The sequence below is a fragment of the Saimiri boliviensis genome, chromosome 12, assembly GCF_048565385.1.
Source record: "Saimiri boliviensis isolate mSaiBol1 chromosome 12, mSaiBol1.pri, whole genome shotgun sequence".
In the NCBI taxonomy this organism is placed as follows: domain Eukaryota; kingdom Metazoa; phylum Chordata; class Mammalia; order Primates; family Cebidae; genus Saimiri; species Saimiri boliviensis.
This window is the reverse complement of record NC_133460.1, coordinates 7,174,166-7,640,380: the sequence shown is the minus strand read 5'-3', so window position 1 is coordinate 7,640,380 and position 466,215 is coordinate 7,174,166. Positions and strand designations below refer to the sequence as shown.

The following is a 466,215-nucleotide window of genomic DNA, read 5'->3' as shown; positions in this document are numbered from 1 at the left end:
GTCCCTCAAGCTGTTTCACTAGTCAGTTTCTTTACCTGTCCACTGGAGAAAACTGTTTATGGGAAGATGCAATACCATGGACATGCCTGGCACAGACTAAGTGCTCAAAAAATGTAAAGCATTTTCATGGTAGTAGAAGCAAGACTGCCTGTGATGCTGGACATCTTTCACTGGCCTCCTCAGGTACAGTTTCTTTGCCATCCTACACTGCACCCTGGAATCAGCCTGTATGCCCTGCATCAAGATTCTCTTGCCCTCTGACTGCCAGCTGAGTCTGGTCCATGTAGAGCCTGGAGCTGAAAGCAGGGGGAGGGAGAAGGTGGAGACAGGGTTTTTATTCCAACTCCCTTTCTGAGCTCCTTGACTGAAAGTCCCAGCTCTAGTAAGATCGCCCTACACACAGCTTCTCTGCCTCCAGGTGCAGAGGTGGTAAGATCCCACTGCCACCAGCCCCAGGATATTCTGCTCTCCATAGCAGTTTCCCTACATCCTGCCTCAAAGCCCCCCATTTAAATGGCCCCAATTTAATCTGTTGTCTGCTTGATCCTGACTAATACACAGGGTATAGAACAAGGGCAGGCCTGGGAACTGGAGACCTGAATTCAAGCCTCATCTTTCGCCACCAGCTCCCTCTGTGACCCTGGGCCACATTTTTCCATTTCTAGGCCTCAAGCTTCTTCTGTAAAATGAGTGGGTTGGGGCTGGGCACAGTGGCTCATGCCTATAATCTCGACACTTTAGGAGGTCGAGGCGGGTGGATCACTTGAGATCAGGAGTTCAAAACCAGCTTGGCCAACACGGCGAAACCCAGTCTCCATTAAAAATACCAAAATTAGCTGGGCGCGGTGGCTCAAGCCTGTAATCCTAGCACTTTGGGAGGCCGAGGTGGGTGGATCACGAGGTCGAGAGATCAAGACCATCCTGGTCAACATGGTGAAACCCCATCTCTACTAAAAAAAAAAATACAAAACATTAGCTGAGCATGGTGGTGCGTGCCTGTAATCCCAGCTACTCAGGAGGTTGAGGCAGGAGAATTGCCTGAACCCAGGAGGCGGAGGTTGCGGTGAGCCGAGATCACGCCATTGCACTCCAGCCTGGGTAACAAGAGCGAAACTCCGTCTCAAAAACAAAAACAAAAACAAAAACAAAAACAAAAACAAAAATTAGCCTGGTGTGGTGGCGAGCGCCTGTAATCCAAGCTACTCAAGAGGCTGAGGCAGAAGAATCACTTAAATCCAGGAGGCAGAGCTTTCAGTGAGCCGAGATCGCACCACTGCACTCCAACCTGGGTGACAGGGCAAGACTCCAACTCAAAAAAAAAAAAAAAAAAAAGACCAGCCTGGACAACATAGTGAAACCCTGTCTCTACAAAAAATATATACATGTGTTTATGGAAAATGGAGTTTGGAAAATTATACACACACACACACACACACACACACACACACATCTGTAAATGAGTGGGTTGGACTACATGGACTACTACTGCATCTTTCATGATCCAATTATCTGCCACTTCTGGGTGCTCTGTTAAATTACAGGAGGAGGACACAGATGAGAGAATAAAAGCTCCCTAGTGAAGACGGCAGTGATGGCCAACTTGGCCACTAAGCAGCTCTCCCCACTCTCCACCCTCGTATCAGCTAATTTTTACTCAGAAGTCACCTAACTCCTTTCCAAGGACTTTCTCCTCTCAGGCCATCAGGGTACCAGATGCCTAAATGATCTCCACTCCAAAGCAACAGCCAAGTAAACCCAGGAAATTAAAAATAAATTCCTTTTCCTTTCAGTAACTTACTGCCCAGCCCTGGGTCAGCTCCAGAGGGCCCTTCCCAGGTTCCAGTATACCCAGGGGGCCAAACAGGGAAGCCACTCCATGCTGACACCAAAGCGCTCTCACAGGAAGTGATCTGTCGCTGCCCTGGGAAACGCTGGGGAGACAGCTAGCCTGCAGGGCAGAGGGAGTGACCTAACCCAGCATCCTGTCAGAAGACACGCAAAGCCCTGCATTGAGATCCCTGTCAGTGGGCAGGCTCCAAAGAGAGGCCAGGCAGGGCGTGGTAACTCACACCTGTAACCCCTGCACAGAGGTTGAGGCGGGAGAATCACTTACGAAGTTTGAGACCAGCCTGGGCAAAAGAGCAAGGCCCCTTATTTATTTACTTATTTTTTATTTTTTTGAGACGGAGTCTCCATCTGTCGCCCAGGCCGGAGTGCAATAGCACAATCTCGGCTCACCGCAACCTCCGCCTCCCAGGTTCAAGCAATTCTTCTGCCTCAGCCTCCCAAGTAGCTGGGATTACAGGCATGCGCCATCACACCCGGCTAATTTTTGTATTTTCAGTAGAGACAGGGTTTCACTATGTTGGTCAGACTGGTCTCCAACTTCTGACCTCGTGATCCACCCGGCTCAGCTTCCCAAACTCCTGGCAATACAAACGTAAGCCACCGAGTCCAGCTACTTTATTTTAGAGACTGAGTTTCACTCTTGCTGCCCAGGATAGAGTGCAGTGGTGCAATCTTGGCTCGCTGCAGCCTCCACCTCCTGGGTTCAAGCGATTCTCCTGCCTCAACCACCCGAGTAGCTGTGATCACAGGCTTGTACCTCCACACCCGGCTAATTGTGTGTTTTCAGCAGAGATGGGTTTTACCATGTTGGTCAGGCTGGTCTCAAACTCCTAACCTCAGGTGATCCACCTGCCTCAGCCTCCCAAAGTACTGGGATTACAAGCATGAGCCACGCACCTAAGTTGTTTTTTTTTTTTGTTTTTTTTTGTTTTTTTCTCTGAGACAGTCTGGCTCTGTTGCCCAAGCTGGAGTGCAGTGGCATGATCTTAGCTCACTGTAACCTCTGCTTTCCCGGTTGAAGACATTCTCCTTCGTCAGCCTCCAGGTAGCTGAGACTAGAGGGGTGCAACCACATCTGACTAACTTTTGCATTTTTAGTAGAGAGAGGGTTTCACCATGATGGGCAGGCCGGTCTGAAACTCCTGACCTCAAGTGATCTACCCACTTTGGCCTCCCAAAGTGCTGGCATTACAGGCATGAGCCACCGCACCCGGTATACCAAAGATTCTTTTTTTTTTTTTCTCACCCTGTAAACAAACGAAAATTCTTTTAAATAAGAAGTTAAACAGGAGTGGTGATGCACACGTGTAGTCCCAGCTGCTGGGAAAGCTTGGGCAGGCAGATCGCTTGAGCCTGGAAGTTTGAGGCTGCAGTGAGCTGAAATCCAGCCACTGCACTCCAGCCTGGGCAACACAGCAAGACTCCGTCTCAAAAAAGGTAAAAAAGTAAGGCCGGGTGCAGTGGCTCATGCCTGTAATCCAGCACTTTGGGAGGCCGAGGCGGGTGGATCATAATAAGGTCAAGAAATCGACACCATCCTGGCCAACATGGTGAAACCCTGTCTCTACTAAAAATACAAAATTTAGCCAGGTGTGGTGGCCCGGGCTTGTAGTCCCAGCTACTTGGGAGGCTGAGGCAGGAGAATCGCTTCAACCCCGGAGGCGGAGGTTGCAGTGAGCCGAGATAACGACACTGCACTCCAGCCTAGCAAGATCAAGACTCTGTCTCAAAAAAAAAAAAAAAAAAAAAAGATAAAAAAGTAAAAAAATAAATTAGCCAGGCATGGTGGTGCACCCTTGTAATTCCAGCTACTCAGGAGGCTGAAGCGGGAGGATCACCTGAGCCCAGGGAGTTCGAGGTTGCGATGTTTCAAAAAAGAGAAAAGGGGGGGGGGGGGGAAGGGGAAGGAAAGGAGTGGACAGAAGAGAGGCTAATGACCACTTGATCCTCTTCAGGCGTTTTCAGTTCCTAAGATGACTGATTCAGGAAACCCCAGGAGCCACAAGATTTCTAGACCCTCCCTGACCCTCCTGGTATCTGGAGTTTTCATTTGCCCTAAGGGCTGCCCTTCGATGTTCAATGACAGGAGGAGAGCGCGGTTCGTTTCTGTCGGGGAAGGGTGGTGACATTCCGGTTGGAGAATCTCCTAAAATTCTCATTTCCTGTTGGCTTCAGGTGGAAACTTCACCCCAATAACTGAGGGAAGCCGTCGGCCTTGGGTGTTGCTTCCGTGCCCTGTGTCTCCAGAACACCGCGGCCTCAATGGCAGGTCACTGGGCAAGTTCAGGGCCTTTTCGGTCCCGGTCGAGGATCTGGAGATCTCGGGGTTTCCCGGTCGTACGCCCCACTGCCCAGCGGGCGGGCCGAGCTGCGGGGTGAGACAGCAGGAGGGCACCGCAGCCCCGGCCTCGGCCTCCCGGCGCCCTCGCAGCCGCGCGGTGAAGGCCGGATAGGACAGATGTTCACTGCCCGCCCCACCCGCCGGCGGCGCCCGCAAGGCCGGGGAGCGGAGTCCGCGGCGTCAGGCGGACGCAGCTGGGAGCTGCCTCCTAGGCTGAGGGGGCAGGGCCGGCGCTGGCGGCCACCGAGCTCGCGCGCCGCTTGGCCCGGGACCCTAGAACAGTAGCCAGGGCAGGGAGCGGGCGTAAGGGCTTCCTTGGCCTCCGACTCTGGTAGGGGCCTCCCGTCCAGCCCCGCTCCGCTCCACTCCGCTCCACGGCCAACGCGCCGCCAGCCCTAAAGGTCTCCTGAACGCCGCGTTCTGGAAGCGCCACCGCGACGCGTCTTCCTATGCGCCTGCGCGGACTCCCGAAGCGCGTGGCCCGGAGTGGGCGGGGCCGAAGCTGAAGGTAAGGCGATGCGCATGCGCGGGGCCGCGGGTGAGCACCTCCCGCCGAGGGGTCGATCCGTATCTGCAGGCTCCGGTAATGTCTCCCCGTGTGCGAAAGACTAGGCCAGGTTCAGCCAGATGCCCACTTTCCCCACAGTCACGACCCTGGTCCAGAACTGCCCTGCCCCAGAGGCCTCTGTTTCCCCGCTAAGGAGAGGAGGCGCGCCGGGGAACTCTGAGGCCCTCCGAAGCCGCGACGTTTTCCCTCGGACGAGGAAAGAGTGGCCGGACCCAGCAGCGATCACCGAAGCCTCCAGCCCTGTCCCCGAACGGATACCAGGAGCTCGTCCACGCCGCGCAGGGAGTTGGGGTCTGGGTCATCCCAGCGCCTGGGGAGCCTTGTCTCCGGGATCTTAATTGATTCCCAGAGGATCCAGAGAAGGGACACTTTGGGACCTGCCTAGGCGGGCGGGGCCCCCCAGCGGAGACAGGCCGATGGGCTTTTGCTCGTGGCCGCCTGGTGAGGTTCCGGCAACGGATGGGAGCAGGGCAGCATCGAAGACAGAGACCCCCAAGCCCCCACCACGCAGCCGGCCCAGGGGCAGGTGCCCGGCCCCTGCGTGCCGTGCTCCGGTCGCCGCAGCACTGCTGCCCGCTGGATCTTCCCTGCTCAGAAACCTGCAGTGGCCTCAGACCCAGACTCCCTGAGCTTCCCCTTAAGGCCCAGTTTTCCCTAATTCACCTTGTCTCACCCTGACTGCTCCCATTCCCTATCCCCGCCACACACATAGGTCTTCCTTTGTCTGCGTCCAGCACTCTCGATCTTCCCTTGTGCTCCATCCCCCAATCTGTGATCCACCAAACCTGCTCATCCCTCAAAGTGTAGCTCAAACTCCACTCCTTCCCCAAGCTCCATAGCCCCTTAGCGTGCCTCAGTATTCTCAAAAGAGCCCTGAGGTGTCAACTGAGTCTTCGCAACAGAAATAATCCATTACATATTTAAGTAAATTTAACAATTTATATGCATTGATCAGCCTTGGAAATAATCACAGAAAGTTATTTGCTGCACCTATGTATCCCTTACTAGATGGCCACGTCCTCCAGGAGAGAGACTATATGCCTTAATATGCAGAATATCTAATATTTTTGGAATCATGGTGGGAAAAATTCAGATGTATGGAGAAAATGGAAAGATAACAAATATTTTTGCATTCTTCACAATACAAAATCACATCTTTTAGTGTATCCAAAATACATACAGTGCACAATTTGCTGTCAGCTCCAGATTACCACAAATCAACATGATGGAGTAGAAAGAATATTGGGATAAGTAGGAAATGGGGTTGTGGTGTGGTTTGTCTTGCATTAGCAGAGTGAAGTCAGGCCAAACTCAAGCAGAACTGCAGCTCTGTAGATGCAGTTTCCCCATGTTAGATTTGGGTTTAGGGATAAGAAATATCCCTGCCACCATCTAGTTTACAAGATCATGGTAAAGATCAAATATGAGATGGAGATGGAGTGAAGATTTTTTTAAAGTATTTTTTGTTCAGGAAATAATCCTCAATGAATTTTATTTATTTATTTACTTATTTTTTTGAGACTGAGTCTCGCTCTGTCGCCCAGGCTGGAGTGCAGTAGTGTGATCTTGGCTCACTGCAACCTCTGCCTCCCAGGTTCAAGCAATTCTGTCTCAGCCTCCCCAGTAGCTGGGACTACAGGCACACGCCACCACACCCAGATAATTTTTGTATTTTTAGTAGAGACGGAGTTTCACCATATTGATCAGGCTGGTCTTGCGAACTCCTGACCTCAGGTGATCCACCCACCTCGGCCTCCCAAAGTGCTGGGATTACAGGCATGGTAAGCTACCACACCCAGCCAATTTTCTAATGAAAATTACTTTTAAATATTTTAATTTGTTTTGTTTTGGTTTGAGACAGAATTTCTGTCACCCAGGCTGGAGTGCAGTGGCATGATCTCAGCTCACTGCAACCTCCAGCTTCCAGGCTTAGGCAATTCTCATGCCAGAGTAGCTGGAACCACAGGTATGTGCCACCACACCCAGCTAATTTTTGCATTTTTGGTGGAGATAGAGTTTCACCATGTTGGACGGAGTTTTGCTCATTACCCAGGCTGGAGTGCAATGGCGCGATCTCGGCTCACCGCAACCTTCGCCTCCTGGGTTCAGGCAATTCTCCTGCCTCAGCCTCCTGAGTAGCTGGGATTACAGGCACACGCCACCATGCCCAGCTGATTTTTTTGTATTTTTAGTAGAGACGGGGTTTCACCATGTCGACCAGGATGGTCTTGAACTCTCGACCTCGTGATCCACCCGCCTCGGCCTCCCAAAGTGCTGGGATTACAGGCTTGAGCCACCGCGCCCGGCTCGACTGGTCAGCATTCTTACAGACAACCTCATGTCACATCACACAGGTCTTCAGTTTCTATTTGTTTTTTAATTGAGACAGGTTCTTGTTCTGTTGCCCAGGCTGGAGTGCAGTGGTAGAATCATGGCTCACTGCAGCCTCTGCCTCCTTGGCTCAAGCAATCCAACGTGGTGGCACATGCCACCACACCCAGCCAATGTTATTGTTGTAGAGAGGAGGTCTCACTTTTTCCCAGGCTGGTCTTGAACTCCTGTCCTCAAATGATCTTCCCATCTTGACTTCTTAAAGTGTTGGGATTACAGGCATGAGCCACCTAGCCCAACCAGTTTCTGGTTTTCTTTTTTTTTTTCTTTTTTTTTTTTTTTTGAGACGGAGTTTTTCGCTCTTGTTACCCAGGCTGGAGTGCAATGGCGCGATCTCGGCTCACCGCAACCTCCGCCTCCTGGGTTCAGGCAATTCTCCTGCCTCAGCCTCCTGAGTAGCTGGGATTACAGGCACACGCCACCATGCCCAGCTAATTTTTTTGTATTTTTAGTAGAGACGGGGTTTCACCATGTTGACCAGGATGGTCTCGATCTCTTGACCTCATGATCCACCCGCCTCGGCCTCCCAAAGTGCTGGGATTACAGGCTTGAGCCACCACGCCTGGCCAGTTTCTGGTTTTCTAATGCTGCTTTTTTATTGCCTTTATCTAAAGAAAAATTACCTGAGGTGAGAGGACCACTTGAGGCCAGGAGTTTGAGACTAGCCTGGGCAAGATAACAAGACCCTGTCTCAAAAAAAAAAAAAAAAAAAAAAATTGTTTTTGAGACAGGGTCTCACTCTGTCACTCAGCCTGGAGTGTAGTGTCCCAATCTTGGCTCACTGCAACCTCTGCCTCCTGGGTCAAGCAATTCCCTTCCCTTGGCCTCCCAAAGTAGCTGGGATGACAGGTGCTCTCCACCATGCCTGGCTAATTTTTATATTTTTAATAGAGATGGGTTTTCACCATGTTGGCTAGGCTGATCTTGAACTCCTGACCTCAAGTGATAAGGCCCACCTTGGCCTCCCAAAGTGCTGGGATTACAGACATGAGCCACCACACCCAGCCAAAAAAAAATTTTTTTTTTTTTTTTAATTAGCTGGATGTGGTGATGTGCAGTTGTAGTCCCAGCTACTTGGGAAGCTGACCTGAGGCAGGAGGGTCATTGGAGGCCAGGCCTTGGAGGCTTCAGTGAGCTGTGATTGCATCACTGTACCCAGACTGGGTGACAAAGTGAGACCCTGTCTCAAAACAAAAAACCACACAGACACCTTCTTTACTCCCCAAAACCCACTTAATCCCTCTGATGGCACATGGGTGATGAGCTCCTGCGTGTCAGGCACTGTGCTAAGTACTTGGGCACCTGTTTCCCCACATGCATGGACTTTCCTTATTGTATTTTCCACACGCCTTACAAATATAACCACATGTAACTCTATGGATTCAGATGATACATCCACTTACCCTTAAAAATACTCCATTCACGGCCCCTCAATCTGACTGTTTATCCTGGTCCCTGACTGTGCTTTCTCTATTTTCTGTTTATCATGTTAATGGAACACAACGTGAAGATGATGAAGCTTGTGAAATAGCATAATTTTGAGGCAGATTCTGGCATATTACTATTACTTATGTTTATCTTTTTTATTTTTTTTTTATTTTTTGAGATGGAATTTCGCTCGTTGCCCAGGCTGGAGTGCAATGGCGCGATCTTGGCTCACCGTTACCTCCACCACCCAGGTTCAAGTGATTCTCCTGCCTCAGCTTCCCACATAGCTGGGATTACAAGCATGTGCCACCACATCTAGCTAATTTTGTATTTTTAGTAGAGATGGGGTTTCTCCATGTTGGTCAGGCTGGTCTCGAACTCCCAACCTCAAGTCATCTGCCTGCCTTAGCCTCCCAAAGTGCTGTGATTACAGGTGTCAGCCACGGCCTACTTAATATTTATCTTTAAAACAGACTTCCCTCCTTCTTCCAGGGAAGAGCTCTGGATTTCTCCCTGGAACGGGTGGAAGGAGGACACACGGTGGGGCGGGTGAACAGAGTGGCCTTAGTTGGGTCAGGTTGCTTAGTCACTCAAAGACAATGGACTGCAGACTCTCCCTTTCTCCCCAGGGCCCAGTTTTTTCCCTTTCAAAACCTGCTCTCTAACTGTGAAATGGCTCACACCTCTAATCCCAACACTTTGGGAGGCTGAGGCAGGAGGATGGAATGAGACCAGGAGTTTAAGACCAGCCTCGACAACATAGTGAAACTTCATCTCTACCAAAAAAGAAAAAAATTTTTTTAATTAGCCAGACATCGTGACACAGGCCTGTAGTCCCAGTTGCTCGGAAGGCTGAAGCAGGAGGATTGCTCCAACCCAGGAGGTCAAGGCTGCAGTGAGCTATGATCATGCTACTGCACTCCAGGTGACAGAGCGAGACCTTGTCTCAGAAAAAAATTGGGCAGATGTGGTGGCCCACGCCTGTAATCCCAGCACTTTGGGAGGCCGAGGCAGGCCAATCACTTGAGATCAGGAGTTCAAGACCAGCCTGGCCAACATGGTGAAAACCCACCTCTACCAAAAATACAAAAATGAGCCAAGCATGGTGGTGTGTGCTTATAGTCCCAGCTACTCAGGAGGCTGAGGCAGGAGAATCTCTTGAACCCAGGAAGCAGAGGTTGCAGTCAGCTGAGATGGCGGCACTGCACTCTAGCCTGGGCAACAATGTGAGATTCCATCTCAGAGAAAAAAAAAAAAAAAAAAAAAAATCAACAACAACAAAAAACCTGTTCTCGAGCAAGATGTAAAATTTATTCCAAGACCCCAGAAGTAAAACTTCAAAATTAAAGGACCTCTCCTGTGAAGAGGACACTGGCAACAGGAAAACATGGTGGGAAGGGCTCCGGGAGTCAAGGACATGTTCAGGCTTCTTTAAAGACAGGTCCAGCGCATGCCTGTAGTCCCAGTTACTTGGTAGGCTGAGGCAGGAGAATTGCTTGAACCCAGGAGGTGGAAGTTGCAGTGAGCCGAGGTCGTGCCACTGCACTCCAGCCTAGTGCCTGGTGACGGAGTGAGACTCTGTCTCAAAAAAAAAAAAAAAAAAAAAAAATACACGTCCAAGTGGGAGGCTCAAGTCCATACTTTGTGGAGGAGGAGATCACCTGATGAAGCCAAGGGGAGGCAGCAGCCTTACCATTCAGGAAACCTTTGTGCCCTCCACTGGAGCCCTTGGATATCTGAGGCAGCTGTGTGGATCCTCCGGGGAATGAGGCACTGAGGTGCTGGGGAGAGAGTTCTTTTTTTTTTTTTTTTTTTTTGAGATGGAGTCTCACTTTGTCACCAGGTTGGAATGCAATGGCACAATCTCAGCTCACTGCAATCTCTGCCTCCCGGGTTCAAGCGATTCTCCTGCCTCAGCCTCCCAAGTAACTGGGACTACAGGCACATACTACCATGCCCAGCTAATTTTTTTGTTTTGTATTTCAGTTTCACCATGTTGGCCAGGAAGCTATCAATCTCCTGACTTGTGATCCACCTGCCTCGGCCTCCCAAAATTCTGGGATTATAGGCGTCAGCCTCCACGCCGGGCCAAGAGAGCGGTTCTTTAAGTTTCAAGGGATACCAGGCAGGCCTGGGCTTCCTGGCCAGCCAAGAGAGCAACTCAGCCTCAGCCCTAAAGAAGGTCCTGGGGCATTCAGCCAACACAAGGGTGAGCAATTTCTTAATTTCCAGTCTCTGCCCAAGAAACTTACAGTGAGTTCACTCTACGAGATAAAAGGATGAAGAGATTAACCTGGCTGGAGACCATGAGAAAGCACTCGGTGTTAAAGAGAGGTCGGAACTTTATTGAGACTGATGAAATCAGAACCGAAAGAACACTGGAAAGGTTCAGCCACTGTCCAGGCACAGATCCTTCCAGACACTCCTCTTCGGGGAATCTCTGGATCCTTACGTTTCCCCCAGTTCCTAACCCCCACCCCAGAGAGTCAGAATTCTGCTCAAAGCCCCTTCCACAGAGCTCGCCAGAACCCAGATACTAAATAACTGTGCTGACTGATGGGCAGGCCTGTGAGCAGCAGAGACAAGAAAGTCTGACAGTGAGAAAGGGAAGAGAAGTCAAAGAGAGAAGGAACACAAACAGGAAAACAGATGACGGAAAGAAAAGGCCAAGGCAGCGAGAGCATGCTGATAACATAGCCTCTGAAAATATAAATATTGCATGAATGTATTAGCTTCATCCCAGCCATTTCCCCCAAAGCAGTGGAGACATCAACAGCTATGACAATGCCCACACAGTTGTGCGTTTTTTTTTGTGGCTTTTTTTCCCCCTGACTGCACAGAAAAACAGATCTGCCAAAGCAGCTCAGGGCATGGAGATGCAGGCAGGGGAGAGGTGGGAGGGCCCATCCCCCAAGAGGGCAGATAGTACAGAGATGAGGCAAGGTATTCTGGGGTTTGCAGAGGGTGGTTAATAAGAAAAGTCCAGGAGAGATTCCATCTCATCAGCCCCTATTACAGGCTCCGTGGAGGCCCCTTGCAGAACTCACTCTCTTTCCTGGTTGACTCGTTCCTTGGAAGCATTGTCCTGGGTGCTCTGGAACCTCGGGTGTTCTTGTGGAAGGTTCCAGGCCCTCCACAAAGCCAAATGCAATGGCCCCTGTGACAGCATGTACCAGAGTGATAACGATTCTGAGAACCAGGAATTCCTAACTCGAGGTTCTCCATGTAGACCCAACCTGACTGCCAACTGGCTTACCCTGCCTGACCTCAGCGTGCCTCTCCCTCTGCCTGCCTTTCCACCCTCCTTCTGGTCCAGGATGACTTCCTGGTGCTGGTGTATCCTGACTCCTGCCTTGCAGGTAAGGCCCCCAGGACAGCTTGTTCCCAAGAGAAGTGGCTGGCTCTGCACAAAGGAGCCCCTCAAGGCAACCAGGGCTGGGTCTCCTGGGCATGCATAGACTGTGCATCATGCACATTTCACCATCCAAAGGCTGCTGCTTCCCTGCGGGCCCTGTGCCTCTGCTCCCCACCAACTTCTGCGGAGTTGTGCATGCTAGCCTTGTAAGACTCTTACAACAAGTTCTCTGAGCCCTCGAGTCTCTGTGATCTCCCCCGTCTCTCTCAGACAACATACAGACATAGTCACACTCATTGGTACTGAAGGCCCTGGTTCTCCTGCAGTGTGTTCAGCGGACATCTGCATCAGGGTCAATGTTAACCCTTGGTTGCCGCCAACACAGAGTGGCTCGTGCTGGTTCTGACTCCTTGGAAACTGCTGCAAGTTTTAAGTGCTGATGCATCAGGGAATGGAGAAGAAAGGAAAGGGAAAGCTTGGTGTAGAAATCGCAAAGGAGCAACTCCGCGGCGGAGTGCTTCCACAGAGGAGTTGTGGAAACTGCCTCTTCTTAAATTGGGAGAGACTGACGGCCTAAGGAAAAGGAGCAAGGTCTCCACTGTCCTCTCTGAAACCCAATGCCTTTGGGATTTGAGTTTTCCAAGACATGCAATAGACAAAGACACACTGCAAACCAATTAACCCTCTGAGCCCTTCCACGACCTTCACTAAAGTCACTTCCAAGAGGTAAATTACCTGGATACACCGACCACTTCCCCTCTCCTGGGTCTGATAAAGGGATCAAGCTCCCCCAGCCGGCTTTGAGGAACACATCAGAGAACTGGCACTGGGGAAGGCAGATCCTCGTCCTTACCTGGGGACTCCTGTGCTTAGTTGTCTCCTGTCCTAAACCACTGTCCCACCTTGAGGAAACCAGGAGCAAGTCTTGGGGATCAGCTCAAAACCCAGGTAGAGGCTGGGTGCGGCAGCTCACGCCTGTAATTCCAGCACTTTGGGAGGCCGAGGCAGGTAGATCACTTGAGGTCAGGAGTTCGAGGCCAGCCTGGGCAACATGGTGAAACCCCATTTCTATTAAAAATGCAAAAATTAGTTGGGCGTGATGGTGCATGCCTGTAATCCCAGCTACTCGGGAGGCTGAGGCAGGAGAATCACTTGAACCAGGAAGGTGGAGGTTACAGTGAACCAAGATATACCAGTGCACTCCAGCCTGGACAACAGAGTGAGACTCCATCTCAAAAAAAAAAACAAAAAACCCAGGTATATTCAAACCCAAGAGATTATTCACGGTTGAAAGCCAACCCAAAGTTAAGAAGCAGCCGAGGGCTGGGGAACAGACACAAGCCTGCGGGCGTGGAAAGAAGCCAAAACGGACCTAACAATCTCTACAACACAGGCCTTTGCTGTTTTCCCAGCTCCCAGGGGACAAAGGAATTCCGGCTGCTTTTAGCTTATTTGACCCTCATTGATTTCAGATAAACTAGAATTTAGCTGCTCTCTTTCCTTCCAAGACAAGACCCAGGAAAAGCAGGTGGAGGCTGACTTGCCTCAATCAGGCCTCCTCATTGAAGCAACAAGACAAGCGCACTAGAATTCACAGTTTCCACTCTCCTCCTGAGACCCACGCACCTGCCCCGGTCCCTGGCCTCAATGAACTCCAAGATCTCCACTGTGTAATCATTCCTGCCAGTGTGGCTCAAAGGGTTAATAAACCTCGACTTCTCAGACAGTTAGGACACAAGCTCATTCACCAACAGGAACCCAAGAACCACTACACCACCTAGTGCTTCCTGTAGCGATTTTTTGGGGTTTCGCTACACCCTGTTTTGTCACAGTTGAGAGCACCTGGATTCTTCCCGAGCCCGAGGCTACCCAGGAGGCCCGGAAGCTCCTGAGTGATGGCCCGCTCAATCTTCTCCAGAAAGCAACCTCCCATGTAGGAGCACTGCTGAGAGAGCAGTTTGAAACTGGAAATGGGATTGATGCCGAAGAAGTCCTTGTAGGCTTCGCGGTTGGGAAGGTCAAATTTGCTGACATTGGTCTTTGCCAGGATGGTCTTGAAGATGTAGAATTTATCGGGATCTTCCACAATGTCCTTAAAGACCAGTTCTCCGTCACTGAAGAAGGTCATTTTGTCCCTGTAAGTCTGCAGGTAGCGGTCAACCAGGAGGGCGTGGATGCGGACACGGATGGCGTGCTGGCGGATGAAGGCAATCTTATTCTCCAATCTGTTCTCGATCACCTGATTCAGGTCTTCCAGGAGGGAGATCTCTTCTTGGAGGAATAGTTCACGGTGGGTGTCTGGCTTATATGCTTGGGGCCAGAAGGAACTGACGTAAACCCTTGGGGGCTCTGTGACGTTGATAAGAGGGGCCAAGCTCCAGAAGAGGGCCCCATAAACCCGCATGAGCATTTGGGTGGCCAGATTGTCAGCCTTGTTGAGGATGATCCTTATCTGGGATTCACGCCCCTTCAACTGGCGGAAGAGCATCTCCAGCTCCAGACCCACATCCAGCTTGGTTGGGTCAAAGACAACAAAGATAAGGTCTGCTCTGTCGATGAACCACTGGCACACGTCGTTGAAGGGGTAGCCTTTGGAGACAGGAATGAGAAGTCAAACTGAGTAGGCCTCCCTCAAAGCCCACACGCCTTCTTTCAAAACTAAACTTTTCTGGGGGTTCAAAGAAGGAACAGCACTAGGTTTTCTGGGTTTCTAAGTACTATTAAAAAATCAGTTGCGGCCAGGCGCGGTGGCTCAAGCCTGTAATCCCAGCACTTTGGGAGGCCGAGGCGGGTGGATCACGAGGTCAAGAGATCGAGACCATCTCGGTCAACACGGTGAAACCCCGTCTCTACTAAAAATACAAAAAATTAGCTGGGCATGGTGGCACGTGCCTATAATCCCAGCTACTCAGGAGGCTGAGGCAGGAGAATTGCCTGAACTCAGGAGGCGGAGGTTGCAGTGAGCCGAGATCGCGCCATTGCACTCCAGCCTGGGTAACAAGAGTGAAACTCCGTCTCAAAAAAAAAAAAAAAAAAAAAAATCAGTTGCATATCTCCTGCCCTTGCCAACCTTCAACCAAGAACAGCCTAATCCTTGTTTTTCTTGTTGGTTTGTTTTTTGAGGCAGGGTCTCACTCTGTCACCCAGGTTGGAGTGCAGTGGCATGATTATAGCTCACTACAGCCTCAGACTCCTGGGTTTAAGAACTCTCCCACCTCAGCCTCCCAAAGTGCTGGGATTATAGGCATGAGCCACCACACCCTGCCTGATGGTTGTTTTCATCTACTGTGAAATCCAAGTCTCTAAGAAAGCGAAATACTTGTTCAAAATGGAAATTGTCCTACTGTTTAAAAGGATCTGGGGCAATGGCAAAGATACTGAAAGAAAGAAATAGGGAATTAGAAGAACATGAAAGAGTGAATGCATGATTTAGGGGGAAGGAATGTGGACTTGGCATTAAGACGCAGACTAGAAATTGAGCTTTGCCCCTGGCCAGCTGCATATTAAATGCCTCTAAGCTCTACCCTTTTAGTTCCAAAATGACAAGAAAAACATTATCAACATCTGAGTTAACATAAAGATTACCATATTACTGTAACAGGAAAGCACCTAAAATTCCAGTCATACGGCTGGTGCCCAGTACCTTTTAATTCCTTTAGCTTCTTATTTCCTAGTTTTCTTTGCAAATAAGAAAACTGAGGAGGCAAGGACCCCCTGTCTAAAACACATTGAAATCTTTTTTTAATAATAATGTATAAAATTATCCAATGTGTAGTAAGCATACAATTTATTATAATTCACATTATTATTAATAATACTAATACTATTAAGTACTGCTAAAATTACTGCTAATATCATTAATGCAGGATCTATTTATAACCAGAATTGGAGTTGTAACCATGAACTGAGATCCACTGTCTGTCTTCCCACAACTGCCCTGTTCAGGACTCGCTGCAGACAGCCTTGCCTCATGGCAGGACTCAGTGGCCTATTCCACAGCCACACACCTGGCGAGCCTCTGGCTTCTAGTCTTGTGGCCTGGTTATCAGCTTTGTTCATTAAATCCTTTCACATTGTTGTATAACCATCACCGCCATCCCTCTTTAGAACATTTTCATCTTCCCAAACTGAAACCTCTGTACCCATTAAACTCCCCATCTCCCCTTCCCCAAAACCTCTGGTTACAACCACTCTGGTTTTTGTCTCTCTGATTTGGCCTACTCTCATGTAAGTGAAGTCAGACAGGCCCTAAGTGGCACTCCCCTGCTACCTGAGGGCAAGTAGGGCTTTGAAGAAGCCTGCTAAAGGCTCATGGGGAAGCAAGCCTGGAAAAGCAGAAACCAGGAATAGGAAGAAATCAAGGTCAGGGGTTCAACCTTGAGCAGGCCCAGGAGCCCCAGATCCAATTTAGCCAGAAGTCAAACATACTGGTACTGGGATCCGGTTAGTCCAGGTCCTTGGCTACACAGGACAGACAGGACCTCCCAAAGACAACTGAGCCCCAGCTGAACCTCTCAGAGCTTTTTGCAGAGAAGATTCGTCCCTGACTTTGGAAAATACTGGCCGTCTCCAAACCAAATCAGTCCTTGGGGAGGTAGGAGGACTAGGCACTCCAAAACCCAAATGGCATCGCGGGCATGACAAGAAGGTGAAGAATGCCTCTTCTGGCCTTGGGCAATGCAGGCCACATTTCCTCTCCCCTGCCTGCCTACCACCCACTGTCAAAAGGAGTTTTCTTTTCTTTCTTCTTTTTATTTATTTTTTTTGAGATAGAGTCTTGCCGTGTCATCAACACTGGAGTGTAGTAGCGTGGCCATGGCTCACTGTCTCTGCAGCCTTGACCTCCTGGGCTCAAGCAATCCTCCCAACTCAGTCTCCTGAGTAGCTGGGATTATAGGCATGTGCCACCATGCCCACCTAATTTTTGTATTTTTTGTAGAGGTGGGATTTTGCCATTTTGTCCAAGCTGGTCTCGAACACCTGGGCTCAAGTGATCCATCCACCTGCCTTAGCCTCCCAGAATGTTAAGATTACAGGCGTGAGCCACTGTGCCTAACCTTACTTACTTATTTTTTTATATGAGATAGGGTCTCACTCTTGCCCAGGCTGGAGTGCAGGGGCACGATTACGGCTCACTGCAGCCTCAACCTCCTGGGCTCAAGCAATCCTCCCACCTCAGCCTCCCAGGTAGCTAGGACCACAGGCACATGTCACCATGCCTGGCTAATTTTTTAATTTTGTTTTTTAGAGATGGGATCTCACTATGTTGCTCGGACTGGTCTCAAACCCCTGGCCTCAAGAGATCCTCCTTTCTTGGCCTCCCAAAGAGTTGGGATCACAGGCATGAGCCATCATACCCAGCCAAAAATAATTTTTTGAAACAGAGCTCACCCTGTTCAGAAATGAGGGCTAAATTACCTCTTTCTTGCTGCTTGCGGTTCTCGATGATGCCTGGTGTATCCACAAAAGTGACCCTCTCCAAAAGTTTGTGGGGAACCTCAATACCAATCAGCTTCTCCAGGAAATTCTGGCCAAACTTCTCCAGGGGTGAGAAGGAGCGGGCACTGTCAGCAGCCATGACGATGCCCTCGATGGTTTTCAACTTGGGCCCATGCATTAGGACCGTGAACTCAGAGGTGGTGGGTTCAGCGCCTGGGCATGCGGGGTGAGAGGACAGGGAATATGGGATCTCTGTGAAACAGACCTACTGAGAAGCATGTGTGTATGCTGGGTATCACACGGAGACTTTTGCCACAAGAATAGGATACCTTTACTAAGCTATTGGGGCTTTCTTTTAATTGTGGTAAAATATATGTAACACAAAATTTACTTTTTTTTTTTTTTTTTCTTGAGATGGAGTCTTGTTCTGTCACCCAGGCTGGAGTGCAGTGGCGCAATCTCAGCTCACTGCAGCCTCCATCTCCCAGGTTCAAGCAATTCTCCTGCCTCAGCCTCCCAAGTAGCTGGAATTACAGGCATGTGCCACCACACCCAGCTAATTTTTGTATTTTTAGTTAGACACAGGGTTTCACTGTGTTGGCCGGGCTGGCCTCAAACTTCTGACCTCAAATGATCTGCCCACCTTGGCCTCCCAAAGTGTTGGGATTATAGGCATGAGCCACTGCGCCCAGCCTAAATTTGCCATTTTAATCATTTGAAAGCATACAGTTCATAGCATTAAGTACATTCACACTGTTATGCAACCATCACCACTATCCATCTCCAGAACATTTTTACCTTCCCAAAATGAAAACTCTGTATCCATTGAACAGTAACTCCCCACTCACTCTTCCCCCAGCCCCTGGTTACAACCACTCTGGTGTCTCTCTGATGTTGCCTACTTTTATAGAATTGAAATCAGACAGTATTTGTCCTCTTGTCTGTCTTCTTTCCTTTAGTGTAACATCTTCATGGTTCAACTAGGTAGCAGATATGGGGTTTCTCTTCAGACTGGTCTCAAACTCCTGACCTCACGTGATCCACCCACCTCGGCCTCCCAAAGTGCTGGGATTATAGGTGTGAGCCACTGCGCTCAGCCAATTTTTTGTATTTTTAGTAGAGACAGGGTTTCACCATGTTGCCCAGGCTGGTCTCGAACTCCTGACCTCAAGTGATCCTCCCGCCTCAGCTTCCCAAAGTGCTGGGATTACAGGAATGATCCACTGCTCCTGGCCTTTTTCAGATTTTCTATTTTAACTCCTGCATGTGGCATAACTGCTCTTATTTATTTATTTTTTATTTTTTGAGACTGAGTCATGCTTTGTTGCCCAGGCCCGAGTGCCATGGCATGATCTCTGCTCACCACAACTTCTGCCTCCTGGGTTCATGCGATTCTCCTACCTCAGCCTCCCAAGTAGCTGGAGTTACAGGTACACACTACTATGCCGGGCTAATTTTTTGTATTTTTAGTAGATACGGGGTTTTACCATGTTGGCCAGGCTGCTCTTGAACTCTTCACCTAATGATCTGCCCGCCTTGGCCTCCCAAAGTGCTGGGATTACAGGCGTGAGCCACCGTGCCCGGCCTTACTTTTCTTTTCCTTTTTTTTTTTGAGACGGAGTCTTGCTCTGTCACCCAGGCTGGAGTGCAGTGGCATGGTCTCAGCTCACTGTAATCTCTGCCTCCCAGGTTCAAGCAGTTGTCATGTCTCAGCCTCCCGAGTGGCTGGGATTACAGGCACCTGTCACCACATCCCACTAATTTTTGTAATTTTTTAGTAGAGTCGGGTTTTTGCCACGTTGGCCAGGCTGGTCTTAAACTGATGGTCTCAAGTGATTCACCTGCCTTGGTTTCCCAAAGTTCTGGGATGATAGGCATGAGCCATCGTGCCTGACCAGTGATTTAACTTTTCATGGTGCTTTTACATATGACATTCAAATCCCAACAAGCACACAAGAAAACTAAGATTACCTGTATAGAGCTGATAGCGAGTGTTTTCCAGCCCAAGGAGGTAGTTTATCATGGTAGATTTACCAACACTCCACGGTCCCAGGAACAGCACCATCGGCTTGGAGGTAATCTCTCCATCTGTGGGCAACAGGAATTAGAAATGGAATGAAACCAACAAAATTTCACACGAGGGGTACGGCACCGTACTCCAAAGCCTCTGGCTGTCCAGCCAACTGAGTTGTGGGATTCTCTGTGGATCAGACGTGTGTAGCCCCCAGTGACACTTCTCTTACTACGTAAGTGCGATCACCCAGTAAAAAGACACAGAAGTCACTGTCTGGGCCTTGCCCAGATCCTTGGCACATCAGCCCACACCAGAAGAAGGATCTCAGTGAATTCAACAAATCATGACTCAGAGCTCACTCTAGGTGAGATCTCCTGGTTAAATCTGGAGGAGAAAAACTCATAGAAAAAGGAGGACAGAGTTTCCACAGGGAGAGAATCTGGTTGACAGAGGAGGATGGCCATGGGCCAGCCTGTATAACCTTGGGTGGCAGACTCAGACCCTGCCTGTCTCCAGCCTTTGCAGCTCTCCTCTCCTCCTACCTGGGGCTCCCAAGACTCCCAATACAGCCTAATCCTGGGCTCTAGAGCCAGTCTCTCTCTCTCTCTCTCTCTTTCTCTCTCTCTCTCTCTCTCTCTCCTCTTTTGTTTAGAATCAGGGTCTCTGTCGCCCAGGCTGAAATGCAGTGGTGCAGTTATGCCCCACTACAATTACCGGGCTCAAGCAATCCTCCCACTTCTGCCTCCCGCCTCCCAAGCAGTAGCTAGGACTACACCATGATGCCCAGCTAAATTTTAAATTTTTTTGTACAGCCGGGGTCTTGCTACGTTGCTCAGACTGGTCTCAAACTAAAGGGCTCAACTGATCCACCCGCCTCGGCCTCCCAAAGTGCTGGGATTACAGGTGTGAGCCACCGAGCCCAGCCCCCATCTTTTTTTTTTTTTTTTTTTAAACAGAGAGTGATGCAGTATGCTTCCTCTTCTTCATCTTGCTTTCAGATACTCTGGTCTTCCTTCTCTAAGGCTAAAGCTCCATCTTACCCGGGTGGTGTCTTATAAATGTCAGGCACACGTACAATGGCTGAAAGCAATACCATGGCCCTGCTCTATCTGTCCCTGCCTGTGAATACACAGAAGACACATCTCTGTGGATGTCAGGCCATGGCTGGGGGCCAGGAAGGGATAGGGAGGCTGAGAGGTGACAGGAATCCACAGTTACAACCACAGAGACGTCACAGTTTCTAAACACTGGCCCAGGTGATGCCAAGGAGAGCCCTGGATGTTCCCCACTCATAGAAACAAGCCACAAACAGGGCCCATTGCGGCGCTGCGGTTTCGGCTCCTCACAGCAGGGGGCACCGCTGGCCTATGCAGGAGGTGGGAGGGGAGCCTGGGACAGGTTACAAGGAAGCTGGCCAGAGACTAGGATTTAAGAGTCAAGCCCAGAAGGTGAGCACAGGGGCCAGGAAACGGGCCCTCCCTGCAGAGCACCATGCCCTGGGGATGTGGGAGCTCCTGGCCCCTGCTGCTATCCACACAAGTTTCCAAGCTTCTGGGTCTTAGGGCCCAGTGAGAAAGAAAAAACCACTGGTCTTTCTCTGTAACCTCACACCAATCTCCATGTATCCGCTGCAAAGACGGAGGGGATAACTGGCTCCTAGGCTACAAAAAACTATACAGGTAGCTGTGGAACGGAGTATTCCCTGCTTCCAGCTGTGCAATCCTGGGCAACCCAGCACGTCTCTGGGCCTGAGGTTCTCCTCTGTAGAGCAGGAAGAATACAGACCCTATGATACCCTGGCCATTGACAGCCATCCAGAGCATCAAATGAGATCATACAGAAACAGCCAGATTAACACAGGGAAACATCTGTAATATCATTCACAAAACAATAAGACACCATTGCTACATTTTTTAAAGATGAGTAGCATTTTTAAATGGCATTGCTGTTGGGAAACAAGGACTCTCATCTACTGTTACTGTGAGTACAAACTGGTATCACGGAAGGCAATTTAGCAACAACTAGCAAAATGTGTAATTCCAGTGTTCCAATTTATTTATTTATTTATTATATTTGTTTGGAGTGCACTGGTGCAATCTGTTTACTGCAATCTCTGCCTTCCGGGCTCAAATGATCCTCCTGCCTCAGCCTGCTGAGTAGCTGGGACCACAAGCGCATGCCACCACACCCAGGTATTTTTTCTGAGATGGGGTCTCACTCTGTAATCCAGGCTAGAGCTCACTGCAACCTCTACCTCCCTAGTTCAAGCAATTCTTGTGCCTCAGCCTCCCAGCCTATAGCTGGGATCATAGCCATCTACCACCATGCCCAGCTAATTTTTGTATTTTTAGCAGAGATGGGGTTTCACCATGTTGGCCAGGCTGGTCTCAAACTCCTCAAGTGATCTGCCTGCCTCAGCCTCTCAAAGTGCTGAGACTACAGGTGTGAGCCACCGTGCCCAGTCATAGGATTGTTTTTAAAAGTGCTATGGATGGCCGGGCGCGGTGGCTCAAGCCTGTAATCCCAGCACTTTGGGAGGCCGAGGCGGGTGGATCACGAGGTCAAGAGATCGAGACCATCTTGGTCAACATGGTGAAACCCCGTCTCTACTAAAAATACAAAAAATTAGCTGGGCATGGTGGCACGTGCCTGTAATCCCAGCTACTCAGGAGGCTGAGGCAGGAGAATTGCCTGAACCCAGGAGGCGGAGGTTGCAGTGAGCCGAGATTGCGCCATTGCACTCCAGCCTGGGTAACAAGAGTGAAACTCTGTCTCAAAAAAAAAAAAAAAAAAAAAAAGTGCTATGGATGGAGGACTCTGAAACTATGTATTCTAGTATTGCTCAAATAAGCAAATGCATTATAGATAATGGGAGTCAGGGTTATTACTGTTCCCAGAAAGTTACAAATATGGAAAAGGAAAAGCTAAAATTAATCCTGTGGCATTACATTGTAATTGGAGGGTTTTTATATAGATGATGGATACAGATATTGGCATATGCAGCATATAAATTGGCATATGCATTATATAAATTACAGACATGAGCCACCATGCCCAGCCAAATTTTTGGTTTTTGTTTGTTTTTTGAGATTGAGTCTTGCTCTGTTGCCCAAGCTGGAGTGCAGTGGTGTGATCTCAGCTCACTGCAACCTCTGACTCCCAGGTTCAAGTGATTCTCCTGCCTCAGCTTCCTGAGTAGCTGGGATTACAGGCACACACCACCACACCTAGCTAATTTTTGTATTTTTAGTAGAGATGGGGTTTCATCATGTTGGCCAGGCTGGTCTCGAACTCCTAACCTCTTGATCCACCCGCCTCAGGCTCCAAAGTACCAGGATTATAGGCCTGAGCCACTGCGCCTGGCCCTAATTTCTGTATTTTTTGTAGAGACAGTGTCCTACTATGTGGCCCAGGCTGATCTCAAACTCCTGGGCTCAACCATCCTCCTGCCTCAGGCTTCCAAAGTGCCAGGATTACAGGCATGAGCCACCAGGAGGGTGCTGGTTTTCCAGAGCATGGCGTGACCACCAGGAGGGTGCTGGTTTTCCAGAGCATGGCGTGACCACCAGGAGGGTGCTGGTTTTCCAGAGCATGGCGTGACCATGCAGGAGGGTGCTGGTTTTCCAGAGCATGGCGTGACCATGCAGGAGAAAAGCACACAGCCATCAGAGGGAAGGAGGGAGGTCTCCACACACACAGCCCGCATAACAGGATCCCATGTTCATACAATCAAAAAGGACATCCTTCTATGCACTCACACATGCAGAGGAAAGGCCTGGAAGTCTTCACAAGAAACTAAAACGGAGGTTTTCTCTGGGAATCGAATTAAATAAGGTGGAGATCAAGAATGGAATTTGTATTTTTTGATGCATGCTATTCTGCACTATTTGCATGTTTTGCAACAAGTGTGTCTTATTTTTATTATTTTGAAAACCAATATTGCAAAGAATCGAGGCCCAAGGGAAGCAGATGGAGAAGGGCAATAGGAGGAGTGGAAGGAATGGGCGATCAGAGGGCTCAGGCACCACCGGTGAGTAGATGGGGGGCACCTGTGGGCTCTGGAGCACAGGTGCTCCAGAGGGATCCAAATCAGCATTATCACCCTTGAAGACTCAAATATACACGACTGAAATATAAAGGCTTAAAACCAAAATGCTATCTGGTAAAGCATTGCACCCTGCTGGTGAAAGGGTAGTTCCTGTGACAGAAGTGTCATCCTTTCCAACTCCCGGGGGGAGCCCAGACCCAGAACCACAGGTCCTCGAACACATCACAAACGAGCTCCTGAACCTGTGTGGGCACCAGGGGAGTCCAGTCTGGTGAGTGGTCCAGACCCACTGACAGGCCTGCACCGTACACGTGCTCTCATGCTGTACTTGTGATCTCATGCCCTACCCGTGATCTCGCGCCCTACCCGTGATCTCGCGCCCTACCCGTGGTCTTGCGCCCTACCCGTGATCTCGTGCCCTACCTGTGATCTCATGCTGCCGGAGCTCATTGTACTTGTAGGACTGCTCCAGGGGCTTGATGGATGAGTGGTAGATCTTCCGAAGCCTCTGCAGCACCGCTGAGACAGAGAGGGCGGAGGGAAGAACATCAGGCAGGTAAGATCCAGGCAGCCTCTCCACTGTGGAGGGGTCTCACCATCCAGGGCAGCTCCAGCCCTGCTTGGTGGGGAGCAGGCGCCATCTGCAGCCTGGCAACCATGCAATGTATTTGCAGTTGGGGAGCTGGCCCACATCTCAACCCACAGAAACCTTCAAACCAAAAGGCATTCTCCTACTCACCCCCAAAGCCTCCTGAGCTGTTTGGTTATTTTATTTTTTTAGAGACAGGATCTCACTCTGTCACCCAGGGTGGAGTGCAGTGGTGTAATCATAGCTCACTGCAGCCTCTAACTCCTGGGCTCAAGCAACCCTCCCACCTCAGCCTCCCAAAGTGTTGGGATTACAGGCATAAGATACTGCAGCTAGGCATTTTTTTTTTTTTTTTTTTTTTTTGAGTTGGAGTTTCACTCTGTTGTCCAGGCTGGAGTTCGGTGGCACGACCTCAGCTCACTGCTACCTCTACCTCCCAAGTTCAAGCAATTCTCCTGCCTCAGCCTCCTGAGTAGCTGGGATTATAGGTATGCGCCACCACTCCCAGCTAATTTTTGTATTTTTAGTAGAGACAGGGTTTCACCATGTTGGTCAGGCTGGTCTCGAACTCCTGACCTCATGATCTGCCTACCTCGGCCTCCCAAAGTGCTGGGAATACAGGCGTGAACCACCACGCTGGACAGTGACCTGTTTTTTTAAAACCTCTCTCCTCCTTCCTCACCTGCATAGTGTGTCTGAAACCCTGCCTTGCCCTGCAGCCTACTACGAGCCCTTTCTTTGGTGGATGAGAATTCCATCTTTGCGGCCCACCTCTGTGTGTATTCCGAGGCATAGAAGGCAAGGAGGCCCAGCACCGAGTAGGCCTGCAGAACGGCACCCTGGCCCTGGCCTGTCACTGACCTCCCAGACACTCCTGAAAAGGGTCACATAACCCAAATGGCCTCTTTCTGGGAGGAAGAGGAGGAACCAATAGGAATGCCTGTGGGGTGGCGAGTCAGGCTAGCGAGACTCTACCCCTCAATCCACCACCCTCGAGCTGTGTGTCAGGAGCAAATTGCTGCTAGCCTGAGCTCCAGTTACGTGGCTCATTGATTAAGAGAAGAAAAACCCTGCTGCAATCCTTAGGTTTCAAAGATAAAATGATATACCACATGCAACAGCTTTATAAGCTGTCACAGAAGAAGGAGATGGGTCTGTGTTAAGTATCCTCCCCTGCACAGCAGGGGGCCACACTGGATTCACCCACACTGGCCCGCTGCTTGGACAGCCCTTCCTCGTCTCTGCCCACCTGGAGCCTCCAGCCGTGGACCCTGCTCACAGAGCCTCCTGAAGAAGGCTCCCACCTTCAGGGCTCTCCTCTTCCCCAAGGTCCCGTCTGGCCTCCGGGATAAAGCCCTGGCACGCCCTGGCTCTCCAAAGCCTCCAGGGGTCTGCCTGGCCCCTGGTAGCCTGGACGTGTCTCCCTCCCCTGGTTACCAGAGTAGTCGTCAGATGGCTTGTCCTCATTCAGCATGAGGGTCTTCTCGATGTGGGAGCGGTCCCTCAATGGGGCTTCTTCATTCGCATCCTCCGCCTCTTCTGCAGAGAGAAACAAGACAGCCAAGTGAGGGCAAAGCTAATAGCCAGCTGAGCTCTGAGCGCCGGCACTGTGGACAAGGGCTGGGCCCCAAGCAAGAGCTCAGCGGGGTCTTGCCAAGTTACACTGGACTGAGCTCTGCCTTTAGGAAGGAATTTGATAATCCACCCTATGAAGCTCCATGGGCAATGTATTCACATTTGGGGAGAGGGTCCACATCTCAACCTGCAGAAACCTTATCTATTCATTTCATATATTCAACCAATAGGCACTGAACACCTTTGCCACACCAGGCACTGAGTGTCATGCTGGGAATACAGTGGTGCCCACCACAGGCACAGCTCCTGCCCTTAGGCAGTTGCTTAGTCCAGTGGAGTCAGAGATAATCGTCTTCAAAGCAACGCTGGGGTGGCTCACACCTGTAATCCTAACACTTTAGGAGGCCGAAATGGGTGGATTACTTGAGCCCAGAAGTTTGAGATCAGCCTAGGCAAGATAGCAAGACCCCATCTTTATAAAAACACAGTTTAAGTTAGCCAGGCAGTGGCACACACCCATAGTCTCAGCTCAGGAAGCTGAGACAGGAGGATCCTCTGAGCTCAGGATGCCAAGCTGCAGTGAGCCATGATCACCTCACTGCACTCCAGCCTGGGTCACAGAGTGAGACCCTGTCTCAAAAAATTAAAACATCAAACATCTCAGGAGGCTTTGGGGGTAGGTAGATGTGGGGTGCCTGTCACAGGCTCCCAGGTATAGGGAGCTAGGATATCACAGCTGCTTCTTCCCAGGCTGCCTGCATGGAGGATTTTAGGCGATTACAAGAGGGGTGGACTCAGGCCTATGGGGCAGAAGGAGGCCAGCTCCACGAGGGGAGATGCAAAGAAGAGTCAATATGCCTCATGCAGCACCTCATGATAATGACTCTTTAAACCAGTCCCAGGTAGCCCCAGCCCCAGACCCAGAATAGGGAGCTGGCTGACTGCAGCACATACCCACCCTTATGGAGAATACCAGTCCTGATAGATAGCATATAAGTAGTATGTAGATATATAAATTGACTGGGTGTGGCAGCTCACGCCTGTAATCCCAGCACTATGGGAGACAAAGGCAGGAGGATGCTGCTTTAGGTGGGCATTTGAGAGACAATAGCAGTCACGGACTGAGTTCTCATCCCAGGATCCTGAGCCCCTCCGTCCTGGTTCTGCAACACTTCCTACAGCCTAGTCTTCAAGGGAGACTAGCCTCCCAAGGAATCACCAGGGCAGTTCCCAACCCACCCCCATCCATTCCTTGCACTTCCCTCCACCTGCCAGCCACAGGGCACCGATCACGCCACTAGCTCCTTTAGGCTGAGGCACTGGCATGTGCTACAGCACATCAGGGACCCTAAGGGGAGGTTCTGGGGAATCTGACTCAGAAGTACCGGGGCCCCTCCGGCCCCTCCAGACTGGAAGCCAGTGGCCAATGCATAGCCTGAAGGCACCTCCCTAGACCAGGACTCTGGAAAGGGACTGCTACCCTCTGCCACTTTTTCCTGTCCCTGCCTGTCTCCTACACACAAGACTTGCTGGGAGAATGCAGCTGCCCAAGGGACGGGGTTGCTCTTAGGGAAGTAATTCCTACCCTGGGCAGCAATGATGGGATTCCCCCTCCCCTGATGTCCCTCCTCAGGCTCCTCTGCCTTCAAGTCCGGAATCTCGCTGCCTGCAGGCTCTGTATTCAATTCCTCCGAGCCAGGCTGGGCCCCTCTGTCCCTCTGGCTTGAAGTTCCTGCGGCTTCCTGGGGCTCCCCGGCTTCCCGGGACTCCTGGGCTTCCTGGGGCACCCTGGCCTCCTGAGGCTCCCTGGCCTTCTGGGGCTCCTCTGCTTCCTGGGGCTCCCCGGCCTCCTTGGAGGTATGCTCTGCTTCTTCTGAGCTAGCTCCACCACCGCTGTCCTCTTCGGACTCCTCTTCGGAGGGAACGCCTCCTTCTTCCTCGCTTCCACCTCCATCACCACTTTCCTCTTCAGAGGAGGCCTCATCTGCGTCCTCCTCGGTCATCACTGGGACCTGCTTCTCAGTGTCCTCTGCCTCGGCGCTCTGGGTGCCCCCAGACTCCGCATTGGCTCCTGCAGCTGGGTTGGGCTCCCCCTGGTCCTCGGGGCCCTTCCTGGCTTGTGTGTCAATATCCAACTCAGACTCTCCCCCAACAGTCGCAACATCAGGGGCTCCCTCTGGCACTGCAGGCTTCTGGCCAGGCCCAGGGCTAACTTCGGCCTCTGTGTTCAGTGAGTGGACCCCATCACCCTCTGAGCAAGGAGAGGCTCCCTCCGCCTCCGGCTCTGCTATCCCTGCCACTGCACCCTGCACAGGGCCATCCCCTGGGACCTCCTGGGCTGCATCAGGGAGTTCACAGGCCCCAGCCTGTCCTCCTGCCTCTCCACCGGCAGCTCCCTCCATGAGGAGCCCAAGCCCAGGCTCCTCTCCTAGCCCCTCTCCAGAACTGGGCTCCGGCCGCTCCTCTTCCACAGGCCCCTCGGGCCCTCCTGGAGGGAGGGCACTTGCTGCTGGTGGGCCGTTCTTTTCGTCCCCAGGCCCTGCAGCATCCCTGTTGTCCCTTTCCCGGGGTAGAGGTGACTCTGTGGCTGAGGCATTGGAGAGGCTGGCTTCAGGATCAGAGCCCGGGCCGGCAGCAGATGCAGGGGTCTTCTTGGGGCTCTCGGACTCCCTGCCATCTGGGTAGTGGAGCAGATTCTTATCTTGAGGAGCTGTGTCTGCATACAGACCCCTTTCTTTCTCCTCTAGACTTGCATCTCCGGCAGAGAAATGATTCTCCAACAAATTGCCAACATCTTCTGTGCCACCCGATGTGGAGACTTGCAGTTCTAAATGATTAGAACATGATTGGTCAGTTTCACAGGGTTGGCACTGGCTTTTTTTCTTAAGAGTCTACATCAACCTAGTTCCCGTCTTCTGGGATGTGGTGTTGGCCTGGTGTGCAGTATTATTACTACCAACCTGGGTCTTCAGGACCACCTCGTGCGTAGCAAGCAGGTGTTATTCTGCCTCCCTCCCAAGATGTGGAAACTGTGGATCAGTAAGTTAAAGGACCAACCCGCTGTCTATCACTAAGGAAGTGATCAGCTGTGCTAACCCGAGAACCCCTGTGACCCTGGCCCTGACCTTCAGGCTTCCTGGCTTGGTCCTGATGACTGTATATGAAGGGAAACTTGGGTGAGCCCCAGTCCTTCCTCAACCTTGCTCATGGGCATATGCAGCCAGGCTCAACCTTGGGGATGCTGCCAAGATGGGACAAATGCTTGTGCATCCCACCTCATGTCAGTTCCTACAGTCATTAACCAGCATGCTTTTAATACTGCTAACAGCGAAGGAGTGAAAACAGGTGTTTGCAGGCTGGATAATCTTAGGTTACACGGCACAGTGCTTAGGGGATTACTTGTGGCTCTCAACCTTATTAAGTCACACATCTAACCCTGTCCCAGTAAGGGCAGGCATTTGCTGGCCTCCCTACCTTAGATTGGGTGCATGGCCTGAGAAGGAGATATCCAAAACAGGGCAGGCCTGGGCTTCCCAAAGGCCCCGGCCAACCCCTTCCAAGGGGATCCCTTTGTAAGGGACTGAAGCTTCACCCAGAAAGCGGAGGGCTCAGGAAGAGAGAAAAGCAGGGGCTTCATCTGTGCCAGAGACCTCTGTCAAGGGTCAAGTTTAATGTTTGGAAAATGGGGTCAGAAAAGTCAGAGCATGGTGGCTCATGCCCGTAATCCCAACACTTTGGGAGACTGAGGCGGGTGGACCACCAGAGGTCAGGGGTTTGAGACCAGCTTGGCCAACCTGGTAAAACCCCATCTCTACTAGAAATACAAAAAATTAGGCCAGGCGCCGTGGCTCACGCCTGTAATCCCAGCACTTTGGAAGGCCGAGGTGGGAGGATCATGAGGTCAAAAGATCAAGACTATCCTGACCAACACGGTGAAACCCTGTCTCTACTAAAAATACAAACAAAATTAGCCAGGCGTGGTGGCACATGTCTGTGGTCCCAGCTCCTTGGGAGGCTGAGGCAGAAGAATCACTTGTACCCAGGAGGCAGAGGTTGCAGTGAGCTAATATTGCGCCACTGCACTCCAGCCTGGTGACAGAGCAAGACTCTTTCTCAAAAAAACAAAACAAAACAAAACAAAAACAAAAAAAATTAGCCGGGCTAGGCCGGGCGCGGTGGCTCACACCTGTAATCCCAGCACTTTGGGAGGCCGAGGCAGGTGGATCACGAGGTCAAGATATCGAGACCATCCTGGTCAACACGGTGAAACCCAGTCTCTACGAAAAATACAAAAAATTAGCTGGGCATGGTGACACGTGCCTGTAATCCCAGCTACTCAGGAGGCTGAGGCAGGAGAATTGCCTGAACCCAGGAGGCGGAGGTTGCAGTGAGCCGAGATCGCGCCATTGCACTCCAGCCTGGGTAACGAGAGCGAAACTCTATCTCGGGGAAAAAAAAAAAAAAAATTAGCCAGGCGTGGTGGCACACACCTGTAATCCCAGCTACTCAGGAGACTGAGGCAGGAGAATCGCTTGTATCCAGGAGGTGGAGGTTGCAGTGAGCTGAGATCGCACAACTGCATTCTAGCCTGGCCAACAGAGCTAGACTCTGTCTCGAAAAAAAGAAAGAAAAGAAAATGGGGCAAGAGAGGGTTAAGCCCACCCCTCTGCTCCCTGCCCCCAGGCTAGGGTCTGTGTAGGGGGGACATTGCAGGCTCATGGAGATGAGGGGACCACAGGCATCCTGCCTTGGGGCAGCTGAGGCAACCTCCATTCTCCCTTGACTCTCAAGGCCTCTCTCCGAGGAAGAGCACCCCACCTGTCTGCCGAACAGACACCCCCTCTCTCAGACTACCACTTGCTACTCCCATCTCTCCCTCCCACAAAGAAAAGCAACTTCTTGGGGTACCTGTTCTCCCTCAGGGTGCCCATCCTTGATCTCCAAAAGCTGGGCAGCCTCCAGGGATCATAAGCAAGTATTTTCTCATAGTTCCAATAGACAGCCAACCTGCTGTCAAACCCAGAAAGATATGAAGCTTGGTACCTTTGATTAGGGAGGAGCCCCGTGGATTGAAGCCGACAACCTTTCCCCCAGCACTTTCATATGCATGGCCATTTAACCTTTATGACTGTCAGAAAGATTTTACGGCTGAATTAGTGAAAGTCCACACATCTCTGCTCTGCCCCAGATACGTCACCACTAAGTGGCTAATGGGTGACTGGAACCCAGAACTGCACAGTCTCTGTCCAGGCTTCCATGCCATGCTGTACTTAGTGAAGCACAGGAGACCCCTTCCTGCTGGTACCTCAGCCCCTGCCTGCAAGCACCTTCTCTCCAGACTTATGCTCCGTACTACTCTTGGCTCCTGAGCTGCAGGAACCAAATTTAATTCTGCGTTCCCAGGGCCTGGGGCCCTGCCTAACCCACAGAAAGTGCTGGAAGAGATCCACAGTTAGATTTGGGTACCAATAAGAATTCTTGGTCCCTTAGTGAGGGGCAGACAAGACAGGGAGCTGAGTGTTGCTCATTTTAATTTTCTTTCATCACCACTTACATACCTTTAAGTCCTGATTCCTTCACCTACATCTCTCTCTCTGCCTTCTACCTCTGCAGAAAAACCTGTGGTGGGAACTTGGTTTAATTCAAGGAGACTGGCTGTCCTCTGAGCAACAGGATGTGTGTAATGTATATGAGATATATCTGTATGCACACATCTGAGAGGCAGCCTGCCAGGCAATGCTTAAGCACTTTATATATAAAACAGTATCTTCATCATACTGAATTTTCTTAATCTTACTTGTTTTTATAAAATGAGTATTCTTTTTATTTTTTTTTCCTTTAGTGTCCTTACTCATAAAATGAGTATTATCCATCTTTTTTTTTTTTTTTCTCCTGCCTCAGCCTCCCGAGTAACTGCATTACAGGCGTGTGCCACCACACCTGGCTAATTTTTGTATTTTTAGTAGAGAGAGCATTTCACCATGTTGGCCAGGGTGATCTCGAACTCCTGACCTCAAGTGAACTGCCTGCCTCAGCCTCCCCAAAGTGCTGGGATTATAGACGAGAGCCACTGTGCCCAGCCTCATATCCCTGTTTTTACAGATGAGAAGACTGGACCAGAGACACTGAGGCCCTTGTCCAATGTCACATAGCTAGTAACTGGCTTGGGTCATGTGACAGTGTGGCTTCAGAGCCACAGTAACCCCTGGGAGTCTGTTAGAGATGCAGACTTTCAAGCCCCAGCCCAGACCCACTGAATCAGAATCCGAATTTTAGCAAAATGGCCGGGTGATTCATGGGCACATTATAGTCTGAGAAGTGCTTGTCTACACTGGTCTCAACCAGTGATTCTCAGCACTGGCTGCATATTGAAATCACCTGCTACTTGGCCCCATATTTCCCTTTCTCTGCGGTTTTGATTTAAATAATCCAGGGTATTGCATCAGCACCAGGATTTTTTTAAAAAAAGAAATTCTTAGGTAACACACAAAGTTCCAAACAACTGCAACCACCAAATCAAATCATCCTGACCCCAGGCTTCAGCTTCCAGGCCCTCCCCATTGTGAAGATGCCCATTGTGGGCTCCCAAGTTGGGGTGGGTCTCCTAGGGCCTGGCATTTGCCTTTGGAACAGCAGTGGTCAGGGTGTCTCCTCTGGGAATCCAGCCCTTTCCATGGGCCCCTGTTGCCCTTCAATGATGATGGTGTTGACAGTGATGATGAGGATCATGATGATGATGATAAGGGTGATGATGATGGCAATGATGACGATGGTGGTGATGACGACGGTGGTGATGATACCGAGCTGAATGAACTCTAGGTCTGATGTCCTATAACATTTCTGACATTCCCGAAAGCCCTTTTTCCCTTATAAAGGTGAGAGGGCTGCACAGTCCCAAGGTGGATGAAGACTCCAGACGTTGGGGGTTCACCATGACCATGACCTTCACACTGCTGTGTGTTTCCACTCTTGAGTCCTGGGCAAGAAGCGAGGCGTGTACATGTACATTTACATTCAAGCTCTTCCCTGGTTTTCACAATTTAGGGCCAAGCTTCCCCTGACTAAACAATTTGGAGTGAAAAGGACTGAGGATGATGGCTTCTTGCACTGTGGCCTTCCTTCCCAGGCTAAAAATAACTGCTCAAACAGAAAGTCCTTCCATGAAACAAGCTGTCCCACTGGGCCCCCAGACCTCAGTCCCTGGGCAGCAGTTGTTCCACTGGACCTGGTTCTCCTCTTGGAGGCGCAGACAGAGGTGTGGGAGCCTCCAATTACACTCACTTCAATCCTGTGACATCTCACTTCAATCCTGGGAAATTATGGCCTGTGTCTTTCCCGCCTCTCCTGCTTCTTGCCTAAGCCCCCTATTGGCCCCGGAGCACGGAGGCCACAGAGGACCCAGGACATCCTGGAGAGGTGAATCCCCAGTAAGATGAGTCTTGGTCTATCCCGGGACATGAAGTGCCGCACTGTATGTGCTGCTGCCAGGGCGGCCGCCCCAGCTCCGGCCAGGCCAGGCCCAGGACTGACGTCAGGGCACAGGAATAGCAGGCCCCAACTCTGCCCAGAGACCATGGGAAGGCCCCAGCCCCACTCACACCCAGGCCAAGCATGACACACACCAATCCTGCTTCTCCCACCAGCCTGTCTGCCAGCAGCCTTTCTCGGGGGGCCAGCCTTCCAGCGGCTCCCACCAGCCCCACAGCCTCAGGGCAGCCCCAGGGGCCCAGTCCCTCTCTCCTCTTTCCACCACCAACCAAACGCCCTGATTTTGTTTCTTAAGCTCTGATCCCGTTCCAAAGCACTTTTTTCTTTCTTTTTTTCTTTTTTGAGATCGAGTCTCACTCTGTTGCCCAGGCTGGAGTGCAATGGCATGATCCTGGCTTACTGCAATCTCCACCTCCCAGGTTCAAGTGATTCTCCTGCCTCAGCTTCCCAAGAAGCTGGGAGTACAGGTGCCCACTACCACACTCAGCTAATTTTTGTATTCTTAGTAGAGATGGTGTTTCACCAAGTTGGCCAGACTGGTCTCGAACTCCTAACCTCAGGTGATCCACCTACCTGGGCCTCCCAAAGTGCTGGGATTACAGGCATGAGCCACCGCATCCGGCCCAAAGCACTTTTACACGGACTCAGTGGACTGTGGAGTTGCCAAGGGTTCTCGTGAGTCCAACTGTAAAGCAGGAAGCTCTGGCCAGAGGCCTTCAGAGACTCACCCAAGATGAGGGCAGGGTGGGACACAGCCCAAGTCTATCACCCTTAGTCTGGAGTTCTTTCTACTCCCACGGGAGTTCACAAACCATGTCTCATGAAGTGCTAGGGTTCCACAGAAGTGACTCAGGGGTAAGGGAAGATCAAACAGCCGGGACAGCCACCCTCTTTGTCCTTCCTGCCCTCCTTGAATCTGTCTGCCCCACTGCCTACAGGGGCAAGACTGGAGGGAGACTGACAAGCCCTGCTCCTTTACTCTCCTTGTTTCTTCCCTCAAAATATTAGTATCCGCCTCGAGCCTTCTCCCCATTATTTTCTCCAACATCCTAAGACATCCTGCTTACAGCATTTTTTTTTCTTTTTCTTTTTTTGAGACAGGTCTTGCTGTCGCCCAAGCTGGAGTTCAGTGGCATGACAGCTCACTGCAGCCTCCACCTCCTGGGCTCAAGGGATCCTCTCACCTCAGCCCCCAAAATAGCTGGAACTCCAGGAGTGTGCCACCACATCCAGCTGATTTTTTTTTTCACTTTTTTGTAGAGATGGGGTCTTGCTATGTTGCCCAGGCTGGTCTCAAACTCCTGGCCTCAAGCGATCCTCCCACTTCAGCCTCCCAAAGCGCTGGAATTACAGGTGTGAGCCACCTTACACTTTCACTCTGCCAGTCCGCATATGCCAGGCTCTGAGCTGGGTCATCTCCTGCCCTCACGTAGGACTCCATCTTTCCAAGGTAGCTTCCTGTGCTTATTCTTCTTTGATGCTCCTAGCAGCCCTCAGAGGCAGAAAAAGCAAGGGTTGTTAACCTCTCTTGAAATGAAGAGGTAGACACATGAAAGTCAAGTTGTTTGCCTGACAAGTCATTCCAGGGATGGGCTGGAACTCAGGCCAAGAGATGGGGCAAAGCTCCCTGGGAGTGACCATGACCTGCTGAGCTGTTCAAGCACAGATACCCAGCTTCTGGGGCTGGGTCAATGTGTATCTGTGTATTTCACAAGGGGATTCTCCAGAACACCAGCATTTCAGACCCTCTGCATTAGCCATCCTTAGTACCAAGGGCCAGGAAGCTCTATCTTGAAGTTGAGACTACAGATGGAGAGAATAGAGGTCAGGACCTGTTTTTGAGCCATCTCTAGGTGTTGAATGTATTCAATGCCTTCGTGGAATCAAATGTTGATTTTATTCCAGCCCGTCCAAGTCTCCTTAGCACATGTTTCTAACAAGAACCTGCTAAGGTAATTCTTCCACATGACTTCTCATCCATTTGAACTAGAGCTAGAAAGTCCAAAGTCATGAGTAAGTAAAATACCTCTGACCATTAGTCATACACAGTTATTCAATTGAGTCATTAGTCATAAAATCCCCGGGGTGGGGGCGGGAGGGGCGCGGATAGGAATCATTCTCCAAATCTCTGCCTGGACACATGTGTCCCAGAGAGGGAGGCGCATTGGCTGGGCACAGTGGCTCACACCTGTAATCCCAGCACTTTGGGAGGCCAAGGCGAGTGGATCAAGAGGTCCGGAGTTCAAGACCAGCCTGACCAATAGGTGGTCTTGAACCCCATCTCTACTAAAAATAGAAAAATTAGCCAGGCATAGTGGAGCGCACCTGTATTCCCAGCTACTCAGAAAGCTGAGGCAGGAGAATCGCTTGAACCCAGGAGGTGGAGGTTACAGTGAGCTGAGATCATGCCACTGCACTCCAGTCTGAACAACAGAGCGAGACTCTGTCTCAAAAAAAAAAGAGAGAAAGAGGGAGAGGGAGGAGCACCAACCATGGCATAGAAATGAAAACCCACGTCTTGCCCCCATCTGTCCATTCTTGCTTCTTCCCTCAAAATATTAGTATATTCCTCGAGCCTTCTCCTCAAACCCATGTCTTGCACCTATCTGTCCCCCACCCCACGTTTTGGTCCTCATTGGCTGTATCTCAAGTGCAGCAGGAACAATTCAGAAAACAGAGTTCACACTGCAGAGCAGGCAGCCTGCCCCCCTCCTTATTCTACATCTTGTCTCTGAACACTCGTGGACCAGGCAAACGTGGGCCAGCAGCCTCTTCTGGTGTCCTGTTTTTCCTTGACCTTATTCTGCTGGTCCTACTGGGTGAACGTTCACTGCTCAGGACCCCTTGTTCTTCCACTTTTTTCTCTTTTTCCAACAATATGTTTTTCCATGAAGGCCTACCACTTTTTTTTTTTTTTTGAGATGGAGTCTCGCTCTGTCACCCAGGCTGGAGTGCAGTGGTGCGACCTCAGCTTACTGCAACCTCTGCCTCCCGGGTTCAAGCCATTCTCCCGCCTCGGTCTCCCAAGTAGCTGGGATTACAGGTGCCTGCCACCACGCCTGGTTAAGTTTTATACTTTTAGTAGTTATGGGGTTTTGCCATGTTGGCCAGGCTGGTCTTGAACTACTAACCTCAGGTGATCCACCCACCTCAGCCTCCCAAAGCGTTGGGATCACAGGCGGGAGTCACTGCGCCCAACCTCTTCCATTTCTTAGATAAAGTATTAGACAACTTTGCAGAAGGCTGTTGCCCATAAGAACCTGAGAAGGGAGGTTCTGGCTGGAGGAAGGCTTGCGTGCATCCTCCCAGGACCCTCGAGGTCCTCTTCTGTCATTCTCTCGGACTTTCCCTCCTCCCCTCGTATGGGCAGCCAGAGTGCAGGCCCTGAGGCGGCCATTCTTGGAAGGTTTCTTTGGCTTCCTGGCCATGCTCCTAAAGTCAAGGGCTAATCCCACTGGGACAGCTTGTCCCTGGCTGGACTCTAGCCCTGAAACTGATTCATCCAGGGAATAGGATACAAGGACAAAAGTATGCCAGGGTACAACGACAAAGGTAGCAATCAGAGAGGACCCTGGGATTTGGGGATCCAGAGGGATCCTTTCATAGACCAAGTAGCTTGATTTCACTCATGAATGAAAACCTAATACCCTGATAGGTGCTTGTCCCAAGGCCACAGGGCTAGTTAAAGTAGTTGGCAGTGGTCTGCTTCTAGAACTCAGCTATCTATGGACGCTCTCCCAGCACTGGGCCGGCTGATGAGAATGGCTAAGTCTGCCCTAGGGCAGTGATTTCTTACCCCACCTTCTTCCACTCTTTAAAAAGGATTGTTTTAGTCCAGGCACAGTGACTCCAAGAGCCGTGGCTGACACCTATAATCCCAGCACATTGGGAGGCCAAGGTGAGAGGAGCCCTAGAGCCCAGGAGTTTGAAACCAGCATGGTTAATGAAGCAGGACAGCATCTTTACAAAAAAATTTTAAAATTAGCTTGGCATGGTGGCATGTGCCTGCGCTCCCAGCTACTGGGGAGGCTGTGGTTGGCAGACCCCTTGAGCTCAGGAGTTGGAAGTTGCAGTGAGCTTTGATCACAACACTATACTCCAGCCTAGGCAACAGAGGGAGACCCTGTCTCAAAAAAAAAAAAAAAAAAAAAGGATTAAGACTTCAACACAATTGTTTTTAACTAATAAAGTCTAGAGAATTGACAGAATAACTTGAGTTCCCATCCCACCTCCAATTCCTGGGACTTCTTGGTTTGGAAGATAGAAAGAAATTACCAGAAATCCCACAACCATCATACATATGCATGCTTGTCATTGATGCCTGGAGGACTCATGAGTATAAATGACTATTCACTTTTATTTTATTTATTTTTTTGATACGGAGTCTCACTCTGCTACCCAGGCTGGAGTGCAGTGGTGCAATCTCGGCTCACTGCAACCTCCGACTCACAGGCTCAAGAGATTCTCCTGCCTCGGGTCCCTGAGTAGCCAGGATTACAGGTGCAACACCATGCCCAGCTAATTTTGTATTTCTAGTAGAGACAGGTTTTCATCATGTTGGTCAGGATGGTCTTGAACTCCTGACCTCGTGATCCACCCGCCTCAGCCCCGACAAAGTGCTGGGATTATAGGTGTGACCCACCATGCCCAGCCCACCTTTATTTTATGCATTTATTTTTTGAGACAGCGTCTCTGTCACCCAGGCTGGAGTACAGTGGTGCAATCTGGGCTCACTGCAACCTTTGCCTCCCAGATGAAAGCAATTCTCCAGCCCCAGCCTCCTTAGTAGCTGGGACCACAGGCGTGCGCAACCACACTTGGCTAATTTTTCTATTTTTTGTAGAGAGGGGTTTTCACCATGTCGACCAGGCTGGTCTCAAACTCCGGACCTCAAATGATCCACCCACCTCAGCCTCCCAAAGTGCTGGTATTACAGGCACGAGCCACGGCGCCCAGCCGTTATTCACTTTTAAAAGAGAAATACCTCAGAAAGAGCAAACATTACATCCTAACCCCTCAGTGTGAGTCAGTTACCAGCAGGATGCTCTACAGAGCACTCAGTTTTTCCAGAGATCAGCTATGCCTACAGTGAAGAGAAATCCATGCAGGAGGCCTTGGGCCTGCTTCCTCCCTTCAGAAGAGCCAAGCTTGGAAGGAGAGAGAAAGGAAGGAGCAGGGATGCAGGCTGAGTTCTGAGACAGACTGGGGCAGGTGGCTGGCTTTCCCCCACCTCCCAGCCCAAAGAAATTGAATCTCCCTGGGATCTGTGGGGAGGAGGTGCTGGTCTAATTTTTGGACACCAGACAGGAAGAGACTCACTGAAAGCTAAGGGAGCATGGCTCCCCCAGTTCTCGATCTAACAGGTTTCCTAAAGGGGTCCAGGAGTCCAGGCCCACCCCATTCCCAACCCAGGGAAGCTGGAGGGAATCTGCTTGGGAAACATGGGAGCTTGGAAAGTAGATGTAACACCTTCCCCAGCCTGGGCCAGGCCCACAGTTATGCCTTTTCTTTCCTCCTGGGGGCTGAGGCTCCAGCCTCCTGGATAGAAGCTGGTCTCTCTGAATGCACCTGGAAGTCGGGAGAGCTGGGTTCTGCCTCTTACTCCCTTTTTCTTTTTTTACAGACCCTGTCCCTTAGAATCAGGGTCTTGTTGTGTCACCCGGACTGGAGTGCAGCAGTGCGATAAAGGCTCACTGCAGCCTCTAATTCCAGGGCTCCAGTGATTGTCCTACTTCAGCCTCCAGAGTAGCCAGGACTACAGGCACACACCACCATGCCCGGCTAATTGTTTCATTTTTTGTAGAGACGGGGTCTCACTATGTTGCCCAGACTGGTCTCAAACTTCTGGGCTCAAGCAATCCTCCAACCTCAGCCTCTCAAAGTGCTGGAATTATAAGCATGAGCCATTGGCCCGACCCCTGCTGTCTTACTACCCAGCAACATTACCTTGAGTTGCTCCTTACTCCCTCTGCACGCAACTTTATTAGCCCATAAAATGCAGATAACAATACCCACTTTTCCAGCCCTGTCAGAGAGTTTTAGACATCAGGTGGTGCTCAGAAGCATTTCAACAAATGTCAACTATGAGCATCATTCTTTCCTAGAAGAGCAAAGATACTATGCCAAATCCCAAATCCGCTGAGTGGGCCAAAGCAGAGCCAGCTTCGGACAAGAGCCCAGCCAGAGGGCCCTTCACACGGTTCCTTTTGCCGTCTGGGTCTAGGGGCTCAGTCAGGGTACCCAGAGAGGTTCTTCTGCCTGGGATTCCTCCAGGGCTGCCAGAAGCAGCTGAGGCAAGGAGCTGCAGGGCACCTCGGGGGTGAGCCCTATGCTCTCCGTGAAGTTCTGGCTGGACAGGGAACAGGAAAGGGCAAGAGCTGTCAACACTCCCAGGGGCCAGGAGCTAGTTCTGCTGATCTCAAAGTTAACCCCTGCGGTACCTGACTCCAGCCTCAGTAAGCCTTGATTCACCAGCAACATCTGAGGCCACACGTAGCCTCTCCCTTCCCACCACATCCCATCCCTTCTGTCCAGTCACTGAAGTAAGGTGATGCTGCACTTCACCCCAACACAAATGCACACTCAGGGGAAATTGAAACAGACCCATTCTAAGGGCCACGTCTTGCTGAGAATGGGAGGGAGGTTCTTTCTGAAGGCAAAGGGCTGGTAAGGGCCCTTCAAAGCTCTCTGAAATGGCAATACTGTCAGAGGGAGGTCATTAGCAGTGCCGTGTGGCCTCCTCATCCTCATGTTAAGTGAGCTCTGGGAATGAGATAATCAGCCCTTCAGAAACTACTCGGGCCTGGAGAATACGGCCAGGGCTGAGCCGCAGGGATGGGGCAGGAGCAGTTCTGGCCTCCAACACAGTGGTGCTTTGCTCCTCCGCACAAGTGAAATCACAGCTGATGTCTCCACGGCTTTCAAGAGCCTCGCACAGTGGCCCGCTAGACGATGCAGGTCCCTGCTCTGTCACCAGCAGCTCTGTCCCCGTTAGCAGAGCAGGTGAGAGGAAATGCCACTCAGAGTGCCAGAAAATGGGGTACACAGCCCCTGACCAGCTCAGCTAGGGAGGTGTCCTCAGCCTGGGCCAGTGGTTCCCAAGTCTACACAGAGTTGCTTCAGGAAGAAGGACAGGCTTCCGGCAGAAATGTACATACACAAATTTCCTGGTCCGTATACCTGAGCTCATAGACCCTTCTGGAAAAACCGCTGCCCAGACACCAAAAGGCCAGGTTTTTCCATCTTCTTTCCCAGAGGGTATCACCCAATCCATGACAGATGGGTTCCACCACTGGGTCCTAGCATTCATGGCCCCAGGTCTCATATTATTTATCCTTATGGTTATTTTTGCATTCAAGGCTTCTAGAACTAGAAAGAAACTTAGAAACTAACTAGTCCGACTCTCTAACAAGCCCAACTCTTTCTTTTCACAGATGAGGAAACCAATACCCAGAGAGGAAAAAGGAGCCTGCCAGAAATGACCAAGTGAGCTGGGACAAAGCTAGGACTAAAGATAAGGCCCTCACGCCCAGCCTGTATGGAGATTTCAGGAAGGACCCAGGGTGAGGGTTACGCTCCCTGCATTCACCATTAAGTCTGTGGTATTCCTGGTGTCACCAGAGGAATGCAGGAATGGTTGTCATCACCACCAAGAGACAAAGGACAGTTGGTTCTATGAGGGCTGTATGAGATCAGCTCTTAGCTATCTAAGTTTAAGACAGCAGAGGCCAGAAGATGGGACCAGAAGAACATTCCAGAGTCTGGGTCATTGGAGAAAGGAAGACCCTCCCACCCCACCTTGCTGCTCCATGAACAGTACAAACTCTGGAAGCCTCCCAAGCAAATCTGTCCATTACCCTGAATGTTCACTCCAGAGCTTGGGATGTCCCAGGCAACAGCATTCAGAACACCCAGCCACTCTAAGGGGAACCATCCTAGAAATCTCATGTCTAGGCCAGGTATAGAGGCTTATGCCTATAATCCCAGCACTCTGGGAGGCCAAGGCAGAATGATTACTTGAGCACAGCTCAAGACCAGCCTGGCCAACATAGCAAAAACCTATCTGTACTAAAATACAAAAAAAAAAAAAAGGTGTGGTGGCACACACCTGTAATCCCACCTACTCGGGAGGCTGAGGCAGGAGAATTACTTGAACCCAGGAGGCGGAGGCTGCAATGAGCCAAGATCGCACCGCCGCATTCCAGCCTAGGTGGCAGAAGGAGACACCACTTCAAAAAAAAAAAAAGGCCGGGTACAGTGGCTCAAGCCTGTAATCCCAGCACTTTGGGAGGCCAAGGCGGACGGATCACAAGGTCAAGAGATTGAGACCATCCTGGTCAACATGGTGAAACCTCGTCTCTATTAAAAATACAAAAAATTAGCTGGGCATGGTGGGGCGTGCCTGTAATCCCAGCTACTCGGGAGGCTGAGGCAGGAGAATTGCCTGAACCCAGGAGGCAGAAGTTGCGGTGAGCCGAGATCGCGCCATTGCACTCCAGCCTGGGTAACAAGAGCGAAACTCTGTCTCAAAAAAAAAAGACATCTCATGTCCTCATGTCTTCCTTGGGAGTAGCCTTGCTAGAGCCTCTGATTCACAACCCCAGACACATGGGGATGCACTTTCCTGGGTGAGCTGAAGGCTCCATCCCGCCCCTCAGGCCAGGCCTCTAAGGCCTCCCCATCTCTGGACACCCCACCCCAGGAAGAAATCATCGTTCGACTCAACAGCAGCTTTCCTGGTGAACTTCATGTCACCAAGAGCCTGGGCTCTTTGCATCTGTCTCATCTAGTCAAATACTGAAATCACTTTGGGAGGTGGAGGCAGGAGGATCACTTGAGCCCAGCAGTTCGAGACCAGCCTGGGCAATGTAGTGGGACCCTAGATATACTAAAAAAAAAAAAAAAAAAAAAAAAATTAGCTGGGCCTGGTGGTATGCAACCGTAGTCCCAGCTACTCAGGAGACTGAGGCAGGAGAGTATCTTGAGCCCAGGAGTTCAAAGCTGCAGTGAGCTATGGTTGCGCCACTGAACTTCAGCCTGTTCCAAAAAAAAAACACCCACAAATACTGAAACTACATGAAGCCCTCATCTCCGAGGACCGTGGGCTAGTCCATTCTTTTCTTTTCCCTCAGCAGCCTTGTGGCCACATAGTAAGCCGGGCTGTCTACTCCCTAGTTCCCACGGGACTCCCCTGGAGAGAGGAAGGCTGAAGCCACGGCAGGGCTAGAGCAAGTGTGCATTCCATGCTTGCTGTCCCCGGGCTAACCCTCCCTGATCAACACTGAGAGCCACATGCAGCCACCTCCAGCTCACATCTAAGGAGCTCACTGGGCCTGCCCAAAGGGTCCGGCTCAGCCCTGGCCAAACAAGGCCCAGATCCCTGCACAGACACCTGAATGTGGTTTTCTATTTGTTCTCTGGAGCTGCCGTGACAAAGCACCACAAACTTACTGGCGTAAAACAATGAAAATATGTTTGCTCACAGTCCTGGAGGCCAGAAGTCTCAAATCAAAGGGCCACCTCCTTCTGAAATCCACAGCAGAGACTCCTTCATTGCCTCTCTAACTTCTGGTGTTTTCCAGCAACCTTTGGCTTGTGGCTGCGTCACTGCAGTCTCTGTTTCGTCACAAGGCTTTCTCAGTGTGTCTGAATCTTTCCTCTTCCCATAAGGACACCTTCATATTGGATTTACGGCCAGCCCCACTCCAGCATGACCTCATCTCAACTAATGACATCTGCAACCACCCTACTTCCAAATAAGTTCACATTCTGAGGTTCTGGGGTTAGGATTTTGCATCCTTTTAGGGGATGCAATCCAACCCGTAATGGGTCTCCCCATAGCCCACCTGCCTAACCCACTGCCACTCCCCTTCCCCCGGCCTGGCCCCTGGCTAATCCCGGCTCATACTTCAGATCTCAGCTTTGAGGTCCATCCCCTGGGAGGTCTCCCCTGACCCCTCCTCTGCTCTGTGTCCCTGCAGCACCTGTCACCTATGTGACATCACCCTATGTAATGGCCTTTTTAAGACAGGGTCTCACTCTTGTCACCCAGGCTAGAGTGCAGTGGCATGATCTTGGCTTTCTACAACCTCTGCCTCCTGGGTTCAAGTCATTCTCCTGCTTCAGCCTCCTGAGTAGCTGGAACTACAAGTGTGCACCACCACACTCGGCTCATTTTTCTATTTTTGGTAGAGATGGGGGTTTTGCCATGTTACCCAGGCTGGTCTCAAACTCCTGACCTCAAGGTGATCCACCCACCTCAGCCTCCCAAAGTGCTGGGATTACAGGCATGAGCCACTACACCCAGCTCTTTTTTTATTCTTTTAACCTGTGTCCATAGATGAGCAGTTCCTGGAGGCTGATGCCTGTGGCTTGTACTAGGGACTATTGCAGGTGTCCAGCTGGGGCCTGGCAGATATGCCCCCACCATAAGTACCCCCCCACCATAAGTACCCCCCCACCATAAGTACTCCCCCACCATAAGTGTCCCCCCCACCATAAGGGCCTGATAGATATCCCCCTTCCACAGGGCTGCACTGAGACCACCTGACAGTAATGAGCCTTGTTCCTGGCCAGCACTGCTCAAAATGTGGCTCAAGGGCTGTTTGCAGAAGGGCCACAGAAGAGCTTGGTTAAAAGTACGATTCCTGGCCGGGCACAGTGGCTCACGCCTATAATCCCAGCACTTTGGGAGACTGAGGTGGGTGGATCACTTTAGGTGAGGAATTCAAGACCAGCCTGGCCAACATGGTAAAACGCCATCTCTACTAAAAATACAAAAATTTAGCTGGGCGTGGTGGCACACACCTGTAATCCCAGCTACTAAGGCAGGTGAGGCAGGAGAATCACCGAACCTGTGAGGCGGAGGTTGCAGTAAGCCAAGATCCTGCCACTGCACTCCAGCCTAGGCGACAGAGCCAGACTTTCTCTCAAAAAAAAAAAAAAAAGTACAATTCCTAACATTTGGGGCTGGACAACTGAAAAAAAAAGAAAGAAAAATACAATTCCTAAGCCTGTTCTCGGGCCTTTGCATCACAGGGGCCTCAGGTATCTACCTTTTTTTTGTTGTTTTTTAAGGGACAGAATCTTGCTCTGTCACCTAAGCTGGAGTGCAGTGGTACAATCATGGCTCACTGCAGCCCCAAACTCCAGGACTCAAATGATCTTCCCACTTCAGCCTCCCGAGCAGTGGGACTACAGGTGTGTGCCATTGTATCTGGCTAGGTTTTTTAATGTTTTTTGTAAACACAGGATCTTACTTGCTGCCCAGGCTGGTCTCAAACTCCTGGGCTCAAGTGATCCTCCCACTTAAGCCTCCCATAGCGCTGCAATTACAGAGAGATGAGCCACCACATCCAGCCAGGAATCAGCATTTTAAACAAGCTCCCAGAAGATTCTTACACACCCTAATATCTCAGAACCACCATCCTTGGACTTTGATTATGGGAGTAAATCTAAGACCATCTTCCCAGAGACCTACGGGTTACAAAGGGTGGAACCTGCCTATATGAGGCTGCACCAGTCCTGGCCCTGGGACTCCCTTCCCAGCTATAATCCACTTCCAAGGCCATCAGCCCTAAGCCCATTGTGGGTGGGGACATAACTGGCCCTGCTCCCCACCAGATGCTATTCCTGGGAGGAGAATGCAGAGGGAGGAGCAGCTGGCAGTTGGGGGCCCTGGCAGAAAATGCCATGGATGGAACTCTGGTGGTCAGGCAGAGCTGCCCAGAGAAGACAATAATGGAAAAGCCCTGGGAACCCCAGGCCTCTAGAGGAGAGAGAAGAAGGGAGGAGGGAAAGGGGAGTGGGAAGAACAGCGTCAGGAGCCCACGTATTCTCCCCTAACCAGCAGTAAGACCTCAAGCAAGTATTTAAACATTTCTGGGCATGTTTCATTAGTAATAAAACAGAAGAGAAAAATACCCACCTCCCTACCCATCAGGCTTGCAGTGCTTTATTCCACTACTATGGATGGAGTGCGTATCAACTGTCACAGTGAGAGGAATTCTGAAAGCTGGAGGGTACTAGAATGTACAAGATATTTCTAATATTAAGATAAGGTGAGGCAAGGCAAAGTGGTTCAGGCCTGTAATCCCAGCACTTTGAGAGGCTGAGGCAGGAGGATTGCTTGAGCTCAGGAGTTCGAGACCAACCCGGGCAACATGGTGAACCCTCATCTCTATAAAAATTTTGCAGCGTGATTCATAACAGCCAAAAGGTGAAAGCAGCCCGGCTGTCCACCAGTAGATAAACGGATAAACAGAACATGGTCTATCCACACAATGGAATATTTCCCAGCCACGGAAAGGAATGAAGCACTGTCACCTGCTACAACGTGGGTGAACCGGGAAGGCATGGGACTAAGTGGAAGAAGCCGGACACTAAGACCACATATTGTGTGATTCCATTTATATGAAAGTCCAGAATAGGCATATCCATAGAGACAGAAAGCAGATTGCTGGTTGCTGGGGAGTGGGAAGGAATGGATGGTGGGGGAGAACTGGGGAGCAAGTGCTAAGGGGCCCAGAGTTTCTTTTCGAGGTGATGAAAAATGTCCTAAAATGGACTGTGTTGATGACTGCATATATTTGTGAATATACTGAAATCTACTTTATTGTATGTTTTAAATGAGGAAATTACATGATACATGAATTATATCTCAATAACCTGTTTACAAAAGTAATAAAGAGCGTGGTGGCTCACCCCTGGGATTACAAATCCCAGCACTTGTTGAGGCTGAGGTGAGAGGATGGCTTGAGGCCAGGAGGTCAATATCAGCCCGGGCAACATAGGGACACCTCGTCTCTACAAAAATACAAAAAAATGAGCTGGGTGTGGTGGCGTGCACCTGTAGTGCCAGCTACTCGAGAGGCTGAGGTGGGAGGACTGCCTGAGCCCGGGAGGTTGAGACTCCAGTAAGCCCTGACTGCACCAATGCACTCCAGCTTAGGCGACACAGTGAGACCCTGTCTCAAAATAACAACAATAATAATGTCTCTTTGATTGTTTTCTTTCTTCAAAACCTAATTAAACCCATTGTCTACCTTCAAAATATACCTCCAATTTAATCATTTCTTACCACCCCGTCCCTGCCGGCTCCCTGGCCCAGCCACTAGCATCTCCCACCTGGACTGTTGATGTCACCCCTTGCTGAGCTGCCTGCTTCTGTCCCCCATCCCCTGTATGTTCCCCACACAGTGACAGAGTGCTCCACACACTCCCTCCAGTGGCTCCCACCTCATGCAAAGAAGAGGCCAATATCCTATGGTGACCCAGGAGCCCGTGTCCTCTGGCCCTGCTTTGCCTGTGACCCCATCTCTCCCATGTGCCCCCTCATCTACTGTGTCCAACCACTCCAGATTTGCTCTTGAGGGCCCCTCCTGTCCCCTGTGCTTGCTTTGCTTTCTGCTGAGAATGTTCATGCTTCCCAGACAACCATCTGGCTCACTCCTTCCTCTTCTAAGTCTGCTCCAATGTCACCTGTTCCATAAGGCCTTTCCTGGCCACATATTAAATTATTGAATATTGTCTCCTAGTCAGTCTTCCCCATCTTCCATCCCTAGTTTTTCTCCATTGCATCTACCACCTTCTAATAATCTACATAACTTACTCAGTTTTCTGTCTGTCAGGGATTTTGTAGCCGCAGCACCTAGGGCAGCCAGTGGATAGACAGATGGATGGATGGATGAATGGAAGGATGGATGAATGAACAGATGAATGGATGGATGGGTAGATGGATGAATGGAAAGATAGATGGATGGATGGATGGATGAATGGAAGGTCAGATAGATGGAAGGATGGATGGATGGGTAAATAAACGGTGGACAGATGGATGGATGGGTACATGAAAGGATGAATAAAACGGGTGAATGGACAGATGGATAGATGGAAGGAAGGATGAATGGAAGGACAGATGGATGAATGAATGTGTGGATAAATGAATGGAAGGATGAAGAAAGGAAATATGGATGGACAGATGAATGGAAGGATGGATGGGTGGATGGATGAATGGAAGACAGATTGATGGGTGGGTGGATGGATGAATGGAATAATGGATGGATGGATAGGTAGATGAATGGAAAGATGAATGGAAGGATACATGGATGGATGAATGGATGGATGGATAGATGGGTGGATGGATAGGTGAGTGGATGGATGGGTGGAAGGATAAATGAATGGATAGATGAATAGATGGATGGGTGAATGGGTAGATGGATGGATGAACAGATAGATGGGTGGATGAATAGGTGGGTGGGTGTATGAGTGGGTGGACTGATGAATGGAAGGATGGGTGAATGGAAGGAAGGATGAATAGTAGATGAATGGAAAGGGAGATAGATGAATAGATGGATGGATGAATAAATGGGTGGATGTGTAGATGGATGGATGAATGGATGGGTAGATGGGTGGGTGGATGAAAAATGTATGGATACCTGAGGGATGGATGGGTGGATCCATGGATAAATGGGTGGATAGATGAATGGGCAAATGGCAGGATGGATAGGTGGATGGCTGGACAGACAGATGAATTAATGGCTGGATGGAGGGATGGGTGGACAGACAGATGAATGGAGAGATAGATGGATGGATCGGTGGACTGATGGATGGAAGTATGGAAGTGTGGGTGGGTGGATGAATGAATGATGAGTGGATGAGTGGATGAACAGACAGATGCGATGAATGGGTGGATAGATGAGTGGATCAATGGATGGGTGGATGACAGATGGATGGGTAGATGGATGGAATGGTAGACAGATGGGTGGATGGAAGGATGGATGAATGGATGGATCCATGGTGGTGGTAGCAAAATTGAAGACCTTCCTTCAACCCCGCTTGGGTTCCAAGAGACAAGAGAGGACCCAGATTCAGAATCAGAGAAGTACTTGCCTAGGAGTAGTGTGTCCTCAGGCCATGTCACCTAATCTCTCCAGGCCTGTTTCTCATTAAAAGTCCCCAGAGGAGCCGCTTTCCACACCTTTCATCATGTGACAGCCACATGAACTGAACTGCTGAGTTGCAGGACCTCCTCTTAAAGACCTAAGATCTTATTGGAGGGAAAAGCAAGCAGGCAGAAGATGGAACTAACTTCAGGGCAGCTCCTGAGCAGGAATGTGAACTCAAAGGGCTTAGCAGAGGAGTCCACTAGGAAGTGAGGTCATTTGGGGTGAGATACTGCAGGAACCCGGCCAGGTGTGTGGGGACAGTGGCTGTGGTTAAAAGAGTGGGACACAGCCAAAGAAGAGCCTGGGATGCTGGTCTAAGAAGGGCAACCTGGGCTTCCTGGGCCAGGCCTCCCTGACCATTGGTGGCCACTTTTGAAAAGGCCACCAGTCTCCTCACCCCATTCCCCTCCAGAACTGGGCTGAGCCACAGCCACCAGCTTCAGGGGCTGCCCAAATACCCCAGACTCTGAGTTTGGGATTCCTACCACCTGCCATGAGAAGACACAGCCTTCTAGTTGGGGACCCTGTATTCTAGAAGGGACGAGGTCATAAGAAAGTGAATTTCTCAGGCCAGGTGTGGTGGCTCATGCCTGTAATCCCAGCACTTTGGGAGGCCGAGGCGGGTGGATCACGAGGTCAAGAGATCGAGACCATCCTGGTCAACATGGTGAAACTCTGTCTCTACTAAAAATACAAAAAATTAGCTGAGCATGGTGGCGCATGCCTGTAATCCCAGCTACTCAGGAGGCTGAGGCAGGAGAATTGCCTGAACCCAGGAGGCGGAGGTTGCGGTGAGCCGAGATCATGCCATTGCACTCCAGCCTGGGTAACAAGAGCAAAAACTTCGTCTCAAAATAAGAAGAAAAAAAAAAAGAAAGTGAATTTCTCAGCAACATTCAAGAAGGTTCCACACACGCACTCACTTATGTATTCACTGCAGCATTACAACAGCAAAGACACAGAATCAACATAGGTACACATCAACGGTGGACTGGATCAAGAAAATGTGATACATCCACACCACGGAATACCACACAGCCATTTTAAAAAATCATGTTATTTGCAGGAAAATCAATGCAGCTGGAGGCCATTATCCCAAGCAAATTAAGGAAGAAACAGAAAACCAAAGACTGCATATTCTCACTTATAAGTGGGAGCTAAGCACTGGATACACATTGACATAAAGAGGGGAACAGAAGACACTGGGGACTACTAGAGGGGAACTGAGAGGGGGGACAAGGGTTGACAAACTACCTACTTGCTACTATGTTCACTATTTGGTTGACAGGATCATCAAAAGCCCAAACCTCAGCATCACGCATTTTAAGTATGTAAAAAACCTGCACATGTACTGCCCTAAATCTAAAATAAAGTTCACTCAGAAGTTCTTTCTCTGAGGAGCTTCTGCAGAAAGAGGTGCTTCCACATCCTGCACCATCTCCCACTTGGGGGCTGTGCCCAGGGCCAAGACTGTGAGGGGCTGCATGCTGGGGGCTTGTGCAGAAGAGCTGGGCCTCAGGTCACAAAGCAAGCTGGTCTAGGGCTTCTGGCTTCTTGGTCCCTTACTCTTTTCATCACAGGGGCAGCCAGGACCCAGACCTCCATCCCTTTGTCCCCTCTACTTCACCCTGCATCAGAGGCACATGCCCTAGGAGCTGGGCAATTCTGGTCAATTCTTCCCACCTGGGCAGCCACCCTCCTCCCTATCACCACTGCTAGGCTGGGCAGCTGCCTCTTGGGATTCGCTGCCCTGGCCAGCTGTCCATCCGTTCATTCAACACGCTTGCCCAGGTGTGTCTATAGAGAACCAGATTAGCCAGTGGGGCAACACATGGGCTGTGGAACCAAGAGGACCAAGGAAACAAGTACCCCTTCTACCCAGTGGATGACTATCCCCTAGGAGAAATCCCCCCCAAAATTAGTGTCTCCCTAAAATTCACATCCACCTATAACCTAAGAACACGACCTTCTATGGAAACAGGGTCTTTGCAAATGTAATCAATTAACATAAGATCATACTGGATTAGGGTGAGTCCTGAACCCAATGTCTTCAACATCCTTAGATGATGAGGAGAGGACACAGGGACACACAGACAGGGGAGAAGGCCACATGATGACAGGGGCAGAGAGTGCAGTGATGAAGCTACCACTCAAAGAATGCCAGGAATTTCTAGCAACCACTGGATGCTGGAAGAGGCAAGAAAGGATCCCCTGCTTTTGTTTCTTGAGACAGAGTTTAGCTCTTGTTGCCCAGGCTGGAATGCAATGGCTCGATCTTGGCTCACTGTAACCTCCGCCTCCTGGTTTCAAGTGATTCTCCTCCTTCAGCCACCTGAGTAGCTGAGATTACAGGCATTCGCCAATATGCCCAGCTAATTTTGTATTTTTAGTAGAGATGGGGTTTCTCCACATGGTCAGGCTAGTCTCGAACTCCCAACCTCAGGGGATCCGCCCCTCTTGGCCTCCCAAGGTGCTGGGATTATAGGTGTGAGCAACCATGCCCAACCAGGATCCCCCTTAGACCTTTCAAAAGGAATATGGCCCTGCCAACACCTTAATTTCAGACTTTTGGCCTCCAGAATTGTGAGACAATAAATTTCTGTGGTTTTGGCCAGGCACAGTGGCTCACACCTGTAATCCCAGCACTTTGGGAGGCCGAGGTAGGACTGCTTGAGCCCAGATGTTCAAGACTAGCCTGGGGAACATGGCAAGAGCCCTGTCTCCACAAAAAATACGAAAATTAGCTGGGTATGGTGGTGCATGCCTATAGTCTCAGCTACCCAAGAGGCTGAGGTAGGAGGATCACTTGAGCCTGGGAGGCACAGATTGCAGTAAGCAGAGCTCACACCACTGCACTCCAGCCTGGGCAAAAGAGTAAGACCCTGTATTTGAAGAAAAAAAAAAAAAAAAAAACCTGCTGTGGTTTTAAGCCACTAAGTTTGTGGCAACCTGTTACTATAGTCCAGGAGGATCATACAGGAACCAGTAACTAAGCCTGGCGCTGTGAAATCTTCCCGACACCATTTAACACCGAGCCGATTGTTTTCACCATCCCCACGGCCCCAGGCCCTGTCGTCACCATCCTGGGGCCCACATGCTCTGAAACCCAGCTTGAACCCCCTTCCATGAAGCATCCCCCAAACAACGCTCCCCCTTTCTCTGCACTCTCAGGCTGCTTATTTTTAGCTGCTGATTACGTCTACCTTATATGGTTCTCTACTCATGTCATGAGCAGGGACTGTCTCCCCTCCTAGTCTGTAAGCTCTTTGAGGACAGAGAATCCCAAGGATATTAACAGTCCTGAGCAGGGGCGGCATGTTGACGGATTCCCCTGGTTGGTCAAGTTTCATGATATTTCAGGAAACTGGAGGCAAATGTCAAGTCGTCGTATGCTTACAACAGTGATAACCTGTCATTCTTGTCACATTTCTTTTAACCTTATAAAGTATCTGATATCAAAAAATATTTTAAGCATCTGATAGCCATTTTCTTGTTACAGTGATGAAACAGCCCCATGCTGGAAATAGGGCAAGTATCGTTATCCCCATTTGATGGGTGAAGAAACAGACGCAGAGACGGTCAAGGGCTTGGTGGCTGATTTGTGACAAAATCAACATTTGCTGTGCTCCCAAGTCCTGGTGCTCCCGCTGGGCCCCACCCCAGGCCAGCTGCTCTGCCTCTGTGTAGGCAGTCCCAGGTGAGGAGGGACTTGGTGGAGTGCCCTCCAGATTAACTACCAATTCAGAAAGTAAACAAAGGCAGGAAAGGAGGTGGACTGGTGTCTTGGGAGGCCGAGGCCAGGATGATTTCCCCAGTGTAGGGTGAGTATTTGACACTTCTCCAGTTCTTTTCCAGATTCTTCCCAGGTCCTAGAAAGCAATCCTGGTCTCATGCCAGGCCCAGTGGCTGACACCTGTAACCCCAACACTTTGGGAAGCCGAGGTGGGCAGATCATGAGGTAAAGAGATCAAGACCATCCCTGCCAACATGGTGAAACCTCATCACTCCTAAAAATACAAAAATTAGCCGGACTGGTGGTGCACACCTGTAGTCCCAGCTACTCAGGAGGCTGAGGCAGGAGAATCACTTGAACCCAGGAGGCAGAGGTTGCAGTGAACCGAGATCGTGCCACTGCATTCCAGCCTGGGCGACACAGTGAGACTCCATCTGGTCTCTTGACCACCTTGGGTAAGTGCAGGAAAAATAAGTATTCATCTACTACTTGACACTAAGCAATCAACAAATTGGCTAGAGGCCTCTCTGGTAGCCACAGGGGCATAGTTGGTCACATCAGGCCCTAAATGCTGTGTAAACTGGATGGCCATCAGTGACATGTCTCCCAAAAGAATGGGTTGATCAAGTTAGAATAATTTTTTTTTTTTTTTTTTTTTTTTGAGACGGAGTTTCGCTCTTGTTACCCAGGCTGGAGTGCAATGGCGCGATCTCGGCTCACCGCAACCTCCGCCTCCCGGGTTCAGGCAATTCTCCTGCCTCAGCCTCCTGAGTAGCTGGGATTACAGGCACGTGCCACCATGCCCAGCTAATTTTTTTGTATTTTTAGTAGAGACGGGGTTTCACCATGTTGACCAGGATGGTCTCGATCTCTTGACCTCGTGATCCACCCGCCTCGGCCTCCCAAAGTGCTGGGATTACAGGCTTGAGGCACCGCGCCCGGCGTTAATTTTTTTTTTTAATTTGCAACAGAGTCTTGCTCTGTCACCCAGACTGGAGTGCAGTGCCACAATCACAGTTCACTGTAGCTGTGACCTCCCAGCTCAAGAAATCTACCTGCTCCAGCCTCCCAAGCACCTGGGGCCACATGCATGTGCCATTATGCCTCACTAATTTTTGTATTTTTTACAGAGATGAGGTTTCTCCACACTGCCCAAGCTACTGTCACACTCCTGGGGTCAAGCGATCTACCCACCTCAAACTCTCAAAGCGCTAGGATTGCAGAGAAGAGCCACTGTGCCTGGCATAGGGGAAATTCTATAGGAGAAAACTGAGCTGGCCTAGATCCTAACCAAATGATCACCTGAAGGAGGACCAGGGGCTGCAGTTCTGGCAGCAATCCAGTGGTGGGGAGAGGATGGGGGCTTCCGAACCCCAGGGCTCTCCCCTGAGCTCCCAGCACAAGCCACTTCCTACAAGCCAGAACTCCAGGCCAGACTTTGCCTGCACCTGTTTGAGCTCAGAGTGCGGTCCCTGCTCTAGAGGCATCCAAAAATATCTGAGAGGGAGGGGAAAAGGGAGGGACCAGCTGGAAGAAAACAGGCTAGAGTCTTCGGAGGGCTGAGAGAAAGAGCCACTTGGCTCAGCATTCAAGGTTCTTCCCATCTGGCCCCAACTCATCAGGGTGGCCTCATCTCCCCTGAACGTGAGCCCCACATTCTAGCCAGAGCTGGCCTCATCCTGTTCCAGACAGTGCCGTCCTCTGAGCTTCCTCACCTCCTGGCTTTGGTTGCCATCTTCAGATGTCTCTGCCTGCACAAATCACCTGCTCATTCATTAGACATTGTTGACTGCCTTGAATGAGCCAAGTGTCATGCTACACTGTTAGTGATGAAATACAAGCAAATTAAACAAAGGCACAGCTCCCATCCTCCCGAAGCTGACTGTCCAGTGATCATCCCCTCCTTGCAAGTTGGGCTGAAACACTGTCCCTCTGCACAGCCAACCTTCCCAACCATCTCCTGAACTCCAACCAGAGAGAGAGTTGGCTGCCAAGGGTGTTAGTTACATTTTTTTTTCAGTGTGTGTCATCTCCCCAAATAGAAGGTCGGCTCCTGAGGGCAGAGACACAACCCGTCCCCGCCTGCACAGTGCAGCTGGCCAGGACCTCACAGGGCTGACAAGGGGCTGAGAGCTGGGCCTCACAGGGAGGGACCCACAGCTGCCTCACCTCTCCCTGCTCTCATCAAATGCCCCACTCTCTGCTACCTCCAGCCCCTGAGGCATCTGAGATTGTGCCATACCCTCATGCTTCTACCTGATCCTTTCATGCCCTCATCCCCAACCTCAGTATATCCTGCTTTTCCAACCTAAAAGGGACTCCCAAGGAATTCTGCCTCTCTCATTTCTTCAGGACTTGGTGACCAATCCCTCCTCTCCTGCCAGGACTAGTCACAGCCTGCACTCATTCCATGCCTTTTTTTTTTTTTTAAAGATGGGGTCTCGGCCGGGCACGGTGGCTCAAGCCTGGAATCCCAGCACTTTGGGAGGCCGAGGCGGGTGGATCACGAGGTCAAGAGATCGAGACCATCCTGGTCAACATGGTGAAACCCCGTCTCTACTAAAAATACAAAAAATCAGCTGGGCATGGTGGTGCATGCCTGTAATCCCAGCTACTCAGGAGGCTGAGGCAGGATAATTGCCTGAACCCAGGAGGCGGAGGTTGCGATGAGCCAAGATCACGCCATTGCACTCCAGCCTGGGTAACAAGAGCGAAACTCCATCTCAAAAAAAAAAAAAAAAAAAAAAGATGGGGCCTCGTTCTATTGCACAGGCTAGAGTGCAGGAGGTGCAATCTTGGCTCACTGCGACCTCAAGCTCCCAGAGTCAAGCCATCCTTCCACCTCAGCCTCTCGAGTAACTGGGACCACAGGTGCACCCACTACATCTAGCTATTTTTAAAATTTTTTTGCAGAGATGAGATCTCACTGTGTTGCCTAGGCTGGTCTGGAACTCATGGGCTCAAGCAATCCTGCTGCCTTGGCCTCTCAAAGTGCCAGGATTACAGATGTGAGTCACTGTGCCTTGCCTATTAATTAAGTTTAATAAACTACTGCTTTAATTCTGATTGAATTTGGTGCTTTCATTCCGATTCTGCCCCCCTCCCTGAGATGGGACAGCTCAGAGATGGCTGCTCTGGGAGTCTTCTGTGAGGGACAGTAAGAAAGTGACAGGCAACAGGCATGTCCCCAAGGTGAGGGGGCAGCTGGGACCTTGACTATGAGTAAAACCACCTTCAGGGCTGCAAAGGGATGAGGGAGGCTGAAACCAGATGGAATAGGACTTCTCTGATCATACAGAAAAAGACAGCATAGGCTGCTGCCATTGAGGAAATGGATCAATCTCCAGAAACTCAGTTAAATCCATCCCATTTGCTAAACTGCACCTACCCCTGCCAAGTCCTGCTGAGGATATCCAGCTGGGGAGGAGCACAAGAGACTGGGACCTCTGGAGCACTGGGCAGATCCTGCTTGGCAGCCATGCAGCTATGCTCGCCATGCCTCCAATTCATTCATTCATTCTTTCACCCATTCCGGACCCGGAAGAGAAACCCCTGCTATGTAATTCAGTCCCTCTGCACTCAGAACTGGTGAACTATTTACCACCTCTGTGTTGAGATTTAGGAACTTTGGGTAAGACCTTGATGGTCAAATGGGAAATTCCATTTTAGGGACGTCTTCCTTGAGCTAAAATTTTCTGAATCTTCTGAAATACAAAGAGATTTGGGCAAAGTGTCCATCTATGCTGTGAGCCATCTGCCTCCACTGCAATGTGTTGCAGATCCTCCCCTGACCAGGGTCTTGGTAGCAAGGACAGGGGACAGAGTAGGGACCCAGCATGGGGAGGAAATGAAGGAGCCAAACAGGGTGGAGGTGGAGTCTAAAGATCAACTTTTAGCTCTGAGAAGACAGGTAAGTCCAGGGGCGGGGGTCCCTGAGGAGCCACAACTCCCAGAGCAAACTCAGGAGAGAATATAAGCCAGTCCAACACCTTGTGCCAAAGTGAGTCCCACCAATGGGCCACAAGAGGGGCACAAGCCTCACAGCCAGAAACATACCATGAAGGGGACCTGAGGCTGGATTCCCATCCCCAGTCCACCAGGAACAATGAAAACCACAGTTAGCTGTGTGCAATGGCTCACACCTGTAACCCCAGCACTTTGGGAGGCTGAGGCAGGAGAATGACTTGAGCCCAGGAGATTGAGACCAGCCTGAGCAACACAGTGACATAGTGAGACCATGTCTCTACAAAAAATAAAATTAGCTGGGTGCTAGGTGTGGTGACACATGCCTGTAGTCCCAGCTACTCTGAAGGCTGAAGTGGGAGGATCGCTTGAACCCAGGAAATCAAGGCTGCAGTGAGCGATGACTGTGCCACTGCACTCCAGCCTGGGGGGTAAAATGAAACCTTATCTCAAATAAATAAATAAATAAATAAATGAGAACTAGGGTCATCATCTGGGTAACTCAGGCCATATGTCTACTGAGCCAATTTCTACTTTAAAAAGCTAACCCTGGCTGGGCACAGTGGCTCCCACCTATAATCCCAGCGCTTTGGGACGCAAGGTGAGCAGATCACTTGAGGTCAGAGGTTCAAGACTAGCCTGGCCAACGTGGTAAAACCCCATCTCTACTGAAAATATAAAAGTTAGCCAGGCGTAGTGGCGGGTGCCTATAATCCAGCTACTCAGGAGGCTGCAGTAGGAGAATCTCTTGAACCCAGTAGGCAGAGGTTGCAGTAAGCCAAGATTTTGCCACTGTACTCCAGCCTGCGTGACAGAGCAAGTCTCTGTCTCAAAAAATAAATACAAAATAAAAAATAGGCCAGGCATGGGGGCCTATTTTTTATTTTGTATTTATTTTTTGTATTTATTTTTTGATTATCACACCCGTAATCCCAGCACTTTGGGAGGCTGAAGCGGGCGCATCACCGAAGGTTGGGAATTCGAGACCAGCCTGACCAACATGGAGAAACCCTGTCTCTAATAAAAATACAAAAATTAGCCAGGCTTGGTGGTACCTGCCTGTAATCCCAGCTACTCGGGAGGCGGAGGAAGGAGAATCGTTTGAACCCGGGAGGCGGAGATTGTAGTGAGCCAAGATCATGCCATTACACTTCAGCCTGGGCAATGAGACCAAAACTGTCTCAAAAAACAATAATAAATGAAAAATTAAAAAGTTAACCCCGATGGAGTCAAAATGCAAATACAGTGCTTTGCCCATCATGGACTCAATAGACATCTGATGAATAAACACGTTAGATCATGGAGCTTGGCGTTGAATTTTGCCCTCTATGATCTCTAGCAGGTGGCTTGAGGCAGCATCTCACCAACATTCACTGTGATAAAAACACTATTCCTTACCTTGGCCTCCCAGCTCCCTCTCTCAGGCTTTGCCCAGCTCTCCTCCAGCACTGGAGAAAAGGGATCTAGTCTTGCCCTACCACTCAATACCATAGAACTCAGGGCAACTTGCCTTTCTACCCCACAGGTGAAGATGGGGTGGGGTCCTTTCCGTCTGTGGCCTTCCATGCCCTCCCTTCACAAAACCCAGCACAGATCAGGATCCACTAGCCTTGCTCTCTACTTACTGGCACTGGGGGTACCAAGTCTGCCTGTAATGCATGGTGTCCATCTGAGGTCCCCTAAATTCTCATGAGAGCCACAGCGCATCCCCCAGTAAGGCCTACCCAGACCTTCCTTTTCTCAAGCATGCGGAGGTCTCAGTCACCACGCCTCCCATCTCTCCCTTGTACTCTTCAATTCTTCCCTCACCACAGGATCCTTCCCCCTTGGCCCAGGAACACACCTACTCTTCTCCTGTAATGAAAAAACTTTTCAGCCGGGCGCAGTGGCTCATGCCTGTAATCCCAGCACTTTGGGAGACTAAGGTGGGTGGATCACTTGAGGTCACGAGTTTGAGACCAGCCTGGCCAACATGGTGAAACCCCATCTCTACTAAAAATACAAAAATTAGCCAGGCATGATGGTCTGCGCCCGTAATCCTAGCTACTAGGGAGGCAGAGGCATGAGAATTGCTTGAAACCAGCCGGCAGAGATTACAGTGAGCTGAGATCACGCTACTGCACTCCAGCCGGGGCATGGAGAATTTTTACATATATATAAATAAAATTTAAAAAGAAAAAACTTCTCTCAGCCAGGTGCACTGGGTCACACCCATTATTCTAGCACTTTGGGAGGCCAAGGCAGGTGGATCACTTAAGCGCAGGGATTTGAGATCATCCTGGGCAATACAGCGAGTCTTGCCTCTACCCAAAGAAAAAAAATTAGCCCGGCATAGTGTAGTCCCAGCTCCTCAGGAGGCTGAGGTGGGAGGATTGCTTGAGCCCAGGAGGTGAAGATTGCAGTGAGCCTTGATCATACCACTGCACTCCAGCCTGCACAACAGAGTGAGACCCTGTCTAAAAAAAGTAAAGAAAAAGGTAAAGAAAAAAAATTTCCTACCTCTGCAAACCCATATGCTTGTAAGCTGCTGTTGCTGGCCACTTAATTTTTAAGAGTTTCTATGTCTAAAGATGTTGCCTCCTCATCCTCACTAAATACCCTCAAACCCTCCTCATCGGTCAGTCACCTCCTGATTGTCAGAAGCAACACCCCCTCTCCCTCGGCATCTCTGTGATATTTAATCCTGTCTCTTCCTGGATCCCTTCCTATCTTTCCGAAATTCATTTCTCTTCTTCCTCTTCCTACTCCTCAAACTCAGCGTTCATTAAGAACTGGTCCTTAAATTTCTTCTTTGTCTCTCCCTGTTACAGCTACCTGGGTGACCTCACAGCCTCCCCCTCATCTTTATGTAAATGAATCTCACTCCTAAATGCCCCAATCTGACTTCCCTCCTAAGCTCCAGTCCTGCCTTTCTAACCCCTGCCATCTCCATCCAGATGGCCCACCAGCAGCCAATCTTCATAATGACCCAAACGAAAATTTTTTCGTTGTTGTTGAGACAGGGTCTCACTCTGTTGCCCAGGTTGAGCAGTGCAATCACAGCTCACTGTAGCCTCGGCCTACCAAGCTCCTGTGATCCTCCTGCCTCAACCTCCCACATAGCTGGGACTACAGGTACCCACCACCATGCTCAGTTCATTTTTCTCTTTTTTTTTTTTTTTTTGTTTGAGACGGAGTCTTTGTCACCCAGGCTGGAGTGCAGTGGTGCAATCTTGGCTCATTGCAACCTTGGCCTCCAGGTTCAAGCAATTCTCTTGCCTCAGCCTCCCAAGTACATAGCTAGGACTACAGGTGCACGCTGCCATACCCAGCTAATTTTTTTTGTTTTTTAAGTGGACACAGGGTTTACCATATTTCCCAGGCTGATCATGAACTCCTGAGCTCAGGCAATCCACCCACTTTGGCCTCCCAAAGTGCTGGGATTACAGGCATGAGCCACTGCGTCCAGCATTCTTTCAGAGATGGGGTCTCACTATGTTGCCCAGGCTGGTCTCAAACTCTTGGGCTCAAGCCATCCTCCCACCTCTGCCTCCCAAAGTGCTGGGATTACGGGTGTTACAGGTTTGAGCTACTTCATCCAGCCCCAAACTGAACTCTTAAAATCTGTTCCTCTCTCTTACGTTCCCAGTCTATTTTTCTAGCAAGATCATTCTCCCATTGACCTCGACCAAACCTGTAAGAGTTTCCTGCCCTGGTCTGGCTCCCAGGCTGGGAAGCCCAGAGATTCTATACCAGCTACCAACTGGGTCTACCCCTTCTCTCCACTCCTATCCCCTTGCCCGTGTTCACACTCTCTCACCTGCCTCTCTGGCATGGCTGACTTACCTATCAGTCTCCCCTCACCCTACTCTTCCTACCAACAACTGCCAGATGGATCTTCCCTGAGCCCTGGGTGGTGACCACTGCCCACTGAGCAAAGCCCTGCTCCACCTAACAAGGGCCTTCACACTTTCAGCCCTAACCTTGCCTTCCAAACACGTCCCACCACTCCCACTTCATCTGTCTGCCTTCATGAAAGACAGAACAATGCTCTCCTTTCCTGGGTCTCACCACAGCCCCATCACTCTGGCTCCTTGAGTTTCCTCATCCTGTTCCCTCAACTCAGAATTCCCTTCCTGCCATCTTTCTGCTCTGAATCCTGCTTTCTTCAAGGCCTAGCTCAAATATTCCCTCATCTGTAAAACGTTTCCTGATCCACTCAGCTCAAGATAATCTCTACCTTGCCTCCACCTTTTCCTGTGCCTCTCCACTGACACTGTGGTATGTCCCATTTGACCAGATTCAGCTACACGCAAGGCAGAGGAGGCCTCCTCTCCCCTACTGAACTATAAGTGCTGAGGTCAAAATGCCTTTCTCAATTCTGTTAGTATCACACCTCAAAAATAGCAGGGACGCAGTAAACTTGGGATAGGTTCAAGAATGATGGAACACAGTGAGGTGTCTGAATGAGAGGGCTTTGCACACATAAGCGATATTTACAGGTAAGGAGTTGTGCTGTGATAAGGCATGGATTTGGGTTGGGAGCAGAGCATATGCCCAGAGAAAGAGCTAAGCCCGGGCACTCTATCCTACAACCATGGCCCTCCCAGCACCCCACTCCCTCGGCCGCCCGCCTTGTTCCAGCCAGGATGCACAAGGCCTAGCCCTGTCCTTAGCCCCGGGGGGCCAGGACAGAGAGTGGAAGCAGCTGTCCTCTTCCTGTGTCCATAGGCTGACTCTTCCCAGCCCACTATACCCAAGCAGGCACCAGAGGGCTAGCTGGATGCTAGCAGCTTCATCTGAACCCCCATCTGGGGGATAAGTGGGTAGAAGCACTGGCCAAGGAGTGGAGAGGCCTGAATTCCAGCTCTGGCCTGCCATGAACTCACTGTTTGATCTTTACTGTAATACCCAGATGTGAGACAAAACCAGCAGTTCCTAAACAGCAGTTCTACAGGCCACCACGCCAGGTGCCATTTTTTCTTTTTCTTTTTTTTTTTTTTTTGAGACGGAGTTTCACTCTTGTTACCCAGGCTGGAGTGCAATGGCACGATCTCGGCTCACCGCAACCTCCGCCTCCTGGGTTCAGGCAATTCTCCTGCCTCAGCCTCCTGAGTAGCTGGGATTACAGGCACGCGCCACCATGCCCAGCTAATTTTTTGTATTTTTAGTAGAGACGGGGTTTCACCATGTTGACCAGGATGGTCTCAATCTCTTGACCTTGTGATCCACCCGCCTCGGCCTCCCAAAGTGCTAGGATTACAGGCTGGAGCCACCGTGCCCGGCCTTTTTTTTTTTTTTTTTTTTTTTGAGACAAGGTCTCATTCTGTCACCAAGGCTGGAGTGCAATGGTGCAATCACGACTCACTGCAGTCTTGACCTCCCAGGTTCATGTGATCCTCCCACCTCAGCCTCTCAAGTAGCTGGGACCACAGGCATGCACCCCTACACTCAGCTCATTTTATGTTTTTTGGTTTTTTTTTTTTTAAAGACACAGTCTCAATCAAGACCATCCTGGCCACACAGTGAAACTCCGTCTCTACTAAAATACAAAAATTAGCTGGGCGTGGTGGTGCGCGCCTGTAGTCCCAGCTACTCAGGAGGCTGAGGCGGGAGAATCGCTTATGTCCAGGAGTCGGAGGTTGCAGTGAGCTGAGATTATGCCACTGCACTCCAGCCTGGTGCCTGGCGACAAAGCAAGATTCTGTCTCAAAAAAAAAAAAAAAGAGAGAGAGAGGGTCTTACTATGTTTATGTTGTGCAGACTGGTCTCAAACTCTTAGCTTCAGGTGATCCTTCCACCTTGGCTTCCCAAAGTGCTGGGATTACAGGTGTGAGCCACTGTGTCTGGCCAAAGTATCACTTTTTTGAGAGATGTGTTCATTAGCACAGCCCAGTCTAGTGTGCTCCAGACTCACTGTGGGACCAGATGTCCCCTACGGGCTCACCTGGCCGCACCAAAGGAGGAGTGAGGGAACCAGTTGTGGGGACACGGCTCCAGGGACTGAAAAGGCTTCTGGGCTCTGTTCTCTCCCCAAGACCCCTGAGATTGCTACATTTTCTCAGCAGCCCTCCCACAGTGGATCCTAGCAGCTGGGCTTCTCTGTTGAGGAAACTGGAGCACTGGCCTCTTTCTAGAAATAACCAGCCTGGGGTGGGAGAGAAAGGGGCAGGGAAGGGGCTTCCTGACCATGACCCTGCACCCTTGTCTCACATGATGGGCGCTGAGCCGTGGGTGTTCACAGACGGGCAGCCCCAGCATGCACCAGCCACTCCCCATTGCGGTGGCTAGGTGAGGCCAGGGGAGATGGGCATCTGAAACTAGGGCTGGGCTGGACATGAAGGAAGGATGAAGGATAGACAGGAAACTCCAGATCCCCAATCTCCATATCAAGCAACAGGAAGGACAATAGGAAGCAAAGACGTCTTGAATTCTGCCTTAAGCAATAAACACCAATGGCTTAAACCCAAAGAAATGCTTTGTCAGCAGCCTCCCACTCTCCAGGGAGACCAAAAGCCTTTGCCCTGCAAACTAGGGAAATTCCCCCAGGACGGCCTTATCCACTGCACTCCTTCACCCCCTTTCACACTCACCCTACGGGCAGAGAGGGGCTGGGGAGTGTAGGCAGGTTGAGGAAAGGAGAGGACCCTGGCCCTGGATATGCCTGTCACTGACTCGCTGTCTAACCTCGGAGCAGTCTCGCCATTTCTCTGCTTCCTTCCCTTCCCTGGATGGTGGGCAGACTGATCGAACCACTGCTAGGGGTCTTTCCCACTGGTCTTAAGGAGGAGTAGCCCCAAGCCAGGACTCCCAAAGAGGAGGTCCCGGTGGGTACAAAGGCCTGTGGGCAGCAGGAGGAGAGGTGGAGACCAGGAAGGCCCCCACCTGGCTGCTCCTTCCCCGTCCTGGCATGGACACGGGTGACTAGTGGTTGGTGAGGCGGGGGCGCTCGTCTCCTCACTGGGAGCCAAGAAGAAGGGCTGCAGGCCCACCACCCCAGTCCAGAGCGGCACAAGAGCAACAAGGGGGAAGGCACAGAGGAGAAGCTCTGTGGGGTCCCTGCCCTAGGAAGCAGGTGAGTGTGGTGACGCAGAATATCTGCCGCCAACCAGCTGAGGAGCAAGCAAAATACGGAGGGAAGTTAGCAGACAGCGGGGCAGGTGAGGGAAGGAGGTCAGGAGCCAAGATGTGACCTTTGGGTGGCACGGTATTTACGAGAGTGGCACAGTTCTGGGGGGAATCACCCACTAGGATGGACTGTCATGATGGGGCGTGAGGAAGCTACCGTGTGGGTGAGAACCTGCTGGTGGATGCGGGAGAAAGCCTCTTCTGGAATATACAGTGCACAGTGGGGCAGAGTCCTGATAAAATCCCCACAGTGGATGAAACCCACAGCCCAAGCGCTGAGCAGGGACAGAGGGAAGCTTCTGCACTGGAGGTTGGGCCAGGGGCAGACGCACATGGTGGGACCCAGGAATGAAAGACGGCAGAGAGGGGACCTTTGCACAAGCACCTGCCTGCCTCATTTCTCCACGGCAAAAGGCCCCAGCGAGGCCTGAGAACATTCCAGATGGCCAGTTCCTTCAGTGGGAGTAAAGACAAAGGATGTCCCTGAAAGGCCAAAAATTCTTGGGGCCCAGTGTGTAGAAGCCGGGCAGCTGGGGCTGAACTGCAGCAGAGGAGGGGCCGCGAAAGGAGAGGGTGGCAGAGGCTTGGGGCTCCGGATCCAATTACGTGGTTGTTTCCATACTTAGCTGCCTGACAGCCGCCTGGAATACTCAGCACTCGAGCCGTTGCAGCCCCGCAGAGCCCAAATTAACTCAAGGACAGACAAGGGCAGGGCCCAGCAGCACATGCAGTGGCCGGAGCCCCCCACCTTACAGCTCCACTCCCTGAGGAATAGCTTTTGTTCCCACCGACCGCCTGTTCTCCTTGCTGGGACTGTGCCCTTGCAATCCCCTATTCAACCTCAAAGACCTGAGAGGCTGGATTCCAGGCCTCCACAGTCCCAGGTACAAACCTAGGCTCAAAGCCCGGCTGGGGGAAGACTGCCGAGTCATGAAAAGACATGGTGGGGAGTCCAGATCCTAGGGGGATCCCCAGAGCACCTCCCTACAAGCATCCCTGAGGAAAACCAGGCTTCAGGAACCTTAGGAACAAAAGACGTGGCAAAGATCTGGCATCCCCTTCACAGCCTATAGATAACCCCCATGCTGCAACCCAAGCCACCACCTCTGCTACCCAAAGTGCTGAGATGTCAAAGGGAAGCCCAGGCATGTAGAGCTGAGCCCCTTTTCTGATGGAAGCCCCCCACCACCAGCAGAGGCTCTACTCCAGAACAGGCCCGTTCCTCTTCTGAATTGCATCCAATTGTGTTTCCAGCCCTACCGCCAACTCTATTTCCGATCTTATCCCAAAACAACTCTATCTCACTGCTCCCAAAACAGTCCCCACCTTTGCCCACTGTGTCCCCCTCTATCCTCGATCACGCAAACCCAGGTTTCTTGCTGGAGTGGGGCCTCCGCCTTATCTCCTACCAGGTGGGAGAGTCACCTCAACGACCTCCAGCTCCCAGACTGTGCTATTTTGTCCGTCTCAGAGGCTCCCCAGTCTTAACTTTAGGGGCCCCTCTTTCCCACATCTACCGGCTGGACTCCTCTCTGACCCTGGCTCAGGCCTCAGCTGTTTGTTGTTCCTGCTTCCTCTGGACTCCCCAAGAGCCCCACAACGGCACTCCTCCTCTCCAGCACCCAGCTCTTTCTCCGAGGCCCCAGGATCAGGGAAAAGCGAAGGGTGAGAACAGTGACACCAGCCAGGAGCTAGGGTTTGCCGTCAGTCCTGACTCCCTACCCGACCCACAGTAGACAGAAAACCTTAGAGGAAGCATGAGGGTGCAGTCTGGGCTGGGTCATGCTGGGAGGGCCCTACCTGCTTGTCCTGAGAGCAGGAGCGAGGCCAGAAGGCAGCCGAGCAGGACCAGCGCCCTCATGGTGACTGCCAAGAGAGCCCAGCTGCTCCTCGCCTCTATTTATACAGCTGGCCCTGGCAGCAGCAGGCAGTGTAGGGGGAGAGGGGTCACACAGTCACTAGGGCAACTAGGAGGGCGTGATGGGGAAGAAGCCCAGACCCCAGCAGGCTGTGCGGAGGCTCAGCCTGTGCCGCCACTGTCCCAGCTGCCGGGCCTCAGAACACAGGGCCACGGCTGGATTCTCTCTCCCGAACCCCTGCAGCCCTGGGATCACATGATGTTGGTCACAGGGCAGCGGTGACGGGCATAAAATGGAGCATCCCTTGGGCTGAGGCCATGAAGTTAAGAATCTGAGTCTTCCCAGAACTTGCAATAACTCAACCCAAAGTCTGGGCAGGTTAAGGACCTTGACACACCTGCACTGGAAGAAGGAAGCTGTAAGGCAGCGCAGAAGAATCCTATTTGACGGTTACTGATCTAGACGCTAGAGTGCTCAGCAGCTGGGCACAGAGGCTCACACCTGTAATCCCAGCACTTAGGGAGGCCGAGGAGGGCGGAATACCTGAGGTCCAGAGTTTGAGACCAGCCTAATCAACATGGAGAAATCGTATCTCTACTAAGGATACAAAAAATTAGCTGGGCGTGCTGGTGCATGCCTGTAATCCCAGCTACTCGGGAGGCTGAGGCAGGAGAATTGCTTGAACCTGGGAGGTAGAGGTTGCAGTGGGCTAAGATCATGCCATTGCACTCCAGCCTGGGCAAGAAGAGCAAAACTTCATCTCAAAAAAAAAAAGAGAGAGAGTAGTCAGCTACGGCAAACCTGCAACACGTGACCGCTGAAGTCCAAGGCTACAGCTCTGAACAACATTCCAGCCTCTGGAAGACAGCGTGCAGACCAGAGGGAGAGGGGCACGCTGAGACACAGTTGAGGCTGCAGGGTAAGTTGGAGGATGGAGAAACAGATATCTATTTCCAATAACCCAGGGGTTCCAGAACATTCAGTCACCTCTGCAAACTGCTTTTTTTTTTTTTTTTTGATAGAGGATCTTGCTGTCACCCGGGCTGGAGTACAGGGGCACAATCATGGCTCACTGCACTTGACCTCCTTGGCTCAATCAATCCTCCCAACTCAGCCTCCCAAGTAGCTAGGACAATAGTGCCACCATGCTCTACTGATTTTTAAAAATTTTTTGTAGATGGCCCAGAGAGCCAGTTTTAAGAAGCCAAGGGAAAGCGGGCACTCGCTTGTCTGGTCAGGGGAATGGTGTCATTGTGAGGTGAAGAGGTAGAAGCTGGCCTTGGAGGAAAGGAACTAAAAGTAAATTAGGGCTGGGCACGGTGACTCAAGCCTGTAATCCCAGCACTTTGGGAGGCCGACGCAGGCACATCACCTGAGGTCAGGAGTTCAAGACCAGCCTGGCCAACATGGTGAAACCCCATCTCTACTAAAAACACAAAATTAGCCAGGCATGGTTGTGCGCACCTGTAGCCTCAGCTACCCAGGAGGCTGAGGCAGGAGAATTGCTGGAACCCAGGAGGCAGAGGTTGCAGTGAGCCGAGACCACACCACTGCACTCCAGCCTGGGCAACAAAGCGAGACTCTGTATCAAAAAAAAAAAAAAAAAGAAAAAGAAAAGAAAGAAATTACTTAGATAGTGAGGGTACAGAAGTCCTCAGTAAGTTTTCCTTTTAATGAAAAGCTGCCCAAAATCACTTTCCTTTCTAACAAAGAGCAGCCTGTAAAATCGAGCTACAGCCACAGATGCCAGCAGTTGTACCAATTATGTTCAAAATGGTGGGTCCATCTTTCCTTCTCTGCCAGCCACACATACAGTAAGGAGCAGACAAGAGGGTGACAGCCAAGGGGAAAGTTTATTTGCATAATAAAATTAGAGTGGGGAGGCCAGCCTTCCCTTCGTGCTATGTAAATGTAATGCCTGATGGAACCAATCTGTGAGTCCTCTGTTAATCAGACACCGCCTCTTCAAGCCTGGCTATAAAACCCAGTGCACGCGCTGCCACCGGCCTTTTCCTTGGAAGTCCCCTCTCTCACTGGAGAGAGCTGTTTCCCTCTCTTTCTTTTGCCTATTAACCCTCTACTCCTAAAAAAATTAAAATTTAAGGCTGGGCGCAGTGGCTCAAGCCTGTAATCCCAGCACTTTGGGAGGCCGAGGCGGGTGGATCACAAGGTCAAGAGATCGAGACCATCCTGGTCAACATGGTGAAACCCCGTCTCTACTAAAAATACAAAAAATTAGCTGGGCATGGTGGCGCGTGCCTGTAATTCCAGCTACTCAGGAGGCTGAGGCAGGAGAATTGCCTGAACCCAGGAGGCGGAGGTTGCGGTGAGCCGAGATCGTGCCATTGCACTCCAGCCTGGGTAACAAAAGTGAAACTCTGTCTCAAAATAAAATAAAATAAAATAAAATTTAAAAAATAAAAATAAAAATGAGGTCTCACTGTGTTCCCCAGGCTCCTCTCAACCTCCCGAGCCCAAGTAATCCTCGCACCTCAGCCTCCTGAGTAGCTGGGACTACGGGCATGCGCCACCGTGCCCAGCTCAGCTCAGCTCAGCCTTCAGACAGAAGCTGCCAGAGCCCTCAGCCTGAGTCCCCAGCCCCATTTTCAGAAGCTGTGCATTCCTAGGCACACCTGCTTCTGACTGTCTCAGGCTAATATTCCTCAGATGACCAGGGAGGACATGTGTCTGAGAACAAGACGTGGGGCAGGAGAAAAATCATGTAGCCCCGCTCCTCCTTTCCAATGGTCCCACTTCCAATGCCCTAGAGCCAGGGTCGGGTGACTGCTTCTGTAAGGAGCCAGGTGGTAAATAGTTTAGGTCCTGTTGGCCATCTGCAACTCCGACACCGTGCCTGTGTAGCTGGAGCAGCTGGCGCATACAGATGAATAGATGTAGATGCATCCTGATAAAACTTTATTATGAAAAAGAGGCAGCAGGCTGGTTCTAGGCTGTAGCTTGCAGATTCCTGCTCATACTCTAGAGAAATTGTTTGGTGAAAAACCCTTTGGTAAAGGATCACCCGTATCAGTGCTTTATGAATCTGGGTTTTCCTACATCTAGCTGCTTCACATGGGGGTTAAGAGCTGGAAAGGGGAAGGTGGTGTGATATCTTGAGGCCAGGGATGACAGGTGTGTGACGGGGCTGTTGTGGATTTGAGCCTGGGAACAATATGCTCAAGGGAGACATAACGTGAGACGTTTATTTTATTTATTTATTTATTTATTTATTTTTTTGAGACGGAGTTTCGCTCTTGTTACCCAGGCTGGAGTGCAATGGCGCAATCTCGGCTCACCGCAACCTCCGCCTCCTGGGTTCAGGCAATTCTCCTGCCTCAGCCTCCCGAGTAGCTGGGATTACAGGCACGCGCCACCAGGCCCAGCTAATTTTTTGTATTTTTAGTAGAGACGGGGTTTCACCATGTTGACCAGGATGGTCTCGATCTCTTGACCTCATGATCCACCCGCCTCGGCCTCCCAAAGTGCTGGGATTACAGGCTTGAGCCACCGCGCCCGGCACTATTTTTTTGAGACAAGGTCTCATTCTGTCACACAGGTTGGAGTGCAGCGGCACAATCACAGCTCACTGCAGCCTCAACCTCCTAGGCTCAGGCAATCCTCCTACCTCAGCCTCTAAGCAGCTGGGATTACTACACCTGGCTATTTTTTCTTTTTGTAGCAACATGATCTAGCTGCATTGCCGAGCCTGGTCTAAAACAATCCTCCTGCCTTGGCGTTAAAGTGCCAGAATTACAGGCGTGAGCCACCGTGCCTGAGAAAAAGAGTTTCTCAGGGGAAACAAGCAGGTTCGACCCTGGAAAACTTTCTACGATCAAGTAAGAAAAGGTCCCAAGGCCGGGTGCGGTGGCTCAAGCCTGTAATCCCAGCACTTTGGGAGGCCGAGGCGGGTGGATCATGAGGTCAAGAGATCGAGACCATCCTGGTCAACATGGTGAAACCCCGTCTCTACTAAAAATACTAAAAAAAAATTAGCTGGGCATGGTGGCGTGTGCCTGTAATCCCAGCTACTCAGGAGGCTGAGGCAGGAGAATTGCCTGAACCCAGGAGGCGGAGGTTGCGGTGAGCCGAGATCGCGCCATTGCACTCCAGCCTGGGCAGCAAGAGCGAAACTCCGTCTCAAAAAAAAAAAAAAAAAAGAAGAGGTCCCAGAAGTGGCAAGTGAACGTCACAGTCACAAATGTATATTTGGAAGACCTGACAGCCAGGTCTCACCTGCTCAAATGATGCCACAAGAAGGAATTACCAGGCTTGTCCTGTGTGGTTCCTGAGGGCAAGGCCAGGTTTGATGGGCGAGGACAACGGGAGACCCATTTTAGCTCAAGGTAAAGGAGCCTGTTCAGGTGAAGCTGCCCAGCAGAGGAACAGGTTTGCTGATAAAGGAGTGAGTGTTCTGTCCCTGCATGGGTTCCAGCAGAGGCCAGGCATGCAGGGAAGGGCGCTGCCCAAGCTCTTCCTCCCTGCTTGCGCAGAAAGTCTGAGTCTAGGGAAGACTCTGGGGCTGGTGCCTCCTAGAGGCCCTCCCGCCTCTGTCCCTACATTGTTTCCTCCAGAGGTCCCGCCTCACTGGTTTCTGCAGGAGGCATTTACCTGCCTCAAGCCTGGCCTGTGTCCTTGTCTTAGGACTGTGGGCTGTCTCTAGGATGGTGAGGGATTTATCCAGCAAGCAGTGTCCTTGAGAAGAGGTTGTATCTGCCAGTGGGGACCTGGGTGGGTAGGGACTCTTGGGAAGCCAGGGGCTGTGAAGGAAAGGAGGGCTTTTGCATACTGCATCCAAGCCACTTCAGCAAGGGCCTTGGGGAAGGGTCTAGGACAGGCATCCCCACACTTTTTACACAGGGGGCCAGTTCACTGTCCTTCAGACCGTTGGAGGGCCGCCACATACTGTGCTTCTCTCACTGACCACCAATGAAAGAGGTGCCCCTTCCTGAAGTGCGGCAGGGGGCCGGATAAATGGCCTTAGGGGGCCGCATGCGGCCCACAGGCCGTAGTTTCGGGACGCCTGGTCTAGGATTATAGGCACACGCCACCATGTCCGACTAATTTTTGTATTTTTAGTAGAGACAGGATTTCCCCACATTGGCCAAGCTGGTCTTGAACTCCTGAACTTAGGTGATCCACCCGCCTCAGCCTCCAAAGTGCTTGGATTACAAGCGTGAGCCACCACACCTGGCCAACTCCTTTTGTTTTTCAACTGGGGGTATGTTGACGGGAGACCGGTTTGGGGAACTCATTCCTTTCTACAGCTGCTGGATTTAGAGCTGGTCCTGCCGCAGCCCCCAGTCCTATCCCCTCCTCTGTCGGCACAGGTTCTTGTCAATCAACAGAAGAAACTTGCAACTCAGCAGCGCAAGAGGAGAAAGGAGACCAAGGCAGAGGATGATATGACCCCACCCCTGCCCAGGGCCTGCGGGGCAATGGAGGCCAAGCCAAAAAATTCAACAAGTGAAAAAGGCAAATGCTACAAGGCCACAAAGCATCAAGAAAAGCACAGGCAGCTAGTTAAAGAAGGGACAGAAGCATGGAATGGGATGGGGGGGAAAGGGTGGAGCCAGAGACACACAAAAAAAATCTGAAGCTAAGAACAGAATGGCCAGCTGGCTCCAAGAGGCTGTTTTGAGGATTTGCATGTGCTTTACATACTGGTCTGGGGCCAGTCAGTCAGCCAGTAAGGAGGCCAAGGTCATGGGAAGGGCCCCCTCTTCCGCTCAATAGCTCTTCACACATCTAGCAGAGCTGGGCATTGCTCTGCTGCATGGCCAAAGATGCCCCCAAATCATGGCACAAGAGGCATGTTTTTATTACAACCCACCCTGTACCAGAAAGGCATAGAGATGAACTTTCTCTTAAAATATAGCAAAAAACCATGAACTGGAAGCACTAGTGGAAGAAAAACAGGAAGGCTCACAATATGGAACCATTAGTAAGACTAACGGAAAAAAATGACACCATATATTTCAGTCCCTCACACATGTGTAACTTGACCACCTGCCCAATTCAGTGTCCTTAAAATAAAAGCAAACCAAATGCTTGGGAGGAGTGAAATTATTTCTACTATTGAGACTCGGCAAGAATTTCTTCTGAGAATCCTCGTAAAGAGAACACAGACACAGTGCAAGGTAACAACCCTTGAGAACATTCTTAGAGCAGACGTACATTTTCCATGAAGTTTATCCGTAATAGAGACTCTTAAAATAGAGCAGGGGACCAGCTGGGTGCAGTGGCTCACCACTATAAGCCCAGTACTTCGGGAGGCCAAGGTGGGTGGATCACTTGAGGCTAGAAGTTCAAGACTACCCTGGCCAACATGGCAAAACCCTGTCACTATTAAAAATACAAAAAAATTAGCCAGGCATGGTGGTGCAACCCTGTAATCCCAGTTACTTGGGAGGCTGAGGCAGAAGAATTGCTTGAACCTGAGAGGCGGAGGTTGCAGTGAGCCAAGATGACGTCACTGCACTCCAGCCTGGGTGACAGAGCAAGACTCCATCTTGGGGGGAAAAAAAAAGCCAGGTGCAGTAGCTCACAACTATAATCCCAGTACTTTGGGAGGCTGAGGTACGTGGCTCACCTGAGGTCAGGAGTTGGAGACCAGCCTCACCAAAATGGAGAAATCCCATCTCTATTAAAAACATAAAAAAAAATTAGCAGGGTGTGGTGGCACATGCCTATACTCCCAGCTACGTGGGAGGCTGAGGCAGGAGAATCACTTGAACCCAGGAGGCGAGGCTGTGGTGAGCCAAGATGGCACCACTGCACTCCAGCCTAGGCAACAAGAATGAAACTCTGCCCCTCCCAAAAAAAAATAGGATAAGGGAGGCCACAGAGAACCAGGAATGCCCAGCCCTGCCTCAAAGAAATCACCCCCAAAAAAGGGCCCATGACACATGCTTAGGGGCGATTCTCCTGAACTGTCGCCTTACCACCCTACATACTGCTGGGAGGAGGGAAAATTGGGTACCATATATTTGCGGGATGGTAGCTACTAAGATCTAGTTATAATTGCCCTAAGTTGGAAACAAGATAAACGTCCATCACTATATGAATGTATAAACAAACTGTGGTCTATTCATACAATAAAATAGTACTTAGTCAGAAAAATGAACATTTATGGTCACACAAAAACATGAATCTCAGAGACATTATGCGGCACAAAAGCTAGACAAAAACAGCTTCTGTGTTGGATAACTGATACGAGCTTCCAGAACAGGTAAAATTCCAGCCTGGCCAACATGGTAAAACACTGTCTCTACCAAAAAACTTAAAAATTAGCCAGGCGTGGTGGCGCACACCTGTGGTTTCAGTTACTCGGGAGGCCGTAAAAACAACAAATGCTACAAGGCCACACAGCACTGGGGAAAGCACAGACAGGCAGCTCATTAAACAAGGGACAGACGCATGGACTGGGATCGGGGGTACAGGGTTGGAGCCAGAGACATCGCTTGAACCCAAGAAGTGGAGGTTGCAGTGAGCCAGGATTGCACCGCAGCACTCCAGCCTGGCTGACAGAATGAGATCCTGTCTCAATCAATCAATCAATACTAATATAAGCAAATCTAATATATTGCGATAGATATTAAAACCAAGGCCAGGTGTGGTGGTTCACCCCCGTAATCTCAGAACTTTGGGAGACTGAAGTGGGAGGACTGCCGGAGAACAAGTTTTCCGACCAGCCTGGGTAGGAAAGTGAGACCTTGTTTCTGGTTTTTGTTTGTTTGTTTGTTTTGAGACGGAGTTTCGCTCTTGTTACCCAGGCTGGAGTGCAATGGCGCGATCTCAGCTCACTGCAACCTCCGCCTCCTGGGTTCAGGCAATTCTCCTGCCTCAGCCTCCTGAGTAGCTGGGATTACAGGCACGCGCCACCATGCCCAGCTAATTTTTTGTATTTTTAATAGTGATGGGGTTTCACCATGTTGACCAGGATGGTCTCGATCTCTTGACCTTGTGATCCGCCCGCCTCAGCCTCCCAAAGTGCTGGGATTACAGGCTTGAGCCACCACGCCCGGCCTGTTTCTGTTTTTTAAAAAAGGAGAAGAAATTAAAACTATGGTGCGAGTCCACCATGCACCTACCAGAATGCTTAAATAATGATAAATCTGACAACATTAAGTGCTGGTGAGAATCCAGGGCAACTGGAATTCTCATAAAAATGGTAGAGATTAGAGCATTACATGCACATACACATAAAGCATAAAAAACGGGTAAATCTGAATAACTTCCATGTACAGTACCCACGTCAATTACCTGGTTTCTATGCTAATTGTAGTTACACAAGATGTTAACACTGGGGAAGGCTGGGTGATCTCCCTATACATCTTGCTTTAAAAAAAACAGGCCGGGCTCCTGGCTCACGCCTGTAATCCCAGCACTTTGGGAGGCCAAAGTCAGTGGATCATGAGGTCAGGAGATTGAGATCATCCTGGCTAACATGGTGAAACCCCATCTCTACTAGAAATACAAAAATTAGCTGGGTGTGGAGGTGCATGTCTGTAATCCCAGCTGCTCCAGAGGCTTAGGCAGGAGAATCGCTTTAAGTTGGGAGGCAGAGATTGCAGTGAGCGAAGATCGTGCCACTGTACTCCAGCCTGGCAACAGAGCAAGACCCCATCTCAAAAAAATAGTAATAGGCCAGGCGCGGTGGCTCCCACCTGTAATCCCAGCACTTTGAGAGGTCAAGGCAGGCGGATCATGAGGTCAGGAGTTCAAGACCAGACTGGCCAACATGGTGAAATCCCATCTCTACTAAAAATAAAAATAAAATAAAAAAATACAAAAATTAGCTGGGCATGGTGGCTTGTGCCTGTAATCCCAGCTACTTGGGAGGCTGAGGTAGGAGAAATGTTTGAACCAGGACCCAGGAGGCGGAGGTTGCGGTGAGCTGAGATTGAGCCACTGCACTCCAGCCTGGGCTACAGAGTGAGACTCCATCTCAAAAATAAATAAATAGGCCGGGCACGGTGGCTCATGCCTATAATCCCAGCACTTTGGGAGGCCGAGGCGGGTGGATCACGAGGTCAAGAGATCAAGACCATCCTGGTCAACATGGTGAAACCCCGTCTCTACTAAAAATACAAAAAAAATTAGCTGGGCATGGTGGCGCTTGCCTGTAATCCCAGCTACTCAGGAGGCTGACGCTGGAGAATTGCCTGAACCCAGGAGGCGGAGGTTGCGGTGAGCCGAGACCGCGCCATTGCACTCCAGCCTGGGTAACAGGAGCGAAACTCCGTCTCAAAAAAATAATAATAATAATAAATAAATAATAAATAATAATAATAAATTGGCCAAGAGCAGTGGCTCACACCTGTAATCCCTGCACAATGGAAGACCAAGGCAGGCGGATCACCTGAGGTCAGGAGTATGAGACCAGCCTGGCCAACATGGTGAAACCCATCTCTACTAAAAATGCAAAAAAATTAGGTGGCCGTGGTGGCGCACACCTGTAATCCCAAATACTCAGGAGGCAGAGGCAGGAGAATCGCTTGAACCTAGGAGGTCGAAGTCCACTGCACTCCAGCCTGGGTGACAGACGCTCTGTCTCAAAAAAAAGAAAATACAGATCGCGTCTTGCTATGTTGTCCAGGATGGTCCAGATATTCAGGGCTAAAGCCGTCTTGCCCCTTCAGACTCTCAAGCAGCTGGGACTACAGGCTAGAACCACCAACCCTGTACATTTGTATAATTATTTCAAAAATTAAAAATTTGAAAGAAAACAAACTGCTTGAGGCATAGTGGCAGAAGGCAAGCATGAGGCCACTTCTGGGGCTTGCTAGGGTCGCTGGCTACATGGGTGTATGTTCAGTTGTGAAAATTCAGGGAGAGCCTAAGCTATGCACCTTCTTCTGAAATTGTTACCTAGTAGCCAATAAAACGCTTTTGGCCCCAGAGCAGTGGCTCTAGCCTCTAATCTCAGCACTCTGGGGACTAAGGCAAGAGGATCGCTTGAGGTCGGGAGTTCGACGCTAGCCTAGACAACATACTGACAACTCTACAAAAAAACTTAAAAATTAGCCGAGCTGGTGGTGTGTGCCTGTGGTCCCAGCTACTCGGGAGGCTGAGGCGGGAGGATCGTTTGAGCCAGGGAGGTGGAGGGTGCAGTAAGCCGAGATCGCACCACTACACTCCAGCCTACACGACACGGCAAGACCCTTTTAATAACAGGTTTTGTTGAGTGTCTCATTGATCCGGTCCCTCCCACGCCCCCTGTGCTTCACAAAAACGTCAAGTCCGAGCTCGCGGCCCGGCGCGGCGGCCTCCTCTTCCGCGGGCCTGGCCGGGGCTCCGGAGACGGACGAGTTCCTTGGGGCCGGGAGTCACCAATCGCACTCAGCCTGACACGGCAATGTTTCGGATACTTTGGGTAAAAATTAAATGTCTTACGAAAAATCCAGTCACCTGTTTCTCGATTTTTTTTTACGGTGGCGTCTAGAACCGTTCGTCAGCGAGAACTCCGTACCCGAGCGCCGCGATCACCTGTTCCCAGGGTGGGCAGGAAGCGCACTGGCGGCGTCAGCGTGCGGAGCGTGCGTGAGAGCGTCAGGAGCGAGGGAGGGGGCAGAGGGCGGGGCCAGACGACCGCGGTGCCGGGAGCGCGCGCGCCATGGCCTGAGGCGTCAGGAAACAAGCGCGCGAGCGAACGGGCGGGGCGAGTCCGGGAAAAGGCGGGGCCGCAGCCGCGCCCCTGACTTCCGCCGCCTGCGGGTGAGACCGCCTACCATCCCCGGGCGCGCTTGGGCACGTCGCGGGAGGCGGGATGGCCCGCCCCCAAGCCACGCCTCTGACCTATGAGAACTGGGCTGTCCCGCACCAACCGAGAGGAGCCTTCGCTCTCGCAAGGCTTGGGCGTTCTGGGCGCACTGCGCCCTCTGTTGAACCTTAGAAGCTGCGCGGGGACCGTCGGGCCTGCCGTTTCGCACCTGGCCGAAAGGGGTCGCTGTGCCAGGCCAGATCCTATAAATTTACCTGGATAATCTCAGCAAGAGAAAATTAGCTGCAGTGCAAAGAAGCCAAGCTCAAAAGACTGGATTATTCCATTTACATGACATGTTGTCACAGTTAAGACTATAGCAGCAGATCAGTGGCTCCTACACAGTTAAGACTACAACAGCAGATCAGTGGCTCCTACGGGCTGAATTAACCACCAAGGGGCATGGGGGACATTGGAGCTAAAGGAACCAATTCATATCTTTTTTTTTTTTAATTTTGCTTTACTTTTATTCTTTTTTAAATCATATCTTGATCATAGTGGTGGATAGGAAACTATGTATTTGCCAAAACATGCAAAACCAAAAACCGGAAAGTGTGACTTTTACTAAATGTAACTACTTTTTTATTAATTTGTTTTTAAAGACAGATTCTTGCTCTCTTGCACAGGATGGAGTGCAGTGGCTCCATCTCGGCTGACTGAAACCTCTACCCACTGGGGGCAAGTGATTCTCCTGCCTCAGCCTCCCCAGTAGCTGGGACTACAGGCGAGCACCACCATGTCCAGCTCATTTTTGTATTTTTAGTAGAGACAGGGTTTCACCATGCTGGCCAGGCTGGTCTTGAACTTCTGACCTCATGTGATCCACCTAACTTGGCCTCCCAAAGTGCTGGGATTATAGGTGTGAGCCACCGCGCCTGGCCAACTACTTTAACTTTTTTAAAAAAGTTATTAAAACCAGAAAGCAGATAAGCGGTTGCTGGAGACTGGGAGGAGGGGGAAGGAGTGGCTGCTTAACGGAGGCATTTTGGACATGTTTTGGAACCATGTAGGCTGTGTAACACTGAATGTATTAAGTGCCGTTGAATTGTTCACTGTAAAATTCCAGGAAACTCTGCAGGCTCCTTTCTGTTAAAAGAGTTCATGTCCATGTCATCGTGGGGTAAGCTGTGACTCTGCCTTCTACTCTGGCCTCAGTCCCCAAGCACCCAGCACTGTGAACATGAGGCATAGCAGAGGACCATGGCGTAAATCGATCTCTAGCCATGGAAGATTGAAAGATTTAAAGGATCATGGCCCAGCCTGGGCAACATGGCAAAACCCTGCCTCTACGATAATATACAAAAAAATTAGCTGGCCAGGAATGGTGGCTCATCCCTGTAACCCCAGCACTTTGGGAGGCAAATCACCTGAGGTCAGGAGTTCAAGATAAGCCTGGCCAACATGGTGAAACTCCGTCTGTACTAAAAACACGAATATTAGCTGGGCATGATGGCAGGTGCCTGTAGTCCCAGCTACGTGGCAGGCTGAAGTGGAAGAATCACTTGACCTTAGGAGGTAGAGGTTGCAGTGAGGTGAGATTGTATCATTACACTCCAGCCTGGGCAACACAGCAAGATTCTATCTCCAAAAAAAAAAAAAGCCAGGCTTTGTGGTATAGGCCTGTGGTCCCAGCTTCTAGGGAGGCTGAGGTGGGAGGATCACTTCAGACCAGGAGGTCAAGGTTACAGTGAACTAGGATCAAAACACAGCACTCCAGCCGGGCGCGGTGGCTCAAGCCTGTAATCCCAGCACTTTGGGAGGCCGAGGCGGGTGGATCACCAGGTCAAGAGATCGAGACCGTCCTGGTCAACATGGTGAAACCCCGTCTCTACTAAAAATACTAAAAATTAGCTGGGCATGGTGGCGTGTGCCTGTAATCCCAGCTACTCAGGAGGCTGAGGAAGGAGAATTGCCTGAACCCAGGAGGCGGAGGTTGCGGTGAGCCGAGATCACGCCATTGCACTCCAGCCTGGGCAACAAGAGCGAAACTCCGTCTAAAAAAAAAACAAAACAAAAAACAAACAAACAAAAAAAAACACAGCACTCCAGCCTGGCGACAGAGCAAGACTCCATTTCACATAAAAATAATAATAAAAATTTTAAAATAGCCAGGCGTGGTGGCTCATGCCTATAATCCCAGAACTTTGGGAGACCAAGATGGGCAGATCACTTGAGGGCAGGAGTTTGAGACCAGCCTGGCCAACGTGGTGAAACCCTGTCAATACTAAAAATACAAAAATTAGCCGAGCATGGTAGTGCACACCTATAGTCCCAGCTACTTGGGAAGCTGAGGTAGGAGGATCACTTCAACCCAGGAGGTGGAGGTTGCAGTGAGCCAAGATCACACCACTGCACTCCAGCCTGGGCAACAGAGACTCTGTCACAAAAACTAACCATAAAATAAAATAAAGGACCACACTGATCCCCAGTAGGATGCAATACCCTTGTGCTATTATCACCAATTTTCAGAAGAGGAAATTGAGGCTCAGAGGAAGTGGTTTGTCAGAGGTGGAACTGACCTCTGGCAGACCAATTCCAGGACCCGAGCACTTGAACACCATACCACAGTGGGGTGGGAGAGGGGGGAGGGGAGGGGGAGGGTGGTGGGGTTCCCCTTCTAGAGGAGAGAATGAGGTTCAGAGAAGTTATACAAGCCCAGGAAGTGGCAAAACCTAGGAATTAAGCCTGGGGATCAAGCAGGGCCCCTGACCACCTGTGTCCTCTTCCTGCCATTTGGAATCAGTGGCTTGCTTGTTCCTTCTCTCAGCACCTCCCACCAAAGAACCACTCCTCAACCGCAAGGCCATCTTCCACCTTTTTGTCTCGAGATGGAGTTTCGCTGTCTCCAGGCTGAAGTGCAGTGGCACAATCTCGGCTCACTGCAACCTTCGCCTCCCGGGTTCAAGTGATTCTCCTGCCTCAGCCTCCAGAGTAGCTGGGACAATAGGCGTCTGCCAACATGGCCGGCTAATTTTTGTATTTTTAATAGAGACGGGGTTTCACCATGTTGGCCAGGATGATCTCAATCTCTTGACCTCGTATTCCGCTCGCCTCAGCTTCCCAAAGTGCTGGGATTACAGGTGTGGGCCACCGCACCGGGCCCCTTCCCTTTTTTTTTCTGAGACAGTCTCCCTCTGTCACCCAGGCTGGGGTACAGTGGCACAATCTCAGCTCACTGCAATCTCTGCCTCCAGGGTTCAAGCGGCTCTCCTGCCTCAACCTCCCGAGTAGCTGGACTACAGCCACCAAGCACAGTTAAGTTTTGTATTTTGAGTAAAGACAGCTTTCACCATGTTGGCCAGGATGGTCTCAATCTCCTGACCTCGTGATTCACCCGCCTCGGCCTCCCAAAGTGCCGGGATTACAGGCGTGAGCCACCGCGCCCGGCACATCTTCCATCTTTACAGAATACTCAGAGTAATCCCAGGGAACATCAGGACTCCAATTTCTCATCCCAACACACAAGCTGAGGGAGTTACTGTACTCACACACACCCCGTTCCCTTTGAAGGGCCCAAGGAGCCCCCCTAATCTAGACAGGTAGCCCTGCCCAGGGCTTCAGGCCAGCCCACACCCAGGAGACTCAGAATCTAAAAAACAAAGTACAAACTTTATTTTGTTTCTTTACAAAGGCACGGTGGCCTCTTGGTTTTTTTCTCCCCACTTTCTTAACAAAATATAATAGCTTCTCCTTGAACATGAAGACCTCAAAATTGTAAAAAAAAAAAAAAAAAAAGAAAGAAAGAAAGAAAAACGTAACAAAAACAGAAAGCAAAACCAAAAAAAAAAAAAAAAAAAAAAAATACCAACAACAAACAAAACAAAAAGAAAAAGACAAAGACATTTTTGGGGTGGAAGATGAGACCGGAGGCAGAGGTGGAGGCTGGGGGTGGGAGAGTGGAGAATTCTAGTGCCGAGATGGGGAGCGGGGGGATCAGAGCAGCAGCAAACCCCAACCGAGAAGCAACGGAGACCCCTGGGCCCCCAGAACGCCCCAGCCCAGTGTGACCCCAACCCATGTAAGTGCTTAAAGGAGAAAAGAAAACCCAAAAAGAGGAGGGAAAGGGGACTGAGGACCGACAATCCCAGGCTGGCTCTGGGCAGGGAAGAGATAACTCGGTGTTTTGTTTGATTTTCCCTGTTCTTAAAAAACCTGTTTAAAGGAAAAAATGCTTTTTGGCAGAGAGAGGCAGGCACCTCCGTGTCAGCTTCCCCCAGCCCCCGGGGCCGAGGCCCAGCCCTGGGGTCCCGATGCTCCCACACGCTCTGAGCCACCCCAGCCCTGGGACCTCGAGTTGAGTGGCTTCGTTCAAAGGTTGATTTACAGTATTGAAAAAGAGGTCATAAAAGAGACCCAAATAACATCGTAATTTTGTAAAAATTTCTCACTCATTCACCCTCATCTCTCCCTGTGGCTGCCCCGGCTCCCTCGAGCCCCCAGAAGGGAGAGGAGGGCTGGGGGGGTAGTCAGGGAAGCTCCCCGTCCCCTGAGGGTTCCTCCCGGCTCTGGTCCATGGCATCACTGTCTGAGGCCTCGGAGTCGGAGGCAGTGTCAGAGGTGGCGGCCTCCGGGCAGCTTCGGACCGGCTTCACGATGACAGCTCGCCTCTGCTCCTCCTCCAACTCCTGCTTTTCCTGGGTGCCCTCGATGTGCTGGATTGCCTGGACAGGGACGAACCAATGAGGAGGCTTGGCCGGGGACACACAGCCGGCCAGGAGGCAGTGGGGGCCCTCAGCCAGCCACTGTCTCCCTCAGAACACACATCCCAGAAATAAGCCTTGCAAAGCAACAGGGGAGGCCCCCCAGACTCTACGAAAAACAAACTCTTTTTCCCTTTTTTTTGGAGAGACGATCTCACTGTATCACCCAGGCAAGAGTGAAGTGTGCAGTGGGCAGGATCACAGCTCACTGCAGCCTCAGATTCCTGGGCTCAAACAATCCTCCTACCTCTGCCTCCCTAATAGCTGGAACCACAGGACTGCACCACCATCCCCAGCTAACTTTTGTATTTTTAGTAGAGATGAGGGGGTTCTTGCTATGTTTTCCAAGCTGACCTCAAACTCTTGACCTCAGGCAATCTGCCTGCCTCAGCCTCCCAAATAGCTGGGATTACAGGTGTGCGCCACCAAGCCCGGCAAATTTTCGTATTTTTAGTAGAGAGAGAGTTTCATCCTGTTGGCCAAGATGGTCTGGAACCCCTGACCTCAAGTGATCTGCCCACCTGGCCTCCCAAAGTGTTGGGATTCCAGGCGTGAGCCTCCCTGGAATATGTTTGTCTATTTTAAAGCTTGCCTACTAACTTATTAAAGGCCTTTGTTATTAATTGCATTATGCAATTTGCAAGGTTTATGAGCAACTGAAATTCAGGGAGATTGTTGGATTTTTTTTTTCCTCTCTTGCTTTTTTGGTTGGGTTATTTATTTACTAATTACTGATTTCTGAGGTTGGGTCCCTTAAGGGGCCCTGTTCAAGGCTGACTGCAACTATACCTTCAGGCTTGAGCCACAGAGTTCCTCCTACGTAGGAGGCCCAACTGTCACCCACAGCCCAGACCCCTGTATCCCTATCCAGGTCGTCGGGGATGGAGGTGAGACAATGCTTTGGACCAGCCCCTGAGCTGGATGCAGCAACTCTGTAACCAGGGGACTCTGGGAGCAAAGGACCCTCTCCGGAAAACCCACACTGTGGGAAAGGACCGTCTTCCCGGCCAACCCCTCCGGACACGTAGGCCCTGCCCGGGTCTCTGGTTCTCATATTCCCCACTTGCAGATCCAGGGAGGGAACCCCCAAGGCTTCCAGCCTTCCACCCCCTCCCACCCAGGCACCATCTTCCTCCTCTACTGCTCCTCATTTTCTAGTCTAAAGAGGAGAAAGAGCCTGTTCCCAGCATATGACGCCTACAAGCTGCCCCTTTCCTAAGCCCAGATACCTGCACGATGGTGTCCAGATTTTGCCGGGATGTGGAAACAGAGTTGATGACTGAGGAGGGGCCCATGGTGACAACGTTGATGTGGTGGGAGGGAGGGGGAGGCGGTGCCGGCACGATCACTGTGGGGTGGTGGGTGGGGGCGGGAGGGGGCAGGAGCTGCAAGACAGAAGCCCTCAGCCTTTCTCTCAAGCCTTCTCCCGGCCCATCCACCTCCCTTATTCATGCAGGGCTAGCCAGTGTATAACTCCCCACCCCCTTTATGTTTCGAAACAGAGATGAGATGGACTACAGAGAGGCTTCCAGCCATCCAACATCCCCCGCCCGCTCCCCAATCCCCAGAGCCTGCTTCCAGGCGCCTCCTGCTCACCTGGGTCCGCAGGTGCTGCTGCTCCCGCTCCAGCTTCTCCTGGTGCAACAGCCTCACCTGTTCCTGCTGCTGCTGCAGCTGCACCTGCTGCGCGATCACCTTGAGCTTTTCTGGGTACATGTGGGCCTCCAGCGAGCGCACCTGGAGGCAAGACAGCCTCGGCTCAGAGGCAGGCCCGGGAGCACACCCTGCCCTGTCAGTCCCACAGCAGGTCATTAACTCCTGCTGAAAACCCTACCACCAGGCGGGCCCCCCTCAACAGAGGCCAGAGCATTTCCAGAGACCTTCAGCCCCTGCCTCATCTCACCTCAGCCTCCACTGGACCACTGGACCATGCTCCCTCCTGTCTGAGCCTTTGCCTATGCTGTTCCCTCTGCCGAGAACACCCTTTTCTACGTTTTGGTTAATTATGAGACTCAACCTCCCACTTCCATGGAGAAACTATGGGGCATCCCTAGGAAAACCAGGTCAAACCCCCTCCGGATGCCACAGCTCCAGCCTGGCCTTCATCATGGTTAAGTGCTTTGTTTTTGGTTTTTGTTTTGATTTTGAGACAGGGTCTCCCTCTGTCACCCAAGCTGGAGTGCAGTGGCACAATCACAGCTGACTGCAGCCTCCAGCTCCTGGGCTCAAGCCATCCTCCCAGCTCAGCCTCCCAAGTAGCTGGGACCACAGACGTGCACCACCACACCTAGCTTTTTGAGACAGGGTGTCACTCTGTCACCCAGGCTGGAGTGCCATTGTGCGATCACCGCTCACTGCAGTCTCTACCTTCTGGGCTCAAGCAATCCTCCCAGCTCAACCTCCTGAGCAGCTGGGACCACAGGCACACCCCACCACACCTGCCTAATTTTCATATATTTTTTGGTGAAGATAGGATCTCACTACGCTTCCCAGGCTGGTCTCAAACACCTGGGCTCAAGTGATCCTCCCACCTCAGCCCCACAAAGTGCTGAGATTACGGGTGTGAGCCACCATACCCAGCCCATCAGGGTTACATTTTTGAGGTCATTTGACTAATCTCCCCCACTGCGACCCAAACGGTGACCCCCGAGGGCAGGGACGTGTCTGGCTTGCTCCCCACTCCTAAGCCTGGCACCGCAGCCGGTGCTCCTGTAAATAGGGCTCAACCAAGGGCAGCAGAACCTTACAGGGGGGACCCCAGGCTCCGCGCCCGCCGCACCACGCGCCGCGCCCACCAGAGGGCGCTGCCTCACCTGCTCCTCCAGCATCATGCGCACGGAGCGCTCCTTGTCCAGCTGCTGCCGAAGCTCAATCATCTCCCGCCGCAAGTCCTCCGCCTTCTCGTCCTCCCAGATGTCCGGAGAGCCGATGCCTTCGTCCTTGTCCTCTGCCCGCCGTCGCTTGGGGGACGAGCCGCTCAGCTCCTGGGGACCCCAAGGAGTCGGTCAGTGTGCCTGACACATCAAAACACCACGGAGATTGGGGCTCCATCGCAGCCCCCCAAAGCTGCCCAACACAGGTGAATCTTCATTAGGGAGCCCCTTCTGCAAGTCCAACAAACCAGCCAAATGCCAGGAGAATGGCTGCTGTCCAGAGCAGTCACCTGGCTCATTCCATAGCCCACTCCACCACACTAGACTGATGAGGAAACTGAGGCTGGGGCAGGAAAACAAGTGCCTGAAGTACTTGCCAGTGGGCAAGAAAGGGCCTGCAGCCACACCTGCATCCCAGGCCCATGGCTGGGTCCTGGGATGCCCATGCCAGGAGAGGGAGCCAGGAAGGAGGGCAGGGCGCACCTGGATGAAGCGCTTGAGCTGTGTGTTCTGCTGCAAGAGCCTGGTCTTCTCCTGCTCCAGGGAGAAGATGTACTCGGCTGTCTGCTGGAGAATGGCTGCCTGAAGGCAGGGAAAAGCCAAGAGTCAAGCTGGCAGTGTTTACCAGAGCTCACTTTCCTCTCCCAGAGGGAGTCTGCCGCCTCCTCCAGGAAGCCCTCCCTGCTCTCACCCACCTTGCTGAGCTTCTCTCCGTCTGTGTGGGGGATGAGGGTCTTGAGAGACTGAAAGCCCGCGTTGATGCTCTGCATGCGCCTCCGCTCGTTGCTGTTGGCGATCTCCCGTCGAATCCGCCGCTCCTGGTCCCGCTGAGTCTCCGGGGTCAGTGGAATGTTGGCAAGGCTGCCAGAGAGGACAGGAACAGGCTCGGCCAAAGCGCCCTCTTCATCATTCAACTCCAGAGGGCCCGAGTGGAACCTGCATCCCGCCCCTGCTGCAAAAGATGACAGGCCACCCCCAGAGGGTGATGGAGGGGCACTCTCTGCGACACCCAGGTGGACTGAATAGGCTGGCTGAGGGTAAGATAGTCTGCTCAGAACCCAGCGAGGGCCACACACAGTGGCTCACACTTGTAATCCCAGTTCTTTGGGAGGTCAAGGCCAAGGATCAATGAACCCAAAAGTCTGAGATCATTCTAGGCAACCTGTCTCTACAAAAAATAAAATTAGCTAGGTGTAGTGGTGCACGCCTGTAGTTCCAGCTACTCAGGAGGCTGAAGTGGGAGGGCTGCTTGAGCCCACAGGTGGAGGCTGCAGGGAGCTATGATCGAGCCTGTGCACTTCTCGGCATCGGAGCAAGACCTTGTCTCAACAACAGCAAAAATCCATCCCCTCCTTGGCTTCCCTCACGGGGAGCAGTTTCTCCTCCCCAACAGAATTCCCAGTGTGTCAGAGCATCAAAACACCCAGAAGCTTAGAAACTGTGCAGACGACGGGTGCTGGCCCCAGTGTTTGACTAGCAGGCCTGGTGGGGCCCAGAAACTTGCATGGTGTAATTCTGATGCACGTGGGACGCTGACAGTCAGGGATGCTGTCCCGCTCCTGGGAGACTTCTGAGTGGCCTGCTGGGCGCCTAGAGCGCCTCTTCAGCGTCTCAGGCTTTGAATCCCAGGACTGAGGAAGACGTCCCCACTCCCTTCCTACCCTCACGGCCACGCCTCCAGTCACAAGCCCCAGCCCCACTACACTGAGACTTCACACACCTCACACAGGACAAGACAGACACCACTCACTCCCCAAAAAGACAAGACGCCAGCAACCCTTGCAGACAGTGCTCCCCGCAGCCCACCCACTCCAAGAGACAGACCCACCCCGTGCCGGAGCAGCGAGGCTCCCAGCAAGCTGTGGGGAGCGCTACTAACCCTTGCAGGAGCAGCGGCCAGCGAAGTGAGAAGGCTGCCCCGGGGAAGAGCGCGTGGCTGCTGAGTGGGGGCGGGGCTTCCGGCGGGGGCGGGGCGTGCGCGCCAGAGGGCGGGGCTGCGGGCCAGGGAGCAGAGGCAGCGGTTGTGGGCCCAAGGCCACACTCCCGAGGGTTGGGCCTGTGTGTGGCCTGGAGGAGGCATGTCTCCCTCCCTGGACCTCCCCTGCAACTTCCCCCGCCCCTGGCCTGATGGCTTCCAGATGCTGGGCTCCCAGCAGACGCCGCCGGCCCCACCCGAAGCCGCAGCCCCGGCCTCTTCCTGAGGGGCCCTCCCGGGGTGCCCTGTTCCAGGACTGGGCCAAGGGGGCTCACGCCCTTGAATCTGGGAGAACAGGGAAACGGCTCTGAGCAGCTCTTGCTCTATTGGCGGGGACAATCTGGGCTCAAGGGGCTGCCAAGTCTAATTCCCTGCTGTGGCCCCTACGCCAATGGGTAGGCGGAGAGGAGTTTGCATGGACCCAGGAGAAAGCACATCTCCAACAGCTGGAAACAGCCGAGGCCTTCCTGGCCCCACCCATCCTGCCCCATCTGTCCAGCCTTGGCTCCCTGTGGGACCCTGTTCGTATCCCTGCCCCTTTCTCGGCCTGGGCTTCCTCTCCCAACAGAGAGGTGGGCAAATCAGCCTCCTTCCGGCCTCATCAAGCCAAGCCCCTCCTCCATCAGGACCCAAAGTCCGACGGCCCGTCCTCCGGGTGTAAGTCGCTCACAAGGCCTTGAAATGTCAGGGCGGCAAAGGGAGCCCGGGCCCCCCACTTTCCATGGGAGACTTTAGGGTTCAGAGAGGGAGGGGCACGGTTTTAGGGTCAATCAGCTGGACGTCAGTGCCCTCACTTCTCCCACTTCCCCTGCCTGCAGCGGGGGTGACCGGGGCACTAGGGCAGGCCTGCTGCACAGCTGTGTGTGGCCCATCCCTGGGGTGGAGTCCAGGCTCCCAGGTCTGGCACAGCCTCAGACTACACCATCTCTGAAAGGCCAGCAGGCCAAGGGGGCTAGGACTGCTCTGCAGTGGTGGCTTAAAGCTGGTGCTCTTTGCAGGTAAGAAGTGGGAAGAGATGTCCATAGGAAGCCACAACACAGGGTAAGTGCAACCTGGGGACATCACCATTCCCACAGGAGAGATGTGGGGAGAGCCCCCTGCTCACCCAGCCCCTGGGCCCCTCCTGGCAATGTCTAAAGGTCAGAGCTGACCAGGGCCTGGGGGTGAAAAGGGAGCACTAAGTCCAGCCTTGGGCCACCTGAGAGCTGGCCCTCCCGGAGGGTCCACAACAGAGGAACACATCTTTTTATTTAAGTTTTTGGCTAGAATTTTCTCACTGAATTGTCACCGTCTTCCTGAGTCAGATGGCCTGTAGACTCCTCTGTAAAGAGGGGGGCACAGAGACTTGGGTGGGGATCAGCTGCAGCAAGTGCTGGGACTTGAACCCTGACCCCAGAGCAGGTGTCAGGCCATAGAGCAGAATGAGTGCTGACCATCCCACAGAGCCAGATGGCCCGACCAGCAGATGACAATTATCCCTATAAAAGAGAGGACCAGGCCAGGCATGGTGGCTCACACCTATAATCCTAGCACTTTGGGAGGCCAAGGCAGAAGGATCGCTTGAGCCCCAGAGTTCAAGACCAGCCTGGGCAACAAGTGAGACCCCATTACCACACAAAAAAATTAAGAAATCAGCTAGGCATGGTGGCATGTGCCTATTGTTCCAGCTACTCAGGAGGCTAAGGTGGGAGAATGGAATAAGCACAGGAGGTTGAGGCTGCTGTGAACTGTGATCATGTCACTGCACTCCAGCCTGGGTAACAGAGTGAGACCCTGTCTCAAAAAAAAAAAACAAAAAAACAAAAACCAAGGACCAGGCATTCAGAAAGCACCGTAATCGTTTAACTCTTTTTATTATTCACAGATCTCGTTTACATTTTTCCTGCCTGATTCTCACAGACACCCAGTGGGGTGGCTGACATTACAGTGAGCAAGCAGTGCAGGGTCCTGGGAGGGGAGGTGATACTCCCAAGGTCAAGCAGCCAGACCCGGCAGAGCAGGCACCTGTAGACGCCGAAGCGCCCCTGCCCCACCCACTGAAGCGCCTCTAGTGACCCCTACTTCACACAGCCTGCCAATTACCAGAAGCAGGGGTATGACTGCAGGCTCAGCCATCACTCCTGCCCTTCTGAACACACACGGGACCAAGCCCACAAGTCACTTGTCCAAGGTCACACCCAGCAGTAGGGCAGGGCAGGATGCGAAAAAATGCACCCTCCTGCACCTTCCCGCCCAAGTCCCACCAACAACTCTGCTCTTAGGAGCTGACCCTCAGCCTCTTCTTTCCCTTTCCCACAAGGCAGCCCACTAACTGGGGAGGTCAAAGGAGACCCAGTCCCGAAAACCCCAGCCGGACGTTCCACAGGAAGAGGCGCTGGGGCTGGGATCAGGGGCCTGTGTCGCCTCCTCCTCTGCACTAGAATCTGCCAGCACAGCTTCTCCTGCCTCTGTCCTCTCCAAAGCCATCAGCCCAGTCTCCTGGCTCAGAAAACAGCTGCTGGCAGGGCCAGGCGCGGTGGCTCAAGCCTGTAACCCCAGCACTTTGGGAGGCTGAGGCGGGTGGATCGCGAAGTCAAGAGATCGAGACCATCCTGGTGAACATGGTGAAACCCCGTCTTTACTGAAAATACAAAAATTAGCTGGGCATGGTGGCGCCTGCCTGTAATCCCAGCTACTCAGGAGGCTGAGGCAGGAGAATTGCTTGAACCCAGGAGGCGGATGTTGCGGTGAGCCAAGATCGTGCCATTGCACTCCAGCCTGGGTAACAAGAGCGAAACTCCGTCTCAAAAACAAAAACAAAAACAGCTGCTGGCTAACCTAGTGCTTAACTTAGGTTAAGCACTTTCTTAAATCCAATAAAGCAAATTTCCTCCCAAAGCTACAGTTCCTCATGGGGACCTGAATCTGCCACCAAGACCCTCAATTAATAACTCACCTAAATTGCCCTGGAAGTACCAGCAGACAGAGTCCTTTAATAGAATGCGTGCTAACCGGAGCTTCTGATTGGTGGAATAGGAGCTAACCAAGGGCTGTGATTGGTAGAGTGCCGGCTAACCAGGAATTCTTATTGGTGGAATGCTGGCCAACCCGGGCTTCCGATGGCTGACCAACCAGGGGTTCCTGTTGATGAAGGTTGGTTAATTGAAATTTCCAGGTGATACTGCACTGGAAAAAGTGGATTTTTCTGCAAATGCCTGAAAAGTTTCTGATAGCTCTTTCAGGGTTTTGCATTTATGGTTACGGTCTGTAAAGGCCCTACGCACACAGTAAATAAAGATCCACTACCCTCTCCCTGGCAGCTTCAGACTCCTACAGGTGAGAATCAAGGGCAGCGGAAGTCCACTGACCCCAGGGTTCTCTCTCTTTTTTTTTTTTTTTTTTTTGATACTGAGTCTGGCTCTATTGCCCAGGCTAGAGTCCAGTGGCGCAATCTCAGCTCACTGCTACCTCCACCTCCCGGGTTCCAGCAATTCTTATGCCTCAGCCTCCTGAGTAGCTGGGATTACAGGTGTGCGCCACCACAATTGGCAAATATATATATATATATATATATATATATATATATATTTTTTTAAGACAAAGTCTCTCTCTGTTACCGGGCTGGAGTCCAGTGGCACAATCTCAGCTCACTGCAATCTTGGCCTCCCGAGTTCAAGCGATTCTCATGCCTCAGCCTCCCAAGTAGCTGGGATTACAGGTACCCAATACCATGCACAGCTAATTTTTGTATTTTTAGTAGAGACAGGGTTTCACCATGTTGGCCAGGCTGGTCTCGAACTCCTGACCTCAAATGATCCACCCACCTCGGCCTCCCAAAGTGCTGGGATTACAGGCATGAGCCACTGTGCCTGGCCACACCAAGGCTCTCTTACTTCTGGCAAGCCAGCCTCCTGCAGCCAACCTGGAGCTGCCCCAGACTCAGAAATAAGGAAGGTCACTGAGCAGCCAATGGCCAAAGAACAAAATTTGGGCACCGGCCTTGGATGCTAAGGCCAGAGCCACCACCCCTACCACCACAGCACCCACAGCATCTAACGAGACACTGGCATCCCAGCCAGACACTCGGGGGCATGGGACATGCCCTTCAAGTCTAGATCAGTGCCAGGTACTTATCCCTCCTGCCCAGCACAAGGCCAAGTACCCCCAGTCCCTCTGCACTTGCCTGCCCAGTTCCAGCCTCAAACTGGCCACTGAGAACTTTGATTTCACACTGCCCTGAAGTAACTCACACACCTCAGAGTCACTTAACATCGACACAGTCAATGTGGATAATCCACATGGGATTCTCCCGAACCCAAAAAAGGAGTTAAGACACTCATCCTTCTCTCACCTAATGAGCCGGAGGTTCTCGTTCGTGCTCCATCCCACCTGCTGCTACACTACCCATCCATACTCTGCACTCTAACCTGGCCAGTCTGGCACCATTCTCCTCGGTCCCAGAACACACCATGCCCAGGCTGTTCCCATGAGAAACATCCCAGCCTCCCTCCCTTCCCCAAAGTTCCTCCAGCCCATCAGTGAGAATCCTGCACTGGGCTCAAGTACAAAAGGTCCAGCCTTGCCACTTACTAGCTGTGGAACACCAAGCCCCAGTTTCCCCCATCTGTAAAATACGAAACACTGCTTCATGTCACAAGGTCCTGGTGAAGTTTAAAAGAGATCAAGAAAGGCCAAGATTGGTGGCTTATGCCTGTAATCCCAGCTACTCAGGAAGCTGAGGCAGGAGAATTGCTTGAACATGGGAGGCAGAGGTTGCCATGAGCCAAGATCACACCACTGCACGCCAGCCTGTGCTACAGAGTGAGACTCTGTCTCAAAAAAAAAAAAAAAAAAAAGCAACAAGGCTGGGCGCGGTCACTCATGCCTATAATCCCAGCACTTTGGGAGGCTGAGGTGGGTGGATCATGAGGTCAAGAAATCGAGACCATCCTGGTCAACAAGGTGAAACCCCATCTCTACTAAAAATACAAAAATTAGCTGGGCATGGTGGCGCACACCTATGGTCCCAGGAGGCTGAGGTGGAAGAATTGCCTGAACCCAGGAGGCAGAGGTTGCGGTGAGCTGAGATCATGCCATTGCACTCCAGCCTGAGTGAAAAACTCCGTCTCAAAAAAAAAAAAAAAGATGCGGATGGAGACCACCATATACCTGCTTTTAAGACTCTGAATGTCAGCGGCCTGGTACAGTGGCTCGCATCTGTAGTCCTAGCACTTTGGGAGGCCAAGGTGGCTGGATCACCTGAGGTCAGGGATTCAAGACCAGCCTGGACAGCCACCATGATGAAACCCTGTCTCTACTAAAAATACAAAAATTAGCCAGGTGTGGTGGCATATGCCTGTAATCCCAGCTATTTGGGAGGCTGAGGCAGGAAAGTGACTTGAACTCGGGACGGGGAGGTTGCAGTGAGCCAAGACAGCACCACTACACATCATTCTGGGTGACAGAGTGAGACTCCATCACACAAACACAAAAAAAAAATTTAAAAGACATTCAGTCTTTTTTTTTTTTTTTTTGAGACAGTTTCACTCTTGTTACCCAGGCTGGAGTGCAATGGCACGATCTCCGCTCACCGCAACCTCTGCCTCCTGGGTTCAGGCAATTCTCCTGCCTCAGCCTCCTGAGTAGCTGGGATTACAGGCATGGGCCACCATGCCCAGCTAATTTTTTGTATTTTCATTTTTAGTAGAGACGGGGTTTCACCATGTTGACCAGGATGGTCTCGATTTCTTGACCTCGTGATCCACCCGCCTCGGCCTCCCCAAAGTGCTGGGATTACAAGCTTGAACCACCGCGCCCGGCCAGTCTTTTTTTTTTTTGAGATGGAGTCTTGTATTACTGCCCAGGCTAGAGTATAGTGGCGCCTTCTCAGCTCCCTGCAACCTCCACCTCCCGGGTTCAAGCGATTCTCCTGACTCAGCCTCCTGAGTAGCTGGGATTACAGGCACGTACCACCATGCCCACCTAATTTTTGTATTTTTAGTAGAGACAGGCTTTCACCATACTGGCCAGGCTGGTCTCAAACTCCGGACCTCATGATCTGCCCGCCTCGGCCTGCCAAAGTGCTGGGACTACAGGTGTGTGCCATCGCACCCAGTCCTGAATGTCATTTTAAAAGCTACCAGGCACTTCCCATACCCGTGGCTAATTTTCACAGGTGCATCTGTTTTCCAGGGCCTGAGAACCGTTAAGCGACGGGTCCAAACCTGCAGCTTTCGTAGATGGCACTGTGCCCTATGGTACCCTCCGGTAGGCCTGGGAGACAGAAAAACAGGGAGATCCCTGCTGATCACTAAGTCAGGGAGCAAAGCCCACGAGCTTGACATGACCCAGAGAAGCAAATACTTCTGGCCAGAAGGTCCTGCCTGACACACGCATTCAATCCCCCCAACAAGCTCCCTACCTTACCCTGCAGCCCCTACTGAACATAAACAAATCCAGGCACCCCCAACTCCATTCCTAATGCACAGCTCACAATTGTCTTGTAATGGCTGTCTCGGTGCCCTACCCTGGATGAAGGCCCTGCACCCTCAAGCCCTTGGCTTATCAAGATACAGCTATCCTGGGGAACTGCTGGCATCCTCCAAAGGGAGTCTTGGGGCAGGAATAAAGTGAAGCCAGAATCTTAGGGGGCCCTAGGAGGACTCACCAAAGGCCCAAGCATGGCAGCCAGAGGGCCCCTCTGCCCTCACCCTGCCCAGGATCAGGCCCAGAATGTCCTCCCCAGAAGGCGAAGTGGCTCAACCACACCTCCACACTGCCCAGCCCAGCCCTACAGCAGCCTGCAACCCCAGGACCAGGGTTGAAGTTCCAGCTCCACCACTTGCTGTGGTGGTCCCCTCCCTAGTCTCTCTGTCCTCGTCTTTCAATGGAATCAAAAGACGTTTTTGATTCCATAGAAAGATTATGACAACTCAATGAGAAAATTCTAGCAAACTGAGCTGAGCCCCCAGAATATAAAAAGTGCTCAAGAATATTTTCTTACTTATTATTACTGGGCCCTCCAGGTGGGCCTCTTGCAAGAGCCAGCCCTCGGGGCATCCCTGCCGGCTGCCAGACCCATCAACTGGTCCAAGTCTAGGTATTGACTGGGAACTTCAGAGTAGCTTTAAGATGGGAACCCTTGGGGCAGAGGATTGGGTGGGAGTGTCTGCACGTGTACAGCAACCTTCCCTCCAGGCCGGATTCTGCACCGGCTAGTGTCCACCAGCCTGGGCCACACCGGCGGGCTCCTCCTCCCTCAATCCCCGCCCAGACTGCCTTGGGCGGCAGAGCACGTGGCTCCAGCCCTGGGGAGCCATTTCGCTCCTGGAGCAGCGCGGCAGGAAAGGGGCCGCAGGTCCCAAAGTTGTGCACGCCGAGGAGCGCGTACCTCCCCAACACCCCGCCCGGCGGGTTGTTCAAAATGCAGATGTCCGGGCTCCAGCGACCAGAGCTCCAGGCGTGTGCATTTTAACAAGTGTCCGGGGCGGTTTGGCTGTGTGTGGTCCTTGAATCCATCACCCTTTGGAATTAGAGCAACCTAGGACCAAGCTTGCAAAGTGGCTTCTGCGGAGGCCTGCGAACCTCGGGCCACCCACCCAGCTGGGGGACCGAACGCTTTCGGTTTACGGCAGGGGGGAGGGGCGTTGGATGGGAAAGTTTGCAGAGGGAACCAACGTGCGGCGGGAAACTGCCCTGCGAGACTAGAGGCGGCCTCAGGTGTCCACTCCCCAAAAGGCCTGCCCACCTGGCCTGCCTTGCCCATCGTGCCCGCGGGGGCCGAGCTTTGTGCAGGGAAAGCGTGGCCCACGAGCGCCTACAAATCCCACAATGCTGCACCCGCAGGACACGGAGAACTACAGCTCCCGCGAGGCCGCGCGCAGAGGTCCGCCTACTCCAAGAGGGCTGCAGAGTCACGTCCAGGCCTCGCTAGTAAACAGCGCCCGGGCGCGGGCGGGCGAGCCAGCAGCAGCCAACGTGCCCCGGGCCGCGGCGCCCCTGCCGGCCGCGCAGGCCCCTCGGGGCCCGCCCACCCCCCACACTCACACGCAAGCACGCCCCCGACCCCGCTGCAGCCCGGCTCTGCAAACACGCACAGTGCCCGGCTCCCCGCCCCCACCCCGCGCCGGGAGCCGCGGCATGGCTGCATTGTAGCCGCCCTCGCTACGGTCCCACGCGCGCCCCGGACCCCCAGACCCCCTTGAATGGGGGCGCCTTAAGATCGCGAGGAAGGAAGGAGAGGAAGGAAGCCGCCGTGGGAGGGGGAAGAGGAAGAGCGGTCGGGGGGGAAGGCCACCAGCACCAAGCATGGCCGGGACTGCTGCAGAACCACGTGGGTCTGTTTGCAATTTACAAACGTCGCGACTCGCCCGCCTGCAGCGGACAAAAGTGGCCGGGGCCGTTCGGGGCCCCCATGCTCCAAAGGAGGAGGGTCCCGGGGCGGCGCGGACCTGGTGCGCGAGGCTGCAGCGGTCCCAGCAGCTAAGAAAGGCTAGCAGGGTCGGCGGCGCGGGCCATGCGTGCGCACACGCGCGCCCGCCCGGGCGGGCTGGCCGGGGGCTGCATTGGTAGGAAGGGGGTGGGGGAAGGAGGAGTACACACCTACAGAGCCCTCCTATCACTTCTTTCTCTGTTTTCCTGAAATGTTGCAAAGAGGGCACCTTCTGAGTGGGCACCATGAAATACTCCATAGCGATCGGCCCCCCTCCTCTGCACGAGCCAGGTCCCGCGATCAGCCGGAGAATGCAAGATGGAAATCCGAATCAAAGGGCAGCGCCGGACGGAGGTGCAGAATCGGCCGGTCCCAGATGCTGGCGGCGGCGGCGGCGGCGGCGGCAGCGGCGGCGGCGAGGGGAGGGAGGCGGGCGGGAGGGGCGGGAGGGAGGTCTCTCCGGCCTGCCTCCCCGGGCGTGTGTATGTGTGTGTGTGTGCGTGTGTGTGTGTGTGTGTTTGCAGCTGATCAGATGTCTGTTTCAAGGCGGGAAACAGCTGGTGAAAACTCAGCACTCCCCCGGCCTCCTTCCGCGGAGTAAGGAATTGCATGTAAACAAAGGACTATTTGCAGCGCCCCCCAGGCGGCGTGAGGCCGGGGCGAGAGGGGCGCGGGCCCCCGGGGGCCCGCTGCAGCCGGGGTCTGCAGGCCTCTCGCAGGGCACAGGGGGCCGGGGACCGCGGGCCGGCTGGGGGTGGCGCAGCGTGAATGGAGCGAGCTGCGGCCGAGCTACATGCGCCACTATGGGGTGATGAGGTCCATCAGCTGACAGGTTGGCAAGCGTTGCAAAAAAAAAAAAAAGGCCAGCCACCGCGCGGGGAGCCCAGCCCGTGCAGCCCCGGGTCCAGCAGGGACTGCCCAGTGCAGGGTCCGCGCACTCGGCGGGCCCGCGGGAAGAAGGGGGCGCGGCTGGGTCGGGCGTGCAGCGGCTACGGGAAAGGCGGCCTGAGGTTCGCGCTCGGAGCTTCTGCTTTTTCACCATTGCAATTGCACACAGCGGAGCTCTCCGGTGTGCTCCCTTCGAGCTGAGCCCAGGGCCCCCTGGAAACTTGCGTCACAGCCACCGCTTCCCACATGTAACTTGGGGCTGACTTCGGAGGCCGGCCAGCCTCCTCCCTCCCACCCTGCCTAGCTGCCAGCCGCTGGCCGCGCGGCTGGGACTCCGAATCCTGGGAATCCTGGCCCGGCGAGGGGACAGCAAAAGGCGCCAGGGATGCTGGGGCCGCCCTAGGAAGCCGGGGGCCCGGGCGGGGAGGAGAAGGTGGAGGCAGGCCCGAATGGCTGCGTCCCCTGGACTCAGGCTGCCAGCACGGCCGGAAGGTCTGCTGCTTGCTCCCAGGTCTCCTGGTATTCCCCCGACCCCCACTGTTCCCTCCGCGGGCTGAAGGCTGCAGCTTCTCATTTATGACAAAGCCCGTGCCGGACTTGCCCCTCCGCCAGGGTGCGCTCCCCACGAGAGGGTGACGACGTGGGGCGGGGACGGGGACCCTGGCGGTGAGCTTCCAATCCTCCGCTCCCACGCCCCACCTTCCGACCCCAGGCCCTCCCTGGCTCCTGGAGGGTTGGCTTCTGGCTCAGGAAGCCCACGCCTGCCTTGGAATGTCCTGGATCCTGCCTACCGCCTTCCAGGTTCCCTCTAAATCGAGCCTGCTAATTTGACGTATTCCTACTACTAACAATAGTTAGTTATTATTGGGAAATATTGTTATTAAATGTTGTCAGCACCCGGTGGATGCCGAGCAGTTTTGCATACACGCGCTCCAATCCTTAAAGCAACCTGTTAAGCAGTTTCTCTAAGTACAGATTCCAGGCTGACAAAAAAGTCCCTGAAGTCTTACTTTATTTTTATTTTTATTTTTTTTTAAAATACGCAGGGCGCGGTGGCTCATGCCTGTAATGCCAGCACTTTGGGAGGCCCAGGCGGGTGGATCACCTGAGGTCAGCAGTTCGAGACCACGCTGGCCAACATGGAGAAACCTCGTCTCTATTTAAAAAAAAAAAAGAAAGAAAGAAAAAGCCGGGCACGGTGGCTCATGCCTGTAATCCCAGCACTTTGGGAGGCCGAGGTGGGTGGATCACGAGGTCAAGAGATCGAGACCATCCTGGTCAACATGGTGAAACCCTGTCTCTACTAAAAATACAAAAAATTAGCTGGGCATGGTGGCACGTGCCTGTGATCCCAGCTACTCAGGAGGCTGAGGCAGGAGAATTTCCTGAACCCAGGAGGCGGAGGTTGCGGTGAGCCGAGATCGTGCCATTGCACTCCAGCCTGGGTAATAAGATCGAAACTCCGTCTCAAAAAAAAAAAAAAAAGAGAGAGAAAGAAAGAAAAGAAAAAGAAATTAAAAAAATAAAATACTTTCTACTGTTTTTATTTTATTTTATTTTATTTTGAGATAGAGTCTTGCTCTGTTGCCCAGGCTGCAACCTCTGCCTCCCAGGTTCAAGTGTTTCTCCTGCCTCAGCCTCCTCAGTAGCTGGGATTACAGGCATGCACCACCACGCCTGGCTAATTTTTGTATGTGTAGTAGAGACGGGGTTTCACCAAATTGGTCAGGCTGGTCTTGATCTCCTGACCTCATGATCTGCCTGCTTCGGTCTCCTAAAGTGCTGGGATTACAGGCGTGAGCCACCGCACCCAGCCTACTGTTTTTCAATAATAAAGATGGGGGTCTCACTATGTTGCCCAGCCTGGTCTTGAAGTCCGGGGACTCAAGGAATCCTCCTACCTCTAACTCCCAAAGTACTGGGATTACAATTGTGAGCCATGGATGGTCCTAGCGGGAAGCCTCTCTTTAACTGCCCCTGGTGAGCAAGTGAGCAAACTGTTTTTTTTTTTGTTTGTTTTTTTTTTATTTTGTGAGATGGAGTTTCACTCTTGTTACCCCAGGCTGGAGTGCAATGGCACGATCTCGGCTCACCGCACACCTCTGCCTTCTGGGTTCAGACAATTCTCCTGCCTAAGCCTCCTGAGTAGCTGGGATTACAGGCACGTGCCACCATCCCCAGCTACTTTTTTGTATTTTTAGTAGAGACCGGGTTTCACCATGTTTACCAGGATGGTCTCGATCTCTTGACCTCGTGATCCACCCTCCTCGGCCTCCCAAAGCGCTGGGATTACAGGCTTGAGTCACCACGCCCGGCCTTTTTTTTTTTTTTTTTAAGACAGAGTCTTGCTCTGTCACCCAGGCTGGAGTGCAGTGGTGTGATCTCGGCTCACTGCAACCTCCACCTCCCAGATTCAAGCGATTCCCCTGCCTCAGCCTCCCAAGTAGCTGGGATTACAGGCACGAACCACCAAGCCCAGCTGATTTTTGTATTTTTAGTACAGACGGGATTTCACCATTTTGCCCAGGCTGGTCTCGAACTCCTGAACACAGGAGATCCGGCCTCCCAAAGTGCTGGGATTATAGGCATAAGCCATCTTGCCCAGCAGTGAGCAAGCTATTCTGATACATTACTGTCTCTTTATCCTCCCGTTTTGCAGATGGGAAGGCAGATCCCCATAGTTGCAATTAAGGATGCACTCAGGCACAATCTCGGCTCACTGCAACCTCTGCCCCCACAGGTTCAAGTGATTCTCCTGCCTCAGCCTCCTGAGTAGCTGTGATTACAGGCACCCGCCACCACGCCTGGCTAATTTTTTGTATTTTTAGTAGAGACAGGGTTTCATTATGTTGACCAGGCTGGTCTTGAATTCCTGACGTCGTGATCTGAATGCCTCAGCCTCCCAAAGTGCTGGGATTACAGGCGTAAGCCACTGTGCCCAGACTCCCTGGTCCAATTTTGTCTCCCAGAGGAGAGGGATTGTGCTTTTACTCTTCTCTCTTCATAAGGGATGGCACAGGGCTGGGCACACGTCTGAACTACAGAGAGTGATCTGCAAAGCTGATGTCCCCGCAGACAGCCTTAGCAGCGAGGATGAGAGGGACAAGTGGGTGGCCCAGGGTGACCCCGGAGCTTCCTGCCCACACTGAACTGGGTAGTAGGAGCCCATCCCCAATCCTATGAATCATGGAAGCCTCCCCAAAGCAGTGCCGTTTGGCATCCAGCCTAGCGGGTAGCAGAGAGCTGCTTTTTCATTTGTCTTGGGAGTCATTTCCAGACCCACACAGGCCCTGGTTCCTGGGGCAAGAGTTGAGGTCACAAAATGTTAAGAGAGTGCCAAAAAGCTCAGCAGCTAAAATGAATTATGTCAGGGTTTTTTGTTGATGTCATTGAGGCAGAGTCTCACTCTGTCCCCCAGGCTGGAATGCAGTGGTGCAATCTCAGCTCCCTGCAACCTCACCTCCCCAGTTCAAGTGATTCTTGTACCTCGGCCTCCTGAGTAGCTGGGACTACAGGAGTGCACCTCATGCCGTGGTAATTTTTGCATTTTTTTGTAGAGACAGGGTCTTGCCATGTTGCCCAGGCTGGTCTCGAACTCCGGACCTCAAGTGATCACCAGCCTCCATCTCCCAACGAGATGGGAGTCATGAGCCACCACACCTGGCTCAAATTATGTCTTAATTTAACTTCTTAAAACATCAACATTGGCCGGGCGTGGTGGCTCAAGCCTGTAATCCCAGCACTTTGGGAGGCCGAGGCGGGTGGATCACGAGGTCAAGAGATCGAGACCATCCTGGTCAACATGGTGAAACCCCGTCTCTACTAATGGTGCAAAAAATTAGCTGAGCATGGTGGCGCGTGCCTGTAATCCCAGCTACTCCGGAGGCTGAGGCAGGAGAATTGCCTGAACCCAGGAGGCGGAGGTTGCAGTGAGCCGAGATCGCACCATTGCACTCCAGCCTGGGTAACAAGAGCGAAACTCCGTCTCAAAAAAAAAAAAAAAAACAAAAAACATCAACATTGTCTGGGCACAATGGCTCACGCCTGTAGTCCCAGCACTTTGGGAGGCCTACGTAAGTGGATTGCCTGAGCTCAGGTAGTTCAAGACCAGCCTGGGCAACATGGCAAGACCCCATCTCTACAAAAGATGTAAACAAATTGGCTGGGACTGAGCACAGTGGCTCACACCTGTAATCCCAGCACTTGGGGAGGCCAAGGTGGGCACATCACAAGGTCAGGAGATCAAGACCATACTGGCTAACACAGTGAAATCCCATTTCTAGTAAATAAATTTAGTAAAATTTATTAAAATTAAAATTAAATTCTGTAAAAATAGCTACTCAGGAGGCTGAGGCAGGAGAATCGCTTGAACCCAGGAGACGAAGGTTGCAGTGTGCTGAGATCGCACCACTGCACTCCAGCCTAGGTGACAGAGACTCCATCTCAAAAAAAGAATTAGCTTGGTGTGATGGTATAGTCCCAGCTACTCAGGGGGCTGATGTGGAAGGACTGCTTGAGCCCTGGGAGGTTGAGACTGCAGTGAGCTGTGATGGTGCCACTGCACTCCAGCCTGTGTGACACAGCGAGACCCTATCTCAATAAAATAAGATAAATTACTACCAAAAATCCATGGTGAACACACTATCCACATTTTAATGGCAGGTTCAGTATTACTGATTTTTCCCTTTCCCTCCAGCTTCAGTACATCTCTGCAAGGCACTGTTGTAAATTCTTATCTTTAAATTCAAATGGCCAGGCACAGTGGCTCACACTGGTAATCCCAGCACTTTGGAAAACTGAGGCAGGAGGATCCCTCGAGGCCAGGAGTTGGAGACCAGCCTGGACAACATAAACTAGATGCTGTCTTTACAAAAAACTTTTTAAAAATTACCCTGGCGTGGTGGTCCATGCCTATAGTCACAGCTACTTGGGAGGCCAAGGTAGGAGGGTTGACTGCAGTGAGCTGTGTCATGCCACAGCACTTCAGCCTAGGTGACAGGGCGAGAGCCTGTCTTAATAACATTCTAAAAATTCAAGGATTGAGCCGGGCATGGGGGTTCATGCCTGTAATCCCTGCACTTTGGGAGGGAGAGGTGGGTGGATCACTTGAGGTCAGGAGTTCGAGACCAGCCCAGCCAACATGGTGACACTCTGTCTGTACTAAAAATACAAAACTTAGCTAGGCATGGTGGTGGGCACCTGTATTCCCAGCTACTCAGGAGGCTGAGGCAGAAGAATCACTTGAACCTGGGAGGCAGGGGTTGCAGTGAGTAGAAACCACTGCACTCCAGCCTGAGTGATAGAGCAAGACTCTCTCAAAAATAAAAATAAACAAAATTCAAAAGCTGATTCAACATTGATTTCTAATATTGATCTATTATAAATCAATAAATGTTTGTAATTTGTAACTCAGGTATTTTGCTCATTATAAATTTTTGGCATTAACTTCTCTCTTTTTTTTTTTTTTGAAACAGGGTCACATTCTCTTGCCCAGGCAGGAGTGCAGTGGTGATATCATAGCTCACTGCAGCCTTGAACTCCTAGGCCCATGTGCTTCTCCCAGCTCAGCCTCTCAAGTTGCTGCGGCTACAAGCACACCACCATCATGCCTGGCAAATTTTTAAATTTTTTTGTAGAGACAAGGTCTCACTATGTTGCCCAGGCTGCTCTTAAACTCCTGGACTCAAGCCGTCCCCCTTCCTCGGCTTCCCAAAGTGCTGTGATTATAGGTGTGAGCCACTATGCCTGGCCAATTTTGATTTCTCTAAACTATTATGCTAAAATTTTGTGACTCAGCTGGGCACAGTGGCTCATGCCTGTAATCCCAGCACTTTGGGAGGCTGAGGCGGGAGGATCACAGGTCAGGAGTTCAAGACCAGCCTGGCCAACAATGAAACCCCATTGCTACTAAAAATACAAAAAATTAGCTAGGCGTGGAGGCAGGTGCCTGTAATACTAGCTACTTGGGAGGCTGAGGAAGGAAAATCACCTGAACCTAGGAGGTGGAGAGTGCAGTGAGCCAAGATTGCGCCACTGCGCTCCAGCCTGGGCGACAGTGTGAGATTCCATCTCGAAAAAAAAAATTGTGTTAATCTCGATTAGTGAGAGGTTTGGTGCCCTCTTTACCTTTTGTTCCCCAAGCAAGTGCCTCCCTCCAGTTACCCTAGCCCCACTCTACTGTTTGTGATTCCCGAATCTACTGAGGACTCACTGTAACCCAGGCAGAAGGCAGCAGAATCAGGGCTGCCCGTCAGCCTTCCAGGATTCCCTTTGTGTCCCTGAGGAACATGAGCATCATTGGCACAGCCCTGGAGAGGGACTGTCCAGTCAGCCCTGGCTACTTCCTGTGTTAACCCATCCTGAGTTGGCCACAAGGAAATCAAAGCAGAAACGCTGCCCTGGAGAAGCTCCCAACCACATTGCAGCGACAGGAGCTGTGCTCAGGAAATGATGACATTTGGAGACGACATACGCCTTAGGGCCACAAAACCATATGCACTGAAGGACGTCTCTAGTGCCTGAAAAAAGCGAATGAATTAATGAACGAATGAATGGTAGCTGGAGTAAGCGAGTCTGCCGCTGGCTCCTCCCCTACAGAACTGCCTTGACCAGGCTAGGTGCAGTAGCTCATGCCTGTAATCCCAGCACTTTGGGAGGCCAAGGCCAGCGGATCACCTGAGGTCAGGCATTAGAGACCAACATGGCCAACATGGCAAAACCCCATCTCTGCTAGAACACAAAAATTAGTCAGGCATGGTGGAGTGCGCCTGTAATCCCAGCTATTCTGGAGGCTGAGGCAGGAGAATCATTTGAAACCAGGAGATCAAGGCTGCAGTGAGCTGAGATCACACCACTGCACTCCAGTCTGGGCAACAGGGCAAGACTCTGTCTCAAAAAAATTTTTTAAATAAAAATAATCAATCAGGCCAGGCATGGTTGCACATGCCTTTAATCCCAGCACTTTGGGAGGCCGAGGCGGGCGGATCATTTGAGGTCAGGAGTTCGAGACCAGCCTGACCAACAAGGTGAAACCCCATCTCTACTAGAAATACAAAAAAGAATAGCTAGACATGGTGGCACATGCCTGTAGTTCCAGCTACTTGGGAGGCTGAGGCAGGAGAATCGATTGAACTCGGGAGGTGGAGGTTGTAGGAAGCTGAGATTGTGCCACTGCACTCCAGCCTGGGAGAGCCAGACTCTGCCTCAAATAAAAAATTTAAAAAATCAAGCAGGTCAGTAGCAATGGCTCACATGTGTAATCTCAACATTTTTGGGAGGCCAAGGCAGGCAGATCACTTGAAGTCAGGAGTTTGAGACCAGCCTAGCCAACATGGCGAAACCCTACCTCTACTAGAAATACAAAAATGAGGAAGGCATGGTGGCATGTGCCTGTAATCCCAGCTACTCAGGAGGGTGAGGCATGAGAATCGTTTGAAACTGGGAGGTGGAGGCTGCTGTGAGCTGAGATTGCGCCACTGCACTCTAGCCTGGGCAACAGAGTATCTCAAAAACAAACAACAATGAAATCAATAAATAAATGAGGAGTCAGAGAGTTTTTTTCTCTAAAGGACCAGATAGTAAATATTTTAGGCTTTGCAGACCACATGGCCTCCTGCAAGCACTCAACTCTGCCCCTCTGGCTGGAAAGCTGTCCTAGATGGTGTATGAATGAATGAGCATCTCTGGGTACCAATAACACTTAGCTTATGGACACAAATGGAATGTTGTATAATTTTATGTGCCACAAAATATCATTCGTTTGACTGCTTGCCAACCATTTGAAAATGTATAAGTTCTATGGCCTCAGTAACAAGTTACTACAAACTTAGTGGCATAAAACAACACAGATTTGGCCGGGGGCCAGGGTTCACGCTTGTAGTCCCAACACCTGGGGAGGCCGAGCTGGGTGGATCACGAGGTCAGGAGTTCAAGACCAGCCTGACCAACATGAAGAAACACCATCTCTACTAAAAAAATACAAAATTAGCCGAGCATAGTGGTACATGTCTGTAATCCCAACTACTCGGGAGGCTGAGGCAGGAGAATTGCTTGAATCCTGGAGGCGGAAGTTGTGGTGAGTTGAGATCGCACCATTGCACTCCATCCTGGCGACAGAGCAAGACTCTATTTCGAAAAAAAAAAAAAAAAAAAAACAGGCCAGGAGCTGTGGCTCATGCCTGTAATCCTAGCACTTTGGGAGGCCGAGGTGGGTGGATCACCTGAGGTCAGGAGTTCAAGACCAGCCTGGCCATCATGGTGAAACCCCACCTTAAAAACAAAAACAAAAACAAAACATAGATTTGACCAGAAACTGTGACTCATGCCTATACGCCTATAATCTCAGCAGTTTGGGAGGCTGATGTGGGAGGATCACTTGAGGCCAGGAGTTGGAGACCAGCCTGGGCAACATAGGGAGATTCCATCTCTATAAATGTGTGCGAGATAGAGAGAGAGAGAGAGAGAAAGAGAGAGAGAGAAAGATTCTAGAAAACAACACACATTTATTCTCTGGAGGTCAGAAGTCCAGATGGGTTATGTTTGGCTAGATCCAGGGTGTAGGCAGGGCTGCATCCCTCCTGAAAGTTCTAGGGGAGAATCTGTTTCCTTGCCTTTTCCAGCTTGTAGAGGCCACTCACATTCCTTGGCTTGCAGCCCCTTCCTCAATCTTCAAAGTGCACCTCTCAGTCTCTGCTTCTGCCATCCTATCTCTTCCACCCTTTCATCTCCCTCTCTTGATGACCTCGGACCCATCCAGATAATCCAGAATAATCTCCCCATATCAAAATCCTTAACATAATCACACCTGCAGAGCCCCTTTTGCACGTAAGGTAACTGCTGTTAACAGATTCTGGGGATAGGGCATGAACACCATGGCGGGGGCCATTATTCTGTCTATGACACCATTCTCGGTTTGTGAGCCATACAACAGGCAGTAGTTATCACAGGCCCCAGCAATTGCACTCCTAGGTAAACATCCAAGAGAATGAAAACAGGGACTCAAATAGATCATGGTATCCCCATGTCTATAGCAGCATTCACACAAGCCAAAACATGGAAGCAACCTAGTGTCTATCAACACATGAATGGATAAACAAAATGTGGTCTGTCCATAGAATGGAATATTATTCAGCCATAAAATGGAATGAAGTACTGAACCTGCCACAGCATTACATTTATTTTATAACTTATTTCTTTTTTTTTTTTTTTTTTTTTTTTTTGAGATGGAGTTTCGCTCTTGTTACCCAGGCTGGAGTGCAATGGCACGATCTCGGCTCACCGCAACCTCCGCCTCCTGGGTTCAGGCAATTCTCCTGCCTCAGCCTCCTGAGTAGCTGGGATTACAGGCACGAGCCACCGTGCCCAGCTAATTTTTTGTATTTTTAGTAGAGACGGGGTTTCACCATGTTGACCAGGATGGTCTTGATCTCTCAACCTCGTGATCCACCCGCCTCGGCCTCCCAAAGTGCTGGGATTACAGGCTTGAGCCACCGCGCCCGGCCTTATAACTTATTTCTATTACTACATTGTAATAGATAATGAAATCACTATGCAGTTCATCACCACGTAGACTCAATGGGAGCCCTGGGCTTGTTTTCCTGCAACTAGATGGTCCCATCTGGAGGTGATGGGAGACAGTGGCAGATCATCAGGCATTAGATTTTCATAAGGACGCACTACCCATATCCCTCACATGCATGGTTCACAATAAAATTTGCACTCCTGTGAGAACATAATGCAACCACTGGTCTGGCAGGAGGCGGAGCCCAGATAGTAATGCTGGCCATAATGAGTGGAGCGCGGCCATAACGCTGGCCATAACGAGTGGAGCGTGACTGGCTGGCTCACTTGCTCACCCACCCACTGTTCAAGAGTTCAAGACCAGCTGGGAGTGGTGGCTCATGCCTATAATCCCAGCACTTTGGGAGGCAAAGGCAGGTGGATCACCTGAGATCAAGAGTTCTAGACCAGCCTGGCTGATACGGTGAAACCCTGTCTCTACAAAACTATAAAAATTAGCCAGGTATGATGATGGGTGCCTGTAGTCCCAACTACTCAGGAGGCTAAGGAGAGAGAATTGCTTGAACCTGGGAGGCAGAGGTTGCAGTGAGCCAAGATCGCACCACTGCACTGCAACCTGGGCAGCAGAGCAAGACTGTGTCTCAAAAGAAAGAGTTCAAGTTGCCCATCCTGGGCAACGTGGTGAGACTCTGTCTCTACAAAAACAAATACATAAATAATTGGTTAAACAGCAAGTTTTTGTTATGTATATTTTACCACATAGAAAAAGGTTTGTTATAAAAGCAGTGGGCTAGGCCAGGTGCAGTGGCTCATGCCTGTAATCCCAGCAATTTTGGAAGCTGGAGGAGGGCAAATCACCTGAGGTTAGGAGTTCGAGACCAGCCCAGCCAACCTGGTAAACCCCTGTCTCTACTCGAAATACAAAAATTAGCTGGGTGTGGTGGTGGGCACCTGTAATCTCAGTTAGTCGGGAGGCTGAGGCAGGAGAATGGCTTGAACCCGGGAGACAGACGTTGTGATGAGCTGAGATCATGCTACTGCAGTCCAGTCAGCTCCCTGGGTGACAAGAGCAAAATTCCATCCCAAAAAAGAAAAAAAAAAAAAAGCAGCCGACTGGATGTGGCTGGTGGGCCCTAGTTGGCTGACCCCATTGCTCCTGCTAACTCCTGTGACCAGGTTCATCTCACACTGCCTGCTCTTCCCCTCTCCCATCCTGAAATAAATAGCTGAATATGGCTGGGAAGAGGAAATCCCACAACCTTGCTGACTGGTCTTTTTTTTTTTTTTTTTTTTTTTTTTGTCAGCCACAGTTGTATTAGGGATGTTATTAAAGTCACCTGCTAGGTGGTGGTTTTTTGGTTTTGGTTTTGGTTTTTGAGACAGGGTCTCCCTCTGTCACTCAGGCTGGAATGCAGTGGTGCCCAGATTATTACAGCCTCCTGGGCTCAAGCAATCCTCCTGCCTCAGCCTCCCAAAGCACTGGGATTTCAGGCGTGAGCCACTGCACCAGGCCACTGGTCTTATTTATTTATTTATTTATTTTGAGACGGAGTTTCGCTCTTGTTACCCAGGCTAGAATGCAATGGCGTGATCTTGGCTCACCGAAACCTCCGCCTCCTGGGTTCAGGCAATTCTCCTGCCTCAGCCTCCTGAGTAGCTGGGATTACAGGCACCTGCCACCATGCCCAGCTAATTTTTGTATTTTTTAGTAGAGACGGGATTTCACCATGTTGACCAGGATGGTCTCGATCTCTTGACCTCATGATCCACCTTCCTCGGCCTCCCAGAGTGCTGGGATTACAGGCTTGAGGCACTGCGCCCGGCCTATTTTGTTTTTTTGAGATGAAGTTTTGCTCTTTCTTGCCCAGGCTGGAGTGCAATGCCACAATCTTAGCCACTGCAACCTCCGCCTCCCAGGTTCAAGCAATTCTCCTGCCTCAGCCTCCCGAATAGCTGGGACTACTAGCACGTGCCACCACGCCTGGCTAATTTTTGTATTTTTAGTAAAGACAACGTTTCACCCTATTGGCCAGGATGGTCTTCATCTCCTGACCTCATGATCCACCCGCCTTAGCCTCCCAAAGTGCTGGGATTACAGGCATGAGCCACAACGCCCAGCCGCTGCTCTTATGTTTAAGTGCCTGATCCAAACCCTCAGGTGGGTCTGGGGGCTGCTGTAACTGCATCCTGTTGCCCTGGCCCCTCCTTGCTACCCTTCCTTCTCCTCTCCCCTCCTTGCTGTCAGCTCATGGTCTCACTTCCCGTTTCTCTGAGGGAAATGGAAGCAATTACAAGAGACCTTCCACAGGCTGCCACAGCCACCGCTGCCTCCCTCCCTGTGCCTGGGATATGCCATCGGCCAGTGTCTCTGGATGAATGTCCATGCACAGAACACCCTTCCACTTGCACAACTCAGAGATGTCACTACAGACACTGACGGCTCTCCTGCATCTTCAGTGCACGCCCTCTTTTGGATCATACCCATTTCTGAGAACAAGCTGTTCCTATTCTCCTTTCAAACGAACCAACAAGCTGGCCCTAGATCCCCTTCCAGCTCCAGTCTTAGCTCTGCTCTCTTTCTTTGGTTTTTGAGACAGTGTCTCTGTCTGTCACCCAAGCTGGAGTGCAGTGGCGTGATCTCCACTCACTGTAACCTCCACCTCCCAGCTTCAAGTGATTCTCCCACCTCAGCCTCCTTCGTAGCTGGGACTATAGGCGTGTGCCACCACGTCCGGCCCAGCTCTGCTCTCTTTAACAGCAAAACTCCTTGAAATGGATGCTCACATTCACTCTCTTCCGCTTCCCTCCTGCTCACTCCATCACACCCCCATGACTGCATAGGGGCAGTGACTCACTCCTGTAATCCCAGTATTTTGGGAGGCCAAGGGAGGAGGCAGGAGGATGGCTTGAGCCCAGGAATTCGACACCAGCCTGGGCAACATAGCAAGACCTCATTTTTTTTTTTTTTTTTTTTTTTTTTTGGATGGTGTCTCGTTCTGTCACCAGACTGGTGTGCAGTGGCACGATCTCAGCTCACTGGAACCTCTGACTACCTGATTCGAGTGATTCTCCTGCCTCTGCCTCCCAAGTGGCTGGGATTACAGGCTTGTGCCACCATGCCTGGCCACAAGACCTCATCTTTACAAGTAATTAAAATATTAGCCACGTGTGGTGATGCACATCTGTGGTCCCAGCTATTACTCTGGAGGCTGACATGGGATTGAATCTAAGAGGCCGAGGCTGCAGTGAGCCAAGACTGCACCACTGCACTCCAGCCTGGACAGCAAAGTGAGACCGTCTCAAAACTAAAACACACACACACACACACACACACACACACACACACACACAAACACACACACACACACCCTTCTCTTGTCAAAGTCATGAGGACCTCCAGAACACTACATTGGGTCTCTGTTTTCTAACTTCACTCTATCTGACCTTCTTGAAATTCTTTCTTTGCTTTGCATCTAGAACATCCCCATGACAGTCCTCAGACCTGTCTGCCTACACATACTCCCTGTTCTTCAGACAACAGACTTCCAGAAAGCACTAGCAGCCACGAAGTGTGGTACAGAATCCAGGTCCTGCCGAAACCTCAACCCCACTAACCTGACTCCACTTTTTTGTCTGCAAAATAGAAGGCACAAAGTATCTCCCTGGTGGGGCTGCTGTGAAAAGCTGGTGGCCGCCTGGCATGTCACGGCATCAATGAGTGTTGGCTGCCATCACCCCTGGCACCAAGTTGCTGTGGGCAGCAGTGGCCAGAGGCGTCTGAGCTGACCATGGAGAACCACAAGATTTCCTGATACGCAGGGGCCTGGAGGTGGGGCTCAGCCTTTCCCCTTCTCAGCTCTACCTGGCAGCAGGTGAGAGGCAGCAGGTATGTGCCGTGCTCTGCTGTTCACCTGGGGTGCACCTGCTTCCTCCTCGAAACACCCTCATGTGGTGGAGCAGTGAAAACTGGCCCACAAACCGCTTGCCCTGTAAAAGGTGGGTCTCTTGGCCAGTCTCAGTTGCCCCTGTCTGCAGTCCTGGCTACACAAGAGGCTGAGGTGGGGGGATTGCTTGAGCCCAGAAGTTAAGGCTGCAGTGAGCCATGATCACGTCACTCCACTCCAACCTGAGCAACAGAGCAAGACCATGTCTCAAACGAATTAATCCACAAATACTAGCAAAAGGTGGGTCTCTGTAAAGAAAGTAATCGGCAGAGTGTGGTGGGACACATCCATAATTTCAGCTACTCCAGAGGCTGAGATAGGGAAATCCCCCGAGACCAGGCGTGTAAAGCCAGCCTGGGCAACAGAGTGAGACACCCCAAAACAAAATAAAATAATTTTTTTTTTTTTTTGACACGGAGTTTCGCCCTTGTTACCCAGGCTGGAGTGCAATGGCGCGATCTTGGCTCACCGCAACCTCCGCCTCCTGGGCTCAGGCAATTCTCCTGCCTCAGCCTCCTGAGTAGCTGGGATTACAGGCACGTGCCACCATGCCCAGCTAATTTTTTGCGCTTTTAGTAGAGACGGGGTTTCACCATGTTGACCAGGATGGTCTCGATCTCTCGACCTCGTGATCCACCCGCCTCGGCCTCCCAAAGTGCTGGGATTACAGGCTTGAGCCACCGCGCCCGGCATAAAATAATTTTTTTAAGGGAGGGCCAGGCACAGTGGCTCCCAGCACTTTGGGACGCCCAGGCGGGTGGATCACAAGGTAAGGAGTTTGAGACCATCCTGGCCAACCTGGTGCAACCCCATCTCTACGAAAATACAAATATCAGTTGGGTGTGGTGGTGCACACCAGTAGTTCCAGCTACTCGGGAGGTTGAGGCAGGAGAAACCCTTGAAGCTGGGAGGCAGAAGGTTGCAGTGAGCCAAGATCACGGCCACTGCACTCAAGCCTGACGACAGAGTGAGACTCCATCTCAAAAAAAACAAAACAAAACAAAAATTAGCCAGGCGTGGTGGTGGGCACCTGTAGTCCCAGCTACTCGGGAGTCTGAGGCAGGGGAATTGCTTGAACCCAGGAGGCGGAGGTTGCAGTGAGCCAAGAATGCGCCACTGCACTCCAGCCTGGGTGACAAAGTGAGACTCCCTCTAAAAAAAAGAATAAATACAAAAAAATCAAAAAATTAGCTGAGCATGGTGGTGCATGCTTGGTTTATAGTCCCAGCTACTAGAGAGGCTGAGGCAGGAGAATCACTTGAGCATGGGAGGTCGAGGCTGCAGTAAGCTGTGATTGTGCCACTGCACTCCAGCCTGGGCAAGAGAGCAAGACCCAGTCTCAAAAAAAATTGCATTATTGAATAGATACATAAAATGTGGTCTATCTGCACGATGGAATATTATTATTTGGCCATAAAAAGGAATGAAGCACTGACATGCGCTACAGCATGGACAGTCCTTGAAAGCCTTCTGCCAAGTGAAAGGATCCAGACACAAAAGGCCATGTGCTGTATAACTCCATTTCACCAAGTGTCCAGAATGGGGAACTCTTTAGAGACAGAAAGTAAATTAGTGGTTGGCTGGGGCTGGGGGATGGGGAATGGGGAGTGACTGCTAATGGGTGTGGGATTTCTTTCTGGGGTATTGAAATGTTCTAAAATTGATTGTGGTGACGGTTGCACAACTCTGTGAGTACCTTTAAAACCACTGAAATGTGGCCGGGTGCGGTGGCTCATGCCTGTCATCCCAGCACTTTGTGAGGCCAAGGTGGGAGGATCATGAGGTCGGGAGATCAAGACCAGACTGGCCAACATGGCAGAACCCTATCTCTACTAAAAAATATAAAAATTAGCTGGGCATGGTGGCTCGTGCCTGTAATCCCAGCTACTTGGGAGGCTGAGGTAGGAGAACTGCTTGAACCGGGACCTGAGAGGTAGAGGTTGCAGTGAGCCGAGATTGCGCCACTGCACTCCAGCATGAGCTACAGAGCAAGACTCCATCTCAAAAAAAAAAAAAAAAAAAAAAAAAAAAAAAAAAAAAAAAAAAAAAACCTGAAATGTACACTTTAATGGGTGAATTGTGTAATATGTGAATTATCTCTCAATAAAGCTGTTATTAAAAAGCATCTTGCCGGGCGCAGTGGCTCACGCCTGTAATCCCAGCACTTTGGGAGGCCGAGGCGGGTTGATCACGAGGTCAAGAGATCGAGACCATCCTGGTCAACATGGTGAAACCCCGTCTCTACTAAAAATACAAAAATTAGCTGGGCATGGTGGCGCACGCCTGTAGTCCCAGCTACTAGGGAGGCTGAGGCAGGAGAATTGCTTGAACCCAGGAGGCGGAGGTTGCGGTGAGCCGAGATTGCGCCATTGCACTCCAGCCTGGGTAACGAGCAAAACCCCGTCTCAAAAAAAAAAAAAAAAAGCATCTTTATTTTACAGAATTGGCACGAAAAAATGGAAAGAAGTAACAAAAGAAAGAAAAAAATAAAAATAAAAAGCATTGGGCCGGGCGCGGTGGCTCAAGCCTGTAATCCCAGCACTTTGGGAGGCCGAGGCGGGTGGATCACGAGGTCGAGAGATCGAGACCATCCTGGTCAACATGGTGAAACCCCATCTCTACTCAAAACACAAAAAATTAGCTGGGCATGGTGGTGCGTGCCTGTAATCCCAGCTACTCAGGAGGCTGAGGCAGGAGAATTGCCTGAGCCCAGGAGGCGGAGGTTGCGGTGAGCCGAGATCGCACCATTGCACTCCAGCCTGGGTAACAAGAGCAAAACTCTGTCTCAAAAAAAAAATTAAAAAATAAAAATAAAAAGCATCTTTAGGCCGATTCTAGTCGTTCACACCTGTAAGCCCAACACTTTGGGAAGCCGATGCAGGTGGATCACCTGAGGTCAGGAGCTCGAGACAAGCCTGGTCAACATGGTGAAACCCCATCTCTACTAAAAATACAAAATTAGCTGAGTGAGCATTTTTAGCCTGGGTTGGTGGCTCAGGCCTGTAATCCTAACACTTTAGGAGGTCAAGGCAGGAGGATTGCTTAAGGCCAGGGGTCCGAGGTTGTGGTGAGCCATAATCACGCCACTGTACTTCATCCTGGAGTCTGGACAGAAGAGCAATTCACCCACTCTTTTCTTTTAATAGGTGTAATTGCCTCCAGCTAATTTTTGTATTTTTTAGTAGAGATTGGGTTTCACCACGTTGGCCTGTCTAGTCTTGAACTCCTGATCTCGTGATCCATCTGCCTCAGCCTCCTAAAGCGCTGGGATTACAGGAGGGAGCCATATGTCCCCAGTCTTAACGAGGCTTTTTCCTCTACAGAAATATGCTAGGAGCAGGGGATGTACCACTGGCCTCTCTAGCCCTGGTATCCTCCAGTGGATATGGGGAAGTGTAGGCTGCTTGGAGTGGTAGCAGGGGCAGGGATACCAGCCGCTGAAGCCAGGATGAGAAGGAAAAAGTCCCTGCTTGGGAAAGGATCCTGGATGCTCCCAGGTAGGCAGAACGGGGTTCAGATGCCCCGGTTAAGGTTTGGAGCAAAGCCCATTCCAGTCCTCTGGTCCTCCCCTCCCCAAGTCAGTCAGGGGGAGATCTCTGGGCTTCACGGGGCTGGGGTTCCCCCAACCACTAGGGGGCATCCGGCATACGCGCTGCTTTGTGAAAGCGGAATGTGAACACGGTGGGGGAATCCCAGGCAGATACTAGGGTGTTGGGGCTGACCAAGACCCCCATGGCCCCGAGGCGCTGCAGACCCACAGGGTAACTGGCTTGTCTAGGGAGACCTGTGATTGCCAGCTTCCTCCTCCTCAGCCAGATCTGATTCACATGAGCCACAAGTAAGCACTGAAAATACAGCTGGTCCCCGTGGCTGACAGCTGTGATCCCAGACCTATGGGAGGATGAGGCGGGAAGATCATTTGAGTTCAGGAGTTCCAGACCAGCCTGAGAAACACAGCTAGATTCCATCTTTTTTTTAAAAAAAAAACTAGCTGGGCGCAGTGTCTCATGCCTGTAATCCCAGCACTTTGGCGGGCCAAGGCAGGGGGATCATTTGAGGTCCCCCAAATCCCAACATGTGGGACCTTTCAAGGGGGGATTGAAACCCCATCTCTACTAAAAATATAAAAGTTAGCTGGGTATGGTGATGGGCGCCTGTAATCCCGGCTACTCGGGAGGCTGAGGCAGGAGAATCGCTTGAACCCAGAAGGCGGAGGTTGCAGTGAGCTGAGATTGTGCCACTGCACTCCAGCCTGGATGACAGAGTGAGACTCCATCTCAAAATAAATAAATAAATAGACAAAATTAAAATTAAAAATTAAATAAATTACAAAGAAAATTAACGGCCAGATGCAGTGGTTCATGCCTGTAATCCTAGCACTTTGGGAGGTCGAGGCGGATAGATCACCTGAGGCTGGGAGTTCAAGACCAGCCTGAACAACATGGAGAAACTCCATATCTACACAAAATACAAAATTAGCCAGGCATGGTGGCACATGCCTGCGATCCCAGCTACTTGGGAGGCTGAGGCAGGAGAATCACTTAAACCAGGGAGGTGGAGGTTGTAGTAAGCCGAGATCATGCCATTGCACTCCAGCCTGGGCAACAACAGCAAAACTTGGTCTCAAAAAAAAAAAAAAAAAGAGGCCGGGCGCAGTGGCTCAAGCCTGTAATCCCAGCACTTTGGGAGGCCGAGGCGGGTGGATCACGAGGTCGAGAGATCGAGACCATCCGGGTCAACATGGTGAAACCCTGTCTCCTCTAAAAAAATACAAAAATTAGCTGGGCATGGTGGTGCGTGCCTGTAATCCCAACTACTCAGGAGGCTGAGGCAGGAGAATTGCCTGAACCCAGGAGGCGGAGGTTGCGGTGAGCCGAGATTGCGCCATTGCACTCCAGCCTGGGTAACAAGAGCGAAACTCCGTCTCAAAAAAAAAAAAAGAAAGAAAGAAAGAAAGAAAATTAGCCAGGTGTGATGGTGTGCCCTTGTAGTTCCAGCTACTCAGGAGGCTGAGGCAGGAGTTCAAGACCAGCCTGGGCAACATAGCAAGACCCCATCTCTGGAAAAAAATTTTAAGGCCAGGCATGGTGCTCACATCTATAATCCCAGCACTTTGAGAGGCCGAGGAGGGTGGATCACGAGGTCAGGAGTTCAAGACCCACCTGGCTAACATGGCAAAACCCCGTTTTACTAAAAATAGAAAAAATTAGCCAGACGTGGTGGCGCACAACTGTAATCTCATCTACTCAGGAGGCTGAGGCAGGAGAATCACTTGAACAAGGGAAGTTGAGGTTGCAGTGAGCCAAGATCACACCATCGGACTCTAGCTTGGGCAACAAGAGAAAAACTCTGCCTCAAAAAAAAAAAAAAATTCTGTGGTCCCAGCTACTTAGGAGGCTGAGGTGAGAGGATCACTTGATCCCAGAATGTCCAGGTTGCAGGGAGTTATAATTGCACCACTGCACTCCAACCTTGGTGGCAGAGGAAGATCCCGTTTAAAAAAACAAAACAAAAACAAAAACAGGCCTGGACATGGTGGCTCACGCTTGTAATCCTAGCACTTTGGGAGGTTGAGGTGAGTTAATCACCTGAGTGCAGGAATTTGAGACCAGCCTGGCCAATATGGTGAAAAACCATCTCTACTAAAAAAACAAAAATTGGCCGAGCATGGTGGCTCACGCCTGTAATCCCAGCACTTTGGGAGGCAGAGGCAGGAGGATCACCTGAGGTCAGAAGTTGGAGACCAGCCTGGCCAACATGATGAAACCCTGTCTCTACTAAAAATACAAAAATTAGCCTGGGTGTGGTGGTGGGCACCTGTAATCCCTGCTACTTGGGAGGCTGAGGCAGGAGAATCGCTTGAACCCGGGAGACAGAGGTTGCAGCAAGCCGGGATTGCGCCACTGAACTCCAGCCTGAGTCTCAGAAACAACAACAAAAATTAGCTGGGCATGGTGGTGCGTGCTTGTAATCTCAAGCTACTCAAGAGGCTGAGGCAGGAGAATCACTTGAACCTGGGAGTCAGAGGTTGCAGTGAGCTAACATGGTGCCACTGACCTCCAGCCTGGGTAACAGAGGGAGACACTCTCTCAGAAAAGAAAAAGAAAAAGAAAAGGAGAAAAAAGAAAAAGAAAAAGAAAGGGAGGAAGGAAGGAAGGAAGGAAGGGAGGGAGGGAGGGAGAAAGAGAAAGAGAGAAAGAAGGAAAAAAGTGGAAAAAAGTTCAGTGGGTTTTTTTTTAAAAAAAAAAAAAACAAACAAAGATACATATTGCCTAAAAAAAGAAAAAAAGAAAAAAGAAAGGAAGAAAGAAACAGAAAAAGAGAGAGGATGAAAGAAGAAAGAAAAAGAAGAAAGAAAGAGAGAGCAAGAGAAAAGAAAAAAGCAAGCAGGTAGTTGCATTTGGGGATCAGGAGAAAGGCAGGAGGCGGAGGGATGAGGGACGAGGATGCCTGGGAGGTGCCATCTCCGGCGTCCCTCTGGGTGACCAGCTCTCTTCACATGGAGTGGACAGAGGCTGGGGACAGAGGGTGGAATGTCAAGTTCCACTTGAGACAGGAAAAGGAAAGACTGGGGCTGACCAGGCCAGAGGAGGGTTGGAGGCCTGTTCTCATGAAAACCAAAGCTGGGTAGGTTTCCAGATGGGCAAGGCAGGCTGGACACCGGGAAGCAGGGGCCGGCGGTCCCTGGGGAGGGGCAGGCTCAGAGCGTGGGTCCTGGAGGGGAGCCTGGATCATTGCTACTCCAGGCCAGCGCTGCTGTGGAGGCTTTCTTTGCACTCTTGTGCACTCCCAGGTAGTTTCTTCCCTCCCTCCCTCTTTCCCAGGTAGTTTCTTCCCTCCCTCCCTCTTTCTTTTTCCTTTTTTTTTTGTTTTTGTTTTTTTTTTTTTTTTGAGATGGAGTCTCACTGTTACCCAGGCTGGAGTACGGTGGTGAGATGGTAAGATCTCAGCTCACTGCAACCTCTGCCTCCTGGGCTCAAGTGATTCTCCCATCTCAGCCTCTCAAGTAGCTGGGATTATAGGTACCCACCACCACGCCCTGCTAATTTTTGTACTTTCGTAGAAATGGGGTTTTGTCATGTTGGGCAGACTGGTCTTGAACTCCTGACCTCAGGTGATCTGCCTGCCTCGGCCTCCCGAAGTGCTGAGATTACAGGTGTCAGTACCGCGCCCAGCATTGTGTGTGTGTGTGTGAGAGAGAGAGAGAGACAGAGACAGAGACAGAGAGACAGAGTCTCGTTCTGCCGCCCAGGCTGGAGAGCAGTGGCACAATCTCCACGCACTACAACCTCCGCCTCCCAGGCTCAAGCAATTCTCCCACCTCAGCCTGTCGAGTAGCTGGGATTATAGGCACCCGCCACCACACCCAGCTAGATTTTGTATTTTTGTAGAGACAGGGTTTCTCCATGTTGGCCAGGCTGGTCTCAAACTCCTGATCTCAGATGATCCACCTGCCTTGGCCTCCCAGAGTGCTGGGATTACACTCCTGGTTTCATCATCACCACAGCAACCCGATCATGCCCAAGCTCTTCACAGCCAGCCACTGCCAGGGCCTGCACTTCCTTCAGGCTCCCCCAGGCGGCTGCCCCGGAGAACAGTTTCCTGCTGGCCTCAAAACTCAAGAGCTCACCTGGTCCCGGTGGCCTACCCACAGCCAGTAAGGCCAGGTACAGAAGAGGGTCCTGCTGTGCGTGACGTGGGATGCAGAGGGAGAAATGTGGCCATGCGTGAAAGGACAAGGTCAGCTACCAGGTGAAATGCAGCCCAGTCCTGTGGGCTGACTGTCGGAGCCAGATGGTCAGAGGAAGGAGCGACTCGGAGGGGTCAGAGAGGGTTTTGGCTTCAAGTCTGTGCAGACAGGGAAGAAGGAAGCGGGCTAAGCATTGCTGCGTGGGACCCGGAGGGATCGAGGGGACTGGTTCTGGGATCGCTCTCTCCTCCCTCAAGCCTGCCAGAGCTTCAGCCCCTGCTGCCCCTTTCCTGCTGTGCAGCTGCAGCCGCCAGCGCATCAGGGGTTAAGGTCTGGCTGGTGCTGGGCTTCGGCAGCAGCAGCAGACACTGGTGCCAGTAACTCAGAAGCTGAAATGTGAGAAGCAGGAGGAGAGGGGCAGGGCTGGGAAAGGCTGAGCAGCAGGGAGCAGAGAGGGTTTCCCTGGCAGGAGCCACTGGACGCTGCCGGTCCTCCCTTCCTTGGCCCCACCGCACAGCTGGCCCTCCAGCCTCAGGCTGGATTATGGCACCCACCCAGGGCGCAGGGAGTGTCCACGGTCATGGCCAATATCCAAGCCCTTAGGCACCAGGCAGCAGGTCCCTGCTGCAGACGTAGGGAAGGGGCACAGGGCGGAGCCCAGACAACCAGCCCAGCAGAGAAGGCACCCGCCCTGCCTGGCTCTGCAGGAAGCTTGAGGTGGGGACACTGGGCAGAGGCAGAGTGGAGCCTGGAGAACCAAGGAGCAGGACAGGGAGGTCCCTCGGGGTTCCCAACCCCAGAGGCCTGGCCTCGACTTCACCCTTCCCTTCCTTGGGAAAACTGAGGCACAGGAGCTTCCCCGACAAATGGATACATGAACCTCCTGCTGCTTGCAGGCAGAGAATGTCACAGGGCTCCTGTCCCCTCCCAGGCCTGGGTGTCTGCCTGCCTTTGCACAAGCACCTCAGGGATGCTTAAGCACCAACCAGAGATGTGAGAGGTGCCAGGCACAGCACCAGCTCATATCCATACTTTTTGAAAAAAAATAAACCGGGCACTGTGGCTCACGCCTATAATCATAGCTCTTTGGGAGGCCAAGTGCGGCAGATTGCTTGAGGCCAGGAGTTGGAGAGCACCCTGGCCAAAATGGTAAAACCAATCTCTACTCAAAATACAAAAATTAGCCAGATGTGGTGGGGAGGGGGGGCGCCTGGAATCCCAGCTACTCGGGAGACTGAGGCAGGAGAATCGCTTGAACCTGGGAGGCAGAGGTTGCAGTGAGCCAAGAGCATGCCACTGCACTCCAGCCTATTGGACAAAGCAAGACTCTGTCGAGGGGAGGGCAGGAGAGGGGAAGGCAGGGGAGGTGAGGGGAGGGGAGGGGAGGGGAGGGCAGGACAGGGCAGAGGAGGGCAGGGGAGGGGAGAGGAGGAAAGAGAAAGAAAGAAAGAAAGGCGGGGTGTGGTGGCTCAGGCCCTATAATCCCAGCAGTTTGGGAGGCTGAGGCGGGCAGATCACTTGAGGCCAGAAGATCAGATCACTTGAGGCCAGGAGTTCAAGACCAGCCTGGCCAACATGACAAAACCCTATCTTTACTAAAAATACAAAAATTAGCCGGGTGGTGGCCCACACCTGTAATCCCAGCTACTCCAGAGGCTGAGGCACAAGGATCTCTTAAACCCAGAAGGCGGAGGTTGCAGCGAGCAGAGATTTCACCATTGCACTCCAGCCTGAGTGACAGAGAGAATCTGTCTCAAAAAAAAAAAAAAAAAAGGAACAAGGTACTGATCCATGCTACAATATGGATGAACCTTGAAACACTGAGTGAAAGAAGCCAGTCACAAGAGACTACACTTTATTTGAAATGTCCAGATGAGGGAAATCCATAGAGGCAGAAAGTAGACTGGTGTGCTGCCAGAGCCTGGGAGGAGAGAGGAATGGGGAGGGGCCGCTTAATGAGTATAGCGTTTCTTTTTGGGATGGTGAAAACGTTCTGGAATTGGAAGTTGGTGATGGTTGCATGACTCTGAGTACACTAAAAACCACTGATTGTACACTTTAAAAGGGTGAATTTTTTTTTTTAAGACAGAGTCTTGCACTGTTCCCTGGCCTAGAGTGCAATGGCAGGATCTCGGCTCACTGCAACCTCCACTTCCCGGGTTCATGAGATTCTCCTGCCTCAGCCTCCTGAGTAGCTGGGTTTACAGGCACACACCACCACACCCAGCTAATCTTTTGTATTTTTAATAGAGATGGGATTTCACTATGTTGGCCACACTGATCTCAAACTCCTGACCTCATGACCCACTTACTTTAGCCTCCCAAAGTGGTGGGATTACAGGTGTGAGCCACCGTGCTCGTCCTAAAAGGTTGAATTTTATGGTATGTGAATTATATCTCAATTTTATTATTTATTTTATTCTTTATTAAGTATTTTTATTTTTTAAGACGGACTCTCCCTCTTATTGCCCAGGCTGGAGTGCAATGGCATGATCTTGGCTCTCTGCAACCTCTACCTCCTAGGTTCAAGCAATTCTCCTGCCCCAGCTTCCAGAGTAGTCGGGATTACAGGCATGCACCACCTTGCCCAGATTATACATATATATGATATAGATTACATATATATTATATATATTACATATGATATATATTACATATAAATTTTTTTTTCTGAGATAGAGTCTTGTTCTGTTGCTCAGGCTGGAGTGCAGTGGTACTATCTCGGCTCACTGCAACTGCCACCTCTCCAGTTCAAGAGACTCTCCTGTCTCAGCCTCCTGAGTAGCTGGGATTACAGGTGCATGCCACTACACCCAGCCAATTTTTATATTTTTAGTAGAGATGGGGTTTTACCATGTTGGCCAGGCTGGTCTTGAACTCCTGACCTTAGGTGATCTGCCTATCTTGGCCTCCCAAAGTGCTGGGATTACAGGCATGAGCCACCACATCCAATCGATTTTATTTATTTATTCATTTATTTCAGACAGGGTCTCACTATGTTGCCCGGACTCGTCTCCAACTCCTGGACTCAAGTGATCCTCCCATCTCGGCCTCCTAAAGTGCTGGGATTATAGGTGTGAGGTACCATGTCAATTTTTGAAAAGCACTTAGTAAAAGCTCAGGAAATGCAGCTCCCAGGACTGTGTCCATCTTCAGGGAGTCTGCTGTAAAATGAAAGCGATTGGGTGAACACCCTGAAAAAGTGTTTCGCTCCCAGAGGAGAGCTGAGCCCTGGCAGAGTGTGGCCTTGGCAGAGCCTGGAACACTGACTCAGGGTGTTCTCAGTGCACACAGGACATGGGCTAGCGACTGGGCAGGTGGCTATGCAAAGAGGAACGGCCAACTGCCGTGTTGACAGAGCCAGCATCCCCGTGAAGCTCAAAACAGAGGCACTGAACCCACAACCAGCGAGATGCCAACAACCACAGGTTCTAAGGGCTGGTCTAGAAGGACTCCTCCAAGAGGCAGGGTTTGAGCTGAGATTGGGAGGACATGGTCGTGGTGGTGTGAAGGGGATAGGCAGGCGTGACGCCGGGCACAGCAGTGGAGGTCATGGAGTGCAGGGGGTGGCACACGCATTCTAATGCTTCCTCCACCCCGAGCTAATTCCAGGAGCCGCTTTACTTTGGTGGTTCACAGACAGCGCAAAAATCCCGTGGCTGGCCTCTCTCTTCCCTCTCAGGTTCCAGCATTCTCTAGCGGTGTCCTGAAGGCTCTGGCTCTGGGAACTTGGTCTCCTAAGAAGTCCCAGGCCTGGCAGGACCCTTCTCCTTCTCTTTCTTTTCTTTCTTTTTTCTCCCGCCTTACACGCTCTTGCTTTGTCCCCCAGGCTGGAGGATGAGTGCAGTGGAGATCTCAGCACACTGCAACCTCTGCCTCCTGGGTTCAAGTAATTCTTCTGCCTCAGCCTCCCAAGTGCCTGGGACTACAGGCATGCACTGCCATGCCTGGCTGATCTTTGTATTTTTAGTAGAGATGGGGTTTCACCATGTTGGCAAGTCTAATCTAAAACTCCCGACCTCAGGTGAGCCACCCACCTTGGCCTCCCAAAGTGCTGGGATTACAGGTGTGAGTTACCACGCCCAGCCAGGACCCTTCCACTTCCGACCAACTCCAAGGCTCCAGGAACAGGAACACAGGCCCTCTAATGGAAGAAGCTCATTCAGGGACCCTCCAATGTGAATCCACCAGACACAGTCCTCATGTGGCCTGGGAGGGGCACAGGCAGCAGCTCCTGGAGCGGGAGGACACCTGGCCCCTCCTCCAGCCCCAGATGGAGCTACAGGTACAGGGCGGGCTTCCCAGCGCAGGCCTGAGCCTGCAGGACACTTCCCCCCGACTCCTGTCTGCCCACTGTGGCCCCCGCTGGGACCCAGCTTCTCCCCTCACCCCTTTTCTGCGCCTCCCACCTCCACCATCTCTCCTGTGAAGCCCCCAAGCCTCTGGAGGAGAAATCAAATACAAAACTCAGAGAACAGAAAGAGAGCTGCTGCTGCGTACAGACGCACTCATGCACACACACATGTATGCACACCCACGCACACACACATATATGCACACACATGTATGCACACCCACGCACACACATGCACACCATCCTTTAGCCCAAGGGCAGATCACAGAGAACCTAAACGTCAGGACGATAAAGGAACTAGATGTGAGCTATCATCTGTCTCATCGGAGTCAGGCCTGTGCCAAGGGATTTGCCAGCATTGTCTCGTTCAATCCCGAAAAGAAGCTTGGAGATTTCAGACATGAAGAAAATGAGCTTCTGAGAGCTTAAGGGAGAGACTCAACCAAAGGGACACCTGGTGAAGCTGAGCACAGGGCCCAGCAGCCAGCGTGGTGGAGGCAGCTTAGCAGAGCTGGGGGTAGCTCTTCTATTTATGTCTTTTTTTTTTTCTTTGAGACAGAGTCTCACTCCATCACCCAGGCTGGAGTGTAATGGCATGGTCGCAGCTCACTGCGACCTCTGCCTCCCAGGTTCAAGCCATTCTGCTGCCTCAGCCTCCCAAGTAGCTGTGACTAAGGTGCTGGCCACCACACCTGGCTAATTTTTGTACTTTTAGTAGAGACAGGGTTTCACTATGTTGGCCAGGTTGGTCTCGAACTCCTGACTTTGATTCACCAGCCTCGGCCTCCCAAAGTGCTGGAATTACAGGCGTGAGACACCATGCCCAGCCTTACTTACGTTTCTGATTGTTTGTTTTTCTGAGATAGGGTCTTGCTCAGTCACCCAGGCTGGAATGCAGTGGTGCAATCAAGGCTAACTGCAGCCTCAACCTCCTGGGCTCAAGCCATCTTCCTGCCTCAGTTTCCCAAGTAGCTGGGACTACAGCTGCACACCACTACACTCAGCTAATTTAAAAAAATGTTTTTTGGAGAAATGGGGTCTTGCTGTGTTGCCCAGGCTGGTCTCCAACTCCTGGGATCAACTGATCCTCCTACCTCGACCTCCCAAAGTGCTGGGATTCCAGGCATGAGCCACCGCTTCCAGCCAGCATGGTTCTTTTAAGGGACACCCCCCACCCGTCATTTCCATTTGCTCCATGGGGCTCCAGTGGTGTCAGCCCTGTACTGGGCAGGCTCCTGACCCAGGCCTGTCCCATCAGGAGTATGGTGATCGCTACAGGGTTGAGTTGGGACCCAGCTCCAGCCAAAGAGAGGGAAGCCTAGGATTCTGCTGGAATCCGTGGAAGATACAAGCTGGAGGTTCACGGGCGGGTAACGTCAGGGCCTCCTCTCAGGAAGCGCTGGCCCAAAAGCAAAGCAAACATGGAGGAAACTTGACCAGAGATGCAAGCCAGTGTTCCTGTGAGCACTGGACCCAGTTAGACCCTCGGCCTCTGCATTACATGAGCTGTCGAGGAACTGATATGTATGTATGTACGTATGTATGTATATATCTATTTATTTGAGATGGGTTCTGACTCTGTCACCCAGGCTGGAGTGCAGTGGTGCAATCTTGGCTCACCACAGCCTCCACCTCCTGGGCTCGAGCAATCCTCCTGCCTCAGCCTATCGCATAGCTGGGACTACAGGCCTGAACCACCATACTTGGCTGTTTTTCCTATTTTTCTGTAGAGATGGGGTCTATGTTCCCCAGACTGGTCTCCAACTTCTAGGTTCAAGTGATCCTCCCACCTCAGCTTCTAAAAGTGCTGGGATTACAGGCACGAGCCACTGTGCCTGGCCCAGGAACTGGTCTTTGAATCCAGGTCTGAAGGCTGAGCTCATGCTCTCTTCCCTGCCCCTGGCTGTCCCCATAGAGGCTCTGGTAGCTCTGGGGCTAGGACAAGTCTGCGGGGGGCCTCACTGCCGTCCCAGCCCCTGGAGGGAGTGTTGGACCCTCTCGCCCCCTCCTAAAGCAGTTCCATTGCTCCCTTTGACCTTCAAAGTTGGCATCTGCTTGCAGGAATCTGTCTCTGTCCTCCTGGAATTCAGCCTCCAGATGTCAGATCCGAGGCGGCGGCGGCAGCATATGGCTCCCCTCAGAGTGAATCAGCCACATTCCAAAGGTGCACACACAGACGCCACACCCGCAGCAGCCTGGCTGCAGACTTCCTCCCAGCCCCAGCACCCGGCACCCGCCCCAGCCCCCACCTCTTTCCAGCCAGACCCGGCTTTGGGCTTTCTTTCCAGAGACTTTCTCCTGGAACTGGAACATAGAGAAAGCCACTGGGGCTGGAGACAGCCTGAGCAGCCTTGCTCTGCTCAAGCCCTCCCAACAGCTCACAGCTGTTACCAATATAGCTATGGCCCATCCATCCAACAGGTATGCAGTGAGCACCTATTATGTGGCGAACAAGATGCAGACAAGCCCCTAACCTTATGGAACTCAGCTGGGCAAGAGCCAAACAAAATCAGGTCGAGGTAGAAAAGAATTCCAAGTGTGGGAAGAGCTATAAAAGGAAGAAACAGGATGGGCCCAGTGGCTCACGCCTGTAATCCCAGCACTTTGGGAGGCTGAGGCAGGCGGATCACAAGGTCAAGAGATCGAGACCAGCCTGGCCAACATGGTGAAACCTCGTCTCTACTAAAATTACGAAAATTAGCTGGGGGTGGTGGATGCACCTGTGGTCCCAGCTACCAGCTACTGGGGATGCTGAGGCAGAATTGCTTGAACCTGGGAGGCAGAGGTTGCAGCGAGCTGAGATTGCGCCACTGCACTCCAGCCTGGTGACAGAGCAAGACTCCGTCTCAAAAATAAAAATAAATGGAACAAACAAGGGCTCAGACACATGGCAAAGTGACAGAGGGAGGGTTATGGGGTGGGGGAGGCTTCTCTTGTGGTAATCTGTAAGCTGAGACCTGAAGGATGAATAGAAACCTCCTCTATTGGCCAGGCATGGGGGTGAACACCTGTAATCCCAGACCTTTAAAAGGCCCAGGCAGGAGGATTGCTTCAGTCCAGGAGTTCAAGACCAGCCTGAAGAATATAGCAAGATCCCATCTCTACTAAATTAAAAAATTTTGCCGGGCGCGGTGGCTCAAGCCTGTAATCCCAGCACTTTGGGAGGCCGAGGCGGGTGGATCACGAGGTCAAGAGATCGAGACCGTCCTGGTCAATATGGTGAAACCCCGTCTCTACTAAAAATACAAAAAAAAGTAGCTGGGCATGGTGGCACATGCCTGTAATCCGAGCTACTCAGGAGGCTGAGGCAGGAGAATTGCCTGAACCCAGGAGGCGGAGGTTGCGGTGAGCCGAGATCGTGCCATTGCACTCCAGCCTGGGTAACAAGAGCGAAACTCTGTCTCAAAAAAAAAAAAAAAAAAAAAAAATTTTTTTGTTTGGGTGTGGTGGCTCATACCTGTAATACCAGCACTTTGGGAGGCTGTGGCAGGTGGATCATATGGTCAAGAGATTGAGACCAACTCTTAGCCAGGCTGGTCTTATAGTCCCAGCTACTCAGGATGCTGATGCCGAAGAATCACTTGAACCAGGGAGGCAGAGGTGGCAGTGAGCCAAGATCACTGCACTCCAGCCTGGGCGATAGAGTGAGACCCCATGTCAAAAAAAAAAAAAAAAGTAAAGCAGCACCAATACATACTACAACATGGATGACCCTTGAGGGCGCTATGCCCAGTGACATGCCAGAAATACAGGACTGCATGTTGTGTGTTTCTGTTTATATGAAATTTCCAGAATAGGAAAATCCATAAAGACGGGAAGTAGATTAGAGCCTGGGGGCAATGGCTCACGCCCACAGCCTTAAGTACTTTGCAAAGCTGGGGAAGGAGGATCACTTGACACCAAGAGTTCAAGGCCAGCCTGGTCAACAGAGTAAGACCACCCCCATCTCTACAAAAAATAAAAGAAAATTAGTTGAGTGTGGTGGTGCACACTTGTGGTCCCAGCTCCTCAGAAGGCTGAGGCAGGAGGATCACCTGACCGTGAGAGTTAGAGGCTACAGTGAGCTATGATCGAACCACTGCATTCCGGCTTGGGCAACACAGTGAGCCCTGATTCTAAAAGTAAATAAATAAATAAAAAGATAAAAGAGAGTAGTTTAGGGGTTGCCTCGGGCTGGGGGTAGTGGTGCAGCATTGAGGAGTGACTACTGAACACTTTCTTTTGGGGGTAATGAAAATATTCCAAAATTGGTCAGGTGCCGTGGCTCATGCCTGTAACCCAAGCTCTTGGGGCAGCCAAGGCAGGTGGATCACTTAGGAGTTTGAGGACAGCCTGGTCAACATGATGAAACAGCATCTCTGCTAAAAATACAAAAAAAGTTAGCCAGGCGTGGTGGCACACGCCTATGGTCCCAGCTACTCAGGAGGCTGCGGCGGGAGAATCACTTCAACCCAAGAGACAGAGGTTGCAGTAAGCCGAGATCGTGCACTCCAGCCTGGGTGAGAGAGCGAGACTCCTTCTCAAAATAAAAGTAAAAGAAGCCGGGTGCAGTGGTGCGTGCCTGTAGTCCAAGCTACTCGGGAGGCTGAGGTGGGAGGATCACTTGAGCCCAGGAGTCCCAGGCTGTAGTGCGCTGTGTTGCTTGGGTGTCCACAGTAAGTCTGGCATCAATATGGTGATCTCCTGGGAGCTGGGAACCACCAGGTTGCCTAAGGAGGGATGAACCGCCCCAGGTCAGAAATAGAGCTGGTCAAAATTCCCGTGCTGATCAGTAGTGGGACTGCACCTGTGAATAGCCACTGCACTCCAGCCTGGGCAACATAGCTAGACCCCATCTCAAAAAAAAAAAAAAAAAAAGAAAAAGAAAATATTCCACAACTGTGATGGATTCACAAACCTGTGACTATTTAAAAACAATTGCCCAGAAACAACAACAAAAAAAGTAAAACAACAAACAAACAAAAAACAAGACAACAATAAAAAAAAAAATTGCCCAGCACTTTGGGAGACCAAGGTGGGCAGATCACAAGGTCTGGAGTTCAAGACCAGCGTGGCTAACATGGTGTAACTTCACCTCTACTAAAAATACAAAAATCAGCTGCACATCATGGCATGCGCCTGTAGTCTCAGCTACTCGGGAGGCTGAGGCAGGAGAAATCACTTGAACCCAGGAGGTGGAGGTTGCCGTGAGCCAAGACTGTGCCACTGCACTCTAGCCTGGGCAACAGAGTGAGACTCCATCTCAAAACAAACAAAAAAATCGAAACAAAAAAAACTGAATCATCTGTAGTGTCATTGTAAAGTGGTGAATTATATGGATTATATCTCACTAAAGGTCTTATTTAAAAAATCAGCCAGATTCCCTGCTTTAGAGACAATAAAAGGCAGGAGAAGAGGACTCAAGAATTTCCTGAGTGGGGCCGGGCGCGGTGGCTCATGCCTGTAATCCCCGCACTTTGGGAAGCCGAGGCGGGTGGATCATAAGATCGGGAGTTCGAGACCAGGCTGGCCAAAATGTTGAAACCCTGTCTCTACTAAAAATGCAAAAAATTAGCTGGGCGCAGTGGCACGCGCCTGTAATCCCAGCTACTCAGGAGGCTGAGGCAGGAGAATCACTTGAACCTGGGAGGTGGAGGTTGCAGTGAGCCGAGATCATGCCATTGCACTCCAGCCTGGGTGACAGAGTGAGACTCGGTCTCAAAAAAATAAATAACGGCCGGGCACGGTGGCTCAAGCCTGTAATCCCAGCACTTTGGGAGGCCGAGGCGGGTGGATCACGAAGTCAAGAGATCGAGACCATCCTGGTCAATATGGTGAAACCCCGTCTCTACTAAAACTACAAAAAAAAAAGTTAGCTTGGCATGGTGGCACGTGCCTGTAATCCCAGCTACTCAGGAGGCTGAGGCAGGAGAATTGCCTGAACCCAGGAGGCGGAGGTTGCGGTGAGCCGAGATTGCGCCATTGCACTCCAGCCTGGGTAACAAGAGCGAAACTCCAACTCAAAAAAATAAATAAATAAATAAATAAATAAATAAATTTTAAAAAATAAAAAAAATAAATAACGGCCGGGCGCGGTGGCTCAAGCCTGTAATCCCAGCACTTTGGGAGGCCGAGGCGGGTGGATAACAAGGTCGAGAGATCGAGACCATCCTGGTCAACATGGTGAAACCCCGTCTCTACTAAAAATACAAAAAAATTAGCTGGGCATGGTGGTGCGTGCCTGTAATCCCAGCTACTCAGGAGGCTGAGGCAGGAGAATTGCCTGAACCCAGGAGGCGGAGGTTGCGGTGAGCCGAGATCGCACCATTGCACTCCAGCCTGGGTAACAAGAGCGAAACTCCGTCTCAAAAAAAATAATAAAAAAAATAAAAAAAATAAAAAAATAAAAAAATAAAAAATAAAGAATTAGGCTGAGTGACTGGGGGAAATATTTTGGGGTTTTATTTCTGTAATTCTGGTGAAATGATCACAGAAGTGACTGGATAGAAGAGGTTTAACAATTTTTTTTTTTTTTTTTTTTGAGACGGAGTTTCGCTCTTGTTACCCAGGCTGGAGGGCAATGGCGCGATCTCGGCTCACCGCAACCTCCGCCTCCCGGGTTCAGGCAATTCTCCTGCCTCAACCTCCTGAGTAGCTGGGATTACAGGCACGCGCCACCATGCCTAGCTAATTTTTAGTATTTTTAGTAGAGACGGGGTTTCACCATGTTGACCAGGATGGTCTCGATCTCTTGACCTCGTGATCCGCCCACCTCGGCCTCCCAAGTGCTGGGATTACAGGCTTGAGCCACCACGCCCGGCCCAACAATTTTTTTTTTTGATACTGGGTCTCGCTATGTTGCCCAGTCTGGAGTGGAGTGGCTATTCACAGAGGCGATCCCACTACTTATCAGCACGGGAGTTTTGACCAGCTCCGTTTCCGACCTGGGCCGGTTGACCCCTCCTTAGGCAACCTGGTGATCCCCCGCTCCTGAGAGGTCACCATATTGACGCCAAACTTAGTGCGGACACCCCATCGGCATAGCGCACTACAGCCCAGAACTCCTGGGCTCAAGCGATTCTCCCACCTCAGCCTCCCAAGTAGCTGGGACTACAGGCACGTGCCACTACGCCCGGCAATTTTTTTTTTAAACAGTCTTGCTCTGTCTCCAGGCGCCAGACTGGAGTGCAATGGCGTGATCTTGGCTCACTGTAACCTCCGCCTCCTGGGTTCAAATGATTCTCCTGAGTCAGCCTCCTCCGTAGCTGGGACTACAGGCAAGCGCCGTCACGCCCAGCTAATGTTTATGTTTTTAGTAGAGACGGGGTTTCACCATGTGGGCCAGACTGATCTCGATCTCTTCACCTCATGATCCGCCCACCTCAGCCTCCCAAAATGCTGGGATTACAGGCGTGAGCCACCGCGCCTGGCCAATTTTTTGTATTTTTACAAAATACAACCCACATGATGGGGTTTCACCACATTAGCCAGGATGGTCTCAAACTCTTGACCTTGAGATCCGCCTGCCTTGGCCTCCCAAAGTGCTGGGATTACAGCCGTGAGCCACCGCGCCCAGCTGCTTTGCTCCTTTTTACGGCTGAATCATATCCCGCTGTTTGGAGAGACCACACAGTTTATTTATCCATTCATCAGGTGATGGACACGTGGGTTGTTTCCACTTTTTGGCTCTTAAGAATAACACTGCTCTGAAAATTCTCATGCAAATTTTTGTGCAGATATGTTCCCATTCCTCTTGGATATATATACGACGTATACTTAAGAGGGGCAGTGATGTGCCATAGTCACTCCATGTATAACATTTTTTCTCTGAGACAGAGTCTTGCTCTGTTGACCTGGCTGGAGTGCAGCGGCCTGATTTCGGCTCACTGCAACTTCCACCTCCCAATTCAAAGGATTCTCCTGCCTCAGTCTCCTGAGTAGCTGGGACTACAGGTGCCCAGGACCATGCCCAGCTAATTTTTAAAAATATTTTTAGTAGAGACAGGGTTTCACCATGTTACCCAGGCTGATCTCCAACTCCTGATCTCAAGTGATCCGCTCACCTCGGCTTCCCAAAGTGCTGGAATTACAGGCCTGCGCCACTGCGCCGGCCTCCATGTCTAACCCTTCAAGGAACCAGACTATTTGAAAGAGGCTGGAGGCACCCAGCAGCAGCAGCAGCAGCATGCTCTGCTCAGATTCACTGAGGCCCTCCTGCATGACCCCCAGTTCTCCCTACTCAGGGGAGCACATTAAAATTAGCTGGCCTGGCCAGGTGTGGTGGCTCAGCCTGTAATCTCAGCACTATGGGAGGCTGAAGTGGGAGGACAGCTTGAGCTGAGGCGATCAAGACCAGCTTGGGCAACATAGGGAGACACTCTTCTCTTTTTTTTTTTTTTTTTTTTTTTGAGACAGAGTCTCACACTGTTGTTTTCGGTGGGAGTGCAATGATGTGATCTCAGCTCACTGTAACCTTCACCTCCCGGGTTCAAGTGATTCTCCCGCCTCAGCCTCCCAAGTAGCCGAGATCACAGATGCAAACCCCCACGCCCGGCTTTTTGTATTTTTAGCAGAGATGCGGTTTCACTATGTTGGCCAGACTGGTCTCAAACTTCTGACCCCATGATCCACACGCCTCAGCCTCCTAAAGTGTTGGGATTACAGGCGTGAGCCACTGCGCCAGGCATTTTTTTTTTTCCTTTGTGAGACGGAGTCTCTATTGCAGAGGCTGGAGTGCAATGTGATCTGGACACGTGGACCCCCCATGTCTATAAAAAGTAAAAAAGTAAGCCAGGTGGCCAGGTGTGGTGGCTCACACCTGTAATCCAAGCCTTTGGAAGCCAGTGTGGGTGGATCACCTGAGGTCGGGAGTTCAAGACCAGCCTGACCAACATGATGAAACCCCGTCTATTTAAAAAAAAAAAAAAAAAAAAAGTAAGCCAGGCGTGGTAGCAAGCACCTGTAGTCCCAGCTATTTCGAAGGCTGAGTCAGGAGAATTGCTTGAACCCAGGAGGTGGAGCTTGCAGTGAACTGAGATCATGCCACTGCACTCCAGCATGGGCAACAGAGCAAGATTCTATCTCAAAAAAATTAAAAAGGTGACGTATCAGAACCAAGACAGGATGGCAGGGGATGGCGCAACACGCAGTGGTGAAGCAGTCAGGACTTGAACCCCACCTCCACTACTTTGCAGCTTTGCACTCTTGGGTGAACCACTTGGCTTCTCCAAGCCTCCCTCTCATCATCCGCAAAACAGGCCCGACTGTGACCACCCACTTGATAGGGTGATTTTGAGGATTAAACGCAGTAATACAAACCAAGTTATTCTGTGTGCCAAGAACATACAGATGAAGTCTCATACCATCGATCCTCGCAAGAGCCTTGTGGGATAGGACTTTTATGAGCAGCCTCAATATCCTATCAGGAAACCAAAACTCACCTCAAGAAATCTGTTGGGTGGGCCAGGTGTGGTAGCTCACGCCTGTAATCCCAGCACTTTGGGAGGCTGAGGCAAGTGGATCACGAGGTCAGGAGTTCAAGACCAGCCGGCCAACACACAGAAATCCCGTCTCTCCTAAAAATAACAAAAAATAACCAGGCGTGGGGGCTCACACCTATAATCCCAGCACTTTGGGAGGCTGAGGCGGGCAGATCACAAGGTCCAGAGATCGAGACCATCCTGGCCAACACAGTGAAAACCCATCTCTACTAAAAACACAAAAATTAGCCGGGTGTGGTGGTGAGCACCTGTAGTCCCAGCTATTCAGGAGGCTGAGGCAGCAGAATCGCTTGAACCTGGGAAGTGGAGGCTGCAGTGAGCCGTGGTCACACCACTGCATTCCAGCCTGGCAACAGAGCAAGACTCTGTCTCAAAAAAAAAAAAAAAGATACTTTTTCCTCTGTCCTCGAGTGCAACCTCCAGACAGGCCCTGCTGGGCCACCCTAGGATAACAGGTGTAGCCAAATTCCCTTCCAATCAAAGCATCCATAGGTTCAGTGGGTTACCCAAGGGCAGATACCAAGCAAGTCCCTAAAAATGGAGTCCAATATGCCCTTGAGGCCAAGTATAAATGTGGGGAACTCTGGGCCTGGAGTGGTGGCTCACACCTGTAATCCCAGCACTTTGGGAGGCCAAAAGTGGATCACCTGAGGTCAGGAGTTCTAGACCAGCCTGGCCAACATGGTGAAAGCCGGTCTCAACTAAAAACACAAAATTTGCTGGGCATGGTGGTGGGCGCCTGTGACCCGTTACTGGAGAGGCTGAGGCAGGAGAATCACTTGAACCTAGGAGGTGGAGGCCGCAGTGAGCTGACATCGCACCTGGAGATTGCACTCCAGCCTGGGCAAAAAAAGCGAAACTCCATCTAAAAAAAAAAAATGTGGGAAACTAACTGGAGATGAGGGTTCCCCTCACTTTTGCCTCTTCCACTGAGTTGAAGTGTCGAGGAAACGGGTTTCCAGAACAGAACTTTCAGTAGTATTCAGTTTTAGGAGCTACAGGCAGAAGGGCAGGACCCTAGAGGGATTTAGGAGGTGAGTGGAACCACAAAGGAAAAGTCAGCCCCTGGTGGGGTCCCAACTTGGAGGATATCAGGGTGTGAAGTGTCACTTAAAGAACAGTTTAAGATAGAGCAAGGGAAAAGGAACCCCGCCTGGAGTTCAGCAGGAGTGGGTTACCTCAGGTAGTTCACTCTTGAGAAACCTGGCGGGAAGTTTGGAGACATGGCTGTGGCTTGAGTAGTGTTTCCTTTCTTTTGTTTTGTTTTGTTTTTGAGACTCTTGCTCTGTCGCCCAGGCTGGAGTGCAGTGGCAATATCTCGGCTCACTGCAGCCTCTGGATTCTCCTGCCTTGGCCTCCTGCGTAGCTGGGATTACAGGTGCATGTCACCACGCCTGCCTAATTTTTGTATTTTCAGTAAAGAAGGGGTTTCTCCATGTTGGCCAGCTTGGTCTCGAACTCCTGACCTCAGGTGATCCGCCTGCCTCAGCCTCCCAAAGTGCTGAGATTACAAGTGTGAGCCACCACGTCCCGCCGAGGCTAGTGTTTGTTGTTTGTTTTGAGACAGAGTTTCACTCTTGATGCCCAAGCTGAAGTGCAGTGGCACGGTCTCAGCTTATTGCAACTTCTGCCTGCTGGGTTCAAGAGATTCTCCTGCCTCAGTCTCCTCAGGAGAAAACATGTCCGAGATGGCTCAGCTACACCCTTGCTCGGCGCCCTGATTTCAGGCTGCGTTCAGCCAGCTCTTTGGGATGACACTATGTTGGGACTCCTGAGTGTGTTTCCAAGACATCGGTCTGCTTGGGTTGCAATGCTGGTCTGGCCACTTTCAAGCTGTGTGACCTTTGGCAAGTTATTTGACCTCCCTGAGTCTGATTTCCCCCCAGATAACGATAGATAGGTAGTGAACCCACCTCTTGCTAAAAAATGTGAGCCATTATTGTCATTATTCCATCCTTTTAACTCCTCTTTCTCTCCACTCCAGCGACATCGGCCCCAATGCCTGCTGCCCCGGGACCTTACACCAGAGATGTGAAATCCTTCTGGAATGTTCCTTCGTTAATTCCTCGCATGGCTTGTTCCCTCGCCTCCTTCCTTGACTCAAGTCACCTCTCCAGCGAGGCCGTGCTCTGTCCTGCAGTCCTTGGGCGCTCCTGTGATATCCAAAGCAGTTTCCCAATTGGACTCGCTGATGGTCCCTCGCGATTGGAACGTAAGCACCACGAGGACAGGACTGTTCCGCTTCTCACTCCCGGGTCCGCAGCGCCATAAGAAATGAATGACAACGAGAGCCTGGCCCGGCAAGGAGCGGTCCGCACCCAGTCTGGCGGCTCCAGCGCCCGGTGGCGAGGTCACGTCCGGGGCGCGCCGGCCGGAAAGAGGCAGGGGCGGGGCGCCTGGGCCAGGCCACGCCCCCAGACCGCCTGCACTTGTTAGGGGCGGAGCCAGACGGGCTGGGGCCGCCTCGCACTTCCGCTCCCCAGCCGACTTATTCATATTCATGAGGCGGATGAGGGGCGGGGCCCGAGTCACCCGCGGCCGCCAGCCTCCGGGCCTGGAATCCCGCCCCAGCGGAGGCTTGGGCCCCAGTGGGGCGCCCCCGGCTTCCGCTTCGGGAGGGAGTTTCCACTTGGTCACGACTCAAAAATGTGTCGCTCCTGCTTCTCCGCCCCCTCGTCCCTGCCCTGGAGGGGTCTCCTCCCTCGGAAGGCTGGAGGGGCGGGGCCGGTGGCGGGGGTGGGGGAAGGACGGCCCCTCCTTCCCGAGGCAGGTCCTTAGGGATCGCGGGCGACCCCTCTCCTCTCCCCTCCAATTTAGCGCCTCCAATAATCCTCATTTTTTTTTTTTTTTTTTTTTTTTTTGGATACGGGGTCTTGCTGTGTTGCCCAGGCTGGAATGCAGTGTTGCGATCTCGGCCCACCACAATCTCCGCCTCCCGGGTTCAAGCGATTCTCCTGCCTCAGCCTCCTGAGTAGCTGGGATTACAGACGCAGACCACCACGCCTAGCTAATTTTTGTATTTTTAGTAGAGACGGGGTTTCACTACGTTGGCCAGGCTGGTCTTGAACTCCTGACCCCAAGTGATCTGCCCACCTCGGCCTCCCAAAGTGCTGGGGGTTACAGGCATAAGACACCGAGCCCGTCCCAACACTACCTCTTAAACTTCCCAAGGAGGTAAGTATCTGTACAACGTTAAGATACCGAGAAGTGCTGGGCATGGTGGCTCACACCTGTAATCCCAGCACTTTGGGACGCGGAGGCTGGTAGATCACAAGATCAGGAGATCGAGACGATCCTGGCCAACATGGTGAAACTCCGTCTCTACTAAAAATACAAAAAATAGCTGGGCACAGTGACAGGCACCTGTAGTCGCAGATACTCGAGAGGCTGAGGCAGGAGAATCGCTTGAACCTAGGAGGCAGAGGTTTCAGTAAAACAAGATCATGTCACTGCACTCCAGCCTGGGTGACAGTGCAAGACTCTGTCTCAGAAAAAAAAAAAAAAAAAAAAAAAAAAAAAAGATACCGAGAAGCTCAGAGCAGTTGAGTGACTCAGCCACATCACACAGCCGGCCTCCAGTTTTCCAGAAAGGTTGGTCCTGCTAGGATGGGGGAGGGGGGAGCAGGTGCATGTCCCCCACCACCTTTCAGAAAATGAGGCTTACCTAAGGCACTCCTGTCTTGCTGGACATGGCTGATGGTTGCATCTGTGTGCCCTGATAGGAGGGAGAAGCCACATGCTGGGAGAAACAAAACCATGAAGGCAGGACAGGCTGCATAAAATAAAAATTCGCAGCTGGGCACTGTGGCTCACGCCTGTAGTCCCAGCACTTTGGGAGGGTGGATCACAAGGTCAGGAGATTGAGATCATCCTGGCCAACATGGTGAAGCCCCCGTCTCTACTAAAAATGAACAAAAAAAAATTAGCTGGGCATGGTGGCACATGCCTGTAATCCCAGTTACTTGGGAGGCTGAGGCAGAATAGCTTAAACCAGGGAATTGGAGGTTGCAGTGAGTGGAGATCGCTCCACTGCACTCCAGCCTGGTGACAGAGCGAGACTGTCTCAAAAAAAGAAAGAAAATTTGCGGGCCATATTTTTTTTTTTTTTTTTTTTTTGAGATGGAGTTTCGCTCTTGTTACCCAGGCTGGAGCGCAATGGCGCGATCTCGGCTCACCGCAACCTCCGCCTCCTGGGTTCAGGCAATTCTCCTGCCTCAGTCTCCCGAGTAGCTGGGATTACAGGCACGCGCCACCATGCCCAGCTAATTTTTTGTACTTTTAGTAGAGACGGGGTTTCACCATGTTGACCAGGATGGTCTCGATCTCTTGACGTCGTGATCCACCCACCTCGGCCTCCCAAAATGCTGGGATTACAGGCTTGAGCCACCGCGCCCGGCCGCGGGCCATATTTTTAAATGTTTAAGAATTTCAAAACGGTGACAGCAGAAGAACAGAATATTCAACCACGCTCGGGCCCTTCTAAGGGCCAGCCCTGGGCAACTGCATAGCTCCTATGGCTTCCATGAAGCCAGCCTCTGATGAAGGAGCCCAAGGGTGACAACTCTGCCACCAGGGATAGCCCCACCTCTGATATAACTCTCCCCATAACTCTCCCCCAAAGCCCAAGTGCCCCATCTTGTCCCTGCCCTGGCATGCAGGACCCAGTATCTAGCTTCCAAAAGCTGAGCATTTCAGGCTCTGCAAGACAGGTTCTTGAGGAATCAGGTGTGTCACCCCGGGAGTGTCTCACATCTGCAAGACCCAGCCAGGCCCCTGGGGCTGCACCTCCTGGGCATTTTTAGCTCTGGGCCCTGCAGGCAGGTGGCACTGTATCGTACATGCCAGGCCCAGTATGGCTTGGGTTCTGATTGAACCCCTCCTTTCTCCCTGGGGCAGGGAATGAGGAGCAGCTCGGGCCCACTTCCCAGAATAAACACCCCACCCATAGACAGCCCCAGCCCTGCAGGCTCAGCGAGCCAGCGCCAATGGGAAGACACACTCGCCAGGCCACCAGCTCGGGGTTGATAAGTCATCCTGATCTCACTCCCTCCATCACTCCTGCCTTGTGCCTGGGCCCTGCTCGCTGTGGGCTGCTTCATTCATAATAGCTACCATTTGTGGGGCTCTTTCTCTCAGCCATGTACTGCTGGAAGCCTTTTTTTTTTTTTTTTTTTTGACAGAATCTTGCGCTTGTCACCCAGGCTGGAGTGCAGTGGCACAATCTCACTGCAACCTCCACCTCCTGGGCTCCGGTGGTCCTTCCACCTCAGCCTCCCAAATAGCTGGGATTACAGATGTGTGCCACCAGGCCCAGCTAATTTTTTATTTTTTGTAAAGCGATCGGGTCTCTTGGGAGGCCTGGGCGGGTGGATCACCCGAGGTCAGGAGTTCAAGACCCAGCCTGACCAACATGGTAAAACCCCATCTCTACTAAAAATATAAAAAATTAGCCGGTCGCAGTGGCTCAAGCCTGTAATCCCAGCACTTTGGGAGGCCGAGGCGGGTGGATCACGAGGTCAAGAGATCGAGACCATCCTGGTCAACACGGTGAAACCCCATCTCTACTAAAACTACAAAAAATTAGCTGGGCATGGTGGTGCGTGCCTGTAATCCCAGCTACTCAGGAGGCTGAGGCAGGAGAATTGCCTGAACCCAGGAGGCGGAGGTTGCGGTGAGCCGAGATTGCGCCATTGCACTCCAGCCTGGGTAACAAGAGCGAAACTCCGTCTCAAAAAAAAAAAAAAAAAAAAAAAAAGAGTACTGGGATTATAGGCATGAGCCACTGTGCCCAGCCCTGTCTCTATTTATACAAATAAAAAGAAAAGTAAAAAAATAAAACACAGGCGTGAGCAACTGTGGCCAGACCAGCTGGGCGCGATGGCTCTCGCCTGTAATCCAACACTTTGGGAGGCCAAGGCAGGCAGATCACCTGAGGTCAGGAGTTGGAGACCAGCCTGACCAACATGGCAAAACGCCGTTTCTACTAAAATAATACAAAAATTAGCTGGGCATGGTGGTAGGTGCCTGTAATCCCAACTACTCTGGAGGCTGAGGCAGGAGAATCACATGAACCCAGGAGGCGGAGGTTGCAGTGGGCCAAGATCATGCCATTGCACTCCAGCCTGGGCGACAGAACGAGACTCCACCTAAAAATAAATAAATAAAACAGAATGTCTGGTAGAGAGAAAGAATGGGTCTGGGGGTGACTCACACCTGTAATCCCAGCACTTTGGGAGGCTGAGGTGGCAGGATTGCCTGAGCCCTGAAGTTAGAGGGAGGCTACAGTGAGCTAGGATAGAGCCATTGTACTTCAACCGTGGCAAGAGAGGGAGACCCTTTCTCTAAAAAAAAACTGAAGAAAAATAAAGAGAGAGAAAGACTGGTCTGGCTGAGAACTGGAGGGTTCTGGTTAAATCACTCCGCCAAGACTGCAGAGTTCTTTCTTCACTCTTATTGGTTTTGCAGAAGCCAAACAGCCAAATTTAAGGGGTTTCCTGGAGACTAAGCAGACAGTAGCTAGTTCCTGGAATTGACAAACCCTGACATCTTGCAGTGATTGCTAAGATATACTGAGAGCTTACCCCATTTACTCATCACAGCAGCCTCAGAAAAGATGTTCTTCACCATCCAGATGTGAGAACACAGAGGGAGTTGGGGAGCCCATGGCAGAGTTCTTCTTGGGAGCAACATGCAGAAATCTCTCAAAAAGACCCTCAAGGGTGAAGCTGCTTCTGGTCAGGTCTCCCTCGTGGCACGGAGCTTTCTGACTTCTCTGGTCACTTGGTTCAGGTCTGTCTCCCATGCTGGGGCTGCTTGCCATTTATCTACACTGTGGCACAGGGCTTGGCATCCTGTAAGCACTCAATAAACATTTTAAACATTTGTTTATTTATTTATTTGAGATGGAGTTTCACTCTTGTTGCCCAGGCTGGAGTGCAATGGCATGATCTTGGCTCACTACAACCTCTACCTCCTGGGTTCAAGAAATTATTATCCTGCCTCAGCCTCCTGAGTAGCCGGTATTACAGGTGTGTGCCACCACACCCGGCTAATTTTGTATTTTTATTAGAGACAGGGTTTCATCATGTTGGTCAGGCTGGTCTCAAACTCCTCATCTCAGATGATCTACCTGTCTTGGCCTCCCAAAGTGCTGGAATTGCAGGCATGAACCACCATGACTGGCCTAAAAATTTATTATTATTATTAGAGAGAGAGTTTCGCTGTGTTGCCCAGGCTGGAGTGCAGTGGCATGATCTTGGCTCACTGCAATCTCTGCCTCCCATATTCAAGCGATTCTCCTCCTCAGCCTCCTGAGTAGCTGCGATTGCAGGTGCATGCCACCATGCCCGGCTAATTTTTGTATTTTAAATAGAGATGAGGTTTCACTATGTTGGCCAGGCTGGTCTCCAATTCCTGACCTCAAATGATCTGCCCACCTGAGTTTCCCAAAGTGTGAGCCACGACACCTGCGCAATTTTAATTATTTATTATTATTATTATTATTATTATTTTTTGAGACGGAGTGTTAGGTAGAAAGGGCCCATTCCCCATGCCTGGGACCCACATCCAGCGGACCGCCTCCGGAGCCCATCCCCTCTTGCCACATGGCTCTTCCTTCTTCTTTGTTTAACCTCCACCAATCACTCCATAACACCTCACCTGTACTCCCCACCTTAGCCCGCCAAAGTTAAGCCAATCCCTGCACTCCACAATACTCCCCCTTCGCCCATGCCCAACCGCCACCAATCACTTCACAACACCTTGCCTAAACAGGCCGCCGCCCCTATAAAAACCCTCTCCGGCAGCTGCTGGGTGCAGCTCTTCCCTCTCCCGCTCGAGTTGCCCGTAAACCCCAATAAACCTGGACTCGGCCCAGCGGTTCCTTGGACTGAATTATTTCGGGAAGGGTCTCTACGGGTCGCACATTTGGTGCCGAAACCCGGGAGGTGTGGGCGGCTGGTCCACCAGCGGCCCCCTCCCTCCGGCGACCCCCCTTCCTCTGAATTGGCCTCCACGCTCCGGATAAGGTAAGTCCATTTACTTGCCTATCTTCCCCGCGGTGCGTGTGGTGGCCTCTTTTCCTTTTGCGTCTCCCCTTCCACGGATCCCTCGCCAAGCGCCGGCCGGCCCGAGAGTCAGATCCTCCAACCAGGCTCCAGGAGCCTTGGAAGTGATCAGACGAGGGACGCCTCCTCTGGTCCTTCCCCCACTTCCACTTCCACAATAGGAACGGTCAGACAAGGGGACGCCCTTCCTGACTCTTCCTACCGTCCTCTAGAGGGGCCGTGGGACAGACGGGACGCCTCTTCCCACACCACTCTAGCCCAATCTCGCTAAAGGGAAGGTCCTGCCACACGCGCCATGGGGAACACGGAGTCTAAAATCCCTAGTAACACCCCCCTCGGGTGCTTACTCCTCAATTTTTCTAAACTGGGATATAAACAAACCTTGCGCAAGAAAAAGCTCATTTTCTTATCCCAGGTTGCTTGGCCCCAATATAAACTTGATAACCAGTCTCATTGGCCTCCGACTGGCACTTTCGATTCCAATGTGCTCCGAGATCTGGACAATTTTTGTCGCCGTTCTGGCAAGGATCGTGAGGTGCCTTACGTCCAGGCTTTTTGGGATTTGCGTTCCCACCCCGACCTCTGCTCCTCCTGTTCCACTCATCAAGTTCTCTTAGCTCGCTCCCCTCCCAAGGTCAGCTCTCCTCCTCCTTACGAACAGCAGGAGGAGCTGCCTGACCACCTATCCCATCCCCCTCCTGCTCACTTCAACTCCCTTCCTCCGCGGGTTGCAAACCCTGCCCCCACTCCCGCAGCTCCTCCTCCTCCTTCTCCGTCCCCCTCCCCTCCGACCGTAGCGGCGCCGCCCCCTTTAAGCTCTCCAGTTGCGGCCCGTACTAGATCCCACCCACCAGCTATCTTGGCTCCGCTCCGCGAGGTGGCCGGGACGGAGGGACTCGTCAGAGTTCACGTTCCTTTCTCTCTCCAAGACCTGGCTCAAATTGAACGCCGACTTGGATCTTTCTCAGCCGACCCCTCCACCTATATTAAGGAGTTTCAGTACCTTACTCGGGCCTATAGTCTCACTTGGCATGATATCCATGTCATCTGCACCTCCACTCTTTCCGCGGAAGAGCATGAGCGCATCCTAGCAGCAGCTAGGCATGCAGCTGACAGGGACCATGCTATAAACCCCAACCAGGTCCCCGTTGGAGCTGAAGCTCTCCCTAGCACAGACCCCCAGTGGAATTATCAGGAGGGGCCAGGATCCCACATCCCAGCTCGCGATCGCATGCTCCAATATCTCCTACGGGGCATGGATACTGTCTCCAATAAGGTAGTAAACTATGACAAACTCAGAGAAATAACTCAGAAGCCAGATGAAAATCCCGCTCTCTTTCTCAGCCGCTTGCAAGATGCCCTTGTCCGTTTCACCCGGCTAGACCCCGCGTCCCAAAACGGGGCAACTGTTCTCGCCTCTCATTTCATCTCACAGTCTGCCCCTGATATCCGAAAAAAAACTAAAAAAGGTTGAGGATGGTCCGGAAACCCCTATACAGGACCTGGTAAAAATGGCCTTTAAAGTATTTAACGCAAGGGAGGACACAGCCGAGGCTGCCCGCCAAGCCCAAATGAAACAGAAGGTCACTTTACAAACCCAGGCTCTAGTAGCGGCCTTGCGGCCGGCAGGAAACCGGGGCCCACAAAATACCGCTCGCACCCCTCCAGGTGCTTGTTTTAAATGTGGAAAGGAAGGACACTGGTCCAAGGCCTGTCCCCAACCTTGTCCACCCACCAAGCCCTGCCCCATCTGTCAGCTTATGGGACACTGGAAGTCTGACTGCCCCAGTTTGCCCAGGGTCCCGGTCTCTCCGGACCGACATCCTGGACAGCAAGGGGCTGTCACCGGAGGCCTGGAACCTGGTCGTGCCGCCCAGGGACCAGGCGCCCAGAACTCTCCATTCCCGGAACTTCTAGGGCTGTTAGACGACTAGAGGAGCCCTGGCTCCCCAACCCCGGTTACCCTTGCCGAGCCCAGGGTTGTGTTCAAGGTAGCGGGTAAAAGTGTCTCCTTCTTAGTCGACAAGGGGGCTACCTACTCTGTGCTTCCCTCCTACTTAGGACAAACTCTTCCTTCCCAGGTCTCTGTTGTGGGAATTGACGGGTCTTCATCCACACCGCGCAAAACCCCTCCACTCACATGCTCTTTTAACTCCTCCATTCCCACCCACTCCTTCCTCGTCATCCCCTCATGCCCTGTGCCCCTTTTAAGACGGCACATTCTAACCAAACTGCAGGCAACTATCGTCTTCCCACATACTAATGCCAGTATCTTCCTTCTTTCTCTGGTTACCAATCCGCCAGCCCCCCACCAGGCCGTCCAACTCCTTCCTAGCATTTGCCCACAGGTATGGGATACCAGTACTCCCTCCGTGGCCTCCCATCATCAGCCTGTTCGCATTCGCTTAAAGGACCCCTAACCTCCCAGGAAACTGTTAACCAGGCCTTTAATGCTCTCCTAAAAGCCTTATCCACAACTACCAGTCTAGCTCTACCTAACCCAAACAAGCCCTTCCACCTATACACAGACCAGAAGCAGCACACAGCAGTAGGTGTCCTTACTCAGCCAATAGGATCCACCCTCCTGCCAATAGCTTATCTGTCCAAACAATTAGACCCCACTGTACAGGGATGGCAACCATGCCTACGGGCCCTCGCAGCGGCAGTCAACCTCACTACTGAGGCCCTAAAACTCAATCTGCACCAACCCCTCCAAGTTTTCTCCCCACATCGGCTCACTGACCTACTTATTCACCAAGCTTTAACTCATCTCGAGCCCTCCCGACTTCAACTTCTACACGTACTATTCATCGAAAACCCTGCAATCACTCTTTCACATTGCTCCCCTTTAAACCTGGCTACCCTCCTTCCTCTCCCCTCGGAGCCTTCAACACAGCACTCCTGCTCCGAAATTCTTGAGCTCAGTCAGTCCCCGCACCCAGATCTGGCTGACCAGCCTATTCCAGCAGCCTCAATCACTCTCTACGTTGACGGTAGTTCAGCCCTCACCACCCCAGGACCCCGGAAAGCTGCCTATGCCATTGTTACAGACACTGACGTCATTGAAGCTCAGCCTCTGCCCCCACAAACTACCTCTCAACAAGCTGAGTTAATTGCCCTTACTCGGGCATTAATCTGGGCAACCGGAAAAGTTGTCAACATCTACACAGACTCCAAGTATGCCTTTCTTATTGCACATTCTCACTGTATGATCTGGAAAGAAAGAGGGTTCCTCACCACCAAGGGTACCCCGGTAATCAATGGCAAGCTTGTCGCTGGCCTCATCGAGGCCATCCAACTGCCCAAACAAGTAGCCATCATTCATTGTCGGGGACATCAGTCCTCGGGGTCTCCTGAGGCACTCGGTAATGCATTTGCCGACAGGACAGCAAGGAACACTGCGCAAAACTGTCCACCCCCAGCCAAAATATGTTTTCTATCTCATTGTTACAACCCCCAGTATTCTGACACCGAACTCCAAACCCTGCAACAAACCCCTGGTGTTGCCTTCAGGGATGGATGGGCCTTTAAGCATAACCTACTTATCCTTCCCCAGTCCCAGAAAACCACTATCATACAGGACATCCATAACTCGCTCCATATTGGACCAAAAGCCTTACTTCACTTCCTTACACCTCTGCTACACCCCAGTGGACTTGCTCAAACTATCCACCAAGTCCACGCAAGCTGCTCCACGTGTGCAAAGACCAATTCTCAAGGGGCGTGTCACCTCCGCCAGCAACTTCACCAACTTCGCGGGTTTCTACCGGGTCAGGACTGGCAGATAGACTTCACCCATATGCCTAAACACAAACGCTTTAAGTATTTGTTAACCCTGGTTGACACTTTTTCAGGATGGATAGAGGCTTTCCCTACCACCTCTGAGTCGGCTGACCAAGTAGCCCACCATCTGATCCAGGACATCATTCCTCGTTTTGGACTCCCGGCTACCATCCAGTCCGACAACGGTCCTGCCTTTATCTCCAAAGTCACTAATGCGGTCTCTACCTCCCTAGGAATCCAGTGGAAATTCCACGCGGCCTACCATCCTCAATCTTCTGGTAAGGTGGAACGGGCCAACGGGCTCATCAAGGAGCAGCTCACCAAACTCTCCTTAGAACTCCGACAGTCGTGGATCACCCTGCTTCCCTTAGCCCTTGCCAGGTTGCGGGCACGTCCACGGGGCTCATCACAGCTCAGCCCGTTTGAACTCCTTTACGGGCGCCCCTTTTTGCTGTCCACCCCTCCACCTCCAAACACAACCCCTTTAGAAAACTATCTCCCCTACTTCACCCTCCTCAGAAACCTCCTCAGGGAACACGCCAACTCCTCCATACCCCATCCCTCTAATTCTCCTACCAGTTCCAAGGGTATCTCCCCTGGTGACTCAGTCCTCATAAAAACCCTTACCCCAAAGCCCCTAGTTCCTCGGTGGGAGGGTCCTTACACAGTTATCCTCGCCACCCCTTCAGCCATTAAGGTCGCACAAATCCCGTCGTGGGTCCACCTGTCCCGAGTGAAGAGGTGCCCTGATGGCTCTCTCTCTCCCCGCTGGGAGTGTACTCCTACTGGCCCTCTATCTCTCAAGCTTACCAAAACTTAGCTCCTCTCAGTATGTCTGGAGATTCTTCCTTACTGAAAACTATACCAAAACACAACATATCTGTGACCCTCCCCCTTACTCTCACAATTATCTTCTAGCCACCACTGACTGCCCCACAACGGGGTGCTCACGCCCCATACAGCTCAACTTTTCTAGGTTTTACAATTCCAGGGTCCCCTTCCCTGTTCTCTGCTACCATTACAGACAACCTAAACCCTGTAAGACTTCTACCTGGCATTCTTGTCTGGGTTGTGTCTGGATGAACTCCTGTGCCCTGGAAAAAACTCTGAAAAAAGGCAGAAACAGTCTCTCACGTCTAACCAAAACTGACGCACTCAATTCCCAGGGCGCCCCTACGGGAGACGACCAATTCACTCTGCCCATTCCCGACCCTTGGGACCCAAGATGGACCAGCCCCCAAAAGGCAGCACTCTATGACTTCCCAGGGCAATCGTACCCCTCCTCACACCTTTACATATGGCGCGCTTATGTGCTCACTTCTGTAAGCGCCTCTATACAAAAGCAGGAACAAGTGCTAACCACCCAACTCCAATCCCACAATACTCCCTTTTCCTGGATAGCCCTCCTCAGGGAGGGGTTAGCACTTGCTAACCAGTCCGGACTTACTAATTTAACCTCCTGACTTCTGTGTGCCACTCTAGGACAGACTCCTCTCGTTGCGGTACCAGTTCCCTTTCCGCGTAATGCTCCGGGATCATCTATCCCCTTTACTCCCATTCCTAACGTACAACTCTATGCCTTACCTGAGTCTCAGCTCCCGGCCTGCTACTCCCTAGGCCACAACTATTCCTATTGTAACCACACCAAGCGGGTTTCAACCAGCCTAACCGCTCCAAGGGGCATCTTCTTTTGGTGTAATGGCACCCTAACAAAAACCCTGTCTTCCAGCCAGCCTCCAACCCTCTTATGCCTTCCAGTCACCCTAGTACCTCGACTCACTATCTACTCCCCGGCTGAGTTCCTCTTATTACAAGTCCCGCAGGCTCCATCTCATCGCACCCGAAGGGCAGCATTCCTCCCGGTGGCGGTAGGTCTGTCCCTCGCAGGTTCGGCGCTGGCCACAGGGCTGGGAGGTGGGGCTCTGCTCCACTCTCACCAAGCCCTCGCCCGACTCTCCTCACAACTTCAGGCAGCCATCGAAGACTCAGCAGCATCTCTCGCATCTCTCCAACGACAAATCACCTCGGTTGCCCAAGTAGCCCTACAGAATCGTAGAGCACTGGACCTACTAACAGCAGAGCGTGGAGGAACCTGCATCTTCCTACAAGAGGAATGCTGCTACTATGTCAACGAATCTGGACTGGTAGAAATGCGAATCGAAAATCTCCAAAAAATCAAAACCAGCCTCCAGAATTACAAGTTTTCAACAGAGGCCTCCGCATGGTGGTCATCTTCCATGTATACCCTCCTATCCCCACTACTTGGACCCTTACTAATTATCTGTCTTCTTCTACTCATTGCTCCTTGTTTTTTCCAGTTTCTCCAACGGCGGTTCCAAGAACTAACCCGAGTTACCATCAACCAGATGATGCTACAACCAGTCTTCCACGATAACACCATACCAACACCAGCCCCCCGAAACAATCACGTCACTTCCCCACCAACCTCCATGGAAAGCTACGCCCTTCTGCCCACTTCCCAAACCCCCTGAAGAAAATCAGATCCCTCCACTGCCCATTTTCAGCAGGAAGTAGCCAGAACGACCTCGTCGCCCTTTTTCCCTTTTTAGGGAGTCGGGAATGTTAGGTAGAAAGGGCCCATTCCCCATGCCTGGGACCCACATCCAGCGGACCGCCTCCGGAGCCCATCCCCTCTTGCCACATGGCTCTTCCTTCTTCTTTGTTTAACCTCCACCAATCACTCCATAACACCTCACCTGTACTCCCCACCTTAGCCCGCCAAAGTTAAGCCAATCCCTGCACTCCACAATACTCCCCCTTCGCCCATGCCCAACCGCCACCAATCACTTCACAACACCTTGCCTAAACAGGCCGCCGCCCCTATAAAAACCCTCTCCGGCAGCTGCTGGGTGCAGCTCTTCCCTCTCCCGCTCGAGTTGCCCGTAAACCCCAATAAACCTGGACTCGGCCCAGCGGTTCCTTGGACTGAATTATTTCGGGAAGGGTCTCTACGGGTCGCACACGGAGTTTCACTCTTGTTACCCAGGCTGGAGTGCAATGGCGCGATCTCGGCTCACCGCAACCTCCGCCTCCTGGGTTCAGGCAATTCTCCTGCCTCAGCCTCCTGAGTAGCTGGGATTACAGGCACGAGCCACCATGCCCAGCTAATTTTTTGTGTTTTTAGTAGAGACGGGGTTTCACCATGTTGACCAAGATGGTCTCGATCTCGTGACGTCGTGATCCACCCACCTCGGCCTCCCACAGTGCTGGGATTACAGGCGTGAGCCACCGCACCCGGTCTATTATTTTTTTTTATAAAGATGGGGTTTCACCATATTGGTCAAGATGGTCTCGAACTCCTGACCTCAGGTGATCCGCCCACCTCAGCCTCCCAAAGTGCTGGGATTACAGGCGTGAGCCACCGCGCCCGGCTGCCTGGGCAATTTAAAAAAATATAATAGAGACGAGGCGGGAGACGGGGGTCTTGCTATGTTCCCCAGGCTGGTGTCCAACTCCTGGTCTCCAGGGATCCTCCCACTTCAGCCTCTAAAAGTTCTGGGCTTACACGTATGAGCCACCGCGCCCGGCCGATAAACATTTTTGCTAACAGATTTAAACTATCCTCTCACGTACCCTTTTTCTAAACACCTGGACCCCGGGGCTGCAGCTCTGCCAGCCCAAGGTGGGACGCGGTCGGCTGCAGGGCCGCGCTCTGGGATGAAGTGCAGCGATTCCCGCCGCCGGGAGGGGGCGCTCTGCGGGCCTCCGTCTTGGCCTTTCCGGACGCCGGCGCAGGTCGGCGGACCACAGAGTCGGCCCTTAATAGCCCCCTCCTGGAAGCGCTAGGTCCCGAAGCTGGACTTCCCCCGGGGCCCATCTGCCGACTAATGTTTAACCCGGCCACACTCCACATTATCCACACTTGGGAGACCGCGGTGGAGTGGGGGTGGGGGCTGGGGGAGGTCACCTCCAAATCGCCGACTTCCGAGAGAGCCTTTGCTCCAGGCAAACGGCCTTCCCACAACCCTTCCAGGTATCAACCTACAGTTCCTGCGCACCTACTATGTGCCCATTCTCACAAAAGGTCACGGGCACCTAATCTGTGTCCATTAGACCAAAACATGAGCATCTATTCTAAGTCCACACCTACTATGTATGCATTCACTCACAACGTCCTGAGCACCTACTATGTGTACATTCTCTGAAAATACAATGAGCATCGATTGTGTGTCCACATAACCTACGATCACCTACTATGTGTTCATCTGGGCACTAGGCCATGAGCACCTACTATGTGCCAAGCCCTGTGCCAGGCCTGGATGCCTTGTGATCAAGAGCCACGTGCTTCGGGCTCTGGCCGGGACCTCGGCATCAAACGCACCAATGAAGACGGAATTAAAACAGGGTCAGATGCCTCACCTCTAGGGGATGGTGATTCTGGGATGCCTTTTTCGCCTCCTAAGCTCCTCAAGGCCAACTGCGCGGAGAAGGAGGGGTGTCCAACAGCAGGAGAGCTGTTTTTTTGAACTACAATCGGCCAGCATACAGCAGAGCAGCAAGAAGATAACAGGGTGGGGGGCGAAGGATTAGCCCAAACAAAACACACTCAAGAACGCTTCAACACGAGGAGGCAGAAAACAGCTGAGCCGGGTGCGGGGCTTCTCCCTCGCGTGTATCCGCTCACTGCACTCGCTGCCCTGCCCGCGGGCGCCGCGCAGGGTGCTGATATCCAGAAGGGATCTAGACCCCCACTTGGCGCTCGGGCTCGGAGACGCAGGTGGTCCCAAATGCTGGGACCAAGCTTGGAACCAAGCAGAAGCCCGGATTGCTGGGCATGCACCGGACCTCATCCTTATTCCACCGTGAGGGAAACTGAGGCCGAGGACAAGGCAGGGACCCGCCCGCCGACGGCCCAGCGTGAGGGGCTGCTCCTGGCCCCGAACCCTGGTTTGCGCCGCCCGGCCGGCAGCAGGAGCCGGGGCCTCTGCCCGCCGGGCGCTGCCTGCGCGTTCCTGGAACTGGGCGGGGCGGAGAAATCAGGGCCCGCGGAGAGGCATTCCAGTCGCCTTCCCCGCCGCCTGGGGCCGCGGGGGGCCTGGCCAAGGTGACCCCGGGGGAGGAGGCGAGGGGTCCCCTCCCGCTCGGCCGCGGCGACCTCCTCCATCTTCTCTGTCTTCGGGGTTTTTTCTCTGCTCCCTTGCGCCCGGCCCCCTCCCCGGGCTTCCCCGAGGGCGGGACATGTCGGGCTCCCCCGCCCCCCTAGGCCACCTCCCGGCCGTGTCCTAGCGCTGCCCTCGGGCCGGGGGCGGGGCTGCGTGGGGTGGGGGGCGTGAGGATGGGGCCAAGGAGGACGCGCGCGGCTCGGCGCCCCCGCTTCCCTCCCCGCCCCTCCCTCCCGGTGCCCGCTCCCCGCGGCCGCGCCGCCCTCCCCTCCCCCTCCCTCGGCCCAGCGCCGGGTCCCGCCGCCCCCTCCCCCGACGCGCACGCCCCGCCTGGCAGCTGGCGCCCCGGGCCTGGGGCCGCGGCGGCGAGAGGGGTTTGCTGGGAGGGCGGGAGCGAGTGAGCGAGGGGAGGGGTGGAGGCCGCCCCCCGCGCCCCTCCTCCTCGCCCTCCTCCGCGGCCGCCGGGCCCTCCTCCCGCCTCCTCCCTCCTCCCGCCAGCCCTCCCTCTAAGACATCCCCGCACGGCCCGGCCGCCGCGGCCACCTTCCCTGCCGGAGCTGCAGATGTGGCGGAGCGGCCGGGCGCCGGGCGGCCGTGCCAGGGGAGCCTGCGCCCCGTGAGCCTCGCGCCCCGGCCCCCGCCCGCCCCGGCCCCTCCCCCGCTCGGCCCCCCACGCCCCCCGACCGCCGGAGCCCGCAGCCCGGAGCCCGACCGCCCCCGCTGCCGAGGTAGGAAGCCCCCCGGGCGTCGCGCCGTGGGGACCGGGACGGGGCGGGGGGGGCGCGCCTGTCGCGCGGGGACTGCGGGGCCCGAGGGTCGCCTCCCCCGTCTGCATCCGCGCCCCGGGCCATTGTGAGCCCTAGCCTAGGCCCCCGCGTTCGCTCGCTCGCTGGCTCGCGCGCTCCCTCCCTCGCCGGCTCCCCGGCCGGGTCCCTCGAGCTCTCGGTCTTTCTTCTCTCTCCTTCCCTCTCTCCGTCCAGAGACCGGGCCAAGCCGCCGCCGGGCCCGGGGCGGGCGCAAACTTCAGCTGGGAAGTTGGGCGGCCGCGGTGGGGGCGTGCGGCGAGGTGAGAGGGGGGCACCCGGAGCCTGGGCACGAAGTTGTCCGGGGCAGCCGCCCCTCCTCTCGGCCGCGCCTGGGCTGCTTCTAGGAAGGGCTTTGGAAGGTGCCTCCTTCCTTGGCCAGGAAAGTCTCCCTGCTGCCCCTGGCAAGCCTGGGTCCTCCCTTGGACCACGGGAAGAGGCGTCCCTGGGGGGCAGGACTGGGAGCCGGGGACAAGTCCGGCACTTGTTTCTCCCCTGCCGTCTGGGTGGACGCAGGCGACGGGCCTGGCAGGGAGGAGATGGCAGGGGGGTTCCACACTCGCCGGAGGGCGGGTCTGGAGCGGGTGGAGGAAGGGGCGAGGCAGGTGCATCCCGAGGGAGGAGAAGCCCGCCCAGCTTCCCCGCTGGCCCCCTGGGATGGGGCTGGAATCCAGGCTGGCACCTGGAGGCCTTGGCATGCTGCCTTGCTCAGCAGGGTACTCGGGCCACAGCAGGGCAGCATGCTGCCTGTCTGCCTGTCCAGGAGGGCCCGCCCAGCCTAGCCAGAGGGTGGCCGGGAAGCAATGGTTTCAAGGAGCTGCCCAGCCCTGCCCTGGGGCCTGGGAAGCTGGAAGGGATGCTGGGAGGGGCCCTGGGCCCCCAGCCATCACAGCCCAGGATCTTGGCTCTGGAGGGAACCGCTTGACACTCAGGGGGCAGCCAGGCTGGCTGGGGACCTGGCCAAGGCCTGGGCTTGGTCTGGGCCATGGAAAGGGCCTGGGCCATGGTTCTGGGAGGCTGGCACCCTGGGTAGTAGGCCACCATCCTGCCTGTCCTGGCATCCTGGAGGGAAAGGTGGGGCCAGCCTGTGGCTGGCGAGGAAGCCCAGAGACACTGTGCTTCCGAGGGCCTTCCAGCCCCTAGGCTCAAGGGAGGGGAAACTGCCCCTTGGGTCACCCCTCCCCAAGCCCCATTCTGGTGCCACAGTGCTACAGCTGTCCAGGCCCAGCCCACACACCCCTCCCGGGTGACCTCGGACCTCCCCCTTTGCTTCTCCTTCTCCCTGGAGCCCAGGGTGGGCCTCCTAGCTGGCCTGGCCTGCACTGGGGGAGGGGCTGCACCTGGGAGGCCCCTCCCGGGACACCCCTTGCCAAGCTCCAGCCTGGCCCATTTTCCCTGCCCACCTCCAGCTCAGCTTGGCCCTGTCTGCAGCCAGCCAAGCAGGAGACAGTGCCGGGGTCTTGGGATGGCATTTTGGGGAGTATGGGGACCCTTTGGAAGCAACCCTGTTTTTCTCAGCCTTTTCTCCTCCCCCTCCTTTCCGGAGCTGCCATTAGCGCTGACCCCCTGACTCCCTGTGCCTGCCCGCCCTTCCCTGTCTGTGACCTTTGGCCTTTGGTGTTAAATCTCTCCAGCTGGGGCTCTTCGGCCCCTGAGTGACCCTGGCCCAGGCCCCCTGGGGAGTTCTCTCCTTGCTCCTGGCTCTCTATGCAGGGACACCTGCCAGTCCCTCCCTCACAAATGGGGAGGGGGGTGACTTGGGAAGCCAGACAGTGAGTCACCCCACTTCCAGGCACTGCTGCTTTTGGGGTCAGTGGCTTCTGGGGATTGGCTGGAACCCAGTCACAGCCTTGAGGGTGACCCAGGGGAAGCCCCTGGCCCAGGAGTCTTCTGCCCTGGGTTCAAGTCTTGGCTCGATCACCAACTTCCAGGGGTCCTAGGATCAGGCTCCTCCTCCCCTCTCCCTGCCTCATCTATGAAACTAATGGGTCAGACCAGGTGAGCTTCCAGAGTCCATGAGGAGCCTGGGGGTGGCGGGGTGGGGTGGGGGGAAGGAGAGAGGGTGTAAGGCCAACAAAAGCTAACTCTCAATTATCCGTGGGTGGAGCCAGGATGAATAACTGTATGCCACAGACATCCCAAAACCTCATTGCAAACAATGGTGTGAACCTCATCCCCCCAAAGCTTTTGTTTCTGAGAAACCCAGCTGTGACTGGGTAGCCACAGTGATTTCTTCCCCTGCCTGGGTTCCCCTCTTGGGGAGGACAAGTGGGGGGCTGAGGGTGAATAGGTGGGTGGGGGTAAGACAAAGGTCTCCTAGGGCCCCTGCTTGGGGCCTGGACCCCATTTCCAAGGCCCCCACCCTCCCCTCCACCCTCCTTCCCAGCTTGGCCTTGGCCCCAGGCAGTGGGAGTGTATTCTCACCACCTAATCCTCACAGGGTCTGGGTTGCAGTAGAGGAGGAAGAATGTATTTTCCCGACTGCAGTTACCCATGTGTATTTCTACACACCGGCTCCCTCCACTTGCCTGGAATCTGAATTCCCCAATTGGACCAGGGGGCAGGGGCCAGTGCCCGCCAGGGTTTGGGGCAGTCCCTGGATGAGGGAGGGTGTCGACAGCTGTGACTGGGGGACCAGATGTGGAGCTCTTGGAGGGGGCATCTGGGGTGGGGTTCCTGGGGAGGCATGCTGGGGCCTCCACAGTTTCCTGCCTCTCAGGGGAGGCCCAGGAGGCTCTGGCACCCAAGGAGGAAATTGATTCCATGGCAGAGGCCCTGCACTGGGTGGGATTGGGGTAGGGGTGGCTGCCGAAAAGTGTCCCCTGAATCCCTTCCTCTATTCAGAGCTATAATTGTTACTTATTTCACAGCAGGTAACTGTGGCCAGAGGAGAACCCCAGAAAGGTCCTGGATGGTTTTTCCTTCACCCAAATAAATGCCCTTCTCAGGGGTGGGGGCGTCCCTGGCTTGGCGGGAGTATGTATTGAGCAGTAAGAGCCCTCTCCCTGCTGGCTGTGGGGTCTCTGGGACCAGCCAGGAGGATGGGGCTCTCCACCCTCTGCTTAAGTTGCCTCCCCTCCCAGGGGCTGTGAAACGGTCCACAGAGCTGGGTTGAGAGCTCCATGTGTGTCTGGGGGTTCACGTCCCCGGGAACGTGCACCTTGCCTCCGCCTGCTGCCAGCCCTGGGTGTGGGGACCACAGCCCTAGCCAGTCTCCCAGGACACATCTGTCGCCCAGTGGTTTCTGAGGTGGCCACCTCTGCCCCACCCTGGTGAATTCTAAGTCGGGCGTGGCTGGGAGTGGGTACTCTGCGCTTCCGACCTGCACCTCTCGCGTTCTGCTGGGGGCCAGGGTGGGAGGCACTGCTTTGGTCCCTCGGACTGGAGAGGCCTTGCGGTGGTAATGGTGGTGGGTCTGCAGGGCACTGCCTGGGGGAGACCCAGGTTTCTCTCCTGGCTCTGGCTTAGCCCTGGGTGAGGCTGGGCAAGCACAGAGGCCGGGCACCTGCCTTCCACTCCCGCCCTCCCCCAGATGGGCTGGAGGGTTCTGGTTAACTGGTGGCTGGGCTGAGCAGGCCTGGGGGCCATGGAGATGGGAAGTGATTCCAGTTGAGGGGTGGGGGCTTCCCATCTGCTCCAGCAGGCCCTGTTGGGGGATGGGTGGGGCTGAGGCTCTTACAGTGGCGGTGGCTGGTGCGCGGGTGACTTGGGCTCCTCTCACCCTTTGTCTTCGATGTCTGAGAGGCCAGGTAGTGCCCACTACGGGGAGGGGCCAGCCTGTGAGCGTCACATGTTGCGTGCACACAGACTCCAGCCTTGGCAGATGGCTGCTGGGGAGGGGATGCACACCCAGCCCTGGCCCCTTCCTCCAGTCGTGGCCAAAGGTGGGTGGGAAGCCGGCAGAGGCCCCAGGAGACGGCTGGCTGAATGGCCTGAGTCAGCCCGTGGCTGGGAGCCTCAGGAAAACAGTCCTGCCCGTCACCCAGAGGGTCCCCACCATTGGCACAGCACTTTCCCAGGCCAGCCTCGATGGGACCTGGGAGTCAAGAGGCTGTCGGAGGCTGACGGGGGGAAACTGAGGCTCTGAGACATTCGAGGGTTTGGCCCGAGGTCACTCAGGATCTGGGAAGGACAGAAGGGAACTGGTGTCTAGGGCTGTCTGGTCCTGACCCCTGAAATGTCGGTTCAGCCTGGGAATCCCCCCAGCTCCGCTTCTGCCCCCCACATCCACTACAAGGGCCTAGTGAGGGCCAATGTGTCGGGAAGAAGCTTCTCTCCCTTCCCAGCATCGTCTGCCTGGGACTGTCTGGCGTGTCCCAGCCTGCCTGGGCCCGTTCTCCCCTGGGCCACTCCCTCCCTCATTCAGAGCCCCCCACTCTCCACCCCAACTTCCAGGCAGACTGACCCTGAGCTGGGAGGTCCCTTCCCCACAAGGCTGTAGGGGCCTCCATTGTCCTCCCTGTTCTGAAGTCCTCCCACCCTGTGCTGGCACCCGTCTCCCTGCCAGCGCAGCCCTCTGCCAGCACCCGCCAGAACAACTAGTGGTCACCCTGCTTGGTTCTGGGGACACTGGGCCCCGAGGGCCTGGAGCCGCCAGGTCTGGCAGACACTGCCAGTGGGTGTTTCCCTTTGGAAGGAGAAGGACTTCGATGGCTTTGGAGGCTGCCCCCGGCTTCTGGACTTGCTTTCTGCCAGAGTGGGAGAGCAGGGCGGGGCCCGTGGCCGGGGAGGAGGGCGTGGGCTGGAGTCCGGCGTGTGTGGTGCCCTGCTGGGCCTGCTCTTGCCCAGCTGTTCTGGGGCTTGGGGCCAGGGCTGAGTGGGAGTGGCAGGAGATGGAGCTGGGGGAAACGGCCCTTCTCACTATCCTAGCTAGCCAGGGCAGTTCCTACAGGCCACTCCACCCTTGTCCAGCTCTGTTCCTGGGTCCCTTGCCTGGGACAGGAAGGAAGAGGCATCTGTATCAGGAGACTAGGCCCTGCTTCTAGCCTTGACCTTGGTCAAGTCATATCCCTCTTTGGGTGTGAACCCCCCATTCCTAGCCCTACTCTCCACCTGGGGTGAGGGTGGGAATATCTGTTGAGTGAATGATTACATGGATGAGATGGACTCATTTGTGGAGTGCCAGGTGTTGGGATGTGTGAAGGGCAGGTGCCACTGTGCCATGGAAGGCGAGTGGGTGGGGCGATAGAGCTGCAGTTCCCCTCTCGGCAGGCCCCCTCCTTCTGTGGATGGGGAAACCAGGCCAGGAGCTGTGGGAACTGGGGCAGGGGTCTGCTGGTGACGCCTCCTCTTCTGTAGCCACAGTGGGTTCGGAGCTACCTGGGGTCCCAGACGTGTCCCAGCCCACTCCCAGCGTCCCTTCTTGGAAGGAGGCTCTGAAAGCTGGGGGAGGTCTGGGGCTGAAGGTCGGGGCCGTGCTCACAACACTGTGCATAGGTGATATTGTGGCTTCCGTGATGCATTGGCAAGGACCTGGACCAGGGCAGCTTGCCTCCAGCAGGGGTGGACAGAGGCAAGGCTTTGCCCAGCATGCTCTTGGGCATCTGGACGCACAGCCCATGTGCAGCTCCAGAGGCCGAGGTCGGGGAGGGTGAACCAGGGAGCACTTGCCAGAGGAAGGGGCAGAAGGGGATGGCGGCTGGAGAACAGGGGGGCATGGATGGTGGTGAGGGAGGAGCTGGCACCTGGGAGCATCAGGTTCTCGTGGGGCAAGGGATCCTGGGGAAGGGAGGTGCCAAAGGAGAGGCCTGTGACAGGAGGCTCTGGGCTGAGAGGGTAGGTGGCATTCCTCTATGTAGAGCACTCTGTGGCTCCCCAGTGCCCTCTGGGTTCTAGCCCAGCCTCCTTGAGGGGCCTCTTCCTCTCCTGCCTCCTCCTCCACTCCATGACTGGCAGGGTCACTGCGGGTCAGCCAGGCCATGCCTCTGGGCCTCTGTGGCATTGGGCTTTGAGGTCTGGAGGCGAACACAGCTGGCTCTGTGATGATGGCAGGTTTCCCCAAATGGAAAATGGGGAAGATGGTATCTGTTGGTGGGGTCATGAGGGTGACGGGACGGTGTGCAGCAGGCATGCTGACTGGGCACCGGCCCGCAGGGCTCCCACCACCCCGAGGCTCTTTCACCCCGTGTCCATGAGGCTAGCCCTATGCCTACCCCCCAGCAGGAGCAGCCGCCCCGACACTGTTTGTCCTCCGCAGACACTGCTTCTCACACCCCACCTCGGTCGGGGCACCCTCAAGGCCCGGTTTAATCTAGCAGGGCCTGGCGCTGGAACGCATGAATGCGTGGTTGGAGAACCAAGGCAGGAGGGCAGGCCAAGGTCCACCGCCTGCCGCACGCGCTCCTGCGCTCGGGGTTGGTGGGTGCTGCTCACAGTTGGCCACGGGCCTGCCCCGACCCCAGGACTTAGGAGCTCCTTGTCAAGATCTGCCTACAGCCAGGCTTGGCTTGGGAAGCACTGTGTTTCCTTCCCTCTGAGGACAGGGCCCCATCCCTACCTCTTCCCCAGAAGCCAAGGCTCCTGAGTCCTGCCCCTGTCACCTGGGCAAGGGGTTCCTGTCGTGTCCTTTGTGTGCTGCATTGGTGCACAGGTGTCTGTACACCCGGGATGCTGTGGGGATCCTGTGCAACACTGGCCATATCTTTGCTGCCCCCAGAACACTCTGGCTGGGTCCCCCGAGGACGGCAGTGCTGCATAGCAGTGCCTGGGCTGCCTGTGCCTCAGCCTTGCTGGGTGTACGTCCCTGTCTCCCTCCCTGGTGCCAGCCCCTCCCAGGGATTTGGGTGGCGGGGCCCAGTGCTGTGGTCCCTCCCCTCTGTGGGCAGGTGTGGGGGCTGTGGGGCGGGCTTTCCTCTGGCTGGGGCCCAGGTGCAGGCGGCGCTCATAGCTCTAAGCACCCCCCAAAGCTGGGCAGACAGGAAAATACCAGACATAGTTGTGCAAAGGTGCAGCAGCGGGCGGGCAGCAGGGGGTGGAGGCCGCTGCAGCGGGGCCGGAGCCACCAGAATGGGGAGGCCTCTGTGCCAGGCTGGCCCTGCAGCTGGACTGCCACGGCCATCTGTGTGAGTACATGTATGTGTGCCAGGGCTCCCAGAGCCCAGTGTCACCCTCCCTTTTGGCGCTGGAGAAGGAAGTGCATCTGGAGGGGCATTGCCTAGGAAGCCTGAGCTGGTGCAGGGCAGGGAAGCCGTCCGACGCGTCTTGCAGCTTCAGCTCTGCCTGAATTGTCTGGGTGACCTTGGCAGGCCCAAGTTACTGCACAGGGCAGCCCCAGCCTGGGGCTGGAAACAAGAATCCTCAGCGCTACCAGTAGCTAGCACCCTCTTTGTGGCAGGCATGGGGATGAGGCCCTCCCTCGCAGGATGCCCTGAGTCTCAGGGACCATTGCCGTGGTTCCTGTGTTACCAACAAGGAAACCGAGGCTCAGAAACTGCGGGGCCCTTCTGAGTTCCCACAGCCAGGGGTGGCACAGGGGGCGGGAACCAGGCAGCCTGGTCCTGGGGCTCACTCTGTGAACACGCAGAGCCAGGATCCCTGGCATGTCCCATCTTCAGATGCTTTCCTGAGGACCCCATGGCAGACAGCAGAGCTCAATCTGGCTGAGTCACCTGGGGCTCCTTGTGTTCCCACCGGGATGGGGGGGGTCTGCCCTTCCAAAAGGTCTGGGGGTGCTGGCTGAGTGTCTTGTCTTGGGAGGGGGAGGGGATGCCTACTGAGCCAAAGGTTCCCAGGGACGGTGAACCCCCTACCCCCACCCCCAGTCTTCCAGGAAGTGCCGTCTGCCCTGGCCCCTCTCCTGGGATCTGCTGGGCCCAGGCCTCAGGATAAGCTCCTCCCTCCCCAGTCTTGGGAGGAGGCCTTTCTGCGGCCAGCTCCTTCCAGAGCCGATCAGGCCTCCCCGGGGCCTTCTAGTGCTCTTTCTCGGATGCGGTCCGGCTCCGGAAGGTGCTTAGGGCCAGCTGTGGTCATGCCCCAAGAGGGAAGAGGCCTGAGGCTCTCTGAGGGGCATATGCTTGTTCAGGGGGCACACTGACTGGCAGGCGGCAGAGCCCAGGTCTCCTGGTTCCAGGTGAGACTGCAGTGTCTGTGGGCATAGAGGGGACGGACAGGCGCCACTCAGCTGCCCTCACGGCAGTAGACGGGCCAGAGGCTTCGCGCTCATGCACGTTGGCGATGATTCATTCAACACATTTCATTAAGCACCTACTACGTGCCAGGCACTGTTCTCCGAAGTGAACGTGACACACGAATGCAAAGCACTCAGTGATTTGATGTGTGGCAATGCATTGGTGTCTCCCTAAAACCCAACGTGGGGGGGTCCCGTATGATCCCATTTGGGATGAGGGAGACAAGGCTCAGACTGCAGGGACGCCTGTGGAGGAAGCAGCAGAGGCAAGTGGGGCCCCAGGTTTGGAGCCTGCTCAGGAAGGAGGGCCCTGAGGGGATGAGGCCTCCTGCCTGGGGCCCCCAGCAGGCCCTGCCCCTGCCCTCCAGCCCCCACTGCTGGGCGGACAAAGAGGGTGGAGCTCTTGGCCGGAGCAGGAGCTGCAGCTGGTTCCCAGGAATTCGGGGCTGTGGGGCGGTTTGCTTTGGCAGTGGATCTGTCCTCGGCTCTCCAAGCCTCCGGGTGGGCCCCTCACCCCAGACAGCCCCTCTAGCGCCTGCCCACTGCCTGCTCTGCTGTCCCTCCTAGCCCCACAAGACCCTGGGCAGGGAGGGGGTACCAAGCCCGAGCCCCTGGCATAGAGGAAAGGCCAATGGTGAACTTGCCTTCTGGACTCACCTGGGGTTGAAACCCAGCTCTGCCACAGACAAGCTGTGTGACTCCGGATGGGCCACTTCACGCCCCTGAGCCTCATTTTTGCATCTGTAAAATGGGAATGAAACAGTACCTGCCGTCACAGGAGTGGCATGACTGTCCGCACCTGGCTGTGGGTACTGTCATCATGCTGTTCGCCCATGGCTTCCAGTCCTGGGTTTACCACCCATTTGTGTAGCCTGGGCTGGATGCCTCCACCTTCAGCCCTCAGTTTCCCCATTTGTAAGACCAGAGTGCTGAAGTGATGGTTCCAGTAATAGACTCAAGGACACACACAGAGCAGGGCTTCACTGACCGGGACAGGAGTTGTGAGGGACTCGCTTCTCCTTTCTGTTCAATAAGAAGACCATGGGCTGGGCGTGGTGGCTCCTGCCTGTAATCCTCGCACTTCAGGAAGCAGAGGCAGGAGGATGGCTTGAGTCATTTGAGCCCAGCCTGGATGACACAGTGAGACCCCATCTCTGCAAAATAAAAAACTTAAAAATTAGGCCGGGCGCGGTGGTTCAAGCCTGTAATCCCAGCACTTTGGGAGGCCGAGGCGGGTGGATCATGAGGTCAAGAGATCGAGACCATCCCGGTCGACATGGTGAAACCCTGTCTCTACTAAAAATACAAAAAATTAGCTGGGCATGGTGGCGCGTGCCTATAATCCCAGCTACTCAGGAGGCCGAGGCAGCAGAATTGCCTGAACCCAGGAGGCGGAGGCTGCGGTGAGCCGAGATCGCGCCATTGCACTCCAGCCTGGGTAACAAGAGCGAAATTCCGTCTCAAAAAAAAAAAAAAAACTTAAAAGTTAGCTGAGTATGGTGGTCGGGTCTCAGCTACTCTGGGGGCTGAGACAGGAGGATCTCTTGAGCCCAGGCTGCAGTTAGCTACAATCACGCCACTGCACTACTGCACTCCAGCCTGGGAGACAGAGCAAGACCCTGTGTCTTCACGCCTGTAATCCCAGCACTTAGGGAGGCCGAGGCGGGTGGATCATGAGGTTAAGATCGAGACCATCGGGTCGGGCGCAGTGGCTCGCGCCTGTAATCCCAGCACTTTGGGAGGCCAAGGTGGGTGGATCACGAGGTCAAGAGATCGAGACCATCCTGGTCAACGTGGTGAAACCCCGTCTCTACTAAAAATACAAAAAATTAGCTGGGCATGGTGGCACGTGCCTGTAATCCCAGCTACTCAGGAGGCTGAGGCAGGAGAATTGCCCGAACCCAGGAGGCGGAGGTTGCGGTGAGCCGAGATCGCGCCATTGCACTCCAGCCTGGGTAACAAGAGCGAAACTCCGTCAAAAAAAAAAAAAAAAAAAAAAAAAAAGATCGAGACCATCCTGGCCAACATGGTGAAACCCCATCTTTACTAAAATTCAAAAATAAGCTAGGCATGGTGGCGCATGCCTATAGTCCCAGCTACTCGGGAGGCTGAGGCAGGAGAACTGCTTGAACGCGGGAGGCAGAGGTTGCAGTGAGCCAAGATTGTGCCCTGCGCTCCAGCCTGGCACCAGGTGGTGGGTGAATCGCTTAAGGTCAGGAGTTTGAGACCTGGCCAACACGGTGAAACCCTATCTCTTTTTTTTTTTTTTTTTTTTTCTTTTGAGACGGAGTTTCGCTCTTGTTACCCAGGCTGGAGTGCAATGGCGCGATCTCGGCTCACCGCAACCTCCGCCTCCTGGGTTCAGGCAATTCTCCTGCCTCAGCCTCCTGAGTAGCTGGAATTACAGGCACGTGCCACCATGCCCAGCTAATTTTTTTGTATTTTTAGTAGAGACGGGGTTTCACCATGTTGACCAGGATGGTCTCGATCTCTCGACCTCGTGATCCACCCGCCTCGGCCTCCCAAAGTGCTGGGATTACAGGCGCGAGCCACCGCGCCCGGCCAAAACCCTATCTCTTAAAAAAAAAAAAAAAAAAAAAAAAAGGTGACCACATAGACTTCTGAGAGATGCATCTTGAGGCCTTGTCCTCAAGTCTTTAGCTAAATGGTCCCAGCTGACCAAAAGGGCACTTGCAAGACACTCCAAGGCAAGGGATGTCCCTCACATTGCCCTTGACAACTGCCACGCTGTTCACTCACCTGACCCTATGCTGCTGGGAGCAGGGCAGGGATGCAGCGCCATCTTACGGAATGGCCTGCTTCCCTCTACAAAGAAACCCAGTAGTGGGTGCACATGCCTGCCCCCACCATGCACCCTGCACTCCCACAGGCTCAGGGCCTGCCAGCCACCCTCCCCCAAGCAGGAAAGGAGGAGGCTTTTTTTGTTGTTTTTTGAGACGGTCTGGAGTGCAGTGGTGTGATCTTGGCTCACTGCAGCCTTGAGCTCTCCAGGCTTAGGTGATCCTCCAACCTCAGCCTCCTGAGTAGCTGGGACCACAGGTGCCTGCCTCCACACACAGCAAATGTTTGTATTTTTGTAGAAACGGGATTTTGCCATGTTGCCCAGGCTGCTGTGGCACTCCTGGGCTCAAGGGATTCTCCTGCCTCGACCTCCCAACGTGCTGAGCTTATAAGTATGAGCCACCACACCTGGTCTAGGAGATTTATTCAAAGCAAGACGCCAGTCAGCTCCCAATTAGCCCGCTGATCTCAAGCCTCAGTTTCCCCATCTGTGAGACCAGGAAAATGCCAGCAGCTACTGCCAGTAGAGGTTGTAGAGGGCTCAGTAAATCCTTGGAGAGATGGGCCCGCCACGTGGTCAAATGCTTAATGGTCCTTTACCCTCCTCTGTGGTATATGACCCACTCCAGGCCAAGGGGCCCTGGAAGAGGCTGCCTCTTCCGGGCCTCGGTTTCCCTGAGGGTGCTGGGCCGCCCGGTACCTTCCAGTAGGGAGGGTGGGGACAGTGGCAGGCCCCGCCTGCTGGGGGGGCGGGCTCCTCGGCTACCTGGCCTGACCCGCGCCTGGGGCCTGGGGCCTGGGGCCGGGGGCCGGGTGGCTCCGCCAGCGCTGCAGCTGGGGGCCGTCTGCTCTGGCTGCCGGCGGGCACACAATAGCAGCCATTGTCTCGGCCGGGGCGGCGGGGGGCCCGCCCAGCCCACCCTCCGGGTGACCCCCGCCCTGGGGGGGTGGGGAGGGCCGGGCGCGGTCCCCCGCAACCCCCGCCGCCCCGGTGGTCCCCGCGGCCGCCCCCGCGCGCTTCCTACCTCGCTGCAGCCGCTTCCTCCTGCTCGCCCCTCTCTTAATTAGTTCCTTTTGCTGCTGGAGGAGCCGCGCAGCAGCGCCTGGCTCTGCGACCACCGCGGCGGCCCTCACCCCCCACTGACACCCCCACCCCTCACCTAAACCCTGGGCCTTTGTGTGTGGGGGCACCACGCTGCGCGCATCCCGGGCTGGGCGCTCTAGTCGCAGCCCTGGGCTCTGTGCGCCCTCCACGCTGCGCTGTCCCACCAGGGGGGAAACTGAGGCACGAGAGGCTAGGCCAGAAGGCGCAGAGGATCGTGGAGCCTGCGGGCCTTGCACTGCGCCCAGGGAGCCCCAACGGGGTGCCCCCATCTGACCGACAGCCGGCTCCTGCCCTGGGGACCCCGCAGTAATTAGCGCCTGGGGCCTCTGGCTGGGCTTGTCCTGAACCAGGCAGCTGGCCTCATGCTGGGGAGAGCCATGGCCACCCGCTCTTGGGCTTCACTCTGGGTTCCTAGGTTCCAGGCCCGCGGCTCCCTGCTCCGGGCCTCCAAGGCTTTCAGGAGAGCAGGAACCTGGCTCTCGCCTGCCCCCTTCACCCAGCTGGGAACAAAGCTCGGAGCAGAGCCCAGAACTGGCTGCTGCCGGCGTGGTGGGGTGGGGGGTAGAAGGGGAGGCTTTAAGGTTGGCCAAGGTCAGGACTAAGGCCAGGTCTGAGACTGTCTCCCCTCTGGGGTGGGGCCTCCATAGGAGGGAAAATTCTGGGTGGGGAGGGCTTGGAACAGGGGTGCTGGGAGGTGTAGGACTAGTGGCAGTGCCTTCCTTTCATGGGGGTGGGGAGGCAGGCGCTGGGCTGGGCTCTGGCCTGCATTGGAATGAACCCGTCTCCCTGGCAGGACCCAGTGGCAGGAAGTGTGTGTGGGGTGTCCCTGGGGACTGGGCCTGCTGATGAAAGGAGGGGCACTGAAGTATCCCCTCTGGCTTTGGGCAGTGTGGCTGGCCCCACCCTGGGAGACAGGCTCCTCCTGGGAAAGTGTCCCCTGCAGGCCCTATGAACAAGGTGACCCAGGGCCCCTGGCTCCCCGCCGTCCCCATCTATCCTGGAGAGGCAGTGGGGCAGGTGCCAAAGGATGTTGCTTGGGCAGCGCTGCCAGTGAGAGTCCCCGTCAGCTGGAATTCCCAGTTCGCAAACCATCCTGCCCTTGTGGTCCCCTTCTCCGGAAGGGTGGGGGTGGGGGCGAGGACAGAGGCTGTGGGGAGGCCTGTGGCCCTGGGCCAGCTGAGGGACCAGGCCACCAGCCCTTCCTGGCTCCTGAATTCTTCATCAGCATAAATATTTACTTCCTTCCTCCCAGTCCAGGCTCCCAGCACAGAGGAGCTTCGGGGAGGCTGGACTGCGCCTGTGTCTAAAAATAAACAGGTAGAAGGACGATAGACACAGATAGACGGATGTAACTGGCGGGGGTTCAGGCCGAGGGCAGCTCCCTTTCCAGCCAGACAAACGATGGAGGGGACCCAGCTCCATCCATCACTGTCACCCAGCCACCTGCTGGCCAGGGTCTGGTCCCTACCCCGCCCCCCCATCCCTGAATCTCTGGGATCCCCTGGTCCATTCATGGCCTGGGAGGCAAATTCAAACAATCTGACCACTCTCACAGGGGCGAGTGGCAGACCTGGGTCCCACGGCCAAGTGCGGCTGCCCTCCCTGGTTTTTTTTTTTTTTTTTTTGAGACGGAGTTTCGCTCTTGTTACCCAGGCCGGAGTACAATGGCGCGATCTCGGCTCACCGCAACCTCCGCCTCCTGGGCTCAGGCAATTCTCCTGCCTCAGTCTTCTAAGTAGCTGGGATTACAGGCACGCACCACCATGCCCAGCTAACTTTTTGTATTTTTAGTAGAGACGGGGTTTCACCTTGTTGACCAGGATGGTCTCGATCTCTCGACCTCGTGATCCACCCGCCTCAGCCTCCCAAAGTGCTGGGATTACAGGCTTGAGCCACCGCGCCCGGCCGTGCCCTCCCTGGTTCTGAGGACACAACCCTGGAAAGGTGGGCAACCTCCCTGTGCTGAGACCCCCATGTCAGCCATGTTGGGGTGGGGTCTTAGGATGTGTCCCTAGAAGCACAGGGTCTCCAGTGAAGGGGGGACCATTTTGTGCCCTTCTTGCTTGGAGAGTCAGGGCAGAAGGGGAGCTTGTTGGGGTAAATGGATCACTGCGGCTCGGAACCAAGGGAAGGCTGGATCGAGGCCCCGAGTGGGGATGTGGGGGGCTGCCCTCCTGTCTTGACCCATGGGGAGCGTCCGGGCAGCTCTGCCACTCACAGCCATGCTGTGAGAATATCCAAAGTATTTCACCATGTAGTAGTTAGGTCCACCATGGCCGCCCTCTGGTACTGAGTAAATACCCTGATACAATGGGACCTCACAGTGTGATTGTGTGGCAGATAGATTTTCAAGGTATAGTCATCCCAGTGAACAAATGCAAGGAAATATCGTGTTTCACCTCTTGGGAAAAGACCCCTGCTGTGAATGTGAAGTCTGGGTTTAGAATGAAGCACTGACCTTGTTCTTGGGTCAGTGGATACTGATAGATCATTTGCATGTGAAGAAAATTACACCAGGCTGGGTGTAGTGGCTCACACCTGTAATCCCAACACTTTGGGAGGCTGAGGCGGGCAGATCAACTGAACTCAGGAGTTCAAGACCAGCCTGGCCAACATGGTGAAACCCCATCTCGACTAAAAACAGAAAAATTAGCTGAGTGTGGTGGTGTACACCTGTTAATCCCAGATACTCAGGAGGCAGGAGAATTGCTTGAACCCGGGAGGCAGAGGTTGCGGTGAGCCAAGATTGTGCCACTGCACTCCAGCCTGGGTGACTGAGAGATTCCATTCCAAAAAGAAAATGAAAATGACACCAGTGAAAAATGCTAAGAAAAATGATGAAATTGGGCCGGGCGTGGTGGCTCAAGCCTGTAATCCCAGCACTTTGGGAGGCCGAGGCGGGTGGATCACAAGGTCGAGAGATCGAGACCAACCTGGTCAACATGGTGAAACCCTGTCTCTACTAAAAATACTAAAAATTAGCTGGGCATGGTGGCGTGTGCCTGTAATCCCAGCTACTCAGGAGGCTGAGGCAGGAGAATTGCCTGAACCCAGGAGGCGGAGGTTGCGGTGAGCCGAGATCGCGCCATTGCACTCCAGCCTGGGCAACAAGAGCGAAACTCCATCTCAAAAAAAAAAAAAGAAAAATGATGAAATTACAGCATGGGAAGTTATATTAAGAGAATATTATCTCCAGTAAAAAAAAATAATTTCTACATATTTATATGTTAATCACCAAATAGAGCTGGTCGACTCTGCCAACCCTGCCCCAGCTGGCCTGGCCAGGCCGCAGTCCCCAGCTGCCCCCTGGTGGTGGCCTGGAGCCCTCAGTCTCCCTGGATTGCGAAGCCTCTCCTCCAGGCCTCTGCAAGGAGGGATGTTGGGCCCCTGGCTGTGCCCACTCCTCAGCTTGCCTGGTGCGAGCTCTCAGGCTGTTTTCTTGGAGGTGAGTGTGGCTGCCTGCTGGCCACTTAGGAGGATGCTCCTTGCCCCCTGGCCTGGTTCTAGATCTTTAGCGTCAAACAGGGTGGGAGTCCTGAGCATGGCTCCTGCTGTGTCAGAAATGGCTGTTGGGACTCTGCTAGCCAGTTCCTGGGAGATCTGGCTTCAGGCCTTGAATCTGATAGTTCTGGTACTTCTTAGCTCTGCCATGAGGGGATGCCTATAAAAGACTTGCCTCTAAAAGACTCAGTTTTGGCCAGGCGCGGTGGCTTACACCTGTAATCCTAGCACTTCCGGAGGCCAAGGTGGGCGGAGCACCTGAGGTCAGGAGTTCAAGACCAGCCTGGCCATCGTGGTGAAACCCCATCTTAAAAATAAATAAAAAGACTCAGTTTAGTCGAGTCTGGTGGCTCAGGCATGTAATCCCAGCATTTTGGGAGACCAAGGCAGGAGGATCGCTTGAGGCCGGGAGTTCGAGATCAGCTTGGGCAACATGGTGAGACCCCATCTCTACCAAAAAAAAAAAAAAAAAAAATTTTTTTTTTTAAGTCAGGAGTGGTGCATGCCTGTAGTCCCAACTACCAGGGAGGCTAAGATGGGAGGATTGCTTGAGCCTAGGAGGTTGAGGCTGCAGTGAGCTGTGATTGTGCCACTGCACTCCAGCCTGAGTGATAGAGCGAGATCCTATCAACAAATAAAATTCAGTTTCATGGCAAAATGGAGAACATGAGCTTTGTCTTCCCCAAGAGACTTGTGGGAAGTGGATGGGAAATCTCTGAGGAAGTCATTGGCTGTCCTCCCATGACAGCTGCAGGCCAGGTTCCTTGCAGGGTCTTCCTACCCAGGAGACAACCTCATACTGCGCTCTGCTCCTGCTCCTGTTAGACAACCATGAGTGCAGCCTGAGGAGAAGTCAGGGGTACCGGTGCCACAGCACAGCTCCTGTCCTTCCCCAGGTTCCTGCCTGAAGACCAGCTGGGAGCACCCCCCCTGCCTGCTGCCACCTCCAGCTCCAGCCCCCTCACCATGCACTCCTTGGATGAGCCGCTCGACCTGAAGCTGAGCATCACCAAGCTCCGGGCGGCGAGAGAGAAGCGAGAGAGGACGCTGGGTGTAGTCCGGCCCCGCGCTTTGCACAGGGAGCTGGGCCTAGTGGATGACAGCCCCACGCCTGGCTCTCCAGGTTCCCCGCCCTCAGGTACTGGCCCTGGGCAGGGCATGGGGACTTAGCTGCCCTGATCCAGCTATGGTGATGGGAAGAATGGCCAAGTGTGTCTACCAGCCTGTGGCTGCAGCCCCTCTCAGGTTCAGGTTGACAGGAAGTCCACGTGCTTGTCCTTCCATCCGCCCAGCAGTGTATGTCTGGAGGGGGGATGACAGCGGCAATGCCCAGTTCACGTGGCTGGTGCACAATGTAAACTGAGGCCTCAGAGCTGGCGCAGCTGCTAGGAAACCAGGCATTCAGAAGGAGTGGCAGAAGTCCCAGGACCTGCACCCTTGGCAGGAGAGATTGGGTCCCAGCCCAGCAGATGCCTCTCAGGGATGCCCAGCGTTCAGGCCCAGGGTGGTGTGCACTACGTCTGCTCTGCCTCCAAGTGCAGATTGAGCTGAGAACCAGATTCACTGCTTGTCCACCCAAGAAGCTGTGGGGAGCAGCCCGGCCTGAACCTGCCACTTTTCAAGAGGGAGCACTGAGGCTGGAGGGGCCTGGGAAAAGTTAGAAAGGTTCCTACCTGCCCGTCTGACAGGGACCCAGGGGCCCTGGGTTCAAGTCCTGTTCTGTTATTAACTTCTGTGCCAGACCAGTACCGTCTGTAAAGTGGACACTTCCCACTCCCGGCTCCTGGTGGCCAAGTTCTTGCGGCTGGTGAAGGTCAGAGGTGGTGGGCAGCGTCACACATCTGTCAGCTGTACAGGCTGCTCCTCAGATTCCAGGGCTCCAAGCTCCAAGCGTGGTCTGGGAGTGTGGCAGGTGTCTGCTCCCAAGGTCACAGTGGGGGGGTTAGAGGCAGGAAGACCTGGCCCCCCAAGGCCTCTGTGTTCCAGCTCTCCCTGAATTGTGCCTCTCCCTCAGGCTTCCTGCTGAACCCCAAGTTCCCTGAGAAGGTGGAAGGTCGCTTTTCAGCAGCCCCGCTCGTGGACCTCAGCTTGTCACCACCATCTGGACTGGACTCCCCCAACGGCAGCAGTTCGCTGTCCCCTGAGCGCCAGGGCAACGGGGACCTGCCTCCAGTGCCCAGTGCCTCGGTAAGGAAGGCTGAGAGTTCCAGGGAGAGGGGAGGACTGGTTTCCTGGGGCTGCCACCACCAAGTACCCCAACTCTGAGTGGTTTAAAACAATAGACATAGGCTAGGCATGGGGGCTCACACCTGTAATCTCAGCACTTTGGGAGGCCGAGGTGGGCAGATAATGGGATCAGGAGATCAAGACCATCCTGGCTAGCACGGTGAAACCCCATCTCTACTAAAATTACAAAAAAAATTAGCCAGGCATGGTGGCACACACCTGTAGTCCCAACTACTTGGGAGGCTGAGGCAGAATTGCTTGAACCCAGGAGGCAGAGGATGCAGTGAGCTGAGACTGCACCACTGCACTCCAGCCTGGATGATAGAGTGAGACTCCATCTCAAAACAAAACAAAACAAAACCAAAAAACCAAAACACCCAGACGTGTTACCCCCCATAGTTCTGGAGGCTGGAGTCTACCTGGAAAGCTCTGGGGGAGAACCTTCCCTGCCCCTCTCCTGGCTTCTGGTAGTGCCTGGCACTCCTACTCTGGTAGCTGCTTCACTCCAGACTCTGCCCTGTCTTCACACGGCCTTTGTCTGTCTGTCTCTGAATCTCTCTGCTTTCTCTTATAAAGACAGCAGCCATGGCCAGGCACCTGTAATCCCAGCACTTTCAGAGGCCAAGGTGGGAAGGTGGGAAGATCACTTGAGCGTAGGAGTTCAAAACTAGCCTGGGCAACATAGCAAGACCCCATCTCTAGTTATAATTTTTTTCTTTTTTTTTTTTTTAGAGAGTCTAGCTCTGTCACCCAAGCTGGAGTGCAGTGGCATGATCTTGGCTCACTGCAACCTCCACCTCTGGATTCAAGCGATTATCCTGTCTCAGCCTCCTGAATAGCTGAGATTACAGGCATGCGCCACCATACCTGGCTCCTTTTTGTATTTTTAGTAGAGATGGGGGTTTCACCATGTTGGCCAGGCTGGTCTTGAACTCCTGACCTCAAGTGATCCACCCACCTTGGCCTCCCCAAAGCGCTGGGATTACAGGCATGAGCCATGGCGCCCATATTTAATTTTTTTTAAATTAAGAAAATAAAATTTGCCATGCATGGCGGCTCATGCCTGTAATCCCAGCACTTTGGGAGGCCAAGGCAGGCGGATCACCTTCGGTCAAGAATTTGTGGTCAACCTGGTGACAGAGTAAGACTCTGTCTCAAAAAATAAAATAAAATAAAATAATTTTAAAAGACAGCAGTCACTGAATGTAGGGCCCACCATAATCTAATATGACCTCATTTTAACTTGATGACATCTGCAGAGACCCTATTTCCAAATAAGGCCACATGCACAGTTAAGGGCTAGGGAGAGGGGGACCTGAATGTTTGAGGACACCATTCAACCCACTGCAGATGGGACAGGGGAGCTCTGGGCCTGCGGGGCTCTGGGCCAGTGGGACCCTGACCAGCTCTCCCTTCACACCCCAGGACTTCCAGCCACTGCGCTATTTGGACGGTGTCCCCAGCTCCTTCCAATTCTTCCTGCCCCTGGGCTCCGGGGGAACCCTGCACCTGCCTGCCTCCTCCTTCCTTACCCCTCCCAAGGACAAGTGCCTCTCGCCAGACCTGCCCCTGCCTAAGCAGCTAGTGTGTCGCTGGGCCAAGGTGAGTGGGGGCCAGGAAGAGTGGTGTGGAGTCTGGGCAGGCCACCCTGCATGGGCTCAGAACCCTTCCCGGCCCCCACAGTGTAACCAGCTCTTTGAGCTCCTGCAAGACCTGGTGGACCACGTCAACGACTACCACGTCAAGCCCGAGAAGGACGCCGGGTACTGCTGCCACTGGGAGGGTTGTGCCCGCCATGGCCGAGGCTTCAACGCTAGGTGAGGGGGTGGAGAGAGAGGGGTGGAGGGAGGGCTAGGGTCATCAGCTATCTGAGCCACGCCCCCTGCCCTCCCCGGCACAGGTACAAGATGCTCATCCACATCCGCACACACACCAACGAGAAGCCGCACCGATGCCCAACCTGCAGCAAGAGCTTCTCCCGCCTGGAGAACCTGAAGATTCACAACCGGTCACATACAGGTAAGAGGCTGAGGCCAGGCTGGGCAGCTCAGCCCATGAAGGGTATGCTCAGCTGAGACCAGCTGGGCAGGGCCCCAGGAGGAGGGGACTATGAGCAAGGCCCAAGCCTCAGAGATGAGGGCCGTCCAGGGGTCCCTTTTCCAATGCAGTTTGCTGGGGGAAGCCTCCCCACCCAGCACATGCTCTTGGAGCACCAGTGCCATCTCCTGGGTCCTGTCTGTATCATCTGACTAACGCCACCTCTGTGATCGCCGAGGTTGGGTCGGCTTCACTCCTCATTACAGCCCAGGCCCACAGCAGTACAGCTCTGGCTGTTGGAGCCACAGACATAATCAATGCATAAAAAACAATAAAAAGAAATGGGTGAAATAACGGGTGCGGCGGCTCACACCTGTAAATCCCAACACTTTGGGAGGCTGAGGGGGGCACATCACCTGAAGTGGGAAGTTCAAGACCAGCCTGACCAACATGGAGAAACCCTGTCTCTACTAAAAATACAAAATTGGCCGGGCATGGTGGCACATACCTGTAATCCCAGCTACTTGAAAGGCTGAGGCAGGAGAATCACTTGAACCCAGGAGGTGGAGGCTGCAGTGAGCGGAGATCACACGACTGCACTCCAGCCTGGGCAACAAGAGCGAAATTCCGTCTCAAAAAAAAAAAAAAAAAAAAAAAGAAAAAGAAAAAGAAAAAGAAATGGGTAAAATTAATTGCAATATGGTTCACTGACCCCGGTATCTCCAACATTTTATCAATTCAGTATTAAAGACAAATCAGTGACATACTGAAGTTCTTCATTTCATGACAAAGCCTCAGGAAGCTGGTGTGTATCTTTTTTCCCCAGTGTTTATTTCACACTGGCAGCACATCTCCAGGTGGAAAGCCATGTGTCAAGGGGTCAGTTGCTACACGTGGCCCTCTGCTATGGCCAGGGTAGCAGCAGATGCCTGGTGAACCTTGAGCCACATTGTTGAGTGAGGGCGGTGGTGTCCAGGCATCATTCCCTGTGGCCAGGCCTGTGCTGGGCACCTTGTGCCAGAAGGTGATCTCCAAGGCCATGGTTTTTTTTTCTTTCTTTTCTTGAGACAGACTCACAGGCTGGAGTGCAGTGGCATGATCTTGGCTCACTGCAACCTCTGCCTCCGGGCTCAAGTGATTCTCATGCCTTAGCCTTCCAGGTAGCTGGGATTACAGGCATCTGCCACCATGCCCAGCTAATTTTTGTGTTTTTAGTAGAGACAGGGTTTTACCATGTTGGCCTAGGTGGTCTCAAACTCCTAGCCTCAAGTGATCTGCCTGCCCTGGCCTCCCAAAGTGCTGGGATTACAGGCGTGAGCCACTGGGCCTGGCCTCCGAGGCCATGTTCTGCTGGCCATGTTCTGAAAGGCACACCTTCTGTAGCAGAGGGTGCAGGGTGAGGCCAGGCAGAGCTAGAGTCAGCCAGGCTGGGTTCTCAGCCTCTGTGCCCTGCCAGGGGCAGATCTCATGCCATGTGCTGGGGATGTCCCCTGTCCCCAGAATTGGGGCATCTGTGCTCCCAGGAGTGTTTGGCCCGGGGGATGTTGAGTGCATGGGGATTCAAGGGAGACTCCCCTCACAGCGGCCCCACACTACCCTGCAGGTGAGAAGCCCTACGTCTGCCCCTATGAGGGCTGCAACAAGCGCTACTCCAACTCCAGTGACCGCTTTAAGCACACTCGCACCCACTATGTGGACAAACCCTACTACTGCAAGATGCCCGGCTGCCACAAGCGCTACACGGACCCCAGCTCACTGCGCAAGCACATCAAGGCCCACGGCCACTTTGTGTCCCACGAGCAGCAAGAGCTCCTGCAGCTGCGCCCACCCCCTAAGCCACCACTGCCCACCCCCGACGGCAGCCCCTATGTCAGTGGGGCCCAGATCATCATCCCTAACCCAGCCGCCCTCTTTGGAAGCCCTGGCCTGCCTGGCCTGCCCCTGCCCCTGGCTCCCGGCCCCCTCGACCTCAGTGCCCTGGCTTGTGGCAGTGGTGGGGGCAGTGGAGGTGGAGGGGGCATGGGTTCTGGGCTGCCAGGCCCCGTGCTGCCTCTCAATCTGGCCAAGAACCCGCTATTGCCCTCGCCCTTCGGGGCTGGCGGACTGGGCTTGCCTGTGGTCTCCCTCCTTGCTGGCTCTGCTGGTGGCAAGGGCGAGGTGGAGAAGGGGCGTGGGTCAGTGCCTGCCAGGGCCCTGGGCATGGAGGGCCGCAAGACGCCCCTTGAAAGGACGGAGAGCAGCTGCTCCCGGCCAAGCCCCGACGGACTCCCCCTGCTGCCGGGCACCGTGCTAGACCTGTCCACTGGCGTCAACTCCGCCGCCAGCAGCCCAGAGGCACTGGCTCCTGGCTGGGTGGTCATCCCGCCGGGCTCCGTGCTGCTCAAACCGGCTGTGGTGAACTGAGCCCACCCTGTGGACAACTATGACGGCCCTGCCGGCAGCTCCTGGCACTGCCCCCTGACGAACAGAAACTCTTCTGTGAAATAGCAATAATGTCCTACTGCCTGGGCAGCCCCAGCCTAGCCCACCAGGGAGTTAAGGATGGTGCTAGGTCATTCGTGGCTGGTCTCCTGGTCCCCAGGTGGGGCTGGCCTGCCATTCGGGGGGAGCTGTGCTCCTGGGTGCTGATGCCTCGCTCCCCTCTGGCTCCCCCTACCCAGCTCTCAGCTTCTGCGAGGCTTGTCCCTGCCCTTGTCTTCCCGTTTATCTCTCCCACCCTGGCACCTTTCTTACCCAATGACTACCCCTTCTCCAGCAGAGGGTGGGTGGGGCGGCATCTGCCCTCCCTGTTGGCACTAGGCTCCCCCTTCCTGAGAGGATCTCCCAGGGATCAGGAGCCCCCAGGGACCAGAAGCCCACCCATCCCTCCTAGGCTTACCCAGCCCCTGTCTTGGGGGCTCCTTGGACCCCTTTCTCTCTGACCCTTCCTCCAGAGGGAAAGCAAGACAGATGCGGGCCCTTTCAAAGCCCCAGGCAGAAGCATGCCCCCCAGGACAAGGCGCCTCCCGCTAGTTAGAAGGGAGGCCCTGCTCCCTGCTCCACAGCCGCCCTTCTCACCACAGGCCAGGCTGACAGCACTGCTCAACGGACGCCACCTCCAGACTGAGGGGATAGCTGGCCACTCCATCCCTGCACCCGGGGGCCTCCTTCCTCTACCTTGGGTCACCCTGGGATGGTGAGAAGCCAGTCTGAGGGCCCCTGAGCTGGCAAGGGGAGGTACCAGGCCAGGTGTGGTATCAGGACAGAGTGGCCTGGGCCCTCGCTCAAGGAGCATGTGGGGCCAGACCCATCGCCTGGTCTTCCTGCTTCCACCCCTGGTGGGCCTGGCCTGGGCAGTGCCCCCTTGCAGAGGCCTGTGGGCCTTGGTCCTGCACCAGGAGGGGGAGGCTGGCTGGGACACAGCCTCTGGTCTGGGGCTCCAAGTGACAACATGCAGTGGAGGGGGCTCCTGGCCAGTGCTGTGTTGGAACTTTCTGGAGGCTGTGGACTGAAGGCCTGAGGGAAGTGGTGGCTAGAGGACCACCTGTGACACTTGCTTCCTCAGGCTCTTTCCTTCTGAGCTGTTTTCTCAGAGGGGCTTCCCCACCCCTAATACCCATCGGGCTCTCTCAGGTTCTGTGCCACTCAGAAGGACCCTGGCATGGGCCAGAACCATTTAAGGGTGCTGGAAGGCCTTGTGCCCCGTAATCCCACCCCAGGACACCCTGGGGGATGGATGCACCCACGCACCCCCCATCTGGGGTATTCCCTCTGCTCCCTCTCCTGCCGGGTGGCTGGGAGTTCTGGCTTCTAGGCCTGCCCGTCACCAGGCCTTGGAATGGCCCGGCCTTTCCACCTCCCCATCTGTAGAACGAGGCAGCTGCCTGGATAGCACTGGTGTCCTCAGTGGCCCTGCAGATCCTCTGGCAGCTTAGCTGACCTCACCCTCTCCCAGACTGCCCTTCTGTCCCAGAGGGGTCACCCTGACCTGGCCTGCCCTGCCGCTGGGCTTCGGACTCCAGCCCTGACAGGGCCCCGCCGTACTGGCTCTGCCCCTCGAAGGGGCTATGAGCAAGGTAGGAGGGAGCTGGTCTCCTTTCTTCGGGCCCCATGCAGGCCCCAAGCACCCCCCACCCTTGTGAGGGCCCCAGGCCTTAAGTCCCTGGTGGGGTCATGGGTTTCTGACTCAAGCGGAGCGGAGGACAGGGCACTGGAAGGCCGACGAGCTCAGCATGCGATTCGGTGACAGACCAGGCTCGGAAGGGCCGGTGTACTTTTTGTGGTTGTCGTTGGTTTGTTGTTGCACATTCCAGGATATCAGTATTTTAACAGGTTCTAAGTGCCTTTCTATCGTAGCTATGTTTTTCCTCCTCTTGGCTCCATTGCTGTTAGCATAGAGTTTTAAAAAAAAAAAAAGAGATAAGCTAATGACTATAACAATATATTCCTCCATGGGAGAGGAAGTTTATAAAGAAACAATAAAAGTGAGTTGCAAAGATGGCTTGTGCGTCGTGGATGTGCACTGCCCCAGAGCCCCTGCCAGCCTGATCTTCCCCAACCCTGCAGGTGCCCTTTTCTCTCAATCTGCAACTGAGAGCAGGACCTGGAAGGCTGGGGAGGAGGTAGGTGCTGAGGGCACACAGGTGACAGGAGCTGAGACAGGAGATTCCAGACTGACCATCCCAAGGTTCAGGTCCTCGGCCCACTACTGCCCAGTGTGGCTCGGTAAGCAGTGGGTGGGTAGAGGCACCTCCTCCCCCAGCCGCATCCCGGGGTATTATGCCCAGATGACTGAGGTGCTAGGTTCAAACTCGCCCCAGGGACAGGGTGGCTGCCAACAGAGCTCTGGGGCCAGGGGACTGCCACGCTGTGGGAAGGGCAGGGGCACCTGATGGTGACTGGGAGCTGGGGTCTGGCAGGGTGCCACAGGAGGGAGCCTGGTGCTGGCGCGGGTGCTGTGGAGGCAGGAGCGGCTGCATCCTGTACGTGACTGGACTTGGCTGGGGCCCGCTGGCTGGCTGGCTGCCTGCCAAGCTTGCCCAGCCAGGCCCCTCTGGGCTATCAGGCTGCTGCCTCCCCAACCCAAGCACACACAGCCCTGTGACTGGCAGAGGAGCAACCTGCCTTCTGGAATCGACCCATGCACATGAGAAATGCAGAAAAGACATTTATTACCAAGCTCTAAATTAGAGGCTGCGGGATGGGTGGGGAGAGCCAAGCAGTCACGTGTGGGGTGTCCGTCCTTTTTCTCTGTCCTCCTGGGCCTGGATTCTGAGTTCCTCATCCAGGCGCTCCTTTGCGCGGACCACCTGGTAGGTCACAGATAATCAGGCTGGGAGGCTAAGCCTCTGCCCTATGCCCCTTGCCCACATGGGATAGCCTCTTCCCATCTGGCCCAGGTCCAGTTTTTTGGAGAGCAGTGGGTGGATACCAGTGCTTCCTTCAGCGCTGCCCCAGGGTCAGGGGTGGCCTGGGGAGACAGAGCCAGGCTGCAGGGCCCAGTGCATGCTGTGACCTCTGTGAGCTGAGAGCTGGTTCTAGCACCCCACCCGCTGGCGCTCCTGCTCCTTCCAAGTCCCAGCTGCTGGAGGGAGGGTGGCTGTCTGGAGTGACACAGCCTGAGTGGCTGGACCCTATAGAGCTGAAGCAGTCAGAGGGGTGGCAGTTCAGGGGACTCCGTGAGGCTGGGGCACCATGGGAAGGCCCGGCAGTTTTCTGTGTGCTGAGCCCTTAGCTGGCCACCTTTCCCCAGCCAGGAATCGAGTCCCTGTGACTTCCCTCCTTCCAGAATCAAAGACCACTCACCTTTGACTGCAGGTAAAAGGAGCCACCCACGGATTTGTCATTCACCTTAAATAAGTGTTCATAGTTCTGCGGAGGAGAGATGGGAGGGCTGCAGATTGCAGGTCAGAGATGCTGGGCAGGCTATGTGAGGTCACATGAGGGAAGCCACAGGACTCCTCTCCACCCTGTGTGCCACATGCAGCTGTTGTGGCTACTGAGAGGCAGATGTGGACAGGTACCCTGGAGGGTGACATGGCTGCTAAAACTGTCCTGCCTTGGGCCTAAAACGAGTGATAGCAAGCTGGAGTCCAAGCTGGCTATGACCACAGCATCCAAACTGGACCTCTCTGCCAGGCCTCCCTTCACTCTTCCTGCCCTGGCAGCCTCTCTCCCTCAGGCTTTGGGGCAGCCCAGTGGCCTTACCTTCTGGACCTCCTCGGGGCTCAGCTTGGACACGTTGAGAATTTGCTGTGCCTCCTGGAGGCTGAGGCCAGAGAGGTTGGAAGCGGCTGCAGACCGGTGTCCAGCGCGTCCTCGGGCATCAGCTGCGGCCCGGCTGGCTGTGTGGACATGTGGGTGATCGCTCAGTCCTCAGCAGCCCAGACTTCGCCCTGGGCCTTCCAAGTGGGTGGCTCACCCCTGCCACCGGCACAGGATGAGAGACACAGGGACAGAGGTAGCAAGGAATCTCTTCTCCAGGAGTGGTTTTTTTAGGGGGTAGTGGCTGGGACAGTGAGGACAGATGTGCCTCACTGGAGGAAAAGGGCAGGGTCTGACCACCAAACCTAGCTCCTGGTCCCAAACCTAGACCATGAGATGACAACCCACCTCCACATCCCAGGGCACAGCAAATTGTGGAGCTTTAGGCTCTGATGGGGACTGGACAGTGGAGCTGCGGGCATGAGAAGGCTCTGCAGGGGCCCGGCTGCCCACCGGTCACCTAGAACACCAAAGCCGGTGCCTTGGGTGACCTCTTCCCTTTCAGTGACCCCAGAACCTAGAATCAGGAGCTGGTAAACTTTCCCTAAAGGCTCGGAAAGTAGATGTTTTAGGCTTCTCGGGCTCATGAGCCTACATTGGGCCCATTCAACTCTGCCTTGAAAGTAGCCCGTGAGTGTGTCTGCGCTCCAATCAAATTTATTTATAAAACCAGGGCTGGGCACCATGGCTCACACCTGTAATCCCAACACTTTGGGAGGCTGAGGAGGATGGATCACCTGAGGTCAGGAATTCCAGAGCAGCCTGGCCAACATGGTGAAACCCCCTCTCTACTAAAAATACAAAAGTTAGCCAGGTATGGTGGTGGGTGCCTATAATCCCAGCTACTTGGGAGACTGAGGGAGAAGAATCACTTGAACCTGGCAGGCGGGACTTCCAGTGAGCCAAGATTGCCCCACTACACTCCAGCCTGGGTGACAGAGTGAGACTTCATCTCAAAAAAAAAAAAAAAAGTTTATTTGTACAAAACCATTTATTTTTATAAAACCAGGTGTCCAGATGGGACAGTCTGCCAGCTCCTGCCCTGGATGCTCTTGCAAACCAGGTCCCAATGAAAGATGCCTCTACTATGGGAAGTGCCCCAGGCCACCCACGCTGCAGAACCATCAGGCCTAAGGTACCCATGGCTACAGAGAAAATCTGACCTCGATAGGAGCTCCCAACCCAGAGGGGAGACAGGCCCATGCTCACCTGCAAACTCCTGCCGCAAGGCCCGTGCAAAGGCCCTGCCCACCACCTGCACACCCATCACGATGATCTGCGCCAGGTACTTGGCCTGTGGGCAAAGCAGGCACCTGGTTAGCAGACTGTGGAGACCTGAGGTCACGAAGCACAGAGCTGCTGCCCCAAGCCACCCCCTCCAAAGCACCCTGACTGAAAGCTTCCATGATGGGTGGCTTAGATACTCATTGGACAGGCAGGTGGGGGGTGAATCTGACAGAACTCCGAGAGATCCCCCCTCATCCTTCAAGAAAGGCAAAGAAGAGCAAAGGCAAAGTGGCTGCAGCCACCAGCTTCGGGAGGAAACACGGTGGCCTGGGAGCGAGAGCACAAGGACAGTACCAGACCTGGCAGTATCTCCCTCTCAGCTTTGGGGCTGAGATTGGTTTTCCTATGTTTCTGAGATCATCAGCTCCAAACTTTATTTTACCAATGGGGAAACAGATCCGTAGTAATTCTCCCAAGTCCCAACGATTTTAAGTCGGCTCCATTCAATAAAACAAACTTGCTAAGGGCCTACTTAGTGCAAACCCGTTTCCATCTTTAAGGAGCTAAAAGGCCACTAGGAGGGTAAACACACCACAGACCACATGATGAGGCAGGGTCAGGCTCGTCCATCTGTCATTTGTTCAGCCATTGGTTCACCCATTCATTCAAACATCTGCTGAATGTCTACTCTGTTCAGCACCTGAGCACAAAGCTAGCCTGGTCTCTGCCCCAAGTCGGGCACACTGCTGGCCTGCCAGCGAATCCCACTGTAGCACAGCATGCTGAATGTGCCTGAAGGCTGCATATGTGATTCCATGCCCCACAGAGGCCCTGGGGAAGACTCAGTAAGAGGTGACTGGAAGCACAGAGAGTCAAGATGGAAAACTTCCAGCTGAGATGGGGTTCTGTAAGAGGAGGGTGTTCTTTTTGGGCTGGGCTTTGCAGAGCAGGTAGAATCATGACGGAAATACTAGGGCTTTCTAAGTGGAGGGACTAGGTTGAGCCAAAACTGGCAGGAGAGAAGGCAGAAGGGAGTTCCTGTGAGCACACAACAGCCTAGGCTGGCCTGGGAAACTGGGAATCTGGCAGATGACATGGAAAGACGCACAGATCTTGTGTGAAACAAAGAGATTATATATAGACAGCATGTACAAAGGACCCAGTCACTGCGAAGCCATAGATGCGGGGGTGTGGTGTGGGCTGGAGTAGGCTTGGCATAGGCTGAGAGCTCATGTGGCACAGCCCAGTGACTCTCCCTTTCTTTCTAGTGCTTTTCCGTAGCTAGATTTCCCTTCAATCAACAAGTATCAACTAAGCCGGCACACCAGGCACAGTGCCAAACACGTTCAATTCATTGTGCCATTTAATCCTGACAACTCACGGGGGTTGGTGACTGGCCAGAGGACATACAGTGGGTACCTCGGAGGCAGATGGGAAACCCAAGGCTGGTGCTACCAGTCACGGCAGTCGCTACGAAGGGTCCTGGGGTCTGAAGGGAGGGCACCTGAGCAAGCCGACAAGTATCAAGACCCCAACCCCGAGGCTGGAGGGGCTTGCTCCACAGACTCCATTGCATTCCAGACTCCAGAACTGGCCTTGTTCAGCCTCTGAGGACCTGCACTTTCCTAACAGGCGGGATGTGATTATGGGCCATTGGGGGAATGAACAAACACAAGTGGGTTAGGATTTCACAAGTAGGTGGAAATTTCATAACTTCTGGATTTCACAGCAGAAAGCAGAACCCAGAGATGACCGTCCTGTGATCAAGGTGAGGGGTAGGGCTGTGGCTGCTGTGCTGCAGGTATGGGAGGGTCAGGGATGCACCTGCTGACACCTGTGGTCTCAGCTGACTTCACCACCTTTCTAAACACCCTCCTGAGTGGGACAGCAGGCTCAGGCATGGGATGCTGGTGCTGTCTGAAGGACAGAGGTGAAAGGCAGAGGGTCCCCTCAGCCTGGAACATGGCTCAGGTCTCAAGCTACCCCTCTCACCACATGGCCTTGCAATCACTTGTTTACTCTTCTGCCAAGGCCAACGACTAGACTATTGAAAAATAATGCATGTTAAGAGCTAAGCCCATAACTGGGGAGCTTCCCCAACCAACCCCTGCACACTTCAAACCAAAGCGGCATGGTGGCCTGTGGCTTCAGCTGCCCAGAGCTGCAGGGCACAGGGGGGCTGGCCTGCAGTTACAGCAGACTGGACTGCGCGTGGACGCCAGCAAGGTTCCTGCGAGAGGCATCTCCCAGAAGAGGCATTGTAGTGTAATGGCTACACCCGCAGGCTTTGGGATCCCCTGTGTGCCAATCCTAGCTGTGTGACTCTGGACAAGGTCTCAACTCCTGAGACCCAGTTTGCTTATTTGTAAAATGTGGTCACCGATAAAGCTGTCATATGGATTAAATGAGATAATGCCTGTCAAGTTCCCGGCACAGAGCCTAATGGTACAATAGGTGCTCAATAAACATTGGTGTTCACTCATTACTATTGTTTCACAAAACCTGACAAGGACCAGGCGATTTGAAGTAACAAAGCTTCTTTCAAAATTGCGGTTCATTTGATACAGGTCCTTTGCTTCCTCAGGGGTGAAGGCTGCAAAACACCGTACTACATTCCCTTAGGGTGCTGGGAAGCAGCGAGGAAGCAGAATGAGAACCATGCTGACCTGGGACCGGAACCCTAGCTTTGTTTCTCGATAGCTGTGTGCCCCTGGACAAATTACTCAACCTCTCTGAACCTGTTTGTTTTGTGTTGGCTTTTTTTTTTTCCTGAGACTGAGTCTCACTGTGTCACCCAGGCTAGAGTACAGTGGCATGATCTCGGCTCACTACAAACTCTGCCTCCCGGGTTCAAGCGATTCTCCTGCCTCAGCCTCTGGAGTAGCTGGGACTACAGGTGAATGCCACCACAGCCTTCTAATTTTGTACTTTTAGTAGAGATAGGGTTTCAACATGTTGGTCAGGCTGGTCTCGAACTCCTGACCTCACGAGAGCTTGCTCTCCTCAGTCTCCCAAAGTGCTGAGATGACAGGCCTGAGCCACCACACCCAGCTAACTTTTTTAAAGATGAGGCTGTGTTATGTTGCCCAGACTGGTCTCAAACTCCTGACTTCAAGTGATCCACCCACCTTGGCCTCCAAAAGTGTGGAGATTACGGGTGTGAGCCACCATGCCTACCCGTTTTTTTTTGTTTTGTTTTGTTTTGTTTTAAAGTAGAGTCCAACATCGTCGCCCAGGCTGGAGTGCAGTGGTGCAATCATGGCTCACTGGCAGCCTCAACCGCCTGGCCTCAAGACAGCCTCCTCCTTAAGCTTCCTGAGTAGCTAGGGCTATAGGTATATGCCACCACACTTGGCTAAATTTTTGTACTCTTCTGGAGAAGATGGGGTTTCGCCATGTTGCCCAGGCTCGTCTTAAAAATCCTGAGTTTGCCGGGCGCGGTGGCTCAAGCCTGTAATCCCAGCACTTTGGGAGGCCGAGGCGGGTGGATCACGAGGTCGAGAGTTCGAGACCATCCTGGTCGACATGGTGAAACCCCGTCTCTACTAAAAATACAAAAAATCAGCTGGGCATGGTGGCGTGTGCCTGTAATCCCAGCTGCTCAGGAGGCTGAGGCAGAAGAATTGCCTGAACCCAGGAGGCGAAGGTTGCAGTGAGCCGAGATCGCGCCATTGCACTCCAGCCTGGGTAACGAGAGCGAAACTCCGTCTCAAAAAAAAAAAAAAAAAAAATCCTGAGTTCACACGATCTGCCCTCCTCGGCTTCCCAAAGTGCTGGGATTACAGGCATGAGCCACTGCGCACAGGCCACCTCAGTTTTCTTAACTGCAAAATGGAGAGAATACCCTCCTCACAAGAGGACAATAAGGCCCTCAGGAGGCAATGCCCATAACACTATGTGGACAGACAGCGGCAGGTCCAGAACTAGATGGCATAGCCAAGCCTCTTACCCACCTAAGCAGTACCCTAAGGTCCCCTGAGCTCTTGCCATGGGTCAGGCTAGTTTCAGAGCTCATTCATGGGGACAGAGCTCTGCCAGGTGCAGCTACCATGGGTGACCAAAACAGCCACTGCCTGAGGCTCCTCCCAGAGGCTCTAAACATTCTATAGTCCACTGACTGACACTTGGGCCTGTGGATCCCAGGCAAGAGGACCTATCCAACTTCAGGCCATGCGGCTGTCAGAGAGCAGTAGTCAGAAGCACAGGACCCAATCCCGGGACGTGTAGGGGCAGCACATGCGTGTCCCTGCTGGGCAGCAACCTGGCCTGAGGCAGGACCAGAGCCCAGCAGCTGGGACCACAGACAGTGCTGTGGGAGGCACCCAGCAATGGGGTTTATACTGATTTGTGTCTTTGAGATTTGCTTGCAATGTGCCTTTGAGGCCAAGCCCCAGGCTCCAGGGAGATGAGCAGACAGCCTGATTCTCAAGGACACTCTAGTCACCCAGGGCCCCTGCAAACAGATGCTGGCATCACAACTAGGCAGAAGGAAGGTCAGGACCACAACTGTAGCATGTGCCATGGCAACCCGGGGCCTGGTCAGTGGCTGGCGCAGCAAGTGTCCCCAAGGTATTTGAATGAATATGGCTGTTCAGCTTTGGCTAACCTGCTGTCTCATGAACTCCATGTCCCCAGGCAGGGTTTCCAAGAGCCTCCTAACCCTTTCTGCTGGAGGGTTCTGGCCATCTCCCAGTGTACACACAATTCTCCACTGCTGCCTACACATTTGGTCCACTCCCCAGCTTGACATCCACGGTGATGGGTCTGGGCTCAACTTGTCACCTTTACCTCTCTCCCAACTGCAGCCACACCCTCTGCTCCTAGAGCTGCTCTCATGCTTGTGGACTCTGCAGGGTCTTTGCTGTTCTGAATTCCTCCATCATCAACATCCTCCCTTCTACCCTGATCCTGTCAAAATCCAACATCCTTCAGTACTTAACATCATCCGCCATCCCGAGTGAAACCTTCTCAGGCTCTCCCATGTATACCTTCTGAAAGCACTTTCTTTTCCTGTTAATATACCGTCACGCTGGATGTAGTGGCTCACGCCTATAATCCCAGCACTCTGGGAGGCCGATGCAGGAGGACTCCTTGGGCCCAGGAGTTTGAGACCAGCCTGGCAACATGGCAAAACCTCATCTCCATGAAAAATACAAAACATTAGCTGCTCATAGTGGAGCATGCCTGTTGTCCCAACTAGCCAGAAGGCTGAGGCTACTCGGGAGGATGGGGTTGGAGGATTACTTGAGCCCCAGGAGGTTGAGGCTGCAGTAAGCTGTGATCGCACCACTGTACTCCAGCTTAGGAAACCCATCCTGGACAATACGGCAAGACCCCATCTCTAAAAATTTTTTAAAAATTAGGGGTGCTGGCACTCACCTGTAGGCCCAATTACTTGGGGGTTTGTGGTAGGAGGCCCACTTGAGCCCAGGAGTTCAAGGCTGCAGTGAGCTAGGATCGCTGTACCTCACTCTAGCCTGGGTAACAGAGAGAGATCCTATCTCAAAAAACAAAGAAAAACATGAGTCTTGGGACACAGTGGGATGAATGACTGTGGAGGAGTCAAAACTGTCTGAGCCTCAAGTTTCTAATCTGTAAAATAAGAACGATGACAGCAGGACTTAATAAACACTAAATGAGACAATCTACATAAAGCCTTAGCTCAGGGGCTAGCAACTGAAAGCTGTTAGCTGTTACATTATTCTTATTACTATGTTAGTTAAGAAGTGCTTCCCGAACTGCTTGCAACAGAGTCACTTGGGGAACTTACATATGCAGAACCTCCAGGGATATCGCACAAGAACCTGTTTTCTCTCTCTCTCCCTCTCTCTTTTTTGACAGAGTCTTGCTCTATCACCCAGGGCTGGAGTGCAGTGGCACAATCTCAGCCGACTGCAGCCTCTGCCTCCCTTCAAGCGATACTCATGCCTCAGCCTCCCAAGCAGCTAGGATTACAGATGTGTGCCACCATGCCTGGCTAATTTTTACATCTTTTTGAGACAGAGTCTCACTCTGTCACTCTGGCTGGAGTGCAGTGGCGGGATCTCGGTTCACAACCTCTGCCTCCCAGGGTCAAGCAACTGGGACCACAGGCCCACACCACTCTACCCGGCTAATTTTTGTATTTTTAGTAGAAAGGGGGTTTTATCACATTGGCCAGGCTGGTCTCAAAATCCTGGCCTCATGATCCGTCCGCCTCGGCTTCCAAGAGTGTTGGGATTACAGGTGTGAGCCTGCAATTTTTTTTTTTTTTTTTTTTTTTGAGAGGGAGTCTGGCTCTATCACCCAGGCTGGAGTGCAGTGGCGTGATCTCGGCTCAGTACAACCTCCACTTTCCGGGTTCGAGCTATTCTCCCGCCTAAGCCTCCTGAGTAGCTGGGACTACAGGCGCACGCCACCACGCCCGGCTAATATTGTATTTTTAGTAGAGACAGGGTTTCACAATGTTGGCCAGAATGGTCTCGATCTCCTGACTTGGTGATCCACCCGCCTGGGCCTCCCAACGTGCTGAGATTCCAGGCATGAGCCACCGCGCCCAGCCGAGCCTGCACTTTGAAAGGTTCCCCACGTGACAGTGCGGCACAGGTCTGTAGACTGGCTCTACGAGACAATGCTATCACACAAACGCTCCGTGCTTGGTGTCTCGGGGCCCAGTTCAAGCCCCAGGTCTGCCACTTTCCTGGAAAGGCCAACTTTCCAGTAGGGATAGCAACATCGACTCTGCAGCGCTGTAAGGTTCCAGGGGAGGTGCTCACCGGCCAGACCCACGCTCCACCGCCGCCCACGGCTGCTCGCTCACACGCGGGCTAGGCACAGCGCGACCACGTTTTCCCGGCCTCTTCCATGCAGACGGCTTTCCCTGGCCCTGAGGCCGCCGCTGCCGCCACTGCTGGACTAGGTCCCCCTGGATGCAACGCTTCCCAGACCCTGCTTCCTGCCGGGCACGCAGGGGGCGCACGGCGCCCGCCGCCCGGCCCCCAGCCCGACTCGGCCTCCCTTCCTCGGGCTGTGCCCGACTCGGGCCTCACCATGGCAGCTGCTCTGCCTCGGGGACTCTGGCTCCGACTTCCTGGCCTTGCGGCCCCGGCTCAAGGGTGGCCGGCGGGTCAGAGGTCAAGGGAAGCCGCAGAGAGCGCTTGCGCGAGAAGGCGCTGGGCATGCGTATTACCTCGGCCCCGGGGCTGGGCGCCGGCCGCTTGGGGCGGAGTCGGAGGCGGGATTTAACACACGCCGGAGCCTGCTTCGGGCTCCGGACAACTGGGGCGGGCGTGGGGCGGGCGTGGGGGCGGGCGTGGGGGCGGTACCAGGAGCCTCAATGGCCTGCGTGCTTACGCTGGTGCGCTGGAGCAGCTAAGCACATAGGTCAGACCTGGGGCGATTTCTACCCTTGATTTCGTCTAAATATTTGGGAATGCAACATTATATGAAATCAACGAACCTATATGGAGTAGGCTCCCAAATTCTCAGGAATATTGAAAAAATAGGAAACTTTAAGATAGGTTTCATCCATATTCCTCATGCCTGGGACGTTCGTTCCCTCCTTCAAATAACTGCTCAAATGTCACCTCAATGAGGCCCACCTAGACCCCTTACAACGCCGTGACTTGCCATCCATGAATGAAAAAAGTAACAGCTTTACTGAGATATAATGCATACACTTGACATTTCATGATTGTCTGGAGCACAGTCCAATGCCTTTTATTCACAGAGCTGTGCCACTGTCCACTATTAGTTCCAGAACGTGTTCATCACCCGTTAATCACTCCCCTCCCCCAGCCCCCGTCAACCACTCATTTTTCTCCCTGTGGATTCGCAGGTTCTGGACATTTCACAGAAACGGAATCATACAAGCTGGGCATGGTGGCTCATGCCAGTAATCTCAACACTTCGGGAGGCCGAGGTGAGAGGATCACTTGAGGCCAGGAACTCAAGATCAGCCTGGGGAACATGGTGAAACCCCATTTCTACAAAGAGTACAAAAATTAGCCAGGTGTGGTGGCAGGCGCCTGTAGTCCCATTTACTCGGGAGGCTGAGAGGAGGGAGGATCTCTTGAGCCTGGGAGGTAGAAGCTGCAGTGAGCTATGATCATGCCACTGTACTCCAGCCTGGGTGACAGAGCAAGGCCCTGCCACAAAAACAAAACAAAACAAAAAACAGAAAAAAAGGAAAAAAGAAAGAAAGAAATTCAATCATACAATGTGCAACCTTTTGTGACTGGTTTATTTTCCCTTCTTGATAGTCTCTGTATTTTTTTGTCCAAGACTCTAACCATCCTCTACCATATAACATAATTTACTTATTTATTATTTTGAGACAGAGTCTCACCCTGCCACCCAGGCTGGAATGCAGTGGCACGATCCTGGCTCACTGCAACCTCCACCTCTCAGGTTCAAGCGATGCTCATGCTTTAACCTCCTGAGAAGCTAGTATTGCAGGCATGGACCACCATGCCCCACTAATTTTCAAATTTTTAGTAGAGACAGGATTTCGCCACATTGCCCAGACTGGTCTCAAACCGTTGGCCTGAAGTGATCCACCCGCCTCAGCCTCCCAAAGTGCTGGGATTAAAGGTGTGTGTCACCATGCCCAACCAATTTATTATTTTTTTCCTTTTTTTTTTTTTTTTGAGATGAAGTCTTGCTCTGTCACCCAGGCTGGAGTGCAGTGATATAATCTCAGCTCACTAAAATGTCCACTTCCTGAGTTCAAGTGATCCTACCACCTCAGCCTCCCAAAGTGCTGGGAGTGCCTATAAAGGCATGAGCCATCATGCCCAGCCCACACCTGGCCTTTTTTTTTTTTTTTTTTTTTTTTTTTTTTGAGACAGGGTCTCACTCTGTTGCCCCGGCTGCAACATATGATCATGCCTCACTTCAGTCTTGACCTTCCAGCATTTGAGTGATACTCTTACCTCAGGTTGCTGAGTAGCTGGGACCACGTGCCTGGTTAATGTTTGTATTCTCTGTAGAGATAAGGGTCCCCCTATGTTGCCCAGTCTGATCTCAAATTCCTAGGTTCAAGCAATCCTCACACCTTGGCCTCCCTTTATTTTTGTTTATTATTGAGAATCTGTTCTCTTCCACTAGAGTAGGAGTTCCTGTTGGGCAAGACTTTTCTCTCTCTGCTCTTAGATGTCAAGTGCCTGGTACGGCATCTGGCGCACAGCATTCGGCAAATGGTGGGATGAAAGTTGGGCCGCCTGGTACCACTACTCTTCTTCCCCCTCCTCCCATCCTCCACATTCCTTCCTCTGTGCCCACATTGTCCTTCCTTGCTTGCCTGGAAGCGGCTCTCTCCCTGCCTGGCTCCTCATCAGCCCTCAGGTCTTGTCTCAGCTCAAAGTCACCTTCTCAAGCCCTGAATCTCAGTCGCTTCCTGTTCTCCAGTTTCTTATATATTATATACATTTTTTGAGACGGAGTCTTGCTCTGTCGCCCAGGCTAGTGTGCAGCAGCATGATCTTGGCTCACTGCAACCTCTGCCTTCTGGTTTCAAGTGGTTCTCCTGCCTCAGCTTCCTGAGTAGCTGGGATTATAGGCACCCATCACCACACCTTGCTATTTTTTTTTTTTTTTTTTTGAGATGGAGTCTCACTGGCACCCAGGCTGGAGTGCGGTGGCACTATCTTGACTCACTGCAACCTCCACCTCCCAAGTTCAAGCGATTCTCCTGCCTAAGCCTCCGCAGTAGCTGGGTCTACAGGCGTGTGCCACCACACCCGGCTAATTTTTAAAAAATTTTTAGTAGAGATGAGGTTTCACCATGTTGGCCAGGCTGGTCTCGAACTCTTGATATTAGGTGATTCGCCTGCCTTGGCCTCCCAAAGTGCTTGGATTACAGGCATGAGTAACCACACACAGCCAGTTTCTCTTCCTTACTGCTGTCTTTGCACTCTATCTGCTTGCCTGTAGACAGTCTAATCCCCCTGCATAAGAAGGGTGTAGGAAGCTGAAGCTCCTTGCAAGACCTTGTCTGTCCTGTCCTTTACAGCATCCTGCCATCCAGAGCACTGCAGGTACCTGCGTGGTGAACCGAATGACTTCCAGCAGTGCGCAGCTGATCAGGTCCTGGGAGCAGAGTGAGGCTAAGATACAGGGAAGCCCAAGTCCAAACCCCTGTCACCCACATTCCTGTCCCCTTCGCTTGCCAACCAGCCCAGAGACCACAGCCGTATAAGAAGTGGCCAGCTTAAAAAAGTTTAATTGCTGAGAACATCCAGAGCAGGTGCGGGCCGGTCTTTGTGGGGCTCACAACCCCTTGTTGGACCATCAGCTCTGCGATGACTCCTTCTCCTGGCTACAAACCTGAGAAGCGGGGCAGCTGGTCCCAGGGCCCTGAGACTGGTGCTGCTCCAGAAGGCCTGGTGGGAGGCCAGCCCCCAAGGCCCTGGACCAGAACTGGGGCAGCAGGCAAGATGGGGCAGCGTGGGGTGAGCAAAGGTGCTGGATGAGGCCAGCCCAGGATGGGACCAGCCCAGAGCAACAGAAAGACCAGGGGAGACGGGGTACCCAGCGCCTGCCCAGGGACATGCTACTGACCCCCCGCCACTCTGCACCCCTGGCTACATGCTAGTGGGCAACTGATGAGCAGCAGCTGACCCCAGAGACAGCAGAGGTGAGAACAGTCCCTGGGAGCTGCCAAGACCCAGAAGCTGTGGAAGTGCCCACGGGAAGCCAGGGCTGCAGGGGTGAGAAGTGTCGGTGCGAGAGAGGCATCTTCCAGCCTGAGGATGAGCTGTGAGGTGTACACTAGGAGGCCGCAGCACAGGTTAGGTGGAGGTGACGGGGGCGCAGGCTAGTCCTGGGGCAAAACACCAAGAGGTGGGAGGGAGTCAGGAGGGCCTGGGAGGGCGGGAGGTGCGTGCTGTGGCATGTGCCAAGCCAAGGGATGGCGCTGCCTGCTGGGAAATGGGGCCACTTGCTACTCACCCACTCATCTTCGTCCACACCTTCAAAGGAGTCCTGGGGGAGCGGGTCGTCCCTGTTCCCCAGCTTTGCCACCATGGCATTCAGCAGCTGGGAGAGAAGGCAGGAGAAGGGTCAGGAAAGGCATAAGACTCCCTACTCCCACTCCAAGAACAACCCTGACAATGTTGTGAAAGAGCTTGTTTTTTGTTTTTAGAGAGACAGGGTCTTGCTCTGTCACACAGGCTGGAGTGCAGTGGTGCAATCATGGCTCACTGTAGCCTTGACTTTCTGGGTGCAAGTGATCCTCCTGCCTCAGCCTCCCAATTGGCTGGGATGACAAGTGTGTAACACCACACATAGTTAATTTTTTTTAGACAGAATTTCACTATTGTTGCCCAGGCTGGAGTACAATGGCATCTCAGCTCACTGCAACATCTGCCTCCCAGGTTCAAGTGATTCTTCTGCCTCAGCCTCCCAAGTAGCTGGGATTACAGGCATGCACCACCCTGCCTGGCTAACTTTGTATTTTTAGTAAAGATGGAGTTTCTTCATGTTGGTCAGGCTGGTCTCGAACTCCTGACCTCAGGTGATCCACCTGCCTCAGCCTCCCGAAGTGCTGGGATTACAGGCATGAGCCGCTGGTTAATTTTTTAAAATTTTTTGTGGAGATGGTCTCAAACTCCTGGCCTTAAGAGATCCTCCCTGCTTTGGCCTTCCAAAGTGCTGGGATTACAAGTGTGAACCACCACACCTGGCCAAAATAGCCATTTTATTTTATTTTATTTTTTACTTATTTATTTATTTGAGATAGAGTCTCGCTCTGTCACCCAGGCTGGAGTGCAATGGCTCGATTTTGGCTCACTGCAACCTCTGCCTCCTGGGTTCAAGTGATTCTCCTGCCTCAGCCTCCTGAGTAGCTGGGATCACAGGTGCGCGCCACCACACCTGGCTAAAATTTTTTATTTTAGTAAAGATGGGGTTTCACCGTGTCGCCCAGGATGGTCTCAAACTCCTGAGCTCAGGTGATCCACTCGCCTTGGCCTCCCAAAGTGCTAGGATTACAAATGCGAGCCACCTCACCCAGCCTCAGAACAGCCATTTTAATTAAAGCTCTAACAAAGCTGATGGGTTTCCACTGAAAAGGACACAAAGAAGAGATGGGAGTGAGAGACTGAGAAGCTGTGGCATACAGCACCATACACACGAGCCACTGTCTCTGCACATGGCCTCCAATGCTCAAAATGTACTCCAGGGTCCCAAAAGCACTTGGGCCCAGAACCTCCAGCTTGGGATGAGTTTGGCCTGGCCAGGGTGGGGCTCTAACTGCCCTCCCCCACTTGTCATGCCCTGTGCTTAGCTGCAGGGCTCTGGAAGGTCTCCCTACCCAGATCTGGTGTGAAGAGGATGTGACATGTGGTTGCTGTCCCAGTATGGGTCTGGGCTGGAAAACTAAGGGGTCATGGCCACGTGCAGCCAGGACTCTGTCACTTCCATATGGCTGCTCTCTCCCATGCCTACCTCCTCCTTCTTTTGTTGATCTGACTTCTCTTCCAGGTACTGCGCTGAGGAGGGGGCCCGACGGGCAGGGGTCTCTCGGGGAGCTTGGCTCACTGGGGCAGGTCAAGAACAAACATCAGAGAGTTCGCTTGGTGGGGGCTCCTTGGTGCCAAGCCCTAGATTTCTTTTCTTTTCTTTTTGAGATGGAGTTTTGCTCCCGTTGTCCAGGCTGGAGTGCAGTGGTGCGACCTTGGCTCACTGCAATCTCCGCCTCCTGGGTTCAGGCGATTCTCCTGCGTCAGCCTCCAGAGTAGCTGGGATTGCAGGTGCCCACCACCACACCCAGCTAATTTTTGTATTTTTAGTAGAGACAGGGTTTCACCATGTTGGCCAGGCTGGTCTCAAACTCCTGACCTCAGGTGATTCGCCAGCCTCGGCCTCCCAAAGTGCTGTGATTACAGGCGTGAACCACCATGCCATGTCAACCTAGGGGGTTTCTATGGCACAAACCCAACAGGTGGTGTTAAGAGTCAATGGCAGCCAGGCGTGGTGGCTCACGCCTGTAATCCCAGCACTTTGGGAGGCCGAGGTGGATAGATCACCAGGTCAGGAGATCAAGACCATCCTGGCTAACACGGTGAAACCTCATCTCTAAAATAAATAAATAAATAAATAAATAAATAAATAAAAAGAAAAAAACAGTCAATGGAGCCTCAGTGCGTAAGACGTGCCCTGGACACCAGGGTGGCTGGGTGTGTGTGTGTTAGGAGTAGGGACTTGCAATGAAAACACAAACCACAGGCACTGCCCTCCAGAGCCTCAGAGACTGAATGACACAGCCACTCCACCCTCGAAAAGGCCAGAGGATTCTGTGTACCAACAGGAATGGAACTTCAGCCTGGGCCTTCTGTCCCTTTCTCCAGCCCCCATCTCGCTTCCTCCCCACACCCAGTCCCACAGCGCACCTGGGCTCATGTCAGGAGGCTGCAGGCTGAGAAGCCGGGGTTGCCCAGTAGCACCCTGCAGCCAGGCCTTGGCACTGAGCACGGGCTCCCAGCTCACAGCCGTGTCTGGGAACACGTCATCCTGGAAGAACTCTTTCTGCAGAGGGAGAAACAGTGTTTCCTGAAACAGGGCTGTCCTGAAACACTGACCCGGGGCCCAGGGCACACGGGCATCTGTTGGGGAGGGAGGAGGCAGACCTGGGACCTTCTCAGCAGCCTGGGGCTTCCGTGAGTTTCAGTATCTCAGTAGAAGTGGACAAAGAATAATGTCCCCAAAGAATAATGAGTGGGACCATTTGGAAGCAGGACCAGACAGGACCCAAAATCCCCTCTAGGCACTGAGAAGGAGATGGGCATCAGGGTCCCAGGGCCCCACCCTCACCCTCACCCGGACTCGGGGCAGCCGGAAGGCCACAGGCTCCAGGGAGGACTGACGCAGCCGCAGGCACCGCATGAACTCCACCTCCCGCACATCACACTCTGTCTTCGGCAGGAGGGCGAAGCCCTAGGGGAGGGAGGTAGTCGGAGCTGCCACTGGGACCTAGAGCTCATGGCTTGGCATGCAGTCTCCCCAGGGTGCCAGCATCCCTCACTCAGGACCATCATGACTGTGGCCTGTCCCTGGTCAGTAATGTGCTGACCATGTTGAACCACCTGCTCTCTGGAGGGAAAGCCCTGATTTATAGTATTTCCCTATTTCCACAGCGTACAAACTCCCACCGTGGCTGACTGCGAGATGCCAACTCCACTTCCTGAATGTGGTACTGGGATGAGATGCAAATAGCACATCATCCCGCATTTCCTCCATGCACTCTAACATGTGACCTCAACAGCAAAGATAACAGTAAAACTGTATACATTAATTAGGAAGTGATAAACTGGTTATGAATTTGGTTGTTAATATTCTTATTTTTAGGTTCATATTGTGAGTTCATATGGTTTAACCTTATCTAGTGTAATTGTTTGTTTTGTAAAGATGGGTTCTTGCTTTGTTGCCCAGGCTGGTCTTAAACTGGGCTCAAGCAATCCTCCTACCTCAGCCTCCCAAAGTGTTGGGATTTCAGGGAACTGTACCCAGCCTACACTGTAATTTTTAACAATGGTTGAATATGACAATGACTCTTAAAACTCCTAAATAGTTCCAGCACCAGCTCCTGCCAGTCACTGGGTACAGCCCCAGCCCCAGACCCAGCCCAGGACTCTGACCTTGACCCACAGGCTCCTGCACTTACCCATAAGACCACCAGGGGGCGGGGCAGCCTTGTGGTCCCATTGGGGACCTGGCACCAGGGTGGCCTCACCTTGTGGGGATCAGCTGACGTGAAGCTGTTGCACTCCAGGAAGAAAGGGGACTCGGGGAGCAGCTCATACAGGAACACGCGGGTGTCGCCCTTTGGGGAAGAAGGCAGGCCAGGGACCCTCCAGCAACACCAGCCTTCTTCCCACTGCTTCTCACCCGCCGCCCCACCCTCCAGCCCAGCCCACCTTGCCAGTCAGAAGCACCAGGCCCGTGTCTGAGTCATAGCTAGGCAGCAGGGTTGAGGGAGCCACATCCAGGCCCAGCACTGCCAAGGGGCCACCAGCCAGGCTTTCAGCTTCATATAGGAGCATCTGGCGCTCACTTCGGCTGCAGGGAGGTTTGGGGACAGAAGCAGGTGTTCAGAGCTGGAAGGGGCTGGGGCAGGACAAAGACTCCCACACGGCCCCTGCTCCATTCTGGGTTGCAGGCGAGGCCTAGCGTGGCCCTCAGAAGCACTGGCCCAGCCAGGCGTAGTCACACCCTAACCTGCCCCTCTGCTTCTGGGTCCCCTGCTGACTCTCTCCCCAACTCCTCACCCACCCATCCATCTCCCTCAGACCCCCTCATGCACTCCTGCATCTATGTCCCCCACCCCCTCACCCACCCCTCCATCCATCTCCCAGAGACCCCCTTACCACCCCCTCACCCACACCTGCATCCATTTTCCCCAGGCCCCCTCATCCACCCTTGCACCTATCTCCCCCCACCCCCTCACCCACCCCTCTATCCATCTCCCTCAGACCCCCTCACCCACCGCTCCATCCATCTCCCCCCACCCCCTCACCCACCCCTGCATCTATCTTCCTCCATCCCCTCGCCCACCCTTGCATCCATCTCTCCCACCCCCTTACCCACCCCTCTATCCATCTCCTTCAGACCCCTTACCCACCCCTCCATCCATCTCTCCCCACCCCCTCCCCTGCATCTATCTTCCCCCACCCCCACCCCTGCATCCATCTCCCCCCACCTAGTTTTAGAGACCCCCTTACCACCCCCCCACCCACGCCTACATACATCTCCCCTACCCCCTCACCCACCCCTGCATTCATCTCACACTTACCCCAAAAACACCCCTCCATCCGTCTCCCCTACCCCCTCATTCATCCATCCATCCATTCATCCACCTATCATTCCACTCATCCATCCACCCATCTATCCCCACATTCATTCATCCATCCATCCACCCATTTGCCCACCTATCCATCCACCCATCTACCTATGCATCCAATCATCTACCCACCCACCCAACCATCCAGTGAGGGGCAGGAATGGTTTCTGGAAGCCTGACAAATGTATGTGACTGTGGAGAAGGGGGACACAGGTGGCCGCTGAAGACTGGGGATGAGGGTCCCTGACTCCTCACCTGTCAAAGCCAGACACCAGCAGACAACGACCATCACACACCCAGACAACACGGGCTCCGCGTCCTCCCTCGGGCCCTGGGCCTTCCTGTTGAGATATATCTTGTGACGCCCAGCCAGGCGTCACCTGATCTGAGGCCACTCCCCAACCGGTGTGCTCACCTGCAGGGGCTCAGGGCTTCTCAGCGGCCTGTAAACCCGCACGCGCCCATCCCTGCAGACAGTGGCCAACTGCTGCCCATCAGGACTCCAGGCCAGGCTGAAGATCTGGGAGCAGGAAGGGATGTGAGACACAGTCTCACCTCACTGCGGGCCCCGCCCCTCCTCACTGCTGGCCCCGCCTCTACAGCACTCCTACCTGGTCTCGGTGGCCCTGCAGCTTCAGCCGCTCAACTCCAGCCTGAAGGTCCCAGATGCGAACAGTGAGGTCATAGGAGGACGAGGCCAGCACATCTGCTGCCAGTGGGTGGAAGCGCAGGGAGCAGATCTTCTCCATGTGACCTGGAGGAAGGCAGGGGTGACAGGGAGCCCTGTGGAGACACTGGCCACCCTAGCCCCATTCCAGAGCCTGCCTGACCTGTGAGCACAACCTCGGGTGTGGTGAGCACCTCTTTCAGGCCCTCTGGGGGCACCCGCCAAAGTCGGATCCTGGCGTCCTCACCACCTGCAGAGGACAGATGGGGGCTCATCATTGCTGGGCCCAAGACCGCTGGGCTCCCCATTGCCCATCCAGGACCCAGGAACCAGGACCCTCCCTCAAGCCTGAGCACCCAGCCTCCTTACCCACAGCGAGGCGATGGGGGTCAAAGGGGTCCCAAGCCAGATCAGTCACAGCTGCCCCATTCTGCAGTGTGGGCAGTGCAGTGTCGGGCAGGCGGCCAGGCTTCCGTAGCTGTGGGAGGTGCCCCCACCCCGAGGCCCATCAGTGCCAGGCAGAAGAGCCAGTCCCCAGGGGCTGCAGGCAAGCAGTGTGCCTGGGCCCCCACCTACTGCAGTAGAGGCTCCCACCACTGGATGGTCCAAGCTCTCTGCCCTGACCACCTTGTGCCCAGGTGCCAACCACAAGGCCCCAGAGAGTGAGGGGGCAGTAGCGTGAACAGGTGGGAAAAGCTCAGGCTTGGGGCTCAGGTGGCCTGGCTTTGGATCCCAGCTCCACCACTTACACAGCTGTGTGACCTGGATAGGTCACTAAACCTCTCTGGACCTCTTCTCCCTTATCTGTAAAATGGGGATAAAAGTGGCAGGCCCCACGGTGGGTGGCTGGGAGGACGATAGGACAGGCTGGCAGGGGCCTGACACACAGTTCGTGCTCCCTGTGCCGTGTGTGTGGCCAAGACCTCTGCATTCTTGCCACTGGCAGGGAACTGAGGGGCAGCCCTGGGGGGCAGGACCCTCACCTCAAGCACAGCCACCTGTCCCCCGCTGCTGAGCAGGGGCACGGCCACACGCAGTTTGTTGGCACAGAAGCCATCACATTCACCAGGTGTGGTGAGGTTAAGCCCCTTGAGGTTGGTGATGTGGCTGTCTCGGTGCAGGACGGTGCCCTGAGCATGGCGGAACTTGGAACTGGGGCCTGGCGGGTAGCAGGGACATGGAACCACGTGTGAGGATGCTGTCCCTGCCCACCCTGCACTCTGAAAACCCGCTCCCCTCACCCTGGGCAGGTGCACAGCGTGAACCTAGGCCCAGGCCTCTGTTAATTCAGTGGATGCAACTCGCCCAGCAATAATGTCTGGAACAAGACCCTGTTCCCTGATGGCTCTGAGGAATCTCGGTGGAGCCCCTGGGTTCCAGCTGCCGGTGGTCCAGGTCACCTTCCTGTTTTACAGGTGAGACTCAAGAGCCACACCCCAGCCCCCAGGACAAATGACTCTGCCAGGAGCTGTGAGTCTGTGTGATGGGGGGTGCCCTGCATGAGGCCTCTGCTCAGGGGTAGGGTACAGAGGAGGGTACAGGGGTAGGGTACAGAGGAGTGGGGCAGACAGGGCTCCCAAGGTAGGGGTGAGCTTGTCCTCCTCCCTTACCCAGCAGGCTCTGCAGCGACCTCAGACTGGGGCTGGTCCCGATGCCACTGGTGCTGGAGAGCGAAGGCCCCAGGCTGGAGGGCGTGGAGGGCGAGGTCAGCGAACTGGGAGGGGAGGAGAAGTCCTCCTGGGGAGGGGCATGGGGTCAGCCAGCCCATTCCTAGGTGTGCTGGCCAAAGAGAGGGAGCACCAGCCGACTCCAGGGTCACCACTCTGGGCCCCCTGTGGACTGAAGGAGCCTCCACTGTGGGCATGGAACAGGAGCAGTGGGGGGCACGGGCATAAATGCAGATGCTGCCAGTGCTGGGGTAACACATGGGGAAGCAGCTGAGCTTCAGACCTTGGGGACAGCAAGTGGCAGCTGCTGGCTCCCGGCCCTGTGGGAGGGTGTGCCCAGTGGGTTAGATCTGCCAATATTTTCAGGGGAGCCAGAAATCTAGATCTCTTTGAGAATTCTTGCTTTTTAAGTGTTTGCCCAATTTAGAAAGCACTGTGAAGTTCCTTCTTTATGCTCCACGTGTTTCTCAGTCTCTGCTACACTTTACAATCAAAGAAGGTTGGGGCTGGGCACAGTTGCTCAAGACTCTAATTCCAGCAGTTTGGGAGGCCAAGGACAGCAGATCATTTGAGGTCAGGAATTAGAAACCTGGCCAACATGGTGAAACCACTTCTCTGATAAAGATACAAAAAATCAATCGGACAGGCGTGGTAGCTCATGCCTGTAATCCAAGCACTTTGGAGGCCAAGGCGGGTGGATCACCTGAGGTCAGGAGTTCAAGACCAGCCTGACCAACATGGTGAAACCCTGTCTTTAAAAAAAAAAAAAAAAAAATTAGCAGGGTATGGTGGTGTGCGCCTGTAATCCCAGCTGCTCGAGAAGCTGAGGCAAGAGAAGTACTTGAACCCTGGAGGCGGAGGTTGCAGTGAGCCGATATCGTACCATTGCACTCCAGCCTGGGAGACAGGGTGAGATTCCATCTCAAAAAAAAAAAAAAAAAAAGACTGGGCAAGGTGGCTCATGCCTGTAATCCCAGCACTTTGGGAGGTGGCTGAGGTGGGTGGATCACCTGAGATCAGGAGTTCAAGACCAGCCTGACCAACATGGTGAAACCCTGTCTCTTCTACAAATACAAAAATGAGCTGGGCATGGTGGTGGGTGCCTGTAATCTCAGCTGCTCAGGAGGTTGAAGTAGGAGAATGACTTGAACCTGGGAGGCAGAGGTTGCAACGAGCCAAGATTATACCATTGCATTCTAGCCTAGGCAATAAGGGCAAAACTCCTCTCAAAGAAAACCCGCAAAAATTCGCCGGGTATGGTGGTGCATGCCTATAATCCTAACTACTCAGGAGGCTGAGGCAGAAGAATCACTTGAACCCAGGAAGAGGAAGTTGCAGTAAGCTGAGATCATGCAAATGCCACTCCAGCCAGAGCAAGAGAACAAGACTCTGTCTCAAAAAAAAAAAAAAGGCTGTTGGACCGGTAAACATGCAGGGCAGCCATTGTGGTGTCGCCAAGGTAGGATGGGGGCGGCCCTGGTACTTACGGTTGGGTCTGTATCGCCCACGGGTGTCTTCGTCACTGCAGGCTGGGTTGTGTCAGGGACAGGCTCCATAGGGGGCACCAGACTGGAAGTGAAGCTGGGGTGGGGCCGGCAGGCAGGGTTGAGGCTGACCTTCTGCACCTGCAGGGGGGCCAGCAGTGGGCGATGGGGACATGGGCTGCCTGGTCAGGAGGGACCCCATGGAAGGGTCAAATGGGTGGGGACAGGGGAGCACCCAGCAGGCCAGGCTGAGTTAGTACACAGCCAGACAGGGGGCTCCCAGGGGCTGGAGGAGGCCAGGAGAGGTGATAGGCTCTGGACCCACCTGCCGGTTGTCCCCAGCCCACCAGCTGTGGGGGTCAGAGGCAGGTACACAGCTGGCGGTGTCCGGGAACAGGTCCTCATGGAACTCCACAGCCTGGCCACAGACAAGCAGGCAGTCAGTAAAGCCCAGGCCCCCTTACTCCCCAGTCCCCTCAGCCCCTCACCCAGGTCCCCCTCACCTTGCGGGGCACATGGTAGCTGATTGGCACGATGGCTGTGTCGCTCAGCTGCAGGACGCGGAGTACCTCGCAGCTCATGACGGCCAGCACCTGCCGGGGCACCAGGGTGGCCCCCCGAAGCACACTCTCCAGGACACACTGGGTCACTGTTGAGGATACCACAGGGGGACAGGCAGGACAGATGGAGGAGTGGAGGGTAGGGGAGAGGGGGTGAGGAAGCAAGGCTTACCTGGGCTCAGCACCGGCTGCTGCAGGACCACCTCGTAACAGTACAGCTGCTTCTCGCCCTGAAATGAGTCTGAACTGAGCCCTGTTTGCTGACTGCACTCCTGGGGAGGGCCCAGGGCTGGAACCAGCTCCCCCAAGAACCTGAGCCACAGAACCACAGTGGCTGGCGATGGGGCCGCCTCACATGCTCGGTGCTAAACTGAGCCCTGGGCCAACTCTACGTCACTTGCTCAGCCTCACTGCGCATGGGGTGAGCACTGGGGGCGTACGTCAGAATTTACGGAGTACTGACTGTGTGCTCAGCCCGTTCTATTCTCGGTCTTGTTCTCAGGAAGGCCCCTGTTCTAGGAGAGCTGTAGTCACCTTGGCTGCACGGGGAGACACAGAAGCCCTGTCCTAGTTCCTCCTCTCTCTCAGGGAAGGCCAGGGGCTGGACTTCAGGGTGTGGATGCCGGTGGGAGCCCCAGCTTCTCACTCACCTTTCCTGCCAGGACCAGTAGCCCAGAGTCAGGGTCCAGCAGGGGCAAGAGACACCTGAGGGAGAGAGGGCAGGATGGCGGGTCAGGGCAGTGGGAGGGCAGCCAGCCTCGTGACCCCAGGTGGGAGCCCCGGAGAGGCGCCACAGTAACCGGGAGCCACTTGGCCATCCAGCCACATTCAGCCTGGTCCCCAGGAACCCTCTCCTTTTCTGAGCTTCCTACATGCCCCACACACCCACACCCCAGCTGCTCCTCCCTAGGCCCTCTACCTGCACACCTGCATCAGGAACCCCCTCCTCTTCCTGAGCTTCCCACATGCCCAGCAAACGCCCACACCCCAGTTGCTCCTCTCAGGCCTCCACCTGCACACCTGCGTCACTCCAGGATTCAGCTAGGCCTGGGCACAGGGGAGCTCGGGCCCAATCTCAGCCCCAGCTCTTCCTCCAAGAAGACCCCAGGTGCATTCTGTTCCCTTCCCACTTCTGACAGCCTAGACATCAGGCCAGCATTACCAGGAAAGGTGGAGAGGGGATGCCAGATGCAAGGAGCCCCCATTTCACTCAGCACTGCCTGTGGACAGGTAGTGTCTAGGAGCAGTGCAGCCAGCCCTGCCACTCCGGATCTGCACTAAGGTTTGGGGCCCTCTACTCGATTACCCCACCCTCCCTGGGACTCGATGATATCTTGGAGGCTCAGAGCCCCCTCCATGCTGACTTCAAGTTCCTGTGCCCAAATCAGAGCCAGGTGCCTGGGAGAAGGAGCTCCTTCGGCTGCTGGGCCTCCCTGCCCTCCTCAGGCCGTAGCCCTGCTGAGCCTGCTGGCAGGATGCTCCCAGGCCCTCAATGGTCTCAAAGGGGTAGCAGAACGGGGTGGCAGTTGGGAACAGAGTCAGCAGACTGGGAGCCCCTGCCACCCTATGCCCAGCTCAGCCTTGGCCAACTGCCCAGGGCTTTATGCCTCCCTCCAAGGGCCTTTCGGAGACCCCTGCACAGCCCCTCCACCCTGTGAGAGCTGCCTTCCCACTCCAGGGCCTTTTGAAGGGAGTGGGGGCCTGGGAGAACTCTTGGCAGATACCTTCCTGTGTTTCTCGATCCTGATCTTTGCTGCTGTTTTTTTTTTTTTTTTTTTTTTTTTTTTTTAGAGACAGGGTCTCCCTCTGTCACCCAGGCTGGAGTGCAGTGGCACAATCATTGCTCTCTGCAGCCTCAGCCTCCTGGGCTCAAGTGATCCTCCCACTCAGACTCCAGAGTGGCTGGGACTACAGGTGCACACCACCATGCCTGGCTATTTTTACTTTTATTAATTAATTAATTAATTAATTAATGTATTTATTTTTGAGACAGAGTCTCACTTGGTCACCCAAGCTAGAGTGCAATGGCAGTCTCAGCTCACTGCAACCTCCACCTCCCGGGTTTAAGTGAGTCTCCTGCCTCAGCCTCCCAAGTAGCTGGGAATACAGGAACTGGCCACCAACAATTTTTTTGTATTTTTAGTAGAGATGGGGTTTCTCAAACTCCTGACCTTGTGATCCGCCCACCTTGGCCTCCCAAAGTGCTGGGATTACAGGTGTGAGCCACCGTGCCCAGGCTTTTACTTTCATTTTTGTAGGAACAGGGTCTTAGTATGTTGCCGAGGCTGGTCTCAAACTCCTGGCCTGAAGTGATCTTCCCACCTTAGCCTCCCAAAGCGCTAGGATTACAGGCATGAGCCACTGCACTTGGTCTTGGTATCTTGTTTCCGGGATCTGCAGACAGGGATTCCCCCAACCCAGACACTGACACCCTCAAATAGAACCCCATCCCCACTGTGTTGCCAGGGTCAGAAGTCTCCCAGCTGTGGCAGCCTCTATCCCTCACCCCAGTGACAAAGGGCCCAGGCCCCCTCCACTGTTGACCCTCCCACCAGCTGGCCACTAAGCAGTCCTGCCCACCTCTCCTCCCCACTCTGCCAGGAGCCACAGAATGGCTGGGAAGCTGGGTGGGGTCCTGGGTGTCTCCATGACTTCCTGGAGTGCCTTGGGCTGGTCACCTGTGAGTAACACAGGCCCCTAATTACTGCGGGCCCAGCAGGCTGAGCTGGGCTCAGCAATGCCCTTTGCAACCTGGCCTGACCACTGCCTGTGGTGACAGAGGCAGAGGGTCGGACACCAAGGTGTGCGTGACCTGAGGTGGCCTCCACATGGACACCGGCTCCAGTGGGGCTGGAAACAAGTCCCCTTCAGCAGCTTTAACAGGGCTTTCACTCACTCATTCATTCATTCACAATCATTCATTCCTTTGATGAGGTGGTCTGTGCCTGGTCCTCGGCTCGACCTGCATGCAGGTATATCCAGAGGTGAGTCCAACAGACCCTGCCTCTGTCCTCAAGGTGCTCACAGCCTAGCACAAGAGGCAGACAGACACAATCCCATAGACAAACATGTGAAGGGAAGGCTCACCGAGGGCACGCAATGATGGGGCAGGGGGACTGGGCCTCAACTGTGAGGGAGGGGTTGTTCCCTCCAATCCCAAGGTCATGCAAAAATCAAATACCTCACAGGGAGAGAGTTTCAGAGAAAGTACAGCCTGTGCAAAGGTCCTGTGGCAGGTGGGTTTATGGCCTATCCGAGGAACAAGATGGGTGATGTGTCTGGCAGCCTGGACAGTGCGGGTGAGGGCTGAGGCTCAGGATGGGCAGTTGGGGGCTAGATGGAAGGGCTGGTGCATATCAGGAGGGGACTTCTGTCTCTAGTGGATGAGCAACAAAAAGGTAGCAGTGTGTTTCAAGCAAAAGAGGCTATGCCAGGCACAGTGGCTCATGTCTGTGATCCCAGCACTTTGAGAGGCCAAGGTGGGAGGATCATTGAGCCCAGTAGGTCAACACTGACCAGCCTGGGGAACATCGTGAGACCCTGGCTCTTCAAAAAATTAAAAATTAAAAAAGCCAGGCATGCTGGCTCATACCTGTAATCTCAGCACTCTGGGAGCTGAGGTGGGTAAATCACTTGAGGTGAGGAGTTTGAGATCAGTCAGGCCAACATGGTGAAACCCTGTCTCTACTAAAAATACAAAAATTGGCCATGTGTGGTGGTGCGTACCTGTAGTCCCAGCTACTTGGGAGGCTGAGGCAGGAGAATTGCTTGAACCCAGGAGGTGATGCAGTGATCTGAGACTGCGCCACTACATTTCAGCCTGGGTGACAGAGTAAGACTCCATCTCAAAAACAAAAAACAACAACAACAAAAAAAACAATAAAGAAAAAAAGATCACATCACCCTGCTCCAGCCTGGCCAACAGAGCAAGACCTTGTCTCAAAAAATAAAAATAGGGCTGGGCGCGGTGGCTCAAGCCTGTAATCCCAGCACTTTGGGAGGCCGAGGCGGGTGGATCACGAGGTCAAGAGATCGAGACCATCTCAGTCAACATAGTGAAACCCTGTCTCTACTAAAAAATACAAAAAATTAGCTGGGCATGGTGGCATGTGTCTGTAATCCCAGCTACTCAGGAGGTTGAGGCAGGAGAATTGCCTGAACCCAGGAGGCAGAGGTTGCGGTGAGCCGAGATCCCGCCATTGCACTCCAGCCTGGGTAACAAGAGCGAAACTCTGTCTCAAAAAAAAAAAAAAAAAGAAAGAAAGAGGAGGATAGGACCAGACTGGCATTGAGCAGGGATCACACTGCTGGGTACACAGGTTGGGAGGAGTGGAAACAGGTCTCAGGACAGAAGCTGAGGGCAAGTGGCCGGGGCAGGGCTCCCATGGCCCCTCAGCTGTCCTTATGAGAGGTGGGAAAGAGGCCCGGGTCCTCCTCATGGCATCAGAGGCTCACCTATGTGCTCAGCCAACTGCCTGAGGAAGACTGGCACTCAGCCTCCCTCACCCCCGTCCCATCGACCTAGCCAGCCAGCCACTGACTCAGGAGCTGCGGCTGAGGGGCAGGAAGTCCGGGAGGGCAGGGCTGGCTCCTCCGACAGGTCAGGCCAGTCTTTCTTACCTCAAGTCTTTCTCACCTGGACAACTCTGCCAGGCAGGAGCATCCTGCCTCCTGTGGCACGGGCCAATAAATGGGGTCATGGCACCCAGCCCTAAAGGTTGGCCAAGCACTGGCATGAGCCTGACCCCCAGGCCTTATAAAGAGAGCCAAGTTGGGGGCTGGGCACCATGGCTTATGCCTGTAATCCCAGCACTTTGGGAGGCCGAAGTGGGCAAATCATGAGGTCAGGGGTTCGATACCAGCCTGGACAACATGGTGAAACCATGTCTCTACTATAAATACAAAAAATTAGCTGGGCGTAGTGGCAGGCACCTGTAATCCCAGCTACTTGGGAGACTGAGACAGGAGAATCACTTGAACCCAGGAGGCAGATGTTTCTGCGAGCTGAGATCGTACCACTGCACTCCAACCCGAGCAACAGAGAAAACAACAAATAAAGAGAGCCAAGCTGGGTCTGGGTCTGGAACAGGTATGTGAGCCCCAGCCAGGCAGAGGGCAAGAAGTGGTAAGAGGTGTTGCCAGCACCTCTCCTGCTGGAATCTGGGCCTGCCACTGGGAAGGGCTCTGACGCTGACCCAGGTCTAGGGGTCTGTCCCAGGCATAAAGTTATAGAAGGTCGAGAGCCCAGATCTGTCCCCACTCCTCAGCCAGGTCCCAGGAGCTAGAAGACAACCTCAGTACCAACTGGAAGGTAGAAGCAGTTTCAGCCTCCAGATAAGCCCTATCAGCTCTCTGATTAGCACAGAGGGGAAGCAACAAGGGTGTGTTGCTGCAATGAGCAGCTGCAAGCCTCCTCCTTTGTCTTCCCCTCCAGCCCATCTCTCCCCATCAGGCCCCTTCCTACCAACCCAGACATTCTGCCATTGCCCCAGTCCAAAGCAGTCTGGGTCCCTTGGATCTGTCCCTGTCACCCAGCCTGGGGAGTTAGGATCCTTGGATCCCCACCCCCACACTCCCTAGCTCCCCCGCTGTATGTGGGCTGCTGGTAACCACGTTCTAAAGGCAGGTGGCGCCTTGAAACCATACGAGGCAATATTGGAGAAACTGAGAGGGGTCTCCTAGAAGCTTCCCTTGAGGCTCTGGGTGGATGGGGACCTGTGTAAGCCCAGGGCACAGGACTGGAGCAGGGGGTAGACATCACGCAGATGGGGTCCCTCTATCTGCAAGAACTGGCCACGGAGGCGAGAAGCTTCAAGGCCAGCAGAAAGTCCCATTCTTTGGGGAAAGTCAGACTGGAGGCTCTTGGAGCCCTCTTTGTCCCTCACCCTGGGCAACCGTGGATGCTTCTGAGGACTTCTGAGGACACAGAGCCAAGGGAAGAGGCAGGGAAAGTCTCACAAGAGGCCGCACAGCACTGATTGGAAGCTGAGATGGTTCTGAGTCCAGGCAGGAAGCTTGAGTGAGCGGACAGCTTGGTGGGAGGCAGCAGGGAACGGTGGGGACTGGGGTGATCCATGAGTGCACGCCTTGGCAGAGGCAGCAGCTGCCACTCAGCCCCAGCTGAGAGTTCCTGTTCAATGCAAGCTGGGAAGCCCCATTTTAATATGAAACCACCTGATTTTTCAATGTTGGCAGGGTCTTCAAAGTTGTAAAAACTTCCATAAAGGCTGTACTAAATGCATCCAAGGGCCACCCCTGACCCAGGAGCAGAGGTCTGCAAGCCATGCCCTAATCCATGTAGACTGAGAAATGTGTGGGGTGTGGAGCCCTGCCAGCCCCGGAAAGGGGCACTGTGGGGAGAGGGTCCTGTGGAGGGGAGGTCTAGAAGGTGACTGTCCCAGCCAGACCCTGCTTAGTCCTTGACAGCTAGACAGAGGCCATCCTGCCTTCTGGAGATAACTGAGTTCTCCAGAGGCTACAAAACCCTCTAGCTGGTGTGGCCCAGCTTCCTGGGGATAAGCATTCAGGCCCCCCAAAGACTAGAGCTAGCCCGGCCAAGAGCCTTGGCTACAGGCCGGGCTGGAGAGAGTGTGGGTGTACAAGGGCTCTCCGGAAGTCAGGAGCTGAGCTGGGCCCCCAAAGGCTCTGAGGCATGACTGACCACAAACGCAGAGGGGGAGGAAAGTAGAGTGTTTTCCTGGAATCCTCCAAGGCAGGGGATTTTTCTGGACTAGTCCAGCCCCTGGCACCCGCCCCCTCCTGCCCAATCAATGGCCACTGTCAACTGCAGCCCAGGCCCCACCCACTGACAGTGACTGCCTCTATGCCTCCACATCCCAGGCTTGAAGCTGCCAGTAACTGTGGGGCTGTGGGCAGACCACCACTGCCCTCCCTGACTCAGCCCCTTCATCTCATAATGTGGTACGAAGAGTCCAGGGGTGCTCACAGCTCTGAAGGCTGTCATGGCTAAGAGGACCCTGAACTTGGATTTGGCATTGGAGTCTACTTAGGAGGCTCTTGAAAGGGCTTTCTGTGGGCTGCCAGGAGTTTTTTCAAATTGGGATTAGCTACCAACAATAACACATTGAGAGATTTCACCTAAAAATCTGGATTTCCAGTTTCTCTTCAAAAATCCAAAGCTCTAGCAGGCCTGGGATGGTCACGAGGACTGAACCCTTATCAGCCCCACTCCCGCCACCCCATGTGTCTAGGGCCACCCAGGCCCTGGAGTGAACTTCTAACATTTATGTCACCTGCCTGGTGCCTCATAGGCATCTGGGCTGTGACTCTTAGGATTCCTCAATAGTCTCTTGCTTTTTACACAAAAAGCAGGAACCAGCCCAGTGTCATCCAGCAAACCCACGCCAGGCAAGGTTTGTCCACCAAGGTCGGAAGGCCGCAGGGTGAGGACCAGGCCATTCCAACCCAGGAGCCCCTCAGTGGGGAAGGGGCGTGCCTCCGGGCGGCCCCGCCCCGGCCAATGGGGAGAGGCCCCGCCCCCTGCCGCGGCGGGCCCGCCCCCTCGGGGCTCTTAAGGCACGACCTGCCTCCCGCAAGCAGACTCCGGAGCCCGAGCCCGGGGCGGGTGAACACGGACACGAACGTGGCTGCCTCAGGACCCAGGAATCCCTCCTCGGGCCGGCCGGCCAGGAAGGACTGAGGCCGCGGCCTGCTCTACCCGGCTCCCTGCGCCCCTGCTGCCGCCTCCCGGTGAGTTTCTGCGGGTCTGGGGTGCTGCGGGCGGGGACAGGGGCACCATGGCCAGGCTGTGCACACGCGCGGTTCACGCGCGTGGACCACCGCCGCGCGCACAAACGCACTCTTGGGCGGGAGCACAGCACAGTCGCCGCACGGTCACCTGGGCCGCCCGGCGGGCAGGCCCTGTGCATTCCCTCCCTCGCAGCCCTGGGGTGCCAAGAGCCCCGCAGCCGGCCAGGGTGGGTGCCTAAGTGTGCGTTGAGCCCTCGAGGCTTCGAGCAGACAAAATAAACACCCCCTCCCTTGCTTCCTCCTCCCACGGCTGGGCCCTCCAGCATGAGCAGTTTTATGAATCAAACCCATCTGAGGGGAAGAGCCCAGCCGTAGGTGCTCCTGTGCAGAAGGGCTGCCTGGGGGTCCTCTGGACCCTTGTCATTCAAATCACAGCCAGCGGCCACAGATATGCAGCCCTGGGGAGGGCTGGGGAGTGGCTGGTGGGTGTCTGATGCCCATCCCTCCAGGTTGGGGATAGACCTGGACTAACCAGAGCTCTTAGTGCTCTGGGTATCAGGGTGCCAGGTCTCTGCCTCTGCCAGGGAAGGGGCTTTGCTTAGGCTGCAAACCCAGTGGCCTGGAGCCAGCCTAGTCCTTTGTGTCCATGGGCTGGCATTGCTGGGGCCCGAGGACTGCCGAGGTCCCCTGTGGTCACTGGCAGGCCAGCTGATTGGTGCCAACCATTCTGCCTTTCCCCCATTCGTTAACGATTACCACACCAGGGTCACTGGCCGCCTCTCCTGCTGTGGCCCAGGGATGGAGTGTGCATGGTGAAAGCAAGAGGTCCTGAGGGTCTAGGTGTCCCCCCACCTGCCTTTTTGCACCAAGGGCAAATGAGGCTCTGGAGGGAGGCACCAGGACCTAGATTCCCCTTCCCCAGGGTGAGAGCCTCCAGGGCTGGGAACTGGATAAAATCTCCAAGGTCTCTTCACACTAGACTGTATTCTGGGTGTTGAGGGCATAGAAGGGTGGCTGGGCTGGGGCTTTCCAAGCAGGGTCCATTAGAGCCAGCCCTGTGGGCATCAACGTCCAGGATGGGCCCAGCTATTGACAAAACCCAACAGAGCTGGGGCAAGCAGGTGGGGGATGGGGAGCAGTCCCCTGAGTTTACTCTCTTCTCCCAGGGGAGCTGGCCTGGAGCTTCTGTAAACAGAGTGTCAGAGGCAGGAAGAGGCTCTGGTGATGAGCAGCCCAGCTGGATCCCCTCCAGACCATTATCTAGCCTCCACTGGGCCTGGGGAGGGAGGATGTGCACACGTGTGCCAGCCTGGGGGCCGGGCACTGCCTGTCCCTACCTCCTGGTCTCCTGCACATTGGAATAGCTGCCCTGATACCTGTTGGTCCGGAGGGTCAGATGGGGGTGGGGCCAGGGGCTGCGGTCTCAGGGCATTTGTTCAGATGGCACCTCTCTCTCCACATCCTGGGAATGGGAGAAGAGGGTTCAGCATAAGGAGCTTCTCAGACACTGCCCAGACCTGTGCTTTCCCCAGGAATGCCCCTCTGGCCCCAGGGGCCAGGGAGATGGCCAGGGAGATGCCCCGGGCAGGAGATGGGTCCCCTGCTTCCACCTCCCAATACTGTCACCCCCATGGATAGCCCTGGGGAAGCTGGGACAATTCCCAAGTAAATAGAATCAAGTCGGCTTGTAAGTGCATGGGCTTCTAAGTGGGTCCTGGCACTGTACTTGGCAGCCTCTGGGAACAAGAAAGCAGGGCCCTGCTGAGCCCAGGAGGGAGCTCTCACCTCAGCAGGCCAGCCAGCCAGTCCTTCTGGCAGAGCAGAGGTGCACAGAGGGGAGGCTGCCCACAGAGCCATCCCTCACCAGCCCTGAGCTCACGGGAGTGCAGCAAGGCCACCTAACTCTGTTAGTGACCTCTTCTGGACCCCCTCATCAGCTGCCCTTACAGTCCCCTCCCTGGCTGGGGAGCCCAAGGCTCTGTGCTGCCAAGAAAACCAGCTCCCCTCACTGCTGTGGAATTTGTGAGTTCTTGAAGAAGGGGGAGGGTCCACGTGTGTGTGTGTGTGTGTGTGTGTGTGTGTGTGTGTGTGTCTATGTCAGCAGGAACATAGCCCAGTGGGTGTGTGTCTGTCATGGGCGTGTCTACATGCACGTGACTGGAGCAGGGCTGTGTGTTTGGGGGCAGGCGGGGGTGTTTGGGGAGCCTGCTTGCACCAGGAGGGGCAGGGCCTAAGCCTCCTTCCTTTTATCGGTTTCTACATTCCAGATTCCAGAGTCAGCCGGATTGCTTTCCCTCCTCACTGGGCTGCTGGCCTCCCCCGCTTTTCCTCATTCCAGCCTCCCTGGGTGTGAGGAGGCTGGAGGAGGCTCCCTCGAACCACCTCAGTTTTAGGGGGAGTGGGGGCAAGCGAGGGGCCAATTCTTCTCCAAGGTTAGAGACGGCCCCCACCGGACTCTTCATGGGGAATGTAATAAGGCTCTGACATTCCTCAGGGGCTGCCTGAGAGATTTAATTAAGTAGGGAGGAGGGAGCAGGCCTGCACCAGGAAGGGGCTGGGGCAGCCACTGGGGCCCCTGCTGGCCCTGGGCCCCGAGCCCTGCTGGGCATAGAGAGCAGTGTGGGGGCAGGGTTGTGGCTCAGTGGCCAGGTCCTGTTCTGCCTCCCTGAATCCATCCCGCCTGCCCATCGATCAGCTCACAGACCCCAGGGGCACCATTTCTGCCACAGGGTGGCCAAGAATCCTGGGTGACTATAGGGATTCAGCATGGGGCGCTTTAGGAGGGCAAGACCCCTTCTAGGGCCTCTTCCTTCTCAGAATCCCTTGGCCCAGGGTGCTTAGGGCTTGCGGCCTTCCTTTGGTGACTGAGGTGTTCTTCTGGCAAGTCTGGTGTTAATTGCAGGTTAGGGCCTTACTAGATGGGTGCTTGGCCCTGGGTGGGGACAGGGCAGTGAGGGTGCCCCGTGTGAGGGCCCAGCCCTGGTGGCATCACACCTGCCGCGTGCCAACAGGGGCATCTGGACTGGCCCATTTCTAGTTGGGCTGCAGCCACCACACAGCTCCTGGGGCCACAGGTGTCCTCCCTGACAGGTTGCACCTCTTGTGACTGAGATGGCATGTCCCACCACCCCAGGGGCTCACTTGAACTGGGGCCTGGCCTTAGTCACTGGTCTCCCTGCCCTGGGCTAACAGGTCTGGCAGCTGCCAAGTCACCCACTGTGCCACTGAAGGCACCCACCTGGGGCCGGGCCAGGCTCATGGGTGGAGGAGGATGGAAGGCTCAGTGCCTGCTCCTCTCCCAGCCCTGCCAGCTGGGATCCTCCACACCTGCTCTGGGATCCAGAGCCCTCTCCCTGCACAGGAAGACGAGCTGACATCCTGACTATCCCCTTTGCAACCCTCTGCCTTGGTGTTCTGAACCCTGGTGTGCGGAGGACTCACTCAAGGAGCTTCTTCAAAATACAGCTCTGCCTGGGCCTCACCCCTAGAAATTCTTGTTTAATTGGCCTGGAGGTGGGGCCCCAGCATTGGTATTTTTCTGAAAGCTTCCTGGGTGATTCTGACGTGTAGCCTGGGGGGCAAAGCCCTGGCATCACAGGTGAGAGACAGAAGCCCAGAGAGGGGAGAGTGTTTGGGTGAGGTCACAAAGCATATGCATGCCTGATTGAGCTCCTGTCTGTGGCATTATCTGGGGAATGAAGAGCGCTGGCTTGGGGTAGTAGATGGAGTAAGAAAGAGACTGACACCAGCAGGGTCCCCGGCTTAATCACCAGCCAGGGGTCTGGCCCTGCCCCTAGAGGGAGGGCCCACCTGGTATAGCCCCTGAGGAACCTGAGGCCCAGCCCTCTCTGCCCCTTCTGAGAGCGCCCAAGACAGAGACCCCTGACCTCTCTGCCCTGCCCCTGGGACTGCTGTGTCCCAAGTAAGGGGAGACAGGGCGGACCCAGCCAGGCCCTGAGCCTCCTTGGACACGTCAGCGAAACTGGAGCCAGCCATCCTGGCCGTCGGCACAGTCCCGCCTGCCTGGAGGGGTTGGCAGACTCCCGGGGCTGGGCTGCTGCCAGGCCTGGCTGGCCGCACAGAGCCTCGGCAGGCCAGCACAGGGATCGGGGCCGGAGCCGCAGGGTCAGACCCAGAGCGCCTGTCCTGCACCTACTCTGAAGCATCTGGCACAGGACGGGGGCATGCTGGCCTCAGACAATCTGTCTGTCCAAGTCTGTACCCTTCTCAGCAGGCACACTGCCTACCCCAGGATCAGTGAGAGGTGGTCGCCAGGGCTGATGTGGTGACCAGATGCCTGGGTCCCACCCCAGCCATGCCACCCCCTTGCCCATCCTGCCTGACCCTGGGCATATGTATGTTGCACCCCCGGGGTGGGTGGGTGTCCCCCAGAGAGTTGAGATGACAAGTGCCTCATCCTCCTTACTCATAGGGCTCCTCCCTGAAGTCCTGTGCTGAAGGGGGCTGCCAAAGGACGGCTCACCCTCCATGTACCCCTTTCCAGAACTGGAGATACCCACCCCCCGCTCCCCAGTCCCCAGGGTGGTGGGCAGCCTCCGTGTGGGGGCCTTGACCCTGGGCCTCCGATTTGTATAAAGCTGGCTCAAAGCCCCCTCCTTCAGTAGCACTCGAGCCCAGTGTGGCGGGGTGTAGAGGGGGCAGGCAGGGTTCTGCATTTATAAGTACCACCCTCTGCAGCGAATGTTTACCCCCACTTAGCAGCACTGCACAAGGCTGAGGACTTGCGTGGAGGAAGGAGACCTTAGACCCTCGATGTTGTCTTCCCATCCCCAACACCCCTAAATCCCAGGGCTGCCTGCACAACACACCCTGCAGCCTTGGCAGAGGAAAAGGTCTCACCTCCCTGCCACGGCTAGTGGATCAAATATCAAAGCCCAGGTCCTGGGATCACTGGGTGGGAGGGTGGGTAGGCGGTGGCAACCGCAGCATGACTTGTAGACAGCCCCCAGCCCCAGGCACACACCAAGCACACACCCAGACCCCAGGCGGGCTGGACGGCTCCCAGATCTTGTTAAAAGAACTTCCCCATTTGAAAACAAACCGAACAACAGAAAACTACAACTCCAGAGGGCAAGGGACACGGCTGCTTGCAGTAACTCCAGATGTGAGAAACTGAGGCCCACAGTTGAGAAACTCTGGCCTCTGTCCCCTGCCACTCTGCCACTGTCCCCTCCATGGTCAGCCTTCCCCTGCTGGGTTCCTCCCGGGGCTGGCTGATGGGTTCTCAGTGCCAAGAGCCCCTGGTGGTGCCCTCAGAGCTGCCAGCCTGTAGCTTACACACTATGGGGTTTTCCAAAGCTCCAGTACTGCCTTCTCCCTCCTCCCTTTGCTGTGGGGGTAGAATTGGGACTCAGGCAAAAGAGTTCACCCCACATTTTATAGGGCTGGCAAGCAGGTTGGCTGCTGTCTGCTGGGTGGTCAGCCCAGGACCCCAGCCTGCAGTCCTGACCCAGCCCCCTGTCCTACTGACAGGGACACACATTCCACAGCTCAATACCAGAGGGCAGGAAAGCCAGCCTGTGGCCGGATGGACCCACAGGGTCCCCTCCCCCTTCATGACCTTGCTGATTAAAGACCCAACAGATTTCGGAGCCCAGAGCTATGGCTGGTTCCCCTCCTCAGTGCGGGGTGAAGAGCACGTGCCCCCAAGAGCCGGCCTGCACACCGGGCCTTGAGCGACTGAGGCTGCCGCATGCATCCCCCACTGCAGCCCTGAAGTGTGCAGATACTCAGATGAAAAAACAGGCGTGAGAGCAAAGAAGCTGTCTGCGGCCTCGCAGCTTGGACACCTCTGAGCCTAGGGCTGCCTGCCTGGAGTGAGAGCTCTTTACTGTGACCTTACATGAGGCCCAAGGGAAGCTGAGGCCACGGTGGTGGCCAGGCTAGCCATGTGTAGGGTCCCCTCCCACCCTGGAGCCTGGCTGCTCCCTTCCCGACCCTGGCCTGGCTCCACTGGGAGGGCTGATTCAGGCAGAGGTGGCCTCACCCCCCACATAGACATGGGGTGGGTGGGGGTCACTCATCCCACATCTGGAGGCCAGGCTGCACCCGCCATCCTCTGAGTCAGTGAGGGTGGAGCGGGTCCCATGGGGGAGGAGAAGGCTGGGGGTGTGGCCCCAGGGCCTTAGGTCATCAGACACGAGCCCCCCTGGGGTGGTGCTGGCTGGGCCAGGGACGCGTGCCTGGGGTTCAGTATGCTCACTTCTTCCAGTGCTCAGTGCCAGGCCCTCCTGGGCTGTTCCCTCAGTAGGGCTCAGTTAAGCAGGCTTGGAGACACCTATGGCAAAGGCACACCAGGTCTTGCCTCAGGGAGGTAAGGGGGCATGCGACAGCGACGGGGGGGGGGGGGGGGGCACCACTAGGTCAGGTACGCTTACCCTGCTGGCCTCTGAAGGGCGCTTGTTATCGCTAAGTGGCTAGGGTCTCAGGGTCAGTGGCTCCTGGGGAGATGACCCTGGCAGGAGGATACTACAGGTAGGCAGGGCCTGTGTGGGCCCAACCCGGGGGACAAGGCCTCCTTCCTCCACCTCGAGCTCACCGCACACCCCAGCGGCCACCTTATCAGTCACTTGTCTCATCTGTCCTGGGACCACCTGCTCCTCCACATTCTCACATTCCGGGAGCCCGAGTACCTCGGGGAGAGGGAGCCCCATGGACGGGTCCCCCCAGCCTGGGGCAGTGGGGTGGACTGCAGGCTGGGTAGGGTTCATGTTACCTGGACTACCTGCGTGGCTGGCCTGGGGGAAGGGGAAACCCAGGTTCCCACACAAAAGGCCCTTGTGTGAGCTGCAGGCGCCACTGGGCAGGACGCTTACCGGGGACAGGCTGCCACTCCATATGAGGTTCAGGGACTTCTAGGGGTGCCAAAGCGGGGAGGGCTGTTCCTGGGGATGGCCCCAGTGGTCCCCCCAGTAGTCTGGGTGATGGGGGCCAGCCAGAGACCTGCTTGACTCGGGCAGTGCAGCTAAGATCTGGAGCATGGAGTGGCTGGTGGGACTCCCTGCCCCCAGGGCATCTGGAGGGCATGCACCCGTCACAGGCGGCTGCTGCAGACCTGGGCTCTGGCTCGCACTTGCTGGCACTGCAATGACAGCGAGTCCATGCATCTCCATGAGCCCTGCTTTCTTCTGTCTGAGCTGACTGGCTGCTGGGGGGCTGCCTAAGGTGCTGGCAAACACTTAGTGGGAAGGACTTGCACCATCACTGCCAAAGGGATGGCTTCAGCTCATCTTCCTTGGTGCCTAGCTCAGGGCAGACCCCGAGAAACAGCAGATGAATGACTGGGGAGCTTTCCTAGGCCTGGCACTGCCCCTGGGGCTGCCATGCAGCCAGTGTCCCCACCTGAGCCCTGTGGCCCCCCAACTATAGCTCTGTCACCAGCCTAAGCTCCCCGCCTCCCTCCCTTACAGGGGACACCTGCCAATGCCTGTGGCCTCTGTCCCTCCTCCAGGAACCTCCCACTGGCCACTTCCTGGCGGCCCGCAGCCCCCAGCCTAAGTAGATCTGACTGCCCAAGTGGAAAAACACGGATCCCATAGTTTCCATGTGAAGTCTTCCCGCTGCAGTCCCTCCTCCAAGGAGGGAAGGACATGGAGCATGGCAGCAGGGGCCGGCGGCCAGGGCAGCCAGCTTCTCTGCTTACACACCCACCCAGCTGCCTGCTTGCCCCCTTCCTTCCAGACCCTGTAGGGAGGAGCTGCCACTCCAAGTCTCACGATTCTCTCCTTCCCTGTCCACCTCAGAGGCGGGAGCACCTAGGGTTCAGGAGGAAGCAGTGCATGGTCACTCCATGTTCAGTGGATGTCAGGCCGAATGCAGACCTCTGTATTCATTGGATATAACAAGGTCATACAGTAAGGGAGTGTCAGAGCTGGGACAGGACTCGGGTCAGGGGCTGTTGGGTTCTTTAGAATTTGGGGGAAGAAGGAGCAGTGAATTTCCTCTGGTTCTTCCTGGCATGGCTGCCCTCTAGGCCCCTGACTCAGTCTCCTTTCTGCCTCCTCTCTGATCCCAGGGACAGAAGATGTGCTCCAGGGTCCCTCTGCTGTGGCCACTGCTCCTACTACTGGCCCTGGGGCCCGGGGTGCAGGGCTGCCCATCTGGCTGCCAGTGCAGCCAGCCACTAACAGTCTTCTGCACTGCCCGCCAAGGGACCATGGTGCCCCAAGATGTGCCACCTGACACAGTGGGCCTGTACATCTTTGAGAATGGCATCACCACGGTCGACACAGGCAGCTTTGCTGGCCTGCCGGGGCTGCAACTCCTGGACCTATCACAGAACCAGATCGCCAGCCTGCCCAGTGGGGTCTTCCAGCCACTCACGAACCTCAGCAACCTGGACCTGACAGCCAACAAGCTGCATGAAATCACCAACGAGACCTTCCGTGGCCTGCGGCGCCTCGAGCGTCTCTACCTGGGCAAGAACCGCATCCGCCACATCCAGCCTGGTGCCTTCGACACGCTCGACCGCCTCCTGGAGCTCAAGCTGCAGGACAATGAGCTGCGGGCACTGCCCCCGCTGCGCCTGCCCCGCCTGCTGCTGCTGGACCTCAGCCACAACAGCCTCCTGGCCCTAGAGCCCAGCATCCTGGACACGGCCAACGTGGAGGCGCTGCGGCTGGCTGGCTTAGGGCTGCGGCAGCTGGATGAGGGGCTCTTCAGCCGCTTGCGCAACCTTCATGACCTGGATGTGTCCGACAACCAGCTGGAGCGGGTGCCACCTGTGATCCGAGGCCTGCGAGGCCTGACGCGCCTGCGGCTAGCTGGCAACACCCGTATCGCCCAGCTGCGCCCCGAGGACCTGGCCGCCCTCACCGCTCTGCAAGAGCTGGACCTGAGCAACTTGAGTCTGCAGGCCCTGCCTAGTGACCTCTCCGGCCTCTTCCCCCGGCTGCGGCTACTGGCAGCTGCCCGCAACCCCTTCAACTGTGTGTGTCCCCTGAGCTGGTTTGGCCCCTGGGTGCGTGAGAGCCATGTCACACTGGCCAGCCCCGAGGAGACGCGCTGTCACTTCCCACCCAAGAACGCTGGCCGGCTGCTCCTGGAGCTTGACTACGCTGACTTCGGCTGCCCGGCCACAACCACCACGGCCACAATGCCCACCACAAGGCCCATGGTACGGGATCCCACAACCTTGCCTTCTAGCTTGGCTCCTACCTGGCTTACTGCCACAGAGCGGGCTACTGAGGCCCCCAGCACACCCTCCAGTGCCCCACCAACTGTAGGGCCTGTCCCCCAGCCCCAGGACTGCCCACCGTCCACCTGTCTCAATGGGGGTACATGCCATCTAGGGGCACAGCACCACCTGGCATGCTTGTGCCCCGAGGGCTTCACAGGCCTGTACTGTGAGAGCCAGATGGGGGAGGGAACGCGGCCCAGTCCTACACCAGCCACGTTGAAGCCACTGCAGCCCCTGTCCCTGGGCATCGAGCCGATGAGCCCCACCTCCCTGCGTGTGGGGCTGCAGCGCTACCTCCAGGGCAGCTCTGTGCAGCTCCGGATCCTCCGCCTCACCTATCGCAACCTGTCGGGCCCTGACAAGCGGCTGGTGACACTGCGGCTGCCCGCCTCACTCACCGAGTACACGGTCACCCAGCTGCGGCCCAACGCCACCTACTCCATCTGTGTCATGCCTTTGGGGGCTGGGCGGGTGCCAGAGGGCGAGGAGGCCTGTGGGGAAGCCCGCACACCCCCAGCTGTCCACTCCAACCACGCCCCAGTCACCCAGGCCCGAGAGGGCAACCTGCCGCTCCTCATCGCACCCGCCCTGGCCGCGGTGCTCCTGGCCGCACTGGCTGCAGTGGGGGCAACCTACTGTGTGCGTCGGGGTCGGGCCATGGCAGCAGCGGCTCAGGACAAAGGGCAACTGCGGCTGGGGGCTGGGCCCCTGGAACTGGAGGGGGTGAAGGCCCCCTTGGAGCCAGGCCCAAATGCAAGAGAGGGCAGTGGAGAGGCCCTGCCTGGCGGGTCTGAGTGTGAGGTGCCGCTCATGGGCTTCCCAGGGCCCGGCCTCCAGTCACCACTCCACGCAAAGCCCTATATCTAAGCCAGGGAGAGACAGGGCTAGCCAGGACCGGGCTCTCAGCCACTGAGACGGCCAACCCTCTTCTGCTGCCACACGACGAAGTTCTCAGTCCCAACCTCGGGGACATGTGCAGGCCGGGCTGTGTGACCACAGCTGGGCCCTGCCCTCTGTACCTCGGTTTCCTCATCTGTGAGATGCTGCGGCCCAGTGACGAGCTCTAACATCCCCAGAGCCGAGTGCCTATGAGAATGGCGTCCACCCCACCCTCCGCAACGTGCAATCCCTGGGCATGGCGGGCCCTGCCATGTGCTGGTAACATAGGCCTGGACCCTGCTGGGCTCTCCTATCCCAAGCAGACCTTGGGGGCCAGTGAAGGAAGCCCCCAAAAAGAGCAGAGGGAGGGCAGGTGGGCGATGGGGCTGTGTGACTCTAGCCTCGACCCCAGGAAGCGAAGGAACAAAAGAAACTGGAAAGGAAGATGCTTTAGGAACATGTTTTGCTTTTTTAAAAAAATGTATATATATTTATAAGAGATCCTTTCCCATTTATTCTGGGAAGATGTTTTTCAAACTCAGAGACAAGGACTTTGGTTTTTGTAAAACAAACAATGATATGAAGGCTTTTTGTAAGAAAAAATAAAAGATGAAATGTGTTTCTTAGGCTCAGTCCCAGGGTAGAAGGGCTGGGTGGAGGGATATGGAGAAGGGATGGCCCTCGCTGTGGGAGCTGGGGCCCTCAGTCAGCACCCCCTGGGCTTGCTGTGGGAGCTGGACTGCCTCTGGCCTCGGACAAGGACTGGTCAGGGAACCTTACCTTCCAAAGGGCCCATCTTCTGCCAGCAGGAGCTCTGGCCCATGTGGGGCTGGGAGAGTCTCATGGCAGACATGGGGCCAGGTGAAGTCCTCCTGGGTTGGTCTGAGGGGCATTTCACTGCCTGCCTTCCTCTGGGGACAGTGCCCTGGGCACTCTCATTCCAGGCCTCACGGGGATGGTCCTGGGACTAGGTGGCCTCCAGGACCTTCCCTACAAGGTCCCAGGAGAGCCAGATGATTTGCATGGCCCCAATTCTCGCCTGCCACCCCACTGCCCAGCATGGGTGCAACAGGAAATCCTGCTCCTTGCCTCCTGCCTGTCTGTAGCGAGGGCCTTGGTGGGAAGGGAAGTGTGAATCATCAAAGGCAGGGACCCCATGGACAGGCTGGGACCAGGACCAAATGGCCCAGGCTGGTTTGCAGATGGCGCCATGATTGGTGGCCTTGGGATGCCCCCTCAACCTCTGCACTAGGGATGTGCCCAGGCTTTCTGGAAACCCCGGAAACGGGAGTATTTTCCAGGAAGGCTGCATGCTGAGGTGGGGGCAGGGATGCTAAGTGTGGCTGTGACCTGGACTAGGTGCAGGGAGCTTGGGGATAGTGATGGACACACAGCACCTTTTCCTGTTACCCTCAGTGGGAATGAGAGGAGGGGCCCACTGGGCTACAGGGATGTCCTGAACATGCTGGAGTGAGCCTCCTGCAGGCCCCATGCCACTGTCCCACAGGTCATGGCCCCGGCACCACACCCCTGGCGGGACAGAGTCAGCCCAGCCAGACCCAGAGAGCAGGCCCCGCAGCGAGGGTGATGATTTCAGCACCAAGTCAGGCCCAGCCACGCGAGGCTCTGGATTCAATTAGCGGCTGCTGAGGGCTCTGGCAAGAGGAGGGAGGGGGTGGGCCGTGGGTCATGGCGGGCAGTGGGTGGTGGCAGTGGGCCTGGGTGGGGCCCCTTCTTCCTGAGGCAGCAGGGGCAGTCCAGGTGGATTTCCTGTAGGCCTGGGTCCCATTACGGGAGTGGCTGCGGCCAGGCCTGCCTCCCCCTGCCTGTGGCTGCCTCATCAAAGGGGCCTTTGTGGGCCTGAGGCCGACGCTGAACACAGTGGCTGCCGAAGAAATGTTTTCACTGCAAAGCGAACCTGGACGAGTGGGATGGTGACGGAGGGTAGGGGTAGGGGGTGGCAAGACCCAAAGAAAGGAAGTCTTCCGAGGAATGGTGTCTGGAGTGTGCCATCAAATTAGGGCTTTGGAGAGGGGCGAACACAGCCAGAGGGCGACCAAGCTGAGATGTAGCCTCAACCCAGGACGAGCCCGCTGACTCTAGGCCAGGGACCAGGGGCAGACCCGAGGGTGTGCAAGCCCCCATCACCGGGAGCTGACCGCAGCAGGCCCTAGGCCATGCAGGCAACACATGCTCGTTTTATGCCCGGTAACCTCGTCTATCGAAAGGAGTGGCCACAGGGAGGGAAGACAGCATGCTCACGGTAAGTGGAGACAGGACCCCAATACCTGCTCCCTAGCTACTGATAGGGCCGCCTACCACTTGGGAGGGCTTAGGGCCACTGTGAGCTGCAGACCCTACTTCTATGGAGGTAAGTGGAGTGATACAGTTCACCCAGCTCCTTCACAAGCATTCACACACTCAGCCCCGCTCAATGCCACCCAGAAGCATGGCACCCGAGACAGGTGTATTTCTGTGTCTCCAAGACCAAAGCATGAGCTGTTCCTTTGGTGTAGGCTGCTGGTCCTCTCGTTATCCCCACACCTCCACCCTGTGCCAAGCACGGGGCCAGGCACACAAAGTGCTGGGCAGCCCTCCGTGGACCAGCTGCCTCAGCAGAGACAGGACCTTGGCGTGCAGGGCTGGCCTGGCTCCCAGTCCCTGCTCCTTCCACTGTGGCTTTCCCTCAGGTATTCCATGAATGCCAAGGGGAGGGCATAGATGGGACCACAGAGGAGGCCCCTGGGTGAGGATGAGGAGGGGATGGGCGTGTACATGACCCCAGTCCTCCTCTAGCTCTCATAAGGGCACACACTGTTCTGCCCAAGCCAAGGTGGAAAATCTGTAAAACAGAACTCAAGGGTGGCGGAGTGGATGCAGTTGCCAACCTCCCCATCAGCTGTGCCCACAGTTAACACCCCAGAGTCTCCATGCTCAGCTCAGACTTGTTCAGCAGCCTCAGCACCCAAGGGAGTCAGTGGGGGGCTCTGGCTTCCAGGACACCTGGGGGTGCAGGGGACCCGCCACCTCTCAGAACAGCCAAGGAGTTGGCACACATCCTTAGCATCTGCCAGCTTTGTGGGGGCTGGCAGAGCAGGGGCCAGGGCTGGGGGACAGAGGGAGGAGGACCCTGGCCTAGCCACCCATCTGGGAGTGATTTGAGAAATTCCAGTCCTCACTGGTCCTTCAAGGCTATTCTTAACTGTGGTAATTACAGGATTAGCCTTGGCCAGTGGCACCATGGGGTCTGGGCATCATTAACTCCTCCAGAGGCCACACTGGGGCCAGGCAGAAGATGCTTGCAGGGGAGTGGGGGGACCCTGTCTCTGGGGACAGAGCCTGGAAAGCAGGAAGTGGTGGGTGGAAGTGACTGGTGCTTGGTCCCTTCACATCAATGCTTGGGGCCCGCGAGGGAAGGAGGGCTGACCTAGAAAGGTCTAGAAGACAAAATGCCAGGCAGCTCTGGGCCCGGGGTCGGGGCCATGGGGCCAGATACTAGACGTGGAGTCTGAAGGCCAGGGAGCTCTGACTCCTCCAAGGGAGGGCAGGTTCCACCAACTCCTCCCTGAATCCCTGGTGCCCAGAACAGGCAGGAGGCTGAGGGCGGCCCTGATTCTGCCGCTCACCCTCCACGTGGCTTCAGGGAAGGTACTGAATCTTGCTCAGCCTTGCTTTCCTCATCTGTAAAATGGGCCTTGCCAGCTTCTCGGGCCCTCCCTGGGTGTAAGAGGATGGGAGAGAGTGTCACTGTCACCCTGACTGCTACCCTTCCTCTGGGAGGCTCTCAGCCTGGGGAAGCCCCTGGCAGGAACTCTCACTGGCACTCAGGTGGGAGCTCTTTTAGGGACTCCCAGGAAGATACCACAGCCTTTCTTACCCCCAGAGCCTGGACAGATCACTGTTGCCTGTGACTCAGTTTCCTCAGTTATGCAATGGAAGAAGGAACAAGCTTGCCAAGGACCAGCCCTTTCCTGGCTCTGACGTCCTCGGATCCCCCTGCCTTTGAAAGTTCCAGCAAGGCCCTCATGAGTCACGGCTGAAGCTTCAGAAGGGGGATGGAGTCCCTGCCTCTCCACGGCCCTGCCTAAGTCTCTGAACCACCCCCAGCCTCAGTTTCCCCAGCTGTGTTATTGGTGGTCACTCATAAAACCTCACCCTGGGCCTCATGGTGTCTGGCTCCTTAGCTGTAGTGGGCCAAGGCCATCTCTGCACAAAGCTGACCCCACCTGGCCAGGACCCCGCCAGTCACTGCCAAAAGCTCTCTCCACACAGTTCTGGGGGCGGATGGAAGGATGAGGTGCACTTGGAGCCCCCGAGGCTGCCTGGGCACCAGCCCCACCTGGGGACAGACCTCAAGACAGAACAGGACAGCCAGGTAGCTGGTGTGGAGTAGGCTGCGCATAAACTTCAGTGGGCCATATAAGCTGAGGCCTACCTCCACCTCCAACTGGCCAGGCTGCCCCATGTTGCCCACGTCCACCTGCCTATAATAGCCTGGGGCCTCCTTGGGCCTCAGCCCTGCCAGAACGTCCACAGAAAAATCAAGCGCATTCTTGTACTTCCAGACCATACCCTCTCCCTGAATGCCAAGCATATCTGTGTCAAGCCCCAGCTGTGACGCCTTTGGTGACCAAGAACCCACTCTGTTGCTAGGGACCAGAGGAGCACCTAAGCACCTGCTTCTGGTGACATCTGGAATCTCTAGGGGTACGGGGCCAGGTGTCTGTTGCAAGGCCTTGCAACCCAGCTCAGGGACCCCAGAATACCCTGAAGATCAGCCTGCCTCACGGATAGGCCAGATCAGGTGATCTCACCAGCAGCACCCTGGGTCCTCAGCCTCCCAGCCCACCTGTGCGCCTCAGCTCCTACCCGGGCGAGGTGTCCAAGGTGAGGGAAGCCAGGGCGCTGGAGAAGAGCCGCGTGTCCCACAGCTTCACTTCGTGCTCACGCATCTGCAGGGGGGGCACGAGAGGGGGTCAGAGGGGCCTGTCCCTCAGCCCTACCCGGGGGCTCCCAGGAAACCTAGCGCCTGAGGATGCAGCCTGGCATGGGGCACCTGCCCCAGAGCAGGACTTGGAGTGGGGTGGGAGTCACCCCAGGGAAAGAGAGTTTGGGTTTTCATGCTCTGCCCCTTTAAGAACCCTTAGGTGACAAAGGATGAGGGGCGGTTCCCCCCGTGGACTCAGTCCCTGTGGGGCCACCATGGCTCCTGGGGTCAGACTGAGCTATTGCAAATGGAATCTGCCAGTTTCCAGCAGCCGTCAGTCCCCTGAGGCTCTGAGACCCAGCCGCACAGCCAGGCCGTATATGGACAGGCCTGGAACTGACCCTCTGTCCCCTGCCTCCCAATGGCTTCATCCCCGCCCGAAGGGCTGGACGCGTTCCCACCTGGCTGTGCCCTGCTCCTCCAGGAGGAACCCCCTACCTGGTTGAATCCAGTGGACACGAGGTGCTCCTGGGTACCCATCCATGCCAGCCGGCTGTCCCTGCCGTTCTCATGGGCCTCCGTGCTCTGCAGGAGGCAAGGGGCAGACCTGAGCCACAAGGGCTGCTACTGGTGGGCGGGGCCCCCTAGAGTGGGCCTGAGCTGGGGAACTTCTGCTGCCCACCTGCCTGAACGCCTCACAGAGGGTGGGAAGGTCCGAAGCACCCCGGGGATCTGCCCCGCCTCCACCCCAACTAAGAGCAGCTCTGCATCCAGCGGCCAACCTGGCCACCGGACGAGGGCTCAGAGTCCCTCCTCCTGAGGAGAGGGCTGCCTCGCTCCCCAGCTCCAGACCCCTTCTCCACTGTGCCGAGGGCTAAAGGCACTGGCACTTTCTTGTGCCCATGAGCTGTGTGACCCTGGGGACGCCACACTCTCTCAAAGCCTCATTTTTCTTGCTTGTGTAAGGGGCTCACAGTGCTATGCCACCCACTTCCGAGGGCTGTGGCCATGTGGAAGGGCAGGGCCTGTGGCAAAGCACCGTGTAAATCGGGGGATTTCAGGGATCACTGCAGCCACCCCAGACAGGAGGTAGGGCCTGGGACCCACCTCTGGGCAATGTCCAGAGAGTGCCAAACAGTGCCTCTCCTGCCCTCCCGAGGAGCTGGAGTTGCCAGGAAGAAGGTTCCCAGCCCCTCACCACACCCCCAGCCCCCAGGAGAGGGAAGCTCACATGGTAGGTGGGACCCTGTCCTCCTGCTGGCAGGGGGAGCTAAAGGGGCCAGAGGAAATGCAAACAGCTCCTCCCAGTCACCCTGGCCCCTGGAGCCTGAGACGAAGGACCCTGTTACCAAAAATAGCTCACCCCAAACCATGGCCAGCTTCCTCCGAGCTTCCCACGATCTCCTTGGGAATGAATGAGGGAGGGAAGCAGCCTGTGAGGAGCTGGCCCAGGGCCCCCTCCCCAGCCCATGGTGGCTGACCCCAGCGTGGGAGACCATCAGAAACGGCTCCAGGTCCCGTCCTTTGAGGGGCTTTTCTCACTGTTCCCTTCCCACCAGGCCTTGGCCGGCACAGGAAGTTGGGACTGTAGCCTGAGAACCAAGGCCCTACCACCCTCTCTCCATGTAAGAGGGGATATCGGGTCAAGACAAGGGTTGGGCCATTGGCCAGCCCTGCCCCCCAGCACCCCAGAGAGGGTCACAGTGTCATTCAGGCTCCTGCCCTCTCGCTGGTGTTTGGTGTGCAAATATCCCTGGGTGTATAGCCCACCAGGTGTCTCCCAGCTTGTCCACAAGTCATTCATTCATTCAAGAAACACAGAGAGTTCTCAGAGAGAGGGCAGGTGCTGGTGAGGGGGTGGGCGGGGAAGCAGGGCCCCTCATTCATCTGTTCTCTTGTCAAACGGATATTTGACCTACACTGTTAGAGGTGACATGGTGAACAAAATGGAAAAGGTCCCCATGCCGGTGGAATAAACACGTTGGGGAGGCAGATGTGGGCCAAACAGAAATCTATACGTCATTCCCCGTGACTGTAAGTGCCATGGAGGAGCCGCATGGCGTCAAGGAAGCAAGCTCTGGAGTCGGACCAGCCTGGAGAGGCCCAGCCCGGCCACCTCAGCTACCCCCCACAGTGGGTTCCTCACCGGCTCTGTGCCTCAGTTTCTGTGTCCGTAAAAAGCACTGTAACAGAACCTACTTTTTTTTTTTTAACCTTTCCTGCCGGGCGCGGTGGCTCAAGCCTGTAATCCCAGCACTTTGGGAGGCCGAGGCGGGTGGATAACAAGGTCGAGAGATCAAGACCATCCTGGTCAACATGGTGAAACCCCGTCTCTACTAAAAATACAAAAAATTAGCTGGGCATGGTGGCGCGTGCCTGTAATCCCAGCTACTCAGGAGGCTGAGGCAGGAGAATTGCCTGAACCCAGGAGGCGGAGGCTGCGGTGAGCCGAGATCGCGCCATTGCACTCCGGCCTGGGTAACAAGAGCGGAACTCCGTCTCAAAAAAAAAAAAAAAAAAACGGCCGGGCGCGGTGGCTCAAGCCTGTAATCCCAGCATTTTGGGAGGCCGAGGCGGGTGGATCACGAGGTCAAGAGATCGAGACCATCCTGGTCAACATGGTGAAACCCCATCTCTACCAAAAATACAAAAAATTAGCTGGGCATGGTAGCGCGTGCCTGTAATCCCAGCTACTCAGGAGGCTGAGGCAGGAGAACTGCCTGAACTCAGGAGGCGGAGGTTGCGGTGAGCCGAGATCGTGCCATTGCACTCGAGCCTGGGTAGCAAGAGTGAAACTCCGTCTCAAAAAAAAAAAACAAAAACTATGCCAGGCATGGTGGCTCACGCCTATAATCCCAGCACTTTGGGAGGCAGAGGTAGGGGATCACTTGAGGTCAGGAATTTGAAACCAGTCGGGCCAACATAGCGAAACCCTGTCTCTGATAAAAATACAAAAATTAGTTAGGTGTGGTAGCAGGTGCCTGTAATCCCAGCTACTCAGAAGGCTGATAAAAATACAAAAATTAGCTAGGTGTGGTAGCAGGTGCCTGTAATCCCAGCTACTCAGAAGGCTGAGGCAGGAGAATTGCCTGAACCTGGGAGGCAGAGGTTGCAGTGAGCTGAGATTGCTCCATTCCACCACAGCCTGAGAGACAGAGTGAGATTCCATCTCAAAAAAATAAAATAAAATAACTCCCCCCTCCAAAAAAAAACCACAAAGTAGCTTGGCGTGGGGACACTTGCCTGTAGTCCCAGCTACTAGGGAGGCTGAGGCAAGAGGATTGCTCGAGCCTAGGAGGTCAAAGCTGCAGTGAGCCACGCTGGCGCCACTGCGCTCCTGCCTGGGCTACAGAGCAAGACCCGTGTGCTGGCCTTAGTAAGCCTCAGAGAACAGTCCTCTCCCCAGCTCCTCATTCTCCTGGGGAGGGGGCAAGAGCAGGGGCTGCAGCTGGGACCCAGGCATCCTATTACCCTGCAACCCCAAGAGGGACCCCACCACCTGGCTCTGAGAACAGGAGGGGCTGTGGCAGGGCAGTGGCAGCTGGGGGTGTAGGAGGGGAGGCGCATGCCCACCCTTTCCTCTCCATGGCAATATTGCCTGTACAAGGCAGGGTGGCTCCAGGAGCAGCCTGGCTCCTTGCTGGGGTGAGGGGACCTGCTTCAATAGTAAGATTCCTCCACTTACCCTCTTCCCTACTCTGAGGCTCACCACCACCCACAGGCCTGTCTGATGTACCAGGGTGCTCTGAGGGCTTGACCCAGGGCCCCCTTCTGCTCAGAGAAGGATCCTGAGGCCGTGACACTCATTTGGAGCTGCCACTTCCCTGGAACAGCCTGGGCTCCAGGGTCTCACCCAGTGCCAGCTAGGGTAGTTGTGCAGGGAAAGGGGTTACGGGGGGCTTGGGGGTTCTGCAATCAGATGGGCAAGCCTGCCTCTGCCACCCTGAGGTGGGACCCTGGAGAAGCCACAGAACCATCCAACCCTAAGGGTCTACACATCCAAGGAAATCAAATGTGCCAAGTACCTGGCATGTAACAAATGGTCACATGCACAATCTTAAGAATCAAGCAGGGGCATGGGCAGGAGGAGCCACCCCAGGGTCTTCTGCTCCAAGCTCACGCCTGAGGCTGGCTCCAACAAGGAGGACTCCCTGGCCCACTCCAGGCTCTGGGACAGCACCGGGGCTCAGGTGGGGTGGGGTGGGACCCACAGAAGACACAGGTTGGATGGAGGGCAGGCGGCCCTGTTCCCTGACCCCCAGCCACAGCCCACTAGTCAGGAAGCAGGATCACTGGGGAGGGCGGTCCCAGAAGGACTCTCCCTCAAGCCGGCCCGGCCCCTTGGCTCACACCGGCCCTGGCTGCCAGCAGTGGTTTTCTTAATAGAAGCCAGGTGTGGGCCAGATGCCCTGGGCGGAAGTGGGGGGCAGGGCCACACGGAGAGCGGCATTCCAGGCCTGCTGCCCCCGCACCAGGGCCCGAGCACAGGCCCCAGCCAGCAGCTGGAAGGGGTGGGAGCCACCCACGCTCTTCCCAGGTCTCCTTGCCCCAAAGCCCTATTCTCCAGAACCAGATCCCCTCTTCTCTCTTCAAGGAACTGGGAGCCCCCTTGGACAGCAGCCATTCTATCCCCACCTCGGCATCAGTCACCGCCCCCAGCCCTGCTGGAAGAGGAGAGAGGAGGAAGGCTGAAGAGAGGGGGCAGAGGAGGGGAGAAGAGGAAGAATCGCGTGGGCCCAGGAAGCTGGCTCAGAGCCGTGCCCGGTAGATCAGGTAGCAGAATAGGTGCCCTGGCAGTGCCCTGGGCTCTGGGGAGGAGAGTGCAACCTGAGAAAGTGCAGGGGGGCTGGGGGAGCCTCCATGGCACCTTCAAGCTGAGCCTGGGTCTTGCTTTCTAGGCAAACCCTTGGAGGTCAAAGAAAACTACCAAGTGAGGAGACTGCCCACACCCATACTGCCTTGAGACACAGATGCCCACCATCTACCAGGCCCAGGTCCCACATGATGAAGAGGTCAGCCAGCCTTGCCAGCAAGTATGACCAGAGTGTGGCCAAACCCGCTGTGCCCGCTAGTTCCACTGGTTAAACAGGCGACCTCTCGGCTGGACAGAAGTGGAACTGACTGGACCATTTGTGCTAAAAAGCTGCAATCTTTGATGTGATTGGGTTTCTCTCTTGAGTGTGCATGTGTAGTGGGCTCCAGGGCTTTGGGCTACCGATAGTTTGGTTTGGGCTGGTGGTTTGCCTTTGACCCTGGGGGGGGAAAAGTCCTAGAGATGGGGAGGGGGTGTCTGTGATGGGCCTAGGTCTTTGCTGAGGAGCTCCTCCCCTGAGCTGACAGGACCCTAAATTTTACCTTTCTCAAGAAAGAAGCCTCCTCAGCTTCTAGAAAGTTCTTTTTAGAAATATAAATCCACTCATCAAACTTCCTGCTTAAAACTCTCTAATGGCCTCCCACAGCCCAGATGACTGCGGGCCTGTATCTCCCAGCACGCATGCAGACTCTGGGGATGAGCCTGTCTTCCTCCAGGCTGTCTATGCCTGGCCTCTTGTATTACTCAGGCCTCCGCTCCCCAGCCAGTTGCTCAGGGAAGCACTAAACCAGCCCAGCAAGAGAAGCCCCCAGCAACCAACCCGGGGCAGGCCCGTCCCGGGGTAGTTGCTCCTGCCTACAAGGTCTCTGTAGGGCAAATGAACGGCGCCCTAGACTGAATGCCCAGGTATGAACTAGGTCCCAGCTTCCCTACTCAGAACTGAAACGGCCACGCACACTACATGCACAGACACAAACCAAAACACGCTCAGGCCTTGCACGTTTGGCAGGTCCCACCCAGAGTCTCCCTGCAGAGGGCAGGGGCTGTTTTTGGCTCCTCTGCGGCTGGTCTCTGCTGACCGTGCCAGGGTGAAGGTCTCAAAGGAGAGAAGGAAGTGGGAATCTCAGATCACTGCCTGAAACCACAGGGTGGCCTCCGCCAAGAGCCTGGGGGCAGCTTAGCTCTGCCCACCCTGTGATCAAAGCCAGGCCCTCCCAGGACCCAGAACACACTTCCCAGGAAAAACTCCCAGCAGTGACAGCCCACCTCCTGGGAACCCCTGGTGCTGCGGAACATGTCTGCCAGGAGCCCAGGCCTGCCCCTGCCTCTACCTGATAGAACAGGCATCCCCCAACTATGGCCCGCGGGCTGCATGCAGCCCCCTGAGGCCATTTATCCGGCCCCCCCCCGCCGCACTTCAGGAAGGGGCACCTCTTTCATTGGTGGTCAGTGAGAGGAGCACAGTATGTGGCGGCCCTCCAACGGTCTGAGGGACAGTGAACTGGCCCCCTGTGTAAAAAGTTTGGGGACGCCTATGCTAGAACCACTGGGTCCTCAGCCTGAGCAGAGGCCTCAACCCACCCCAGCTGCCCACACAACTCACCTGAGAGGCCTGCGGCTTTGCTCTGGGGTCAAAGATCCGCAGCTGCTTGTCCTGGAAAAGCAGAGAGGAAAAACGACTTGTAATTAGGGCCTGAGGGCTCCTGGGGGCCAGCCCATCCCCCACCCCCCCAAGGCTGGCATCACACACCAGGGGCTAGAGGGTCCCTGGGGTCAGCCTGTCCCCACACCCCGGCTCTGAGCAGACCACCCCCAGTACACAGGGCTGGCATTACACCAGGGCATCCCTCCTCAGCCCCACTGCTCCCTCTCAGCACAGCGGCAAGCACACCCAGTCCCCCAGAAAAGCAAGCTCAGTGAGTGTTCACCTTCTTGAGACCTACTGCACACCAGGCATACCAGACACCTGACCCCTCCTCGTTGTGCAACTACCCTGTGAGGTGGTGCTATCACCACCATGACCCCTCAAAGACAAACAGAGGTCCAGAACCAAACTCTAGGCTGTGACCACCACATACATGCTCAGCCCTGTGTTAGCTCCGGCATGCAGGGGCTCATACGATGACCTCATTTCTGCACTCACGGAGTTTAGCACCTAACCAGGAAGATGAGGTTATACCTGCTAACCATCCATTCAGCACAGTTACTGATTCAGATTGTCCAAAGGGAAGATGAAAAAAGACAAAAAAACAGAAAAAAAAGGACTGAAATAAAACATCCATGCTTTGTATAGAACCTTCTTTCTGTGGAACAATCTATGTGTATGTCCATGCACACGTGTGTATATGTGTGTGCGTGCACACAAACATGCACACATAAAGAACGAGGGCAGGGCCAGGCGCGGTGGCTCATGCCTGTAATCCCAGCACTTTGGGAGGCTGAAGCGGGTAGATTACCTGAGGTCAGGCGTTCAAGACCAGACTGGTAAACATGGTGAAACCTTGTCTCTACTAAAATGCAGAAGGGAAAAAAAAAAAAGAAAGAACCAGGGCAGAATCTGTATCCGCTGACTACTTAAAGGCTGGGTCATAATAATTTTTTTCTTTTCTTTTTTTGAGACAGAGTCTCGCTCTGTCGCCCAGGATGAAGTGCACTGGCGAGATCTTGGTTCACTGTAACCTCTGCCTCACTGGTTCAAACAATTCTCCTAAGTCTCCCGAGTAGGTGGGACTATAAGCTCGCGCCACCATGTCTGGCTAATTTTTTTATTTTCAGTAGAGGCGGGGCTTTCACCATGTTGGCTAAGGTCTTGAACTCCTAACCTCATGCTCCACCTGCTTTGGCTCCCAAACTGCTAGGATTACAGGTGTGAGACACGCATTGTGCCCGGCTTTTTTTTTTTTTTTCTTTTTTGAGACAGAGTTTCTCTCTGTCACCCAGGCTGGAATGCAGTGGTGCCGTCACGGCTCACTGCAACCTCCACCTCCCGGGTTCAAGAGATTCTCCTGCCTTAGCCTTCTGAGTAAGTGGGATTACAGGAGCCCACCACCAAGCCCGGCTAATGTTTTGCATTTTTAGTAGAGTTGAGGTTTTGTCATGTTGGGTAGGCTGGTCTCGAACTCCTGATCTCAGGTGATCTGTCTGCCTTGGCCTCCCAAAGAAGTGTTGGCATTACAGGCGTTAGCCACCATACTGGCCTTTTTTTTTCTTTTGAGACAGAGTCTCGCTCTGTTGCCTGAGCTAAAGTGCAGTGGTATATTCATAGCTCACTACAAAAACAACCTCCTGGACTCAAGCAATCATCCCACCTCAGCTTCCCAAGTAGCTGAGACCACAGGCACATGCCACCAGGCCCTGCTAATGTTTTCATTTTTCTGTTGCAGAGATGAGGTCTCACTATGTTGACCAGGCTGGTTTTGAACTCCTGGCCTCAAGCAATCTTCTGCCTCAGCCTCCCAAAGTGCTAGCATTATATGTGTGAGCCACCACGCCTGGTTTAAATATACATTTTAAAAATATGGCCAAGCGCGGTGGCTCAAGCCTGTAATCCCAGCACTTTGGGAGGCCGAGGCAGGCAGATCACGAGGTCAAGAGATCAAGACCATCCTGGCCAACATGGTGAAACCCCGTCTCTACTAAAAATACAAAAAATTAGTGGGACATAATAGCATGCACCTGTAGTCCCAGCTACTAGGGAGGCTGAGGCAGGAGAATTGCTTGAACCCAGGAGGCAGAGGTTGCAGTGAGCCGAGATTGTGCCACTGTACTCCAGCCTGGAGCCTGGCAACAGAGTAAGACTCTGTCTCAAAACCACACACACACACACACACACACACACACACACACACACACAAATGGCCAAAAAGCATTAAGAAAAGATGTTCGATATAATGCCTGCCTGTTATATTTTTTATTTTTATTTTTTTAATTAATTAATTAATTTATTTTTTTGAGATGGAGTTTCGCTCTTGTTACCCAGGCTGGAGTGCAATGGCGCGATCTCGGCTCACCGCAACCTCCACCTCCTGGGTTCAGGCAATTCTCCTGCCTCAGCCTCCTGAGTAGCTGGGATTACAGGCACGCGCCACCACGCCCAGCTAATTTTTTGTATTTTTAGTAGAGACAGGGTTTCACCATGTTGACCAGGATGGTCTCGATCTCCTGACCTCGTGATCCACCTGCCTCGGCCTCCCAAAGTGCTAGGATTACAGGCTTGAGCCACCGCGCCCGGCCAATTTATTTATTTTTTGAGATGGAGTTTCACTCTCGTTACCCAGGCTAGAGTGCAATGGCGCGATCTCAGCTCACCGCAACCTCCGCCACCTGGGTTCAGGCAATTCTCCTGCCTCAGCCTCCTGAGTAGCTGGGATTACAGGCACGTGCCACCATGCCCAGCTAATTTTTTGTATTTTTAGTAGAGACGGGGTTTCACCATGTTGACCAGGATGGTCTCCATCTCTTGACCTTGTGATCCACCCGCCTTGGCCTCCCAAAGTGCTGGGATTACAGGCATGAGCCACTGCGCCCGGCTATATTTTTAAAAAATAGCAACATGGGCCGGGTGCGGTAGCTCATACCTGTAATGCCAGCACTCTGTGAGCCCAAGGCAGATGGATCACCTGAGGTCAGGAGTTTAAGACCAGCCTGGCCAATGTGGCGAAATCCCATCTCTACTAAAAATACAAAAATTAGCCAGGCGTGGTGGCAGGTGCCTATAATTCCAGCTACTCAGGAGACTGAGGCAAGAGAATCGCTTGAACCTGGGAGGCAGAGATTGCAGTGAACCGAGATTGAGCCACTGCACTCCTGCTTGGCAACAGAGTGAGACTCTATCTCAAATAAATAAATAATAAAAATAAAAATAAAAAAATTAGCTGGGTGTGATGTCATGTGCTTGTAGTCCAAGCTACTCAGGAGTCTGAAGTGGGAGGACTGCTTAAGCCTGGCAGCTCAAGGCTGCAGCAAGCTAAAAAAAACAAAGAAGGTAAAGTTTATGATATGTATTTTTTTTACCATGATTTAAAAAAATAGCTATTAGAGCTGGGCGCAGTGGCTCACGCCTGTAATCCCAGCACTTTGGGAGGCCAAGGCAGGTGAATCACGAAGTCAAGAGATCGAGACCATCCTGGTAAACATGGTGAAACCCTGTCTCTACTAAAAATACAAAACATTAGCTGGGCATGGTGGCACATGCCTGTAATCCCAGCTACTCAGGAGGCTGAGGCAGGAGAATTGCCTGAACCCAGGAGGCGGAGGTTGCGGTGAGCCGAGATCGCACCATTGCACTCCAGCCTGGGTAACAAGAGTGAAACTCTGTCTCAAAAAAAAAAAAAAAAAAAAAAAAAATAGCTATTAGCCCACAAAAAGACATTGCTAAGTGAAAGAAGCCAATCTGAAAAGGCTACATACAGGCCGGGCGCGGTGGCTCACGCCTGTAATCCCAGCACTTTGGGAGGCCGAGGCGGGTGGATCACGAGGTCAAGAGATGGAGACCATCCCGGTCAACATGGTGAAACCCCGTCTCTACTAAAAATGCAAAAAATTAGCTGGGCATGGTAGCACGTGCCTGTAATCCCAGCTACTCAGGAGGCTGAGGCAGGAGAATTGCCTGAACCCAGGAGGCGGAGGTTGCGGTGAGCCGAGATCGCGCCATTGCACTCCAGCCTGGGTAACAAGAGTGAAACTCCGTCTCAAAAAAAAAAAAAAAGAAAAGGCTACACACTACATACTATATCATTCTAACTGTATGACTTTCTGGAAAAGTCCAGTATATAGACAACGAAAAGATCAGCTGTTGACAGTGAATGGGGAGGAGGGAGGAAGGGATGATAGGTGGAACCCAGGAGATTTTTAGAGCAGTTAAACTATTCTGTATTGTGATTACATTACATCATGCATTTGTTACAACCCATAAAATGTACAACATAGACTAAGCCCTCATGCAAACTGTACACTTTAGTTAATAATAATGTATCAGGCCAGGTATGGTCGCTCATGCCTATAATCCCAGCACTTCAGGAGGCCGAGGTGGTTGGATCACTTGAGGTCAGGAGTTTGAGATCAGCCTGGTCAACATGGTGAAACCCCACCTCTACTAAAACACAAAAATTAGCCGGGTGTTGTGGTGCACACCATTAGTCCCAACTACACGGGAGGCTGAGGCAAGAGAATCATTTGAACCCGGGAGGCGGAGATTGCAGTGGGCTGAGATGGTGCCACTGCACTCCAGCAACACAAATAATAATAATAATGTATCATGACTGGTTCATCAATTGTAACAATGTACTACACTCATACAAGATGTTTATCATAGACACTGGGGTAAAGATACAGAAAATCCTACTACTTGCTCACTTTTTCTGTGAACTTAAAGACTAGAAAATAGTCTATCAATTAAAATGACACAAAACAAAATGAAGGGAAAAATCAAGTGAATTCCTGCTGTGTGTGCAGCCCCTCCCTGGGAGATGGGTAGCCTCCCCGCTACTACCAAGCTTGAGGCTAAGTCCTGGACTCAGGGGCCTGAAGGTTGTCATGGGAAACCACAGGGAAGAACTTAGACCTGGTTGGCCAAGGACAAACAGAGCTTGTGCTGGGAAGAGAAAGGCATTCGAAGAAAGTAGAATAGCATGAGCAAAGAGGTGGAGAAAGGAGCTTGCTGTTATGCGGCGTTGGGGGAGGACAGGCCAGATAAGAAGGCAGATGGTGGGAAACAAGGGGGCTGTGGGCACATACATGGCTAGCAGAGGCAGGAGCCTGACTGGAGAGGGCCTCAAAAGCCAGGTCTCCCTGGTCTCCCTCTGCGCAGGCCCAGTTTTATGCCACTTCTGGCAAAGCCCTGCCAGCTGCAGTTTATCAAGCACCTGCTACATGCCAGGCAGGTAACAGGCATAGTCCAGGGACTGGCTGTTAACATCACGCTACTCCGCAGCCTTGGGTTCAGAGGGCCGTTGAGAGACACAGATCAGATGGATGAAGACAGTGAGAGGAAGAGGGACAGAGAGAAGGAAGAGAGAGAAGACAGAGACCAGAGAGGACAGCGAGGGATGAGACAGGACAGAGAGGGACAGGAACAGAGGACAATGACAGAGCAGGCCAGAGAGAGCAACTAGAAATCAAGGACAGAGAGACGGGACAGCAAGAGACAGGCAGGACATGAGGGACAGCAAGAGACGGAGGCTTGCCAGGTGCCGTGGTTCATGCCTGCAATCCCAGCACTTAGGGAGGCCGAGGCAGATGGATCATGAGGTCAGGAGTTCAAGACCAGCATGACCAACAGGGAGAAATCTCGTCTCTACTAAAAATACAAAATTAGCTTGACATGGTGGCACATGCCCATAATCCCAGCTACTCAGAAGGCTAAGGCAGGAGAATCGCTTGAACCTAGGAGGCGGAGGTTGCAGTGAGCTGAGAACGCACCATTGCACTCCAGCCTGGGCAAAAAGAGCGAAACTGTCTCAAAAAAAAAAAGAGACAGAGGGTCTCAGGAGATGAAGGGCAGAACATGATAACTGGCAGCCAGGGCTGCTCCTGCCCCACAGAGCTGCAGAGACTGGAGGCCTGTGTCCAGACGCCAACACCACCACCGACCAGCTATGACGTGGGCAGGCCCCCAAGTCCCCATTTTTGTTTTTTGTTTTTTATGAGACAAGAGTCTCACTCTGTCACCCAGGCTGGAGTGCAGTGGCTCAATCTTGGCTCCCCACAACCTCTGCCTCCCGGCTTCAAGCCGTTGTCCTGTCTCAGCCTCTGGAGTAGCTAAGATTACAGGCGCCCGCCACCACGCCCGGCTAATATTTTGTATTTTATTTTTAGTAGAGACTGGGTTTCACCGTATAAACCAGGATGGTATCTATCTCCTCACCTCGTGATCTGCCTGCCTCGGCCTCCCAAAGTGCTGGGATTACAGGGGTGAGCCACCATGCTGGGCTTTTTTCTTTTTCCCTTTTTTTTTTTTTTTTTGAGATAGGGACTTGCTCCGTTGCCCAGGCTAGAGCCCAATGGTCCAAACTGAGCTCACTGCAGCCTCGAACCCCTGGGCTTAAGCAATCCTCCTGCCTCAATCTTCGAGTATCTGGGACCACAGACCCGTGCCACCATGCCTGGCTATTTTTTTCTTTCTTTTATTTTTTATTTGCAGAGATGGGGCTGGCCTTGAACTCCTGGGCTGAAATGATCCTCCCACGTTGGCCTCCAAAAGTGCTGGGATTACAGGCATGAGCCTGGCCACCCGCCAGGCCCCGTGAATGGTGAGGATGAGGCAGCACCGCCCCTGGGCAGGGTTGGGGACTGGGCCTAAGGGTAGAACACACAATGCATACTCCATGTGAGCAGCTGGACCACCAGGTGCAGGATCTTAACACGGGGTCCAAACCAGGGTTCAGAGTGCACACTGAGGCCACTCTGGCGCAGCGGGGAGGAACTGGGCTGCAGAGACCACGTCCTCCTCGGCTTACCAGGCTTGACCAAGCAGGGAGCACGAGCACAGCAGGCCAGGCTGGGTCACCCGTGAGGAGGGCGCGCCCCCTAGTGGCCGCCTGCCCCTTCTCTCCCAGTCCTGGAGACACCTTTACCCAGTGGGAAGAGCTGGGAGGGAGCAGGATCTGCCTTCAGTGGTCCTGGGAGGCAGACCTGCTCCATTCACACAGCGGCGGGACAGGAGTGGAAACCAGAAGCAGGGAGGTTTCCCTGCCAGAAGCGAGATGGAGTGGGGGTGGGCGTGCATTCTGGTGGGAAGCCCCATAACCAGGCCCGCATCCCCATCACCATCAGGCAGCCCATGGCATGAGCAGCTCCAGTGCATAAACCGAGAATCATGTGCCCAGCCACTGCAAAGAGGGGGTCAGGCTCCCTCCTGCTGTGGGGTGAGCCCATCCATCAGCGCCAGCCACAGCTCAGGACAAGCCCTTGCCCTCTGCACACCCATGGGCATCACCAGCTGCCCTATAGCCATAGGCTGCCCCCGACTCCCGGCTCCATACTGCCAGGGTTTCTGGTATAGGATGCCCCCACCAGGAGGTACCCCTTTTACAGCAAAAGAAGAGGGCAGCAGACCCGGGGCTGAGGCACCCATTGGCCCTAGCCTGTGCTGACAGATGGAGCTTGGAGGCGATGCTGCATCCCCACAGGTGGAATTCCTAGGTCCAGGAACCAGGAGAAGTAGAGGGAGTCGTTCTACTAAGCATCACTCCCACGACCCACTTGGGAAATGTGTGCTTCTCATCTTTGCAACTTTAAGCTCTGGGTCTAGTGGGGGAAACTTGTCTATTGGTGAAGCAGCATGAGCTCCTCTGTGCTGACTCCTGACTCTTCCTGGCAAGACACCAGCAAACAAGGAGAAGTGGCCAAGCTGGTGACCCACAGGGCTGCTCACTGTCCTTCCCTGTACAACTGTGATGGTAAATGGGGCTTGGACTCCCAGGAGGGGGGCCTGGACCACCACACCAGTGACAGAAGGGTAGAGAGAGTTTGCCACCATCCCAAGGCAGCCATCCCTGAGTCCTGCTGAGACTGCCCAGGCCATCTGCTCTGCCTGGCATGCCTGTCCCCTCCTTCTCAGCCAGGGCTCATCCCTCAAGGACCGGCCTCAAGCTCACTCTGCCTGGGAAGCCATCCCCGGCAGGGTTAGGCTGGAGCACACATACCAGATCTCCTCCAGCAGAGGCTACCCCAGAGGCCTTATTGATGCCCAGAGCTCAGGCCAGTGTCCTCCGCTCAATGAATACCGCAAAAGAAAAACGGATCAAGACTGGGAGAGGCAGCTTCCACAAAAGGAGAGTACAGAAGAGAAAGCTGGACTAGGGTCCGTCCAAGTATGCAGAAACCTGGGGTGGGACACTCAGGTCTGGTCCACCTCCCCGCCCTGCCAGCTCCTGTCTGGCTCCATTCCCACATCTCTCAGCCTGTCTTCACGTGTCTTCAGGCCCAGCACACCTCCAGAAGGGCCCTGATGGGTACCCTTGTCTCCGGTGACCCCAGCAAGTCTTCAGAGACCCTTCATGGTGCCCAGGGCCACCTCCCTAGGGAAACCCTCTGACCCTGGTCTCGGGCCCCAGCCAGGTCCTGGCTTTCCTCCTCCCACCTCCTTCCCTCAGGAGACTCTTCTCATCCCCTCCTGGGGCAGCACTACATGGTCAGCAAATCAAACAATCTCGACCTTTTCACCTGCAGCCCTGACTCTGCTCAGAGCCATGCTGGGCCCAGACTCCACTGATACATCTAGGTACCACTGGCAGCTCAACAAGGCTGCAGCCAGCCCGGAGCAGCTCTGCTCGGAACATTCACACCAGGTGCCCCTCTATTGAGCACCCCCTCCCTGCCACAGTGCATCCCAGTCCCAGTGACAGGCCTCTCCTCCTACCTCAGGACCGCCAAACCTCTCACTCAACCCTTTTCAAACATTTGGCTTCCTCCTCCCAAAGGTGTCTCACCACCGGCCACATGTCCCTGGCCTGTCCAACCAGCTCAAAGCACCACGTCCCTCTTGCAGGGCCCGGGTAACGGGTCCTCTCGTCTGTAACTGTCTTTGATGGAAGTTGCCTCCCTAGCAGCTAGGGCCAGGCCCAGCACCTGTGTGCAGACACCACTTAACTAGAGTCTCATGGAAAGGCTGGTGGTTCAGATACAACAGACAGGTGGCCAGGGGAAGCTAGAGTGGGGACGTTACGGTGCAAACTAGGGACCAGGATGGGCTCCGACAGGGACCCAGGAGGGGTGGGGTCTTCCAGATGCAGGTGAGTGGGGGTGTCAGGGGCAGCTGATGAGCGGGGCACACAGATGCCCATCCTGACCTCAGTGCTCTGCTGTCCCCTAAACAGCAAGCCTGGAAGGCCCAGCCCAGGGGTCCCAGGCCAGGAGACCTGCACAGAGCCCCATAGGGGCTCCCTGCCTGCCTGCTCACCTTGCACGCCGTACCCACGAGGGCTCCGTCCCGGCTCCAGATGGCGCTCTGCACCAGGTCCCCATGGGCTGCCAGCTCTGCAAAGAAGCAGCAAAGGTTAGGCCCCAGGCAGTGAGGGCACCAGGGAAGTGGGTGGGGTGGGCCCTGCTGGGGCAACTCCCACAGCAAAGGCAGCAGCTACAAGGGTCCCTATCAACCAAGGGGGCAGGGGCAGCAGCTCCTCCCACACAGGCTTCCCTGCACCACGGCTGCTTCCTTCACCCCACCTCTGTGCAGCTATACATCACTCAACTACCTTCTGAGGCTCCCTGCTCCCCAGCTGTCTCTCTCATCCCTCCCAGGCTCACTTCCAACACAGGCCCCACTCCACAGGGTCATTCTCACTCTAAGCCTCTGCTCCTGCCATCTGTACTCTCCCTCACTAGTGTGAGATCTTAAAATACGTCTACATCCTCTGCAACTCCTCCTGTTCCAGGTTGAATTGTACTCCTCTAAAAAGATGGTGAAATCCTAACCCGCACTGCTTTTTGGAGTCTCACTGTTACCCAGGCTGGAGTGTACTGGCGTGATCTCAGCTCACTACAATCTCTGCCTCCCAGGGTTCCAGCAATTCTCCTGCCTCAGCCTCCCAAGTAGCTGGGATTATAGGTGCCTGCCACCATGCCCAGCTAATTTTTGTATTTTTAGTAAAGACAGATTTCACCATGTTGTCCAGGCTGGTCTCGAACTTCTAACCCCAAGTGATCTGCCCACCTCAGTCTCCCAAAGTGCTGGGATTACAGGCGTAAGCCACCGCTCCTGACCTAAGCCCCACTACTTAATGAAGGTGACCTTCTCTGACAATAGAATCTTCGCAGATGATCTAGTTAAGTTGAAGTCAGTAAAATGGGCCTTAATTCAACATGCCTGGTATCCTTATGAAAAAGGGAAATTTGAACAAAGAGACAGATGTGTACAGAGGGAAGACGATATGAAGACTCAGGGAGAAGGCGGCCGTGAACAAGCCAAGGAACGCTGAGGCTACAGAGGCTGGGACAGGCATGAATAGACACTTCCTCCCAGCCTCCAGGGGAGCCAACCCTGCCAGCACCTTGACCTCAGACTTCTGGACTCCAGGACTATGAGACAATCAATTTTTTTTTTTTTGAGACACAGTCTCACTCTGTCACCCAGGCTGGAGTGCAGTGGCTCGATCTAGGCTCACTGCAAACTCCCCCTCTCGGGTTCAAGCCATTCTCCAGCCTCAGCCTCCTGAGTAGCTGGGATTACAGGTGCCTGCCACCATGCCTGACTAATTTTTGTATTTTTAGTAGAGACAGCGTTTCGCCATGTTGGCCAGGCTGGTCTCAAACTCCTGATCTAAGGTGATCCGCCCACCTCAGCCTCCCAAGGTGCTGGGATTAGTAGAGACAGGTTTCACGATGTTGGCCAGGCTGGTCTCGATCTTTTGACCTCATGATCCACCTGTCTCAGCCTCCCAAAGTGCTGGGATTATAGGCATGAGCCACCACACCCAGCCAACAGTTTGTTTTCAAAACAAAAAACAATTTCAAGAAATAACAGTGTGGGGGCTAGGCATGGTGGCTCAAGCCTGTAATCCCAGCACTTTGGGAGGCCAAGGCAGGTGGACTGCTTGAGGCCAGGAATTTGAGATCAGCCTGGGTAGCATAGTCAGATCTCATTTCTGCGGGGAAAAAACAAGAAGCTTGGGTGCAGTGGCTCACGCCTGTAATCCCAGCACTTTGAGAGGCCAAGGTAGGTGGATTGCCTGAGCTCAGGAATTCGAGATCAGCCTAGCCAACATGGTAAAACCTCGTTTCGACTAAAATACCCACCCCCCAAAAAAAAAACTAGCTTGGCATGGCGGCATGCGCCTGTAGTCCCAGTTACTCTGGAGGCTGAGGCATGAGAATGATTTGAATCTAGGAGGCAGAGGTTGCAGTGAGCTGAGATCATGCCACTGCACCCCAGCCTGGGTGACAGAATGAGACTCTGTCTAATAATAGTATAATAATAATTTAAAAAATAATAGTCCAGGCACAGTGGCTGGGATTATAAAAGCGCGCCTGTAATCCCAGCACTTTGGGAAACTGAGGTGGCTGGATCATGAGGTCAGGAGTTCGAGACCAGCCTGGCCAACATAGTGAAACCTCGTCACTATCAAAAATACAAAAACTTAGCCCTGCGTGGTAGTGGGTACCTGTAATCCCAGCTATTCGGGAGGCTGAAGGAGAATTGCCCGAACCCGGGAGTCAGAGGTTGCAGTGAACCAAGATCATGCCATTGCACTCCAGACTGGGCAACAGTACGAGACTCCACCCCAAAAAATAAAAAAAAGGCTGGGTGCAGTGGCTCACGCTTGTTATCCCAACACTTTGGGAGGCCAAGGCAGGTGGATCACAAGGTCAGGAGATCAAGACCATTCTGGCTAACACAGTGAAACCTGTCTCAAAAATAATAGTAATAATAATAGCAGTGTGGGTCACGTCTGTAGTATTAGCACTTTGAAGGCTGAGGCAGGAGTATTGTTTGAGCTCAGGAGTTCAAGGCCAGCTAGTGTAGGCAACATAGCAAGACTCCATGTCAAAAAAATCAAAATAAAAGTGTAAGAAAGTTGTTATTCATCTGTCCTCCTGTTCCCACTGGACAGAGTACCCTCTACTGCAGCCAGCTATTATTCTTTACTTCGCTCAGAATCCATATTAACTTAGTTCCATATTTTCCTCCTTAGGTTTGTTCTCTTAATTCAGGGATCAGTATCTTTCAATACATCATAAATATGAAACATTTGGAAAAACCTGTATTAACAAAAAAGACTGGTGAGCTTTTGATAGGATTATGTGTTGTATCTTTTCACGTTACTATGTAGAAATTTGTCATCTTAACATGTCAGCTAGTAGACATAACTGAGACAGTGAATGTAGTCTATTCCATGAACTTTTTTTTGTTTTGTTTTTGTTTTTGTTTTTTTGTTTTTTGAGACGGAGTTTCGCTCTTCTTACCCAGGCTGGAGTGCAATGGCACGATCTCGGCTCTCCGCAACCTCCGCCTCCTGGGTTCAGGCAATTCTCCTGCCTCAGCCTCCTGAGTAGCTGGGATTATAGGCATGCGCCACCATGCCCAGCTAATGTTTCGTATTTTTAGTAGAGACGGGGTTTCACCATGTTGACCAGGATGGTCTCGATCTCTTGACCTCGTGATCCACCCGCCTCGGCCTCCCAAAGTGCTGGGATTACAGGCTTGAGCCACCACGCTCAGCTATTCCATGAATTTTTATGTAATTAACTTGTCAAAAATTTGTAGTTTTTAGTGTACATGTGTTTAACATCTTTTGTCAAGTTTTTCCTTAAGTATTTGATATTTTTTATGTTATTTCAATTTTAATTGTTCATAACTAGAATATAGAAAATTGATTTTTGTGTTAAAAAAGTTATTATTATTATTATTATTATATTATTATTTTGAGATGGAATTTTGCTGTTGTTGCCCAGGCTGGAGTGCAGAGATTGTTGCACAATCTGGGCTCATTGAAACCCCCGCTTCCCAGGTTCAAGTGATTCTCCTGCTTCAGTCTTCCAAGTAGTTGGGATTATAGGAACCTGCCACCACATCCGGCTAATTTTTTGCACATTTAGTAGAGATGGGGTTTCACCATGTGGGCCAGGCTGGTCTCGAACTTCTGATCTCAGGTGATCCACCCACCCTGGTCTTTCAAAGTGCTAGGATTACAGGCATGAGCCACTGCATCCAGCCGAAAGTTATTTTTTGTTTGTTTTTGAGACAGAGTCTCACTCTGTCACCCAGGCTGGAGTGCAGTGGAGCACTCTGAACTCACTGCAACCTCCACATCCCAGGTTTAAGTGATTCTCCTATCTCAGCCTCCCAAGTAGCTGGGACTACAGGCGCACACCACCATGCCTGGCTAATTTTGTATTTTTAGCCAAGATGGGGTTTTGTCACTGTTGGCCAGGCTGGTCTTGAAATCCTGACCTCAAGTGATCCGCCCACTTTGGCCTCCCAAAGTGCTGGGATTACAGGCGTGAGCCACTGAACCTGGCTATTATTATTATTTTTTGAGAGAGCATCTTGCTGTGTCACCCAGGCCAGAGGGCAGTGGTGTGATCAAAGCTCACTGCAGCTTTCACCTCCTGGGTTCAAGTAATCCTCTCACCTCGGCCTCCAGAGTAGCTGGGACTATAGGCACATGCCATCACACCTGGCTAATTTTTTAATTTTTTTATAGAGATTGGGTCTCACTATGTTGCCCAGTCTGTTTCAAAATCTTGAGCTCACAATATCCTCCCATCCGGGCCTCCCAAAGTGCTAGTATTACAGGTGTGAGCCACAGTGCCTGTTGAATAAGTTATTTTTTTTTAATGGGAAAAAAACAACAGCTATGAGGATGAAAGTGATGGCTATGGAGAGTGGAAAGAGATGGAGTATTTATTATAGCCCTGGAGAATCTGAAGACTTTTATACTATTGAAGTGTGAAACTTTGACACTTGATTTTAAATTTATGTTACTAAACATGCCAACAAAGAAACAAAGTGCTGTCCAGAGTGGGGCTGCCCTGGGAAGGGTGGCCTGTACCTGTCAGGGGCTGCTGCTTGGCCACGTCCCAGACCTTCACAGTGGTTCCTGATGCGCTCACCAGAACACCGTCCGAGGTGGGGTGGAACTGCAGCACCTCCACTGGGAGCTCCTCGGGGCCCAGCACCACCCCAGGGGCTGAGGGCATGGCCTGGCTGGGCCCTGGCAGTCGCCAAAGTTTTACCTGCAGGAAAGACCGAGTCCGTGAGCCCAGGGCTGGGGGCCTCGCTGCCTCGAGTCGGCTGCCGTGACCCCAGCAAGGTCCCGTGTTGGAACCAGGCTACTCCAGGAGACCACACCTTTGGCCTGTCAGTGACGGGAGTGCCCAACTGCCTCAGCTTGCTTGAGCCAGAGGCTGCATACCCCACAACCCAGAAAGGAGAGAGGGAATCTCAGCACCTAAGGCAAGGTCTGAGGCTGCAGAAAGATGAGAGAGTTCAGGCAGGGGCGCTGCTGTCTCCCGCAGCCTCCCTGTCTGCTGTCCTCAGGCTCTAGGTCAGGTCAGAGGTAGGGCTTCAGGCAAGCCCTTTGGAGACAGTGTGAGGCCAGCAACTCAGACCAGCCTGGGAGCTGGGTGGGAGCAGGGAGGCGCAGGACTGGGAGGGAGCCGAGTCCTGTGGGGGTGGGGGTGGGACTCAGAAGGCCCTGGACCACAGGCTGGGACCTGGAGTAGCTCTTCCAACTGGCTCCACTCACCGTCCTGTCGGCAGAGCCCGTGGCCAGGAGGAAGTCATCAAAGGGCGAGAAGTCCAAATCGGTGACCAGGTCTGTGGGAGAGGAATGGCTGAGCCCACCAGAACGTCCTGCTTCCAACCCAGTGTGATTCCCCCTCAAGGCCAGGAAGCAAAGCCCCGGGCTTCTGAGGTGACACCTTGTGCTCACACAGAAGTGGGCTGCAACTCTACAAGGCCCCTCCATACACCATGGGGGCAAACGCCAGAGGCCCCTCCTGTGACACATGTCCCTGAGGCTCTGCTGACCCAGGGTGACCCAAGGGCTCTGGCATCAGGAGGTTGGCAGAAAATGGGCAGGAAGCCCTTGGGTCATGAGGCACCTGCAGAAATGCAGCCACCTAGCCTGACCCCTCCTAGGGCAGCATAGCCCGCTGTTCCTTCAGTCGTGGAAGGTCCCCAGGAGTCACCTAATAAATTGCTTCTCGGTTAAGCAAGCTGGAATTGACTTTAGTACTTTGCAACCAAAGAACCTGAGTGTGATGGCTCACGCCTGTAATCCCAACACTTTGGGAAGCCAAGGCAGGCGGATCACTTGGGCTCAAAAGTTCAAGATCAGCTTGGGCATCATGGTGAAACCCCATCGCTTAAAAAAAATATAAAAATTAGCTGGGTGTGGTGGTGGGTACCTGCTACTTAGGAGGCTGAAGCAGGAAAACTGTTTGAACTCAGGAGGCAGAAGTTGCAGTGAGGGGAGATCATACTACCGCACTCTAGCCTGGGTGACAGAGCCAGACCTTGTCTCAAAAAATAAACGGCCAGGCACGATGGCTAATGCCTGTAATCCCAGCACTTTGTGGGGCTGAGACGGGCTGATCATGAGGTCAGGAGTTCAAGAACAGACCGGCCAACATGGTGAAACCCCACCTCTAGTATAAAGATACAAAAATTAGCTGGGGCATCGTGGCTTGTGCCTGTAATCCCAGCTACTTGGGAGGCTGAGGTAGGAGAACTGCTTGAACCGGGACCCAGGAGGCAGAGGTTGCAGTGAGCCAAGATCGCACCACTGCACTCTAGCCTGGGCTACAGAGTGAGATTCCATTTCAGAAAAATAATAATAATAATAATAAATAAATAATAAATAAGAACTTGAATGGCTCAGCTCCAGAGGTAGGGAGGGGTAGGTGGGGTGCACAGAGTGAGCCAGACCCCAGAGGAAAATGCAGTGGGTGGTTGGGGAGGTAGAGACTAGGTATGAAGGATGGCAAGGGTTGAGGGTGTGAACAGGATGGTCACCAGAGCTGGGAGCACAGTGACCAGCCCCTGCTAGCTGTCTTCCTCCTAGCCAGAGCAGAAGGAAAAAGACGGGACAGACATGGACAGGAACACCTTTGGATAGCCTTGGCCTGCCTACTGGCTGGCAGGACCACAACAGTCCTGGGCCTAAAGCTACAGAACCCCTGCTGCCCTCACTCTGGGGTGTCCTTGCTGGGCCCAGCAGGGCAAAGTAGGTCCCTAGGCAGGTGTAGCAGCTGGCACAGGTGGGCTGGCATCTCAGGCAGGAATGAGATATAATGATATAATCAGGTAATCTAAGTGCCCAGTGTGTGCTGGCACCACAGGTGCCCAGGACTTGACAAGCATAGACCTCACCAAATCCTCACAAGGGTGTAGCAGGTGGCATTGTGGCAGCATCCCCCACCGGAGGATGAGGACACCAAAACCCAGAGAGGGTAACTGCCCCAATTACATAGCTAAGAGACAAGGCTGGCTTCAGAACCTGTGCTGTTCAGCCTGACATGATGCTACCTTTCCTCACTGGAGCAGGCCCCCAGCTGCCACCCCACAGCCTGGACACCAGAAACGTGTCCAGAAGTTGCTCACCCTCTGCCCCCATGGCCACTGGGCTGAAGGGCAACAGTGGCCCTGAGCCGAGAGGCTGAAGGGGCCCCTGAAGGCAGGGCAGCAGCCAGAGCCTCGCCTGCTCATTTCTCCCCACACTGGCACCTATGAGGCAGGAAGGCACCTGGTACCTCTAGGGCAGGTTCCAAGGAAGCTGGAGCTCAGTTTTCTATGAGAAGCTTCCTGGCAGGGTTGCTCTTGCAGGCGAGGCTCTGATCAGTTGCAGGCACAATAAGGCTACAGACTTGCCCACAGGAGACTAGTCCAGTTTCTATCTGGAAAGCCCTAGTAGCAGGGGGCTCACCACCTTGCAAACACCATCAACTTGGGATGGCTCCCTCATGGGTAAAAAGCTTCAAAAAATCAAACATGAAGCCAGGTACACTGGCTCATGCCTATAATCCCAGCACTTTGGGAAGCCAAGACAGGAGAATCACCTGAAGCTAGGAGTTCAAGACCAGCCTGGGCAACACAGCAAGACCTCATCTCCACAAAAAGTAAAAAAAAGCAGCCCGGCATGGTGGTGTCTGCCTACAGTCCTAGCTACTAGAGAGGCTTTAATCAAACCCAAATATGGGCTCCTACAGACCTGGGTTCTGATTCTGGCCCTGCCAGAACAATCAGTAAGTTCCTTACCTTGCGGGAGTCTCAGTTTTCTTAGCTATAAAATGAGTTATTGTTTTAAAATCTACTTCAAAGAGATTTGAGATTAGATGAAAACACAGACTTGTTAAACAAGCTGCAACACAGATGGATCTCTAAAACATGCTACGTGAAAGATGCCAGATTCAAAAGACCATGTATTGCGTGATTCCATTTACATGAGATGCGCAGGAGAGGCCACTCGATAGAGCGGAGGTCAGTAAATATCTCCTGCAAAGGGTAAGGTAGTAAATACTCCAGGATTTCAGGGCTCAACAGTCTCGGTCACAACTCAACTCTGCAGTTGTTGCAAGAAAGCAGCCACAGACTACACATCAATGAATGGGTGTGGCAGTGTTCTAATAAAACTATTTACAAAAACAGGCAGCCAGCTGGATCTGACCGTGACAGTGGTTTGCAGACCTCTGCCACAGAGGCAGGAAGCAGATCAGATGTTGCCTGAGGCTGTGGTAACTGAGGTGGAAACAGATTAACTGCAAAGGAGCACAAGGGATCTTTTGGGAATGATGGAAATGTTCTAAAATTGGATGGCAGTGCGCATCATGACTTGGTAATTTTAATAAGAATTATCAGGCTCTTCATTTAAAACAGGTAATCCAACCAGCCTCAACACTTTGGGAGGCCAAGGCCTGAGGATAGCTCAAGGCCAGGAGTTCAAGGCCAGGCAGGGCAACATAGCAAGACCCTATTTTAGAAAAAATTTTTAGGCCGGGCACGGTAGCTCAAGCCTGTAATCCCAGCACTTTGGGAGGCCGAGGCGGGTGGATCACGAGGTCGAGAGGTCAAGACCATCCTGGTCAACATAGTGAAACCCCATCTCTACTAAAAATACAAAAAACTAGCTGGGCGTGGTGGCGCGTGCCTGTAATCCCAGCTACTTAGGAGGCTGAGGCAGGAGAATTGCCTGAACCCAGGAGGCGGAGGTTGTGGTGAGCCGAGATCGCGCCATTGCACTCCAGCCTGGGTAACGAGAGTGAAACTCCGTCTCAAAAAAAAAAAAAAAAAAAAAGCCAGGCGCGGTGGCTCAAGCCTGTAATCCTAGCACTTTGGGAGGCCGAGGCGGGTGGATCACGAGGTCGAGAGATCGAAACCAACCTGGTCAACATGGTGAAACCCCGTCTCTACTAAAAATACAAAAAATTAGCTGGGCATGGTGGTGCGTGCCTGTAATCCCAGCTACTCAGGAGGTTGAGGCAGGAGCATTGCCTGAACCCAGGAGGCGGAGGTTGCGGTGAGCCGAGATCACGCCATTGCACTCCAGCCTGGGTAACAAGAGCGAAACTCCGTCTCAAAAAAAAAAAAAAAAAAAGAAAAATTTTTTTAAAATTAGCTGAAGGGGGCTGGGCGCGGTGGCTCAAGCCTGTAATCCCAGCAATTTGGGAGGCTGAGGTGGGTGGATCATGAGGTCAAGGGATCGAGACCATCCTGGTCAACATGGTGAAACCCCGTCTCTACTAAAAATACAAAAAAATTAGCTGGGCATGGTGGCACGTGCCTGTAATCCCAGCTACTCAGGAGGCCGAGGCAGGAGAATTGCCTGAACCCAGGAGGCGGAGGTTGCGGTGAGCCAAGATCGCGCCATTGCACTCCAGCCTGGGTAACAAGAGCGAAACTCCGTCTCAAAAAAAAAAAAAAAAAAAAAAAAAAAAAATTAGCTGAAGGGGTGGTGGCATACACCTGTGGTCCTGACAACTTGGGAGGCTGAGGTGAGAGGATTGCTTGAGCCCAAGAGGCCGAGGCTGCAGTGAGCCATGATCATGCCACTGCATTCCAGCCTGAGTGACAAAGCAAGACCCTGTCACAAAAACAAAAACAAACAAAAAACAAGTAATATTGATTGGGCATGGTGGCTCATACCTGTAATGCCAGCACTTTGGAAGGCTGACTTGGGAGGATTGCTTGGGCCCAGGAATTTAAGGCCAGCCGGGACAACAAAGCAAGACCTCGTCTCTACATACATACTTTTTAGAAGTTTTTTTAAAGGGCCAGGCGCGGTGGCTCAAGCCTGTAATCCCAGCACTACAGGAGGCCGAGGCGGGTGGATCACAAGGTCAAGAGATCGAGACCATCCTGGTCAACATGGTGAAACCCCATCTCTACTAAAAATACAAAAAATTAGCTGGGCGTGGTGATGAGTGCCTGTAATCCCAGCTACTCAGGAGACTGAGGCAGGAGAATTCCCTGAACCCAGGAGGCGGAGGTTGCAGTGAGCCAAGATCGAGACATTGCACTCCAGCCTGGGTAACAAGAATGAAACTCTGTCTCAAAAAAAAAAAAAAAAAAAAAAAAAGTTTTTTTAAAAAGTTTAGATGAGAAAACTGAACTGAAGTACTTAGTACAGAGAGCACTCTCCATAAATCTTTACTGATGTTAGTAACTACCATCATTATCATCATCAGAACCCCTCCACCGCCCTGTACACCCAGCCTGAGGACCAGGCATCAATCGCCCTCCCTTACCCGAAGGCCTCCCAACCAGCAGATGGGAATGCAGGCCAGAAAGACTGGGCCCGTGGCCACCGTGGCGGGACAGGGAGAGGCGATGCCAGCTGGGCCGCTCTGCCTCCAACTGAGGAGAGCAAACTGTTCCCTCAAGGCAGGCAGGCTGCCAGGCAGGCTGCTGGGTGCCCCCAGAAGCAGCTGCAGCAGACAAAAGATCCCTTTGTGAGGGCCCATCTCCATCCCTGCAGCCCAGCACAGCCGCCTCCTGGGCGGCTGGGCTGGGGAGGATGCCTCGTAGACTGGGGGCTCCAGGAGATACAGGGCTCAGAGCCATCCAGTAAGGAGTCCTTGGTAGGGACAGGGAGCCAGCATCAGCCTGGACCCCAGGAGTGGCCACTGCACACTCCGCTCCAGCCAGCTCACAAGTGGAGCACACAGCTTCCCTCCTCTCTGCCCAGGACAGAATTCTACACCAGGATGAAGCCTTCTGAGCCCCACCGTCTCTCAGAGAATGCACAGACAGGGAGACAGGAGGGACCCGGAAAGCCATGGGGTGGTGGGACCAGGTGAGGATGAATTTCTGGCCCTGGGAAGGGAGGTACAAGTACCAGGCTTCACCCACTAGACAGGCACCCACTCACCTGAATGGCAGCCCAGGTGGGCCACGCATCGCTTGTCCTCTCCTTGGCCTTGCAGAGGCACAATGCCCAGTACACCTGTTAAACAAACAGAGGGGCTCTGACTTCAGGCCCCAGAGAATCACCAACCTTCCTGCCTAGGGCTCCCAGAGGAGATGAGACCCAGCAGCTCAGCCTCGGACCTTCCCAGAGCCTCCATCAATCACAAGATCACATCCTCTGCACACAGTGATGCCCCACAGGTAGGTTCTGGACCCATGCATGAACCATCCATTCCTCGGATGGATACAGAAGACGTTAGGCAAGGTCTTTTTTTTTTTTGAGACGGAGTTTCGCTCTTGTTGCCCAGGCTGGAGTGCAATGGCGCGATCTCGGCTCACCGCAACCTCCGCCTCCTGGGTTCAGGCAATTCTCCTGCCTCAGCCTCCTGAGTAGCTGGGATTACAGGCACGCGCCACCATGCCCAGCTAATTTTTTGTATTTTTAGTAGAGACGGGGTTTCACCATGTTGACCAGGATGGTCTGGATCTCTCGATCTCGTGATCCACCCGCCTCGGCCTCCCAAAGTGCTGGGATTACAGGCTTGAGTAGGCAAGGTCTTTTTTCACACAAGGTCCTCTCTTTTTCACACGAGTTGTACAAAAGGGAGTTTGGGGCTTTTGTATGGGGCTTATGGCTACCATTTGCCACTTTTCCCATCTTCACCTGAGAAAGAAGACAACACTTAAGGTGGCAGATGTGAGAGATCCAGAGAGGTCAGGGCCGACAGTACATGTGACCCTTTGGGTACCAATCTGCCTGAAACCCCTGACCTCTTAGTTAGGCTGAAACGTTATCCATTTTTTTTTTTTTTTTTTTTTTTGAGACAGAGTGTCGCTCTTGTTACCCAGGCTGGAGTGCAATGGCACGATCTCGGCTCACTGCAACCTCCACCTCCTAGGTTCAAGCAATTCTCCTGCCTCAGCCTCCTGAGCAGCTGGGATTACAGGCACGCACCACCATACCCAGCTAATTTTTTGTATTTTTAGTAGAGACGGGGTTTCACCACGTTGACCAGGATGGTCTCGATCTCTCGACCTCGTGATCCACCCGCCTCGGCCTCCCAAAGTGCTGGGATTACAGGCTTGAGCCACCGCGCCCGGCCAACGTTATCCATTTTTTTGCTTAAGCCAGCTTGAGGTCTGAGTTACCAGTGGCAATCAAGACAGTGCCAACCAACAAGTGGGCTTTTCAAAGCCTGTGTTCCTAGCCATCCAGGGCCCACAGATGAGGAGCAGGGAGCACAAGGGACAGCTGGAAATACAAGTGTCAGTCCCCTCCCAGCCCTCCTGGCCACGTTCTTACATGTGGTTTCTACACACATATGCCCTAATCGAAAGCAGATTACTGCATGTTTACCAGTTTGTGGGGTTCTAAGGCCTGACATGGGGTTCACCTGAGCCCCCAAAGGCTGTTCTGTTCCAAGTCTCCAACCACACTAAGCCTGCCCCTGCTCCCCACCCCATCTACGGTGACGATGACCAAATAGGTGAGCAAATTGCCACACTCATGGCCACCCCCCACCTGGACAGTCGGAGTTGAAGGCGATCAAGCTACAGCTTGATTTAATGTGGTTCCTGCATGAAGGGGCAGTTCCTGCTCGAATGTTGCTGATCCAGGCCTGAAAATCAAGAGTGAAGAAGTAAGTGGTGAGATCCAGGGTTCCACCTCCTCACATGCCTAAAGCAAGAGGTGGGGTATAATCCAGGGAATTCTAGCTCAAAGCTGCACCAAATTGAGATGCATTCCTTTATTTACTTGTTTTCTTTTTGGGACAGAGTCTCGCTCTGTCACCCAGGCTGGACTGTAGTGGTGTGATCTCAGATCACTGCAACCTCTGCCTTCTCAGCCACCATACTCAGCCGTGATATATTCCTTCAGATCAAACTCTGTCCCCACTCACAAAGTCCCTTAGAAAAAGCAAAATGTACACTGGACACGGTGGCTTATGCCTGTAATCCCAGCACTTTGAGAGGCCAAGGTGGGCGGATCACGAGGTCAGAAGTTCAAGACCAGTCTGACCAATATGGTGAAACCCTGTCTCTACTAAAAATACAAAAGTTAGCCAGGCTAACTACAAGTGGTGGTGCACACTTGTAATCCCAGCTACTCGGGAGGCTGAGGCAGGAGAATCGCTTGAACCCGGGAGGCAGAGATTGCAGTGAGCCGAGATCGTGCTACTGCACTCCAGCCTGGGCAACAGAACAAGATTCCATCACAAAAAAAAAAAAAAAAAAAAAAAAAAGGAAAGAAAGGAAGAAAACACAAAATGTGGGCCTGACGCAGTGGCTCACACATGTAATCCCAGCACTTTGGGAGGCCAAGGCGGGCACATCACCCAGAGGTCAGGAGTTTGAGACCAGCCTGGCCAGCACGGCAAAACCCCATCTCTACTAAAACACAAAAATTAGCCAGGCATGGTGGTGGGCACCTATAAGCCCAGCTACTGGGGAGGTTGAGGCAATCATTTGAACCAGGGAGGCGGAAGTTGCAGTGAGCCGAGATGATGCAACTGCACTCCAGCCTGGGCAACCAAGTGAGACTCAGTCTCAAAAACAAACAAAAAAAGGAAAACGCAAAATGTGGCCAGGCCTCCTCCAAGTACCAAGAGAAAAATCACCTAAGCTCAGAGAGGGGAACAGTCAAGGCCTGGCCTCATCAGGATACACCTCTCCAAAAAGTCTCCTAAGTGAGTGAAAGGCACACACCCCCACTCAAGGGGAGGCAAAGGAGTGCTTTTCTGAAACTAAGATCTGCAAGGTACACATATTTTCTGTTGTCATCAAAGCACCACTCAGCATTCTTTCCTGCCCTCAATGACAGAACACCTACGTTTCCCAATCCACCCATCCGTAGCACCCTGGAAACCACCTCCACCACCTGAAGTTTCTAGATCAACGTTAACCTGCTATGGTTAGAGTGTCAGTTCCACCCTATTATTTCTCCCTCCTGATTCGTGTTTACTGTATAAACACAATGACTGGAAATATCTCTGAAAAGAACAGATCACCTGTACTCCCACCTCCCAACATAAACTGTTTTAAGTTCTCCCTACAGTCTGGGGTGCCATACCTATTTGCTTATGTTGCTGGACTGAGGCCCACCCAGGAGCAGGAACCAGGGCCCATCAAGTATTCTCCAGACTCCTCCAAGCGGTACTTGAGTCACTGACTGTCTTGATGCAAACATAGGTACTTCCTCCTAACTTTTTTTTTTCTTTTTTTATACAGAGTCTCACTCTGTTGCTGAGAATGGTATGTACTGGCAGGATCTCGGCTCACTTTGACCTCTTCTTCCTGGGCTCAAGTAATCCTCCAACCTCAGCCTCCGAAGCAGCTGGTACCACAGGAATGAGCCACCATGCCTATTTTTTTTTTTTTTTAACTTGTTGTACAGAGGGGTTTTGCCATGTTTCCCAGGCTGGTCTTGAACTTCTGAGCTCAAAGCAATCCACCCACCCCAGCCTCCCAAGTACTAGGATTATCATAAGCCACGGTGTCCAGTCCCTCCCCCTAACTTTTCAATGGCTCTCCACTGCATTCAGAGTAAAACCCAACTTCTTCCGGTGGCCCTGGGATTCTGCAGGACTACTCTGGACTAATTTGTCCATGCTGTTCCAGCCACTCTGCTCCATTCACTGTGACTCACTTTCCATTCCTCCACAGGCTCTTTCGCAATTCTCACCCTTCTGTCCTCAGCTGAAATGCCACCTACTCCAGGCAGCCTTTCCTGACCACCCTACTGAGATTAGCCCCCTTCCCTCCATTCTCCATTCCAGCCCCTCAGGCGTGCTCTTTAATGTCCTTACGAAAACCTGCAATGCTCTGCTTGCTATCTCTCTCATGAGGCTACAAGTGCCACAGGGGAAGGAAAATGCCATTGTGTTCCCCGAGATGTCTCCAGCAGCTCAGTAAAGCATAAAGTAGGAGCAGAGGCAATATTATCCAGATGACAAAAACGGAGTCTCTACCCAGACTGCCCTGACTTGCTCTGGTTCCCTAATGGGGTCACTTGAGGTCAATTCCTAGGCCCAATTATCGGAGGACACTCCCAGTCCTTCCAAATAACACCGAAAGCGGCAGGGCAGAGCAGAGCTGACATCGTCTCTAAAGCACACCTCTCATCAGTCCTCCTGCCCTTCCGGGGGTCCGAAGTGTCTCCTGGCAACTGGCTCAGCAATTCTGTGGGGCTCCACCTGCTCAGGCTTCCCCAGGCCCTACTCAGCCGCGGCAGCATCACCGAGATAAGGGAAGAGGCTGCGCCAGCAGCGACAGGAGGAAGCGCCGGCGGAAACCCGAGGGAGGGGCGCGTGCTGCCGTGGCGCTCCCCCAGCCGCTGATACCCTCGGGCTCGCCGGGGCCCGGGAAGAGAAGGGCGTTTCCTCACAGTCCAGCCCGGGGCAGGGGCGACCCGGGGTGGCAGGGAGGAGGAGACAGGCGCCGGCAGCGCCCCGAGCCGCTGCTCCCGGCGAGGCCAACCGGAAGCTGGGAAGGCAGGCGGCCTTGCAGATCTGGGCGCCGACCAGGAGGGCTGCGCCGCCTCGGGGGTCCCAAGGAGAGGTGGGCGAGGCGGGCAGACCGCCGGGGTAACCGAGCGCCAGAGCGAGTCACCGGAGAGCCGGACTCTGCCCACTGGCGGCAACGAAACGGCCCAGACGCCGGGTCCCGGGCCTGAAGGAGGTTCCACGGGGTTGGAGGGCTCAGGGGTTCCAGGAGGCCCTGGCGGGTCCCCTTGCGGAGTGCCGGCAGGGGGAAGGGCAGCCAGCCAGGGCCCTAGGCGACAGCGCACTGTCCGCGGGCTGGACTTACTTCACGGCGGGGCGGCCGAGCCTCCGTGTGCCGGAACTTGGACACCTTGAAGCGGTTCATGGCGACGGCGACGGCGGCGGACGAGGCTTCGAGGACCCGGGGCGTCGACTCTCAGGTGCACGCCGAACAACTGCGACTCCCGCTGCCTCGGCCCCACCCGGGGCCCGGCGCCGCGGCCACACCTCCGGCACACCCTCTGCCAATCGCAGCCGCCTCCGGCCCGCTAGGCCACGCCCCGACCCCGCCTCTTCTTTCTCGCGCGCACCGCCGGCCCCGCCTCCCGGCCAATCGCGGCTCGGCAGCCCCGCGAGGCAACGCTCTGATGTTGAGGGGAGGGACAGGCGCGGGTGGGAGGTCACGTGGGGCGCAGCTGTCCGCCCACGGCCCCTGCGGTGCTTGCTCGCGTGGGATCTAGGCTGTAGCAATCGCGATTTCGTGTGCAGGATTTGCTGTGGAGTCTTTGTGGTGTGCCTAGCACGCCTTCCAGCACTGTTTACCTCTTCCCGCAGAAAGGGGAGAAATTAACAAGCTCCATTTGAGAGACAGGAAACGCCCGGCTCAAAGAGAGTGTAAACCGTTAGTCCCCAGGTCACACCAATGGTAAGAGGCAGAGGGGGAACTGGAGCCCAGATGTAAAGCAAATCCCTGTCCTCCGGGCCTACTCAAAAGCCTCTGCATCCGGCCAGGAGTGGTGGCTCATGTTTATAACCCCAGACTTTGGGAGGCTGAGGCAGGAGGATACTTTCAGCCTAAGAGGTAGAGGCTGCAGTGAGCTGCGATCGTGCCACTGCACTGAGGCCTGGGGGACAGAAATAGACTCTGTCTCTAAAAATAATTATAACTTTTAATTTGTCTGTATGTATGTATGTATGTATTTGACATGGAGTTCACCTCTATCAGCCAGGCTGGAGGGCAGTGGTGCAATCTCAGCTCACTGCAACCTCTGCCTCATGCATTCCAGTGATTCTCTTGCCTCAGCCTCAGGAGTAGCTGGGATTACATGCGCAAGCCACCACACCCGGCGAATTTTTTTTGTATTTTTAGTAGAGACGGGATTTCAACATGTTGGCCAGGCTGCTCTCAAACTCCTGACCTCAGGTGATCCATCTGCTTCAGCCTCCCAAAGTGCCAAAAAAAAAATGTTTTCAAAGTGCATTTTAACCGATAGTCACTTCAGGGGCAGATAAGAAGATCTAAGACACCTGTTGGCATTGAAGCCGGCCTCATTCATCCCTCTCCTCCAGAAATTGATTTGTGGAAATCACTGATTTCCCAGCAGATTAAGTGACAGCAGGTTGGAAACTTCTTTCCTTGGTATCACAGTGAAAAATTGGGACGCAGCCGGGCGCGGTGGCTCATGCCTGTAATCTCAGCACTTTGGGAGGCCGAGGCAGGTGGATCACGAGGTCAGGAGATCGGTACTGTCCTCGCCAACATGGTGAAACCCCGTCTCTACTAAATATACTGGGCATGGTGGTATGCACCTGTAGTCCCAGCTACTCGGGAGGCTGAGGCAGGAGAATTGCTTGAACCCATGAGGCGGAGGTTGCAGTAAGCTGAGATCGTGCCATTGCACTCCAGCGTGGGTAACAAGAGCGAAACTCCGTCTCAAAAAAAAAAAAAAAGAAAAAAATTGAGATGCATCATGAGACTTTTCCAGGCTTTTCTGCTGGTTTTTTGCCCTCTTTTTCCTCACTAGGCCCTTTTTCCTTCTGCTGTGATTTTCTTCAGTTGCATGAACAATTTTTGTGTTTTCCAGAATGAGGGCCTCATTACAAAGAACTCCCAAATTCTTGTTATTAATTATTCTTGAAAACAGGACTTGTGAAATCAAAATCACTATGCCATGCAGCAGGCTAACCAGACATTGTTGTGCTGGAATTTGACCTGCCATTTGAAGGACAGCCATTCAGGTTAGAAAGGTGTCTTCCAGTACCCTTAAGACAAAAACAGTTGAGTTGTCAGCATTACTAAGAGTGTAAAGAAACAAACTGGCTTTGCAGATGTCATCTGGAGCCTTGTCGTATCAGCCATCGTCAACCCCACCGTGTTCGACATTGCCGTTCACGGCGAGCCTTTGAGCCATGTCTCCTTCAAGCTGTTTGCAGACAAGGCTCCAAAGACAGCAGAAAACTCGTGCTCTGAGCACTGGAGAGAAAGGATTTGGTTATAAGGGTTCCTGCTTTCACAGAATTATTCCAGGGTTTATGTGTCAGGGTGGTGACTTCACACACCATAATGACACTGGTGGCAAGTCCATCTACGGGGAGAAATTTGATGATAAGAACTTCATCCTAAAGCATACAGGTCCCGGAATCTTGTCCATGGCAAATGCTGGACCCAACACAAACGGTTCCCAGTTTTTCATCTGCACTGTCATGACCGAGTGGTTGGATGGCAAGCATGTGGTATTTGGCAAGGTGAAAGAAGGCATGAATATTGTGGAGGCCATGGAGCGCTTTGGGTCCAGGAATGGCAAGACCAGCAAGATCACCATTGCCGACTGTGGACAACTTTAATTAAAGTTTGACTTGTGTCTTAACCACCAGACCATTCCTTCTGTAGCTCAGGAGAGCAGCCCTCCACCCCATTTGCTCACAGTATCCTAAAATCTGTGCTCTCGCTGCAGTTCCCTTGGGTTCCATGCTTTCCTTGTTCCCTTCCATGCCTAGCTGGATTGCAGAGTTAAGTGTATGACTAAGAAATAAAGATGAAATAACAATTTTCAAAAAAAAAAAAAAAAAAAAAGACACAAACCTGGTTTTCACAGGTTTGTGGATCGGAGGCCCTCCAGTTCAACTTTGCAATTCACCAAGTAATTTATTCCGCTTAAGTTCGTGGCAGCTGGCTCACTCTGAACTCTCAAGGAATCACTCTCTAGGCTTTCATGGATAAACATATTGTTGAAAAAAAAAGAAAACAGGAAAAGGGATCACTCTCTTCAGCCAGAAAGGATTTAAGAACACGAGACGAATGGTCACTCTCTGGACTCTGGTGATTATTTTTTATTATTTATTTATTTTTGAGATGGAGTCTCACTCTGTGATCCAGGCAGGACTCCGGTGATTATTTTTTATTATTTTTTACTTATTTATTTTTGAGATGGAGTCTTGCTCTGTCGCCCAAGCTGGAGTGCAGTGACACAATCTTGGCTCACTGCAACCTCCACCTTCCAGGTTCAAGTGATTCTTCTGCCTCAGCCTCCTGAGTGTCTGGGATTACAGCCACAGGCCACCATGCCTGGTTAATTTTTTTTCTTTTTTTGAAACGAAGTCCTACTCTGTCACCAGGTTGGAATGCAGTGATGCGATCTTGGCTCCCTGCAACCTGTACCTCCTGGGTTAAAGTGATTCTCCTGCCTCAGCCACCCGAGTAGTTGGGACAGGTGTGTGCCACCACACACAGCTAATTTTTATATTTTTAGTAGAGATGGGGTTTAACCATGTTGACCAGCATGGTCTTGATCTCTTGACCTTGTGATTCACCTGCCTCAGCGTCCCAGAGTACTGGGATTACAGGCATGAGCCAAAACTCAGGATCCCGTTTTTGTTTGTTTGTTTTTTGAGATGGAGTCACACTCTTGAGTCTAGGCGGAGTGCAGTGATGTGATCTCGGCTCACTGTAACCTCCGCGTCCTGGGTTCAAGCAATTTTTCTATCTCGGCCTCCCAAGCAGCTGGGATTACAGGCATGTGCCACCATGCCCAGCTAAATTTTTTTGTATTTTTAGTAGAGACGGGCTTTGACCACATTGGCCAGGCTGGTCTCAAATGCCTGACCTTGTGATCCACCCGCCTCGGCCTCCTGAAGTGCTGGGATTACAGGTGTGAGCCACCACACCCAGCCTGTTTGCTTTTTTTAAGACAGAGTTTCAGCCGGGCATAGTGGCTCATGCCTGTAATCCAAGCACTTTGGAGGCCAAGGTGGGCGGATCACCTGCGGTCGGGAGTTCAAGACCAGCCTGACCAACATGATGAAACCCCGTCTTTACAAAAAATAAAAATTAAAAAAAAAAAAGAGTTTCATTCTTGTTGCCCAGTCTGGAGTGCAATGGCACCATCCAATCTCACTACAACCTCTGCCTCCTGTGTTCAAACGATTCTCCTGCCTCAGTCTCCCAAGTAGCTAGGATTACAGACATGTGCCACCAAGCCTGGCTAATTTTAGTATTTTTAGTAGAGACGGGGTTTCACCATGTTGATCAGTCTGCGTGGTCTTGAACTCCTGACCTCCGGTGATCCACCTGCCTCAGGCTCCCAAAGTGCCGGGATTACAAGTGTGAGACACCTCGCCTGGCTAATTTATGTATTTTTACTAGAAATGGTGTTTCAGGCCGGGCGCGGTGGCACAAGCCTGTAATCCCAGCACTTTGGGAGGCCGAGGCGGGTGGATCACGAGGTCGAGAGATCGAGACCATCCTGGTCAACATGGTGAAACCCCGTCTCTACTAAAAATACAAAAAAAAATTAGCTGGGCATGGTGGCTCGTGCCTGTAATCCCAGCTACTCAGGAGGCTGAGGCAGGAGAATTGCCTGAACCCAGGAGGCGGAGGTTGCGGTGAGCCGAGATCGCGCCATTGCACTCCAGCCTGGGTAACAAGAGCGAAACTCCGTCTCAAAAAAAAAAAAAAAAAAAAAAAAAGAAATGGTGTTTCACCATGTTGCCCAAACTGGTCTTGAACTCCCAAAATGATCTGTGTACCTCGGCCTTCCAAAGTGCTGGGATTACAGGTATGAGCCACTGTACCCGGCCCAGTTTTTTTTTTTTTTTTTTTTTTGTAGAGATGTTGTTTTACTATGTTGCCCAGGCTGGTCTCCAACTCTTGGGCTCAAACAATCCTCCTGCCTTGGCCTCCCAAAACGCTAGGATTACAGGTGTGAGCCACCATGCCCAGCCATTTTGTCTTTAAAAGAGTTTCTTGGCCAGGCGCGGTGGCTCACGCCTGTAATCCCAGCACTTTGGGAGGCTGAGGCAGGCGGACCACTAGGTCAAGAGATCAAGACCATCCTGGCCAACATGGTGAAATCCCGTCTCTACTAAAAATACAAAAATTAGCTAGGCACGGCGGCATGCACCTGTAGTCCCAGCTACTCGGGAGGCTGAGGCAGAAAAATTGCTTGAACCTGGGAGGCGGAGGTTGCAGTGAGTCGAGATCAGGCCACTGCACTCCAGCCTGGCGCCTGGCAATGGAGCGAGACTCGGTCTCAGAAAAAAAAAAAAAAAAGTTTCTTGCATTTCTTTTCTTTTCTTTTTTTTTTTTTTTTTTTTTTTTTTTTTTGGAGGCAAGGTCCCGCTCCATTGCCCTCATTGTACTGCAGTGCTGCAATCTTGACTTACTGCAACCTCTGTCTCCTGGGCTCAGGTGATCAAACTTCCCACTTCAGCCTCCTGGAACTACAGGTGTGAGCCAACACTCCCAGCTAATTTTTTATTTTTTAATTTTTAAAACTTTTTTTTGAGAAGAGGTCTAATTCTATTACCCCGGCTGGTCTCAAATGAGACTCAAGCAATCCTCCCACCTTGGCCTGCAAAAGTGTGGGGATTACAGGCATGAACCAACGCGCTCGGCTGATTCTTGCATTTCTTTTTTTTTTCGAGACAGAGTCTCACTCTGTCACCCAGGCTGGAGTGCAATGGCACGATCTTAGCTCACTGCAACCTCCGCCTCCCAGGTTCAAGCGATTCTCTTGCCTCAGCCTCCTGAGTAGCTGGGATTACAGGCGCGTGCCACCATGCCCAGCTAATTTTTGTATTTTTAGAAGAGACGGGGTTTCAACATCTTGGCCAGGCTGGTCTTGAACTCCTGACCTTGCGATCCACCTGCCTCGGCCTCCCAAAGTGCTGGGATTACAGGTTGAACCACCGCGCCCAGCCGATTCTTGCATTTCTAAGGTTTGAAAAGCAATGCTTATATTTTATCTTAGTTTGGGCAGAAGTATATTTGCTTTGAGCCAAAGCCACTAGTGGTTTATTGAAAAGGTTTTTTGTCTGTTTGTTTTGAGACAGAGTCTCACTCTGTTGCCCAGGCTGGAATGCAGTGGTGTGATCTTGGCTCACTGTAGCCTCCACTTCCTGAGTTCAGGTGATTATCCTGCCTCAGCCTCCCAAGTAGCTGGGATTACAGGCATGCGCCACCATTCCTAGCTAATTTTTCTATTTTTAGTAGTAGGGGTTTCACCATGTTGGCCAGGCTGGTCTCAAACTCCTGACCACAGGTGATCTGCCTGCCTGAGCCTCCCAAAGTGCTGGGATTACAGGCATAAGCTACTGCATCCAGCCCAAAAACGTTTTTAGAAAATCGTCAGGACAGTGGTCCCACTGGATCCCAGGCAACCGAGACACAGATCATCCCCTTTCACAGGGAACTGTAGTGCTACAGACATCAGAGACCAGAACATCTGGAACACACATTCCTCACTCACTTGTAATTGTCCTATATTCTCTGTAAAGAAAATGCTACACTTAGAGAAATCATGCCCCTGAAGAGCCTGGCTCAAACCCTTCTGCCCTCCCTAAAAGAGCTCTGAGCTCACATGTGAGAGTTGCAGCCACTGGCAGCCATGAACTTGGCCAGTCCCATCACACTTCAAATGATCAGTGGTTTCAGCAAGAAATCATGCAGACCCTCTTCCCACCCGTTGCCTTTAGCCCAGTGCTTGGAGGAGCATCAGATATCTGTGAGACCTGGTCTCACAGATATCCGAAGCTCAGGAGATGAGGAAAGGGCTCAGTAGAAATGCTGGTCTAGTGAAATGAAAAGTGTGGAGGGAAAATGCTTATGACCTTGTGTGCCCTTTACAAGTAACATCTGTTTCTCCTTCCTTTTTTTTTTTTTTTTTTTTTTTGAGACAGAGTTTCACTGTTGTTGCCCAGGCTGGAGTGCAATGGTGCAATCTTGGCCTCCACCTCCCGGGTTCACAATATTCTCCTGCCTCAGCCTCCCAAGTAGCTGGGATTACTGGCACCTACCACCATGCCCAGCTAATTTTTTTTTTTTTTTTTTTTTTTTTTTGAGGTAGAGTCTCATTCTGTCACCAGGCTAGAGTGCAGTGGTGTCACCTTGGCTCACTGTAACCTCCACCTCCTGGGTTCAGGCGATTCCCCTGCTTCAGCCTCCCGAGTAGCTGGGACTACAGGCATGTGCCACCACACCCAGCTAATTTTTACATTTTTAATACAGACAGGGTTTCACCATGTTGGTCAGGATGGTCTTGATCTCTTTACCTCGTGATCCACTCACCCTGGCCTTCCAAAGTGCTGGGATTACAGGTATGAGACACCACGCCTGGCCAATTTTTGTATTTTTAGCAGAGATGGGGTTTCACCATGTTGCCGAGGCCGGTCTCAAACTTCTGAGCTCAGGCCCACCTTGGCCTCTTAAAGTGCTAGGATTATAGGTGCGAGCTACCATGCCTGGTCCATTTCTTCTTAAAACTCACATTTTTGGACTTCTGCCTGGAGAACACCGGGGCATATTCTGACTGGCACTGTGGACAGGTGTGGCCTGTGGCTTCTGCAGTGTTTGGCAACAAGCCTGGGATGGATCCATTTGTGTCTGGCCACAGCTGAAGTCCTTGGAAGGCAGGGCAGCAGTTTGCACCCATGGTTATAAATGCTGTCCTGCCTCTCTTTTGTTGTGAAAAGCAAATAAAAATAAGCATGAAAGGCTGGGTGTGGTAGCTCACACCTGTAATCCCAGCACTTTGGGAGTCTAAGGCAAGTGGATCACATGGTCAGGAGATCGAGACCATCCTGGCCAAGATGGTAAAACACCATCTCTACTAAATATAAAAAATTAACTGGGCATGGTGGCACACACCTGCAGTCAAGGCTACTTGGGAGGCTGAGGCAGGGGAATTGCTTAAACCCAGATGGCAGAGGTTGCAGTAAGCTGAGACAGCACCACTGCACTCCAGCTTAGTGACAGAGCAAGTCTCTGTCTCAAAAAAAAAAAAAGAAAAAGAAAAACATGAAAAAGTACTTCACAAATTCTTAAGGGCCATATGGGCCGGGTGTGGTGGCTCACGCCTGTAATCCCAGCACCCTGGGAGGCCGAGGCGGGCAGATCACAAGGTCAGCAGTTCGAGATTATCCTGGCCAATGTGGCTAAATCCTATCTCTACTAAAAATACAAAAATTAGCCAGGTGTGGTGGCGGGCACCTGTAATCCCAGCAACTCAGGAGGCTGAGGCAGGAGAATCGCTTGGACCTGGGAGGCAGAGTTTGCAGTGAGCTGAGATCGTGCCATTGCACTCCAGTCTGGGCAACAAGAGTAATACTCTGTCTCAAAAAAAAAAAAAAAAAAAAAAGCCATATGCCTCTGAGTTACTGATCACAATGACGTGACAGGCATGTGGTTTAAAGGAAAGAAAAACACATTTTTACTGTTAGAAGACCTGGGCTTGGGTCTTGATTCACTCATTTACTAGCTGTGCAACCTTGGACAAATCTTTTCATCTTTCAGAGCTTATTTTATTGTTGTGTTTTTCTTTGTAGGGGGACCTGTCTATGAAAATGGGAATAGTCCTCACCCTACCTACCTCACAGGGTTGTGCTCTTATCAAAATCAAAAACAAAGCCAGAGAACAGTGGCTTATACCTGTAATCTCAGCATTTTGGGAGGCTGAGGCGGGCAGACCACTTGAGGTTAGAAATTGGAGACCAGCCTGGCCAACATGGTAAAACCCCGTCTTTACCAAAAAATATAAAAATTAGCCAGGCATGGTGCCACACATCTGTAGTCCCAGCTACTTGGGAGGCTGAGTCAGGAAATCTCTTGAACCTGGAAGGTGGAGGTGGCTGGTCAAGTCAGCTGAGATTGTGCCACTGAACTCCAGCCTGGGTGATGGATATCCTGTCTCAAAAAAAAAAAAAAAAAAGAAAGAAAACAAGCTGGGTGCGGTGGCTCACACCTGTAATCCCAGCATTTGGGAGGCTGAGGTGGACAGATCACGAGATCAGGAGTTCCAGAACAGCCTGGCCAACACAGTGAAACCCCGTCTCTACTAAAAATACAAAAATTAGCTGGCCATGGTTGCATGCACCTCTAGTCCTAGCTACTCAGGAGGCTGAGGCAGGAGAATCGCTTGGACCCAGGAAGTGGAAGTTGCAGTGAGTCGAGATTGTACCATTGGACTCCAGCCTGGACTACAGAGTGAGACTCTGTTTCAAAAAAAGAAAAGTAAGAAAGCAGGCCAGGTGTAGTGGCACGTGCCTGTAATCCCAGTGCTTTGGGAGGCTGAGGCTTGGGGAGGGGAGACCCCATAAGTGCCAGGGCAGGAGTCAGAAGCCTCAGCCTATTCCCATATAAATAATGAAGAAGAAAATAACTAGAGATATAACATTGTAGTTATTCATAGGTGATCTTAGTTCTTTTACTAATGCCTCTCAGGTTGAGAAGTGTGAATCTGGGGTGACACTGTGAAAGGAATGACCCTAAGGCAAAACACTTTAAGCTCTCTCTCATGCCAGTGTAAGGGCTGCCGGAGGGCGCCTTGGCTGTGCATGGCAGAGCCAGAGCTGGGGAAGTGCCTGCTATTTAGCCAGTTAGGGAAGGAGACATCCAAGATGGCTGAGATGTCTCCTTCCTTGAGGGAGTTAGCAGAAAACTCTGCTCCTCCAACCTCTTGCCGTGGCTGACAGGGAAGCCCGCAGACATCCAGGGGCTTAACTGTCTCTATGTGGTGCTGGGCTTCAGTGGTCACGGTCCAGTGCTACCAACTAGCAAATCAGGGTGATTCAGGAACCACAGACCATGGAAGACCACTAGTGTTAAGATTCTGCCGCTGAGTAATTTATCCATGTTTACTAATTGTATCATTCCCTGCTTCTCTAATAAGGCCTAGCACCGAAAAGAGAGCAGGCATACGCCTAGGCTGCTCTCAGCAGGGAGTCTTTCCCATGTTTTTCTTTCTTCTGTGTGGCAGATCCCAAGGACTTTGTCCTTTCTTTTGGTAATTACCATCAGCCACTCCACTCCTTAGGAGTTCTCTGCTTCCTAATAAAAAATACTGGTTCCTGGCTGGGCGTAGTGGCTCACACCTCTAATCCCAGCACTTTGGGAGGCTGAAGCAGGGGGGATCACCTGAGGCCAGGAGTTTGAGACCGGTCTGACCAAAAAGACCGTCTCTCCTAAAAACACAAAAATTAGCCAGGTGTGGCTAAATTAGCCAGGTGTGGCTAATTTTACAGGCACATGCCTTTACTTGGGAAGCTGAGGCAGGAGAACTGCTTGAACTCGGGAGGCGGAGGTTGTGGTGAGCCAAGATAGTGCCATTGCACTCCAGCCTGGGCAGAAAGGGTGGAACTCTGTCGGAAAGGAGGAAGGGAGAGAGGAAGGTAGGGGAGGGAGGAAGGGAGGAAGGTAGGGGAGGGAGGGAGGGAGGAAGGTGGGGGGGGAGGGGGGAGGGAGGGAGGGAGGGAGAGAGGGAGAAGGAAGGAATGAAAGAAGGAAATACTGGTTCCTCAACAATGAACCTTCCTGCTATGCCTCAAAACAAGAACACACACACTCTTTCAATGTGGAGGATTTTTACTGTTTATCACTATGGGGAAATAGATGGGGGATAAAAGAAAATACAAAAAAAAAGGAGGGGAAGTTACAACATTGACAGTTTTCATATTACTGAGCTCCCCTCTAGTTCCTAACTCACCCTGAGGTAGTATATGAAAGTCCTTTGGCTCTTGTTCTCAGCTTCTATTTTTTTTTTTTTTTTTTTTTGAGATGGAGTTTTGCTCTTGTTACCCAGGCTGGAGTGCAATGGCGCCATCTCGGCTCACCGCAACCTCCACCTCCTGGGTTCAAGCAATTCTCCTGCCTCAGCCTCCCGAGCTGGGATTACAGGCACGAGCCACCACGCCCAGCTAATTTTTGTATTTTTTAGTAGAGACGGGGTTTCACCATGTTGACCAGGATGGTCTCGATCTCTTGACCTCGTGATCCACCCGCCTCGGCCTCCCAAAGTGCTGGGATTACAGGCATGAGCCATCGCGCCCGGCCTGATCAGCTTCTATTCTTGAAAGTTGTTCTCAACCAGCAATATTCCCCCAACCCCTATTTCCCCTAAGTTTTGGGCTCCCTGTGAGCAAGTAACTGTGTCTGAGTTCTTGGTATTCTCAGTGCTTAGCAGACAGCCTGGCACCTGGGGCTAATGCAGATAGAGCACTGGCTATGTATCAAGTACTGTAGGAAGCCTTTACATGATTATCTCAGTCAGATGACCCTTTGAGGTCATTACTTTTTTTTTTTTTTTTTTTTTTTTTTGAGACAGTCTTGCTCTGCTGTGCAGGCTGGAGTGCAGTAGCATAATCTTGGCTCACTGCAACCTCTGCCTGTCAGGCTCAAGCGACTCTCCTGCCTCCCCGGTAGCTGGGACTACAGGCGCCTGCCACCACGCCTGGTTAATTTCTGTACTTTTTTAGTAGAGACGGGGTTTCATCATGTTGGTCAGGCTGGTCATGAACTCCCGACCTCAGGTGATCCGCCCGCCTTGGCCTCCAAAGTGCTTGGATTACAGGCCTGAGCCACCACGCCCAGCCTTTTTTTGTTTGTTTGTTTCGTTTTGTTTTAATTGAAACTTCTTTGCGAGACTAACCAGGTCAAGTCTCCCTTCCTAGCTTTATTTCATCACATACTCTTACATTTAGGGCTTAAGCAAAGAAGGCAAACACTTTCATATCTTAAGACATTTGCTTCTGAAGTTCTGGCTACTCAGAATACTCCACCCCTACCTGACGCACTTTTCATCAAAGTCCAATTTGAATCTTACCTCCCAGAAGCCCTGACATTCCAAACTTCTTCTCTCTCGTTTTAGAAAGGGAATGATACCTTCGCCTTGTATGGCTTTCTTGGATAGCATTTAAGCTTGTCAGTTGCTAAGGAGCCTCTCTCTCGTCATTGTTTGCTCCTCCAGAGCAGAGACGGTGTATCGTGCATCATTGTATCCTGAATATTCTAGAACATGCATGACACACATCAGGTGCTCACAAATTTCACTAAGTTTTTTGGCAGCAATGCTCTCATTCTGAACCACCAAGTTCACTGCAGGTTTGGAGACGACTAACATGCTTAAGGAGAGAGTTGCGTCTTGTTAGAGAAGGATGGTGGGCAATCAGTGTAAGAGAAAGTGAGACTGCGGCCAGGCTTTGGGGATGACGGCGAAGATTTACCAGAAGCGCGCGGAGACAGCAGGGCAGAAGTTAAAGCTCACGCAATTCACTGAAAGTCTCAGGGTCAGCAGGAGGGAACCAAGCACTGCATGCTGGGAGCGGCGCTAAGGAGCGCCGCGTTGCATGCCGGGACCTGTAGTCTCGCCACCACCCCCTTCCCCGCCGGTACCCTCGGACCAATTACGTTCGGCTACATTCAACCAAGTCCTTACACACATAGCGTGCATTCATTGGTTGTCTACCACGAAACAACGAGGTTCTGCAGGGCAATTCTACCTGACAACACTTATCAGAGGAAAGCCGGATTCGCCGATGGCTAACCGGAAGACGCATTATGTGCGTCTGCGCGTGCGCAACGCTAGCGCCTCTACGCGCGCCCGCCGTTCCGGCGAGGCCCCCTAGAGTCGGGCGGCGCAGGCGCAGTGTCCCTGGGCCAAGATGGCGGCGCGGTGCTCCACACGCTGGTTGCTGGTGGCTGTGGGGACCCCCCGGCTGCCGGCTGCAGCGGGGAGAGGGGCCCGGCCGCCCAGGGAGGGCGTGATGGGGGCATCGCTGAGCCGCAAGCTGAGCATCCCCGCCTTCCCGTCTACCCTGATCGCTTGTGGCCCCCGAGCGCTGCTGACATTGAGACCTGGTGTCAGCCTCACAGGTGAGGGCAGGTTCCAGCGCCCGAGTGGCGGTTTCAGGGCCTACAAAGGAGTGAGTCTCCTAGCTGCTACCTACCTCTGTGGGCTTAGCGGGGTGGAGGGTGTCTTCCGACCCGGATGCGGAATTGCCGGAGAGTCAGGCAGGCAGGAGGCGGAGAGGCCCTAGAGGCTACTCAGCCTTCAAGGGAAGGAGAGAAGCGTGGAGCCCACGGCGGCAGTGATGAAAAACCCCGTAGACCGTGAACCTTTACCTCTCTGTCAACATTTCTGGAGGCCGCTGCTCTTCCTTTTCCCGTCTACCTTCTAGCCCGTAGCGGAAGGCAAGAGGTAACTGCCATTCGGGAAGGACTAGGGACTTTTTTACAACAACCCTGCAAGATGCTCATCTTCATCTTCATTTTAAAGAATGGGAAACTGAGGATTCACCAGAGGAATCTACCAGCCCAAGCCCAAGGTCATTAGGTTAGACTAGGAGTTGTCTCAAATCCAGAGCTGTCATGTCATAACTTACGCCCTTTCTACCACATGCCAATTGAAAGGCACAGTTAATATTTTTTACAAGTCCTTAAGTTGGTAATTGTAATAATAACACAGATGTTTATTGAGCACTTACTGTTGGTCAGGCATGATTTTCCCCTTAGATCACATTTCCACGTGATAGGCAGTGTTATTCCATTTGATAAAGATACTGAGGCTTAGATGTTAAACCACTTAGAAATGTCACAAAGAAGTGGAGCCTTGATTTGAAACTTGCCACCTTCCTTTGCTGACATGATACCAAATTATACATTCCTTGAAGTGCTTATTGGTGTTTTCCTTTCTTTTTCTTTTTTTTTTTTTGAGGTGGAGTCTTATTCTGTCACCCAGCTTGCAGTGTGGTGACTCGATTTCTCCTCACTGCAACCTCTGCCTCCTGGGTTGAAGTGATTCTCCTTCCTCAGCCTCCCCAGTAGCTGGGATTACAGGTGTCTGCCACCATGCCCTGCCAATTTTTGTATCTTTAATAGAGATGGGTTTTCGGCATGTTGGCCAGGCTGGTCTCAACCTCCTAACCTCAGGTGATCCACCCACCTCGGCCTCCCAAAGTACTGGGATTTATGGACATGAGCCACCATGCCCAGCAGCCATGTTTTCTCATGCTGTGTGTTTTGTGCTGTATGTTGTATGTACCTGAATTGTGCTAGTCGTTTTGTGTTCTCTAGGATTTGTCCAAATGACATTTAAGCTATTCATACATTTATAAAGATTAATTAAAGGGCCCTGACTGGATAATTAATACCAGGCAATTTCCTATTGCAATCCAGTTTTGTAATACTTACATAGTAGGCAACAAAGTATCAGTAATTGTGGTTACTTGATGCAATGTAAAGAAAAGAGCCTGGACTTCAGGGATGAACTTCCCCAGTGTGTGTGACCTAGGTGTGTTATTTAGTAGCCTTGAGCCTCTCTTTGAAAATTCATTCATTCACAGCAATTAATTGAGGCCTATTTTATGCCAACAACCATTGTGGGCACTGAGGAGACAGCAGAGAACAAAGAGATTGGATGTGTGTTTGATCAAGGGAATTATGGCTGGGCGTGGTGGCTCATGCCTATAATCCCAGCATTTTGGGAGGCCGAGACGGGTGGATCACAAGGTCAAGAGATGGAGACCATCCCGGCTAACATGGTAAAACTCCATCTCTACTAAAAATACAAAAAATTTGCCAACCATGGTGTTATGTGCCTGTAGTTCCAGCTACTCGGGAGGCTGAAGCAGGAGAATTGCTTGAAACCAGAAAACGGAAGTTGCAGTGAGCTGGGATCACGCCACTGCACTCCACTCTGGCAATAGAGCGAAACTCTCTCTCAAAAGAAAGAAAAAAGATAATGATTATTTACTTATTTTTTAAGACAGGATCTCCTCCTGTTGCCCAGACTAGAGTGCAGTGGCACAATGACTACTCACTGCAGCCTTGACCTCCCAGGCTTCATCGATCCTCCATTCTCCACCTTCTGAGTAGCTGGGACTACAGGCATGTACCACCACACCCGGCTAGTTTTTCGTGTTTTTTGTGGTTGAGGTTTTGCCATGTTACCCAGGCTGAACTCAAGTGATTCACTTGCCTCAGCCTCCCAAAGTGCTGGGATTGCAGGTGTCAGCCACTGCACCTGGCCAAGAGAATATTTTTTTGTTTTTTTGGGATGGACTCTGTCACCCAGGCCGAAGTGCAGTGGCGTAATCCTGGCTCACTGCAACCTCTGCCTACTGGGTTCAAGCGATTCTGCCTCCTGCTTCAGCCTCCCAAGTAGCTGGGATTACAGGTGTGTGCCACCATACCAGACTAACTTTTTATTTCTTGCTTTTTCTTTTTTTGCGATGGAGCCTTGCTCTGTTGCCCAGGCTAGAGCGCAGTAGCGTGATCTCAGCTCACTGCAACCTCTGCATCCCAGGTTCAAACAATTCTCCTACCTCAGCCTCCTGAGTAGTTGAGATTACATGCGCCAGTGACCATGCCCAGCTGATTTTTTTTTTTTTTTTTTTTTTTTTTTTTTTGAGACGGAGTTTCGCTCTTGTTGCCCAGGCTGGAGTGCAATGGCGCGATCTCAGCTCACCGCAACCTCCGCCTCCTGGGTTCAGGCAATTCTCCTGCCTCAGCCTCCTGAGTAGCTGGGATTACAGGCACACGCCACCATGCCCAGCTAATTTTTTTAGTATTTTTAGTAGAGACGGGGTTTCACCGTGTTGACCAGGATGGTCTCGATCTCTTGACCTCGTGATCCACCCGCCTCGGCCTCCCAAAGTGCTGGGATTACAGGCTTGAGCCACCGCACCCAGCCTGATTTTTGTATTTTTAGTAGAGACAGGGTTTTACCATGTTGGCCTGGCTGTTCTGGAACTCCTGATCTCAGGTGATCTGCCCACCTCTGCCTCTCAAAGACCTGCGATTATAGTTGTGAGCCACCATGCCCAGCCAGCGTTTATATTTTTAGTAGAGACAGGGTTTCACCATATTGGCCAGTCTGGTCTTGAACTCCTGGCTTCAAGCGATCTTCCCACCTGGGCCTTCCAAATGCTGGGATTACACAGTGCCTGGCCCGAGAATAAATTTTTTAATTCTGTTCCTGCATCTATGTACCTCATGGAAGGAGCAGTCCTCGTTCAGCATTCTCTTTCTTTCTTTCTTTTTTTTTTTTTTTTTTTTTGAGACGGAGTTTTGCTCTTGTTACCCAGGCTGGAGTGCAATGGTGCGATCTTGGCTCACCGCAACCTCCGCCTCCTGGATTCAGGCAATTCTCCTGCCTCAGCCTCCTTAGTAGCTGAGATTACAGGCACGCGCCACCATGCCCAGCTAATTTTTTTTGTATTTTTTAGTAGAGACGTGGTTTCACCATGTTGACCAGGAGGGTCTCGATCTCTTGACCTCGTGATCCACCCGCCTCAGCCTCCCAAAGTGCTGGCATTACAGGCTTGAGCCACCGCACCCGGCCTCGAAGTCTCACTCTTTGCCCAGGCTGGTGCAGTGCCTCTGTCTTGGCTTACTGCAACCTCCACCTCCTGGGTTCAAGCAGTTTTCTGCCTCAGCCTCCCGAGTAGCTGAGATTACAGGCGCCTGCCACCACATGCCATGGGCAAGTTTTGTATCAGGTTGTGTACACAGGTGAGAGGTGACATCTTTCAGGGTGCATTCTGTTTTCACATCTAGAGTCACCAAGTGGTCAGGCTGGGTGGCTCATGCCTGTAATCCAAGCACTTTGCTGGTGCTAAGGCAGGAGGATCACATGAGCCCAGGAGGTTGAGACCAGCCTGGGCAACATAGGGATATCCCATCTCTACAAAAAGATTTTTTTTTTCAGACAGAGTCTTGCTCTGTTGCCAAGCTAGAGTGCAGTGGCACAATCTTGGCTCACCTCAACCTCCGCCTCCCAGGTTCAAGCCATGCTTCTGCTTCAGCCTCCCAAGTAGCTGGACTACAGGTGCGTGACACCACTCTCAGCTTATTTATTTATTTATTTTTTTTGAGATGGAGTTTTGCTCTTGTTACCCAGGCTGGAGTGCAACGGCGCAATCTCGGCTCACCACAGCCTCCGCCTCCTGGGTTCAGGCAATTCTTCTGCCTCAGCCTCCTGAGTAGCTGGGATTACAGGCACCTGCCACCATGCCCAGCTAATGTTTTGTATTTTTAGTAGAGACGGGGTTTCACCATGTTGACCAGGATGGTCTTGATCTCTTGACCTCGTGATCCACCCGCCTCAGCCTCCCAAAGTGCTGGGATTACAAGCTTGAGCCACCGCGCCCGGCTCAGCTTAGTTTTATATTTTTAGTACAGATGGGGTTTCACCATGTTGGCCAAGATGGCCTTGATCTCTTGACCTCGTGATCCGCCCACCTCAGCCTCCCAAAGTGCTGGGATTACAGGTGTGAGCCACCATGACTGGCCTACAAAAAGATTTTTAAAAATTAGCTGACTGGGGCCGGGCAAGGTGGCTCATGCCTTTAATCCCAGCACTTTGGGAGGTGGAGTCGGGTGGATCACCTGAGGTTGGCGGTTCAAGATAAGCCTGACCAACATGGAGAAACCCCATCTCTACTAAAAATATAAAATTAGCCAGGTGTGGTGGCGCATGCCTGTAATCCCAGCTACTCGGGAAGCTGAGGCAGGAGAATTGCTTAGACCCGGAGGTGGAGGTTGCAATGAGCTGAGTGAAACATCATCTCCAGAAAGAAAGCAAGAGAGAAAGAGACAAAAGAAAGAAATAAGCAAGCAAGCAAGCTGATTGTGGTGGCACCTGCCTGTACTCCCAGCTACTCGGCAGGGTGGGGTGGGAGGATCACTTCAGCCTAGGAGGTTGAGGGTGCAGTGAGCCACAATGATGCTACTACACTCCAGCCTAGGGGACAGAGTATGACTCTTTCTTTGCCAAAAATTAATCAATAAATATAATCATCAACCAAGAAGCCATGTCGTAGTGAGCCTCTGTGGTCCTAGCTACCCAGGAAGTTGAAGTGGGAGGATTTTTGGAATCCAGGAATTTGAGTTTGGCCTAGGCAACATAATGGGACCCCATCTCTAAATAAAACCCCAAATTTAAAAAGGGCATCAACTCAGCTTCCAAACAGTAGTCTATAATCTTGTCTCAAATCCAGTGGTACACTTAGATGATGTAACAACACTTTAAATCTGAGTTCTCTTCCAAGCAGAAAGCAGTTGGTGACTAGGCATGGTGGCTCACGCCTATAATCCCAGCACTTTGGGAGGCCAAGGTGGGTGGATCACCTGAGATCAGGAGTTCAAGACCAGCTTGGCCAACATAGCCAAACCCCATCTCTACTAAATAGTAAACACAAAAAATTGGCCAGGCATGGTGGCAGGTTCCTGTAATCCCAGCTACTTGGGAGGCTGAAGCAGGAGAATCACTTGAATCCAGGAAGCAGAAATTGCAGTGAGCCAAAATCATGCCATTGCACTCCAGCCTGGGCAACAAAAGCGAAACTCCCCCCTCCCCCCTAAAAAAAGAAAAGAAAGCAGTTGTTGGACAGTGGGTTGGCCATTCTTGGAATGACTTGGAGGCTTATTCTTTTCTGGGTTGCTCTTTACTGGGCATATCTGGTAAAATAAATTGTCTGTTAAATGAACTCTAATTATTCTTAATCATTGATGACCTTTGGATAATGTCAGAAGTCATTAGACTGGGGATGGTGGCTTATACCTGTAATCCCAGCACTTTGGGAGGATGAGGCTGGCAGATCTCTTGAGGTCAGGAGTTTAAGACCATCCTGGCCAACATGGTGAATCCCCTTCCCTACTAAAAATTTAAAAATTAGCCAGGTGTGGTAATGTGTGCCTGTAGTCCTGGCTACTTGGGAGGCTGAGGCATAAGAATCGCTTGAATCTGGGAGGCAGAATTTGCAGTGAGCCAAGATCACGCCACTGCACTTCAGCCTGGGCTGAAGTCATTATTCCTGTAATTAAACATGATTTGTCTTTATCCACATGCAATTTTGTGCATTACTGTATTAATTCCAGTCCATGTTCTCTGCCCAGAATGTTGAAGCCACAGCTGCTACAGGCCACTTACTACCAGCGTCAGCCTTCTGGCATTGGAAGGAGTGCTGAGAGAGAGACTCAGTTGGGTCAGGGCAATTCCCCACTCCCAAGTCAAAAGCGGGTTAAGTCCAGGTTCAACAATAAGCCAGCTTTAGTGTCTTCTCAAATCTGACTGAAGAAACACAATAGTGGTCTGCTGACCCCTACTACTTCCAGTCTGCTTTTTATATTCTGAGGGTAGTGAGTATGCCAAACACATGGATTTATTTCCTATTTCTGATTTAAAGTATTCTGACCATTCCTACTCATTCTCCTGTCTGATTATGCTTTACCTGGCCTCCTGCTTGGATGTGCTCAACACCTGTGGTTGTGTTTTGTGCTCATTAACTTCGAGCAGTCTTCCACGCTTCCTTTCAGAGTTGTTTCTCGTGCAATCCCAGTCAGTTCTTTGTTTAATACTAGCAGTGGCTGCCTATTGCTCTTAGGATAAGATCCAGTCTCCTTTGCATAGCTCTAAGGCCCTTCTTATTCCTAGGCCATGTTAATTATTATCATCTCTAACCACCACTGCCACCGCACACAGTCTAGTTTAGTTACAGGCATTTATCTGTATGGATTCAAACTCCTCTTTAGCCTATTTCTTTATCTTTTTTTTTCCATGTCACAAGTTTATTTACAAATGTATCTAGTATGCCATGTAAGTTAAAGTGTTTGATTGATTGATTTATTTACTTTTAATAGAGACAGGGTCTCTCTGTGTTATACAGGCTGGTCTTGAACTCCTGGGCTCAAGCTATCCTCATGCCTCAGCTTCCAAAAGTGCTGGGATTGCAGGTTAGAGCCAATATGCTTGGGCTTATTTATTTTTTGAAGAGATTGCACCTCTTAAAACGCACTTCCAGGCCGGATGTGGGTGGTTCATGCCTGTAATTCCAGCACTTTGGAGGCCGAGGCGGGTGGGGCCGAGGCGGGTGTTTTCTTTTGTTGAGAACATCCCCAGAGTGATTTTCTTTCTTTTTTTTTCTTTTTAGGAACAAAACATTACCCTTTTGTTTGTACTGCCTTCTTCCACACGAGTGCCCCTTTGGCCAAAGAAGATTATTACCAGATATTAGGAGTGCCTCGAAATGCCAGCCAGAAAGATATCAAGAAAGCCTATTACCAGGTCTGTATGGAAGTCAGGTTTTGGTGACCAGATTGTAGAAGGCATGTTGTTGACCCCATCTGATCCTGATTAGCATAATGTATGTGCCCGCATGGATAGATCTTATGAGCTGATAGTATAGAACAGTATGTTAAGGATGGACTTTGCTAGACTGTTTTTCGGTGCACAAAACCGTAGAGGTTAATGCTTCAGAACAAAGAGGCAAGTCCAAACCAGAGATTTTATTTTATTGTATTTTTTTAGTCTGGTCTCTCAGTATCATAAACTAGAGATTTTAAGAAGTTTTTTTTCCAGAGCTGTTTTCATAATTAAATTTAATCTGTACCTTCTGAATCAGTAGGTATGATGGTCTAAGTTTGAGGTAGTTATTCTTTGCATTTGGATAAAAGTTTGTAGGTTTAGAATTACTTCCTTTCTTTACCTGGAAAACGTGAAATTCCCATTGTCGTAGCCCAGGGTATATTAGCGTAGTTAGCGTAGCTGAGTAAAGTTGTATGTGAGATGTCTAAACCACTGGTTCCCAGACTCCTGGTTTGCTCTGGCCAATAAAACAAAATTAGCATTGGAGACAGCAGTGTAGGATTGAGAGCTTTTTTTTTTTTTTTTTGAGATGGAGTTTCACTCTTGTTACCCAGGCTGGAGTGCAGTGGCGCGATCTCAGCTCACCGCAACCTCCGCCTCCCGGGTTCAGACAATTCTCCTGCCTCAGCCTCCTGAGTAGCTGGGATTACAGGCATATGCCACCATGCCCAGCTAATTTTTTGTATTTTGAGTAGAGACGGGGTTTCACCATGTTGACCAGGATGGTCTCGATCTCTTGACCTCGTGATCCACCTGCCTCGGCCTCCAAGTGCTGGGATTACAGGCTTGAGCCACCGTGCCTGGCCCGAGAGCTTTTTGTAAGTGCACACTTCACTGGAGTTGTGCAGCTGTCACTGCAATCAACTTTAGAACATTTTCGTCACCTCAGAAAGAAACCTTGTACTCATTGGCACTCACCTTCCATTTTTTCTCTCCCTCGTCCTTGGCAGCTACTCACCTGCATCCTGTCTCTTTAGATTTGCCTATTCTGGCTACTCATATACAGGGAATAGTACAATATGTGTCCTTTTGTGTCTGGCTTCTTTCATTCACATCATACTTTCAGGGTTCATCTGTGTTGTAGCTTGTGTCAATACTTCATCCCTTTTCGTGGTCAGATAATACTCTGTTGCATGGATTGATCACATTTTGTTTATTCATTGTTTGATAGACATTTGGATATTTTCCACTTTTTGCTATAATGAACAGTGCTGCTGTATACACATTCCTATGTAAGTTTTTGTGTAGACATGTTTTCATTTCTCTTGGATATTTAGGAGTAGAGTCATATGGTAACTGGATCTTTTTTTTTTTTTTTGAGAGTCTCATTCTGTCACCAGGCTGGAGTACAGTGGCACAACCTCAGCTCACTGCAACCTCCGTGTCCTGGGTTCAAGCGACTCTCCTTCCTGAACCTCCTAAGTAGCTGGGACTATAGGCACGTGCCACCACACCTAGCTAATTGTTGTATTTTTAGTAGAGACGGATTTCACCATGTTGGCCAGGATGGTCTCGATCTCTTGACCTCGTGATCCACCTGCCTTGGTCTCCCAAAGTGTTGGGAATGCAGGGGTAAGCCACCACACCTGGCAGTAACTGGATCTTTTTGTTTTTTTTTTTTTTTGAGACGGAGTTTTGCTCTTGTTACCCAGGCTGGAGTGCAATGGCGCGATCTCGGCTCACCGCAACCTCCGCCTCCCGGGTTCAGGCAATTCTCCTGCCTCAGCCTCCTGAGTAGCTAGGATTACAGGCACGGGCCACCATGCCCAGCTAATTTTTGTATTTTTAGTAGAGACGGGGTTTCACTATGTTGACCAGGATGGTCTCGATCTCTTGACCTCGTGAACCACCTGCCTCGGCCTCCCAAAGTACTGGGATTACAGGCTTGAGCCACCGCGCCCGGCCCAGTAACTGGATCTTTATTGAGAAGCTGCCAGCCTTTTTCAAAGCAGCTACACCATTTACATTCCCACCAGCCGCGTATGATGGCCATTATTTCTCCACATCGCAGTGAACACTTGTTATTATCATCCCTCTTTTTAATTACTACCCTAGTGAATGTGAAATGCTATCTCATTACCGTTTCAATTTGCTTTTTCCCTGGTGACTCATGATGTTGAACATCTTTTCTTGGGCATGTTGGCCATTTGTATGTCTTTGGAGTAATGTGTATTTGGATCCATTGCCCAATTTTAATTGGGTTGTGATGGATTCAACAGAGGCTTGGGGACAGGAAGCAGAGATGCTGTCCTGTGACCAGTGAATGGCCTGTCTCTTCCTGAGCTCAAGAGTCAGGTGCCTGATGCAAGAGTGGGAGAAGATTGAAAAGAGGGAGGTTGGACCGGACTCCCATGATAATTGATGTGAGGCCCTTAGTAAGTCCTAGAGACTTAATTTTTTTTTTTTTTCTTTTTTTTTTCTGAGACGGAGTTTCGCTCTTGTTACCCAGGCTGGAGTGCAATGGCGCGATCTCGGCTCACCGCAACCTCCGCCTCCTGGGTTCAGGCAATTCTCCTGCCTCAGCCTCCTGAGTAGCTGGGATTACAGGCACGAGCCATCATGCCCAGCTAATTTTTTGTATTTTTAGTAGAGACAGGGTTTCACCAAGTTGACCAGGACGGTCTCGATCTCTTGACCTCGTGATCCACCCGCCTCGGCCTCCCAAAGTGCTGGGATTACAGGCTTGAGCCACCGCGTCTGGCCTCCTAGAGACTTAATTTAAGATAAATTCTTAATTTAGGGAACCATTCAAGTTTTTAGATGTGGAAGTAAAAAGATCAGGTAAAGCTGTAGCAATCACTGTATTTTATGTACTAACAAAAATAACTGAAACAACAGAGACATCTATTTATTTAGTTATTTTCTTCTGTTTTTAAAAAACTTTTTCTTCTTTGAGACGGTTTCACTCTGTTGCTCAGGCTGGAGTGCAGTGGTGAGATCTTGGCTCACTGCAACCTCTCTCTGCCTTCCGGGCTCAGGCAGTTCTCCTGCATCAGCTGCCCCAGTGTTTATAACCTGCGATTATAGGTACGCACCACCATACCTGTCTAATTTTTGTATTTTTAGTAGAGATGGAGTTTCACCATGTTGGCCAGGCTTGTCTCAAACTCCTGAGCTCTGGTGATCCACCCAGCTTGGGATCCCAAAGTGCTGGGATTACAGACATGAGCCACTGTGTCTGGTGCCCTTTTTAAAAATTTGTTTCTCTTTTTTATTTATTTACCTGTTCTAAGCCATTCTGGATGCTAAGGACAAAGAGATACGTCAGAGTCAGTTCCTGCCCTCAAGTTAAGAGACTGAGACATTAAAACAGATCATTATTATTATTTTTGGCAGGGACAGAGTCTCACTTCATTACCTGTGCTGGAGTGCAGTGGCTCGATCTCTGCTCGCTGCAATCTCTATGTCCCAGGTTCAAGTGATTCTCGTGCTTCAGCCTCCTGAGTTGCTGGGACCACAGGCGTGCGCCACCATGCTCGGCTAATTTTTTGTATTTTTGGTGGGCAGGGGTTTCACTATGTTGCCCAGGCTGGTCTTGAACTCCTAAGCTTAAGTGATCTTTCTGCCTTGGCCTCTCAGAGTGCTGGGATTATAGGTGTGAGCCACTGCATCCGGCAGAGAGACAACTTTTATAAAGGAAACATAATTATGATTGGTATTTAGAGTTCTGTTACAATCATCTTACATATGAAGCAGTTTATCACGTTTTTCCCTTAGCTTGCCAAGAAATATCACCCTGACACAAATAAGGATGATCCCAAAGCCAAGGAGAAGTTCTCCCAGCTGGCAGAAGCCTACGAGGTAATATGACTTATATGCATGCAGTCACTGCTGTTCCGCTACATGTATGAGTCAGTTTGCATTGCTGCCTGCTACAGCCTGGTCTGTCACACAGTCCAGTGTGAAGGCCATGTCCCTGCACCAAGTCGTCTTGTTAAAAAAAAAAAAAGTCTGGTCCGATGGTAGTGGGTTATCAGAACTTATTAACATTAGTGTCGCTAAAGTTGGTATATAACCCCCCACTGCTAAATTTGACTGGCTTAAAAAAAAAAAAAAAGATCACACATGGTGACTCACACCTGTAATCCTAGCACTTCTGGAAGGCCGAGGCGGGTGGATCACGTGGTCAGGAGATGGAGACCATCCTGGCTAACATGGTGAAACCCCTGTCTCTACTAAAAATATAAAAAAACCTATCCGGGCGTGGTGGCATGCACCTGTAGTCCCGGCTATTTGGGAGGCTGAGACTGGGGAATCGCATGAACCCAGAAGGTGGAGGTTGCAGTGAGCCAAGATTGCGCCACTGCACTCCAGCGTGGTTGACAGAGCAAGATTTCATCTCAAAAACAAAACAAACAGAGCTGGGTGCGGTGGCTAACACCTGTAATCCCAGCTACTTGGGAGGCCGAGGCAAGAGATTCACTTGAACCTGGTAGACAGAGGTTGCAGTGAGCTGAGGTTGCACCACTGTACTCCAGCCTGGATGACAGAAGGAGACTCCCTCTCAAAAAAAAAAAAAAAGAAAGAGATTCCAGGCCAAGAATATTGGCTCACACCTGTAATCCCAGCACTTTGGGAGGCCGAGGTGGGCAGATCACTTGAAGTCAGGAGTTTGAGACCAGCCTGGCCAACATGGTGAAACTCTGTCTCTACTAAAAATACAAAAATTAGTCAGGCATGGTGGCAGGCACCTGTAATTCCAACTACTCAGGAGGCTGAGGCAGGACAATCGCTTAAACCTGGGAGGTAGAGGTTGCAGTAAGACAAAGATTGCGCCATTGCACTCCCGCCTGGGCAAGAGAGCCAGACTCTCTTATCAAAAAAACAAACAAACAAAAGTTGGTGTCTCACTCTCGCCTAGGCTGGAGTGTAATGGCAAGATCACAGCTCACTGCAGCCTCAAACTCTTGGGCTCAAGCAGTCTTCCTGCCTCAACCTCAACTTCCCAAGTAGCTGGGACTGCAGGTTCCCCACTGCACCTAGCAGATGCAGTTTTTAATGAGGGGGGTGTTATTCTTGTGAATGTATTTTTCCACATGGATAGTTGATTTGCTGTTTCTGCTGGGATGAGTTTTGGAGAGTTCTAATTCACTATTTTGCTGACTTTTGTCTCCAAGGGAGATTTTTTTTTTTTTTTCCAATTTTTTTTTTTTGAGATGGAGTCTCGCCCTGTTGCCAGGCTGGAGTACAGTGGTGTGATCTTTGCTTACTGCAACTTCCACCTCCCAGGTTCAAGCATTTTTCTTGCCTCAGCCTCCTGAGTAGCTAGGACTACAGGTGTATCCCGCCATCCTTGGCTAATTTTTTGTATTTTTAGCAGAGAGGGGTTTCACCATGTTGGCCAGGTTCCTGACCTCATGTGATCCGCCCATGTCAGCTTCCCAAAGTGCTATGATTACAGGTGTGAGCCACTGCACCGGACTGGGATGAGGGATGGCATTAAGAGGACAGAGCCTCAGAACCTAACAGCAGCAATTCCTCTGGAAGGGCTGGAACCAGGAGATAAAAGCCACCAGGAAGTCATGGTCTCCTACTTGCCTCCTCCTCTGCCAACCTTCTTTGTTTGCATCTTAACTGGGTGTCCTAAAAATTACCCTAGGCACCAAGCTGTCCTCCACATACTTTCTTAGTCCCCCTCCATTCTAGGTGGAAGTGTCTTTTCCTTTGGAGGAAGCATACTCTTTTCTGTTTGGCTTTAAGGACAGTGCCTTTTTTTTTTTCTTTTTTTTTTGAGACAGGATCTCACTTTGTTGCCCAGGCTGGAGTGCAACAGTGCGATTACAACTCACTGCAGCCTCAACCTCAACCTCCCATGCTCAAGCAGTCCTCCCACCTCAGCCTCCAAGTAGCTGGAACTGTAAACGCCACCATACTTGGCTAATTTTTTTGTATTTTTCGTAGTGATGGGGTTTTACCATGTTGCCCAGGCTGGTCCTGATCTCTGGAACTCAAGCAGTCCAGCTGCTTTGGCCTCCCAAAGTGCTGGATTTACAGGTGTGAGCCACCATACTCAGCCTAGGGCAGTGTCTTTTTAATTCAAGAAAAAAAAGTAAAACAAACGTGTGAAAAAGAAAGTGAATACTACATTTTTTCCTGCCCCTCCCTAATCCCCCTTTCTGAGGTAGTTAGTCCTTACAACAATTTTATGAGGCTGGGCGAGCTGGCTCACCCCTGTAATCCCAGCACTTTGGGAGGCCGAGGTAGGCAGATCACCTGAGGTCGGAAGTTCAAGACCAGCCTGACCAACATGGAGAAACTCCATCTCTACTAAAAATACAAAATTAGCCAGGTGTGGTGGCGCATGCCTGTATTCCCAGCTACCTGGGAGGCTGAGGCAGGAGAATTGCTTGAACCCAAGAGGCGGAGGTTAACCGAGATCGTGCCATCGCACTCCAGCCTGGGCAATAAGAGCGAAACTCTGTCTCAAAAACAAAAAACACAGTTTTGTGGGCCAGGCCCAATGGCTCATCATGCCTGTAATCCCAGCACCTTGGGAGGTAAAAGTGGGAGAATCGCTTGAGGCTGGGAGTTTCAGAGCAGCCTGGGCAACACTGCAAGATCGCCTCTACAAAAAGTTTAAAAATTTGCCAGGCTTGGTGGTATGCTCCTTTAGACCCAGCTACTTTCGGAGGCTGAGGTAGGAGGATTACTTCAACCTGGGAGGTTCAGATTGCAGTGAGCTAGGATTGCACCACTGCTGTTACTGCTGTTACTTCTACCTGCTACTCTGGTTGTTCTGGCTTCCAGAAGACATGTTGATGAAGGTAAGGGGAGGAAGCATAAATTCTCTACCAGGCAGTGTCTCCTGAGGAGAGAGGTGAAGTGTGAATCCGTGAAGAATCTGGGGTGCCTGTGAGGTTGAGTGAGGATCAACACAAACATTTCCCCAGCACACACGACCCCTAGGAGAGTTCATGAGACTTTTGGAAGCACTTCACACCCCACAGTTAGCATTCAGTTTGGTCAGCTCGTCCCTCTTCTGGGTGCTAGTCACAGGCCCACCCCAACCTTATAGGATGTCTTCCCACACAGGGCCGCTTAGTAAGTGTTATTTGCTATGAAGTCTTATCCATATTCCTGGGCCTTGGTAGACCTGGATGCCCAGTGGCTCTGCCTTTCACTGTAGGTTTTGAGTGATGAGGTGAAGAGGAAGCAGTATGATGCCTACGGCTCTGCAGGCTTCGATCCTGGGACCAGTGGCTCCCAGCAGAGCTACTGGAGGGGAGGCCCCTCTGTGGACCCCGAGGAGCTGTTCAGGAAGATCTTCGGGGAGTTCTCATCCTCTTCATTTGGAGATTTCCAGACTGTGTTTGATCAGCCTCAGGAGGTAAGCTCCTCAGTTTGAAGAATTATTCAGATTTTAGACTAAGTATGGGTCACAAATTTATCTATCAGTCTTGGTTTCTCAGCAAGGTGAAGCAGCTTCAATGGAATGGTCTGGAGGCTGCCATTGTAGTAGAAAATAATTTCAGTATTTGAAAAATCGTATAGGTAACAATGAGTACATCCATGCTTATGGTATAATTAACAGTTGCATAATCAGGTAGCACCTAAGGCTTTCTGAGCCCATTATTTGGGTGTGAGTGTTGTCTCTAAGCTGCTAAGGTATTCCAGGAGAGCTCCATCTGGTGGGTAGGCACTGCTGATCCTTTCTCATTATCTTTATAAGACACTGTTAGAGTGGAAGAGAGAGAGGAGATATTTATGATCTAAGTTATGATTGTGGATCATTCAGGCTGTTTTTAAGTGCCGTGTTACGAGTATTATCTGTGAACATTTTCAGGTATTAAAAGTATGTTTTCATATAAGTAATACATTCTCTCTTAAAAATCCCAAAGAGTAGGGCAGAATTGGTTCAGTGAGTCCCACCTAAGCTTATTTGGCAGAGTGCACGTGAGCACAGTGGTGAAAGAGTGGCTGAAACGTGGCCCGGCGCCCTCCTTTCCTTTTAGTGCCGAGCATCAGTTTTGGTGGTTGGAAACAAAAGATGACAGGTCGTCCCTTGGTTTCTTTAGTACATCATGGAGTTGACATTCAATCAAGCTGCCAAGGGGGTCAATAAGGAGTTCACCGTGAACATCATGGATACCTGTGACCGCTGCAACGGCAAGGGGAATGAGCCCGGCACCAAGGTGCAGCACTGCCATTACTGCGGCGGCTCCGGCATGGTAAGGGGCTGCCCGAGATCCCTCACTGCGTGGCTCTCACCACTGACTGTGAAAAGAGCTGCTTGTGTCACTGGTCCTGGAGAACTTGTGCTGGGAGTGGAAGGAGTTAGTGAACTCAACCCAGCTGTTTTTTCCCCCATGGCCCTAAGGAGATGGGCCTGTGCTCTAGATGGGCCTAACCCAGGCGTCCCCAAACTACGGCCCGCAGGCCGCATGCAGCCCCCTGAGGCCATTTATCCGGCCCCCCGCCGCACTTCAGGAAGGGGCACCTCTTTCATTGGTGGTCAGTGAGAGGAGCACAGTATGTGGTGGCCCTCCAACGGTCTGAGGGACAGTGAACTGGCCCCCTGTGTAAAAAGTGTGGGGACGCCTGGCCTAGAGCATAGCAACACTGGGGGCAGGGCCAGGGATTGCATCCAGCTGTCACTTTTCTTTATTTTCCTAATAACTGCATTTGTAATTCAAGGGGGAATAATCTTTTCTGAATGTACTGCTTAGCTCCCAGGAGTCTTCAGGTACTTCTGGATTGAGGCAGTATCTCATTTTTCAGTGTTGTTTGGTCAAGTTGATGATCTGGAGTGCAGAAGTTGCTGTGTTGTGAAAAATCAGATCAACAGTTTGAGGCCCTGCATCTGTGTTCCTAGGCAGTGTGTTTGAGTGCACATCCACATAAAAAACAAGTCTTGGCTGCGCACGATGGCTGAAGCCTGTAATCCCACCACTGTGGGAGGCCCAGGCAGGTGGATCACCTCAGGTCAGGCATTCAAGACCAGATTGGCCAAATTGGTGAAATCCCACCTCTATTAAAAATATAAAACTTAGCTGGGCACAGTGGTGGGCGCCTGTAATCCCAGCTACTAGGGAGGCTAAGGCAGGAGAATCACTTGAACCTGGGAGACGGAGGCTGCAGTGAGCCAAGATTGTGCCATTGCACTCCAGCCTGGGTGACAAAGTAAGACGTTGTCTCAAAAAAAAGCCTTAAAGAGACATTTTTCTTATGCACATTGTGGTCCCAGAACCATCCGTCAGTTTACCTGCATACTTACCAATTTTCTTGTTTTTAATCAGGAAACCATCAACACAGGCCCTTTTGTGATGCGGTCCACGTGTAGGAGATGTGGCGGCCGCGGCTCCATCATCGTAACGCCCTGCATAGCCTGCAGGGGAGTGGGACAAGCCAAGCAGAAGAAGCGAGTCATGATCCCTGTGCCTGCAGGTGGGTACTTGGGCCCTCCAGGCCCAGGGGCTTGGAGAGGGCAGAAAGGGCTGAGGCTGCTGCACTGTTACAACTTGGCCCTTGGTAGAAGTTAGGGTTGAGGCCCTGGAGCCCCAGGCTGGAGCAGAAACTAGAATCTTCTTGAATGTTTCTCTTTGTGCCTGTTATCCTTAAAATCTACACTTTGCATGTCACACTGGGGAGAAGAGACCTGACGTGCCTGCTCTGCTTCTTCCTGGTGAAGGAGAGCTGCCAAACCCTGGGCTCTTCTCTCTCCCCTGTCTTAGTCACCAAAGCCAGCATTGTCCCTTCTGCCACCCTGTCTACATCACCCCCACAGATCCCACCCCTCACTCCACCTCTGCTGTTCCCTTGCCTGAAACTCACTGTCTGCTTTCTTTTTTGAGTTAACTTGATTCATCTGGGAGATCCCAGCTTGAGTATCCCTTCCCCAGCAAGCCTCACACTCTCCTCTCAGTTCTTTAGATGTGCCTTTCTCTGGAGTTGTGAGCATTTCCCTTGAAGAACTTGTCTCTGTTTGTAGTTACACATTAGTGCTATCATGCGGTTAATACCTATCACTCCAATGAGACCATAAACCCCTGAGATACTACGTAGACCAGGCCTGAGGCAGGTGCTCAGTCATCAGGTGTTGCATGTTGCATCTCTGGAAAGTTACCCGTGTGCCATCTTAGAGAATTGCACTGTTCCTTGCTAATAAGAAAAAGGAGTGGGGAAGAAGTCATGGGTTACAAGGGGATCTTGGGTGGAAAGTGCTGTGGAAGGTCTCACAGTAACTGCTCCCTTTTGCACATTCCTCTAGGAGTTGAGGATGGCCAGACCGTGAGGATGCCTGTGGGAAAAAGGGAAATTTTCGTCACATTCAGGGTAGGTGCTGTGCCCTGTGCAGCTTCTGTTGGGCCCTTCTTATCTTCTGGTGGGTGTGGCTGAGGCTGCTCCTGTGCGGTCAAAGCTTCATGGGAACATGTCTCGCCATTGATGTCTCTCAGAAGTACAATGGCCACCTAGATGTGGCTTTTAGCTATCTGCTGCTTTCAAGGTTCTGTGCCTTGTGCAGTGAGAAGACAACTTCTTCAAGATGTTTACAAGTTAGAAATACAGGTCACATAAAAATACAGAAAACTTCCTGTGTTTTTATGATAAGATTGTTGATGAGGCATTGAGTGTGAAAGGTACAAATTGCATACCGTATACAGAGGCAAACTTTGGTTTTCGGTGATGGGGATACATTAATGAAGACAGTGTCTTCTACTGGCAATTGCCCTCCTGTGTACCTGAGAAAAACCCATGCAAGCCTAGCAGGCAACAGGTACAAAAGTGTGCATGAGAGTCCTGTCCATGGTAGCAAGATACTACCTTCCTCCAACAAGGGAATGGCTCAGTGAGCTGTCGTGGTCAAAGGCTGCTACAGGGCAGTTGGAGAGAAAGAATCAGAGCTGTAAGGTGCTCCAGGCGTCACAGGTACAGATGGCAGGGACGGAAGGCAGCTTTTCAGAGGCTGCAGGGCCTCAGAGACTATCTACGTAAAGTTTTCAAGCATGTGGCATGGCATTATGTATTACTTAGGGACACAGAAATGCATAGTAAAAGAAGCTCGGAGGAATGATAAATGCTAAATTCAGGATTGTGGTTAGCTAAGGAGGGCAAGACTCACCTGTGTTTATGATGTTTTTTTATATTATTTATTTGTTTTTATTTATTTATTTATTTATTTATTTATTTATTTATTTTTTTGAGTCGGAGTTTCGCTCTTGTTACCCAGGCTGGAGTGCAATGGCGCGATCTCGGCTCACCGCAACCTCCGCCTCCTGGGTTCAGGCAATTCTCCTACCTCAGCCTCCTGAGTAGCTGGGATTACAGGCACGCACCACCACGCCCAGCTAATTTTTTGTATTTTTAGTAGAGACGGGGTTTCACCTTGTTGACCAGGATGGTCTCGATCTCTCGACCTCGTGATCCACCCGCCTCGGCCTCCCAAAGTGCTGGGATTACAGGCTTGAGCCACCGTGCCTGGCCCAACATTCTTAATTATTCTGCCTTTTTGTTTGTTTGTTTGTTTGTGGGGAGACAGAGTCTTGCTCTATTGCCCAGGCTAGAGTGCAGTGGCATGATCTCAGCTCACTGCAACCTCCACCTCCTGGATTCAAACGATTCTCATGTCTCAGCCTCCTGAGTAGCTGGGACTACAGGCATGTGCCACCACGCCCAGCTAATTTTTTTTTTTTTTTTTTTTTTTGAGACAGAGTTTCGCTCTTGTTACCCAGGCTGGAGTGCAGTGGCGCGATCTCGGCTCACCGCAACCTCCAGCTCCTGGGTTCAAGCAATAAGCAATTCTCCTGCCTCAGCCTCCTGAGTAGCTAGGACTACAGGCATGTGCCACCATGCCCAGCTAATTTTTGTATTTCAGTAGAGACAGGGTTTCACCATGTTGACCAGGATGGTCTCGATCTCTTGACCTTGTGATCCACCCGCCTCGGCCTCCCAAAGTGCTGGGATTACAAGCGTGAGCCACCACGCCCGGCAATTTTTGTATTTTTAGTAGAGATGGGGTTTCACCATGTTGTCAGGCTGGTCTTGAATTCCTGACCTCAGGTAATCTACCCACCTTGGCTTCCCAAAGTGTTGGGATTACAGGCGTAAGCCACCATGCCCAGCCTATACGTTCTAATAAAGTCAGATTTAAAAAAAAAAAAAAAAAAAAACTTGAAAAGCCTGTTTTGTGTTTTTTCTCTTCCTGTTTATTTCCCTTCCTGACTGAATGGCTGGATCTGAGACTGAGGAAATCCAGGCATGCTTCCTTTGCGGTCTTCAGTGTATAGAACATAGGCAGTCTCCATTGCAGTGTTGAAACATATAGACATGTCATTCCTGGGCCCGCAATGGTGTTGCCTTGGTGGAAGGACAGTTCTTTCCCTCAACACTGTGCTTTATGTATGGAGTTTGTCAGGTCTGAGCTTGGGCCTGATAGGGCACACAGTTAGTATTTATTTTGCAGTGGACTTCTCTGGTGGGTCACATGCATCTGTCATGTTTGACCTTAGGTGCAGAAAAGCCCTGTGTTCCGGAGGGACGGTGCAGACATCCACTCCGACCTCTTTATTTCTATAGCTCAAGCTCTTCTTGGGGGGACAGCCAGAGCCCAGGGCCTGTACGAGACAATCAACGTGATGGTAAGAGGGTGTGAGAACACCTTTGTCATCTCTGTACTTTATTGCTCTTTTTCTCAAACGGAAAAGAACTGACTAGTGGCCTGGAGCCCATGAGTGACCAGCATGCCGGGGGGCACTCACAGGGGTGGACATGAGGAATTTTAGGCTGATCCTTGGGTGTGGACCACAAGCCTCAGGCCTTGACTCTGTAATCACATGGGAAGCAGTTCCTGGCTGGCATTGCTCCCACACTGGTTAACGGGGCTGGGGAACCGGGCGCACCCAGGACACAGAGATGTTCACCCTGTGATGTGCTCTCTGCACTTGCTTCTGTCCAGTATCTGCCTCCAAGAGCAGATGCCTCTTGGGCTGTGCAAATCCCTTTGGCCACAGTAGATGGCTGCCTGTGTGCTGCCTGCACCTGTCCCCTACCTCTCCCTCGACCTGCCCCTCCAGCTCCTCCAGGTCACATCATTCTCTGTATTTGCCTCAGAACCTTCTCCAGCCTCTTTGTGGGGAACCTTGGGGTAACTTCCACCAAGGAGGTAGGCATCCTGGGCCACAGCTTTCTCCTCCATATGGGGGCTGTTCCCTGGCTTCTCCATGGTCCTGTGAGTCCGAGGGCCAAAGAGTGACCTCAGCCACACACCCTGTATTGGTTTTTTCTGCTCCCCAGTTTTCCTGCTTTGTACCTTCCTGCTTCCAGAGCTCACTTCCTCAGAACTCCTGTCCCCTCATTCTAGTCACAGGCTCTGCTATGGGCAGACCCCAGGTTAGCTCATTTCCATGTGGCTGTGGTCAGGCTTGGCCCAGAAACCCAAATAACAGGTTTTTTTTGAGACTGAGTCTCACTCTTTCACCCAGGCTAGAGTGCAGTGGTGTGATCTCGGCTCACTGCAACCTCTGCCTCCTGAGTTCAAGCGATCCTCCTCTCTCAACCTTCTGAGTAGCTGGGATTACAGGCACACACTGTCGTGCCTGGCTAATTTTTGTTTGTTTGTTTGTTTTGTTTTGTTTTGAGATGGAGTTTCACTCTTGTTACCCAGGCTGGAGTGCAATAGCACGATCTCGGCTCACTGCAACCTCCGCCTCCTGGGTTCAGGCAATTCTCCTGCCTCAGCCTCCTGAGTAGCTGGGATTACAGGCACGCGCCACCATGCCCAGCTAATTTTTTGTATTTTTTTTTTTTTTTTGAGACGGAGTTTCGCTCTTGTTACCCAGGCTGGAGTGCAATGGCGCGATCTCGGCTCACCGCAACCTCTGCCTCCTGGGCTCAGACAATTCTCCTGCCTCAGCCTCCTAAGTAGCTGGGATTACAGGCACGCGCCACCACGCCCAACTAGTTTTTTGTATTTTTAGTAGAGACGGGGTTTTACTATGTTGACCAGGATGGTCTCGATCTCTCGACCTCGTGATCCACCCGCCTCGGCCTCTCAAAGTGCTGGGATTACAGGCTTGAGCCACCGCGCCCGGCTTAATTTTTTGTATTTTTAGTAGAGACGGGGTTTCACCATGTTGACCAGATGGTCTCGATCTCTTGACCTCGTGATCCACCCGCCTCGGCCTCCCAAAGTGCTGGGATTACAGGCTTGAGCCACCACGCCCGGCCTGCCTGGCTAATTTTTGTGTTTTTAATAGAGATAAAGTTTCACCATGTTGGCCAGGCTGGTGTCAAATTCTTGACCTTGTGATCTGCCTGCCTCAGCCTCTCAAAGTTCCAGGATTACAGGTGTGAACTACTGTGCCCAGCTGTGGCAGTTCTTTTCAAGGAATTTCTATTAAGATGGTCTTCGCATAGTGAAAACTTTTTATTTGAGCAACTGGGGACCCGGGGAAACCACAGATTACCTTTCTTTTTAGATCCCTCCTGGGACTCAGACAGACCAGAAGATTCGGATGGGTGGGAAAGGCATCCCCCGGATTAATAGCTACGGCTACGGAGACCACTACATCCACATCAAGATACGAGTTCCAAAGTAAGTGCCCCACTACACCGTAGCCACGCCCACCTGGTCCTGCAGTGGCACCGCCTCAGGAGCTCTGTGGCTTGGGCAGGTCACTGCTCCTGGTAAGTCAGGTGGTTCCTGCCCAAGTTCTCCATGTATAAAGTGGAAATAACAAAAAGGTCGACTTCCGGGAGTTGTTGGGAGAATTAAATGAACAACATGTAGGAGTTGCTTTGCTAATGCTGCTATTGTTGATTTTCTTTTTTCTTTTTTTTTAAATTTGAGGAGTCTCTCACTCTGTTACCCAGGCTGAAGTGCAGTGGCAGGATCTCGGCTCACTGAAACCTCCACCTCCTGGGTTCAGGCAATTCTCCTGCCTCAGCCTTCCAAGTAGCTGGCATTACAGTCTCCCACTGCCACACCTGGCTAATTTTTGTTTTTTTTAGTAGAGCTGGGGTTTCACTGGCCAGGCCGGTCTCAAATTCCTAACCCCCATGATCTGCCCACCTTGCCTCCCTAAGTGCTGGGATTACAGGTGTGAGCCAGCACTCCTGGCCCATTGATTTTATTGTTGATGTCATTAGCACTGTTGAAAGCTGGAGAGGCGGCCTGAGCAGAGTGCTGTGGGTACCTAGGGCAGGACATGCCTGACTTCCCTCGGGAGCACCATGCTTTCCATTAATTAGATAATTTTTTTTCTTTTTTTTGAGTCGGAGTCTTGCTGTGTCTCCAGGCTAGAGTACAGTGGCGTGATCTTGGCTCACTGCAACCTTCACCTCCTGGGTTCAAACAATTCTCCTCCCTAAGCCTCAGTACTGGGATTCCAGGCACGTGCCACCATGCCCGGCTTATTTTTGTATTTTTAGTAAAGACAGGGTTCTACCATGTTGGCCTGGATGGCCTCGATCTCTTGACCTCATGATCCGCCCGCCTCGGCCTCCCAAAATGCTGGGATTACAGGCGCAAGCCACCATTTCTGGCCCTAATTAGGTAATTTTTTATCACACACACACTTGTAAAATCTGTTTCTCCTCCAGTAAACTGTATTTAGCATAGCCACAGTGACACTTGTTTAAACAACTAAAGAGTGTTTCAGGAGATTTTCTGTACAGAATCTGTGAAGGCATGGGCCTTAGGTTCTCACCACTGCACTGATACAGGCTTTGTGCCCCTGCTGGGGTTGGGTCCCTTTCCCACATGCTGTGAGGGCGCTGGTCCCCTGTGTATTCTTTCCAAAGCTTCCCAGCGGAAGCCTTGGCCTCTGAATCTGTTTGGTCCACAGGAGGCTAACAAGCCGGCAGCATAGCCTGATCCTGAGCTACGCCGAGGACGAGACAGATGTGGAGGGGACGGTGAACGGCGTCACTCTCACCAGCTCTGGTAAGCGGTCTAGAGATGACTACATAGCAACACCTGGGGGCCTCAGAGCCCCCCAGAGTGTGGATGATTCAGGGCAGCATGTTGGGATTTCCACTTGGGGTTCTTCATGAAGAAGCGGGGGGCTGTAGGCGTGAACAGCAGGTGGGGAGCCACAGCCCCCAGTTCAAGCTTCTCCTCTCTCTTCGTGTTTCTGTGCTGAGGTGAGAGCACCAGGGCGCTTCCTGCCAGGCAGTTCTGTGTGTCTCAGACCCAGTGTTCTGAGTTCTATCCTTGGTTCTGCCACTTGTCCTGTGACCTCGGACACATCCCTGAGAGCTCCTGACAAAAGTTTAAGGAGAGGGTGGATTGGAAGGATTTGTGCATTTCCCACCCAGGACACTCTGCCAGGATTTCAGAGTGTCTTATAAACAACAGCAGCCGGCCGGGCGCGGTGGCTCAAGCCTGTAATCCTAGCACTTTGGGAGGCCGAGGCAGGTGGATCACGAGGTCAACAGATCGAGACCCTCCTGGTCAACATGGTGAAACCCTGTCTCTACTAAAAATACAAAAAATTAGCTGGGCATGGTGGCGCGTGCCTGTAATCCCAGCTACTCAGGAGGCTGAGGCAGGAGAATTGCCTGAACCCAGGAGGCGGAGGTTGCGGTGAGCCGAGATCGTGCCATTGCACTCCAGCCTGGGTAACAAGAGTGAAACTCCGTCTCAAAAAAAAAAAAAAAAAAAAAAAAACAACAGCAGCCACAGCAGTGGAGCCACAATCAGAGGACTCAGTCCATCTCTTTAGAGCAGGACTCACTCTGAATTCGTTTAGCCGCAAACACATGCGCCATTTACCCTGAGCTCAGACATCATGCTAGTGAGTGGCTGAGTGTTAGCGATCGACACCAGAATACCTGCTGTGGGCGCTGTAGCAGCAGCACCCCAGCCGCAGCCCCTCTTCCTGTGGGAGGCGGGGCCTCTGTTTCCTGGGACTCCTGCTCAGGGCAGGGCTGGCTGTGCCCAGGGGGTGCTTGGCTCAGGCTGCCGGTGTTTCCTCCTCATTGCATCATTTGTTTTTGTCTGGATCCTGGGTGGAGTTCTCAGCACTTGAGTGGCCTTAGATGAGTGCATGGTAATTCATAGCTGGTGTTTGGAGCTGGGGACAGATTTTCCAATAAAGTGGAGGATTTGGAGCTCCAGGGGGATTTCCGTGAAAGTCCCAGGAATTTCACTGAGCTCCTGTTGATCCTAGGGGACTGGAAGTCCTCTGTTAAACAGCAGCTGCCAGCTGGGTGTAGTGGCTCATGCCTGTATTCCAGCACTTTGGGAGGCCGAGGAGGGTTGATCACTTGAGGTCAGGTGTATGAGACCAGTCTGGCCAACATGGCGAAACCCTGTCTCTGCTAAAAATATAAAAATTAAGGCCGGGCGCGGTGGCTCAAGCCTGTAATCCCAGCACTTTGGGAGGCCGAGGCGGGTGAATCACGAGGTCGAGAGATCGAGACCATCCTGGTCAACATGGTGAAACCCCGTCTCTACTAAAAATACAAAAAATTAGCTGGGCATGGTGGCACGTGCCTGTAATCCCAGCTACTCAGGAGGCTGAGGCAGGAGAACTGCCTGAACCCAGGAGGCGGAGGTTGCGGTGAGCCAAGATCGTGCCACTGCACTCCAGCCTGGGTAACAAGAGCGAAACTCCATCTCAAAAAAAAAAAAAAAAAAAAAATATATATATATATATATATATATATAAAAATTAAAAAAAAAAAAGAAAAAAAAAATATATAAAAATTAGCTGGGTATGATGGTGCACGCCTGTAATCTCAGCTGCTCGGGAGGCTGAGGCAGGAGAATCGCTTGAACCCAGGGGAGGTGGAGGCTGCAGTGAGCCAAGATTGTGCCATTACACTCCAGCCGGGGCGACAGAGTGACTGTCTCCAAAAAAAAAGCAGCTGCCACAAAACTCTGTAGCCCAACCAGGTTCTGAATAGCACTTATTTTAATGGTTTGGTATTTTGTTTTTGTCTCTCTTTGAGCTAAAAAAAGAGGTGGTTAATAGAGTAACTCTTCCACAGAACTCTTATCAGTGCATCTATGGCTTCTCCTTCCTAAAACCCTGCAATCACATAACATGTGAGATTGGTTCCATAGACAGCTGTCCTTCCCTCCTCCCACCCACTAAGGTAGCTTGAGGTGTGCTAGGGCTGGGCCCTGGGTGGGGGGGTCATGGGTATTTCTCACTCTATTGGAGGTTGGGTATTATTGGTCACCAGTTGATGTTTTGAGCCCCTCTCTGAGAGTGCAAGTTGAGAATTGATTCTGCCAACAGCTGAGTATCCATAGAGTCTTTATCACTTTCATGGTTCTTTGTCCTGATTGCCAGTTCCCTCACTCAGCCAAGATTTCTTGTCCCATGTGCAAGACATTGTCAGCTCTTGTAAAAATCTTGATGAGGGCCTTCAGTCCTGGAGAGCTGCAAGCCCTGTAGGCTCTTAGGCTGTTCGTAATAAATAAATAAGTAAGTAAATAAATAAATAAATAAATAAATCTCTTGGTGAGGCCGGGTGCAGTAGCTCTCAAGGAGACACAGTATGTCTCCTTGTTAGTTTTTCTTTTTCTTTTCTTTTTTTTTGAGACAAGAGTCTTACTCTGTCACCAGGCTGGAGTGCAGTGGCACAATCTCATTTCACTGCAACCTCCGCCTCCTGGGTTCAAGCGATTCCCCTCCTTAGCCTCCTGAGTAGCTGGGACTATAGGCACGAGCCACGATGCCCGACTAATTTTTGTGTTTTAGGAGAGATGGGCATTCACCATGTTGGCCAGGATGGTCTTGATCTCCTGACCTCATGATCTGCCTGCCTTGGCCTCCCAAAGTGCTGGGATTATAGGCGGGAGCCACCATGCCTTGCCTTTCTTTTTCTGAGACCAGGCCTCGCTCCATTTTATGTAGCCTGCCCCACCCCTTCCCAGGGACCTGTGGCCCCAAGCTTTGGACCTTTCAGTAGTGAAGACACCATCTTACTTAGCTGTTACTCTGTTAAGCACTGCGTGGCCTAGGTCTCTGAGCACATTAAAAATGCACTCTAGGCCGGGCGCGGTGGCTCAAGCCTGTAATCCCAGCACTTTGGGAGGCCGAGGCGGGTGGATCACGAGGTCAAGAGATCGAGACCATCCTGGTCAACATGGTGAAACCCCATCTCTACTAAAAATACTAAAAATTAGCTGGGCATGGTGGCGTGTGCCTGTAATCCCAGCTACTCAGGAGGCTGAGGCAGGAGAATTGCCTGAACCCAGGAGGCGGAGGTTGCGGTGAGCCGAGATTGCGCCATTGCACTCCAGCCTGGGCAACAAGAGCGAAACTCCGTCTCAAAAAAAAAAAAAAAAAAAAAAATGCACTCTAGGCCAGGTGCAGTGGCTCATGCCTGTAATTCCAGCACTTTGAGAGGCCGAGGTGGGTGTATCACAAGGTCAGGAGTTCAAGACCAGCCTGGTCAAGATGGTGAAACCCCATCTCTACTAAAAATACAAAAATTAGTTAGGCGTGGTGGCGGGTGCCTGTAATCGCAGCTACTTGGGAGGCAGAGGGAGAGAATTGCTCAAACCTGGGAGACAGAGTTTGCCATGAGTCGAGATTGTGCCACTGCACTCCAGCCTGGGCAACAGAGCAAGACTCTGTCTAAAAAAAAAAAAAAAAAATGTACTTCACAATTAACATGCTGAGTTCAGGTCTATATTCTAACTCAACAAACGTGTGTACTCCTTGTCTGGTGGTTGGCAAATCTGTAACACATTTGTGCAAGAAAGTACCTCTAGGTGGTATTAGCCTGGACCCTAAAGAAACAGCAGCACAGCTTCCCTAGGTCAAGAGCACTTAGGTTAGGTGCCCCAAATGGGGACAGCTTGCTCAGGGAGACACAGACTGCTGATGTGAGGGATGAGATGAAGTACGTATGACAGAGGATTGTGTGTGATGACTCTAACGTGGACTGGTCTGCAGGGTCTTTGCACACGCAGCAGCATGGAATCTGGTCAGTTGGTCTAGAAATAGGGTTTTTTTCTTGGCGTTAGTTATTTACCTTCTTCTGGCCAACAGCATGGTGGTTGAGAGCCTAGGCTTTGGAATCAGACTGCTTAGGCTTGCGCTAAGTCCTCCCTCCTGCTTGTTGGCTCTGAGGCCTTGGGTAAACCACCTAACCTCTCTGTGCTTCCTTTTTCTGTCTTTTGTTTTTTCGTCTATGAAATTTACCTCTAAGGAAGTGTGTAGCCTGGCCTGGGAGGTGCCTGGCACTGACTGTGTTTTTGTCACTGTTGCTCAGATAGAGGCAGCTGTCATGGTCTGTTTTTATTTCTTGTTTCCCTTCTGTGGGTTCATGACTCAAAGAGTGGTTGGGAGACCCTAAGGCTCTGAGTGGCCTGTTCGCTTCCATTGTTTGCCAGGTGGGGCAGCCCGTGGCAACTTAGGAGTGGCCTCTACTCTTCTTGAGGTGGTGCTTGGCCGCTCCTTGAATGTGGGAATCTGGGTGGCCAGACAGGGGTAGGTGGGGCCTGGGATGTGACCGTGAAGGTGCAGGCCCCTGACGCCAGTTCTTTCTGCTGTTTGTGCCCAGGTGGCAGCACCATGGATAGCTCCGCAGGAAGCGAGGCTAGGCGTGAGGCTGGGGAGGACACGGAGGGATTCCTTTCCAAACTTAAGAAAATGTTTACCTCCTGATATCCCACCCGAGGTAGGAAAACCCTAGAGATTTTTTCCCTTTGTTTTCCTCGTGAACTAATCCTGGTTTTCTCCCACTTTTACAAATATTATGCCCCCACCCCCAGGAGTTGGAACAGGTGCCAATCTAAGGTATGGTAAACCTAGCTCCACTAGGAGCTGCCTCTCATCCTAGGGAATAGATGACGTGGCAGTCAGCCTGTAGTGCAGGACTGGCTGGGCTGCCGCAGCCAGCCTCTGGCTGTGTCCTCTTCCTGAGGAGGTGGTGATGGGGGGGCTGTTTTACAGCCCCCCTGCAGTGGTGGGTCCGGCTTGCCCATGGTCACAGAGGGTGAGTAAGGCAGAGCCAGGCCTAGAACTCAGATCTTCTCACATCCTGCCTGCTTGGAAGCTGCCCGCCTCCCTGGACAGCGCAGGGCTGTGTATGCCTGGGGGCTGCTCCAGGGGTAGCGCTTGCTCACCTTGTCGTCTTTGGACCCACTTTTATTTGTTATGCTCATCTCAGCGGCTGGGGTTCTCACCCTTCTCTTGGCATAGCTACTTTCCAGAGATTAACAGATGCTCCCCACAGGGGTGTGTTGCCTTAGGATGTTGAGTGTAAGGTAACTGCCTGTCTCTTTGGCTCAGGAAAAAGATCCACTGGAAACTAGGCCGGAAAGCAGCAGCCCCTCCCTGTGGCCAGGGCATCTCGGAGACAGGAGGATTCCAGAACAGCAGCGCTGAGTTCCCACCTGCAGCGCCTCTGGACTGCCTTGGCAACCGCAAAATCATCGGACAACTCATCTCTCCACGGAAAGGTCACAATGGACAGCCCGGGCAGTAGGATGCAGCCCCAAAGGCTGGTGGGAATTTCCTGTCCTGGCTTAGGAGAGGGAGACGGTTACTCTTTCTTGCAGGGCTAAAACTCTAATTTGGAATTGAATACTGTGGAGATCTTAAAGAATTAAAGGCCATGCTTACAGCTTAGAAATGAAGCCTTAAGCTTCATCAAGTTATGAAGTGATTAATTTCCTTCTCAGCAAACTTCCGGGAGGTTCTAGAATGAGTTCTTCCTGACAGGTTGTCTTCACTGGGAGCCTGGGACCCCCAGGCCCCACCAATACCATCTTCCCCTGATGAGGGGCCCTGCCAAGGTGTCAGCTGCTCTGCTCAGTTAGTTTTTATTCCCGGGGAACCAGGCAACTGTGCAGTGGGAGCTTGGGAGGCACATGGAGGCCCAGAGGGTCCCTGGGAGTTCTGCTCCTGACCACGTGGGTGATGATCCTTGTCAGGATGGACAGTCCTTGTCCCCACCTCATCCAGAATGGCTGCTCGTCCCTGACCATCAAGTCCTATTGTCGTAAGCCAGGCATGGAGGTCTCCTGCCCTTCTGTTGAGCCACAGCCTGCTGCAGCCACTATGCCAGGCAGACTTTAGCTGCCTCGGGAACTGAAGCCCTGCTGCCGTTGCTAGCCAGGGGCTTGGTTCTCCCATGTACACTGTTGACATCTATTTTCTGAAGTGTGTTTAAATTATTCAGTGCTAATCACTATTTTTTCCTGTGTAAATGTTTATTCAGAAAGGAAAGCGCACGCTAAGCAGTTGGAGGTTCCCCACCGTTCAGCCAGAGCAGAACCCCGCATTCCCCAGCCTCTGCTGGTAGCATGTCGCAGTTTCCATGTGTTTCAGGATCCTCGAGCTAGCATAAGACAGGTTAATGAAGAACATTTCTCAGTACTTTCCTTTTGTTTTCCTTTATAATTCACTAAAATAAAGCATCTATTAGTGTCTGATTTAAGAATGTAAAATGAATCTGTATTAATGTAAATAAGATTATCTATTGTAAAAAGATATTAAATTGTGGTCATTTCTTCTTTGAAAGAATTCAGAAAGGCTCTGCAACAGCCTTACGGGGGTTACAGGAGACTTGGCTGGCCTCATCCTGTGCTCACGCCCACCCAGGGCACATACAGATAGACAGGTCTGGGGTGCCGACAGTGCTGACCCTCACCAAGATTCCAGAGCAGGGTGCTTGCCATGACATGACAGTCCCATGTGAGTGAATGTTCTAGAATCTGGATGCAACTTTTTCCTTAGGAGCGCGTGCTGTGACAGCTGGGCAGCCTCGCTGGGTCCCTGCATTTCACTCTTCCTCACTGGATTGTTTTCTCTCTGTTCTTTTCAGAGTCTTTACATCTTTTACATTCAATTTTTTTTTTTTTTTTTTTGAGACAGAGTCTCACTCCATTGCCCAGGCTGGAATGCAGTGGCACTGTCTGCTCACTGCAACCTCTGCCTCCTGGGTTCAAGTGATTCTCCTGCATCAGCCTCCTGAGTAGCTGGGACTACAGGCGCCCACCACTGTGCCTGACTAATTTTTGTATTTTTAGTAGAGGCAGGGGTTTCACCATGTTGGCCAGGCTGGTCTTGAACTCCTGACCTCAAGTGATCCGCCCGCCTCAGCCTCCCAAAGTGCTGGGATTACAGGTGTGAGCCACCATGCCTAGCCAAAATTTTTGTGTATTATAGTTTGGCTACTCTGGGTTTGCAGCTGAGCTCTATGCCTGGCATGACTGGAGGGTACCTGATGCACAGCTCGGTCCACCCTGGCTTTCCGGGCTGAGCAGAGTGAGCTGAGAGCACATTTGCTGGGTCAGGTGGAGAAAAGACTTGGGAAAGAGCTGATGGACAGGAAAGGCTCAGCAGTGACATTCTGCTCATCTCAGATACTTCCCAGTGTTTTCATCAACAAAATATTTACTGCCTGCCAACTGCAGACACTCAGTATGGACCAGGTACTATTCTAGATCCTCTAGATCCTGGGGATACAGCAGTGGGGAGCTAGACTGTGTCTCTTAATGAAAGCTTGGGCTTACTCCTAGAACAGTCACTCGGAGTCTGATTCATGTCCTGTTGCTTCAAAGCAGAAGTCTAGAGAAAGACTTTGGAAGAGAAAGGTGGATTTTCTTGCTAAAGAGAAACCCTGTTGTGTTGACGAATCCTTCAATCAAGGGATTAGAAGGTGGCTGTACAACAGCTGTAGAATTCAGTGCCCCTTCCAAGGTTGGGTTTGGTTTATTTCCACATGTGGTCCTGACACATTTGTTACCAGACTTTTTTTTTTTTTTTTTTTTTTTTTTGGAGACGGATTTTCACTCTTGTTGCCCAGGCTGGAGTGCAATGGTACAATCTCAGCTCACCGCAATCTCTGCCTCCCAGGTTCAAGTGAATCTACCTCAGCCTCCCAAATAGCTGAGATTACAGGCATGTGCCACCACGCCACGCCCAGCTAATTATGTATTTTTAGTAGAGACAGTTTCTCTATGTTGGTCAGGCTGGTCTTGAACTCCCGACCTCAGGTGATCTGCCTGCCTTGGTCTCCCAATGTGCTGGGATTACAGGTGTGAGCCACCACACCCAGCTTCATACTTCTTTATAGCTTCTGAGTAGGAGTATGTATTTAAAAATACAAGAAGTGGGCCGGGCGCGGTGGCTCAAGCCTGTAATCCCAGCACTTTGGGAGGCCGAGGCGGGTGGATCACGAGGTCAAGAGATCGAGACCATCCTGGTCAACATAGTGAAACCCCGTCTCTACTAAAAATACAAAAAATTAGCTGGGCATGGTGGCACGTGCCTGTAATCCCAGCTACTCAGGAGGCTGAGGCAGGAGAATTGCCTGAACCCAGGGGGCGGAGGTTGCGGTGAGCTGAGATCGCACCATTGCACTCCAGCCTGGGTAACAGGAGCGAAACTCCGTCTCAAAAAAAAAAAAAAAAAAAATACAAGAAGTGGCCGGGCACGGTGGCTCAAGCCTGTAATCCCAGCACTTTGGGAGGCCGAGGCAGGTGGATCACGAGGTCAAGAGATCGAGACCATCCTGGTCAACATAGTGAAACCCCGTCTCTACTAAAAATACAAAAAATTAGCTGGGCATGGTGGCGTGTGCCTGTAATCCCAGCTACTCAGGAAGCTGAGGCAGGAGAATTGCTTGAACCCGGAGGCGGAGGTTGCGGTGAGCCGAGATCGTGCCATTGCACTCCAGCCTGGGTAACAAGAGCGAAACTCCGTCTCAAAAATAAATAAATAAATAAATAAATAAATATAAAAATAAAAATACAAGAAGGCTGGGCACGGTGGCTCACGCCTATAATCCCAGCACTTTGGGAGGCCAAGGCGGGTGGATCACTTGAGGTCAGGAGTTCAAAACCAGCCCGTCCAACATGGCGAAACCCCATCTCTAGAGATAAATAAATAAATACAATACAATACAATAAATAAATAAATAAAAATACAAGAAAAGGGCCAGGCATGGTGGCTCACACCTGTAATCCCAACACTTTAGGAGACCAAGGTGGGAGGGTTGTGAGCCCAGGAGTTCAAGATCAGCCTGAGCAGCAGACCCCCATCTCTAGAAAACAATTTTTTTTTTTTTTTTTTAGACGGAGTTTCGCTCTTGTTACCCAGGCTGGAGTGCAATGGCGCGATCTCGGCTCACCGCAACCTCCGCCTCCTGGGTTCAGGCAATTCTCCTGCCTCAGCCTCCTGAGTAGCTGGGATTACAGGCACACGCCACCATGCCCAGCTAATTTTTAGTATTTTTAGTAGAGACGGGGTTTCACCATGTTGACCAGGATGGTCTCGATCTCTCGACCTCGTGATCCACCCGCCTCGGCCTCCCAAAGTGCTGGGATTACAGGCTTGAGCCACCGCGCCCGGCTAGAAAACAATTTTTAAAAAATTAGCTGGGGGTGGTGGCTTGCATCTGTAGTCTCGGCTACTCGGAAGGCTTGAGGTGGAGGACTGCTTGAGCTGAGGAGTTCAAGGCTGCAGTGAGCTCTGATTGTGTCACTGCACTCCAGCTTAGGTGGCAAAGCCAGATCCTCTCTCAAGAAAAAAGAGTATCTCTAGGCCCTTGAGTCTGTGGGAGAGGCATGTTTGGCACGTGCTTCAACATTAGGAGGGTGGACAAGGCCAGCTTTCAGGCACTGATCCTCAGCCCCTTCCGCACCTCAGGTCTGGGCTTGGGTTGTTTCCAACCTGAGCCCCCTCCTCACTTAGAGTCCTTTGGTTTCTAGTGGACTGGCCTTTGTTTCCTTCCCTGTCATCAAAACCCCACTCAGTGTGCAGGAATCCTCTCTAGGCCCACAGGCCTCCACCTGCCCCGCCCCTTTGTGTTTGCAGCATTGCAGAGCTGGCTCTGATGTGGACGATGGCAGCTGTCCGGCTCCTGCAAGAGGCCTGTTTCACACCCTGGCTTGTTAATGAGTACTACGGTGCATGTCTTACCTTTTTTTTTTTTTGAGACTGAGTTTTACTCTGTTGCTCAGGTGGAGTGCAGTGGCGAGATCTCGGCTCACTGCAACCTCCGCGTCCCAGGTTCAAGAAATTCTCCTGCCTCAGCCTCCTGAGTAGCTGGGATTACAGGCACATGCCACTACACCTGGCTAATTTTTGTATTTTTAGTAGAGACGGGGTTTTACCATGTTGGTCAGGCTAGTCTCGAACTCCTGACCTTGTGATCTGCCCGCCAGCCTCACAAAGTGCTCGGATTACAGGCATGAGCCACTGCACCCAGCCGTCTTATCTTTTAACTAGAAGTTCTGCTTATTTCTCATGACTCTTGAAGGGTCACAAATGGGCTAGGTGGGAACATAAAAGACGAAGTGGGTCCACAGTCACGTGGTCAAGGGGCATGGTCCACAGACCTTAGCTACTGGTCACCTCTTCCCATGCTGTTCCTGTCCCTGTTTGTTATTTATCTTTCCTGTTTTGTTTTTCGTAGCTCTTATGTCAATTTGTTTATTGGGATTTTTTTTTTTTTTTGAGACGGAGTTTCACTCTTGTTACCCAGGCTGGAGTGCAATGGCGCGATCTCGGCTCACCGCAACCTCCGCCTCCTGGGTTCAGGCAATTCTCTTGCCTCAGCCTCCTGAGTAGCTGGGATTACAGGCGTGCGCCATCATGCCCAGCTAATTTTTTTGTATTTTTAGTAGAGACGGGGTTTCACCATGTTAACCAGGATAGTCTCGATCTCTTGACCTCATGATCCACCCGCCTCGGCCTCCCAAAGTGCTGGGATTACAGGCTTGAGCCACCTGTTTGTTTTTTTTTAAGAAAGATTTTCACTCTTCCCCTGGCTGGCCTGCGGTGGTACAATCACAGCTTATCACAGTCTTTACCTCCTGGGCTCAAGTGATCCTCCCACCTCAGCTTCCTGAGTAGCTGGGAGCACAGGCGCATGCCACCATGCCTGCCACCATTTCTTCTGTGTTCTTTTGTTTTTGAGACAGAGTCTCCTTCTGTTGTCCAGGATGGAGTGCAGTGGCACAATCTCGACTCACTACAACCTCCGTCTCCTGGATTCAAGCGATTCTCCTGCCTCAGACTCCCGAGTAGCTGGGATTACATGCGCCCACCACCAGACCTGGTACACTCACAGGTACACGCCACCACACCCAGCTGATTTTTGTATTTTTTGGTATAGACAGGGTTTTGCCATGGCCAGGCTGGTTTCAAACTCCTGACCTCAAGTGATCTGCCTGCCTTGGCCTCCCAAAGTGCTGGGATTATAGGCATGGGCCACTGTGTATGGCCTTCGTAGAAACAGGGTTTCACCATGATCAGGCTGTTCTCAAACTCGACCTCAGGTGATCACCCACCTCAGCCTCTCAAAGTGCTGGGATTACAGGCGTAAGCCACTGCTCCCAGCCTTAAGCCACAAGCCACTGTGCCCGGCCTAATTTCTTTTTTTTTTTTTTGAGACAGAGTTTCGCTCTTGTTACCCAGGCTGGAGTGCAATGGCGCGATCTTGGCTCACCGCAACCTCCGCCTCCTGGGTTCAGGCAATTCTCCTGCCTCAGCCTCCTGAGTAGCTGGGATTACAGGCACGCACCACCATGCCCAGCTAATTTTTTGTATTTTTAGTAGAGACGGGGTTTCACCATGTTGACCAGGATGGTCTCGATCTCTTGACCTTGTGATCCACCCGCCTCGGCCTCCCAAAGTGCTGGGATTACAGGCTTGAGCCACCGCGCCCAGCCAATTTCTTTTTTTTTAAATGTTTTAGTAAAGATGAGATCTTGCTATGTTGCCCATGCCAGTCAAACTCCTAAGCTCAAGCGATCTTCTACCTCGGCCTCCCAAAGTGCTGCGATTATAGGCATGAATTCATAACTATTTATTGTGTGTTTCTATCAGGCTCTCCCACTAAGTATAAGCTCCGCAAAGCAGGGAGCATAACTTTTTTTGCTACATTATAGTTAGGGCCCAGCACACCGGTAAATTGTCAAAAAAACATGCTTCAATCAATGGATAGAATTAATTTTTGTGCCTGGGGGTACCAGAGCCAGGGTGGGCAAGTAAAAAAAAATTGTGATGGTGGTCACACAAACCCAGACATGCTGAAATTCGTAGAACTGCTGGGCTCAGTGGCTCACACCTGTAATCCCAACTACTCAGGAGGTAGAGGTGGGAAGATCGCTTAAGACTGGGAGTCAAGGCTGTAGTGAGCCATGACTGCACCACTCACTCCAGCCTGGGCAACAGAGCGAGACCTTGACTCTTTTTTTTTTTTTTTTGAGACAGAGTTTCGCTCTTGTTACCCAGGCTGGAGTGCCATGGCGCGATCTCGGCTCACCGCAACCTCTACCTCCTGGGCTCAGGCAATTCTCCTGCCTCAGCCTCCTGAGTAGCTGGGATTACAGGCACGCGCCACCACGCCCAGCTAATGTTTTGTATTTTTAGTAGAGACGGGGTTTCACCATGTTGACCGGGATGGTCTCGATCTCTCGACCTCGTGATCTACCCGCCTCGGCCTCCCAAAGTGCTGGGATTACAGGCTTGAGCCACCGCGCCCGGCCACGAGACCTTGACTCTTAAGAAAAAAAATCACAGAGCTGCCACAGACTGCTGTCAGGCAAATGACTGGTCTCTCAGCCTCTGTCCTTCTTCTCTGTGACCCACACCAGCAAGCAAGGTGGGCTTTTCTCTTTCAGTTTTGCTTCCCAACCTTTGCCACAGGCAGCGTCACCTTTTCCCAGCCTTGTCCAATTACTGTGCCCTGTGGGGCAGAGCTCTGCCACATCCGTTTTTCCTTTTTCCAGCCTGTTTGAAGGTCACCTAAGTCCTGGAAGACACCCGAAGGTGGGCTCCTCCCAGGACAAGGATGAGGCGGGAAAGGGGGAGGCCTTTGTCTGCCCCCACCTCCTGCAGCACCTGTCCCCAGCTTACATGTGCAGCTGGCCTCACTAGCTCTGGAGATGAAGGGGATGTGTCAGAAGCACTGCTCCTGGGGCTCCTCTGTGTCCTGTGCTATGTCCCTGTCTGTGAATGAATTTCAGGTATGGTGGGAACAGAGGCTGCTGATCAGAGCCACTCTACTAGCTGAGGTCAGATTGGGCGACTTCACACCTGTTTGACTGAACACACGTTTAGGTTGCTCATCAGTCACCAAGTGATCCCTTCAGCCTTGGACGCCTGCTTACTGCTGTGTTGGTACCCAGCTACCACCCCAGCCAAATCCTGGAAGAAGAGTCCTTTCCTCCTGGAAGCCATCTGGGAGAAAACTGGCTTTATTCAGAAAGTTTTTTGGTAACATAGGGAAGGATGATGGTGCCTCTACCCCTCTGGTACGCCCCCAACCCCCACAAGGGGCTGCAAGGCAGGCAGGTCACAGCAGGGCGAAGTCCCCTTTGTGCTGTTCCAGCCACTGGTCCAGCGTCAGGGCCTTGGGGTTGAGTCTCAGGGTCAGCTCGATGTCACGGTCAGGCCTCAGGGCATAGAAACGGAACATGTTGGCCAGGTCCTGGGCCCCAGGAAAGCCAAGCTTTTCGTAGTCCTCAGGAGTCATCTGGAAGTAGAGGATCCCGTCGTGGCTGGCGTCCTCCAGTGCCCCAGGAGGTGGCGTGGGGAGGCCAAATGGGCTGGGATCTCCTGACCTGCTACACCCAGATCCACTATTATCTCAGTTGCTGACTGAGGTCCTCAATACAAGGTCATTTGAAAACTTCTACTAAGAGCTCAAAGTTCAGAAACCACTGCTCTTGTGAGCTGCCTGGCATTTTAGATCAGTTTAAAGACTGTTCTTGGCCAGGCGCCATGGCTCATGCCTGTAATCCCTGTACTTTGGGAAGCCGAGGCGGGCAAATCACTTTGAGGCCAGGAGTTTGAGACCAGCCTGGCCAACACAGTAAAACCCTGTGTCTACCAAAAATACAAAAAATTTGCCAGGCATGGTGCTAGGCGTTTGTAATTCCAGCTACTTGGGAGGTTGAGGCAGGATAATTACTTGAACCCAGAAGATGGAGGTTGTGATGAGCTGAGATCACACCACTGCACTCCAGCCTGGGCCACAGAGTGAGACCCTGTCTCAAAAATGAATAAATAAATAAAAAGACTCTTATTTTCAGATCATGAGATGAAAACATCTCAATCCCTTCCAAATCAGAGACCTGCCTGCATCACTTTCTTGCTCAAAAACCCAGACATGGTGGTTCACTCTCTCATCCCAGCATTTTGGGAGGTGGAGGTGGGAGGACTGCTTGAGCACAGTTCAAGACCTAGGCAACAAAACAAGACCCCTTTGCCAGGCACGGTGGCATGCACCTGTAGTCCCAGGTACTTAAGAGGCTGAAGTGGGAGGGTTGCTTGAGCCTGGGAGGTTGAGGTTGCAGTGAGCTAAGATTGCACCACTGCACTTCAGCCTGGGCAACAGAGTGAGACTGTCTTAAAAACAACATACATACACACACACACCCCCCCCAAAAAAAAAACAAAAAACAAAAAAAAAACCCAAAGCTGTTCCCGTCCCTACTAAGCTGAATCTTAATCCCTCAGCTCCCCCAAATCCTCCATGACCTGGCTCAGATCTTTTACTTCTTTTTTTTTTTAAGCAACACAAGTCATTTAGTGCATATTTTTGAGGTGTTAGGCATATCACTAAAATAAAGTTTTGCATTTTTTCATTTAAACCTCACAACAAACTGAAGGGGTGTATACTATTGATACACCCATTTCACAGATGAGGAAACTGAGATGGGGGGGTCAAGGAATATGCCTAAGCCCACATGTTGGCAGGTCTCAATGGCTGGAATCAGATCTCAGTCCAGGAGGCTGACCCACTTGAACCCTGAACCTTTCCATGCCATGGCCTCTTCCCATTACTGTTCTGGGCCTCGGTGAGGCTCTATGGGTGACTTTTTTCTTTTCTTTTCTTTTCTTTTTTTCCCTGAGACAGAGTCTTGCTTTTTTCCCCAAGGCTGGAGTGCTATGGCGCAATCTTGGCTCACTGCAACCTCCGCCTCCAGGGTTCAAGCAATTCTCCTGCCTCAGCCTCCCGAGTAACTGGAATTACAGGTGCACACCACCATGCCTGGCTAATTTTTATATTTTTAGTAGAGATGGGGTTTCACCATATTGGGCAGGCTGGTTTTGAACTCCTGATCTTGTGATCCATCCACCTCAGCCTCCCAGATTACTGGGATTACAGGCGTGAGCCACCGCGCTGGCCCAATTTTTGTCTTTAAAAGACTCCAGTGTTTCCCGGATTCTTTTTTCTTTTCCCCGGCGAGATGGAGTCTTGCTCTGTCTCCCAGGCTGGAGTGCAGTGGTGTGATCTTGGCTCACTGCAACCTCCGCCTCTGGGGTTCAAGTGATTCTCCTGCCTCAACTTCCTGAGTAGCTAGGACTACAGGTACATGTCACCACACCAGGTAAATTTTTGTATTTTTAGTAGAGATGAGGTTTCACCACGTTGGCTAGAATGGTCTTGATCTCTTGACATTGTGATCCATACACCTCCACCTCCTAAAGTGCTGGGATTATAGGTATGAGCCACGGCACCCAGCTGATTCTTCTTTTTTTTTTTTTTTTTTTTTTTTTTTTGTGGGAGTCTTCTTCTGTCTCCCAGGCTGGAGTGCAGTGGCGGGATCTCAGCTCACTGCAACCTCTGCTTCCCAGGTTCAAGCGATTTTCCTCCCTCAGCCTCCCAAGCAGCTGGGACTGCAGGTGTACACCACCACACCTGGCTCATTTTGTATTTTTAGTAGAGATAGGGTTTCACCATCTTGGCCAGGCTGGTTTCAAACTCCTGACCTCAGGTGATCTGCCTGCCTTGGCATCCCAAAGTGCTGGGATTACAGGCGTGAGCCACCGTACCTGGCCTCCCAGATTCTTTAATGAGCAGGTCTTACTTTCCTAATGGTAATGATAAACATTAGAAACCAGGTACCCAGGAGTCTGTCCAGTGGGCTTCCTGCCCACCCAGCCAAGCCAGTGGGAGCAGGGGTTGGGCCTATCTTTCCAGCCTCTTTCCCTCCCTATCACCTCCCACAGAGGAGCCCAGCAGAGCCTGCATTTTCATCCCTCCTCGCCTTGGCTCCTATGGTCCCCTCTTCCTGGAAGCTTTTCTCTCTACTTGGTCAAAACATCTAAGCCAGAAATTTCACTCCGTGACCAGAAAATAAACATTGCAGGAAATAAACACTGACAATGAACAAACGAATTTAGATGCATTGCCCAGAGGAGCGGGTGGCCCTGGATACACCCTCCCTATTGGAGTTAGAAAGCCCTGACGAGGCTGCCCGAGTCCCCAGGGGTGGGAGGCCCACCTTGGTGTTGTGCACGACCTTGCGGGTGTGCTTGGTGAGCAGGGCAGCATACTCCTCGGCTGTGTGTCTACAAGTGCTCAGCCCGATGTTCTGGCCGACGTATTTTTCTGGCATCTTCAGCAGGCTGAGCACCACGGGACCCAGGTCAGACACGGACATGCCATCCATGGGAACGTCACCTGTGGGCAAGCCTGTGGGGTAGACACAGGAGCTAGCTCTCGTCCCGAGAGCAGACACGGGCAGGGCCAGAGCCCATCTCCAAAGGGTCCAAGCTAGTTTTTCCCAGCAGTCAGCTGCACATGCCAGCACTAGGGCATGGCTAAGACATGTCTTGCTCTTTGTGGTAGCACAGAGGCAGCAGTGGCATTGAGTCAGGAACGGATGGAATCCGAGTGCTGCCACCTGCAGCAGGCTGCTGAGGCTCTCTGATCCTGGGTCACTGCCTTCCTAGAACCTGGGCCTGCCCAGGTCTCTCAGTGCTAGGACGATGGACAAGGGACAAAGGAAAGGGACTTTGAAAGCTGCTATGGATAGTGTGGCTGGAGCCCAGGGTCTCCGCTGATCTCGAGGCACCAGCCCTGAAGTACTGTCATATCCTAAGTTCCTGGAAGCTGGAATGTCCGCCTCTGGGTGGATACTCTAAGTAGCAACTCACTTACTAGGAATCCTGGTTAACCAGACACCAGGCCTGGCCCAGAGCAGCACATCCAGGATAAATCCTGAATGAGGGCCGGGCGCGGTGGCTCAAGCCTGTAATCCCAGCACTTTGGGAGGGCGAGGCAGGTGGATCACGAGGTCAAGAGATCGAGACCATCCTGGTCAGCATGGTGAAACCCCGTCTCTACTAAAAATACAAAAAATTAGCTGGGCGTAGTGGCGCGTGCCTGTAATCCCAGCTACTCAGGAGGCTGAGGCAGGAGAATTGCCTGAACCCAGGAGGCGGAGGTTGCAGTGAGCCGAGATCGCGCCATTGCACTCCAGCCTGGGTAACAAGAGTGAAACTCCGTCTCAAAAAAAAAAAAAAAAAAAAAATCCTGAATGAATGAATGACTCAACCTCCCAGGCTGAGGTTTTATAGACGGGGAGGCTGATGAGTGTCTGGGTGTGGCCCCAGGAATGTTTGGGTCCCATCTCCTTACCTAGAGACAGGAGCCAATGCAGCTGCCTATTCAGATCACCCGGGAGTTTGAGGGCACAGAGCTCAGAGACCGGAGCAAGGAGTATCCCTGACTGCAGCTTTACAAACTAGAATAGACGGTGGTACCAAGGGTCTACCACTACCACCAGACTCAGCTCGCCAGGTAGGCAGAACTCCCCTAGGCTATCTTACAGCCCTGCAGGCCCTTATGCTAGGGTGACCTGGCATTCACATAAAGGGTAAGGCGTAGCCAGCCAGAGGCACTGGACTTCCTGTCCTGATCACTGAATGAACGGCAGGACACAGGTTGGGTGTGTCCTTCTTCTCAGCCAGGGCCGGTGCACCTAACCAGTTAATAGACTTGCCACTGGGCACTGAGAAGAAAGAGCTTTCCTAGTTTGTGAAATCTGCAACTAAACCTCATTTTCCAAATCCTCTCCTCCTTGTCTTTTTGTTTGTTTGTTTGTTTGTTTTGACACGGAGTGTCGCTCTTGTTGCCCAGGCTGGAGTACAATGGCGCGATCTCGGCTCACTGCAGCCGCTGCCTCCTGGGTTCAGTAATTCTCCTGCCTCAGCCTCCCTAGTAGCTGGAACCACAGGTACATGGCCCCACGCCCAGCTACTTTTTGTATTTCTAGTAGTGACAGTGTTTCACCAGGTTGGCCAGTCCACTCTTGAACTCTTGACCTCATGTGATCCACCTGCCTTGGCCTCTCAAAGTGCTGGGACTACGGAGGTAAGCCACTGCACCTGGTCCTCCTCCTTATCTTTGAAGGAGAACTGACAATCACTACGACCATTCTATAAAGTCTTCCAAAGGACGGAGCGACCATCATGTCACCACTGTCTCGGTAGATCTTGCCACCCATGCGAGTGTCAGTATAAAGCCCATCCCACAAAACAGGAAGCTGAGGTCCCACAAGCTGACAGGACGTGCTCAGTCCTGGGCCTAACGTGAGGAAGCCAGGGCCCAGACCCGGCACTAATGGCTTCACAAGGCAAGAGCTCTGCCTTACTGCACACAAGGAAGGGCACTCACTTAGCAAGTAGCTCTTTCCGTCTGGGGCTTTCTGGGGCAAAAAGTGGGAGAGGAAGTTCTCGAAATAGCAGGGCAGCCGCACACTGGTCATGGGAACGCCGATGTCCCGGAAATATTCCTCCACCTCCCCTTTGCCATCGAAGTGCGCGACGGTCAGTCTCCCAGCCGTCAGCTTCTTGATGTTCTCCAGCCCACTGTAGACCACATAGTGGAGGCCCAGGCACTTGGCCACATCAGCCAGCAGCTTTCCCTGGAGGGCAGGGAAGGAGAGATCACAAGGCTCAGAGGAAGGACGTCTGTCCCTGGTCACAGCCCCAGCGCTCTAATCCCAGAGCGGCCGCCATCTGCAAGGTTAATGGCCAGATCCCACTCACTCCGGAGGAGGCCCCCTTTCCTGGAATGATGTTCACACATGACACCACACCTGTTAACACAGCCCTACCTTCTACCAGCCACCGACTCTGGCCCACCATGTGCAACATGGGAGGGGCAGGCAGGTCAGCTACGGGGGACAGCTTGCACAGCAGCCCAGAGGACATGTCTGATCATCACTGATCCCAGAACTCCCTGCCCACAGAGCTCAGCCATCTTCCTCGAGAGCCCTGGGAGGCTAGAAAGAGGCGCCACAGCTGCTTAGGTTCCAGTGAGGCTTTGCCATGTACTAGCTGTGTGACGCAGGTCACGTGATGGGCACCATCTGACCTCGTTGGTTAAATGCAGACGACAACACTACCTGCTCTGCATAAGGTGATGCAGGGAGTCTGATGGCCTCCAAAAAGATACGCCGCATCCTGTCTCCTGGAACCTGTGAATGTGAGTTTATTTGGAAAAACGGTGGTGGCAGATGTAATTATGTGAAGGATCTTGTGATGAGAACATCTGGTACTAACTAGATGGGCCCTAAATCTAGTAACCAGCTTGCTTATTTATTTATTTTGAGAAGGAGTCTCGCTCTGTTGCCAGGCTAGAGTACAGTGGCACGATCTTGGCTCACTGTAACCTTTGCTTCCTGGGTTCAAGTGATTCTCCTGCCTCAGCCTCCTGAGTAGCTGGGTCTACAGGTACCTGCCACCACACCCAGCTAATTTTTATATATTTAGTAGAGATGAGGTTTCACCATTTTGGCCCAAGATGGTCTCCATCTCTTGACCTCGTGATCTGCCTGCCTCAGCCTCCCAAAGTGCTGGGATTACAGGCATAAGCTGCTGTGCCCGGCCCCATAACCAGGGTACTTATAAGAGATGGGAGAGGAGACAACTCCTGGAGAAGGCCATGTGAAGAGGGAAGTGGAGACTGGAGCTTTGTGGCCACAAGGCCAGGAATACCTGGAGCGGTGAGAAGCTGGAAAAGGTGAAGAAGAAACTCCCTCAAAACCTTTTTTTTGCTGGGAGTGGTGACTCATGCCTGTAATCCCAGCACTTTCGGAGTCCGAGGTGGGTGGATCACAAGGTCAGGAGATTGAGACCATCCTGGCTAACACTGTGAAACCCCATCTACTAAAAAAAAAAAAAAAAAAAAAAAAAAAAAGCCAGGCGTGGTAGCATACGCCTGTAGTCCCAGCTACTCAGCAGGCTGAGGCAGGAGAATTGCTTGAATTCAGGAGGCGGAGGTTGCAGTGAGCAGAGATCGGGCCATTGCACTCCAGCCTGGGTGACAAAGTGAGACTCTGTCTCAAAACAAAACAACTTTTTTTTTCTTTTTTGAAACAGAGTCTCACTCTTTTGCCAGGCTGGAGTGCAGTGGCTCCATTTTGGCTCACTGCAACCTCCACCTCCTGGGTTTAAGCGATTCTCCTGCCTCAGCCTCCTGAGTAGCTGGGACTACAGGTGAACACCACCACGCCCAACTAATTTTTTGTATTTTTAATAGAGATGGGGTTTCACCGTTTTGGCCAGGATGGTCTTATCTCTTCACCTGGTGATCCGCTTGCCTCCGCCTCCCAAAGTTCTGGGATTACAGGCTTGAGCCACCGCACCTGGACTTGAAATTATTATTTTTTTCCCTCTTTTTTTTTTTAGATGGAGTCTCGCTTTGTCACCGAGGCTGAAGTGCAGTGGCCCAATCTTGGCTCACTGCAACCTCTGCCTCCTCGGTTCAAGCAATTCTCCTGCCTCAGCCTCCCAAGTAGGTGGGACTGCAGGTGCCCGCCAACACACCCTGCTAATTTTTGTATTTTTAGTAGAGACGGGGTGTCACCATGTTGGCCGGGATGGTCTTGATCTCTTGACCTCACGATCTACCTGCCTCGGCCTCCTAAAGTGCTGGGATTAGAGGTGTGAATCCGGCCAAAATTATTTTTAGAAAAAAAAAAACAACTTGTAACATTTTTTATTTAAAAAACCAAACGGGGCAGGCATGGTGGCTCACTGAGACTGAGACTGACTCAAAGAAAAGTCACTGGATGAGAAAGCAACTGCGTCCACCTGCATCACAGCCTAGGGCAGGCAGACGAATGAAGAAGAGGGAAAGGCCTGCAGTGGTCGGGCCTCCCTGCAGAGTCAGAGGTCTTCCCAGATGCTCTGCTTCTAGCCTGCTGCGGCCTCCCTGCAGCTCCTGCCTGCCCTCACCTGCTTGACCTCCTGCTCCTGGCTGCAGTTCTCCCAGTAATTGGTCACGATGAAGGCGGCGTGAGCCCCAGTCAGGGCCAGTTCCATGCTGGCCCGGTCATCTTGATCTCCCTGCACTACTTCTGCACCTTGCAACCTCAGCTCCTTTGCTACCTTCTTCCTAGGGTTTCGGGTCACCACTCGAACCTTGAATGTCCCATCTTCCAGGAGCGTGTGGGCCACGGAGCCACCCTGGGCACCTGCAAAGAGTCAGAAAGACCTCCCAGGTCACACCTGCCTGAAAGTCCCACTAAAGCCTGAAGCCTGAAGGAAGTGCTTTACCACAGCAAGGAACATCCGGGAAACCTGTGAGGATTTGCATTCAACTTTTTATTTTATTTATTAATTATTTTTTTCAGGTGGAGTTTCGCTCTTTGTTCCCCAGGCTGGAGTGCAGTGGCACAATCTTGTCTCGCTGCAACCTCTGCCTCCTGGGTTCAAGCAATTCTCCTGTCTTAGCCTCCTGAGTAGCTGGGATTACAGGCACCCACCACCTGGCCCAGATATTTTTTGTATTTTTAGTACAGAAGGGATTTCACTATGTTGGCCAGGCTGGTCTCGAACTCTTGACCTCCGGTGATCCACCCACCTCGGCCTCCCAAAGTGCTGGAATTACAGGTGTGAACCACTATGCCCAGCCTATTTTATTTATTTGTTTATTTATTTATTTGAGATGGATTCTCACTCGGTCACCCAGGCTGGAATGCAGTGGCGCTATCTCGGTTCCGTGAAACCCAGTCTCTACCAAAAAAATACAAAAATTAACTGAATTTGGTGGCATACCTCTGTAAGCCCAGCTACTCGGGAGGCAGAGGCACGAGAATTGCTGGAGCCCGGGAGGCGGAGGTTGCAGTAACCCAAGATCATGCCACTGCACTCCAGCCCGGGGGACAGATCGAAAATCTGTATTTAAAAAAAAAAAAAAAATCTCCTTCCAAGCAAAGTGCAAAAAAAAAAGAAAAGAAAAGAAAAAGAAAAATATTTTTGATGTAATAAAGTAAAACAAAAAAGTAAAACACAAAACGATACTCAGATCTTGATGGTATTAGAATTCTTCCTGAAGTAGAACACAAAGCCATACTCAGATACACACCATATTCACATCTGCTCCAGAAGGACACAAAGGGTCAGATGTCGTGGCCCATGCCTGTAATCCCAGCACTCTGGGAGGCTGAGGCAGGCAGATGATGAGGTCAGGATATCGAGACCATCCTAACACGGTGAAATTCTGTTTCTACTAAAAATACAAAAAAATGTGCTGGGCGTGGTGGCATGTGCCTGTAGTTCCAACCACTCAGGAGGATGAGACAGGAGAATTGCTTGAATCTGGGAGGTAGAGGTTACAGTGAGCTGAGATCACACCATGGCACTCCAGGCTGGGAGACAGAGCAAGACTCCATCTCAAAAAAAAATAAAAGGACACACAACAAAATAGTTAACAGAAAGGAATACAAAAACTTACTCAGATCTCGATGGGAGCTTAGTTATGCAGGCAAGTGCATCTGTCAGATGTACCCTTAAGATTTTCTGCACTGCAGCTGGGCACGGTGGCTCATGCCTGTACTCCTGACACTTTGGGAGGCTGAGGCGAGCAAATCTCCTGAGCCCAGGAGTTGGAGACCAGCCTGAGCAACATGGTGAAACCCTATCTCTATAAAAATATAAAAATTAGCCAGGCATGGTGGCATGTGCCTGTAGTTCCAGCTACCATGGAGGCTGAGGCTGAAGGTAGCCCGAGCCCAGGAGGTTGAGGATGCAGTTACCCGTGATCACACCACTGCACAGCAGCCTGGGAGACAGAGTGAGGCCCTGTCTCCAAAAAAATAAAGAAATCTTCTGTACTTTATTAGAAGTAAATTTTACCTCATAATTTTAAAAAGTCTGTAAACAAATACTGGACACTAGCTACTGTTATGCATGCTTTTGTATGGAAGGGCAGTGTGCACATATCTGCAATTTACACAGAAATGCATCAAAAATAAGGACAGAGGCCGGGCATGGTGGCTCACATCTATAATCCCAACACTTTGGGAGGCCAAGGCAGGAGGATCATGAGATCAGGAGTTCATGACCAGCCTGGCCAACATAGTGAAACCCCATCTCTACTACAAAATACAAAAACTTAGCTGGGTATGGTTGTGGGCACCTGCAATCCCAGCTTCTCCGGAGGCTGAGTCAGGAGAATCGCTTGAAACTGGGAGGCGGAGGTTGCAGTGAGTGGAGATCGTGCCATTGCTCTCCAGCCTGGGCAATAGTGACAGGCTCCATTGCAAAAAAAAAATTAAGTGCTGAGGCCAGGCACAGTAGCTCATGCCTGTAATCTAAGCACTTTGGGAGGGTAAGGGGGTTGGATTTTGCTTGAGGCCAGGAGTTTGAGACCAACCTGGGCAGCAGGGCAAAACCTTGTCTCTACAAAAAATTAAAAAATCAGCTGGGCCTGTTAGCGCTCACCTGAAGTCCCAGCTACTAAGGAGGCTAAGGAAGGAGGATTGCTTGAGCCTTGGAAGTCAAAGTTGCAGTGAGTGATAATTGTGCCACTGCACTCCAGCCTGGGCAACAGAGAGATCCTGACTCAAAAAAAAAGTGTACACCAAGGGCAGGTGTGTGACTCACCCTGTAATTCCAGTACTTTGGGAGGCCGAAGTGGGAGGATTACCTGAGGTCGGAAGTTCCAGACCAGCCTGACCAACATAGAGAAACCCCGTCCCTACTGAAAAAATACAAAATTAGCCGGGTGTGGTGGTGCATGCTTGTAATCTCAGCTACTCATGAGGCTGAGGCAGAATAGCTTGAACCCAGGAGGCGAAGGTTGCAGTGAGCCAACATTATGCCATTGCACTCCAGCTGGGCAACAAGAGCAAAACTCTCTCTCAAAAAAAAAAAAAAAAAAAGCGTACACCAATGTTCATAGCAGCATTATTCATAATATCCAAAAAGTGGAAATAAATCAAGTAGCCATCCACTGATGAATGGGTAAACAGAATGTGGTCTATCCATACAGTGGAATATTATTCAGCCATAAACATGAGTAAAGCTGTCAGGAGTTCAAGACTAGTCTGACCAACATGGTGAAACCCCGTCTCTACTAAAAAAATACAAAATTAGCTGGGTGTTGTGGTACACACCTATAATCCCAGCTACTTGGGAGGGTGAGGCAGGAGAACTGCTTGAACCCGTGAGGCAGAGGTTGCAATGAGCCGAGATCATGCCATTGCACTCCAGCCTGGGCAACAAGAGTGAAACTCTATCTCAAAAAAAGAAAAAAAAAAAAAAAGAGTAAAGATGGTTGGGTGCAGTATCTTACGCCTCTAATCCCAGCACTTTAGGAAGCTGGGGTGCACAGATCACGTGAAGTCTGGAGTTTGAGACCAGCCTGGTCCACATGGCAAAATCCATCTCTACTAAAAATACAAAAACTAGGAAGGCATGGTGGCTCACGCCCACACCTGTAGTCTTAGCTATTCAGGAGGCTGAGACAGGAGAATCGCTTGAACCTGGGTGGCAGAGGTTACAGTAAGCAGAGATCACGTCACTGCACTCCAGCCTGGGCAACAGAGCGAGACTCTGTCTCAGAAAAAAAAAAAAAAAAAAAAAAAGTAAAACACGGACATGCACTACAACGTGAACAAACCTTGAAAATATGCTAAGTGAAAGAAGCTAGACAGAAAAAGCTGTATATTTTGATTTTACTCACATGAAATGTCCTGAAAAGACAAATCCATAGATACCAAAAGTAGACTGGTACTTTCTAGGGATTGGCTGAGAGAAGTAAGAATGGGGAGCAGGCTGGGCGCGGTGGCTCAAGCCTGTTATCCCAGCACTTTGGGAGGCCGAGGCGGGTGGATCACAAGGTCAAGAGATCAAGACCAGCCTGGTCAACATGGTGAAACCCCGTCTCTACTAAAAATACAAAAAAAATTAGCTGGGCATGGTGGTGCGTGCCTGTAATCCCAGCTACTCAGGAGGCTGAGGCAGGAGAATTGCCTGAACCCAGGAGGCGGAGGTTGTGGTGAGCCGAGATCGCGCCATTGCACTACAGCCTGCGTAACAAGAGCGAAACTCCGTCTCAAAAAAAAAAAAAAAAAAAAAATGGGGAGCAATTGTTCATGGGTTCAGGAGTTTTTTTTTTTTTTTTTGAGACAGCGTCTCACTGTTGCCCAGGCTGGAGTACAGTGGCACTATCTCAGCTCACTGCAACCTCTGCTTCTCTGGTTCAAGCATTCTCCTGCCTCAGCCTCCTGAGTAGCTGGGACTACAGGCATCTGCCACCACACTCAGCTAATTTTTGTATTTTTAGTAGAGGCAGGGTTTCACCATGTTGGCCAGGCTGGTCTTGAACTCCTGACCTGTGATCTGCCTGCCTTGGCCTCCCAAAGTGCTGGGATTACAGGTGTGAGTCACTGTGCCTAGCCTTTTTTTTTTTTTAAGATCAGGTCTCAGTCTGTCACTCAGGCTTGAGTGCAGTGGCACAATCAGGTCACTGCAGCCTCCACCTATTGGATTCAGGTGAATCCTCCAACATCAGCCTCCCCAGTAGCTACAGATGTCTGACCCTTGCCTGGCTAATTTTTGTATTTTTTGATAGAGATGAGGTTTTGCCATGTTGCTCAGGTTGGTCTCAAACTCCTTGGCTCAAACCATCTGCCCACTTGGTCCAATGAAAGTGCTAGGAGCACAGGGTTAAGCCATTGCACCTGGGCCGGAGTTTCTTTTTTGGAGTGATGGAAATTTTCTAAAATTGATTGTGGTGATGGTTGTACAATTCTGTGAATACAGTAGAAAACAGTGAGTTGACACTTTTTTTTTTTTTTTTGGAGATGGAGTCTCACTCTGTCACTCAGGCTGGAGTACAGTGGCATAATCTCAGCTCACTGCAACCTCCACCTCCTGGGTTTAAGCAATTCTCCTGCCTCAGCCTTCTCAATAGCTGAGATTACAGGAGTCCGCCACCACACCCAGCTAATTTTTTGTATTTTAGTAGAGACGAGGTTTCACCGTGTTCCCCATGCTGGTCTCCTACTCCTGACCTTGTGATCTGCCTGCCTCGGCCTCAAAGTGATGGGATTACAGGCATGAGCCACAGTGCCTGGCCGAGTTGACACTTTAAACAGGTGGATTGTATAGTTTGTGAATTATATCTCCATAAAGCTGTTATAGATATTAAATATGTATAAAGAAGAATAAACAGGAACAAAATCATATGCTATCATTTGAAAAAAATGACAGTATATTTATGTTATCTACTCTGGCAGGATGTTCAAGAAACTCGGTAACAGTGATGGATGAGGTGGAAGAGGGGGCTAGGAAGATTTAATTTTGTTATCATGATAAGTATTTCTATTCAAATACATTAAAGTAATTGATTTTTTTTTTAATTGAAAAGCAATTCAGGCCTTATTCCTGCCCCCACATCCCCAACCCGGGTAGGGGGTCCCAGTGATCTTACCCCTCCCTGCAGACCCCAGGGCGGGCGGTCTTCAGGGATGGGCGCCCTGGCTCTGTAGGAGCTCCAGTGGTCTGGGGTTTCGCTCACCTGTGCCTCCAAAAACCACCACCAGTTTCTTGTCCGCCATGAGGACGAGACCGGGACGAACGCGATCCGCAGAGATCTAGGGGTAGCGGAAGGCGTGGAGTTGGGGGTGGGGCCGGGTTCCCGCCGGGAGCCACAAGGGTGATACTCAAGTATCTGTCGAGTGGGGCGGCTGGGACCGCAGCAGCAAGCCGCTCATCCCGAGATCTCGGGGTCCCGCGACCCACCTTGTTCCTTTTGGGCCCGATTCTCTACTCCTTCCCGCCTTCCCCGAGTCCACTCGACTCCCTGGCCCGAGTTCTACCAACCGGAGTGACCTCCACGCCAGGCGCCCACCCGCTCCCGGCAGCTCCGGCCCCATCCAGCAGAGCGCCGCTACCTGCCGCACCGCGTCGGAGGACCAGTGGCTACAGCCTGCAATACCGAGGTAGCGGCCGAGACTCCACCCCTCCGCGCGGTTGGCTCCTCCAGGCTCCTGTGGTTCTCGGCGTCCTTTCTGGGCACGTGCACCGTGAATCTGTGTAAATCGAAAATGATCAAGGTGGAGAGCCGCTTAACGACTGGGAGGAGGAGAAAAATTACCTCTTTATCTTGCATGAACACCTGAATTTTCAGGTATTGGGTGTCAGGTAAAGATCATTAAAGCTATGTCTGGCTGGGCGCGGTGGCTCAAGCCTGTAATCCCACCACTTTGGGAGGCCGAGGCGGGTGGATCACGAGGTCTAGAGATCGAGACCATCCTGGTCAACATGGTGAAACCCCCGTCTCTACTAAAAATACAAAAAAATGCCGGGCGCGGTGGCTCAAGCCTGTAATCCCAGCACTTTGGGAGGCCGAGGCGGGTGGATCACGAGGTCAAGAGATCGAGACCATCCTGGTCAACATGGTGAAACCCCGTCTCTACAAAAAGTGCAAAAAATTAGCCGGGCATGGTGGCACGTGCCTGTAATCCCAGCTACTCAGGAGACTGAGGCAGGAGAATTGCCTGAACCCAGGAGGCGGAGGTTGCGGTGAGCCGAGATCGCGCCATTGCACTCCAGCCTGGGTAACAAGAGCGAAACTCCGTCTCAAAAAAAAAAAAAAAAAAAAAAAAAAAATACAAAAAAATTAGCTGGGCATGGTAGCACGTGCCTGTAATCCCAGCTACTCAGGAGGCTGAGGCAGGAGAATTGCCTGAACCCAGGAGGCGGAGGTTGCAGTGAGCCGAGATCGTGCCATTGCACTCCAGCCTGGGGAACAAGAGCGAAACTCCGTCTCAAAAAAAAAAAAAAAAAAAAAAAAAGCTATGTCTATGACTCTTATCCCTTGAGGCCTTGTCCGCTGGATTTCTTCTTTGCCTAACTCACTTATAAAATTTTTATTTTATTTTCTGTTTTTGAGACAGGGTCTCACTCTGTTCCTCAGGCTGGAGTAAAGTGGTACAATCTTGGCTCACTGCAGCCTCTGCCTCCTTGGTTCAAGCAATTCTCCTGCCTGTCTTCTGAGTAGCTCGGATTACAGGTGCATGCCACCACACCTAATTTTTTTTTTTTTTTTTTTTGAGACGGAGTTTCGCTCTTGTTACCCAGGCTGGAGTGCAATGGCGTGATCTCGGCTCACCGCAACCTCCGCCTCCTGGGTTCAGGCAATTCTCCTGCCTCAGCCTTCTGAGTAGCTGGGATTACAGGCACGCGCCACCATGCCCAGCTGATTTTTTGTATTTTTAGTAGAGACAGCGTTTCACCATGTTGACCAGGATGGTCTCGATCTCTTGACCTCATGATCCACCCGCCTCGGCCTCCCAAAGTGCTGGGATTACAGGCTTGATCCACCGCGCCCGGCCCACACCTAATTTTTGTATTTCTGGTAGAGACAGGGTTTCACCATATTGGCCAGGCTGGTCTCAAACTCAGCATTTTGGGAGGCCAAGGCAGGTGGATCACGAGGTCAGGAGTTCAAGACTAGCCTTGCCAAGATGGTGAAACCCTGCCTTTACTAAAAATACAAAAAAATTAGCCCGGGTGTGGTGGTGGGCACCTGAATCCCAGCTACTCAGAAGGCCGAGGCAGAGAATTGCTTGAACCTGGGAGGCCAAGGCTACAGTGAACCGAGATCAGGCCACTGCCTTCCAGCCTGGGCAACAGAAATGAGACTAGTCTCAAAACAAACAAACAAAAAACTAAAAAACAAACTAAAAAATGACCCTGGGCTTGGTGCAGCGGCTCGCCTGTAATTCTAGTGGTTTGGGAGGCCAAGGCAGGAGGATTGCTTGAGACCAGGAGGTCAAGACTGCAGTGAGCCAAAATCGTGCCACTGTACTCCAGTGTGGGTGACAAAGTAAGACTCCATCTCTTAAAAAAGGGAAGGGGACCATAATGAATATATTTAAGCCTTCCTCACATGGTTAACAACAATTCTGGACAGACATATAGTTATAATTAAGGACTAATCAGGCTTACTGTAGTTTGACCCCCTTTCTTGTAACTGAAAGTCACTGATAACTGACCTTTTGCCTCCCCATTGTTCCTATAGTTAGGATCTCTGACACTGGAATCATAAGCTCTTGTTTAAGAATTGCTTAAGATCGGCCGGGCGCGGTGGCTCAAGCCTGTAATCCCAGCACTTTGGGAGGCCGAGGCGGGTGGATCACGAGGTCAAGAGATCGAGACCATCCTGGTCAACATGGTGAAACCCCGTCTCTACTAAAAATTAGCTGGGCATGGTGGCGTGTGCCTGTAATCCCAGCTACTCAGGAGGCTGAGGCAGGAGAATTGCCTGAACCCAGGAGGCGGAGGTTGCGGTGAGCCGAGATCGCGCCATTGCACTCCAGCCTGGGCAACAAGAGCGAAACTCCGTCTCAAAAAAAAAAAAAAAAAAAAAAGAAAAAGAAAAAGAATTGCTTAACATATTATGAAAGCAGACAGTGCATCATAAAAAAAAAGATTGATTAGGCTGGGCATGGTGGCTCAAGCCTGTAAGCCCAGCACTTTGGGAGGTGGAGGAGCACAGATCTTGAGGCCAGGAGTTCAAGAGCAGCCTGGCCAACATAGTGAAACATGTCTGTACTACAAATATAAAAAGTTAGCCAGGTGGGGTGACGGGTGCCTGTAATCCCAGCTATTCGGGAGGCTGAGGCAGGAGAATCACTTGAAACTGGGAGGTGGAGGTGGCATTGAGCAAAGACTGCACCACTGCACTCCAGCCTGGGCAGCAGAGCGAGACTCCATCTCAAAAAAAAAAAAAAAAATATTAAAAAATAGAAATAGTCTGGGTGTGGTGGCTCACACCTGTAATCCCAGCACTTTGGGAGGCCAAGGCAGGCAGATCAAGAGGTCAGGAGATCGAGATTATCCTGGCCAACATGGTGAAACCCCGTCTCTACTAAAATACAAAAAAAATTAGCCGGGCGGTGTGGCTTGAGCCTGTAGTCCCAGCTGCTTGGGAGGCTGAGGCAGGGGAATTGTTTGAACCCAGGAGTTGGAGGAGGTTGCAGTGAATGAGCCAAGAGTGCCACTGCACTCCAGCCTGGGCGACAGAGCAAGACTCTGTCTCAAAATAAATAAATACATAAATAAATAAAAATAAAAAACAAATACAAACTTTAAAGAAAAACAGAATTGCTTGATATATTTTTCAGATTCCAAATTCCAAGACAAAAGGTGATGTCAACCAGGTTGAAGACCCCATGGAGGAACGGGGTCAGCATGAGAATATAGTTCCTTCATCTCTCTGCCCCAGTGCTTCATTCTGCACTCTTCCACCAATCAACAATCTCCACACTATGGCCCACTTCAAAATCCTTAAAAACCCTACCCCTAAACTCCTAGGGGAGACAGATTTGAGGTTTCCTTCTATCTTTTCATTGGGGGGCCCTAAGATTTATTTTTTAAAAGACAGAGTCTCATTCTGGTGTCCAGGCTGTAGTACAGTGATGTGGTCATAGCTCACTGCAGTCTCAAATTTCTGGGTTCAAGTGATCCTCCGACCTCAGCCTCCCCAGTAGCAGGGAATAAAGGTACACACCACCATGCCCAGCTCATTGTTTTTAGTTTTTGCAGAAATGAGTTCTGTGTTGCCCAGACTGGTCTCAAACTCCTGGCCTTAAGTCATCCTCTTGCCTTGGCTTCCCAAACGCACTGGGGTTTTGGGAAGGGGCACTGTATTTCGCTGGTGCTATTATTAAGCCTCTTTCTCTGCTGCAACCCTGTGCCTTGGTGTATTGACTTGCCATGCACATCTGGCAACAGACTATTATGGTTATATTATTTTCACCAAAATTTTATTATGAAAATGTGTAAACATAGAATGGTTGAAAGAACTGAAAGGTGAACCCCCATATATTTACCACCTAGATATATTTATCCATCTATCCACTTAACTAACTCATTTTATTTTATTTTCTTGAGATGGAGCGTCCCTCTGTTGCCCAGGCTGGGGCGCAGTGGTGTAATGCCGGCTCACTGCAACCTCTGCCTCCCGGGTTCAAGCGATTCTCCTGCCTCAGCCTCCCGAGTAGCTGGGATTACAGGCACGCGCCACCACGCCCAGCAAATTTTTGAATTTTTAGTAGAGATAGGGTTTCACCATATTGGTCAGACTGGTCTTGAACTCCGGACCTCGTAATCCTCCCGCCTTGGCCTTCCAAAGTGCTGGGATTACAGGTGTGAGCCACTGCGCCCGGCCAGCTAATTTTTTGTATTTTTAGTAGAGACAGGGTTTCACTCTGTTGGCCAGGCTGATCTCGAACTCCTGACCTCGTGATCTGCCTGCCTTAGCCTCCCAAAGTGCTGGGATTACAGGGTTTAAGATTATTCTGTCATTCTGGCTGCTGTTTGAGGAATGCGAATAATGGGGCAAGACCAAGTCAGGGAGATCAGATACAAGACTGGAAGCAGAGATGTCAGAGTTGAGACTCACGTTTCGCAGTGAAGCCTGCACAGGGCTGGTTAATGGATTGCACTGGCAAGGGACCAAGAGGTCAGTGCCCCGGTTAACAACCCTATTTCCTAAGAGGGTTAAACCACATTGGGCAAGAGAAGTGCTCATCCCTGAGGCACCCTCCCACACCTCGGCTCTTGTGAACACTAGCGTTCCTGCCGAAGCACCCGACATACCGCGCTGAACAGAGCCTGAGTCTGCAGCCTCCAGGGACCTGGACAAGGAGTATATTCCGCTTCCAGCCTCTCGCAAGGGCGTGTCCGCTACAAAGGGCGTGTCCTCCGCAGGCCCCACCCCGCGTTGCGTGCTCACGTCGCGCCGGTCTCGCGCCAGCCCGCTGGGCTGCGGGGACAGCGGCGCCTGAGGGATTCGCTGACGGGCGCGCTGACTGGTGGCCGGCGGGCGGGCGACAGCGACCTGCGGCAGGTGAGCGGTCTGCGCCCTCCCGGGACCTTCCTTCCGTTTGGCTCCTTGGGCCGCGCCGTGTCCTCCGGGGGCCCTGCCTCGATCCAGGCCTTCGGAGCTGGGCTCGGCCGGGCCACAGCCCTCCGAGTCTCCGATGCGGGCCTGAGGGGAGACCTGGCAGGGGGCGGCCGGAAGCCGGGTGAGGCCAGGCAGGCGGACGAGAACAGGCGTGGAGGGGCTGAGAGGGGAGGGCGAAGCCCCGGACGCCGCTCTTCAGAAGCCGTCTCAGAGGGCGCGGGGAGGGCTGAGCGTTTCCCCGGGGCTTCCCTGTTGGGCCCATCCCCTCCCAGCGTCACTGCTGTGCGGGGCGAGGTGACCCTCGTAGCTGGGGACGTCAGCGGTGCGGACAGCGGGTGCCGGCGGAGATTGGAGCCCGCCTTGGCGGCTTCCCAGGCTGTTGGCATTGGCCGTCGGCATCTGCCCTTCCTCCAGTGCCCCATCTCTGTCGGAAGTGCCCCTTGAGTCGGTGTGGTGACTTCACGAGTGAACCCTGGTACGCCTTGGAGCAAAGTCAGACTGGGAGGGGTCAGGTGTGGGGGCAGCCGGTTAGTCCGGACGCGGGTTTTCCTGTCACCTTCTGAGCGCAGTGCTCTGGCTGCATTGATGGTCCTGCAAAAGCTGCCGGGACCGCCTTGCAGCCTTTGCACGAGACCTGCCTGCTTCTGGGCCGGGCGCGGTGGCTCACGCCTGTATTCCTATCACTTTGGAAGGCAGGGGTGGGCGGATTGCTTGAGGTCAGGAGTCCGAGACCAGGCTGGCCAACATGGTGCAACTCCATCTCTACTAAAATACAAAAATCAGTCGGGCCTGGTAATGTGCACCTGTAGTTCCAGCTACTCGGGAGGCTGAAGAAATCGCTGGAACCCGGGAGGTGGAGGTTGCCGTGAGCCGAGACCGTGCCATGGCGCTCCAGCCTGGGCGACAGAGCAAGACTCCGTCTAAAAAACAAACATGCCGGGCGCGGTGGCTCACGCCTGTAATCCCAGCACTTTGGGAGGCCGAGGCTGTCGGATCAAGAGGTCAAGAGATCGAGACCATCCTGGCCAACATGGTGAAACCCCGTCTCTACTAAAAAAAAATAAATAAAATAAAAAATTAGCTGGGCGTGGTGGTGCGCGCCTGTAGTGCCCGCTACTCGGCTGAGGCAGGAGAATTGCTTGAACCCAGGAGGCGGAGGTTGCAGTGAGCCGAGAGTACGCCACTGCACTCCAGCCTTGAGCCTGGCAACAGAGCGAGACTCTGTCTCAAACAAACAACACCCTCTGACATGGCTTGTGGTGTCCATCCTTACATAAGGTGTTTTGTTGATGACGCTATAAACGAAACAAGGTGGAGTATGATTGAGAAAAGGAACACTGGCCGGGCTCAGTGCCTCAATTCTGTAATCCCAGCACTTTGGGAGGCCAAGGCAGGCAAATCACTTGAGGTCAGGAGTTTGAGACCAGCCTGGTCAATGCGGTGAATCCCAGTCCCTACTAAAAATACAAAAATTGCCTGGACGCGGTGGTGCGTGCCTGAAATCCCAGGTACTTGGGAGGCTGAGGCAGGAATCCCATGAACCTGGGGTGGGGAGCCTTGGCGATAGATTGAGACTCTGTCTCAAAAAAAGAAAAAGGAGGAAAAACAATGCATAATACTTTCCTCTGGAGGAAGCCCTCTCCTCTCAGCCCCTTGCAAAGCCTTGGGAGTTGTTCGTTTTTCCAAGTGTAAACGAGGTCAGTGCTAAGACTCAGCTTAGGCTGGGCAGAGTGGCTCACACCTGTAATACCACCACTTTGAGAGGCCGACGCAGGTGGATCACCTGAGGTCAGGGGTTCAAGACCACCCTGGCCATCATGGTGAAAACCTGTCTCTACTAAAAATACAAACAATTAAATGGTGGATTGCTACGTGCCTGCAGTCCCAGCTACTCCAGAGGCTGGGGCAGGAGAATGACTTGAACTCGGGCGACAGAGATTGCCGTGAGCTGAGATCATGCCATTGCACTCCAGCCTGAGTGACAGAGTGGACTGCCAAAAAAAAAAAAAAAAAAAAAGAAACTCAGCTGAAATGACCTGGCACAGATGATCTTGAACCTGGTGGTCTGCCTACAGACCTTCTGTTGTTTTCCAGAAGGAATTGTAGAGATTGGAAAAGGATTATTATTGGTAGTAGTATTTTTGAGATGGAGTCTTGGCTCACTCCATCCTCTGCCTGTCAGGTTCAAGTGATTCTCCTGCCTCAGCCTCCTGAGTACCTGGGACTACAGGCACGTGCTACTGCACCCAGCTAAATTTTGTATTTTTAGTAGAGGCGGGGTTTCACTATGTTGGTCAGGCTAGTCTGGAACTCCTGACCTCATGATCCACCCACCTCGGCCTCCCAAAGTGCTGAGATTACAGGTGTGAGCCACCGCGCCTGGCTAGGATTACGTTTAAGATGACTTCCTCCTTCCCTTAAACTGTCCTCTCAAATAGGAGGAAATAAGCTTACTTTTGAATTTCTAGTATAGTGTTAAAACACTGTTTTGATTAAAATTTTAACTTATTGAAAATTTTAGTGTTTCTTTTGGAAAGGAGGATAAGGAATATAAGTTAGTGAGTCTGTGGTTTATTAATTAGGTTTTTTTCAAGAATATCATGACAGCTTGGCATGGTGGTGCCATATCTCCATTCTCAGCTGTTTAGGAGGCTAAGGTGGGAGGATTGCATGAGCCCAGAAGTTCGAGGCCAGCCTGAGCAACATAGTGAGACCCTGTCTCCTTAAATAAATAAATAAATAAAATAAAATAAAATAAAAAGGCCATGCACTGTGGTTCATGCCTGTCATCTCAGCACTTTGGGAGGCCAAAGTGGGAGGATAACACTTGAGGCCAGCAATTCAAGACCAACCTGGACAACACAGTACAAACCTGTCTTTGCAAAAAACACAGAAATGAGCTGGGTGTGGTGGCTGGTGCTTGTAATCACAGCTACTGGGGAGGCTAACTCTGAAGGATCACTTGAGCCCAGGAAGTGGAGGTTGCAGTGAGCTGAGATCACATCACTGCACTCCAGCCTGAGTGACAGAGTGAGACCGTGTCTCAAAAAAGAAAAATATCACAAGACAAAATTTGTGCTTACCCGGAGTTCACAGTTAAACAGGACATGTAAGTTTACTTGGTGAAATTAGAAAAAGTTATCAAATACAATGCTTAGGTTAAAACACTGGTGAGGGTGTGGGAATTTGTGGAGCCTTGGAAACATACTCATTGAGTGACCTCATCTAACTGGGGATGTAAAGAGGGAAATCCTGTCATTTCCTCTATTGTCTGACTTGATTTCCTTTTCTCCTTTGCTGTGGCAATATGTTGAAATGCTATGAGTCACCAAAGTGGGGGAAAATGAGCAACTCTAGAAATGCAAGTGCCAATGAGTTACAGACAATAAAGCATTGACTGCCTTTGGCTCACCCCTCATCAAGTCTCTTGAAAATTTGTAAAATTGGACAGCCAGAGCTACCTTGATTTTTTTGTTTCCTTTTAACAGCTGACTCTTCCCAGGGCAGTTGGGCTTTACATCAGAATTGCATCTAAAACTGGAATATCACTTCTCCAGGAGGAAGATACTTAATTAGAATTGTGTATTTCAGTGTAAAATTTGAAATTCAGCGTCTTTTTTTTTTTTTTCGATACAGAGTTTTGCTCTTGTTACCCAGGCTGGAGTGCAATGGCGTGGTCTTGGCTTACCGCAACCTCTGCCTCCTGGGTTCAGGCAATTCTCCTGCCTCAGTCTCCTGAGTAGCTGGGATTACAGACACACGCCACCATGCCCAGCTAATTTTTTTGTATTTTTAGTAGAGACGGGGTTTCACCATGTTGACCAGGATGGTCTCGATCTCTTGACTTTGTGATCCACCCACCTCGGCCTCCCAAAGTGCTGGGATTACAGGCTTGAGCCACCGTGCCTGGCCGAAATTCAGCTTCTATCTAACTCCTTGGAGAGGACAGAGCTGAAAAACATGACCTAGGAAAAAACTTGATCTGGGCTGGGTGCAGTTTTTGGTGTCTTTGGATGTTGCTTGTTGATGTAAGGGGTTTCCAAACCTTCCTTTTTTTTTTTTTTTTTTTTTTTTGAGACACAGTCTTGCTCTGTTGCTCAGGCTGGAGTGCAGTGACTCGATCTCAGCTCACTGCACTCTCCACCTCGTGAGTTCAATTGATTCTCCTGCCTCAGCCTCCCTAGTAGCTGGGACTACAGGCGCCTGCCACCACGCCTGGCTAATTTTTTGTATTTTTAATAGAGACGGGGTTTAGCCTTGTAGCTAGAATGGTCTCTGTCTCCTAACCTTGATCTGCCCGCCTCGGCCTCCCAAAGTGCTGGGCTTACAGGTGTGAGCCACTGAGCCTGGCCCCCAATCTTTCTTTCTTGGTAAAATTGGGATTATGACTAGGAATCTGTGTTTTTAGCGTTTCCCAGGTGATTCTTGTTTGGGGTCCTTGTCTAAAGCACAGGCTGGAAAGAGGAGGGAGTGGACTGGCAGGGAAGATAGAGAGGTAAGTGAATAGAATATCTGGTGAAAATAAATGGCAGAAGAGGTGATTGTTGTATGGCGAACTGTGCTGTTAGTTTGTATGTCAGAGGCTAATGGGAAAAAATTAATTTTTGTTTCACAAATAGATTTCCTTCTCAGGAGTATCATAGGCCTAATTATTGTCATAGTTCTCAGTAACTTTAAAAAGATTGTGAGAAAGAGTGACATAACAGACCCGTGTCTTGTACCCAGTCTGCCTTTTTCTTGTTTTTTTTTTTTTTTTTTGAGACAGAGTCTTGCTCTGTCACACATGCTGGAGTGCAGTAGTATAATCTCAGATCACTGCCACCTCCACCTCCTGGGTTCAATCGATTCTTTAGCCTCAGCCTCCTGAATAGCTGGTATTACAGGTGTATGCCACCATGCCCAGCTAATTTTTGTATTTTTAGTAGAGATGGGGTTTCACCATGTTGGCCAGGCTGGTCTCCGACTCCTAACCTCAGGTGATCTGCCCACCTCGGCCTTCCAAAGTGCTGGGATTACAGGTGTGAGCCACCATGCCTGGCTTTTTTGTTTGTTTGTCTTGAGACAGAGTCTCGCTCTGTCGCCTGGGCTGGTAAGTGACAGCGCCATCTTGGCTCATTGCAACCTCTGCCTCCTGGGTTCAAGTGATTCTCCTGCCTCAGCCTCCTCAGGAGCAGGTGTGTGCCACCACGCCCAGCTAATTTTTATATTTTTAGTAGAGACGGGGTTTCATCATGTTGGCCAGGCTGGTCTCGAACTCCTGGGCTCAAGTTATCTACCGGCCTTGGCCTCCCAAAGTGTAGTACTGGAATTAGAGGCGTGAGCTACCATGCCCGACTGAGGGCCTACTGTGTTTTTGTTTTGTTTTGTTTTGTTTTTTGAGACGGAGTCTTGCTGTGTTGCCCAGGCTGGAGTGCAATGGTGCAATCTGGGCTCACTGCAACCTCTGCCTTCCAGGTTCAAGAGATTCTCCTGCCTCAGCCTGCCGAGTAGCTGGGACTACAGGTACGTGCTACCACGCCCAGCTAATTTTTGTATTTTTGGTAGAGACAGAGTTTCACTATGTTAGCCAGGATGGTCTCGAACTCCTGACCGTGTGATCCACCCACCTCAGCCTCCCAGAGTGTTGGGGTCACAGGCGTCAGCCACTGCGCCTGGCCTTTTTTTTTTTTTTGAGACAGAGTTTTACTCTTATCACCCAGACTGGAGTACAGTGGCATGATCTTGGCTCACTGCAACCCCCACCTCCCAGGGTCAAGCAATTCTCCAGCCTCAGCCTCCTGAGTAGCTGGGATTATAGGCGCACGCCACCACCCTCACCTAATTTTTTGCATTATTAGTACAGGTGGGGTTTCACCATGTTGGCCATGCTGGTCTTGAACTCCTGACTTCAGGTGATTCACTCACCTCGGCCTCCCAGAGTACTGGGATTACACCTCGCCTGGCCAGGCCTACTATATTTTGTTTGTTTTGCTCATGTTTACATTTCAGAGATAGAGGGCCTACTATTAAAGTACTGTGCTAAGGCTGTGAGAAGGTCCTAATGTGATTAAAACAATCTGGCATCATAATGCCATCCTGATAGGAGTTAACCTAGTTGGCTGGCTGGCCTCATAAGTAGCTGTGATGATCATAATTTTTATGCCAAACACATGTCATTGTCTGAGCTTACAAGTTTACTGAGAGAATTGGTGGAGCAGGATATTTGAAATCAGAATTGTTCTGGAAATTCAGGAATGTAAAGCTCTATCTTTAACACATTGTCTGTATTGCACAATTAATATTTATAAAATGGTGCACCTTATGTTATCTTTTTATTTTTTCAGCTCACTCTCTCTCTAGATTGAAAGGTTCTTGATGTCTAGAACAAGATCTTATCCTTCTTTGTAGTCACAGAACTCAAGAGGGTGATAAATGTTTGTTGATGATAGTGCAATGTCACCTGTCCAAGTGTAGCCATCGTCTTCAGTAGTTACTTGATCTACTGTTTTCTCTGGCGAGACCACTGTGTGCTGCTGCAGAGGGGCTGTTGTCACCTTGAACTATTTCTCTGGCAGTCTGGAGGAGGGTAGGAGAGGGAAGGGAAAGAATAAATGAGCAAAACCAAGTGTGGATAGTAGTGTTTGAAGGCATATGAAAAGGCAAACTTAGTGACGTGGGGCCTGGAAGGTCCTCTCACTTCTACCTAGAAGACATTAAACCTTCACTCCCTTCTTTTTATGTAGGAAGGGGGAGGCAAAGTTGCCTTCAGTCTGCTTGGTAATAGCAGGTATCCCGCTAATTAGAAAATAACTTTTAAAAAACTCAATTCTGCTTCCATATACTTGGGTATTTATCAGTCTCAGCAAACTTTTCAAATATCTGTGCTCAGTGTCATGTTTGTCCTGCTTTGTAAGATTTTTTTTGTGTTTATAGAAATGTAAATGGACCCAGAAGGGGAGAAATGTGCTCTGCTGAGAAACTAGCTACTATAGGTTATACTTTTCTGTCTTTGCATGTGGCTCTTCTAGTTATTTGAGAGAGGCAAAAAAACCCTAAGTATTTTTCCTACCCTGTTCCCACAGTCACTCAACACTACACTTCTTTTTTTTTTTTTTTTGAGACGGAGTTTCACCTTTGTTGCCCAGGCTGTAGTGCAATGGCGCGATCTCGGCTCACCGCAACCTCCGCCTCCTGGGTTCAGGCAATTCTCCTGCCTCAGCCTCCTGAGTAGCTGGGATTACAGGCACGCACCACCATGCTCAGCTAATTTTTTTTTGTATTTTTAGTAGAGACGGGGTTTCACCATGTTGACCAGAATGGTCTCGATCTGTCAACCTCGTGATCCACCCACCTCGGCCTCCGAAAGTGCTGGGATTACAGGCTTGAGCCACCGCGCCTGGCTAACACTACACTTCTGACATCAGATGTATGGGAGTTGTTTCCCCATGTACCAAGCAATTTTCTAATAACACCAGCGGGGTGTCCTTTAATTCAGTTAAATTCTGACCGTCTCTACCTGGAGATAGCGTTAGATTCTACCAGTTGAGGGCTCGATTCCCACAAAACTGTTCCACGTTGAGGCACTAGTAATAAGTAGTAGATTGTCACCTATACTTCTTACCTACCAGTTATAAATCAAGCGTTCTGACAGTCCCTCCTCAGTCTGCTAAAGTGGCTCATAAAACTCAGGGAAACACTTTAAACATTTAACCATTTACTATGAAGGATATTAAGGATACAGATGGCTTGGCGCACTGGTTTGTGCTTGTAATCCCAGCGCTTTGTGAGGCTGAGACAGGCGGATCACCTAAGGTCATGAGTTCGAGACGAGCCTGAGCAACGTGATGAAACCCTGTCTCTACTAAAAATGCAAAAAAATTAGCTGAGTATGGTAGTGCACACTTGTAGTCCCAGCCACTCAGGAGGCTGAAGCAGGAAAATTGTTTGGACGCCAGAGGGGGAGGTTGCAGTGAATTGAGATCACACCCCTGCATTCCAGCCTGGGTGTCAGAGTGGGGAAAAAAAGGATACAGATGAATAGCCAGATGGAAGAGATGCATAGGGTGAGGCATGTGGGAAGGTGAAGGGGCATGGAGGTTCTACACCCTCTCTGGAACTTTCCTGTATTCAACCATCCTGAAGCTAATGCAAACCGTGTGTGTGTGTGTGTGTGTGTGTGTGTGTGTGTGTGTGTGTATGCTTTAATTAATTAATTCATTTTTTGAGGCGGGGTTTCACCATGTGGGCCAGGATGGTCTCCATCTCTTGACCTCGTGATCCACCCACCTTGGCCTCCCAAAGTGCTGGGGTTACAGGTGTGAACCACTGTGCCGGCCGTTTTGTTGTTGTTGTTGTTGTTGTTGTTTTATGGAGGCTTCCTTACAAAGGCATAATTGAGTACATTATTGGCCACTGGTGATCAACTCAACCTTTAGACCTTCTCCCCTCCCCTGAGGTTAAGGGGGTGGGGCTGAAAGTCCCCAGGCAACCAGCCCCCATCCTGAGACTATCTAAGAGCCCACCAAGAGTTGCTTACTTAGAACAAAAGATGCTCCTATTACACAGGAAATTCCAAGGGATTTAGGCAATTACAAAAGTTTTAGGAGCTCTATGTCAGGAACTGGGGTTAAAGACCAATATCAGAACAAAAGATTCCCCTAGTGCCCCCATCTACAAAGGTTTTAGGAACTCTATGCCAAAGGGGAAAAAAAAAAGAAAGAAACAGAGGAACTCTATGCCAGAAAACTGGGATGCAGATCAAATATATCTAGACATCTTTTTGTTTGTTTATTTGTTTGTTTGTTTGAGATGGAGTCTCACCCTGTTGCTAGGCTGGAGTGCAGTGGCATAATCTCGGCTCGCTGAAACCTCTGCCTCCTAGGTTCAAGTCATTCTTCTGCCTCATCCTCCTGAGTAGCTGGGACTGCAGGTGCATGCCATCATGCCCAGCTAATTTTTGTATTTTTAGTAGAGACAGAGTTTCACCATATTGGCCAGGATGATCTCTATATATATATATTTTTTTTTTTTTTTTTTGGGACAGAGTTTCGCTCTTATTACCCAGGCTGGAGTGCAATGGTGCAATCTCGGCTCACCGCAACCTCCGCCTCCTGGGTTCAGGCAATTCTCCTGCCTCAGCCTCCTGAGTAGCTGGGTTTACAGGCATGTGCCACCATGCCCAGCTAATTTTTTATATTTTTAGTAGAGACGGAGTTTCACCATGTTGACCAGGATGGTCTCGATTTCTCGACCTCGTGATCCACCGGCCTCAGCCTCCCAAAGTGCTGGGATTACAGGCTTGAGCCACCGCGCCCAGCGATCTCTATATCTTGACCTCATGATCCACCTGCCTTGACCTCCCAAAGTGTTGAGATTATAGGCGTGAGCCACTGTACTTGGTCATTTGTTTGTTTTCTGAGGCAGAGTCTTGCTCTGATGCCCAGGCTGGAGTGCAATGGCACTATCTTGGCTCACTGCAACCTTTCCTTCCCGGTTCAAGCTATTCTCCTGCCTCAGCTTTCCAAGTTGCTGTGATTCAGGTGCATACCACCACGCCCAGCTAATTTTTGTATTTTTAAATGTTTTTTTGAGATGGAATCTTGTTCTGTTTCCCAGGCTGGAGTGCGCTGGCACAATCATGGCTCACTGCAACTTCCGCCTCCTGGGTTCAAGCAGTTCTTTTCTGCCTCAGCCTCCGGAGTAGCTGGGACTACAGGCACCAGCCACCATGCCCAGCTAAGTTTTGTATTTTTAGTAGAGATGGGGTTTCACCATATTGGCTAGGCTGGTCTTGAACTCCTGACCTCATAATCTGCCCACTTTGGCCTCCCAAACAATTTTTGTATTTTTAGTAGAGATGGGGTTTTACCGTATTAACCAGGCTGGTCTTGAACTCCTGACCTCAAGTGATCCGCCTGCCTTGGCCTCCCAAAGTGCCAGGATTACAGGCTTAAGCCACTATGTGCAGCCTCAAATGTACCTGTATATCTTGTTAAAAATTACAGTATCTCACGCCTATAATCCCAGCACTTTGGGAGGCCGAGGCGGGTGGATCACGAGGTCAAGAGATCGAGACCATCCTGGTCAACAAGGTGAAACCCCGTCTCTACTAAAAATACAAAAAATAAGCTGGGCATGGTGGCGCGTGCCTGTAATCCCAGCTACTCAGGAGGCTGAGGCAGGAGAATTGGCTGAACCCAGGATGTGGAGGTTGCAGTGAGCCGAGATCGCGCCATTGCACTCTAGCCTGGGTAACAAGAGCGAAACTCCATCTCAAAAAAAAAAAAAGAAAGAAAAAAGAAAAATTACAGTATCGTACCAGTGCATATGCTCAAATTTTAAAGGAGGAAACACATTCAAGTCCAAATGCCTAAAGGTAGAAGGATCAAGAAACAATAATATGAGGCTATTTGACAAGTATATACATTCATCCCTCAATATCTGTGGGGATTGGTTCCAGTTCACCTCAAAGGTACCAAGATTCATGATCCTCAAGTTTCTTATATAAAATGGTGTATAGTATTTGCATATAACCTATGCACATCTTCCATATTCCTTAAATCATTTCTAGATTATTTATAATACCTAATACAGTGCTATGTAAATAGTTGTTACACTGTATCATTTACGTGATCATGACAAGGAAAAATGTCTGTACATGTGTAGTACAGATGCAGCCATCAATTTTTTTCCCCCTAAATATTGATTGATTGAGATAGAGTCTTGCTGTGTCATAAAGGCTTGAGTGCAGTGGCAGAGTCTTGGCTCACTGCAACCTCCGCCTCCTGGGTTCAAGCAATTCTCTTGCCTCAGCCTCCCGAGTAGCTGGGATTACAGGTGCCTGCCACCAGAGCTGGCTAATTTTTATATTTTTGGTAGAGATGGGGTTTCACCGTGTTGGACAGGTTGGTTTCAAATCCCTAACCTTAACTAATTCAGCCACTTCCACCTCCCAAAGTGCTGTGATTAAAGGCATGAGCCACCATTTCAGGCCTTTTTCTGAATATTTTTATTTATTTTATTTATGTTTGAGATGGAGTTTTGCTCTTGTTGCCCAGGATGGAGTGCAATGGCGCCATATTGGCTCACCGCAACCTCCGCCTCCTGGGTTCAAGCAATTCTCCTGCCTCAGCCTCCCGAGTAACTGGATTACAGGCATGCGCCACCACGCCCGGCTAATTTTGTATTTTTAGTAGAGACGGGGTTTCTCCATGTTGGTCAGGCTGGTCTCAAACTCCCGAACTCCGGTGATCCACCCGCCTTGGCCTCCCAAAATGCTGGGATTACAGACATGAGCCACTGTGCCTGGCCTTCTGAGTATTTTTTTTTTTTTTTGAGACGGAGTTTCGCTCTTGTTACCCAGGCTGGAGTGCAATGGCGCGATCTCGGCTCACCGCAACCTCTGCCTCCTGGGCTCAGGCAATTCTCCTGCCTCAGCCTCCTAAGTAGCTGGGATTACAGGCACCCGCCACCATGCCCAGCTAATTTTTTGCACCTTTTAGTAGAGACGGGGTTTCACCATGTTGACCAGGATGGTCTCGATCTCTCGACCTCGTGATCCACCCGCCTCGGCCTCCCAAAGTGCTGGGATTACACTGAGTATTTTTAATCTGAAGTTGGTTGAATCCACAGATGCAGAGCCCATGGATATGGAGTGCTGACTACTGTGTTGAGCTTGAAAGCTGTACAGAGTATGGCATTGAGTGGATGTGCAGATACAATAACAAAACCATTATAGTCTTTATTTACTAGGAATTGGTAGTAACTTTGGGAAGATACAAAATTACTTTGTAAGGTGTATGAGAGTTTTGAGAGGCCAGGGAAGTTAAAGAGCTGAGAACTGGAGAAAATGGGAGAACTTCCACTGAACCCACTAGGACAGAGTAGGAAGAGAAGGGAAGGAAGAAGCCAAAGAAAGAAGAGACCCTTTTAGAGCACTCAGGGTCTTACTAAAAACATTACCCATAAAAATAGAATGTCACTGATAAAGAGACTCCTTTAGAACAAGAATTCTTAACCTGAAAGTCTGGGTCCACAAATGAACGTTGGAGGCCTGTGGTTGCTCTGGAATGGCACAGGCAACGTTTTGTTGTTGTTGTTGCTGTTGTTGTTGTTTTGAGACCAAGTCTCACTCTGTCACCCAGGCTGGAGTGCAGTGGCACAGTCTCGGCTCACTGCACCTCTGCCTCCCAGATTCAAGTGATTCTTGTGCCTCAGCCTCCTAAGTAGCTGAGATTATAGGCACATGGCACAATGCCCAGCTAATTTTTGTATTTTTAGTAGAGAGAGAATTTCACCATGTCGGCCAGGCTGGTCTTGAACTCCCGGTGTCAGGTGATCCACCCACCTTGGTCTCCCAAAGTGCTGGGATTACAGGCCTGGGACACTGTGCCTGGCCACAGGCAACATTTTTAAACTATATGATTGTCCTGGAGAATCTGAAGCCTTACTCTGATTCTGAAAGGGATTTGCAACCAAAAAAGCATAAGGATTGTTCTGACAGATACCCTTTCTTCCCATCTTCAGAAGTACACATCTCTGAATTTGTGTTTTCAAATGTGGAAGTATTTGAGTAAAGACAGAAACCCTAGAACATTCTTTTGTAAACAAACTGCCTTTTACCAAACACCAGCTGTCAAGGGACTTGCCTGAATACTTGTCCAAAGGACAGTATGTCCCCGTGTGTAGGCAATAGTCTAATCTGGTTCCTAGGAGAGTACTACTGAGGCCACAGCAACTTAACTGGCTAGTGTGGGTGAGGCAGAGGTGTTTAAAGCTCAAGGTCTGCCCTTAGGAACCCTATAGTCAAGGACAGCTGAATAGCGTATGTGCCTGTCCCTAATACAGGGTTAGAGCTAAGTACGAATTCTGGGGATGAGGTGAGTTGAAGACACATAAATCACGTGCTTTTTTTGGAAGGTCATGAAGTGTTTAAGGAGGTAATGGGCAATTGGAAATGATGTGTGAAAGAGTAGCGGGAGCTCTGGCCCAGCGGCCAGAAAGCTCTGGGCAGGTCAGTTCTGGGAACTATGGCTAATCCGGGGCCAGCTTCCCACTGCTGTTTGGGACATACAGGCTTAAAAGACCTTGCCCAGAGCCGCTGGTCATTTAGCACAGAGAGTGGGAGCAAATGTTTATCTTATGTCCTGTAGATCACACCTGAGCAAACTAGGCCAAGCTCAAGGTCCTGAGGGGACTGAGGAGTTGAGCTCAGTCCCGTTTGGCTCTTCTTTCTCTTTCCCTCCTCCTTTTAAGTATGAAAGCTTACTTACTTCCTTTATGTATTGGGCTTGTGTGTAGGGTTTTGTTTGAAGAAAGGCTTGAGGCTGGGCACAGTGGCCCACGCCTGCAATACCAGTAATTTGTGAGGCTGAGGAGAAACTCCGTCTCAAAAAAAGAGAAAAAACAAAAAGGCTTGAGTATACCTCTCACAGCCATGGAGAACCTACATTCCTGCCTGAGCTGTTGGACAGTTGCCCTTTTTATCTTGTCTGCTTTTTTTTTTTTTTTTTTTTGAGACGGAGTTTCGCTCTTGTTGCCCAGGCTGGAGTGCAATGGCGCGATCTCGGCTCACCGCAACCTCCGCCTCCTGGGTTCAGGCAATTCTCCTGCCTCAGCCTCCTGAGTAGCTGGGATTACAGGCACATGCCACCATGCCCAGCTAATTTTTAGTATTTTTAGTAGAGACGGGGTTTCACCATGTTGACCAGGTTGGTCTTGATCTCTCGACCTTGTGATCCACCCGCCTCGGCCTCCCAAAGTTCTGGGATTACAGGCTTGAGCCACCGCGCCCGGCCTTGCTTTTTTCTTTTCTTTTCTTTTTTTTTTTTTGAGACGGAGTTTCGCTCTTGTTACCCAGGATGGAGTGCAATGGCGTGATCTCGGCTCACCGCAACCTCCGCCTCCTGGGTTCAGGCAATTCTCCTGCCTCAGCCTCCTGAGTAGCTGGGATTACAGGCACACGCCACCATGCCCAGCTAATTTTTTGTATTTTTAGTAGAGACGGGGTTTCACCATGTTGACCAGGTTGGTCTCGATCTCTCGACCTTGTGATCCACCCACCTCGGCCTCCCAAAGTGCTGGGATTACAGGCTTGAGCCACCGCGCCCGGCTTGTCTGCTTTTTTCTAAAGTTATTTATTCGTTGTTGCTTAATCGTGTCCTCAGTCAATAGTTGATGTTCTAGACTATTTGAATTTCCTCTGAATAATGATTAATGGAGATCATGATGTTTGACCAGTTCTGGAAACTCTTGGGAATTAAAGGAAATAAACTCTTGGGCACTAAACTTCATTTTAATGTGTATATTTATGGGTGCTGCCTCACTGGAGAAGATTATAACAGGAAGTTACTCAGTTTTACAGCACATTTCTGGGATTTTTTATTTTTATTTTTTAATTTTCATTAAATTATGATAACTGTAGCATTTCCCTTTACAATAGTGATAACCTAAGGCCTTGGTGTTTCCTCCAAAATATGCATAGATACAGGATGTGGGCTTCTTACAAAGTTTTATAACTATTGCCTTTTTGTGGCTGACCCCTTCCCTAGAGAACAGCATGAAGAGACCTTCCTGCTGCTATGAAACCCAGACTCTAAGGACAGCTTGGGGACAGTGGATTTTTTTTTCACAGACGCAGACATCCAGGAGTCAGTGGTTTGTGTATGTGTTGAGTGGAGAAGACTGGCAAGCACTTGCTACTATGACTGTTAAAAATGTGCCTGCACATTTCTTTTTCTTTTCTTTTTTTTTTTTTTGAAATGGAGTCTTGCTCTGTTACCCAGGCTAGAGTGCAGTGACGCGATCTCGGCTCACTGCAATCTCTGCCTCCTGGGTTCAAGTGATTCTCCTGCCTCAGCCTTCCGAGTAGCTGGGACTACAGGTGTGTGCCACCATGCCCAGATAATTTTTTCCTTTTTTTTTTTTTTAGTAGTAGAGACGGTGTTTCACCATGTTAGCCAGGATGCTCTCAATTTCCTGACCTCGTGATCTGCCTGCCTTGGCTTCCCAAGGTGCTAGGATTACAGGTGTGAGCCACTGTGCCTATCCTACTTTTCTCTTTTTTTCTTTTTTTTTGAGATAGAATCTCACTCTGTCACCCAGGCTGGAGTGCAGTGGTGCATTTTTGGCTCACTACAACCTCCACCTCTTGGGCTCAAGCAGTCCTTCTGCTTCAGCCTCCGGAGTAGCTGGGGTGACAAGCACGTGCCACCATGCCCACCTGATTTTTGTAGAGACAGGTTTTTTTATAGAGATGGGGTTTTTGCCATGTTGCCTAGGCTGGAGTACATTTCTTTATATAAGGAGATGGCAGGTAACACAATGTTATGCTACCAGGGAGGCTTTCGGAGACCATAAAACAAAATCTAAAAGGTACACTCTCTGTAGTTGTATCTGTGGAATGTAAGGAAGCTGGTTTAAGACCAATGTAACGCAGCATTTTCCCTTCATATATGAAACAGTGAGTTATTTGAGCACAAAGCATCCAATGCTTCATTCCACCCACAAGGCCATTCTTATCTTTCACCAAATGTTTAGTCCAGGCGTCCCCAGACTGCGGCCCCCTGAGGGCATTTATCCGCTCCCCCCACCCCCCACCGCCGCACTTCAGGAAGGGGCACCTCTTTCATTGGTGGTCAGTGAGAGGAGCACAGTATGTGGCGGCCCTCCAACGATCTGCGGGACAGTGAACTGGCCCTCCGTGTAAAAAGTTTGGGGACGCCTGGTTTAGTCACTAGGCAGCCATCATTCTCCCTCCCTCCCTCCATCTTTCTCTTCCTCCCTTTCTCCCTTCCGTCGTTCCTTCTGCGGTGGCACACTCATGGGCTCAAATGTTTCACCTCAGCCTTGTGAGTAGCTGGGACTACAAGCACTTACCACCACATCCAGCTAATTTTATTTATTTTTATTTATTTATTTATTTTGGAGTCAGAGTCTCGCTCTGTCACCAGGTGCCAGGATGGAGTGCAGTGGCACGATCCTGACTCACTGCAATCTCTGCCTCCCGGGTTCAAGCAATTATCCCGCCTTAGCCTCCCAAGTAGCTGGGACTACAGGCACATGCCACCACACCCAGCTAATTTTTCTATTTTTTAGTAGAGACTGGGATTCACCATGTTGGCCAGGGTGGTCTCAATCTCTTGACCTTGTGATCCATCCCCCTCGGCCTCCCAAAGTGCTGGGATTACAGACATGAGCCACCGCGCCCAGCCCTAATTTAAAAGTTTTTTTGAGACAGAGTCCTACTCTGTCACATAGGCTGATCTTGCAGTGGCATGATCTTGGCTCACTGCAACTTCTGCCCCCTGGGTCAGGTGATCCTCCCACCTCAGCCTCCCAGGTAGCTGGGACTACCAGTGTGTGCCACCATGCTCTGCTAAGGTGGTGGTGGTGGTGGTTGTTTTTGTCCCTCCAGCTTAGCTTTACTGCATTAACTCTGCTAAGTTTTGTACTTTTTGTAGAGACAGGGTTTCGCCATGTTGCCCAGGCTTGTTTGGAATTCCTGTACTCAAGCTATCCACCTGCCTTGGTCTACCAAAGTATTGAGATTACAGGCGTGAGCCATGCGCCCAGCCTCATCCAGCTAATTTCATAAATTTTTTTTTTTTTTTGAGACGGAGTTTCGCCCTTGTTACCCAGGCTGGAGTGCAATGGCGCGATCTCGGCTCACCGCAACCTCTGCCTCCTGGGCTCAGGCAGTTCTCCTGCCTCAGCCTCCTGAGTAGCTGGGATTACAGGCACGTGCAACCATGCCCAGCTAATTTTTTGCACTTTTAGTAGAGACGGGGTTTCACCATGTTGACCAGGATGGTCTCCATCTCTCGACCTCGTGATCCACCCGCCTCAGCCTCCCAAAGTGCTGGGATTACAGGCTTGAGCCACCGCGCCCGGCCATAATTTTTTTTTTTTTTTGGTAGTAACAGGGATCTCCCTATGTTGCTCAGGCTAACCTTAAACTCCTGGCATCAAGTGATCCTCCTGCCTCAGCCTCCCAAAGTGTGTTGGGAATATAAATGTGAGCCACCACACCTGGCCTATTATTCTTATAGCTGAGATTCACCTTAATTGTTCTCTGTCATCAGCACTTTGAGAATGCCTCAATTTTGAGAACACCTTGTATTCTAGAAATCATTCATTTAGTCAACAAACTCTGACTGGTGTGTAGTTGAGCAGTAGGAGGCAAAGATAAATGAACTGTAATCTGGAAAACAAACATATAAACAGATAAATACTGTAACAAACTACAAGTGCTAGGCTAGATCATAAAAGGCTTAGGTAGTTGTGAATGTAATATCAGGTCTACAGTATTATCACTTACATTGTTTTTTGGATCTTATGTTTAGAAGCAGCACAACCTTTTTTTTTTTGGGAGGAACCATAGCAAGGAATAGGGGAGCTGTTCTGACTGAAGCTGGGTATGGGAGGCCCACAGCCTTTCCTGCTTTGCCTCCTGTTCAAAGCCATCCTCCCTGCAGTTTGCTGAGAAATGACTCAGTGGAGCTCCAAGGAGGTACTATAGCTAGCTGGTAGGAAACCTGGTAGTAGAAGTTAGTTCTTCTGATTCTTAGCTTGCTAGAGTGATAAATGGTCATCAGACTTCTCCCAGTTGTATGTTCCATCCCATAAAGAAGTCAATAAATACGTTTTTTATTTTTATTTATGTATTTATTTATCTTGAGACGGAGTTTCACTCTTGTTACCCAGGCTGGAGTGCAATGGCGCGATCTCGGCTCACCGCAACCTCCGCCTCCTGGGTTCAGGCAAGTCTCCTGCCTCAGCCTCCTGAGTAGCTGGGATTACAGGCACGCGCCACCATGCCCAGCTAATTTTTTGTATTTTTTTTAGTAGAGACGGGGTTTCACTTTGTTGACCAGGATGGTCTCCATCTATTGACCTCGTGATCCACCCGCCTCGGCCTCCCAAAGTGCTGGGATTACAGGCTTGAGCCACTGCGCCCGGCCCTCATTTTTTTTTTTTTTTTTTTTTTTTTGAGACGGAGTTTCGCTCCTGTTACCCAGGCTGGAGTGCAATGGCGCGATCTCGGCTCACCGCAACCTCCGCCTCCTGGGTTCAGGCAATTCTCCTGCCTCAGCCTCCGGAGTAGCTGGGATTACAGGCACCCGCCACCATGCCCAGCTAATTTTTTGCACCTTTTAGTAGAGACAGGGTTTCACCATGTTGACCAGGATGGTCTCGATCTCTTGACCTCGTGAACCACCCGCCTCGGCCTCCCAAAGTGCTGGGATTACAGGCTTGAGCCACCGCGCCCGGCATTTTTTGTTTTTGAGATGGAATCTTGTTCTGTTACCAGACTGGATTGCAGTGGCATGATCTTGGCTCACTGCCACCTCCACCTCCCAGGTTCAAGTGATTTTCCTGCCTCAGCCTCCTGAGTAGCTGGGACTATAGGCATGTGACACCACACTCAGTTAATTTTTCTATTTTTGTAAGAGACAGGATTTCACCGTGTTGGCCAGGATGGTCTTGATCTCTTGACCTCATGATCCACCTGCCTTGGCTTCCCAAAGTACTGTGACTACAGGCCTGAGCCACCGTGCCCAGCCAATAAACACATTTCTGTCAGGAGCTTCAGCCTGCCTGGCTTTGTTAGTGAGCTTGTTTTAATTGTTTAATTGAGTATAATCAATTACATCAATAATCCTAGCACTTTGGCAGTCTGAGGCGGGTGCCAAAGTCACGATTATTAGTCACGAGGTCAGGAGATTGAGACCATCCTGGCTAACATGGTGAAATCCTGTCTCTACTAAAAATACAAAAAATTGACTGGGCATGATGGCACACACCTGTAGTCCAGCTACTTGGGAGGCTGAGACAGGAGGATCGCTTGAACCTGGGAGGCGGAGGTTGCAGTAAGCCAAAATTGCATCACTGCGCTCCAGCCTAGGCAATAGAGCAAGACTCCATCTCAAAAAAAAAAAAAAAAAAAAAAAAAACAAAAGTAAAAATGTTTAGCTTTCAGAGATCCAAATACATACAAGTAAGGCCTGTTCCTGGGAAGGTACTGTAACCCTTTCCATTGTCATTTGTGGGCATTGGCAAGTTGCCTCCTACTAATAGCATCTTTTGTTTTTTTTGTAGAAATTCAGTTTCCTCAGAAATCTATGTTAAGGGATATTAGATAAAGGTGACAACAGTCTCATTTCTAAATTGATGAAGGGATGAGAGGGTTATTAGATTTATGTCCTCTGTATGTGGGGCTTGGTAACTCATGCTTGTAATCCAAGCACTTTGGGAGGTCCATACGGGTGGATCATCTGAGGTCAGGAGTTCAAGACGAGCCTGATCAACATGGTGAAACTCCATCTCTAAAAAAAAAAAGATTCATGTTCTCTTTTGAACGTGCACTGCTTTTGTGGATTAGCAGGGTTTCTCAGTGTTGATGCTGTTGACATTTTGGGCTGGATCATTTTGTGGTGGTGGAATGTGTGTATGTGTATGCTTGTATATGCAAGCATGTGTGTGTTTATGTGTGTGATTTCTGTTCATAATAGGACATTGAGCAATATCCCTGACTTCTGCCCACTACTGCCAGTAGCACACTCCCATCTTTCAGTTGTGACAATTAAACATGTCTGCAAACATTGCCATATCTCCAAATGGGTTCCTTGGGGGAAAAATTGGCCTCTGGTGAAGAAACGCTAGACTGGAGATTGGTTGTCATGAGATAAAAATGCAAATCAGATTTGTCACAGGATTAAGTAAATTTTCAGTTACCTAACTAAATCTTTACTTTTTACAAGTTGCTCTAAAGAAACAAAAGTGTTGACCAGGCGCGGTGGCTCACGCCTGTAATCCCAGCACTTTGGGAGGCCGAGACAGGTGGATCACGAGGTCAAGAGATCGAGACCATCCTGGTCAACATGGTGAAACCCTGTCTCTACTAAAAATACAAAAATTAATTAGCTGGGCATGGTGGCGCGTGCCTGTAATCCCAGCTACTCAGGAGGCTGAGGCAGGAGAATTGCTTGAACCCAGGAGGCGGAGGTTGCGGTGAGCCGAGATCACGCCATTGCACTCCAGCCTGGGTAACAAGAGCGAAACTCCGTCTCAAAAAAGGGGAAAAAAAAAAAAAAAAGAAACAAAAGTGTGTCCTGTCTTCCGTCCTGGAAGGGCCAGTTACTGGAAGGGCCTTCACCCAACTCATGTTCAGGATCTCTTTGAAGGAGTTAAACTAAAAGGATACGCTATCTTCCCTTAGGTCTTTTGCAAAATTTACTTTGCTAGGCTGGGCACTGTGGCCCACTTCTGTAATCTTAGCACTTTGGGAGGCCATTGCATCTGGATTTCTTGAGCTCAGGAGTACGAGACTCGCCTGGGCAACATGGTAAAACCCCATCTCTACAAAAAATATAAAAAAATTAGCTGGGCATGGTGTTGTATGTCTATAGTCCCAGGTACTTTCGGGTGGCAGGATCACTTGAACTCAGGAGGTCGAGGCTGCAGTGGGCTGAGATTGTGCCTCTGCACTCCAGCCTGAGTGACAAAGTGAGACCCTGTCTCATTAAAAAAAAAAAAAAAAATCATTTTGCTAGAAATTCCAACATTTTTCCTTTCTTTTATATTTTCTCAGCCTTCTAAGTAGATAGGACCACAGGTGTTTGCCACTCCCCCACACCCTCTTTGCTTGCCAGCTAATTAAAAAAAAAATTTTTTTTTTTTAAGAGATGGGATCTTCCTGTGTTGTCCAGGCCAATCTCAAACTTGTTGGCTCAAGCAATCCCTCTGCCTTGGCCTCTCAAAGTGCTGGGATTACAGACATGAGCTTTGGGCTCAGCCATTAATTTTAAATTGCAAGTGACGTTTTCTTTAGTTTATTAATGAATATCATATGATGTTACAGTTTTATAACTCATTTATCTCATTTAATTCTTGTACCTACCTTGTGGAATTATTATCACTGTCCTTTACAGATGAAGAAAGAAATTCCAAAAAATTAAGTAGCTGGCCCAAGTCTACCCAACTGGGATGGGCAGAACCAGGGTTTGCTCTTGGTTGTGCCTATCTAGAGCCTGTGCTGCTGTCTCTTGGCCGCTGTGTGGCCAGTAGATTCTCTCATGGCCAGGCTCATCTTAGTTAACATTTGTTGGGTGCCTACCATGGCTCAGGCTCTAGAGATCATTGTAAAATCCAGTCCACTGCCCCAGCTCCTCATGTGTCTTTTGAACACATTAGTATTGTGCTTTGTAGAAAGGACTTCTGTGCATATGCCTGCTGTTAGACTTGTTGAACTCATCTTCTAGAAACTTTCATTCAGATGGAGCGATTTGGTCTTCTTATCATAGAATATATACAGAAATACAATTATTTAAAATTATATCTGAATTAATAATCAGATTGCCATTTATACAGCTAGCAAGCCAAGTGACTGTTGTGATGGCAGGCCACGTCCTGGGAATTTCATGATAGTGAGGAAAGTAGAAAACATGGCTGTGTAAATTCAGCACATTGACTGGGTGGAGTAGTGCATGGTGATTTCTTTTCTCCACCCTACAGTCCCGAAAGGTTTCTTTGAAGAGCTGGAGTGTCTAGAAAGCTTTCCTAGAAAGCTAGTATACATTTTGCTAAGTAATCACTGTATCACTTCAATTTTCTGCTCTTTAAGTGTGATTAAGAGGTGTGTTACGAATAATTTGTTACTAACAATGAAGTTTATGAATGCTGTGCCTTTAAAAAGGATGCGATGGCTCATGCTTGTAATCCCTGCACTTTGGGAGGCTTAGGGAGGCAGATCGCTTGAGTTCAGGAGTTTTAGACCAGCCTGGACAACATGGTGAAACCCTGTCTCTACTAAAAATACTAAAATTAACCAGGTATGGTGGCATGTGCCTGTAGTCCTAGCTGGAGGATTACTTGAGCCTAAGAAGTCCAGGCTGCAGTGAGCTGTGATCATACCATTGCACTCCAGCCTGCATGAAAAAGTGAGACTGTCTTGAAAAAAACAAAAACAAAAAACAAAAAAGTTTGGCCAGGCATGGTGGCTCATGGCTATAATTACAGCTCTTTGGCAGGCCAAAGTGGGAGGATTGTTGAAGCTAGGAGCTGAAGACCAGCCTGGGTTTGACTGGGTTAAAGCTTGTCCTTGTAAGTTGGCTGCCATTCTGAGAGTTTGTTTAGAGTAGAAGACAGGGCTGCATTTACAGCTAATTGCTAGTAATTTCACGTCACCTGCAATATGTTTTCTGTATACTCTGTCCAACTACTCCTATGGGATGTTGTCATTCATGTGCAAATCAGGTCCCATATACTGAGGGAGGAAAACAGTTGAGGAACTCTATATTTAGGAAATCTTGGTGTCTTGTGCATTAAGATAGAGAGTCAGTGGGTAAGAAGGAAGCAGATTCCACTCCCCTTACCACTCCTTTGGTGTAGGTAGGGCCTGCTGGTAGTGCTGGGAAAGCAGACCATCCTCCTCTGAGCAAGTCCAATAGCTGCTGGTACTAGTTCCTTCCCACCATAGGCACAGTCTGTGTAGTATGAGCCAATCTCGTGGAGTTACTGGTTCTTGGCCTGGGCTTGTTTCCTTGCCCCAACTCTAGCCCCCACCAGAATCTGGGCAGTCATTGTGAAGAAGCCTAGGAATAATACCTTACTCTATAGGTCTGTGGAAACATGTAAAGATGCCTTGCAGGCCCAGAGTAAGAAACTGGAACTACCTTGTTCGATTGACTGAAGTCTTGTCCTATGGAATTGCTAACTTAACAAAAAGTTTATGTTCTGTCCATTGCACTACCATTTCTGAGGCACAGTATCTTTCACTAGGCAGAAAGGTAGGACTGCTTAGATTTTAAACACTCAATACATGCTTGACACAGTTTCATTGCAGTGGTGCGATCTTGGCTCACTGTAACGTCCACCTCCCGGGTTTAAGCGATTCTCCTGCCTCAGCCTCCTGAGTAGCTGGGACTACAGGCCCAAGCCAGCATGCCTGGCTAATTATTGTATTTTTAGTAGAGACGGGGTTTCACTGTGTTGGCCTAGATGATCTTGATTTATTGACCTGGTGATCCATCCATCTTGGCCTCTCGAAGTGCTGGGATCACAGGTGTGAGCCACTGCGCCTGACCAGTTTCAGGTTCTTGAAACCAGATAGTCTGTTTCTCTTTAGGAAATAGTTACTATAGCAATGGGTGCTATAGAGATGTGCAGACCCTATTGTGACCTTCCTTTGGTGTAAGGATGCCCTGGAGCCCCTGGCTTCATTGTCCACTAAGATCTGGCAGGTCTCATTGCCTCTCTTCAGGCACTGAGTGGTGGGGTATGCCATCCTCCCCTGCTGGAACCAGCATTGGCCTGCCCTGTTAGTCAACAAAAATAGATCTCACCAAGGAACAGTCTTCTCAGGTTGTCGTGTAATCTAAGTGAGCCAAGGTGAATGTTTTGGGGACAGGCAGCACCAGCTTCTGAATCTTCAACTGGGCCTGAGCAGTTATTTCTCAGAGATAATAGAATCTTGCTCACTTTTAAAAATTTATATGGAGTCTTGCTCTGTCGCCCAGCCTGGAGTGTAGTGGTTCAATCTCAGCTTACTGCAACCTCCACCTCCTAGGTTCAAGAGATTCTTCTGCCTCAGCCTCCTGTTTAGCTGGGATTACAGGCATGCCCCACCACGCCTGGCTAATAATTGTATTTTTAATAGAGACAGAGTCTCACCGTGTTGCCCAGGCTGCTCTCGAACTCCTGATCTCAAGTGATCTGCCTGCCTTGGCCTCCCAAAGAGCTGAGATTACAAGCATAAGTCACCTCTTGCTCATTTTTCATACTAAAACAAAAAATTACAGGTTATGGTTTAACCTCTACACTGTATGCATAAATGCAGTGTGGTATGAGTGCCTCTGTAGCTCATAACCTCAGTTTCCGTGTTGCTAGCAATCTGTGGTGACACCATACTAATCTCACACGCAGGAACCAATGAGGATTATCCTGGGTCACAGGAGGGGTCACCTTGCATTCAGAATAACTCAAGTTTAGTCTCAACTTGAGCATTAGCTCTCTGAGTAACCTTGCCCATGTTAATGCTTTTGATCTTAGTTTCTTCATAGCCAGTGAGACACTGCTTAAAAGTGACTTAGCCGTGTATACCCAGGTCTGTCAGACTTACAGTCTGGTGCTTTCTTGGGTGAACTTGAGGGCCTTCTTCCAGGACAGGAATGGCTTCTTTGGGGGAAAAAAATTATTTATTTTATTTATTTTTAATTAAATTAATTTTTAAAAATTTGAGACAGAGTCTTGCTCTTTCGCCCGGTGGAGTGCAGTGGTGCAATCTCAGCTCACTGCAGCCTCCGCCTCCCGGGTTCAAGTGAGTCTTCTGCCTCAGTGGAGAGAAGGTTATCCCGAGTAGATGGGATTACAGGCATGCGCCACCATGCCCGGCTAATTTTGTATTTTTAGTGGAGAAACGGTTTTTCTGTGTTGGTCAGGCTGGTCTCCTTGGCCTCCCAAAGTGCTGGGATTACAGGCATGAGCTACACACCTGGCACCCAGTTAATTTTTTTTTTGTATTTTTTTCGTATCTCTTGACCTCATGATCTCCCTGCCTCAGCCTCCCAAAGTCCTGGGAATACAGGTGTGAGCCACCGCCCCCAGCTAAAAAATGTTAGTTTATTTTATTTTTGTAGAGATGAGAGTCTCACTATGCTGCCTAGGCTGGTCTCAAACTCCTGGGCTCAAGTGATCCTCTGCCTCAGCCTCCCAAAGTACAAAGATTGCAGGTGTGGGCTACCAGGCCCAGCCTCCAGGAATGGCTTTTAAGGCTTCAGGCTGTTTGGAGACAGGAAAGCACCTGGAAGCTGATAGTACTCTCAGGTTTTCCAAAATGGCAGTTCCTAATAAGCACCTTAATCACCTACTTTTTTTCCCCTCCACTCCCAAATGCTATCCACAGTCCCTGTTTATAATAGAAGCTGAGACTTAAAGGTGACAATTTTTGTGCCTGTGTGAAAGGAAACATGACTGAGTCCACTTATCCACAAGATACCTTCTTTCTTTCTTTTTTCTCTTTTTTCTTTAAGATGGGGTTTCACCATGTTGGTCAGGCTGGTCTTGAACTGCCGACCTCAGGTGATCCACCCGCCTTGGCCTCCAAAGTGTTTGGATTATAGGCATGAGCCATCACGCCCGGCCAGGTACCTTCTTCCAAGGTTGTTCAATGTTGGAATAATTTTTGCTTGATGGTAACCTAGGGATGACCCTAGGTTTCATCGGCATTTCCTCTGTTTTTTTTTTTTTTTTGAGACGGAGTTTCACTCTTGTTACCCAGGCTGGAGTGCGATGGCGCGATCTCGGCTCACCGCGACCTCCGCCTCCTGGGTTCAGGCAATTCTCCTGCCTCAACTTCCTGAGTAGCTGGGATTACAGGCATGCGCCACCACGCCCAGCTAGTTTTTTGTATTTTTAGTAGAGACGGGGTTTCACCATGTTGACCAGGATGGTCTCGATCTCTTGACCTCGTGATCCACCCGCCTCGGCCTCCCAAAGTGCTGGGATTACAGGCTTGAGCCACCGCACCCGGCAACATTTCCTCTGTTAAAGCCAGTTCTGTGGGATGTGAAGCCTAGGCTCTGTCCCTTTAAAAATCCCATCAGTGCCGGGCGCAGTGACTCACACTTGTAATCTCAGCACTTTGGGAGGCTGAGGTGGGTGGATTAGAGGTCAGGAGATTGAGACCATCTTGGCTAACACGGTGAAACCCCATCTCTACTAAAAATACAAAAAATTAGCCGGGCATGGTGGCGCATTCCTGTAGTCCAAGCTACTCGGGAGGCTGAGACAGGAGAATTGCTTGAACCTGGGAGGTGGAGGTTGCAGTGAGTCAAGATCGTGCCACTGCACTCCAGCCTTGGGCAACAGAGTGAGACTGGTCTAAAAAAAAAAATTCCTCCAGAACCATTTTAGAATTAATTCAGGGCTTCACCCCTCCCCTTCCTGGTACTGCTTATGAGACTAAAGAATTCTTACCTTCCCAGCCCTGTTACCCATTGTCCTTATATAAAGTGAGGTGGCAGTCAGGGAACAGGGGCGAGTCTTAGGTTTATTTCAGTTATAACAGGAATAATAGGAAGACTCTACCAGGACTCACTGTTATACCAGCAGTAGTAGATTCCAGGCCTCTTCTTTGAACTCTTTCCAGTGTTTCAGGTTATGCCCTTGGTGTCCTGCCGTCTCAGTTGTATTTGAACTGCTTGCTCACTTTTCTTCTCTAATCAGAAAAGCCTGCAGTCCGGAAGCGGTGGCTCATGCCTGTATCCCAGCACTTTGGGAGGCTGAGGTTGGGGGATCATGAGGTCAGGAGTTTGAGACCAGCCTGGCCAGCATGGTAAAACCCTGTCTCTACTAAAAATACAAAAGAATTATTAGCCGGGCACAGTGGTGCGAGCCTGTAGTCCCACATACTCGGGCGGCTGAGGTAGGAGAATTGCTTGAACCCAGCAGGCGGGGGTTCCAGTGAGCAGAGGTTGTGCCATTGCACTCCAGCCTGGTTATACTCCAGCCTAGCGACATAGCAAGACTTAGTCTCAAAAAAATAAAAATAAAAAGCCTGCAGAAAAAGTCTTGACTTCTCAAACTGATATCAGTTGGGTTTTTTTTTTTAATTGAGTATGTTTTTTGAGATGTGGGGGAGTTTCACTTTGTTGCCCAGGATCGTGTTGAATTCTTGGCCATAAGTGATCCTTCTGTCTCAGCGTTCCAAAGTGCAGAGATTACAGGCTTGAGCTTCCGCATCTGGTCTGTTGTCAGTTTTTGAGGTTACTTAAGAGGCTAATGCCTTTAGATTAGTTTTCAGTTGTTTTGCTCTCTGCTCCCTTCTTGCCCAAACGTGCAAGTGCTTATTTACTAAATCTGAGTCAGGTGCTTTGTGTCCCCAGAGTCCTCACTTTTCCAAGATTCACTGTCTTTTTTTTTTTTTGAGACAGAGTCTCACTCTGTCACCCAGGTTGGAGTGCAATGGCACTATAGGCTCACTGCAACGTCCACCTCCTGCATTCATGTAATTCTCATGCCTTAGCCTCCCAAGTAGCTGGGACTACAGGCACCCATCACCACACCTGGCTAATTTTTTTTTTTTTTTTTTTGAGATGGAATCTCGTTCTGTCGCCAGGCTGGAGTGCAGTGGCACAACCTCGGCTCATTGCAACCTCCTGGTAATTTTTGTATTTTCTTTTTTTTTTTTTTTGAGACGGAGTTTTGCTCTTGTTACCCAGGCTGGAGTGCAATGGCACGATCTCGGCTCACCGCAACCTCCGCCTCCTGGGTTCAGGCAATTCTCCTGCCTCAGCCTCCTGAGTAGCTGGGATTACAGGCACGCGCCACCATGCCCGGCTAATTTTTTGTATTTTTAGTAGAGACGGGGTTTCACCATGTTGACCAGGATGGTCTCGATCTCTTGGCCTTGTGATCCACCCGCCTCGGCCTCCCGAAGTGCTGGGATTACAGGCGTGAGCCATCGCGCCCGGCCAATTTTTGTATTTTCAGTAGAGATGGGATTTTTTACCATGTTGGCCAGGAAGGTCTCGAACTCTTGACCTTGTGGTCCACCCGCCTTGGCCTTTCAAGTATTGAGGTTACAGGCATGAGCCACTGTGTTCAGCCCCAGCTAATTTTTTAAATTTTTAGTAGAGATGGGGTTTCACCATGTTGGCCAGGCTGGTCTTGAGCTCCTGACCTCAAGTAATCTACCCACCTCGGCCTCCTAAAGGACTGGGATTACAGGCGTGAGCAACCACACCCAACCAGACTCAGCCTTAACTTGCTGGGGGTTTGTTTGTTTGTTTTGTTTTTTTTGAGTCTCACTCCCTCGCCAGGCTGGAGTACAATGGTGTGATCATAGCTCACTGCAGCCTTGAACTCCTGGGCTCAAAGGATCCTCCTGCCTCAGTTTTCTGAGTGGTTGGGACTGCAGGCATGTGTCACTACACCTGGCTAATTATTTTATTTTTCATAGAGATGAGGTCTGGCTGTGCTGCCCAGGCTAGTCTTGAACTCCTAGGTGATCCTCCCACTTTGGCCTCCCAAAGTGCTGGAATTATAGGTGTGAGTCACCACACCCAGCCTGGATTTGGTCTTTTATCAAGAGGTTAATAGTTATTAATCCATTCAGTGAACTGTGGAATTGAATGCCCCAGTGATTGAAATGAAAGGGCTTATATATAAGATTTCCTGAGGAGTGGCAGTACCAGAGGTCAGAGGAGACCTCAGGCCATTTATTCTATAAACTCAGAAGCCATGGTCCTAGATGATGTGGCTTCTTCAGCGTGTTGAGAAGCCTCTTTTATCTAGTGTCTTACTGGATAAGAACTGATTCAGCTCTGTCTGCTGCCCCAAACATGTGGCTCAGCCAGTCTCTAGTGGCATCTGCAATGTGGTTATTCTAGCCTGCAGTGGTCACATGGATCATGTTGGAAAGGGCAGATATTTCTATTTCCTGACGCTGCTGGAGAATGAGGTCTGAGTCAGAAGTCCTCAGGTGTGACCTGCCCAGAACTATCTGTGAATTTGCTGGATTTCTTGTTCTTCCTCAGTGTTTAATAATCACCCAGTTGTTCATTCTCACCAGCGACTTACTCAGGAAGAGCTCAGTATTTGAGGTGGTGCTGCATTTCATCAGACATTCATACATGTTAGCCCACTTAGTCTTCACAGCACACAGTGGATTAGTGGATTTTTAAAAGCTAGTATTTATGCATAATGGAATACTACTCAGCCATAAATAAGAAGGAAATTCTGTCATTTGTGACTACATGGATGCATCTAGAGGACATTATGCTAAGTGAAATAAGCCAAACAAAGACAGACAAATGGTGCATTATATCACTTATATGTGAAATCAGAAAAAGTCAGAGTTGTAGGAGAGTGTAAAATGTTGGTTACCAGAGGTTGGGGCAAGGGAAAGGTGGGTGTGGAAAGGAGAGATGTTGGTCAAGGGGTACAAGATTTCAATTAGGAGAAATAAGGTGTGATGATCTGTTTTACAGCATAGTGACTATAGTTAATGTAGTTAATATATAATAGTATTGTATATTTTAAAATTGCTAAGAGTAGATTTTAAATGTTATCACCACAAACAAATGATAAGTATATGAGCTGATGGGTATAATTAATAACCCAATTTGATTATTCCCCAATGTATGTGTAAAAATGTCACATTGTACCCCGTAAATGTCAGTTAAAAACTTAGAAGAGTATCTGACTTAAAAAACAGATTTCATATAATTTAGAGACATAGGACCCAATTAAAAATTTGTGTTTCTTTACTTGGTATTTTAGAATTTGACTGTTATTTTCTTGTTACACACATAGGCACAGGCACAGAAATCCTTCATTTAACTGGCTTTTTCAGTAGGAACTCCATCTGTGTATTTGCCACAGCTGTACCTTAGGTTGGACCCTCCCAAGGATGCTAGGCTGTAAGTCATATTGGACCCTCATCTGAGTCTGAGGGAATCTTGATCTCTCTTGTAGGAAGCTTTTGGTTTAACTGGGAAAACAGGATGACAGTCAGTTGTGGAAGCTGAAGAGTAATCACCTCATATTAATATGGTGTCAGTTCTATACAAGAGTGAACTCTGAGCTACAAACAGCCTTCTAGAAAACAGGCAAGGGGCCCTCATCCAGGGCCATGGTAGGAATCCTGATGGTCAGCTGCAAGGTGTTCAGGAAGGAGGGAGCATTGGCAGAGTCCCAGTGCAGAAGTCTCTGGGCATCAAGAAAGAGATGTTCAGAAATATCTTAAAAAAAAAAAAAAAAAAAAAAAGTCTTTGAGCAGCCACTTAGCTTCCCTGTGCATGTGGGATAACAATCCAAGTTCATGTTGTGGGCATCTCATGCAGTGCAGTAGCTGGTCACTGTCGAGTGTCACTATTTCATTGAGTCAGAAGCCTGCAGAATTGTTCTCATTCCAGGGAGTGGGGTCACTCTGCTGTTCCTTCCCCTAAGTGTTGGCTGAGCTCAGCAACCTGCTCCCTTCCTTCACTTGAGGTTTCTCCAGGACAAAGAGGTCTTTATTGTTCCTTTCTGTATTACCAGATGGGAAACGAATTATAATATAGTCCTTAGATTATATTCCCACCTGGCAGCAATGCACTGAGTTACCTGACCTGAAATTTGTTGGATTTAGTCTCCATAGAGGAGGATTTAACATCTTTGTCTGTCGTCTCAGAAGTCCTAGTAGTGCCTTGTACCAGCAATTTAGCAGGAGCAAAAGCTTTGAGACAATGTTCTGTGTCCGCTGAGCTGGTCTAAAGGAATCTCTTTTGCTTGACTTAACTGTGATAGGAACTTTGTTACTGTTTCTGTTAGTTCAAGGGTTGGAATGAAAATCAGCAGCTGATAAGGTGAACAGTTTGGAGTACTGGAAATATGGAGTAGTGGAGGTAGATTTTATAAACAGAGGGTCAAAGTTTTTTGGAAATGGGAAAGAGAGAGGGCAGATTGGCCTTTCTAGAATTTGTAATAGAAAAGTAAAGAGGTCCCAGGAACTTCCATTGACTAGTTAGTTAATGCAGTGCAGGATCTTAACTGGTTTGCTTGATGCAATTCCTGTCTCTTGGTTTTTTTTTTTCCTTTCCCTGCCTTTCCCTCCCTCTTCCCTTTTTCTTTCCAAGAGAATTGAGTCACTTTTTATAAAAGCAGCACCAGTTGGCTAAAAAGTCCAACAAAAAACAGTATTTGTAGTTCTCCAAATTTCCTGTTTGTCATTGTCAGTATACTTGTAAAATTTTGCACACAGTTGTAGTCAGTGTTTGGGTCGGGTCCTTTTTAAAAAAAAAAAAAAAAAAAAAAAAGTTTCTGTAGGCTTTTCCATGCACGAACACAGCTTACCAACTTGTCCTGGCAGTGTCAGGATTCCATTGTTTACTGTCGTTTGAGCAGTCATGCCCTTTGTTCTTAGGCTATGTGTTGTTTTTTTCCTAGCATCATAGTATGGCTGTGTATTATTTTGATACCAATTAGGATAACTATTACTATTTCTTGAAGCGTATTTCCCAGAGTGGAATATTTTAGGATCTTTTTTTCTTCTTTTTTTTTTGGAGAGGGAGCAGGTTGGGAATGTGTAGCTTCTTGATGACAGTAGAGATCGAAGTCTAAAAAGGTTCTATATTTATGATTTGGCCCCCAATTTTCTAGAGATTCCAGTGGTTCCTGCAAAGCTTAGCATTCAAGTGTAGAAGTCAGCCAGACTATGTCTAGACATGTAGATTTTCAGAAAGTGAAAAAAGTTCTGTTTCTGCCATTGCAGGGTGGCCCCTGAATGACTCACTGTGTGGCCACTCCCTTGAATGATGGCTAGGCCACAGAGATGGACACAGGTCGCCTCCCCTGGCTCCTGTGTTGAATGTGCTAACTGAGCCTTCCCAGAAGCCTCCTCTGTCCCCAGCCCTCAGCTCTGCACAGATGGTACTGGTTACTTGCCTTGAGGACTCAGAATTCTTCTTGTTAGCTTTCTTTCAAATTAAACTCAGAAAAATGTTGAAGTCATGGACACCAGATTACTTTTTCCTGTTTTTAAAAAATTGCATATTATTGGCATCATGCACGAGATATTCTCCTTCCTTCCTCTCACCACAGCCCTGTTTTTTTTTTTCTCTCTGTTGGATGTCTTTATTCAACAAGTATTTATTGAGAATCTAGTATTTTTTAGACCCTAGAGCTATAGCAGTGGAAAAGACGGCTCTGGTCCAGAGTTTGGCTTCCCGTGGGCTGGGAGGACAGGAGTGAGGTTAAACTGGGTGCGCCCAAAGGGAGATAAAGCAAGTAGAGTGCTGCTGAGAAATGCCCAAGTGGGTACCAGAGGAAGTAGCTTTCTCTTCCCTTTTTGTATTTTTAATTTGTTTTTTTGAAACAGAGTGTTGCTCTGTCTCCCAAGCTGGAATGCAGTGGCACGATTTTGGCTCTGCCTTTGTTTGTTTGTTTGTTTTGTTTTGAGACAGAGTCTTGCTCTGTCACCCAGGCTGGAGTCCAGTGGCTCGATCTTGGCTCACTGCAATCTCTGCCTCCTGGGTTCAAGTGATTCTCTTGCCTCAGCCTCCTGAGTAGCTGGGATTACGGGCACAAGCCACCACACCTGGCTAATTTTTGTATTTTTAATAGAGATGGGGTTTCACCATGTTGGTCAGGCTGGTTTTGAACTCCTGACCTCAGGTGATCCACCCGCCTCAGCCTCCCAAAGTGCTGGGATTACAGGCATGAACCATTCCCCCAGCCATTTGTTTTTTTTTTAGATGAAGTATTGCTCTGTTACCGAGGCGGGAGTGCAATGGTATGATCTTGGCTCACTGCAACCTCTGCCTCCTGGGTTCAAGCGATTTTCCTGCGTCAGCCTCCTGAGTAGCTGGGATTATAGGCACCTGTCACCATGCCTGGTTAATTTTTGTATTTTTAGTAGAGACGGGCTTTCACCATGTTGGCCAGGTTGGTCTCGAACTCCTGACCTGAGATGATCCACCCACCTGGGCCTCCCAAAATGCTGAGATTACAGGTGTGAGTCACTGTGCCCTGCACCTTTTTGTATTTTTAAGAGAAGCAAAAGGACTTGTTGCTTAATTAAGCAAGACTACACCCTCCCAGAACATGCAGTTATTACTGAGTAAAACACAGTTAATGAGATTTAATCACATATCACTGTTGTGCAGCATGATCATTAGGTGCAAATGGCAGGATACATACTCAAGATACTGGTAACCTGGGCCATGAATTTCACTTGTCTTTGCTTCATTTTGCTTGTAAGGAGGATGGGGCCTGTGGTCCCTCGGGTACCTGGGGTGTGCCCTCAGCCTGGTCCTTTGCTTCCATCACTGTCTGGAGGCTCTGGGACCCTTTACTGCACCTCTCCCACCTTTAGACAGCTCAGTGCTTTCTTCCCAGCACCTTTTTCTCTGCTCCCTGAGAACTGAGCAGCCAGAAAGAAATTTTGGATCTTAAGGTCCTCAAGGGTGTACAGCAAAGCTGTTCTTATTTTTTTATTTATGTATGTATGTATTTATTTTTTAATAAAGGTGGGGTTTCACCATGTTTTTCAGGCTGGTCTCAAACTCCTAACCTCAGGTGGTCTACCTGCCTTGGCCTCCCAAAGTGTTGGGATTACAGGCGTGAGCCACTGAGCCTGGCCTGTATTTATTTATTTTTAATTTAATTTAAAAAAAATTTTTTTTTAGAGAGTCTTGCTCTTCTCAGCCAGGCTGCAGTGCAGTGGCACGATCTTGGCTCACTGCAACCTCCATCTCTCGGGCTCAAGCAATTCTCCTGCCTCAGCCTTCTGAGTAGCTGGGATTACAGGTGTGTACCACCACACCTGGCTAATTTTGGTAGTTTTAGTAGAGATAGGGTTTCACCATGTTGGCCAGAATGGTCTCAAACCCCTGACCTCAGGTGATTTGCCCACCTCAGCCTCCCCAAATGCTAGGATTACAGGGCGTGAGCCACCGCACCCAGTCACTAAAGCTGTTCTTTAAAAAAAAAAAAAAAAGTATAAATCAAGGTCTGAAGGCCATGTAGGGCTGCTTCTGCTGTTTGCAAAGCCTGTCTTGGCCTCTTGGTAAGCATGGGCAGCCTAATACTGTATCTATGAACTGCCCATTTCTGGCTTTCTTTATATTATTCCCTGGATCTAGAGCCCCTCCCCAACCCCTGCCCCAAATCCTGTCTGTGTTGAGGGTCCTTCCCCAGGAAGCCCACTGCATACTGTTCCCTCCATGTGATACCTGCCTGCTTTCACCTTCTTCTAGACTGTTCTGTGCACCATACAGTTCATCAGCATTATTTCAGAGGAGAGTGTCTCTGATTTGGAGTCAAGAGAAGGTTCCATTTTTCTTTACATCCTGCTGTTTATTTTCTGAGTGTTCTCAGACATCACTAAGCCTCAGTCAAAATAAAGTATAATCATGATGTAACATTCATTGAGTGCTCACCACATGGCAGGCATTGTGCTATATGAATTATTACTTGACTTCCTAAAATAATCCCAGTACAGATGCTAAATCTAAAGATGAGAGAGATGGTTCAAAAAGGCCACAATAAGTAAACCATGTGTTATATAATATCCTAAAAAATAACAACAAAATTGTTACTAGCTCTAGAGGAAACTTAGGAAAGATATGTACCCTGAGCCTTTCAAGGACCATTTCTTTTTTTCTTTTTTTTTTTTTTTAGACGGAGTTTCACTCTTGTTACCCAGGCTGGAGTGCAATGGCGCGATCTCGGCTCACCGCAACCTCCGCCTCCTGGGTTCAGGCAATTCTCCTGCCTCAGCCTCCTGAGTAGCTGGGATTACAGGCACACACCACCATGCCCAGCTAATTTTTTTTTTGTATTTTTAGTGGAGACGGGGTTTCACCATGTTGACCAGGATGGTCTCGATCTCTTGACCTTGTGATCCACCCGCCTCGGCCTCCCAAAGTGCTGGGATTACAGGCTTGAGCCACTGCGCCCGGCCAAGGACCATTTCTTATACTTCTTTGTTCCTCTTGACACCTGTCGTTTCTGGATAGCACACATAGAAAATGCTCAGTAACTTAAGTTCTTTTTCCTTGGCCCAGTTTGGTGTGATTTGGCCCCAGTGTTGGTAGTTCTGTCTTCGTGAGTTACTTTATTAGTTGTTGGTGCTACTGTGCTACTATGCATGTGGAAGTTTCCCCAGATAGGGCTGTGCCTTCCTAACATTGCCTGAGCAGAAGCCCCCAGGGATGGAGGATCAGCTTGCCTTGTTGTGGGACTGTATTTCCCTGGCTGACGAAGGCTCAGCCCTTGCAGCAGGCAATGGGAACTGATTGACCAGCTTATTATTTCCTTCACCTTAGCAAAGTCCTGAGTAGGCTAAGGACAGTCTGCTTTTTTGGTAACTCCTGCAGACTGCACAAGGCACCCAGCCTCTCACAGGTAGGATGAGCTGGCCTCAGCACCCTTCCAGAGGGGTGGAAATGTGTGTTACTTGCCACGCTTTTTTTTCCCCTAAGCTTTTTGAGGTTTTGTTTTTGGTAACTTTTGATACAGTTGTTCTTTTTGTTTTTTTTTGAGAAGGAGTTTCACTCTTACTGCCCAGGCTGGAGTGGAGTGGTGCGATCTCAGCTCACTGCAGCGTCTTCCTCCTGGGCTCAAGCGATTCTCCTGCCTTAGTCTCCCAAGTAGCTGGAATTACAGGCACACACTACCATGCCCAGCTATTTTTTGAAATTTTAGTAGAGATGGGGTTTCACCATATTGACCAGGCTGGTCTTGAACTCCAGTCCACCTTGGTCTCCCAAAGTGTTGTGATTACAGTGTGAGCCACCACACCCAGCCTTGATACGGTTTTAAGCGTACAGAAAAATGGTAAGAGTAGTACAAAGAACTCTCATATGTTTTCCCCAGATTCACTGCTAGCATTTTCCCATGTTTGCTTTTCTGACTTGCCAGTGTCCCCTGCCCTGTAGCCTATGCACGTGCACACACACTCTTCTGAACCATCTGATGGGGGAGTTACAGGCAGCGTACCTTTACTTCTGAATAACCCAAAGTGTATTTCTTAGGAACAAGGACATTCTCTTATGTAATCACACTACAATTATTTAAAAAAACCAGAAAGCTTAATGTCAATACAATGTTATTACCTAATACATTGTTCATATTCAGATTTTTTTTTTCCATATTCCACTATGGTCCCAGTAATGGCAGAACTTTATTTTAAAGAAAACAATTCTGAGATGTGTGGGTGTCACCTTGGTTACATTGGCTCCAAGGAGAGCAGAACCGGCAGGTATTTGGGGAAGTTACTGCCGTGGGTGCCACATTACCAGCTCCTTGTGTCTCTGCAGGACCAGAGGAGCGATAGCAGCAAGAGCCACACCCAGCAGCAATGTCAGCGGAAGTGGAGACCTCAGAAGGGGTAGATGAGTCAGAGAAGAACCCTGGGGCCTTAGAAAAGGAGAACCACATGAGGTGAGCCATGGGGGCTGGCTGCACTGAGTCGGGTGTGCCCAGCGCCTACTGTGCTCAGCACACCTGGTTTCGTGTGCTGGCAGCACTGGGGAGTGGCCATGGGCCATGACCTGTGGACCACTGGGTACCTGCTTGGCCCTGCAGGGACAGCATACAGCTTCAGCTGCTTAGGACTCTCCCCACTGGTCCATTGTCTCATCCAAGGAGGCAGGACAGGTGCTGCTGCTGGGAGTGCTGATAGGATTTGATGGTCGTCATCCTTTTTTCTTCTTAGAAACTTAAGTGTTTTCTCATCTGGGTTGAGAAAGGGTAAACGGAGGCAAAGCTGGCTCTGTTCACAGTCTTTTACCCCATAAAATGTTGGAATAACTCTGCAGGTCAGGCTTTCCTTACTCTGTATAAGGACAGCTCATGCTAAACCTGAGCTACCAGGCCTTATTCTGCATCATTAGCCTCTCATTATAGCCCTATCATTGTCCAAGTTTGTTTTTTTATCCCTTGAAATAATTGCTAATAATAAACTGTTTTTCAGAACATGGGAGATACCAAGCTAATCTCCCAAAGAAGCCAGCAGAGGACAGACCATGATAAGGCCAAATTTTTCTTACTCTTGTAGACAGACTGTGTGGACACATCTAAGACCCTGCCCAGGTGCCACCATCTTTAGGATCACACGTTTTTTAACTTGTCCATCCATCAGCACACCTTTATCCTGTGTAATTTCATTAAGTGGCACAAACGTAAGGTCCTGGCCCCAGCCTCTTTTATCTCCCTTTCATCCCTCCGTGCTTGGGCCTAGTCATGTATAGTCCCAAAGAGGCTGTAGGTCCAAGGTGGGAGGAAGGCAGCAGGGCCGCCCCAGGAGACCCGCAGTCACAGCCTTACTGAGGTGTGTGGATTCTAGGAGACACATTCCAAGGCAGGCTGTTCCTGGAGAAGCCAGCAAACGCTTATGGGAGTACAGATGCGTGTCTTCTCAGCCACCAGGTGGCAACAGAAGCAAAGCATTGCTCTTTTGGGTGGGTCCCAGCACAGACACATAGATGTGGGTACTATATTAAGGAGTAGGCCACAGTCGTCCCTTGTGTCCTGAGTCCTGGGAGCCGACTGTCAATGTCTGCTTGCCCTGCATTCCCTGACAAGTCCCTGCTATTCATGTTGGAGTGAAGTGTCTGAGCAGCCCCAGCCTCCAGTACAACAGGTGGTCACCCTGGGGTCTGGACTCAATTTTCCTCCTGTGGTCCTTTCTGGGGAGCTGGGAGGGGCTAATTGACACACAAATGCCTCCCATCTCTCCACAGAATGGTCGACCTCTCCGAGCTCCTGAAGGAAGGGACCAGGGAAGCACATGACCGGGCAGAAAACACCCAGTTTGTCAAGGACTTCTTGAAGGGCAACATTAAGAAGGAGCTGTTTAAGGTTTGTGCCCTGCATTGGGTTCCAGACTGTTGTATGGGGTTGGGGTGGGGGATTTAGTCCCATGAGAAAGGTGCTCCTGGAGCCACTCTGAGGGAAAAGCTGGACTTTTCTCCATACTCCATTCTTTCTTGACGTTAAGCTGTGGCTCTCCGCTGAGTATGGTGGCTCATGCCTATAATCCCAGCACTTTGGGAGGTTGAGGTGGGTGGGTCACCTGAGGTCAGGAGTTTGAGACCAGCCTGGCCAACATGGGGAAAGCCAATCTGTACTAAAAATAAAAAAATAAGGAGAGGCACGCACCTCTAGTCCCAGCTACTTGGGAGGCTGAGGCAGGAGAATCGCTTGAACCCAGGAGGCAGAGGTTTCAGTAAGCCGAGATTGTGCCACTGCACTCCAGCCTGGGCGACAGAGTAAGACTCTGTCCCCAGCGGGCAAACAAAACAAAACAAAACAAAACAAAAAACGGTGGCTCTCATGGTTTAGATGGAATAACATAGTGGTGTCAAGGAAGCAAAAGTATGTATGTTCCACAGATTCCTTTAAGCAACACAAAATCTCCGTGTGTTAAATAATTAAGTACATTAAAATGGGCCATAGGGTTGGGTCTTCGGGGTTGGGGGTTGTCACTTGAGCCTCTGCATCCAGCTGCTGGGATGTGGTAGGCTCAGGCATTGCCAGCTTCCTCCTGTCACTTCCACAGCTGGCCACCACTGCACTTTACTTCACATACTCAGCCCTCGAGGAGGAAATGGAACGCAACAAGGACCACCCAGCCTTTGCCCCCTTGTACTTCCCCATGGAGCTGCACCGGAAGGAGGCGCTGACCAAGGACATGGGGTATTTCTTTGGTGAAAACTGGGAGGAGCAGGTGCAGTGCTCCGAGGCTGCCCAAAAGTACGTGGAGCGGATCCACTACATAGGGCAGAACGAGCCAGAGCTACTGGTGGCCCATGCGTACACCCGCTACATGGGGGACCTCTCGGGGGGCCAGGTGCTGAAGAAGGTGGCCCAGCGTGCACTGAAACTCCCCAGCACAGGGGAAGGGACCCAGTTCTACCTGTTTGAGAATGTGGACAATGCACAGCAGTTCAAGCAGCTCTACCGGGCCAGGATGAATGCCCTGGACCTGAACATGAAGACCAAAGAGAAGATCGTGGAGGAGGCCAACAAGGCCTTTGAGTACAACATGGAGGTACTATTGGGGCTGCCAGATGCCAGGGCTGAAGAGGGAACCTTTGACAGTGGTAGAAGATCCAGAGTGGCCTTGGAGGGTACATGTGGCATTAGGACAGATGATCTGCAGGGTGCCAAGAGGAAGGTGGCCACCAGAGTTCATGGGCCCAGTGGGGGGTTCCCAGCATGGAGGCCTGGTTTGGTAGATGCCAGTGGGTAATGTTTTGGGAAGGGTGAGTCCTCCAGCACGTGGAGGAGTCTAGGAGAATGGAGCTGGCTCCCTTCCTCATTGCAGGATACTGGTCTTGAAGAATGGATAATTTTCTTTTTAGTAAGCTTTGCTCTGAAAAGCCCTGCTTGGTAAGTTCAGAGACAGCCAGTGTCACCAAGGAGAGTAAGCTCTATTTACAAGTAGCCTTTCGACGAGGCTAAGACTGGGGAGACTTACTCTGTCCCCAGATCCTGTCAGCTTCCAGTGAGGCCTTCCAGGGCCACTCAGGATGGGTCTTCCCTGCCACAGCATTAGTCTCCCACTTTCCAGTTCTTCTGTTGCTTCCTGCTAAAAAATAACCAGCAGCTAGAAATGGGACATACTCACGCCCTCATCTATCTGTGCTGTGGTAGTTTCAGTGGCTTGAGCCACCTCAGAGAAGGCAAGGCATGGTTGCATGTCTGGTCACTTCCTAGGGGAGACCCAATAGTTGGTAGCCTTCTTCTTGGGGTACCAGCATCCACACTTCCCAAGAGCTCATGCTAGGGAGGAGCATCAGGCAGTGTAGCTGCTGCCCACTAGGGCTGCTAGCTGTGTAGTTGGCACTCCTAAACAAGCTCACCTGCTCCAGCTCACTCTTATCAGGAGGGAGTCCTCTAAAAGCAGAGTGTGGCTGGGCGCAGTGGCTCATGACTGTAATGCCAGCACTTTGGAAGGCTGAGGCACAGGGATTACTTAACCCCAGGAATTGAAGACCAGCCTGGGCAACAAGGTGAGACACCATCTCCATTAAAAGATTTAAAATTAGCCAGGTATGGTGCTATACACAGGTAGTCCCAGTTACTTGGGAGGCTAAGGTGGGAGGAGCACTTGAGCCTAGGAATTTGAGGCTATAGTGAGTTAGCCATATTCAGAGCACTGCACTCCAGCCTGGGCAACAGAGACTTCATCTCAAAATATATTAAACAAAAAAAAGTGTGGGCAGCCCAAAGATGGCTCAGTTGGTCCTCTGCTTCTGCAGATATTCAACGAACTGGACCAGGCCCGCTCCATGCTGGCCACAGAGACCTTGAAGGATGGGTTCCCTGTACACGATGGGAAAGGAGACATGCGTAAATGCCCCTTCTACGCTGCTGAACAAGACAAAGGTAGGTCTGCGTGTCCTAAGCTCCCCTTCTGGGGCATGTGTAGCAGCAGACTCCACTGATGCCATGTCTTTTATTGGTGCTGCCATACAGGTGCCCTTGAGGCCACCAGCTGTCCCTTCCGAACAGCCATGGCTGTCCTGAGGAAGCCCAGCCTCCAGTTCATCCTGGCCACTGGTGTGGCCCTGGCTGCTGGATTCTTGGCCTGGTATTACATGTGAAGGACCCATCCTGCCACACCGGTACCCTCCTCCCGACCAACCACTGGCCTACCCCTTTTTTTTACCCTTGACTAAACTACCACCTCAGGTCACTTTTTAAAAAATGCTGGGTTTGAGAAAGCAGGCAACCAATAAAAGCCAGATGCTAGAGACTCTGCCTGACAGCATTCTCTCTATGGTCCATTCTGCACTGGGCACAGGCTGTCACTGTGGGAGCAGCTGGCACAGTGCAGCAGGCCTAGCCCCCTGACCCAGCTCTACTGCAGTCTTCCATACCTCTGGGCCGTAGGCTGCTTCTGGTAGTTCGTATTTTTGCAGTATATGGATGACTATCTCCCCCTGCTGGAGTTGAGCAGCTGGTAAGCCCAGGCTGTGGGAAAGGGCCCTTGCTGGATGCTACTGTTCAACTTCTGGGCCTCTCCTCGACCCTGGGGGTGAGGGTGGGTGTGGGTGGAAGCCTCAGAGGCCTTGGGAGCTTATCCTTCTTACCTGGAATCCCTCTAGCCCCTTGGGTGAGGTCTTCTCAGCCCCAGCTTGTCTCTTCCTCTGCCCTGTGTAAAGGCTCCAGCACTCAATAAAGTAGGCTCTGCAAACTGCCTCTTTCCCTCCCTCCTGGCAAAGGATGGGTCAAGCCACCTCCCCATAGGAGAGTCCCTCAGAAGCAAGAGCATGTTATGTCTTTGTGGGGAGTGGACATCCTCCATGATGGCCCCCAGCAGCCACCTCCCGCCCTTGGTCTACTCTCCAGCACCCCTCATCTCCAAAGCAAAGTCAATCTGACCATCCTGCAAAGATCTTTAAAGTGTATCCAGCACTGTGATTTTTTAGCTCAGAAATACTTTGGAGGTTCCTACTTAAAAGGTTTAAAATATTACATAAGGGTTTTTAAAAAGCATATATTTGTATTTAAACAATTCATTGTCTAAAAAGAAACATGAACTTAAATACTTTTATTAATAGAATCTACTATCTGTAAAAGTTTTATTTCAAAAAGGATTAAAAGGTAGGGAAACTCTTAAAACTACTGATCAAGCCTGCCACCTTCATAATTCAGATGAGTTAGTGCAGAGACGGCCAGGGCCAGAGCTGGCTCAGAACCTGGCTGTGCAGACTGTGCCGTTAGTCTTCAGCCTATCAGCCTCTGCCCAGTCTGTCTTAAGAGTGCGCCTGCGCAGGGCTGGATGCTGCTGCTGCACTCAAGCCTGCAGGTAGGAAGGCTCCAGCTTGCAGATCCCATGTGTGGATGCTGTGGTGTGTAGATGGTTGAAATCAGCATCAGAGGAAGGAAGGCGACCTTACAGCCACTGCCAAGGCCAACATGTGCCCTGGCCCAGTCACAGCTGGAATTCCTAGGGCTGGTTTATATCTGACTCTAATCTGATTTAATTAGGTCCTTACATGTTGGTGGTGTCCTGGGCAGTTGGCATGGCATCAGCACTAAGGATATGAGATTCTGAGGACTCAGCCTCCCGCCCTGCCGTTAGACTGACTACAGTCCCACCCTCTTTCCCTCAAAAAAGAAGGAAGCCAGGCAAGAGAGCAGAGGCCCAGGGCGGGAGAGTGAAAGGGCCAATTTAATGAGGAACTACAAACTGAGACTGGGCCACGATTCACAGTGACAGGAGGCCATGCAGTGGCAGTGCGAGACCAGGAAGGACAGTGGCAGGATACAGCGGTCCAGATGAGCAAGTTCACAAACAAACCATTCGGGAAATAAAGACAGGGCAGGGCTGGTGTCCACCCAGGCAGTTCTACCTTCCTTACCCCCAGCCCAATGTGCCTGCAGGAGCAAGTGTGAGCAGGCACAGCAACAGACTGTCAGCTGGGGCGAGGGGCCTGCGCTTATTAGGAAGAAAACTCATGGAGAGGGCTCTTCACATCCAAGTGCACCCACAAGGGGGAGCCTCTGTCATCTCTTGTCCCAGCTGGGACACACCAGCCACTGGGCAGAAATCACATCCACACGCAGTGAGGACACAGGGCAGACAGGAAGGGGCTAGGCTCAGGGGCTCCTTCCGGCCCCAGCATACAGGGTTCACAGAAGCATGGCCAAAAAGGGGGTCTGCACACTGACTCAAAGGGACAAGTTCTTTTTTTAGCTACCAGGGTCTGATCACTCACCCAGGTACAGTGTCCTCTTTATCTGACACCAGGCAGCTCTTGGGCACTGGGACAGGGTATTAGACATCCTAGGTTTCTATACCTGAGAGTTCTGAGGGCCAGAGTTGGCAGTCTTTACTTCTGACCACCATGCCCCACCTCTAGCACCCCAGAGGTGCAAAGTACCCAGAAACAAACCCAGGCTTTGTGACCCTGTCCTACCTGGGTCCACCTGACTCCACACAACTTACCCATTCTCGGCCCAGCAGGTCAGAAACAACCGTGGCTATAGGCCTAGGCAACTAACTGGTCACTGCTCTAGCTGCTTTTGGTCCCAGGGAGAAACAGTCTGGACTGAACCTGTACCTTGTTTAGAAATGGAGGAATGAGGACCCCAGCAGGAGACCCCTCCCAGCTTATCTTCCTGATCACACACACCAAGCAGACCAATACCACCACAAGCCCAGTGCTAGCCCCCTGCCATCCACTGACCCTTGGCCTTAAATCCCAACAGAATTTTTGCCAGAAGAGTCAGCTGCTCAGGGTAGGGCAAGGTGAAGAGGACAGGACTTCTAGGGGATGGTGGTACGGCTCCCAGCCCCAAGTGGGAGCGGGAAAGTGACCACCAGGTGCAGGGAGCAAAGCACAGGGGGCCAGACTGACAGGCGGGGGAGTCCTGAGTCCCAGCTCCGTTAGCACAGGCGCTTGTACGTGTAGATGTAGGCTTTGCAGCTGGGGCACGTGTGCGTCACATCCTTGAAGTCATTGATGAGGCAGGGGATCAGGCAACAGCCCAGATCACATCTGAATCAGAGACAGGGAAAAACAGGCTGAGGACTGCTGTGGAGGAGGCAGAGGCAGCCAGTTGACCCTGGTGCAGCTCCCACCCTACCAGTGCCCATACCACCTACCCCATGAAGCAACAGAAGAAACCCAGCACGAAGTTCATCAAGCCGATCTCATAGGAGATCTTGGTGGTGATGGCCTGCTGGCAGTGGGGACACACCGTCTGCACGGGCGCGCCCTCGAAGATCTCTCCCTGTAGCACTGTCACCGTGGTGGCAGCTCCTGAAGGGACCAGGACTGTGGCTGTGTGGCCCCCAGGGCCAGGGTAGGGCCCTGGTGTGTAGGGCCCTGGGGGGTAGTAGCCCATGGGTGGATGGGTGCCTGGAGGAGGGTAGAAACCTGGAATGGCAAAGAAGATGGAACGGAGAGGTCACTGGCCTGCCACCTGCCCTAGACAAAGAGATTGGGGCAAAGCCCTACAGTCCACAGTGCCCAGGGTGCAAGGTTAGGCCTCAAACTTCCTACTGCCCACCTATTGGGCCAGTGAGAGGCCTTGCAGCTGGGGCCCTAAGTCAAGTGGGGCCATTCTCCCAGCCCTTCCGGTTCCCCACCCCTTGGGGGTCCTGACAGATATGGCAGAGAACCAGGCACATGGCCAGGTACCGCTGCTCCTGGGTGTCTCTGGCATGCAGGGACAGGGCATTCAGCCTCAAGCCCATGACCAAGGGAGGTAAAGCCTAGTGGGTCACACGCCCCTCTCCTGCACACAGGGCATCCCTCCCTACCTGTGTCAGGTCCTGGTGTGCCAAGGACCAGCCCTGCCTAAGCAGCCTAAGTAAGAGCAGTCCCACCTTCCCATACCTACAATCCCTCTCTACACACAGCCTGAGCTCCAGGCCAGAGTGGGTTGGGCGTGTTGGAGTCCCTGCCCTATAGCAGATGCTCACCTGTACTGAGGACAGCCAGTGCAGCCCAGACGGCAGCCAGGAGCTCCCTATGCTCCCCTCAGATCCCTTCCCTACTTACCTGGAGGCATGTAGGCGCCATCTGCACTCATGTGTGGGGGGATGAAGCCAGGCTGGGGCATTGGGTGACCTGGCGGCTCATAGGGTGGGGGGCCAATGTCCGCAGGCGGCAGTGGCATGCCTGGAGGGGGCTGCATCACAGCTGGGGAGGAACGGCCTGGACAGAGAGAAGCAGAAAGAAGGAGACAGCTGTAGTCTCTGCATGATGAGTTGGACCAGAGACCACTGCTTTGGGACACAGATGGGGCCCAGGATGACCCTGGAAGAGGCATCACCACTTAGAGAGTCCCAACCACGACATGGGGGCAGGGGGCTGCAACAGGGAGACTCAGGAGCGGTGACCCCCTACCTGGGGTGGGCGGGGCTCCACTTTTCTCCTCCAGAAGTGGGGCTGTGGGGCCCCCAGGATAAGGAGGGGGCGGCTCGTTGGACATCTTCACTGCTTCTCCTGGACATGAAGGGAAATCCCAGACATGAACTAAGCTCCCAGCCAGGCTCCTTCCCCCTTTAGCCCTAGGGGTGGCCGAGGGATGCTGGACAAGGCATATGACCATCCTCAGAAGGGGCTGCCTCCAGGAACCAGGGATCCCCCACCTTCCCCAGGGCCACCTAGCCCAGAGCCACCATCCTCACCTCTCAGCGGTCACCTGCTGGAGGGCAAAGACAGAACCAGGAAACAGGGCCTAGCGAGGTAAGGTCCACCAGGGAGCCTAACTCAACCCTTGCCGCACAAACAGCAGTTTGGCACCGAGTCCTCCCCTCCCCAAATGTTTAGGGGGCACTAAGGCAGCCAGGGAGAAGACACTGGACTGATCTCTGCCAGTGGGCTGCGAAGGGATTCTGGGGGACTTCTTACCTCAAATCCCTGCTACTCAGAGAAGAGAGGCAGGTGAGACTCCAGCTGCTGGCCTGGACAGACAGGGAACAGGCAGTGCTCTAGGAGCTGTTTCAGGGGAAGGAAAGGCAGGGCCCTCAGCAGGAAGCAGAGCCTGCTGAGCCAGGGCTGGGCCCAGGGACCTGGGCACACCATGCAGTACCACCCCTCCCCACACGTTGAGCTTCTCCCTGGCTGCCACCCCACGCCATCCACATACCCGACCACCAGCCCTGTCACAAGTCTGCTTCTTCCCTCACCCAAGACTGTTGTCATCCAAGGGCCACAGCTGGGCCCTCTGCATCCCCTCCCACCAGGCCTGAGGTCCCATGCATGAGGACTGCCAGGCAAGCTGTGCTCTGGCCTGTGCCCTTCTGGTTTGTTTGTTTGTGGGGTGGTGGGAAGGAAGAGTCAAGTGAAACCTTTTCCCTCATTTCTATCACCAAACTCCCTGAGCACAGTTCGGAAAGCTGGGAAGCTTTTGCTTTTACTTAGCATCGTAAAGGACTTTCGAAGTGGAGTTCAGTTACCTTTGCTGAAAGTAATAAAATGAGATGAATCAATTTCAAGGGAACAAAAGGATACAGGGAAAGGAGCGCTTCCCAGAGAGCCCGGCACCCATAGGGGATGGAGGGCACATAAGTTTGAATATGAAGTTTAACAAATCAGGAACAGGGCCAGAGGAACCAAGTCCAAGCTCTCGGGTTCGACTATAAAGTAACATGGCAGTTTGAAAAACTAAAAGACAGGTATCAAAAAGCTCTTAGAAGGAAATGCAGGAATCAAGCTATTTATGACCTTTGATTAGGCAGTGGTTTCTTAGATATAACACCAAAAGCAAACCAACAAAAGAAAGAAAACTTAAACTGGATGTCATCAGAATGAAAAATTGCTGTGCTTCCAAGGACACCATCACATTTTATAATTCATATATCTGGCAAAGGACTTACATTAAGAACATAAAAAGAACTCTTTCAACTCAACAGAAAGACAACTTAATTTTTAAAATGGGCAAAGGATTTGAACAAAGACTTCTCAAAAGAAAAATGGCCAGAAGCACATGAAAAAATACTAAGCGTCTTTTCATAAGGGAACTGAAAACCAAAACCACAAGGAGGCTACTTCCTATCTACCAGGAAGACTAAAATTTAAAAAGACAGTACTAGGCATTATGTAGAGAAACTGGAACCTCAATACACTGCTGGTGGTGGATAGCCCCTGCCAACCTTTTGAGGAACTGCCAGCCTCTGTTCCCCTTTTGAGGAACAATCTTACAGTTCCTCAAAAGGTTAAACCTAGAGTTACCAGATGACCCAGCAATTCCACCACTACTTATCTACCCAAAAGAAACAAAAGCCTATGTCTACACAGACACTTGTACACAAATGTTCACAGCAGCATGACTGTAATAGCCAAAAAATGGAAACAACCCAAATGTCCGTCAACCAAGAGTGGATAAACAAAACTGTGGGCTTGCCACACAATGGAAGACTACTCAGGTATAAAAAGGAAGCAATGATACAGCACGAACCCTGAAAACATGCTTGGTGAGAGAAGCCAGACACAAAAGGCCACAAACTGTATGATTTCACTTACATGAAATGTCCCCAGTAGGCAAACCCAGAGACAGAAAGTGTATTAGTGGCTATTTAGGTCTGGGGGAGAGGGGGAAGTGGGGAACATGGAATCTCCTGGGGTAACAAAAATGCTCTGAAACTGACTGTGGCAATGGTTGAACAATTCTGTGAATACACTAAACATGACTGAATTGTATGCTTTAAATGGGTGAATTGCATGGTATATAAACTGTAAGATTAAAAAAAAAAGAAAATTAGTCCTACCGCCCTACTACAGCCCATCTCCACATGTCCCTAGTGGTCTGTATGCACAGGAACCTTTACTTTTTGGTTTGGTTCAAGGCTAGTCGTTTACTCCTGGCCTCAAACAATCCTCTTGCCTCAGCCTCCCCAAGTGTTGGGATTACAGGTGGGAGCCAACATGCCCAGCCCATACTTTTATATAGCTGCTGTCCTGACAGTTTTAAATCCTTTTAATGCTGTATCACACATACTCCATCTTACAAGACTCCATGACCAGCAATACTAATATTCCATAAAATGGGCCTATTTGACCAACCCCTGCTAAGGCATTTAGGCAGGCTTCTATTTGCTGCTTTCATGAAATACAGGGAACACCCCTGGCCACTGCTCTTTCCCTTTCTTGGATTATTTCCTCAGGCTAAACTTGTCAGAGTGAGGTGACGGCTCAAAGGACATGAGCATTTTATGCCTTTTTGAAAGGATGCCAATTTATAGTGACAGTTATTAATTGTAATATTAAAATATCACTTGGTTATTTTTATATGCATTTGACAATCAAGAGATAGGACATCTTCCCAAGTGTTCAGAAATTACACACCCACTCTTCTGAGTTGCCTTACTATCCACAGAAGACATGGAGGCCCGGAAAAGGAGGGGCAGGGCATAAGTCTAGGAGTGACTCTCCCACCCTCCTGCCTGCAGAGTGAATTCCAATAGCACAGGGTTAAGAACAGGGAGCAGTGGCCAGGTGCAGCCAGCCCATGCCTGTATTCTCAGTACTTTGGGAAACTGAAGCTGGAAGAAGGGTCGAGGCCAGGAGTTTGAAACCAGCCTGGTCAACATGGCAACACTCTGTCTCTACAAAAACAAAAAAACTTAATTAGGCAAGATACTGCATGCCTGTAATCCCAGCTACTGAGGAGGCTAAGGCAGGAGGATCAACTGAGCCCAAGATTCAGAGGCTAGTGAGGCAGCAGTGCCTCTTGGAGGTGGTCCTGAGGGCCCTTGCCCAGGCAGCTACTAGTCTGCCAGGTGTCCCCCTGCAGGGGAGAAGGCAGCCTCTCATGGGGCTTTACTTGAGTCTGGAAAACTGTTCCAATATGCGGAGTTGAAGTAGGTGCCAGCCCCTGCTACAAACTCGCAGATTCCCAGAAAATGCTCTAACATGCCTCTAGATGGCACCACTGTTCACCAAGCATCAGATCCCACAAGTTGAGAGCCCGTCACTGGTCTGCAGTGGTCTTGCTCACCAGGGAATGGGCCAGGCTCTGGAATGCTCTGATTAGACTGGGAAAATAAGTTGCACTATGCTTGGTGAGTCACTTAAGCACCTGCAGATTCCAGCCTGGGTCCCTTGCAGGGAACATGCATGCATGCGCATGTGCACATACCACATCTGTGACAATGGAGGTATTGCCTTTCTCTGGACCATCTTTTCATCAAAGTCAACAGATAATCCTAGTCTTCCAGAGTTCAAAATTCTATTTCTGGAATTGTACGTATAGCCTTGCCCATAACGATAGGGTGCAAGCCCGCAGGGCAAAAAGCCCTCCCTTGGTGTCCACCCAACCTGGGTAAACAGGATGCAGGCCACAGGAAGGGTTTAAACCTACACAGGGCTGCCTTGCAGACTCCACCTTCTCTTTGCTTTCCAGCTCGCTGGCCACACTAGACTCCACCTTCTCTTTGCCCGCTTGCCTGGGGCCACAGGGCCCTGTTGCTCCTCCGTGTCTTCCTCACCCAGAGCTGTGCCTGCCACTCACTGCTCCCTCTCACCCCTCCATATCCACATGCATCCTCCTGCTGCCTTCCTGAACCCCAGCAGAGACTGCAGGGTAGATCCTTCTCTACCAAGGAAGAGTATCTGAAGAACAGCTCATGAAGATTTCCTGTATTCAGACACCCATTCTCCCAGTGCCTTCCAATATAAAATCAAATATGCTGGCGAGGTGTAGTGGCTCACACCTGTAATCCCAGCACTGGGAGGCTGAGGTGGGTGGATCACAAGGTCAGGAGTTGGAAACCAGCCTAGCCAATATGGTGAAACCCCACCTCTACTAAAACTACAAAAATTAGCCAGGTGTACTGGCGGGCACCTGTAATTCCAGCTACTGAGGAGGCTGAAGCAGGAGAATTGCTTCAACCTGGGACGCATAGGTTGTACTGAGCCAAGATTACGTCACTGCACTCCAGCCTGGACAACAGAGTGAGATTCTATCTCAAAAATAAATAAATGTCCATTCCCACAAAACCATGTTCTATAGCGAGTTAATAAAAACAAGAATAGAATCTTTCAATCACACTATCAAAAGCAAAACAGTTTTCCAATGAAAATGAGCACTGTTCAAATTAAGCTACAAAATGCAAAATGTCTCATCTGAAAATGCAGCCCCAGCATCTCTTGCTGTGGGAAGGTGCTGGTCAGGGAAGGGGCTGGGAGACCTGGTGATCTGCTCAGTTCCCAACAGAGGAGGGAGACTTGGGGGTCTGGAGAACCCACTGAAGTCAACTTCCAGCCATTAGAAATCCAAGAAAGCCTTCTTGGCCTTCTTTTTAAATCTTGGGTTTATAAACTGCAAACAAATTAGGTGCCTGTTCGAAAATCTTTACAAGTCAATCATAGACTTAACAGTAAGTTGCTCGTCTGGGGGACCAGAGGCCTCTGCATTCCATCCCTCCACACCTTCTGGGTTCTGTGGCTTATGAAGGTATAGAGAAAAAAAACCTGTTTCTCCTCTGCTTTCACACCTTAACAGTCAACAGAGACTTCTGTGGCCAAACGTGGAGTTTCTCCCCACTAACAAGCAATGAGTCAATTCTGCAGCGGATACCAGCTGGACGTTTTCTAGTCGCATTCAAGTCTGATGCTACTGCATCAGATCCCACCACAGGTTGAGGGCTCAGTCCCAAGACTGTCCCCCACTTGTGATGTCAAGTGAAATTCCCAGCTTGCAACCTATGCTTCTGACAGACTGGCTATAGATCATTATCTTGGGAATGGATTCCTTATAAGAGGATTAGTCAGTCTTCTGTGGGTGCATTTCCCTGCTGCCCTTCCACCATGGGATGACAGCAAGAAAGCCCTTGCCAGATGCTGGCAGTGCCTTGATCCTGGACTTTCTAGCCACCACAGTTTGGTTGGATCCGTCCACTGGCAACAGGGCTTAATGGGCGGTATTTGGGTCATGGGAGGTGAATTCCTCACGAATGCCCTCCCTAGGGTGAGGGAAGAGAGACTTCACACTCTTGTTAGTCCCTCCACCTCAGCTGGTTGTTAGAAAGAGCCCAGCGCCTCCCCTCCCTTTCTCATTCCCTCTCTCACCATGTGATTTCTGCACACGGAGGCTCCCCTGTGCCTTCCGCCATGAATGGAAGTGGCCTGAGGCCCCCAACAGAGCAGATGTTGGCACGGTGCCATCCTGTAAAGCCTACAGAACCAGGAGCCAAAAAATCTCTTTATAAACTACTCCGCCTCAGATAATTTATAGCAACACAATGGACTAAGACACCAGCCTCCAGAACTGTAAGGAGATAAATCCCTGTTCTTTATAAATTGCCCAGTCTCAGGTATTCTGTTAGAGAAGCACAAGGGGCTAAGACTACATCAAGACTTGACAAGGGATAGTTTCTTAAAGGTTAGCTGCCAAAGGGAATTGGACTCCTTAATGATTTTTTTTCCCTAATCTGTTACATTAGAGGTCACTGGTGTACCTTGCATTTGGTATGGGTCTTTTACACATGCATGATTTCTTTTCTTTTTTTTTTTTTTGAGGCGGAATTTTGTTCTTGTTGCCCAGGTGGGAGTGTAGTGGCACGATCTCAGCTCACTGAAACATCCGCGTCTCAGGTTCAAGTGATTCTCCTGCCTGGTGTCCTGAGTAGCTGGGATTACAGGCGCGCTACCACGCCCAGCTAATTTTTGTATTTTTAGTAGAGATAGGATTTCTCCATGTTGGTCAGGACCTCAGGTGATTCGCCTGCCTCACCCTCCCAAAGTGCTGGGATTACAGGTGTGAGCCACTATGCCCAGCCAGACATGATTTCTTATCATGTGTGCGTCACCTGAAAATACTGGTTCTTGTAATGCAGATCTGACAATGTTGACACATCTCACTGAAAAACAAATATTTAAAAACTCACGTTGCTGGTATTGCCACCAATGTCATCATTAAAGTCTAAATATTGTTATGCCCATCATCATTTCAAAGCTTGAATTTCATCACTGGCAAAGCAGTAACAAATTTAGCAACAGCAACGTATGCAAAAATAAAAGGTTAGTTGTTTTCCTTGAAGTAGCAGGTTCACTTTGCTCATTTTTAAGAAACTGTACGCTAAATATCCAAATCTGAATAATCAGTTTGTGCCAGTTGTTCTTTAAGTGAAGATGGAATCCATGAAAAAGGCAACTAGTTCAGCCCACACCTCAAGCGAGTGCACGTGTGCTTTTCCTCACGACAGCATCAAACTCCATGTGACATACTTCATGTGTCCCTCACTTCATCAGATAGGATGTTAAAAAGATGTGGACTCGCCGGGCGCGGTGGCTCAAGCCTGTAATCCCAGCACTTTGGGAGGCCGAGGCGGGTGGATCACGAGGTCGAGAGATCGAGACCATCCTGGTCAACATGGTGAAACCCCGTCTCTACTAAAAATACAAAAAAAAAAATTAGCTGGGCATGGTGGCACGTGCCTGTAATCCCAGCTACTCAGGAGGCTGAGGCAGGAGAATTGCCTGAACCCAGGAGGCGGAGGTTGCGGTGAGCCGAGATCGCGCCATTGCACTCCAGCCTGGGTAACAAGAGCGAAACTCCGTCTCAAAAAAAAAAAAAAAAAAAAAAAAAAGATGTGGACTCATGGGTCAGGAGTTAATAAAGTTGACTTTTACTGCTTTTCTGACCTAACACTGGGGGGCATGTGTACAGTGTGTGTGGTGGTGAAGACTTAATTACAAGATCAGCATGCTCTCGTCTTGATCAGTGCAGACCCCACAGCTTCTTTCTCCACTGCTCCTGCATCATCGGCGCAAAAGCCATCACAACCAAAAAGGCACGGTAACAAATCATGGCTGTGTTATTATTAAAATAGTTCTGAGCCTCAGCTCCCCGAGTGGTCTCAGGAAGCCCCAAGGAGACTGCAGATCACATTTCAAGAACTGCTGTGCTAGAGGAACCCCCACTAGAAGTTAAGGGGGTCTGATACCAGCCAAGTATAGGGCTGGGACAGGGCTTCACAGCTAGGAAATCAAGAGTGGCCTGCGAATCTTGGAGTCGCTCCTAGGAAGTCCCTGAGTGTGTTGTTCTGGCAAGGCCCCACCGCACGGATGTGCTTGCCCCATGGAAGGCTTTAAATGAAGCAAGTAGTCAAGAACATGGGCTCTGGGCCGGGCATGGTGACTCAGGCCTGTAATCCTAGCACTCTCGGAGGCCAAGACAGGAGGATTGCTTGAGCCCAGTCGTTCAAAAGCAGCCTGGGCAACACGGTGAGACCATCATTATTACCAAAAATAAATAAATAAATAAATAAAAAGGGGCAGGGTCTGCATCAGATTAGTTCAAACCTAGATCATCACTTTTCAGCTGTGTGAGCTAAGCCTCAGTTTCTGTCTTTGTAAATAGAGATACTCATGCCTGCCTGAGGATGAGAACAAGGATGAAGACTGTGTGTGAAATGCCTGCAGCAGGAATGCTGGACCTAGCACACAAGAATGCCAATTAATGGAACCTGCTATTATTATGCTTCATTAGGCAACTTCCAACAGGGAGGAAAACAACAGGTATGGACACCTCTGCCATGGGGTGGCTTCTGATCCCCTACAATAAGGGATCCTGGCGCATGTTCACTAACATGACAAAGGGACACCTCTACAGGATTCTGGAGGGACGTGCAATCAAAACCCTGCCCTAAGAGCTCAGCTCAGCAGCGTTTCTTCACAGCACAGCTCAGCTGGACCACCTGCTCCATGGGAACCCCAGACAATCCTTTGGGAAGACAGAGACACTAGCAGTTCTCCAAGGGCCACCTCTCCAGGCAGGCTGCATGAAATGCCAGGGACCTGCAAGGGAGCACTCAAGGTTGGCAATGCCCCTGGAAGGGGGCTCCACCCATAGACCCTGGTGGCAGGGGCTCTGCAGCAGCTGCTGCCCAGCCACATTTCTCAGGGCTGGGCTGGCTTTGTGCTGCCTCCCCAGGAGGTGCTTACCCACACAGCAGCCATGGCACCAAGATGCCAGCTGGCCTCAGAGGGGCTCCTCTGTTCCCAGGAGGCAGATCCCAGGCACCCATCCAGGAACAGGGCTTTCTGCTTGGCTGGGAAAACTGAAAGGCCGCTTTCTGCCTCGCCTGAAGTTTCCATCTGATGAACAAATGAGGCGCCCACTGCTCCATGAGGAGCAGAGCCGAGGTAAAAGACAAATACTCTCTGTGCCCCTTGGGTCTGAAGAGAGAATGGCAAGGCCCAAACCAGGTCTAGGGGAAGAAGCCAAAGCAAGAAGCGAGCTGGAAGCAAGCAGGAGCTGATGTGGACCTCAGGGAAGACGCTTTCAGTCCAGGAAGCAGCACCCAGCAGGGACAGGGCAGTGGGGAAAGGAGAGCAGAGTCCCCGTCAAGGGTGCAGGCCCAAAGGGGACTCTTCCATGGAGGCTTGGCCCACGCTAGGCCTTTCCATCCTGTGACATCTCCATCCAACACACAGCCAGATTAGTTCACACCCACCTTGGAGGGCGGTGTGAGATTAAGTGGGGTGTGGATATAAAACTTCCTGAGGCTGGGCGTGGTGGCTCACACCTGTAATCCTAGCACTTTGTAAGGCTAAGGTGGGCGGATCACCTGAGGTCAGGAGTTTGACACCAGCCTGACCAACATGGAGAAACCCCACTTCTACTAAAAATACAATATTAGCCGGATGTGGTGGTATATGCCTGTAATCCCAGCTACTCAGGAGACTAAGGAAGGAGAATTGCTTGAACCTGGGAGGTGGAGGTTGCAGTGAGCTGAGATTGTGCCATTGCACTCCAGCCTGGGCAACAAGAACAAAACTCCATCTAAAAACAAAAACAAAAAAACTTCCTGAACTGCTATAACAGGCCATGCAGTGTGAGGGTTATTAGGAGGAGGGGTGTTACTTCCAAGGGATGGCCACTGACTCCCTGCACAGTACCATGCAGCTGTTCTGCCTGTTCTCCCAGGCACCCCAGGGCCAAGCAGAAGCAGTCTGTGAGATGACCATGTAACAGAGGCCCTGTGAGGGGAGGCTGGGGAATGGTGCTTCCTCCTGGATTTCCTTCTGATAGTTACTCAGCACATCCTCCGTGCCAGATACAGGCTGGGGATTAAAGACACATCCCTGGCTGGGTGCAGTGGTTCAGGCCTGTAATCCCAGCCCTTTGGGAGGTCAAGGTGGACAAATGACAAGGTCAAGAGATCGAGACCATCCTGGCCAACAGGGTGAAACCCTGTCCTACTAAAAATGCAAAAACTAACTGGGCATGGCAGCAGGTACCTGCAGTCCCAGCTACTTGGGAGGCTGAGGCAGGAGAATTGCTTGAACCAGGAGGCGGAGGTTGCAGTGAGCCAAGATCGCGCCACCACACTCCAGCCTGGCAACAGAGCTCATCTCAAGGAAAAAAAAAAAGACACGTCCTTGCCTTCCAGAAGCTCACAGTCAAGTGAGGGAGATGAGCATTAAATAATCACCGTCTCCACCAAAAACCCCAAACACAATTACATCTGTGACCAGTGGTGTGGAGAAAGCTTAGGGCACAGTAGACGGACAGCAAGATAGCCATTCTGGAACTCTTAACACTGTCTCTTCAAGCAAGCCTGGGAGGAGGTGACAGAACAGTTAATGAGACCAGCAGGGAAAGGGAGGGATGGGAACAGCAGAGGGTACAGTAAGTATACAAGACCTAAAGAAGGAGGGCTGTTCCCCTCAGGGTGGCCAGATGGCAGGCTGGGGCCCTCACAGTGACCCAGCCAGAGGTTGTTCCAGAGCTGAAATACCCCAGATGTCCCAGGACAAGGATGACAAGGCAGTGGGCAGTGTCCATGGCCTTCTCAGGCGTTAGGCTTCCCCAGGAGACCTCTGGCACCACTCAGCCTTGTTGCACTGTGGCACTTAGGAACAAAGACAGCAGCCTTCTTTGCTTACTGTGAATAGAATATTGGGACCCTGCCTCACCAATGATTGCCTGAAGCCCTGGACAAATTCCTCAACCTCTCTGAGCTTCAGTTTTCCCATGTGGAAAATGAGGTTCTTGGGAGGCTGAACTAAACCCCACATGTAAATGTCCAGGCTGTATGACTGCAGATGCCTTGCATGAATGACTATGCAGATAACATCACCCATACAGGGCTGTGCTGTGTTCCTCCACATCACACTGCAAAGGAAGAAGGCAGAATAACAAGATCTCGAGCAGCAATTTTCTGCCTAATGAACTATGGAGCGCAGACTGCCAGCTGCACCCAAATCCAGTCTCTCCCCCATTCTTGAATATGGAACTCCACTTTCACTCAGGGCAGCAGTCAGTCAGCCAAGACGGTCCTGAGCTTTCTTGCGGTGACAAAGCTCTGGCTGATATAGCTGTAGGCAGAAGTGTCCAGACCATGAGAAGGCACTCAAGGCAAGTTGACGCAGCCTTCATCCTTCCTGCCTTCCTCCCATCTGCCACCTTGAAGATGGATTCCATGGCTCCAGCAGCCGTGCTTGACCATGAGGGCCTTGGGATGGAGGCCAGTGCCTAGGGCAGCCATGGGATACCACATCAGCAACAAACTGGTCACCTCCCTTACCTTCCACCTGAGAAATAAAACTTGTTTTATTGGTTAATTATTGGTAAATTAATTTCAAGTCAAGTATTAACAAGGAAGAAAAACAAGTGTCATATACGGCACAGACAGGTGCAGTGGCTCACACCTGTAATTGCAGCACTGTGGAGGCCAAGGTGGGACAATTGCTAAGGCTAGGAGTTCAAGACCAGCCTGCACAACATAGCAAGATCCCGTCTCTACAAAAAAATAAAATTAGCCAGGTATGGTGATGGAACACCTGTGGTCCCAACTACTTAGGAGGTTGAGGTGGGAGGATTGCTCAAGCCCAGGGATTCTAGGCTACAATGAGCTATGTCACGCTAATGCACTCTACCCTGGGCGACAGAGTGACAGTGTATCCCACCTCCACCAACAAAATGTATCTGTATAGTTCCTTAGGCCTAAAGGAACACAAGTTCTCTTCAAGTGATCCATGATCAAAAGGATCATGGCTTTCTCTAGGTCACACAACACAGCCTCAGCCAGTGCAGAGGCCAAGGCATGGTGGGTACCCTCTGGCTGCAGGCTGGAGCAGATGCTTCCGTAGTTAAAACAGGTCCTAAGAGAAGTGAGCTGGTTACCTTGGAGCGAGGGCACATTATTCTGCAACCCCAGCGCTTGTTTCAGCATGACCACTGACTTGACGAGTTACAGAGAAGGATGATGGTGTGCAATGAATGTTAATAGAACATGCACTGTTTGGATGCAGGTGCCCAGCACAGAAACACAAAGGAGGTGCTCATAAGGGAGCCCCTGTTGTGAGACTGATCCTGGACCCCAAACCCTCTCCACTCCCCTCTTCACCAAGCCCTTCCCAAACCTGGGGCTAATCCAGCCACCCCAGTCCATGTGGGACCAGGCCAGGATTCCCTGTGGCCTTTCAGCCGCTGACTAGAGGGACCTTATTCCCAATGCTGGGTGAGGAGCAGGAAGGAGGAGGCCCTCCACAAAAGTCCACTCAGTTGCAGAGCAGCCTCTAGTGAGGCTGAGCCCTCCCAAGACTCAGGGAGGTTACCAGTATGTCCCCTTCTCTGGAACTGTTGTCCTCGGCTGCCAAGTTCCGGCACAGGCAGGACTGGGAAATCGTGAAAATGGCCCATTTTCCACTGTCCTGATGGAGGTAGGATGACAGAGACAGTCCCTCCCTGAGATAACATCACTGATAGCTCTGAACCATTTATTTATTTTTATACTTGAACATGGGAGTATCTGATGCCTTAGGAATTCTAAACAATTCAAAACGAGCTCAAGTCAAGTCACAAAAAGGACCACAAAACACATCTGGTTTCTGTGGGGAACGCTCCCGTGTGAGACCCCTAAAAGGCGTGAGTCTCACTATACGGTGAGTTTGATCCCAAACACAGTTTCCTACTGGAGGCAGTCGAGCTATCCGGAATATAGGAACTGAAAGATGATTGATCAGTTTCTAATATCAACCACAATATCTTTTGGGCCTAAAACTATGCGTTGCTGCTAGACCGAGTGACCCCCTACCAGCAACCAGTTCCTGCTTTTTAACCTTTTTTATGACTCTCTTTTAAGAATAAGTTTTAACCTTTTCTTTACTTACCTGACTGCCTAATGGTTTAACTGTTGCAAAGCAAATGCCACCATAAGGGATGGCTTTGATTCCTGACTCAGAGATTCCTGAATGGGGAAATTGAGTTAAGTTGAGTTAGGAGTAGACAAAGGAGAATCCGGTTAAAGGATATTCTGATGAGCAAAACCAAAAAACTTTTCACATCTCAGTTCTAAAACAAGATCAAACCGGAGATACCTGCAGCCAGGAGGAATAATGTCTGGATGCAAACAAGCTTTGTGATTACAGGAAATTCTATTACTTTTTACAACCACTGATTGTGTATCTGACTTTTCAATTGTATAGGCCATGTAAGGTATACATTTGCATTTCCTCTTGCAACCATTGTATATCTGATTTCTCTATTGTATAGGCCATGTGAGGCATACATTTACATTCCTCTTGCTATGACGTAAACCAGAGCCAAGAAAGTGTATTTATTCCTGGCATTTGAAAAATAAAATTTGCTGTTTAGGCACAGCCTATCAGCCCTCCAGACGCCTCGCTTTCTCTCTCTCTGTCTTTATTATTTTCTCAGGCGCACTCCCTCTTCCAGGTATTGGGACCCTCTTGCAGGTCGAGAGACCCCCGGGCAGACGTGCCTACCCGTCCGGACGGTCCACGACAGGTTTCCCCATCTGCCGGCTCTCCTCGCACCCAACCCTGTATGTTCCTCCTCGACAATGTTGTGTCTCAGCAGAGATAAAGACACCAGCCTGGCTGGGCCTGATGGCTAACGCCTGTAATTCCAATACTTTGGGAGGCTGAGGTGGGCGAATCACTTAAGGTCAGGAGTTCAAGACTAGCCTGATCAACATGGTAAAACTCGGTCTCTACTAAAATTACAAAAATTAGCCAGGCATGGTGGCAGGCACCTGTATTCCCAGCTACTTGGGAGGCCGAGGCAGGAAAATCGCTTGAACCCGAGAGGCAAAGGTTGCAGTGAGCCAACATCATGCCACTGCACTCTAGTGGGCAACAGTATGAGACTCCATCTCAAAAAAAAAAAAAAAAAATAGGCCGGGCACAGTGGCTCATGCTTGTAATCCCAGCACTTTGGGAGGCCGAGGCAGGTGAATCACAAGGTCAAGAGATTGAGACCATCCTGGTGAACACAGTGAAACTCCATCTCTACTAAAAATACAAAAATTAGCTGGGGGTGGTGGCATGCATCTGCAGTCCCAGTTATTTGGGAGGCGGAGGCAGAAGAATCACTTGAACCCAGGAGGCAGAGGCTGCAGTGAGCCAAGATCACGCCACTGCACTCCAGCCTGGCGACAGCAAGACTCTGTCAATAAATAAATAAATAAGACACCAGCCCAACCCCATAGCCCCAAACACCACTGTACCCTCCAACAGAAGCATGAGCCCTGTGTTACACGCAGAGCTGCAAGGGAAGAATCTTGCACCGAGTGGAGCACAGGCATCAGGTCCCATGGCCACTGCTCTGCCCTGCCACCTTACTCTCCAGTCTCAGATTTTTTTTCATCTGTGACATGGCAGCAGCAGCAGCCCCTTATCCAGTTGTGATGAGGCATGGTTGAGGCCATGGGTGAAGAGAACACCACTCAGGGCCTGCCACAAAGTATGCAGTAAGCACATGTCACTGCGCTTCATGGGGGCCAAGCTGAGCCTGAAAGAAGTAGTACACAAGAAAAAAGAAGACTTTGGGAGGCCGAGGTGGGTGGATCAACTGAGGTCAGGAGTTCAAGACCAGCCTGGCCATCATGGTGAAACCCTATCTTTTAAAAAATAATAAAATTAAAAAAAAAAAAAAGAAAAGAAAAAAGAAGACTGTTGCTCTGAAGCAGAAGCAAAATCAAAAGGCAGACAGGACTCAAAGAACAGTTCTAATCTCAAAAGTAGTAAGGCCTCTAGGAACTATGATGACGACAATTACTGTGCAGTTTACATCACGCTGAATTTTAGTCAAACCTCCTGGCAAACGACGCTCACTTGGTGACACACCATCATGGCACAGGGCCACAGCAGAGCGGATTGGTACAACTTTTCTGGACAGCTTTGCTACCTGGATACTCTTCTTTTTTTTTTTTTTTTTTTTTTTTTTGAGACGGAGTTTCGCTCTTGTTACCCAGGCTGGAGTGCAATGGCGCGATCTCGGCTCACCGCAACCTCCGCCTCCTGGGTTCAGGCAATTCTCCTGCCTCAGCCTCCTGAGTAGCTGGGATTACAGGCACGCGCCACCATGCCCAGCTAATTTTTTGTATTTTTAGTAGAGACGGGGTTTCACCATGTTGACCAGGTTGGTCTCTATCTCTCGACCTTGTGATCCACCCGCCTCGGCCTCCCAAAGTGCTGGGATTACAGGCTTGAGCCACCGCGTCCGGCCCCTGGATACTCTTCTTAACTCAATTTCATTTCAAGGTATTTGCCCTAGAGGTAAATGGATATGTGAACACAGATTCACAGGCAAAGACATTTATATGCACCACTGCCTTGATGTTCAAGAAAAGGGAACTAGTTAGATGCATGTAGTTATCTATATTAATGTAACTGTATTCAGCCCCTAAAAAATGATAGTTTTGTTTTTGTTTTTTGAGACGGAGTCTTGCTCTGTCACCCAGGCTAGACTGTGGTGGCATGGTCTTGGCTCACTGCAACTTCTGCCTCCCAGGTTCAAGCAATTCTCCTTTCTTAGCCTCCCAAGTAGCTGGGATTACAGGCGCCTGCCACCACGCCCGGCTAATTTTTGTATTTTTTGTAGAGACAGGGTTTCACCATGTTGGCCAGGTTGGTGTTGAACTCCTGAGCTCACGTGATCCGCCTACCTTGGTCTCCCAAATTGCTGGGATTATAGGCATGAGCCACTGTGCCGGGCCAATGATATAGATTTTTATTGACATAGATGGTTTTGATATAGCAGTGAGTGAAGAATATAAAAGCAGTATCACAGTGTGATTCTTCTTTAGATATATGTATTTGCACACATAACATATTTTTGTCTTTTTTTCCTTTTTGTGAAGAACGGGGTTTTGCCATATTGCCTAGGTGGGTCTTGAACTCCTGAGCTCAAGCTATACTCCTGCCTCTGCCTCTCTAAGAGCTGGGATTATAGGCATGAGCCACTGCACTCAGCCATACTACATATTAACAGTTTTTCTAGGCAATAAGCGTTTAGGGGATTTGTTTATATATAAGTGCACATGCAGGAACCTTCTATTGATGTAGAGTTTACTGTTTTTAATGGGGGACAGCACCTTTGCATAATTCCTTCCTCAAAATGTTTATTATAAGCCAGGCACAGCGGCTCTCGCCTGTAATCCCAGCTACTTGGGGAGCTGAAGAGGGAGGAACACTCGAGCCCAGGAGGTGGAGGCTGCAGTGAGCCATGATTGTACCACTGCACTCCAGCCTGGGCAACAGAGGGGAACCCTGTCTCAAAAAATAAAAATAAAAAAGCCAGCCATAGTGGCTCACACCTGTAATCCTAGCACTTTGGGAGGCTGAGGCAGACGGACCATCCAAGGTCAGGAGTCTGACCAACATGGTGAAACCCTGTCTCTACTAAAAATACAAAAATTAGCCACACATGGTGGTGCATGCCTGTAATCCAAGCTACTCAGGAGGCTGAGGAAGGAGAATCACTTGAACCTGGGAGGCAGAGGTTTTGCAATGAGCCGAGATCACACCAGTGCACTCCAGCCTGGTCAACAAGAGCAAAATTCTATCTCAAAAAAAAAAAAAAAAAAAAGGCCGGGTGCGGTGGCTCAAGCCTGTAATCCCAGAACTTTGGGAGGCCGAGGCGGGTGGATCACAAGGTCAAGAGATCGAGACCATCCTGGTCAACATGGTGAAACCCCGTCTCTACTAACAATACAAAAAATTAGCTGGGCATGGTGGCGCGTGCCTGTAATCCCAGCTACTCAGGAGGCTGAGGCAGGAGAATTGCCTGAACCCAGGAGGCGGAGGTTGCGGTGAGCCGAGATTGCGCCATTGCACTCCAGCCTGGGGAACAAGAGCGAAACTCCGTCTCAAAAAAAAAAAAAAAAAAAAAAGTATACCCCTCCTCAATCCAGAAACATGCCTCAGACTATTATCTAGTTTCACCTATAGAGAAAATGCTCTGCAGAGCAAACCAGAGGCCTAGACTGGTTAGTCTCTCCTAGGCCAGCTCTTTATGGCTTTTACATAGGTCTCTTATGAGTTTGGCCAAACGAGTCAGTTCTGCCAGATCACCTCCCAGTACTCCAGGTAAATTGAAAGTCTAGACCTGTAAAGTTGGAATGTAATGACCCCAAGGTCCTGCTAGCCTGGGAGACCCTGACAGGAAAGCCAGCAGGAGGTCACCTGACTGAGAAGGCTGGTGACAAAGGCCCCATTGGATGCATAACAAGAACAAGAGTGATAGAGCCCACGCTGGGAAACAGCCCCGGCCTCCCAACTCGTCCAGTGAGCTCCTCGGGACTCTGAGCTGCCTCCCAGGCAGAACGCTGCTCAAGAGCTTGTTCCTGCATGTTCTCCTGCTGGCACAGAAAATGAAGAAACCACAGATAGGAGGGGAAATGTGGAGCAAAAGGAAAAAAAACACAGCGCAACCACAAGTGAATAAATAAGTCATCTGCACCTGTCCCACAGGCAGAACTTGGTAACTACAAGGCTAATTTTAGAAACAGCATGAGCCTAAGGAACCATCACTTAAGCACTCAAAATGTAGCCCTTAAAAAAAAAAAAAATCTTTCCATCTGCCTGTACTGAGGAGACACAAAATGGATAGTCTTGGGTTGACTTTATTCAACCAGTTGTCTTTTGGGTGAGATCGAGACACACCATTCCAATCTACAGAAAAGCACCAGGCTGGTAAGTGCAGGCAAGCTACATGGCCACTCACGGCTGGCCACTCAGGTGGAAGAGTCTTAATTCAGACACAAATGTCTCCTGGCCCTCCTTAGCCAGGGAGCTGGGCTCTGCCCTCAACCAGGCCTTGCCTTAGTCTCCCTATTCGGTAGTTGGCAGTGGGGTGTAACCTCTAGGCTTTCTTCCTCCAAATCTGTCAGTCACCATACATACCTTTACACTCCAGCTTCCCCTCCAGCAATTTTCCCTCAGAACAGTAGAAGAGTGGCTCATCCCTGAGACATTTCAATCTCTCATGTTACAGGGCTTTCTTTCAATTATTACGAAGAAAGTTATGCTGGGTGAAGAAAGCGTTCTAGGAACTGAGAGTGGGAATCTAATTAGTGTTTTATACTGCATCAGATGCAACAGTATATGAATATGGAAATTTTTATTTTTTGAGATGGAGTCTCATTCTGTCACTCAGGCTGTAGTGAAGTGGTATGATCTCGGTTCACTGCCACCTGTCTCCCGGGTTCAGGTGATTCTCCTGCCTCAGACTACCAAGTAGCTGGGATTACAGGCGCCCACCACCACACCCAGTAGAGATGGGGTTTCGCTGTGTTGGCCAGGCTGGTCTCGAACTCATGACCTTGTGATCTGCCTGCCTTGGCCTCCCAAAGTGCTGGGATTACAAGCATGAGCCACCACGCTTGGCCAGCATCTGGAAATTTAAGTTCCTATCACTCTTAGTTGTCATCTTACCCTAAGAATTCACTCATGCTGGTTGGGTGTAAAACAAACTGAATTAGTAGTTTATACTGCATTATGTCAAACAGTATATAGTAAGCCAGGCACAGTGGCTCAGGACTGTAATCTCAGCACTCTGGGAAGTCAAGGCAGGAGAATTGCTTAAGACCAGGAGTTCAAAGCTGCAGTGAAGTATGATTGTGCCACCGACCTCTACCCTGGGCAACAAAGCAAGACTCTACTGAAAGAAAAGAGAGGGGAGAGGGGGAAGAGGGGAGAGAGTGGGAGCACCTCTGAGCTAACAGGCAATTCAAGGACTTTAGAGGACAGTTTGACTAATGAGGTCTTTGCTCTGCTAGTTGACTTTAGAACCTAACCCACTGATGTTTACTGAAGAATTCAATCCTGCATGTGAAACAACACCCCAATTGCTCAGGGAACAACGGAGCACATGCAAACCATGGTCCCTGCGTCTTGGCTCTTAGGACGATGAGATGGTTGAAATGCAGGCATGGTACATCATTTTATTCAACCAGTAAGTATGGACCACACACTATCGGTAAGCCACTTCCTAGGCACTGAAGATGGCAGATCAATGTCTGTCTTAATAGTGTGCACCTTCAGTGGGGGGTTGAGTGGAGAGTGTAAAATACAGAAATAAAACATCAGGCCCCGCACATAATGATGTGTAGCACAGAGGAAGAAGAGCAGGGAAGGGGGTGCCACGGAGCTGCAGTTCTCACCAGGGACAGCTCCACTGAGCAGGGAATGCTCCCTGTGTTGGAGGAGGGGTGGGCCAGGTCCTCTGGCCATAGCAGGATGCCCACTTTTACTCTGATAAGCCCAGAGGCTTGCAGAGAGCTTGGGAAATCAGGTCGCCCTGCGATTCTCCATTTTCTGCACTCGCCTGCTGTGCTAATCCAGTCCTCCAAAGTCCTGATATCAAATAGGTGGCTCCTAGAGCTTGGGAGCTGGGGAGCCTGAGAGCACTCAGCCTCCACCTCCAACAGGTATAGTTCCTTTTGGGTCAAAATTTTACTGGGGCCACAGAGAAATGTGTCATGGAGAAATGTGCCACAGAGAAATGTGCCACTCTGCCTGCAAAGCAGCGAAACACACACCACAGAAGTTGAGCTTGACCACACTGGGGACAGAAACTAAGGCCTGAGGTCAGATGACACAGAATGCCTGGGGAATCCAAGAGCTGAGAGGTGCTCACTTGAGGCCTTCTCCCATGAGCAGGACAGGACTCTTTGGGTTCCAAGATGAGGCGGTTTCACTCAGCAGAGCCATTACCATCCACATTCCTTTCTCTCTTTTGTTTAAGTAACTACCTGTTTGAAAAGACTCATCAGACCCTCCATGGAGGTCACTCACCTCCTGGTCCCTGCCCTCAGAGAGCTGCAGATACACCTGCCAAGACAAGTGACACTTGAGAATTTATTTAAAAAACACATGGGCAGGCCAGGCATGGTGTCTCGTGCCTGTAATCCCAGTATTTTGGGAGGCCAAGGCAGGTGGATCACCTGAGGTCAGGAGTTCGAGACCAGCCTGGCCAACATGGTGAAACCCCATCTCTACTAAAAATACAAAATTAGCCAGGCATGGTGGTGTGCATCTGTAATCCCAGCTCCTCAGGAGGCTGAGGCAGGAGAATCACTAGAACCTGGGAGGCAGAGGCTGCAGTGAGCCAAGATTGCGCCACTGCACTCTAGCCTGGGCCACAGAGTAAGACTTCCTCTCAAAACAAGCAAACAAAACACACAGGCAAACTCAGCAGGAGCTATCACCTCTGTGACAGCAGGTGCTCTGCAGGGAGGTGGCCAGAGAATTCTAGGTCAGGGCAATAGTCATTCACAGCAGGCATAATTATAAAGTAGGGATTAGGACCGTCTCCCAGTCAGACCCATAGCTCCTGGAGGGCAGGGTCAGGGTTTGGGGCCAGTTTCTCCAGGGCACCGGGCAGCCTGTGCAACATGGGTGAGTGGGTGGATGGGCCGCAGCTTTGCTGCTGCTCCAGGCAGGGGCTCCACTCTTCAGCCTGAGGACCCTACTTCTGTTCACTTCGCTCCCATCGGCAAATTGGATGGCTGAGAGGTGTTCCAGACCTTTCTTGTCCCCTTAAACCATGACCAGTAAGCAAGTCCTACTAACTCCATGGTTTGAAGGCCCTCAGATCCACTATTTCATCTAACAGTCAAAGGGTGACAAGGAAGAGTCTGGACTTGGCCAATGTCCCAGATCTACCATGATCCCAAGAGATTGTAACTCACACTCTTCCCAACTGTTACGTGCCTCCACCCTCCCAAAGCCCTCCCCTGGACTCCTTCCCTGGCCTCCAAAGATACCTGCACCCCACTTTCCAGCAAACCTGGGCCTTCCTGAGCATTCCCCTGCCAGGCAATTCTTTGTCCCTTGTCTTATCTCCCCTTGAGAATGCTGGGACTCTTCCAATTGTATCACTGGGCCCTGCTCAGGTACCTGGTCCATGTGTGTTGAAGAAATGAGTACAAAGGTTTGGGGCTAACCTAAGTGGACCTCTTGTGCCATTCTTTTTTTGTTTGTTTGGAGACAGAGTCTCACTCTGTCGCCCAGGCTGGAGAGCAGTGGAGTGTTCTCGGTTCAACCTCCACCTCCTAGGTTCAAAACCTTCTGCCTCGGCCTCCCCAGTAGCTGGGACTACAGGTGCCCTCCACCACGCCTGGCTAATTTTTGTATTTTTAGTAGAGATGGGGTTTCATCATGTTGGCCAGGCTGGTCTCGAACTCCTGTCCTCAAATGATCCACCCACCTCGGCCTCCCAGTACTGTGATTACAGGCATGAGCCACAGCACCTGGCCCCTCCTGTGCCATTCTTAACCCAAAGGTCACTGCCCAGGGCGAGAACACAGTTGAAGCTGAGATGGACTTCACTGCCTCCTCAGGAAAGTACTTATGTTTATAGCCAAATATCCAGACTGGAAAAGACACCATTTCTTGAATTCCAGTCAACACCGTGACAAAGTGATCACAATGGGGCTAGGAGAGCCCATGTCTCAGCTGCTCTTGCGCCACCTCTGCTGTTTCAGAAGGGCCAGCATGGGGCCTTCTCTGCCATTATTTGGCAAATGTGGACAAGTCACTTATACACTCTGGTTGCTGTCTCAGCTGGACAAGTCCCACAGTGCTGCCAACTCCCTGGCTGACAAGTGAGAACAAAGCGTGCTCACTGGGCTGCACGCAGCAAAGAACCCCATTTCCCCCTGCTTCCCCAGCCTATTTAAATGGGTTTTTTTGTTGTTGTTGTTTGTTTGTTTGTGACGGAGTCTTGCTCTGTTACCCAGGCTGGATGGAGTGCAGTGGTGCGATCTCAGCTCGCTGCAAACTCCGCCTCCTGGGCTCAAGCAATTATCATGCCTCAGCCTCCTGAGTAGCTAGGATTACAGGTGCACACCACCATACCCAGCTAATTTTTGTATTTTTAGTAGAGATGGGGTTTCACTATGCTGGCCAGGCTGGTTTTGAACTCCTGACCTCAAGTGATCCACCCACCTTGGCCTCCCAAAGTGCTAGGATTACAGGTGTGAGCCACTGTGCCCGGCGTTTTTTGTTTTTTGTTTTTTTTTGTTTTTGTTTTTTGAGATGGAGTCTCACTCTGGAGTGCAGTGGTGTGATCTCAGCTCACTGAGCCTCCACCTCCTGGGGTTCAAGTGATTCTCCTGCCTCAGCCTCCCAAGCAGCTGGGATTAAAGGCAGACGCCACCACACCCAGCTAATTTTTGTTTTTTTTAGTGGTTTTTTTTTTTTTGAGACACAGTTTCGCTCTCATTGCCCAGGCTGAAGTGCAGTGGCCCTATCTCAAAGCTTACCACAACCTCTGCCTCTGGGGTTCAAGTTATTCTCCTGCCTCAGCCTCCCAAGTAGCTGGGATTACAGGAATGCACCACCATGCCCAACTAATTTTGTATTTTTAGTGGAGACAGGGTTTCACCATGTTGGTCAGGCTGGTTTCGAACTGATCTCAGGTGATCTGCCTACCTCAGCCTCCCAAAGTGTTGAGATAACAGGCGTGAGCCACAATACACAGGCTTCATGTTGCTCAGAACTGTGGACAACAGAGCCCACTTTCTTTCTGAAGTAATAAAGGTTGGAATTCTCCCTAAACCCTCCCAAGGCAACTCTCACACCCTTCTCTACCTACTTCTACCTGCCTTGGCCTCTCTTCCTTCTTAGAGGAAAAACCCAGACACTGGGACTAGATCTGAATTCAGACTTAATTATCATCGCTTGAACAATGACATCTCAGCAAGACCCTCTGTGTTTAGTGAACCCCCACTACACCTCCCTGTAGTAAGAATCAATGGTGCTGGATCACTCAGTGTACAGACCAAGCCAGGTATCGCCCACAAATCAGGAGCACTGAAAAGGTGACAAGAAATATTTTCTGGAAAAATGACCCAATATTACCAAAAATGCACCACAACTGCTTTCAAGGAAAGAATCAGAATGCTGCTGCCCATCCCCAACCCCCGCCCCAACCCTGCACTGCAGGCTTTGAACTGGTTTTGCTTTGTCTGCTGTCTGGTTTTGCTTTGTCTGCTGTTAGTCCTTAAGAGATGAGGGGACCCTCATCTCTTAAGGACTAACAGCAGATGCAGGCCTTCCTGTGGCCTGGGTGCTGCTCTTTACCTATCACATATGCAGTAAGCAAGGCCTGTCACACCAGTTCAAAGTGACAGAGAGGCCTCCATGTCTAGGCAGCCCTAGTCCCAGGATACCACTATAGTCACCAGAGCACTGCCTGATGACTCATGGAGTAGGAGAAGCAGTGACTAGGGCCGTTAGGCCCACAGGTTCAGGAGCAGCCAGGCCAGTGTCTTCCCGAGTGGGCAGCCTTCTGGGAAGGGGGAGGTTCTGGTACAGGCCCTAGGCACCCCCCTCTGCTACACTGTATTGCAAGGTAGCCTCTACCACCTCCCACAGGGACTGTGGCTGGGAGTCCTGACTGGGCAGAGATGGAAACAAACTTTTTGTGGGATCCTAGAAAGGGGCACATTTCCACTGTGAGCAGTCTATTTCTAAATCCCCTCATGGGGAGAAAGGGAACCTCCTGTCACCACTGCCAGCCTGGCTCGCTCTCTCCATCCTCCCCACGGAGTGCCAAGGTCCTCTGCAGAGCTGTCACCTTCTCACAAGCACTTCCTCCACCTACAAGACAGTGAGATGACATAAAATGCCACAACTTTAACTGCCACATTTCCCTGTGTTTCTACTCTATGAGTAGAAACATGCCCATGCCCTTGTAACCATGTTCCTCAAAGTGGAGACACATTTTTCACAGGGCCTGTCCTTTCTCTCTAACCAACGCAACTGAGTAGGATGAAGCGCGGGTGTTTGTTGCTATAGAACAAAGCACCTGGGCCCAAGGGTCTCAAAGCCATGCCCTGTAGTCCATCAGCACCATGAGCTCAATTGCACTACACATCGCAGTTCCCATAGGAGCTTAGAAAACACACACCGAACTGGCAGGTTCAACATGGACAAGATTACAGTATAAAGAGTTGACATGGAGCTGCAGGCTGACTAATGGCTTCAATTACTGTCAACGTGCTAATGTGATCCGCTGGGGCAAGCTGGCCTTCAGGACGCATTCTGTTAGCTCCTTCTCAAAACAATTTTATTCCCTTTAGTATTACTCTACATCACACAGTCAATGTCTGGATGCTTTTAAATTCTTGTAAGAAGTCAAGCATGGTAGCTCCTGCCTGTAATCCCAGCACTTTGGGAGGCTGAGGCGAGAGGATCACTTAAGCCCAGTAGTTAGAGACCAACCTGGGTAAAACAATGACATGCCATCTCTACAAAAAAGTAAAAAATTAGCCGGGCATAGTGTGCATGCCTGTAGTTCCAGGTACTCAGGAGCTCACTGGAGCCCAGGAGTCTCAAGCCTGCGGTGAACCATGACGGTACCGCTGCACTCCAGCCTAGGCCACTGAATAAATAAATGAAGCCTTGCAAGAGCACCTGGTTCCAGAGACCCATCCTATGGAAAAGCCTCCAAACTCCTTCAAATTCTCAAGGCTGAGAGAGGGATTTCTAAATACTCAGGACTTCCATTAAGGTAAAAACCATTAAGAAAATAAAAAAAATCAAACCCTATAAACAATTTTAAGACTCTAATTAATGATATGCATGCTTAACTATTTGGGAGGGAAAGGCACTGATGTCTGCAACTTCCTTTGACACCAAAAACAAGAGGGTCTGTTGGGTGGACAGATATGAGATGAAATACAATAAAATGTGAACTGTACATTCTAGGTGGTGGTCTGTGATGTTCACTGTATAGTTCCTTCGACTTTTTTGTGTTTCACGTTTTTCATAACTCAATGTGTGGAGGGGGCGTCTTCTGAGTCTGGCAAATGACCGGGCATAAGCACTCCGGTTAAGGGCAGAGGGCAAGGCAGAGCTGGCACGCCTCCCTCCACCCAGTTCTCCTTAAGTTGGCCCCAAGGGAAGCAGCAAAGAACCCAGGAGACAGGTCAATTGCCCAGGCACCGCCCTGCACAGCATCAGGCCCCAGAAGAAACTGGCAGAAACGCTAAGGAACGTCCCTGCCCAGGGCCCGCCATCATCCTCTTTAGAACAGGTTCTCAGACCCAGCTGCGCCCGGGAATGATCCGGGGAGCCTGCTAAATTCAGATTCCCGGGCCGCGCGTCGGAACTACAGAATCGCAACACCTGGGTGGGCCCCAGTAATCTGCCCGTTTCCCAAGGGCCCTAGGTGGTTCTGACGCAGAGGATCCTGAGCTCACCTTTGGAGGAACTCACAGCCGCTCGCCCCACCTCACCTGACACCTGCTGAGAAGCCCCTCAGGAGAACCTGCTAAGCCTCGACTGCGCGCCTCCCGGCCCAAAGCCAGACCAGGCCGCCGCCACCTCCGCCGCGGGTGCGCAGCCGAGCGCCACATCCACACGTCGGCGAGCCGGGCGCGGGTCAGGGCGCCGCTGGGCTCCGGGACCGCCAAGGTCACCCGCAGGGCTCCGCAGGGGCGGCTCGGCCGCGGGGCGCCTCCCCGACCCTCTTTCCTTGAGAAAACAGCTCCCGCCCCTCCCCTCCCCTCCCCGTCTCGGGCTGCAAAACGGAGATGGCAATTTCCACCACCTTCCCTGACAGAAAAGAGTGCGGGCAAGCTAGGGGCCATTTCGGGCGCACAACTCCGCGGTACACAGCCGGGCGCCCAGGTGGGCCCCGCCACCGCTGCCGCTTCGACATCCCCAGGGCCGCTGTCGGTCTCGGCAGCACCCTGAGGGGAGGACGGCCCCCGCGATGCCGCACCCCCGGCCCCATTTTACCTCCAGAAGCCCGGCGCCTGAGGCCGGCCGAAAGCGGAGACTGGCCGGGGTCCCGCCAGGCGCCAGCGGACTAGACCCTCAGCCCGGCGGGGCTTTGCGCGCACAACGACCCCCGCCGCGCAGAGGCTTCTGGGACGTGTAGTCCGCCCGGTCGTCCCCAGCTCGCTCTGCCGGACAGGGGACTATGATGCCCAGCATGCACCGCGCAGGCGCCGCCAGCGGGTGCGGGGAGTGGGCGCCTCGGTCTGAGGTCACGCCCCGACCTGAGGGGCGCCGGCGCCCAGATCCTTCCTTCAGGGAGGATGGCTCCCGCGGGAAGCCGTTTGCGAGTGCGTCCTGTCGAACTCACCGTCCCCGCAGCCCCTGGACAGCTGCTGCAGGAGCAGGAATGGACGCCTAGGCAGCTGGCGGTCGCGCTTCTGTCAGAAGGAGGCGGGTAGACTTTGGACCACAGCCGAAGCCTGTGACGTCACGGAGGGAGCGTGGTCTCTGGAGGCACGTGATGCTCCTTGGTGACATCAGTGGGAGCCGGGGAGGGGGGAGCTTTTCGGCCTGGAGCGGGGCCTGAGCGCTGGGATTCTTGGGGCCAGTTTCCCCATTGTATACGAGGCGAGAGAACAGGGAAAGAATCCTCCCTGTCAGCGCCTCCTCTTCCTTCACTCATGCCAGCAGCAAGGCAGGGCATCTTCCTCCAAGGCTGCATTTTTTTCCTTTATGCCACTAATATTTATTGAGTTTGGGAGGCACATTACATAAAGCCTTGAAACACACAGTCACTGTCCCTGCGCTTGAAACTGCCTTTGCAAAAATTGTAACAAAATTATGACGGCGAAGGACAGCTGACCACTTCATCTTGCTTTTAACCTCCAGGTTGTCCTTGTTCATTCCTAGGCATAGGCGGAACTAACTTTGGGAGCAACTTAGTTTATAGTTTGTGAAACAAAGATAGTAACAAACCCCCTTTCCCAAAACAAACCCCCTTCTTGCCTGAAAACCAGGTCCCCTTTGTAAGACTAACGCATTAGCTGCAAGACAAGAAATTATGGTTTAGGGCCCAGAACAGTGGCTCATGCCTGTAATCCCAGCACTTTGGGAGGCCACAGCAGGTAGATCACTTGAGGTCAGGAGTTTGAGACCAGCCTGCCAACATGGTGAAACCCTGTCTCTATTTAAAAATACAAAAATTGAGGCCGGGCGCGGTGGCTCAAGCCTGTAATCCCAGCACTTTGGGAGGCCGAGGCGGGTGGATCACAAGGTCGAGAGATCGAGACCAACCTGGTCAACATGGTGAAACCCTGTCTCTACTAAAAATACAAAAAATTAGCTGGGCATGGTGGCGCGTGCCTATAATCCCAGCTACTCAGGAGGCTGAGGCAGGAGAATTGCCTGAACCCAGGAGGCGGAGGTTGCGGTGAGCCGAGATCGCGCCATTGCACTCCAGCCTGGGTAACAAGAGCGAAACTCCGTCTCAAAAAAAAAAAAAAAAAAAAAAAAATACAAAAATTGGCCGGGCGCGGTGGTTCACGCCTTTAATCCCAGCACTTTGGGAGGCCGAGGTGGGTGGATCACGAGGTCAAGAAATCGAGACCATCCTGGTCAACATGGTGAAACCCCGTCTCTACTAAAAATGCAAAAAATTAGCTGGGCATGGTGGCGCGTGCCTGTAATCCCAGCTACTCAGGAGGCTGAGGCAGGAGAATTGCCTGAACCCAGGAGGCGGAGGTTGCGGTGAGCCGAGATCGCGCCATTGCATGCCAGCCTGGGTAACAAGAGCGAAACTCTGTCTCAAAAAAAAAAAAAAAAAAAAATTAGGCAGGTGTGGTGGCACGCACCTGTAATGCCAGCTACTAAGGAGGCTGAGGCACAAGAATTGCTTGAATCCAGGAGTCAGAGGTTGCAGTGAGCTGACTGTGCCTCTGCACTCTAACCTGAGAGACAGAGCAAGACTCCATCTCAAGAAAAAAAAATCATGGTTTAGGATTTATGCACCCAGAGGCCACAAGATTCTAAACCTCCCCAGCTGATCCTAGGTGTAACATCACTATTGTAAAACCTAAGACTGTAGGCTCAGACCACAATGCAAAGTTAGGAAAAACAACAACAACAACAAAAAAAAAAACCTAAGACTGATGCACCAGCGAAGACCACCCAGATCTGGCTCAGTCAGTTCTTCCATCCTTTAACACCCTATGATTTCATCTCCCACCCAACCAGTCAGCACTGCCTATCCCTTGGCAGCTTATCCACCAAATTACCCTTTAAAAACCAGGCTCTGAGGGCCTGTTGTGGTGGCTCATGCCTGTAATCCCAACACTTTGGGAGGCCAAGGCAGGTGAATCACGAGGTCAGGAGATCGAGACCATCCTAGTCATGGTGAAACCCTATCTCTACTAAAATACAAAAAATTAGCTGGGCATGGTGTTGCTCACCTGTAGTCTCAGCTACTCAGGAGGCTGAGACAAAGGAATCACTTGAACCTGGGAGACAGAGGTTGCAGCAAGCCAAGATTGTGCCACTGCACTCCAACCTGAGTGACAGAGTGAGACTCCATCTCAAAAAAAAAAAAAAAAAAAAAGGATTCTATTCTGGAATGCCTCTGGGTGAGAGACTCAATAAAGTGAGGATGTCAGTGGGGTAGGTTGGATCCAAATCATGTTGAGATTTGTATGTTATTTTAAGAACTCTGGCGTGGCACGGTGGCTCACCCACTGATGTAATCCCAGCACTTTGGGAGACTGAGGCAGGAGGCTTACTTGAGGTCAGGAGTTAAAGACCAGCCTGGTTAACTTGGTGAAACCCACCCCTACACCATCTCTACTGAAAATACAAAAATTAGCTGGATGTGTGCACATGTGATCCCAGCTACTTGGGAAGCTGAGGTAGGAGAATTGCTTGAACCTGGGAGGCAGAGGTTGCAGCAAGCTGAGAACACAACCACTGCTCCCCAGCCTGGACAACAAAGCAAGACTCCATCTCAAACAAGAAAAAAGAAAAAAAAACCCTCTGGATTCTTTTTTATTTTTATTTTTATTTTTTTGAGCTAGGATCTTGATCTGGCACCCAGGCTGGAGTACAGTGACATGATCATAGCTCACTGTGACTGTGAACTAGGCTCAAGCAGTCTTCCGCCTCAGCCTCCCGAGTAGCTGGGACTATAGGCATAAGCCACCATGCCTGGCTGGAGTTTGGATTTTATTTCAAGTGGAATTTAAAGTCCTTGAAGAGTTTTAAGTGGTAACATGGCACTCAGTCTTCATTATTTATGGATTTTGTGTTTGCAGAGTTCTCTATTCACTAACATTTATTTCTAACCCCAAAATCAATACTTGTGGTGTTTTCTCATTCATTCATGGACATGAGGATCCTGCACATTCTCTGCTGAGGTCAAATAAGGCAACGCTGACCTGGCATGATGGCACTCACCTGTAGTCACAGCCACTCAGGAGGCTGAGGTAGGAGGATCGCTTCAGCCCAGCAGTTTGAGGCTTCCATTAGCTGGGATTGCACCATTGCACTCCAGCCTGGGCAACAGAGCGAGACTCTGTCTCTGAAAAGAATAGGACAGTGCTGCCTACAAGTCTCCTTTTTGGTTATTTAGTCTCATCTTTTTCTCATTTTTTGTGCTTTTTGTTGGTGATTCTGCTGTTTCAAATGGCCCTTAGTGTAGTGCGGAAGTGCTGTCTAGCACTCCTAAGTGCAAGAACGTGGTGATATGCCTTGAGGAGAAAACAGCTGTGCTCAGTTCACTTGGTGCAGGCAATTGAGTGAGACTACCCTGAATCAACAGTATATGTTAACAAAGTTGCCTTTAAACAGAAACACCCAGAAAACACAGTTATGTATTGATTGGCTGACCAAAATGTTGCCTCCACAGGCTCGCAGTAACTTAACCCAATAGTTCCCCCAGAAGCAGTGATTCAGTATTTGCTAATTCAGCCTGTGTGGCAACTTACTAGAACCAACAGTCTACCTCGGAGAATGAGACCGAACTTAATATGATTTGATTGACATTTCACAGGATCATCTGACTATGGTGTGGAGAATGGTTTAGACCAAGAGAGGCAATTAGAAGGCTGTGAGACCAGCACATATGTAATTCCGAAATTTCCAGGCTGGGCACTATGGCTCCTACCTGTAATCCCAACACGTTGGGAGGATGAAGCCAAGAGTTTGAGACCAGCCTGAGCAACATAGTGAGTCTCCCATATCTACAAAAAAAACTATAAAATTAAAAAATTAGACAGGTGTGGTGGCTCACACCCATAGTCCCACCTACTTGGGAGGCTGAGGCAGGAGAATCACTTAAGCTCAGGAGTTTGAGACTGCAGTGAGCTAGAATTGTGCCTCTACATTCCAGCTTGAGCAACACAGTGAGACTCTGTCTCTAAAAAAATAATATCAAAAAATAAAAAGTTTTAAGTAACCATATTAAAAGTGTAAAAAGAGACAGGTGAAATTAATTTTAGTAATAAATTTAACTCAGTATATCCAAAATATTGTTTCAATAGTCAACATAAAAAATTATCAGCCAGATATGGTGGCTTACACCTGTAATCCCAGAATTTTGGGAGGCCAAGGTGGTGGATCACCTGAAGTCGGAGTCCAAGACCAGACTGGCCAACATGGTGAAACCTGTCTCTACTACAAACAGAAAAGATTAGCTGGGTGTGGTGGCAGGCGCCTATAATTCCAGCTACTCGGGAGGCTGACGCAAGAGAATCACTTCAACCCAGCAGACAGAGGTTGCAGTGAGCCAAGATGGTGCCACTGCATTCCAGCCTGGGTGACAAAAGCTAAACTTTGTTTCAAAAAATAATTATCAATGATATATTTTACTTTCTTTTCACACTAAGTTTTTGAAATGCAGTGTGCACTTTATATTTACAGGACATCTCAAATTGGAGCAGCCATATTTCACGGGCTTAGTGGCCACATGTGGCTTGTGGCTACTGTATTGGATAGCACAGATCTAGAATATTTATTCATTTACTCATTTGACCAAGCAAGGTCCTATTCTAGGCCTGGAAATACACAACATGGAATAAAGCCCAATCTCTGTCCTCAAAGTGCACACAGTCCAGCACGGGAGACTAATGTAATAGCTTACATTCAAGATGTCAAAACAGAGTGCTTTGAGAGGTCAGGAGAGGGAGTGCCCGAAGAAGGAGGGCTTCAGCAAGGAGCACGTTTAAGCTGGGACTTCAAGGATCTGTAGGATTCCCCAGTTGAAAGAAGTGGGGAAGGACACTCCAAGCAGTGAGAGCTGCTGATGCAAAGTTGCAGAGAAATGAAATGCAGAGTGTGTGGGGAAATGCAAGCAGTTCTGTATGGCTGGATGGTAGGCGATGAAGGTGGAGGGCAGAGGGTGAGGAAAGATGAGGGTCTTATAGACCAATCTATGGAATTTAGAATGTATCCTGTTTGGTAGGTAGGGGGTGATTTAATGTTGAGAATCTTGGGCTGAGTGATATGACCAGATTCATATTTCAATTAATTAATTAATTAATTATTAAAATAGAGACAGGGTCTTGCTAGGTTGCCAAGGTGGTCTTGAACTCCTGGGCGCAAGTGATCCTCTCACCTCAGCTACCCAAAGTGCTAGGATTACAGGCGTGAGTCACCATATCCAGCCAAGATCCTTGTTTTATTTTTTTATGTTTGTTTTTGCAGTGGTGTGATCTTGGCTCACTGCAACCTCTGCCTCTTGGCAAGGGATTCTTCTGCCTCAGCCTCCCAAGTACCTGGAATTACAGGCATGCACCATCACAACCGGTTAATTTTTATATTTTTAGTAGAGACAGGGTTTCACCACATTGGCCAGGCCAGACTCAAAACTCCTGACCTCAAGTGATCCCCCCACCTAGGCCCCCCAAAATGCTGGGATTACAGGCATGAGCCACTGTGCCCAGCCAGGATTCATGTTTTAGACAAATCATTCTGACAGTGTGGAGGGGGTGGAAATTTGAGGCAGGAATACCCAAGGGAAGGGAAGGGGCTCTGGGATGGATCCAGACAAAGGACCAGTGAAAACTAAGAAGAGGGTCATGGAGCAGGGCTTAGCACAGGCAAAGGGGTGGTCCCAAGTGTCCCATGCAGTAAAAGTCAGGTAGAACAGTCAATGTGAACCTTACTGTGCCAGGCGCTGGGTGAAATCTTGCCGATGAAGAAGTGGAGGGTTTGAGAGCCAGTGAGAGCTGGAAATGTAGTCAGCTGGAGCTGGTTCAAGTCTTACGCCGTACCACTTCACGGCCCTCTCCAAAATACTTCATTTTTCTGAATGGGTGCGATGGCTCACTCCGGTAATCCCAGAACTTTGGGAGGCCAAGACAGGCAGATAACTGGAGTGCAGGAGTTTGAGACCAACCTGGGCAACACGGCCAAACCCCGTATCTACAAAAATACAAAAATTTTAGCTGGATGTGGTGTGCGTGTCTGTGGCCCCAGCTACTCTGGAGACTGAAGTGAGAGGATTGCTTAAAGCCAGGAGGCAGGAGTTGCAGTGAGCCTGGTGATCACACTGCTGCACTCCAGCCTGGGTGAGAGAGGTGACCCTGTCTCAAATATATATATTTAATTTTTATTTTTATTTCATTTTTTAAAATTTCGTATCTAGCCTCCATGCTTATATATTTAATTTTTCTAATTACCAAATGGCGATAAACCTAATCCCAATTTCATGGGTCTGTTGTGAGGATGGGGTGACTTAATGCATTTAGGTCACTGCTCAGAGTGCCTGGCACACAGTCAGCCCTCAGACCAATGGCAGCTGGTATTGTTAGCCTTTAAGTGCTCTGGGCCTCAGCTCCCTCACCCACAAAAACGAAATTGTCTTAACTGGGCATGGTGGCACATGCCTGTAGTCCTAGCTATTCAGGAGGCTGAAGGAGAATTGCTTGAACCCAGGAGGCAGAGGTTGCAGTGAGCTGAGATAGCACCAGTGCACTCAAGCCTGGTGACCGAGCAAGACTCCGTCTCAAAAAAAAAAAAAAAAAAAAAAAAGAAATTGTCATCTCTCACCTGCTGTTGACAGGAATCAGGGACTAGATAAGACAACTGAAGTGTATGTGCAAACGTAAAGGTGATATTCCTTGAAAGGTTGAACATAGAGTCACTATGTGACCCAGAAATCCCACTCCTAGGATTGCCCCTGAGAGAAATGAAAACACATAGCCACATGAAAACCTGTAATACACAAATATGCATAGCAGGTATTCATATCGTATTATGGATGTTTATATTCATAATAGCCAAAAAGTCAAAACAACTGACAAAGGTTCTCCTTGACCAGACATGAGTTGGGTGCTCCTCTGAATCCTCTCCCCAAGCAGACCTCAACTTTTGGACTTCTGTGTCTGTGTTTGCATTACCCAATTGTTTGTTTGGAGACAAGGTCTTGCTCTGTCACCCAGGCTGGAGTGCAGTGGTGTGATCATAGCTCACTACAGCCTCAAGCTCCTGAGCTTAAGCGATCCTCCTGTCTCGGCCTCCCAAGTAGCCGGGACTGCAGGTACATGCAACTACACCCAGCTATTTTTTTTTTTTTTTTCAAATTTGTCGTAGAGACAGGTCTTGATATGTTGCCCAAGCTGGTCTCAACCTCCTGAACTCAAGCAATCCTTGTGCTTTGGCCTCCCAAAGTGTTGAGATTACGGACATAAGCCACTGCACCCAGCTGAGGTGCTCAGTTTCAACAAGAATTCTATGAAATTGATTAAGCCAGAATCTCCCCTGAATATCTGACTAAATTTCACAACCCCCATCATCCTCCAGGTGTTATTTGATCACCCTGACTTGCCTTCAACAAGAATCTTGTTAGAATCAATTTAGCAAAGAATTACCCTACTCTTAGTAACTTTCCATCCACCAACAGCACCCGCCTCCCACTCCTTGGCTGTAAATCTCTACTTTTCCTTGCTGCAGTCGGAGTTGAGCCTATTTCTGTACTGAGGTCTCTTTCCCCCTATTGCGGTAGTCCTGAACAAAATCTGTTTTTACAGCTTCATCTATCATTGAGCTCTGACTTTCTTTTTCTCTTTTTCCTTTTTTTTTTCTTTGAGACAGAGTCTTGCTCTGTTGCCCAGGCTGGAGTGCAGTGGCACAATCTCGGCTCACCACAACCTCCACCTTCCAGGTTCAAGCGATTCTCCTGCCTCAGCCTCCTGAGTAGCTGGGACTACAGAGGCATGCCACCATGCCTGGCTAATTTTTGTATTTTTAGTAGACATGGGGTTTCATTATGTTAGTAAGGCTGATCTCGGACTCCTGACCTTGTGATCCACCTGCCTTGTCCTCCTGAAGTGTTAGTATTACAGGTGTGAGCCATCTTGCCTGGCCTCTTTTTCTTTTCTTTCTTTCTTTCTTTCTTTTTTTTTTTTTTTTAAAGAGATAGGGTCTCACTGTATTGCCCAGGCGGGAGTGCAGTGGCGCAATCATGGCTCACTGCAGCCTTGACCTCCCAGGCTCAAGTGATCTTCCTGCCTCAGCCTCTTGAGGAGCTAGGACTACAGGCATGTGCCATTATGCTCAGCTATTTATTTGTTATTTGCTATTTTTGTAGAGACAGGATCTCACCTCGTTGCCCAAGCTGGCCTCAAATTCCTGGGCTCAAGCAGTCCTCCCATCTTAGCATCCCAAAGTGCTGAGATTATAGGAATAAGCCATCACACCTGACAGCTCTGGTTTTCTTTGACACTACCAAAATGTTCATCAGCTGATAAATGGATAAACAACATGTGATTGCTCCATATAATGCAGTATTATTCATTCCATACAAATGAGTGAAGCACTGATCCATGCTACAGTGTAGATGAACTTGGAGAACATTCTGAGTGAAAGAAGCCATCCATTCTCTCTTTTCTGTCTTTTTTTTCTTTTTGTGGAGAATGGGGTCTCTATATATTGCCCAGGCATGTCACTAATTCCTGGGCTTAAGTCCTCCTGCCTCTGCCTTCCTAAAAGCTAGGATTACAGGCGTAAGCCACTGCCCCTGACAAAAGAAGCCATTCCCAAGTGAAAGAAGCCAGTCACAGAAGACCACTTACTGTTTTTTTCTTTTGAGACAGAGTCTCGCTCTGTCACCCAGATTGGAGTGCAGTGGTGTGATCCTGGCTCCCTGAAATCTCCACATCCCGGGTTCAAGTGATTCTCCTGCTTCAGCCTCCTAAGTAGCTGGAATTACAGGTGTGCCTGCCACCAAATCTAGCTAGTTTTTTGTATTTATAGTAGAGATGGGGTTTCACCTTCTTGGCCAAGCTGGTCTCAAACTTCTGACCTCAAGTAATCCCCCGACCTTGGCCTCCCAAAGTGCTGGGATTACAGGTGTGAACCACTGCACATGGCCCACTTATTGTGTGATTCAGTTTACATAAAATGTCCAGAATAGTCAAACCCATAGAGACAGACAGTCAGAAAATAGATTAGTGGTTACCTAGGGCAGGGAGAGTTCAGGCGAAATGGGAGGTAAGTGCTAATGGGTAACGGTTTTCTTTTTTCTTCCTTTCTTTTTCTTTTCTTTCTTTCTTTTTTTTTTTTTTAAGAGATGAGGTCTCCCTGTATTGCCAGGTTGGTGTAAACTCCTGACCTCAAACCATCTTCAGTCCTCCTTTCTCGGCTTCCTAGGTAGCTGAGACTGCCACTGTGCCTGACTGAGTTTTCTTTTTAGGATAATGAAATATTCTAAAATTGATGATCATGATATTTACAACCATCTACAAATATACTAAAAGCCATTAAATTGTACATTTTAAATGGGCGGATCATATGTTAGGTGAATTATGTCTTAATAAAGCCATTATCAAAAACACAGGGGTTGGGCTTCACAAAAATCAGCCCCAGGAGAATTCAGACGTGGGATGAAATAAGAAAGTAAAGGCAGGCCCAGAGACAGGATGATGTCCCTTGTGTTCTACCCCACTCGCTGTCAGATCAGGAGCTCACGGCTACCCCGAGCAGTGTTATTTTCAGGCTTGCAGTGGAGCTGCTTGTGTCATCTCTCCCTGGGCAACGTTCACTTTCTGCAGAACGCAGTTCCTCCTCCCTGGCTCCCAAGGCGCACCTCTGAGCCTCACAACGGGACTGCAAAGCCACCACCTTTTATTTTTAGTCTAGATTTCACCACAACTGGGGCAGGAGGAGCGCTGTAGGCCCGGCGCATCTTCAGTGACAAGTGTCTTTGCACCTCGTGGCACCTGCTACCAGAAGACCATTCTCCACCAGTGGGGGAACACCTGGTCTTTTCATACTTCTAGGGCAGCCCATGGGGTTCCCAAGAACTTTTGCTCCTAGAAGGATGAAAAGCAGGAGCTTGGCCGGGTACCGTGGCTCACGCCTGTAATCCCAGCACTTTGGGAGGCCAAGGTGGGCAGATCCCCTAAGGTCAGGAGTTTGAGACCAGCCTGGCCAACATGGTGAAACCCTGTATCTACTAAAAATACAGAAATTAGCCGGGCATATTGGTGGGTGCCTGTAATCCCAGCTACTCAGGAGGCTGGGGCAGGAGAACCACTTGTACCTGGGAAGGAGAGGTTGCAGCAAGCAGAGATATTGCCACTGCACTCCATCCTGGGTGACAGAGTGAGCTTCTGTCTCAAAAAAAGAAAAGTGGGAGCCCTTCCACCTTCTCTACAATCAGTGCCATCTGCTGGCAACACAGTGGCACGGGGATGTGGTAGAGTCCCTTTTCCTTGCCTTTCCTTTCCTGACTTGCAGTTTGCATCACAGAGACGCAGGGATATAATGTTTATCTCTCTTAGTTTCGTTCTTTTAGGCCAGAGTTAAAATAAGGACTGATTCTCATATGGAGACCCCATAAAGAAAAGTGCCTATCAGTGTTGACCTTGGAGAATTTTCACAAACTTCACTCACTGGTGCAATCAGTACCACCTCAAAACAGAACACCAGATGGGCACAGTGGGTCACACCTGTAATCTCAGCACTTTGGGAGGCCAAAGCGGGTGGATCATCTGAGGTCAGGAGTTCGAGGCCAACGTGGGGAAACCCTGTCTCTACTAAAAATAGAAAAATTAGCCGTATGCAGTGGCAGGCACCTGTAATTCCAGCTACATGGGAGGCTGAGGCAGGAGAATCACTTGAATCTGGGAGGCAGGTGGAGGATTGCAGTGAGCTGAGATCACGACACTGCACTCCAGCCTGGGCAACATAGGGAGACCCTGTCTCAAAAAAAAAAAGGAGCCTGGCATCTCCCCACTGTCTTGCTTCCTTTCTCACCATGCGACATGTTGGCTTCCCTTCACCTTCCACAATTTTAAGATTGCTGAGGCCTCACCAGGAGCAGATGCTGGCACTGTGCTTTGTGTACAGCCTGCATAACCCTGAGTAAAATGTCTCAGGTACTCTTTTATAGCAATGCAAACAAACTCATACACTCATTTTGCCTGTTTTTGTATCTTGTTATTAATTGGAGCTGCTTAGAGCATACACTGGGTAATTTTTTTTTTTTTTTGAGACAGAGTTTCACTCTTATTGCCCCCACTGGAGTGAAATGGCATGATCTCTGCTCACTGCAGCCTCCACCTCCCAGGCTCAAGCAATTCTCCTGCCTCAGCCTTCTCAGTAGCTGGGATTACAGGTACTCACCCAGATACTTTTTATATTTTTAGTAGAGACCAGTGTTTCACTATGTTGGCCAAGTTGGTCTCGAACTACTAACCTCAGGTGATCCACCCACCTCAGCCTCCCAGCCACAGTGCTGGGATTACAGTAATTTTTGTAATGCAAAACCCGAGGGCATTTTGAATACAGTTCTGCACGTCAGGGCAAAGACTGACTGGTCTGAGGAGATACCTCTCTCCTCCCATGTCCTCTGCTTCCTCCTTTGCCCCCTTTCTAGCATCAAGCTGATGCATTATTGCCTTGAATGCCTAAACAAAATTATGTGCTTATTTTGGGAGATGCAGCTAATGTCAGTGAGCACTTTGTGGTGGGTATCATGCCATGCTCTTTACCTCCCTTCATCTTGGCAAGGAACTGCAGATGTCTACCTCCAGCTCCTAAAGCTACATGGAGGGTTTAAGGCACAGGCTCAGGGTCACACAGCCCATGCCCAGAAGACCTCAGGTCTTGTGGTTCTAGCCTGAGGGTGCTGCTCACTGCCCAAGCTGCTCTCCTGGCATGGGTATGAACCAGCAAACACTGAAGTGAGAGAAGAAGCTGTTATATTCAGGCCAGTTTTGTTTTTGTTTTTGTTTTTGTTTTTCAAAAATCTTTCTTTATATCCAGCAAGAACTGGGAAGGAGCCCACTAGAGCTGAGCCAGCAACCCAAAAGGAATCCACGTTGTGGACCTCTTAATTTGTTTGAATTGTTGCAGATTCCCAAAATTCTGATACAGAAAAGTGCTAGGGTTGAGTGCGGTGGCTCACACCTGTAATCCCAGCACTTTGGGAGGCTGAGGCCGGAGGATCACTTGAGACCAGGAGTTTGAGACCAACTTGGCCAACATGGTGAGACCCCCATCTCCACAATAATAAAAATAAAAATAATTAGCCAGGAGAGGTGGTGCACACCTATAGTTCTAGCTACTCAGAAGTTGAGGCAGGAGGATTGTTGGAACTCAGGTGTTTGAGGTTGCATGAGCTATGATAGCACCACTGCGCTCCAGCCTGGGTGACAGTGAGACCCTTTCTCAAAAAAAAGTGCTTGTATTAGAAGCGAACAGCTTGATGAATTTTCCCAAACTGACCATACCAGTGTGCCAACTCCCTGCAACTAGGCTTCATGCTTCCTTCCAAGCATGAGGTCACCCAAGAGTAACCACTCCCCTCACCTCCAACACCTAAGATTTGTTTTCTCCGTTTAGGGACCTTTTTTTTTTTTTTTAGACAGAGTTTCACTCTTGTTGCCCAGGCTGGAGTGCAATGGTACGATCTCAGCTCACCGCAACCTCCGCCTCCCGGGCTCAAGTGATTCTCCTGCATCAGCCTCCCAAGTAGCTGGGACTACAAGCATGCACCACCATGCCTGACTAATTTTGTATTTTTAGTAGAGACAGGGTTTCTCCATATTGGTCAGGCTGGTCTTGAACTACCGACCTTAGGTAATCCGCCTGCCTCAGCCTCCCAAAGTGCTGGGATTACAGGCATGAGCCACCATGCCCAGCCTTTTTTTTTTTTTTTTAAGTTCTGAGATACATGTTCTGAATGTACAGTTTTGTTACATAGGTATGCATGTGCTATGGTGGCTTGCTGCACCTCTCAACCAGTCATCTAGGTTTTAAGCCCCACGAAGATTAGGTATTTGTCCTAATGCTTTCCCTCCCCTTGCCCCTCACCCCACAACAGGCCCCTGTGTGTGATGTTCCCCTCCCTGTGTCCATGTGTTCTCATTGTTCAACTCCCACTTATCTGTGAGAATATGTGGTGTTTGGTTTTCTCTTCCTGTGTTAGTTTGCTGAGGATGATGTTTTCCAACTTCATCCATGTCCCTGCAAAGGACATGAACTCATTCTTTTTTATGGCTGCAGTTTTGGGACTTTTTTAAGCAATGGTTTCAAACAGCATGAACCTTTTTTTGTTTTTGTTTGTTTGTTTGTTTTTTTGAGATGGACCCTCCCTCTGTAGCCCAGGCTGGAGTGCAGTGGTATGATCTCGGCTCACTGCAGCCTCTGCCTCCCAGGTCCCAGTTCAAGCAATTCTCCTACCTCAGCCTCCCAAGTAGCTGGGATTACAGGCATGCGCCACCATGCCCAGCTAATTTTTATATTTTTTAGTAGAGACAGCATTTCACCATGTTGGCCAGTCTTGTCTTGAACTCCTGACTTCATGATCCACCCGCCTTGGCCTCTCAAACTGCTGGGATTACAGGCATGAGCCACCATGCCTGGCTGAACTCTTTTATATATATGTCATTCTGCTCAATTTTCTATCTGTGAAAGTTGGCTGGGGCGCAGTGACTCACACCTGTAATCCCAGCACTTTGGGAGGCCAAGGCAGGTGGATCATGAGGTCAGGAGTTTGAGACCAGCCTGACCAACATGGTGAAACCCTGTCTCTACTAAAATTAGCCAGACGTGGTGGCACGTGCCTATAATCCTCAGGAGGCTGAGGCAGGAGAATTGTTTGAACCCACGAGGCAGAGGTTGCAGTGAGCTATCATGCCACTACACTCTAGCCTGGGCGACAGAGCGAGACTCCATCTCAAAAAAAAAAAAAAAAAGAAAAGAAAAGAAACTCATCACACTATTACATATAGTTGTCTTTGTTCATTCTCACTGCTGTGTCATAGTCTATTATTTGAATATAGCATAGTCTGTTTTTCTGTTCACGGGTGTCTGGGCAGTCCCAGGTGGGAGTTTGTAGCTAGTGTGAGTAGTGCTGTTACAAACATTGTGTGCATGGTATATGTCGATTCCTATCAAGGGCTGGCCTGGCTGGGTCATAGCGTGTGCAATTTTTTCAGCATTACAGACCCTGTGGATCAGTTTTCCAGTGCCTGCTAATTTCCACTCCGTCAGAGCAGATGAGAGTTCCGTTGTTCATATGCTTGCCAATGCTTGGTATTGCCAAATCTCCACATTTAAATGCCTAATTATTCTAAAAGAAAAATGAACGGTTGCAATGTTACTATTCATTCATTTTATGATATTTTTATCAGTAATATGGCCCCACGATGTTGACAGCTCCTTTGGAGCTATCATCCATTTACCTAACACTTACTGAGCACCTACTATGTGCAGGGATCCGTATTCTGATACTAGAAAGAGAAGAAAGAGAAGGTCTCTGTTCTTTTTTTTTTTTTTTTTTTTTTTTGGGACGGAGTTTCGCTCTTTTTACCCAGGCTGGAGTGCAATGGTGCGATCTCGGCTCACCGCAACCTCCGCCTCCTGGGTTCAGGCAATTCTCCTGCCTCAGCCTCCTGAGTAGCTGGGATTACAGGCACACGCCACCATGCCCAGCTAATTTTTTGTATTTTTAGTAGAGACGGGGTTTCACCATGTTGACCAGGATGGTCTCAATCTCTTGACCTCGTGATCCACCCGCCTCAGCCTCCCAAAGTGCTGGGATTACAGGCGTGAGCCACCGCGCCCGGCTGAAGGTCTCTGTTCTAAAAGAGCTTCAGGAATGCCCTCTCCTCAAGTCTCAGCTCAGATGTCACCTCCCCAGAGGGGCCTCCTTGGGTACCTTTGCCCAGCCGTTATCTCATTGTCTGCCTCCACACCTGGCTGAAGAGCTAGATTTTGTGGATGGAGTAGTAATGACCTCAGCAGCAGCATCTGTTGTGAAGTCAAGAACATGGGATTGATTCATTAGCAACATCCCTGAAAATATCCCAGTGTTCAATTCAGAAGGAGTTTCCCTGGGCTCTTGCACTCATGGTTTTAGCCGTTGGTAAGAGTGGCTGCCAGATCAGTTCTGGTCAAGGAGTGATTTGTGTTTTGTTGTGTTGTTTTGTTTTATTTGAGATGGGGTCCCACTCTGTTGCCCAAGCTGGAGTTCAGGGGTGCAATCCTGGCTCACTGCAGCCTTGAGTAGCTGGGATTACAGGTACACACCACCATGTTGATTTTTGTACATTTTTTTAGAGACAGGGTTTCACCATGTCCCACAGGCTGGTCTCGAACTCCACTCCTGGGCTCAAGCAATCTACAAGGAGGCTGGGATTCTCTTGTCACAGAATTCTTGTCCCACACAGAGCCTGACAATACCTCATACCTCCATGCAGCCTCATGGTCCTCTGGCAGCTGGCTCATAGCCATGTCCTTATGATGTAAGAGCAGGGTTGAGACCCTGCTTGGGAGCACAGGGGTCTTAGAGAGCCCAGCTCAAGCAGGGAGCAGAGCAGAGTCTGGCGAGGGCACTGTCACTTGGGTGGGCAGGGACATGCAAGGGCCAGAAAGGACAACGCCCTTCTTACCACTTTGGCTCTCTTTCCCAGAAAATGGAACACTTGGCTGGATGTGGTGGCTCACCCTGTAATCCTAGCACTTTGGGAGGCCGAGGCAAGCATATCACCTGAGGTCAGGAGTTCAAGACCAGCCTGGCCAACATGGTGAAACCCTGTCTCTACTAAAAATGCAAAAATTAGCCAGGCATGGTGGCAGACACCTGTAATCCCAGCTACTTGAGAGGCTGAGGCAGGAGAATTGCTTGAACCCAGGAGGCAGAGGTTGCAGTGAGCTGAGATTATGCCACTGCACTCCAGCCTGGGTGACAGAGAGAGACTGCAGGGGGCCTTTGGATGTGTCCAGAAATGAATCTTCAGATTCTTTTTTCTTTTCTTTCTTTTTTTTTAAAACAAGGTCTCACTCTGTTGCCCAGGCTAAGTGCAGTGGCACAATCATAGCTCACTACAGCCTCAAACTCCTGGCTTCAAGCAATCCTCCTACCCCAGCCTCCTGAGTAGGTGGGACTACAGATATATACCTAGGTGGCTCACACCTGTAATCCCAGCACTTTGGGAGACTGAAGCGGGTGGGTGGATCACTAGGTCAAGAAATCGAGACCGTCCTGGCCAACATGGTGAAACTGCGTCTCTACTAAAAATACAAAAATTAGCTGGGTGTGGTGGTGTATTCCTCTAATCCCAGCTACTCAGGAAGCTGAGGCAGGAGAATAGCTTGAACCAGGCAGGTAGAGGTTTCAGTGAGCCAAGACTGAGCCACGGCATTCCAGCCTAGGTGATACAGAGAGACTCCGCCTGCGGGGAGTCTCTCCCCGCAGGAGCCAAGGCAAGGGTCTGAGGCCTCAGTCTGCTCTCATATAAATATAGAATTAGGAAAGAATTCGAGATACAGTTAGTTATTCCTATATATATAATCATAAATAATCACATAGCTATTCACATGTAATTATAAATATACAACATATATATAATCACATAATCTTTAATCTTACTGATAAGTCTCAGGTCAAGAAGTATGGGACTGAAGTGGCATTGGAAAAAGAGGTAACCCTAAGGCAAGACACTTTAAGCACTCTGTGATGCCTGCCTAAGGGCTGCTGGAGGGCGCCTCGGCTGTGCGGCAGTACCAGTGCTGAGGAAGTGCCTGCTGTTTAGCCAGCTAGGGAAGGAGACGTTCAAGATGGCTGAGACGTCTCCTTCCTTGGGGGAGTTAGGAGAAAATTCCGCTCTTCCAAGCTTTTGTGGTAGTCCTGACGGCTGTCAGGGCGGCCTGCAGACATCCAGGGGTTAATTGTCTCTTTGAGATGCTGTGCTTCAGCGGTCACGTTCCATGTCTACTTTCATGTTCTGCTTCTGCACCTGGTTCCTCTCTTTCTCAAATGATAAGAATTAGTAATAGTCGGCCGGGTGCGGTGGCTCAAGCCTGTAATCCCAGCACTTTGGGAGGCCGAGGCGGGTGGATCACGAGGTCAAGAGATCGAGACCATCCTGGTCAACATGGTGAAACCCCGTCTCTACTAATAACACAAAAAACTAGCTGGGCATGGTGGCGCGTGCCTGTAATCCCAGCAACTCAGGAGGCTGAGGCAGGAGAATTGCCCGAACCCAGGAGGCGGAGGTTGCGGTGAGCCAAGATCGCACCATTGCACTCCAGCCTGGGTAACGAGCGAAACTCTGTCTCAAAAAAAAAAAAAAAAGAAAAAAAAAAAAAAGAATTAGTAATAGTAACATAATCTTAGTGACCTTGTTGTTTCTTGACAAGTATGAAAAAAGTGCTGATGCCTTAGGTTTTCTCCTCACCTCGGCTTCTTGAAAATCCTGAGCCCCTGTCTCCAAGACACGTGATTTACCTGACCCTATCACTGACCACCATTACCTCACCCTACATTCCCTGCCTCCTGTTTTGTACTTGATAAAAGTCAGAGTGTCCAGGCACTCGGGCCACTGCCGGACTCCGATTTTTGGTGGGCAGTGGACCCCTGAGCTCAAACTTTCTTTTCTCCATCTCTGTGTCTTGTGTCTATTTTCACAGTTTCTCAACTCCACACAAGCAGGGAGGAGCTCCCAGGACCCTGTAGGGCTGGACCCTACATCCGCCTCAAAAAAAAATGGTGTGCGCCAGAAGTCAGCAGTGGGTTCTACATGTGCATCTTCATGACGTGAAAACAAAAGGGAAAAGTCGGCCTCCACGCGGCGACTGCAACCTGCAGCTTGGCTCCAGTGACCCTGGCAGCTCAGAAGCCACTGGACAAAGAGCAGGTTAGAAAGGCAGTGGATGCTCTCTTGACACATGGCAAGTCCAGGAAGAACGATTATGAGTGGCTTTTGAATGAGAATGAAAATTTATTTTTAATGATGGTATTATGGAAAATTCCAAGTAAAGAACTGAGGGTCAGATTGTCCTTGCCTCATGGTATTCGATCAGATTTAGAAGACATCTGTTTATTTACGAAGGATGAACCCAATTCAACCCCTGAGAAGACAGTTCTATAGAAAGCTTTTTAAAAATTTTTATTTATTTATTTTTAAATAAAGGGGCTTTCTGTCAAAAACTGGAAAGCCTGCTAGACAAATTCTAAAAGAGCTGTAACACTTACAGAAAGCTTTTAAACAAGCATGGAATTAAAACCATTTCTCAGATTATTCCCCTCCAAACTCTAAAGAAGAAATATAAAGCCTCTGAAGCCAAGCCCTGCCTTCTGAGCACTTTTGACTTCATCCTTACTCATGCCAGAATTATAGGTGGCTCTTATCCTCACTCGCTGGGAAACATTTCTATCAAAGAAAGTAAGTTCCAGTATCTGTAAACCTTCTGTCCAAGAATTTATCAAGAGAGATCAATGATTGTATGGGTAGAACGGTCCTAAACATTTTTTTTTTCCTAAAGGCGGGGTTTCACCATATTGGTCGGGCTGGTCTTGAACTCCCGACCTCAGGTGATCCACCCGCCTTGGCCCCCAAAGTGCTTGGATTACAGGCGTGAGCCACCATGCCCGGCCTTAAACATTTCTAAAACTGGGTCTTGCCTTGCTATATGCATCCATCACATTGGAATGCAAATTCAGCACATCATTGAAAACATTGTTTCTGTCACCAAAGGACTTTCAGAAAAACTGCCGGAGAACTGGGACAGTGTGAAACTCCTGTTTGTGAAAACTGAGAAATCAGCTGCGCTTCCCATCTTCTCCTTGTTTGTCAGCAATTGGGATGAAGCCACCAAAAAAATTACGCTTAATAGGAAGAAAAAAGCGGCAAGGAGAAAACAAAGAGGAAAATATCTTGAAAAGCAAAAGGAAAGGAACAAAAACAGAAGAGGCAGCAGGCTGGCAAGCCTCATCAGTCCTTAGTAAAGACGACGTGGCTCCTCAACGTGTAACACTACAGTGAAGAAACCTGAATCCGAGAGAGAACAGACCCCAGAGCACGGGAAGAAAAAACATGGCAAAGGAAAAGCCCAGTTTAAAGTGACAAATGAATCTGAAGATGAAATTCCATAGCTGGTCCCAAAAGGAAAGACTCCAGCTAATGAAAATGCAGATATTCAAAAACATGCCACAGGAAAGAAGTCTTCAACAAAGAGTCCCAATCCCAATACATTTTGCGGGAAGAAAAGAAAGGCCTTGGCCGAGCACAGTGGCTCACGCCTGTAATCCAAACACTTTGGGAGGCCGAGGTGGGTGGATCACCTGAGGACAGGAGTTCAAGACCAACCTGGCCAACATGGTGAAACCCCATATCTATAAAAAAATTAAATAAATAAATAAAAAGAAAGGCCTTGCCAACATCTGAGACCCCAAAAACTGCAGAGTCTGAGACCAAAGAGAAAGGCTCAGGGAAGAAGCCAAAAATCAAAGACGCAGGGAAGGAAAAAGAAGTCCTTCACTGGGGAAAAAAGATGCGAGACAGACTCCTAAAAAGCCAGACACCAAGTTCTTCACCACTCCTAGTAAATCTGTGAGAAAAGCTTCCCATACCCCCAAAAATAGCCCCAAAAAAACAAACTATCCCAGTCGACCTAAAGTCAGTGATTCAACTGGAAAGAAACCTCAGAGCTGCCTCAAGAACTTTTTAGAAATACTCAGGTCCTGACCCACTTTGCAACCTTCTCCAAGAGTCAGGCCTGGACTTAAAAGAGTTTTTTAAAACCTCCATAGGTAATTCTGACATATGTTTCCTGGGTATGATAATCTGTTTTTAAATTGTCCTTCTGTGTATTTGCTAATATAATAGAAGAAATACAGAGTGCTTCTCAAAAAAAAAAAAAAACTTAAAATTTTTCTTGGCTGGGCGTGGTGGCTCATGCCTGTAATCTCTGCACTTTGGGAGGCTGAGGCAGGTGGATCACGAGGTCAAGAGATTGAGATCATCCTGGCCAACATGGTGAAACTCTCTCTACTAAAAATACCAAAATTAGCTGGGCTTGGTGGCACACATTTGTAGGCCCAGCTATTCAGGAGGCTGAGGCAGGAGAATTGCTTGAACCTGGGAGGAGGAGGTTTTAGTGAGCTGAGATTGCACCACTGCACTCCAGCCTGGTGACAGGTTTTTAGAAGACCCCTTCTAAAAACATATATATGTGTTGTAGACACAGGATCTCACTATGTTGCCCAGGCTACTCTCAAACTCCTGGCTTTAAGCAATCCTCCCACCTTTGCTTCCCAAAGTCCTGGGATTGTAGGTATGAGCACCGCACCCACCCGGCCAATACTTCAGATTCTTATCCCTTTGTGAAACCTGGGTCTTCCTAACTCCAAGAAACCTGTCTTCTTCCTAGAGTTGAGAGAATTCTGAGGAGGGAGCTGCCTCTCCATCCTTTCCCTATGTGCTTCTAGCAAAAGTTTACCAGTCTTACATCACCAGAGGGCACGAATGAAGAGGCTGCCATCAGCTATTCAAACATTCATACACTATTAACTGAGCACCTACTCTGGGTGAAGCTCACCTGGGAACACCCTGCCCACTCCAGACTTGGAAGCGTGCCCGCTTCACCACATTCTCTGATGTCCTGGCAACCAGAGACTCTGATCTGAGCTCCAGCCAGAACAAAGAGTCCTCCGTGACTGCTGTGACCCGCCACCTCCCCAAGCCTCTGAGGACCAGTCCGTGTAGTCTTGGGACCACTGAAAGCTACCCCTTGTCCTCAAGGACTCCGAGAACCCCAGCCCCACTGACAGCAGGATGAGCTTCTCGGTCACGTTCACCGAGCTGGCCAACATCGCCATCCCACAGTGCGGGGTGCTGAACTTCAAGGCCCTGCACCTCCTGCTGCAGGGCATCTTGGAGCACATCCACATGGCTGAGCTCAAAAAGGTCCTCTCGGGGGATGAGGACTTCCTGCAGCCCTCGCAGGTGGTCATAGTGCCCAGGGAAGGAGACGCCCAGCCCATCCTCAACCCCATGAAGAGGCTCAGCAATGTCTTCGACCACGTAGTTAGCCGCCTCGACAAACTAGAGAACCAGCTGGCCCTGCTGAAGGACCTGCCCTCTACTGCCCAGCTGCTGGAAGGCAGCCAGGGCACTGGCAGGCCCGCCCAGGACCTGTGGCATCTGATCAAGCTCCGGAAGACAGTGGAGGCTCACGATGAAGCCCTGGCCAAGGTATGTCCCCAGCCGCCAGACACTTCCTTTCCCCTCCACACCCCTTGCTCTCTCGGGGGGTGTCTTTTTTTTTTTTTTTTTTTTTTTTTTTTTGAGATGGAGTCTCGATCTGCCACCCAGGCTGGAGTGCTGTGGTGCAATCTTGGCTCACTGCGACCTCTGCCTCCTGGGTTCAAGTGATTCTTCTGCCTCAGCCTCCCTAGTTGCTGGGTTACAGGCGCATGCCACCACAGCCAGCCAATTTTTTATTTTTAGTAGAGATGGGGTTTCATCATGTTGGCCAGGCTGATCTCGAACTCCTGACCTCAAGTGATCTGCCCGCTTCAGCCTCCCAAAGTACTGGGATGACAAGCATGAGCCACTGCTCCCGGCCCTCTCCTAGGCGTCTTGTTCCTTATTCCCCTGCAATGGGCCATTCCCTTACGCAGAGTGGGAAGAAGTAGGCTTTGGAGTCAGGCACAATCAAAACGCCAAACTTGCAGCCTCCGCCAAGTATTGCAAAGGAGTCAGATACACAAGGCCATCTAGTATATGATTCTATTTATACAAAATGTCCAGAATAAGCAAATCCATGGAGACAGAAAGCAGTGGTTGCCAGGTGCTGGGAGGAGGAGAGAATGAGGAGTAATTGCTTTGTGGAGACAGAGTTTCCTTTTGGGGTGATGAAAATGTTTTCAAACTAGATGGTTGTACAACCTCACTGAGGTACTAAATGCCACTGAATTGTTCACTTAAAAATGGCTAATTGTACATTAGGTGAATTTCACCGCAATTTTTTTTGTTGTTGAGACAGGATCTCACTCTGTCACCCAGGCTGGAGTGCAGTGACTCAATCACAGCCACCGTAACTTTGACCTCCCAGACTCAAGCAGTCCTCCCACCTCAGCTTCCCAAGTAGCTGGGACCACAGGTGTGCACCGCCGTACCTGGCTAATTTTTGTATTCTTTATAGAGACGGGGTCTCCCTATGTTGCCTAGGCTGGTCTCAAACTCCTAGGCTCAAGTGATCCTCCTTCTTTTGGCCTCCCAAAGTGCTGGGATTACAGGCGTGAGCCACCGTGCTCAGCCTTATCCCAATTTCTTCCTTTCCTTCTTTCTTTTTCTTTTTTTTTTTCTTTTGAGATAGAGTCTCCCTCTGTTGCCCAGGCTGGAGTGCAGTGGCGCGATCTCAGCTCACTACAACCTCTGCCTCCGGGGTTCAAGCGTTCAAGTCTCCTACCTAAGTCTCCTGAGTAGCTGGGACTACAGGCATGTGCCACCATGCCTGGCTAATTTTTTTGTATTTTTAGTAGAGACGAGGTTTTACCCTGTTAGCCAGGATGGTCTCGATCTCCTGACCTTGAGATTCACCCACCTCAGCCTCTCAAAGTGCTGGGATTAAAGGCATGAGCCACTGCACCTGGCCTTTTCACCTCAATTTCTAAAAAATGCCTGGAGGAGCTACCATGGGAGAGGTACCAGAGTTGTCATGGTGAACAGGCACGCCCAGCCTATCAGGGGTGATAGACACAAGTGAGTGAGAACCTACAAGAACCAGCCCCATGAGGAGCAGCAAAGAGGCATTTCTTCTGTCTTCTATGTGAGGAAACTGATGCTTAGAGGAGCTCACTGATTTGCTGAAGGCCCAGCAGCCAGTGGGCAAGGGAGCTGTGATCTGAGGCAGAGCCTCTGACCCTGGCCTACCTGTGACTGCTGAGTCCTGCTAATCCCACCAGCACATGGACAGTGCTCAATTACTGGCAGCCCAAGAAGGAGTAAGAAAGGGAAAATAAGCTGGGTGCAGTGGCTCACGCCTGTAAACAGTGGCTCAAGCCTGGGGGACAGAGGAAGACCCTATGTCTAAAAATAATAATAATAATTTGGCCGGGCGCAGTGGCTCACACCTGTAATCCCAGCACTTTGGGAGGCTGAGGCAGGTGGATCACAAGGTCAGGCATTTGAAACCAGCCTGACCAACATAGTGAAACTCCATCTCTACTAAAAATAAAAAAAATTAGCTGGGCGTGGTGGTGGGCACCTGTCAACCCAGCTACTCAGGAGGCTGAGGCAGCAGAATGGCTTGAACCCGGGAGGTGTATGTTGCAGTGAGCAGAGATGACGCCACTGCACTCCAGCCTGGGTGACAGAGCAAGACTCCGTCTCAAAAAACTAAATAAAAAATAAATAAATAGGGAGGGATGGAGCAAACCACCATGGCATGTATATACCTATGCAGCAATCCTGCAGGGTGTGCACATGTACCCCAGAACCCAAAGTACAACAACAAAAAAGGGATAAATAAATAAATAGAGGGGAAATTGACCTAACATAAAATTAGCCATTTATGGTTTTTTTTTTTTTTCTTTTCTTTTTTTTTTTTTTAGAGAGACAGGGTTTCACCATATTGGTCAGGCTGGTCTCGGAACTCTGAACCTCAGGTGATCTGCTCACCTCGGCATCCCAGAGTGCTGGGATTACAGGTGTGAGCCACCGTGCCTGGACCAAATCAGCCATTTAAAAGTGAACATTAAACACTGAATTAATGGAAATTCGGTGGCACATGATACATTGACATTGTTGTGTAGACACCTCTATCTAGTTCTAAGCCATTTCCATCACCCCGAAAGGAAACCCTATTTCCCCCAGTTAATCCTCCTCCCTGCAACCCCTGGCAACCACTAATCTGCTTTCTGTCTTATGGATTTGCTTATTCTGGACATTTTGTCTAAAGGCGTAATCCGTATATTTCATAGAAACAGTAGCTTAGTGGTTTCCGGGGGCTCTGGAAGAGGGGAACAGAGTAACTGCTAAGAGGGACGGGATTTCCTTTTAGAAGAATGAAATCTCTTGGAAATAGATAGTGATGCACATACCAAATGCCATCAAATTGTTCACTTTATTTTTATTGTTTTGAGATCGGGTCTCACTCTGTCATCCGGGCTGGGGTGCAGTGGTGCAATCTCTGCTCACTGTAAGCTCTGCCTCCCAGGTTCAAGTGATTCTCGTGCCTCCGCCTCCTGAGTAGCTGGAATTACAAGTGATTAGCACCACGCCTGGCTAATTTTTCTTTGTATTTTTATATCTCATATTTTTATATTTTAATATTTTAGTACTAAAATATTTTTATTTTATTTTATTTTTATTTTTTATTTTTTTGAGACGGAGTTTCGCTCTTGTTACCCAGGCTGGAGTGCAATGGCGCGTTCTCGGCTCACCGCAACCTCTGCCTCCTGGGTTCAGGCAATTCTCCTGCCTCAGCCTCCTGAGTAGCTGGGATTACAGGCACGCGCCACCATGCCCAGCTAATTTTTTTGTATTTTTAGTAGAGACGGGGTTTCACCATGTTGACCAGGATGGTCTCGATCTCTCGACCTCGTGATCCACCCGCCTCGGCCTCCCAAAGTGCTGGGATTACAGGCTTGAGCCACCGCGCCCGGCTACTATTTTTATATTTTTATACTTTAATATTATGTGTATTTTACCACAAAAAAGCAGAAATTGGCAGAATAGATAAAAAAAAAAAAAAAAAAAAACTGGGCCCAATGGCTCACGCCTGTGATCCCAACACTTTGGAAAGCCAAGGGGGGTAGATCATGAGGTCAGAAGATCAAGATCATCCTAGGTAACAGTGAAACCATGTCTCTACTAAAAATACAGAAAGTTAGCTGAGCATGGTGGCATGTGCCTGTAGTCCCAGGTACTCAAGAGGCTGAGGCAGGAGAATTGCTTGAACTTGGGAGGTGGAGGTTGAGTGAGCTGAGATCACACTATTGCAGTTCAACCTGGGCAACAGAGTGAGACCCCATCTCAAAGACAAACAATAAAACATGACCTAACTACTATATGATGCTTATAAGAGACACTTAAGATTCAAAGACATGGGGGCAGGCAAAAAAAATCAAGATTCAAAGACACAAATAGGGCCAGGCATGGTGGTGGGCACCAGTAATCTCAGCTCTTCAAGAGGCTGAGGCAAGAGGATTGTGTGAGCCCAAGAGTTGACAATTGCAGTGAGCTCTGATTGCTCCACTGCACTCTAGCCTGAGTGACAGAGACCCTGTCTCTACAAAAAAAACAAAAACAAAAACAAAAAACAAAAAAACATGCAAATAGGTTAAAAGTAAAAGGATATAAAAAGATATTCCAGCTGGGCGCCGTGACTCACGCCTATAATCCCAACATTTTGGGAGGCCAAGGCAGGTAGATCACTTGAGGTCAGAAGTTCAAGACCAGCCTGGCCAACATGGTGATGTCTCTACTAAAAATACAAAAATTAGCGAGGTGTGGTGTCGGGTGCCTATAATCACACCTACTGGGAAGGCTGAGGCAGGAGAAACACTTGAACTCGGGAGGCAGAGTTTGCAGTAAGCTGAGATCGTGCCATTGCACTCCAGCCTGGGCAATAAGAGTGAAACTCTGTCTCAAAAAAAAAAAAAAAAAAAAAAAAAAAAAAAAAAAAAAGCTATTCCTTGTATTCCTTTCAAGCAGTGACCAGAGGAGAGTGGGGTCTTCTCAGACAAGATAGACTTTAAGATAAAAATTGTTACTAGAGGCAAGGCTGCCTGGTGTGGCTAAGGGCATGTTATGGGGGTCTTGTGGGCAGGACAGGTGGATACCAGGATCCGAGGTGCTGGCACCCCAGAGGCAGCTTGCCTCCTGGCCTGCCTTGATGGATGAAGGCTTCTAGAAGGCACGGGTACCCCGAGCAGCTCGACAGGACAACCCACCCAGCTCACAAAAAGGGCTTGTGGACAGGTTCAGACCTAGGTGTGCAACCTCCAGAATGGTTTGTGCAGCTAAGGAATGTCCCTATCATTAGAGAATCTTGCCTTGTCCCAGCCTAATTAAAGTTGCCTGAGGTTCCCACAATGACCCATTGAAGGGGGTTGCCATGGCAGCTGGTACTAGAATGGTGCAAACTGCATAACTAACTGTCTGCACCACCAACTAGTAAGGCTGCTGGGGGTTGCCTGGCAAACGGTGTTCAAGGGACAATTTTCCTTTTGAGAGTCCCCATCTGCCTTCTTCAGGCCTGGCTTTTTCTCATTTGTAATGATAACTTCTTGCAGCTGGCCTCATAGGAGAAAACAAGGGATGATGTCAGCTGTTGGTTGTTGAGATTGTTTTGTCTAACCCTGCTTCCATAATATTGTGGGTCCAAGGCTTAGGGGATTTTTGTATTGTAGAAAAGCTTTAATTTTTTGGTCTTTTCAAAGGAATTAGATGCATTACCTCTGCATTACAACTAAGCCATTAATCCTGCAGCTTCGTCAGCAGTAACTGGTCACTTTCATGAAGCCGCTGGGGAATCAGTTCTTTCTACAGATGTTCAAGAGAAAGGATTGCCAGGTGCGGTGGCTAATGCCTGTAATCCCAGCACTTTGAGAGGCTGAGGTGGGAGGATCTCTTGAGCCCAGGAGCTCAAGACCAGCCTAGGCAACATGGCGAGACCCCCTTTCTACCCAAAAAATTTCAAAATTGGCAGGGCATGGTCATGTGCCTGTAGTCTGAGGTACTCAGGAGGCTGAGGCAGGACTGCTTGAGCCTGGGAGGTTGAGGCTGCAGTAAGCCTGGACAATGGAGCAAGGCTGTCAAAAGAAAAAAAAAAGAAAAGCTTTTTGAGAAGTGAGCATGTTCTTTTATGAATTTACAAAACCTTTATTCACTCTGTTAACTTTTGTTTTTTTGTTGTTGTTGTATTTTTATTTATTTTATTTTTTTTAATAAATTTATTTTTTAAAAATAAAGTCAGGGTTTCACCATGTTGGTCAGGCTGGTCTTGAACTCCCAACCTCAGGTGATCCACCTGCCTTGGCCTCCAAAGTGCTTGGATTACAGGCGTGAGCCATCATGCCTAGCCCTGTTTTTTTTTTTTTATTTTTAAGGCAGGGTCTCACTCTGTTGCCCAGGCTGGGGTGCAGTGGCACAATCTCAGCTCACTGCAGCCTCCGCCTCCCCGGGCTCAACCCAGGAGGTCATCCTTCCACCTCAGCCTCCTGAGGAGGTAGGACTACAGGCCTGTGCTACCTCACTGGCTAATCTTTGTATTTTTGGTAGAGACAGGCTGTTGCCATTTTGCCCAGGCTGGTCTGGAACCCCTAGGCTCAAGCAATCCTCCCACTTTGGCCCAAAGTGCTGGAATTACAGGCTTGAGCCGCTGTGCTCACCATCTGTTAATTTTTCTTTTTATTATTATTACCCAGTGGCTCACACCTGTACTGTAATCCCAGCACTTTGGGAGGCCGAGGCAGGTGGATGACCTGAGCTCAGGAGTGCAAGACCAGCCTGGCCAACGTGGTAAAACCCTGTCTCTACTAAAAATACAAAAATCAGCCGCTAGTCGGGAGGCTGAGACATGAGAATTGCTTGAACCTGGGAGGTGGAGGTTGCAGTGAGCCGAGATTATGCCACTGCACTCCCAGCCTGGGCAAAAATGTGTGATTCCAAAAGATTAATGGTAACTGATTTTGCTTTGTTTTTAGCCTTGAAGTGTTTTTGGCTGGCTATGTGAAGCCCATTCCTGGACTTCTGCCCTCCTAATTTGTTCTTGGCCATTATCAGACTTGGATACCTGCATGCAGGTTCTGCAGCTTAGGTGATGCCATCTGTATGCACAGGGTCCAGGAAGTCCGGTCTAAGGGGATGCTAACAACCTGTTGTCAGTTTCTTTCTTTCTTTTTTTATTTTTATTTTTTTGAGACAGAGTTTCGCTCGTTACCCAGGCTGGAGTGCAATGGCGCGATCTCGGCTCACCGCAACCTCTGCCTCCTGGGTTCAGGCAATTCTCCTGCCTCAGCTTCCTGAGTAGCTGGGATTACAGGCACGTGCCACCATGCCCAGCTAATTTTTTTGTATTTTTAGTAGAGACGGGGTTTCACCATGTTGACCAGAATGGTCTCGATTTCTTGACCTCGTGATCCACCCGCCTCGGCCTCCCAAAGTGCTGGGATTACAGGCTTGAGCCACCGTGCCCAGCTTCTTTATTTCTTGACTCCCTCCCCAATTTACTCCCGCAGCAACTGGAAAGTACTTGCCGTATATTGCTCAGGTGAAAATGATTTCACATTTAAATTGGATTTTAATGCTGGGCGAGGTGCAGTGGTTCACACCTATAATCCCAGCCTTTTGGGAGGCTGAGGAAGGCAGATCATCTGAGCTTAGAAGTTCCAGACCAGCCTGGCCAACATGGAAAAACCCTGTCTCTACTAAAAACACAAAAATTAGCTGAGCATGGTGGTGCTTCCCTGCAATCTCAGCTACTCAGGAGGCTGAGGCAGGAGAATCACTTGAACCTTGGAGGTGGAGGTTGCAGTGAGCCGAGATTGTGCCACTGCACTCCAGCCTGAGCAACAGAGCAAAACTCTTTCTCAAATAAATAAAATACAAATAACAATTGGACTGTAAATATTTCATAACATTACTTAAAGGTATGGAAGACACTTTGGGCTGTTAGAGTACCAAGGTTGCAGCGATTGCAGTAATATTAACAAACACTCAGATGACATTGGTATCACCTTCACAGAGTGTCATGAAGTGCTCTTGCATTCCTCGTTTCCATGGAGGGAAATGTTAGCTTTCCTATTTTCCACAGTCCTGGATGTGACCATGTGGACCAGTCTAGCTGCTTGTCTAAGGTGGTGTTTGCTTTAGCCCCTTTTTCAGACCTCTTAAAGCCTTTGTAAGTACTGGTCCCTAGCTCAAACCCAGCATCCTTGAAGCCCTCTTCAGAGAGAGTGAGAGAGAGAGAGAGAGAGACAGACAGACAGACAGACAGGGCAGGTTTAGACAAGCCCTGCTTCAAGTACTATGCCATGGTCAGCTTCTGGGAAGGGCAGCTGTTTGGGGCCCCCCTTCCCTTGGACTCAGCACCATTCAAGCCCTGAATGTGGCAACATCACCCTGGGCAGAAAAAAGACCTCGACTGCTTTCCCCATGGCTCTCTGTCTGCTGCCCCTTCTTCTCTAGTGCCAAGACCAGCTCGGTCATGGAGACTCCAACCCAGCCGGCATTGAAGGAATTAAGAAACAGACACAGGCCGGTGCAATGGCTCGTGCCTGTAGTCCCAGCTACTCAGGAGGCTGAGGTGGGAGGATCGCTTGAGCCCAGGAGTTCTAGGCTATAGTACCCTATGCCGATTGGGTGTCCGCACTAAGTTCAGCATCAATATAGTGACCTCCCAGGAGCGGGGGACCACCGGGTTGCCTAAGGAGGGGTAAACCAGCCCAGGTCTGAAATGGAGCAGCTCAAAACTCCCTTGCTGATCAGGAATCACGCCTGTGAATAGCCAGTGCACTCCAGCCTGGGCAACACAGTGAGATCCCGTCTCTAAAAAAAAAAAAAAAAAGAAAAAGAAAATAAACAGACACAAAGTGCAAAAGTGGGATCAGAGTGGGATGTCAGGGGTCTGCCAGCATTTCCCAGCTGAAATCCCAGAGCAGACTCTGACCCACGTATATATTCTTTGTGAACAAGTGCCTATTTTTAATAAGCAGGTGCTCAGTGTTTCTTCATAGAGTAGACTAAACAGGCAGATAGTGCCTGTTCACTACTAAAATAGAAATAAACTAGAAAGCACTCTCTGTGAGTCAGCAATGGGGACAAGGTCATGTATCCTGTGTTTTGGGAACTGGTTTAACTAGTGCATAACCAGTACATATTGCTTACTATTCTAGCAATTTTCTACCTGGAGATGATTCAGTATTCCTTGCCATCACCTCTCAGCAAACAACATATACTCCATCACACACACATCAAGACCTTCTCCCAGCACCTAAGAGGGGAGTCCAGAGCATGTCCCCTACATGTGAGGCAGCAGGTGGGTCTAGAGTGAGAAAGGAGGCTGCAGGAAGCTGAGATCGTGCCACTGCAATCTCCCTGTGAGATGCATGGAGCCTCACTCTTTTCGCACAGGCTGGAGTGCAGTGACAAAGTCTTGGCTCACTGCAACCTCTGCCTCCTGGGTTCAAGTGATTCTAATGCCTCAGCCTCCCAAGTAGCTGGGATTACAATTCTGGGTTTCTAATTTTTTTATTTTTAGTAGAGACAGGGTTTCACCATGTTGGCCAGGCTGGCCTCGAACTCCTGACCTTAGGTGATCCACCCGTTTCGGCCTCCCGAGGTGTTGGGATTACAGGCATGAGCCACTACACCCAGCCTTGTTTCCGCCTTTAGGCTGTTATGAATATGCTGCTATAAACATCATGTGCAAGCTTTTGTTTTGTTTTGGGGGACAAGGTCTTGCTCTGTTGCCCTGACTGCAGTTCAGCGATGCCATCATAGCTCACTGCAGCCTCAAACTCCTGGTCTCAAACAATCCTCCCACCACCACCTCCCAAGTTTCTGGGACTACAGGTGCTTGGCACCATGCCTGGCTAATTTTTAAGGTCTTTTTTTTTTTGTAGTGATATGGTCTTACTGTGTTGCCCACACTGGTCTTGAACTCCTGGCCTAAAGCAGTCTTCTGCCTTGTCCTCCCAAAGCAGTAGGATTACAGAAATGAGCTACCATACCTGGCCCACATGAAGACGTTTTTATATGGACCTATGTTTTCATTTCTTTTGGGAATATACCTAGGATTAGAATCAGTGAATCATCCGGTATCTCTGTTTAATCTTGTGAGGAACTGCCACGCTGACTTCTAAGATGGCTGTACAGTTTACATTCCCACCAGCGGTGTATGAGAATTACAATTTCTCCTTGTGATTAACAGCACTTATTATCTGACTTTTGATTTTAACCATCCTACAGAGTTTGAAGTGATATCTCATTGTAGTTTTGAGTTTCACTTCCCTGATGACAAATGATGTTGGGTATCTTTTTTTTTATGTGCTTATTGGCCATTTGCACATCATCTTTGGAGACATGTCTATTCAGATCTTTGCCTACTTTTAGTTGGGCTATTTGAATCACCAAGTTGTAAGAGTTCTTTATGTAATCTGGATATATTGGGTCAGATATGTGATTTGCAAAATGAGGTTTTCTCCTATTTTGTGGGTTGTATTTTCATTTTCTTGCTGGTGTCTTTTGAAGCACAAAAGGTACTTTTCTTTATGACTGTAATCTCTTCTTACAGGTTTATTCAGATTGTCTGTTTCTTCTTGAGTCAGTTTTAATAGTTTGTGTCTTTCTAGAAATTTGTCCATTTCACCTAAGTTATCTAATTTGTCAGCATGCAATTATTCATAGCATTTCTTTGTAATCTTTTTTATTTTTGTAGTCAAAGAATGTCCCCTCTTTCATTTATGATTCTAATAATTTGAGTCTTATTCTTGGCCAATCTAGCTAAAAGTTTGTCAATTTTGTTCATCTTTTTAATTAACGAGTGTTTAATTTCATTGATTTTTCTCTATTTTTTTATTCTCTATTTCATTAATTTCACCATACTCTGCTATTGTCTTATTTCTTTTTGAGACGGAGTTTCGCTCTTGTTACCCAGGCTGGAATGCAATGGCGTGATCTCAGCTCACTGCAACCTCCGCCTCCTGGGTTCAGGCAATTCTCCTGCCTCAGCCTCCTGAGTAGCTGGGATTACAGGCACGCACCACCATGCCCAGCTAATTTTTTGTATTTTTAGTAGAGACAGGGTTTCACCATGGTGACCAGGATGGTCTCGATCTCTTGACTTCGTGATCCACCCGCCTCGGCCTCCCAAAGTGCTGGGATTACAGGTGTGAGCCACCGCACCCGGCCCCTATATCTTTATTATTATTATTATTATTATTATTTTGAGACAGAGTCTCGCTCTGTCACCAGGCTAAAGTACAGTGGCATGATCTCAGCTCACTGCAACCTCCGCCTCCTGGATTCAAGTGATTCTCCTGCCTCAGCCTCACGACTAGCTAGGACTACTGGCACTCACCACCACGCCCAGTTAATTTTTGTACTTTTAGTAAAGACAGGGTTTCACCATGTTGATCAGGATGGTCTCAATATCTTGACCGCGTGATCCGCCTACCTCAGCCTCCCAAAGTTTGGGGATTATAGGTGTGAGCCACCAGGCCCAACCTATTTTCTTATTTCTATTAGTTTTAGGTTCAGTTTGCTTTTCTTGTTCCAGTATCTTAAGGTGGAAGGTTAAGTTATTGATTCAAAATCTTTCTTTGTTAATATAGTCACTTAAAACAATAAATTTCTCTCTAATCACCACTTCAGCTGCATCTCATAAGTTTTGGTGTGTTGTACTTTGATTTTAACTAATTTCAAACTGGTTTCTAATTTCTATTGTTATTTCTTCTTTGACCTGCTTGTTATTTAGTACAATGTTTTTAAATTTTCTACATCTTTGTGAATTTTCAATAGTTTCTTCTGTCACTTTTTTTTCTTTTGAGACAGAGTCTCGTTCTGTCGCCAGGTGCCAGGCTGGAGTACAGTGGCACGATCTCGGCTCACTGCAACCTCCACCTCCCTGGTTCAGGCAATTCTTCTGTCTCAGCCTCCCAGGTAGCTGGGACTACAGGCGCATGCCACCATGCCCAGCTAATTTTTTTTGTATTTTTAGTGGGACTACAGGCGCATGCCACCATGCCCAGCTAATTTTTTTTGTATTTTTAGTAGAGATGGGGTTTCACCATGTTGGCCAGGATGGTCTCGATCTCTTGACCTCGTGATCCACCCGCCTCGGCCTCCCAAAGTGCTGGGATTACAGGCTTGAGCCACCGTGCCTGGCCTTTTTTTTTTTTTTTTTTTAGATAGATTCTCGCTCTGTCACCAGGGTGGAGTGCAGGGCGTGACCTCAGCTCACTGCAACCTCTGCCTTCCAGGTTCAAGCCATTCTCCTGCCTCAGCCTCCCAAGTAGCTGGGACTACAGGCACATGCTACCAAGCTCAGCTAATTTTTGTATTTTTTAGTAGATACAGGATCTCACTATGTTGTTCAGACTGGTCTGGGACTCCTGAGCTCAAATGACACTCCCGCCTCAAGCTCCCAAAGTGCTGGGATTATAGGCATGAGCCACCATACCTGGCCTCTCTGTTGCTTTCTAATGTAATTCCATTGTGGTCAGAATATGTATTTTGCATAATTTCAGTCCTTTTGAAATTTGTTAAGGCTTGTTTTGTGGCCTTACCATACAGTCTACCCTGGAGAGTATTCTACGTGCAATGTGTGCTTGAGAAGAATATGTATTCTACCATTGTTGTATTCTATAGATATCTATTATGTCTAGTTGGTTTATAATATTGTTCAAATCTTCTCTTTTCTTGCTGGTCTCTTGTTTTGATAATTTTATTTATTTTATAGGGACAGGATCTCCCGTTGTTGCCCAGGCTGGTCTGGAACCCCTGGGCTCAAACCGTCCTTCCACCTCAGCCTCCCAAAGTGCTGGGATTACCGGTGTGAGCCAATGCACCCAGCCCCTTGCTGTAATTTTTTTCTTTTTTCTTTTTTTCCTTTTTTATTTTTTGAGACAGGGTCTCACTCCTTCACCCAAGCTCCAGGGCAGTAGTACAATCACAGCTCACTTCAGCCTCAACCTCATGAGCTCAGGTGATCCTCCCATCTCATCCTCCCAAGAACTACAGGCATGCACCACCATGCCTGGCTAATTTTGGTATTTTTTTGTAGAGATGGGAGACTGCTGTGTTGCCCAGGCTGGTTTCGAACTCCTGGGCTCAAGTGATTCACCTGCCTCAGCTTCCCAAAGTGCTGGGATTGCAGATGTGAGCCACTGCACCCAGGATACTGTTCTTTTTATCTTAGGCTTTGTTTTTTTGGGATGGAGTCTTACTGTGCCACCCAGGCTGGAGAGCAGTGGCATGATCTTGGCTTGCTGCAACCTCTGCCCCCCGGGTTCAAGTGATCCTCCCACCTCTGCCTCCCAAGTAGCTGGGATTACAGACGAACGCCACCATGCCTGGATAATTTTGTATTTTTAGTAGAGATAGGGTTTCATCATGTTGGCCAGCTGGCCTTGAACTCCTGACCTTTAGATCCACCAGCCTCAGCCTCCCAAAGTGCTGGTATTACAGGTGTGAACCACCATGCTGGATCATATCTTAGTTATTCTATTCATTATTGAAAATAGGATATTGAGGCTGGCACAGTGGCTAACATCCATAATCCCAACGCTTTGGGAGGCCAAGAAGGGTGGACCACCTGAGGTCAGGAGTTTGAGACCAGCCTGATCAATATGGTGAAACCCTGTCTCTACTAAAAAATACAAATATTAGCTGGGCATGGTGGTGGGGGTCTGTAATTCCAGCTACTTGGAAGGCTGAGGCAGGAGAATCGCTTAAATCTGGGAGGCAGAGGTTGCAGTGAGCTGAGATTGCACTACTGTACTCCAGCCTGGGTGACACAGCAAGACTCCTCCTCTAAAAATAAAAATAAATAAATAAAAGAAAATAAGATATTGAAGTCTTATCTATTCTTGCAAATTATCTATTCTTTTGTAACTGAGTACCCCTGTTGTTCTAAGAGATAGTTTATTTTTTTAATTATTTTCTCTTCCTTTCTCCTTCCCTACTGTTCCCTACTTCCTGCTTAGCACTTCAGAAATGCAAAGAGAGGGCTGGGTGCAGTGGTTCACACCTGTAATCCCAGTACTTTGGAAGACCTAGGTGGGGTGATCACAAGGTCAGGAGTTTGAGACTAGCCTGGCCAATATGGTGAAACCCTGTCTCTACTAAAAATATAAAAATTAGCCAGGCGTGGTGGCACACTCCTGTAGTCCTAGCTGCTGGAGAGGCTGAGGCAGAAGAATCACCTGAACTCAGGAGGCAGATGTTACAGTGAGTAACACTCCAGCCTGGGCAACAGAGTAAGACTCCATCTCAAAAAAAAAAAAAAAAAAAAGAAAGAAAGGCAAAGAGAGGCCAGGTGAGGTGGCTCATGCTTGTAATCTCAGCATTCTGGGAGGCCGAGGTGGGCGGATCACTTGAGGTCAAGAGTTCAAGACGAGCCTGGCCGACATGGTGTAACTCCATTATCGGAGGGTGGTGGTATGCCCCTGTAGTCCCAGCTACTCAGGAGTTTGAGGTGAGAGAATCACTTGAACCCAGGAGGTGGAGGTTGCCTGGGCGACAGAGCAAGACTGTGTCTCAAAAAAAAAAAAAAAAAAAAGGCAAAGATAGCCTTTGACCCCTCCTTCACCAGGCACTCCTTACAGGGCAAGTTCCTGTAACTCCTGGAGAGAAAGGAGACAGATTTAGAGACCAAAGCACGTCCCCTTATGGGACTTTCACCTGGGAACTTCCACCCTCCAGGGGTTACCTGGGAACTCACACTCACCAGGAGGGCAAGTTAAAAGTGTGCCCACTTGGCCACTTTTACAACTTCTTCCCAGGAAAGTGCCAACTCAGCTGCCCAGCAGATAAGACATGAAGCTCACAGGGGAACCCTTGCCCTTGCTGGCTCTGTACCTTACCTCCTAAAAGTGCCCACTTTTTGTTCTAGAACTGAAGTGGCACATTTAAAGCCAGGGCACTTTGTGCCCCCTCCTCAAGCTAGCTTTGGAATAAATTCACTTTCTTTTTGGTACCAGACCTTGCTCATGGTAACTGGACCCTGCAAAGCAGCAAGCAACCAACACGCTTTTCAGATGCACTTTCAGTTCTGTCAGTTTTTCCTTAATGTATTTTATAAAGGGCTCTGTTGTTAAATATGTATGTTTATGATTATTGTATCTTCCAGATGGATTATTTGTATTTTTATTAGAAACGAGATTTCACTGTCTTGACCAGACTGGTCTTGAACTCCTGGCTTCAAGTGGTCTGCTCACCTCAGCCTCTCAAAGTCCTGGGATTACAGGCATGAGCTATCGCGCCTGGCTCTCAACACACTTCTGACACCAGATGTGTGAGGATTTCTCCCTCCCTGCAAGCAATCAGTTCTGTAGGCAGGCTGCTTCCTCTTTTGCCCTCTGGGAACAGTGGCTCATATCCCAGCACTTTGGTACGCCAGGGCAGATCACTTGAACTCAGGAGTTTCACCCTGAGCAACAGGGTGAAACCTGTTTCTACCAAAAGAAAAACAAACAAGGGCGGGGCGCGGTGGCTAAAGCCTGTAATCCCAGCACTTTGGGAGGCCGAGGCGGGTGGATCACGAGGTCGAGAGATTGAGACCATCCTGATCAACATGGTGAAACTCCGTCTCTACTAAAAATACGAAAAATTAGCTGGGCATGGTGGCACGTGCCTGTAATCCCAGCTACTCAGGAGGCTGAGGCAGGAGAATTGCCTGAACCCAGGAGGCGGAGGTTGCAGTGAGCCGAGATCGAGCCATTACACTCCAGCCTGGGTAACAAGAGCGAAACTCTGTCTCAAAAAAAAAAAAAAAAAAAAAAAAAAAAACACACACACACACACAAAAGTAGCTGGGCATGGTGGCACTTGCCTGTAATCCCAGCTACTCAGGAGGCTGAGGCAGGAGAATTGCTTGAACCCAGGAGGCGGAGGTTGCGGTGAGCCGAGATCACGCCATTGCACTCCAGCCTGGGTAACAAGAGCAAAACTCCGTCTCAAAAAAAAAAAAAAGAAAAGAAAAAAAAGAAAAACAAACAAAACAAAACAAAATTAGCTGGGCATGGTGATACATACCTTGTGGTTCCAGCTACTCAGGAGGCTGAGGCAGGAGAATCACTTGAGCCCAGGGGGTGGAGGTTACAGCAAACTGAGATTCAGCCACTGCACTCCAGCCTCAACCACAGAGTGAGGCTCCATCTTAGAAAAAAAAAAAAAGTATGTAATTCCAGCACTTTGGGAGGCCGAGGCGGGTGGATCACTAGGTCAAGAGATCGAGACCATCCTGGTCAACATGGTGAAACCCCGTCTCTACTAAAAATACAAAAAATTAGCTGGGCATGGTGGCGCATGCCTGTAATCCCAGCTACTCAGGAGGCTGAGGCAGGAGAATTGCCTGAACCCAGGAGGCGGAGGTTGCGGTGAGCTGAGATCGCGCCATCACACTCCAGCCTGGGTAACAAGAGCGAAAACTCAGTCTCAAAAACAAAAAGTAAATGCAACCCTGTCTTCCCTGCTTCTGATCCTCCAGTGGCTTCTACCCAGGAATGGGCTGTGCTTCCTCTGGCTGACATCTATCATACAAGAAAGGGTGTGAGATTCTTCATAATGAGTAACTCCTGGTTACTGGATATATTCAAATACAGAGTTGCCTCCTTCTCATCCAGGCCACATGGAGCTCAGAGTACTGTTGACTTTAGTAGCATCTGCCACCCCCCTTGTAGGTTCAAGCCTCTGCCTTGGGAGAGCCAAGAGGACCCCTTGGACAGCAGCAATCGTCAGGAAGCTTCTGCACTTCACTCACCTTCTCTCCCAGCCATACCTGACTTCACATTTTCTCCTCCTCTTTTGCAGTCAATGCAGACCCTGCAGGACCTGCTCACTGATCTTCATGCACTCCAGGTCACCGCCAAAGCACTCAGGAAGGATGTGGACATGCTGAAGAACATGCTTGAGAAGGTTGTCCCTCCCCAGCATCTTCCTTGCCAGCTGCAACGCTCAGGCCATTGGGGGTTGGAGCGATGAGGAAAATCTAGGAAGCTTACTCTTAGGCCAAGAGTGCAGCTGTGAGGGCGTGCTCACGTGGTCCCTCCACTTGGCCAGTGCCACTGAGTTCTCTGTGACCCCTCCATGCTTCCTTTTTTTTTTCTTTCTTTTTTTTTTTTTTTTTGAGACGGAGTCTCACTGTTACCCAGGCTGGAGTGCAGTGGCGCGGTCTTGGCTCACTGCAACCCCTGCCTCCCGGATTGAAGTGATTCTCTTGCCTGAGTAGCTGGGATTATAGGCATACACCACCATGCCCAACTAATTTTTGTATTTTTAGTAGAGATGGGGTTTCGCCATGTTGGCCAGGCTGGTCTTGAACTCCTGACCTCAGGTGATCGCCCACCTCGGCCTCCCAAAGTGCTGAGATTACAGGTATGAGCCACCACACCTGGCTGACCTTCATGCTTTCTACCCCACTGTGTTAAGACATTAGTTATAAGTGACAGAAATCAAGTTCATTCTGGATTAGGCAAAATAACAGATTTCTTGTCTCATTTACTAAAAGGTCCAGGGATGGCCAAATCTAGGTACTCATGCAATGCTGATACCTCCCAGTGAGGCGTTCCTCTCACTTGGCTTCATTCTCAGGCAGGTGCTCCCCAAGTCTTGGCAATGCCAGCCTTGTATTCCACCAACTTAGAACAAAAGAACACCTCTTCCCCTTCTAGAAAGCTCTGTCTACACAGAAAGTGGAATAATCACAGGGCAGGCATGCATATGAGCTTCTGTAGCCAAAAACCATCTACCAAGTATGTTCTCACAACCTACCATGAATGGAACGATATGGAGTCCCTGAGACTTGAGGCAGCTTCCCCCGTCACAACTGATGAGTCACAGCTGGCAAGCTCTCCACATCCTCAGGTTTAACAGCTCCCCCCCAAATAGCACAATTTTCTGTATTATCCCAGCTTCACAGGTGGGAGCCTGTATGTGATCATCTTAGCAACTGTGGGAGCTTCAGTCATGGGCTGGATGTCTCCCAACAAAGCAGAAAGGGCACTGTCAAAAGCTGCATTATGCACTATTCAGTAGGGCCTCTTAGAAAAAGCTGTTAGAAAAACAGTGCCTTCTTGGCCTGGTCAGATGGCTCATGCCTGTAATCCCAGCACTTTGGGAGGCTGAGGCAGGCAGATCACTTGAAGTCAGGAGTTCGAGACCATCCTGGCCAACATGGTGAAATCCCTTCTCTGTTAAATATACAAAAATTAGGCAGACATGGTGGTGAGCATCTGTAACTCCAGCTACTTGGGAGGCTAAAGCAGGAGAATCACTTGAACCAGGGAGTTGGAAGTTGCAGTGAGTAGAGATGGAGCCACTGCACTCCAGCTCAGCAACAGAGTGAGAGTCTGTCTCAGAAAAGAAAAAGAAAAAGAAAAAGAAAGAAAGAAAGAAAAGAAAAACAATGCCAATGCCTTTTTGAGCTGTCTCTAGGAGATTTTTTTTTTTTGAGATGGAGTCGCTCTGTCGCTCAGGCTGCAGTGGCACGACCTCGACTCATTGCAACCTCTACCTTCCAGGTTCAAGCTATTCTTCTGCCTCAGCCTCCTGAATAGTTGGGATTACAGGTACACACCACCACACCTGGCTAATTTTTGTAGTATTAGTGGAGACAGGGTAGTCTAATGTTGGTCAGGCTGGTCTCGAACTCCTGACCTGGTGATTTGCCTGCCTCAGCCTCCCAAAATGCATTTGCCCATTCAAGGCTCTGGGAAGTCCGGCAGTATATAAACCTGTTGAAATGCTTTATTTATTTATTTATGAGATGAAGTCTTGCTCTGTTGCCCAGGCTGGAGTGCAATAGTGTGATCTCAACTCACTACAACCTCTGCCTCCCAGGTTCAAGTGATTCTCCTGCCTCAGGAGAATCCCAAATTAGCTGGGATTACAGAATGTATACCACCAGGCCCAGCTAATTTTTTAATCTTTATTTATTTATTTATTTTTTGAGACAGTCTTGCTTTGTCACCCAGGCTGGAGTACAATGGCACGATCTCTGCTCACTGCAACCTCTGCCTTCTGGGTTCAAGCCAATTCTCCTGCCTCAGCCTCCCACATAGCTGGGATTACAGGCACACACCACCAGGCCCAGCTAATTTTGGTATTTTGGGTAGAGACAGGCTTTCACCATGTTGGCTGGTCTCGAACTATTGACCTCAGGTGATCTGCCCACCTTGGCCTCCCAAAGTGCTGAGATTACAGGCTTGAGTCACTGCACCCAGCCCTCTTGGAGATTCTTAATGTGCTTTTGCCCATTCAAGGCTCCAGGAAGTCCTGCAGTATAGAAACCTGTTGAAACCCTCCCCTCCCCTCCCCTTCTCTTCTTCCTTTTCTCAAAGTCTTGATTTGTTGCCCAGGCTGGAGTGCAATAGTGTGATCTCAGCTCACTGCAACCTCGACCTCCCAGGTTAAAGTGATTCTCCTGCCTCATGAGAATTCCGAGTAATTGGGATAACAGGCACATGCCACCTGGCCCAGCTAATTTTTCTATTTTTAGAGAGATCGTGTTTCACCATGTTGACCAGGCTGCTCTCGAACTCCTGACCTCAAGTGATCCACCCTGCCTTAGCCTCGCAAAGTGCTGGGATTACAGGCGTGAGCCACTGCACTCAGCCGGAAATGCTTTTTAGCCCAGCATTTCCCAAACTCGTTTGCCCATGGAACCCTTTCCCACTGCCTGGGAAACACTGGCTTTGGAACCCGTTCTTCCTCCTCAAGCACCTAGTCTCTTAGAGCTGCGGGAAGAGGCAGGGGTGGGACAGAACCTGGAGCCCCAAGCCACAGACTTGCTTTCCTTTACAGATACACCCAGAAAGAATGGACATGTTCGCTGAAGACTTCAGAATCCAGAACCGGAGGATGGTCGCACTGCAGCGGGAAGTGGTAAGGGCCACGATCCCTGCCTTCCCCTATTCTCCTGTGTCCTGGGTGCTGAGGGTAGGGAGGGGCAAGGAGGAGAACACAGCCTGGAAAGGTTTCTTTGTGGGTGTGGGGAGCACTGTCCCCTCCAGGCTCACACCCCTCATTTTCCGCCCCCAACCCGCAGGCTTCTCTCCAGAATAAGGTTCAAACCATCCCCAAAACTGAGGACATGGTGCTCTGGAGTGGCCTCCATGATGCCATGTTCACCTCGGTGAGTGAGGAAGGAAGGGGAGGTTAGCAGAGGGTTGGGGACAGCCTTGGGAAGCTGGGGAGCAGGTAGGCGGCAGAGAGTGGGAGGTGGGGCTGAGAGCCAGCTGAGTCCCTCTACCACCTCTTCTGCAGGAAATCAGTTCATCACCCTTGGACTTCCCCCGACTGTGGCAGTCTGTGGAGCAGCTCCCAGAGGCTGCCCTGGCCCAGAACGCCGAGTACCTTGAAGCTACTCGTGCCATCCACGTCGCCGAGCCCATCCAAAACACCCAGCTGCTGCAGACCGTCTGGCATTACGAGGTCCCAGAGCTCCTCCCAGAGGAGCCATCTGCCCAAGCAGCTTCACTCAGCAGTGACCAGGAGTCAGCGCAGCCTCCGGCCCTCACACCTGAGTCTTCACCTGGGCGCGCAATTGAATTTGCACCTGGGCCTGAACCCGTGCTAGGGCTGGAGCCGGAGGCTGTGCCCAGACTGGAGCCTGTGCCCGGGCCCAGTGTGACACCTGGGTTCTTGCCAGCACCTTGGCCTGTGCCTGGACCTGTGCCTGCCCCAGGAGCCTACCCCTCACCTCCAGGAGACTGGCCTGCACTCCCAGGACGCTGGCCTCTTCCCCAAGGCTTGCCTGAGCTGGGCTCTTGGCCTTTCTGGGACTTAGGCCTCCTGCGGCCACCTCAGCCCCAGCCCTCCGGGGCCCCACAGCCGGCTACTGAGTTTGGCTTCATGTGGCCTCAACCACTGCAGCCATATCAGTCTCACCAGGGAGAAGCCCTCCAGGTTGCAGCTGTCCAAGAAAAGGGGGAAGAAAATGATGTCCCCAGCATGAGGAGCCCTCGGGAGAGGGCTCGCAAGGATGGGCACCCTAAGGATAGAGCTCGCAAGGTTGGGGTCCCCAAAGATGGAGGTGGCAAGGACGTGGCTCCCAAGGATAGTGGTGGCAAGGATGGGGCCCCCAAGGAAGCACAGCCTAAGACTCCCCAGTCTGCTCTTCACCGGCTGAAAACCACCGCTGCCATCGCCGCCGCCGCTGCCGCAGCCTATGCAGCCGCGGCATCCTCTGCTGCCCAGACAGCCAAAGTTGCTGCCAAGGTTGTCAAAGATGCCCCAGCCACCAAAATGGCCAGCATTGCAGCAGACATGGCTTCAGCTGGGCCCCTAGGGGTCTTTGCACATGTCCTGGGTGCAGGGCCTGCCCGGGGAGCCACAGAATCCCAAGACGCGGACGATGATTCTGAAATCCTCTCTCCCTCCTACTCTGCTGCCAGCATCCGTCCTGATTTAGCCCTGTCCCAGGGCATGCTGGCTGCCAAGCAGGCCACGAGCCCTGAAGACAAGAAGAGGGCTGTCAGGTATTCCATGAGCCACATAGCCCAGATGCCCGTCAGACACGACTCCCTGAAAGAAGAATTTGCCCAGCTGTCCTTTAACCTGAACCAGCACTTGACTCGTCTAGGTAGGCCTGGTCTGGCTCTGGGAAGGGAACAAGGGAGTGGGGCCCTCTCTTGTAGCCTTTGAGAAGCACCTCCTGTCCTTCATTTGGCTCCACCAACAAAATCTGCATTCCACTATTAGCCATTCATTTCTTTGGCTTAAGCATTTTGCTCTTAAAAGTCTATTCTGTTGAATGTACAGTGAGGTCTTATCTTAGGTCAGAAAGGCTGTTATAGTTTAAAGATGTCACTTGAGAAAAATGGCATGTCAAAATTACTCTCAAAAACTCCTTTGTGATAGTCCATAACACAGTATTGTATTGGCTAAGCGTGGTGACTCATGCCTGTAATCTTAGCACTTTGGGAGGCCAAGGCAGGAAGATTGCTTGAGCCTAGGAGTTCAAGACCAAACGGGGTAACATATCAAGACCCCATCTCTAAAAAAAAAAATTGGCCGTGTTCGGTGGCTCATACCTGTAATCCCAGTACTTTACGAGGATGAGGCAGGCAGATTACGTGAGGTCAGGAATTCGAGACCTGGCCAACATGTTGAAACCACATATCTACTAAAAGACAAAAGAAATAGCCGGTGTGGTAGCGGGTGCCTGTAATCCCAGCTACTCAGGAGACTGAGACAGGAGAATCACTTTGAACCCGGGAGGTGGAAGTTGCAGTGAGCCACAATCGTGCCACGGCACTCCAGCCTGGGCAACAGAGTGAGACCCTGTCTCCATACAAACAAACAAAAACTTTTATTTTTTATTTTTTATTTTTTTGTTTGTTTTTTGAGACAGAGTTTCACTCTTGTCACCCAGGCTGGAGTGCAGTGCTATCACACCTGGCTAATTTTTTATACAAAAATTAGGCTGGGCATGGTGGGGGGCACCTGTAGTCCCAGCTACTCGGGAAGCTGAGGCAGGAGAATCACTTGAGCCCGGGAGTTGGAGGTTGCAGTTAGCTGAGATCACACCACTGCACTCCAGCCTGGCAACAGAGCAAGACTCCGTCTCAAAAAATGATGTAATAAATAAGGAGATCAAGACCATCCTGGCTAACACGGTGAGACCTGTCTCTACTAAAAATGCAAAAAATTAGCTGGATGTGATGGCACGTGCCTGTAGTCCCAGCTACTCAGGAGGCTGAGGCAGGAGAATCGCTTGAACCCAGGAGAGGGAGGTTGCAGTGAGCTGAGATCGCACCACTGCACTCCAACCTGGACAACAGAGTAAGACTCCGTCTCAAAAAATAAAATAAATAAAATAATAATAAATAAAGTGACATGAGCGGAAAGGCCCAGTGCATTTCCACTGGGCAGTGCTGCCTGAGATGCCCCGTAAGAGAAGCAGGTAGAGTCCAGCAGAAACATCTTCCTCCATCCCTGCCCCCAGCAGCCTCCCCATCCTCTGTTTTCAGCCAGTATGGGAGGCCCTTCCAGGCTTGGGGCAACAGTGGACATATTGCAGGAAAAGATCGGCAGCCTCCAGAAATCCAGGCTTAAGGTCAGTGTCTCTGGCGAAGTGCTTTTGAGGCAATGATGGCTTGAGGTGAGCTGAAGGAAGACTCCTTGGCCCCTACCACCCGCCTCCACCCTCCTAGGTACAGCTGTGTCCTGTAGCAAAAGAGGCTGGGGGCAAGCGGGCCAGCCACAAAGGCAGCTGCCGCCTTGCAAAGCCGATCCACTTGTGCTGGGGAGCCGGCAGGTGCAGGGCTGCATGGTTCTCCTGTTTCTTAGGTGGCTATTAAGATAGATGGCAGGTGGGGCCGGTGCAGTGGCTCACACCTGTAATCCCAACCTTTAGGAGGCCAAGGCAGGCAGATCACTTGAGCTCAGGAGTTCCAGACCAACCTGGGCAACATAGTGAGATCCCTTCTCTAAAAAAAAAAAAAAAAAAAAAAAAAAAAAAATAGCCAGGCATGGTGGTGTCTGCCTATAGTTGCAACTACTTAAAGGCTGAGGTGGGAGGATCACTTGAGCCTGAGAGGTAGAGGCTGCAGTGAGCCAAGATCACACCACTGTACTCCAGCCTGGGTGACAGAGCAAGGCCATGTCTCAAAGAAAAAGAAATGGCAGTTGGGAGGCACCCTGGTCTGATACATTCCTTTTTTTTTTGAGATGGATACTTATTCTGTTGTCCAGGCTGGAGAGCAGTGGTATGAGCTCACTACAACCTCTGCCTCCTGGGTTCAAGCAATTCTGTCTCAGCCTCCCAAGTAGCTGGGATTATAGGGGCCTGCCACCACCCCTGGCTAATTTTTGTATTTTTTGTAGAAACAGGGTTTCACTATGTTGGCCAGGGTGGTCTCAAACTCCTGACCTCAGGTGATCCACCCTCCTCGGCCTCCCAAAGTGCTGGGATTACAGACGTGAGCCACCATGCCCAGCCTAGTCTGGTACATTCTTCTTGGCCTCACCCCTCCCTCAGGCCCCTTCCCAACCCAGCCTGGTGACCTGGGAAGCAGAGGCCTTGAGTGTCTGTGTCTCCCCCTTTTAGGAAGAAGAACTTGAGAGAATTTGGGGCAATCAAATAGAGACAGTGAAGGATCACTACATCATTTTGGACAAGGCAGTGGAGAAGCTACAGATTCGAATGGATGAGTTCAAGGTTAGAAGGTCTGGGCAGGCTGGAGAAGGGTTGGCAAGGGGAAAATTCCTCACCCAGACCTTCAGACCCTTCCTGAAGGTTCTGCACAAAGTGGGGATGCCCTTGAGGTTGGGAACCAGAGGGACTTCACTGGCATTTTACTGTGTGTAAATTACACTTCAATGAAAAGCAAACGAATCTCACCCCCCACACCCATATAAACAGAAGGGCCTGGACAGTGTTTATCTTTTTCATCATTGTGTCACCTGCTCCTGGAAGGGGAGGGGTAGTGAAGGCTCCATCACATTTGCTGAATGACTCAATGAGTGATTAAGAGAATTTCTTGTATCAACTGTTATGTTCTTAACATTTCCCTGGGCAAGTGGTAGAAATGTTTACTGACATTTTGGGCTGGGTGATAAAAATAAAAAACAATAATAAAAGAAATATTTAGGCTGGGTGTGGTGGCTGGCATCTGTAATCCCAGCATTTTGGGAAGTCGAAGTGGTAGGATCACTTGAGGCCAGCAATTTCAGACAAGTCAGGGCAACACAGAGAGATCCCATCTCTACAAAAATAAGAAACTAGCCGGGACTGGGCAAGGTGGCTGACGCCTATAATCCCAGCACTTTGGGAGGCAGAGGCAGATGGCTTACTTGTCAGGAGTTTGAGACCAGCCTGGCCAGCATGGCTCTTCTTTTTTTTGAGAGGAGTCTCGCTCGGTCGCCTGGGCTGGAGTGCAGTGGCACGATCTTGGCTCACTGCAACCTCTGCCTCCCAAGTTTAAGTGATTCTTCTGCCTCAGCCTCCTGAGTAGCTGGGACTACAGGTGCATGCCACCAACACCCGGCTAATTTTTGTATTTTTAGTGGAGACAGGGATTCACCATATTGGCTACGTTGGTCTCAAACTCCTGACCTTGTGATCTACCTGCCTCGGCCTCCCAAAGTGCTGGGATTATAGGCCTGAGCCACCTCACCCAGCCAAACCCCATCTCTTCTAAAACAAAAATATACAAAATTAGGCCGGGCGCGGTGGCTCAGGCCTGTAATCCCAGCACTTTGGGAGGCTGAGGCGGGTGGATCACGAGGTCGAGAGATCGAGACCATCCTGGTCAACATGGTGAAACCCCGTCTCTACTAAAAATACAAAAAATTAGCTGGGCATGGTGGCACGTGCCTGTAATCCCAGCTACTCAGGAGGCTGAGGCAGGAGAATTGCCTGAACCCAGGAGGCGGAGGTTGCGGTGAGCCGAGATCGCGCCATTGCACTCCAGCCTGGGTAACAAGAGCGAAACTCCGTCTCAAAAAAAAAAAAAAAAAAAAAAAAAAAAAATATATATATATATATATATATATATATATATATATATATATATATATATATACACACAAAATTCGCAGGGCATGGTGGCACAAAACTGTAATCCCAGCTACTTGGAAGGCTGAGGCAATGAGAATCGCTTGAACCTGGGAGGTGGAGGTTGCAGTGAGCAGAGATTACACCATTGCACTCCAGCCTGGGCAACAGAGCAAAGTTCCACCTTAAAAAAAAAAAAAAAGCTGGATGTATTGACTCACACCTGTGATTCTAGTGTTTTGTGTGCAGTGGCTCACACCTGTAATGAGGAGGCAGGATTGCTTGAGGCCAGTTCTCGACCTGGGCAAAATAACAAAACTCTGTTTCTATAAAAAAGTTTTTTTTTAATTTTTTTTTTTTTTTTTTGAGACAGGGTCTCACTATGTAGCCCAGGCTGGAGTGCAGTGGCTACTCACAGGTGAGACCCCACTAGTGATCAGCACAGGAGTTTTGACCTGCTCCATTTCCAACCTGGGCCGGTTCACCCCTCCTTAGGCAACCTTGTGGTCCTCCGGTCCCGGGAGGTCACCATATTAATGCTGAACTTAGTGCGACACTGGGTTGGAATAGCATGTTACAGTCCAGAACTCCTGGGCTCAAGCGATCCTTCCACCTCAGCCTCCCAAGTAGCTGGGACTACAGACATGCACCACCATGCTCAGCGGTTAAAAAAAAAAATTTTTAAATTAGATGTAGTGATGCATGGAGGCTGAGGTAGGAGGATTGCTTCAGCCTGGGAGGTTGAGGCTGCAGTGAGCTATGACTGCATCACTGACTCCAGCCTGGGTGACAGAGCAAGGCCTATCTCAAAGTAAGAAAACAAAGAAACAAGCAAAAAACAAAAAATCCACCACCAAGGGCCGGGAGCCATGGCTCACGCCTATAATCCCAGCACTTTGGGAGGCCAAAGCAGGCGGATCACCTGAGGTCAAGAGTTCGAGACCAGCCTGGCCAATGTGGTGAAACCCCGTTTCTAGTAAAAATACAAAAATTAGACAGGCATGATGGTAGGTGCCTGTAATCCCCGATACTTGGGTAGCTGAGGCAGGAGAATCACTTCAACCTGGGAGGCGGAGGTTGCAGTGAGCCAAGATTGCACCATCGTACTCCAGCTAGGGTGATAAGAGGGAGACTCCATCTCAAAAACAAACAAACAAACAAACAAAAAACCCCAAAACAACCCACCAACGTTGTTTCCATGAAGGCTTCTAATACCATGGCAGGGGGGCTGTTGCTGGGATGCATTGGGTGTACGGTGAAAAAGGGACCAAGGCCAGCCCATGGCGTTTTGCTGCCTCCAAGATTGGCACACAGTGTAATCGGGCTAGGAAGCACTCAAGGAACTTTGAATGGAAAATAACTCATTAAAGGAGAACCAATTCACAGCCTATGCAGTGGGGTGGGCAGGAGGGTTGGCTGTCTCTGGAGATGCCAGAAGAGGTAATGTGGGTGGACTGCACACAGGGATACGTGTTCAGACCATGCTACACGGGCCAGCAGCCAGGTCTCCTGCCAACACTCCTCTTCAGAAAGACCTAGGCCACTGTGTTCAGGGTCGTCTTGGTGCCCTTTCTCCATGGAGCTGGAGCCAGTTCCATTCAGCGTGTCTGATGTGCACTGAGTGCTATGCCAGACCCTGCTTGGAGTAAGTGGGGGCTGCAGTGTCTGCCTGCATGTCCACAGTTGTCACTTGCTGAAAGACTCTGAAGGTGATGAAGCCCTGCCAAGTGTGCCCAAAGAGAGCACGTCTCTTCTTCCATGACCCTTGTCCTTGCTTCCTGATTCTTGTGCTATCAAGATTTTATTGCTGGCCAGGCATGGTGGCTCACGCCTGTAATCCCAGCACTTTGGAGGCCAAGGTGGGTGGATCACCTGAGGTCAGGAGTTCAAGATTAACCTGGCCAAACAAGGCAAAAACCCATCTCTACTAAAAATACAGACAAATTAGCCAGGCATGGTTGCAGGTGCCTATAATCCCAGCTGCTCAGGAGGCTGAGGCAGGAGAATCACTTGAACTGGAGAGGAGGGGGGTTGCAGTAGGCCAAGACTGCACCACTGCACTCCATCCTGGGTGACAGAGTGAGATGCCATCTTAAAAAAAAAAAAAAAAAGATGTAATTGCTTATAAAGATTAACCCTGGAAGACCTAGGAACAGCGCTTATAACACATTAACTATTTCTTTAAAAAAAATAAAGACAGAGTTGGGCATGGTGACTCACACCTGTGATCCAGCACTTGGGAGGCTGAGGCAGGAGAATCACTCACTTGAGCCCAGGAGTTCCACACCAGCCTGAGCAACATGGTGAAACCCCATCTCTAAAAAAATATCAAAATTGGCCAGGCGCAGTGGCTCACACCTGTAATCCAAGCACTTTGGAAGCCAAGGTGGGTGGATCACCTGAGGTCGGGAGTTCAAGACCAGCCTGACCAACATGGTAAAACCCCATCTTGAAAAAAAAAAAAAAAAAAAATTAGCTGGGCATGATGGCGTGCACCTGTAATCCCAGCTACTTGGGAGGCTGATACAGGAGGATCACCTGAGCCCCTGAGCCCAGGAGGTCAGGGCTACAGTTAGCCATGATTGCATCACTTCACTTCAGCCTGGGTGACACAGTGAGACCCTGTCTCAAAAAAATAAAATAGAGACAGGGTCTCTGTGTGTCACCCAGGCTGGTCTCAAATTCCTGAGCTCAATTGATCTTCTGGCCTCAGCATCCCAAAGTGCTGTGATTACAGGCGTGAGCCACTCCACCCAGCCTAAATATTTCTGAAATGACCACATACTGCAAGAGATCAACAACTCTGTTTAACTTTTCCAGTAAAGTGAGGGAGGCATGGTTCTGCCGCAACTTCTGCAACAGCAGGGAAGCACCACTGCTATTGCCTTCCTGGATGTCTGTGTGAAACTGTTAGGAACTTTACAGTGAGTGCAAGAAACCCTCTTCTTCATGCATCCATACATCAAATGTTACTGAGTGCTCATGCTGCATGATGCGCCATTTTGGGCATTGGCAAGATACAGTGTCAACAGACACTATCCAGGCCTTTTTGTGTGTACAGGGGGTGGTAGTAGAATATATGTATTTTTTTATTTTTTATTTTTTATTCTCTGCTTTAGGCTTTGTTTTACTGAGATATATATTTATATATATGTTATATATATATATATATATATTTTTTTTTTTTTGAGATAGAGTCTCACTCTGTCACCTAGGATGTAGTGCAGCGGCACAGTCTTGGCTCACTGCAAACTCCGCCTCCCAGGTTCAAGCAATTCTCCTGCCTCAGCCTCCCGAGTAGCCAGGACTACAGATGCGTGCCATCATGCCTGGCTAATTTTTGTAATTTCAGTAGAGACAGGATTTCACCCTGTTGGCCAGACTGATCTCTAACTCCTGACCTCGTGATCTACCCACCTTGGCCTCCCAAAGTGCTAGGCTTACAGGCATGAGCCACTGCACCCAGCCAGTTTTTGTATTTTTAGTAGAGATGGGGTTTTACCATGTTGGCCGGGCTGGTCTCGAACACCTGACCTCAAGTGGTTTGCCTGTGTCGGCTTCCCAAAATGCTGGGATTACAGGCATGAGCCACTGCGCCCGGCCAAATTTTTGTGTTTTTAATAGAGATGGGGTTTCACCATGATGGCCAGGCTGGTCTTGAGCCCCTGACCTCAGGCTTCCCAAAATGCTGGGATTACAGGCATGAGCCACTACGCCCGGCCAAATTTTTGTGTTTTTAATAGAAATGGGTTTTCACCATGATGGCCAGGCTGGTCTTGAACCTCTGATCCACTCACCTCAGCCTCCCAAAGTGCTGGGATTACAAGCATGAGCCACCTCACTCAGCCAAAATAGCAAGATTATAAAGCATGAATATAGTGGATCACTGGAGCCTGGGAGGTGGAGGTTGCAGTCAGCCAAGCTCGAACCACTGCATTCCAGCCTGGGTGACAGACTGAGACTCTGTCTCAAAAAATAAAAATAAAAAGCATAAATAAGGCCAGGCATAGTGGCTCCTGTAATCCCAGCACTTTAAGAGTCTGAGGTGGGAAGATCATTTGAGCCTAGAAGTTCTAGACCAGCCTGAGGCAACATACTGAGACCCCTGTCTCTAAAAAAAAATAAAGCTAGGTAGGTGGTGTCACCAGCAGTCCCAGCTCCTCTGAAGCTGAGGGAGGAGGCTTGCTTGAGCCTGGGAGGTTGAGGTTGCAGTGAGCCTTGATTATGCCGCTTCACTTCAGCCTGAGTGGCAGAGCAAGACCCTGCCTCTAAAAATAAAAAAATTAAAATTAAAATAAAGAGGAGGCATAGGGTGGAGGGAAGCTCATCAGTGGGGCCACAAGCTGAGTAAAAAAAATTAAAATTAAAATTAAAAAATAAAGAGGAAGCAGAGACTTCAGCAAAGAAACTAGCCTAAGCCTGTTCTGCTGGAGGTCGCCTGGCGTGCGTTCGGTTCACAACCCAGGCTTTGGAATAGATGTGCCTGGGTTTGAATCCTGATTCTGCCACCTGCTGGTTGGATCAGTTCCCTGCTGCTGCTGTGGCAAATCACCTCTTCTGGAGGCGGGAATTCTGAAATGAAGGTGTCTTAGGCTGTTCCACCTGAAGGTTCTAGAGGAGCCTCCTCGCCTCTCCCAGCTTCTGGCAGCTCAAGGTTTCCCTTAGCTTTGAAACAACTTGGATGGAGGCAGGGGCCACTATTCTAAGGGAAGCAACTCAGGAATGGAAACCAAAGCCTGCATGTTCTCGCTTGTAAGTGAGCTAAGCCCTGGGTATGCAAAGGCAGACAGAGCCGGATGATGGACACAGCAGACTCAGGATAGTAAGTGGGGGCAGGATAGAAAACTACATATTGGACCCAGGTGCAGTGGCTCACGCCTGTAATCCCAGCACTTTGGGAGGCTGAGGCAGGTGGATCACTTGAGATCAAGAGTTCAAAACCAGCATGGCCAACATGGTGAAACCTGGTCTCTACTAAAAATACAAAAATTAGCTGGGCATGTGGTGGGTGCCTGTGATCCCAGCTACTCAGGAGGCTGAGGCGGGAGAATCTCTTGAACCCGGGAGGCAGAGGTTGCAGTGAGCTGAGATCACGCTACTGCACTCCAGCCTGGGTGACAGAGCAGATTCTGTCTAAAAAAAAAAAAAGAACAAAACAAAAGAAAAAAACAAAGGAAGAAAAACGTTAAAGATACCCACTCATTTGCATTGACACCCCGGTAGCCAAACTAAGCTGTAAGGAAGGTTGCGAAATGGAGTCTTGATTCTGGGCAGCTGAGTTCTAGCTAAAAGTTCTGTTCCTAAGCGTGAGAGGGAGACCTGACAGCAAGAGAGAAGTAGAAGCCTGTTTGCAGCTTTGCAGGAACTCGGGAAATGGAGGCTCTTCCCAAGCAGATCAGCTGCTGCTCCTATACAAGGGGAATTTAGTAATTGGAGAGAGGGTGGAATTCATGCAGGCAATTGGTTCTTTGTGGAGTTGTGAGGATGGGACGTAAGGTTTTCCCCTTACACTTGGGCACAGTGTGTGTGGCATGTGGTAAGTGTTCAGTTGATAGACTGGAATTCCCGCTGGGACCCTGTTACACATCAGAAGTGGTAAACATGCCTTAAACATCCAGTGAGCGACATCGTCCTCATGGCTTTGTGCTTTCCTTCCTTGGATCTAACTCCCCATGCAGGAAAGTTCCTTTGATACCACCTCTGAGGGGACAGCTTGTAACAAGTCCCACGTTCCTTCCCTTCTCATCCGGGCACCTGGAGCCCTTGAGCCTGAATCTCCTAACGCCCACGCCCACCTGCCTGCTGTCTACACAGCCCACTGTCCCGCCTCTGCACATGGCAGTGGTGGAGGTGGGAGGTGGGCATTCTATCCTCAAGGCTCCCCAGGATGACAGACAGGCCTGTGCTTCTGTTCTTAGACTCTCCAGGCTCAAGTCAAAAGACTGGAAATGAACAAGGTGAATAAAAGCACTATGGAGGAGGAGCTGAGAGAGGTGAGTGAGCAGAGGTTCCTCTGCCTTCCCTGCTCCCCCATCCTGAGCCCCGGGTCTCCCACCCAGGGAAACCGAGCCATCCAGGCAAAGCTCGCCAGAGAGCCTTCTAGAGCTTCCCTCTGCCTTTGTTCATATTGAAAACAGACGTTGACCAGGCTCAGTGGCTCACACCTATAATCAATCCCAGCATTTTGGGAGGCCAAGGTGGGTGGATCACCTGAGGTTAGGAGTTTGAGGCCAGCCTGGCCAACATGATGAAACTCCATCTCTACTAAAAATACAAAAAATTAGCCAGATACTTCAGGAGGCTAAGGCAGGAGAATCACTTGAACCTGGGAGGTGGAGGTTGCAATGAACCGAGATTGTGCCTTTACGCTCCAGCCTGGGCAACAAGAGCAAAACTTAATCTCAACAAAAGAAAGAAGGTAGGAAGGAAGGAAGGAAAGAGGGAGGGAAGGAAGGAAGGCAGGTAGGCAGGCAAGAGGGAGGGAGGGAAGGAAGGAAAGAGGGAGGGAGGGAAGGAAGAAAAGAAGGAAAGAAGGAAGGAAGGAAGGCAGACAGGTGTCACATCAACTCCCATTTTCAGCATCTGAGGATTATTAACACTCTGTTGTGTGAACCTAAAAATCACTCATCAGACCAGGTGCAGTGGCTCACGCCTACAATCCCAGCACTTTGGGAGGCTGAGGCAGGCAGATCACAATGTCAAGAGATCAAGACCATCCTGGCCAAAATGGTGAAACCCCAGCTCTACTAAAAATATGAAAATTAGCTGTGCGTGGTGGCACGCACCTATAATTGCAGCTACTAAGGAGGCTGAGGCAGGAGAATCGCTTGAACCTGGGAGGTGGAGGTTGCAGTGAGCAGAGATTGCACCACTGTACTCCAGCCTGGTCGACACAGCAAGATTCCATTTCAAAAAAAAAAAAAAAAAAAATCACACATCAGCTGTGCATGGGGTTGCTAATGCCTGTAATCCTAGCACTTTGGGAAGCCGAAGTGATAGGACCACTTGAGGCTAGGAGTTTGAGAACAGCCTGGGAAGTATAGAAACATCAGATCTCGCAGGGCACGGTGGTGCGTGCCTGTAGTTCCAGCTATTTGGGAGGCTGAGGCTAGAGGATCGCCTGAGTCCAGGAGTTCTGGGCTGTAGTGCACTATGCCACTGGGGTGTCTGCACTAAGTTTGGCATCAATATAGTGACCTCCCAGGAGTGGGAGACCACCAGGTTGCCGAAGGAGGGGTGAACCAGCCCAGGTCGGAAATGGAGCAGGTCAAAACTCCCGTACTGATCAGTACTGAGATGGCGCCTGTAAATAGTCACTGCACTCCAGCCTGGGCAATATAGTGAGACCCCATCTCTAAAAAAAAAAAAAAAAAAAAAGAGAGAGAGAAGAAAGATCAGATCTCTATAAAACATAAAAAAATTAGCTGGGCGTGGTAGAACATACCTGCAGTCCCAGCCACTCAGGAGGCTGAGGTGGGAGGATCCCTTGAACTGCAGTAGGTCGAGGCTGCAGTGAGCTATGATTCCACCACTGCGTTCCAACCTGGGCAACCTAGAGCAAGATCCTATCTCAAAAACAAAAAATAATAATAATAGTAAAATCACACATCAACTTCCCTGTTATAGGAATACCTTGGGTTTGATGTCAAGATTGCATTTAAGCCAAGGCTAAAAGTCCAGAGTCCCAAACTAGAAACAACAGACCCAAGGGGTCCATCTCCCAGCTTTGCCTTCCTCCATCCCAGCAGCCTCGCCTCCCTGAACTCCCTGTCTCTCTAGAAAGCTGACAGGAGTGCCCTGGCAGGCAAGGCAAACCGAGCTGACCTGGAGACCGTGGCGCTGGAGCTGAACGAGATGATTCAGAACATGCTCTTCAAGGTCACGATCCATGAGGACGACTGGAAGAAGGCTGTGGAGCAGCTCAGCAAGGACATGAACACCAAGGTGAGTGCCGCTGTGTGGATTTTCATTTGCTTCCCAACACATTAACCTAATTTAGCAGCTGCAAACAACAAATGCTTCCAATTTAGGAGGAACAAGAATTTGGGAGTGAGGTCAGGCATGGTGGCTCACGCCTGTAATCCCAGAATTTTGGGAGGCCAAGGCAGGCAGATCACCTGAGGTCAGGAGTTTAAGACCAGCCTGACCAACATGGAGAAACCCTATCCCTACTAAAAATACAAAAATAGCTGGGTGTGGTGGCACATGCTGTAATCCCTACTTGGGAGGCTGCTATTCAGGAGGCTGAAACCCAGGATCAACACAAGAGAATTGCTTTAACCTCTGCATGCCTGTAATCCCTACTCAGGAGGCAGCTACTCAGGAGGCTCAGGCAGTAGGGTCACTTGAACCCAGGAGGCAGAGGTTGCAGTGAGCCAAGATCAAGCCATTGCATCCAACCTGAGCAAGAAGAGCAAAACTCCATCTCAAAAAAAACTTTTGTGAGTGACCTAGCAGCTTAGCTGGGTGGCTCAGGGTCTCCCATGAAATTGCAGTCAAGATGTCATCCAGGGCTGATCTCATCTGAAGGCTCAAATGAGGCTAGATGAGCCAATTCAAAGGAGATTCCTCATGTGGCTGTTGGTAACACTCCTCAGTTCCTTATCCCATGGACTCCACCTTAGGACCCCTTGAGTGACCTCATGTCATGGCAGCTGACCTCCCCAGAGCAAATGATCTAAGAGGGGAAGAAAGAAGCTACGTCTTTTTTTTTTTTTTTTTGAGACAGGGTCTCACTCTGGGCACCTGCCCTATACATAGTTAATAAGTGAATAGATCCCCATTTCACAGAGAAGAACAGTGAGCCTCAGAGAGGTTATTATACTCCCCTCAGGGAACCCTGCTGCTCATGGTAGAGCTGGGACTCAAACCCAGAGCTGTCTGATTTTAAACCTAATCTAACTTCTTTGGGCCATACTAGCCACCTCAATTGCAACAACCCTGTAACACTGTCTTTAGACCACCTGTTTTGTCTACTACACTGTGCTAATTGAGGTAGGGGCTATGACTTCTCTACACATTTCCCCAGGTCTGGCACATCACTGGCAGTGTAAATGATGAATGAATAAATGAATGACTGCCATGGCCCCTCAGAGACTCCCCTCCTCAACTCCACATCCCTGAGCTTAGCCAGCCAGGAGAGTGGCGTAGTTAGCCCCCAGGACGGTCCCCAGCCATACCTCTTGGTATTTGCACAATTGCTTAGCCCCCTCCCACGTTGAATGGGTCCAGCTTGTGTAATCAACAGGATATTACAGAGATGATGGGGGTGACCGCCTTCCATCATAAAAGACATTGCAGGCCAGGCCTGGTGGCTCACGCCCGTAATCCCAGCACTTTGGGAGGCTGAGGCAGGCAGATCACAAGGTCAAGAGATCGAGACCATCCTGGCCAACATGGTGAAACCCCATCTCTACTAAAAATACAAAAATTAGCTGGGCATGGTGGCGCATGCCTCCTAGCTACTCAGGAGGCTGAGGCAGGAGAATCACTTGAACCTGGGAGGCGGAGGTGGCAGTGAGCTGAGGTTGCACCACCTGCACTCCAGCCTGGCGACAGAGGGAGACTAGTCTCAAAGCAAAAAAAAAAACCAAAAGACAAAAAACAAAAAACAAAAAAACTTTGCAGCCAGGTGTGGTGTCTCACACCTGTAATCCCGGTATTTTGGGAGACCAAAGCAGCTGGCAGATCACTTTAGCCCAAGAGTTCAAGCCCAGCTTGAGCAACATGGTAATCTCTGTCCCTAAGGGGAAAAAAGAAATTAGCCAGTTCCAACTACTCAGGAGGCTGAGGTGAGAGAACACCTGAGCCTGGGAGGTTGAGACTGCGGTGAACCAAAATGGTGCCACTGTACTCCAGCCTGGGCAACAGGAGCAACCTGACAGGCACTCAGAGTGAGACCCTATCTCAAAAAAAAAAAAAGAAAACAAAGAGGTCTCAAGATACCCAAACGCAACACATGAAGAAGTTTTACTTGTTTCCTGGTTTAATTGAACCAAGTCTGCCAATGGGCTGGAGATGACGTCCAAGTCACGAATTGTTGCTAATTGCATTAAACGTGATAATGGCATTATGGTTCTGTAATAAAAAGTTATCACACTCAAATATTTATGAGTGAAATGTCACCATGTCTGTAACTTAAAAAAAAATACTCCGGCCGGGCACGGTGGCTCAAGCCTGTAATCCCAGCACTTTGGGAGGCCGAGGCGGGTGGATCACGAGGTCAAGAGATCGAGACCATCCTGGTCAACATGGTGAAACCCCGTCTCTACTAAAAATACAAAAATTAGCTGGGCATGGTGGCGTGTGCCTGTAATCCCAGCTACTCAGGAGGCTGAGGGAGGAGAATTGCCTGAGCCCAGGAGGCGGAGGTTGCGATGAGCCGAGATTGTGCCATTGCACTCCAGCCTGGGTAACAAGAGTGAAACTCCGTCTCAAAAAAAAAAAAAAAAAAAAAAAAAAAAAATACTCCATCAGGTGGTGCAGTGGCTCACACCTATAATCCCAGCATTTTGGGAGGTCAAGGTCAGAGGATCACTTGAGCCCAGGGGTTTGAGACCAGTCCTGGCAACATAGCAAGACTCCATCTCTACTTTAAAAAAAATTTTTTTGGGGGGCCAAGTGTGGTGGCTCAAGCCTGTAGTCCTAGCACTTTGGGAGGCCAAGGCAGGCGAATCATGAGTTCGAGAGCAGCCAGGCCAACATAGTGAAACCCCGGCTCTACTAAAAATACAAAAATTAGCTGGGCATGGTGGTGGGCACCTGTAATCCCAGTTACTCAGGAGCCTAATGCAGGAGAATTGCCTGAACCCAAGAGGTGAAGGTTGCAGTGAGCGAAGATTGTGCCACTGTACTCCAGCCTGGGTGACTAAGTAAGACTCCATCTCAAAAAAAAAAAAAAAAAAAAAAAAAAAAAAATTTTTTTCCCCAGGCACAGTGGCTCACATCTGTAATCCCAACATTTTTGGAGGCCGAGGTGGGTTGATCACTTGAGGTCAGGAGATCGAGACCAGCCTGACCAACATGGTGAAACCCCGTCTCTACTAAAAATACAAAAAATTAGCCAGGCATGGTGGCACGCACCTGTAATCCCAGCTACGCTGGAGGCTGAGGCAGGAGAATCGCTTGAACTCAGGAGACAGAGGTTGCAATAAGCCAAGAGCACACCATTGCCCTCCCACCTGGGCAACAAGAGTGAAACTCCATCTCAAAAATAAATTAATAAAATAAAAATAAATAAAATTGACTGTGAACCGGGTGCAGTGGCTCAAGCCTGTAATCTCAGCACTTTGGGATGCCAAGGCGGGTGGATCACGAGGTCGAGAGATCGAGACCATCCTAGTCAACATGGTGAAACCCCGTCTCTACTAAAAATGCAAAAAATTACCTGGGCATGGTGGCACGTGCCTGTAATCCCAGCTACTCAGGAGGCTGAGGCAGGAGAATTGCCTGAACCCAGGAGGCGGAAGTTGCGGTGAGCCGAGATCGCGCCATTGCACTCCAGCCTGGGTAACAAGAGCGAAAACTCCGTCTCAAAAAAAAAAAGGCCGGGCGCGGTGGCTCAAGCCTGTAATCCCAGCACTTTGGGAGGCCGAGGCGGGTGGATCACGAGGTCGAGAGATCGAGACCAACCTGGTCAACATGGTGAAACCCCGTCTCTACTAAAAATACAAAAATTAGCTGGGCATGGTGGCGTGCGCCTGTAATCGCAGCTACTCAGGAGGCTGAGGCAGGAGAATTGCCTGAACCCAGGAGGCGGAGGTTGCGGTGAGCCAAGACCGCGCCATTGCACTCCAGCCTGGGTAACAAGAGCGAAACTCCGTCTCAAAAAAAAAAAAAAAAAAAAAAATTGACTGTGATGGTTGCAAAACTCAGTGAATATACTAAATGTCATAAACTTGCCCCTTTTACATACACTCTCAATAAGTATGTGTTGAACGTGTGAATATCAAGTACAGTGGGGCCATTGGGAGAAAGGTTTCTCAGACCTCTCAGCCTACATTTGAACTTGGTTTGATTTGATCTCTTGGAGACAGTAGCTGATGGTGTTTTTTGCTTTGGTCACTGGGAAGCTCACCTTGCAGCTCCCTTCTACCCATAGCATCTAGTAGAGGTCTGAGCCTGCACTAGATCTGGGTCATGTTCCCTTTCCTGGACTCCCTGTTTTGGTTGAATTTTGTTATACGCTGTAACTTCCCAAGTTGCTGCAGCCCCTCTTCTGGAAGGGGGCAGGGTGTGAATTCACTGACTATTCTTTCTTTTCTTCCTCTTGGCTATTGGCAGCTAGTCCACAGTGATCTGGATCCCTTGAAGAAAGAAATGGAAGAGGTCTGGAAAATAGTCCGGAAGCTGCTGATTGAGGGCTTAAGATTGGACCCTGACAGTGCTGCCGGCTTTAGGAAGTGAGGGCCTGCCCCGAGCCCCTCCTGGTAGGGGTACTGCTGCCCAGGCTGTGGGAGACACAGGAGGGGAATCCCAGGGGCTCTGGGAGGAAAGATTCCACACCTGTGGATGAGGGGATGGTGGCTGGGCTGTGGCTTAGAGCACAGAGGAGGGGAACTCTGGCCTGAGCTGGCAGAGGGGGCTCCAATTCCCGCCAATTGGGAAACCAAGGCTCAGACGGGGAAGGGGACCTGGGCAGATCCGGGACCCCTGACCCCAACTCAAACAGTGCCTCAGGCAGAAGAACCAAATATTTGTGGGGCTCCTGTACTCAGACCACTCCACACAGTTTGTTGTTGTTGTTGTTTTTGAGATGGAGTTTCGCTCTTTTTGCCCAGGCTGGAGTGCAATGGCACAATCTTGGCTCACTGCAACCTCCACCTCCCGGGTTGAAGCAATTCTACCTTAGCCTCCCAAGTAGCTGGGATTACAGGTGTACACCACCACGCCCAGCTAATTTTTTATATTTAGTGGAGACGGGTTTCACCACATTGGTCAGGCTACTCTGGAACTCCTGACCTCAGGTGATCTGCCTGCCTTGGCCTCCCAAAGTGCTGGGATTACAGGCGTGAGCCATTGTGCCTGGCCCACACCCCTCACACAGTTCTAAAGGCCATCCCTTAGACTGGGCAAGGTGGCTCATGTCTGTAATCCCAGCACTTTGGGAGGTTGAGGCGGGCAGATCACCTGAGTTCAGGAGGTTGAGACCAGCCTAGACAATGTGGTGAAACTCTGTTTCTACTAAAAATACAAGAAAAATTAGCTGGGTATGGGGGCACATGACTGTAGTCCCAGCTACTTGGAAGGCTGAGGCAGAATTGCTTGAACCCGGCGGGTAAAGGTTGCAGTAAGCCGAGATTGCCCCATTGCACTGCAGCCTGGGTTACAAAGCAAGACTCTGTCTCAAAAAAAAAGAGACCATCCCTTGTGTTTGGGGTGGCAGAGAAACCACAGGGGTGGTTGGGAACCTCAGGGCCAGGTGCTGGCAGGAGGGGTGCAGCCCTGGGACCCCAGCTAGCTGCAGCATCTGGCACATCGCCTGGGCCCAGCAGGGGCAGTGGCTGATGACCATGTGCCTTTCAGGAAGCTGTTCGAGCGCGTCAAGTGCATATCCTGTGACCGGCCCGTGGAGATGATGACTGGCCCGTGAGTACCACCGCCCAGAGTGCCCTGGCCCTTGGGCCTTGTGGGGTGGATAGATGTCCGCTCCATGCATATCCACATGCACCGTTCCATGCCCGCTGTGTCTACACATCCATGTACAATGTTCTCCAGTCAAGTCCATACACATCCACGTGCACCATTCTGTATGCACTAGTGTCTACACATCTACATACACTGTTCTGCACCGTCAAGTCCATGCACGTCCACGTACACGGACTTGTTCTGTATGTGTCTTGTGTATCCACATTCATATACAGGCTTCCCCAGCCTTCCAGATGGCTATTCTATAGCCATCAAAAAATATTCAAATATGTGGCCTTATATGGTGATGCCTACCTGTAGTCCCAGCTACTCAGGAGGCTGATGGGGGAGGATGGCTTCAGCCAAGAAGTTCGAGGCTGGAGTGAGCTAGGATTGTACCTCTGCAGTCCAGCCTGAGTGACAGTGAGACCTCATATCTCATATATATATAACAAGACTGGGCATGGTGGCTCATGCCTATAATCCCAACACTTTGGGAGGCTGAGGAGAGTGGATCATCTAAGGTCAGGAGTTCAAGACCAGCCTGGCCAATATGGTGAAATGTTGTCTCTACTAAAAATGCAAAAATTAGCCGGGCATGGTGGCATGCGCTTGGTAATCCCAGCCACTTGGTAGGCTGAGGCAGGACAATTGCTTATTGCTTGAACCCAGGAGGTGGAAATTGCAGTGAGCCGAGATAATACGACTGCACTCCAGCCTGGGTAACAGTGAGAGACCCTGTCTTAAAAAAAAAAAAAAATATATATATATATATATATATATATATACACATACATATATATATATATGTATTACAGTTTACAGTACAGTTTCTATTGGCTGGGTGTAGTGGCTCACGCCTGTAGTCCCAGCACTTTGGGAGGCCGAGGTGGGTTGATCACGAGGTCAGGAGTTCAAGACAAGCCTGACCAACATGGTGAAACCCCGTCTTTACTAAAGATACAAAAAATTAGCCAGGCATGGTGGCAGGCGCTTGTAATTACAGGTATTGGAGAGGCAGAGGCAGAGAATTGCTTCAACCTGGTAGTCAGACATTGCAGTGAGCTGAGATCACACCCCTGCACTCCAGCCTGGGTGAGAGTCTGACTCCATCTCAGAAAAACAGAACAAAACAAAACAAAAACCAGTTTATATCCTAGCTACTCAGGATACTGAGGCAGAAGAATCACTTGAACCTGGGAGGTGGAGGTTGCCTTGAGCTGAGATTATGCCATTGCACTCCAGACTGATGACAGAAGAGACTTCATCTCAAAAAAATAAAAAGATAAAACAGTTCTAGCTCCCCAGGAAGACTATTATGTTTACTTTATTTATATTTCTTTATTAAGGCAAATTACACGTGACATAAAATTAACTATTTTAAAACAAGTAGTTAGGGGCATTTGGTACATTCACAGAGGGTACAGGCATCACCTCTCTCTACTGCTGTGGCATTTTCAGTCCCTCAAAAGGAAACTTCAACTCATGAAGCTGTGTCTCCCTGTCCTTCCTGCCTCCAGCCCCGGCAACCACCAATCTGCATCCTATTTCTAGGATTTATCTTATTCTGCTTTTCACTTTTATTATTATTATTTTTACTATTTGAGACTAGGTATCCCTCTGTCACTCAGGCTGGAGTACAGTAGCACAGTCACGGCTCACTGTAGCTGCCAATCAGGTGATCCTCCCGCCTCAGCTTCCCAAGTACCTGGGATTACAGGCATGCACTGCCACACCCAGCTAATTTTTGTATTTTTAGTAGAGATGGGATTCCTCCATGTTGCCAAGGCTGGTCTTGAACTCCTGACCTCAAGTGATCTGTTCAACTCAGCCTCCCGAAGTTCGGGTATTACTGGTGTATGCCACTGTGCCCGGCCTGGTTTTTACTTTTGTAAATAGAACAATTGTTTTTTGTGTCTTACTGTGATGATCAGAGCTCCTGAGATGCCCCTTGAGGTAGGGGTGGGGGGCCTTCTACTTCTGTGCTGTGAACGCTTCTAGCATTTGAGGTTGGTGACCTGAGGCTGCACCTCCTTCCTCCCTCTGGGAAGGCTTCCTGGAGGAGTGGGAGCCGAGCCCTTTGCTGGCTTGGCGCGCCTCGCACAGCCCCTGCAGAGCCCTTGTCCTCCTACAGACACCTGATCACCATCCGCAAAGCACACCTGCTGTCCCGGCTGCGGCCAGCCAGCGCCAACAGCTATGAGTACTTGCAGAGGCAACAGATGAGGTGAGCAGGGTGGGTGCCCCGCATGGAGGTCACTCCGAAGCCTGGGAACACTGTTCCTGCAAAGACACATCCTCCAGGCCCAGGAACCAAAGATTGTTTCAGATATGGCCAGCCCTTCGAAAGAGGGGCAGTCTGAGAGGTGGCTAGGGCGGCAGACAGGCCCACGAGATGACCACGGAGGGAGGAACTGACATATTTCCTGGGCATCTATTGTGGGCCAAGAACTGTAAGAGGGTTTCTCACTGAAATTCCACAACCTGCTGTGAGCTAGGATTCCTATGCCCGTGTCCCTGTTTCTTGGTGGAGGAAATCGGTGATGATGGGGGATCCTTGGGGAAATACCGATCCTTGGGGAAATACCCCAGTAGGCACTGTGCCAAGTGCTGGGGCTCACCTGGCCTTTTTGTGTCCTCAAAGTTGCCCTCTGAGCTGTATCCTATTACTATCCCATGTCACAGTTGAAGAAACTGAGGCTCAGAGAACTTCAGTGATCTGCCTGAGGTCACTGCTAGCAAGTGGCAGGGCTGACGTCTAAACCCTCAGGTGTCCACCACACCCAGCTGGCTCCCTGGGTCCCAGCCCGACCCCTCAACCTCTTGACTTCCCACAGCTCTGTGGGTTTTCCTGACCTCCATCACTGCTGTGGGGACATCTGGCCAGGTGGGGGAAGAGCCGGTAAAGAGTCACCACAATCATGGGAAGAGGAGGGAGGTGGGGACGGGCCTGCACCCTCCTTTCCTGGCTCCTTGAGATCAAGAGATTAGAAGGGCGAGCTCTTCAGGCCGGGTGTCTAAAGGGCTAGGAAAATGCAGGACTCACTTCAATTCCTCTGCCTCACTGAGTGCATCCGTATCCACCCGCCAAGCCCCAGGCCTGCCTGGCTGTGCCACCCAAACGCAAGCTGAGAGAAATGCTGGTCTTCCCTCAATGCTAGCCAGGCCCTTGAGGTCCATCCTGGGGAGCTCTGGGGTGCAGGGTCTCCAGGTCGCTGCTGACCCACCGTCCTGCCCCAGGGAACAGCAGCAGCTACAGTTCCAGGACCTCGGCATCCAGGAGGATGTTCAGCAGGACTGGGGTGATGGCCCCCAAAATGACACCAGCTTCAAGTGCAAGTCCTGCAACCTGTCAACGCTTTATCCCTATGGGGATCCCCACGTGATCGACTATGACAGCGTGAGTCTGGCCAGAGCCTCCTTCTCAGAGGGTGGATGTCAGCGCACCCCACCCCCAGGTGTGGGACCAGGCCCCGGGCGGTGGGTGGTGGGCAACCCGAGTGGAGGCTGCGCTCTGTCTTCTGGGCCTCTGCATGCACTAAAGTTGGGGGGCAAACCGGATGGGAGCTCGCTGACCTTGGATCTGGGGCATCCAACAGGTCGAGGTGGATATCCTCGGTGTGGATGGGATCCTATACAAAGGCCGCATGAATAGCCAGAGGGGGACTCAGGCCTCGGCCATCGCAAAGGAGCTGGCAGGTGAGGGGGAGTCAGGTTCCGTGGGGCACCCCTGCCTGGGGCCCTGGTTCTGCTGGGCAGGGTGAGAGGGTTCAGGTGGGGCCCAGAGCCAGCACTGTCCCTGACCGGGGAGCCCTCACACTATCAATCACAAAACTTGGGTCACAGCAGGCACCCAGGACACCTGGTCTTTGCAATGGGAGAGGGAGACTGCAGGAGGGAGGATCTGCTGTCCCAGAGATCAACAGCTGACCTGAGGGAGGGCTGTGGCCACAGGACCATGGCCTGTGATGAAGGACGATGGGCAAGGGAGGGTGCTAGGCTGGTGCCAAAGGACACCAAGGAGGAGGGACTGGACAGCTGCCCTGAAGCCCTTGAAGAGGGACTAGGAGTTCATTGGAGCTGGGTAAGAGGAGAGTGGTCTTGTGGCAGGATGGTAGGTGCAAGGGCCCTGTGCTGGGTGGAAGCCAGACACAGGCAGGAACTCGGGATACCAAGTTTCCCTGGAGGGCGGAGACTGTGGTGGAGCAGTGGGGTGACTAGGAGGATCCTTGGATCAGACCACAGAGGCTGTGTGTTGATATCACAGGCAAGGGTTGGGCCAGCAGGAGACCCAGACCTGTGCACATCCCGAATCAGTCGTTGTGGTCGCTGCAGTGCTGTGGCCTGGCTCTGGCCAGCTCCTTCTGGGACCCCAAGACTCTGCAGTTCATTACTAGATTTGAAGGACAAAAGGGGAGCCTTCTTTACCCTTGGGGAAGAGGAGTTCTAAATTTTGCCCCTAGGTGGGAGCCACATACTTTCCCGTTGGGAGTGGTCCTGGAGCCACAAGATGGCTGGGGGCTGAACTCCACCTGCAGAAATTCTTTCTGTTTGTTTGTTTTTTGAGATGAAGTCTTACTCTGTTGCCCAGGCTGGAGTGCAGTGGCGTGATCTCAGTTCATTGCATCCTCCACCTCTCAAGTTCATGAGATTCTCCTACCTCAGCCTTCCAAGCAGCTGGGATTATAGTTGCCCACCATTGTGTCTGGCTAATTTTTTTTTTTTTTTTTTTTTTTTTGAGATGGAGTCTTGCTCTTTCGCCACATTGGAGTGCAGTGGCACAATCTCGGCCTACTACAATCTCCGTCTCCTAGATTCAAGCGATTCCCTTGCCTCAGCCTCCTGAGTAGCTGGGACTGCAGGCACACGCCACCACGCCCATCTAATTTTTTGTATTTTAGTAGAGATGGAGTTTCACCATGGCCAGGATGATCTCAATATCCTGACCTCATGATCCGCCTGCCTCAGCCTCCCAAAGTGCTGGGATCATATGTGTGAGCCACCGTGCCCAGCCAATTTTTTGTATTTTTTACTAGAGATAGGGTTTCACCATGTTGGTCAGTCTGGTCTCTATCTTCTGACCTCAAGTGTTCCACCCACCTTGGCCTCCCAAAGTGCTAGGAGCACAGGTATGAGCTATGGCATCCAGCTCACCCGCAGAAATTCTTTCTCCCCAACGCTGTGCCTCTATTGACTCGAGAACTAAACACCAAATGTGGAAGAAAGGAGGGTGGACTGTTTCATCTACATGCTGGGCAAAGAAGGAGGCATGCTACATTAGTCTCCTGGGGCTGCCAAGAAAAATTACAAGCTGGGTGGCTTAAAATAGCTGAAGTTCCAGCCTGTAGTGCCAGCTACTCAGGAGGCTGAGGAAGGAGAATCACTTGAGCCCAGGAATTTGAGGCTGCAATGAGCCATGATCTCATCACTGCACTCCAGCCTGGGTGACAGAGCCTGACCCTGTCTAAAAAAAAACCAGAACAAGCCGGGCGCGGTGGCTCAAGCCTGTAATCCCAGCACTTTGGGAGGCCGAGGCGGGTGGATCACGAGGTCAAGAGATCGAGACCATCCTGGTCAACATGGTGAAACCCCATCTCTACTAAAAATACAAAAAAATTAGCTGGGCATGGTGGTGTGTGCCTGTAATCTCAGCTACTCAGGAGGCTGAGGCAGGAGAATTGCCTGAACCCAGGAGGCGGAGGTTGCGGTGAGCCAAGATCGCGCCATTGCACTCCAGCCTGGGTAATAAGAGCGAAACTCCGTCTCAAAAAAAAAAAAAAAAAACCAGAACAGAACAAAAGCAAGCAAAAACAAAGCCAACAACAGCAAAATATAGCTGGAGTTGATTCTCCCTCTGTTATGGAGGCTGGAAATCCTAAATTAAGGGGTCAGCAGGGCTGTGCTCCCTCCAAAGCCTTGAGGGGAGGGTCCCTCCCTGCCTCTTCCAGCTTCTGGGGCCGCTGGCACTCCCTGGCATGCTCTGTCCACATGTGGTCTTCTCCTCTGTGTGTTCTCTCCTGTGTCCCCCGTAATGACATTTGTCTTTGGATTTGTGCCCAACTTAACCCAGGATGATCTCATCTCAAGATCCTTAACCTAATTATACCTGCAAAGACCCTTTTTCCAAATAAGGTTACATTCACAACTTCTATGAGATGTATCTTTCTAGAGCACCATTCAACACACCCTGTTTCCAGGGGGACCGGACACCGTCTCAAACCCTGCATTATCCTGGGTCAGGGGATGTGGCTTCTCCTGGCGAGGACTGGCCATTCCAGGCCCTGCCTCCTGCCTGCTATTTGCTGGGAGAGCTCAGGCTGGGCGTCAGGGATCACCAGGCAGGATCACAACAGTGGCTAATATTTAATATTCCATGAACCCTGACTTTGCGCCAGGCCCTCCCCCACCTCCTCCACCCTGCAACAACCTGCCAAGAGTTTCACAAATGATCAGCTGAGGGCTGCTTGCTGGGGGCCAGGGCAGATGTATTGTACGTCTGATAGACCAGTCCTGTCCCCGCTCATCCACTGACCTCCCCAAGGCTGGTAGCCTGGGCGGGGGCGGGGGGGTGCTTTCCTCCATGGCTCATTCATTCTCAAGACCCACACAGCAAACCAGGACTTGAATCATGATAGTATCAACTGCTTTATCTTTTTTTTTTTTTTGAGACAGAGTTTCACTCTTGTTGACTAGGCTGGAGTGCAGTGGCGTGATCTCGGTTCACTGCAGCCTCCACCTCCCAGGTTCAGGCGATTCTCCTACCTCAGCCTCCTGAGTAGCTGAGACTACTGGCACACACCACCATGCCCAGCTAATTTTGTTTTTGTAGTAGGGATGGGGTTTCACCGTGTTGGCCCTGCTGGTCTTGAACTCCTGACCTCACCTCAAGTGATCCATGTGCCTCAGCCTCCCAAAGTGGGATTACAGGTGTGAGCCACCTCGCCCGACCCTCAGTGGCTTTATCTTGCTTGGAGGTGACAAAATCTGATAGTACAGATGCTCCTCAACTGATGATGGGGCTGTGTCCTGATAAAGTCAGAGTACCCAGGCTGGAGTGCAATGGCACAATCTCGGCTCACCACAACCTCTGCCTACTGGGTGCAAGCGCTTCTCCTGTCTCAGTTCCTAAGTAGCTGGGATTATAGGCATGCACCACCATGCCCCACAATTTTTATATTTTTAGTAGAGATAGGGTTTTGCCATGTTGGTCAGGCTGGTCTCAAACTCCTGAGCTCAGGTGATCTGCCCACCTTGATCTACCAAAGTGCTGGGATTACAGGTGTGAGCCACTGTGCCCATTCTCATGTGACTTATTGACTACTATATATTACACTGAAATAATGATGGATTTACCATCTTAAAGCTGAAAAGTGGTAAGTTAAGTCACTGTAAATCAGGCCCCTTCTGTATTAGAAATCAATTGGAAACCTGTCCGTGGCTTTTGTCACTCACTTATCTCCCCAAAAGAACTTTCTAACTCAAAACAGACTCAAAGCCAAGTACAGTGGCTCACACATGTAATCCTAGCACTTTGGGAAGCTGAAGCTGGAAAACCACTTGAGCTCAGAAGTTCAAGATCAACCTGGGCAACATGGTGAAACCCCACCTTTACAAAAAATACAAAAATTAGGCCAGGCAAGGTGGCTCACGCCTATAATCTGAGCACTTTGAGAGGCCAACGTGGGCAGATCATGAGGTCAAGAGATTGAGACCATCTTGGCCAACATGATTAAACCCCGTCGCTACTAAAAATGCAAAATTAGCTAGGTGTGGTGGTGCCTGTAGTCTCAGCTACTTGGCTGAGGCAGGAAATCACTTGAACCAAGGAGGCAGAGGTTGTAGTGTGCCAAGATCATGCCACTGCACTCCAGCCTGGTGACAGAGCAAGACTCCATCTCAAAAATAAAATAAAATTAGCTGGACATGGTGAGGTGCCCTGTAGTCCCAGCTACTTGGGGGAGCTGAGATGGGAGAATCACTTAAGTCCAAGAGGTCCAGGCTGCAGTGAGCCCAGATTGCAACGCTGTACTGCAGCCTGGGCAAACGAATGAGACTTGATCTCAATAAAAAGAAAGAGTCCAGGTTCAGTGGCTCACACTTGTAATCCCAGCATGTTGGGAGGCCGAGGCGGGTGGATCACAAGGTTAGGAGTTCTAGACCAGCCTGTCCAATATGGTGAAACCCCATCTCTACAAAAAATACAGAAATTAGCCAGGCATGGTGGTGCATGCCTGTAGTCCCAGCTACTTGGGAGGCTGAGGCAGGAGAATCACTTGAGCCCAGGAGGTAGAGGTTGCAGTAAGCCAAGATCGTGCCACTGCACTCCAGCTTTGGTAACAGAGTAAGACTCAGACTCAAAAATAAAAGAAATTTAAAAAAAAACTCAATTTAAAAAACCAACAACAACAACAAACAGAAAGGAATGTCCAGAATAGACAAATCTATAGACAGAAGGAAAACTGGTGATTTCCAGGGACTGGGGTTTGGGGTGGGGGAAGTGACAGTGACTGCTTTATGGGGACAGGGCCCCTTTTGAGGTGATGAGAATGTTTCAGAAGAAGGTATCAGTGGTGTACAATGCTGTCTGTGTCCTAAATGCCTCTGCATTGTGCACCTTAAAAAAATTTTTTTTCGCCGGGCGCGGTGGCTCAAGCCTGTAATCCCAGCACTTTGGGAGGCCGAGGCAGGTGGATCACGAGGTCAAGAGATCGAGACCATCCTGGTCAACATGGTGAAACCCCGTCTCTACCAAAAATACAAAAAATTAGCTGGGCATGGTGGCGCATGCCTGTAATCCCAGCTACTCAGGAGGCTGAGGCGGGAGAATTGCCTGAGCCCAGGAGGCGGAGGTTGCGGTGAGCCGAGATCGCGCCATTGCACTCCAGCCTGGGTAGCAAGAGCGAAACTCCGTCTCAAAAAAAAAAAAAAAAAAAAAAAAAATTTTCGACATGGAGTTAAGGTCTTGTGGCCCAGGCTGGAGTGCGATGGTGCAATCTCAGCTCACTGCAACCTCCGCCTCCTGGGTTCAAGCAATTCTCCTGCCTCAGACTCCCGAGTAGCTGGGATTACAGGTATGCATCACCACACCTGGCTAATTTTGTATATTTAGTGGAGATGGGGTTTCTCCATGTTGGCCAGGCTGGTCTCAAACTCCTGACCTCAGGTAATCTGCCTGCCTTAGCCTTCCAAAGTGCTGGGATTACAGGCGTGAGCCACCGTACCCGGCTGAATTGTGCAATTTAAACTGGTTAATTTTACCTAGCATAGATTTTACTTCAAATAATGCCAAAAAAAAAAAAAAAAGGTGAAGGACAGGAAGATGGAGGTGGGCATTTGGGTGCTGTGGACCCCAGTGGGATAGGTAAACCATAAATAGCCGTGCCAGCAGTTCACCTATGTCTTACTGTGCTGAAATCAAGTTGCACTCCTTGGCCTAGAATTACTTTCTTTTTTTTTTTTTTTGAGATGGGGTCTTACTCTGTTGCCTAGGCTGGAGTACAATGGTACACACTCGGCTCACTGCAACCTCCGCCTCCCAGGTTCAAGGGATTCTCCTGCCTCAGCCTCCTGAGTAGCTGGGATTACAGGTGTGTGGCACCATGCCCAGCTAATTTTCATATTTTTAGTAGAGATCAGGTTTTACCATGTTGGTCAGGCTGGTCTCGAACTCCTGACCTCATGATCCGCCCGCCTCAGCCTCCCAAAGTTCTGGGATTACAGATGAGCCACCACACCCGGCAGAGTTACTTTCAAAGAGGCTTCTTTTCTATCTTATCCTCGAGCTGCTCTCAAGAAGGCAAGGAAGTCTGGGCACAATGGTTCACACCTATAATCTCAGCACTTCAGGAGGTCAAGATGGGAGGATTGCTTGAGCCCAGGAGTTCAAGACTAGCCTGGGCAACATAGTGAGACCTCCTCCCTAAGAAAATTTTTAAAAATTAACCAGGAGTGGTGGCGTATGCCTGCTACTCAGGCGGCTGAAGCAGGAGGATTGCTTGAGCCCAGGAGTTTGAGGCTACAGTGCCTTCCAGCTTGGGCGATAGAATGAGGCCCTGCCTCAAGAAAAAAAAAAAGGGCAAGGAGGGAGGAACATTGTTCCCTAAAGGAATGTACCGGGGGCCTGGGAAACTGGGCTGGTCCCAGCAGAGGGAGAAGCGTGGCTGGTGCTAGGATTGGCCTGACACAGGCCCGTGGGCTGCTCACTTCTGTCCCTTCTTTTCTTTTCTGCTAAGCTGTGAAGGCTCCGTGTCCCCCGTCACAAAGCCTGTATGACCGTGTGCACTCCAGCTCCCTATTTGGTGCCGTCTGCCCCCGTGAGTACCTGGCCCCCAGCCCAGGCTCAGCTGTGATTCTGGAAGGGTCTCTGGTCCCTCCTTGTCTCACCCCATCCCCCACACCCTGCCTGGGCTCTCCTGTCCACCTCCTCCACCTCCTCCACCTCCTGCCTGCTCTGCCTGCCCATTGCACTTCAGATATGCTTCTTGGCCCTAGTGCCATCCCCAGTGCCCAGGCATCTGTCCCCAGCGTCCACCCAGCTGCAGGGGGGGTACAAGGGAACTGAGGTTGGAAGGAGCTGAGCTCCTCTTGTTTGAATCAACATGTGCCAGGCATCTGAGGGCCCTTTACAGTTTACAAGGCAGTTTCTCCCTTGACTCATCTGAACCTCATCCCAACTCCTGTGAGGTAGGCACTGTTCTCCCATTTCACAGAGGAGGGAGTGGAGGTTCAGTCACCTTGAGCTGTGGCCCAAGGTCACAGAGCTGGTGAGCAGGGAGCTGAGCCCAGATCTGTGGACTCCAAGCTCCATGTTCTCTCCAGGGGATCTGCTCCACTTAAGGAAACATTTGTGGTGTCATTTATCTTGGGTTACCTGCTCAGGACGTTGAGGGGGCCCAGGGCCCAGGCGAGGTATGGTACCCAGCCGGCCATGGTCTGTATAGCGCTTCTAGTCCTAGGCTTCTCCTTAGTGGGTATGCCCCTGTCAGGCTAGTGTCTCCCGAGAAGGTTTTTGGCACACATCTCGGGTTTCTCCTGCCCCTCCCAGCCCTGCGCCCCCACACCAGTGCCCGCTCATCTGCCTCAGGCCCTCACCCGACGATGCCAGCTCGGCCACCTTCCCTGCCACCTCTGCCACTGCTGCCACCACTGATTCCGCCCCTGACGGACCCCCAGCAGGCTCCAGGGCCCACCAGACTTTCAAGAGCTCCACATATCGAGTCCCGAGTCAGCAGGAAGCCCCATGAGGAGCCCGCCAACCTGTGAGCCCCACCCCCCTGTGGCCCCCACCACCAGGTCCCCTCCTTGTCTCCGGCTGAGACCCAGAGTCTTGAGCCTGGCCCAGAAAGGGTGCTGGGGCCCTGGGTATAGGGAAGGGACCTGTGTAGGGGACCCCCACGTTGACCCAGTGGCTGTTTTATCCTGCGTGCGCATATAAATACAAACAACACAGTTCATGTTCTTATTCTACATTGCCATGCAAACACAGAAGCCAACCGAATTCCTTGATCCATTTTCAATATAACTCCAAGTGGTTTTAAAAACGCTTTTCCTTTTTAGTTGCTGAATGATTTCATTAGATAGAATCAGTTCCAATCACTGTGGATTTCATTTGCTGGCCATTCTTTCCAAGACCAATTTCCCCACAGGAACCAGATTGGGCTGTGAACATTCTTCTGATTTCATGTTATTTCTACCAGTAACTAATTATGAATTGGATTTTTTTTTTTTCAAAATCCGATTGTTTATATTAGCCTCTTGGCTGATCCATGAGGAAGCTGTTGCAGCACCCATGGGATATTCCGAGGTGGCCATCCCATCCAGGGCTGGGTGCCACTGGCCTGTTTCAAGTCTTTCTGGTTCTGTGCTTACCACCCATGCGTTTGGTGGGAAAAGAGCCAACTGTGAGGTCACACCATCTCGCTGTGGCAATTCAGGGACGGGCCTTGGCATGCAGAATAGAGGGCTCCCCCCAGGCCCCGATACCCTGTGATGCTTCTGGCATCATTTCTTCCCCTTCTGATGGTTTGCCTGTCTTTCCCTTCAATTTTCTCCCTTTCAATCCTGCTCCCTCTTCCCTTTCTCACCCCTAGTGCTGTCCAGCTTTGCCCTCTCCTTCTGTACTATTGACGGTTCTAGCCCATTGCAGAGACTAAAACAACGTCCCTATGCAGGGTGAAGCTTGACCCCCCTGCATGGCCCCCAGCATCTGCTGGATCCCTGGGGTGGCATCGGGGGGTTAAAGGGCTGGTGGGGAGCTGCCAGGAGGAAGCTGGAGGGGGGGTCCCCATTCACTCTCTTTTTGCTGTGTGGGGTGGGGGGCTTGGGGCTCCAGGCTCTCCCCAGACTCAGTGGCCATGAGAGTCTGGGGACACTGCATGGCTGCTCTGTTCTTATTGTCCCCAAGATCCCTGGACCAGCTCATTGTGACCCACCACCCCCTACGCTGACTGCTCTTTTCTTTCTCCAAGGACTGTGTTCAAATGAAGCTAAGCCCCTCCTGACCCGAGTTGACACCTGCCTAAACTGCTTTGGGGGACACTGGTTGGTGCAGCCCCAGCCCTCACCCTGACCCCTATACCACAGATGAGTATTTTAGGCAACTTCTACCCAGAACAAAATCTTCCACTTTTTTATTATTATTAATTTATTTATATTTTTACACAGGGTTTCGCCATATTGGCCAGGCTGGTCTTGAACTCCTGACCTCAGGTGATCCGCCTGCCTCAGCCTCCCAAAATGCTGGGATTACAGGCATGAGCCACTGCACCCAGCCCCCACTTTTCATTTTTTCTTTTCTTTCTTTCTTTTTCTTTTCTTTTTTTTCTTTTTCTTTTTCTTTTTTTTTTTTTGAGACAGTGTTTTGCTCTTGTTGCCCAGGCTGGAGTGCAATAGTGCAGTATCAACTCACCATAACCTCCGCCTCCTGGGTTCAAGCGATTCTCCTTCCTCAGCCTCCCAAGTAGCTGGGAGTACAGGCATGCACCACCACGCCCAGCTAATTTTATATTTTAGTAGCGACAAGGTTTCTCCATGTTGGTCAAGCTGGTCTTTAACACCCAACCTCAGGTGATCCACCCACCTCAGCCTCCCAACATGCTGAGATTACAGGCGTGAGCCACCTCGCCTGGCCAATTTTCCACTTTTCTTTTTTCTTTTTCTTTTTTTTTCTTTTTTTTTGAGATGAAGTCTCACACTGTTGCCCAGGTTGAAGTGCAGTGGCGAGATCTCAGCTCACTGCAATCTCCGTCTCCTGGGTTCAAGCAGTTCTACCTCAGCCTTCTGAGTAGCTGGGACCACAGGAGTGGTCCTCTCACACTGCTGGGATTACAGGCATGAACCACCATGCCCAGCCCCAATCTTCCACTTTTCTTAACGTGGATGAAGGGACGGGATGGGTGCCTTCTGTGTGGGGAGGTGGGACTTGCTGGTCCCTCCTCCAGCCACCACCTGAGGCTCAGACTTCGGGCAGAAGAGGAGGCACCCAGGGTTACAGAGTGAAGACCCGGCTCACTGTCCCTCACTAGGAGGTTGAATCTACTGGGTCCTGTGACTTCCACCCCATCCCACTGTGAGGGATGCCTGGCTCCCGCTCTGCTGAGCTGGGAGGGGAGGGCTCCTGAGGGACACCAGGCCAAGCCATCTTGACATGTGGCACCCAGGGAATCCCTTGGTCCCGCAAAGCTGGGCCCCACTCTCCCTTGTGCCTTGCACTACCGTCCCCCCGGGCCCCTCCGAATTACCTTCTGAGTCTCTTTCTACTGTGTACAAGCCAGGGCTGGAGTGGGTTTCTGCAGCCCAGCAGGTGGGGAGCAAGGCCCAGGGGCATTTCCTCTGCATTCTCACAGGCCACCTCGGGGCTTGGGAAGTTGAGGACCCCAGGCCCACAGCAGGCCCATGGGGAGCAGTCCCGAAAGAAGACAGTGCCGAGGGAGGCTTTGGGACAGGCTGGCCTTGGCCTGGTCCCAGGTAGGAGCTGCAGGCAGAATCCCTCCAACCCATGCTAGTGCAGAGGGGTGGGATCTGCAGGCCTTAGAAGCTGTGAGGTGGGAGCTGTGCCTACTCCCTGGGCAGCAGCTGTGGCTTGGTCCAGCACAGTGGCTCACATCTGTAATGCCAGCCCTTTTGGAGGCAGAAGCTGGAGGATCGCTTGAGTCCAGGAGTTTCAGACCAGCCAGGGCAACAATGAGACACAGTCTCTACGAAAAAATAAATAGCTATGTGTGGTAGTGCACGCGTGTGGTCCCAGCTGCTTGGGAGGCTGAGGCGGGAGGATCACTTGAGCCCAGGAGGTCAAGGCTGCAGTGAGCTATGATTGCACCACTGCACTCAATACCCTCTCTCAGAAAAAAAAACAAGAAAACAGATGAATTGGTCATGTGGAGGTGGGAGGGAGGGGTATGGGCTCTGTGGGTGGGGTGGGCAGGAGGGGGAAGGAGGGTCCCACCTTGAGGTGCTGCTGGAATACAGGAGCTGCTGTGTGGTGACCACCCCGTACTGCCAGGCCCAGCCCAACCCACCGCTGCAAGTGAAAGGTCACTGAACACATTCTCCCCTTTCAAGGACTGTGAACTCATTAACACTAAGGGATAAACAACGGAGGCTGGCACATGTGTGTTCCAAGCAAGACGGTCGGTCATGGAAAAGGTACTGCGAGTACCCAAAGGTGGACTACCCAGGGTGGAAGTTCAGGCACCAGATGGAAGGGCCTTGTGCGCAGCCCTTCATAGGGATGCTGGAATCAACGCGTGCTGTCCCCAGCTCCTCGTACCCACTGTCCCGGCTGGCTTGACCTCTGTCTGACTCTCCATGGATGGGCGAGCTCTAGGCAGAGGCCTCCCTCGATTTGCTGCGCTGGGATGTGGGCAAAACGACTCCATCAGGATCGTGGCCTTGCGATTCCCCGGGAGATGAGAGATGCCCCCAAGAAGCAGAGCAGAATTTTGCCAGCAGGCTCCCCAGTGCTGGTGCTATGCCGTTGACAAGTCCTTGGTCATCCTGGAAGGGGTCCCCAACTCCTGCCCTCCCCAGAAGAACTTGGCAGCCCTTCACCTCAAAAACAGCTGTGTTCTTTTAAGGCTCTGTTGAAATACATCCGTTGCCCAAATATGAGCAGTCCAGAGAACTTTCCAAACACAGGAATTAGAAGTAGCCTTGTGTCAAAAGATCTCCATCTGGCCAACCTAGGAGGTCTCCCCAACCCGGGGAGGAAGACTGGAGTCAAAGGACTCGTCTGTCCCGTGCTGGGAACTGCTGTGAAAGCCCCTCAGAGACCTCCAGGGCCACAGCAGCCCCACCCACCCCCGCAGTCAGCCTCGGAGACAGCCTAGTTCCCTGTGGCTGCCCGCAGGGTGTTCTCAGAGAACCCTGGCTGAACCACTGCAAAGACCCTGGGGACACTCAGCAACCTCCGGTGAGTACCCCTCATATGAGAGCATCTCGCAGAACAAACTGTCTCTTTTCACAGCCCTTTCCAGGGGGAGCCCTGCCTGCCGCCATTCCTCCCACCCCACTTGGCAGGGCATTTACTTCTGAAACTCCTCATGGTGAAAAGACAGACTCCCTTCAGGGATTCCAGCCAATTCCCTCGCGGGAGTTGGACTTACACATGTCCATGGTGGCTGGTGGTGTGAAGCAGGCTGGCAGGGCAGGCCAGGCCGTGTATCTAGTGCCATGGTCAATTTCAGCCCATTATAGCCTTAAGGGAATTTGCACCAAATCTTCCAGTTTCCAAGATAAGTCAGAAGTGAGGCTTTCCCCATAAACCCTCCTGATTTTATTTTGTTTATTTTGTTTTTCATTTTTTTGCTCTTGTTGCCCAGGCTGGAGTGCAATGGCACTATCTTAGCTCACTGAAACCTCTGCCTTCTGGGTTCAAGTGATTCTGCTGCCTCAGCCTCTCTAGGAGCTGGGATTACAGGTGCCCAGCAAGCACCCATGCCAGGCTAATTTTTTTTTTTTTTTTTTTTTTTTTGAGACGGAGTTTCACTCTTGTTACCCAGGCTGGAGTGCAATGGCACGATCTCGGCTCACCGCAGCCTCCGCCTCCTGGGTTCAGGCAATTCTCCTGCCTCAGCCTCCTGAGTAGCTGGGATTACAGGCACGCACCACCATGCCCAGCTAATTTTTTGTATTTTTAGTAGAGACGGGGTTTCACCATGTTGACCAGGATGGTCTCGATCTCTTGACCTCGTGATCCACCCGCCTCGGCCTCCCAAAGTGCTGGGATTACAGGCTTGAGCCACCGCGCCCAGCCAATTTTTTTGTATTTAGTAGCGATGGGGTTTCACTGTGTTGGTCGGGCTGGTCTTCAACTCCTGACCTCAGGTGATCCACCTGCCTCAGCCTCCCACAGGGTTGGGATTACAGGTGTGAGCCACCATGCCTGGCCTAATCCTCCTGATTTTAAAATGTTGGCAATTTTTTTTTTTCCAAGATGGGGTTTCACCATGATGGCCAGGCTGGTCTTCAACTCCTGACCTCAGGTGAGCCACCCACCTTGGCCTCCCAAAGTGCTAGGATTACAGGCGTGAGCCACCGCGCCCAGCTGGCAAATATGTTTTTAAAAAGTAAAACACGGGCTGGGTCCAGTGGCTCATACCTGTAATCCCAACCCTTTGGGAGGCTAAGGTAAGTAAATCACTTGAGCCCAGGAGTTCGAGACCAGCCTGGGCAATGTGGTGAGACCCGTCTCTACAAAAACAAAAACAAGTAAAACATGGCATGGCAGCCATACAGCACACATTGGGGACTGTGAGTTTGCAAACCTGTAAGATAATGTGTCCTCCCCCTCACAGACTGGAAGATGCACCTGCTGTTTGTCACCTGATGAGGCCAGGCCATCATTCCCCGGTGCTGCCAGGGACGTTTTGGGAATCAGACACGTCAAGCACTTGGCCTTTGAGCCACCTCACAGATGTGTGCAAATGATGTTTTTTTGTTTTGTTTTGTTTTTGAGACAGAATTTCATTCTCGTTGCCCAGGCTGGAGTGCAGTGGCATGATCTCAGCTCACCACAACTTCTTCCTCCCGGGTTCAAGCGATTCTCCTGCCTTAGCCTCTCGAGTAGCTGGAATCACAGGCATGCCCCACCATACCCAACTAATTTTGTATTTTTAGTAGGGACGGGGTTTCTCCATGTTGGTCAGGCTGGTCTCGAATTCCCAACCTCAGGTGATCCACCACTTTGGCCTCCCAAAGTGCTGGAATTACAGCCGTGAGCCACCCCACCCCGGCTGCAAATGGTGTTTCTTAGAGTGAAATTTTGGTCAGTAATGAGATCTTTAGTTTAAAATGGCAAAAAAAAAAAAAAAAAAAGTGAAATTTTGGTAATAATCAGTCATTTGGAGCTCAAGTCTGCTGGGCAAGGAGGGTCGTGACCAAGCCCTGGTGAGACTGGACTGTCAAGGAGCATGGTGGGTTTTCCTGTGTCACTTAAACAGCTCCCAGGCTGTGCCCAAGATGAAAGCCTGTAAACATGAGTCTGCTGTGCTAGTTCAGCCAGTGTACACCTTAACACATATTAGGTTGTCACTGGCTCCATTATTTTTGAGATGGAGTCTCACTCTGTCACCCAGGCTGGAGTGCAGTGGGACCATCTCAGCTCACTGTGACCTCCTGCCTCAGCCTCCCGAGTAGCTGGGATTACAGGCATATGCCACCATGCCCGGCTAATTTTTGTGGCCAGGAGTTCAAGACCAGCCCAGGCAACATAGCAAGACTCCCATCTCTACAAAGCATTAAAAAAAAAAAATTAGCCAGGTGGGGTGGCGTGTGCCTGTATGTAGTCCCAGCTACTTGGGAGGCTGAGGTGGGAGGATCACCTGAGCCCAGGATTTCAAGGCTGTAGCAAGCTATGATTGCATCACTGCATTGTAGCCTGGGGAATACAGCAAGACCCTGTCTCTAAAAAACAAAGAAATCAGATTCTGGGACCCTCCTCTAGAACAGCTGCCTCAAGGGAGAGGCCGGGAACATGGGTGTTCAACATGCAGCCAGGGCGTCCCTTGTGCTCTGGAAGTCCGGGGATATCTGCAGGTGCCCACTCACCATGTAGGGGGCATGGCTAGATGGGCACATCAGAAACCTGGGAGCTGTTTTATTTTCAGAAAGAGCTTTGAGGTATAATTGACACACCAGAATGTTCACCTTTCTAAAGCATGCCATTGAGTGCTTTTTGGTGCAGTCACAGATCAGTCACCATTATCTACCCAGGGAGCTTCCATGATCATACATCAGTCCCTTGCCCCAGAGTCTGATGCCATGAGGCCCAGGAACCTGTGGTTTGCTGGTTTTATTTTACCTGCTGTGCAGCCAGGTATGAGAACCACAGAACTAGCACAGAGGCTCTCCACTGGGGCCATGGTGACCTATAGGGGACATTAGCACGGGCTGCAAACAATTCTGATTGTCCCAGTAAGAGGGCTGCCCCTGGATGCAGTGGGGAGCTCTCAGGGATACTGCTCAGCACCACTGCAGGGACAATGACAGCCCTCCATGTCAATAGTGACCATGCTTAAAAAGCCAGCCCTGCAGGAACCTCAAGTCTCTTCCACCCTTAATGTGACGACTTGAGAGCCCCAAGCCCAGTCCACAGTGGCCCCTAGAAACAGAAATGGGGGTGGTGGGACAGTGTCCCTGGTATTTAGTGACGATGTTATATAGGGACACTTCCTAAATTTTGATGTCTATTTGGAACTGGAGGCTTTTGTTAGAATCAGATTCTGATTCAGGGAGTCTTGGTTGCAGCCTGACTCTAATAAGCTCCTGGGTGATGCAGGGGTCAAGACCACGCCTTGAATAGTGAGGGTGTGGTCCACCACAGGCCACCCCAGGGCTCACAGTTTAATAAATGGCACTCCCTGCTGGGTGCGGTGGCTCACTCACTTTGGGAGGCCCAGGCAGGTGGATCACCTTAGTTTAAGAGTTCGAGACCGCCCGGCCATCATGGTGAAACCCCCATCTCTGCTAAAATACAAAAGTTAGGCCAGGTGCAGTGGCTCACACCTATAAACCCAGCACTTTCGGAGGACAAGATGGGAGTATCACGAGGTCAAGAGATCGAGACCATCCTGGCCAACATGGTGAAACCCCGTCGCTACTAAAAATACAAATATTAGCCGGCCATGGTGGTGCATGCCTGTAATCCCAGCTACTCAGGAGGCTGAGGCAGGAGGATCACTTAAACTTGGGAGTTGGAGGTTGCACTGAGCTGAGATCATGCCACTGCATTCCTGCCTGGGCGACAGAGTGAGACTCTATTTCAAAAAAAAAAAAAAAAATTAGCTACGCAAAGTGGAGGGCGCCTATAGTCCCACCTACCCAGGAGGCTGAGGCAGAACTGCTTGAACCTGGGGGGACAGAGGTTGCAGTGAGCCGAGATCGTGCCACTTCACTCCAACCTGGGCAATCGAGAAAGCCTCCGTCTCAAAAAACAAACGAAAACAGCACTCCCGAGCCTCCCACTGTGCAGTCCTGGACTTCGCTGCCTCATGTGTGGCAGACACCTGCAGCAGCTTAGCATGTGAGAGGTGGGAGAGTCAAAGGGCACTCCACCCCACACTGCAGA

At 51.4% G+C, this 466,215-nt stretch overlaps 12 protein-coding genes, 1 non-coding gene and 1 pseudogene across 35 annotated transcripts; 7 read left to right on the top strand and 7 right to left on the bottom strand.

The window, feature by feature from the left end:
• Nucleotides 1-6,786: 6,786 nt before the first annotated feature.
• Nucleotides 6,787-75,182, bottom strand: SRL (sarcalumenin). 4 transcript variants are annotated; one of them, XM_010339131.3, is made up of 7 exons: nt 64,630-64,912; nt 27,182-28,423; nt 25,459-25,560; nt 23,856-23,951; nt 19,342-19,458; nt 17,350-17,583; nt 6,787-14,520 (listed from the first exon to the last, which is right to left on the bottom strand). In XM_010339131.3, the coding sequence occupies exons 1-7, from the start codon at nt 64,688-64,690 to the stop codon at nt 13,709-13,711; spliced, it is 2,664 nt and encodes an 887-aa protein (XP_010337433.1). In that variant the 5' UTR covers nt 64,691-64,912; the 3' UTR covers nt 6,787-13,708. The 4 variants fall into 4 exon arrangements, with proteins under 4 accessions (XP_010337433.1, XP_074237760.1, XP_074237759.1 ...); XM_074381659.1 differs by lacking the exons at nt 27,182-28,423; nt 64,630-64,912 and adding an exon at nt 75,099-75,182; XM_074381658.1 differs by lacking the exon at nt 17,350-17,583 and having other exon boundaries at nt 64,630-65,272.
• A 3,738-nt stretch (nt 75,183-78,920) lies between these two features.
• TFAP4 (transcription factor AP-4) lies at nt 78,921-131,638 on the bottom strand. Of its 3 annotated transcripts, none has more exons than XM_074381660.1 (8): nt 130,461-131,638; nt 129,223-129,357; nt 83,719-83,884; nt 83,507-83,605; nt 82,964-83,134; nt 81,747-81,887; nt 81,380-81,535; nt 78,921-80,111 (listed from the first exon to the last, which is right to left on the bottom strand). In XM_074381660.1, the coding sequence occupies exons 3-8, from the start codon at nt 83,791-83,793 to the stop codon at nt 79,917-79,919; spliced, it is 837 nt and encodes a 278-aa protein (XP_074237761.1). In that variant the 5' UTR covers nt 83,794-83,884; nt 129,223-129,357; nt 130,461-131,638; the 3' UTR covers nt 78,921-79,916. The 3 variants fall into 3 exon arrangements, with proteins under 3 accessions (XP_074237761.1, XP_074237763.1, XP_039334400.1); XM_074381662.1 differs by having other exon boundaries at nt 131,196-131,638; XM_039478466.2 differs by lacking the exons at nt 129,223-129,357; nt 130,461-131,638 and adding an exon at nt 93,579-94,021 and having other exon boundaries at nt 78,923-80,111.
• A 14,999-nt stretch (nt 131,639-146,637) lies between these two features.
• On the top strand, nt 146,638-171,330 carry GLIS2 (GLIS family zinc finger 2). Of its 2 annotated transcripts, none has more exons than XM_039478375.2 (7): nt 146,638-146,982; nt 163,487-163,728; nt 164,605-164,777; nt 166,242-166,418; nt 166,500-166,633; nt 166,717-166,835; nt 168,457-171,330. In XM_039478375.2, exons 2-7 carry the CDS (start codon nt 163,557-163,559, stop codon nt 169,254-169,256), a joined length of 1,575 nt encoding a protein of 524 aa, XP_039334309.1. In that variant the 5' UTR covers nt 146,638-146,982; nt 163,487-163,556; the 3' UTR covers nt 169,257-171,330. The 2 variants fall into 2 exon arrangements, with proteins under 2 accessions (XP_039334309.1, XP_003928523.1); XM_003928474.4 differs by lacking the exon at nt 146,638-146,982 and adding an exon at nt 160,883-161,033.
• PAM16 (presequence translocase associated motor 16) lies at nt 171,140-181,479 on the bottom strand. 6 transcript variants are annotated; one of them, XM_074381657.1, is made up of 6 exons: nt 181,352-181,464; nt 174,306-174,390; nt 173,040-173,176; nt 172,638-172,703; nt 172,008-172,141; nt 171,140-171,217 (listed from the first exon to the last, which is right to left on the bottom strand). In XM_074381657.1, exons 1-5 carry the CDS (start codon nt 181,352-181,354, stop codon nt 172,055-172,057), a joined length of 378 nt encoding a protein of 125 aa, XP_074237758.1. In that variant the 5' UTR covers nt 181,355-181,464; the 3' UTR covers nt 171,140-171,217; nt 172,008-172,054. The 6 variants fall into 6 exon arrangements, with proteins under 6 accessions (XP_074237758.1, XP_039334305.1, XP_039334308.1 ...); XM_039478371.2 differs by lacking the exon at nt 171,140-171,217 and having other exon boundaries at nt 171,987-172,141; nt 181,352-181,463; XM_039478368.2 differs by lacking the exons at nt 171,140-171,217; nt 172,008-172,141 and adding an exon at nt 172,148-172,473 and having other exon boundaries at nt 181,352-181,479.
• A 2,683-nt stretch (nt 181,480-184,162) lies between these two features.
• CORO7 (coronin 7) lies at nt 184,163-248,881 on the bottom strand. Of its 2 annotated transcripts, XM_039478366.2 has the most exons (28): nt 248,700-248,881; nt 245,416-245,512; nt 243,856-243,930; nt 238,234-238,304; nt 237,538-237,721; nt 232,947-233,023; nt 223,650-223,700; nt 217,732-217,818; nt 217,176-217,258; nt 195,169-195,223; nt 194,691-194,748; nt 194,462-194,607; nt 194,284-194,376; nt 193,962-194,099; nt 192,418-192,544; nt 191,791-191,966; nt 191,177-191,285; nt 190,971-191,057; nt 190,752-190,894; nt 190,556-190,660; nt 190,396-190,481; nt 189,218-189,359; nt 189,034-189,123; nt 188,121-188,237; nt 187,694-187,829; nt 186,750-186,841; nt 185,253-185,339; nt 184,163-185,124 (listed from the first exon to the last, which is right to left on the bottom strand). In XM_039478366.2, exons 1-28 carry the CDS (start codon nt 248,757-248,759, stop codon nt 185,119-185,121), a joined length of 2,778 nt encoding a protein of 925 aa, XP_039334300.2. In that variant the 5' UTR covers nt 248,760-248,881; the 3' UTR covers nt 184,163-185,118. The 2 variants fall into 2 exon arrangements, with proteins under 2 accessions (XP_039334300.2, XP_074237757.1); XM_074381656.1 differs by lacking the exons at nt 237,538-237,721; nt 238,234-238,304.
• VASN (vasorin) lies at nt 202,059-212,925 on the top strand. The gene is made up of 2 exons (XM_003928475.3): nt 202,059-202,228; nt 210,264-212,925. The coding sequence occupies exon 2, from the start codon at nt 210,273-210,275 to the stop codon at nt 212,292-212,294; it is 2,022 nt and encodes a 673-aa protein (XP_003928524.1). The 5' UTR covers nt 202,059-202,228; nt 210,264-210,272; the 3' UTR covers nt 212,295-212,925.
• Nucleotides 248,882-250,766: 1,885 nt separating the features above from the next.
• LOC141580530 (peptidyl-prolyl cis-trans isomerase A-like) lies at nt 250,767-252,265 on the top strand. Its single transcript, XM_074381655.1, has one exon. It carries the CDS (start codon nt 250,784-250,786, stop codon nt 251,216-251,218), a length of 435 nt encoding a protein of 144 aa, XP_074237756.1. The 5' UTR covers nt 250,767-250,783; the 3' UTR covers nt 251,219-252,265.
• A 9,018-nt stretch (nt 252,266-261,283) lies between these two features.
• On the top strand, nt 261,284-291,185 carry DNAJA3 (DnaJ heat shock protein family (Hsp40) member A3). Of its 3 annotated transcripts, XM_010339133.3 has the most exons (12): nt 261,284-261,515; nt 268,574-268,707; nt 272,506-272,589; nt 275,915-276,115; nt 276,804-276,956; nt 278,025-278,172; nt 278,996-279,060; nt 281,235-281,363; nt 283,203-283,318; nt 284,571-284,668; nt 289,252-289,368; nt 289,983-291,185. In XM_010339133.3, exons 1-11 carry the CDS (start codon nt 261,305-261,307, stop codon nt 289,353-289,355), a joined length of 1,443 nt encoding a protein of 480 aa, XP_010337435.1. In that variant the 5' UTR covers nt 261,284-261,304; the 3' UTR covers nt 289,356-289,368; nt 289,983-291,185. The 3 variants fall into 3 exon arrangements, with proteins under 3 accessions (XP_010337435.1, XP_010337436.1, XP_074237755.1); XM_010339134.2 differs by lacking the exon at nt 289,252-289,368; XM_074381654.1 differs by lacking the exons at nt 268,574-268,707; nt 272,506-272,589; nt 289,252-289,368 and having other exon boundaries at nt 276,046-276,115.
• A 6,701-nt stretch (nt 291,186-297,886) lies between these two features.
• On the bottom strand, nt 297,887-317,023 carry NMRAL1 (NmrA like redox sensor 1). Of its 4 annotated transcripts, none has more exons than XM_074381647.1 (6): nt 316,347-317,023; nt 311,633-311,770; nt 311,257-311,332; nt 303,118-303,367; nt 300,941-301,131; nt 297,887-298,182 (listed from the first exon to the last, which is right to left on the bottom strand). In XM_074381647.1, exons 1-6 carry the CDS (start codon nt 316,913-316,915, stop codon nt 298,003-298,005), a joined length of 1,404 nt encoding a protein of 467 aa, XP_074237748.1. In that variant the 5' UTR covers nt 316,916-317,023; the 3' UTR covers nt 297,887-298,002. The 4 variants fall into 4 exon arrangements, with proteins under 4 accessions (XP_074237748.1, XP_003928526.1, XP_074237750.1 ...); XM_003928477.4 differs by lacking the exon at nt 316,347-317,023 and adding an exon at nt 305,685-305,923 and having other exon boundaries at nt 311,633-311,716; XM_074381649.1 differs by lacking the exons at nt 311,633-311,770; nt 316,347-317,023 and adding exons at nt 305,685-305,923; nt 311,481-311,534.
• Nucleotides 316,508-372,204, top strand: HMOX2 (heme oxygenase 2). Of its 3 annotated transcripts, XM_074381651.1 has the most exons (7): nt 316,518-316,596; nt 321,062-321,148; nt 352,434-352,557; nt 353,859-353,976; nt 354,677-355,168; nt 356,382-356,508; nt 356,599-357,319. In XM_074381651.1, the coding sequence occupies exons 3-7, from the start codon at nt 352,475-352,477 to the stop codon at nt 356,724-356,726; spliced, it is 948 nt and encodes a 315-aa protein (XP_074237752.1). In that variant the 5' UTR covers nt 316,518-316,596; nt 321,062-321,148; nt 352,434-352,474; the 3' UTR covers nt 356,727-357,319. The 3 variants fall into 3 exon arrangements, with proteins under 3 accessions (XP_039333719.1, XP_003928527.1, XP_074237752.1); XM_039477785.2 differs by lacking the exons at nt 321,062-321,148; nt 356,599-357,319 and adding an exon at nt 368,947-372,204 and having other exon boundaries at nt 316,508-316,596; XM_003928478.4 differs by lacking the exon at nt 321,062-321,148 and having other exon boundaries at nt 316,508-316,596.
• On the bottom strand, nt 358,260-386,918 carry CDIP1 (cell death inducing p53 target 1). Of its 3 annotated transcripts, XM_003928481.4 has the most exons (6): nt 386,592-386,918; nt 361,494-361,580; nt 360,987-361,085; nt 360,639-360,794; nt 359,738-360,011; nt 358,260-359,630 (listed from the first exon to the last, which is right to left on the bottom strand). In XM_003928481.4, exons 3-6 carry the CDS (start codon nt 361,069-361,071, stop codon nt 359,519-359,521), a joined length of 627 nt encoding a protein of 208 aa, XP_003928530.2. In that variant the 5' UTR covers nt 361,072-361,085; nt 361,494-361,580; nt 386,592-386,918; the 3' UTR covers nt 358,260-359,518. The 3 variants fall into 3 exon arrangements, with proteins under 3 accessions (XP_003928530.2, XP_074237753.1, XP_003928529.3); XM_074381652.1 differs by lacking the exons at nt 360,987-361,085; nt 361,494-361,580 and having other exon boundaries at nt 359,427-359,630; nt 386,592-386,917; XM_003928480.4 differs by lacking the exons at nt 361,494-361,580; nt 386,592-386,918 and having other exon boundaries at nt 359,427-359,630; nt 360,987-361,475.
• A 17,592-nt stretch (nt 386,919-404,510) lies between these two features.
• On the top strand, nt 404,511-458,203 carry C12H16orf96 (chromosome 12 C16orf96 homolog). Of its 2 annotated transcripts, XM_039478341.2 has the most exons (17): nt 404,511-404,707; nt 407,223-408,046; nt 424,337-424,441; nt 427,328-427,408; nt 427,572-427,658; nt 427,790-429,107; nt 430,498-430,583; nt 431,577-431,687; nt 438,944-439,018; nt 440,805-440,969; nt 445,308-445,426; nt 446,550-446,612; nt 448,786-448,878; nt 449,892-450,051; nt 450,251-450,350; nt 456,884-456,964; nt 457,696-458,203. In XM_039478341.2, the coding sequence occupies exons 2-17, from the start codon at nt 407,627-407,629 to the stop codon at nt 457,911-457,913; spliced, it is 3,282 nt and encodes a 1,093-aa protein (XP_039334275.2). In that variant the 5' UTR covers nt 404,511-404,707; nt 407,223-407,626; the 3' UTR covers nt 457,914-458,203. The 2 variants fall into 2 exon arrangements, with proteins under 2 accessions (XP_039334275.2, XP_039334274.2); XM_039478340.2 differs by lacking the exons at nt 404,511-404,707; nt 407,223-408,046; nt 424,337-424,441 and having other exon boundaries at nt 424,510-427,408; nt 457,735-458,203.
• Nucleotides 404,710-406,537, top strand: LOC101044278 (ribosomal L1 domain-containing protein 1-like; annotated as a pseudogene).
• LOC120367451 (U7 small nuclear RNA) lies at nt 404,982-405,043 on the bottom strand. Its single transcript, XR_005581835.1, has one exon. It is a non-coding gene; the product is annotated as a U7 small nuclear RNA (small nuclear RNA).
• Nucleotides 458,204-466,215: the final 8,012 nt, after the last annotated feature.

Coding starts and splice junctions, on each gene's coding strand:
- TFAP4 (XM_039478466.2), bottom strand. CDS start 93,667: ATGGAGTATTTCATGGTGCCCACTCAGAAGGTGCCCTCTTTGCAACAT. Junction 83,135..83,506: donor AGCTCAAGCGCTTCATCCAG/GTGCGCCCTGCC, acceptor TGGGGTCCCCAG/GAGCTGAGCGGCTCGTCCCC. Junction 81,536..81,746: donor AGCAGCACCTGCGGACCCAG/GTGAGCAGGAGG, acceptor TCTGTCTTGCAG/CTCCTGCCCCCTCCCGCCCC.
- PAM16 (XM_039478368.2), bottom strand. Junction 173,177..174,305: donor CTTGCGGCAGGAGTTTGCAG/GTGAGCATGGGC, acceptor ATGTCCACACAG/CCAGCCGGGCCGCAGCTGAT. Junction 172,474..172,637: donor CCTTTTACCTGCAGTCAAAG/GTGAGTGGTCTT, acceptor TGACTGCTTCAG/CTCTATAGGGTCCAGCCACT.
- CORO7 (XM_039478366.2), bottom strand. CDS start 248,759: ATGAACCGCTTCAAGGTGTCCAAGTTCCGGCACACGGAGGCTCGGCCG. Junction 238,305..243,855: donor CCACCTGGGCTGCCATTCAG/GTGAGTGGGTGC, acceptor CCTCTCCCACAG/ACCTGGTCACCGATTTGGAC. Junction 194,377..194,461: donor GCTACCATGTGCCCCGCAAG/GTGAGGGGGACC, acceptor GTCTGTGGCCAG/GCTGTGGAGTTCCATGAGGA.
- DNAJA3 (XM_010339133.3), top strand. CDS start 261,305: ATGGCGGCGCGGTGCTCCACACGCTGGTTGCTGGTGGCTGTGGGGACC. Junction 276,116..276,803: donor TGTTTGATCAGCCTCAGGAG/GTAAGCTCCTCA, acceptor TGGTTTCTTTAG/TACATCATGGAGTTGACATT. Junction 281,364..283,202: donor ACGAGACAATCAACGTGATG/GTAAGAGGGTGT, acceptor CTTTCTTTTTAG/ATCCCTCCTGGGACTCAGAC.
- SRL (XM_010339131.3), bottom strand. CDS start 64,690: ATGAGGGCGCTGGTCCTGCTCGGCTGCCTTCTGGCCTCGCTCCTGCTC. Junction 25,561..27,181: donor TCCCATCATTGCTGCCCAGG/GTAGGAATTACT, acceptor TTCTCTCTGCAG/AAGAGGCGGAGGATGCGAAT. Junction 17,584..19,341: donor TCGCTATCAGCTCTATACAG/GTAATCTTAGTT, acceptor CCGCATGCCCAG/GCGCTGAACCCACCACCTCT.
- CDIP1 (XM_003928480.4), bottom strand. CDS start 361,191: ATGGTCATATGCCTTGTCCAGCATCCCTCGGCCACCCCTAGGGCTAAA. Junction 360,012..360,638: donor TGGCGCCTACATGCCTCCAG/GTAAGTAGGGAA, acceptor TTGCCATTCCAG/GTTTCTACCCTCCTCCAGGC. Junction 359,631..359,737: donor TTCTTCTGTTGCTTCATGGG/GTAGGTGGTATG, acceptor TCTCTGATTCAG/ATGTGATCTGGGCTGTTGCC.
- VASN (XM_003928475.3), top strand. CDS start 210,273: ATGTGCTCCAGGGTCCCTCTGCTGTGGCCACTGCTCCTACTACTGGCC.
- C12H16orf96 (XM_039478341.2), top strand. CDS start 407,627: ATGAGCTTCTCGGTCACGTTCACCGAGCTGGCCAACATCGCCATCCCA. Junction 424,442..427,327: donor TGAAGAACATGCTTGAGAAG/GTTGTCCCTCCC, acceptor TTTCCTTTACAG/ATACACCCAGAAAGAATGGA. Junction 440,970..445,307: donor GCAAGGACATGAACACCAAG/GTGAGTGCCGCT, acceptor GGCTATTGGCAG/CTAGTCCACAGTGATCTGGA.
- LOC141580530 (XM_074381655.1), top strand. CDS start 250,784: ATGTCTCCTTCAAGCTGTTTGCAGACAAGGCTCCAAAGACAGCAGAAA.
- NMRAL1 (XM_074381647.1), bottom strand. CDS start 316,915: ATGGGCCCAACAGGGAAGCCCCGGGGAAACGCTCAGCCCTCCCCGCGC. Junction 311,771..316,346: donor CTCAGGCTCTGTTCAGCGCG/GTATGTCGGGTG, acceptor CGATTTACACAG/ATTCACGGTGCACGTGCCCA. Junction 303,368..311,256: donor GGTGGTTTTTGGAGGCACAG/GTGAGCGAAACC, acceptor CCTGCCCTCCAG/GGAAAGCTGCTGGCTGATGT.
- GLIS2 (XM_039478375.2), top strand. CDS start 163,557: ATGCACTCCTTGGATGAGCCGCTCGACCTGAAGCTGAGCATCACCAAG. Junction 164,778..166,241: donor CTCCAGTGCCCAGTGCCTCG/GTAAGGAAGGCT, acceptor TTCACACCCCAG/GACTTCCAGCCACTGCGCTA. Junction 166,836..168,456: donor TCACAACCGGTCACATACAG/GTAAGAGGCTGA, acceptor ACTACCCTGCAG/GTGAGAAGCCCTACGTCTGC.
- HMOX2 (XM_003928478.4), top strand. CDS start 352,475: ATGTCAGCGGAAGTGGAGACCTCAGAAGGGGTAGATGAGTCAGAGAAG. Junction 352,558..353,858: donor GAAAAGGAGAACCACATGAG/GTGAGCCATGGG, acceptor ATCTCTCCACAG/AATGGTCGACCTCTCCGAGC. Junction 353,977..354,676: donor TTAAGAAGGAGCTGTTTAAG/GTTTGTGCCCTG, acceptor TCACTTCCACAG/CTGGCCACCACTGCACTTTA.